Below are 546,666 nucleotides of genomic sequence, written 5' to 3'. Positions count from 1 at the left end.
ACAATGGGGTTTGGAAAAATTCCTTATTCTCTAAAGAATATTAATTCTTTAACAATGTAAAAGTCACTTTATTCACCATCCCTGCCTTCCAGATATTATTGTCGTCTCTTTGGTGGATTCCATTATCAAAGTCGTACTCTCTCGTAAATGAACCCTATCAAAATTCTATAGTATATATTTACCTAGTTTCAGAGATGGCAAAAGTACTCACTTTCCGTACTTGAGTAAAAGTACAGATACTTGTGTCAAAAAATACTCTGGTAAAAGTGGAAGCACTGATTAAACTTCTTTACTCAAGTAAAAGTAACAAAGTACAGGCTTGTAAATTTACTTAAAGTATAAAAGTAAAAGTAGAAACCACTTTTTTATGCCGTTGCCTACATTTTAAATGGATGTCTGCCAATAGGACTAGATCTCCGTTGTGTTCATTTTCAATCATCTCCTCGTCCATGCTACTATGCTAACGCCACCGCCACCAAGCTGCAATGATTTGCCGCGAATGAATACCGCCGAATCTGTCGATTCATCTTGTAGTGGTGCGTCAATGCAACGTAGATTCCCATCCAATTAGATTGAATTTGGTATTTGTGAGAAAACGGGTCGCCAGCTCCCGTCTCACGTCAGAGGAGGAGTAAGCAGATGACTTGCAAAAAGGTGGTAAGAACCAGCGGACAACAAAATTCCAGTTCAAAAGCGGGTAGCAGTTTATTTACTGGTGCAACGGTGAAGACAAAAAAAACAAAACAAACAAAATACTTTCAAATAAAGAAAACAAAACCGGCCATTGCAGGCCATACAAAACACATACAGCCTCACAGCAAGCTGACTTTAAATATAGTCTCTCTAAGCTGACCTTCAAAAGCAGTTTCTCCAACCAGTCTCTCCAAGCAGCCCCCCTAAGCCATTGTGAGTGTGCCCCTTAAATAGACCCACCAATAATCAGCCAATTGGGACAGCCCAACTAAACAGGAAGGCAAATCCCCAATAAAGCACAGTTAACATTGTAGAAATATTAATAAATACAGACAATAGCATCATTCATACAAAAACATACATATTTATGAAATAATTTAACCATACTAACATTACCATTTCACCTACTTATTACCATGCAAACAGTTATTACATACAATGAAATCCCACTTAACACCCCTGCCCCCTAATAGTATTTTCCAATGCCCTGGGACAATGGATGAGAGACTGGCTCCGATGCGGTACGTGTTTCCACACGGACCAGTATGCTGACGGGCTAAGGGAAGAGAATGTGTAATTTGACTGGAAAGTTTTATTGCCGACTACGGAATGTATACTGAAGCTGTCGCAGTGGGTACCCTCAGAGTTTGCTACGCTGGTGAGTAAGTAAAGTGTTGAATGAAAGGTGACGTTGTAATTTCGGAACTAGTGTAAATTACCGGGTGAATTGTTTGGAACTGCCGCCGCCATGACGGTCGGTCTGTGGTGCATGCTGGGAAATGTAGTGAAGGATATGACACTGTGTGTGGTAGACGGCGGCTACACTTTGGGAACAGAGGGGGAAAACGGCTCCGTTTTCACAGTATTGATGACGTGAAAAATAATAACGGTAACTCCATTGAAATGATTCAAAACTAAAGTAACGAGCCAATTTTTTAAAATGTAAGGAGTAGAAAGTACAGATATTTGCGTAAAAATGTAAGGAGTAGAAGTAAAAAGTCGCCATAAAAATAAGTAGTAAAGTAAAGTAAAAATATCTGAAAAATCTACTTGAGTACAGTAACGAAGTATTTGTACTTCGTTACTTCCCATCTCTGCCTAGTTTACATGAACCAACTGATAACGTTTATTGCCGGTCTACTGATTTTCAGATAGAATTGATGCAGCAACGTGGCGGTCTATTCTGAGGCGGGAACACTTGTTCTCCAGCTGCCCATGTCATGGTGTTATACAATAAAGAATATTTCACAAGGCTCTGGAATAGGAGTAGATTGGGCTTGACCCCAATTGCCCTGGTGCATACTAGGTCCGGCAAACATTGCCTGAATGTTTTGGTTATGTCCATCTTTGTTCACATTTTGGGAATCTTTGTTTCAGTCAATTTCTGACATCACATCTGTCAATGTCCAGCCACCTCCTGTGACTGCCCTTTTTCAGTCATTTCACAGGGCCCTTCTCTTCCAGTTTATTTTGCCAACTTTGTGGCATTATTTAGGTGCATTATTTTGATGTAGAAGATACACAGTTTTTGTACTTTTTTTTGTAGTTTTTGTTGTACTTTGTGTGGGTATGTGCGAGGGGTTATTTTGTGAAGTCCTTTGGTGTAAACTTTAAATCATAAGCAAAAAAACAGAAGAAAAAACAATATAAAAGCCAAATACCACAATTCCTGTTAAGTGCTAAAATTTTTAAATTCATTTTTTACAATTCATGTTTTGACTAAGAAACCACAGATGCAGAGCTCTTACAACAGTACCGGTAGATGAAAAGAGAATTTACTTCAGTCATTCTACTGGAATATGTATCCGATTTATCAGACTTTCATTTCCTTTAATTTGGATGTCGTCTTATAAAGCTTCTATAGAATCGTGCATGTATTATTTTAGACTGGTTTAGTCTACACCAGGGTTCATTAATCTCAGTCCTGGAGGTCCGGTGTCCTGCAATTTTTAGATGCGTCTGCTTCAAGACACCAGAGTCAAATAATCAGGTCATTAGGGACTCTAGAAAATTTTACTGCAACTAAGAAGGTAATTGAGCCATTTGATTTAGGTGTGTAAGCAGACACATCTGAAAGGTGCAAGACATCAAAACATCAGGACCAGAATTGAGGAACCCAGGTCTACACCAAAATGGGGAAGACTGATGCTGATATTAATCCACAAAAAAATTCACTGAGACCTTTCAGAAGGAGGTCATATTCTTTGGAAGTTCCGCGGATAGAATAAATATGATGAAAATGAATAGAGTTAAAAACGATAAAATAATGGCGCAACGCCCCAATGGCATAACTATCATTAAGCAGCACCAGCGGTTGCTTACGCGCCCACAAACTCTTAGGGGCTCCATCACTGACACCTGGTGGGCCCCCTACGCAATTGTAGACTAGGACGTCTCTTTGCACATTTAATGGTCCGAAAAAGTCCTCTTAAAACCACCTGATACTGAAGTGACTGACCACACCGGACCGTATTTATACTGCAACACATGCCAAATTTCTAGATGGTGAGCTGTTTAAACAACACCAATAGCAAAGTAGTGGCGTTTTTAATTACCATGTTAATAACTGAATAACTGTGTATAGTTTAGACGGTGGGTAAAAAATACACTCATAATATGTTTCAAACTGCAATAAAGATCTTAAAAGAACAATGTATTTGAGTATTTTATTTTTTACACTATAACTTGAAATTATGGGTTATGCTGAACTGACTGAAAATATTAGGTATGTAACATGCGTGCAGCAACCAAGTCGTCACATCACGTTAGACTAAAACCAGAACGCAGATTAAACCATAAGCGTTACGTACAATGTGTTAGCGATGATGGATACCAAAAAGAAGTATTTAAATGGATTCCAGAAAAGAAAAATGAAAGAAGAGCTGCTGAAAGAACAGAAAAAACTTCCGAAAATAAACACATTCTTTCAAAGAAGGGAAGAGGTAGAGGTGACCGTTGCTGCTACTACCAGTCCAGTGAATAAAGACTGCGACCAAGAGAACACCAATATAATGTTACTTACGGGCCTATTGCTGTGTCGTTACGCCACTGCAAAGCCCATTTAGAAATGGAGTAAACTGTGGTGGAGCTCAACACTTTATGGGGTAAGCAGAGATACTAACTCATGGAGCAGGAGCCTGCACTTTTCATTCACCCACCACTATAATAATTCCCTGACTTTGCTGTCTGATCAAGCAAATGAATAATTATGCACCATGATCGGGAAAGAAACTGGCCTAAATAAGCTCATAATGGTACAATTCAACAGTCTTCTTTTTACTGCTGGTCCTCTAGGATAATTCAACTAAACAACTAATCAAACCGAGTTTAAACTAAATTATTTTAATTGGATGAGGAATTTGGAAAAAAAAAAAAAACAGTCAAACTAAGGAAAGGTAAATGCAAAAGAAAAAACAGTGACATTTAATAGAAGGGACAAGGTGATTCTGGAATGTGCAATTGATTTTATACATTGGTGAACAACATGTAAATAAAATGAGTATCTACAAATGGACAATGCAATAGACCTAATTAGTGTGTGGGTGCGTTGCAAACACCATTACACTAATTGGTTCTTTTCAAATAATATTAACAATAACAAAAACAAAGTTTATTTATCCAGTTAAATAATAATCAACATGATTTTTGTTTGCAATAATTTTGCAGAACAGAACGTATATTTTATGCCTCTTATTTCTATGTAAAACACATTACTTGCCTCTTGACTTTTACTGTACCACACAAATATGCAAATAATAGTATGGAACCCTCTGTAAAAAACAAATAAAAAAAAAGATCAATATAAAATTTTTTTATCCTGTTATTTTTATTGTTAAAAATTGTCTCACTTTGCAGTAATTCTTTACACTTAATATGTAGTTGAAGACAATAATTTTCATTGGCTGGTTATTCTTTCAGTCTGAATTATTCTAGTTTCATTTGTTGTCGTTTATACTTTATTCTCCTAGATTTTGCGTTTCTGCTTCATTAATATGCACAACTGCAGCACAGCCGAGTTCCCCCTCATTACTCCAAGTCAAACAGGTGTGTGGGTGTTTGGTTAAAGGATAGAAAATATGGTTATGTGCTTTAAATTTACAGATATGTTATTGCTTTTACAGCTTGGTGGTTATTGATATCACTCTGGGAGAAATATTTACCAGTAATAAACAATTATGAAAGGAGGAGAGACATGCCACTGTAAACCTGTTTTTGCTTTACAACCCCATAAGTGCCAAGTAAGAATGCAAGGTGACACATGCTGGAATAAGCTGAAGTTCTTCACTATTTCAGAACAAAGATTTTGCCTAAATTCAATTTATTAAGCAATAGAGGATTTTTAATTTAAATTAAATCAACATATAATGCTATTTAAAAATACTTTAATATAGTGAAGTAAATAAAAGTACTGTTTTGCAAATACATAAATGATATAATATGATGATAAATTATATGGACAGTTATTTTTACAATTGTCCATTAGATGGTTACTACCATACTCCAAAAGGAGGAAAAATCAATAAAAAAAATGCCATTGCTAAAAAAGCAGGCTAATCATGAGGACTATATCAAAAGATTTTCTTTTTAAGTCCTGTTAGACCTAACCCTATCCTGTAAGAGTCTAGGCGACCACTGTGATGACCAGTCAGACACTTGAAGGAGGCGGACGCACTTTCCTGCTGTTCTGTAACCCCCTGCTCTTTCCCTGCTTTGCTGTGTCTTATCTTTTCTGAGCCCTCTACATATCACCCAAGTTCAAACAATGGATCTGGTCAGCTGGTCTCTCAATGCAATTGATCAAATTTTCTCAACTGGAAGACAGGGAAAAGAGGACCCTTCCTGTCCTGCAGACATACGTTGTGGGATACAACATGCACTCCTGGAAGGCTTGGAGTATGGTGTGTTTTACAACATTATCAGTCGAAGATGTGGAAGATGCATGGATTTTCAGATGTATGATACTCGGATTTCTCCCATTTGGATTTTGGAGGATACCTGATGTATCTACAATTATAGAGGATGTCGGTGGAAATTTGGGCATTGGTCAGGCTGCAGACAGCGGTTGATGCCCTCACAAACTGTCAATGAGCAAGATCGTGAGCGTACCCATATGCTGGGTGCGATTGAACGCAGGCTGGCTGCGGTGGTTGAACTCAAGGTGAGATGGGATAATATCTTGGATAAGCACACTTGCTTCAAGGCAGAAAAGCCCAACAAATTGGGAATATTAGATTTGCCATGTGGAGCCAGCAAGAGAAGACTCCAAGGCTGACGGCAAATTCTGTGCAGCCTGCTCTCAAAAACAAAAAGTGCCATTTTGGATTAGGCCTCCCCCCTAGATGTTATGGTGGAAGGGCCCAGAACTGCCACCCCCCTGACCCACGAACACCTGTGGATGAGTCGAGAACTGTCACGCTGGTTGATAGACTTCCATCTTATCAAGGACAATGGCCTCTGGACAGCGTTCATGGACATATTAAACACACTCATCATACATACACAACTGATGCTCAAATGTCAGATTGACTTTCATGCAACTCCAGCCTCTAATGTTTTCCTTCTGCTGAAATGTTTGGCTTGTGTTACATGTGCTTTTTTCGTTCTGAGGTGTTTTTTGATATCTCACACTGTATCTTGTCAAGGACAAAGTGGGAAATATGGACAATGGATTGATGGAAGATCTACAAAACTTTGTGCGTCACTCTTCTGATAAACTTAATGGAAATCCTGCAATGGATATGTGTTAAGTGACCAACACATCAACAGTAATATGAATTTATATGCAACAAGCTTCTCTCTATACATTTTTCAACATTTATTAAGAGGAACCTGTTAAACACATTTAGAAATACGGTAAAAAAAGGCCAACAAAACTGTTTCTATGGGTTATTTTACTTGATAAATTGGTAGGTACAGCTCCCCTTAGTGTTTTTGTATAACTGATACACCCCCCCCCCAAACACACACCCCCACACACACACTTCTAGTGCCAGCTTTACTGTTCCGTGTTTGGTAATGTGACAATTCTGCAATTATGAAATATTACCAGCAGCAAGTACCAAACATGCTGCAAACACCAAGTGTGTGTAAAGGTAAAATGCTGCAAGTGCCAGCTTAACAGTTCTGTGGTTGGTAATGTGACAAAATACAGTGAAATACTTCTAAATTACAGTTATTCATATGGTACGGTAACTGCTTATTCAGCTCAGACTGTAATTTACAGGTAAACAGTCATTTTGCTAGATAAACTATCATCATGATAAATTATGTCTGCATCGAATGTATGGATCACATTTAATGATAACGTTTACACAAATCTAGACTACATGAATAATGTCGGACTCAAGTGTTTATAAAAGTAAAATAGCTTTAAATTGCATCAAAATTTCTTTCTCCAGCTAAGACTCGCATCTCTCAGATGTAATGGCTGAGTCACTGATAAATTATAGTTATTTGTACAAAGCTACTTATCAGCACTTATTGTCTGCTTAAAATCAAGCCCCCCTCAATAGTTCATAACTATGCCCCCACGTAAATACTACCTTCTGTCACCACAGGGGCCTCAGCTGTGTAGGTTAGGCGAAACTTGCTCTTTTTCCAGCTACGGTCATTGCTGATCAAGGAATCGTTGGCCTTCTCAATGTTCACGTCATCACCAACACAGAACACATCGCAGGCAGCCTTGGAACGCAATGACACAGCCACAGGAAAAAACATCATTAGAAAAAAAAGGTTTTATATCTACTGCATTGAAAAATTATTGGAAAAATACAAATACTTTAGAAATCAGATGGCAATAACTGCCTCAGCTTTATCAAGGTTCAGCAAAACAGCAAAGTTATTTTAAAAAGTTTCTTTTTGTGGTGGATTGTGATGTTTTGTTGCTGGAGGCTTTGGAAAATAGAACTTGGTTTAAAAAAAAACACAAAAAAAACCCCCACTTTATCCAACACAAGATGAGCATTTGAGGTCTTCACCTAAGAAACTAACCTTAAAAACTTTTTTGGCCCATGTTCTGAATGATTCCTCCTGGCCACACAACTCATCTCCCTCTCCCATGCGTAGGATGCGCTCCCCCCCTAGCTCTTCAAACAGCGTGTCCACAGCGTGGGCAAAGGCGCAGAAGTGTGGGTAGGCCCGGGAGCCAAGGCCAAACACTGAAAACCTAAACAAAAAAGTGCATTGAAAAAAAAAAAAGAAAAAAAAAGGAGATTGCTTTAACAAAACAAACCAAAGTATAGAAACATTTTTTAATTAAGCTGTAAGCATTTTGATGCAACAGTTTTTAGCTTACGAAGCTGGTTTTGAATTTTTAAAAATATAGAAATAGTTCTGAGGAAGCACTTTAATGTTGAGTATGGCTTTGTATAAAGCAAAAAAAAACCTGAATGTATTCCCTAAACCTAACAAACCAGTTGTTGCACCCTTGGCAGCAATGAGTTCAATCAATATTTCAGATAATTGGAAAATAGGAATTTTGTGTCATTATGTTATATCATAGTTTCATTTCAGCATCAGAAAATATGAGGAGGAAAAGCTTGCATACAGTAAGGTAAACCAATGAAAGGCAAACCTTCTGGGATGTTTTGAAGTTTTCTTTTAGGATTTTTAGAGGTCCCTTAAGGCATACTGTAGATTTTTAAGGCTGCTCCTCAAGGCACACAGCCTGTCATTTCTTTAAATGTTTCTCTGCTTTGACATCCGCAGTTCAGCAAAGCCTGTTATTCCAACCTCATTTGAAATCAGGTGGGTGAAACAGAGAGGCATCTAAAACATGAAGGGCAGTGTGCCTTGAAAATCAGTTTTTAGTTTTCCAAACATTTTTTGGAATCATGTTTTTTTTTTTTTTCCATTAGTTTTGACATTTGGGGTGTTCAGTGGTTAACCAGATTTCTTGGTATGTTCTGTTGAATCATGAAGTCTGACACTAAGAGGAGATAGGGTTTGCTATGCTTTAGATGCAAAGCTAATCTTCCCCAAAATTAGTTTATTCATTGCAAGCAATTTTGGTTGGCAGACCTCTCCGTAGAAACTTCACTATTTTCTAATAGCATCCCACACTGTTAGCTTTCAAAATGAACAACAGACTAAAATCCTTTGAAATGGTAATATTGTTTTTTTTTTTTTTTTTGGAGAACACATGTCGGCTAGAACAGTTAAAACACGTGCTTATTTTTACAAACTTGAGAACATTTGCCCTTTATTCGAAATTTTTAATCAAATTTCTACTGTGGCTAAGGGCTGCAAATACCCTGCAAATACATATTTGCACAGTTAAAAGTAAAACAATTGGGCTTAGAAACAACAACAATGAGACTTGCAAATACATAAATTAGACAAACCTGTGCAAAAAAAAAAAAAAAAAGAAAAAGAAAAAAACACTAGAAAGAAGAAATTCAGCATTTATCAGCGGCTGTGTTCTCCAAAGAGCCGGTCTACTTAAACTGGGATCTTCGGCTATGACTTAACCGGACGACGAAACTGGCCTTTGGAGGATGCAACCGTTGAATTCGAACTCAACAAATGTCACTGGACCAGACCCTTCGTAAAGTCAAATAGCATGCTCAGCCAGAGCACATTTGGAGGAAAGAAAAAAATAATATAAAGATGAAAAGGAAAGTTTGCCCTTGAAATTTTTTGAAACATTTCATCTCTCAGAGGATCTCATTTAGTAAAGGTCTGGTCAAATGCGTTTATGATCGTCTCCCTCTGGTGGTTGGGAGAATTACTTTTATGCAGAGAGTTTGCAGGTTTTATTCCCCAGCAGATATTTTCGCCACTCGCAGCATTTTCTCTTTGCATATATCTTGTGTTTTTGTGTCAGCATCATTTATGTTTGCCGATTTTAAATTTGCAGTTAGTTTATACATTGCTGCTCTTTATTTTCTGTTGTGTTAGTCTCATTTTTGCATTTGCAATGCAGGACATTTACACCCCTCAGCCACTGTAAATTTCTCTGATCATCGGAAATATTTAAATCTGACAAAAGCAACGCCAGAAAAAAATCTCAGCAAATTAATCAAATAAACCAATGTATATTTGAAGGATGCAATAATCGAATTTTTTCACTTAATTTAAAATAAAGTTTTGAGATCAATAATCTTTTCTTAAAATCTGATAACCATAGTCTGCTAGTTATGCTACATAATGTTAAAAAGACTTTTAAAAATTCCTGCATCCTAATTTTGATGCGCATTATCAAATTGAATGTATTGCTCATTGGACTGAGCTGCACATCTGGTAAAAATCTCATTAAACTCCGATCATAGCTTTTCAAGTTATCCTGTACTCAGGTAAACACACAAAATCTCCTAAAAACACAACCTCCTTGGTGGAGGCAATTTATTAACACAATGCCAATTCATATCAAATGTCATCTCAAGGCACCTTACAAAACCAGTTCAATTGAATCACACAGACAGATCAGTTAAAGGTGTTTTATGCAAGAAAACCCAGCTGACGACATCAAGATATTGACTATGTAGAATTCTTTCCTCCTGGGTGAGCCTGTAGTGACAATGAGCATTTGCTTGAATCCTGTTGTAGTTATTTTGTTAATTCCTCACAACCATGCATGGAGTGACAGTGGAGAGGGAACCTCCAGCAGAACCAGGCTCTGTGTCAGTAGCCTTCTGCAACAGCCGACTGGGGTGTGAAAAGGAGGCAGACACACAATAGGAGCACAGAAGTACTGATCCTTAAATACTTTACAAGTAAAAGATGGTTATGGCAAACTAGCACCACAGAAGGCTTTGCCAAGGGAAGAAACAGTTAAACATTGGAGATTGAAACAATTTTTCGCTCAAAAGGGTGAAAGAGGGCACATGAAACCTGAACCAATAGCTATGTTTAGGAGAGAAATGGGACTAAAAGACAAAAAAAAAAACAAAAAAACAGAGCCAACTCTATCAAAGAAGCCGAAGAAGAGGTCTGACATGTGTTACGAGGATTTATCTTGTACAATGGCTGATGAAATTAAAAGAGGGGCTATGCTGATTAACTAAATACAGCTAAAGATTGCTGTTGTTGTGTGCCTTGGTGCCTTGTCTGGATACACCAATACAGCAGAGGAAATTAATTTTTGTGGAAATTTTCACCACCTACATGAAAAAGCTGCATGCCGACGGTGGTCCCTTCTAGAGCAATTTTTGTCACACCCAAACGCAGTTTAATGACCTGCTGACACTTGTCTCCTAAAAAGACATCAACACCACATAGTGGAGTCTCTCTTTGATTGCTTAGTTAAAGTTCATATTTGGCCTCAGCAGTTCATGAGCCTGAAAAGTTTACATGCTTTAACGAGCTGCTCCAGCTGCTTGAGATGCGCTTTAGGACCTTTTCATGTGCCTTAATTCGCATCAACTGCAGACTTTGCATTTTCAAGCATGGTCAGTGTTAATGAGGCATAAGCCTATAGCTACATAACTAGAAAATAGCTCATAATAACCCAAGCTAGGAGAGTTTTAAGCCTACGCTTAACATAGAGGTGGTAATTTCTCCTGAAAGACTAATAATAAAAGCTGACTCCTTGGGAGAGGAGTCTGATTCCTAAAATATCTGCCTCCCATTCTACTTTTAGAAATCCTAGGAACCTTTAGTAAACCTGCAGTGTGGGAGCAAAGTACTAGTGTTGTAGTACTTGAGATTGGTCTTTGTCTTGAGACCAGTCTCAGGACTATATTTTTAGGTTCTTGGTGTCTTCTTGATATCAGCTGCCTTGTTACTCTGCCTTATTTGGTCTCGGACAAGGCAAAGTAAAAAGGCTTGGGTTTTTTGAATGAGACTAGTAGAGACCATTGCTGATGGGCTTTGTTTATTTTTTCGTTTGTTTACTTCACTGATAAGGACAAAAAAAAAACCCTTCTTAAAAACGGTAAATAATATGGTAACTTAAAATCTTTCGTAGTGAAATTATTTCCCATAGCTGCAGCTGCCATCTGCCCGCCACCGGTGTGACACTGACTGACGCTCAACCTGTGCATCTCCCTGAGTGTAGAAAAGTGCGAGATGATAGGAAGAAAACAGCTGCATGAAAAAAGGAAAGACTAAAACTCAAAAATGTAAAGAAAACATACCTTTCTGAAATGTCAGCTTTTTCACACAGCTCATTTATATTAGCTTGTACTGACTATCTATTCTTTTATTTGAAATTAGTTGCTTTGGAAAAAAAAAAAAACGCACAAAGATTGTTTTTGCATACATTTTGAACAAAAAAAAAAAAAAAAAGGTCCAAATTGTACAGATTCTGCCATTGTGAACCAAGATGTAATTTTAAAGGTATCCATCTTGATAAACACAAACAAAATTAGAAAATATTTTCCTTTGATGTATACATGGTCTTGTTTTGGTCTAGTCTTTTTGGTCTCGTCTCGTGTCTGTACTCCTTGGTCTCGGGAATGTCATGGTCTCAGTCAGCATAGTCTTGACTAGTAAACTACAAAGTGTTCCTTTAGGAACAAAAGGAACAATCAGATCTGAGACATGATGTAGCTTGCTTAGGTAATGAATAAGAAGAATGTCAAATTGTACTCTTAAATTAACCGAGTCAGTAATAACTGGCTAAGATAAGAAAACTGATATTCAACATAATCAGAACTCCAACTGCAGCATCTTTGATCAGCTGAAATCTTTGTGTACTTCCTGATAGTAAAGAACTACTACTGAAACATAGTATCCCAGTAAGCCCTGCTCTGCAGTAACTAATGCATTCACTGTTTGTTAGTGTCACTTACGGACGGAATATTTTTCATAAATATTCTGGAAATCCATTGAATGACAAATACCAATTAAATCCAACACTAAGGTTTTTGTTTTATCTGTGGCCAATTTATCCAGAACATCTGAAGACATCCAGGTTTTTATATCTTTTGAGATATTCCTCATATCTAGTATTTTAGAATTAATATAATTTATGAACAAGAATATCACAAAAGAAGCCATAGTAGAGCTATTGCTAGGTAAGCAATACCTGCACTATGCTATGAAGCAAAGTTCCCCGAAAGAAAAATAAAAAAAAATCAGTAGTACAAATGCGTTTAATCATCTATATGTACAGGTAAATTAGTTTAGAGATGAACAGCAAAGAGAATCAAGAGCAAATCGAGAGGATCTGAAACGCCACCGATCACCAAATGCAACGGAAAACAGGAAGTGATGCTGTACACCTTACCGTATTCGAGCACATAACCTGGGGTTCGGTTTTCTATAAAAATGGGAAAAAATCTGGTAAAAATAACATAGACCTTAAGAATAACCCTAAAATTTTGCAGGATATATCAGTCGAGGGATAGAACATATTGTGGAACAATCAATCACAACATCTGGATTTTGAGAGAGTGTGACCTACAGTATCTGGAGATAAATGCTCTAAATGCACACAGACCTTACAGTAGAAATTACCCTGAATGCAGCAAGGTACTTTGACTAACTCATAATTTCACGATTGAGTTTCAAAAAAATTGAGTTATTTTGAGTTACAGACTACAATGTAAGTATGAAAATACAGGGCACACAGATGTCCATTCATCAGCAGAGTATGATAATGTTGAACATGAAGTCATATTTAAATCAATGGAACACTTGTCATTTATAACTTAATCATAGAAAAACTCTACAATATTGTTTCAAAGTGAGTTTATATAACTTACTGAAGGTAAAACAGAAACCTGCATCATTTTCCAGTACTGAAGCTAACAAATGGTAAACTGTAAAACTGCAGAAAAAAATTACCCAAAGCCTTCCACATTACAGTTTTAGCTTTTTGTTCTAGTTTTAAATGTTTCTAATCGAACAAATTTGATTTAAAAAAAGATAACTGGAGCAAACAAAGAGCGGCTCTCAAATTATTATTTTATCAACTAGGCTAAAGACCAAAAAACAACAACAACACATAACATTAAATGCCCTGATTGAAAAAGAAATAAAACACACCAAAAAAGACAACAAAAGAAAGCATGAACAGATTAGAAATAAATGGATCAGCTTTTGAGAGTCAGTAAGCCACTTCTATGGCTCTGTTCCAATGAACCACAGCAACATAAACCAGTACAGAGCTACTGACAAACCTAGGTCATCACAAAAAAAAAAAAAAGAAGACTTTCAGAAAGTATGTGCCATCTGGCATCCTACATGAAATTAACAGTATCAGAAAAACATCAACTGCATTAGAAACGTATCCTGTCATCATCCATCAGACTAGTTCTGTGATAGACTTTAAAATCTGGATTACATTTAATGGAACCATAAATTCTGGCATCAACCAGAAAATCCTGAGGGATCAATATTTATGTTAAGGGAACAAGCTTCCTTTCTCTCTCTCTACACAGTCATGAGTTGGTTTGGACTCATTTTTGGAAAGTTTCTTTGGAAAGTTAAGTCTGCATATTGCTTTCTAAAATGTTTGATGATCTGAAACGACCATAAATGAATTTGAGAAAAGATACCTGTGAATTCTGCACATGCTTTCAAAACAACATTGCATGTTGTGCAAAACAAAACATTGTATTAAAGTGAGAAAAATGCTTTTCCATCTCTTTGCACAGACACTAGAATTGATCCAATTTCAAGATCTGCAGTTACATACCGTGGATATATTTCAAGAATAGCTTATAATCCTAGTAGATGAAACCAAAACAGATTTTTTCATAGAAAATTTTACTTTAGCTTAAGAAAAAGGTTGATTTTTTCCGGTCCAACTTTATAATGTGTCCATAAGGATCCCTAGGCAAAGATTTCCTCGACATGATTCCATTGTCATGCAGCCTGAATCTCCTATTCATCTTGTTTTATGATCGTTATTGCTTTAAGGGTTGGATATTTGAACACCCTCTGGGCCTTTGGAGTCAATGAAAAATAATCTCAGTCATGAGAACATAATGCCAGGCCTTATTAGTTTACCTGACATTAGCAAGCGGTCCTGTGCTCTCAAAATTGATCTTGACCTCTGGTTCATCACTGGAGGACTTCCGTGTATCTGAATAAGAGGACACACTGTTGAATCGAACCTTGTAACTCCTGTGGATGGGACAAGAAGAGAGGGGTCAGAGAGGTTTTTCTTTTAAACACAAAAGAAAAAAAAAAAAGAACATAAGTGTCCTTACTTTCTGTCCTCTGTGTTGGAGGTGGGGTGGCGCATTTCCATTAAGGCAGCTCCGAATTTCTACCCCAACAAGTAAAAGAGGTTTTTTTTCTTCCTACATATCATTTAACAAGACCTTTGATGAATTGGATATTTACCTCTCCATTTTCAGGTGGATCCCCGTTGCCAAATGTACTGGTTACAACTAAAACAAGTGTCTCATGCTCCAAGTCCACCACATCGTATTCATCCATGGACATGACCTGCGAGCCAAGGATCTCTATTAAGAGGGAATCTCAGCTACCAAAATGTTCCAGATTCATCTCACTTCTCTCTTCACATATCACTTGACAGATGCCTTTAGCTTGTAAATTAGGGCTGAACACACAGCCGCTGGCAAACGAGTAGGTTGTAATGACCACTCTGTCTTCGCCTCTAACGAGATGATAATATGCTGCTGCCACACACATTGAGCAGCCATGATGCACACTGCTCAGCATGGTGCGTGTCTGCCATGGGCTGAGCTTGGATCTCACACAAACATACACACACAAACGCAATGCTGCACAAGCAAAAGGCGTGAAGAGGAAACAGGCTTTAGCCCGCAACAAAGGTTTGCCCCTGGCATTCACATCTGCCCTCCATTTGCACACACCCACTCCCACTGACGCACAATTGCATGCATGAGTGTCTTCTTGTGTAATTGATCACACTACAAAAACAGGAAGGAGAATTAAGATGCACCCTAGAGGAAATGCACCAAGTACATGATTGAGAGCAGCATCTTTTGCTCTTTTAACAGATTTGCACAGCCAGGAATGCTTTAGGATGTTGTCTTAAACTAGTATATGTGCAATGCCTCAGTGAGTAAAATTGGCTCTGAGCAGTGGCACTTCAAAGAGCTGAAATAAAAACCATTTTCTTCACTTTTTATTAGTTGTCCTTTGCTTGCATTTCTATGACCTTATTCAATTAAACAATTAAATGATTGAATAAGGCAATGCGGGGAGAAAAAGAGTTGGTTAAATGTTTTCCTTTTTAAAGTCAAGAATTGCTGAAATCTAACATAAAATCTAGCTCAACCATTAAAGCCACTGATGCAAGGCAGGTGCAAGAGTACCTTGGCATCAAAGGCGTGCTTGAAAATTTCACAGAGAGTTTTAGCGTAGTCTTGCGATTTTCCCGTTTCAGTGGCAAACAGTATGGTGGCTTTAACCCTCTTGGCCATGGCTTGCCCCATTAACTTTGCTGAAAATTTCACAGCCCTGTAGAGGAGATAAGAGAAAGCTGGAGTGAATGAGACAACAAAAAGAGCAAGCATCTGAACCATGCAAGGTAAACTGATTTTAGGGCACAGTGTGGAGTCTTTGTTTCTCCTGCAATGATCCAAAGGCAATTGTTGTTAAGCTGCTACTGCAGGTAGCTACGGATGGGTGACAATTCTGATTACCTACCTTGTACTTTCCTTGAGGCAATTATATTAATAGCAGTTCATACATGCACACAAGCGCATGCATAGACCAAGAAAAACTGACAGAATGCTGATTACTCCCAGAGGGGTTGATTGGATGAATTTCACTGCTGAGTACATTAGCCTCCGTTTCATGGGTCTTGCTTTTATCAGGAAGGTGATTACTTGTTTAAATTAGCTTTACACAAACTCTATTATCTTTGACATTGCTGCAACATATACTTGGCTCTGTGAATAAGCCAATAAAAAACAATAAAAGTAAGCATATTTACTTGGCAAGCTTCTTAAATCCAATGGCTCTTTTCTTTGTGGGTGTCCCGTTGACTCCTTTCCACACATGGGTGTTCCAAGGATCAGGCTTTTGCACATAGAAAAGAGATAAGACTCAGTTTCATTTGGATAATTTCACAAATTTGACGGCTACCTTTGGTTTGCAAGGGTTATTTTTACCCTCATCTTCCTCACCTGGTACTCAAAAGAAGGTGTAAGACGATAGTTGAGCATTTCTTGGTGAAAAACTGGAGTAATGCTTCCCGACATTGGAGGCACGATCCACACCCAGTCTCCAGGGCAGCCTCCTCTCACACGATACTCGTTCTCCATGTGCTTCATGAAGGACTCTGTGGCTGAGTGATGGTCTACAATGGTCACTTTGCAGGTCTGGTACATGTATAAAAAAAAGGGTAAGGAAAAGTAATTTTATTTCCATTTAGGGTGCAGAAAAAAATGTCAACTAAAATACCACAAAAAGCTAGGCACAAAGTTTACAGGTGGAAGAAATTCCCTCAGAGTGTCTCAAGAGGAAGAGTATCAAGTATCTTGGGATTCTGTTAGAGTGAAGGGGCGAATGAGGTGGGAGATTGATAGATTTTGATGAAGAAAAAGCTGAGAGAAAAGGTAATATCTGTCGATATTCCTACCCTCATCTATGACCATAAAATCTGGATCATGGCCTAAAAACATGAGATCCCTGATACAAGCGGCTAATAATAATGGAACTTTATTGATCTCTCATTGCAGAAATTTACCTCTGTATTTAACCCATCCCCTTTGGGGAGCAGTGGGCTGCCATCCTGTGCGCCTGGGGAGCAGTGTGGGGTTAAGGGTCTTGTTCAGAGACCCAGAGTGGCTATCTGTGGGAGTGGTGCTTGAAATCAGAACCTCAGGATTCCAAGCTCTATGGAACCACTAGGCCGCCACTCCCCACCACTCCCGCTTTGTCACTCTGCGGAGTGGTGTCACTTAACCTCCACATTAAAAGGAGTCAGCTGAGGTGGCGCAGACATCTTTTTTGGATGCCCAGTGTAAACCTGGCTCTGGAGGTGTTCCAGGAACGTGTCACCTGAAGGAGGGCCAGGGGACAACCCAACATTCAGGCTGAAACTTTTAGAAAGGCACATCAGCCAATCACTAGATTAAGAATGATACACAAAAGCTTAGGGATGCTTTTCATTTAAATGCATTTAAGAGTGAACAAAGCAACTTATTCTAAGTTGTTATGACAAAACCCAAAGCTTTAAAAATATAGGTAATAAGCTTCTTCACTCACTACAGTTTGCTCTGCTTGAATTGCCCAATCAAGTCCAGCCTTCAGGAAAAAGTTGTCAAAGATTGTAAAAACTGGTAACAAAAAAAAAACATGGCATTTGGCCTCACAAACAAAATGGCTCTTTTAGGGCCCTTACTAGGGCTGAAACAGTAGATTAATTATAATGATGATCAATCCAATTATTATATAGTTAATTTTTAAAACGATTGAAATAATGGTCAACTTAATTAGTATTGGAATAATCCTTAACTGGAGTTTAAAGTCTAAAACATGCCTTTAACTGACAGAGCAACCCATTTAAAGCAGTTACTTTACCAAGATTGTATAAAATATAAGAACACTTTGCATTTAAGATAAAAAAAAAAAAAATCATCTGTCAATATACTCTATCCAGAACTCCTCAAGAGGAGAAGTTTGAGTTTCACCTGGTTTGATTTCGTAGAGATTCTTCTTTAAAGAATCTTTGCTTATCTAATTAATCAAAAAAGTTAACAGATTAATCAATTTCCAAAATAATGGCTAATTGCAGCCCTAACTGCAACCATAAACTCATCTAAACTAAAGCTGGGATTTATCAGGGTTTTATGTAATGGGTCAAAGACGTTAAAAATTTATTAAGATGATTAAACATTATATATATATATTCTCTATGTATTTTTTATATAAAAAATATACACTTCTTGTTTTTGGATTGAACTTTTTTACCAGATTATCATCATTACAGGCAGACTTTTTTTTTTTTTTTTTTTTTTTTTTTTTTTTTTTTTTTTTTTTTTTTTTTTTTTTTATTAACACTTTTTGTAAAACAGCAGAATTCGAGTCATATTTGGCTGAAAAGATTTAATGTTCAAGTATTCCCACTAGTATTGACATACACTTTAGTCTGTATTTTGACAGCAATTTTCCTATAGTCATTTTTGATTTAGCGCCAATCCTTTATCAACACACTACAAAATATTTCCTTTTTAGGCTGACGCAAAGCCTTGCACCCCCCTGATGCATAATGCTGTAACTGCCATGATTTACCATGGAGACCATTGCATCTCAAGCTACATGCAGCGATGGCATTTTACCATCTACAAAAGATTTAGTTTGATGAAATGCTTTGTTGTCTCTGTAATATGGTGTTCTCTGTGTTTCTTTTAATAAAGAAAAAATAGACTTCCTATTGCTTTCCTTTAGCAACAAATTTCAGTCACTTTTCCACAATAATCAGATTTTTGGAGTGCAATGCCTGCAGTCCTCACCATCTGCTTTACTTGAAAAGTGAATTAGACAGTATGCAGCTCCTCCAAAGACACCACAGTTTTCAGGATCTAGAAAACTAAATTGTGCTTGATGAATAGGTTAACTGTATGGATATAGTTTTCATTCTAATCCTGCTTTAAACCTAAATGGCATTCTGCTGTGTTTCTGGGTTTTTACAATACTTTATTTCACAGCCTTTAAACCCAAGGCCTTCCAAGAAAAGCTAAATTTATAATTTCACACATAAGTTAATTTTAGTGCAACCACTTGCCTTTAGAAGACCTAGTCACTAAAATATTTAAAACATATTAAAATAAAGGGATCAGATTTTTGTACAAAACTCATGTTATCTCACCCAGTTTTGTTTTGTCAACTAAAATTCCCAAAGAAGAATTTCACTGCCAACAAAAAAAAAACAAACTGAAAACAACTTAAACTAGTATCGACTAAGCACCTCTAAATCTGTTTATATAAGCAAGCAGGAGTTAACATAATGGTAAAGACAGGTAAATAAACATGTAAACTGGAGAGTCAGTCTGCTGGTTAAATATCCTATGATTGTGTTGCATCATAGCAGCTCAAATGTCATTTTTAGTTTTATTAAGCTTTGTTTACAACTTATAGGTCATATATATAGAAAACACCCTTTCTGTGATGAAGAGATTACCTTTGTAAACAAGGAACTTGCTGAGAATCCAATATGACAAAAGGTTTTGTTGTCCCAAGAGGCAAACACACCTTCTATTCCCTTTAAATCTATTTTTGGTGAAAAAAGCATGCAATCACCTGAAAGCTGTAGAGAACAGCAATATTAATCTCCACAAGTGCCTGGTCTTTCCAGAGGGAAGAAGTCTTCCTAGTGTCTAAGCCCATCTTGTTGGCAACCTCCTACAAAACATAGCACAAGGATAAATGAGAGAACATTTAAATTCTGTGGTATAGATACTGAACAGCTTTGGAAAGTTGTGTGTGCGTGTGTGGGTTGTGTAAGGATGTGTGTTTGTGTGTGTGTGTGTGTGTGTGTTAAATGTTTATTGCTTCTCTTTGATGAGTTTGATATAAACCTAAAACATTTCTATACATTGTCAACATCTATAAGCGTAGATCTTTTATCATACGATGTGAATTTTACACATGCAGATTAAAAATGATGCAGTTCTGGTCATAGAGTTAGGGTGATATCACATATATACAGAATGCTAGTTAAAACTTTAAAATACAATTTATTAACAACAACTATTGATAATGCACAAAAAAAAAAAAAAAATATATATATATATATATGTAAAAAAAACAAACAGAAGATATGTTAAAGATATCAGTCAGAAAATTTACATTAATTTCAAGCCTTCATCAGGTTTATAGTGTTCTTCCTTTGTACAGTATAGTCATATTCTTTGTTTATTTTATGATGCTAGCTGTAAACTAATTTCCCTCTGGGATTATTAAAGTACTTCTGATTCTGATTGTTATGCTATCCCTGAATGTGATGTGTGGTATGAGCCTTTTTTTGTTTTTTTTTTGTTTTTTACAGTCATGTTACTCTAATATAGTCAATGACAAATTCTTAACTAGAGCATGAGTATGAGATCATTTTAAAGTTCAGGCCAAGGTTCAATACTATACTAGTCATAGTTGGTTTCGATGGTTTATGCTGGTGAAGATTCTCAGTCATCCAGCTCATAGTCATCCCTACAATGTTATAAAAACACACCACTGGACTTTCCAAGTTTGAAGATGTTTCGCTGTCCATCCAGGAAGCTTTTTCAATTCAAAATGTCAGGAATAGCGTTGAGTTTGAGGCTTTATAGAGTGGACTGTTTTTTTCTTTTTAAAATTTTTTGGAATACTAGATGGTTTTATAGAAATGTTCATCAATACAGGGACTGCAAAACCAGCCCAACCACAGACTCCCCAAACAATACAGTTGACATGAGAGTTTGTGTTGATTTACTGAGTTTGTCATTATTATATATAGGTATCAGCAAATTATTAAATAATTCTGCTTTGTTGTTTCTAAATAACATGGTTCCAGAGTTTTTGTACCTTAAGAGGCAACTGCTTTGCTAAACCATGAACTCATACACCATGAAGAACAGGTTTTTTCTGGCAACCATTCCATATAAACATAATTGTTTTACTAATTGTACTGTTGTGGACTCTGAACTTACAGGATGTAGGACAACAAATATTTTTTGGGGATTTTTTGCAAATACCAGGAGAATTTCCGTCTTACATCGGGGGGTTGTTGGAATGTCTGGAAAAATTGGCACATTTTTAAATATTTTTTATTGAATGGTAATAACCCACTAGAGTGGAATTACAAAAAAAGGACAGATAACCTTTCAGTTTGTCTCTCCAAGGTCACTGGTGTTATATTTACTCTTTATTCAGCAAACTAGCAAAAAATCCTCCTGTTTTTAAGTGGTTTTCTTTTCTAGAGTTCGCTTTCACATTTTGGTGAAAATTTCGTTTAATTAAAAGGAAAAGGATTTAGTTATTGTTATATAATCTTGGGTTATATTCACCCATTTTTTAGAGCCAATAATGGAAAAATGATGCTCAGTATTACAGTTTGTTAAAAAAGAAAATGTTAAAAAGTAAAAAGCAAAAAACATTGTTGTCCTATTTAGAAAATCCTCCTCTAACGTTGTATGAAATAAAAAATTAAGAAAAAAGCCAAAGGACATTCAAACTGTAAGGCTTCACCACAAATCGATCACTTTAGTTACAGCACAAATAAAAGCTGGCCACCCGTGTATCTTGAAGTGCCCTTCAAAATTGCACCACTCCTATATAGGCTGAATCATTTGAAAACGCTCATCTCTACTTGTGTAAGTCTTTATATACAAAGGTCTGGACATTTTTTTTCCCCCTTGCTGCACTTTATGGCTTTTAAAGGCAAATCCATGTATCTATGATAGATAAAGCCCACATCCCACAGATAATAAAATACTGAAAACCCTACGCATGCTTACAAGGATAATTTGATGCATTTGGCTCATTTGGTAACAACACATGTTCATCTTGACACAAGGCTACCGTCAATCTGTCCCTTCAGTTCTTTTTCCTGAATCTAATGTCACATGACGATTTTTTTTTTCTGACACAAGAATGTTACCTCCAGAATGTTGTAGCGTGAGCTGTCACAAAAGTCCCTCACGCCGATCTCTGTGCCCATGTACCAGCCACTGAAGGGGCATCCTGTGAACTCAAGACCACCAATCTCCAGCAGCATGTTTGCAACTGCTGGGAGGCCATACCACTTCAACTCCAAGTCCTTGAACCAATCAAACCTGGGAGAAGTGAGCAGAAGGGAAAAATGGTGACCATGGTTACGTCAGATAATTCACTCCATTATCCACTGCCAAACTAGCAATACGCTCAATCACTAGAATTGTTAGGAGCCGGTATAAGTGCCTCGGAGACATGGAGCAAAAACCAATGTGTTCAAAACTAGCATTAACAAAAAGAAGCCCATTGTTAAGGCTTTTTAGTACTGTCCAAAGGAAGTGTGGCCTCTTGAAACCTTTAGGGGGATTGATAGAATTGCTTTCAGGCTATTATTTGCAGTGCTGGGTTTAATCTTGTGTAATGATGAGATACGATGGGCTGCCGAAGCTTGTGCCAAGCTGCTGCCAGAGCTAAGGGCCAGCTAATACATGCGTACGGAAAAAAAAATAAAGCCAAATCTGGGGGAGTCTGGCAGGCTGATTTATGTGTCAAAGGATTTTGAAACACTCTGTAGTGTTTAACAATGCTTTTGTGGCTTGGAATGCATCTGTTTGTATTTGTGAATGGCTGCAAAACCAGAGTTTTATTTCATTTTTTTGTGTGATTACAATGCCACCGAGAAAGTGCAGCTTAATGATTAAGACTCCAAGGTTTTTGTGGCTTTTGGCTTTAATTTTTTTTTTTGTGGCAGGAAAAGTAAACAAATTAATAAGAGATATGAAGCTCGAAATCCCACAAGTCCCATGGGTGCCACAAAAAATAAAAATAAATAAATAAATAAAAACAAGCTCTAGTTGTGCTATTAGTGTATAATAGGCACAGTTGGAATGTGACAATAACCAATCAGCCTTCTTGGCATGAAATTAGTCCATTGTTTGAGAAGTGTAGTTATAAGATATGCAAGTGGGTGGATATCCCTCTGTGGAGCCTCTTCTGTTCTCATTTTTGTTACATTCCTTGCATCTTAAGAATTTTTAAAGAGAAAAAGAAAAACTTACTTTGGATGGATGATAGGCACCTCCAATATGAGGTCTTCAGGGATCTCAAAAAGCTCTGGGTCGTTTCCATTGGCTTGCAGCAGAAGGGGAAGGACGTCAAATCGACCCTTCGGTGCTTTCCACCCAAGCTGGATGCAGATCTAGGGATGAATGTACAAAATCTTAGCCTATGAGGCCAAAGAGGTGTGACATTTTGTAACCGTATCTAACTGATATGTACCTCTGTGAATTCCACATTAGCAGGGTCTCCCAGAATACTTCCGTCAGGCTGTTTGTAGCCCGCATATCGAATCAACTGACTGTTCCACACACGGAAATCATGTTTACCATCAATCCTCTGTGGAAATATGGTAATAGCAGACCTGCAAAAAGAAAGATGGCATTTTTAATGCCAATAAAATATTGAGATTCTAAGATAAAATATCACATACTTAAAAAAGGGTGCTTCAAATAAAAATCATGAACTGTGCATTGTGTTGATCTAGTGCTATAACAATAGAATTCAGCTTTATTGTCATTACATTGTCACAGGTACAAAGTAACGAAATTCACGCTCTGCGTGATCAACCCATCCCTTTGGGGAGCAGTGGGCTGCCATTGTGTTGCGCCCAGGGAGCAGTGTGGGGGATAAGGATCTTGCTCAGTGACCCAGGGTGGCAGTCTACTGTATGGGAGAGGGTCTTGCACTCAGATCCTCTGGGATCCAAGCCCAGTGCCCTAACCACTCGGCCACCACTTCCCTCATATATAAAGAGAACATTACAGAGCTTTTGTGTAGGCAAGCGTTAAAATTTTAAACCAACTTGACCATAACTGTCAGGCAGAAGGGCCATTTTAACAGTTACTCATCTAGAAATGCCTGATTACACCAGAAAAAAGAAATGTAGTTTATAAATTGCCCTCTGGTGACATCCCTGTACTTTAGTGTGATCTTTACACCGTTTTTTTGAAGTTTAAGGTAAGGGAATAGTACATCAGGTGATCCAAGTGCTACATTAATCAAGTAGACCATTAACATTGATGACACCATACAAGCCTGGTTATGTGCTGCTCAGTCCAGATCGCAATGGTGTTTTAATGCTCTTTACGGGGTGAGATTGTTAATGCTGGTAAGCTGGTCGTGAGTAACTGAGAAGGGTGTGATGGATTGCCTGAGCGGCTGGTCTGAGTCTGGGCCAGATGTGCACTAAGTAGTAATGGTAGGGATTTACAGACATTTCTCTTTGGATAAAAGATATGCTATTATCAGTTATTTGTGGTAATTCAAGAATCAGTTGGCAGGGGACCAAAAAAAAAAAAAAAATCAGGATTTCCTTTTATTCAACTGGAACTGACGAGGAACTGGGCCAGTAAAGATGACATTTGAATAAGAATAATTTCCATCTATATAATAAAATGCATAAAAATTGAAGCAACAGTTCTTTAATGCAGTTATTTAGCATCCCATTCCCTAAATTTGATAAAGACATTGGAAAATAATGTAACAATCGTGCTTCAAAAGATCCTCAACCGACGTTTAAACCTTTTTTCTTGGGACTTAAGAAAAATAAACTCAAATTGAGGTTATATTTATTGATCAATGTTAAAGCAGACCAGCCCAAATTTGTGTCTGACTTGTGTGGCGCCTCTTTCTGACATGTTCATCTGAATCAGCTCTCAAAGGGCCAGGGGACTTGTAGTAATGAGTCGGGATTCATCCATCATATGAGTAGTAAATGTGAGATGTCACATGTGATTAGGACTTGGCAGAAAGTGTGTGAGGGCAGCACAGGGGTCTGACAAATGACTGCTTGTTAGCTAGGTCTGCCGCCTTACCAGTCGGGCAATGATTGGTGCTGAAGCGCCAACAGATAAATAGACAGGCAGCAGATAGTGTCGGATACGACGTTAAGAGACAGAGCGCACGTTGACAGATGGGACATAAGGGGCAAGTCGGGGTAGTCGGATATGGAGGAGGGTGATGAGCTACTAGGAGTGACAGATGGATCAAATGTAATGGGGAGAACAGGGCTAGAGCTACAACAGCAGAAGGGCTGAAAAGAAAAGTATAAACCTTAAATGTGGTTTTACCTAAGGTTGCCTTTGTTGGTGGCATACTTGATATGGTTGCAAATGTAGTTATACATTCCATGGGCTGTTGTGCAGTCTCTGGCATCAAAAACCTGCAAAACAAAAATTATGAAAAAAAAAACCCTACTCAGACCTTAAACTACAGAAACACTTTCTATGGCACCGTAGTAAGTCTGCTGCAGATTTAGCATAATTGTGGAATAACTACTACAGTCCTAACTCTCAGAAAAAGTAAAGATCTTGTTCATATTCTCAGAAAGTTCCTATCCAAGTCAAATCATTCCTAACAAAGAGCTATAGATAGAATAAGGTGGATAGTTGCTTAGATTGACTAAGTAAACAATTGACTTAAGTTCTTGCTGAGGAGACGTTGTTGACTCTGTTAAGTGCGACACTGTCCTCTAAGATGATCAGTTGATAAAAGAAAATAAAACCCAACACAAAAGTGCTCCTAGATATCAATAGAGAGCGTGCCTCTGTTTACAAAGCTCTGATAGAGGAATAGATATGTTTTCTAAAATGACTTTGTCCAGGTATAACAGTGGGGGCTGCAGACTTTAAAATTCATTGTTGTCTTTTTCTCAGTGCATTGTTGTCTCTCGTTTAACACAGAAAGCTGAGTACTTTCAAATCCAGAGAGGAGATCACAGTTCACAAGGGAATTACTAGACAATCATTCACTGCTATGGATACGATTCTTGTATGATACAAATATGTACACTCACATCTTTTACATCTATTTCTTCATGTGCATAGAATATAAATGGTTTTCATTTATCTTATCCAAAGTATGTATTTATGTACGTATTTTTGCTGCAACTTTTTCCCCCCAAATTCTTTTCAAACATTAAATATTAAAAACATGTTACTGTCTAAATACTATTAATCTCTATCAATGCTTTTGTTTCCTTAATCTTCTGATTGAACAATTGTTGGCCGACTGTAAGTCCTCCTCAAAACTAAAATTTCTTCGATGAGCTTTGTTAAGGTCTAAGAGGCTTTGTTAAAAAGCCTTTTTTACTGAGGTAATGTTCAGGAAATTCTCAAGATTTTTCCTAAAATGATAAGTGCTAGTTTTAATCTTGAGATCATTTGTCTGTAGGCAAGATGGCAGCCATACTGTTACTCCTAGCCTACAATCTTTAGACATTGTTAGTATATCCAAGTGAAAACATGACTGGAATTCATCATGAAGGGGTGTTTGTGAAATCAGTATGTGGAAAAAAAAAAAAAAGAGAAAAATGTTGCTCTGTCCACACCTACTGGTCGGTGGTGCACCACACTTTTAGCCATTTAAAAATATATATATTTTTTAGAATGCCTCTATGGAAAAAAGAAATATTCTTTTATTTCTCTAGAGGGGTGAGTACATTATTTATACCACTATATTTCATTCTAAATTACTTAAAAGCCAAGAAACTGAAATTAACGCTAAACTATTCTATTACAGTAATGGTGGTAAAGTGTTAAAATACGTTTTGACAATTTATTTTAGTTCATTGTGTTCACTTTTAGCTTTCTCTGGAAGACAGTAAAGTTTTGGATGAATGTCATTCTTCACATTGGCTTTTGCATAATCCTGAGATCTTATGGACAGAGCTGTTTGAATACCATGTTATTTTAAGGCTAAGGCAGGTTTTTAACAAATTCCTTCTCTTTATTTACCTGAATAAAGTAAAAGGACCCAAACATATTTGTTTGCTTTGCTGTTGGCAAAAACTAAAATGACAAGCAAAAGGTTTTTCCACTAACAAGACACATAATCCATGACATATTGGTTACAACCTGTAGTTTGGACCACTGAATCCGTCCCACACACCGGGCAGCATTCCTCCAGGCATGTTTGGCTCCATAAATCAGCTCAGTGTCTTTCAGTTGATAAGTTCCTGAAGCTTCAATCTCTTTTGTCACCTCCTCCCACCTGTCTACATGGGCCTTGGAGCCATACCTGAGAGGCACAGGGAAACAATTATCACAACTGACCAAACAGAATACTAAATTATGAGCATATCTGGCATTGTCAAACCAAGTAATAGGTTGTGAAAAAGGAAAATATCTTGACACATTGATAACATTGGTCCCTCATGAGTGCTGTGCCTAAAAAGAAGCAAAGTAATGTATTAATTGGTAAATATTCCAGAACTTAATTGGATAACCAAGACTCTAAAAGCAGGTGTCTGATTGGTAACATGTTATAATCAATGTCAGGCCTAAAATTGACCTTTTTTTTTTCATTTTTCTTTCATTTCTGCACAAGCAAAACACACCTTTTTCATCAAAAAAATAATACCAGCCTATGTAGAAGATAGTTGCCTCCTCTTCTGAACTTTAAATGTCATTTTTTTTGCAATGTTTTCATAAAGCATAAAGCCTGTATATGTAAAATTAAACTTTATAGCAAATGTGGAAATGTTAACTTGCCCTTAACTCTAAAAGTTAAGGGCAAGTACGATAGAAAATAGAAGTATAACAGCCAGTAAATAACAGAAAATGTAAAAGAAAATATAGTCCCAGAAAAGGTTAGACTATTTTACTGTTGAGCTTTAGTTTTCCTGTTAGTTTTCTGTTTATTAAAAAATTTAAAGTAAAAAGTTGCATGCTATGATAAAATTTGTAGATCTCTTTAGATGATGCATAAATTCAGAAATGAAAAAAAAAAATTCAGGAAGAAAGTGTCTTTTTTCAGATAAAAATGTAATTAGGATGGGATCAAATGAAGTTGAGATCAGTTTTGTGACTTAGTTAAAACATTTTCTGCTGTATTTCTGCACCGATTATCAGTGTGACATGCCAACAGATTTCCCATTTTGTTGTCTAGATCATTAGAATTAGATGAAAATCGAATTAAGTTAATCATTCAAACACTATGAAATCTCACTGGTTTAGATTGCTTTCCGTTAAAAGCTTAACTTGCCTTTTAATAGATGTGTAGTATTGGTCAATAAAGTCAGCAGCCAAGGGAAGAAGCTCCTCTTTGGTTCGAACTTCGTCTGGTTTGCGTGCATGCTGGTTTGGCACCATCACAGAACCGATGCAGACATTTTCACTACAGATTGGCATCTGCAATTAAGTAGGCAGATGAGTGGCGTACACCAAAATGCTAAACATCAGAAAATTCAAAAAACTAAACAAAAGGAAATGATAATAAAAACATGAAATTTGAAATTCTTTATACCCTTTAAAAAAAACTTTGCGCACAAACCTTAAACTCAATGTTATTTGTGGTCCTGCAATTCCTGCTGGGACAGTTTTACTGCCTTCAGTTCTCAACCTTTCATATGACTTATTGTACATGTCCCGGTTACAAGACCTCAGGACACCTACTAAGGAGATACGTCAAGGTTCAAAACCTCAGATAGTTCGTCACTGCTTGTCCAATCAGAGACCAAAAAGTAAGAACCAAGACCCTGCATTGTACTATCAAGTCATACCCAGACTATTGGATGACATTTCTATAATGATCTGTTTTATTATTAACTCTAAATCCTATACTCAATGTTCGAGTCACTGAATTGCTACATTTTTTTTTTTTTTTATAATCAATGGATAGTATGTGTGTCAATGAATGAGTAAGTCTATGAGTCATATTGCTGCTTCATAAAACAAGGACTTGAAGACTGAAATACAGAAGGAGAGGCAAAGAAAAAAAAACAGATGGCTACAATGGGGGAAAAAAGAAACCTTGATGCAACCTTGTGTCATCAGCTTATTATTATCGATATTGGTCAGCAGGCTTGATTTCTTTGGAGAACAAAGATCAGAAGTGGAGGGTTTTAGCAAAAAGATAATTTGACTATGACCCAAGTACATCCAAAATTGGCTTGTGAAGCTAAACCACCCACTGACACTTGGCCAACAGTTTAAAAAAGTGTGTCCAAAAAAACAAGAAATACAAAGAATGAAATCCATCTGTGAGCAAAATGAGGAAAAACAAAAAACATGGAAAACAAAAAGAAATGTTCAAGAATAAGAAAGAAAAAAATCAAGCTGGGAAAAGGTAGCCGACAACAAGCAATAGCAAGACCAATTAAACAAAGAGGTGACGGCAAAAATGGATGAGCAGAGTTAAAAATAAGACAAAGGAATAACTCATGCTCTAGCACGTCCGCTCATCACACTGCTCTGGGTATTCATGCCAGCCAGCTGTCCTTTTGGAAAAAGACGGATCATCTGTAATATATAATAAATCTGAAGATGCCATTACAGCTCATTCATTGGGATGCACACGACAGGCTATCTGCTAAGCCACCAAAGAGATTTGGCTGCTGTTTACAAATGGGCAGTGCTTGCTTTAAAAACAGCAATGCTTACCTATTCATGGGTAGATAGATTCTATACTAAAAAATAAACTTTGGTAGCACGACAAAATATGTCATCATGCTATTCGATGGCCAACTATAAGGTTTTAGCCATTTTAGTCCCAATGTTTTGGAGAATTATTTAGCATCTTTTATGTAATATAGAGAACCACCAAGAATGGAATGCCTTAAGATGAACAATATTGGTTTTGTTGTGTGCTTATTTTAGTATCTCAATTGTAACACAGCTTGGGAGAAAGTGTGCTGACCCATTTGTTGTTCATCATCAGCAATCATCATCAGCCCCCTCTGCTAGAAGGGTAAGCCACAAATGGTAAAGAAACTCTATCAATGAGATTGCTGTAACCAAGTAAACTTAGGGATAGTTTAATGCAGTGCAAAAATACAATTCTATCCATATATTCAATATTTTCCTAAGAAAACATGGGACTGAAGTCAGACCTTTGATTCAAATTATACCAAATCATATAATAATCAACATTAGTTCTATGATACTGACTGTATTCCAAGAATAAGGAATGGCACAACAGGCTACCCTTAAATATTAGGTGGTTAGCGTGCACACCGCTTTATCAACCCAGAAAGCTCATTTAATGTTCAGCCTTCAGCACTAGTTGAAAATCTTCAAAAACTATAGTTATTTGATCAGGCAAAAGAGGGAAGCCATGTTGGAATTATCCCAGGGTACTGGAAAAATATACGATTGTCTTCTTTTTTCTTAATTTCAAAAGTGACTAAAGTGTCCAGGTCCAGTAAAGTAAGGTCAAATCATCTTTGATGTCATCATAAGATCCAGCATGGTTTTTAACCAGACATTATTTTGTTGTTGTGATGATCCCCATTACTATGACTTTCAGGTCCTGTGATGAAACACATGATGCCAGCATCGAAGCCATAGAACATGGTCGGTCTAAAAGAACTCAGTAATTTAGAGGTTATGCAGTTTGATGAAATTCGAATCGCGGCTGGTATAGCCTTTCATACTTCACACTCCCCAGATATACACACCGAACTGTAAATCTAATTTCTGTGTTCAGAAGAATCACTTCTCGGCTTTCTTCATTCAGAACTACGTAGAAAAAAAACAATCCCAGGAGGTGGAAAAGGAGCTTTTGCATTTGCAACAGGGGGCATTGACCAAATCATGCCACTTCCTTGTAAGCTATGTCTCTTCACCTTGTCTGCATTAAGTTTCTTTAGTAAATAACTAGGGATGCATGATATAATCGGCCCCCTATCGGTATCGGCCTGTATCGGCCTTAAAACTGAATATCAGATATCGGCCACCCCACCGATATTTAACCCGATATTTGATCAGCTTCTGAGTTTCTAAAGTCAAAAAAAAAAAAAAACAACTACTTCTTTCTCTTCCTCAAAAACTTCTTTTTTACAGACTTAAAAACTTCTAAAGACGAGGGAAAAACATTGATACATTAAAATATCACAAAATTCATATGCTGATATATTGCCATTTAAAAACACCATATCAATCTCTTTTACTAATGAAATATTGCTATACGTCATCGTTATGCTACGAAATCCCCCGAAAATTCACGAAATTTTGCCTTTTTTTTATATGTTGATATATTGACGTGGTATCGATCTATTTTACTAACAAAATCTCACAAGAATTTGCAAAATATCACAAGAGTTTGTAACAGAACGATGAAATTTCACAAGATTTTGAAAGTAAAATAGATCGATACCTCGTTTTTAAAAATCAATTTGATATCAGGATATGAAAATATATTTGAGTATATTATTTTGTCAGGAATGGATAACAAAACTGCTATTTTCAATGACTACTTATTTTTGTCCAGCTTTAACATCGGTATCGATATCGGTTATTGGCTACATGAGTTTTAAAATATCGGCATATCTGATATCGGCCAAAATCCCAATATCGTGCATCCCTATAAATAACTGCTGAACAATCTCATGGATGATGGTCTCCATCCCCTCCAGGGATGATTTGGGTTTCAATTCAGCAGACCAATATCTTTTACGTCTAGAGCTAAAGAAGCCAGGTCTGCTATTGGGTTTAGCTGGATTTCATGAGACTGGCAGATTTAATGCATCCTTGTCCGTCAGGTCAGTTTTAGGCCTACTTCAACAGGTGGCCATGCAACGTCTAGTCAAATTCACCTGTTATCTTTAACACTGTATTAGTCTCTGTCCGTCTTATGAGCTTTGCAGGGTTTTCCTGCCTCTCAGACTCTGCTCCGCTAGCTTCAGCAGCTGCATTAAGCAGACACCCCATCCACATGAAAAAAACATCTGACTAGAGGGCTCTGATACAAACAAAGTCTATCTGTATGATGAAAATAGCAGCACTTTGGGGCGTAATCATCATATAAAGAGGAAAACATGCATAAACTCTGTAGAGTTAAACTTAATGAAGAGCTTTGATTTTTTCATTATAGGAATATACAAAATGTATACTTTTGGATTAAGATGAGCAATAAGGACTCATTTCAGCAAGACAGTTCACCATGGGCTCGTCTTAAAACAAGCTAATGTAAAATGATAAGGCTAAGATAGCCTTTTCTTTCAAAGTTAAGTAAACTAAGGTACAAGGGAAAAGGAATTATGTAAAAACCGATAAAACCCTGTTACATCAATGACCACAGTAATTAACTTATCAATTTAAAATGTACTTACATTACAAAACTAGTGATATACCAATTTCATTAAAAAATATGTTATTCAAGTTGTGCCATCAGTGGAGGCATTTCTGTTTCCCTTTGTACTTTTGATACCTGTTTTTTCATTTAAAAAGAGTGGGGCAGAATCCATACACTTATTCTTTATAATGGCATTAGAAATAGACTTAGACCTTGGTAGCAAACATCCCTTAGTTAGGTTTTTGTTAGTGGTTGCAGCAATGAAAAATGTATTTCAATAAGAGTTTTTTTCCTGCCTTACCTTACTGCAACCGTGGTGGAGGACATCATTATAAATGGTGCCCGTCTCCCAGTTCTTGATCTTTATGAAGCGAGGGCATTTGGAGGGGCTGCCATTTTGCACAGACTTAATGGGTGAGGTCCTGCCCTGGGCTGTAGACTGCAAAGAGCACACAGACATTTAGATTTGCATGAATTACAACTGTAAGTACACTAATAGGCTCTGACCCTTGTAGCAAGTGGTGCAGGATGGGTGAGCCATTTCCCACCAGGAGTCACATTGAGAAAAGCTGAAAAGTGACACAGCCCTCCAACTGCCATGAAGCAAATGTGAGCGAGACAAATAGACATTGACGGAAGAGTTTAAGACAAACAATCATTATAGGGATGCATTTCATCATGCAATCAGTGTGGACCCCAGCTCTTACTTCTCAGAAGAAAATTGTTTTGCATTGTGCTCAAGACTCTCTCACAGAGACTTATGAAAGTAAAGCCCATTACAGAAACCATTGACATTTTTCCATTCTTACAGTTCCATTTCATTTTTTACTCCATAATAAAAGCAATCAGCACCAAACAGTCGAGGGTAAAACTGCTCTCCCTTGATTGGGGTTCTCAAGCTACTTACTGATCAATAAAGGCAATTTAACCCCAAAGTCGACAGTAAACGTTCCTCGCGAAAAGCAGCAAGTGATTGCCGAAGATCAGCGTAATCAATGGCACTTTCTTGAAGCTCTCTCATCATCTCCTAAAGCATTGTTAATTACACATTTAAACAGTTCTGAGCAACAGGAACACAATCATTATGCTTTCTGGAGAGAATACCAACAGTGTTGACTGGCTGAGTCTTTGTGCTTTAAAAAAAAAAAAAAAAATCACAAAAAGTGATCTGGAGGTTTGAACAGAAGACAAAGACATTTTCTCATGGTATGTTCAGGCTCAAACATCAGCAAGACTCACTGCACGGTTAAGTAGTGACACATGATTGACACAGAAATGTTGGAAGAATTCAGTGCTGAGAAAGTTTTATTCAGAATTCCCCAAAAGATTTTCAGAAACATGATTTCTTGACAGCCAAAAAAAAAAAGGAAGGCTGTCGATTTGCTAAAAACTTTGGCATTTCATTTTATGAAAAATGCAGCATGGACACTTTGGTAGTATTACTTTTACATGAACAGATTTTGAATGTCAGTGTTCTCTGAATTTTCAACCTAGAGTAGATACAAATGGGAATTTAAATGTCAAAACAGAAATATATTATATATATATATATATATATATATATATATATATATATATATATATATATATACACATATATATATATACACACATATATATACACATATATATATACACATATATATATACACATATATATATATATACACATATATATATATATACACATATATATATATATACACATATATATATATATACACATATATATATATATACACATATATATATATATATATATATATATATACACATATATATATATATATATATATATATATACATACATACACACACACAAGAAAGAGGAAGGAGAACCATCATGGAGGGACAAGCCGCTGCACGGCGTATACCACGGCGTATAGGCTGGACTGAAGGACAGCACAGAGGCACTAATCATGGCAGCACAAGAACAGGCACTCAGTACAAGATCAATAGAGGCCAGGGTCTACCACACCAGGCAGGACCCCCGATGCAGACTGTGCAAAGAGGCCTCTGAAACAATACAGCACATAACAGCGGGGTGTAAAATGCAGGCAGGAAGTGCATACATGGAACGCCACAACCAGGTAGCTGTCATAGTGTACAGGAACATCTGCCATGAGTATGGGCTGGAAGTCCCAAGGTCAAAATGGAAGACACCTCCTAAGGTAGTTGAGAATGACCGAGCTAAGATCCTATGGGACTTCAAGATCCAGACTGACAAACAGGTGATGGCTAACCAACCAGACATCGTGTTGATCGACAAACAGCAGAAGAAGGCAGTAGTGATAGATGTGGCAATCCCAAGCGACAGCAACATCAAGAAGAAAGAACACGAGAAGCTTGAGAAATACCAAGGACTGAAGGAGGAGCTAGAAAAGATGTGGAAAGTAAGAGCAGCAGTGGTGCCAGTGGTAATTGGAGCACTGGGGGCTGTGACCCCCAAACTGGGAGAGTGGCTACAGCAGATTCCAGGTAAAACATAAGAGGTCTCTGTCCAGAAGAGCGCAGTCCTAGGAACAGCTAAGATACTGCGCAGAACCCTCAAACTCCCAGGCCTCTGGTAGAGGACCCGAGCTTGAGGATGACACATACCACCCCACGAGGGGTGAGAAAACAGTATATTTGACAGACAAGATGACAAATACAATTTGATGGAAAAGGCAAAGCATTTTGTCACTTATTTTAGGAAATGAAACTTGTTTGAATTCATGTAATATTTCAAATCCTTATATATAACCACTTATGATTATAAGCCAATAAAAATTATTACTTTACCAACTAGAAAAAGCATTTTTAAAGTGAAAAATGTGTTACTGCCATGTTACAGGCTTAATCACTGAGACAAGAATTTTGTCATTACTCAAGCAACCCTTCAAAGGATTGTAAAATTAAATTTAAGTTAGTTCAGTGAAGTTTAATCGCTATTGAAATGAAACTGGTGTTCGCATTTAAAGACCCCCCTAAAAGAAATCTTAAACTTCGGCTATAGGTGTTGCTTTTGCTCATTAAGCCTCCCTGAAACTAAAGATGTCAAAAGCCTCTCATTTGTGACGCATTCCACCCATCCTTGGAAGTTGAAATTTCCTACTTTGTTGGAAATTTTTAAACTGGAATACTCGCTGACATCAACAGGATGATACCCGACTTCCTATAAGATGGATGCTACTCATCCTAGTCATCCTAGGCATTAACAGAAGTTAAATTTTCCTACTTGATTGTTGTAGCCATTCTTCATTTTGTATGAAGCTTTAAGAGCTGTTTGAGCACTACCTTTAGGTGTTTGATGCTTTTAGTCTTTTATAAAAACTGCAAGAATGTAGTGACCAGTCCTTTCTTTTTGGGTAAAACAGCCCCATAAAGTTATGATCTATTTATTATAAATGAATCTGCATGTCCACACCTTTGTGGACCTGAAGCAAAATGAATAAATGACAAGTTAAGCATCAACTGCTGGTAAAAAAAAATAAAATAAATAAAATAAATTTTTTCTCCTTTTCTAGGTTTCCTTGTTTTTCTTTAAACCACAACTCAAAATTACGTTTTATATTTCCTGTATCTAATTGATCTAAACATCCCTCATCCCACCCTATAGATATCAATTGAAAAACAATGATGTCACAAGTGAGGTACGGATGTAGAGGGAGGGTCTGCTTTACAAGAAATGACAACAACAGTTAATCTGATGAAGAAAATGGCATAATGGAAATAATTTCCAAAGTCTTTGCAGCAAATGTAGTTATACAGTAAAAGCTCCTCGTCCCAACCATTAAAACTTCTCATAGGAAATTGAGATGATGAGAATCAAGATGGTGGGGGTGGAATGAGAGAAGCAATAGAAAGCGGATGACACAGACAGCTTAAGAGGAGAAATTGTCATTGTTAAATATTAATGCGATTCTCAGGATTAAGAAAAAAAAAAAAAAGATTGTGAGTCACATTTCCCGATTTCAGCAGCCTCTTCATTGAGAGTGTCACCAGAAATCGGGTGAAATTTTTTGCCATCATAGTTTTGCAAAGTGATTACATACGAATCATAATGGAGGAGTAACTTTAGCTGAAGAATAAAAATCTTTTGTCTGAGAGACAAAACTGGATTGCAGTTCAACATGTCATCTGAAATTCTGGCAGTTGGAAAAAAACTCGACTGGCACTTTCTTAAAAATACTCAGGCTCAATAAGATTATCAACAGAGAGATATTTCATATTTATTCCAATTCTGGGAAAAATAAAATGTAAAAAGTTGAATTCTTAAGTCATTCCACTCGTCATCCTGCAGTCGGTAATAAAAAATAAAAAAATTCTCGCTTATTCTCCCAAAATGTTCACAGGTCTAAGTGGCTGGATTAAGTGAAGGCAGGGAGTCTATTGATTGGAAGGAACAGTTCTGCAGCTGCATGTATTCATTGGGTCTACTGGAAATATTCCATCCTATCCGGCTCTATTGATGACGACTCCAGCAGCATCAGAAATGTGCAGATAATGTGGCATTGCAGATTGTGACACTACCCACATCACTCCAACCCGTGATGAGATCCTGTGTGTGGAGGTCATATTCAATGCTCAGAGAGCCCAGAACTTGAAAGACGCAATGCTTATGTGCTTTGATCAAGAGGCAATTTAACACGGCCAATACAATTAAACTTTAATGTATTTTATTCTTTTTTCTTATTTTTTTCCCTCTTCCTTGTAAAAAAAAAAAAAAAGTCATGCTCAGTCTAATTTGATGCAGAGTGCCTGTTTAGATTGAACTGGCTGCAGAGTCTTAATTACTGCATGTTTAGTTCTGGAATGCACTGTATCTAGCCAATCGTAGCTCTGGTTGTGTGTTTAGCATTGACCTGCTGGGAGGTGAAGTTCCACCCTTATATCCTGTCTTTTGCTGTTTTTAAAAGGTTATCTTTAAAGATCACCTTGTATAGTCCTCAATAGGGTCTCTGAATCTACTTTGGCCAGCTTCTTTGTCTCTGCTAAAGAAATAGATCACCTCAGAACAATGCTGCCTCCATTATGCGTCTTTCAACTCTTCCTCAAAGGCCAGAGTTGTTAAATATATGACTGATCCATCTTCTTGACAAACTTAATACCCCAGCTGTCAAAATACTCAACACCACTAGATTTGTCAGCAGCCCATGTGTTGAAGTTTACAGTTACATGAAAAATGTAAAGGAGTTACAAAAACTTTGTGGGCTGGTGAGCGGGACCCAAATAGGACAAAAACTCTCATATTACTGCTTAATTAATGTTTTGTCAATTCTTTTATTTACCTTGTCAATATCAGCATTGTGGTCTGCCACTGGCATGTTTTCCATCACCCTGTCGTTATCTGAGACCAGCTGCGTGAATTTCTCATTTCCCACCCCGAGATCCCTGGAAGAGAGAAAGAAGGTTTCCATTAGGTGTGTCCTCTCTGATCTTGTGCAAACCAATTTCATTTCAATTTAAAACCCGACATAAAGCAAACCCAGACAATCAAAGGTACACACAGACTTGACAATACTCAGGTTTGGGTTAGTTGACACAACACTTGTGTGCTCACCAACATGCTATCAAAATTATGACATCCCTCATCATGTCTAAAAACACAGCCCCTACATAGCATTGTTTTTATTTTAAGAAGGTTACAAGTACATAGGTTTGTTTAATGTTGGAAAGTGGGCTAGTTGTGTTCAGTTAGTCTCTGTATGACTTAAGTATCCTTAAGCCAATTCAAAATTTCACCTAATAGGTATGAAAATTATAATTTGGGATAACACTACAACTAATATTTGAGTTACAGGGAAGAAATGTACAAAATAATGATACTGTATCTCAGTTTGAGGCAACCGCTTTTGATGCCTAATAAGCATTGTGTGTGTTTGCTTTGGGAGGAGGGGGGGCCACAGTATAAAACACACAAAGAATTCCCCTAGTGAAGTTTAGTTCTCAACTAAAACGCCCACCCAGATTTTGCCTCCAAAAGCCCCCCCCCCCCCCCCCCCCACCCACCCCACCCATCTGCCCTTGGCCCATCGCCATAAGCATGTGTCGCTGCCAATTGTCAATCCTTGCAGGCATTATTTCTCTGTTTCACACTTCCTTTCACGTACCATCCCGTTATTGCCACAATTTTGCAAAGCATATTCTTGCCAATGCAGTAGAGTTGGGGTTCAAACAGGCTCAAACAATGGGAGAAGTTGCATGTGTCATTTGAGATTAGCACTGACTGACGCAGAGAATCATCTGTCTGACGTCCTACTGTGAAAATATACCTCCTCCCCGGCTGAAAACAAGCAATGTTCATTGTTTCAGTCTTTTCTGTTCCTGACAAAAGGTCTTTAAAAGCTGATTCGAAATACTAATGTGGAAAAACTACCAAGAAAAATATTAGCTTAACTACAGCTTGGAGATCTTCCTATTTCCTAGACAACCTTTAGTTAGATAACTTAGAGATTGCTGAAAGTCTGAAAGGCATAAAAGAATTTGTAAGATGGATAATTTATTAACCCTTTTTTTTATGTAATTGTGTTATTCAAGCATCCCTTGGTACACTTTTAACAAAGTTTTCTGTTGTTGAAAGTGTAAGATTGGTCAGAATTGTTCTCTTTTTGTAGAGTCATTATACTGGGCTGGACACTACATTGTACAGCACTAAAGAAACTACTAAAGGCACAAAAGTACATTTTCTAAGCTTTGTTTCTATTGTGCAAATTAACAAACTTAAAAAAAAATATGAGGCATTGACTCAAACGATTCCATCCATTATCTGACATGCTTGTCCCAATTGGGGTCTCCAGCAGTCAATGGGCGAGAGGCGGGGTACACCCTGGACAGGTTGCCAGTCCATCGCAGGGCAACACAGAGGCAAACAAGACATACAACCATTCACGCACACACTCACACCAATTAACCTAACAGGCATGCTTTTGGACTGTGGGAGGAAGCCGGAGTACCCGGAGAGAACCCACACATGCTCAGGGAGAACATGCAAACTCCATGCAGAAAGACCCCGGGACAGGAATCGAACCCCAAATCTTCTGCTGCAAGGCAGCAGTGCTACTCACTGCCCCACTGAGCAACCCGTTTAGGAAGTTAATTACAATAAGAAAGTAACATTTAATAGCTGGCAATTTAGGCAACTCTACACATAGTAAAGCTGTGACTAAATGGTTCTTTGCATATCTAAAATGGAATTTCACTAGCACAGTATGAGGTCCGTCATTGACCCCCCTTTATGAACAAAGGTACTGGATATGGAGATCATAGTAGTCAAGCTAAACAAGATATATGTGGGGAAAATCTCACAAGGTTGTGTCCAGATAGTCATTTCCTTTAACTCCCTCAAATACATTTGAAAAAAATCTTTGTCATCTGTATTCAGCAAATCTGAATTCCTGTTAGACATGCAAAAAAATGTGGCCTTTAACCTCAACTCAAACTGAAACTGATTGCCCAAATCCTTAAAACCAAATGTCATAGAACTGACTTTTTTTTAATTATATATTTTTTTTATTTAAACATATTGGCGTTTCAGAAACCTCAGCCTTTTAAAGAACCTGGTTACACCGTAATCTTGGTCATTTTCTTTATTCAATTTTTAACTGTAAAAGATAAAATTTTGATTCCTTTAAAGACTAAATTTAGCAGAGACATGAGAGATGAGAACTGATTATGCACAAGAATTACCTACATAAGTAGATTAGTATTAGTCTGGTTTTGTTACAAAGTCTTCGTTAGAGGATGTTTACGTGGGGTTAAAAAGGCCAGAGGAGTGCTACAGCACCTGACTACCAAAAGGGTGTGGTCACAGCATTCAGGACATTGTGTTTCTAGATGTAGATGCAATACAATAGCAACATCTGTAAAAATTGGTGTAAGAATTTGGAAAAGGTTATCTTGAAATCTGACACTTATCAAAACAGGACAACACAAGATATATTGATATATTGTGTTAAAAAAAGAAATACACCAACTTTTAAAGACTTAAAACCTGTTTTTTCTTCACACTCTACACACTCCTTCTGACAGATGGTCAGCCACTAACAAAGGAGAGTTCACTTAAAAAGGACATCCTGTGGTATTATTTTCATGTCTGCAAAATCGGTAAAACTTAAAGGTGTAAGAAAACCTTCTGTAAACAAGGTCAAAAAACTCAGCAACATTTAATCAGTGTTCAGACGTTGAAATACTTTGTATAACGATCAAAATGGACTCTTGTAGAATTGTGTAACTGATACAGCTCACTGTGTTGCTGATGGAAAGAAAACGAAAATTAGCATAGTGTGGCTTAAACAGCTTCATTGCATTTAAATAAAGTAATCAAATAAACTTAAATAAGCATTAAAAATGCTCTTTTGGTGCATTCCTGGAATTTGCCATTTATATGCAAGACCTGCAAAGAAAGACCTTATCCTACCACTCAACACCATGCGTTTGGTTATTAATTTGCTTAGTTTTAGCTTCAGAAATGTTCAAATCCAGTTCCTCTAAACTAATTTAAAAGTATTGTTTTAGTGTGCTTCAACAAACCTAAGCATGGAAATTAAATCATATTTATGATGGGCATAAAATGATTTGCATTGGTTGGCTAAGAATGAGAAATTGATCATAATCAGACTGCGGCCTCAATCCGATTACAATTTATCGCAGAAGCAGATAACCCAGATGCCAATAACAGAACCCTGTGCAGATCATGTAGGCAAACACAAACATTGATCTTTTTTTTTTGCCCTGAAAGGTCTTGTAAAACCTACTCCCCAAGGACTGTTAAAACTTACAGTACTTCAGTTATTCTACACTTAAGTGCACCATTTATGACCCTCCTGATTAAATCCTCATAAGATCCTTGACAGCTGAGCTAATGATTTGACATTTCTCCACCGAGCTCTAAACTTTAGAACTGAGACTCTCTTTAACAAGCTACCTCAAAAATTTGAAATTTGTTGGATTTTGCCACCACATTTAGCAGCTTCACAGTAAAGAAAAGCTGTAACACAGATGAGAGACTTCAAATGGAACCATCATAATGGGTTTAACAAGTCAAGAAATGCAGCTGACAAATATATTGCAAATACTGTCACTTTAAGTGAGGTTTACTGGAGGCATGCAGACATGAATTATGTACACCACTGTAGTCTGAGTCATAGTACTGACAGCCTGGATGTAACAGTTAATGCAACACAGATGTGCCAGGCTGTTAAAAGACTGCATGATGGCACAATGAACAGGAATTCTTTCAGTAAGCAAACCAGTTGCAAGCTCTTCCTTAAGCCAAAAACATTTTCGCTCAAGGGTCTCAGGTCTAATTCTAACTGGACTTCAACTGCAGTAATCAGCTTTCAGGAGAAAACAGGACATGCACAGTTGAACTAAGCAATCAATAATGTTTTATCACATTGGAAATTACCATGCCACTTGAATCTCTGCATCACTTCTCCCTGCATTCCGCTGGCCTTCTCCGTTAATCTCTTTTTTGCTGTTTTTGATGAGGTGCAACACAGGTTCAATCTCCTTTAGAAGGTCGTTGTTCTCTTCCAGCCCATTGCATAGGAGAACCCCACGGCCTCCATCCTGGCCCGGCACGCCTCCTCTCTGCAAGAGAGTCTGGGTGATGGAAGGAGAGGACAGGTTCTCAATGGCCCTCAGCTGGGGGTCTTTGTTGTGTTGCTGCCCAGGACTGTAGGCACTGAGAGGGGACCACTGATCAAAAGACTTTGAGGGTGGGAAGGTTGGTCTGGTGATCCTCACCGTACGCTGACGGCCATCTCTGGTCAATGTGGTTTCCAAGTGGGTGGTGAAGCCTTCAGGCCCACGGAGGATAAGCACAGCATGGCTCTCAGGGGACACATTTTTCAAAGTCTCCAAAGCTCGCTCATAAGAGAGGTCCACCAGTGGCTTGTTGTTGACAGCCAGCACGATGTCACCCACCTGCACCAGGCCGCACTCTTCTGCAGCTCCCCCGCGAATCAAGTCTGACACGATGACAGGTGGCTTGGACACTCTCTGCTTCACCAGGAAGCCCAAGCCACCAACTTTCCTCTTAAAAAGGCGAACTGAGATGATGTTGGGCTGCAGCTGACAGACTGTGGGCTCTGACTCCTGCATTGTGCTTGTATGAGACTGTGTGTTTATTTATGCTCACTTGCACGATTGCCCTCAGGTTCTAAAAAAAAAAAAAAAAAAAAAAAAGAAAAAAGAGGAAACAAAGATATTCAAGTTAAACTAGTAACTCATAGACCTGTCCAGAAGCCTTAATGCCTCTGTACTAACTGGTTCAAAAACATTCTCTGCTTTCCCTTTCTTTTACAGGTACATTTTAAAGGCTACCAATTAGATCTTGAAAATCTCTCAATCTCTCAAAAAGAAAAAGAAATAGAGAACTGCAGAACTGGAAACCATATGTTCCACAGTTATCCGAGAGATGTGTTTGCACAGCAAACATAAGATTAGCAGCAATCATTTGAAAAGCAAATATATAGATTGTAATACTGTAAATATTTAATTACAGGCGATTTGCATTCAGAAATCTCAAATTCCATTACTAGCAACATTTCTTTTAAAGAGCATCTGTAATTTAAAGATAAACATGACCTTTTCATGGTTAAACAATCTTTAGCATCAGAGATAAAATGCAAGTTTGCTTTATGTTGAGAGAATTACTATGTTTGTGTATTGGCAAAGATTTTCTATACATTAAAGTGGAAAATATGCTTTCGGATATAGTAAGCAATGTGTTCAGTGTTTTAAAATGTTGCCAACATCATTTGGATAATTTATATAGATTGTAATCTAATTAAAACTCAATTATCTGAACAACATTAAAGTGAAATAGATGAAGCTGCATTTCCAGAACCTTCGTAAGACAGAGGTAATTTGGTTTGGAACGACTAATCATGTCTTTTCAGTCAATGTTTTTGGGTAATTGCAATTTTGTTTTTTTTTAAGGATAATTCTGAAAATGCACATTTAATTTGACAAGCTTTAGTTAAAGAACAAAGGATTATTGTCTATTCAAATTTTGTCTAAAAGCATTTAATTTCTCTAAATTATTTTGGATGGCAGCTTTTAATTGAGGTGTGCTATAGTTGGCATGCATTTCAAAGTTACAGGATTGCAGTACTTAAGGTGCAGTAGGAGATCTTAGAAAAACTGTTCCAGCAAGCTAAATTTTTGAACATACACAACCATGCCTCACCCTTCAGACCACCCCTCAAAACCACGCCTTCAAAACACATGAACGTGCATGCTGTCTGCAGTGTATCTAGAGTAGCAGGAGCAGCCCTTCCGAGCAGCAGGAGCAGCGCATCCGAGCAGCAGGAGCAGCGCATCCGAGCAGCAGGAGCAGCGCATCCGAGCAGCAGGAGCAGCGCATCCGAGCAGCAGGAGCAGCGCTTCGCTGATCTGGGAGCTGGCACTGAGACAGGCACAGCACGATGCAGTGCGCTATGATCACTCTTCTGAAACAGATTATTAATGCCTAAAGTAACTTAAAATGCGGTATTCTGCCAGCAAAACATATTCGCTTTTACATGCATGAAAAATGCCTTCCAGCCGCTGCGGCAAACCGCGAGGAGGCAACCGGGTCAGAGGCTGCTGTTGAAAGTGATTCCTAGTGATGGCGCACAGCCGGTGTACGGGGGTCTGAGCGGCTCCGACAGAAATAGTATTTGAAGGCAGGATGGTAATCTGGATGAACAGACTGCACTGACAATGGTTTCAGGTGGACTTTCTCACTTCAAAATAGATTGAAACTACTTTTCACCCACTGATCACAGCAAATATAGCTGCCATTGTCACAGGCAAAGAAAGGAAACGGTAGCTCCACCCAACGTCCATTTTTCGACCGTGCAGCTAGAGCAGCAAAGATGCTTCAGCCGCACATCAGAACTAAACTTGTACAAGCATCAAAAGTAAAGCAGCACACACACCTTCGCTGCTCTTGCTGCTTTAGGTGTGAACGTAGCATAACAGTGGCTAGCTTCCAGCCATGGCGTCCTGCATGAGCATTGGGGGAGTCGATTCATTCATGTGTCAGGGTACAGTACGCTCACAGGGCGGAGGGACAAGCAGACGACCATGATTGACGTGTCACGAACCGATAGTGTATAACTGACCGTGTTTTGTGATTGGTGGATGTTACTCATTGATTTCACACTGTAGCGGGGACCATTTATTTTAGTTTTACTTCCATACCTTCTATTTCACTGCTTGCTACGCGACTGTGGGGAGATCTTCAAGCCACATGGTAAAAATGCGTCAGAAAAGATCTCCTACTGCACCTTTAAGGAGTGGATCCCTGGTTTTGATTAAGCTTCCATTCAACATTTAATTTTCACAAATGTACAACTTGCTATATATACATATATGTACATATACATATATACACATATACACATACACATATATACATATACATATATACATATACACATACACATATACATATACATATATGAGAAAAAAAAATTGTTGCTCTATGCTTGTCGAGGTTGTTAGTTAGTAGGTGTTCAGTTTCTCTGGTCCTCAGGTCTGGAACCAGATTCCTGCAAATCTGTTATGATCAGCAATTGCTGGATCATTTGAAGGGGGACAGAATATATATTAACAAGGTGTTTCATCGGGTTAAAAATTTGGACTGAAAATAGAGGTAAAAAAGTAATGCTATTAAACGATTGCTTTTTTGTGATTGCGTCCACACAGTGTGAACAAATTAAGCACTTTCTGGGTTCTAACAGACATGGAAACCATGGGGCAAAAGTAATTAATTATTAACAATGTGAGTAAAGGCATCAGGCTTGACTACATTGTTAAAGAAAAGGTAAGAAATTATAGATATGAATCTGTACTAGCTACTCTGCCTAATTATGTAACCAGCATTTCAAACATAGAATTCAAGTGACTAGAGGCTGCAGCTGGGTAACTGTGTATGATATCAATAAAATGAAATAATTGGATCGGAATGCTAGATCGGTATCAGAACAGATATGCAATACAAGCATCAGATCGGTGCATCTCTAGAAATAATTGAAAGTCAACTTGATAAAAGCAATAGATATTTTTCCAGTGTCTTTATTAAATTGGTCTCTAAAGGCTTAATCCAAGATGCAAGTTATCCTACATAATCTATTCTGTTTTCTGCCCCGCTCCCCCCAGTACGCTACAAAAAAGGGGACAAATAGTCAAGTAACATAGTTGCAAAATAATTGAATAAACCAACAATTAAAACAAATAGTTTTTTTTATACTTCTGCATCCTTTCAGACATTTATGTTTATATTTGAAACTCTTTTTACTGTTATAGTTTAATGTATTGCTCTCAAATCCATGCAAACTTTATTTTCCGAGGCTAAATAGACTTGACAAGTATTTTTTTCCCAATTGTTATGCCCGATTGCGACTTTGTTTACCTTAACTTCCCCTTAAAACAATGCCTAATTGTGCTAGCCTTGATTAGTCTTTTTGCAAATATTTTAAGACCAATGAAACGATCCTTTTGCGTTTGAAATTAACTATCCATATTCTATGGATTTCACTATCCAAGTGAAAACTGCAATGCCTTCGAAAATGTTAATTTTCGAAGGCATTGCAGTTTTCACTTTTGGAAAAATATAGACATCTCTGCAGCTCGCCGCGTGGGTGGCGTCGGAAGGAATGTGCCTTGTGTCAGAGAAACCGGAGAGCCGCAGCTCCGCGTGAGCAGTGGGTACATTGGGGGCAGGCACTGTGACCGCAGCGGGAATAATTCAGCACCAAGGTCAGCGCTCTGCCTCCAGAGCAGCTTGTGTGTGAGCCGTCTGTTCTGTCACACTCTACGTTTATAATCAACAGCACCACGAGAACACAGAAAAGTTGGGCTCCACAGGTTTATAATACAGAAACTTCTGTAGATGCGAGAAGCTATATTATTAAAGGCAACTCGAAGCTTCAAACACCGACATATCTAAGCGTTGTGGCCTCGGGGAGATTTTTTTTCTTTCATATTATATATATATATATATATATATATATATATATATATATATATATATACTGCTCGTTTAAAATGCATAATGTGAACTCTGGCTGGAATAACTTAATCTTGTGATCCTTTACTTTCCCGTTTTTGTACCTGTACCCCACTGAGATACAACAGCTGGAACGGATAGGGAAATGGAAGGGAAAGGTGTTCTGAATATCGGGTCTCTGGGGATGCTGCCGTGTCTGGCTGGGTAAGACTCTATTTAGGGGTTGAAATAACCAAAAACCCACTATCATAAGCAAGCAAATATTAACTAAGGAATTTATCCAACCATATAACAAATTACAGGAAAGATTATATAACAAAATACAATTATGGAGTGGGAAGTAGATCACTGCCGCACTCAGTAGCATCATGAGTAGCTGCAAAAGACAACCCAAAGTCGTTTGTATGTTAATTCGTTTCATAGCAACTGGAAATTATTCCTATTTATTTCCAAAGAAAGGAAAGGCCTGCTCAGTTGCATCCACGTATTCGTGGATTGAAGCAGATATCAGTTTTCTACTCAACTTTTCAAGGAGCAGACTTACTTCATATGCTCAAAAGGTCGACCTCTCTTGGCTTGTTCCCCTGGACAGTCAGTTATATGAAAACAAACTTTAAAATGTTTAACTGTTTTTTTTTTTTTTTTTTTTTGCTCACCATGTTATAGAAAAAAAAATAAAAAAGGAGAAATAGTGCGGGGGGAAAAACAAACAAAATTATACCCAAGAAAAGAAAGGGTGGAATGCTTAATTAAGAGAACATTGGGAAGTGCGTTATTTAGAGTTCATGTCCATATAATGCGAAGGAGTGAGCGGTTAAAAATGTGAACTTTCGGCTCCAAAACTGGATTTCCATGTTTCACGCCCGAAACATTTACACTCAGATCTTTGCAAGTCCAAGCAAAAAAGAAAACATACCAAGAGCAACAAGTGCCTGGCGGCATATATGACCAGATATGTGGCTATACTGTACATCTTTGTATGACAGTCGCGCATATAGATATTTAGAAAGAACTAGTCTTTTTCCGAAAAAAAAAAAAAATCAATAAAAGTCATGAGTTAAAAAAAAAATACATTACAAAAGTAAATTTTTTGACTGATGTCTTCTCTTGCGTATGTGCACAGGAGGAGAAATACGCAGGGCTTTCCCTTTACCCGTTAATCAAGTGATTTTTTTATTATTTCCTTTTTAATCAGCAACAAGTCATGGTGAGACTTTTAAAGAATTCGAACCACTGCACATTAAAAAACTAAACTAAACTTAAACTGTTCTTACCATCTCTAGATTACTTTAATTATTCCTCATCAAAATCGCCATATAACAGTGGAATGCGCAGCTATGATTAACGCAGATGCTGGAGGAGAGAAGGGGAGAGGGAAAAACAAACAAAAAAATCTAATGCGGGTTGGGACTTACCCTGGAGAACAAGGTCTCTTTGTTTAAATGACCTGCAGCAGTAAAGTTGGGATACAACTCCTGTGCTCTGTTCAGCTGAACTGTTCTCTCCCTCTCTGGACCAAAGCGTCTCCAAGTCTACGCGCTCTGCCTCTCTAGAGACGAGGCATGCTTGTGGCTCTCTGCGCGCAGGGGCGCGTTTTAAATACCAAGCGACGGGAGCCTCTGTGACGAGGCTAGGAGGAAGCAGTGCGCGCGCATCGACATCTACTGCAGGTGGGTTTACGTAGCCGTCATCACTCAGCATGCAGCAACAGTCTTGTCAAATGACAATCCCCACTTTTATCAGATGTGGCCATACACGGATCGTAGAAAAAAGAAAACTTTGGCTTTCTAAACCTTGTAACGCTCCTCTTGCATTGCAGACCTGATACGAGTTCGTTTGTATGCCATAGAATTCGAGAAGTTTTATTTTTTTATACTGCGGTTATAATCAAATAGATTCTGCATTTACTTCACTTTCCTTTATAGTAGTTTCTATGAAAACTATTCCTACACCACAGACAAATATATTCTCTGGTTAGGAATACAAACCACAGTAAAGCTTATTGGAAGCATGTACACAAAAATGGATACATTGTTTAGAAGTATGCAGAAGGAAATGCGTGCGTTTCCCCTCCCTCCCAAGACAAATAAGTAATATAAAAAGGTTGGTAAATTACTGCAAAGCAATAATAAAATGCAAAGATACATTATCCTTTAAACATCAACAATTTAGTACATGCAACTGTGTTCTAATACAATGCATCTAATTCCAACTGTGCAGGGGGTCTTTTTTGTTTCTTGCTGAACAGCAATATGAAAACTCAACACAGCAGAAATTGTTCCATGTAGGATAAGGTTAAAAAAAAAACATTAGGTTTTAAGAATTTCACAGATAACTGTTATGCCAATGGAAAACTTAAATTGGCAACTGCAAACATACCATAATGTGGCCATAAACATTGTTCATTTCGTATTTTTTCATTTAGCCATTTTCAAACCAGATCTGTGATAACACTACAGTACAGGCTCTGTGTGATCTTTTAGCAGGACTGTCTTTTTTTCAGCAATCCAAACATATTTTGAACAGAAACCGCATTTAACTGCTAAATTTCCTGTGCTGGTATTGAATGTAACTGTGGGCATGTTCACCTTTTTTAGGAAGTGGAATGATTATAAACAACAGCCTCCTAGACTCTTTGTATTGGACATGCCATTACCAATGCCAACCTTGTAGCATTTCCGGTCAAAGTCTTGCTGTGGGTACTGTATTTCACAATAAAAGCACAGGTGAAACTTATCACAGACTGCTACCGAATTGTTCTCTATGAGAAACCTTTGAATCGCCATTGGAGACCATGAATTTCTAGAAAAGCCCCAAAAGCTCTGAAGATGTAAAAAAAAAAAAAAAAGAGAGAAAAAAGGTCCACTTTGGTTCAGCTGTGTCTGGATGACTGTCACCCAAATCCTCCAAATCTACCCCTGCAGAAAGCACCAATGCTGGGGAGTGGGCAGTGAAGGACAAGGGTCTGTGATGGAGATAAGTGAGGAGAATTAACAATCCTTTTAGGACTACATTAAACCAGCTTTTTTTTTTAAAGCCACCTAAACACCTCGAGCGCATTCCTTATTTAACACATTATTATTTCTATCTTTAATCCATTTTGAGGGGAGAAAAAAGCCTTGCCTACTACTTGTCCCTGATTGGTTGCTGTGTTGTAGTTTCACAGAAAAGTTCAGCTCGTTTAACTCCAGCGATCACAGCTGCACTCTCCTTGTGTTGCTGCTGTAGTATTAGGTGAGAGCAGAGCTCTCTTTAAGGGGGTGCTCGGGCTTAAGAGAATATGTATTTGTTATTATTTAATCTTTTAATGTGAGCACACTAAAGATGACTGGATGTAAGGTAGTTGAAGTACAGTTTGTTTAAGTAAAATTAGCTTTCCTCCTAATTTAAATCAGAGCCACTAATGTCTAATTGCTAACTAATGAGTACAGTCCCAAGTAGTCAGAAAAGTAGCCAATTTGATGTCCTTCCTCTCAAGAACAAAACAGTTTTCTAAAGACAAGCTCCACCTTTAAATAATGTCCTGAAGAAACTTAACATTTTTGATCAATCATTTGATCATCAATTTGATCATTTTTGATGGGGGGTGTATAAGTATAAGCCAGGCATATACTGTCCGATTTTTTTGCCGTTTTCGAGCACATTTCCCAGTCGTGTGAGAATTTTTCGATCAGGCCGGCTTTCAGCTTGATCGTGCAACCTGTAGTCTACAGGGGATAATGAGGGGTGATCAGCCTCTCACGACCACCTACCGATCAGAAATCGGGAGAAAAATCAAACATGTTTAAAATGTTTGAAACCCTGCATTTTCGTCGTACACCCACCAACCCTTTACACCCCCCCACCCCCCCCACACACACACGTATATCTGGTTTCACTATTTCGGCAGGGGCTTTTCATTGACCTCAATTCAATTGTGAGTTATATAGCCCAACCTTGACCCTTAACCTAACCATTACAAGGACATGCCTAACCATAACCAGATCTTCATTCACATCTTAGTCGTAAACCCAATAACTAAGCCTAAAACAGTAATCTCCCACAAGGGGACCAGATGGGGGTCCCCATAAGGATGGTGGGTCCCCACGATGTAGTGGTCTAACAGAAAATTGTGCCTGCCTTGCAGGAAAAACAATTATTCCCCACATACACACACACACACACACAGCAGCAAGGCTCCATGTCAAAAAGTAGCACAAATGGGAAAACAAGTTCCTTAACAGTTGAAAGCATGTTGGATACTTCTTAAACACCCAAGGCCTTTACAGTACAGCATTTAGGACCCAGCTAGCTCTCAACACGGCTCTGTTTACCTGGTCATTTAATGTTGGAACCTAAACCGGTTGTAGCAACAAACCTGGTTTTAGGCATGCACACATGCACCTCAGGCAGGTCAAGCTGTTCCTACAGGTTGGGGCTCTAATCACTGAACAAAAAGTTTTACAAATGGACAATTTTGAGTAGTTAAAGGCGTGTACTTTTTCCTTTAATAAACACACCCACCCCTCTTGGCAAACCCCAACCCGCTTAGCAAAATTCTTCAAATTAAAGCAGTGAGACTTGATTTAGAGGACTGAATGTTTAATTCATCGCACAGAAAATCGGTAAGAACCTTTGAGCTTTTAATACATTTTCTTAATTTAGTGAAATAGCAGTACCATTACACTACAGGTGTTTTGAGAATGTGAAGACAATAATTCCCTTTGTTTTATGTAAAAACAAAGGGACAGTATACATTTTACCTTGCCTACTTTACATTGGCCACCAGAGATTATCATTTAACAATACAATTACCAGGATTTTCCGTTTCTCCCTCCTATCGCAGTTAATTGTTCCTCCCACTTCCTGCATTACAATCCTACCCCCTTCAGTTTGTTCCCACCCCTTCTGAATGTTCCTGCCACCTCTTATACTACCCCTCCCACAGGTAAGAGAATAATCCTAGAGCTGTTCAGACTCACATCCCCCAAAACAAATGTCCCACTAGCGCCCCCCCCTCCACCTTCAGAGTCATGTTTTGGCTCATGCCTCTGTTAATGAATGAATTAGTGGATATTACATCATTTTAATCAGAGTCACCAGATCTGTTACTAGAATAATTATAACAAAAAAACAAAAAAAAGCATCCCAAGCAAAGTTCCTAGAAGATTGAGAAGGAAATTAAAGACAAACTCAAATGGAAAACATTTGAGATGTATTTTTCAACTTTATTGTATATTCAGTGTTACAAGCATGTGATAAACTCCTGGCTATATTCTCACACACACACACACACACACACACACACACACACACACACACACACACACACACACACACACACACACACACACACACACACACACACACACACACACACACACACACACACACACACACACACACACACACACACACACACCTGAGAAATCACCCGGTGCCTGACATAAATACTTTTATATTTGATGTCAGCTAAACTCCCCGTTCAGAGATTCAATTTAGTTTTTTTTTGTTTTTTAACCTATTCAAACATAAAAGTATGTTTGTCATCTCAAAACACTTTATAGAGACAATTTAACCAGATCAGAGTGAAATTGGTTAAAAGCTTTTTTTTTTTTTTTTTTTTTTAAATCTAAGGAGAACCAGCTGATTGCATCTACTCAACCGCAGTCCCTCACACCAAGCATGCGGGTAGTGACAGTAGAGAGGAAAACTCCCTTTTAAACAGGAGGAAACCTCCAGCAGAACCAGGCTCAGTGCAAGAGACCATCTGCCGAGGCCGACTAGGGTTCAAGGAGATGGAAACAGATAATGACAAATGAAATAAGTTATTTTGTACTCAGGCTCCGCCAGAATACTTTGATGTGAATCAACATTCGCTTGGATGAGTGAACTTGGATAAGCCAGAGGGTGAGTGTGACGGACAATAGTCCAAGAATGAGGAAGGAGATGGGTAATAGTTTGCTTGCGTGTGAGAGAGAGAAGCTAAGCCAGGAGTTAAATGAAGGGGATTTTGAAAGATCATTGGCTTTGGAGAAGGTGCGGCCCTGAGTTGATTGGCTGTAGCTAAACAATGGACATCACAGGTGGTTCAGGTAAAGCTCATAAGTCTTCCAGATTTAATTTTTCAGTAAAGGTTAATTTGAGATGTTGAATAAGGTATCTCAATCGTTTCCACAATGTACAGAAGCCATTTTTAAATTTAGATCCGCAATTGTCTGTTAAACTAGTCAAGAATTCTGATTCTTAACTAAACACTGTGTTTAAAAGTTTAACTACCATATTCTCTCCATTTCAGAATTGAAGAAATGCAGCCTCAAATGCAGATAAGAACAAAAGCTCAAACATATCTAAAGCTATGTTCACACAGCAGCCTGAAGTAACCAGACTCCTGCTTTTTTGCCCATATGCAACCTGTATCTGATCTCTTCATGACAGTCTGAACAACATATTTTTCAAAGAAACCCAGGCCACTTACCTATGTTGTCCTTAATCTGATCTAATCTGATCTGTTTAAATGAGACCTGTGTGTCCAGATCACAATCCAACCTGAACGCCGATAATATTCGACAAAGGTCACCATTCTGGGTCTTCCAATTATCACTCATCTCATCCACCTGCATCTATTCCTTTATGTTCGGTTCATCCCAAGCCATCAAGGCCAGATTATTGTTTGTTTTCCGTTTGTCCCCTGTTTGATGTCTTTAGGTTCTGTTTCATTAGTTTGGTTTATTGTAAGGTTCATGTCCCTGTTCCAGTGGGGAGATTATTCTCGAGCCAGTGTCCTCAGGGGATTTCATTCCCCAACCAGTGGTTATTGCGTTTCCTAGTAATTCTGGTTTCCTGATTCCCGTGTCTGTCTGGGCACACTTCTGGACCCGTCTGACTCTAAACCTGCCTTCATGCTCTGAGCATTCCTGGAAGACATGATCCCTCTGTTCCTGTTGGGATCGGAACCCCTGGTTGAACTACGGACACCTGGATGTTGGAACTGTCCTGGTCTGATCAGTATCACTGTCCTGGATCGGATTCCTGCCTGCCCGCTGCTTGGGGTTGCTGCATCGAGGACACACTGGGCGGCGTCTCGTTGGCAGTGCATCGGCTGATCTTGCCTATTGAGAGGATGGACAGAACTGTCAAACCAGGTAAGTAACTCACTCTGATAATCATCACCTGTAAAAAGATTGTGGTCACTTACCCGCGTTTCTCCCTCCAGAATGTCAGTGGAATGTCAGCTGCCGTGGACCACAGCTCCGCAGTTCTGTTCTGTTTTAATAAATGTTTTGAACTTTACTACCGACTGTCTCACCTTGAATACTGGGTGCATCTGTCCGTTTTATAAAAATAAATTAATTAATTTCAACCTATAAGAAACTAATTTAGAAGCAGTATGGGTAAAATGATGCAAGTGGTCTGTAGTAGTCCTCGGTGAAACTGAACTGTACTGAAAAAGCTAAAAAAAAAAAGTTAACCCATGAATGAGTGTGGCATATTTTATTCATGTAGGACTAGGTTATTTAGAATGTCCTCCAATTTTCCATATGCATATATAGCGCAAGAAAGGAAATATGTAAAGACATTTAAAGGTAGTGAACAAATTTTGAGAAATAAGCATGCCTTTAAAAAAAAAAAAACACAGATTACCATGTGGGTCTTAGACAACCACTTAAACAAATATGGTAGAAATATATTTTAATGATTTCTCTTTAGAAACAGTCACAGACGCTCATTCAGTGCACATATACACCCACCTTCCATGCTCGGCCATGTCATTATGTCAATCACTTCCTGCTTGAGTGGGACCATCTGCCCTCTCATAATGCCACCCACCATGTGGATCACTGTGTTAAGCCCCAGCTTAACTGTAACATTTCCCAGAGTAAAGACACAGGATGAACATTTCTTTTCAAATACCCTACTCTAACTTCTGTTTGTCCCCATAGACAGCTTTTTTTTTTTTTTACAAATATACTTGTACAAGAATTATTTCCATTTATAGAAGCTTTGTCAATGTAGGGGAATTCTAGTTGGACTGAATTACCACTAGTAGTTCAATGAAAAAGAAAAAAGCTGTTTCAAGAAATTCAACTATTGGTTCATTTAGCATTGTGTACATTTATAAGTAATGCAACAGAAACCCATCCACTGTATAAATAATACAAGAACTCCCTTTTGCTAAGTATTTATCCTTGTATTTTTTTTTCAGAAAATCTGTTTGGTAATTAAAACATGGCAAATTTTTCAATACCACATATAAAATATCCTGTGTTAAGATGAGCATACATTGACCAATTTCAGGAAGTCATTGGTTAACTGGTGCAAAAAAAAAATAATAATAATTATATTAAGACTCCGATACTCACAAATTAGCTTTGTAGACTTCGATGGACTCACTTCAACTCACAAATGTCTACAGAAAGTGGTTTAAACTACACCAGGTTATGAGCAATTTATCAACACAAAACAACAGTGAAAGCCATGGATGACTATCTGCTGTGAATTCCTTCGAGCTGATTTAATTGTATGTAAAGCCCAGGTGTGCTACATTGATTGATGATTCCTGTCAGCCAAATGGTGTACTTGGGCCACCTCCAGGACTGCAGGGGAGGGGTTTCAAAGCTTATAAATATTTGAAACAAAAAAGGGCGAATAAAAGTATGGCTGTACAATTCATGGGTTTTTATGGAAATTTTATTTGAAACTACCCTGTTGTATATAACTTTGACTCCAAGCAGTTTTGTAAAAGGAACATTTTTTACACTTCTTTTTTTGCACTTTTTCAGCTTTCTATGGAGAGAAAACAGACTATATGTTTTTGTGTATGCAATACTGGGTGGGTAAGGTGTGTAAACATGTTTAGGTCTGTGTATTTTTTTTTTTTTTATGTGTAAGATATTATTGTAAACTCTAAAACAAAGACTTACTATCTTTGAGTGTTTGCATATGTCTGCTCAAATGCACATGCAAATATTGAAAAATTACATGTACAAAATGAAATCATCCACATTTGCATAAAGTGGGGAATATATAGTTGACTTTATAATGAACTCAATTAACTGAACGTTCATACAGATGATCACTAATTTTCGTTCCCCATTGGTCACGGAACTCTGCCTCCCCACATGGTGCCGCTTTTTTATTTGTCGCTGCTGTCGGGTAGTGACAGCAAATTGCGACAGAGTGCCGTTGTGCAGCAAATCCCATAATGCTTTGCGAGGAGACCTCTCCTCGGAGTTTTAATAGTGTTTTGCTCAGTCAGCAGAGCTGAGCTCATAGGCGGTGAAACCAAAAGCACTCTGAGAACCTTCCAGCTTTAGCCAGCTGGCCGATGGGCCGCTAGCTCACCAGACTCAAGTCTTCTGATTTATATAATCTCCACAATTGGTGTTCTGTGGGGTAGCAGCGTTAGTCAGAATCCCAGCTCCAAAACTGCCTCTTCTCTCCTCACTACGGCTCAAGTTACATATTGAATGGGCTTAAAAACATAAGCAATGTGATTCAGATGCTTCAGCATCCTTTCAGCTCCATCTTGCATCATTCTAAATATTTTGAGTGTTTTTATGGTTGTGATGTATATCGGTATATCCAAAGTATTCAATTGCTAGTATTGTTTTAAGCAATGCTTAATTTTTTTCTTTTAGGTTAATATTTTTACATTTGTAATATAATGATTCATAAGAGTAAGACACAATCTTTTGGATTAAGTAAGTTTGGTTTACATAAGTTGCATAAGTTAATGATATGGGCTGTAGAATGGTTAGATAACTGTTTGATAAATACCCACAAAAAAAAGACAGTTTATTGCCAATACAAATTTATCAATTTATAACTCTCTAACCATGATGGTCTGGTGTTTGCTGCTGTATGACTTTTACAAAAGGTGAAAGTATTTTTCTGTTCTTGACATACCAATCAAATGTCAATAAATAATAAGGAGATGATATTTATTTAAAGAAAAGCTAAAGAAAAAAATCTCAAAAATTTCTGGGAAAAAGTATGTAATTCTGACCCTGTGGACTGCTACTGCTATTACTACCTCTCCATCTACATCTAGTGTGAGAGGTCCTGGTGTTCTTCTAACTGAAGTTACTCTTTTGTCTTCCACTGAAATCTCCCATTATCTTAAGCTCTCCTCTCTGGGTGATATAACAAGAAAGTCCGGTCCTGCTCCTGCTTTTCTTGTGCCTAGATGTTTTTCGACATCTCAAACTGTGCCCTGTCAAGGAGAAAGTGTGAATATGTTTTCTTCTCTCCCTCCCCAATGTGTTTCCTATCTTTCCACAGGGATAAAAAGCTGCACCCTAAGGGAACCGCATGATGGCGGGGACCCCTACGGCAATGTTCTTTGACATGCAGGGCTTCAGTAAAACGTTGCTCTGTCTCCTTTTTATTATTACTTTAGTACACCGTCTCTGAAAGAGAAACAACTTTAGAAGAGTCGAGGTGTGTAGGCACTAATTATAAACTGGTTGGGGCAAGTTGCTGGCTGAAAATTTCCTGGACAAATTTAAGTGAAAAAGATCACATTACCTAGGTGCGGACTGAGGCCACTACCGCGCCTTAAGGGAACCGCCCGATGGCGGGGGGCCCCTACGGCAATGTTCTTTGACACGCAGGGCCTCAGTAAAACGTCGCTCTGTCTACTTTTTTTTATTTCTTTAGTACACCGTCTCTGAAAGAGAAACAACTTTAGAAGAGTCTAGGTGTTAAGGCACTAATTATAAACCATTTTTTGCTGTGTATGCTGTGTATTACACTGTTTATTTTTTTGTGGCTTTTAATGTTAAACTTACATTACAAACTGATTCCAGCTTCAAAGACAGATGGCATCTTGAATGTATATCTACTTTTTAACTAATCACTTGATTTAGCTTCAAGCAGCTTTTCTGAAAACATATGGAGAAAGTGTCCAGGAAAATTCAGAGGGTTCAAAAACAGTTCATAAGTCATTAAATCTGTTCGCTAGTGGGGTTGGGGGGGGGGATTAACAGCTTTTAAAAAGAGGCATTAAAAGTTAGATGGAAAGAGAGTTCCATTTGAATTTAGAGAATCGGTGAAGTACTGAAGAGGGATGTTACACCTACAGCAATTTAGGAATGTTTCAAAGCCGATAAACTACACATTTACTCATTTGGAAACACTTATATATAGCTCAAACACATTATTTTGAGGGTGCAATTTACAAAGCAGTTTTCAGAGCAATTTCCTCTGTTTTTGTTTTTTTGTTTTTATGGAATTTCTCTATCTGCTTAATTTATCAACTTAACATGTATTCAAAGGTATCTTTTATTTCTGTGTGGATCATCTAAATAAGTGGTCCTCCTAATTGTCAATTTTTCTGGTGATATGTTTATGTATGGCCGTCCTACGTGCTTGTCCTGTTAGCTACCTTTTTCTGCGCATGCGCACTTTTAGGCATTTATGTGTGGTGAGCTACGGTTTCCAAGAGTCATTGAAGCTCACATTTCTCACAGTGGTTCTCTAGAAATGGCAGAAGGTCATAAGAGAAAAAGTGTCTATGAAGTGTATGAGAAGAAAAGAAAGGCCTTCAAAGAGGCAGATATATCCCAGAATGCTTTGCACGGAGAGCTCTCCGTGCAAAGCATTATTGGATTTGCTGTCACAGCAGCCTATGGCTGCTGCTACCCAACAGCTGTGACCAATAACAAAAATAAGGTAACCCCTCTCACTAGTGGAGTGGAGTTACGTGACTAACGGGGAGCAAAAAGTAGTGCTCATCTGTAGTGATTAAGGGATTTAGGGGTTAGGGTGGATGTTCAGACACAGTAAACCTGTATGAGCTATGAGAAGAGTAACTATTAAAAGTGTTCAAGAGGAGAAAAGGGCTCATGCATGGTCTCACATGCGTTTAATAGGTGCTCCCTCTCTGGAGCGGGTACACGGTTGTGCATGAGCATTTCTTTTTTTTAAGTTGAGAGGGCGGGTCTTTTAAAAAATTCACGAAAATCCTCTACAATACCTTTAAGACATTTGCAATAAATATATGAATGTTCAAACATGGCATTCAAATCCTTTTTGATTTGAATGGCATTTGAACCTTTTTTTTTGTCAGTTGTACACTCTTCAGCCCTAAGCACAATAGCTTTTGTGGAGTGGTTAAAGAAAAAAACTGTTGTATTTTTTTTATTGATAATGAAGGATAACTTCATACCATAACCGTAAAAGGTAATCTATACAAAATTAAAAAAGCTGAAAACTACACAAGATTGTAGCATGATGCATTTATTTAAGTAATTAATTGTAGGCTAAAATGTTATACTGCACTAACCTGTAATCAATACTTAGAAAGTACTGTTGGACTGGGTTGGTACGAGAAGAGAGAGCAATCCTCTGGATTCCCAAGGCTCTTGCAGCACATGGCCTTTCCCACTAAGCTGGGTTACACAGAACTTTTGTTCTCGTCAAAAAGGGAGTTTTTTATTGTTACTGTCACCACAGGCTTGTTAGGTATGCCAAGGAAAGACACAAAATTAGTGACTCCCTTCAATTAAATGTGCATTGTCACCACACACCTGCACACAATGCCTGAAGTGAACTTTTTTGGCCACCAGCCTTGGCAGGTGGATTTCACAATCTAGCTGCCACAGAGGTTTATTACCAGCCATAATTTTGTTACATCTAGAATACACTCAGACTATAACACTCAGAGAATGCTTTTAAATTATTCTTAAACTTGTACAGAATACACATTAAGTTGCTCTCTGGTTTTTAACCAACTTAATCTCATTTATGACTACAACAATAACAAATGCATCTGACCGGGGGTAATACAAACAGCCAGTTCACTTCACTGATTGTCTCCAAGCACCATTTACACCAAGCTGCAAATCCAATAAACTATATAACTGACTCTTGGTTATTGTTTGCATCCAGGTTTAACTCTCTTTAGTTTGTTTTTTATATTTCGATTTTTACATTAAATGAATATAAAAATAGATATTTTGAACTGTGGACATTATACATTTATTTTCATTTAACACAGGTCTAATATTTTGATAGAATAGAATTAAACTTTATTGTCACAAGTACAAAGCAATGAAATTCACTCTGCATTTAAACCCTCCCCTTGGGGCAGGGGGCTGCAAATGTGCTGCGCCTGGGGAGCAGTGTGGGGGTTGAGGGGTGGGTTTATTTATAGAATAAACTAAATAGCCAATGTCGCAGAGGTAACAACCTTTCAGATCATTCTTAACTAGCTCAACATGTTGATATATTAGCAAGTATAATAAGCAAACTATGTTACACAACTTACAAGGCTTGTTTAAAAATAAACACTACAAAAGTGTTTTGCTTATTGCTACTAGTTTGCTAAACGATCTGATCGACATTTTCAGCTCAGCGAACCTCTCAATATGCCATGTTCACACCAAACACTATTTGAGAAGCAGAAGCAGCTGGTTTACATGCAATGGCTGATGCGCATCAAGGCGCCTCAAAAGGGGGCTCGCTGAAAGATTGGCTACATGATTGATAAACAACATGTTATGATCGGTTTAAGGAATCTGGCCCACATGCAGAGAAACCACTGAGAGAACACAAGAAAAGTTCAACAGGTTTATTAGTTGTAGGGAGATCTGGGGTTGGGTCTGGAACTCAGTGAACTGGTGAACTGGAACTGGAAGTCAGAAGTGAAGATCATAGGGATCAGTTCAGGGACAGTGGGAATTTGGGCTGCTGTTAGAATTATGCAGGAGAGGGACTCACATTTGAGGGGGCTCTTGTCAATCCTTGAATCCAGCCTGTGTGGGATTATCCAGAGAAATGGGAACACATTGGACACCGGACAGGTAGACAAACGTTGGACCCGAAGGAGCAATGGAGCGGATTGTCACTAAGATTTCCGATGGGAACTTGAACGAATCATGTGGAGTTTTTCCCCTGCTCAGTGTGAACTCAGTTTTTCATTACAGGGGGAAAAGGTCCAGGTATCCAGTTATACAAGAAGGCTTCCAAAAACTGGCAAACACTTTGGCCGTGAGGTAGTGACAGCCCACTGCTCAAATACTCCTCCAGATAATGGTCCAATGAGCCGCAGGTGTGCAGAGAGGCCCAACGAATACAGGGCACCTCCTGGTGTTAGAGAGAAAGAAACCCACAAACAGACCACACAAAGTGGATTCCTAACACAACAGAACATTTGCATGGCAAGATTGATGGTTTCCCTCTCCAATCACAAAAGTTACCCGCATTTTGTGTGTGGGCGTGGGCAATTTCATGCCCTGCCTGTACATGACATACGTTTGCTGCAAAGTCAATGACTTTCAATAGGTTCCCTTTTAAAAAAAATTCACCAGTTTGTATAACTAACTGAACTTTTTTTTATTATAATTAGGTGAAAATAGAAATGTATGTTGTTTGATTTTAATGTTGATATTTAGCTGAACTGATTTGACATTGACATCATAAACTGAATGTAACTATCCTTTAAAGTGCCTTGAGATGATATCACTACCTGTGTGTATGCACAAGCCAAAAAACTTGTATGATATTTATAATGAACTTAAATTACTACATTAAAAATATATTTGCTTTCTCCTATCCAAAGAACAGAGGATATTACTTTTTAAAATTTTTTTCTTTTACATAAAAAATCAGAATCAGCTTTCACATGAAACAGAATTTTGGATTAGAGATTTTTTTTCTCAAGTTGAAATTACTGTGAACCACAGGAGAGATCAAAATTAAGTGTGAAGCAAAGTTAAAATTGTGTAAAGATTTAAAAGCTCTAAATATGAACAATATTGTGCCACTACTTTCCCACTGATCATGTTAAGGAGTAATTTCCCTTTTTTGTGGTCCAAAACCTAAAACCACCACTCCTTCACAGGCCTGAGGTGGAACCACAGCAGGGCAACCCCTCCAGGTAATTTCATGAAGAATCTTTCATTTAAAAAAAAAGAAAAAAAAAAAGAAGAAAAAAAAAGAAACACCTACACTTTGCTAGAATTAGATCATCTTGTTTAGTTTCTCAGCTAATTGAGCAACTAAAATATTTAGCACTGAAGAATGAAAGACCAAGAATTACAAAGAGCCACAGGCAACACAAAGCATAGAAATTCTTTTTTCACACTTTGTTGAGGGAATCAGGAAAACTATTATCTACATAGAAAAGCTTTGCATTTCTGTTGTGTTTTAGTATATCAGCAAACTGCTGTGGCTGATAACAGTAGCCAAGGGTGTCAGTACTGAAATGCTTGTAGGTGGTGTGCAAAAATTTGCATTTAATGTTTGGGAGGTGGAAAGTCTTTCAACCAAACTATCTCATACTGACATTTCTACATACTTTCTTTTGCTAAACATAAGATGTTTTTATGTTTTTGCGTGTTAGAAAATAAAACTTTTTTTGTTTTTCATTTTTGAAACCTTGTCATAGAAATGTAGTGATCTTTCTCACTTGGCTATACATTTCTGAATCCTACTTAAACAAACATCCTTAATATTGTCACATCACTCTCATAAACTCACTGTATTTTATTAGAATGTTATGTAATATCAACCCACCCAAATGACTCCATACTTCCATATTTTTCTGTTCTTTGAAACAGTTTCTGTTGCAAGGAAAAACAGAAAAGGTTCTTCCCAATAAAGTTTAATTGATTCTTGCCTTAACCACGTTGAATAACTGCATGTAGACTGTAATGGAAGATGGAGCCATTTTTTTTCTCAAGTGATATTGCAATTCTGTTTTTATATAAAATTTATAGAACAGCTGCTTCACAGACAGCAGAAGGGAACATTAAGCCATGCATTACTCTGGAGCAACCTAATTTAGCTCATAGGATCACCTTTGGCAGGCAGCCTCTGGGTTTCAATCACATAAAGAAAGGTTCAAAAGCCTTCATCATGACTAATTAGATAAGGTTTGATATGTTTTCTGTTTGGGCAGAGCAGGGCCCCACCATTGGGCCGGGCCTGAGATTGGGACAACACGCATTTAAGGGACATGTTACTCCTTATGGTATGCGAATGGGTGAGACAAGGTCATTTCCAAGGAGGCCAGTCAACCAGAAATGGTATCCATGAGGGTCCGGTGCAGAAAGGGTGGTTGCTTAAGGCAGAGGCTTAAGTTTATCTATGCACTTGGCCCCAGAAAATATTTTCACCATCATCTAACCTTACTGCAAGTTGACTGTCTACATGTCTTGGACACCACAGGCAAAGGAGGACGCCAGACACACCTGGCACACCTTAATCTGCAGTAAAAGTTTTGTACAAGTGTCTGATGGATCCTCTAAGACTGGAAGGTATTTGACTACTTCCTTTGGAAGAATTCTTTTTAGAGGCCTTCCACATAACCCTTCGACCATGTTCCATAGTCAATGCAGCTGCCCTTATATAAAGAGTAGACATTAGGTAAGTAATGCCTGCTCTAGAGGAAATCCCTTACTCCAGTGGTTGAAACTATTTGTAACAGATGCTATCCAGCAGAAGAAAGTGTCATATCAAGCCTGAATGGCTTTTGAGACTGCTGAGAGGGCTGGTACTTTGAGATTGAGCTTTACATTGCCTAGTCATTTACAGAGGCAAACACTCCATCGCTGGGAGGCTTCAAGTTGGCCTGAGGGTAGAACCCGCAAATAGTTTCTGTGCCTCAGGAGGGGGAAACTGTTTCACCAAGACTGTTTGCGATTGAGAAGAGGAGCTATTGACTATGATGGAGGAAATTGTCAGGCAATGGAAGGAGTACTTTGATGATCTCCTGGACTTCACCATCACACCATTTCTGATGAAGGTAAAGACCGATTTTGTTCAACACAAACATGCAGAGTAGCTCCAAAAGCACCACAATGAAATCTGGGACTGGATGAGATCTGCCCTGGGTACCTTGGGTCTGTAGATGTTGTGTGGCTCTCATGCCTTACAAGTATCCTCAACATAATAGTATCATGAAAAGTTCCTCTGGATTGTCGGGCTGTGGTGAGTAGTCTTGGTGGTGTGCTAAAAACAAAGCGAGATCACTCACTTCTGCCTGCCCAGAAGGCCTTATGCCAGGTCACCAAAGAGGAGATTCTATCAGACTGGTGGAGTGTGGGTTTTTGTCCAGGGCTGGACCAGCTATAAACGCTCTATGGGTGCTCAATGTTACATGAAAATTTGTACAGTCTGCGTGAGCTTGACAAACCTGGAGAAGGCATTTTGTAATATCCCTACTGGTAAAATGTAGAAGGTGCTCCAGAAGTACAGGGTTTGCTGCCCTTTACTAAGGGGCAAACTAAGGGGCAATTTTTACAAGCTAATCAGGAGCCTTGTTTGATTGCTGGTGCTACATCATATTCTGTGACCCATCATATATTGTGACTCAAGGGCTGTTGTGGATTCTCCTCATTAGTCTGTGCAAACTAACCCAAACTTCACGGGACATAAACCTAATGTTACAAGACAAATACTTTCTTTTTTCTTAAAAAAAAAAGATGGTTTAATGACATGCAATACATTCTAATTTCTGATAACACTTTTAAAACGAAGTGTTAAAAGATTTAGATTGAAGTTAGTCGAAAACTATACCCAAAATATTGCTCAATTGAATCTTTGTATTTTTGCTATCTAACTAGAGCTCACGGTGAGCCTGGTTCTGCTGGAGGTTTCTTACTGTTAAAAGGGAGTTTTTCCTCTCCAATCTCAACTGGGTTTCCTTAGATAGAAACCTTTGAATCAATTTGACTGTATGATCTGGTTGAATTGCCTCTGCAAAGTACATTGAGATGACAGGTGCTGTGAATTGGTGCTATGTGAATTGGTGCTGAGGATGATAATGGACGTGTGGTTCACTAACCTGGTCTTAAAGTTCAGTCCATGTCCAGAGGATGAGGTTGGTTACAGCCGGTTGGCTGCCAACAAGATGCGGCAGGCACCGCCCATAGAATCCCAGACACTGAAGTCCTGTAGGTCGAAGAGCAGGCAGGAATTCAAAACCAAGCAGACGAAGGAAGGCAAGATATCCAGAGGGTGAAGCCAAAACCTTTGTTGAGGAGGTGCTCAGGCAACAAGATCAGAATGGGGACAGCCAGGGTCAGAGGTCCAGAAGCAGGAGGGGTCAGGATCAGGCAATCAGAATCACTCAGGTATGCTAGAGAACTCTCACCAAAGGCTTGAATAATCTGGAACTCATGTCTGGGTGAAGCAGGTGGATCAGATGAACAGGAATGAGAACTTTCAGAGCTAGGCAGGTGAATGAAATGAGTAATTAGGCCAGTCATAAGCTCCAAGATCATGACACTGGAACTGAATAAGTAAGTCTTGTAATACATATTCTAAATCATTCTAAAACTTGAGTCAGATAGGTTGATATCAATGTTCCCTCTAAGCTTCGCACTTGCACAATTGGGCACTTTTTCCCACATGTTCAGCACTAAGGAAAATGTATGCAAATAATAAAATCCAACGTGAACTGTAAATCAAGTTATAACAAATTTTTTTTTTCTACACAAGGTGCTCTTTTTTTGCCAATTGAGCACCTGTCCCTCAAAAATCTGTGCAAGCCACTACACTCAAATCACTCAAATCTAGCCCCCTGTGGAGCTAGCATTTCAATTGTCACACCAATCAGCCAGACAAGATGGTTGCTGTTCAACTCCTGAACAAATCATAATGGCAAAATTGATTTTTTTTTTATCTGAACCCAGTAGTATGCTATTAAAGGTGCTGTAGGAGATCTTGAAAAAGCGATTCCAGCAAGCTATATTTTTGAATATACACAACCATGCCTCTCTCTTCAGACCACCCCTCAAAGCCACGCTTTCAAAACACATGAACGTGCATGCTGTCTGCAGCATGTCTAGGGCAGCAGGTGTAGCGCTGATGATGCAGAACACTATGATCACTCCTCTGAAACAGTTTATTAATACCGAAATTTACCTTAAAATGCTGAAATCCTCTGGCAAAACATGTTCACTTTTATTATCCTAGTGCCTGCAGTTTGAATTACGTAAATGAGTAAAAAACCTCAGTACCTCAGTAAAAAAATCAAGATTTTCTACTGAGGTATTTCTATGTAAAAGGAGAAAAATAGATATGCCCACGCTTAACACATTCCCCGAGAAAACCCATATGGCATATATATATATATATATATATATATATATATATATATATATATATATATATAGACAATATATATATAGACAATATATATATATATATATATATAGACAATATATATATATATATATGTATATATGCAATGAGGCCCCCAGACAAAGTTTTTGTCATTCATCCATGAAAGTTCTTCTTAGATTAGCTAGAAAGCCTTTTCCAAAATTTCATTATTAAGCCCTTCTCTGGATGAGTGGTTTTGGCTTTTCATGCCCTGTTCTCCCGAAGGGTGCACCCCAACAACCCACAACCATGACAACCAGTCAGAGTTAGAGCTACTTTAGCACCTAATAATCCATTAGTTAAAAGTTGTAGCTTGACCAATGGGCTGCTCTGGACAACTTATTTCCCTATATGACATCATAAGGGGTATAATTTTCAAAATGACCAAATTAAGCACACATTAGCTAAGAGGTGGAGAAAGGCAACGATAGAATACACATGCTTTGGGAAACATATGACTGTTACAAAATGTTTATAATGCAACTTTTACATAATATTGGACCTTTAAAAGTGTTTACGCTATTTTATTTTGAATAAGTCAGTTTCACTTCAAGAAAATTCCTTTTTATTTACTGTGCATATGTTCTTTTAAATCCAGATTACTATAAACAGTTAATTGACAGACAGACATTTTTGATTATGCTCAACGGAGTCACTTTCACAAAAAGAAATACAGGTACCATGAGAGCTTGTTTAGCCCAGCTGACAAAAAAAAACAAAAAACTGCCCAGTTAGGTGCCAAATGACTCACAAAGTATGTTTCAGATTAGACTCAGTTATAGCTAACTCTACTGCAATTTTAAGCATGGGATGTACTATCCCACTATTAAAACTTACACAATCAAGGAAACTGGTGCTGAGTTATAGTATAATGTATAATGCACCATGTGACCAGGAGATCAGACAATATTATTATCCACCAATGAACAGATTCCATTGATTGTAACAACAACACTAGTGTTACAGCATTGGCCACATTAAATTGCCAAATTCCCACTGTGGCGCCCATGCTCCACAGTGCAGCACAGCCTGGTAGCCATGGCTGATCGCAGCAATTTCAGAAATCCAGAGTGGTTCAACTGAACATGGCAAACATCTTAAGTGTCCACTTGCTGCTTCTCTAAAATAGTTGTCTGCTCTATTTTTGCCACTTGCCGCTTCAAATCCACATCAATCTGGAGCAGACCTGATTGTTCAAACAAGATGTTGTTGGATGAAATGCAAAGTGGATATGGTTGAGTAAAAGACAACATGTGCAGACTGAGGATCAGATATTCTGCACCTTTATGGCGTAAAAAAGTCTCTTATACAGATGATTAATACATTGAAAGAATAACTAAAAAAAATGACAATATTTGGCACAGTTGCTCCAAGGCAAGTACCACCATCCCATGTCCGGTTGAAACCAAACCTTCTACCAACATGCCAAATTTCAGATGCCTGGTCAGATCTCTGGTGCCAAATTTGGGCAGATTCTTTTTAGATGTGTTTTTTTCAACAAGGCAAATGATTCCCTAAGAACAAAAACATTTGAAAAATTTGAGTGATAGACTTGGTAACAGCTTACATCAGGTCATGAAAGGAATCTTTTTTAAAACCTTCTTGTTAGACTCAGAACAGATGGTATTCGAGGCAGACACACAGTTTAGGTGTAAAGGGCATTAAGTGTATCAAGTGTATTAAGGGCCTTTGACACAAAATGGCCGGATTCCTGTAAATTTTTAGCATACCTTGGTACATACATGTGCAGACTATGGATCGTATTTCCTAAACTTTTATATTATTATAAACTCTATTTATTCGGTTAATTGACAGCCATAATAAATATGACCAAAACATAGAAAAAAAAACCAACAATATATTTGAACTCACTTAACCATGGTGGATAAAAAAAAAAATGTATGGTGATTAAATAAAGACCAGGCACGTATGCACTGTTAGAACTGATAAAATAAACACTTTACTGGTTAAATGTTATATTAAAAGGCTATAAGTGTCATGTCTGACTGAACCTTACTGACCCACATGCAGAACCAGGCACGGACACCAACTGAAGGGAGAAGTTTTATTGTAAACTCAGCCAAACTGGACGGGGAAGGACCGTGGGCCCCTGGGGAAACACAGCCATAGGCTGTGCAGGTGGTTGGAGGCGCACGCTGTAGGAGGATGCGATCATCCAAGAGCTGTCACAGAGGTGGTGGACAGCAGGCAGGCAGAATGAACCTAAGCTGCAGATGGGAGCAGATCACGGAGTTTGACGCTGTAGGATCAGTCCGGGAGTGCTTTGTTTGAACCTGGGAATCCAGGGAGACAAGAGGTGAGCAATTAGGAACTTTTCACTGGGAGTCAGACAGAAACTTTCTCATGGGGAACAAAATGTTGGCTTGATTGGTACCAGAGTATGGGACCATCAGGCGATGAAGAGAGATGGATGCAGCTCCTTAAATCCTTGACAGGTAGATGGGCTGATGGATCTCAGGTGCTCAGACAGCTGGCCATGCCCACCTGCAGCACCCCAGAAGAAATGGAAAAACTCTCCACACAAGGGTTCTGACAATAAGTACACATCTATTGTGGGGTAATGCAGTTTTGACATGATCAGAGTCCAACCATGCTGACTCCTGCCACTTTGAAAACACTCCTGGTGAAATATTGTCTATGTAAAAAAAGCTGCAGTGCAGCTAAACTGCTGTAAGTCTAGACTGCTTCCACTTCCAGTTAAACCCAAGAGTTAAACCTATTAGCTGAATATCAAAAAATAATAAATCACAATAAATGACATGAAACATACCTTTACCTCACAAGCAAAAATGCAGATTGATGATAAGAGTCATAAACCATTCATTTACACCATACATTTAAAATGAAATGTAACATTTATCTTGTTAGACTTAAAGACATAGTTGGCAAAAAAAATAAATGAATCAGTACAGTTCAAATAACTCTAGAGAATTTTTTTTTTCTATACATCTAAAAGCAATTATTGTAGAAGAAATACATGTTCATTTTCATTTTAAGAAAAACTTTCAACATGTTTTTAACGATGGGAAAGTAGCTTGCATAGTCTTTAGCTTTTAGTCACATCATCTTCTTGGGTTTGCTACAGCAAAATGAGTGGATGCAAATTTTAAGTGGCTGCTTTGACTTGTTAGGTTTTTACCTCACAACTAGAGAAGATGTTGAAATTACTTTGGTGAATCACAACATGATACTCGTTGTGAGTTCAGACTATTTCAAATTCATAATCCATAGTGAGAGGCTGAGCCCACTGGTGCCATTGATCTCTGCAACTTTAAATTAGTTTTGTCTAAACTTTTCCAAATGAGCACAAATTCTGTTTAGTGTTGCAGAGGTCCCCAATGTATGCAGACATGGCATATGACCATAATGGCTGCTGCTGATATAAACATTTTCTCTAAGGAAAAACAAAACAGAAGGTTATTTAGATGAGGAGAAGACAATTTTTTTATGTAAAAAATGCCTAACAATATAATTTTAATCCTATTTATTTAGTGATGTCTTCACACTTGTGCAAAAGCTTACAGCAACAGCAACTTCTTTGAGTAAAACATATTCAGACTTTACAAATTACAGTCCACAGTTTCGGGAGTTATTACCTGAGCTTTATCTCCCAGTATAAAAAAGAGCACTAAAAACACTAAGAATAAATGTTTTGCATGAGTCTCCTATTTTAACTGTAATAATTTAATTAGAGATTCACTTCCATTTTCTTTTATTTAAGTTACTTACAGTTTTTAGACGCGTCTCATTTTATGCAAGATTAAGTGCTTTTAATCTTGTATAAAAAAGTAATTAGCATGCATACAGTACGCACAATGTTAAATGCACAATTGGCAAGCAGTAATAGTAATGTATAATTTACTTGCATTGAACTACAAGGGGTAAGATAGTGCAAGCCCATGTATTTTATATATTTTTAGGCCGGTTACATCTGAGAGATGGGACTTTTTTTTCGTCACGGGGCCCAACATTTCTGGTAGTCCCTCTGACTGTGCCACTTTCTATAAAAGGTATTGTGATCAGTTTTAACAGATGAAACACTGATATCCAACAGGACAAATATCTGAGGCCATGAAAATATCATTAGTGACTTTTGCCAGTGTTGTTTAAATTCTGATGAGCTCTAAAACTTGACTGAAGCTCTTCACTCAGGTAAGTACTATGAAAATGCTCATATACACTTGATTAGCAACTATTTCACAAGGATTTTAGATGAAAAGGAAAATGAGATATAGGTCTAAAATTTATCAGTTTATCTTAAGAGAAATAAAAGTTTTACATCTACTTTCTATGAGCCTGTGGTATATATCAGTGTTGTATGAATAGATTATTTATATCTAAAATGAGTGTGATGGGAAAAAAGGAAAACAAGCTTTAAAATCTACCTGGAATTGTAGGTAATATGCAAGTTAAAATTTTAGATAAAGCTATAATTTTTGACATCTTAAAAAGCCCAAGTACTGGTGGGATGCCGGTTCAAACCTGTTCCATCCATCTCAACTTTGTTTCATGCTTTGTTCTACTTTGTTGTGCCTGGACCAAAACTCTGGAACTAAACCTAACTAAACCTTGATCCCACGACCTGCTATTTTTGTCTGAAGCTATTTCTTAAAAGCACTGAGGAACTAAAGGCAATTACAGTGGGAGGCCAATATTTCTATTGAACTCAGATCTACTTTCATATTTTATGTAGTAGAGTAGAAAACTGGCTTTGTGGCAGGATTAGGAGCAGTATACTGTACGGATACTGTACTGTTTTAACTGTATTTTCTTTTGTCTTTGTTCCATTTAAAAGGCAAATGGGATGGGTTTCTAACCATAATAAGACATTTACATGCAATTAATTCCAATGCAATCCAATGCACTTTTTCCAGTCCAGAAAAGTAGAGCACAAGATTGCTTTTACCTCTTTATTTTTTTTAGCTATAATGGAAAAATACATTATATTTCTGCTTTTTAATAAGGCTAACCTTTGATGAGCTAGAGAAGACATGTTATGCAAGAAAAGATGCTTTATACATGTTCTATTACCTGGTAAACAAGTAATCGCTATTGGCACAGATGTTGGCACTGACTTGCTTAGTGCCGGGCGTCTTGCTATTGGTGGGGTTTTGTGCCCTGTGCTGCCACAGAAACTGGTTCCCACTTTTGGCCCGTGCAACTTGAGATAATATTGTGGCTGGGTTGCCTTCTTGCCCTGTAGGCTGCTGCCCCCATGATTCTATGACAACCTACCTGTATCAGGGAGGACCTTCACCCCGGGGTGATATCTTGTGTTTGTATGCTTGGGACTGCTGCACCTTCAAAGCTGAATCCACATGTTCAAATTCTCCCAATGACACATAATTGAAAAAATACAAAAAACAATCTAGCCTCCCCATTTTAATTGTTGATTGAATCTGGATTTAAAAAAAAAAGGCAATGATGCAGTTAGGAAAAAATATTGTCATAAAAGGGAAAGATTCACCCAGTATTCAAGGCGCGCCAGACAATGGAAAGTTTCAAAAGGTTTAATAACAGAATAATAATAAAACAAAACAGAATGAGACACGGGCTGCTGAGGATAAGCGGACCGCAGAGGCTGCAGGGAGGGGCTGGGCACCTCTCAATCTCTGACACTCTGGTTTAACAGTTCAGTCCATCCCCTCAGAAAAAGGCAAGATCCAGCCGATGGACCGCCAAACAAGATGCAGCTCATAGCCGTCCAAAGTTATCCTGATGCAGCAACCCTAGTGACCTGGCAGGAGACCAATCCAGGTAAGAAAAACAGTTCAGAACCGGACAGTTCCGAGATACAGGAGTCCGTAGCCCCACCAGGGGTTCCGATCCGAATAGGAACAGACACATCCAGGGTTCCAGGAATCCTCAAAGCATGAAGGCAGGTTTGGAGTTCTATGAGTCCAGCAGTGTGCTCAGACAGACATGCTCAGATGAAGACAGGACAGCTCTGGTGTAGAGAGGAACATAGATAAGACATGGTACCAAGGTAGATGTCAAACTTTAAACAGGTCTCCTCCCAGGAGCCAGGCTTACAGGACTAAAACTGACCCAATAAAGTAAGTTCAACAAAAGATAGTAAGCTCACAAGGTTCAATGTTTCATTTTTAACCAAATCCTATTCTTAGCATTTTGACAAAATGGCAATGTGGTTAATGAAACACATGAAATACAAAATCATGGTTTTTTTTTTTTTTTTGGTTTTTTCCTTTCACAGGGCTCTCCAAGTACCAGAACAATCCTTATAAATCAACTTACAGGCAGCAAATGAAAATGCAGTTCACCAAACCCACCTGATTGCCAGCGATCCGTTTTAAAGCATTTATAACTAATGACTCAGAATGCATGAAAATTACAATGGTACATTTTTTACCAATAGGGACATGTTAGACTTTGTTGGAAAGCCTAGATTCTCCACAATTTAACCACCAAGTTCATTTTATGAACACAGTGAGCACCAAAACACAATTAACAAAGTAGCATGTCAAAGTGTAAACATGACAAACCAGCCACAACAACATACATTTGAAGCCGTCCAAAAGCTGTTTCATAAATTTAACCTTGGATTGTTTATACTCCATTCATCCATAAGGGTCCACAGATTATGAGTTATCTAGAATATTTATAATAAAACTATTCCATGATGAGAAAATCGCCACATGTCTGGTTTTTGATGGTGCTTATCATCTTGCTAATAAGACTTATTTCCTTATTTGTTTGTCCACGATGTGTTGTATGTTTCTTTACATCGTTTTCTTACCTACAAGACAAAAGGGTGTGCATCTTTGTATGATTCGATTTCCCCCAGGGACAGTCGCTGAAGTCTCATAAGTGTTCCTTGCCTGTCAGCCAATAACACACCAATTAGAGCAACATTACACCTCATAGAGTCTTGCTGTCATTGGTTAAGACCACGTGGTCTGTTTGGCTTTGTAGCAAATGAAATAAGGTTTCAAACAAGCGTAGACATGGCTGGGTTGCATAAAGCAGAGCCGTGTTACCGGCTTGCATAAGAGTGAAACACACAGCTGAGAGTGGATCAAGGCATGCAGTTCGAAGCTGAATAATAACAATGGTCGAAGATTCTTTAAGTTTGGAAACTAAATTTGTTTTATAACAATGCCTAAGACCAAATAAAAAAAAAAAGATACAGCTTAGAAAAGACACTGGGGCTTATTTTAGATTGAAAAGCAGCAGTGTCACAATTTTTTAAATAGAATTTTATGTTATTTTAGGTTTATAAATGTTACATTTTGTTACACTGATTCTGGAAAAAAAAAGTGTTTTTGGCCATCAAAATGCCTCAGTGTTATTCTATGAGTCAAATAGTTGAGTAAAAGCATTTGACATAATTTTGCACAATCTGGCACATTTGGAGACGCTGGTGACACCAAAAGTTCATAGCCCCACAACCCTGGAACTGTTGTAGCTAGAGGTGTCATGATTGGAACTCGGAGGTAACCCAATTATGCAGAACACCTCTGACGGACACAGGGATGGAAAGTTTGACAGTTTATTTAGCACAAGCACACAGAAAGCACTGGTTCAGGTTTGGGCCTGGACACGGGTTCACCGGAGTCTTGAGGGTTCTTGAGGTTCTCCTTGGGGAAGTCACTGTTGGTTCTGGAGGAGAGTTTATCAGCAGAGTCCGTTTGCTGCTTCAGCGTCTCGCGTCTAGCTTGAACAGACCTTGGCTTAGGTTTCCCAGCTCTAGTCCAGAGCTGCTTGGAGGTTCTCTTAGAATCTTCAGGATTTGGCTCTGAGGATCGGCTCGGCAGGTTAGCTCTTCCTGAGCTTTCACAGAGGAGGCACGGGTTTCCAACTGGAACAAACACTGCGGCATTGAGGCAAGGTCTGAAGACAGCTTATATAGTGAATCCTCTGATGATGGTAATGAGCAGCAGCTGTGCAGGAGGCTCTGCTCAGGAGGATCCACGGCGGACTTTGCTGGAGGAGGATGGTACTACTCCAGCTCCCAACAAGAGGTCTTAAACTTTCTGCATTTGTGGTTGCCATAATGTAGAACAAATGCAATACACTGAGACATGCCTATCCTCAAGCATGTTTTTATTAATGCTGTTTAAAAATACCTTTTATTTTCGAGAATAAAAAACAACTTTGTGTCATGCTTGAACTGACACAGCTTAGGCTGTGTTTTACTCAAATTTTCATTTTTATTTTTAGAAACTAGAATGTATTAGCTTTCAAATTATGTATCATACATGTTATTTGGTCTTACAGTTCCTCAGTTATTTGCTTTTCCTGAAACGTCAGGATTGGATACATGTAAGAAAAAAGAAACAAAACCATGACTTATTTCACAATAGATCATTAAGATACCTTACTAGTTTCAGCAGGTTCTGTATTTGGAATGATCAGTGATTAGGTCTCCCCATCTTACCACTCAGCCAAAGCCACTATCAAAGAAGGATTCTTCTCACCTGCGCCTTTAAGTAATAAGAGTTTACAGTATTCAGCTCAAATAAATCTATGTGAGGACCTGGACATTACCAAATTTTTTGAAAGGCATTGTTATCTCAATGTCTACAAACTTCTGGATTTAGAGAAAAGAATTAAAAGATAAAAACCACAAATCTTTCAAAATAAATGCTTTATTTCTTTGGAGAACTTATTTAAAATATAAACAGTCTGATTTGCTTTCAGAGAAAAAGTATCTCTCTGGATAAGTGCAGTGGTCACACATTTAGCAAGAAACAATTTCATAATTGTCTGCTCAATATAAAACATTATCTGGCATAAATGCTTTCTTTAATCCTAAATGATAATTATAAGTCAGAACTTATATTCCTCGGCATCTTTTTATACAAAAAACAACCAAAAACATTGACAACACTTTAGTTATTGGCATGATAAAGCAACATTGAATAGAGTAAAAAGGTTTTTGGTGGTGGTCCAGAAGCAAATAGGAGTTTAGCCACCATAATGTTTATGTGAGAGTTCACACAGTCACTGGAGAGCCTTTTCTTTCATGTATGCCAATTGAAATCCTCCTTCTGAAGTCTGAAATTAAAGATTATATCTTAGCTCAAATTGGAAGAGGTCAAACTCTAGCTTTCAAAGCTTTTACCATTACCATATGTCTGGTCATGGTTACATACCTTTTTAAATTCAAGTTGTTTCTGTGGTCAAATATGCCACATGTGACCACTGTGATTCTGCTGAAACCTGCAAAATGTCTGAAAATTATTTAATCAAATCTAAAGCAGGGTAAAAAAAACTTTGTGACTTATATCAAATGGTATTACCTTTTCTGGTGCTCAGTGCCTGCAATGGACTGGCAACCTGTCCAGGGTGTACCCCGCCTCTCACCTGTGGAAAGCTGGAGAGGCACCAGCATCCCTCACGACCCCACTTGGGTTAAAGCATGTCAGATAATGGATGGATAGATGGATCGTGCTTAGAGCTTAGTGTTGCAGGCTCACAGCAAGGGGGGCTTTGACCCAGCCAGACACACACCAGGGGAGCTCCCCTCTTTCACTGTCTTCATATCTTCAAGCATCTGAAAAGTTATTGAAAATTAAAGAGGACCGTTGCAAACACCTTTGGGGGGCAAAGGCACACCTCTATAAGACTGTCCTCTGATTCTTTCTTGGGCTAGGGAGAGGTTTCTGAACTAAAGTGAGAGTTCCAGAGCAGCCCCTGTGGTGCTAAACTGCATCCTCCCAACCCAATTGACCTTGTTAAATATCAGCATAAACATTGGTCCTCAATGTCCAAAATTAAAATTGTGGTTTATGGCAAAACAATGTCTAACGCTCAGTCAGTCATTACCTTTTGTTTGAATGAACAACACCTATACAAGCTACTTTGATTGGCATTTCATGTAAACCTAATTTAGTAGAGTGTAACTGGTTTATAGATACCCTCATTCAGTAGTCTGTATTGCTTGTGGATTCTTAGCTGTACTCAACTGTCATAAAGTTAATTAAAAGCTCTGTTTGTTTCATTTATTTCCACCAAATGCAGATAAATATTATCTCCACCAGCCTTTGCTCATTAACTTGTTAATTACACACAATGTCTATCTAGGCTGTCCTTGAGCAAACTTCAAAACTTGCATGAGAGAAAATTTATTTATTGATGCGCATTAGTTAATTTCAGTCCCCAACCCAAGTTTTATTATGATGAACTTCATGGAAAACATAAAAAAAGGACTGTTGGGACATGTCTAAAATACAGTATTTATTTATCTATTTTGTGTGAGTTATGGCTTTGTCAAGTGCTAAAGTGTTTTACAGAGACATGTTCACTATGTGTCCATAAAAAGATATGAAGTAAAGGTGGCTGTTACTGGTGTGGATCCATAAGAAGTCGGGGATGGGTACACATTTACTTTTATCAGTCTTATATGCCTATACGGTTTTCATTTATTGTCCCAAAACTAAGATGAATGTAAATCTAACATGATAAAGATGTTTTTATAAGAATGTTGTAGGTAGGCGTATCCTTCCACTTTTCAATGTTTATGTGTATGTAGTTTTATATATTCAAAGCTGCATCCAGTTTTTTGAAACGTTTGAAAATGCCCTTACCACTGACATAAGGGCAAATCTCAGCTCATTTTGATGGCTTGTGTTTTCTCTGTATATAAGCCAGCCACACTTTGTCAAGTGGTAGCCTTTGTGGACTTATGTTCCTGAGGTTCAAGCTCCTGAGAAACCTTTTGAGTTCTTTCGAGATCTACATACCTCAAGGTGCTTTTCCCAGCTGGCATTGCAGAGCACCTTAAAAGTCACTGCTCTGTTCAATCTGATATGCTCTCCTCTGTGGTCCGTCAGTACCAAGACTCCAAGAATTTCCTGAACCCAACTCATCCTCCCTCTGGTGGATAAAACCCCAACTTCCAAATAAGCTCTCTCTACAATTCAGATTTCCAAAATTCACTTCAACACATCTAACTTTCCTGTTCATCTTTCGGAGACCCCTGCCATTTCCGTTCCTGGTTCCTAGAAGTCAATTTGCAATATGCGCATTGTGTGTAAATAAACTGTTTAACTTTCTCCTGTTTCCTGAGAGTGTTCTGTATGTGGGTAAAACAACTTCAGAAAATATGCTGGTGAAGATTTTCAGTCATCTAAGTCATAGTCTTTAAAATGAATTTTGAATTGATAACTTTCCATCCAGGAAGCTGTTTCAATTCAGAATTGAAACAGCTTCCTGGATGGGAAGCAAAACATCTTCAAACTTGGAAACAAAGTCCAGTGTATTTTATTTTATACTTTTTTTCCTTTTTTGGAACTTCAGAAAACCATGACACCATTGCACTATTGACCATTGGATCTGAGACAGATCGTGTAACATGCTGGTCTAAGTATTTCAAAAACTTCTGATCTTGTTATGTTAGTTTTTCTGGTTTTGGTTTTCTTAATATTCATGTTTGAAATGAACAAAATACATTATTCATTGTTGTAGATTTAAATAACTAAAATAGTGATGTGAAGAACCAATGGAATATAAAATTAAATCTCTATGAAATTAAATGAAAATACAAAGGAAATGTTTGAGTTCTCATCCAAGGAACAAAACATCTATCTATCTATCTATCTATCTATCTATCTATCTATCTATCTATCTATCTATCTATCTATCTATCTATCTATCTATCTATCTATCTATCTATCTATCTATCTATCTATCTATCTATCTATCTATCTATCTATCTATCTATCTATCTATCTATCTATCTATCTATCTATCTATCTATCTATCTATCTATCTATGTCATCCCAACTGAGAAAGAACGAAGAAGGACAAAGAGGCCAGTTAGATAATAGCCATTTCCTGGCACATGATAGCGCCGCAGATGGCAGCCACGGTGTGTTGGTGCGCACTTTTTAGTTTCTTTTTACTACTTAACTCTGGTTTTTGCGATGCTACCCGGAGCTCTTTCACCAGAGAAAAGCTCATTAACATCAGGGCAACATCACCTCCACCTTTGCCGAAAGGTGGAGGGATCCTTTCGGCAAAGCGAAAGGTGGAGGGATCTGTTTTTACATCAACAGCGGCTGGTGCAACGATGTGACAGTGATCCAGCAGCACTGTTCAACAGACCTGGAATATTTCATCATAAACTGTAAGCCTTTTTATTCACCCCGCAAGTTCGCTTCATTCATTCTGGTCGGTGTCTACATCACGCCGCATGCAAACGTGCAGGACGCACAGCGCACGCTCGCTTATCAGATACTGAGTGTGGAGCGTAGCAACCCGGACTCCTTAGTTATTGTCCTTGGTGACTTTAATAAAGGTAACCTCAGTCATGATCTTCCTAAATACAGACAGTTTATTAAATTCCCGACCAGAGATGATAACATTCTGGATCACTGTTACACCACCATCAGGGATGCTTATCACGCTGTCCCCCGTGCTGCACTGGGCCAATCCGACCACGTCATGGTCCACCTGATTCCTGCTTACAGACAGAAACTAAAGCTCTGCAAACCTGTGGTGAGGAAATCAAAGAATTGGACCAGTGAGGCTGTGGAGGATCTTCAGGTGTGTTTGGGTTCTACTGACTGGGACGTCTTCAGGGCTGCTACCAACAGTCTGGATGAGTTCACAGAGGCTGTGACATCATACATCAGCTTCTGTGAGAACTGCTGTATTCCAACACGAACCAGGGTGAATTACAATAATGACAAACCCTGGTTCACTGGCAAACTCAGAAGACTAAGGTTGAACAAGGAAGAGGCCTTCAGGAGCGGAGATAAATGCAGATTCAAAGATGCAAAATACAAGTTTAGCAAGGCGGTGAAAGAGGCTAAACAACTGTACTCTGAGAAGCTGCAAAACCACCTTTCTGCCAACGACTCTGCCTCTGTCTGGAAAGGGTTTAGGCAGATAACAAACTACAAGCCTAAAGCCCCCCACTCCATGAACGACCAACAGTAAGACAACGACCTGAACAACTTCTACTGTCGTTTCGACAGACAAAGGGACAGTCATGCATCCACCCCCCACAACACCAACCAACAGATCACCTCCACCTCCTCCTCCTCAGTGACAACTCTTTCCATAAAAGAGAGAGATGTAAACAAAATCTTCAAAAAACAGAACCCCCGGAAAGCTGCTGGACCAGATTCTGTCACTCCATCCACTTTGAAGCTCTGTGCTGACCAGCTGTCTCCAGTGTTCACAGACATTTTTAACACCTCACTGGCGACATGTCACGTGCCAGCCTGCTTTAAATCCTCCACCATCATCCCTGTCCCAAAGAAGCCAAGGACCACAGGACTTAATGACTTTAGACCCGTCGCCCTGACCTCTGTGGTCATGAAGTCCTTTGAGCGCCTTGTGCTTTCACACCTGAAAGAAATCACGGACCCCCTCCTGGACCCCTTCCAGTTTGCCTACAGAACCAACAGGTCTGTAGATGAAGCTGTCAACCTGGCCCTTCACCACATTCTCCAGCACCTGGACTCCGCAGGAACCTACGCCAGGATCCTGTTTGTTGACTTCAGCTCGGCCTTCAACACAATCATCCCAGCTCTGCTCCAGGAGAAGCTCTCCCAGCTGAATGTGCCTGACTCCACCTGCAGGTGGATCACAGACCTATTGTCGGACAGGAAGCAGCACGTAAAGCTGGGAACACAGTTCTCTGACTCACAGCTCATCAGCACTGGTTCCCCCCAGGGCTGTGTTCTTTCTCCTCTGCTCTTCTCCCTGTACACCAACAGCTGCACCTCCAGTCATCAGTCTGTCAAGCTCCTGAAGTTCCCAGATGACACCACTCTCATTGGAATGATCTCCGATGGTGACGAGTCCGCCTACAGGTGGGAGGCTGACCATCTGGTGAACTGGTGCAGGGAGAACAACCTGGAGCTCAACGCTCTAAAAACAGTGGAGTTGGTTGTGGACTTCAGAAAGAGCGCAGCCCCAGCTACCCCCATCACCCTCTGTGACTCCACCATTGACACTGGGGAGTCTTTCCGCTTTCTGGGAACTATCATCTCCCAGGACCTAAAGTGGGAGCTGAACATCGACTCCCTCACCAAAAAAGCCCAGCAGAGGATGTACTTCCTGCGGCAGCTGAAGAAATTCAACCTGCCCAGGACAATGATGGTGCAGTTCTACTCCTCCATCATTGAGTCCATCCTCACTTCCTCCATCACCATCTGGTACGCTGGTGCCACCGCTAAGGACAAGAGCAGACTGCAGCGTGTCATCCGGTCTGCAGAGAAGGTGATTGGCTGCAACCTCCCATCTCTCCAGGAGCTGCACGCCTCCAGGACTCTGAGGCGTGCAGGGAAGATTTTGGCTGATCCCTCGCACCCCAGTCACAAATTATTTCAGTCACTACCCTCTGGCAGGAGGCTGCGGTCCATCAGGACCAGAACCTCCCGTCACAAAAACAGTTTTTTCCCATCTGCTATCGGCCTTATCAACAAGGCCAAGACCCGCCCGTGACACTGGACAATGTTTCTCTCCCCCATTCAGGATTTCTGCGTTACATTAACGCACAGTCTACTGTTTGTATATAGCTTCTGTGTATATATATATATATATATATATATATATATATATATATATATATATATATATATATATATATATATATATATATATATATATATATATATATATATATATTTATATATATTCTATCTTATTTTGTTATTTTGTTTTTGTTTTGTTTTTTTTTTTGTCTGCACCAACAACACCAAGTCAAATTCCTTGTAAATGCAAACCTACTTGGCAATAAACTTGATTCTGATTCTGATTCTGATTCTATCTATCCGTCTAAGCTGTTGTGTTGCTGCTGAAGAACCTTGACTTTTCTTGAAAAAACGTCTAATTCAAGCATGGCATTCAACAAAAACTCACACAAAACTCATCTATGACTTATTTTTTTAATGCTTTTCCTTCCTCTCTTCTGGACAGAAGAACACATTTAAATGTTGCACAAAAAAACAAACAAATTTTATATCAAGGCCTGCAGATTTGAATTCAGTGACATTCAGTTCAACAGCAGAAACTAAATCATTTTTTGAAGGGTAAAAAACTTTTATAAACTTTTCTGTACAAATTATACAAATGATGACTCATTACGAGTTTCAATGATAGATGTGCTCCTTTAACTGTATACAGCATTGTTTGTCATAAGAAAAACGGTCCTGGTGAGATTGATTTCAAGGATGAGGTTGCGGAGGTGATTCATCTTCAGTCAGGAAAAGTAGCATGATGGATCAGACCTATACTGTTTTACAGCAAAGCATTTTCAAGACATGAAGGTGGTGAAGAAATGGTATCACTGTACAAAGAAGTGAGATCAGGACAAATACATGTTCTTTTTCACAGCAAGCAGTTTCCATTCAAAGGATAAAAGCAGATTCAGAGCACATTAGAAGAAGCATTTGTAGCTGTCGTCCAGAAAAAAAATGATAACACTGAATATTCAGGTTAATCTGTTTGCGTTGGACCAACCTTTCCTCCAGGAAAAGCTGCCTGTAACTGACATCATCCTGTACATTCTCAAGTTTGACTTTTATTCAATAACAGATGCACTTTATTAAAAATGTCCAAACTAAACCTAATGAGAACAAAATAATATGATTAAAGTGCTTTGCAAAAATGTTCATGCCCCCTTAACATTTTCCCTGCTTTTTCTTGTCACAACCACAAACTCAAGTGTATTTTGGGTGATATCTGATACATCAGCACAAAATAGAAAATAAATGTGAACAGAAAGGAAAATGTTTTCACAATGCTTTCAACAGACAATAATATAAAGTGTGTGTTGTGCATTTGGATTTAGCCCTTTTGCTCTGATGCCTCTAAACAAAATGCAACACATCTAATTGCCTTTTAGTTACCCAATTAGTAGAGAGTCTGTCTGCACATAATTTAATCTGAGAACAAATCCTGTTGTCCTGTGATGGCATCAGAGGTTTGTTAGGGATTATTGGTGAACAAAGAGCATCACAAAGAACAAGGAACTAACCAGTTCAATGGTAAGGTCATGAAATGTCTAAAGCTGGCTTAGCTTATAAAACAATGTCCTAAACACTAAACATATCACACGGCACTTTATTTTGGCACAGCTATCAAACTAACAAGACATGGCTTCCAACCTAAACTGATAGTCGAGGAGAGCAATGATTGGTGAATCAACCAAGAGATCAGTGGTAACAGCTCAAGTGGTAAATCTTTTGACAGGAAAGCAGTTAGTCATGCACCCCATAAGTTTGGCCTTTATGTAAGAGTGCCAAAAAAAAGCCATTACTTGAAGAAAGACAGAGTGACTCTCCTTTATAAATGCCTTCATTCATGTAGGGATAAAGAAAAGCATATTACAAACATGTAAATGATGGCGCACTGGCCAGGTGAGGCCAGAATTAAACTTTTTATTATGAAAAAGTGTTACGTATACATTTTATTTGTTAAAACATATTCTGTTTTAGGATGGTCCAATGAAAATCCGGTTCAAAGTATAACAGGGTATGTTCGGACTCTATGAACCAGTCTTACTAAATATAGGCAATTTTAACAAGAACAATGAATAAACATTTCAGTCTTAATATATGCAGAACTAGTAGAGACATATGCAACCTTAAAAGGCTTGCAGCATGATTGGGGTAAAAGATTCAGCAGAAATATTGACTCAGTGAGGGTAAATGTGAATCCCCAGTTTTAGATCTTTTATATGTGAAAATAAATATTTCATAACAAGAAAACAGTTTTTTTCCTACTTTACAAAATACATTTGTTGAAATCAATCACAAAAAGTGTAAATCACAGAAGATATGCATTGAAGTATATCATTGTAAAGTAATAACGTGAAAAGGTTAGAGGGGAATGAATAATTCTAGTAAAACTATAGTAGGGCCTTTAGTGCGCTCTTTTACACAATGTAGCAGTCACACAGTAATGGTTTTACATCTGAAGCTTTTGGTTGTTTCCGTCCCTTCTTTTGAATTACATGGAAGAGAAAAAAAAGCTTCAATGTATTCATTTCTTGGAGCCTGTTATGTCATTGTTTTTAACAGATCTTAGGTGTGAGATGAGGTTTTTTTTTTCTGAGAGAAAAAAAATGTCTTGAATCTCACAAATTTATCTGAATTTCACGTGTCACCAATAAATATTTAGTTTTGATACATAATATTAGCCAAGCAAGAGCTCCCAGAAAGCTTAATTCTGCAGGCTAATGGAAGAATTCAGATGTTTTATACTAATATTTGCTTTATTTTCTTTTTGATATGCATTTGTGTCCAAGCTTTGCATGGTTTAATAAGGCTGTTCTATGCAGGGAGTTTGAGAGGAGTTTGAGAAAAGTAGATTTCTAACTGTTAACTGGCTGCCCATACATAATGCAATGCATTTGAAGTAAAAGAAAATTGAACAGCTAATAGATTTTGAGCTGTTATATTTGATATATTTGATTTAATTTAGATTTTTTAAGCATTCAATTAAAAGAGTAAAGCAGAATATAAGAAGTTTGCAGAAATTGCAAATGAATCCCATGTTGTTAGTTTGGTTATTGGTGTGCTTTTGAAGTTATTTCAGAATATATTCACTTATCCAAAATCTAAACAAAAAAATATGTAAAAACTGTGCTATCAACCTTAGAGTATTGCCTTTATTTTCAGTCAAATATATACCATCAAATACTCAAATAATGTACTCAAATAATGCATTGTTAAAAAAAAAATAAAAAAAACTTAACTGTGCTTTGCAAAACTATTTGTATCCTATAAAGTTTTGTTTGGAGCATCCCCATGTTGCAACCACAGACTTCTATATATTTAACTAAAACCTGACCAATGCAACTTAGCCCATAAAGTGAAAGGATAATAGGCACCAATCAATTGCCCTCAAGAAACCTAATTAATAAAAGGAGTTCACCTTTGTAATATTGAATTAATGTACAAAAAAAATAAATCCACAAAAAACAGGAAAATAGCCTTTCTTGCTTTTACTGCCAATGAGTAGCGGATCTAGTTGAGGTTCCCTTACTTGTGTCAAAAGAACATCACCATATGTACAGACACTACCTGATCCGTACGGGAAGCACGATCTGTACCATTGGTTCATTTGCACATGTGCAAGCAGATATTCATCCTGGTCAGCAAAATGTTTTTTTTTATTATTGTACTAAAAGTACTGTTTTTATCCTTAAAATACTAAAGAAGGCTAAAACAAATCTTTAAAACATTTATCATTACTTTCTGAGACAAGTTGATGCTTTTTTTTCATCTTCTCTGTTAAACTGCTTGTCTGATGTCATCATCTGACATGCTCAGGGTAGTGCGGCAAAATATGATTAAACATGTTGATCTTTTAGTTATTAAGTTATTTCTTTCTTTCGATTACACACTATATACCATAATGATAGCACAAAAGAAAAAACAAAACTTAAAAAGAATAAATTTATGTTTAAATCCAAAGCTGAAAAAGTTAGCTCTCAGAAGTAGCATAGGATCCCATTTCTGGTACAGAGGAGTGATAAAACAGAAAGGATTTAAATGCATTTTGTTAGGGTTCCACTTTGTGTGGGTTGTTTTGTGTTTTCTTTTCGTCCTCCTTGACCACTAGCTGGTGCCCTCTCCTTGTTTGGGCCTCCTCTAATGCCTGCGGCTCATTGGGTCATCACCAGAGGAGTATTTGAGCAGCGGGCTGTCACTACCTCGACGCCAGAGTGTTTGCCAGCATTGGGTACTCTAGCCAAATTGAGATTAGCTGAGTCTAACCATTAAAACCCGGTGACAGTCCGCTCCATTGCTCCTCTGGACCCAACTCTGGTCTGCCTGTCCGCCCTCCAACGAGTTCATTAATCTCCGGATTGTGTGTTTGTCAAACCTCCCAATAAACCTGTTAAACTTTTACCCTTGTTTCTCTGCATGTGGGTTAGATCCTTTAAGCCCATCATGAAACATTTATTTTCTCAGAAAATACACTATTAATCTTCAACACATTATAGTTTAGTACACTTAGGGCCAGATCTATCAAAGGTTTGTGTGTATAAAAACGTGAGCTATTTCACTGCGCACGCTAAAAAATGTACAAACTGATCTATCAACAGCGTGCTAAAAGGAGTTGGTCTTTAAAACGTGCTAAATAGCGCCTCTTATCCATTTAGTACTTTTTCTGCAATGAATATGCAATATGGGGCGTTTACACGCAAAAGTGCGTCTTGTGGGAGGAGAACATGTAAATATATTAATTTAGCACTCGCAAAGTGATTTATCAAACCTGAAAGCAATTTTGCTAATGGTATCTGACTCTATATTTAACACTTTTCAAAAGAAGGTGCAAATGGTCTGTATGCGTCATAGCGCACACATGGCAGCGGTTATTGTCGCAAGAAGGAGACATCGAAATGAAGGAAGGAGACGCAGAGAACGCATTTTTTCACTCCGTGTGAATATTTTTGGAATGAACAAGGGAACGATCATCAAAACATATCGTTTATCCAGCATTGCCATTTTGGAGCTGTTGGGGGAACTCCAAATGGATTTGGAGCCTGCCACGAGGAGGACCCACGCAATACCAGATATCACAAAACTCCTTGCAACATTGCACTTTTTTGCATCTGGGATCTGGGATCTCCCAATCTCGTTTTTCAGAAGTGCTGTCCGACGTTCTAAATGCCATGACGCCCTGACGCCCTACCGAAAAACCCTGACCTCCCCCTTGCGCCTGTGGAGCAACATGCCAATGCTGCGGGGAAGCGTACGCGCAGTCATCTTAAAAAAAAAATATATATATATATATATTTATTTTATTTTTTTGGGGGGGGAGGGGGTGGGGGTGTCACTGTAAGATTAAAATTTCTTAATGCACAAGTTTGCACAAACTACAAACTACTTTGCCGCAAACCACAAAACGCGCAAAACCATCATTTAAATAGGGCGTCTCCAACAGTTTTGCACCTGCCACCAGTTACGCAATCGCTCTTGTTAAATCACCCGCAAACCATGGTTCAGCCCCTCGCGCAAAATTCCAGTTTGCGAGCGCAAATTACTGCACGCAAAATTGGATCTTGATAAATCCGGCCCTTACTATTTTCAAGGAGGGAAAAATGTATATTAGGTCTTTTTTGCTAATTAAATTCGAGAGCGACCCAGAAGTATATGTGGTTGCACTTGCTCAAATGAGCTGATAGTATGGATCGTGCTACTGGTACGGATCAGGTAGCGACATGTACTAAGTAGTATGGAAAGTTATAGTGCACAAAGAGAACACAGTGCGATAGCAAGACAGGCATCTGACCGTTGAAGGAGGAAAGAAACAAAATTGCTGGAAAGCTGTGCAGCTGTGGTTATAGAAAACAGGTGAGTATAATTGACAGAATGAATAGCTGCTAGGTCGGGAGGAACTGGGGCAATTAGAGGAATGATATCACAGAAACATCAAACAACTAGATGAAGAATATAAACTGAGTAAACAAACTGAACTGTGAAAACTTCTGTAAGAACACAAAATACAACATCCAAGAATTAGGAAATGTAAATTACAAGTCCATGAGATCTTGACCAATTATAGCCTGTATAGCCTGTCAATGTGTCAGGAGTTTATGGTCAAAATTTATACCACTGAAGTTTGATTTTTGGAAGCTGACTTGAAAATTCAAATTGTTTTTGTCACAGACACTTGACCTTATCTGAATTAGTTTAAAATCTTTTTTTAAATAAAAGGGGGGAGATAATTTATTGATGTAAAAAAAACTTAAAGGTACCAAACAGATTAACTTGCCATTGCAGCAAACTCTCATTTGTCTTTTAAGAATTTAATTTGTTAAAAGAAATTTCAAAACCATGTTTCATTATTCTTTACCTTCATTTATATGCACTACCTTGCATTGGTCCTCTGTGGAATACACTAAGCTGTCATATAAAGCAGGGGAGGGACTTGCAACTTTTGAGTCACACAAAAAATTTAAGTGGAAAAGTATTGCGTGTGGCCTCCACATTCCTATATGTTGGATGGTGTCCTGAGGATTCTCCTCCCAGGCCTGACAGAAAGCATTTGCCAACACCTGTAAAGTCTGTGCTACAATGCAAAATTAATTGATTGAAACATGACGCCCCAGATCTACTCAATCGGATTCAAGTCATGGGGAACGGACGGGCTAGTCTATTGCTTCAAACCTTCATCTTGCAGGAACTGCTGACACACTCCAGCCATATGAGGAACCAAGGGTCAATCGAACCAGCATATGGTCTGGCAAGGGGTCTGAGGATCTCATCTCAGTACCTAATGGCAGTCATGCTACCTCTATTGAGAATATTGAGGGCTGTGCGGCCCTGTTGCAGGTGGATGTTGCAGGCAGCAGATTGCTCTCCACTTTGTCTCCAGACTCTGTCATGTCTGTCACATGAGCTCAGCGTAAACCCACTTTCATATGTGAAGAGTACAGGGTACCAGTGACAAATTTACCAATCCTGTTGTTCTCAGGCAAAGGCCAAGCATCCTCCACAGTGTTGAACTTTGACCCCAACCCCCATCTGTGGGTGTCGTGCCCTCTTACTATCCCATGGAGTTGGTTTCTAACCGTTTGTGCAGTGCTTCTCCTGTTCCTCCCTGCACAAAGGCAGAGGTAGTGGTCCTGCTGCTGGGTTGTTGCCCTCCTACAAAACTCCTCCATGTCTCCTGGTGTACTGACCTGTCTCCTGGTAGTGCCTCTAGCCACTGAACACTATGCTGACAGACACAGCAAACCTTCCTGCCAAAGTTCATATTTATGTGCCATTCTGGAGCACTACCTGAGCCACATCTGTGGGTTGTAGAGTCCATCTAATGCTACCACACGAGTAAAAGCACCACCAACATTCAAAAGTGGGAAGGACTGGCCATGTGAGTAGCAGGGGTGATGCTGAGAAACTAGTCCATGCATTTGTTATTTCAAGGCTGGATTATTGTAATTCTTTACCATCAGGAAGTCAACAAACTGTAGTTAAAAGCCTTCAGCTTATTCAAAATTCTTAAAGAGATCTGATGAAAATTAAAAAGAGAGATCATATCTCTCCTCTCCTACATTCTCTTCATGCGCTCTATAGTTATACTCCTATAAGCTTAGACTGCTGGAGGACATAGGGACCCCTTTTTCATCATTCTGCTTCATTCTATCTGGCTCAGAGCTCATCTGCCTGACTGTGTGTTTCCTGGATGGGGCTGCCTGTGGAGCTAGTTGACAGTTGACTTTTGTATCTCTGCTTCTTTCTGTATGTTTGTTCCTGTCTCCTTGAATCCCAGTCGGTCTCGGCAAATAGCTGCTCACACTGAGCCTTTTTCTTCTTGAGATTTAAAGGGAGTTTTTCCTCTCCACTGTTGCTACAAGCATGCTTGGTGTGAGGGATTGCTTTTGAGCCAATGAGTCAACACAATCAACTGGTTTCCCTTAGATAGAAAACTTTAAATTCATTTGACTGTATGATCTAGTTGAACTGTCTCTTTAAAGGGCCTTTAGATGACTGTTGTGAATTAGTACTACAGTATATAAATATACAGTTTAATTGAAAAGTGACCAAAACGCCACAAAGGATAAGTACTGAGAAGTGTGTTTACTTTTTAGAAGGTGGTCCCCACCTGTAGAACCACTCCTATTTTGATTTTAACTTGCTTATTGTCTATGATTTCCACCTGTTCATTTGCACAACAGCATGTGGAATTGATTGTCAGTCAGCGTTGCTTCCTAATTGGACAGTTTGATTTAAAAGAAGTTTGATTTAATTGAAGTTACTGTATATTGTGTTGTTCATGTGTTCCCGATATGAGCGGTACATCCTTGAATGAAATTTCTGTGGTTCTGCCTGTGCAACAAAAGAAAATATCCACCATCTCTTTGTGATTCAGTGTTTTAGAAACAAATTCTTCACAGAGGAAACATTAATTCTGTGGAATGTGGATATCAATGAAGGTATTTAACATTCTGGTGGTTAGTATTGATTTTTGGGGATTCATTTCATTCTTTCTCAGTCACTGGGAAGAGATTTATTTGCCTCTCCAGACAAATGCACTGTGCTGATTTCTAAGTTAGTAGACCATGTAATAGAATCAGTTAAACTCAGATATTATTTAAAAGTCTAAATATCCTCCTTTGTATCCTTGTATAGCTCAAAAAATTTCAAGAGCAATGACTCTCTTGCACTTGACTTACAAAAAAGTTTGATTTCAGTTATATTTTCTGTCAGTTTATAAGTGCATTGCTCAATTTAAGAATAATAAATTCTCCAGTTAAACTAAAACCTAAGTGAAATGTTGGCTTTTTGAAACATTCTTCTGTTGATAGTGTTGTCATGTGCATGCATTTAGTGGTAACTGGTGAAAAACTTGGTGTCAGCGTATAAAATTTATATTTTATTTTACAACCTCTGTTGCTAAAATGGCCCTTAACAAGGCACTTAACTTACAGCAGTGCAAATACAGCTGTTCAGCAGCCACTCACACATAATAAATGTGTTTGCTGTAGTCACATTGCAAATGATGGCGTTTATATTTTCTGATGATGCTGCTTGACTTACATATGGTGCTTATTTGCACCATATGTAAGTCAAACAGTATGAAACATTAACAAATTTATCTGCCTGTATCTATTCAATTTTCTAAATAATATTAAAAATCCTACCAGCAGCAGAAAGATAACCCAATTCTTCCTGGGAACCTAAGTATGAATCAAAAGGAGTTTTGTAAAAAGTACAATCTCTTCCCACAGCGGAATGGAGACTGTCCAATTTATCTGTTTAAACAGAGTTAAAATTTAATAAAAGCACAAAGAGAACATCTGAGGTAGTAAAGCTTTAAGTAAAATGCTTAATTAATTTAAAGATGCTTCTATGAGGGTCAAAAATAAAAGACTCTAAAAAAAGTTGGTTAAATGAAGTTTAAATGCTAGTGCTAACTTGCAATCCAGATGTTAATGTGGAGCATCTGATACTAATTTACTTACAAAAGCATTTTAGTACTAAGTAGAGTAAATAAAATCTATAGGGAAAAAAAACACTTTTTTTTAACTCGGGAAAATGTGAAAAGTGATTTTTTTTTGTTTTAACTGGATGGTGACCTTATATGAAAAATTATGTGGAAGGACAAAACCTATGTTTCTAGCACACTGAGCTACTATATGGAGCAGTGATGACCTTCTTTTTACATTATAATTGGTATAAATAAGAGCTTTTGAAGTTTACTGTATTTTTTTTTTTTTTTTTTGTTGTTGGAAATGTTGTAAAACATATGTGCTGATGAGAAACTGATGAGGATAAGGCAATGTACATGAAAAGATTAGTGTCTCGACTCATGATGCCAAAGTGGAACCCATCCCTTCCAGCAATTAGTCTTTTTTATTAGAAATGCTCCATAAACCATTGTGTTACCCTTGACAACAGAAGTGGGTAATAATTAGGTTGATTTACTAAGTTACATTCACTTGAGTAACCTTTTGAAAACAGATAGGAGTAGTTGTAGGCCTACTCTACTGTAAGTTTCATTTGTACTACCGTATATGATATTCTTGTAAAAGTGTTAGTTCTTCTTGAATAAAGAAATTTGTGGATCTGTTTAATCTATTAAAGCATCTTAAGCTGCTCTAAAACCACTATTTCATGTTTTACCCTGTTGGCATGAAACAATAGCGTTTATGTAACTAAACTTTTGAGCTATTTAAAGGGTCAAAAAGTAAGCAGTAAATCGTCAGTGGAATTAATTTATACTTTGCTGGCATACGTTAATGCATTACTTATTGGCTATTTGCTATTTTGTTGAGTAATCTTGTTTTTATCAATTTCATTCAATTGTGTTGTAACAAAATAATTTTCAAACCTGATAAATTTGTGATCAAAATTTGTGTGTTCATTTTTCTTAAAAACCAGTTGTCTACCTGTTAGCAGCTGTCAAAGTCATATTTGTCAGTCAAAAGTTCACAACGCTCGTTGGTAGTGGGGAGATAAGGCCTTTAGATGTCTCAAAAGAAGAAATGATCAGGACATAAATTTGGCAAACACCCAGTGTATGGATATAAAAAGATGTTACATTTACAAATGGCTAGCATGCCTTTGACTAGGGTTGTCAAAAGTATCGATACTCAAAAAAGTATTGATACTGAAACGTTGTACCCGGATACAATACTCGTTTTTAAAAGTATCGATACAGTGTTACCACCAGTGGCACCTAAGCAGTCATTCATCTAAAGTGCAGAATAGAGGACAATGCACTTTCAGAACACAGTGTGATTTAATAGTTCTGTGCACTTTTCAGTTTCACTCTTATTTTTGTTTTTTAACCGGTTTGGCTAGTGTCATTGTTATGTGTGCAAAGCATAGCCAAGGAAGGAACACTTAATTTTAGTTTTGTACGTTTTTATCAAGCTTGCTTAATATTGTGCACAGCATAGATCCTCAAAATATTGTTCTTATTGTTTATTGTATTTATTTATTGTATTTTATTTATTAATGAAAATATTTCTGTTGAATTTTGGAGTCTTTGTTTTTATCCTTGTGGTATCGAAAATGGTATCGAGTATCGAATATTTTCCTTAGTATCGGTATCGAGTTGAAAAGTTTAGTATCGTGACAACAATACCTTTGACAAGTACTAGAAGTAATAAGTGGAGCTGGTTTTTACAGGCAGTTTCCAGGGTTCCGTTTCACAAAGCAGGTTTAAGAAACTTAGATTCAAATTCGCACTTCAAAGCTTATCTGATCTGATGTTGGGAACTCTGAGTTTTCAGGTTTCACAACAGCTGCTATGAATTAGTTCAATCAATTCCAAGTAAAACCACCCAGAGTTTAGCAGGTTCGTAACAAGTATGAAAAGCCATTTTCAATGGAGCCTTGATTCGACGAGTCACCATGGCAACAGGCAACAGGAAGTTCCTATTTCACTCCACTGGAACTACAGATTTTAATGTGGAAATGAAAAATAAAAAAAAAAGAGAGAGAAAGTGAGACAGAGAATCAGCGCTACAGCTGCAAAGGAGAGGAAAAAAAAAAACGGCGAAGATGCCTCATTTATATGAAGTAGACAAAGGCAGGCCATTTTTACAATTATTAAATGCACTCTCCTCTCTGTTGTTCCATTGTAGATCACTAAAAAACGATAATAATATTAAATATAAAAACAAGAATTTTCTTGACAAAAAACATACTCCTAGACTGAACTGTAATAATATATTTTCTAAAGAACATTTTTGTTGCAGAAACTGAATTTTAGAAAGTAAAAAACACAAAATGATACTAGTAATAATTAAGTTTTATATATCTTGAAATGTTTACACATTTTAATTGGCCGTTCTGACATTTATCATGTTGACTAAATATGTATTTATAATATCTGAAAAATATTTCTTCACAGTTAAATTAATGCAATCCCTGACCAGTAATATTTGGAATATAAAGATCTGAAATTCATTTATAAACATCCAGGATGTTTATTCTAGACGTGGAGAACATCATTTTGTTTTAAACGGTCATTTAGACAAAGAAAAAATGTTTTTTCAGATATCAGGGATATATATTCAACTGCCTGTTGTCACTGCAATAATATTACAGGATTATTTCTTGAATGGTAGTAGATCAGTGTATCAATTTAGGGGAAATCTTCTGGCAGCAGGTGAAAATGAAGTCTGAAAATGCTGCTCTAATATATAGAACTTACTAATCATCCCATGGATCGCTCCTCATGTGGAGTCTTCCTTTACACAGTAAATACTGAGTGGCTGTTTGCAGCTGCACTTCGGATCTTATCATTCCAATAAATTGACGTTATTAGCAGCTATCAGGTCCATAGAATGGGTTCAGATTGTGCCAGTAGGCCCATTAGGTTTTTATCACTGAATGAATTCTAATGCTAACCCTAAAATAATTCCTTTTCCCCCCACAGAATTTATGGATCTATTTATGTGTAATCTGAAAAATTATTTCAGTAGTTCCTCATGTACTATAAATATTACTAAATAAAGATAGAATGTTCAACATATTGCTCATATTAAACCAACAAATACAAGTAAACTGAGTTGTAGAATCCTCTCCGTATAAATATTTAATTCCCTGTGAAAAAGTGCCGATCATTTTTTAATGAGATCCTCGTCAAATGGACATGCAATATTTGTTTTTAAAAACGTATATGTGTCTAACGGACCTAGTGAATGTTATATATATTTTTTATGTACAAAACTACAACAAAAATCGTACTAAATCAGGAAATAAAACAGCATGATTGGCTGTAAGGAGACAGAGGACACTGGGTTTACTACAGTGACTGAAAGAGAGCTTTGAAGAAACTCTCTTTGTGAAATGAAAAAGTCAGAGGCTCGCTTTTTTTCAGGGTTTAGAAAACAGAGTTTTCGGTAAAAGTGCTTCGTAAAACAGACCCACCATCACCCAGCATTTATTGCCACACTGTGAGTAAAGGTAGACAAATGCAGTGGAAGCCTCTAGGCCTGCCTTATTCATCAATACTAACACATGAAGTTTGATAGGGTTTGCATTGCTGCATTCTTGTGTTACCGAAAGGTTGTAAATTGACACTATATGGCAACTGATCCTGGCTCCTCACAATGAAATATAGCATGATATATGTGTAAGCGTACTCTCATAGCCATTCCTTCTGATGTCTGACCAAGATATCTGTGTAACAAAAAATAGCTATAAACAACTATTATTTTAATCAAACATTTACACACTCTAGCAACTGCCTGCAAAACAATGTCTTCGATTTTATTCCAAAATTACTAAGTTATTTTAAATAAGACCATTTGTTCTGACCACTAACTGGTTCAGAACTGTATGATTTTCATTTTCTTTTTCTATCATTGCAAGACAAGAATTGACATAGATTTAGATTTTTTTTTTTTTTAACTATCAATGTTTTAAACATTATGAACATTTTTCAGTTAAATGTTCCTAAAATTTACCAAAACTCCTATTTGTTCCTATTTTTTACACCTATTTCCATAGGTGGAAAGCCTTAAGCCTATTATTGATATCTGTTTTAAAATTTTCTCAAAATCTATTATATTTTTAGATAGCAGCTTCAAAGGTGTACTGGCTCTCTTGAGAGCATTCAGACCGAGTGCAGTATCTGCGGTGAGTGCAGTGGATTTATATATTGTCCCAATGCAAACTGTGCAGGGAAGGGCGGGGAACTGCCCAGCGGTTTATCCCATTAAGTGACTCTGATGTTGTCAAACAGCAGCACGGCATGAAGAGAGTGGAGTGGTGATTGCTGAAGTTAATTTAGCCCTATAAGGACAATTCATCATCCCTTACCTCCAGCATTCACTACCGACTTCCCAGCATTGGTGCTGTCTGCATGGGTAGATTTTAAGGAAGTACGGCCGCGTCAAAAAAAAAAAAGAAGAAAAAACAGTGATAATTTCGAAATCTTTTGGAAAATCCTTTGTGGTCCGGCATCTAGTTGCTGTAACTGATTACTCAATAATGATCCTCCCTACCATCAGTTTGAAACCTAAATCTAAAAGCACACTTGGGTTAGAGCACAGCAGTGATGTATTGCAAACCAACATGTCACCCTCTAATTTGTAAAAAATAAAATAAAAAGCTAAATAAAGTAAACACTTTAAACAGACAATTTAAGCTAATAAACTGAGATCCATTGGGGCTCAATTAAAAAAAAAGATTTGCAAAGCAGAGTGGGCAAAAATTACAGAACATAAACAAAACACTTATGACTGCAGTACTGATAGTGAAGTGTGGCACAAGGCATTATTAGGTTTATGGGCAAATTTATTTTATAACAGTAAAACTGCTCTAGATTGTTATTTTCCTTCAAAATGTAAAAAAAAAAGTATTTTGAAAACCATTATTGATTATAGTGCGCATTTTTTTTTCTCTGATGTTTTAATTGCAATAAATTATTCACTGCAAAAGTTTTAAGCTTGGCAAACGAGTAGAAACTAAAAAAAATCAAAGTGTGTCTGTGAGAGAGTGTGAGCAATAATGGTAGATTATTTTTTTCAATTTAACCCTCAATCATTATTCTTGCTCTTTACTATTCCCCCTGGCTCTGGAAATTCACATATTTTTTGCTTTCACAAGTGTAACAGAAGCATGCTTCAAATACCGAGGCATCTTTCAAAGTTTGTCTTAGAGTTTTAAGAATAAATATATCAAAAGGATTGCTCTGTTTATATCTGGCCACAGCAAGTACTGATTGAGCCATAACAGGGTTATGTAGCGAGAAAAAACAAAACAAATGGATTGCTGTATTTTGAGAAAATTAAGAAATGAATCTTGTTTTATGCATTTTGTGGTGACTAGAGTTAAATCACTATCGTACTGAGAAAAAGATTTTGGTGTTTGTTCAGATTTAGTAGTTATGATAGGCATTTTATTTGGTTAAAAATGATTTTAAAAAATAAATTAAGACAATCCTAAAGTTCATCTCTAAACTCCTTTTTAAAATTAGATTCAAGATCCAACATATATCTTTATTGATACTTCAAAAATCAAAATTTCATCATTAGTGTCAATTTTTTAGAAAACAAAAACAATAACAAAAAACTAACATTAACGTTTGAGAAATCAAATTGTCTTGAACATTTTATTTTGTTTAAAGGTAAAATTTGAAAACCTAGAGATTGTAGCCATGCCTTGTTTTCCAATCTAAACCATACATTTGTCAACTGTTTTACTCATGAGTAATACAAAGATGTAAAAGTTGTTTCAGGGCTGGAGAAAAAAAAAATTAACAAATACACCCTTCCTGAAAAGTGTGCATCATACTTTCGTTAGCAACTCAATGTATTGTAGATTAAATTAGATCATAGTGGTTATCACCATAACTTCTATGAAAATATATGTTTGAACAACAGAAAATTACATTATTTACTAAAATAGTTGTTTGAAATAACAGTTTAGCAGGTGAGCTGCTGACAATATGTCTCTTGGGATCTAGGTGTCACAATCATCATCATGTTCATCTTCAGGCATAGAGTGGAGAAAGGCCTCTCTGTTTGAAAGTCTGCGGTTTTGTTTGAATGACCCACCTTGGCAAAGTGGGCCAATTCTGACCGCTAAAGGGTCCATTCAGGCATGATGGCACATGTACAGTTGTATGCAAGTGTCTGGGCTGTGGCAGGAAGAAGAGGCAGGAATAGATGGGTTTGAGGAAGCAAGGTGGAGCAAAGAGAGCACAGGTGGCAGGGCAGGCAAGTGGGCGGTGAAACAGATGTGAGCAGAGCAGAAGACGAACTTCACTCAAAAACATAGTCCCTTCGATGTCTCCGCTACAGCCTAGAGCAGGAAGAGGAAGGGAAGGAAACAGAAAGAACATTAAATTTGAAGGTTTATTGATACACAGCCTTGCAGGAGTCCACATTGTTAGCAGTCAATGTTTAGACAGACGAGTTGTGATGGTATGCAAACAAATCTGCAGGTATCCAAAAAATTATTTCAATGGCAAAAATAGATAAATAATATTAGAAGGTAAAGCAAGGAGTTTTACCACACTGAATACCTTTTTTTAATAAGATTGACTCATTGTACAGTACTACTAATCAATAGGTCATTAAACAACCACAAACTCCTCTCAAACCATTGGTCCGTTGAAAGTGTTTACAATAAATTCATTATAAAAAAACATAGAAACAAATATAATTCCTAAAATATATCTTGCACTTTTTAGACAGTTAACTGACCACAATAAAGTGAAAATGGGATAAACATAAAACTTTACAAACCTATTTTTCACAGGACAGTAATAATCATATGATTTTTATTGTTTTTGTTATGTTGTGGTTGTGTTGTTGTTGTAATTGTTGGGTTATTGTTGTTGTTGTTTTTTTTGTTATTATTATGTTTTTACTTGATTAAAAGTGGGATCAAGGTCTTTTTGTAAATACTGGCATATCCACAGATAAAAATTTGTATAAAAAAAAATTCAAATGTAGAAATTTACTATTAGAAAAAAGGCTTAAAAATAATAAAAACATGGGTCTTTGATTAACACCCTTAAACGCCAACTGCTCCCCGAGCACCCCACGATGGCAGCCCACTTCTCCTCTAGGTGATGGGTTAAATGCTGAGCTAAATTTCTCCAATGTGAGATCAAGTTAAATCAATATTATTATTATTACATTATTATTGTTATTATTATGATTATTATTAAAGGATCATATTATAACCCAACTCAATTTTAAACGTATATTATAAAGAAAATATCAAGTGAAGTAAAAAAAATAATCCTGTTTTTTTTTGTTTTGTTTTTTTTTGTATGTGTTCATGTATGTGTTAAGGCTGTTAAGCTGTTTTTACTTGCATAATAGGTTTTTACGTTTAATGCTATGTAATAGGCATATAATTTGAGCTCAAAAATTATTATCTAAACCAGAAGTTTGCATCTCATGTATATACAATTAACATATGTTAAATGTGGATAATAGACCTATTATGTAAGCTATAATTTACTTATCTTTGCTGTTCTGTATATCTTATTTATTAATACAATTTTTTTTACATAGTTTAGCACCAGATACTCTTTTTAGATAGATCCAATAATAATAGAGCAAGTAAAACACAGCGAATGATAACTGTAAAATACTATACTGCTCAAGAAAATAAAGGGAACAGGTAAACAACACAATATAACCTCAATCAAATCAAACTTCTGTGAAATCGAACTGTTCACTTTGGAGGGAACACAGATTGACAATCAATTTCACGTGCTGTTGTGCAAAAAGAATAGAAAACAGGTGGAAATTATTGCCGATTATTGACACACACTCAATAAAGGAGTGGTCCTTCAGATGGGGACCACAGACCACTTCTCAGTACCTATGCCTTCTGACTAATGTTTTGGTCACTTTTGAATGTTGGTGGTCCTTTGACACCCTTGGTAACACGAGTCAGACTCTACAACCCACACAAGTGGGTCAGGTAGTGCAGTTCTTCCAGGATGGCACAACAATATGAGCTGTGTCAAGAAGGTTGGCTGTGTCTGTCTGCATATTGTCCTGAGGCCGGAGGCGCTACCAAGAGAGAGGCTAGTACACCAGGAGAAGTAGAGGAAGCCATAGGAGGGCAACAACCCAGGAGCAGGACAGCTATATGTGCAATGAGGAACATTAGGGGCTGACAAGCTAAACATGGATCTTTCATCACAAAAACATGACTAGTCATAGGTTTTCGTCAATGAGACGAGAAGAGACTAAATAAAAATTAGCGAGTGGTCGGTCAGACATTTAAAATGTGTCATTTTGCTTTAATCTGTTAGACAAGCTAAACTGTATCAGCTGTGCAGCTGTATCCTATTTGGTAATGCGGCCCACCTGCTCTGCAGCGGTGCACATTCTGCATGACCGCAGATGGAGCGTGGCAGCAGCCGTAGGGGACAAAAATGAGCCGGAATGGTCTGGTGCTACATGCTGAACTCTGCAAATTCTGTTCCTCCACCTGTGCTTGCGCAGAAATGCGTCTTTGCATGCACATAGCTCAGAGTCTGAGCTTTATGCTCCACACCGATGGTTTGCTCTAAGCAGTATGGCTCTTCCTGATCTCGCTACTTAATAAATTATGTGGCTGATCGTCCTCTGCTAAGCATAAAAAATCCCTTTGTCTAACTATCAAGATTTTATTTCTTCCAGCTCACAAGAGGTGAAACCTAACATTCTTTAATTCTACCAAAAGGAATCCCTAAATTGTATTCAAATAAAATATTTCAATGCATACTGCGTATTTTTGAATAAAGAGCCAGGTGAAAAGGTACATAGATCTTATAATATTTTTCTCTCATTGTTCTCGTTTCTATCTATTAAAATTTGATACAAATATTTCCTTGTATTGCCATTAAAACATTTTCTCTGTTTCTTTTAGATAATTCAACTGTTTAGTTAGCATATTCATTTAATGTAGGTCTGGATTGCCATGGAATTTAAAGGCAATTATGTAGTTTCTCTCTGTATTTTCTTTTATATCAAAACCCTATGCATTTAAATCTACTTGACCCCTGAGCAGTGGTAACTAAGGGGACAATTCTCAGAAATAAAGCAAAAATTGCCAAAGTAGAAAGAAGAATGCTTTATTTCTTTGTATTTTTTGGAGCAATGAAGATTTTATTGATCTATGTGTAATGCATAATTTCTTGCAGATCAGGAAGTGTTTGCCCTTTAACGGAAACCTTATATGTCTAAAGCCATTCCTTAATTGTACATTTTGTTAGCTTGTCTGTCTCCTATATTAACTAATATGATGTGTTGAACTAGCTCTGCTATTTCATAGCTTTTGTGAGACACTTTAGTATAAAGTTTATTTTAATTCTTTGAATCAAAGTTTTCTGCCGAACAGCAATGTTTAAATGCACGGCAGCATTCTATACCCAGAAATTGTAGTATCTAGGCAAGATCAGTCAGTCTGCTACTTAAGAAAACTTAAAACATAAAATTGACTAAAACTAGACTAAAACCTTTTTAAGAATTAGCCGACTATACAACTGACTTAAACTATCACATATCGTAATGTCTAAAATGTGACTAAGACTAATAGTTTTTGTCCTTAAGACTAAGACTAAATCTAAGATGCTGTCAAAAACAACACTGGTGGGGACAGTATTTCTCTGGACGGCTGCACAGCCGTCAGTGTGCACACCAGCATGGCTGCTACAGTATTAGGTACCAAGATGAGATCCTCAGACCCCTTTTAAGACCATATACTGATGCAGTTGGCCCATGGTTCCTCCTAATGCAGGACAATGCTAGACCTCATGTGGCTAGAGTGTGTCAGTAGGTCCTGCAAGATGAAGGGGTTGAAGCAATGGACTGGCCCACCTGTTCCCCACAACTTGAATCCGATTAAGCAGACCTGGAACATAATGTCTCGATTCATCTACCAACGTCACGTTGCACCACAGATTGTCCAGGAGTTGATGCTTTAGTCCAAGTAGAGGAGGATATCCCTCAGGAGACTATCCACCACCTCATAAGGAGCATGTCTAGATGTTGTAGGGAAGTCATATAAGCATGTGGAGGTCACACAATACCGAGCCTTATTTTCACCTGTTTTAAGGACATTGCATTTGAAGTTGGATCAGCCTGCAGTGTGTTTTTCCACTTTAATTTTGTGTCTTACTTCAAAACCAGGCCTCCATTGGTTATTTAATTTGATTAATTTTGTATGATTTTGTTGTCAGCACATTCAACTTTGTGCAGAACAAAGTTTTCAATACTCGTACTCGTACGAGTACGAGTACGAGTTCTAGGATGAGTTTGTCGAGTGTTCGCTTTATTCTTATGAGCAGTCAAGATTGAAGAACAATATTTGAGCCGCTTTCCTTTTTAATTAAAATCTATCTACTTTGGATGTCACATTTCAAGTTGCTAGTTTCTTTATTATTGATTTTTTTGTAATGCACCTTTTGTATGCTTTATTTCTCTAAATGTCCTGAAATTATAATGTATTATTTTACTGTATAGTATAATGTTGTTAATTTTTATAAATATTTTTTGTATTTAAAAAAATATATATCGCACTCTACCTTCTTTACCTATTATTTTATTTATACAGTCAACAACTAAATTAATTAAAATAAAAAAAATTTAATTTAAGGTTAATTCCAAAGAATTATTCTCTTTCATGTTTTGATTTATTCTGATTTAAATCTGGTACTGTGTTAATGAAATACAGTATAGCAGAATGGTTGGCCAAAAGTAAAAACATTTCTTTTCATTCATCCATTTCAGTTCTTACCGCCAATTAAATTCTTTAGTGAAAGGTTTGTCATGATGTCTTTTTATGTATTTGCATGGAGATAAAATGACATTAAAACATTTCATGGGACCTTGAAAAATATTTCTAATCAAAAACCAAAAAATGTTATAGAGAAGTTTATTTATCCCGTTTTACAGATTTTTTTTCTCAATTTATCTCTTCTGTTTGTCGAAAAAAATAAAGTTTTACCTTTTATATTTTTTTCGATTATGATCATCATTTTTAATACTAAAGTTCAAGCAAAGAGCATTTTGCTTTTTTTACCTTTCATTTTAATACTGGGGCAAATCCTTTAACCCACTTAGTTACAAACATTAATTGACAATCAAATCTCAAAATCCCTTTTTTTTTTTTTTTTTTTAGCTTTTTTGATTGCAATTAATAACCAAAAAATACAGAAAAGGGGACACAATAATAGCAAAACATTTAAACAGTTTTTATCTGTCCCTGCTGCTCAGAACCTATTTCTGAATTTGCCATGAATGAAAATCACTATGAGTGTTGGTGAGTCCAAATGCTGCAGTTATTGTGCATTGTCTGACAGATGGGAAAGCACAGGGCTTGCTGGAGGGAAAGACTGGGTCACATCCTCCATCTCCTTAGTTTATGTAAGATTTATTTTTGGGATGTACAGTTCAAACCAGCGTGGTTAGCCAAGTAGTTGACAGACCACTCTTAGTCTGTTGATCTTGTAAAGTGATTACAAGTTTGACCGCCAAAGCATTCTTCCCTAAACCTCTTAGGCTTGAAGCCTTTGGTTATATCAAACACTAAGACACTTTCCATTTGATTTGACATGACGAATATTTATGGATTTGGCGCTGAAATTATTCCCCCTCTAAATGAGGCCAACAGCTGCGTGGGACTTATTGTGACGAACATGCAGGTGCTGTCTGTATTTTCCTGGCTCTGGGGTTTAACAAGCATCTCCTAACTGGCAAGACTTTGGGCTCTGTAAAGCTGAATCTTTCCTAATTTCCTTTAATGGCTCACTTTGTAGTGCATTTGCTCCCTCATTTTGTTTATTTGCTTGCCATGTAACAGCATATTTAGCCCACATGATTGCCTTTAAATAAATTAAAAGACTGCAACATTCCTTCGTTGCTGTGATGTTAGTGCTAATCCCTAATTCTCTAAATAATTTTCTACATTTCTACTTGTGGAATCAGGCTTTAGCATGTTATAAAACACTGAATTTCCATGGCACCCCTAATCATAGCAGTTCATAGATTAGAGGTCCTTTAGCAAAAGCCTGATGAGCGAGATGTCTGCAAGTTAACAGAAAGAAACCCATCTCCGCCCAAACTACGGGTATGTCACATGATCAAATGAGCCTATTGGCATCCTGACTTGCTGTAGTTGGCTGAATCATAGAAGGTCCACACTTCTTCAGCTGCATTTCTTTATGGATAAATTTCTGCTGTTGAATTTTTCCTTTCATCTGTTGAAATTGTGTAATGTTGTTAAATATCTTTTATTTTGATTTTTTTTGTATTATTTTTATTTAAATGTACACCATAATCATGGCCATATTCATGACTTACATATGTGTACAAGCTTCGAATATATATATAAAATACATGATCTTATGTGTAATGGATCTAGTTATTAGAATGTATTAATTTTAGTTTCTGAATAAGGAGGGAAAAAAAATATTGGATCTTTCCATGATATTTTAACCCTTCTTGATATTCCTGCATTTAGGCAGAAACTACAGAGCCCAGAACTAGAAGGCAAAGATGTCTGCAGAAAAAAAAAAATAATAAGACGGAGCTGTGGGCTTTATCATCCAAGGATACCAGTATTTTCCCCCTCTTTCCTCTCTTGAGAAAAACATGGGTCAAACAGGATAAACCTGTCTTAAAATAGGGGCTCATAAAGCCTTCTAAAGAACCGCTTAGAAGCCGATGCACTGATTAAACAACAATACGTACTTAATTTGTGCATATAGACTTGTGTTTATTTCCTCCAGAATTAATGCAAATATCTTCACACCTTTGTGAATCATATAACATCTTGTGTTCTTTAAAAAATACATGGGTTCCCTTCCTTCCCAGTCAGTTATGTTGATAAAGAACTCTGAGCAAGGTTAAAAGAGGAAACACATTTTCTTACATTTTCTCCTCTTGTACATAAAAAAACATGCTAAGTCCTTTTTACAGCTTGTCAACCACTATTTTCCGAAGATCTAAGAAAAACTCTACGGTCATAAAATATTTCTTGAAATCTTTTGTGAAGAACAGACTAATGACATCCATTTAGCTGTCCTTTTCAATCTGTTAGAGGTTGCACTCTAACAGATTGAGGCAGATCGGGGCATCTCAGACACTTTAAGCAATAATTTACCAAATCAGATGACTTTACTTTCAAGTAAATGACTGTATTTTTGGTTAGTTTTATTTAAAGTTTCATTAACTGTTTAATAATCTATAGGGATTCAGAGTAGTATTTTCCAAGACTGTACGGATCGTAGGCTTTGCAAAGCGCTAAAGACAAGTAAATAAAAAGATATTATGTGAGGTATCTCAGAGGACTGTTGAAAACAGAACTACAATCTGCTTCTTTCTTTTTGCCAGTATTGTTAACTTTTTGTGTATTTTCTGCATTTTATTGTACAGTTAATAGGTGTCATATTTAGAGATGCTCAGCAGCTTTGTGAACATAGAACTTTTATTTCACTGAAAATATTTTAAATTCTTAAGAATTTTACTAATGAGGAATACCTCAGAATGAACGGGATAAAATAAAAAGATATGAAGAAAATTAATTTGAAGATGAGATTAAATTCACAGCAGCATAAATGTCATATAAGAAAAAGGTTTTACATAGGATTATAAAGTATAGTCTTTTGTTTTGTAAAGTATATTTCTTTTTAAATATGATAAATCAGTTTTTTTTCTGTGCTGAGTTTTTAATGCAACTAGTTTTGTTAAAAAAAAATATGTATTTTCATTTCATGTTTTGCTGTATAAAGGCTTACTTTGAGATCTGATCAGAAAGAACAAATGCTGATTATTTTTTAGATGTTGTAATTTAGCTGCTGTAAATATACATTTTAATTTAGGAATTATATAACAAAGCATAGTCTTAATCTGTTTTTGACATTATGTAGCCAGAGGTAAGGATTGGTAAAATATTTATAAGCTAGCAGATAACAGAATATCACTGCTGGGATTGAGGAACTACCAGTGAAGACAGTCAAAAAGTCTTCAGCAAAAGAGGAACTGATGTCAAAATGATGAAATGAACTTAAGCTTTCTGGTGAGATTCTTAATGTATGCTGATTTACCTTCAAACTTAGTGGTTTTTAATTGGTCTTTGAATAATGGATTTAGTTTGTTTTGTTTTTATTAATAATAGAAAGGCACTGAGCAATGTTGGGTTCTAACACTTTTAAGAATGTCCACATAAACCAAACATTCATGCTCTGATGGGCCTCAGCCTGACTAAGATTGGGTTATGTAGGTTCTTTACACTTCAGTGGCTGAGGCTTAACTTCAGGACTGAAAGTAGAGCAGAAGATGAAGAAAAAGGAGGAGGAGAAAGAGGACTGCCTGGTGCAGCCAGTTAGAGCTCTATCTATATATCTATCATTCCATTTTCCTGCTTCTTGCCCTCGCAGACTTTCCGTGTCTTCGAGGAGGGATTCAAAGCTCTGATGCTGGATAAATGACACACAGAAACCCGAACACACAGAGAAGTGTGTGCACACTTCCATCAGACTGTCAGCTTGTTCACGGATGAGTTGAAGAAAATGAAAGACCGAGATCTCACGATCAGTACTGGTTGAACTGCTTCAGTGTTGATGATTTCAGTCTGCATTTAAACTTCAAAAAAGTAACCCTCCAATGTTAATGGTGCATGTTTTAAAGTATGTGTAAAGCATGAACCAGGATAAAACTTATGCCGCTGTAATAAAAGATACATTTATTATGAAGACTTTTTTACATCTTTCCCTGAGGTGCCAATAACTGTGGAGGGAGCTACAGTATACGCACAAGAAGGAAAATTAGAGGTGTTCTATGACATGGACCATATCCTTATTTGGAAAAAAAACATTATCTGTATTCAGGAGGCAACTGGAGCTCAACTATGCAGAAATTAAAATAGGACATGCATGAATATAAAAGAAATTAGATTAGTAGAATAAACTGAGAGTCAGATTCGTTTTATGTCAAACTGGTGGGATTTATGTGCCTTTAGGTGAGCGTTTTATCGTTTAAGTAAAAAAAAAAGAACAGTTTCCAGAATAAAACCTAGCTAAAAGTCCTTCCAATTTAAGGCTGTTCTGTGGTTACCCTGACCCAGATTTTACACTGGCAAAAACCCTTTTTAATAATAAAAAAAATCAAAATAATTTTTTTTCCTAGATACTTAATGAGCAGTTTGAAATTATGCCAAACATATGACCATATTTCAGTCTTTGTGTCTTGATAAAATCTTATGTACAAGAGCAAAATAAAGCAGTCACTTACTACGACATAAGAAAAAGGAAGTTCTAATTATGTTTCATAAAAAGAATGAATTGGAGTAATGATTTTATTATTGTGCAAAACATAATTCAAAGACTCTGTCACTGCACTATGGTCTGTTTCTATTTTATATTTTTGTGTTTGGTATATTTGTTAAATAAAAATAAACACACCTATGGTGTTTACTTGAAGGTTTATTCTTATTTAGTGGTGGAGAAATGACGCTGAATATATATACATGCCACACCATTTAGATTTTCATTTGTAAAAAAGATCAAATAAAAGCCTGTTACTTTCTGCTGCATTACATCATAGAATTATTCTCAAAATATATTGACATTTATGTTTCAGAGTCCTTTCATACATTTGTATCATATGTGACTTTGCTGGTAATAGGTAGCTTTTAATGAAATAAAAAAATACTTAGGAATTTTACAATTTTTTTGTTTTTATCTTTTATCTTTATGATCAGATAAATGCCATAAATCACTTCTAATATCATTTAACAATATATTTAATTCAATTACCTTCACAGGTTAGTTTGCCCTGTTCTTTCTTCTACAGCAAAGAATGATAATGACCATGGTTCGGTAGCTCAGACTCAAAAATTGCTTTATTATGATACTTGCGTTAAGTACAATAGTTAATTTATTGCTTTTCTTTTGACAATGTAAGAAGCTAATATACATCAAGTTAATTAGATTTTTTTTCCTTTAAGACCTCAAATAAAACATACCTGTTTGCCATCAATTTAACTGCATCACAGTATGTGTCTTACAGCCGTCCTACCAAAAGATGCATAATTATCTTAATGATGATGCTGTCTGACAGTTGAGGATTAGAAGTTGTGAGATGGGATTAGTAGGCTTTTTTATGAGGCAGTGTGAATGTAACTTTGGCAGGAGATTTAAAAATAAAATTAGCTTTTCTGAACTTACATACTAAATTTCTGAAATTGATTTTGTATCAGACCTATAGTATAAGTTAATTAAGAAACCCCTAATGCTAGTTTTACTACTTTTCACTATTAAGTTGTATTGACGATTAAATTCAAGGTATCAGGAACAAATAACTGATTGTCTGCAACATATATTTAAGCTATCTTAAAAGTGTTTTTAGTTATCTGAAATTAAAATTTCGCTTGTTCAAATTACACTGCAGATATATCAAAATAAATTGTCCCTAATGTAGGATCTAACTACATAAAAACATATTGGAATGAATGCTCCCAGCATGCCTTGCACCTCTGACATCAGAGCAGAGGTTATAAAAGGTTATTGAAAGATATGAACACACTTCTGCCTCAGTTTAGCACAGAGCGTCCTAGAGCACAAGTGTGAACCATGTATGGAGCAAAGTTTTCCACTTGCTTCATCACTTTATGGAAGCACTTATCAAGCTTTAAATCTGCCTAACTTTTGCAGATTTGACAAATATTGTTCCATACAAGGGCTTCCCAACCAAAGCAGCCAATCTCAATTGTTAATTACAGTAATTAAATGCTAGTAACTCATAATCCTAATTATCTAGTGTACATAATATATCTGTTCATTGTGAAATAATTTTGATTGGAATAATGCATGACTAACTATCATTTCCAAATATAATTTTCAATAAATATACATAATCAAATAAGATTATTGCACAAAACTAAAGTAAACTATTTTAGAGATATCTAGAACTATATTTTTGACTAGCAAAATTTTCCTTTTAAGAGGTCTCCAAATGCACAACATATATTTTAGACATTTTTATTTTATTTTGATGGCTTTTCTGTTTTATACATAAGGAGTTATCATTCTGACAGGTTGAATGTATATTTACCGCTATCATGAATAATTATTCAGAACAGTCAAAACTTGTTAGGTTTCTGTAGGATTTTTGTTGGAAGTTTATAAGCATTACTTGCATTTCCTAATCTGTTGTCTGTTATGTTAAGTCTCTCAGACCTATAATGCCATGTTTTTAGGTCCAAGTTCAAGAAACTGTTACATTTTAAGCCTGGTCATAAGTATACAGTAGCACCTTTTGCACTTCTTAGTTATTTTTAAAGGGCCTATATCATGGAAAATCAACTTTATTAACTACGTTATAATACTATTGTTTTATTTACATGAAGTCAAAAGTGATATTTTACGTGATTCATCCATAATTAATCATCATGAATTCATCCTTCTGAGCAGCAGCTCATCCTTAATCTGGATAAATGAGCAGCCCTCACCATCTATCGCAGGAAAGTGTTAACCCACCCCCTCATGGAGGCACCTACAGTAGCTTGACCACACTGCACTCAATCATTAAACAACCTGCCACTTTCTACAATCAGCTAGCAGTAATGTGAGGCAGAGCGTGATAATTTCTATACAAAGTTAAAATGAAGTGGCCGTTTTCCCATGAAATTTAAAACAGGAACAGCAATTGTTCTCTTTTTAGCTAATGTCTAAGTCATGAAAGATGTGTTTTGCAGAGGTCACTTAGCTTCGCTTCTTAAACATCATTAAAGGGACCGCACCCACACAGTGAGAGCTGGCTTCATTTTGAAGGTAAGTGTCTTTCTAGGAAGGTTGGAAGAAAATAACTAATATTTCATATATGAATTACATTTTTCAAAATGAAAACTCTGTAGTGCGGAAGGCAATATCTCATCTTATGCTCTATGATTTTATAGTTGACTTTGGAAGGCTCAAAAAGTCTCATAAACTGTAGAACATTCAAATGCATTTTGTATATATCAAAAAGGAAAAAATTCAAAATATTTGGTGGATTTGTCATATACATTGGTAAAGGTGGGACTCAGATTGGTGAGTAAATGAGCAACTGAAATTTTTAACCTGATAAATAATGCAAATACAAAACCCTTAGCTTAAATTAAATATTTTATTTCAACTACATAATTCTTACACTCAAAATAAAAAAAAACATTACTTTAAAGTTTTTAATTTCCACAAATCCTTTTTTCTCATCAATTTCTCTATTTCCTTATTACAATCTCTTTAAAGTCATGTTTCTGAAGCCTTTATAAAGTCAATGTTTCTGAAGCCTTTATAAAGTCAATGTTTCTGAAGCCTTTATAGTATTACTTATTTATTTATTTATTTTATTTTGATTACCATAATAACCCATGATTCTCTGATGCAGGGGTAGGCAATGTTGGTCCTCAAGTGCCACTGTCCTGCAGCTTTTACATGCATCCTTTCTTCGACACACCTGAAACAAATGAATGGTTAACGTCCAGGCCTTTGCTAAACTTAACGACATGCCGACGAGGTCATTAGGCCCTTTGTTTCAGGTTTGTTGGAGAAGGGATGCATGCAAAAGTTGCAAGACGGTTGCCCCTCCAGGGCCGAGGTTGCCTGCCCCTGCTCTAAGGTAAAAATGTGTGAATACATACTATTTTTGTTGAATAATGCAAAAGTTAATATTAAGATCAATAATAACCAGCAGTATACTTTTTTTATTTAATTTTCTAATTATATAACTCAATTCCTTAAACCTTTAAAATAATCATGAGAGCATCCCTCAAAGATAGTTAGGCAGAAAGTGCAACATCGAGCGAAGATGCATTAAAAATCTTTCATCAAAGTAAAACATGGATAAAAGATTGCATTTAAAATAAACAGAAAACATCCAAAATGAAAACAGATTTTTTTTATTCTCATACACTTTAAAAGGATGAGTGCAAATAAAAGAGCTCATGACCAAAAACTACTCATCACTAAGCCATGGACTATCAGGTATCAGTAAATACAGGCGTTTTGGTAGCTATAATCTACAACACAAGAACAGAATCAAGGAAAAGAAACAACATAGAATCAATGCAATTGGAAATAAAATGGAGGAAAATGAATTCATATAACCAAATAAAAGGAAAACAAAAAGAAGAACACAACACATTTTCTACATTCAAAAGAAAAAAGCTCAAAAATCCCACAAGGAATATAAATATTATGGCAAGTGATGATAAAACATATTCTACAATCTGTTATGTACACTTGGCACGAATGTTATATATCAGATTTCCTATCAGGTTGTTTTCACTTTTTCCATCTGTACAGGATGTAACTTTCTTTATTGAAAATACTAACCTGACCTTTCAGTTTACGTATAAATACACTAAAACAATCATCCTCTCAAAGCGATTGAAAATCTAAGCAAAAGCTTGATGTAAAATTAAAAGATGAAACTGCTCTATGAACAAACAGCATCAGAAAATAGTTCACATACTTTTTATGTATGTTTACTGTATATATAGTGGTGAAGAATTATTTTTTTTAAATCAATGTTAGTCCTTCTCATGCACTTGAAAGTTGTAAACAGTACATTTTGAAATGATTCACTAACCGTATTTGAAGAGACAAACCATTGTTGAAAAAAAGAACAAAAAAGGCATATTTTTAATGTGCATTTTTCAAACACTGGCAGATGTGTTTATAATGAGTTAGAAAATGGCTATTTCACATGATTAGATTGTCTCTGCCAATCTGATGTGGCCGGAGAGAATAAAAGCAGTTTACAGCTCATGTGATGCACTGTTCCATGATGATTTGAGATAATACAACTCAGGTTTAAGACATACAGCTAGAGTATACTTTAATATACAGCATGAAGTAGAAAAATGTCCTGGGTTGGGGTTATATGCAGGTTGATATGTCTCTCTTGATATGTTAAAGGGAAAGTTCTGCCTGCTTTGCGGTGTTACTTGAGTATAACAAGGACAAAATATTATAAGATATTTGTGAAATTAAAGTAATATTGCACATTTAGGATTGCTTGGTGCTCCAGAGTGACCTTAGCAGTGTTGTAGTCAAAAACAAAAAAAGCAAAAAACGAATTGGATGAGAGTAAAAGAGTAAAAAGTTGATATTTTAATCTTCATGATATTCAATCAAGTTGACTGCCAATGTTAAAATTTTAAAGTAGGGAAGACTGTTTTTTTTGTTTTTGTTTTTTAGAATTTGCAGCATTATGTTTGTTTTGCAGTCTAGAACTAAAAAAAACATCTTTGGAGGAAAATACTTTTTTTTCAGAAGGATCACAAATCTCCTCTTAGAACAGCTAATTAAAACATGTCTGTTGCTACACCTGTAGATAGCAGCACTGTAAATAATGTTTACTATAGTTATTCAGGAATGCTGAGAAGCGCTTAGGGGTTAGTCACATAATGATGTCGTCATACTTGAAAACATAGGATCATAGGATTCTTCAGTTAAACTGTCAAATTTGCTGGAAATGTAAAGGTTGCAATATAAAGGAAAAATGTACAGAAAGTACAATTTTAGCACTTTGTACATCAGGACGTAAAAAATATTTGGCTGTTCCTATGTTTAAAATGTATTTTAGATCAAATTCAAATATGAAAATCATTGAATAAAAACAACACAGTCAGAAATCAGGTCAAGATAAAAAAGCTGAGAGAAAAACGTCAATATAACTCATGATTCAGCAGGGACAGAATGATCTTCAGCAGCATCTGTTAAAAATAGTGGCTGAACAAATGCTCTAAAAAGTTTTTCAAATCTTTTTAGAATAGAATAGAAAAGAACAGAATGGAATTTAACAGAATAGAATAGATTAAATAGAATAGACTAGAATAAATTAAATAGAATAGACAGGCATTTTGACCCCAGGATTGTCTGGGTAGCTTGCATTTGTACTTTTAGAAATTAACTCAAAAGAAAGAAAAATCCCACCCCTTCATTTGATTTCATTTGTTTTCAAATTCAACAACAGCTTATTGTTGATGAAGCAATTGTCCGAAATAAGCACCAAAAAAATTTAAAAATGAAGAAAAACTCTCCGCTTCTGTAATTTTAAATCTATCCAGACTTGGGCTGCATCTGAATTTATCAAATTACAGCCCCTGGCTCCAGTTCCTACAGTAGTTACTGTTCATTAACTTTTCACAGGATCGACAGGACTCTTTTGTCAGTGGGAGAGCAATTAAATTTATCTAGATTTAATTGATCAGGTTTGGGATTTTTGGGTTTATTTTGATATTCTAGCCCTATTGTTTTTTCTCACAAAATGCTACCCATCACATAGAGGACAAAAGAGCAAGCTATCCAGCATGTTGATCAGTACATGATCTGTTATCGATTAACCATTTTTAACTTCTTAATCATATTATGAACTGATATGCAAAGGCCTAAAATTGGAAAATGTATTGTCTTTTACATCAACTGTATCTTTAGACTTTTAAAATTTAAGTTTTTCAAAATAAAAAAAATAACATTTGATTTTACTTTAAATTATTTACAAATTAAAGTATTTTTTAAGATTTACAAAAAGGGGCATAGGTACATATTTTATCAATGAACATGTGAATAGAGTAAAATGAATGCTTTTCTTTTTGAGTGACTACAACACTGCTTTCAACCAACAATGTTTTGATTTACAAACTAAAGAAAAAAAAATTCATAATTACCTATAACACCCAATATTTAACAGTTTTGCAATTCTTTAAAATCACACCCTGTATAAGATAATGAAGAGTAGCCTTTTGGCCTTCATATTCTATTTAGGAACCAATAATTTTATAATATGTTATATTTAGAGTTCAGCAAGTTCACATATTAGGGGAAATATTTCTGAAAACAGAAGAACTGACTACATAGCAGCAAGTGTTGGCTTTTTATCTTTGTGAGATATAATATGTACCCATATATACCTACTTTATTTGAAGTGAAATAGTTATGGTGAAAAGGGCTCAGTGACAGCATATTCGATATTGAGTTGTAGCAACAGTTTGGATACATTTCAAGAGTCTAATTTTCACAGGAAAGCATTGAGTGAGGGAATCCTGGTCTGACTGCTCAAAGGCTGCAACTGTTCAAACATCTCTGTGTTCATAGATAAAATTCAAAGCTCCCTCTAATGAGAGTACAGTCTTTCATCAAAGAGCTGGGCTGACACATTCCCAAACAAACAGGAACACTGCCTCCTTAACATTCAAATGTTAGAGTGGAAATAAAAGGACAATTAAGTTCAACAAACACAATGAGAGGACATTCATACATGGAAAAAACATGAGGTAACTATGACAACATGTGCCTACAGAAATGACTGACAAATGGGATGATAAGAAAATGTTAAGGATATGCCCAGTATGTGATGTACAACAGCTACATTCATTCAAAACAAAAAAGCAAAACAGAAATCATAATTACATTTGTTCTCAGACATGTTTTTTTTAGATGATGTGATCTGTTGAAAGTTACAAGCAAGTTACATCAAAGAAACAAATTAAATATAATGAGGCAAACAAGTCACTCATAAAAGACTGAAAAAATAAGATATATACAGTGTGTTTAACATCAAATTAAAGAAAACATGAGTCCCGGCTGCATTAAGGAAGTGGACAGTCAACTCATCTGTACACACAAATGCCAACATTCCATTGAGAAACACACAGCATGGGCAGTTTTTCACCACTCGGCTGGATTTATGATTCAGTGCATTCTCTAAAGAGGTGGTCTATTTATGCAGAGTTATGGCAGATGTTTTGTAAAAGGAGTGGACTGTTGTTTTATGGCCTTAACTCATTTAACATACTCAGCTGACTTCCAGAAGTGCCCTGGATGGGAAAGGCGGCGGTTCCTTTTTGGCAACTTTTCCAGTAAATCTACGAGCTTGGAGAAGCTGGGCCGCTCTTCTGGCTTGTACGCCCAACACATTAGCAAAATGTCCTGAAAACACAAAGAGCAAATTGAAAACCATTTAATTAATTTAGTTTCATTGCAACCAGAAACCCAGTTTTTCATTATTTTCATACATTAACACAAAATAGCAACATGTTAGCAAAATGTTATGCAAAACAAAAAGAGCTAATTGAAAACCATTTAATTAATTTAGTTTCATTGCAACCAGAAACCCAGTTTTTCATTTTTTTCATACATTAACACAAAATAGCACAAAAGATTGTATAAAAAGAAAAATTATATCAGAATTATTTTTTTTTTTTTTATGTGATAAGAAAGATTGAGCCAAATACAGTACAGTCCATTAGGAAAGAAAAGGCGTCCAATAGATCAATGGGAAAAATATGTTTTTCTTTTGGTTTCTTTTAATAATCGGATAACATTTTGGGGTTTCCATATACCATATATAAAAGGGCACAGGCACAAGCACAAAGAGTAGCTAAAGTTAAGGATGAGTGAACAATTCCAAAAAAAGTTAAAAAACAATCCACAGGACCTTTTTTTTTTAAGTTCAAAGACGTTTCGCTTTCCTTTGAAATGACTATGACCTGGATGACTCAGAATCTTCACCAGATGAGCGAATAAGTACGAGTTTGTTTACAAAACAGGCAGTTTCTTTTTCTACCAAAGCTTTTCCAGAAAAATAGACACTTTGGTGCATGCTTCAATTATTTAATCTGATCAAACATAAATGTATACACATGTCATGATTTGATCATTTCCCTTAGTCTCCCTGGAAACTGAGATTTTATTTTTTTCCACTATCAACATAGATCGGATTGGGGAAATGTTGTGCATGTAAACGTAGCTATTGTTGGTGGTGGCAAGTTAACTTATTAAACTAACAAATGTGGAGGCAGCAGAAACATATAAAAATATATAGAGAGAGAATGGATCTGAGATGTTTTTAGAAGTGTTGAAGGTGTAGGTTTAGTAGGAAAAGGTAAAATAAAGTCTAAAAATATTTAGAATTTTTCATGCACTAGTCTTAGCAGTTGTTTTTTTTTTTTTTAAGGAAACTCAATGTTGGTAGTACAATCATATCATTTGTGAGGAGAACTTGCTCTAGTTTTATCTCTTCAATTATAGCCTGGTTGAAAGCATCTTTGCACACATATCTTATTCACAGAGCTCCCTGAAGATTGATTATTAAAAAAAAAAATAACCATTTGACATTCCTATTTTTTCTTTTAAGAAGTTTTTAGACTCTGGTAAACTTTTAGACAAGTAATCCTCTACAGCATTTAACCAACGAAAACAGCCTTTGTCTTTATTTTATTTTTTTTTTTTACTATTTTTTTATCATCATGGCCTGATTTAAATATTGAGTCTAGGATCAGTTTAACCTGGAAATTTCTATAGGCTGAAATAATTTTATTTAGGACAAAACTGATTTGTGCAATAAAGGGTATAATATGGTGTTGTTCATCTTTCAAATGGTCTTAAAGTGAGATATGTAAATAAAGCCTATGAAAAAAAAGCTAATTATACTGTAACTTCCTATCATTTAAGAGCAGCAGGTTGTGGTCGGTTTATGGTCAAATTATGTTCTTTCCACTTCCAGAGTATGGCGCCAACATTGCTCACTGGAACATTCAGAAATCCTTCTGCAACTAATGCTGTCATTATGATTTGAAAAAAAAGGTTGTGAAGCTCTTATGAGAGCTATTTACTATTACCCATCATGAGTTTTTTTCTTGTGTGATACCAGAGACACATTTTTATTACCATCATTTGGGACTGAACCAGCTGATGTTAATTTACACTGACAAGGGGCAGGATTGCTTTATAATTAGAGAGAGATTTCAGCTGATGTCTTGGCTTTTCAGGCCTTTTTGCACCTTCCTTTCTTCATGTGTTCAATACTTTTTCAATGTGCCATTTCACTTTATCACACATAACTGCACATCTATGGTTTAATTTCTTTGTGTGGTTCGCATGGATTGTTACCGACATCTGGTGAAAATGTGATGTCAATGGCACCTCTAGAAATATATTTACTGAGAAAAATGGTGGTGTGCTCATTACTTATTTTACCCACTGTAAGTGAAAAAGCTGGTCCTTACCAGTATTTCCTTCCCCATCCCAGTTTGGGCAAGGTTGGGCTTCATACCACTTCCAATCTGCCATATGATCACCTCCGCTGGCTGACTCTTGTAAGGCCACTCACGTGCATGTAATTCATACCAGATGGTGCTGCGAATGTAGAGAGGAGTGAGGGGCGTCACTACTTTGAACTTTTATCATATCATCTTAAAAAAGAATTATATGAAGGATTAATACTCACATAAGCAAAAGCACCAAAAATCCAATAATGTTTAGTATTAGATCATGCCTATATGCAGCAAGGATGTATATAGAAATACTAGTGGGTCTGAATCATGGGTCTGTATTAAATATTTTGTTTTATCTTTACGTTTGCAGCTGTGGTTATTACATAGCCCATCCGTCTCGTTCAAATTTTTCAGTTGGACACATTTAGGTGTGTAGACTAAAAATAACTCCATGCCAGGAGAATTAATAAAAAAAAGGAGATGAAGCTTGATTGTTGATGAATATGCATAACAGCCTTGAGGGTCACCTCCAGGTAGCACAAAGGCCAACAGAGCAGCGGGACATTGTGCACAAGTGCAGCGCTTGTCTCCCTCTCAGAATAATAACAGCCACGAACAATCCATATGGGAGAACTGTTTTAAAACGCAGTTGTATTAGTAGTCTATAGAGTAGGGTCTACCCCAAATAAACCAAGTCGTAAAGGCTGTGGAGAATAAACTGGAGGCAAAGGGATTTTTAATCTCTTTTAAAGGAGGAGAAATGCACGACTATGGTGTGTGAAACTTATTTGACATTTCAAGAAGCATGGCAAACTGTATCTAACATTGTGTGAATCAGTAAGATGAATGTCACCACAAACTTTTAACAAAAGTGGTTCTAATGAAAAAATAAATAATGGTAGAAATGCTAGTTATTAACATTAAGATTAATGTTCAGTCAAAAACATGTAGCTGGGTTTTGAACATAGTATTCGGTCCCATTTTTAGTTCCCTCAACTCTGTACAATCAAATGCACTACAATTAAAAGTGCAATTGAGTTTCTAACATTATTTCCTTTAAAATATTCAATATATAAACAGTGCATAATGAGGGGTATGCTAATCATTTCCTTTTTCAACTTTACAAAAATAAACATCTGTTAGTTTCTGGATATAGCTTGAATGTTTGACCGTTTTTAGTTTGTCATCCGTTGGCTATAAATAAACAGCCACAGACACTGTCGGACAAACAAATAACTGGGCATCTGGTTAGAGGACACTCACCCGAAAGCAAAGACGTCTGACTGTTTGGAGAAAGGAAGTTTGTCCTCCTCCGTGTCTGGAGAAAGCTGCTGGATGATTTCTGGGGCCAGGTGACAAAGCCAGCCATTGGGGATTCTCAGTTTGTCTTCTCTCCGACTACAAAGCCAAAAGATACCGACTTTATCAGAATATGTCATTTGTTGTTGTACTGTGGTATCAAACTATAGTAAATAACATTCCAGCTACTGCGGTTCTGCTTTGCTTTTCTACACCTTTTTCATGAATGTAATTGAATTTAATGCAGTACATTGTGCAAAACTGTGCTGCTGTCTTGTTTTAAAATGGAGAAATAAAGAGGTAGATGTTTGCTTTATGCATTTAAATTTCATTAAATAAAATGAATAATATGTTTCAGGAGGCTTGAGTACAACATGGTTTAAAATTAAGACTTATCATTTAATGTTAAAGGCTAATGTTTGGAGAGCATGTGTCATACTTCATTCATTGTCCCACCTTATTCTAATGTCAGTATAAATAGTGTTGTGATGATAAGGAAAATAATTAGAACATATTCATATATCCAGAACTATTATTAGAAGTGCTGGTTTGATGATTTTTCTCTCTCTCTCTCTCTCTCTCTCTCTCTCTCTATATATATATATATATATATATATATATATATATATATAATATATATATATATAATATATATATATATATAATAATCACTGGATTTAAGTTATGTATATATGTATGCTGTCGTCATATATATATATATATATATATATATATATATATATATATATGACGACAGCAAACACATTTATTCTTCTGTTTCCCATCCAAATGACAAATCTGGGTTCAATTTCATGTTCAGTTTTATGAATACTGATATTAACAAAGGCACCTGCGGCGTACTTATTATAGCCTGAGGGCTATTCGTTTTTAATATTTATGGCTTTGGATGAGTTTACATTCTCAACAATTCCTACCCATACTCAAAGGTGTCAAGTGACAAAGTACAAATACTTTGTTACCTTAGATTTTCTATACTTTATTGGAGTAATTATTTTTAGACAACATTTTACTTCTACTCCTTATGGTTTTTGCAATTATCTCTAATTTCTACTCTATTTTAAAAATAGACTCTTAGTTTTTTTTTTCATTTAAAATATTTTTCGGTAGGGCCTGCTGGTATTTAATAAAAATAAAAACCATCAAAATAATTTGTTTCATGTAGACAATTAATTTATTTGTGGTTGGACTCAGTACTGCAACAGCTAATTTTTCAACATATACCTTTTTTTTTTTCAAGATGATGCAATGTAAAATTTAACAATATTATCATTAAAGTAGTTATAAATCTACTATGTTCCTTTAATATTGTAGTGCAGTAACCATCATAAGGTTTAAAGCATTTGCCCTTAAAATATTTACCAACATTGCTTTTACTTTTATACTCTAAGGGCCGGATTTATCAAGATCCAATTTTGCGTGCAGTAATTTTCGCTCGCAAACTGGAATTTTGCACGAGGGGCTGAACCATGGTTTGCGGGTGATTTAACAAGAATGATTGCGTAACTGGTGGAAGGCGCAAAACTGTTGGAGACGCCCTATTTAAATGATGGTTTTGCGCGTTTTGTGGTTTGCGGCAAAGTAGTTTGTAGTCTGTATAAACTAGTGCTTTAAGAAATTTAAATCTTACAGTGACCCCCAACAAAAAAAAAAAAAAAAAATATATATATATATATATATATATATATATATATATATATATATATATATATATATATATATATATATAAATTGGCAACCTTTATTCCCTAAGGTGGTATGTGCTGCAGTAAAAAAAAAACAACAAAAAACAGGTGTTTTGTATTGGCCTGTGACTGTGGATGAGATGACTACGCATCCCCGCAGCATTTGGCACGTTGCTCCACAGGCGCAGGGGGAGAACCCCGACCCCGTCGGACAGCACTTCTGAAAAAACGAGATTGGGAGATCCCAGCTCTCGCTGCAACCGTACGCTGGAATGACCCAGATGCAAAAAAAGTGCAATGTTGCAAGGAGTTTTGTGATATCTAGTATTGCGTGGGTCCTCCTTGTGGCTGGCTCCAAATCCATTCGGAGTTCCCCCAACAGCTCCAAAATGGCAATGCTGGATAAACGATATGTTTTGATGATCGTTTCCTCGTTCATTCCAAAAATATTCACACGGAGTGAAAAAATGCGTTCTCTGCGTCTCCTTGCTTCATTTCGATGTCTCCTTCTTGCGACAATAACCGCTGCCATGTGTGCGCAATTACGCATACAGACCATTTGCACCTTCTTTTGAAACGTGTTAAATATAGAGTCAGATACCGTTAGCAAAATTGCTTTCAGGTTTAATAAATCACTTTGCGAGCGCTAAATTAATATATTTACATGTTCTCCTCCCACAAGACGCACTTTTGCGTGTAAACGCCCCATATTGCATATTCATTGCAGAAAAAGTACTAAATGGATAAGAGGCGCTATTTAGCACGTTTTAAAGACCAAATCCTTTTAGCACGCTGTTGATAGATTAGTTTGTACATTTTTTAGCGTGCGCAGTGAAATAGCTCACGTTTTTATACACGCAAACCTTTGATAGATCCGGCCCTAAGTAGTTTTAAACATAGTAATTTTAAACTTTTACTCGAGTCAAAAGTGTTTTCAAATTTTTACTTCTAATTGAGTAATAAACGCCTCTGCCCATACCTTGTTTTTTAACTTTAGAGTGCAATTCCTTTTCAGCTTTATGAGCTAAACTCATCACAAGTCTGTATCTGTTTTGGTAATTAATCTTTTTCTATGAACTGTGTGCCTGCAAGTGGTGCACCTACTGTACATGTATAGATAGTTCTATATCACTACTATATCATAGCATGTGATAAGCTGAATTAATCAGAGAACATATGATAGGACACATTTTACTTTTTATGTCAAGCATATAGCATCCTTAGGAGAAGGAAGCATCAAACTAGGCATAAACGTAAATAATACTAAAGCAAGAATCCATAACTTTTGACCCAAGCATTATTTTAATTTGAAAAACATTGTACATTTGTATGGCTATACAATATACAGCACTTGGCCTGAGTCTCCATACAGGCTGCTCAGCTCTTACATTGCCTACTGTATGTAACTCAGAACCATCCCTGAATGAGTCCTGTGAACAAAGCTGTATCTTAATGACGGTCTGAGCTCAAATTAAACACCAGAGGTAAAAGTTAAAAGTTTTTGGTTCTCTGATACAGGATTTGATCTAAAGTGGTGAATTAGGTCTCGTCTTTGCAACAAGTAAACTCTTTAGTTTTGCGACACATTAGTGTTGCCACTTCATTCCAGGGGCACTAAACTTGAGAGAAAGAGGGATCTGATGAAAACAAAAACGTGAAGAAATGGCAGAAGATGAATGATGGAAGAAGAGATAAGCAGATGGATGAACAGATAGTCAGACACAGGAGAAGACATTTAATCGGACAGAGGAACCAATGGACAGCGTGAGGAAAATAGAAAAAGATAGATGTATGTCAGAGAGACAGATAGATGGGCAAATGGACAGATGGGTGGCTTTCTCCTCAAACTGACCGGAAACAAAAAAAATTATAATAATAAAACAAGCAATGTTAAAAGCATTTAGAAAACCAGCTTCACATTCAGTCTAATAAGATGGAGAGTTATTATGATTAACACAGATGGCTAAATCCCTTGTACTGGAGAGCCTTTAGATATATATATATATATATATATATTTTTTTTTTTTTTTATGATAAGATCAAATGCAATGTGCAGTAAAATAAACAGCAGAACCCCAAACATAGATCTAAATTAAATTAAAAATGCTGTTGTGAGGATTTAGACTTGAGCACATTTAGTCTTTTTGACTATTGTGGCAACATCTTTTTAAATTCCACTTATTAATGGAACATTCTGTTAAACATGAAAAGGACATCTGCAAATGTTTAGAGCTTTTCAGTTAACAAATCTAAAGACAAAGGCACTACAACACTGAAGGGGAGACAAAACAGGTTTCTACCATAGAGATTTCAATTAAGACTGTATTCATGTTACTATGGAATCCCATTTCCGCCATATGAGAGTAAAAAAATTGCAAATAGAAAGTAATAATTATTAGATTCAAAGTCGTATTTTCGACTTTCAAAGTCAGAATTATGGGTTACAAACTCATAATTGTATCTTGTATCTCATAATAATGACTTTTAAACTTAAAATTATGACTTTGAAACTCGAAATTAAAACTTTTAATCTCATAATTATGATTTTCTATTTGCCATGTATTTATTTTCATATAGCAGAAACCGGTTTTCATATGTTTTGTGATGACATTATGTCTTCTTTTCTTCTTATAATTGTGTTTAATGTTAGTTTTTTTTGTGTGTATTTAATATTTTACATAGGGGTTTTTTTTATTTTTTGTCTGCACATAATATGTGACTTCTTTGCAAAAGTTGTAGAATCTTTGCAAAAGTTGGTCAAGGTTTTAATGGTACATGACTTCATAAAAACGTTTGATAAATTCTTGACAGATTTGCTTTCATTGTAACATTTCAAGAGTAGCCACTATAGACTGGAGGTTTACCAAATGTTTTTACTGACAAAATCGATATAAAAATAAAAAAAGTGGAAATATTAGAGGATTTATTTAGGAAATACTGGAAAACACTTCTGAGACATGATTAGAAACAATTTATTTTTTGAAGATAGTTTAATTTCTATAATTAGACTTGAACGCACTATAGAGATAAAATTGACTTAAAAGTCTGTATAGAAGCACAGCCGGTAAAGAAATGTGTGTTGATGGGATCCTTCATCAACACATTTTCATTGGTAACTGACAGGCCTCACCCTTTTTCAGTGTGTTTTGCAGTCCGTAGAGTAATTTTCTAAAGAAATGAAACTAAAAACAAGTCTGTGGGTGTTAGAAGGGCCCAACAGCAGAAAAGCATGTCAAACCATTTAGATTCCATCTTCTGATTACAGATGAAAGAGCCTGGAGTAACTGAAAATAAAGAGAATCTCGAGATAATAGAGGCTTTAGTATGCCGCTGTTTGGTTTTAATTTGATAGGTTTTTCTATTTGCATGAAAACAAATTAATTCACAACTTCCCCCCAGTTTAAAAATTGAGCAGTTTTCAAGAATGACTAATTCATCTTTAACATATTTTGCATAGTTTTTTCCAAACCTGTTTGAGTCATTCTTTTCGTGGAAACTTACAAGACCAAATCTGAATACTGGTGAAAGTGAACCTGTATTTTTACTACTTGTGGGCTTATGTGTTACCATCAGTTGTAGTATTTGGAGCTGGATTTGCAATATGTTTACACCGTGATGCTCTTTATTTTTGTGATTACAGCTTTTCAGCTTTATTCCTTCCATGTTTTTTTTTTTATCTGTTTTTGATTTAATGTCCTTTTTGTGTTTGTTTGATTGATTTGTTGTTAAATCATATATTTACAAAGCATTAGCCCCTCAGCCACCATATAAGATATATAGATGAAAGCAAACATAAAAATATAAAGATAAAAACACATAACTAGCCCAAAATTTCCTTAAAGTTTTAACAGTAATAGAATTAAAATTTATTGTCATAAGGCAACACTTTTAGTTCCACAGGTCAAATCATTATCATAACTTAAATAATTGTTAGTTTCTTGGAATTAATACCTTTTTGTTGTATCTTTTTCTAGGGTCTATCATGCCGAAACTTGGAAATAGGAATGTTTATTTATTTGAGCTTACAGTATTCATGAAGATCTTTCAAATTCTAATGAACCACAGCTTAGAAATAGCACAAAAAGCACACAGCAAACATTTCAACTCAACGTGATGCTGGTTTAATTGAATATATTTGAGACTAAATATAAATGTAAAAAGCTTGGATATTACCATAACGGTGGTGAGATAATAAATAGACCAGACAAATCACACTGTTATTGTGTAAATACTGTATGTTTCCATGACTCCCTCACTGACAAGAAACTTCATGTGTCAGTTTTGAACTAAACTTAAGGTGTTTATTTGCGAGGGAAGTTTTAAGCTGCTGTCTCTAAAGTACTTGGTACATATTTACCTGCCAGCCTGCAGGACTCCAGATATGGTAAAAAGTCCAAAGTCAGTGATGACGACTTTCCCATTATCATAAAACACGTTCTTGGACTTCATGTCTTTGTGTAAAATCCCCTTCGCATGAAGGTAGCCCATCCCCTGAGTGAAAACAGGAGAGAGATTAGTGAACGGTTTGCAGTATGATGGTGGGTGCTGAAGTGTTCTTAAGAATTAATGTTGATTTCCTTTACCTTGACCATCTCTTGTGCAATCTGTCGTGTCTTGTTAACATCTAGAACAACCTTGGCATCCCTCACTACAGAGTAAAGTGTTCTGCCTTTACACAAGCTGACAGAGAAGAAAAAGGTTAGAGTTTAGGATAATAAATCAGCATAAAAAATATAAAACTTAACATCTGCATTGTTGCAATAAAAAATAAAGGATTATGACAAATCTTTGTCTTTTATTTTAAAAGTGGTAAGAAAACCAATTTGAAGGGACATTTTACCGTAAACCCACAGTCCTCTTTTGGCCTTCTTTGTTAAATGTATTGAGGACGATCTTTTATTTCCAGGTGGATCATCTAAATAAGTGATCCTCCTAATTGTCAATAATTCTGGTGATGTTTACGTAAGGCCATTCTAGGTGCTCATCCCGTTAGCTATGTTTTCTGATCATGTGCACTTTTAGCCACATACTGTATCTGTGGTGAGCTACGGTTTCAGACAGTCATTGAGGCTCACCTTTTTTACTGAGGTTCTTAGAAAATGGCAGATGGTCGTAATAGAAAAGGTGTCTACGAAGTGTATAAGAAGAAAAGAAAGGCCTCAGAAGATGCAGATATATCCCAGAATGCTTTGTGTGGAGAGCTCCCCTCGCAAAGCATTACAGGATTTGCTGTCAAAGCGGCCTGCTGTTGCCATTGGCTATTGCCACCCAACAGTAGCAAATAATAACAAATATGGTGCAGACACCGCATAGTGGAGGAGGAGCAAAAAGCAGTGATCATCTGTCCGAACAGTCAGTTAACTGACTTTGCTATTCAGACCACTATATAGTCCCCACTGTATGCGGAAACAATGAGCTTGTATGAGCTATGAGAAAAACACATTTTAAACAGGGCGTTCACAAGGATAAGTGGGCTTGGGCATGCTCTCGCACATGCATTGTTTTTTTAAGTGGGGAGGGTGGGTCTTTTAAATACCATCATGTCAGAACAAACCATTAAGAATGAAAATGTCCTGCAATCATCTACACAAAGACAAATAGAGCCTTCATTAAAAACCTATGAGCGATAACAGCATGGCTGATTATACAGGTGAGATACAATACAGTTGAATATCATTAAATCGTTAATTTGTTCCAGTGATTAAATTGAAGAAGTGCCATTAATCTGTTGTATATAATTCATCACATACAGAATGATTTTTTTTTTCTGAAATGTGTTTAAGATTATGGGTTACAGCTAATGAAAGCCTGATTGGATCATTACATAATTAAGAAGGGTTTCTAATACAGGAATTTGTCTCTCAATCATTTAGAAGGGTGCTGACTTGACAGGCCACCAGCCACAAAAGACAGATGTTGCTTGTTTATAATTTGCTCTGTCAGATCATATTTCTCATTACAGGCGAGGTGAGTTGAAAAAAAGTATAGTGAAAAAGGTAATCAAACAATTTCAGCCTTGAAAGGATTATAAGGCAAAGCCAATTCAAAGGCAAAACACTGAGGGTATAGACTCAAACTGGAGTTTGAGTTACAGGAGCCACCAGACACAGACATATCTAGAGCACAGTCTACAAATATCACTGTCTTAATGTAAACCACCCCTTACCATAGACAACATCACAACCCTCTTACATGGGGTTAAAAGGAAAAGGACGGAACTGTTGCTTTTCTTTGGATAACATGATACAATGAAGCCAGAAGCTGTGTTTTGATTAACAATTTAATGACGTAAATCGTAATTACGAAAATAGATTACTTACAGGTTTAGTGGAGGATTTTGGGAATTTTTGAAAAGACCCGCCCTCTCCCCTTTTTAAAACCAAAGCACAGGCACAACCATGTACCTGCTCCTGAGACGGAATGCCTATTAAACACGTGTGAGAGCATGCACAAGCCCATCTCTCCTCATGTTTGCTCTGTTTAACGGTTGCTGTTTGCATCGGTCATACAAGCTTACTTTCCAAAAGAAGATTTGCAATTTTTCCACTATTTCAGACTCACCACCGGTAAGTAGAAACGGGGACGAGCACGTAAACATATTATGAGAATGATTGACAATTAGGAGGACCACTTATTTTGATGATCTACCCGGAAAAAGAACATCCTCTACTACACTTTTAAAGAAAACAAACCAAATCCAAAAAACATCTTAGGATAAAAAGTTTTTGGATTAGGAATAAGTATGTTTTTTTTTTAGCTCTATTGATTGTGGTGTTTTTCACAGAGCTGTAATTAAAACATTTTTTTGCATCATGAGTCATGATCAATAAGTCAATGTTGCTACCGGCAAAAAAGAAGAAAATGACAACAGAAAGTACCGTATTTTCACGACCATAAGGCGCACCGTACTAAAAGGCGCACTCTCAGTTATGTGTCCCATTTCTGTATTTAACACACACATAAGGCGCACCGGACTATAGGGCGCGTTTTTTATATACAGGTACATGTCCTCTACTACCTTTAAATACCAGTACTGCATATTTAAAACTACAGCGGGGGCAAAACTGAGTATGACTGTGCTTTATTCAGGTATTTATTACAAAGTATTAATCAAACCTGGCAGCTGGCGTGAGACAGACACATCGCAGATGACACAGCGCTGTGATCACTCTTAAATTAACTTAAAATCCTGAAACCTGCTGACGGAATATGTTCGCTTTTATTGCCGGTATCCTGGTGCCTGCAGTTTAAATTATTTAGATGAAAAACACCTGCCAGCCGCCGCGGTGAGGCTGCTGTTGAAGGGATTTACTGTCGGTGCACCGCTGGTATGTGGGGGTCTGAGCGCCTCCGACAGAAATAGATAATCTGGATGAACTGACTGCAATTATTAAGTTTTCAGGTGGTCTTTCTCACTTAAAAACATATTAAAACTACTTTATTCCCACTGATCACAGCAAATATAGCTGCAAGATTTAGATTATTTAGATGAAAAAACACCTGCCAGCCACCGCGGTGAAGAGGAGGAGACCCGCCCAGAGGCTGCTGTTGAATTAAGTTTTCAGGTAGAAAAATAGAGCGGGAGCAAAACTGAGTATGATTGTGCTTTATTCATGTATTTATTACAAAGTATTAATCAAACCCATCAAAGTCATCATCCTCTGTTTCTGAATTAAACAGCTGCGCTAAATCAGACATGCCAATTTCCCCTTCTTCGCTGTGAGAGTCACTTTCCGTGCAGCGCGGCTCCTCAGAAATAATGCCGGCTTTGAACAACTAAGGGAGCTTGAACAACTAAGCTTGAACAACAGTCCCAGCAGACACGTTAGTCCAAGCATCTACAATCCATCCGCAAACGGTGGCGTAACTTGCCCGGCGCTGCCTTCCCATTATCCTGAAACTGTGGTCTCCGTCTGTCATCCATCGCTCCCACGCCGCTCGCAGCCTTACTTTGAACGGCTGCTTCACACCGATGTCGAGCGGTTGAAGTTCCTTTTTCAGACCCCCCGGGATAACGGCGAGCACAGCGTTCATTTGATTCACCTTTTTTTCACATCGGCTGTGAGATGGGCACGCAGCGATGGTGATGCGTGGAAAAAAGCACCTGGTCTCCTCACATACACCTGCCTGCATCATCTCCTCATCCATCCAGCCTTTTTCATTTGCGTTAATATAATATGTCATCAGAGCGCTGTGTCTGTCTCGCTGTCAGCTCCCAGATCAGCTTCTCTGATTGGTTGATGCGGCGCGTCCAGCAGCAAAACTTCAATTTTTCCATCTCGAGCAGCAGCAGCGCGATGCGCTGCGCCTGCTGCTCAAAAACGCGCTGCAGGACCTTTTGCTGCATCTATACGCGCGTCAACCATTTACTTTGCATGTAAACTCGCTGCTTCTGCTGCACCTGCTGGGTCTGGTTCACACCGATGTCGAGCGGTTGAACAGCGAGCACAGCGTTAATTTGTTTCCCCATGTTTTTCACATCAGCTGTGAGATGGGCACGCATGGAGTCACATATTAACAGCGATGGTGATGAGTGGAAAAAAAACACCTGGTCTCCTTACATTCAGCCACTCTTTTATCATCTCCTCAATGAGGTGGTCTCAAAAGTCGCAGTTACAACACACATAAGGCGCACCGCACCAAAGGGCGCACCGCACATTTTGAGGGAAAAAAAAGACGTTTAAGTGCGCCTTATAGTCGTGAAAATACGGTAGTAGGAGGATAATGCATGGTGTGTTTTTCTTTAATCATATATTGCATGAAAAAACATATTCAAAGGTTAATTTTAATGCAGTTTTTGATGGAAACACTGCAAATGATCTTTTTTTAAGTGGCAGAATATCAAAAAAATTTTGGTCAAAATTGGTGATATATGCTATCAGCTGGTGTTGGTCCACTGCGTTTAATTAAATCAAAGTCAGGGGAGTCTTCAAGACAAAAACTTTAGACTTGTCATTGAAAGACTTTATGAAAGTCAATCAAAGGAGATGTTGATTTTATTTACAATCAGTGTCCGGCACCTAGTCATACTTTCTAGAGGGATAGAGGGAATTTTTCTTATTATAGAGGGAATAAGATACAAAAAAAACACAATGGTCTTATAGATCATATGTATCATAGTGCTTATTTTTTTCCGAAAGAAAATTAATTTTGAGCTTTTCCCAACCGATAACCACGAACATCAGAATCAAAATGAACAAAAAACAATTGGAATTGGTATATAAAACCTTCTGTGGTTTCAAAGGGAACCAATGCAGGGCCAGGTTCAACCCACCTTACTGAACACACAGAATTAGGATTACAACACATTTTAATCAATATAGAATAAAAGTATCAAGTGAAAATTAACTTAATGTCTGGATCTGTGTTAATCCAAATATTTGTATTTATTGGTAAAATGGTAAATGGCATGTACTTATATAGCGCCTTTATTCAAGTTAGGAGACTTGACCAAGGCGCTTTACACTACATTCATTCACCCATTCACACACACACTCACACACTGACTTATTACATTCATTTAGTGAAGGAAATTGTTAAAAATATACATATATAATGTTTAAGTAAAATTCCTCATCAGTGTATTTCCAATAAGATTAAAGTCCTGCACAAAATGGATATTAATTGGCAGCTTCTTATCCCCCCATTGCCTCACACTTGAGACTCCCAGCCCCAACTGTGCCACAACAGGTGACCGGTAAAGGACTCAAGGCCCCACAGTTCATGCAAATTCAACCCATAATAACAAGCTGAGAGAAACCAAATATCTAGGAGCTGTCCCACTTTTTCTTATTTTTTTTTTTTTTTTATTGTGAAATGCACCCTTCCATGTCCGATGGCAAATACCTGCACTTGTGACAGGAATAATGAAAAGCTAATGAGGCCATGGTTACATGCTGAGAGTCACCCTTGAGCTAGAAAATGAGGTTGTAACGCCATGTGCATGGGCAAAAAGCAGTGATAACATCACAGATGACGTCAAACACATAAAACACAATTTGTAAGCTCTGCAAAAAATCAATTCTGAGTTGGTCACAAAGGAAACAATCGAAGACGAAAGAAGCAATTACTGTTAATGATCCCACTAATGCAAAGAGAAATTACTCATTTGAAATAAACCAATGTACCTCTTTTTAGGTTGATTTTATAGATAAACTAAGGTGCAGTTTGCTCTGAGGGTATGTTAGGGTGGTATCTTTAAAATTTTCTTTATCAAATATTTGATATGTAAATAATCAGGGAATATTACAACCTGTTGGACTGACATTTCTTATTATTGTTAGCAATCACCAGAGAGTATTTGTCAGAAGCAGCCAGCTTATCCAACAGCTCCCCTTGAACTCACAGCAATTTTATCTTGCATCACTACAGCATTTTTTGTTTGTTTGTTTGTTGTTGTTTTCTACAGAAATGTGTTTTACGAAGACAATGTATATGAATCGGTCATTTTTAAAATAAATTAAACCGATTTTTGTTTTTTGGCTCAGTGTGCAGATAATAAGCCCAGAGAGTCCCAACATTTTTCTTTTGAACATAATTAGTTTTGCTAATTAATAAAATGAGAGGCTTTCTTTTGACGTCCTTGAATAATAACAGAGGACCTACTCTTTATACTATGAGAATGCAAGCACTAAACCATGAAATAATTAATAGGTGTTAACTACATATGAAAATTCTTTCTGGTTAACTTGCAATGCTTAATCTGCTGTGAGCCTGCAAAAAAGAATTCACTCTTTGCTGTGAGGTGTGGGTGGTTCATCTACGCAGCCTGTTCTAATAACGTCTGCATGTTTCACTGTCAGACACTCCATAACAGAGCAGGTCTGTGGATGATCTGAAAGGAGTGCCAGGGGGATGCTGACTGCAAGGACCTCACAGCTACAAGCAAATATTGTATAGATACAGAGGAAATCTACACATTTCAAAGATATGATGAGATAAGCACCAAACAGATCAGAACCACTGGAAAAATAAAACTTAGTATATTTGACTTTTTTTCCTCCCTCCAAGAAATTCTTAAATAATATTCAAAAAGCAGTTTAATATGTTAACTTACAAATTTTTCTGTGGCTTAACATTCTGTTTACATCTATGGAATAAACAAACTCTACCTATCGAAGGGAAAATTTCACATCTTAATATCAAAAGATTTATTTTCCATCTTAACCTTTGCACCAATGAGAAGTACATCTGTACATATAAGCATGCATTACATTTTAGGTAAAATTATTTTTATGCTGTAGGCACATACTGTATATCCAATAAACATAGAGCATATTCAAACTTGTAAGATGTATTTATATGAAGAAATATTGGTAACTGATATCAAGATCTACTAATGCTTTAGAAATATAACAAAGAAATTCTGTCCTTATGTTCCTACAGGTTAAAGTACTCTTAATTAAATGCTAGTGGCATTATGGTGTCCAATATCAATGCAGTGCCTCTTCCCCCTGGTGCTAATTGCTTGTCATTAAGATATGCTTGCAGCCAACTGCAAGCAAATGCAACTATTTAGAGCACCAGTTTGCAAGTTTTGACCAGAGAATCAGCCTTATTTGAGATATACTAAATTATTTTTGAGTTTAATATACAGCACTCGGCCTGTATTGAATCGCTGTGCAGGCTGCCCTTCTGCTTCTGTAAGGCAGTCTGTTTCCCAAATTCAAAAGTTAACTGAGCTCAAATTTGTTGCTAGGCAACAAAACAGACATGAAACTTAGTTGATAAGACATATTTTTGGTTCTCAGGTGCAGGATTTAATTAGAGGAATGAATGTGGCCATATCTTTAGAGGCAACTTTATTCCAAAACAGAGAGAGAGATTATTGATTAATTTTGGGACTGTGATGTGGTGCCAGTTGCTTTCAGGGACATCAAACCTCAAAATTCACAATTTCACACCCTGAAAGCTCTAGCAGCAAAAGTTACACAAGGCTGCTTTAAGTAGATAATATCAGCTTGTTATATCGGTGATAAAGACAAAGAAGAACTGCAAAAAATTACATTATAACTGTAATACATTTACCAGGTTTGTTTCTTTATTTTTAATAGTATGTATTGAATGAATGCAGCTAAAAACTTGTTATAGACCATTCTATTATAATCGGTATGTTATACACCATTTTTGCAACAAATTTTGTGAAACTGTTGCATTTTTATCCAAGGTTGTCATGCCATGGCATTTTAGAAACTATATCTTCTACTGTACCAAGTTACTTTTACAGTTTGCACAGAAATTAACAAGTAAACAGCATTAAAAATATGAACATCCCTCCAGTGCATTTGGATGATTGTATGACTTTTTTTTTTTTATCTTGACCTATATTTGAATCTGTATACTCTTTCATAATTCTCGGGCTCTCTTTCTCAAAGCTCTTGTTTTCTTGTTTAGCAGTTCCTTCAAATCACTGGTGATCCAGGATTTATAGGGAAGGAAGCAATTCACATTTCTGGTGGTAATGGTGTTATCTACAAAGGGGTTTATGTAGTCAATCACACACTAAGCCATTGCAGCGCACGGTGGTCCTCACTTTCATTGTGCCACGGTGCTTTGTTCGGCCCTCTGACTCCAGTGAGTGTAAGACTCCTTTGTGCGTGTTTCAAGATGGCTTGGCGCCCTTACGATCCTCTGGACCCGCAGCGGGGCCTCAAAAAGACACGCTCTGGGGTAAGAGCACGCCTCTTCGACCTGAACATGTGTCACATAGACAGATGGACCCTAACTGCTGCTATTGCCAAATGTAGAGGTGCAGGGGATCCAGGTGCGGTGCACTCTTAGTAATAATCCTTCCACAGGTTCACCTATGGACAGCTTGTTACAACCTTGACTTCCTTTAGATAGTTAAGTTTGATAATCTTCTCTGGGTTTTGTCAGGGCTGTGACTGAACCCGGCCATTACTAAACCATAACAGTAGTAGCGACGGGAAGTGTGTACAAAAGGCAGGGACTTAATCAACGAAGGTTATGACCAGCACTAAATGTTCATGGAAAATTATTGCAATCCCCATCATAAACGTGACTGTTGAACTTTTGCTAGAGTTTGAACGAGGTTCAGCAGGTTACCCACAACTGTTGGTAAAGGGTAGACATTTGCTGATCCACCTAGTTTTGTGCCTGTGCAGCCCCAGACATCTAAGGGTAGCAAAGACCTGTTATTGTTCAGTGTTATACAGCACTTGTCACTCTAAAAAGTTGGAAGCCGTTCATGTAGGGCCGTGTAACCGGTTGGCATGCCAGATTCTCATTTGTTATTGGAATTAACTAGACAATTTGCTCCACCAATTAAGAACAGCCATGCACCACCTACAGAAACAATAGTCATCAATCTGTCAATTCTTTCCATTTCCAGGATGGGTGAGCCCCAAGGAGCTGCAGCGACAAACCCATGTGCTCCATTGGCAGCAAGTCGCACCCAAGGTAGACCCAGTTGTGGTCCTAGAAAGCCAGAGTTGTTCACCATAAACAACTCTGAGCCAGCCACCACAGCAATGTCAGATCAAGTGAGTGTCATGTGACACATCCCATACTGGTACTTGCAGGTGGATTCATAACTACGAAGACTACTCCTCTTTTTGCATTTATAAACCATTCTACGATGAGTGCACACACACAAATATGCTAAGCTTATTTATACATAACTGAAAAATTGCATTTATTATGGTTGATTTTGAATGCTTATCTTTAATGCTTATTAGATTGTTGGCTGAAACAATGAACATCTGAACGCTAAACTTTTACTCCAGTGAACTGTAAAGCAGTCAATTGTGAATTGTTACAGTAAATGGTTGAATGAAATCTCCCCAATACCTGTCCAGGAGGACAGAATGTTGCTGATGTCAATCCATTCTGTGTTAGTCTAGTTCACACATCCATCAAACTTGTTAGGAATGGCAGGCCCATGCAATTTGAGGAGTTGTCTTTAAGCAGAGCAACTTGCGAAAAAGCTCTTTCAACTGCCGTATTTCATATAGGGAGAGGAGTTTAATTGCAGCAAGTGCTAAATCCTGAAAGCAGTGGTCGCAGTAGCTGATGTAGTCTCGAAGTTCTTCTCGAAAGTATGGTGCCAAAACAGACTTGATTACTGCTGTGCACTTGGTTCTGTGCATCTGAAAGGCTCCAATATCATCCTGCAGAATGTCAGACAAGTAATCTAATGCATTAATGTGAGTGTGGCAAACTACTTATGTTGCAATGCGGAGTTTACAGTGTTTCTGGTCATCACAAATCCTGCTGCTAGCATTAATCACCGATGCCACCATGAAATCCTTGAGCATGGGAAGGCACCGCATTCTGTGCTTTTTGTTTCGGCGTGATCCTTAACGTCTTTCAAGTGGGCCCGTATGTCCATACTGCAAAATTAGCAGTGAGCCTTGCTTACATAATTTTTAAATAGCGCTATCCACGATTTATGATCATTGTCGCTCTCCCACTCTTTTCTGTAACTCTTATTATATTTTCCCCACTTCGGCATCTTCCCGCTAGGTTTATCACACCAGCTAAAGCTAGCATATTTTGTAGCCACACTACACTAGTTATCTGTTGTAAACACCCTGGTAGATGACATTAGCCAATCAGTGATTCTTTGCTATGAACCAGCAATGATGAATGATTGGTGGACACGTGTTTTAATAATTTGGACTCTGAACTAGTCCAAATTATCTCCACCTGTCCAAAGCAATTTTTACCTGCAAAATCAAAATGAAAACCACACAATTGGGAGGTAATTGGGTGCCCATTCTGGCAACACTGTCGACGGTACCCAACAAAACACCCAACCCCGCACAGAAAGAACCATCACTGCACCGACAGACCGGTACAGAGGTACCAGACACCCGCATGGTGCAAAAGGAGGGAACAAGCCCAAATAATGTTTGGGGCTTAGAATAGTGCAGCAGATGGGGGCCACACCTTTTGAATTATTTCATCTGAGATATTAATGAGGTTCTACCAGGAATAAAAAAAAAATAAAAAAAAATGCTATGGATATGCATTACAACAAATATCCAATAATGTAAGATACCGGCAAAATTGCTTCCAGCTGCACTAGCATCAAAATACCAGAGGTAAAGTAAATAAAAAATGTTTTACTTTGATCCACAAATTGTGAAATTGAATTTTTGTTTAAAAGGAAAAAAATATATATCACAACCAAGCTAACAGAGTTACTATAACTCGCAGCCACCTTAAGCAGTGCAATTCCAGAATTTAAAACCATGTAAAAATGTTATTTTACATTGGTTGATCTCCACAGTATTCATTCAGCAAATTACATCAACTTTAGATATGTAACTAAAAAATACTTGATCTAATCAAAATGGGTTGGAGTTTTTTTCTATTAGTCATGGTGAAGCTAATCGGCTATAGGTACCAGAGAAGGTGCTAAAGGTTTGCAACACACGTGCTGAAGCTCACTTGATATAATGTTGTATTTCAAAGTAAAACCAAAGTTGCTGTTAATTAAAAGCAAATACATTATTTTGTACTCATATCTTATATAGTTTGATACATGTTACTGAAGCAATATAATATATTTATTGAAAACAATGAAAGAACATACAATAATAAAGCAAATTCAATCTCCAACGGAAGTGGCTTGCCCAGAATTTTTTCTTACCTGGTGATGATGGCCAGATGCGGTGGGCTCATGCACACCCCCATAAACAACACTACGTTCTCATGTCGAGTGTTGCGGTATGCCATCACCTCACGTTTAAAGGCCTTCAGCTGGTCTTCGTTGTCCCGCTCTATGTCGATCAATCTGATGGCAACCTCCCCATGCCATCGTCCATGGAACACCTTGCCGAAGCGCCCTTTGCCGATCATCTCTCCAATCTCCAGCTGTTCAAAGGGAATGTCCCACTCCTGTAGGAAGATGCTCGTCTGGCTGGCTTTACGTGGGAAGTTGCGAGCAGACAGAAGGGACAAATTCATCTCCTCAAACTCATCACCAGAGTCCTCGTTGTTACCATCATCATTCTGTGGTAAGGAAAAGATCCCCAACGAGGGATTAGAACTACAGTATTTTAGAGAAAAACAATATACTATTGTTCATTATGATGTAATGAAGATGCCAATAAGAAAATAAACATTTATCTTTCTTTTCTTTTATCACAATGTCAGCATCTCCAATACAAAGTGCTGTATATACTGTACACTGATTAGGCATCAAGGGCAGTGAACATTTATCCCAACTGGCCTTATATAATATATACATACATGCAAACAGAATTTCTAATACCCAACCAAAAATTTGCATCCAATCAGCGCTTTGTTGTTGTGCCTAATTTTGTTATACAGCAAGTAGTTAGTAAAGATAACTCAAAAATAGCTAGTTTCAGTGTATAGATATTAAATCAGATAAAGAACAGAGATGTAAGAAACAAATTAAATGCAACATTAAACATTCTAATATCATGTGTAGACATGCTTTGGTTTACTTACGCTGCAAGACATATAGCAAGATATTTGGCATATACTAGTAAAGTTGAACAATGTTAAACAATGTTCCTTTTTTTTCTATCCTTATGACCTTTAAGAATCTGTCTGAAAAGTACAGAGACTGTGGTTCTTGTATGGTTAACCATTGAAATTAGTTGAAAAAAATTACTTTCACACGTTTTATGATATTTTAGTTTTTAACTTAACTTTAAACTTAGTTTTTATCCTTTTATACATTGTTTATAGCACTTGTAGATAGGGTCTCTAAGAGCATGAACTGTGAATAATATTATTTTCTTTTTATCATTTAAATTAATATTTTAATTATATCTTAAAACTACATATGTAAAAACCTCATCTTTCTTTAACATGCAATCTGCTCATTGTAATAGGGCAGAACCAAACCAGTTTGCAATATTTGTAGATTACCTGCACACATCCTGATCTTTCGAATTTGCAAGAAACCTTAACGGCAGTATATTCCCCCTTATTTGGAATTGCAACAAATATAATTTTAAATTATGCACATAAAACAGAAAAACAAAATGGTTTAAAATTAGCAGATGAAAACTACAAAAATTATCAAACATTGGAAATCAGCCACAAGCTTTCTTTTTTACTAATTCACTGCTTTAATACTAAAGAAGCATTGCACAGTTTTGTAGATTACGAATATAATAATCATATATAAACAAAAAGTTGTTGCTTCGTGCAAAGACTCTTTACCCAGGTGAATTTTGTGCACATTTATATCCTATTTTGAGCATCTAATGACTGTCCCATTCCACAAGAAAATACATATTAAACTTGCCAATTACTGTCAAAATATTTTAAAATAAATTCTGATGCAGCTTTAACTGCGGAACCTTCTCATGAAGAAATAAGTCATTGATATCTAGCTGGGTGTATTTCACATGCAGAGTGCTGTTCAGGCTGCTACCAAAGAAAATAGGAATAAACCCAAGGGAAAAAGGTGGCTGATTTGCTCTGATTTGATTTTAAAAATAATGAACTGAAAGAGTGAAAATACGCTATTCAAAGATGCCAGGTGGAATATCATCCAAAGCAATCTGCATTACATTTTCTCAGAATCTATCATTGTTACAGAAAAAGGACTGACGAGCAGCAGTCTGACTGCTTTTGACGCATAACTTACCTGGAGGCACCTCAGAGAGCTGAGACAAATTATACTAAATGGAAAAACGACGCAAATGAGTGTGACGAGGGATGGTGGGAGCTTTGTTGGCATTCCATTCACATACACTAGCAGGCTCAGACAACAACATGGAGATGCAAAGCAACCTGGTGAGCAGAAAACTTTGAGCCACACCTAAATTCTATTAAATAAAAGAGGGACTCACATCTGAAGTAGGTTCAACTTCGATTTGAAGTAAAGGATTGCCTTCGATCCTGAAAGAACAAAGATTAAATTAAATTCTAAATTAATAGGGCTAAAGAAAATCAAAAACAACAAAACAAAAATGTTTTAATCAGATTCTTTTTATCGAATAATATTTTTTTGTGTAAATGATACTAATGGTGTAATTTACAAGCTCTTCTTTCCCATCTTTACCAGGAAAACCAATTAAAATGTAGGGTACTCATACAGCTTTTTTCTTTTAACTTCACTGAGGGAATTTACTCTTTTCCCAAATCCTTCCCAAATTATAACCTGCAAAAGATATTTTTTGCTTAATGTCTTCTTTTTGAAGAGGAATATTGACTGATAATGCAATAAAGAAACTTCTGGTCCATCCAGTGAGCAGTTGTCTGCTGTAAAGTGTCTCTGTGTTTTCAGTACTACATTATGCAATTGCATCAATGCTTTTGTACATATCTTTACAAGAAACAACAATTTAACCTTGGAAGACTCAGAGACATCAAGCAACAAAAAGGAAGTTGAAAACATCTAGCAACTCTTAGGTTTTCCATTTTAGTGAGTGGGAGAGAGAGGTAGGGCTTTGCCTCAACTCATATTCACCTAGACTACAAAGAAATGGGGGGAACTGTAAATCCCATTTGCTTTCCAATAAAAATGTTACATCTAAAATAAATCCATACGACTTGATTAAATGTAAAAAATGTTAACTTATTATTAATTGTCAATCAATGGTCTATCAAATTTTTATTTCTTCCATCAGACTGGAAAAATTTGCTTATAAGGAATTTTTTTCACTGTTGTAATGTTACTACCATCCATTAGAGAGCACTACTGGCACCATTCTTGAATGTAGGCTCAGCGAAATATGAAAGAGAGGTAATGTCTCTTGCATATCTCTGCTCTGGTCTGGGGTTATTTTTTTATGGCAACAGGGATGCAGAATGCATGCAGTTATTTTCGAAATATAAAGACTTGGTTAAGTAAAGTTATCACCTAAATTGTGCTCTTTTAGCTGTGCTGCATGGTGGAGCAGCATAATGTCTGCTGTGCTTGAAAGGCAAGTTGGTTAACATGACAGAAAAAGACATGCGAGCAATAGGCATATTAGCTAGTGTAGGCTTTTGTGAGTTAATACGGTCTATAGAACCAAAACCACCTATTAAAAAGTTTAACTAACAACACAAAATCTCACCCAGCCCTGATTGCTGCATTATGGTAAAAACAAAATGATATCACACTTAGTATCTACTTCAATAATCTGAAGCCGCAAATAGTCAGCATTTAAAAGTGGCAAACGTCATTTAATAAAGGTTTTACATTTCTGTTCATTGGAAATTAGAAGGGTTTCAAATACTTCCTCTTTGTATGGTGAAAAAAAATGTAGCCCTACATGTTATGGTAAAATCCTCTTGAAACAAGAGAAAACTCAGGCTCTTAAGAAAATTACCTTTTATTAATAAATCGATAGTTGATCACGAAGATCATTAAACTTAAGATTAATTAATTAATCCCTGAATTGCATTCCTAATTAAGAGAAAAAATAGTAGGAAAAATCTAATATACATTTGGGCCTGCTTTGTGTATTTAAAACTTTGTCAAATATAGCATTATTTCTGCCTAATTACACAACAGTTATAATCATTAAAATTTTGTGATGTTTAAAAAAAAGAGCCACTGCATTGTTTATTGTGTGGAAATGTATTCTGTGGTGCTGCTTCACTGCACTGATTGCAGATTGATTGCACCTGCACCTGATAAACTGTGGGTGTCTGTGGGTGTGGAACAATCTTGGAGAAGCTGAAATATTTGTCATTATACGTACTGACACTTTTTGTGCACTAGAGCGCAATGCAATAATCATGCATAGAAAAAAAAAGTGATCTCTGAGTGAATGGCGGGTTATTATTGAAGCTACTTGCCACCTTTCTCTGTACACTGGTAACGTTTTTTTAGTCCTCTTTCAACAAGACACCAAAAAAGCCAGGCATCTTGCTGATGTAGAATCCTTTTTTTTAAAATGCAACGTCTATTATTGAGGCAACCTCAATAACTATAAAATAATATATTTTTACAGCTTCAAGCCATTTCTGAACTCACAACTGTTTTATTTTAGTAATTTTACAGAACATATTCTCTCTGTCACAGCAGCCTGAGAACCCAGAATATTGGCATCCAACATGTTTCCTAACATTAAATTGCTACAGAGGTTTCTTTCACTTTTACAATTCTTTTCAAAAACTTAATTTTTTGTAGCCTGGAAATTGAATTTATAATATTTTCTAATTCCCTTTAATGCAATAAGGATGCATTACTATTTCTTACAAATCTTAACAATTTTCCTACACATTATGTAGGGAAAATAATCTCTGACAGCTTCATTCAATAAATTACCAGGTACAACTTAAACATTTTGCAAAACGACAAAGACAGACTCATGATTACATTTTGAGCAGGATACAATGTAAGAGGCTTGCTTTTCTTGACCCCCATTTTTAATCTCAACCATTTTATTATCTCTAAAGTGCATTTTTACCCCAAGGCCCGATTACTTTCTGACCCCAGTATGTGTATCTTCACCTTCATGTGCAGTTGATGGCAATAACATAACTAAAACAAACCCTCATATCCACGTATTTCCATTTGTAACATGGCTGTAACCTCTAACAACCTCTCCAGTGGTACATTAGCACTTGTTAACAAAGCATTCCTAGGCTGTGGGCAGAGACTACAGGTGAGGCAACTTATAAAATAATGTGATTCCTGCGGCGCCAGAGGCTGCTAGCACCGGTTCGATCTCTGCTCTAATGAGGGAATCCTGCAGGGCGTCGAGGGCTGAAACAGGCTCTCATTAACCCTGAGACGAGGCCGTTAAGGCCAGAGAAATCTGCCACCTGCTACTGTAATTGCATACTAAGATGTGGCTAGGGAGGGGCGATAACATTGATAAAGGAGGAGTGTACTAAGGAGTGAGTGACAACAAAAGATATAAAGAAAAGAAAAGAAAGTGCTTCACTAAAGCCACAGAATTCAGAGACAGGGAGGTTTATGGTATTACTCTGAAGTACATTTTTAAAATATGTAGTCACGCATGGCTTCCTAAATCAAGAACAAATATAGGAAGAGTATTTTCTCAGCACTGTTGAGGTTGAGAAAAAATAATTTGATGCTGCGACATTCAATAAATCATAATGTTCATTCCAGTGAAGTTCATATGTCAAGTTTTCAATTACTCTGTTGAAAAGTTAGGATTTATTTTACAAAGCTTTTGAATTAATAAACTGCAACTTTGTTGTTTGTCAGAAGTGACAAAATGGTATCCAAGAAAATGGGTATTTTGAAAATAAACAATTGTTTTGCTGGAACAAAGAGTACATTCTCCTTATATTTATATTCAATGAAAATGGTCATATTTTGCCATAGTAGTCATAGCCTTATGTTTTCATTGGTCTTTTCTGATAATTCAAAAGAAAGCAGTGTAAGTAAGTGAGCTAGAAACAACACATGTGTTAAGTACAGTGTAATTATATTTATAGAATTTATAATACCAGTACTACTAATCAATAAAATCTTTTTTTTCTATTTTTATCTTAAAGCTAGCAGTTGTTTTAGTTCTGTTGTATAAAACCTTCTATAACCCCCTCCTGTTTTTAAACCATTATATACACAGAGGTGTATTTAACATGTTTTTTTTTTTTACTATAGATCAGTTTACAGGTTAAGAGATAATGCATATGAATAGGAAATAAAATAAAGTCATGTGTTATTTTTTTGGTAATGTATACTAAGTGGTGATATTATTACAATTGAATTTCTCCTGTAGATTGGGTCTTTGGTTTCACTTGATTTCTGTGTTAGATTGAGATGCTAATACTGGGGTCAAAAGGCATCTCATCACCTATCATCGTCTTCCGGATGTTTTCCCGTGACCACTGGCTTTCTCAAAGAGCCAGTGAAAATGCACTTGGCATCCCAAGTGTAGCGTGAACTGAAGGCCAAGCTTACATTAGTCTCTGAGTAATCATCATGCCGTCCCTCATATTGAAATTGTCACCCAAATATCTGTGCTCCAGTAAGTCTGACTAGGCCTCTGACCGGGGGGTCACAGGAAGAGAAAGAAAGACGATGTAGGAGGGGACTCTGTATTTTGTCGAACTAGGACAGATGGAGGGAAAGAGATGGATGAATAACAATATGTATTCTCCTCACCCTTGTTCAGAGAGGACCGGGTGCAGAATGACTTGCGGTGCTCTACTGGGAGGTGCCTCTGGAGTAACATCTGGAGACATTAAAGTTACAACACTTCAGAACGTAACTCAAGCAAACAAATTAGACAGACAGACAGAACCTTTCCAATAAGAGTTCTTCCCCTTTGGCTGGATGATGACATACTGCAGAGAATGTTTTATTAAACAAGCTGCTTATAAACCCCTCCTCCCACCAGACCAAGACTGTATGAGGACAAAAAAACGGCTGATATGTGGATGATGTTAAATATATATTTCAAGATCAAGTTGTACTCCCCATGGTAGACTAGAGTTTTGAGCATCAACAGATGGCATTGTGGTCAGATTGGGTGCTTTTGTCCTGATAGACACCAAATCCTTAGTTTTATTACCACAGAGAGTTCCAACATTCTCCCCAATGGCAGTGGCAGTCCACTGCTCCTTCTGAGAGGGGTGACATGCAAACAATTATTATTACAACTATCCTCATCTTGGGTAGAAGCAACCAAAGTAATCCAATTTATTTTACTTTCTATCTCTGCAGATGCTAGGAACATAAAGCCTTGTAACTTTGACTATAACAAGAGAAATATGACCAGGCTGCTGAAAATAACAGTCCAATCTCTCCAAAGGAGTTAAGAGAGAGATGGCATTGTGGAAAAGTGCTCACTAAAACAGGAAATATAAAGTATATAGTGGTAAAATCATAATTTAATCTCTGTCTGCAATAATTTTTAACAAATTTAGAAACTGCAAAATCTAGAAGCAACCAAACATATTTTTTACAAAGAAATTGTTTCCTTAATATTTGATAACTTGTTTGCATTGTAACCCTTGCTATGATTAAAGTAGGGAACTTTGCATGTGCCAGGGAAATTAACAGCTTTGGAAGTGGTATTTGCTAGAAGAAAAAAAAAGCTAATAAATATGTTCAATTGTTAATGCCTTTAGTGAAGTATTTAGTAAAAAATTGTATAGTAAATAGTAAATAATTATTATATGATTAATCTTTCTCTTTTCGAAGAGGAATATCAACACAGGATGCAAAGAAAAAACTTGTGTATTCATGTTTGCACTTTGTTTTATGGGATATATATCTGTAAATCGCTGCTCAGCAAATATGCAATATCCTCCAAAAATAATTGACACAAAAGTTATGGAGGTCTAAAAGAGCTAAAATATGCATAAATGTGTTTACTGCAGTAGCAGAATCTCAGACCAAAAAATTGTCAGTACAATTATACAGCATGGAAATACATACAGGTCATGGAACGATCGTTTTTAACAAAATCTTAATTAAAAATAAAAAGAAAGAAACAACAACAACGAAAAAAAATGGTCTGACACTTTTTTAGTACATACTTTTTAAGCTGAATATAAAATATAACTTGACACTGAGAGTGAATTCTCTTTGACTTTCTGTTTTAGGTAAAGGAAATGTGTGATGACTTGCATGAATCTGAATAACAACAATAAAACAGCTTCTTACCTAAACTGGCTTGTACAAACAACAGGAACAATGATAAAAGGGGTCTGCAACTCTTACAACCAAAGCCAGAAGTGGGTGACAGTCTAAAAACGTATCCCACCACCATCCACAGTGAAAAAGGATTGTAAGGGAAGCTAAAAAAGTTGCCAAAGCTCTGTAACACTTCATTGACTAAATAAAACAAAGTGTTGCATTTTGGTGTCACCAAATTCACAACAACACTTTAATTTAAGGCTTTTGTAGATACATTAAATAGGGACTTCTATAGCAGTTTTGAGTGCTTTACATATACACATGTATGTTTAAGATCATGTGAATCTTAGATGTATGTTAACAACATTTAAATTATAATCTAAGTATATTTAGGGACTTGATTTGAGTTTTATATTTTTTTCTTAGAAAAGCTTTAAAGGAAAGAAATATAAAGTAAGGTTTTTTTTGTGTTAAATTTACCTCTGAAAGACAAGTCTTGACTGGGGCCTGTGTTAACACAGTGTGACAATTTATGACACAAAGTGCAAGCTGCAAAAAGCCCCTCAGTTGCATGGCACATTAAAAGCTGGTACTGTCACCTCACAGCAAGAGGGACATGTATTTCCTATTCTATGTGGAGCCTTCATGAATGCTTTCATGGACAGGCTCCAAAAACCTGTAAATAAGGACTGTAAGCTAACAGTGTCCAATCTGAACCCTTCATATGCATGCATGTATGGCATTTATGGGGGGAAAATTTCTTATTTTTTTGCACTAAATCAACACATTCCAGCTATATATTCGGTATGTCTACCTATTAGACCTATTGAATTCACATACAGGAGGAAAACACCCAACTCAATACTGTCAATACATCTTATGTAAATGTATCGTTTTCCTTTTTAAACACAACATTGACTTTACTTTTGTTCAATAAGATCATCGTCCATCATCTAATTAAACAGTACAGGCTGGATGGCCAGTTCTGTTATACAATTGGTAAAGGCCTTTAATCTAACTCTCCTAAGAAGATTAAATGTGTCCATAGTAATCAGCATATGTAGCTTTGGTCTGTGCAGTATAAATACATGGATTTCTGAACACCTGCCTCAATAGATCCCTGCTGGCTACAGCTTCTGATTTTCCTTCAAACCTCTCCAGGCTCTTCCAGCTGTAATAGGCTGCCAAATGAGATACTAGTGAATGGTACCACCGCTGACAAAAGCAAGAGAGCATGCGCATGAGCCAAGAGCCTTCAACAAGCCAAGGTGAGAAAAGACAAAAATGACTACTGACATCAACACATTTTTCCTAACTCAACTTATTTTTGTGTTAAAGCACTGAGAGATTTAACATGATAAATGAAGAGGGTCTTACCAGGGAAAATGAATTGTTGCTTGTATTTGAAATAACTGGAGGCTGTAGGGAAGGAACAAAAAACAAAATCAGGACAATTTAACTCAAATGTGGTTGTTAAAAGGATTTGAAACTTTATTTAATTGACAAAAAAGTCTTCTCAAAAATCTAATCAGCACTAGATGATATGTAGCTATATGTGTATATATATTTTATCTCTTTTTATTCTTATTTTGTATCTTTATTATATTGTATAGTTGGATGTGTGTATATATCATGTAAAACTGTAACTAGAGCATGTAACAAAAGTAATTTCCCTCTGGGATTATTAAAGTATTTCTGATTCTGATTCTGATGTGCAAAATTACACAACATATGTTTTGTTTTCCGGAAAACTCCACAAAGAAAACAATGCTCGTTTTTGTTCCTCCTAGTGGTTCTACTGCCATTTGAAGAAATATACCCATCTCTGTCAGAAACAACCCATCAAAGACAGAAGGAATGTATTTGCACTGAGAGAGCAAGGCAATGGACCTGCAATTACTGTGTCACATGACAAGATTTAAAATCTTTTGGGTGATTTTTAAAATAAAAGGGATTCCACACATGACAATAAAAAATGGATATAACAGGTTCTGTTCTATGGTATGTGTTGTTCAGCAAAACGGCAAGAAGTACACGAACAGATTTCATTCAGAAAGAAAAAAAATCTCACATTACATCTCAAGATCAAACCTGAGTAAATAAACATTGCAAAAGAGAAAGAAGTAACACTGATTCTTTGTGAGCTAAGTTTACTAGAGAAACATCGCAATAGCAAAAGGCTTTTGTTAAAGGAACAGAGACAGCACAAGCAGGGATTCTTCTTAGTACATTGTTGAGCTGCTGTTTTTGTTTGTTTATTTTCTGGGGAAATTATTTTTGATTGGCTACACATCAGATTCATAGGTCCTTGTCTGTGCTTGAGGAATACCACACACAATAGAATATCAAGATTAACATGTTGGATATCCCCAATTACAGGTCTGGTCCCCCTCCATGCAGACCATAGGTCTCATTTATAAAGCTTGCATACGCACAAAACAAGACACAAAACGAGACACAAAGCTTTCATATGATACTAACACCAGCTCTAACTCATACACAGGGATTACACTCATTGTCACTCTTTGGGGAACAGGGGAAAGCGCAACACAGATGGTGAGGTAGGGAAGTGAAGCAAGATTACATCATAATTTCTCTTAGGCAATTAATTTTACTTAATTTTCAGTAACAGATTGAATTATGAGGTTACAAAACTCATAGAATGACACATAACCTGTCACATAATTAAAATAGGTTCATAAGATTCAAAATCAAATCGTATAATATTTAAACCTTTTCTCACATCACATTCCTCCCCTGATGATCATCAGGATGGGATTACCACAGATCCACACATCATTGTGATACTTTAGGTGTGGGACATTTAAACTGTTTGCTTTAAACATTGAAAGACTGCACAGACACTCATGGAAAATGGTGTGGGATAAAAAGTAAATAGACGAATTAGGAGGGAACAAATTTTCAGGGCTCCCAAAGGTTTCCTCACAAAGGTCCATGATGATGACAGGCTCATGAATGGATTACACTCCCTAGAGCTTTGCTCTATATAAATTTGCTGAGCTGGGTTCAGTATTTGAGAGACCGACCTGCTGGACCCACATCCTCCTTGGGTGCTAAACAAGAGAAGGTATGTGTGCAAAACTCAAAGTTTAGAAAAAAAGAAGGGAATTTGGATTCTTGGTTCCAAAGAAAAACAATAAATATGGGATAAGCAGCACTACCTGGTGAAATTCAATATATTTTTGAAATTATAGTTTTATAAACAATATAAACTGAATATGAGTGAAACATTGATGTGGTTTCAACCTGCAGTCACCTTATTAAAGGAAGTGTTAGACTAGTGGTTACAGCAGTGTGCTTGTGCTCTGAGAAGGTTGCAAGTATTTGGTTCGATCCCCACAGCCTGCACTCTGGCTCCCTGAGCAAAGACCCTTAACCCCAGACTGCTCCCCGAGTCCCGCACCATGGCAGCCCACTGCTCCCCAAGGGGATGGGTTAATATGCAGAGGTAAATGTCTCCAATGTGACACCAATAAAGTTCAGTTATTATTATTAAAGATACAATACAGAATCTCTAGAGAGGTTAGGAAATTATCTAAATATAATGCTAATCCAGATTATAATATTTTATTTATTACAGGTGTTATTATTAGTCTTATGTCTGGGGTGTTAAATATCCCCAACAATTAACTGAATCTCTGTTTGAAGCTCCTTTTGTGAACACAATAATTTAAATAAATTATCAAATCACCAAAGATAGCACCACAAGCACTAAGTGTAATGCTACACGCCATCTTGGATGGTTTTGATAAATACCATAATGCTTCATGTTACTTTATTTGTCAGGTAAATCAACGGATTCTCAGAACCCCTTACTGCAGCTGCCTGTTGGTCCATTTAAGGGAAAATTATTTCTAAAAGCTTAATACCATAGTTCCTGAGAGACAAGTTTTCTAATTTTTAATTCACTCTTAAATATGTTATAGCTGCATATTCAACAAGTCTTAGATAAATAGAAGTATCATCAGCATAGCAGCTAAACAGACATCTCTGCTCAGACATGTGGCTTTTATAAACATAAAAAAACATGCAGATATCTTATTTTTTTCTCACCTGTCAGATTAAACTGTTTTTGTTGCCGTGCTGACTGTGGGGATGGATGTAATGGTGATGGTGGTGTGGCACTGCTTGGCAAGGGAGGAGCTGGGGAGGATGGAGTGGAGGAAGTGGTGGAAGAAGGATTACTGCTGGAGTCTGGTTGGTAAGGAACTGGGATGTGATCCTGAGGAGAAGCATAAAATAAAGCAGATTTAGATTATCACAAGTTATTGCTGTAAGATAAATGTCTTAAAACACTGTTGATGGACAAAGTCAGCAAATCAGAGTAAAAGCACATTGCAAGATTAAACATTTATACTTTGACCATATGAGCAACAACGTTATGCTGTAATGAATCAGACTTTTAAAGCTTTAGATAGTCAGCCTATATACATATTTTAACTGTCAAAATATTTTAAATAATTTGGAAATTATGAAGCCAATTCTGTTTTTTGTTTTTTACTTCTAAGATAGAACATTTTATCATTGATATGATATAATGAAGTTTTTTTACCCACATTGCTGGGTTATGGCATTGTTAATGATGCAATAATGAGGGTTTTTCTTCAAACTAAGGTATACCATAAGTTTATAATATGATCATTTAAAACATGTTTTACATTCATTCTATACAGTTGATGTAAAAAAAACTGATGAATGATTTAAGAGAAACAGCTAACATATAAACGTATAGCAGTGGATAGGAATGCATGAATGTACGCTCTCTCAAACCCACGGTTTAGGAGCACCTTTTTATTTGATCAGTTCTAGGTAGTCTCTGCTAGGTGTCACCCTCAGCATATCACATTGATTTGTATTATAAATTCTCCCTATCCTATATTGTTTTCTAAATCTCTTGAATTGCCAAGACATCTCTGAACAACAGTCTTCTTCAAATTATCATTATTTTTTGCTTGCAAATTCCGCTCTGAACTTTGGCTAGACCGTTTAATAATTCCTTTAAATATATTGATCTGTACCTGGGCTTTCCTGAGTTTAAAAAAAATACTATATTTCTATTCATTTATTTGCTTCTTCACAGCTGGTTTGGGGTAGAAGCTGACACGCATTTTAAACTGTTTATGAGTTCATCCACCTCAATAAAATCCCCTGTTCTATCGAAACAGAAACGTAACAGGAACTTGACCAGAGTTCTTTTGATAATATTTAGTTTGGGGTTTTGTATATCTTAGCTTAAAGGAGTGTCCCACATAGTTTGCTCTCCGTTGTTGAATGCTGTAATCCTTACAGTAGCAACATTGGGTGTGACAGTGGTAAAAACAAATACATACAGTATACACATCTGTAGAAATAACTGCTCCCCATTCCTGTCAATTCTGTCATGATCTGCTGTGATAGCTGGACTTGATTACTCATGCCATTCACCTGCTCAACCCTTTTCACCTCCTAATTATCAGTCATCTCATCCAGCTCTTATACTGGGCTCAGTTCCAGCTATCAGGGCCAGATCATTTGATGTTTTCTGTTCAGTTCTGTTTGTTTCTAAGGTTTTTGTCCTGGATCCTGGCGGCCAGTTGAAAGAGGGTTTTGTGTCTGTCTCGTCTCCTGCTCGTCCACTGTTCCTCCCCTGCTGAGCCCTCTGGGTTTTTGGCTCTGTTTTGGGTCAGTTTTTATCCCAGTAAGCCTGGCTCCAAGATGGAGACCAATTTAAAAGTCCTGCATCAAGTTCTGGTTCCATGTCCTGTCTCGGCTACCCTCTTCCATTGAGCCAGTGACCGGCTGGTCACGCATCTGGACTCTGAACCTGCCTGGGAGCTGGTGGATTACCTGGAAGCCTGGATCCTGACTTCTGACTGTTCCTCACTGATCTGTATCCCTGTCCAGGATCAGCCTACTGTCAATCCTCTGGAGCTGCAGCACCAGGGACAGTCTGGGGATGCGAGCCGCATCAGCTATCAGCCCATCTGCTGGTTCGTGCCCCTTCAAGGGTTATGAACTGAACTGTTAAACCAGATAAGTGACTCATTGAGATTATCATCTTCTGTCTGATGATTGTTGTCACTTACCTGTGTTTCTCCCACCAGAGTGTTTGTGATTGGACAGTGCCCCGCCCCCCTCCTGCAGCATCCGCAAGCCGCAGATCCTAGCAGCTCCAATTTAGTTTTAGTTTTTTGTTCTTTAATAAAATCTTTGAACTTTCCTACTGACTGTCTCTCCTTGAATTCTGGGTCTATCTGTCCCGTTTCATGACAAATTCTTTCGGTTTGCTGCCAGTCTCTCTGAGCTGTTTGTGTTATTTTCATTCATTCTATAGAAACTACCAGTTTAATAATGCTGTCTCAAATTTCATCAGACTATTGATGACATTCCTCCATCATATGTTGTGGATTTTATGTGTCCCTCTACAGACATACTAAACTATGTATAGGACTTTTTTTTAAATGTGATTTGGATTATTTTTTTCTATCAGTTTTTCTTTTACAAGTTTTTTTTTTTTACTTAAGAAGACCAATAAATCTTGAAGATTATGACTAGCTGAGCAATATAGAATAATCTGCTTGGACAGATCCACTTTATCTCTATTGACTCTGTTTCTTAAGAATTGATAATTTTTTGATGGGAAGTTTTCTTCTCTGTTACTAAAGGAGAGTTTTACATTATGTGACGATAAGCAAATAACATCTTTCTTTTGGAAAATCATAATTTTCCCTTGACGAAAATCTTGTCAATTTTTTTTTTTACTGCTTGTCTTGGGAAACTGTCTTTTGATAAGGAGCTCTTGTTTCTGATCAAAGATGAAGCTTTGTTTTTATGTATTTTTTTCTTCAGGTCAGCATATAAATGTCATGTAAATTGTGGAGAATGTTTTGGTCCTATTTTTTACATATTGTAACTTGGTATTCTAACAAGTACATGTACACAGATTCTATCACCTCAAAATAGTATGCAGGATAAAGCCTAAAATATGTAGAACTGAAAATATATTTAAAACTGATTTATTGACTTTCTACAGATCGCATACAATGCTCCATATTATAGAATCTTTTGTTTTTATGTTTCGATCCACTGATGCGTGTTAAACTTGCCCTTATAGCTACACACAAGGAAATACTTGATAATCTTTATTGCCGAGAAACAAATCATAACCTCTGAACTCTGCTGGATGTAAAACATTGTGCCTATGAAAACAAAAGCACCTGTGTCAACAGAACAATGACTCAACTTATACAATAACAATGACTCAACTTATTCCAATAAATGACAGAACGTGATATGTATGACAGGTTACAAACATGGTGTGATTTGGAGTTTATTTGTCATGCCCACCTTGTTTATTTTGTTGGTTTTAGGGAGCGTCTGACTGATATGCAGGTCTGTGTACCTGAGCGGGTTGTTGATGTCACATGGCACTGATTCAGTCCGTACCAGACGAGCAACTACAGAAAAAAAATAAAAAAGGGAGAAACAACTAAGCACTGTGGGAAACTTTAACAGTTGCTTAATAACTCAGTTAAGCACTGCTTCTCATCTAAAAAAATATATGTATATATTCTCACAACTCGTTATGAAAAACAGACATTATTGAACTCCTTAAGCAGACAATGTCATTATGAAAGTGTCACATTTCTTATGAAGGCACAGTTGGAGTAATCTAATTATAGCTTCTTACCTTGAATTGATCCTGGTTGATCTTATTTTGAAAAAAAAAGAAAAGACAAAGAAAGGACAATGGGTTATTTTGTCTTACAGCAAACAATAGGAATTCTGGTGCTTTCAGAGTTAGGATAAACAGTGCATCTCTAATCATTGCTCAGGATTAACTTTATTCATTAATCATAGAAGAACATTCTTTCTGCAGAGCAGGTTACATTTTAATAGAGACAAAAACTATTTTTTTTGTAGGTGGACATTTAAAAACAAATGGAGGGAGGAGCAGCAATGACTCTGGACTGCGGGTAACCACATCTTATTGTTACACAGGCATGTTATTATGATATATCCAAAGGGTCTTGCTGGAATAAATCTTTATTTCTTAATAATGTTTATTCAAAAATAAATCATCAAGAAGGCAGCAGAAGTTCTTCTGAAACATGGATATCTTTATGATCGTCACTTCCACACAGTTCCAGGAAACTGGACCTTTGTTAATTATACATCAGGTCAGACAGAGCAAGGCTTTGTCAAGCAACATTTCAGGTTTTTCCTTACCATCCTGTTCCTGGAAGTTGTAAGTCTAAAAGTTTCTGTTCAGTTAATCAAGATATTCCTGTCACGGCTCTCACAGAAAGTCCTTACTTGGCAGACAAGGAAGTTTGCTCTTTTTTAGAGTTACACTCAAGCAAACTGAATAGTGTCAGAGCTACAAAAATAAGCATGTCTGTTTTTTACAGTAATTAAAATGTACTCTACGGGCAAGTTTTTATCAGGGGCAGCTGATCCAGCAAATTAGGTACTTAAAATTAGTTTAGATGTAAAAGGGAAAACTGTTCTGTCTACTATAGACAAGAAAATGTATAACAATGAACTTATGATAATGATGTATATGCAAACTGCACACACTACTTTTGCTGTTATACTGTTGTTGTTATGCTGTTATAGTGTTGTTGCTTTCTCAAAATTATGTTTTTATTTGTATTCAAAGTTTTTTTTGTAATAATGTTACAATTAATACAAGTGTTGCAGTAAAGTAGTTCAGTTTTGCTTATAGAGCAGTTTATGCCAGTAAGGTTTCAATTTTATCAAATTTTTTTGTCTAATTTATAGAACCATTGAAAAAAACACCACAAACATTAAAATTTTAAGTCCAAATGGTGAATGTCTCATTATCTCAAATAGCTCAGGCATTCATCCACATTTCCAATGTAAACTCAAATCCTTGCAAGGTATTTGCCTCATTGAAAATCTTCTGCCTATGATGAGGATAAGTTATCTTATGATGCAAGATATACTGATTAATGCATGCAATTAATTCCAAAGAATTAATTATATGACTTTAGAAATGCACATTAAACCATTGATACACTTTGATTTATTTTTTTTAACATTATATTTTTCTTACAGCTTCAATTGGTCAACAATCACATATCTGAGATTGAACAACTGAAATTTTCCTCAGTTTCGACATTTTCACATATATTTCTGAAAATATGTTGGTAACAAAGTCATTTTAAACAAGTATAGGGGCCTATTCCAGATTATCAGGAGCCTGGCAGAGTTGAAGGAGAGACATCACATGTACAAAACCAAAATGAGCCGTGCAGGGGTGGACAATCCAGGTCAAGACAGTAAAGACTCCGTAATAAGATGAGTTCCAATCGTTTGCCTCTCCAGCTCTATAGCACAGATTGGGAATTAATCACCAGGTTATGTGAACAGGTTGAAGGAAGGTAGAGTTTTTACTTCCTGGACTGGGATTACAGGTTAACATAAGGATGTTCTAACTTGCATGAAAAATTAGCATTTACCCTGAAGATTTACGGTATGAATGTACTTTTGAAAGTTAATAAGATAATGAAAAAATTTTGAACTTAAGACTAGCATTTCATCTTTGTTCCCTCATAAATACTTATCATGCAATTTAATCCAAATTCATTTATATTCAGTAATTCACATTACCTTTGAGGGATTCTCGTCCACCTCGCTGTATAATCAGTAAATGGCAAGGTGGGGCTTCTTTGGTGCATTTGTTGTGGCACTTCAGCCTAGTACAGAAATTATTTTAGTTTTTAGATTTTTGTACATTTACTCAAAATTTAAAATAACACAGACAGATAGTGAATTTTAAAGTGAATATTAGAAAAGAAACTGCTTATTTATTCAATAAAGATAAAACCAGAGGTTAAGCAAATGTGGAGCAGCAAAAATGAAAAAAGAGGGGTAAAGATGGCTTACTTACTTGCAGTTTTTACATTTTAGTCCAAACAACATTCCCTTTCCACATACTATGCATGTCTGCGACATCCAGTACTTGGTGGAAAACCTGTAAGTGAGAAATGACAGAAGTGCGTCTGTCATCAAGGAAAACACCTTTGAAGCTTTGGAAAATCAATTATGAGAATATTTGACCTTCCTCTAAATCTATATATATATATATATATATATATATATATATATATATATATATATATATATATATATATATATATATATGCAAGACTAATGCACACCTGAAGGAGTTTCTTGTATTTAAGCGTTTACCATAATAATTTTCCTAACTGGGTGACTTTTTTGGGCCAATTTCATTTTCTATCTTTTTTAGACTGGGTGTGAATGAACAGTCAATCTGAAGCATAGGGGAGAGGCCACAGGGTTAATACCCATACATTTATCCATCTACGTGATTTGGAGTACTTAAGCTTGTATCTGTGGTTACAGTCAAACACAGCCACTTCTCAAGCAAATCCACCCCTGGTTCTGCAGCACAAACAATTCCCTGCACAGATTGACTGACCGTTTGAAACACGTTTGTGACAATTGGCAGTATTTACTGATGCAACGCCTGGACTCCAGCAGTGCCGCTGGCTGGCTAATGACAGGTGACTAATGTAGTTTGACAGAATCAAAATCTCTTTATTAGACCGCTCCTTTGCCTCAAATGAGTCACACCTCACTCCAACCAATTCCATTTGACAGAATGTTTTAGCCGACTGTCAATTATGTAGGACAGTGAGGTCAGATTCTGTATGAAGTAAATTATCCTTCAGCACAGAGGGGGGATGTAAACAAATGCATTTATCTAAAAAACAAGAAAAAAGAATATCTTAAAAAAGAGGTAATTAGGTATAAGCAGATTGTTGCTTTAAACAGAAATGTTAAAGACATTTTAAAGTTACATTAGAGTTATACAGCTTTCAATTAATGTTTTTTTTTACACTTAAATATTCTAAATATTGATTTCATTAATGATGATCAAACCTGGTGCCATATCAAAAATAACTTTTTGATAGGTTCTGGAAACTGTGAGTAATCACAGTATTCCTGACAGAGTTTAACTAGTCATGCACAGACCTGTAGAATAGAGCACACCCCTTACACAGTACCTGTCTGCCATCATGAATATGCTTAAACAAGTCAAAAGCAACTTAATTAAAGTACATTATAAGACATGTTCTACAATTGGAGAAACTCCTAATATTCCAGCAGAATTACTCCAACTTGCTTAAAACTTTCAATTTCTTCTATAGCCACTCTCATACTGCCATTAGCAGACCTATACACGATTTACTAATTTTCATGGAATGCACCAAACCTGTTTGCACATCTTTTTATTTTCACATGCAATTATTGTATTCCATCGGCAACACGTATTGTACACTTGTTACATGTCTTTTTCTGTTTTTTATATGTATTTAGCACTCCTGATTTTGATTCTTTGAAGATCAGGACCCAAGAGGTTATCAGTGACTCCTCCAAGAGGTATAAGAGATAGAACAGCTACAGCACTGAATACCTTACTTGCACCAGTAGGCTTAGTCCTTATAATTCATTAATGGGAAAGAAACAGTGAAAACAGTTTCAATGTAAAAAGTAACCAAAATAATAAAAAAATAAAAACTCATCACACATTTACCAATAAAATCCTATTTTTTTCCCAAATAATATGCTGTGGATTAAAAAGACATTTTTTTTTTTAAGTTGATTTTTAGGTTCTATTATAAAAAGAAAACTCTTATTGAAGGTACAATTTCACATTATCAAAAGAAAACAACTTCTTGTGATGTTGACTTTTTGCTTGATAATCTGAAAAATTAAAATTTGTAAAAAAAAACCAAAAAAACAACAAAAAAAAACATGAACAAAGATCAAATCCTTTCAAAGTTATATTACATGTGTATTACATGTGTATTATGCAACAATTATATCCCAGATACAGCCCCCCAATGTCCCCCAGACCTACCTGTGTTTTATTGAGTTTCCCAGATCTCTTCGGGGAATCTGTGGGGACCAGCGAGGCACTGAAAGAGTGTCTACAGAGGAAAAAGGAAAGAGGAAGAATAAATTGTTTTAATTTCTTTTTTTTTTTCCTTTAAATGGTAATCGGACAGAAAACCTTTTAAGAATTGACTAAATGTCTAACATTTATAGTTAATTTAGTGTAAATGTCATATCCCAGTATGGATGTGCTGTTGTAGCAACCTTTAGGTCTCAGACTTAATCAGCACTTCAGACAAGACAATGCCATGTTCTCACTGTAAATGAGATGAATTGGTGATGTCCAAATTAGTGATAAAGTCAGTGGTTATAATACTGAAGGCAATGTGTTTATCAAATTTTCACAAAGCCAGGGCTGGCTTGTTACTCACATACCACATATTCTGTTTTTGTCTCAGGCTGCATTTAAATAAAGTGGCCCACATAGGATGACTAGATCTCAAAAAGACAAATGCGAGATACTTATGATGCTTATAAGGGAAGTGGCTTTTCCGTTGTGTGCTTCTTTTTTGACTAACAATGTTGCTTTACATCGCCCTCCCCTCTTATCAAAAATAAAAAAATTGGCAAATTTCAAAAAAAACCCTAAGAATCAACGGCCTCTCTCCCAATCCAGTTATAGATCATTTCACAGTCCTTGTTGTTGCTTTGTTTTAGTTCCTTTTACCATAGTTTCCATATATAAAAATCCTTTAGAGTATTGTTACCAGCCTGGTCATAATGTGGGACACTGGTGCAGCTCTGTGTGACAATGACTGCAGCTCTGCGTTCTTCACATTATGAAAGGCACCTGTGAATTTTTCATTTATTTTTTCTTTTGATGACTTGAAGCAATCAAATGCAGGACATTAATTTAGTCTGAGGCACCGCAGGACAGAAGTGGAAAAAAAAAAAAGCACAAATCAAGACATCTAGTCTCCCTGGGCCCACGGAGGTTTAAGGTATGTCCATTCTTGTAGATTAGATTTTAAACATTAATGGCTGCTTCCAAGTTAAACTAAATTATATTGACAAAAATAATGAATATTAATGAGTAGGCTCAATAGGGGAACAAAGACAGAATTGTTCAGGGGGCATTTCGGGTTGAAACTGAAATTGGAAGACACATCAAATGTCAACAGATAAGATGCAGACAAAGGTTTGAGGGTAAATAGCTTATTTAGCTAACTTAGGTTGAGTTTATGTATTTAGGTGGGTCATAAAAAGGAAGTTTGTTCTTGGTTCAGCCCCAGTTCCCAGTGTACATTGTTACCCCCCAATGTCTGTATACTCAGACTGAGCATAGATGTGCTGGCCTGGTAAAAAAAATTATCGATATATGTTTTCCACTTGTAACACTAATTGCTATATGAATAGATTTGTCAAAGTACAATGTGGAGAAATGAACTGTCCCAATAAATATAGATCCCGCTAAAGTCAGGGTCTCATCCAAACAATACGATTAGAATCTGTTTTTCTTGTAATCTTGACAGGAATTCTTTAACTATTATTTTAAGATGTTTTGTCAGTTCAGCATGAGGGGTTTCTATTTGTTGGTCTAGTGTATTGCATATTATTGGACGATATTTTACCAATTTATATTAAATCCTATTAAATATCCTATTAAATAATAATATTGTAAATGAATATACAATAAGAACACTACCATGGGTAGAAAAGGAAGTCCAAGGAGGTGCGCCAAATCCAGAAAGCCTTCAGTCTTACATACATCATTAGATAAAGGAACTTTACATGGATGTTTCTAGTCAAATTGGGAATAAAGCTTTACGTAAAAAACAAATATAAAGAAAAGTAACGCAGTTGTAGAAACCAGGTGAAGTTCTGCATTAGAAAAGCCAAAACATATGCTTATGTGTAAATTTTCATTAATCACACAGAATACACAAGAAGAAATACTGCATTTTTGTTAAACTCCAGGAGTTGGGTTGCATATATACATAATTTTACGCAAAAGATTTTGGAGTTCAGTATTACTCCTATGCTCCAGATAAGAATGTGAGAAGGTCTAAGAAACAAATTATCAACAGGACTTAACTATTCCTACCTCCTTTGCCATTGTCATTCTCTAGCTTTGATCTATTAAAGGAATCTGAACTGGCCACAAAATTATTCAGGTGAAAACTTTAGTGATGCCCTGACCTGAACTTTAAGAGCCACATTAAGGGCTGTTAACTGATAAACTATTTTTTATCAATAACTTTTTTTTCCTCTCTGTGACAACCAGTTTGCTATGAATAGCTCTTTCAGTTTAGGTCCCAAATGCTGCAAAGAGCTTGGCGTAAAAAAGTAACACCAGAGCTTAATGATAGAGAAGTTGATCGCTAGATTTTATAGCAAGTTTCATTAATTGGCCTTAGCTGTGAGGAAAGCAGAGCTAGAAATATGTTGGACGTAGCTGGAGAGACAAAATAAATGAATATGAAAGTAAATGTAAGGATGACTTTAACAATAACTTAAAGAGCATGAATAAACACTATTAGGCAAGTTTTCAAAAGATTAAGAGTTCCATTAAATACAAAGTAGCAGAAAACAGCATATTGTCTAACAAAATGACTAATAATATTTAAATCCTTCAACTATGTAAAGATGCACCTTAATGCCATAGAATAAAAAATCAACCATCTGTAGGATTTTGTGGTTTTTAGGTCTACTGCTTTTTATTGTGGCATTTACACTTCACTGTGTTTGACATTTAGGAAATTGTTATGTGTGAATTTAATAAAAGCAAAAATAAAACAAAAAAGCAACCACTTTTAATTTCAAGGTGTATTAGCAAACATGACTGTATGACAGAAACAATCAATAGCCGAATACCTCTCTATGGCGCACTCTTATAAGCATTAGGAAGGAGAGAAAAATCAAATCATTTGTGTAATACAAAACAATCTCTTTGTGGATTTACCAACAGGTATCGCTTGGTGACTGAGCTACATTTATGCCAGCTGTACACCATTGTGTTCACCTCCAGCTAATATAGAAAATCACAAAAAAAGTATTTCGCTTGGACCATTAGTGCCTGCAAAGATTGAGCTGCTCGGTGCCTAACCTCCTAATGACTGTTAAGTATTGCAGCCTACACAGCTGTATAAATGTACCCTGATGTGGGACTGTGCACTGAGCAAAGAATACCAGTGTTTTAATAACAAAATAACTATAGTATGCTGAAAAGTGTTGACAATGTCAGATTGCAAAGCTCACCATCCAAAATAACTGAGGTATTTCACTGTGCTTACAATGAATGCCCAATCATATCATTGCCCTATTTAGATGTATTTTTCCAGAATTCTTAACAGTTCTGCACAATGTAAGGTCCACCAATGCATATTTACTAAAAGATAAAACATAAAACAAGTTGAGCAGGCATGAATAAATGTTTGGTTAACAGCAGAGTTTAACTGGAAGTCTAGCTTATCTGAAGCAAATAATGAAGCTGTGGAAGCTGCAATACTCAAGACTATTGCACAGAATCAGATGGAACATTTTTTAAAAGGCACATTACAACAGTGTAGCACTCGACATATGAAACCGACTTCAAAGGGGATGCCTGAGTTGATCTAGAGTGAAGTGATGACTAGTTGACTGCACTAACCCATCCAAATTATCTTTTGTCTATGATTTCAAATTGCTATAAAAGCTCACAATGGTCGGCTAAACAAGTGTTACTAACAGGTCTGAAGCTTGAATCCCTACTAAGACTGATGATCAAAGCAAATCAGTGGTCAAATGCAGACGTAGCCAATCAAATATGAGGATAACTCTGAAAGCAAGCATTTAACTTTACTTAAAGGAATAGTACACCCAAAACATGATAAGCCTTCATTTTCTACTCACCCCCATGCTGAACAACCCTCTGGAGTACTTTTTTGATATCTCAAATGCATCTGGAGATCTGAGAGGCTTCTTGCTGTCTGCTGACATTCAAATAATGGAGGTCTATAGCGCCCAAGGCAGAAAGGTCCATAAAAGTCTACAAAAAACGTGTCAATATTCCTCCATACTGCTCGTCCAATGTATTCCAAGTGTCCTGAGTGGGTAGCGTCCATAATTTACTCGAAACGAAGTCATTTAGAATGTTTTTAGAGCATAAACAGTAGTGTATAGGATTTCCTAAAAGCGCGTTAACGAGTCTACGGAAACCGCGGCAGACCAAACCAGATGAAAGTGCGCATTCAGCGTCTGCTCTGCCGATAATGCAAGCGTAGAAGAAGAAATGTGCTGTTTACCTGTGCAAAGAAAGAAACAACGAAAGAAAAATGTCTGAGGACTTCAGTGTTGAGGAAGAGCATGAGTTCTTTGCCGAGCTGAATGCGCACTTTCATCTGGTTTGGTCTGCCGCGGTTTCCGTAGACTCGTGAACGCGCTTTTAGGAAATCCTATACACTGAGGTATTCACCAAGCCATTTGTCTTTATATATATATATATATATATATATATATATATATATATATATATATATATATATATATATGTATATATATATGTATATATATATATATATATATATATATATATATATATATATATATATATATATATATATATATATATATATAGAGAGAGAGAGAGCGAGAAGTATTCTACAACTCAGATTATATAAAACTTTTTGTTGATCGCTATGTAGATTTATTCATGGGTATTGTGAAACTTAATGAATGCCTGGAGCACATAACTTGGGGGAACTTAAGATTGTTGTGTTTCGTTATGAGTACAGAGTCTAACAACTAATCAGGGAAATGTAAAGCTATAAAAGTAAATAAATAAATAAATCTTCCCAGACCTTCGATTCTCTGTGCATAAAATGCCTGAAGTCCAGTAAACGGGACTCCATGAAATGAGATTGATTTAAACATGAACATTTCGTATGCAAAGACTATTCATTTTGTGAATTGGAAATGCTCTTATCTCTGTTATTTATTTATTTCAAAAAATTCAAGATAGAAATTCAACACAGACCAGAGTTACTTAACAAAAGAGCTCCAAAAACGATTAATATATTCATTTATTGCCTTCTACTCCATGGGGTGTAAAGAGGGACCTGCAGTATACAAAAAAAAAAAAAACTTCTGAGTTTTCACAGAACAATTTAAACTATTTAAAGTGACCATGAGTTGCTTTCCCTAACTTTTAAATTGGTTAGAACTGTACAAATTATAGTAATACCTCATTAACATTTGAAAAGTAACCCTTTAAAATCCATAGATTTATATACAAACATGAAGCAAATAGACAAAATACCGTATTTTCACGACCATAAGGCGCACCGGACTAAAAGGCGCAATCTCAGTTATGTGTCCCATTTCTGTATTTAACACACACATAAGGCGCACCGGACTATAGGGCGCGTTTTTTATATAAAGGTACATGTCCTCTCAGGTGGATTTTCTCACTTAAAAACATATTAAAACTACTTTATTCCCACTGATCACAGCAAATAAAGCTGCAAGGTGTATTTATTACAAAGTATTATTCAAACCTGGGAACCAGCCGTGAGAGACACATCGCTGATGACACAGGGCTGCGATTACTCCTCTGATACAGTTTATTGACGCATAAATTAACATAAAACATAGGCAGGATAATAATCTGGATGAACTGACTGCAATGATTACATTTTCAGGTGGACTTTCTCACTCAAAAAGATTTAGATTATTTAGATGAAAAAACACCTGCGGAGGTGAGCCCTGATGCGCTGCGGCCCAGAGGCTGGTGTTGAATTAAGTTTTCAGGTAGAAAAATAGAGCGGGAGCAAAACTGAGTATGATTGTGCTTTATTCAAGTATTTATTACAGAGTATTAATCAAACCCATCAAAGTCCTCATCCTCTGTTTCTGAATTAAACAGCTGCGCTAAATCCGACATGCCAGTTTCCCCTTCTGCGCTGTCAGTCACTTTCCGTGCAGCGCAGCTCCTCAGAAATAATGCCGGCTTTTGCGAAAGCTTGAACAACAGAGCCAGCAGACACGTAGTAGTCCAAGCATCTACAATCCATCCGCAAACGGTGGCGTAATCTGCCCGGCGCTGCCTTCCATTTATCATGAAACTGTGGTCTCAGTCTGTCATCCATCGCTCCCACGCCGCTCGCAGCCTTACTGTGAACGGCCGCTTCGATGTCGAGCGGTGGAAGCTCCTTTGTCAGACCCCCGGGATAACGGCGAGCACAGCGTTAATTTGATTCATCTTTTTTTCACATCGGCTGTGAGATGGGCACGCAGCGATGGTGATGCGTGGAAAAAAATACCTAGTCTTCTCACATACACCTGCCTCAGCCACGCATCCACCGAGCCTTTTCATTTGCGTTAATATCATCAGAGCGCTGTCTGTCTCGCTGCCAGCTCCCAGATCAGCTTCTCTGATTGGTTGATGCGGCGCGTCCAGCAGCAAAACTTAAATTTTTCCATCTGAGCTGCAGCAGCGCTTAAACGCTCCCGACGTGCTGCACCAAAACGCGCTGCGGGACCTTTTGCTGTGCCTATACCCGCGTCAACCATTGACTTTGCATGTAAACTCGCTGCTTCTGCTGCACCTGCTGGGTCCGGTTCACACTGATGTCGAGCGGTTGAACAGCGAGCACAGGGTTAATTTGTTTCCCCATGTTTTTCACATCAGCTGTGAGATGGGCACGCATGGAGTTACATATTAACAGCGATGGTGAGGGGTGGAAAAAAAACACCTGGTCTCCTTACATTCAGCCACTCTTTCATCATCTCCTCAATGAGGTGGTCTCAAAAGTCGCAGTTACAACACACATAGGGCGCACCGCACCATAGGGCGCACCGCACATTTTGAGGGAAAAAAAAGACGTTTAAGTGCGCCTTATAGTCGTGAAAATACGGTACCTGAACCTTCAGAGGCAGACAAAAACAGCAACAATGTCAGCGTTCTGTCACCTAAAAAACATCTCCAGTATTAAAGGAAAAATGTCTCAGCAGGAAAAAAACAAACAAAAACAGATTAATATGTTCATATTTAATAGAATTGATTACTGGGATGATGTCTTTACAGGTCTAACTAAAAAGTTAACCTGACAGCTGCAGTTAAAACAGAATTCCACTGCCAATGTCCTCACAAAACTACAAAAATTGATCACATCACCCCAATATTAGTCCTTAAGGTGCGTTAACAACGCACACAAACTCATCAAAAGTTTTGCAGGTCTTGTCTGCTTTTGCTTGCCTTGATATTTGGATGGCCAGCGAAACAATTACATATGGCAGGTGAATTTGCTCTGCGTCCTACATCATGCAATCTGCTAATAGTTGGTTTCACCTAATCATAGCCACATGGGTAGCAAAATGAAATGTGCTCCACAAATTTAACAAAACATGCTTTTTTTCTTGGACTTTTCTTGAAGTTAAACGTAATGAGATTAACTACAAACTATGAAAACTGATGTTCTTACTGTAACAGGCAAAATTACAAAAATGGGATGCACTTGTAATAAAGGATGTTAGATGCAGAAACCAGGATTTACGTAGCGTTTTACAGTATTACAAAAAAAAATAAATACCAACAATGGACCTAATGACTCCCTTTTCAGAGACACAGGCCAGTATCGCGTATTACAGGCCAACAAAGACCTCAACAACTCTCCATTACTAAGGGATGGACCTGTCCTGTCAGTTCAATTTGCACGTTTTCTGTGCCATAACAAGGCTTTGTTGGGCTACTATATAAAGCTTGCAGCTCAACACTAATCCTGGATGGGAAGCGAAACATCTTTACACTTGGAAAACAAAGTTCAGTGGTTTATTTTTTATGTTTTTAACATATGTGGAATGACTATGACCTTGATGGCTGAGGATAATTAAGGTAGTAGGAATAAATGTAGATTAAATAAACCTGGCATCTGAAGGAGAAAATTAGGCCAACATACTGTACGTTTGCTGAGATTGCCTGGTTTGTGGCAACGTCAACTTTGTGTGTCAATATGTCATAAATACAGTGATTTCTAGTTTTGACCTGGTGGTTCCCTGTAGATACAAAGTTTGTTACTAAATAAAAGCACAATTAAATGGAGAGAAAACCCAGCTAGATATTTAGTTTTAATCATCACAGCTGTGTTCTCAAACCATTCCAGTTCTCAGATACATTCATTTGAACTTCAAACCAAAACACCATCTGCCCAATACAATCATGGCCCTCTCAGTATTGAGTATAGACAACTTTATAATCATCTATGAAAAATGCGTTGCTGATATTTAATCTTGTAAGAGTTTAATCAATTTGATTAATTGATTAGCGGGTTGCTAATATTTACCAGCTGTAGACAATGATAATATAATGTCTCTGGTGCCATAGAGCATTTCCTGATTCCTGAAACTCCCTTCCTCTGCTCCACCTCCAGTCTCTCTAGAGGCTTGATGTCTTCTCTCTGCACTCCGATACATTGCTTAATTACACTCAATCATTCCTGTAACCTAATAGAAAGGGGAACTGACATCATCTGGCTTTTGTTGGCCTGGCTGGCAACTGGCAGCTGACTTGACCTGTCACCAACAAGGCTGGAGCTACTTATCATGCTGTATGTGTATGAGTGTGCTGTTGACATTATCTTCAACAAGACTTTTTAAAGAGTACTGCTACTTCTGCAGTGAGTGGCTGGATCTTCATTGGATGGCAAGGGACTTAATAAAAAGACACATGATTCATAAATATCTTATTTATATCATATACTGTAGGGACATTTAAAGGATCTTATATAAAGTTAAAGTTCTAACAAGGAACCTCATTTTTTATTGTCATCTCAGCTCTTTTTCAACATAGTGATCCTACTTAAACTAGTCTTTAGGTCTTGCAGTTTTTAGTTTTTAAAGGCCTGTATATATACTCTATCTGATCCTTCTTTCTAATAATCCAGAAGTGATTTAGTCTAACAGTTAAATAGTTGTGGTAGTTTTTAATTGAAATATTACAGATTTATTCAGGAAGGAAAAAATATATATATTTTCAGTAGCGTTTATTTATCTTTATTGTCACAGTGTTTATATCACTAGTTCTAAAAATAAACAAATCTGTTGCTAAGCTGTTGGTAAGCAGCCTACTTTGTTAGCAAGTATGGTGTTTTTGTATGTTTGTTTTTTGATGCAACTGGTACAACAAAATCCACCATAAAGAAAGGCTTAAATAACAAAGATTTTAATGAAACAAAAAGAAACAGCATTGCAACCTTTCATTCACTTGTTTAGCAAATGATAGCACATGTGTTTTGAACATTTACAAGAGCAATTTCTACAAAATATGTTTGTCCTTGCAATGGTTTGTACTTGTTTTGCTGAATCTAAGCTTTAAAAAAAAGAATAGACTTCACATACGTTGAATAAAAAAATAACTTTTTTTGAAAAATAAATCATCAAATTAGCATAGAAAGTTATTTTCCGTGCATTAACTTTCATTAAAAAAATGTAAGTATTAACTCAAAAAAAAAAAATAGTTTAGTTTTAGAAGTGCAAGCTTTATACCTTATAGATATAAAATCAAAACACCCTGCAGCTATAAAGGGAGAGCTTTTCTAGCCCATATTGGATGGCAGAATGTAAATGTGCTTTATTCTTTGTTAGATATTTAAAAAATCTTCACCTCACAAGTATGCAGCTATGTGATAATAACAAAAAGAAAAAGTGAAAATCAGTTGATACGAATATTTCTAAATGTATCTGAAAATTATTTTGTCTCATTTATTTTAACCTGATAATAATTTGAGGACAAAATATATCCAGGAATTTCAATGAGTTGTCTTCATGTTAATACTTGGTCTCCTTTAATATAAGGTATTGGGAAACTTACTATAAAAGTCAATTTAATGAACAAACATTAAACTGTTAAGAAAACACACAAATGACCCAACATTCCTACACTAATGACGTATAAAGAAAAAAATGAAAGAAAATTTAAAACTCACATATTATCTGCACTGAGTTTATGCATGTAAGCTATTGTTTGTGTGACAGATGAGCCTGTAGGAGTTTAAAAACCCCAAGGCGCCAGACAACGGTGGCCTCCTCCATCTTCTCCCATTTGTTCTCAGCCTAATTAAGCCAAGGCTTACTTGGCCCTCCCTCCTCCACAGACTTGTCAAAAGACACACACCATGGCACGGGGTTAAGAATGATTGTGTGTTTTGTTGTACTAATTTCTGAGCTTAAAAGGGAAGTGCAAACTAAATACAGAACACATTTTTCTGTATGTGTGTGGGTTAAAATCAGTATTGCAGTTTTGTGTATAAGTAAGATTTAAAGAGACAACCCGAGTCTAAGAGCCTTTTCAGAGCTGAGTGTCGTTTATTTGAACCCTAACTGAATTGATTCCACTGCTGAATGAGTGACAAACTTCACTTTCTGACAACGAAGGTAACATAATGTGAAGGTAAAATTACACAATTTAAATAAATAAAACCATCATCAGATCCTATTACACACATATTCATAAAAGAAAAAAAATATTTCACAATTTAAAGAAAAGTCTAAATAAAACCTAATAAATACTTATGAAAATTGATGAGTTTATAATTGGCTCAATCTTGGGAAACAAAAAAGTGAGCAATGCCAAACTTGACTCTACAGCTTATGAAATAAGCTTGCATAAATATATCAACAAAAGTTTTAGAAATAAAGATATCCATATCCATATACTGGGATACTCAGAGCATAAGAAAAACTCGGCAGGACTGTAAAATTATGTGGGGGCGTTTGCTGCACAATGTGCTGTATTATTTTACATGAGTATTATATATCAGGGATATTTTACAGGCTATTGCACACCATATTCATAATGCTTTCCATCTATGTATTTTAATGAGTCTGTCCACAGAGCGAAATAAAACATTCAAATAAGCAGCAAAGCACAAACTCAGAATGGGGTTGAAAATAGACTTTTTTCCCCCTCTCTCTCCCTGTGTAAGGTGAAAAATAGTCTGATGAACAAGAGACAAAGCCAGGTTGCTCAGTTGCTATAGCAGCAGTTACACGCCGATCAGCCCTTTCGCAGAATGTTATGCTATCATCTTTGACAAACAGAACACAGGCTTTCACATTTAGAGATGTCACTGATTTTTATTTTTTAAAACAAAGATAATAACATATACATGGCTGAAAAAAAGCAATCATAGTTGATGAAACGTGTATCCTATATATAGTGGGAGTCCTTTGACACTTGGGCTTTATGCGTGCCAATAAAATGGAGGTAGGGACAGTTAAACAGATGATGTCTGGAGGCTATGAAGAGACTTCCAGAGTGAGGGGACATTGAGAGACAAAGAGCCTCTGTAGGAGTGAACTGAGCTACAAATAAGGCAACATTTGGTCATAAAGGAGCTGAGGGTTGGTAAGTGACACAGTACAGCTTTGGTAGGAAAATCATATTTATAAAAACTACAAAGGGGAAAGCTACTGTTCACCTTATGTAAATGTTTGCGCGGAACTTCTTAATCTCTCATTAACTTTATAATTAACAATTTCACTCTATATTAGTTCAAATAAACTGAAAACAAACGTTTCCAAGTATGAATATTGTTATCGAAAGATTTTGCAACTATACACATTTCCTTAAATACAATTTTAGCTGGTCAAATTATGCAAAATTAACTAAAGCACTGACTTAGATTAGTGTTGAAAACACACACACAAAAAAACATAATTACAGACACTAGAATAGAGTATTTTTAGTACTAGAAGCAGAGAATGTTAAATGAATATTTGTTAAAGTTCACAGTGCATGTTTGACAATGTTTTTAAGAAAACTGTTTTCAAGGAAATGGTCAGCACACAGAAGGGAAGGAAAAGCAAAACAGTTCCACATACGATTTGATCATCCAAGAAACTAACAACTGACGAGGGCTTCACTCTGGCATGAGTCTGTAGCGCTGTTGTCTTGGAGGCAGGTTATCTTGGGTTCAATTATTGCCTGGGGTCTTTCTCCATGGAGTTTGCATGTTCTCCCTATATGTGCGTAGTTTCTCTCTGGGTACTACAGCTTCCTCCCACATTTAAAACACATGAGCTCTAGGTTGATTGGTTTTTCTAAATTGCCCCTAGGTGTGAGTGTTTATGGTTGTTTGTCTATGTGTTAATGACTGGGGGCCTGTCTAGGGTAAACTTTGCTTTTTCACTCATAGACTGCTGGAGATAGGCACCAGCACCCCTGCAGAATATGGATGAATATCCCGAGGCATGTTAAACCAAATAACTTTATCAGACAGGTTAATATGAAATACACAATTTCAGCACAAGTACAGTTGTACTCTATAGTATATGCCCAGTACATAATATTCAGAATTCTGCATCAAAGAAAATAAACACAATTTATACAAACCAATGACCAAGGAAAGAGAAAGGTCATTTGATCAAAAATCAGTGATGGGAGACAGGGACGTGCATATTTCAGACGGGGAAAGCAGGTGATTTGAGAAGTAAAAAGGCACAACGTTTGTCAATATATGAGAGTCCATTTCCCTTAATTTAACCACTTCAAATGATATCCTGAATTATTTGGAATCTAAACAAGGAACTATTAATTAACATCACTATCCCCCAAAAGTTTCCCTCTATCCTGTAAAGGTCAATAGACAGCTGAGTCTGGACCCAATACATAATTTTTCTGCCCAATGCCATGCACTTGCATCAAGTGGATTTTCATCCTACTAAAATGTTCAGGACCACTTAAACTGTAGCATATTTAAAATGATTGCTGAAATGTCATCTGCAACACATAATAGAAATAGATAATTTCTGCTATTCAAGCTGTTGGAGATTACTTAATAAACCACAAGCTAGCTGACCTTGAATATGCAGACACATATTGCATCAAGTCATGAGCAAAGCATCCTTACTGCTTTGTTGGATTGATACCAGAGTTAACAGATCTTCTGAGTCTGCTCTATAGTTCTTCATTTGGCTTGTTTTCTGAGTTATTTAAAGCGATTATAATGCAAGAAAGGGCCTCCAATGTGGCACCAGATTTGGTTGCTAGGAGACCTGTGATGCAACTGCAAATCAGTATTGCAAGGTTAAAGAGAGCATGCAACGTCATTGGAACACATGTAGAAATACAGAAGAGTGAGCAGTGCAAAAACCGCTTGAAGAACATTTAAGCCATTTATATCCACAAGTACACACTTGCAGACTCCCACACTCTCTTTCCCTCCCTCTCTGTTACCATCTTGCGCATGTCCATATTAGCTTTCGAGCAGGTGTGCTGGTAAAATGCCAGAACTAGATTTCCAAGTGGACACAAGGCATCATCACAACCCAGGGTGTCTGTCTAATCCAGTTGTGTGGGCTCAAACAGCCTCAGGCACAAGAGGTGAATTGCTCACAAATAAATATATCTCTATAGTCACCATAACCTTTCAGAACCAAATAAAAATTATTTATATCATAAAAAAAATATATTGTGTTTTACCAACTTGGGGAATCACTGATGATCAAAGTCTGCATTTGTGGGGGTCGTTGCTTGGCAGCTCTCATTTGGAAGATGGTGAATATTATTTCAAAGCCTTGTATAAATCTGAACAGACAATGTGGATTAAATTATACCCACATTAGACCTTTAGAGAACTATTTCAATCATTGAGTGTGTCTATGAAATTAGCAGTCTGCTGGAACATTGAAAGCACCAAAATGTTTAAAAAGGTTAAGAAAACAGCTATAGAAACATAAGCTATAATTATAAAGATAAACTTAATGCAGTTTGATGATGACAAATTACATTGCAAAAAATGACAACTTACGTTGCAAAATAAGAAAGATACCATGAAAAAAACATCTACTGTGTCCCCACTTTTATATGTTAAATATTGATGAACCTTAAAAAAAGAACAAAGGGGTAGAAAATATATTCTTTGGACAAAAATTTGTGTTGACAGAAACAGCAATGCTGTTTTGTTAAGGCATACTGTTTTAGAACTTTAACTGCGTCTTATGATGAAAAAGAAAACATGTTTAAAAATAAAAAGTTGACAGAAATGAGCCTAGGTGGAAGTTCAACTGATTAAACTGATTACTTACCCTCATCCGCCTCCGACACAAGCTAATCAGCTTTGAACCACACTTCTCTTAAAGCCCAATCAGCATTCAGAGTTTATCTTAAAAGGTCTGTCGCTATGTCTGACTTCGATTAAGATGACCCCGATTTAAACCACCTCCAACCCCTCCTCCACCATCATAGCTAAAGCTTCATCAGAGTGTCATTCCTCCCGGAATCTTACTGCGTTCCCTGTCTCATCTCAACGCGTCCAGCAGAAGACCGCCATGTTGAGCCTGGTTCTGCCAGAGGTTTCTTCCAAATAGGGAGTTTTTTCTCTCCACTGTCGCTTAATTTTTGGTCATAGACAGTCTCAAGCAACCTGTGTTATCCAAGCTAGACTTCCATCTTCCAGGTCCCTGAGTGAAGCTCTAGTATCAGCTCACAGAGTCCACTGGATCTCTCCAAACAGCTTAAGCATACCGTCTCACCAATCAGCAGCTATGGACCGACCAACTTCATCTGTCTCCACCCCACCACCAGTTTCAGGCTTGGGTGGCAAACATCCCTCTTCTTTGCTCCTGTTCATGCATATCAAACACAGTCTGAAGGCCAAAGAATAAAGTAATTTTATCACTAAAAATCATCTAAATGTATTTTTCTATGTGAGTTTATGAGATGGAAATTGTACAAAGCAGATACTTTGGTTAATAATTCTAAAAACAACACCTATCTTGCAATGGACTAACTCAAGGTTCTCAGAAACAAACCCTGATAGCAATATCAAATTCTAAAAAAAGGGATGCAAATCCCACTTAGCTACAGATGAAGGGATCAATGCTAATTTCAACATGAATTAGAAGACTTTTCTCCCTATGGTTGCTATTCTTACCATGAGGCTACTGAAGGCAGTTGTCTGCATGCAGCATTTCTTCTAGTTCTAAAGAAACCAAATTTGGTGTTCCGTTCTTAAATACATTCTACCCAATTTTCTTTATTCTAATACTCCCAGAGACAGTTATCTATGCACAACTGATAAGATTTATGAATAATAAAAGGTTTCAAACGACTAAGTCTGCTTTTACAGCACACAGACACAGCTACTGGCATATGAGTAATGACCTACACCTTAATGCAGATAGGGAAGATTGCTCAATTTCGTTTCTTAGATTCTTTATTACTGTCAATCACAGAGTGATTCTGTATCTTTTGAATTTCAGGGATGTAATAAATGAGCTAATTCTAAGCTTATAATAATCAAAGTTTTCGAACTGAATATTCTCCATCTCTCATACTTTGCCTTCTCAACTCTGTTTTCTTAAGGCGTACTGTTTTAGAACCTGATTTTATCATAGTTGCATTTAGAAGTGTATAAATTATTCAGCTTGATCAACCATGACCAGTGACTGATCTGCAAGAATATCCAAGATTTCAGTTTTTATCAATGAAACAAACAGTAAATAGAAAACTTGTTGATTTTTAATCTACCAGAGCATTTTGAGGAATCTGAAGCTTTAAAAACATTTAGAGGTGCCTGCTCATTTAAGCTGCATTTAAAAGTTAACATGATGACTATGCAAAAAAAATGTGTGTAGAGGAGCTGTTCTGTGTTATCCTTTGGGGCTTTCTTCTTCTGCCTTTCATGGATTATAATGTGAAAATTATGCTAGCCTTTTAGAAATATTAGAGTCCCAGCAAGAATCGAAATTTTCTAAGAAACAAATAAGAAATAGATATTTGCAGTAATAAATACTGCCCATTCTAAAAGCTAATATAACTTCTTAAACACTTTGAAAATGTGATCTCTGTTGTTTTAACGGTAAAAAATATATATAGTTCCATGGCTGAGGAGCCAATTAAAAAAATAGTTTTTCTCAAAAAGATCGAGTAAAATTTTGGCTTGAAAAACATAACCTGCAAATACTGTTGACAAATTACAAGTTACAAAATCATAAAAAAAAAACATATTTTGCATAAATGGCTTTTGCCATAAATATTCTAGCACAAATGCACAGTACATAGAAAAGCAGTGTCTTTGTTGACCGTCTGCTGAATCTGCCAAAAATGGCCTAAAACATAATAGTTCTTCTATACTGGATGAAAATCTTAATTAAATGTTCACTCTATTGTAAGCTATATTTTACTGCCTGGAGAGATGTAGATGAGTGAGCCTGAACACAGCAGTGGAGCTGTCAGAAAATCGAATCAACCATGTGTGGGGCCTTTCAAGAGGTACGTCTCAATTCCAAATGGAGCACTTGAGTGTCATTCTTTGTGACCAATAAAACAGGCAAACAACAGCGACCTCCATAATTATTCACACTCATGGCTTGATGACAGTCATTGTCATGAAGGTGGGCACAACCAGTAATTACAATTAGAAAGCTATTACTTGTTTCACATAGGACCCAGCTGGTTGGGATAGCTTTTTCCGAATAGGAACTAAAATCATCAATTAAAACATTTATTTAATATTTACTTAATTTCATATTTACTGTTATCATTTTCTTGCATGGACATAAATTGCACTATATAGCATTTTCTTTTTGTCAAAAAATATAAACACTTTCTATGGCTTTGTAAATTTAATTTCTATACAATTTATAGTTGATCATTTAATTAGTAGTTTATGACTTGCTTATTGCCCTAGGGCAGGGGTCTCAAACTGGTTCCAGAAAGGGCCGTGAGGCTGCAGGTGTTCTTTCCCACCAAGCGATAGCACACCAGACTCCAGTCATCTTAACATGATGACTGGAGTCTGGTGTGCTATCGCTTGGTGGGAAAGAACACCTGCAGCCTCACGGCCCTTTCTGGAACCAGTTTGAGACCCCTGCCCTAGGGCATGAATATTGTATCATACAAGGGAGTATTCCTCTTTGCGAATTTTTATTTTAATTTCTATTTTCAGCTTTAATCATCTAAATTTACTCAAACTGACAGAGAAAGCACTTTAATAGCAACTGAAGGTCTGACCCAGACCTTAGTTAATCTTGTCACCACGCTAGGTGAGAAGAATAGGAGGCAGAAAAACAAAAAAAAAACAAAAAACAACTCTCTGTCAAAGCAGCTAAGTGGAAACATGGAATCACAAAGTATTTATAAGAGTCATTAGACATGATCTGTGCCACGTGTTTTGGAGACAAGAGAGGGAACGTATTATATGGCATGTAAGATAATACCGATGACTTTGCTTACAGGTTTCCATCCATCCATCCACCCATTTTCCTTCATCTTAATCCCAAGCGGGGTCACCTATCTCCAGCTGTCTACAGGCGAGAGGCGGTCTGATGTTGACTGGGAAATAGTGCAAGACTATGATGGAGAAGACGATGATACAGGAATTATTGTCCCTTAATTTGAGTGCCCTTTCAGTGCAGTGGATCTAAAGGAACTTAATTTAATATTTAAAGTAAATGACCCTGACACTCCACTAAAGGAGCTCTACCTTCTTTGCCGGAGGTATGCAGCCGCAAGATGTTGCTCTTGAAAAGGAGGCATAAAGGCAGTCAGTGTGTAGCACTATTGAGGTGTTGCTATTAGAACAAATAAAAAATAAAAAAAATAAAACTACTTAAAATGAAACTTTGAATCAAGCAGTCATGCTGTTCTTTTTCTCTTTAGCAAAGATTATATGCTTTATGTTCTAATTGATTCTGATTATTTTTTTCTTGTATTAAATTTTACAATTAAATAATTAAAGTGTGTTTTTTTTTATAACAAGAAAGACATTTTTAACATGGCCTCAGTTTAAACTTAAATTTTCTTTGCAGCAATGGCTTAATCTTAACCTGGTTTGTGTGAAAACAAATATTCGCATTTCAATATCCTTGTATTATCATGGAGAGATGTCCGCTTTCTAAAGAAGTAAATAAACCAGAAGCACAACAGCGAGTAAGCACAGCAAAAGAGCATGCACGCATGCTACGCATGTCAAAGCTTTCCATTTTAAACAGTTAAATTATTTACACAGGACGAGTGTAAATAATGCTTGTTCAATACCAGTATTACGCGCATGTGGATGTAAGAGCCTCTCTGTTACTACAATGACTCTATACTAATTAAACAACCCTACCTGTAGAGCGATTCTCCCTATACGTGAAATGCACACTTGGTAAGCAGGTATGACGTTCTTGACGTGGGGGTGGATATTTTGGGCACAGGCACAATGATGGAGGACTTCAGACAGGCAGGAAATGATGTAAGGTTGGGGGAAAGGTTATGTTCAGAAAGACCCTTGCAAGTTGATGATGACATGATTTTAGCATCCAATTCAACACCATGTCTTCCTCATGACAACAGTGGAGCTGAATTCCTTAAATAGTTTAAACAGTCTGCAATTCCCTCACAGATATTTTCAAATAGGAGAAGATAATGATGATATTATTTTTGAAAATGTGTACAATGATTCATGAATATACAGTAGCAGCCATTCAAAATGGCCCTTCTCAGCCGAATAGCAGGCCAATTCCCTGAAGTTCCCAGCAAATTCCCCTCCAACTTCCAGCCACTGGCCTTCTCCTAGGTGTGCTTTTTTTAACTTTTACTCCACCCTTTCACTGAATTACAAAGTCTGACCAGGAGATAACACTTCTTCTTATATCTTAATGTTCACAAATCATGACAGAAAGAATATTTTAGTATAAACATTTATGTTTAAAAAGTAATTGTAGGGGACCAGCCCATTAAGGAAAGTGGGGACATTTTGAATGGCTACAGCTGTACAGTGCCAGACCTCTTCCTTCAATCTTTTCTGCAGCTGTAGCCCAGTTGTCCCAGAGCAGAGCATGGCCCACCAGATCCATCACAGCTTTGGGGATCTTGTTCAGCAACTATGTCTCAATGAAATGGTTACACAGCTAATCCATCTCACAGGAGACAATCCTTATTCAAATCTTATCTATAGTCTCATTGGAGACGAACGATGGACTGGAGGAAGCTAGGAATAGATCATTTGTTTAGGTAAGCCTTATGGGCTACGCTTTTGTTTGCTATGTTAAATCAATCTCTTAAGTCACAGAAGGTGGACGTTAAAGTCTCTATGAACTGCTGCAGTTTTGGTAAAAGAAGTCCTTAAAGTCTGTGTTTGTTTGCCAGTTCTAGTAGTTCTTTACCAAATTGATATTTGGAAAGCTGGAAACACAAGAAAAGTGTAAAAAGCAAGAGTTTTCATGCATTTCATTTGTACACAGCAAAGGGTATCTCAAAACCCCTTTGTTTCTAAACATTTGTGCGACAACCCTTCTGTGGTGTTCTTGATTTTGGTTGACAAATCTGACAACATTGCTCAGTTTTGAGCACAGAAGGAACTGTTTTTAGGAAATAGTTTGGTTTTGCATTAAAAGTCAGTTGTTAAGCAAAGGTATTTACAAAATGAGGTTTCATGTTTACAGTTTGAAAAATACGTTTTAGCAACTGAGATAATATGCATTACTTCTGAAACTCAAACTTGGATAGTGTGCTTTTGGTAAGCATTGATTGTAATATTGAATTTTATGACCAAATGGTCATGGTCAGTGTCATGTATCAAAATTCATAAATATGAGGAAACATTCATAATATTCATAAATATGAGGAAATACCTCTTTTGTTCTCTGTTAGTAATGTTGGAGGATTTTTTTTACTGCCTCTTCTTTTTTCCATAAAGCCGTGAAAACCCTGTAATAGAGCATCTCGTCATGGATACTAGGACATAAATTATATGTAATAGATATATATTAAGAAGCTAAATCTGCTGAACTATGTCAGTTGTCACTGTGCATTTCAGAAGATAAAAACATATGTCTCAGTTTTCAAAACACAAAATCTGTCCTCTGATCTGAATCCTGCTGTTCAGGTTAGCCCACAAAAATAAAGAAAAATGTAACTTTAATCTCAGCCAGAAAGGCGACTACCTTTTCAAACAAGGAATTTATCTCAGATTATTCAACAACTTTTCTCTGAAAACACACTATGTGGCAAAGAGTTTAAAACAGTTTACAACTGTATACGGTATTATAAATCCTACCTTTATATCCTAGAGCACACTGTAATGAACGTTATATCATGGAGGGAAATAGATGCCCTTTCAAGATAGAGCTCAGTTTAGTCTGGGCATTGACTCATGTTGAGCGGACACCGTGTGGTCTCAGTCACTTCAGCCAATCTTGTGCATCCTCTGTCTGTTTGATTCACATGACTCAAGGGATGAGGGATAATGTTGTTGGCTGCAAAGCCCTGACGTACGAGATGGCAGTGACACCATAATCCCAAACTAGACCCTGGACGGATGTTTATCCAGACTGACCGGAATGTACACTGACTGTCTGTATGCTCACCCATGCATTTAAACACAAACATACATGCATCATTTCTAAAAAAAAAAATACTGTAGACGTTTCTATTTTTCAAGGCCACATTGTTTACATCTAACCCAAATACACAATCTAAACTTTCAGATGTGTCATTCTTCTAATTTTTTAATAAAAAGGTCACATCATAGCACACCCTCAATTAACTTTTACTACAGGTCGACTCAAACCATGTACACTTAGCCTTTGTTAAAAAAAAAAATATTTTTTTACATTTTTTTTTTAACCAGGGTGAAATTTAAATGAAAATTCTGAAGAAAAATAACTTTTAGTCTACAGCAGGTGAGTGTTCAAGACAGGGAGAAACAAGCTGTAGGGTTTTCATGCTCATTAGTGTTTTTTTCCTATAAACACTTTCCATGCTTTAAAAATATCACTTTCTAGCATGGTCAGTCATATATCTAAAAAGCCTGCAAATAAAATAATTAAATACTCTGGGGGATTTTCTAGATCTATTGACAAACACCATATACGGTATATGTAAACCAGAGTTGGTGTACCTGCCTAATTCTCCAGCTATGTGGCAAGGAGTCTCCAGGTAGAGAAAAAGAAAGATTTGCAACTAAGAAATGTAATCAAATGTTGTTTCCATGTGATCATGTAGTTTATCAACATTTGAAGGTGCAATTATGCAAACACACAAGGCAAAAATACTGCCAAAGTAATATTTTTTAATTAATAAAATAAAAGATTTTTGCATTAATGAAGTTAAATTAAGTCAAGAAAGAAAATGTAGTTCCTGCTTGTTCAGACAATTAAAATACTTTTATTATAGTTTTAACTTCAATGGTTTTTATTTTAGAGTAAATCAATTCAGCATGTGAATAATCCTAACAATTTTTGCATTTAGAACATACAACATGTATTTGTCTTGAAACCAGTTCCTTAAATGTATTTTATGGATACAGACAGAAATAGTTTTTTTGTGCGTGTCTTAAGCAAGCATGCTTAGAGCTCTGAAGAAATCCTTCTTTTATATTCTGATTGATCATCATTATTGGAATAGACCTGAGGCAATGGGTCAAATTAGCTGGACTTTGTTGGGATGTTTGCATATGCATGTGTTATTAATAAACTATGTCATAAATCTCCTTAAAAAAAAAATGTCTGGGCAACATACTGTAGACATAGACTTTTTTTCTTTCAGTTTGTACACCTATTACTTAAATGTTATTAAATAAATGGATTTATATGTTATGAAAGATTAAAGGACCATTAGCTTTTCTGAAGAAAATAGATCAATCAGGAATTATAATCTACCTTGATGTCAGTGCAGGATAAGCATGAAAAGCATAAGCTGTTAACATCCAAAATGCACATAGCTTGCTTTGCAATTACATGTTGGTGGAAAGTCGTACTTTTTATTTAATTAGTTTGTTCTACAGCTTTATCTTTCATGTATTAAAGAGAGACTTAAATAAGCATTAAAAAATCACTAAAAGCTGCAAAATCTTTCTAATCCTATATATATATATATATATATATATATATTCCCTTTTTTTTTTTCAAAGAGTTTGTTTAAACCTTAGAACAAAGCATCCAAATCCTTTAACTTCAAGAAGCAGGATCACCCTGAGCAGGCTCTCGGCTAATTTCTAAAAACCTTCCAGGGAAAATACAGAACACTACTGTAAGAGACAGGTAGTAATTAGTTGTTCTCTATCTTGCAGTAGACCTTGTTCTATCTACAAAAAATATATATTTTTAACTGCACCTGTCAATCCTGAAAGCTTACAAGTACAGAGAGTAAATGCATCATCTACGAAGTGTTTCAGGATCTGCTCTATATTGCTTACCTTAGTGTACGCCCTCAGAGACTGCTTGAGCTATCAAGGAATGCTGACTGTATAAATGAATGAAAATGAGAAGAGTGTAAATGTGTGTTTGTTTTAAAAACTTGATAAGACAAAATTATAAAAGAGAAAATAAGATTGCATGTTCTTTCATGCATTGGAACAACATATGGAGTACATATGTTGTTCAGCTGCTTTACCCCCCAAATATGGAAATCCCTCCTGCCATTTACGTATCCATAATATTGCCTCTCTCTCTCTTGCTGACTCAAATCTCACTTGTATAAGAAATCTTACTCAATGCTACTTCTTTTACTTTACCTATTGTTTTTTTATGTGTATTTTAAACACACCATCTTTAAGGCTTTCTAAAACTGTTTATTGTGTAGAGTCAGAGAGTTAAATTAAAGACTACTATAAGTTAAATGTATAGCGTATTTTGCTGAAGCTACAGTTGCAGGTCTTTTTATGTATATATGAGCACCAGCTTTGTCAATCTTCAGACTTAAATTATTCTTTCCTTTTTTGTATTATAAGAAGCTCCCAGATATATGGGATGGAGAATGTCTGTCCACATCAATTTAAAAGCATCCCCCTCAGATTTCAGTGTAGACCCTTCACACACATTGATATTGTTTGATCTTTATGCAGAGTGCAAAAAAACAAAAATATAATTAAATAAATAGAATACGTAATTAAATGTAACTTAATCTTTAATGTGACATGAAAATGTAAATGAGTGAATGTAATAAACTTCCCAGTTCATTATTACAAAATAAATGTCATACTGATTAAATATATTTATAAATAAATATTTATTTTAGATGTAGTTGTTAGGGCATCTTTATTAAATTTTAGTGCTTTTTATTGTAATTTTGTGTGTAATTTTTAAAAAGCCAGTTTCTATTTGTTTTCCCCCATGGCCTGGATGCTCCCCCATCCCAAACACCCAGCTGCCTGATGCATGTAGCAACAACTTGCTTGGTGTAGATGATTCATCTGGATGGATTAATGTCAGAAGACCCTATTTTAAGTAGCTATCATTGCATTTTGAAGTTGTCATGATGATAATATCTCTAAAAGATGTTAACATCGATCATGCTATAGTAGAAACTCTTACTCATTGAACAGTTGGCTTCTGATTGTAGCTTCAAAATCAGGAAATAACTTAAGGGCTATTCTACCTCTTTTTTTCACTATCTTATCCATTTTAATCTGCTCAAGCTTTAGAACAACTTTTACACTTTGTAGATTATATTGCTCTACAGTATTCAAAGTTTATCAAACCATGGATTTGATGTCTCCTTCAGTATCTAAAATAATATCACCCCTGTTATGTTAACAATAAAGCCTCTTGATACGTAATTTCTGAACAGTTCTGTGACATGTGCAACAGTTTGGATATTGGTTATTAATGCAATTCCACTTGAAACCTCTTGAAAAACTTCATGTTATGATTTTATGAAAATTTTAGAAAAATATTTCAGTTCTATTTTCTGGTAACAAGTTGTGCACTTCTTTTTTTTATCCAATCACATAACATCCTAATGAAATTAAATTAAGTCTTTGTTTACAAACTAAGGAAATGTGAAATTGTTTAACAGATGTAAATACTTAATATATTTCATTTAGCGTGACTTTGTTAGGATTAGTTTTATGATTCATGCATGTGCTTGTTAAACCATAAGAATACCTAACTGTTATGTGTTAAGGTTCATGTTTTTCCAAGCAGTTTATCTAATTAGGACGATACAGACATCCCTGATAGTTGTTTAATACATGAACATTATGAAGTGTTATTTAAACTGTTTGCTCCAAGTGATCTCTTGAGAGAAAGCTTAAAAATGTGAACATAGAGTTTTCCTTTACTGTATTTATTTTTATCATCATTAATAGTGTCACTGTTTTATTTATTACATTTATATAATAATTTCAGCAAAAGTGTTTCAAAAATGTTAAACATTACTTCATCCAGAAGTATTGAAATTGGTAGACTGTTCCTACAGCTGAAGCTGAAAGCATGTAACACCCAGAAACCTGACATGGGAACCATAACATTCATGTAAGCTGGTCAAAAAGAAACTTTACATGGTGGACAGTCAGAGTTTTTCCCCAAACAAGGCTTGTTGGCGACAGGTGTTGACAGTTTAATAATTGCCCAACCGGATAGCAGAATTCTACCAAGAATGACAATGCAAAACAGTAACAGCTGACACATCTTTAGTTTTACCTGCCGGCAGCCTTGGCAGTACCATCCCTGTTCGCTCTCTTCTCCTACACACAGGAGATCACATATTCGCATATATTTGAAAATGTCGGATTTCACAAAAAAATCAGAATTGAGTATTAAGGCCTGCAGTGTGTCCATAGCTTTTGATTCATATATTTGAATACATCCAGAAATATCCAAGGAGGAGAAGGACATTATTGAGAAAGACGCTACTCAAAAGATAATAAAGCAAAGCAAAAGAAGTATTAAAATAATTCATTTTGTTCACATTTCAATGAAGTGGAATGTGGAGTTTTCTATATATCTTTGCTAGCATTAAAAGAATCAAACCTGTCTATTGTTAACAATTTTTACATGTTCTCATTGGTATATGAATTGTTTGTCTTGCAAGGGCATTTTCACCAATTTAGTTCTTGCTTTTTAACCAGGGGTAGAGTCAGTATCTGGTTCTGTATAAGGGCCAGATTGTTTATCCACCATCCAAAAGAGCCAAGTCATTACATCATTACAAATGCCTCATTTAATTATTGCCTCCCCCCTCCATTCATTTTCCTGCCATTTAGAGACCGATCATAATGCATGGAGACAGGTTGACCACACAGATATCATCTTCTATCTAAGTATCCTGGTAAATAGATCATATCATTTCAATTCGATTACTAATGCTGTTTTCAATCTTTAACAGTTAAACTGAGGGCTTCAAAATCTTAAACAAGTGGTCTGCTAACAACAGAAAATGAAATAAATACAGCTTTAAGAGCAAAAGTTCCTGATACCTGCTAACGATATTTAAAGCACTTTAATTGGTTGCTGTTCCTCCATTAGCATCCCCCTTGTGGCTGTCAAAAGTGGTTTTGTTTTTGTTCTGGTTTTTTGGGGTTTTTTCTGGCCTAGCTGCAAACTGTCACTGTCACTTTGTAGCCACAATGACCAAAGTGAAAGCTATAATAAAAAACAGAAGACGCTCTACTCACAGCCTCCTGACTAACCAGGGGCCTAGCAGGTTTAACAAACTCAGATTCAAATCCGCAACTCTAAATTGATCTAGCTAAGGTCGGGATTTCAGAGTTTTCGGTTTCACAATAGCCGCTATGAATTAGTTCAATCAATTCTATGTAGGTGCACTCAGAGTTGAGCACGTGCTTAACAAGTATGAAAAGCCATTATACTTTCCGTACCCACTGTATATTGGCATAAATGGCAGCGCCTACAAGCAGTGGCCCACTACTGCACTTTATAAATGGAAATGTTAATTTCACTGCTAAGTTGCTTATTCACTGTTGAAAAGCTGTATGTATCGAAAAATTTGTTTCGTATGCACCCTGTGTATACGGACATATTGCATTGAACAATCAGTCAAAGCCTCTTTCACAACATTCTGGGTGACAAAATATTCCCTAAAAGTTGGAATATATTCTCTTTTCTGATTTCCTTTGTCAGTAATCGTCAATTGTTAAGCTCTAATAATAAATCAAGGTAATAAATCAAGATATTTCAATGATTAACCATTTTCTCTTAATCTGGCTTGCATATTGATATCCATTAAAATATTTTGAGTTTTGAAAGAAAGCTGAATTAGATACCAACAACAAGGAAATATTAGGGGTAAATATTCATGTTAGCTTTTTTTTGTGCAGCTTTCATGACATTCTTTGAAAGCTGGGTTAGTTGGTTTAAATAACTGTGGTAAAATGTCTAAGATTAATTATACAAATCACCCATTTATTTTTAAATCAATCATAATAGGGTAATAAGAATATTACTGAAATGTTTACTCATTTCAGAATCTACCTTACTAAATTAACATATAGGTTACTGACACACCGACTGATGTTTTAAAGCCTTTACTTCTGGTTGTTAGGAGGGTTTTCTGCTTACAGCTAACGAAAACACAACAGATTAGAATACTGCATCCATCCATCAACTGCCACTTTTCTATTAGGGTTATGGGGGTTGATGCTTATCTCTAGCAGTCTGTGGGCAAAGGTCAGAGTAAACACTGGGCTGGTAATTTGTTCAGGACAGGGCAAAACCCAGAGACACACAAGCACCCACGTTTACTTTTAAGGGCAATATGGAATCCCCAACTAACCTAATGGTCCTGTTTTTGGACTGCAGGAGGAGGCAGGAGTACGTGAAGCAAATCCACACATGCACAAGGAGGACATGCAAACCCCAGGCCGGGAATCATACCTGGGACCTTCTTGTCATCAGGCAACAGTGCTATGAACTGCTCCAACATACAGGCCTATATGAAGCCATACCAGTATAATGGTATTGTAACAGAGGCAAAAATCATCTGTTCTCTTGACTAGAGTTCTGTTTCCTTTTTATTTATTATTTTTTTCGTTTTTGCATAAAATGCTAAATCCATTTAAGTAGAGAGCAAATACTTAAGTGTAAGACGACACTGACTGTAAATGTTAATGTAAACCAGTTTCTCGTCAACAACACATTTTGTCATGCTTCTTTGACACTTTCTCCCTCTATCAAAAGCGGAAAACTTTAAAGTACGCCTTTGCTGACTACCTTGCCAAGAAGCTTACAGCCATGCTCTCCCTACTCTGTCTTCTATAAGAATGTAGCCCTTCTAAGCTAAAGCTGCTCCAAAATTCATATGAACACTGAATGGTTGCTGTTTAACTCCAGAAATTAATCAACTAACTCCACTTAAATATCCATGTTTTAGGATTGGCTTATGTGTGCAATAGATGACTTTTGAAAATAAATCCTGATCTAAGTCCTGAATAATCATCAGATTTACTCTTTTTGTAAAACCCATACAATTGCATCAAGCCTTTAGAAAAAAAAAAAGGTAAGCATAAAGCAGTAAAAAAAAAAAAAAACAGACAAGTGATGAGATATGAAAGAAAGAAAACTAAATTTTTTTGGCTTTAGGTTTAGCTGACCGCACCCTCTCTGAAGCCAGTTGCTTCACAAGAGGCTCTTCATTAAGATGAAGGCACATTAAGCGGTTCAGCTGAACTTTGACCCACCTCTACCCCATCCCCTCCCTCTCTTGTAGTCCATCTTGCTACACCACCAGTGACAGGGTCCTGGAGGGAGACTACTCTAATGCTCTTCCTAAGTTATTCATCCAAGCTAATGTCAACTTACAGCATTGTGTCTTCTGCCGGGGTCTGAGCACCAAAGAACTTTTTTCATTCATGTCAGTAAAATCTTCCTAATCACTTCTTTTCTTTGTGTGAGTCTCTCAAGTTTCAAATAACTTTGTGGGTATATTCAGGTTTTAAAAAATAAGCAGTTCTTTGGATAAATGGATATTTTGTGTAATCTTTTTTGCAATTATCTTTAATTAGTGGTTTTGGTATTCGAGTCCCTAAATTTAAATATCATATTAGGTCTTCTATGATTCTCTGACTTTTTAATTTTTGCCTTTAGTATCTCTTCATTTCAATCAAGACAATTGTGTTATCTTGGTCCTTTGAATGAAAGTTATATACCTTCTAAAAAAACTTCGGTCCTTGTTTGCAGCTTTTTTTGTTTTATTTTCCTCCTAATTTTTATCTTGCATCTAACCCTTTTTGTTGTCCTTATGTTTAAAGTGCTCTCCAAGTAAAGGTTGAATGATTGATTGAAACTGTGGTTGACATAGAAATGTTGCTCAGTAATAGTGTGCATTTAGGTTTTGAATTCTATTAAAACTCATTGAGAATAGTTTGAGGTGCTTGCATATTTTTTTTTTTGTATTTCTATGATCTTAATTCTGTGTCCTTTCTTCTTTATATCTTAGGCAATTCTTGATTGCTTATTTCACGTCATGCCTCCTCGTACATCTATTCATTGCTGCGTTCCACATCCCAGTCAGTTCTGGCAGATAGTATTCCCAACTTAAAGCCACGACCATGCATCACTCGTTTCATTGACAGGACCTCCATTACTCTCTATTTTTGTGCCTTTTCCCATCTCCTCCACAATCTAATGGCTTCCGCAGTTTGCCTATAATGCATCAACCAATAAGGCAGCCAGTGTGCAGCGACACACTACCTCCATCCGTAATGGAACAGCCTGATTTCTCATATGGTCCATTTTCAAACTAAGCTGTGCCATGAAAGTTTTTCAACCAAAAAAACACATTAATAGAAAGACGAATTTCTTTGCTGTTGTAAATGCACACGACAAAGTGCAAAACAGAGTTTTATAAAAGAGTTCCACAGTTCATTTATAGCCTTAAGAAAAGACAAAAGTGTCACCTTATTTGGATGGGATTAAACTGATTTCAGATAATAAAGTAAGAAATCTTAGTGTTATTTTTGATCAGGACCTGTCATTTAAATCTCATAAATTCTAGAAACATCTCAAAGATGTTTCTAGAATTTACTTCTTTCATCTGCGGAATATTGCAAAAATTTGAAATATCTTGTCCAGGGGGGATGCTGAGAAACTAGTCAATGCATTTGTTACTTCAAGGCTGGACTATTGTAATTCTTAACTGTCAGGAAGTCCACAAACTGTAATTAAAAGACTTCAGCTGATCCAAAATGCTGCAGCCAGAGTTCTGAAGAAGAATAGAGATCATAGCTCTCCTATACTAGCTTCTCTTTATTGGCTTCCTGTCAAATCAAGATTAGAATTTAAAATCATCCTTCTCACATATAGAGCCTTAAAATGGCTAAGCTCTATCTTATATCAGATATCTGATTGTTCCTTATGTCCTTAACAGAGCACCTCACCCTCAATCTGCAGGTGTACTAGTGGTTCCTAGAATTTCTAAAAGTAAAATGGGAGGCAGATTGGAGAAACTAATATCAGGCTCATCTCCTGTGGAACCCACTACCAGTTTTAGTCCCTGAGGCAGACAACCTGTCTATTTTTAAGGGTAGGCCTCAAACTCTCCTTTTTGATAAATAGTTAGAGTGGCTCAGGTTATCCTGAGCTATCTCTATAGTTATGCTGCTATAGGCTTAGACTGCTGGAGGACATAGGGACCCCTTTTGCATCACTCTGCCTCATTCTATCTTTATTCTCCCACTCTGCAGAATCTGTTAGTTCAATCTCTAACGTTCTGCTCTCTCTGCTTTTTCTCATAGTAGTTTTGCCTCGTCTGTTCCTGTTTGGTGACATCATCCTTGAGAGAAATATCAGCTGTGCTGCTGCCATCAACACCTTTGTTTATAGATGTTGGAGATCGGCCTGTTTTTCCAGCGTGGTCCTTTTTCTCTGACTATGACTGGCTGGATCTGCTCTCATCATCCTCTGACATGTGAGTTGGCTCAAAGCTTGTCTGCCTGGCTGTGTGTTTCCTGGAAGGGGCCGCCTTTTACAACTGCTTTTTGTAACTCTGCTTCTGTCTCCTTGAACCCCAGTCAAGGGAGTTTTTCCTCTCCACTGTCACAACAAGCATGCTTAGTGTGAGGGATTGCATTCGAGTCAATGAGTCGATGAAATGAACTGGTTTTCCTTTGATAGAAAACTTTGAATCTATTTGAATGTATGATCTGGTGAACTGTAAAGTGCCTTTAGATGACGTGTTGTGAATTGGCTCTATAGAAATAAACTGAATTGAATTGAATTACAGGTGTATAGGTTATACCGTTGCGTAATTTTTAAGTTACCAATGTGAATAAACTATCAACAGAGCATTTTTCAGCCCAACAACAAATAACCTCTGTGACTTGTCTTTGCATGGAGAAAAAGCCATTTGTAGAAAATGAAACACTGACATGAACTGATAATAAAATGTAAGATGGATTTATAATGTCAGCTCACTTACTTGCAGAGGGTGTTTCAGCATGAACGGGAGGTGTGGAAGGGATGAAAGAGGGAAAGAAGAAGGATCGCAGAGATTGTTCGTTGTGGAGCGGTGACCGTTGCGTGGGAAGATTCTCACAGCTCCCCACACTGCTGTGAATCTTAAGGTTCAAGGGCTTGGTCTTCTTCTTGGCTCTGAGGGAAAGCAGGAAAGTAAAATACAAATAATGAGTTGGAGAGATGAGAGGGAGGATTTACATAGAAGAATAAATTGATCAAACACATAGTAGTCGGAACCACTTTTTCCTGCAGGAAATATACTAAAACCATCCATTTGGTATCATGCTGCATCATCAACGACATAAACTGCAAACACTCTCTGCTCATGTTAGAAAACCTCTACTGGTCTAAACTGAATGGAGAAAAAAATCAAAACATAGATCAAGGCCCAGATAGGAAAGGACACAAAGATAATGAAATTAAACACATCATTTATAATTCATCACAACCATTAAACAAAACTGATCAATACAGAATTGTTTCCTGTTAAAGCTCCTTTGTTTTGACACAGAAAAATAAAACCTATTACAGCACATGCTAATTTATTATAGACAAAAAGCTGCATTTATTTTATTATTTTAATACAATTGAAATTTGCAATTTACAGCTCAAAAACTGCAAAACAATTATCTACCCTACTTTTCCTGCAGTTTAAGTTCCTCAGAATAGGAGCCCAGAGAACGTGTACTGTTACTGGAGTTCTCCCGCTTTAAAAAAGAGTAATTGTTTAAAGCTGGCTAAAAGAAAATTAACATACTTCCCTTTTTCTAATCAGAAAGAAAACATGGCTTTTGGAAAATATTTCGGATTGCAGAAATCATGGTGGTCTTAGTATAGCTAGGGGGGTCCCACCCATCAATCTTTGTTAGTTAATGATCTTTAAAAATACAGTGATAGTTTGCGAGCTATAATCAGCATACAGTAAATACCAGGCAGCTGAAATTAGGCTAGCTACTGGAGTAGACAGCCTGGCAAATCAGGCAACTAACAGCTTGTAAGGTTTATTTTACTCTCAAAAAAAAAAAAAAAAAAAAATTAAGAATTAAAATGTTCAGTTCAAAAAGCAAAAAAAAAACAAAATAATTTGGGAATGTATCTAGTGGCAAAATATAATATGATAACTAATATCAGAAACATCTAAAAACAATTGTTCCATTTGTTTAACAATTTGTGTGAACAGTTTATAACAAGGAAGCTGTTTTGTACTCAAGGTTTTAATTTCAATAAAGAGTGATGAGGATGGTTCAATTAGCTCTGGACAGTTTTGGTGTTTCTTATTAGCAAATAGCTGAATTTCATCATGAGCCTTCTTTTAGACCTGAGCTGATAGATTACTGTCAAAACTGCTTTTTTAATTTAAAACATTCTGTTGAAATTATAAGTGAACAGTAACTTAGTGGTAACACTTCACATTGTCAATTTTCATGCTATTGGGAGATGTTGTCATGTCAGAGATGAGTTTAATGAATCTTGTAGCATAATTGTTTATGTCATGTTGTCATAAAAATGATTCAAATAAAAACAGAGACCATGCAGATAATGTGTGATTATGAATTATGTTTGAGCCAAAGTTAGGAAAGTTAGAATAAAGCATTTGATGTGATTTTCTGGGCAGACTATACAAGTGCCTAATTTTGTTTTTTATTACATTTTAGCTTCAAAATAATAGAATCATAGAATACTGCCTCAGCAAATGAAGACTCCACCTATCACAAAACTGGAAAAGCAAATTTAAGGCCTAACTTTTCCGGGATTTATAATACATTATCAATTATTCAACTGCAGCAAAAAACACGAGGTGACTTTGTGGGGATAATTGGTAGTGAAGACTTTACCCTTCAGTGTCCTTCATTAGAGAAATAATCTGCATGCTGTTAATTAGCTCTCAGTGAATTATAAGTGCAGATTCCCAGTCACATGGACCTTTTTATCCAGTGATGTCATTGTATCGCTGCTTTCTTTTTTCCTTAGTTGAGGCTACTTACTCAGCCACAGCTTACCCAACACTTTCTCCGACAAGTGACAAAAAAGTATAATTATGTTTACCACTTGATGATTTAAATTTTATTCCATACTTATATACCAGCTCTATTAGGCCAGACTGTACAAAGAAACAAAAAAGCCCACTCTCCCAGTCCACTGAAATCTAGTCCAAGCATTTGTTACTTTTTATGGTTGACCTAAAACTATCAGTAAAAATAACTAAACAAGGTTGGAGGCCTTTAGGAGACCCAAAGCAGTGCAGCAGGAATCCTGCAAAAAAGATAAAATAAAGATAATCTTCCTCTATTTTTAGCTTCCCACCATCGCTCCATTGTCAAATCTAGAGAAACTACCCCTACTCCTTCTCACGTGTAAACCTATTTATAATCAAGCCCCAGCATCAAAATTCTGTTTGGCATCAGGAAGAAATACTGACGTCTTTCCTGCATTCAACTTAATTCACCAACTATGCTCTAATTTTACATTATTTACTTGTTTTACAGCTTTAAACTTCATGTTCTCACATTATGTTTTCTTCTTTGTAGTACCTCCAGGCTATTAAGCTACTACTTCCAACATCTTAACGTTCTCTTTCTATTCATGATAAACTTGGCCTTGTATGTTTACTGTTCAACCCAGCCTCTCTCTTAACATAGCCATTGGCTGAGCTTTTGCTATTTCATCCAAAGGATTTTAAACTTTGACATATGCTCAGTTGTGTTCCTTTTCTATGATGAAATACAGGAGCTGCTACTGCCATTAACTTTTTGCTTTTGTTTAACCTTTAAAGTACTATTTAACCAGAGCTTCAGTTTTTGTTTTCTTTTCTTTTCTTTTTTTGAGTGTGCTCTGTCTTCTAAAACCCACATGGCGGTTCAGGTTCTGCAGGAATCTTCTTCCTGTTTAAGAGGCGGTTTCCATTCTGTTAACAGCTCAAATGAGTAATGCGGCAAAGTCAATGACACAATGCTGCCAGTCAGTTACTGGAAGCAATCTGTTTTCCTTAGATAAAAAGATTTTTGGAACTATTTGTAAAATAAATAGAACCTTACAGGGTAAATGTGTTTACATTACTTGGAATATCTTTGTATGATTAGACAGGATTTACTTCTTTTGTGAAGTGCTTCATGATGTGATCCACCCTGAAATAAATAAACTGAAGTAGAATGCCTGTAATTGGCCATAGTTTTCTCGATATATAACACCTTGAAGGTTATGAGATTATTTACAAGATATGCACTACAGAAAAACACTAGTGCAATAGCACTGCATCTAAAGTGAAAAGATATCTACATAGAAAAACGCCTGCAAAGCCTAAACAAGACTTCTAAACAAGAAGTCCAAAGGCAGACAAAAAATATTTTATTGTTTAGAAGACTGGAGAATCCTCCTTAAAGGAGTAAAGAAAAGGGAATCAGTGAAAAGTTTTGCTTTTTGAAATTTTTGAAAGACTTTTAAAGTGTAGAAAAAGAAGGCTGTGAGTTCTGATTTATGATGCAAAGTTAAAGTCATTAAGTATTAAATCTCAAAGGATTTTTTTCTTACATGTCAGTCATTCTACCCCTTCACTGAGTCATGCAATTAGACCTGTACACCAGCCCACCACTTCAGTCCCATCTCCTGCAATAAGGAAGCAGCCCGCAGGTTATCACTTCTTCGTCACAGAGCTTTTGTCAGCTATTCCGATTAGCTCACTTTATGCAATTTGAATCTAAATCAAGCTATTCATTTCCCAGCATGCACGCCTTTATCCTCTCTTCGAATGATTTGTGGATGTGCAGTAATGGGGGAATGTGAAAAAGAATGTGGGGAGAAGGCAGAGGATTCCCACTTTTGGTTTTGAAAACGTCTGTCTCTGTAGGCAGGCGGAGAAAAGGGGTCGGGTATGGGGGACTTTCAGCTTTGGAGTCGTTAAAGCTTTTATTCAGGTTCAGCAAATGGAAAGTTAAGGGATAGACAAACTCAAAGAATAAATGAAAGGCAGAAGATGGGAAAGGTGGGTGAATTCCCAAGAGTCGAGAGAAATCAGCAAAGGTGTGAACAGTTCACTTGTCTTTTGATGTAGTTTAGGGCTGTATACAATGATGCGTCACCCACAAACAGACGTTGCTGATGTTTTTAAGGCTTCTGTTGTGGCAAATGGGAGTTACAAAGCCTATTTTTGGCTACGGTGTTACAGCATGTCAAGACTCATATCCCACCCAACTTTAAACAACACCAGTATACTTTCAAGTCAACAGACAATCAATTTATGCTGCTCTCAGGCACATTAAAAATCCCAAAGCATGCATCTGGATGATGAAAAAATTGCAGAAACTAAAAACATCACAGCCCTTCAGATTGGCCCAATTACATTGTCCACCATCATGTTCAATACTGGGGTCCCATAGGGCTATATCCTGAGCCCACAATTGTACATGCTGTCAACCTCAGGACTACTAGTTGCCCAGACACCCGCATCAAATTTGCAGACATTGTGGGGACTGATTCATGATGATTAGAAGGCATCATACAGGGTTAAAGTCCAATGTGGCTAGTTTTGCAACATTAGTACAACTTCAATCTGTCTGTCATACAAAAAGAAATGTAATCCCAATCTGATCTACGTTGACAGAAGATAGAGAAGCAGCAGAAGAAATGTTGATGTCAAAACAGATGTAAGATAGTCGGTTTATTTGACTTTTGGTTTTGAATTGCAACAAACAAACGATAATGATTTTTTTTCAATCTGTATTAAAAGATTTTTAGCTGATTTCAAAACGAAATAACATTTTACTCTGATTAATTTTTTTTTACTTTTTCCACAGAGCAATTCAATTTAATATATTTATGTAGCTGCAATTCAAAACACATCTTCTCAAGGTACTTTACAAAGACAATTCAACCACAAGGAAAACAATCTGATTGCTTCAACTTTGCTTCATCTAATTGACTCGAAAGCGATCCCTCACATCAAGCATGCTTGTAGCAACAATGGAGAGGAAAAATTCCCTTTTAACGGGAACAACCTTCCTGCAGAACCCGGCTCAGTGTCAGCGGCCATCTGCCTAGGCCAACTGAGGTTCAAGGGACAGAAGTGTACTAAGAAAAAGAAAGGGAGACTGTCAATCTGCTCCACAGGAGGCCCCGTACAGGAAACACACAGCCAGGCAGACGAGCTCTGAGCCAGCTTCCTCCTTCATCCCATGATTCATCCCATAATTCATCACATCATTCATCTCATCATTCATCCCATCATTAATCCCAATGAACTTTTGATAAGCTTTCGCGGCAACTGCCCTCTTTGGTAAGCCTTTGCGGCAATGGTCACCTTTTGGTAAGCCTTCACGACAAAGGCCCCCTATCGGTAAGCCTTCATGACATTGTTCCCCTTTTGGTACCCTTCGAGGCATTGGCCCCCGTTCAGTAAGCCTTTGCGGCACTGGCCCCTTTGGTAAGCCTTTGCGGCATTGGCCCCTTTTGTAAGCCTTCGCAGCACATCTCCTCTATTACCCATCCTGCTGTTCTACGTATCTTAGCTTTCTACTCAAGTCTCTCTTCCTTCTGAGCATGCTGACACACTGGCCTCAACCTTGGCACTTTTTTGGGGGGAAAACACCCCTGTTCTCATACAGCTGCTTATGCATATTAAAGTAAAATACAGCACTAATGTTTCCTGCTGAAGTCTGAATGCCGAACTCTAAAAATAATTGTATTGATAAAATAGTCTATTAAAATAATCTATTATTCTTTCCATGTAAGTTTTTCAGACTGATAGGCTTTATCAAAAAGGAAAGTTTTAAGGTGTGCTAAATATCCTATTTTTAATGGAACCAATTTTATTTAGAAAGAACCCAAAAAAATCATTACTGTTAAGAGCAGGTGGGATGGACAGTTCCACAGAGCCATGGCTCTGGGTAAGTTTTGCAACTGTATTAGAAAGAAATCTAGGATTATTCTTATTCTCTTCTATTAAATGGGAGAATTATGCTGCTCTTGTTTTACAAAGGGTCATCTTATACAGCAGTATACTATTTTTCCAGACTGGTAGGATTACCGTAGGCATGTAGAGTGACATTTTCTATCTGGTTTCCATGCATTTTGCTTCAAAGTGTGCAGCTCTGCAGTAAACCAAGGAGCAAGCTTTCAATTTTTTAAGTTTTTCTTTTCAAAGGGGCTATATTGTCTAAGGCAGTACGCAGAGAACTGCCTTAGTGTCTGTGGGCAGTTAACAAGGGGGCCTCCTCTAACTCTTGGATGTTTAACAGCCTGAGGCCAGAATTCTTACTCTGACACCCTAGCCTCCAAAGCTACAAAAATACAACACTGATTACACATGCAAATATCACTAAAGGAGACAGAGGAATAAATGAACATCTGACACAGAGAGCAGGAGAAAGGAGAGGAAGGTTTAGCAAGAGTCAGGGGAGAGAGAGGGCAAACCCACCGCCATGCTGAGCTAGCACTAGTCTAGGCTACCTACACCTTACTACAAGAAATAAAAACCATGTGAACATGACAAGTGCTCAGTAGAAAACTGCAGTACAAGGCGCTGTGTTTTAAAGTGCTTCTGGACTTCAAGATATCACAGATAAAGAACTTCATTCAGACAGAGATAGCTTGAACAGGACCCAAACATATCTCAGCAGTCAAAACAGAAAGTGAACATGACATGTCTCACCAACACCACCAGTAGTACCCTGTGTAGGCTCCTCAACCTTTATATGTTTGATACACTATAGGGTTTCTCTATATTTTATTTTAGCTCCTTTCTGGTATCCTTCGGCTTCTCCACATTTCTCTCTGCCTACTAATTCCCTTTGATTAGCACACCCGTTTCTCTTTTATTTATTCACCTTGACATATCACTGGCTCTCTTCATTTTCAGTTGAATTCACCTGTTGGTTGTAATTGTGTTGTCTCTCACACATTCCTTGCTACTCCTAATCCTACTTTTTGTTTTCAATATCCATTCACTAGACATTTCTGTAAGCACCTTTATATTATTAACATAATGCTTAACTAAATCTCATCTCTGCATTTGATTCCTCCATTAAATTTAACCATGACATCCCCTGAGAGACTTGAGTTAGAATTGTGGTGTCATAATTGAAACTAATGCTGAACCTCACTATCAAAGGTTTGAGACATGTCACTGAAATGCTTTAGTTTTACTTACCAGTAGGTTGAATTTCTAAGAAAATGACTTACAGTTGTCCCTCAAAGACCTGCAACTTTGCATATTTTGGTTGCAAAAGATTATAACTTGACATGGACTTATTTGATAATATACTTCTTGCTTAATCTGGAATTTAGGGTGAAAGTCTTAACTTAGATTTGAAAATTAGGCTTGCAAGTGGCTTTGGTGCCAAAAAACTGGACTTGGACTTGCTGGTCAAAGATTTGTGATACATCTTAGATTTGAAATACATGCTTAGTCATCTTATGTGTCTGCTGGGTTAGGTTAAACTTTCAGTCTCTTTCAGTTACATTTTATTTGCAATAACAAAAATTAATTGTGAAGACTATGCAAATATGTAACTTTATGTTAACCAAGCTTATCCTAACAAAGATCATCTGATTAATATACATTTTCTTTTCTACTTATATAGTATTGGCAGAGTTACAAAATAACAACAAAAATATGCTGATGAAGGTTCTCAGTCATCCAGGTCAAAGTCATTCCGTAAAAATTAAAAAAATATCCACTGGACTTGGTTTTCAAGATTTGAAGACGTTTCGCCACCTCTCCAGGAAGCTTTCTCAATTCAAATGTCTGGATCCGCAGTGAGTTTGAGTCTTATATAGACAAAGCCTTGTATCGCTTGGAAACATGCAAATGGTAACCGATGAATGGGTCGTTTAGTCCCATCGTTAGCCTGTAATATATGAACCTGTCTATGATTCTAGGAGTCGTTAAAGGGGGGATTGCCATTAAGGGGGGGATTGTCTCCTGTAGTACCTGAAACCTGTCTATGATTGTTAAGGGTTGGTCGTTAAGGAGGTATTGTTCACTGGCTGGAGTGGGTAGGTCCCTTGTTCCTCTGTGATGAGGTGGGGGGTTTGGTGATATCTGGAAGGGATCAAAATAACAACAGGGTGGCTGGGCTCTCCCTTAGAGATAGGGTGAGGAGCTTGGTCATTCGGGAGAGGCTCAGTGTAGAGCTGGTTCTCCTCCACATCGAGAGGAGTCAGTTGAGGTGGCTCGGACATCTTCTTCGGATGCCCCCTGGACGCCTCCCTCGGAAGGTGTTCCAGGCACGTCCCACCGGGAGGAGGCCCAGGGGACGACTCAGGACACGCTGGAGAGACTATGTCTCTCGGCTGGCCTGGGAGTGCCTAGGGCTTCCCCCGACAGAGCTGGAGGAGGTGTCTGCGGAGAGGGAAGTCTGGGAGTCTCTGCTTAGTCTGCTGCCCCCGCGACCCGGTTCCGGATAAAGCGGAAGACGAAGAGTACGACGAGTACAATAACAACAATAAAAAAAAAAAATCCCAGTACCAAAATTGTGTTATTGTCTAACAGTGATTTCCAAAAACTGATTAGATCGGTTGGAAGCTTTTTATAAAAGATTTTTTTGACTGTTTACACTTCTAAAAGATGAGATTTGCACTTCACAATATGCAGGCAATTAAAAAAGAGAAACCTGACATTCATACACACACATATTCATCCACCCACTCACTCCATATCCACTTTTCCCACACTTGCAGAGACTCTAATTACAGTGACACCTTCAAGTAAAAGTTTCATTTGATCAAGGACAGAGGTGAGAGCAGAGGCGCAGTGATCCTTCAAATCATTCTTTTCCTTTACTCTCTTGCACATTGGAACAGATTGAAAAAATATTGGTGGCTATTAGAAAACAAGATATGCAAGACACAAGGTGCATTTCTGCACTATTGGTGTTTCTAGTCTGATAGCTTTCCAATTAATAATTTTGGCCCGATCAAACTAATTACATCCAGAAATCGATCAACAGCAACATTAAAAAAAATCAGACAACTCCGCAGGGACTCATATGGCACCCTGTTGCTTTTTACGCAACTGGAACTACGGAACAATAGCAATAGGGAATTAGTGTGAGCCCTTTGAGCTGTTTAAACCAAAAACAGGTGTTCCTTGCTTTCAGAATTTTGGAGCATCAAACCTGTGTTGAATAAAAGACAAAACAAAAATATTTAAAGGCTTTTTGTAGATTACTAAATAAGATATGTATCTGCCAAGAAGATTTCTAAGTTATATAATCACATATAGAGACACAATCTGCATCAAAATGGGAAGATTAGCATTGTAAGATACAAATTACAAACTTGATTGTACTTAAGTCTTCTTTTGATATTTTACTACACAAGGGTTATTTTCTTTTTATTCATAAATATTAGTATATATCAACAATATAAATACAATTGAAATGTAAATTAAATTTATTGAATATTTTCAAAAAGTGCAAATTATACTGATTAAATCCAAACTGAGACATAAAATAATTTATTTTGGTTTATTTTAATGATTAGGGTTTACAGCTAATAAAGATTTTAAAATATGGTTCTTATGCAATTTAAGTATTACAAGACTGGCCTGACACTTCTCAATGTCAAGCTACTGAGAAGGGCAGCACCCAAGACTTTTTCTCTACTACATTTTTTCTGTTCCATTCAACTCCACGTTAATATGCTTGGATACTATGTGAAAATAAAACCTTTTTTGTAATGGCCTTTTGTTGCTTCATCCTCCTTATGGAAGGTGCCGATACCTACGGTAATCCTAGAAAAATGCGAAGTTAGCTGTCTTCTCCACCATTGCCATATAATTCCACTTTATCAGGGACTGGATTCCTGGGGTAGCAGTCTGAGCAAATACTCAGAAACTTAAGTGGTGGCGTAGTGGTTCTGAGTTTAGGTCCCACTCATCCCCACAGTCTCTGGGGGGATGAGTCCCACTCTGGGTCCCTGAGCAAGACCCTTAACCCCAAACTGCTCCCTGGGTGCCGCCCAATGGCAGCCCACAGGGGACGGGTTAAATGCACAGAGTGAATTTGCCCATTGTGGGACAATAAAGGGATTTATATATACTTCCCCCTCTCCAGACCCCTGCTCAGGGAGATGCTGTGGTGCTTTCAGGCCAGCTAAGAGACATAGTCCCTCCATTAAGACCTGGGTCAACCCCTCCAAGTGGAATATGCTTGGAACACATCCAGAGGAAGGAGTAAAGGGGGCATCCACAAAAGATCCCTGAGGCCCTCCCGACGTGGAGGAGAAAGGGTTCTACTAAGAGCCAAGAATAACCAAGCTCCGAGCTAAGGGACAGCCCAACTAACCAGTGGAGAAAGTTACTTTCAACCGGTTGTATCCAGGATCTTGTTCTTTCAGTTAGAATCCAAATTCCGTGACCAAAGTTTAGGGTAAGAAAGTAGACGGGCCAGTAAATCGAGAGATTTGCCTTTTTCTTTAGCACTCTCTTCCTCCCAGTGCAGCATTTGCATTATAGCTGCCCTCTCCTGCAAATGTTTAGGCTCCTTCCGCCCAGTGGGGTGACATTCCACATCCCCAGAGCCAGCTAAGGCATCTGTGGATCGGTTCACTGAGGCCTCTGCCTCTAACTTCTGCCAAATCCCCTTAGACCTTGTTCCTCATGGTCATTTAAGCCCCTGACAACATGGCCTCAGGGATCATCCGAGCATTGAAAAGCAGTGTTGGGATTAGCGAAAAAACATAACGGTATTGGAAAGGAAGTTATTTTTCAGTAACTGAATAATCTAAGTAATTACTTTTTCACATAATTATGTTACTTACATTTTTACATGACGCGTTACTTTAACTTAATGAATCAAAGTGACTTTCCATAAGTGCACTCTCTCTGTTGCTGGAACCACCTTTCAGTGCAGAAACACAGCAGCAGCTGAGGTACAGATATGAGATTGGCTAACGAAACATACATTAATTGAGCGGATGTTCAACATAAAATGGGTGTTCAGATCGTCAGAGTCAGCAGTTCTGAATTGGAAGCATTGTCTATAATTAAAAGCTAAATGTTCCTGTGCATGGTTACAATGTATACAAAAAACAACTTTATCCACATCATTTGATGCCAGTTTAATTTTATCCCAAAGTAACTTCTCCTTTGTTAGACTGCTTGAAAAGCATTGTTTATAGCGTTTCTATTATTTATTATCCAAATTAAACCTAGTAGTGTGCATGAAAGAAAAGTTTATACACATTTAATTTGCTTTATTTTTCTTTTAGTATAAACATTTAACATAATCATCACATTTACATAAATATACTGTAATTGACTGTCTTGTCTGACTTGTCCCACCACACACACCAAAATGGAGAAGATCAGTATATGTTTTCGTATATGTAGTGCTTTTGATTAATTAATTATATTATATGTCAATTAAAATCAAACATTATATATTTAATAGTTTAACTTCCAGTTATATTGAAAGTTTCGATTATGGAAAAGTCATTCAAATCATTCAGCATTTTCGATTTTGATTACTTTTCATTACTTCGCCTAGAAACTTTGATTAGCAGTAACTGAGCTACTACCAGCAGAACCGAGAAACAAAGTGCGGATTCTAATGACAATAATAAGAGTGGTGGCTGGGAAACACTTGAAGCAAAGCCAAAGAACAAACAATCCAACCCACGTCTGAAAAAGAAGCCTGACAGGCTATATGACATAACCTGGCCATGACTTCAGGGAATTATGTCTTCTAATCCAAGTATCAACAGACACAAAAAGTTGGCTGTTCCTAAAACAAAAGATAAGGAAGGACCCACTGAGATTACTGAGAATACAAGGGTTCCACTAAAAAACAGGTTCATGAACCATCAAAGTGTTGGTTAAATACGGATCAGTACTTGGATGTGGATTAATTTTCTCCAACTAAATAAAAAGAATTAGGTATTCCAATTCTAGTAAAGACAAATTCATGCATTTGCCTTTACTACAATTGATTACTGTAACAGATTCTCAACAGGTTTGCCTAAAAAGTTAATCAGACAGCTGCAGCTGATCCAAAACAGTGCTGACCATGCTCTCACTGGAACCAAGAAAGTAGAGCACATCAGCCCAGAAGTCCTTACACTGGCTCCCTGTAGCTCAGAGAATAGACTTTGAAATCCTTATGTTAGGCTATAAATCAGTGAAACGATCAGCACCTAAATACATAACAGATTTTTTGTCAGTGGATCATCCTCCCAGAGGACTTAGGTCTTCTTGTTCAAGCCTACTCTGTACACCCAGAACTAGAACCAAACGTGTAAAAACAGCATTCGGCTCCTATGCTCCATTTATCTGGAAAAAACTTCCAGAAGACTGTAAAAGTGTTATGGTTCTCCCCTTGTGTACTTCTGAGTTTCTTTTTAAAGTTTGATTAATGTTATTCTGTGTTCATAGGTTTCTTTTCCATTTTGTTATTTTTATGCTGTTTTGTATTTCTTGAGTCACTCTCTGTTGCCCCCTTGTGCCTGTTTCCTTTATCCTTTGCTTCCTTCTAGTTAAGGGCTGGCTATACTCCCCGCAGCAGTGTGTCGCAGTAAGCATGACGCAGACATTTTTGATTTATGCTCAATATTGAAGCGTGGTCTGTGGGTCTAGATACAGCCAAGGTGGTGAGGAAGTGGGGGCAAGTTTGTCTGACAACGGACGGACATGAGGGCGAAAAAGAGCGGGGATCCAGGTGGAAAAAGGGTCCCATCGTTCTTGCGCACCTCGCTCTTGTAGCTGGTCAAAATTCACAAGTTCTTTTCCGCGCTGTCGATCTGTCACCCACAATTTGGGAGAGGTACAGCAGAGTGTCTGCGGAGGGGGCCGGGGACGCCCTTTCTTTCACTGCAACACCTACACAGACGACCTAGTGTAGAAGTATAAATCAGCCTTTAGTTCTATTCACAAGTGCTCCATATTAGCTCATTTGCCCATTATTTGTTCTGTTTCTCATATATACACCATCTCAGTTCCTCATTGCTGGTTTCTTGTTGTTGTTATGCTCCTTGTGTGTGTTTTCCCCTGGTTTTACTCATCTCTGCATCTCTGTTCTCTGCATTTGGGTCCTCAACAACCTCCATCCTCACATTGACAAAAAGTGCTAAAACCCTGAATTCCTTCCAAAGTCAAAAACGCATTTGTTTAGAACTGCCTTTGACTGGTAGTTTACGCTTATAGCCCAACCTTTTTTTTTTTTTTTTTTTTTTTTATCTGCATTGATTTTCATTCAATTTTCACTTTATTTTCTTATATTTTGTTGTTTAATTCATGTCAACACCTTGAATTGTCCTTGAATTTTGTTGTACAAATAAACTTACCATGCCTTTCCTTACCTCAGTTACTTTCTTGGTGAAGTAACTATTTACTTTTAAGTAACATTCCCAGCACTACTGAAACCCCCTCAGAGGAGATGGCGATTCTCTTTCTCTAATATTCCAACTTTTGATAGAGTGAATCTTGCATTAATATGCAGAAAACGTATTACTGAAATAATCAGAAAATTCAATACTTAGTTAACTAACTTATTCAGTCGAACTGTTAAACAAATTAAATGATTAGAGTTAATGTTTTCTTTCCTGACATACATTTCTATATGTCTGTTGTATGTAGCTTCTTTTCTCTAAAGCCCAAAATAAATACAATAATTGTTATAAATGGTCACATAATTGGAGGAGAAACCATGAAACATTGCCTTTGGTATATGCAACGTTCGGCTTGTCTATCACATAAAGGGACCCACAAAATACACCAAAGTTTTATTATACACTTTGCTATTATTTAGAATGCAGTAAGTTCAAAATGCAGGCTGTTTAATAATCAAAGTAAATAATATATGCAAATCAACCATGCAAATGTGAAAGGACTAAAGATTATTCACTGTAAACAGACTAAGTCATTTTCAGAAGGTAAAAACAATTAATGGTCCTTCGATAGGGATTTTTATAAATTTAAAATTTACCTCAAAATGAACTGGTTTTTATCTTTGATCTGTTTAGATATTTGAGAAAGACTATTGTTGATCTATTTTAAAGATACTGTATATTGCAAATGACACCCCCAAAAAAAGTTCTTTAAAAAAAATTTAAGATTTCTTTAAACAGGAACTTTTATGTATTTGATAAGAATACATCTCTAAATTTGTGAACATATAGGGAAAAAGAGCAAGAAAGTAGCATCAATATATATGTGTAAGGTCGAAACACAGCCAAAACCATAACTCTGGACAGTTTTATCAAATAAAATTTCTTAGGATTAAAAAATAACTCTACTGTACTTAGAACTAAACTATGAATGTTGATTCAAAAATGCAACACATACTAAAACCAAAAGTGATTAAAGATGAGGAGAAAAGAGAAATATTGTTTGTGACACAGAAACTGAAAGAAACACAGACATGGATGGACAAGCGGAATGCAGAGAAAAGCAAGACAAGTTCTTAAGCTCTGGAAAGAATGACCAAGAGAACAATGAGCTGACAGGAATGTGACATTTATTTTCCAAAGCTTATCAAGGGTGTGGGTTAGAGGAAACCAAGAGAGCATAGTCTATCTAGCTGAACTAGTTGTGTATGCTGTCACTTGTTTTTACTGTATGCTTTGCTAGAAGTCTGAGAATGAGGAAAAACTTTGTTTATGGAACAAAGGGGGGAATTCACACTTCTGGATGTAACCAAATACTCGGTACTTTTTTGGATTTAATATATCTGATTCTAATACATTTCATAAAAAAATAAAATAAAAAATAAAACTGGTATACAACAATATTCTAATGCATTTCTGGGATGAGGTTAACCAGGTTGAAAGAAAGAAAGGAAAAAAAAAGATCTTTAAAGGATGTATAAAATGAATTGATGTAGTTCAGTCTCCTCCACTTAGCAGTCTCACCAATCCACTTCACAGGCCAAGACACTGAGGGTAGCCTGCTCACACAACCTTCAAGCTCTTGCTTATGCTTTTAAAAACAACAATAAGGCAGTTTCCCATCATAATCCTGAGATAAGCTTAAAATATTTTAACAGTTCCAAAGGCCAGTGATGTTAAAAGTCCCACTTTTGAAATATTTCTATTGAGATAAAAATAGTCTGAGATTTATGATATACATTTAGTTACATGTTGTAATACTGCTACTTTTCCTCTATTTAAACTAAGGCTACCGTAAAAACTAATTTGTTCAAGACGGCATACCTTTAATGTCTAATAAAATACATGTCACATTAAATGTTTCACCTCTTTTTCAGAACTGATAAAACTACTTCATAATAATGGCATAAAAAAGAAAGCTTCATTATCTAGAGCCTAATTTTCTAATGATCTACTTCTTGAAAACAGATGTGTAAAGGATGTACACTATGTACTCTATGGTACATTTTTAATTTTATTTTGCTTTTTATTTTGGTGTTTGTGTTTGTTTTACTTTGAATGATGATGTTGAGTCAGAATATAGCAGGAGAGAGATAGTATAACTAGCAGAAAATGGCAGAGGACCTACGTATTCAAACCTGGGGTAACCATGGTAAGGACACAATCTCAGTAATAAATGCTCTACCAGGTGAGATGCCAGTGGCATTCTGACCTTATTATAAAATCATCAACGATGGTGTGTCTGATATTTTATATAAGATATAAGCTAAGCCAAGAGTACAACTAAAATAAATTATAATCTAAGACTTGACCTGCTTTTATTAAGTAACCCTGCTTTCGAATTCTCCCCTCCCTTCTTACTTGCCTAGCTGTTGTGTTTTCTTTGTTTTAATGGGGCTTTTAGGTCACCAATGTTTCTAACAAACTAAAGTCTTTACAAAAAACGAATAAGAAGCTTTCATATCCGTTCTGATGTGGTTTAGCTCAGTTCAAAAGGACATAAATAAAGATCTGCACCAAACTTTTTTTAAACCACTTTAATGCCTGATTGGCCTCAGCTAACTTAATTAGAAACCACATGTTCATAGGCTCTAGAAGCAATACAGCCCTGAAAGGAACATTTAAAAGAATTAGAAATATGACTCCAAATCCACCATTCTTAGACTCAACGATAAACGGATCTGCAAGTCCTACATCTGCTCTCTGTTGCCTTGAAAGGAGGACATAGATGAAGTGCCTGATAGAAGAAGCATCAGATAAATCATCTTGCTTCCTTTATATTTATATGTTTAAGAAGGACTGAGCATTGCACCTTATTTGGGGCCAACTAGAACAGGAACAAGAGCACTTATTTGAAGAAGGTAGTTTATATCCACTGCTATGTTTTCCAGGAGTAAATGGGACTCCAAGTTTAGCAAAATACTAAGAGAAACATATAAGACTGAGAGCCATCAAACCCGAATCAGCTACCGATGTTGTATCTATGTATGTATCCAAGTTGTTATCTATCCAAAACCCGAGATGGGAAGTAACGAAGTACAAATACTTCGTTACTGTACTCAAGTAGATTTTTCTGATATTTTTACTTTACTTTACTACTTGTTTTTATCGCGACTTTTTACTTCTACTCCTTACATTTTTACACAAATATCTGTACTTTCTACTCCTTACATTTTAAAAAATTGGCTCGTTACTTTAGTTTTGAATCATTTCAACGGAGTTAACATTATTTTTCACGTCATCAATACCAAATTCAATCTAATTGGATGGGAATCTACGTTGCATTTGACGCACCACTACAAGATGAATCGACAGATTCGGCGTATTCATTCGCTGCAAATCATTGCAGCTTGGTGGCGGTGGCGTTAGCATAGTAGTATGGACGACGAGATGATTGAAAATGAACACAACGGAGATCTAGTCCTATTGGCAGACATTCATTTAAAATGTAGGCAACGGCATGAAAAAAGTGGTTTCTACTTTTACTTTTATACTTTAAGTAAATTTACAAGCCTGTACTTTGTTACTTTTACTTGAGTAAAGAAGTTTAATCAGTACTTCCACTTTTACCAGAGTATTTTTTAACACAAGTATCTGTACTTTTACTCAAGTACGGAAAGTGAGTACTTTTGCCATCTCTGTCCAACACTATCAACTTTCAACGATGTAGCTGGGGATCATTCAAACTTTTTGCTTCGTGTTCTGAAAATCAAGGGCAGTTTTTAATCTTAAATCAAAACATAAGCGCTGACTCTTAATGTTGTCACTTTTTTAAAGTGGAAATCACTATGGAATGTCTCAGGAAAACCTGCGATGTGTGAAAATTGCCTTTTTTTAAAGACATGGCTTATTTTAACAGAGGGCTCTGTGTAAAGATAATACGAGTGACAAAGCAGTGATTAATGATCCCCCATAACTGAATAAACATCAGCTTGGACAGCGCAATACAGTGAAGAAATTTTCTAGACATCCATCTTTCGGATTGTTTCCACTCGGGAAGTTACGTGTTTGTTATGAAAAGGAAAACTGTCACCATAACTTTGAAATGCAAACTGGTCAAACATAGTTTGTCACCACTTATATAAGCCTGCAGCAAAGGAAATTGTACAATAAAGGCATTGTAAGACTTTGTTTTGTAAGACTATAAAGTAACTTATCTGTATTTCACATACTGACTCATTTAACTGGTTATAGGAATATGTTTAAACAAAGCATTGGATTAAAATAAAAGTTGAAGCTGAATTAGCAGTTTTGGGAAAGAAATCTATCTTTTTTTTATCAGGACTGATATGAATCACACACAGCGACATAGGCATTTTAGTCAAGTATAGTACTGTATGCAATCAATTTTTTGTACGTTGGGGGATGATGTGCAACTAAAAACTCCAGAGCCACAGCTAATGCTACATTCAGACCGCACGCTGCAGAAACAGCAAAAACACACGTGCTGCATGTACAAGTTCATTTCTGAAGCATCTTTGCTGCTCTAGCTACAGCGGTCGCAAAGTGGGTCTGATGCACGTTGGGCGGAGCTATCCTATCCTTCCTTTGCCTATAACAATGGCGGATAAAATCGAAAGAGTCGCTTGGCTAATTTTAATGAATAATGCTACATTCAGACCGCAATGGCTGGAAGCAGCAAAATAGCGTCTGCTGCTCATTTTTGATGCTTGTACAGATTGAGGGGACGTGTGTCCAGATGCAACTGATGCTTCTGCTGCTCCTGCGTATAATGGCAGAGAGCGTCTTTGCTATATTTGCTGTGATCAGTGAGTAAAAAGTAGTGTTGAACCAATACCGATACCAGTGTAAGGGAGGGCCACAATCCAGCACTAAAATGGTGGTATCGGTATCAGTATAGGTGAATACCAACAAATAGGGCACCGATACCATTTTAAGAGCCAAAAGTTTATTCAACTATTCACCCATTCCAGTTAGGCAATAAAAAGTTCTACTGGATTAACTTTTTATTAATCTTTTTCCTGCTTCACAAAGGTAGGCAGCAGCTTGACAAAGCCATGATGGCAATTATTTTACATCCAAGCAGTATGGAGTTCTTCATATATACACACACACATCCATTTCAAACAGATGGTATCGGTAGGGTACCGGTATCGGCCAATACTGCACAGCCAGGTACCGTATCGGGGTCAAAAAAATGGCAACAGTGCAACACTAGTAAAATGTAGTTTTAAGATGTTCTTAAGTGAGAAAATCCACCAGAAAACTTCATCTGTGGAGTCAGTTCATTAAGATTACAATCCTACCTTCAAATATTATTTCGCTGTCAGAGCCACTCAGGCCCCCTACACCGATAGTGCTGTCACTGGAAATGCCATTTAACCGCAGCCTCTGGCCTGGTCACCTCTTGACAGTTTTTCCGCTAAAGTCTGTGGCAGCTGGAAGGCATTTTTCATGTACATAATCCAAACTGCAGGCACCAGAACAATAGAATCTACATATTTTGCCGTCAGGTTTCGACATTTTGAGTTAATTTCTGATTGGTTGATGTCCCGCGTCGAGCAGCAAACGTTAATTTTTTCCAACTCCAGCAGCTGCTGCTTTTGCTGTGCGTCGTGCTCGTCAGATGCTCAGAAGCTCATGATGCGATGCTTCAACTGCTCAGAAACGCTCCTCCTTGATGCACATCAACCATTGACTTTGCATTTAAACTAGCTGCTTCTGCTGCCTCTAGCGCATTATTATTAAGTCTATTGCTATTCAAATGCACTCTACACAGTGATCATTACCAGGTCTGGCAAATTTCCCTTCACATGTACTAGTATTGACAGTTTTTTTTTTTTACTTGAATCTTCTTTACCAATGTGTAATAATATTACACCAAGATTCAAATACATCATCAAAGATCTCAGAGGAAATCTGGTCAGGGTAGTTACACCATTTGACCAATCTGAAATCTACCTGAAATCCAGTAAAAATTGTTTTATCTGCAATTAATCTAGTAATGAAAATTCCCACACTATAACCTATGCTCAAGACCATGCAAGACCCTAAAACAGTCCAGAGAGCCATGGTTACAACTTTCTTAGTGTAAGGAAAAAAATAACGTGTGAATTTGTGTCTAGTTCCACCAAAAGAGGGTAGAAGATAGAATAGAACTTTATTGTCATTACATTGTAGCGGCTGCCATTGTGCGGAGCACGGGGAGCAGTGTGGGGTTAAGGGTCTTTCTCAGGGCCCCAGAGTGGCAGTCCGTGAGAATTAGTGGGGCTTAAGCTCAAAACCTCTGGGATCCAAGCACAATGCTCTAACCACTAGGCCAGAACTCCCTTGTAGGAAGAGAGGATGTAAGTGGTACAATGTTTGTACGAAGTGTTTATTTTTAATAAGATGATGAAAGGAGATAGATGATTCGCTTTGGTCCGGACCAGTTCATGAGATGGATGATGTTCTGTGTGCTTTTTTTCTTCTCTATCAGCAGATTCCAAAACTATTTGTTGCCAATGCAACACACTGTTGGGAGCTGGAGAAATTCCACCTTTCTCCAGCAGAGTCCGCCGTGGATCCTCCTGAGTGAGCCTTCTGCACAGCTGCAGCCCATCAGATCATCAGAGGATGCACTACTTAAGCTGTCTTCAGACCTTGCCTCAACGCCGCAGTGTTGATCCAGTTGGTCAGCGCCTAAGCCTAGACTCTCAGTGAATCTTTGTTGACTCTTGAATCCAGCCTGGATTCTAACCCTTGTCTCTGTCTTCCAGGAAACCAGTTTCTCCCCTGTGGAGCTCAGGAAGAGCTAACCTGCCGAGCCTACCCTCAGAGTCAAACCTGAAGAACCACAGTGAACTTCCATGCAGCTCAGGACTAAGAGCTGGAAAACTCAAAACCAAGGTCTGCTCAGTAATAGAAGTAAGACGTTGAAGCAGCTTGCGGACTCTACTGATCAACTCCTCTCCAGATCCAACAGTAGGCCTCTCAAAGCTATCTACGAGAACCCTCAAGGTACAATCAGTTACAATCAAGGAATCAAACTCCAAGGTGCAACACTAACAGAACTGTCTCTCACGCAGACTCCGGTGAACCAGCTTCCAGGCCCGAACCAGAACCAGTCATATCAGTGTGCTTGTGCAAAATAAACTTGTTAAACTTTTACTCCTGTGTCCGTCTAGTGGTGTTCTGCATATTTGGGTCACTCCCCGTGCACCCATCATGACACACACTGTATGGCCTTATCTAAAAAGCTCTGCATAAAAGCAAACCACAGCAAATAAACATGTGAATTGTCTCACTTTCACCATTCAAATTGCCATTCAAAAAATTTAAGGGTTTCTGCTCTCAGGAGAATCTGGAAGAAATAAATGTGCAAGTCCAAAACAGTCTTGAGAAAGTGAAACAGAATAATGAGTTTCTTCAATGTAATTCTTTAAATGCTAAAGATATTTTGCATTAACTAGAGGCCTGTACTATTCTAACAAATGAGATTTATGATCTTATGTGTAAGCGTTTAGAAGGGAGTATTGTTGAAAAGTAATTTAATCACAAAGTTGATAAGGAAAGGGTGCAAGAAGTCTTAAATGGGGATGAATAACAGTCTGTTTTGGGAGAAATCTACATGAACGTTCTTGGTACATCAAGGGCGTGTAATGGCAGAAGCTATTTTGGTGGCCAAAAAAGTTCATGTCAGATCTATCTTGGAGATTGAAGCTCAATATGCGAAACTCAGTAAGCTTGAATGTGAATGGAAATGTCAGGAGTCCTAGATTATGGAAGAAATGAAGCAGACGGAAGCAGATGTGCTACAGCAGCTTGATGAGGAGAAGAGCAAGTTAAAGGTAATGCAAACGGATATGTAAGTTTAAATGGCTGCAGCTTGGATTGATGTTTATTGCAGACTTGCAGATGGTGTTGAAGGGGAAAATCTGGAATAGAAGCCTGAGGTTATTTCAGTACAAACTTACACCTGACCTAAGAAAGTCAGCTGCAAGGACCTTTGTTGTGACATTCTTGCAGTAAATTTGGTTGAAGCCTTAAGCTAATTGAGTTTAAGGCTACGTTCACACTGCAATTTTTTTGTGAAATCCATTTTTTTTTTTTTTTTTTTTTTGCGTTGCTGTTCTCATTTCGAACTTTATGCGACTTGTATGTAATCTCCAGTGTGAACTGCATTCATACAGCTTAGTGTCCTGCATGCGCAGCAGAGGGGGCAATTAAGTCACAAGCAAGCATGCTCTGTGTTTACAGAATACAGATTTTAGTGCTGGAGCTCATCTTTTCCAACCTTAAAAACTCAACCTTTTCAAGCTGGTTAAAAAAAAGACTACTCTCCACATTATCGTTTACCATGTTTGGCGTTTTTTTCTTCCCACTTCTGCATAACAGGGACCTTTGCTGAGTATTACCGTAATGACATTCAGGTCAGAAGAATGTGACCTGGTCGTTCACACAGAGGTCGCATTGGAAAAAACAGATCTGTATCTGATCTTTTTAGACTGCCACGAAAAGTTCCGATACAGGTCGTATATGGGCAAAAAAAAATCAGATTTCGGTCACTTCATGCTGCTGTGTAAACGTAGCCTAAGTTGCCTTCCTGTTCCCTTACCTGCCATATTCTCAGGTGACCCTTTGAAATTTGTAGACTTCAAGATATCATGTACAACTTTAATGGATTCAAAAATCCATCTCTGCCGGGGAAAACATTTTTGAAAAGCTATCTCTCTAAAGAAGCTCAAAAGGCTGTGAAAGGTTTATTTTACAGAAGCTGAGGACGTATATGAAGGTGCTTGGTCATTTGAGCAGGAGAGCTATAGAAATCCATATGTAATTCAGAAAAAATGTAGGGAAAAACTTATGTTATGGCCAAAGATTACAGCAAATGATTGTCTCTCAGAGATTTTTCTGTCTTTTTGAAAAGTTGTGAAGAGGCTATGCCTTAATTAAAGATGTTGAAGAAGTTACCAGATTTAGTCGTACGTAAATGGTGTAGAGTTGTTGTTGAAGTACTTGATGCGTGTGGAGAGTATCCATCTTTTGGAAGTTTTTCTATATTTTTATAAAAGAAAGCACGTATAGCATGTAATCCTATTGCTTCCCCATTTTTAATAAAGTCTAGAACTTCTTCAAATGATTTTTCTAGGAAAGCAAAAGGTTTTAAATATCAATGTGGACTTCAAGAAACACTAAGGCTACTTAGGCTACGTTCACACTGTGGCCTGCAGTGTGAATGTAACCTTAGTGTTCCCCAGCGAAAGCAGCGAGGTATGTTTTGTTTAATTTTTTTGTATTGTAAGTTTATGTTTTGTATTCTAATATTTGCATATGTTTTAGTTTTCACAGTGACTGAGGCCCCGTCCACACGAAGACGAACCCTGGCCTAAACGCACAAATTTTTCACCAAACCAGCCTCTCATCCACACGAAGCCAGCGTTTCGGGGGTCTGTAAACGATCTTTTTTTTATTCAGCCTTCAGAGTGGGAAGATTCTGAAACGCCGTTTTCGCGTTTCCATCTTTACGCTCTAACCGCATATTTTCTTTTACACGCATGCGTCATAGCGTCGCCTCTAAACACGCATGAGCGACACATCACGACAACAATGGCGCCGTTGCTGCTAATGCTACTCACCCTGCTGTCGGGCTTACAACAGAATCTTCTTCTTCTGGAATATCTCCAGGAAGAACAGAGCAATATCGACGACATAGTTCAGCACCTGAATTTGACTTAACCACGAAAATGGATACGCAGGGCAACCATGTATAAATATTAGTGCACATGCCCAACATTTCGTCGCTTATTTTTGCTTTGGCACCACAGCGCCACTTACAGGCCTGGCATACATTTTGCAGCGTTTTCATGCATTCGTGTGGACGCTCACATTTATTTTACGTCTCCGTCTTTACGGCAAACGTTTTGGAAAATATCAGCGTTTCGTGTTCGTTTTGACTTCGTGTGGACGGGGCCTGAGGTAACTGTGATGAGGATCTTCATAACTGAAACGCTAAATTCACCCGTCGAGACAGACTGAGTAATTTGAGTACTGGGGGGCTGCTACAGATAAAACTCCATGGAGCCTTCCGTGAGTCACCCTCTATTGACAGTAAGATGTCTGGATTGGACATCGGACGAAGTATGATGCTATATCAGAAACTAAATCTGAAAGATGACCACTGGCATGGTGAGAAATTGACTGATCAAAAAACATAGAAATAACTTGGAAATTATGTCACTTGGTTAATATTGATGAAATATCATTTTTAAAGGCTATGTTTGGTCAAATTGTATGCCAAATACTTAAGGTAGTATTAAAAAAGAAGGAAATATTAGGATTGTGTTTTTTGTGTAACTAAATGTTAATTTTAAATGTGGGTTTAATTTCACTTTTAGGTTTATAAGATGTCACTGCCATATGAAAAAACTACTCTGACTTTTCTGGTTCACAAAGAGAGTTTCCTCAACCTCTGTTTCAGTCACAGTAACATTCTCCCCAGAGATAGCCTGGTTGGTAGCAGGTTTTTTTCAGTAAACTCGTAGTTTCCTCTATCTCCACTCTCCTTACAGACAATGATGCTGTTTTATTTTCTGATTTACTCAGATTTTTGTCGTAGCTTTGTGCATATATATATATATATATATATATATATATATATATATATATATATATATATATATATATCATTCACTAGGTCCGTTAGACACATTAGGTTTTAAAAACAAATATTGCATGTCCGTTTGACGAGATTCTTATTAAAGAATGGTCGGCACTTTCTCATGAAGAATTAAATATTTATAGGGAGAGGCTTCTACAACTCAGTTGACAGGACATGATTGTTTTTGGTTTGTTTAATATGAGCGAGATGCAGATCATATTATTTTTAATTAGTTATTTTTACACTACATGAAGAACTACTGAATGTATTTTCAGGTTACACATAAATAGATTCATTAATTCTGTGGAGGAAAATGAATTACTTTAGGGTTAGGATTAGGATTCACTCAATAACAACCTAATGAGCCTACTGGCACAATCTGAAGCCATTCTATGGGTTTGATAGCCACTAATAACCATTTATTGAGATAACATCAGAAGCACTGCTGCAAACAACCACTTATTGTGTAAAAGAAGACTAAATCAATATGAGAAGGGACCCATGAGATGATGCACAGGTTCTATATATTAGGACAACTTTTTTAGACTTCATTTTCACCTGCTCCCTAAAGATTTCACCTAAATAGATACATTGATCTACTACCATTCAAGAAATATTCCCATATTATCATGGTCACAGCAGACTATGGCAAGCCGTTTTGATATGTACTAGTTTAGCTGAATATGTATTCCTGATATCTGAAAAAAAAAAAAAGTTATTTGCCTAAATTACCATTTTAGACAAAATGACATTATCATCAGCTAGAATAAACATTCTTGATGTGCTCTTAGGAACCTTAGGTGCTGCAGAAACCTTCTTTTATAACCTTGGCCAGATCTGTGCCTGGCCACGATGCTGTCTCTGAGCTCCTTGGGCAGTTCCTTTGACCAAATTATTCTCATTTGCTCTGAGAGCTGTAAGATATATATACAGGTGTGTTCCTTTCCTAATCAAGTCCAATCAGTTTCATTTAACACAGCTGGACTACAATGAAGAAGCAGAACCATCTCAAGAAGGATCAGAGGAAATGGACAGCATATAAGTTAAATAAGTGTCACGGCAGAGGTTCTGAATACTTATGACCATTTTATATTTCAGTTTTTCTTTTTTTATATAAATTCTATATTTCTGGGGGGGGTTTATGTCAAGATGGGGTGCTGAGTGAACATTAATGAGAAATAAAATTAACTTTATTGATTTTTAGCAAACGTCTGCAATGAAACAAAGACGGAAAAATTTAAAGGGGTCTGAATAATTTTCTGTATTAGCGTTGCAAAAAAAGAAAACATCAAAATGTTGCCACGGCCAGGACAGTCTTTGACCTGATTAAGGTACAAAGTGTAATGACCAGAAATGGAACACCCAGAATTCAACCAGAGGCAATAGTAAAAATATAGAACTGCAGCAGATCGGGAGGGATTCACCAGAGCCAGAGTTTGGGGACACATTTTGAGAGTTTCTGAAGAAGCCGCTTGGCGTGTGATGTCACTGGTTAACCTTGAAGGATTACTGAATCCATCCAGAATTCCTCTTTGACAGTTACTCGTTGGTCAAGGGGCATGCACAGGGTCAGATCAGTGAGAGCAGAGACAGGCGTCAAGACATGATCAAGGGAACAAACCAGAGATCGGAATCACCCCCAGTGTCTCCTACAGTAGTTTTTGGTTCCTGAGTTTCTTGTTAATCGGTTATGGATGATGGCTTCTGTATTTTTACTTTTTCATTACATTTTTCAAGAAATTGTATCTGCCTCTCAGTCTCTCTCCTAAACAAGTATCCACTGATCCTGACATCCTCAATGAAATGAGACACTGGTTATTAGTCCTGATCAGAAACGTTATAGCTAATTGTTTGCCTTTACAGTGGGCATACTGGGTTTTTTGTTTGTTTTTAAACAGAGTTAAATCACTTTATATAAACAGAGAGAAAGAAGTGGATTGAATAATCTACTTCAAAATATTGAGTTTCTTTTAATGTATAAGCCTTCTTCTCTTATCTCTTTCATGCACGCCAGTGGGTCTGTCTCTCTCTGTTGGTGCTTGTTCTCTTCCGGCATTCAATTGATTCTTAATCTACCTTCTCTTTTCTGACAAAATGAAACCATTGCTCAAACCTTAAACTCCCTAATCTGGACATTAAAGCGTTGGTTCTTGGTGCAAGAACAGCTATCTGACCCACAGCTTTGTGGGTTAAGTGGTAGTTTTAAAGCATAGGCAGAGCAGTAAATGACAGCACAACCAAAAAGAAGGAGCGGGGGCAGGAACAATATTGGATCTAAAGCTGATATTATCTGTCGTGACTTGAACATCAGAGAGAAACACTGAGATGAAAGGCTCTTTTGACGGCTGGAAAGATAAATGATTGTAATAACACTCTTTATGGATGCTGGGTAGTAAAACAGACTCTTACTTTTTAATAAATGTGCTAACTTCAGTGAATTTGGCCTTAATATCTTTGAGCTATATATGTCAGGGTGATGTTTTCCATCTTCCTGCAACTTAAACTAAAATTAAAATACCAAGGATTGTATCAGAAAAAAAAGAACAAACAAAGCGTCAAAAATATTACTAAATGACTAAGACGCATATGAATTGATTTAGCAGCTTCTTAGAAAGTCTATATTTTAGGAACAGTCTATTTCTTTCTAAGCAAAGTCTTTCAGTACCTTTCTAGAAAGCGCTCACCACAACATTCACCCAAACAAGCTCAATGGCCATTCACAAATCATTGCAGGGAAACCATCTGCCTAATAAATCCATTTTCCACCAGTAACTGTGGCATTTGAGCCTAACCCCTACACTTAAACACTCATATAAATTCATAATCATGACTCCAATTTCTAGGCCGTCAAGGGAGACAGGGGTGAGCACTCTTTACTGCTAATATATGAGTAAATGGATGGAAAGGATGGCCGGTAGTGTTTGGCTCCTCAGGGCCTGCTGTAGACATCCCCTCTAACCTTAATTATCATTAATGGCAAAGGGGCAAAAACACTGATTAACAGAGATGAGTCTTTGTCCAAATAAAAAAAAATAAAACCTGTTCTTTGCTCTTTTTCTCTTTTCACATACTTTATGAAGTACATTTAACTAGACTGAAAGAGTCCCAGAGAGCAAACCATAAGGAAACAAATTCCCCAAAGGGCGAGGGTTCATAGTGGCGATGTGTTTGTCCTGGGTAGATCAGAGGATCTTTTTTCAGACAGTTTTTTTTTTCTCTGCTGTAAAGACAACAAATAAATCACAGATTTGTTTGTTTGAAAAATCTGTCGTGCATTTACTTACCTAATAGCTTTAGTATTTTGTCTCATTGCATAAATAGTTGCTTGTATTTTCTTTGGTAAACCTTGGAAAAGTTGCTGTTGAGTATTTTTGTCTAATCCATGTTGGAAACCCAAAGGAAAGCTCCAGTCAACAGTATAATTTCTGTTTTAAACCAGTGCACAAGGTGTATAAAAAAGTTACAGGTAACCATAGAAACTATTGCAATCTATGTTAGCAGATTAACTCCGTTCAAGACCTCTGAACCACTAAGGAGATCTCCAAGTTGTTCACCAGTTTTGATGTTGTGCACCAATGACTATTTCATTTAGCTCAGGAAATGGTTGACAAATTAAAACTTCTGAAAAAGATTGTGCTGAGAACTTCTACGGACAAATCCTGCAACATAAAGAAAAAAAAACTAAAATAGAAATGGAAAGGCTCAAGAAAGTTTTTCAAAACGTAATGCCGTGATAAAAAAAAATAGGTTTGGCTAAAAAAGTAACACTTGGCTTTTTCTTACAAAGAATTTTCTTTACTTAATTTAGGTAAATTATACCAAACGTTCGTATTTAAATTCAACTGCAAACAAACAAAACTGAAAGACACAATCCTATTTTTTTTAGACACCCTTTGAAAATGGCGTCTTTCAGAGGCCAGATTAGAGTCAAATTGAAAAAGATTCAATCCTGCCTCACAAGCATCTGTTTTTTATTTTTCTAAAACTTTAACATCAACTGTGGGAAGACCAAAGTGTTTGAACGTATGCTTGGCAGAGTGACTTTAACTCAATCAGAAAGCCACAGACATTTAAAGTCTCTGTACATTACTTTCTAAACAGATTTCAAAAACAAAGTATGTTGGGGTATGATGCTACATTAATTTAGCTTGTACCATGGTCTGAGGGAATTCTGATTGGCTGCAGGGTGTCCGTTACACTGATGTAGGACACCTATAAAAACTTCCGGTCAAATATCCTGAATGTTCTGGCTTAAATACTAGTTGGTAATAGCAAGCCAGTAGACAATTGCAGTTTCTTAATTCACAAGAACGCGAGTACAGACTTCTGTCCTCGCCAAGTGTGTTCTTAAGAAGAACACAGGAAAGTGTGGACTCTGGGAGAACAGGAGAATGCAGCATAAATCTACTGGCCATTGCCTTCGGAAGTCCGCTAGTTGCCTCGGTCCTCTCAACTTTGGACATTTTTTTTTTTCTATTACGCATTAAATCCATAAAAAAGCCATATAGTGATGCTTAAAAGTATAATGTTTTTGCCCCAAATGATCTTAAAATTTACTTTTATGGAATAACAGCAACAGAAAGGAGAACTTTTACCTAATACTGTGAGTGCTCCCCTGAAAGCTGCTGCTGCAGTGCATCCTGGGACAGCTGTCAATCTCAAGAACCGACAAGTCTGCTCTGATGCATAATCGGTAAATAGGGAGGGGCAAGAACAACATCCGGGGACTTTGTCCTTTCTTGGTCTACTGTTCTTGTGAGTTGGAACAGTTCTGGGGCTGAGGCTGATGATGTTTCATGAGTACACGAGCACATGAGAACGCAGAAGTACACATACTGAGAAACGGCCAATATCAGCTGCATGCTTTGTGGGTAGAGCCAGTTACGTTGACAACTTGTCACATTTAGGGATATCAAACAGTCCACTTTGTCACTTCTTGTGAAAAATGTAAAAGTTTATCAGAAGAAAACACATTAAGGATTTATTTTTATTTTTATTAATTGGCCAGTGTAAGTAGGAAATTGTCTTTTGAGTTGTCCAAAATCAGAAATGAATAGACATGGGGAAAGAACTTTACCCCACATCGCATCATCCGTTGATTCCTGATGATGGAAGCCTCATCGGGGATTATCACTTACTTTCTTTCATTTCATTGTTGTCACTATACTAAACAGTACAGTAAAACAAGACATTGTTTTTCTTGAATCTATAGGAAATTTACTTGAGAAAAACATAACAAAAAATGTAATTAAACTTGTGCAATATCATAAATTCCCTAATTCAGAATATTAACCACCTGTGACTAAAGGGCTGCTTCTGTAGAATTAATTCACCACAATGAGTGAGACATGCTATTGCTATTGCCAATAGTTTATCTTAAGAGTAGATTTATTGCCTTCTGATTAAAAGTAAGATAGAAATAACTGTGGAAAATCTTTTTGACACCGCATGATGCAGGTATATTGTGGTCTTTCAGTGACAAAGTTTAGAATCCAGAGATAATTGTCAATCAGGCCAAAGAAAGGAATGTTTTGGCATTAGTTATATAATAGAATTGAGAATCTACTAAATGAGACCAAAACTGGAGACAAAAATAAAGATTTTAAAGGTGTTAGTTATATCACTGGGTTGCAATCTGTGTTACACAGAGAAGGAAGGGGCTGAGCAGTATAAACAAGCAACATGTAGCTATTCTGGGGTTAGGCTACAACAAATCAAGCACATTGGAGTGTTAACTCTTGTAATGCCTCAGTAAATGCTTGTACTAAACAATGCGAGTTGATGCAAGAGTGGTTAGGTAATATATTTTGGATAGAATGTTTTTACCCTTCAATGACATTGATTTATATAAATAGATCATCATATAATCTGAAATAAAGATTTAGAGTCAGCATTAATTTGTAAGGCCAGCAATATATTAATTTTATGCAATAAGATCTTTGTTGTATTTATATATAGAACTTAATGTTGCCCAGATTAAAATGAGCTATTTATGACATTTAAAACTTCCCCATGAAGAAGACCATCCGTGTTTTAATTCCAACGCAGATGAAATAAATCTTTTGAAGGAAATATAAAAATCTGAAATGACTACAAAATAACGCATTGATAGGTTCTCAAAGAGATGCATAATAAGATGGGTGAAGTCAGAACGAGAAGGAACTGAGAGAGCAAAAGGGGGAAAGGAAGGGGTAGAGAAATATATGATGTGTACACCAGTGCAATGAAAGCAAACAGCTAAATTAGTCATGGAAGGAATGCAAATTTGCTTCCAGAGTGTTGCGTGGTAGAATTACCCAGAGAGAAGAGGAGAGTGAATCATGCCAACCACTGGCACCATGTGATTTATTAGCAAACATCCAATTCAATAAGAAAGTGCTTAACATTCAAAAAGCTGTGAAAGTCTCATAAGGTGGCATTAACTATACGATATTGCCATTCCTTCTGAAGGAAGGCAAGACACAGAGGCAGGGGGAAAACAAAAACGCCCACTTTACAGAGCGATCTTGGCGTTACGTGCCTAGTGGGACTGTGACAGACTGAAAACTCACTTGGCCTTTTCCACAAATGCATGTTACTACTCATTACCATAGACAATGAGGTTTATTCATTGACACTTCAGCCTAAATGGTCTCTCCACTTTGAAAAGGTCATAAAGAGAGCCAGACAGAGATGAAAAAATAAAGAGCATTAAAAAGAGGCCAAGAGGGTAAAGCATAATCAAAATACAATTTTCATTGCACACCTAGATATTGTGGTCAGAGTGGTGTTTGGAAACTGGCATAATCTAAAAGTTTTAATAAGTAAATGATCATGTTTTCATGACCAGAGTACAGAGAGGCACTCAGGTGCAGAATGAAAAGTAAAAGGATTGGATGATAACAAAATAAAAACTGTCAAGTGTTTATGGGAAGAGGCATGAAAATGACAAAAGAGCAGAGGAATGGAGCTGAACACTGAGAGCACTGGCAAGGAAACAAAGCGACGAGTTGAGTATATAATGCTGAGACATGAATGACAGGTAAACCCTATGAGCTAATCAGGGGGGGAATGAGATGCAGCTGAGGTGAAGGGAAGGGTGAGCAATCAGATGAGATGGGGAGCAGTTGTTGCAGGAGAAAAGAGCAGAGCAAAACCACAAACAGGCCTAAGGAGAAATCTAACAGGAATCTAAATATACATGAAAACAAGGAAGGGTGTAAATAATGCATCGGCAAAACTAAGAGAAATAAATAAAGGAAGATTCAGAAAACTATCATAGGAATAGGAGACACTTCTTCCTCTAATACCAGTTTTATTGTTGCTCATAGCAGATGCTGCATAACTTTCTAACTTTTATGTGCTTTTTTTTTAAACACAAAGTGCAAACACTTTACTTTGCATGGGGATAGACAATAAATCTGTTTACTAATTTAAACAGTTTAATGTTACTATGGTTTTTATTGTGTTTGTTTCTGTGGCCAATGTTCTAAAAAAAATTGAGTTTTCTTTGTAATTAAATTAAAGTAAATACTTTGATTCAAATTATTCTTTGTTTTTTTTCTATTTTAAAGTGTGAAGAATGCATGATAGGTGGAGTCAAGAAAACATCAAAACACCATTAATATACACTCACCGGCCACTTTATTAGGTACCCCATGCTAGTAACGGGTTGGACCCCCTTTTGCCTTCAGAACTGCCTCAATTCTTCGTGGCATAGATTCAACAAGGTGCTGGAAGAATTCCTCAGGGAGTTTGGTCCATATTGACATGATGGCATCACACAGTGGCCACAGATTTGTCGGCTGCACATCCATGATGCAAATCTCCCGTTCCACCACATCCCAAAGACTCTCTATTGGATTGAGATCTGGTGACTGTGGAGGCCATTTGAGTACAGTGAACTCATTGTCATGTTCAAGAAACCAGTCTGAGATGATTCCAGCCTTATGACATGGCGCATTATCCTGCTGAAAGTAGCCAACAGAAGTTGGGTACATTGTGGTCATAAAGGGATGGACATGGTCAGCAACAATACTCAGGTAGGCTGTGGCATTGCAACAATGCTCAATTGGTACCAAGGGGCCCAAAGAGTGCCAAGAAAATATTCCCCACACCATGACACCACCACCACCAGCCTGAACCGTTGATACAAGGCAGGATGGATCCATGCTTTCATGTTGTAGACGCCAAATTCTGACCCTACCATCCGAATGTCACAGCAGAAATCGAGACTCATCAGACCAGGCAACGTTTTTCCAATCTTCTATTGTCCAATTTCAAAGAGCTTGTGCAAATTGTAGCCTCAGTTTCCTTTTCTTAGCTGAAAGGAGTGGCACCCGGTGTGGTCTTCTGCTGCTGTAGCCGATCTGCCTCAAAGTTCGACGTTCTGTGCGTGCAGAGATGCTCTTCCGCCCACCTTGGTTGTAACGGGTGGTTATTTGAGTCACTGTTGCCCTTCTATCAGCTCGAACCAGTCTGGCCATTCTCCTCTGACCTCTGGCATCAACAAGGCATTTCCGCCCACAGAACTGCCGCTCACTGGATGTTTTTTCTTTTTCGGACCATTCTCTGTAAACCCTAGAGACGGTTGTGCGTGGAAATCCCAGTAGATCAGCAGTTTCTGAAAATACTCAGACCAGCCCTTCTGGCACCAACAATCATGCCACGTTCAAAGTCACTCAAATCACCTTTCTTCCCCATACTGATGCTCGGTTTGAACTGCAGGAGATTGTCTTGACCATGTCTACATGCCTAAATGCACTGAGTTGCCGCTGTGTGATTGGCTGCTTAGAAATTAAGTGTTAACGAGCCGTTGGACAGATGTACCTAATAAAGTGGCCGGTGAGTGTATCTTTATTTTGAGTAGGCAGCTAAGGAGCAGATGCTACTCCTGCATTTTGTAAAATTTGTGGCATTGTTGATTGCTTATAGTAAATTTGTATGTGGTCTGTCACCATCTTCTGTTATGTAAGTTCCCTATGTAATTGCTCCTGTGCAAACAATTTTTAAAATGGTTGGAGCTTCTTTAGTGCTTTTGTAATGCCTGTGACATTGAAAAAAACTTTTCATTAGCCAGCTTCATAAAACAACATAAGAGCTACATCCTTCGTCAGAGAGACAAACATATTTGTTGTCCACATTTTGAATATGTTCTGATGTGAAACCATAATTACAATCAATGATTCATTGATAGTTTACCTAGTTTAAAGCTATGTGTACCAAGCACACCTGTCCACAGAATCTATTTCTTCCATTTAAACCTTTTTAATCACCATGGAGAACAGCTGTCAATTGTGTTAGAGACAATATAGTAGATGAGGATGAAACAAAAGCCTAAAAAAATCTTTGAAAGTAAGTGGAAATTGTTGAGTGGCAAATTCATCCTTTATGTAGCATTCATTAAGATTAGCCAATAAAAATCATGGAAGGTGGTTATAATTGATCTAATGGCATTTTGAACGATAAAACCACTGATGAACGCACAACAGACTGAAATATTTTACCCTATTCTTATAGGAAACATATAAAACCAATAAACAATGAATCAACAAATGAGGAGTAGGGGGTGTTGCAGTAAGATAAAAACAAAAATTAGCTTTTTGGTTTCATCTCAACTAATCATCTATAGAGGAGTGAAATTTCTGAGTAGGAACAATTAGTCAGTCCAGTAAGGGTGGGCATACACTGTACAATTTTTGGCCCTACTCGTGAGGATTTTGTTTGAATTGAGTTTCCGCCCATAGTGTGTTGTGTAGTATACAGGTGGTGACGAGGAGCATTTAGCCTCTCACAACCATCTCCTAATCGGGAATCATATGGTCAGATGAAAGTCAAACATGTCAGCCCTCCTTAGTTGAATTGAACTGTATCCTCCTATTGAAGCAAAGCTATGAACCGATTTACCTCGACCTTACATCTTGTGCATGTGCAAACTAGGTGAGTTTGAGCAGTCCCATCTCACTATGAGGAGTCCAATGTGTGTTTTTGGTCATAGGGTATGAGCAGTCGGATCACATCAGAGCATTGGGTCTATGATCTTTTAAACCCTCAGGTTTTGTCGTACAGTTTGAGCTGTAGCTAAGAGCAATGAATGACCATATCGTACAGGCTAAAATAGACCGGACCAATACAAGAGTCGGTCCTATGATGCAACAGTGCTTTTCAGTAACCATAACAGTCAAGATTGCAGCTGCTACAACTAAGTGATGTTTTAATGATGCCATTATTATATCCTAAAAGAGCTGAATATATCTTAAAAATGTCATCTGACCAAAATATTTAAGATGTTTATAAAATTATATATATAAGACAGCGTTTACATTTTCATAACCTCCTTGAAGTATTGTTCATAACCATATACATGATGCAACTTCACTAAGGCAACCACAAAACAAAATTAATTGTGCCTTCTGGTTCATTTTACACCTGCGATTTGATTTACAGCCTGTTATTAGATCAACAAGATGGCTCGTTTTTTGTTTTTATACATGCAAACCTCTCCAAGATTAGGAGTTTTTTTAAAGATAGGGGCCTATATCCTCCCTCTACTCAATAAAATTAAACAGAATTGTTCTTTGTAAGTTTTAAAATGTATTGTACAGAATTAACTGCAGAGGCAAAATAAGTTTTCATCACTGTATGCTTAATACAGCAGAGATAACAAAATTAAGTAACCCAATAGACAGCATGTTAATAATTTTGAAACTACTCATTATTTTTATCTTTATGTGATACATAATTTGCATTACTGTTGAAAAAAAACAAGGAACATGAGTATCCCATTTGAAAAGCTGCAATCATCTTTAATTGTTCTCACTAAGTACTGTTTTAATTTTAATTGAGCATCTTTGTGACAATATCTGCTAATCTTTCAATTACAACCTCATTTAATTTTCTATAAAGCCTTCTGCTCTATCACTTATGAAGCTGACAGCACTCAAAAATTGCCCTACGAACACAGCAGGAGATGGCAAATGTGGAGAGTTGAAAGAAAGAGAGAGAGGAGCATTCAGAGAGAAAAACAAAACTATGTTTGTCAGGAGACAAAGAAGTGAATTAACTCAAACAAAACTGAATAAATTTAAATTTGTGCTCGACAGGTGGTGGAAAACAAACCAGACTTTCTAATTCCAACATAAAATAAAGTTTTCCTCTCTTCTGTGTTATGACTTTCAGAATTGGCAGCTATTTTATCTCAGAATGAAACTTTCTTGGGTTCAATAACACAGAATACATTATTGTATTCTGTGTTACCGGGGTGCGAGGTGAAGGGTGGGAAAGCTGATACCTTTTTGTGGTTCGCCGGAACCAGAAAGGAAAACAGATTACCTCAGAGACAAACAAATTAATCCAGAAATCACGAAGCTAAAACGCTGAAGAGAAGGGGTCTGACAACCGGACCACCGCATTTGTCTAAGCTTTGCGAACTAAAACAGAAATCATAGACAAAAAAAGGCCAAAACTGATGTCTGTAGAGTGGATGCAAAAATTAAAGGCCAGTTAATTAAAGAGAAACATGAGTAATATGTAAATAAAGATGCTCGTAAACAAAACCATGGAGATATTGCCAAGTAAAAAAACTTAAATAAGGACCATTAATGGTGTATAAACAGATTTTCATGTCATCTTTTAATGCCTTCACATTCAGATGAAAAAGTAAATAAACTAAAAACGAGACACAAATGTCATTATGTTTAAGTATTACTGAATCAGTCCAACATTGTTATATATAGTAAGTTCTAAATTTCTTACATGAATTTGTCTAAATTATTTCCTTGAACAACTCAAACAAACAAAATATCCCCCACTTTCCTTTTAAACGCCCTCTTTCTAATAAAACCAGATACTTACTGTACATACACAGTATGTCGGAACTGGGTTTAAATAGGCTTGAAAAATTTATGGTCTGAAATATGTATCAGTGAGGACAAAAAAAATATTTCCTCTTGAGAATGTAAAAAACATATTATTATTTGGTAGTTTAATCTTTTTACTGTTTTACCTTGGTCAAGCATTTTAGATATTCTGGCCTCATGCCTTTCCAGACACTGGGATGGAGGCTTTGTGTTGTCCATCCTAAACATATGAATCAAATATTAAGGCTTGCTTAGTATCACTATCCATTTGCAAACCCTGCTTCTCTTATATTTTAACTTCCTGGAGGATTTTTGTAAATGTTGCTTCACATTAACAACATACACATTAACATATTGCTCCTTTAATAATGACGCCATTTATTTAGTAAATTCCACCACTCTCAGCGTCTTTTGGGCTTTATTTTGAAATAATATCCACAGGGGGAACCCATTTAAATCAGGTGAATCGACTTATTAAAAAGTACATTTCTCCACCGTGAGATCGATAAAGTCAATCAATCAATTATCAGAAGCTAGCAATGCTGTTACCTGGACATCAGGATAGCTGCCTCTTATCAATTGTCAAGATTTGGATAAGGTTTATTGTACCAAAAGCAGAGGCAGGTAAGCAGAGGGGAATTTCGTGTGGATTTAATGATGATATAACTGAGAACAGAAGCAGGTTATCCAAAAATCCAAAAAGAAAACAAAGCCCAAATTAACATGATACCAGGAGTCCAAAAATCAAAACAACAAAACGAGTCAAGACGAACCAGAAACCATGAAGACATCAGGGGGATCACAATCACAAGGAGGAAGGTTCAGAGAGACGGAGTTGGAGGAAGTTTGACAAGGACCCAGCAAAGAAGAACTAAACAGAGAGGGTATTTAAGGGAGACTGAGACAAAGAGAGGACTAACAAGCAGATTGGGAACAGGTGTGCACAGAGCAGAACAGAAAAGGTGCTAGGGAAAAAGGAGAACACAAGAAGGCAGCAGAGGGCAACAAATAAAAACCTAGAAAATTGAACACAACTAGAAAACACAAGAAAATAAGAATTAAACCACTAAGACTATAAAACACAGAGCAAAGTAAAACTGAAAACTCAAAAGAAAAACATAATAGAGCTAGGACTGAAACAGTAACTAAGAATTAACCAGAGAACACAGCAAAATAAAAATAAAACCACTAAAACCAGAAAACAAGGAGTAAAGCAAAACTGAACACTAAAAAGAAAGTATAACAGAACCAAGACTAAGACAGTAACTGAGAAAAAACAAAGAACATGACAAAATAAGAATTAAACCATAAAAAACTAGAATGCAAGGAAGCAAAGCAAAACTGAGCATCCAAAAGAAAAACATAACAGAACCAGAACTCTAACATCAAAAAGTTAATTTAATTAGCGTTTGAATTCTTAATTAATCAATATTGTCACCAGTGCCTCAAAACTTTGGAACATACTTGTGTGTTTTTAAGAAGAAAGGGAGAAAAACAGGCCGCTATTGGTTTCGTAGTGACATTTACCTGTTAGTGGAGAATGCCAAGTGATTTTTTTTCCACCCACAAAAACATATGTTAAGCAGCTCTGCACATTCACAAGTGGAATATTATGCAGTAATAATGAGATATTAGACCAAATCTCATTAAGACAAGGGAGAAAGATGTCTCTCAGGGTCAGGGGGTAATACATACGATGGTGCCCTGGTCACAGTGCCAAGCAATTAAGCCCAAGGAAATGAGGACAGAAGGAGTGGTGTGAGCTTATTAGAATCCAGATTCCATAAGGTGACTACAGGATGTAGAAAATCTAAAATGAGGATGTTCAAATATTATTTTCCTTATCTTAATTTGATAGCTCTCTAGAAAAGTATTTGTTTTTGTATGAAAATAACCAAGCATTCCTCTTGATGATGCCTTTGAATTAAAAAGTGAAAAAACAGATGCCAGCTTTGCAATGAGGCCAGTTCTTTTCACATTCAGATAGAAATCAAATGAGTTTCTCATGCCAGAAGTGAAAAACCAATGCGACGCTTGCCAGCAACAATCTCCAACCAATTATGATAAATTACCAGGGATAGTTGGCTATCAGAGAAGCCAGCAGATCTGCCCTTTTGCAATAAGATGCAACATTTCCAGGCACACACAGGCCATTGATTAGAGAGGCGCAACATGCCGCCTGCACTCTATCAGCGCGCAGGGACCGGTAATCAATTCTCTAATGACGTTTGAGCCTATTCACAGAAGCTATGATACACTGGTTGCAGATGCACATACACACTGAGGGCCATGGACAAATGTCAGTAAAGCCATATGAACAACCAGGTATAACACAAATATAGTCTAGGTGGCCATCGAAAAATGTGCGACACTCTGAAACGCGAACCCACAAACTAAAGCAGGGGATGACACTTTGTCATCTACGGTAATGGCATTATCAAAATGAGTGTAGCTCTCCTGAGGCAGACTCTGGTTCCTGATTACCCACTAGTAGTGGACCGTGTTTATGGTCAAATTTGATCAGCATAGCAACAGACATAGGGGTGGTGAGGCAGGAACTAAGCCCCTTATCTCTACCAACAGCCCAGAGCTCCTTTATGGCTGATCATATCCTCCTAAGAATTAATCTGATTGAGGTCAGTTTAAAGATTATGTTCTGGTCACGATGCCAAAAGAAAAGTTTAAGTTCAATTCCTGTTTCGACAAACTTGGATCAGATCTTTGATTTATAAATTATAAATATATATTTTGTTATCTTTTTTTTTTATCCAAGTGATTACTGATACCTTGAAACATTTTGTTTAAGACACCAGATTGAAAAAAGCAAAATAAGAATTCTTCATAAGGATTGGGCCAAATAGCAATGACAAAATCTTTAACACAATAAATAAATCTCATAGAAAATTTGCATTTTATTTCTCAAATCTCTAACTTATCATAATCAACAGCAGAGCAAAAACTTACTTTGGCGTCTGTGAGTCATCCAATCGGTTCCCCAGCTGGAATTCATGGGATTTGCTCCGATGCAGTGCAGTGAAGCCAGGCAGGAGATAGATAAGCTTGCGGCTTGGTGGTGGTGGTGTTCCAGGGGCCTTAACTTTGTTCCTTCGTCTCATTGGGGGAGTGCCTGGTGGAGTCATTGTGTTGACCACCAAAGGAGTCCGAGGAGGTGTGTGGCCAAAATGCCTCTGACGAGGCGACGGTGGAAGGGAACGGTGACCATAGTCAAAGGAAGGGAAGAGTCCTGTGGCTGGGTTGTCAACAGTAAGTCGATCAGTGTAGAAAGGGGGCGCCAGGGCTTGTGGACTGTGGCACATGTGCTGGTTGTACTTGGACTGAACTTTGGGACTTTGGGAAAGCTGAAAACGAATCCACTGGCTGGCCTCTGGCTGGCAAACTGGAGTGTTTTCCTTTCCAGATTCAGAGGTGGGCCACTGAATAGACCAGTCCTGTTTTGCCTGACTCCCTGTTAAACGTAGAGAGATAGCAAAACATGTAGTTGTGAATGTAAATTTTATATTTGAAGGCAGTAGATGTACATTGCCATGCAAAGTTATTCTAATCAGTTTATCTTTTTTTCATTTTTTCTAATTATAACTAAATGTAGTTTTTCATTTGGAAAAAGGAACAGCATAAGAATGGGTAACTGGAGTGAAATTTTTAAATCTGTTTTGGTCTTATGTGATGGTCTTATTTTGCTTTATGTCATGTATATATTCATCTAAATAATTCTGAATTTTATTGATCGTACTGATTTAATAAATACACTGCCAAAAAACATGAAGGGAACACGAAAACAACAGAATATAACTTCAATCAGATCAACCTTCTGTGAAATCAAACTTCCAATTAGGACACAACACTGATTAACAATCAATTTCACATGCTGTTGTGCAAATGGAATAGGAAACGTGTGGAAATTATTGACAATAAGCAAGTAAGATTTAATAAAGGAGTGATGTTGCAGGTGGGGACCAAAGACTACTTCTCTGTACCTGTGCTTTCTGTATGATGTTTTTGGTCAATTCTGAAATTTGGTGGTGCTTTCACACTCATAACAGCATGAGAAGAACTCTACAACCCACACAAGTTGCTCAGGTAGTATAGCTCATCCAGGATGGCACATCAATGTAAGTTGTGGCAAGACGGTTTGCTGCATCTGTCAGCTAAAAAACGTGACAGAAGTGACAGAGTCTTGAGGCACCATGGAGAGTGATCTGCTGCCTGCAATATCATTCAGCATAACCAGTTTGACAGAGTGTCAGTAATGGTGTGGGGTGGCATTTCTTTAGAGGGCCACACAGCCCTCCATGTGCTTGCCAAAGGCAGCATCACTGCCATTAGGTACTGAGATGAGATCTTCAAACCCCTTGTGAGACCATATGCTGGTGCTGTTGACCCTGGGTTCATTTTAATGCAGGAAATTGCTAGACATCATGTGGCTGGAGTGTGTCAGCAGTTTCTGCAAAATAAAGGCCTTGAAGCTATGGACTGGCCCCCCGTCCATTCCGCAAACCCGAATCCGATTGAGCACATCTGGGACATCATGTCTTTATCCATCCATTAACGTCACATTGTACAACAGACTGTCCAGGAGTTGATTGATGCTTTAGTCCAGGTCTTGTCAGAGATCCCTAAGGACACCATCCACCACCTCATCAGGAGCATTTCCAGGTATTGTTGGAAGGTCAGACAGGCACATGGAGGCCTCATTTTGACCTGCTTTAATGACATTACATCAAAGTTGAATCAGCCTGTAGTGTATTTTTCCACTTTAATTAAAAAAATTTATTTGGGGGGGAGGGGGCTGAATAATTTTGCACACTTAATTTTTCATATTGTTCTTGGTTAAAAAAGTTTGAAATATCCAATAAATTTCGTTCCACTTCATGATTGTGTCCCACTTGTTGATTCTTCACAAAGAATTTTATATTTTCATGTTTGAAGCCTGAAATGTTGCAAAAGGACAAAAAGGGGGGCAGATATTTTCACATGGCACTTTATAAAATATTATTTTGATCAGATGTTACTTTTTAATAACATACAATTACAATATGTGAAAATAAATAAAGGACATTTTGGTAATCCTAGGTAAGGATGTTTATCGAAAGGTCAAACAGTGTCATAACAAAAGTAAAATACTTTAAACATAACTTGAGTGAACATCATTGCACATAAACATACAATGAGCTTCAATGAGATACAATCTAAACTGGTGTTAAACTTTGGTTAAATGCAGAAGAAACTAAAGCATTGGTTTGGAATGTCTCTTGATGGGAGCAGAAAAAGCAATATTTCTGAGCAGCCCAGGCAGCAGGTGGAGGATATGGAGCAAGCGACATGTTTGGTTACCGGAGGGTTAACTTTTAAGATGGAGTATTTAGTTTTCAGATGTTATAATAGTAAAGAATCTGTATTGAACTATTTTAATGCAGAGTCTATTTAGCACAAATGGATGAAGTGATAAAATGGGTTACAATAGTGCAGAAAATCAGAGCAGGGTTAATCTGCATGAGTCACAGCACAGAGAGACTATAATTGAAACTCACATTTCACTTAAAAAAAATAATGAAAAGAAGTAAAAGACTTAAAAGTGGACAGCCAAAATGAGTGTTTTTTTGAGCTTAAGTGACAATACATTACCTCCGTTAGTGTGCAACTTATCCTCCTCAAGTTGTTCTTCAGAAAGAAACAAAAAAAAAGAATGTGTTTACTGGTCTGGAAGGAAAGCAACGACAATACTACTTTTGTTATTTGAGCACTTATGCTTAGCCAAACATTCTTTTTTATAAAAATAGTTTCATGTAATTAAAAAATATCCTAGGAACATCTAATCAGATGCAGAAGTTTATGCATGATTGACTTTTTGCTAAACTGGCCTCCTCTAAAAACTGCCTCTGACCTTCCAGCCACTATTAATGCAAATTTCTGTGAGCAAGTTTAAACTTTAAATGTTTTTTCGTGTCATTATTTCTGCTCCCACAGCATTGTCTCTAAGGAAATGTAAACAAAACTTCAAACATATTTTCTGTACCAACAGATGAACCACTGAAAATATCTGCAGCAAAATATTCCCACATGAGTTAAAAAACTGGGGGTAAATATGCCACCAGCCTTTTTTGTTCTTTAATGTTATAAAGATGAGTTTAAGACAAGCGATGAACTTTGAGAGAGAGGGAAATAAAACATAAAAAAGTCCTATTTTCTTTTCCCATTAATAGTTTTAAATAAGCGGTGCACACTGTATACGTGCAGCATAATTTTATATGCTATACTAGTTCCTCCAGAAAAACAATACATAGCCAAGTTATTTATATATTTAAAAATTTTTATTTGTTTTAGATAAAAAAAGACTAATCTAGTTGAAACACATGCAATGGTACTTAATCTATAATTACTTTATTTGAAAATAATTAATATATTTCCATTTAGTAAAAAGGGACTATTCTAAGATGCAAACATCCTGCATTCAGTAAAGCCTAACTGTATGCAAACAACATACATCATCTCAAAATACTGAGATATATTTTAAACCCATTATCAGTGAAAATGAAAAAAGTACAAGTGGAAAGTTTTATTTATCTCGATGACAACTCTTATCAGCAAACCTGTCGATGGTCTAGTTGTCATGGAAACCTGTTGCACTACATGGTGCACATCACCTGCATGTATCTCCCTCATTCTTACTTTTTTTTGTTACATAGGTCTTTTTCTGATCACGCTTTTAAAAAGAAGTCATACTATTACCAACAAGCATCTTTGTGAGTCTGCATGTAAAAACACAAATGTAACCAATTTTCAACAACCAATCAGTTTAAAGTAGTACATCATGCTACTGTAACTAATATATTTACCATTAAGATAAATTAGTCTAAAACTCCTGACCAAGGTGCTTTTTGCCAGTCTTTCCTCACTGACCACAGCTTGTATTTAAACCCCATTATCACCTTTGAGAAATATAGAGAAGAAGTAATGAGGGCCCCAAAAGAGTGCTTGTCCTCAGATATAGGGAGAATGTGGCATCTTTATCAGCAAAAATCTACCCGTCGCAGAGAAATAAAAGTTCAACTTAATGCCACATGAACTTTATTCAATTCCAATAAAAAAAGTTCACACAACTAATGCTGACATCACAGATGGAGGCCGCGGGAAGATGATTACATGTGGGCTGGTTGAAAGGTGTTTAATGACTGGCGTTAGAGGTGGTAATTAGTGTAGTGCCTTTCATAAATTAAGTTGTTTCTGGGAATGTTGACCGATCACCTTTGATTTGAGTTATGAGCTTCCCTTTGGTAATTATAGTCTTGCATGAGGCTGCCTCTTTCCTGATACTTCTGACAGTTCTTGTTAGATGATACCCAGAAGAAAATTCTCTGCAAGAGAGGCAGACAGCTTGACTCTACCTCATGAAACGGTTGCCTCACATAATGAGTCAATTCATGGAGAACATTAGTATCTTAGCAACTGCCTCAGGAAAATACTGTCAGGGCTTTCAAATTTATTCTGTCACATAGTTTCACCTGAGCAAAGGACTGTGGCTATCTAAAACAGTTTGATAATAAATGAGATGAAGAAGGCATACCAAGCACAACCCCTTTGAGAACTGAAATCCAACTTGTTTGCCTGGAGCTTGTTAGTCATTGTCGCAAGTACATTTTAGAAGTTTCATCTTTGCAAAGCTTTGATCTTAAAACTGAATATCTTACTTTCAAATTTACCAGAACCTTAGGAGGCTGACTTTTATTATAACAGGGCATAATATTCAGTAAAACATTTGAATAAAGTTTTTTATTCATGTATTTCAAATGAACATTATAAAATGAAAAGAAATAACAGCTCAAATCCCCCATTTATTTAATAATGCCTGTTATCAGTACACAATTTAGATTACTCTAACATGTTCATAAAATTTTTCAATGATATCTGCTTCTTCTGAAAAAAAGTTTTTCTTTTATTTCCTTTTAGGGTTGAGTATTTTATTGTGTTTGTTAGTTTTCAATTTCAAAATGCCTTGATGTAAAGATGTTTGTGAATTGAAAACTGAGGAAATGTGGTATGCTTTAAAACATAAAACAGGCAGCAGGGCCAGTAGCTTGTAAAATTTTTAGTCAATTTGCAGGACAGAGCTAGGCCACCGTTTTTTGTCAATTATCCTGCCTAATAATAACACGAAGAATTATGTACAGCAGCAACTATACACAGCATGTTGGTTAGATCAGGGGTTTTTTTTCAACCCTGGTCCTTAAGATGCACTATCCTTAACATTTTAACATTTCTTAGCACACCTGATTTCATTTACTGCCTTGTTAATGCCTTATGAATAAGCTTTGTTTTAGCAGACAAACGTTGACATGCAGGGAATTGTGCCTCAAAATTACCGGGTTGGATTGCTAGTGGGTATACAGTATTGTTTATTAAGTTGATATGCTGTGTTCAAAAAATATTTTTAAGGGGTTTTTGGTTAAATGCAAAATGAATGACTACTGTATATACCCTACAATTACAGTCTCTTATCTGCTGTTCCTATTATTTTAACAAATCAAGTAAATAGAAATATTACTCACTTAATATATTATAAACGAAACTGATATGTAGTAGGAATGCACCGAAAATTCGTCAACCAAAGATTTTCTGCCAGAAATTTTCCGTCAATAGACATTTAACACAGAAACAACATGGCTGAAACTTGTGATAACGCGCCAATCAGCAAATCCAACACGGGATAAAAAGGATCACAAGCAAACAACACAGCCAGTACACAAAGACATTGTCGAGCGAGCAAAGAAAAGGACTGAAACAAGATAGCACAGGGGGCAGAGCAGAGTTTTTCAGAGTTGAGCAGGCAGATTTTGAGTGAGGATGTGTCGGTTTAAACATTGAACCTCAATGCACACTCAGGTTAGTGGCAAAAATTTAAGCCATTCCGTCTGTGGTGGACATGTTTGAATAGGCATGAAGGTTTCCCAGCGATTCAGCCAAGGTAATGAGCATAAAGAAAAAACGTCAGTGGTATCTAAATATTTTTATAATTTCATAAATTATCTATTGAAATGCATTGATTTTAGTTTGGTTTAGCACACATCATAGCCAAAAATCCTAAGAATAGATAGACCCTGGGTCATGGGGTTAGAGGAGTACCAAAAGAGTGGCCATCTTGGGTCAAACTACGCTGCAGTCAGAGGCAATACTCATCAAATGGGGCAAATTATACTTTATGAATGTGAACATTCAACCAATTTCCAGATAAACTGGCTGACTGAGAACATATACATTTTAGGGGCTAAATGGGATCAGTTGATTGATTTAAGTGATATTCTAATTCATATATAATTTTGATTTTGTATTGACAGTTTGCAAACTTCTAGAGCTACCTCTTAGGATGCCAGGCTTTTGTTCCACCTATGGCTGTACAAAAAAAAAAAAAAAAAAATACAAAGCACTAATACAATGATTGAATGTATATATCTCATCCAGTTTGACTTCCGTTTAAATCATTGTTGTTTAAATGTGTAATCTAACTGAAAGGTCATTATAAAATTTGTTTCGGTGTTCCAAGGAGTTGTGACATGTAAGTGCTTATTGTAATATTATCGTTTTCTTGTCTTACATGTGATGGAAATTAGATTTGTGGTGCCTCCTACTCACTCTGCTACTATTCATTCTGACCCAAGATGGCCACTCTACAGACAAGTCAGCCTAGCTATCTGTAATGGGTAATGTACGTATTACTGTTTGGGGCCAAAAATGCAGAGGTTTTAATATTTTCCAAAATAAATTTCTGTGTTTTGGTTTTTCGGTCTTGGTTTCCTCATTGTTGTTTTTTGTGTCAGCCAAAAACTTTCATTTTGGTCCATCCCTAATATGTGGCTCCAGTTACTTGATAAATTTTAATGTTATTGGGGTTTGAACAGGTGAGACTGAACCCTGTTCTTCAAGATTCCCTGTTCTGTATATTTTTAGGTTTCTCCTTGCTGCTGTACACCTGACTTATATAGATAAGTGAATTATCAGGCTTCTGCAGCTCTTAATGACATATATGATCCTAGTTACTGTATTACTGATAAAAAAAAAAAAAAAATCCACAACAAAAAGAACATATTTGGGCAGAAACTGCACATATGCTGAATGCTGATGGGGATTTTTTTAATATGTCATATTAAATTAAGCTTTAATTTCTGCATGTTTTGCTCCTATGAATTTAATAATAATATAGCGTATGCTCTCCTCAAGCTCTGAGGAAGTCTGAGCAGAGCAGGACGGGAGGAATAGCGAAGACTGTAGGCTTTGCTTTGAGCAGGCAGTCTGGAGCTGAGCGGTCACGGAGGATGTGTGATTTTGGGGTGAGGAAGTCTACAAACATTTGATTCAGGTGTGCTGGATACACCTAAAACATGCACAGCAGGGGGATTTGTGGATCAAGGGTTCAGAACTACTATATTAGACTAGCTGACCTTGGCTAAATCGCAGTAGTCTCAGATTTTTTTTGTCATTAAGGTTCTGCATCCTGCAGCTTTCACATCCAGCCGCGCTTTAACCCGTCTGAAGGAAATATGAGCTCATTGTCAAGCTTTAGTGCAACATTAGTCCTCGATTCAATGTTTCTCGGCTTCAACACAGCTGATTCAGGTGACTGAATGTCAGCAAAAGCCTGTTAATCATTACTCTATTTGACAATGAGGATTTTTAAGACCACTGTTTTAACATTATGCTCATGCTCATTGTCGGGTTAAATGTCACTTCCACTCTCAGGAAAGGTTTTTACTCACAAAACCACATTGAACATGTTGACTGTTACGTGTTCTGAAGTATGTTTTCAGTGGACAAACGCTTCTGTTTAAATCTTATGTTATCAGAGTACTTTTGTGTATTAGAAATTCTTAATGAAGAACTACTAAAGGACACATTTAAATGAAGTTGATTTTTCAGAAAGACATGCTTTGCATGGAAAATTGCCTAAAATAATCTTTAGTCAAAACTACAGACTGTTTTGGATTGCTGCTTCTAAATAAAGATAACCCTATCTACCCTTTACTTTATACAAAGGGTTCTTAACTATAGACAATGAGAGCTACCTTCCACCATTCCATAGTGACAACAGCAGAGAGGATCTTCGGGGCTCCTCTTCCCTCCCTTAAAGACATTTCATCCCAGCGCTGAGTCCTGGGCCCGTAACATCATTGATGACCCCTCAAACCCCCACCATAGACTGTTCTCCCTGCTGCCCTCTGGGAAGAGGTTTTGCAGAATCTGCTGCAGTCCAGCAGATTCTGCCACAGCTTTTCCCCCCTCTGCCATCATATTGCTGAACTATTAAAAAACTCTAAATCAAGTCACGGATTCTGCATCACACTATTTACAATTTTTTGTACAGTATATACCTATCTTGAAATGCTCTGAACTTCAATATCATAATTTTTTTGTACCATGTTTTTTTCACGGACTGTTTACGTTTGATCACCGGTATACTTTATGGAAACGAAATGTTCGTTTCACTGCTAAGCTGCTGGTCATTTAGTCTGAAAGCTGTACAAAACGAAATTTAATTTTGCATACACTCTGTGTATACAATACAACTTCTAAGTCTAAGTCTAAACTTCAGAATAAATCCCTGCTACAACATACAGTACCTGAGTGATCCTCTGCATGCCATTCTGCTCTGCAGAGGGTACTTATTAGATTGTGGGGTTATGGAGAAGGGACACATTGAGGAGTGATTTGGGAACTTCTGATTTATGCCCTTCTTGCCTTTGGCTGCATCATATCTTGTGTTATGGTTGTTAAATCGTGTCCCATCTCTTTCACTTTAAGGACCTGGCACGTTACAAAGAGTTGTCTCGTCTTTATTTACCCTACACACAACATTCACTAACATACACACCCATTCAGTATGTTCAGTCTAATAATTGTACGCCCTAATTAACCAAAATTAATTGCCATTTTATGAATTAAGGATCTCATTACTCACAGAAAGTAAGTTTTAAATTGTCAATTTGATGCTTTAACTAAAAACATTTTTTTTCATCCTTATTTGGTAACCATAATTACCTCCAACAAGAAGGTTATGTTAGTTGAGATTGTGTGTTTTCTTGGTTTTTCTCTTCTTCTATGTACAGGATAACTTGGAAAATTTATGTATGGATTGAAATACATTTTTTTTTTTTTTTTTTGCCAAAGGTGGACCTCAGTCTAAGGAACAATCCTTTCAATTTTGGTGATGATCCACATCATAATCCAGATTCAGAATTTTTTTTAAATAATTATTTAACATTATTTTGTGGAACAAGCAGTTCCCCCTCTAAACCAAGAAGTGACAGCAGTGACCACTGTTAGCTTCACACTCAAAGGAGTCCAGGGGTCCGTTTCAAAAAGCAGGTTTACTGAAAACTTTAAGTTATCTAAACCAAAAATCAGGGAAACTCAGAGTTTTGCATTTCACAAAGAGAGTTTATCCAACCTCTGTTTGTGTCTGGTACCATGGTAACATTATCCCCAAAGCTAACCTGGTCAGGAGCAGGTTTTGCTCAGTAAACACAGTTTCCTCTGTCTCCACTCTGCTTTTATTTCCTGATTTAGTCAGGATATTATTGCCATAGGTTTGTACATACAATAAAATAAGAAAAAAATCATTCACTGGCTCCGTTAGACACATGAGGGTTTTAAAAACAAACATTTCTTGTCCTTTTCATGTCATGGGGATTGGGGAGTGTTGGCCTAGTGGGTTATACTGTAGCAGTGCGCTGGTGCTCTGAGAAGGTTACAAGTACCCGGTTTGATCCCCACAGCCTCCATTCTGGGTTCCTGAGCAAAACCCTCAACCTGCCATTGTGTGGCAGTGGGTACATTGCTCCCCTAGGGGATGGGTCAAAATGCAGAGAATGAATTTCCCCATTGTGGGACAATAAAGGGATTTACATTTATAATAATCAGCATTATTTCACAGATAATTAAATACTTACAGGGATAGGATTCTACAACTCAGTTGACAGGATATGAGATGCATTTGTTGCTGGGTTGCTTAATATGAGTGATATGCATTTGTGTTTTTTTTTTTTATTATTATTATTATTTTACAGTTCATGAAGAAGTAATTAAGTAATTTTCAAATTACGCATAAATAGAATAATTAATTCCACATGGAAAAGGGAATTACATTAGGTTTGTGATTAGGATTCACTCAGTGATAACAACCTACTGAGGCTACTGGCAATTCTATGGAACTGAAAACAACTAATAACGACCATTTATTGCAACGATAACACAGGAAGCCGCTTAGTATTTACTGTGTAATGAAAGACAGAATCAAAATGAGGAGGAACCCCAAGTGAGCTCATCTTCATCTACTGAAATATTATTTCACCTAAATAGATATATTGATTCACTACGATACAAGCAATAAACTATTTTTCAATATGCATTTCCGAAAAAAACATTTTGCCTTGTCAAAAAGACCATTTCAAACAAAATGACATTCTTCACATCTAAAATAAACATTCTGATGCCCAAAAATGAATTTCAAATCTCCATATTCCTATTGTTACTGGTCATCATTTGTATTATTTTTTTTCACATGTATTTCAGATATCATAAATACATATTAAGTTGAGCTTATAAATTTCAAAATGGCCTCTTAAAATCTGTAAATATTTCTAGATCTATAAAACTTAATTCTTACTAGTACAATTTTGTTTGTTTGCTTTTTTTGTTTGCTTTTTTTTGCTTCCTGAAATTCAGTTTGTGCTGCAAACATCTGTTAAGTTCTGACTAGAAATGTGATTTGGATCAGGAAGAATCCCATTTTAGTAATCTACAAATGGAACAACAGAGAGGAGAGAGCTTTTAAAAAAAGATGACCATATATAAACGTACATATTAACACACAAAGCAGTCTTCTCCTTTGCCATATTCCTCTCCTTTTCTGTTGTAGCACTGTTGCTCTTTCTTTTAAGTACATTCTCCATTAATTTGTTTAATTTCTGCACGTCATCATAGTGATTCTTTGAATTGGGTCAGTGCTGATAATGGCTTTTCAAACTTGTTACCCAGGTGTTTAACTCTGAGTGGACATACTCAGCATTAATTAAACTAACTCACAGCAGCTTTAATTCAACTGAAAACGTAGAGTTTCCAACCTTAGGCTGGATCAATTTAGAGTTGAGGATTTGAGTTTGTTAAACCTGCTTATTGAAAGAGACCCCAGAAATGTTGTACTGAAGACAAAAACACAGTAAAGGTGAGCCCTGCCTTGCTCAAAGTCTATATCTGCTGATCAAACAAAAAAAGACCCTAACCCTAACGGAGGCTCCAGAAACAAGCTGTGGCTTATTTATAAATTTATGAAAGGATTCTAAGAAAATTTTCACCAAAGGTACACCTTATGCAAAGGAACAATTCATTTTAATTTGGTAGTGATCCAGATCGTGTGCAAGTTAGCTTTATATGTAAGTCAAAATATGGGTAAAATTTTGCTGCTTGACGGAGATTTGCCAGTCTAAGAGAGCTTTTCCAGTCTAACTTTTCTTTTCTTTCATCTAACCTGAACCAAGATGATGCTCATATAATTTTTGGCTCCAAATGATGCACCTGAACCATTCCTAAATGCTTCTTTATTGCTCTTCGGTCATTAATTAAAACTGCAAGTCCCTTTGTCATGAACGGTACTAATTCAACTTGCACAAAGGCATTGAGAAAAGCTGATAACAGCCTCATAATTGGACTAATTACCTCCAGATATGTTGCTTCTTTTGGCTAAATGGCAGTGAAATGCCACAGTGACTGGTCCTTCTTGCTGCCATTGTAAACAGGATTTAGTGAAAAGGGCAAGGGCTGTGTTCAATAAATTTAGCATCCCTTTTTAATCGCCACTTTTGAGTGAATTGGTTTGTTGAACCTGTTTGCAGTTTAATCAGTGGGACTCAAAAGTTAGACCTTGCTAATTAGCTAGCAGTCAATATGGACCACCTGGATTTTCAGTAAGAGAATTGTTCACTGTTCTTTTAGTCCTTTTTTATTTTCTATTCCATCCCGGCTTTTTCTTCTCTGATATGCATTATCCTTATACAATGTTGTCATCTGCTATTTCTTGCCTCAATTTTTGTCCCATCATTCCACATCTTACTGCCACTTACATTACCTCCTTTCATGCATGCTCTGTTCCTCTGCATATATCTTTTTTTTTTTTTTTTTTTTTTTTTGCGTGATGGCATTTGAAGCTAATTAGGTGTTTATATGCATACAGAGCTGTCAAGAAGCCAGACTCGAGGACATTACCTTTAACTGCCAAAGATTACAGAGAAAACCCACAGAAGAGAGCTGCGATGGTAAGAAGTGATCCACACTGTAACCCTGAACAACACAAAGGACTAAAATTGCAGCAGCTATATGTGTAAATGTTTGACTGAGAGTATTTCTGTTGTCTCCAGGGGTAGACTTGATAATGTGTACATAATGCGGCACAGAGGACTGGACGACTGCCTTAAAATGACTCATCCTTATTGCAGCTCCAATCTCCAGAGCTATTAGTGAAATTCTCTGTTTATTTGAATTAGTTTCCTTCTACTTTTATTACACTAACAAACATCGTATATTCAACTATTTTTGCTTTTTTTCCCTAGCAGATACACTATACATCGACCACTATATCCTGCCAGTTTTTATACGATTCATATGAATCATATTCTTAAGAAAGACATGTAGAGAAAAAAAAAATCAGCATTATTCTGTAAATCCTGCTCATTTTTTTTTTGTTCCCAGCGCCTGATGTGCCCATACATCAGCATTAAAAATAGCATATCTTTTAAATGCTTCCTCTACCCCCTAGCTAATATTGTCCAAATTCTGCATGCATGGATGGGGTTGTTTCATTTCATTTTAATTCCTGCTGAAAGACAGGGACTTGTAAATCTCGGTACCATGCACATATGTGCACACACAGATGTGCAAATGCTGCAGTGGCTGGGCGCTCTGACACATCCTCCTTTCTCCATTTGGGTAAGAATACATGACCACCGCAGCGAGCAATGTATTTTTCTCAACCGAAAAGTGTCTCTAGCAGCTCTGAGTGGTGGCTTTGCCGTTGCGCATTCACACATTTCATGTAGAGCCCACCCTGTTAGAGAGCCCATTAGTAGCAGAGTTGGAGAGCAAGAAGAAAGAAAGAGAAAACTGAAGACACAAATGAAAGGGAAGGTAGTAAAAGCAAACAATATAAAAAAGGGACACATTCAGAAGAATAAAACGAAAGCTTACAGCTCCAAAATAAACTTCTGGTGTCAGTGAGACAAGTAATCAAAGATGGGCTTTGTATGTTGAAAATAAACCATTCCTGAAGCTTTTTATTTGTAATATATCAAATTTTCCAATAATAATGCAATAGAAAAAATGTAAAATATCTCCATAAACCCAGGTAATAAAAATGAAAAGACCAAAAGTATTCATTATAAAATTATAATTATATATTGTTTTCATCTGAATTTATGCTGAAAGACTTGAAAATTACATCAAGCTCCAAACTTAGAGGCAGCTTTGGTAAAAATCCATTCAAATCAACTTAATAAATATGTTTTATTCCAGGAACATAAAAAACACACCTAATAACATCTGGCCTTCCATTTAATAAAATTTTCTACATGTGTTTAACACACTGTGTTTCACCAAAAAAGAAAAGTAATTTTATAATGGATATCTGCATATCTTCCTGATGTACCATTTGCATAGAAACTATATGCTGCATAATGCTGCAAAGCCCTGCTCTTTATTTGGCTCTGTATTATAGGTAATTTAATCATGAATTAAGGGTACCTATTTTTAGGACCCTGTAAGTACAACACAATAAAAATCATACTTTTCTACAATGTTTAAAACTACTTTCAGTAAGAAGAGAAGAAATTGGTTTTCCCATCATTGAAAATTAGAAATATGACTATCCTACTTTCCTGTTTTAGATCCATTAGAGATATAGTGGAGGATGTTCTTTTTCCGGGTGGATCATCAAAATAAGTTGTCCTCCTAATTGTGAATCATTGTGGTGATATGTTTACATAAGGCCATCCTACATGCTCGTCCGTAGATAGCTATCTTTTTCTGCGCATGTGCACTTTCAGGTGTACATGTGTGGTGAGCTACGGTTTTGTAATTTGAATATATATTGAAAATCTTCTTTTAGAAAGAGAGCTTGTATGAGCGATGCAAACAGCCATTTTTAAACGGAGCGTGCACGAGGAAAAATGGACTAGTGTACCCTCTCACCCGCGTTTACTAGGCGTTCTCAGGAGGGTTGTGCATGTGCATTTTCTTTAAAAGCGGAGGGGGCGGGTCTTTTCAAAACTTAGGGAAAACTCTCCACTATACCTTTAAGATTACCAAAATAATTTCTGTTCAAATTCTGAATAACCTTTTCTTGATAAAGCAAGGATTCTCCAAGTTTTTCTCAGTACTGAGCAGATTTTACACCAAAACAAGTTCATATATGGAACACAGAATCTCCTTCCCATAATGAATAGATCTACTGAACTTTACATTTTACAACAACTGTTTGAGCAAATGATAGTTGAAAATTGAATTTTAGTGCACCTTGTATTATAACCACAAAAGACTGAGACATATGTGATAAAGTTATGGTTTCATCTTCTTGGCTTTTCCAGATAGTTTAAACAAATGATAATCTTTGTGGTTAAACTCAATGGTAATGGTATTTTTTTGAGATATACCAAAATATGTAATAGGTTCAAATAAAATCTTCCAAGTGCAAAATAATAAAAAAAAGACAGAAATACTTTTGCTATTTATCTTTAACATTTTCAGCTAAGAATTTTGTCTTATAACTTTTATTTAGCTTTACCTTCTACTTCTCTAGTAAAGTAGAAAAGGACACAAAACGCAAGGTTTGTGGCAACTCCTCATAATGGGAAAGCTTATTTAAACATGACTATTTCTATGGTCAAGAGCAATAATTAAAAACTTTTCAGGCATTTACCAAGTAAAGCTGGACAGGAATCCAAATTTGTCTTGCCATCATGCACAATTAGCAGGATGATAAAACACACTTAGGAATATACAGTGACTCATAACCAGATATTTGCAGCCGCAATTAATGCTTAATTTATTTATTTTCAGGATTTTAATAAATCTTTACTTTGGTTTCACATCATTTTGAAGGGCGTCCTGGATTTTAGTTTAATAACATCAGATTTGGAAGTGTTTTTAAGAACAGCTCAAAGATATAATTACAGCTTCCCGTGTCCTAGTGTGATTAGAGTAAAATAACTATACTCAGTTAAATGTAGCTCTGTTTTCTGCTGTTTTTCTTCTGTTTAAAACATCTCTCTGAGCATAATTATTTTTTTTGTTTTAGGGTAGATAATAAAGGATTTAAATCAAAAATCCAAGCAAGAGATGCTATCAGAAGAGACAGCTCAAAGTTAGCGGGGAAGACCAGAACCGCTCCACTGACATCAAAGTGTTTCAGTTACAAAGTGCAAACTACTCAATATATTATTGTCCCTGCTAGACGATAAAGCTTCTTATGAGAAGGGAAAATGGAAACATGCGTGGGCTCACTTTCAACCCATCTTAAATATGATCCTTAGTTTTTATCATTCATCCTCAGCATTGTGAGCATGATGCACTCTATGTAAAATTAAAAATTAAAATCTAGTAATCCTAAATCTGAGAGCAAGAGAAAGAATTTCCATCTTCACGTTATTCCCTCCTATATCACAGCACATTGTAAGTGTTTCCTTTTGTTTTCGGGTGTAGGCAGAGAAACTACATCTATTGTTGGAAGGATTTAGTTTATTTATCTTCTTACAAACATTTGAACACTCACTCATTATGTGTGCTATATCCTCTCTGAATTACAACTGTGCTATGACGGATGCAAAAAAGTCCTTATTTGTTTTACAGATAAACTTTAACTCTTAGACAAGCAGAGTAACATTTTTAGAAACGGAACAAATAAAGGGTTTGGCAAAGGGGAAATACTTCTTACTACGTTATGAAATTTTAGGACAAGTAGAATCATCTCACTCCTTCACCTTTTTTAGACGTTCTCAATGGCTTAGAAATTTTTTTTCTCTCCATGTAAAGGTTAAAGAAAGTTGGATCAACTGCACAGACTTGACCAGTTTTCCTACTTCAGGAATCTAGCTGAGAACTAACAGCCACATGTAGTGTTGTTTATTAAAGTATTTACAGGTATGTTATACCTCCTTTCTTAAAATACTCTTCACATTTTGGTATTGGTGAAGAGAAGAGAAGAGAAGAGAAGAGAAGAGAAGAGAAGAGAAGAGAAGAGAAGAGAAGAGAAGAGAAGAGAAGAGAAGAGAAGTTATTCAATCCACAGACCCAGTCCAGTTTTTCTGATACTCTACTGCCCCCTTCTGGTTGCTATTTGTTATTGCAAAACTTTATGACTCACAATATATGGTCTCTTAAAGCCATCTGGTGGAGAGCAGAAGTAATACACCTTTCACTAATGTATTGCAAGTGGGGAGTTGTCCAATATTTGAATATCTCTACAGTTTATAACTTAAAGCTACTATATGTCTATAAGAAATGGCCAGATATAATGAATGTTGAAAGCACCATTATTATAAAAGTTTTTGCAGTGTTACTGTAGAGCTGCATATTTTAGAGCACACATTTTGACTATTGATCAAAAGGCTTCAAACAATGCTATGTTCAGACCACATGTGATAGGAGCAGCAAAAAAGTTATGCTGCTTCATTTTTGATGCTTGTACACAGGAACAACGTGCTTCAGGAGCGTCAAAGATGCGCGTCCATTTAAGTGTGTACATGGCCATCTGATGCTTCTGCTGCCCCTGCATTCAATGGCAGAGAGTGGCTTTAATATATTTGCTGTTATAAGTGGATTAAAAGTAGATTTAAAATATTTTTAAATGAGAAAGTGCTCCTCAGAACTTCATCTGTGCCGTCAGTTCATCAAGATCACGATCATGCCCTCAAATATCATTTCGTTGTTGGACCAGAACAAAAAAAACCTTTTATTTCGACATTTAAGTTAATTTAGGCATTAATAAACTGTTTCAGTGGAGTAATCATAGCTCTCTGCATCAGCAGTGCTGTGTCTGTCTCCCTCCCAGCTCCCAGATCAGCTTCTCTGATTGGTTGACGTGGCACATCGAGCAGCAAAAATAAAATTTTTCCAACTCCAGCATCTGCTTCTTGTGTAGTGTATCACGTGTGGTCTGAACGTAGCATTATATGCTGAGATATCAATTAATCTTCTACTGTATTTAAATATTTGTTAACCATTTCTAACATATTATTTATTTTTCTTGATTTTATTTTAATGATAAGTTTGTTGAAGTTAATCAGTCTCAATAGTTAGACGTTACTAGAATATTCATTTAAAACACATCAAACTAAAAAAATTGCCATGAGGAGTATAACTGAACACACTATTGGTATCAAGGTATCAATCAAATGTTGCGTACAAACCATGTAACCATGGCCAGTAACCATGGCCAGACACACCTGGATTAATCAGTTCATCCAGTGATGAAAGACAGGAAACGTAAGAGCAGCATTAAGTTCAGGAGGTATTAGAGTACGCATAGAGACCATAGTAAAATAAATCTTTTTAATGGAAAAATTGACATAGACTTCAAGGTTAGAGGGAATGCAATTCAGAAGGAAATAGGAAAAATTTACTAATTACAAGACTCTAAATTAGGAAAGAGGACTGGAATGACAATCAATATGTTAATAACAGTGTTATAAGCTTATGGTGCTATACCTGGACAGCTATCTGTTCAGATTACCTGTTTGTGTTCTTGCTGTTCTTGGTTTTGAAAAATACCAATAAAGGTTTAAGTAAAAAAAAAAAAGAAAAAAGCAACTATTTAAAAATTAGTCATATTTGCTCAATTTTAATATTTATTTTGATGATGATCTCTTTTCTGATGAAAAAATACATTTTAAAATCTAGACTTGTCTCTTATTTCCCTTAGACATAGACAAACTTTGTTGTCATTTTGTACACACAGGGTGTATAAAAAAATTTGGTTCAGTAACTGAACGAAAGCAACTGCAGCACAGATGTGCATATGTTATATTTACTTCAGTGACTTTCTGAAAAACATTTAGTTTTAGGAGTATTTTTACTGCACCTTACCTTTGAATTTTAAATCAGGGATATTACTAAGATGTAAGTAGTACAATTTCTAGCTTCCCCTCCAGTGGAAATAATTTTACCGAGTGAAGAAAAAGCTTAATTTAACAAAAAGACACCAGAAACACAGTTTTGATTGAACATAAACTTGGATGTTTTAATATTTTCCATCTGCTAAGCATTTCCTTGTAGTTGGAGGCAAGGTAAATACACAGCAAAAGGTACAAACTGTTACCAGAGGTACGTCTGACATACAGTATGCTGTATATGACCTACTTCGAGTATTCATTTCGGAAGGGTTTTGTTTAGGAAGGATTTGGGAAAGTGTTTTTCTGGTCTGAATTTGTTATTTTTACTAGTATTTATTTGTATCCCTTTGAATTTTAGTCAATAAAATACCAGAATGTGGACAGAAGTTTTTTTTTTTTTTCTGTCTAATAACATTTTAAAATGTTTGACCAAATGTTATGATCAGCTACTTAGTAATTGAAATGCCCTTCTAACCAAATACTGTTTCACTGTTTCTAACCAAATACTGTTTCACTGTTTCTAACCAAATACTGTTATTTTTTGGACAGCTCTTTTTAACTTTTACTTAAGTAAAATATATTAATGTCAGTCTTACTTTATTACAACCTACTTCTGCTGGTGCTTGAGGTTATTATTAATAACCATTCCCTCTGGGAAAAAAAAGAAAAAACAATATACTGAATTTATACTTAAAGAAGCTATTAGTTCATTGATTATGAACACAACCTTAGAAGTCACCCACAGTGAATATAAGTGGTAGGATGTTGAAAAATCAAGGTTTTTGGACCATAATCCTTAAAACTTTTCATTTTCATATTTTGTTTCTTTTGTTTTACCTCAGTTTTTGTTTTATTTTGTTTGTTTTTTACATTTTAAATGTTTACATAAACTCTAATTAGTGATAGGCATTTTTTTTAAATGACTTTTCCTATTTAAAGATTTGGATGAAGGTCGCATCACTTTTGCATCACAAATTAAATTTACTGGCTGCCAACATTCTATTTGATTAAACGAAATAAATTTTAACCTATAACAATAAAACTGATCGTCATAAGTGATTATTTTTATATAAGGTTGTCCTTTAAAAATTTGTAACAATACCAAACTAATTCATTTGGAGCAGTGGTGAAAAAAAATATTTTCCTGATGAAGAAATACTATTTATGTCATTTTGTGTTATCTGTCTTCTCTATTCTGCATTCTGTTTACTTATACTGATACCAAAATAGTCTTCAGGTTGAAGTGTTTTGCTCAGTTTTTATCACATCATTGTCTTGCATATTGATATTTCCTTATTGTACAGCCAATTCTGTTTTATTGCTCAAACTTTTTACAAAGTTTTTTCATGACATGTGAACCTTTTTGCTTTAATTTGCCTTTTTGCTCTGCTATCAACATCTGAATTTCCCGATTAATTATGTTATATTCCATGTCACTTCCAGAAATAAAATAAGAAGACCAAAAAAAATATATAAAGATTTTTGTAACCATCACAAATAGCTGTTTTACTGCCATGGTTGTGTATCTCTGTGTCAGTAGATACTCTTACCGAGTTGGTGAGCTTTCTTGAGGCAGGAGAGGGAGGCGTTTAGTCGGGCGCATTCTTCTTCATTGGCACCAAACTTCTGCAACAGCTCACACACTTGATCTTCACTCATCTCCAACAGGCCTTCTAAAGTCACCTCGCCTGCATTCATCTCCTATAAAGCACACATAAAGCACATGGTGCTATTGATGTATAGGAAAACTACAAAAATTAGGAAAAAAGGACAACATTTTTTAATTCCCAAAAAAGAGTTATGAGGCTATTTGTTCTCCTATGTAACCAAAACTTGAAAAGCTGGTTGATTCTGTTAGGAACCTTATAATCTTAGTTTTTTCATGTAAAATGACTGCCTTACATTCATTTGCATAGAAAACAGAAGGCTGCCAGGGCTGGAAAGAACAAAACAATAGTTAAAGAGACTTAATAAATGATAAGACATGCTCTTTTTTTTTTTACTATTTTAACCTGCTTATTTGCAGTTTTTAGTAAAAACTACTATTTCAGGGATCAGAGTGATTATATTTTTCAAAGATAAAAAAAAAATAATAAAAATCTACAGCCCAGAATAATCCATACCCCTGGCAGGTTTAGTAATCTTTTGATTTTAACAACATTAATTGGGATAACCTTAAAGTTTTGGAGGAGTCAAGCTTGGCTTTTAACTTGAATCTCATAAGAAAAGACCCTAAAACACTTGGGTTCACTATCATGGATGATATTTGTAAAAGTGCAAACATGCAAAAATATTTAAGAAAAAAAATATGAAATGCAAAACTGATACTCCTTGTTTATTACCGTATCTTAGATTAAAGGAGGTCTGGCTCATTTCCAATCAGAAAGACATTTTTAGTTAAATCTGCCTTAGGTATGAATAATTTAGGGCATTTTACATGATTTAATTTATAAAAGCCTACAACACAATAGTAGAGACTTCAAAACCATAAAACAGTCATGTAGGCGTAGTTTGGATTTACTTTCTTTCCCTTTTATACATTCAAAGTATTCTATTAATGAAAAAAAATCTTATAAATTCATAGACTTTTAAATCGATAATGTCTGAAAAGCACAGAATGGCTTAGACAGCCTTGTCCTACCATCTTATTACAGTAGGAATCAAGGGCGTAGGTTTGATTTGAACTTTGGTAGGGACACTATTGGTCTGGTGTCATTGGTCCTATGCAATATGCATGCCCTTTTTTATGCTCGATGTGAGCATCCGTACTGATAAGAGGAATTCATTGTTAAAAGAGAAAAGCATAATTTTGCTACATTAATAAAAATTTTATAAGCACTACACTCATTAGATGCTGTTTATTAAAGTTTGAAGTATCACCGGCTCTGATGAATGTGGAATTAGGACTGTTTTCCACTTTGAAAATGCTTTCATTTGAATGATTAAGACAGAAGGTAAATACAGTATTTTCTTCTGAAAATTTAGAATTATGCAGAGTTAAACCCCACTCTTATATTTTACCTACTATTCTCTCTCTGTATCAAGCAAAATAATACATTCATTAAAATATTAACTTCACTATAAAAGTTGAACATCTGGGCTGTAGTTACTCTGTGTAGCCCAATTCAGGTATTTTATCTGGGGCTGAAAAAATTATTTGTATTAATTGATTATTTCAATAACTAATATGTGATAGAATGTGATTCATCATTAACTGGAGTATAGAGACTCTAAAACATAATATAAATGTAAAATGTGTTTATTTATATATATAAATATATAAATATATATATATATAAACAGCCAGATTCAAGCATTTTTACCAGACATTAATTTTTATACTAATTTACTTATAGACTGTGTGGAAATCTATGTAAGATAAAATGAATGTTAATATTCTTCCTCTGTTTGCTATTGTCTTTATCCTATTTCTAGAAGTATAAATAGTCAATTAAATTACTATTATTATGTGGAACCCTAATTATGCTTTTTAAACGAAAAATAGCAGATGTTTAGACGCCATTTCTTCTTGTTATACTCTATAAAAGAAATAACACCTGCTAATAGTTATACCTGAACTTCCTCAAAGAGTCATCAAAAAATTAAAACAGTAATAGCAACTATATATCGGTGAAAAGGAAACCTTCACATTTTCTTTCTTAGTTGGCTGTGGATAAGAATCAGAAATGTTGATGCTTACAGCCTTTATTTGCCCATTTTTCCAGCAGTCTTCAGAACTCCTGGCTGACTCAGAATATTTCGTTTTATAAAAGAAAAAAAAAGGTTTTTGTTTTTTAGTATACATGATATTCATTTTTTTTATTGGGACTAGTTTTGTAGCCTAATATTAATTGTAGTAACCGCTGCATTCTAGTGTGAATAAGTTTTCAATTTTGTGCTCCAAGCACACGCGGACTAGAAAACAGCCAATCAGAGAGAGAGAAGGCGGAACCTAAGGCAGAACAACCAATGAGAGTGGAGTTAAACAGCGCAGCACAGTTCCATGCGCTGCTACGTGAAAGGGACAGGAGAGACCAGGCAGAGGAGCTGCGAGAGGAAAAGAAGCCACTGCTGCAACAACTACTGCTGTAAATTATAAACATGTTGCTCACATCCAATTATTGGTCGGGAAAATTAGGACGGTTCAAAATTTTGGTAGGGACATGTCCCTATGGTCCCTATGCAAACCTACGCCCATGGTAGGAATGTACAAAATGCAGAAGGGTTGCAAGATATCCAGCAAATGATTAAGTCTGAAGGAAAGCAGTATGCAGGTTCATATGGTCCATCCAAATAGTGCAATAGTGGGCCAGCGTCTCCATGATAAGTGCTGTCTGAATAGTGCTGGCATTAAGAAAGAAGGTAGGAAGAAAAAGAAGGACGCTTTCTAGTTTAGCATAGCAACCTTCTGATAGCCCTATCAGCAGCTAGGAGCTACCGTTACACACAATCCTCTGTGTGACAAGACTATAGGCACAGTCCGACTCACTTTTATGACAATACAATATTTCTTTGTGTACTATGTGTAACATGCAAATGTGCACGATTTCATATGTTCTGAGCTTAACTTTAAGGATAGCTTTAGCCATTTGCTACATTTATTTTTTATAGTTGTTTTTCTGAAGGCTGTAGTCCCAATTTTAAAAGCACCATTCATCTCTGAGTCCATCGTGTAACAATGCCTGTAATGCTAAAAGCTGTATGGATTCATCACAGCAGTCCAGAGTTTTATTTCCTACCCAGGATAATGTTCTCAAAGGAGCAGGAGGTTGTAAAACTTGCACAATTCAGATGGAGGGGTAGTGTTTCCTCAAACTTTCCCCCTCGCTCTCTGTGAAGCTTTTAATTGGTCTCTTTATTTCAACAACTTTAAGGGAGAAACAAATAGCTGAAAAGATGAAACCCGAAAGAGTCAGCTGTCACCTCAGCCACCTCCTTCCTTAGATTAACAATGCGGAACCAGTGGTCGAGGCGAGGGAAGTCCTCCAGCTCTGCACTGCGCTCTTCTAAGGCCACTTTGCACTTGCAGGACAGCTGGCGGCTGAAGTACTTCACCAACTTACCCTGTGAAGAAGAGGGACAAACATTGTTAGGAGAGCTATCCCTAATCAGTTTCGTTCAATTTATGAAGCCAATTTGAAAAGGTTGATCAAAGTGCTGTAAGAGAATAAACAAAATGAGAAAATAGGAATTAAACTCTGGCAGTTAAACACTATGGAGAAAAGATCAGTCTTTCAAAAGGATACAAATAAAGCAGAAAATCCTGCCCAATACAAAGAGGCAAATGTTTCATAGTTTGGGGGCCATGACCATGAAAGCTCCATCATCTCTGTGCTTAAGTCTCATCTTTGAAAGAATCAAGAGCAGCTGGTCCCGTGACCTTAGAGACCCCGAAGCAGACTGTGGGTTAAACAAGTCTGAGACATTTAAAAACAAATAATATCCCTTTTAGATCAATTATGTAACAAATAGGCAGCCAGTTTAAAGCAGCCAGAATAAGACTGATAGGTTTTTACAAGTTTTATTAAGTTAAAAGTAGAGAAGGTTCATTTTTGACAAGCTGAAAGCAAGATAGCAAAACCTGTCTGACTGGAAATAAAGTACAATAATCAACAGCAGCATAGAGTTAGGAGACATTATTCTTCATTGTCACATTTTATCATAGTTTATAAAAGCTTCTCTCTGTGACAGAGCAGATTAGTGAATCACATTTAAGGTCGCCTCCCAGACTGGTAACAGTTAAATTTAAATATAGTGTCAAACAGCCAAGGTCTCCATGGAGGGCAACCCAAGGCCCAAGGCAGAAAATAGAACCTCAGTCTTTATCTCAGCAAAGATTGAACAGAGTGAGGATCATGTTTGTTCATTGGAAGGTTGAATTGACAATCATCAGCGTGACAATTTTGGGGTTTCCTAAAATGGAACCCAACTTAGACAGAGAGAAATATCCGATAGATACCCAGAGAGACGGAGAGATGCCTCTCAGGTATCCCACAGCCAAAAGTCACTGTGGACAACACAGTTATTTGTGCTGCTGTTCTTCTGTCATTACAAAAGTCAGAAAAACTCAAAGGTATCATCTCTAATATAAAACAGTGAAACTAAGATACCACGATCAAGTGTTTTAAAGTCAAAAAGTACAAGGAAAACAGAATTACAAACATCAGTAGATATGTGTGGAGGAACACAGTCTCAGGAACACAGTCTCAGGTTAAAGCTTAACCCTCTCATGCAAGTTAGAGTTGTTTGCCTAGAATTGTGAAATTAATTAGTAGATTTATTTAAGACTGGATAGTGACCTTTAGACTACTTTAGCCATTTTAGCATATTACCTTTAAGCTTTGCAGTTAATAAGGAAATAAGCTAATAAAATTATATAAAACTATAGGTTATATTATTTTAATGAATACAGTTAAGCAGTAAAACATGAATATTGTGTCAAAATAAAGAATTATAGATTTATTTCTGATATTTCTATTACACAAATAGGTACATCAAGCCAGCTTTATGTTTAAGAAAAAATGTATTGCAAATGTCACAGGCCTGTGTGCTACAATTGTAACAGTTCCCTCTAGTGGTTGTAGATTGAAAATAGCAACCTGTCCCAATTCTACCTTTCTAATGAAGCCATTGATTGATATGGCTTTTTTTCTAATCATTAAAAATGTGTTTTTCCTAAAAATTAAAAGAATTACCATTTGGGTTCTCTCTTCCATATATGGGGTTATAAGTCATATCTACACACAAATCAACAAAAGAATAAAATGGAAAAAAAAAATATTTTTCCTTTTGACTTTTTTGATGCAACAAAGAGTCTTGTTAAAGCTAAAGGGAGCAAAAAAAAAAAAAATAAGCTGAGTCACTCAGGTTCGATTCCTGGCCTGGGGTCTTCTGGAGTTTGCATGTTTTGTATGTCCTCCCTGCATGCGTCAGTTCTCTAATGGTAAAAAAAATAACAAAACAAAAAACTGTTACATTTATTTAACTAAAAGGTTAATTGGCCTTCTAAATTGTCCTTAAGTGTCAGTGTCACATCAGCTGCTGTGACCCTCACACCTGCAGGTCATTCCCTGATCAGCAGTGGACCCAATATAAGGACGGAGCCTCCACCTGCTCGCCGTCAGATTGTTGTCTAACCCCTAGTGGTAAACACTCTCAGGCCATCTGTCTGCTCAAGTCTAGTTTTGACTAAGCCAAGTTTGTTCCCTCTCCTAAACCTGCCTATTTTCTTCCCCCAGTGTCTCGTCTGATTATCTGGACCCTCATCCTCGTTTGTTATCTTGGACTCCCTGGTGACGACCTCCTGCCTGCCCGACCACAGATTCAAGGATTGCCCCCCCAAACTCTGACTGGTTTCACGGATCTGACCCTTGCCTGTCTGACCTAGAGTAAAATAAACCTTCTAACTGTGCCAACTGCTCTGTTTGTCCATCTGTGCCTGTAGAGCGTGACAGTACAATCTGACCAGACAACATGGACCCGGCTGAGCTTTGGGACAGAGCGAGCACAGGCTTACTGGACTGGAGACAGCAAGCCAGACCATTCACATGGAGCTCGCACAGTTGACGGCACAGGTAGCACACCTCACATCTTTGCTTACCTCTGTTGCAGCTCCACAACCGCCTCTAGTCCCCCAGGCTCCAGCATCCGAGGTTCCTCAGCCACAACCGGCTTCTCCTTCGGATTTTTCCCAAGCTGCAGCCCTACCTGTGAACCACAGCGGAGCGTATGTTCCCGATCCACCTCCATTTTCTGGTGAGCTCTCCAAATGCCGAGGCTTCCTGCTACAGTGCCAAATGGTCTTCAGCCAGCAACCCTCGGCTTTTGCATCCGACCTTTCAAGAATATATTATGTTATGGGTTTGCTGCGGGAACAGGCTCTAGCATGGGCGCTTGCTTTCTCTTCCGCCAACCCTCTAACATCTCTCACCTTTGCTCAGTTCTCCTCCGAAATAAGCCGAGTGTTTGATCATCCTGACCATGCTGGAGATGCGTCAAGGCGTCTATTAAAGCTCCGCCAAGGTCCCCGACGTACTGCAGAGTTTTCTGTGGATTTCCGCACTGTGGCAGCCGAGTCCGGATGGAACGACAGATCTCTCAGAGGAGTATATTATAACGCCCTAAATGAAGCCTTCAAGGATGAACTCGCCCTCAAAGAAGAAGCAGCCGATCTTAACTCTCTAATTACCTTATCAATCCGACTAGACAACAGGCAGCGTGAGAGACGCAGAGAGCGGAGCGGGCGACTTCCTGTTTCTCGGTCTGTCCAACCAGTCATTGGGGCCCACAGCGCCCCCTCTGTCACTTCCCCTGAACTGCCGCCTACCCCTGAGGCAGTTCATTGATCAGCTGCAGAAAGACTGAGGCGACTCCAATCTGGAGACTGTCTCTATTGTGGCAAGCCTGGCCACAGAGTAACCAGCTGTCCTCAGCGGCCAAAAGACAGCGCTCATTAGAAGTGGGGAGTCTAATGAGCAATAATGAGTTCCCCCAATCTTCAAATCGTCTTCAGGTAAAAGTTAAACTGTGTCTTGACTCCTCTTCCCATTCTCTAGCTGCCTTGATAGACTCTGGGGCAGAAGACAGTTTTATTGATGCTGAATTGGCAAAGCAGCTGAATATTCCCATTGAACCTGTCAGTCCGCCATTGTCAGCAAAAGGTTTAAATGGCAAACTTTTGTTTTGTGTTTCCCACCAAACAGTCCCAGTTTTGACAGTAACCTCGGGTAATCACAGGGAGTTAATCCAATTTAAGATTATTCCCAACTCCAGTTTTAGTATTGTGTTGGGACACCCCTGGCTGGTTCTCCATAACCCTCATATAGATTGGTCTATGGGGAGGATAGTTAGTTGGAGTTCGTTTTGTTCAGGCAATTGCCTTCGCTCTGCCCTACCCAAATCTGACACCAAAGACGAGGTTGTAGAAACCCCGGATTTGTCACAGGTTCCTTCTGAATATCTGAATATCTGAATATATTTAGCAAGACCCAAGCCCAGACACTGCCCCCACATAGACCATATGATTGCTCCATTGACCTTTTCCCAGATGCCCCACTCCCTTCCAGTCGCCTGTACCATCTCTCTAAACAGGAACTAGGGGCTCTGGAGAGTTACATAAATGATTCCCTGGTGGCCGGTCTTATTCGCCGCTCTTCATCCCCTTTAGGGGCAGGGTTCTTTGTTGGCAAAAAGGATGGCACCTTATGTCCTTGTATTGATTATCGGGCCCTGAATGACATTACCATTAAAAACAAGTATCCGTTACCCCTCATGTCCTCAGCATTTGAACTGCTTCACGGTGCAACTATTTTTTCTAAACTAGATTTGCGTAATGCATATTATTTGGTGCGCGTCCGTGATGGGGATGAATGGAAAACTGCCTTTAAGACCCCTGTAGGCCATTTTGAGTATTTGGTGATGCCGTTTGGTCTAACTAATGCCCCAGCAGTTTTCCAGGCTCTAGTGAATGATGTCCTCAGGGACTTCCTGAACCATTTTGTGTTTGTCTACCTAGACGACATATTAATCTTCTCCAAGACCAAGGAGGAGCATGTCAGTCATGTTAGGCAAGTTCTCCAACGACTGCTGGAGAACAAACTATTTGTCAAGGCAGAGGAATGCGACTTTCATTGTTCAACCGTGCATTTCCTGGGTTTTATTATTGGAGAGGGACAGATTAGATCAGACCCAGCTAAGACAAAAGCAGTGGTGGAGTGGCCAGAACCCAAGACCCGTAAACATCTCCAGCGTTTCCTGGGTTTTGCCAATTTTTACCGCAAGTTTATCAAGGACTACAGTCTAGTGGTCCAACCACTGACCAAACTCACATCCACCAATCAACCATTTGTGTGGTCACCAGAAGCAGCTGCTGCTTTCAATGCATTAAAACAGTTGTTCGCCTCCCCACCAGTTCTTATCCAGCCAGATCCTTGTAAACAGTTTGTAGTGGAGGTGGATGCTTCTGAGACTGGGGTGGGAGCAGTTCTGTCCCAGTATGGCAATCCTTCAAAACAGTTGTTGCCCTGTGCTTTCTTTTCAAGGCGATTAACAGAGGCCGAACAAAATTACAGTGTGGGAGACCGTGAGCTGTTAGCTGTTAAACTGGCCCTGGAGGAATGGCGCCATTGGCTGGAGGGTTCCTCCCAACCCTTTTTAGTCTGGACAGACCACAAGAATCTGTCTTATATACAGACTGCTAAAAGGTTAACACCCCGTCATGCCCGTTGGTCCTTGTTTTTCTCCCGCTTCAACTTTATTCTAACCTACAGACCAGGCTCCAAAAACGCCAAACCTGATGCATTGTCTCGTCAGTTCGACCCCAATTTACCCAAAGAGGAACCTGAGACCATTCTGCCAACCTCTATTGTGGTGGCTAACCTCTCCTAGGAGATCGAACAGTTAGTGAGGCAGGCCCAACAAGAACAGCCCACTCCCAGCAACTGTCCCACTGACCGCCTGTTTGTTCCCGAAGGGGTTAGGTCTGAGGTTTTGCAATGGTCCCACTCCTCCAAGTTTGCATGCCACCCTGGGGTACAAAGAACCATCTCCCTCTTAAAGAGGCACTTTTGGTGGTTGTCAATGGTTCAGGACACCAGTAAATTTGTCTCTTCCTGTACAGTCTGTAATCGTGGGAAGTCCAGCAACCAGCCACCCTCCGGTTACCTTCAGCCGCTTCCAACCCCAAGCAGACCCTGGTCCCACATCTCATTGGACTTTGTTACTGGTCTCCCTCTCTCCCAAGGTAATGCAGTCATTCTAACCATAGTAGATCGCTTCTCTAAAGCTGCACATTTTGTCCCCCTTCCCAAGCTGCCCACTGCTGCAGAGACCGCCGACCTCCTTGTTCTCCATGTGGTCCGGCTCCATGGCATCCCTCTAGACATAGTTTCGGACCGAGGACCACAGTTCACCTCCAGGGTGTGGAGAGCCTTCTGCCAGGCTCTAGGAGCCACAGTTAGCCTCTCTTCTGGTTTCCACCCACAAACCAATGGTCAGACGGAAAGGGTGAACCAAGACCTTGAAGCTGCCCTCCGTTGTATCATCTTGGACAAACCAACTTCCTGGTCCCAATACTTACCATGGGTAGAATATGCCCACAACTCACTTACCAGCTCAGCTACAGGTATGTCCCCATTTGAAGCTTCACTGGGTTATCAACCCCCTCTTTTTCCCTCTCAGGAGCGGGAACTCGCTGTCCCTTCAGTTCAGCATCACCTTCGAAGGTGTCACAGGGTTTGGCGAAGAACTCGAGCAGCACTCTCCAGAACCGCAGAAAGAAACCACCGTCTCGCCAACCGCCACAGACACCCAGCCCCCAACTATCAACCTGGACAGGAGGTCTGGTTGTCCACCAGGAACTTGCCACTGAAAGACACTTCCAAGAAACTCACACCCAGGTTTGTTGGACCCTTCACTATTGACCGAATCATAAACCCTGTTACTGTTCGCCTTAACCTCCCCAGGACAATGAGGATCCACCCATCTTTTCATGTTTCCCAAGTAAAACCTGTCCTGTCCAGTCCCTTGTCTCCTCCTGTTCCGCAACCCCCACCCCCCAGGATCGTTGATGATGCCCCTGCATACACAGTGCAACGGCTGCTGGATGTTCGCCGCCGTGGACGTGGTTTCCAATACTTGGTAGACTGGGAGGGTTACGGCCCGGAGGAACGCAGCTGGGAACCACGTTCTGCCATCTTAGATCCTCAGCTCATCCGGGACTTCCACAAGAGGACAAGACGCCACCGGGCGCCTTGGAGGAGAGGACCTGTCACATCAGCTGCTGTGACCCTCACACCTGCAGGTCATTCCCTGATCAGCAGTGGACCCAATATAAGGACGGAGCCTCCACCTGCTCGCCGTCAGATTGTTGTCTAACCCCTAGTGGTAAACACTCTCGGGCCATCTGTCTGCTCAAGTCTAGTTTTGACTAAGCCAAGTTTGTTCCCTCTCCTAAACCTGCCTGTTTTCTTCCCCCAGTGTCTCGTCTGATTATCTGGACCCTCATCCTCGTTTGTTATCTTGGACTCCCTGGTGACGACCTCCTGCCTGCCCGACCACAGATTCAAGGATTGCCCCTCAAACTCTGACTGGTTTCACGGATCTGACCCTTGCCTGTCTGACCTACAGTAAAATAAACCTTCTAACTGTGCCAACTGCTCTGTTTGTCCATCTGTGCCTGTAGAGCGTGACAGTCAGTGTTTGTGTGCATGGTTGCATGTCTTTTTCTGTCTCTGTGTTGCCCTACGACAGACTGCTGACCTGCCCAGGGTGTAACCCACCTCTTGCCCACTGACTGCTGGAGATAGGAATTAGCCCCACCCTGACTATATATATATATATATATATATATATATATATATATATATATATATATTGCTGTGGATACTGATCACATATCCTTCAAAACAGACACCAAAACAGTAATGAGGAAGATGATGTAGGGAATAAGGATTTCATTCCACCTACTCCTCCTACTGGCCAGTCGTGTTTCTAAATGTCTCTGAGCTACAATTTATGGTTAGCATTTGCAGCTTATTTTTTTTCATGTAAGCATCACAGTAACACTAGAATTGTACTTTCCACCTTTGCCAAATAACTAGATTCACTTTGAGGTATCGTGTTACAAAGAACTAAATTGCAACACCTGTCTGCCTGAGCTTTGACATTTTATACATTCCTATGATGTTTGACTAAGCATGTTGAGAGGTGGTTTGAAAGATCACCATAAAAAATGACTGATAATGTTTAATATTTTAATGCTACAGCACTATAACTAGAGTTGTGTGTCCACTCAAGACATCCGTTGATGTAATGTATACATTTGATGGCATCAAAGCTAAATAAAATCTATCAACATAATTCCTGTTATTGGATATGTTACATCGTCATTTGATAATCATCCCCTTTAATATCCCTTTATAGTTATTTGTGCAGTAATGAACCTTGAACATGTTGAACCTAATTTTTACATGTGACAACAACAATGGTGTCTTGATTGTTTTTTAGGCAAATTCTGAAATTCCAGATATTTTCACATAGTTCTTAAAACATGGTCCACCTTAAAAAATATTTGTTATATTTATTGTCCTTCTAAATCACCAAGACCTCCATTAAATTAAATGATAGTCATTATGAAAGCTATTTAGCTTAAAAACTTTCTTATATCTAAATAATTGTACTGTTTTAGTTAATTTATTTATATTCTTGCACTCACAGTTAAAAAAAACAGCAATCTCACACTTCACTAATGTGTATAAGTATATATAAGTAAATATATATATATATATATATATATATATATATATATATATATATATATATATATATATATATATATATATATATATATATATATATATAAGTAATAATTTACCATAGGCTACTGTACAGAAAAGTACATAAAGTACATAAATTAGAAATTGTTCAATACGAAGCACCTCTTTGGATAATTCATAGTGATATGTGTTTTCTATAGTTGCACTGTAGCAACAGGGTGTAAGGCATGTGGAGGGCTATTTTCCAGCAGTCATATAAGGGGGGTGGCCACATGAAAATTATTTGGTGCTGCTTTAACTTGTCTTGTTTTATTTCAGATTAGACCTTTAACGTATAACCCAGTTACAGATATGGTTCATTAACCAGTTTGATTCCTCTTTGTAAAGTTGCTGAACTTTATGATTACTCAGTTATGAATAATACCCCAAGATTTCCTAAAACAATTTATTTAAATATTGTATATTCACCAATCAGCAATATGTGACATGTTGGGAGTGACACTATTGTTCATGCCCAAAATATGTTTGACCTGCTGAAGTCTGTCAGCTCGTACTAATTTTATTCTAAAATGAAGTCCAAATGGGGCTTTCTGCTGCACTGAGTTCAATTAATGCTAATCATTTTGATGTCTTCATAAAGCTAGAATCTGATCCCCATATTTCTATTAGTAACATGTCACCACGGATACACATGCAATGTAGCCGAAAACTAATGTTTAAAAATCCAGACGTATTGAACACCAGGAAAAACTTAAAGCCATCCATTGTGCATGGGGCCTGTTTAATGTCTATTCTCAAGAAAGCTATCATGTGTAATGCTAATAATCATCAAAAGATAATAAAAATCCTGATAATTAATCCTGAGATGAGCCAGGTCCCGTCCCACAAATCTTTAAGCGACATTTGCGCATGACAAGTAGGTGCACAACTTTTTGATGAAAATGCTTTCTATCCATAAAAACTTTCTAGTGAACTCAGTAAACTGACCGTTCGGACAGATGATCACTACTTTTCTCTACCCGTTAGTCACATAACTCCACCTCTCCAAATAGTGCCTGCGCCATCTTTGTTATTTGTCTCTACCACAACAAATCCCATGTTGCTTTGTTAGGAGAGCTCATGCAAAGCAATCTGGGATATATCTGCTCATGTAGTGACCATAGGTGATCACTACTTTTCAAGGTGCATTGTGGGAAATTTCGAGTCCACTACTTTTTCTATCCACTGGACGTTTAGACATTTATCTAAAATGGCTTAACAACTAAATAGTGCCCTATATGGTGACTATGGCAGACATTGGGACAGAGCCTAGTTCTAGCTGTAGACATGCTGGTCTGTCACGCTGCTTGCCGTAATAAGTGCCGTAAAACCTGATGTTATTCAATGAAAAGTGATGTTATCAACTGAATGTGAACATGAGCCGTATATGTCGCTCATTATTCTTAAAGTGAATTTCGCTCTCTTTGACGTTTACTACTTCAAAACTAATACATCCAGTTGACCTTTAACTAGAAATATAAACATATTCAGTGAACGCCGTTCATTGAAAGCATTCATGCACAACACTAAAGCTGTGTGTGACTGGACAACTTTAAACTGAAACTTATATGTCTGTTTAAGCCTAGTTATTGGGAATTTTATATACCTGAGCAAGATAAGGATGAGGCCTGACCCTGCGGCTGACATGGTACAGCTTGGCAGAACTGTAAATACCTGTCCTGTCAATCCTTAAAAAAAACAGTAAAAAATAATTTAAAAGAATGTATGAAAAAAATATATTTTTTATTCTATAATAAAAATGACTTTGTAATTTTCAATTGCAACATAAAAACATGTAAAAATTTAAGCAGTAGGAGTACAATTGTAAAGCATTACAATAAGGTCTCATTGCTTTTTAATCTAAACATTTCTACTATTTTTACATAACTGTCTCCTTTAGGTACATGAAATACATCTGTCATTTGCATCCTCTCTGAGATGCTTCATTACTCTCAGCTACTACTTGTCCTGACTGGATGACTCAATATAAGTGTCTCACCACAGCTGAACCAGGACATATTAATGTCTTTGTTACTAAGGAGTTTGGGTCTGATTAAAGACAATGGTGCGGGCCCACAGAGGCTGACGTGATGCTTGAGATTCAGATGATGCATGTGGATGGTCCAGTTCCAAAAGTACACCTACAAAATGACTGCTACAAAATAGACATTGCTGGCCTACATCAGTGCATACTAAAGTAGAAACCAGTGGAGGAGGGACCAGCAAGTCACCTCGGAATGCAGAAAACCCTCCAGTAAAAGCTGCCCACGGCTGCTAACGCTCTGCCAGATAAGGCAGCTGCTCAGTCAACACCTACAGAGAGACACAAATTTACCATAAACTCTTGCAGTATCTCTCACTCTTATCATACAAGAAAGTTTCTAAGCAAAAGCTGTTTTTAAAATGTATGTTACTGATTTCCTAAAGATATTTGGCTGATCAGCTATCTCTAAGTTATCACTGTTTTCTTTAATTCATTTAGTCTGTTATATCCACTAATAAAGTCTATACTTGCATTTAAATTTAATTTCATTAACAAGGCTTCATCCATAAATGATTAGTTTTGCAGTAGTAAAATAGGTCTGATTTCATATGAAGTGTCTGCATTTATTCGCACTTCTGGTACATTTTTACAATAAATTATGAACATTAATAAAATAATCTTTCGTTACATTAACCTTTCAACTTTAATTTAAAACACCTTTGATACATTGTAAAAAATACATTTTCAGAGATTATTTTATCTAACAATTATAGATGTCACAGTTAAATATACATGTAACAATTCATTTATAACAATTGGATAGGAAGAATTTTTGTCGTCTTTTTTCATTCTTCATTATTGCCATTCCCTTTAAAATACTATTAAACTTTATCAATTCTATATATGTCATCATTAACTTCAATCTTCAGTATAGAAAACAAATATTCTGGAGCTTCCTACATTTTCTTTCTCTTACACACTAATTTAAGCTATTAATATATCATTCCATTCCACTTTTTACATCTACTTTGAAAAGAAAACACAATATTTAATTCACATCTCACATTTACGATATTGCTTTTATAAAAAATCTTTACTACAGCTGACAGCAGGAAAAAACTATATGAACCACCTTTCATCAAACACGAAACCACGCCCACATTCCAAAGTGACAGCCGGAAGTCCGGCCTTAATTAAACCGGAAGTCCCGCCTTAATTAATATAAAATTAATATAAAATTAATATAAAATTAATATAAAATTGATATAAAATTAATATAAAATTGATATAAAATTAATATAAAATTGAATAAAAAAAATAATAAAAAAATGAATAATTAAAAAATTATTAAAAAATTTATAAAAATGCATTTAAAAATTAACTATGTTATTTTAATAACGGTTATGATGATTAAATTATTATTTTTAATTACTTGTATTGATTTGTTATATAATCACTGTTAGCACAGCGTTTCAATCTCTGCCTGCCTGCAGCTTGAGCAGCTGTGTGATGAGTGCAGTCACTCACACAGCACCCCACCCCCCCCACCCAGCCCCCACCCCCACCCCCGCTGCAGCCGCTGTAGCCCCCTCAGTCTGCCTTACTATGAGATCCGTTGCCTCATAGGATTCTGCAAGATATATATATATATATATATATATATATATATATATATATATATATATATATATATATATATATATAGATATATCTATATATCTATATACACAATAAATAATGATGTACATGTATATGTATCGGTCTATTAAAAGAAAAAAAATAAAAATAAATAAAAAAACAAAAAAAACAAATGTCTAATTTTGTCCATTCATACGGTTTAAGCGTCCCACATGCGCAGTAGAGACTTCAATAACGTCACAAGCCGTCTTGCTCCTTGTTTACTTCCGTGAAAATGGAGGGAAGGTTTAGATCGCATCTAGCTGTCTTTCCCAAACTTAAATACACAATCGTTTTTAAGATGGTTAGAAAAAAAAATAAATAAAATGCTCCCCCACCTTATCATCCGCAATGGTTGTGGTGTTTCTAGCCGATTCTGTGCTCGCTCAGACGCAGGTTGCAGTGGAAAAGATCTGGATCACTTTAGGCTGCTGTGTGAACCCAACCGTTCTCCAGCAAGGTTGGGTGACTTACTGAGGGTATCCAGAGCATTCTATACAAAGTGAGGGATGACCGGAGCATTCTATACAAAGACGATACTGTCCTTCCTAAGGGTCTCCTCATGTGAAAGGTCACACCATGAGGAGCTCACACCACGCCACACGGTTTAAGCGTCACCTGATGTGAACGGTTAATTAATCCATCAGGTGTTTGGACCTTGGGAGGGGGTAAAAAATACACCACTTAGAAAAAAGAGGAGAGACTCTTTGTGAATCACTGTCCTTCCTAAGGGTCACATGATGTGATAGGTCACACCATGAGGAGCTCACACCATGCCACACGGTTTAAGGGTCATCTGATGTGAACGGTTAATTAATCCGTCAGGTGTTTGGACCTTGGGAGGGGGTGAAAATTTCACACTCACACAGTAGCCATCCCCCAACCCCTATATAAATTCAAAAGTCGCGGTATCTGTCTTTGGTAACTCCTGATTCGATCAGCTGATAAGGTGGAGCCACAGCGTCACGATCTGAGCCACAAAGCGTCTGAAACACAATATGTTTAAAGTTAGTTTTTTGTTCACTCAATTCACTGCCTGGGTTTTTTTTAAATAGACAGAATCATTTTTCTTCTTCTCACTATTCAGTCATTGATGGAAATATCTATCGTACAAACCTGATTGATGACAGTCTATGGATTGCAAATGTTTTGTAGCGTTCTGCTGCCTGAGGAAAGATTTTCTGCTTTTCTCTGCTGTTCACAGAGAGCAACTTTGACAGAGCGGTTTTTCAGCTCTAGTAAAATTGTATCACTAACTGGATAGTGATATTCATTTCTAAAGGCTTATCTATCCATATGTTTGATTATATTCTTAATTTGAAACCAACTGATTGGGAAAACTATAGCTTGTTAAAACAAACTGTCCTCTTTTTTAATAATTTTTTGTATTAATCTCTTAATTTTTTCAAACATTTATTTCTCTACTGAATCATTAATCTTTTTTATCTATCCCTAGATTTTTGATTTTTTTTTTTTGTAATTCTAATAATAGATTTGATATAGTGGCAAACTGATAAATTGTTTAACCCTTTCCTGAACCGAAATCAGAGAAACGCTTTAGGTAATAGCACCTGAACCTTGTTCACGTAGATTTAACAGATATATCAGCTATATGGTAATTTCACTTTTATTACTGAAAGGTTTTCAAATAGCATAGATTAAGAAAAAGTAATTGCATACAGTATTCAGCCTATAATTTTTAGTCTGCCAAGACCAAGCAGTTTTGAACACATCTCAACCTCCAAATGTAGCTACTGTCTTCTTAGTAATTATGTGAAAAGAGCCTAAAAAGAAAATCAGAAAGTTTCTATTCCTGTTTATCTTTTTTTTTTTTTTTTAAGAAGCACCCTTGTCAGATGGCCAATTCTGTAAAACGGGAGGACATTTTAAGTGCAAATTTGATGGAGCCATCTAGCAATTAGAACTTTTGCTCTATCTAGCGTCAGTGTTCTGAAGCAGGGGTTTGAGCTTCATGATACGTTTGTAAGTAAACCCTTTAAGTTTTTGCAAATACTCCTTGTGCAATTAGTTGTTGGCCTCAGCCTTCTGGGACTTGTAGCAGTCATCTTTTTAGCAGACCGTCTGAGGAGCAGAACTTAAACTATTGAATATTTTCAACCCAGTTATCTGTTTTCTATACCCTACCAGCTTCTCCGTCAGTTTTGTTGTAGAGTGAGTTCCTGTCTTTATGTGTCATTACAAGAAATACAGGCAGCAGAAAGTGCTAGTTGCTACTTCATTGCATTTTTTAAAAAACAAATCTGCAGTTTACAACCCTCATTTTGCAGTAAGGTAATCTGTCTAAAACCTTTGCTTTATTTTGGAAAAAAATATATTTATATTTCAGTCTTTACTAAAATCCCATTTAAGTAGAAATTTTAGGTTATTCACAGTATAAAAGTTAATAATATTGTCTCCTTATCCTCAAATATCCTTGTCCTATGTCTCCACCATACTCCTGTAACCAAACACAAGAACAATCAAATAAACGTTCTGGTATTAGTATCACACTTGGAGGAAAGTTTGTGCCTTGAAAGATAGTGAATTATAAACAAGCAAAAACTCACATTACAGACCGTTTCTCCTAGAACTTGTTTACAAATTCTCATGTAGGCAAAACCACATTATATGCTCATAACTGTAGCTGTATGACATGACGAATCAAGCATTTTGCAAGATCTTTCTAATTATGAAATGACGGACTGTATTTAGCATTTTAGATAATCACTATCTCTGTTTTCATCATTTGACTATGAAAAAATTTTCCTTTTTTTTTTTTATATATCTTTTCCGGAGAACCTATTTTTCTACCACTTTTTATAAACATCTACTTTTTTTCCCCCTAACTTTTCTCAATACAAACAAGCACAAAATAAAATTTTTAGATAAAGGCATTACTCTGTTGACTCATTCTATGGGAGACCTACTAGTATAACATGGAAATAAGAGTTACACAAGGGAAGGTAATAGGTTTTTCTTTTCTTTTTTTTAACTGATGCAAATCTAAAGGAGAAGCAATCGATTACAGAATTATCCAATGGTGTCCAAATCAAACATCTGTTGACTGAACATGTAACAAAAACAAAGCATTACCCACTATTATTTAAGCTGGAAAAACTTACAAAAACATTTTAAGGAGCAGATTAGGGTGACATTCGCTGTATGGTTAAAATGTAAACTGCTCAGCTTATAATGCTGTTATTTTTTTCCTCATCAAAATTAGTTGTCGTAGATCTGCTACTTTATGTTTTTGCTTGTCTATCTTTTTTTTTCTTTTTGTCATGAATGCAACAAGATTCAAACCAACCTCTAAGTAGTCTTAAACATCTACGTTTTTTCAGTGATCATACCACATTTTTTTGTATAACTTACAAAGTAAAAGAAAAGGAATAAAGGGTTTTTAAATTTGGAATTATTTGGGGCTTTTTATTTTTTTAGAATAAAAACCAAACCCATTTTCTTTTACTCTTTAAATTTGCAAGCCTTTTTTCCCAACCCTGTAGGCTTTTAAAAAACCTTTAAACTGAATAAAACCCACTCTCCTAACCTTTAGCCCAAAACTAAAATCGGTCTGCGAAGATAAAACCATGCCCAAAAAACCTACAGGATCAGAAATTTCACCTGGGGCCCGGATCAGAAAAAATTCTAGATGAAAAATTTTTTTCAGTATTTACAAAGAATGATATTACGCCCTTTGGAAAAATTTAAATCTAAAAAAACAATAGGCAGTAGTTTTAAATGAAAAACCCTTTTTTCCCCTTTTAAGATTTCCTTTTCATAAAAAAAGCTATTTCGAAGAAATTTTTTAAAACCCTAAAATTGTGCTTTTTTTCTCAAAAAAACCCAACCCCCACCTCTACCGAATCTCCTAAACCGGGTTTGTTCACTTTCCCTTCATCTTAAACCCTCCAGACTGACCCCTGAAATACCCCCTGACTAAACAGGGGAAAAACCCTACCGGGCCCGGGTTTTAAAGGGAATGTACATTGCCTTGGGAATTAAGGTTTAAACCTATTTTTCATTTAGACCCGGCCCCTTGGGCCGAGTTAATTAACTGTGGGAAATAAATCCCCTTCCCTTTTGGGCCCTTGGCTGAGTTAATTCAACTGTGGGATAAATCCCAAATTACTTTAAAGTTTGATTTCATTTTTGTTTTTGCTGTTTTTTTGATGTACTAAACTTTACTTTTTTTTTTTTTTTTTAAAAAAGGTCCCATAGAAATAATTTTGGGGCTCACCTTAAACCTCCCCGGTCCTGAATCTGGGCTATTCAGTCAGGGGCGGGAAAAATCAGCTGTTACACAAACCCCTTTTTAGATGGGGACCAGCACCACAGAGCTATAAAAATAACATAATGACACTCTTTGTTGTTTTTATCAAATTTCCCAAGGAAATTTGGGGGAATGAGAATTTGGTAATATGCTCAAGATTTCAGTGTTGCTAAAACCCCCTTTATTTAAAGGGAAACCACCCCTTACAACAATCAACCAAAATAAAAAACCTTTTAGTTATATAAAACTACTTTTACCCCCAACCTATCACACCATTTTCTTTTCTGTTAGATTTTCTTTAATAAATGAATAACTAATTGGAAAAGCTCCCCTATTCAGAGACAAAAATTGGGCAAACCCCTAAAAGGTAAAGCTTGTTTTTTTTCCCTTCCCTTGATTTTCAGAATTGAGAGAACCCCCAATCAGTTTCATCACAAAACAAAGATCAATTTTTATTTTTGGTATCATAAATTAAAACTTTTTAAAAAAATTTCCCCTATAAAGATTAGAAAACAAAAAAATCCTGATAGAAAAAGGGCCTTTTGAGAAATTTTTTTTCTATTTTCCTCTAATAAAATTTTTTTACCTTTTTTCCCCCCACAGATTACAACCAAATTTTAATGAATCTTTTTTAAAAGTAAGGGGAAATCCGTTTGCTGGACAGGATTGTAAAAAACATCCATTTTTAAATTGGGAGGGGTCTGTTTTTTTGCCCCTTTTGAAATCTGAAAAAAATTTTTGGGGAAAAGCGGAATAAAACCATTTCAAGGTCTTCGTTTTAAAAAAAAGAAATTTTAATTTTTTGAATATTTTTTATTATTTTTTGTTAGAAGGGTAAAAAACCCTTTAATATAATCAATTTTATGACAGAAATGAAATAAAAATGAAAATAATAAATGAATTTATTATTTAAATTTTGCAATTGATCCCAAAATTTTTAAAAATCTCACCCCACTTTTTAAAATTGTAATTCTATCTACTTGTTCAAGTTATAAACCTGTAGTATTCACTGGTTGGAAAAAAATAAAAATGTTGAAAAACACTCAAAATTTTGGGAAAACCGAATGATTTTTCCCTGCTGCTACCCTGTTAAAAACACCGTCAGGGTTTTTTTCCCCGGGTCCGAAAATTCCCGAGTGCAGGTAACTTAACTGAGAGGGAGTGTTTAAAAAAAAAAATTCTGGAAAAACCCAAAGGGTTTTGTTCGCATTTTAAAAAGGAGAGGAGCATCACACACCATCTGCGAAAAAGCAACTCTGACTCTTAAACATATAAAAATCTTCACCCCCTCTTTCTAAATGGGTTCCTTCTTTTTTTTTTTTTTTTTAGAATGTTTTCACATTTCCAAAAAGGAACATTTTAAATTTTCAGTTTTGTATTAAATAAAGGGTTCAGTTTTTTTTTGTTTGTACTTCAATTTTAAACCCCAAACGGAGAATAAAAAGATTAAAAATTTTGGGCCAAGATGTATGAATTTTTTAAACTGCAAAATCAGTGAGAAGACCCAACCCCGGAAATCTAACCATAATACCAAACTTCTCATACCCCCAAAATATCCTCTGGGAAATTAAGATACAACAAAAAAGATTTCTTTAAACACAAATGATAAAGATTTCCCAAAATTTTTGGAAAAAAGCCAATTATAGCAACTTTTATTGTTTCATGATTGGTAAATAAATTTTTAAAAATTTTTTTAAATTTTGTAAAAAATTTTACAAAAACCCCAAACACTGTTGGGAAAAGAAAATCTAATATTTTTTTTTGAATACATGTATGAAACCCAAAGGGATTGATTTAAAATCCAGCCCTACTGTCGTAAGATTGGTGTGAAAATTTTTTCCCTTGCCCCAAAAATAAAGAAAAGGGTTAATCCCCAAATTTCCCTCATTTGCAAAAAGTCTTTTTTCCAAAGGGGTGGGGTGATAGGGAAGACCCCATCTAAGAAGGGAAATTTCTAAATTTTGACCCGTTTTTAAAGAAAAAAAGTTTCAGAACCCCAAGACAAAACACCCTTGTTTTTTAAATTTTTTCCCATTTTCTTAATATTTTTAAAAAATGCTTTTTAAAAAAAAAGGGTTTGCTCCCCCTCTTTCAGTTTGTATGGACTGAAAACATTTTTCCAAGCTTGCGTAAACTTTTTTTTTTCCCAAAAACCCTTAATAAAAACAAAACATTTTTTCCTAGACCTTTTTGGCAGGGGGGATAGAACTAAACCCCTTTCCTTTTAGAAGAGAGAAAAGTCAGGAAAATAACATACTTTCCCCCATTTTTGTACAAAGCACGGCCCTTCCTATTTTTTTTTGGATTAAAATTTAAAAACGACGCCAGAACAAAGATCCTCCCCAACTATTGAAACATTTTATAACCCCCAAAAACCCAAAATAATTATTTGTTGACCTTGACTGAGAAAAAACCCAATAATCATTTCCCTAAATTCGAGTCATCAAAAAAGATTTTACGGTAAAATAGGGAAATATTTTTTTTGGGATAAGGAATAACGGTTAGTTTTAAAAAAACAAAAGAAAAAACAAAGGTTTCATTGGGTTTTGTGCACTTTAAACAATTCTAAAATTATTCCTATCTTTTTTCTTACAAGAAAAACCCCAAATTTACTAAAAAAAGAATTTGAAAAATGGCCCCGATTTTATTAATAGTTCTAGTTGTAATAACTAAAGGTTTTCCTAAATGTTAGGGACAAAAAAATTTTTTTAAAGGGTTTTTGACCAAAAAATTTTTGGGTAAAAAAGGGGAAAATGAAAAGGATGAGTTTTTTTTTTTTTTAGACTAAAAACAGTTGGGGAGGAAATTTTACTAAAGACTGCCCAAATTTTAAAAAAGGGGTTTTTTCATTTAGTAAAACCCAAAATGACCGTAGGGATCGTTTTTCCCTTCCCAAACAAGAAAAAACAGCCCCAAATTAACCCAGAAACTAAAATGTTTTAAAATTTATAGTCATGGGTGCTGGGGCCAATCTAAAGGGGTTTTTGGAAAAAAGGGTTTTTCCGCCCCGGGGACTGAATAAGCCCAAAATTCCCGGACCGGGAGGTTTTTAAAGGGGAGCCCCAAAAAAATTTCTATAGTAAAATTTCCCCGTAAAAAGAAAAATTTAAAGTTTATACATCAACCCAAAAAAGCAAAAACAAAAATGCAGGGCAAACCCTTAAAAAATGGAATTTTTTCCAAAAGTTGAAAATTTAAATCAGCCAAAGGGGCCATTTGGGATTTATCCTACGTTGAATTAACTCCGGGCCCCAAGGGCCCCCATCTAAAGAAAAAAAGAGTTTAAACCCTTTAAATTTAAGGCCTGTACATTCCTTGAATAAGGGGCCCGGATAGTTTCTCCATGTTTAAGGGCAAAGGGGGATGCAGATCAGTCTGGGGCCTTTAAAATGGCCAAATGAACCCAAAATGAGGGGATAAAGGTAGAGGGGGGGGGTTGGGTTTTTTTGAGAAACAGCACACAATGAGGGTTTAAAAATTCTTTTTCAGAAATATGCTTGTTTATGAAAGGACTCTTAAAGGGGGAAAAAAAGGGTTTCCCCCATAATACTTAAATGCCTATTGATTGTGAATTTTAAATTTTTTCCTAAAAGGGGGTAATATCATTCTTTGGGAAAATACTGTAAAATTTTATCATCCCAGAATTTTTTCTGATCCCACAAAAGCTTTAAATTCTGATCCGTAGGGTTTTTTTTCCTGGTTTTATCTTCTGCAAACCGATATAGTTCTGACTAAAAAGTTAGGCAAAATGGTTAAATCATGTTTAAAGGGTTAAATGCCAACCCGGGGTTTAAAACAGCCCTTCATTAAAAAATACAGACATGAAGGTTTCTTTTTAAAAAATAAATAGGCCCCAAATAATTCAATTAAAAAAATTATATTCCCCCTGACTATAAATAGTTGTTATACAAAGAAAAGATGGTAAAAATCACTGAAAGGCGTAGATGTTTAAACTACTTTGAGGGTTTGGTTTTAAGAAAATTTTTTTTTTTTTTTTTTTTTTGCTTCATGACAAAAAAAAAAAAAAAAAGATAGACCCCAAACAAAAACCTAAAAGCAGAAATTAAAACAAATAAAATTTTTTGATAGAGGGAAAAAAATAACAGCAATTTTTAACTGAGCCTTTTAACATTTTAAAACCCTACAGCGAATGTCACCCTAATTTTTGCTCCTTAAAATTTTTTTTAATTTTTTCCCCGCCCTTTAAAAAAGTGGGAAAAGCCTTTTTTTTTGTTTCATGGGTTTATCCCAAAAATGTTTTTATTTGGGCAAAACCCTTGGGTAATTCTGTAATTCCCATTGCTTTTTCCCCCCTTTGATTTGGGATCAGTTTAAAAAAAAAAAAAAAGAAAAACCTATTACCTTCCCCTTGTGTAACCCCCTTATTTTTTCCCTGTTAAACAGTAAAATCTCCCAAAAAAAATGAGTCAACAGAGTAAAGCCTTTATCAAAAAAATTTTATTTTGGCTTGTTTGTATTGAAAAAGTTAGGGGGGAAAAAAAATAATGTTTAAAAAAAGTGGAGAAAAATAAGGGTTTCCCCCGGAAAAAATATAAAAAAAAAAAAGGAACATTTTTTCATAGTCAAATGATGAAAACAGAGATAGTGATTATCTAAAATGCTAAATACAGTCCGTCATTTCATAATTAGAAAGATCTTGCAAAATGCTTGATTCGTCATGTCATACAGCTACAGTTATGAGCATATAATGTGGTTTTGCCTACATGAGCATTTGTAAACAAGTTCTAGGAGAAACGGTCTGTAATGTGAGTTTTTGCTTGTTTATAATTCACTATCTTTCAAGGCACAAACTTTCCTCCAAGTGTGATACTAATACCAGAACGTTTATTTGATTGTTCTTGTGTTTGGTTACAGGAGTATGGTGGAGACATAGGACAAGGATATTTGAGGATAAGGAGACAATATTATTAACTTTTATACTGTGAATAACCTAAAATTTCTACTTAAATGGGATTTTAGTAAAGACTGAAATATAAATATATTTTTTTCCAAAATAAAGCAAAGGTTTTAGACAGATTACCTTACTGCAAAATGAGGGTTGTAAACTGCAGATTTGTTTTTTAAAAAATGCAATGAAGTAGCAACTAGCACTTTCTGCTGCCTGTATTTCTTGTAATGACACATAAAGACAGGAACTCACTCTACAACAAAACTGACGGAGAAGCTGGTAGGGTATAGAAAACAGATAACTGGGTTGAAAATATTCAATAGTTTAAGTTCTGCTCCTCAGACGGTCTGCTAAAAAGATGACTGCTACAAGTCCCAGAAGGCTGAGGCCAACAACTAATTGCACAAGGAGTATTTGCAAAAACTTAAAGGGTTTACTTACAAACGTATCATGAAGCTCAAACCCCTGCTTCAGAACACTGACGCTAGATAGAGCAAAAGTTCTAATTGCTAGATGGCTCCATAAAATTTGCACTTAAAATGTCCTCCCGTTTTACAGAATTGGCCATCTGACAAGGGTGCTTCTTAAAAAAAAAAAAAAAAAAAGATAAACAGGAATAGAAACTTTCTGATTTTCTTTTTAGGCTCTTTTCACATAATTACTAAGAAGACAGTAGCTACATTTGGAGGTTGAGATGTGTTCAAAACTGCTTGGTCTTGGCAGACTAAAAATTATAGGCTGAATACTGTATGCAATTACTTTTTCTTAATCTATGCTATTTGAAAACCTTTCAGTAATAAAAGTGAAATTACCATATAGCTGATATATCTGTTAAATCTACGTGAACAAGGTTCAGGTGCTATTACCTAAAGCGTTTCTCTGATTTCTGTTCAGGAAAGGGTTAAACAATTTATCAGTTTGCCACTATATCAAATCTATTATTAGAATTACAAAAAAAAAAATCAAAAATCTAGGGATAGATAAAAAAGATTAATGATTCAGTAGAGAAATAAATGTTTGAAAAAATTAAGAGATTAATACAAAAAATTATTAAAAAAGAGGACAGTTTGTTTTAACAAGCTATAGTTTTCCCAATCAGTTGGTTTCAAATTAAGAATATAATCAAACATATGGATAGATAAGCCTTTAGAAATGAATATCACTATCCAGTTAGTGATACAATTTTACTAGAGCTGAAAAACCGCTCTGTCAAAGTTGCTCTCTGTGAACAGCAGAGAAAAGCAGAAAATCTTTCCTCAGGCAGCAGAACGCTACAAAACATTTGCAATCCATAGACTGTCATCAATCAGGTTTGTACGATAGATATTTCCATCAATGACTGAATAGTGAGAAGAAGAAAAATGATTCTGTCTATTTAAAAAAAACCCAGGCAGTGAATTGAGTGAACAAAAAACTAACTTTAAACATATTGTGTTTCAGACGCTTTGTGGCTCAGATCGTGACGCTGTGGCTCCACCTTATCAGCTGATCGAATCAGGAGTTACCAAAGACAGATACCGCGACTTTTGAATTTATATAGGGGTTGGGGGATGGCTACTGTGTGAGTGTGAAATTTTCACCCCCTCCCAAGGTCCAAACACCTGACGGATTAATTAACCGTTCACATCAGATGACCCTTAAACCGTGTGGCATGGTGTGAGCTCCTCATGGTGTGACCTATCACATCATGTGACCCTTAGGAAGGACAGTGATTCACAAAGAGTCTCTCCTCTTTTTTCTAAGTGGTGTATTTTTTACCCCCTCCCAAGGTCCAAACACCTGATGGATTAATTAACCGTTCACATCAGGTGACGCTTAAACCGTGTGGCGTGGTGTGAGCTCCTCATGGTGTGACCTTTCACATGAGGAGACCCTTAGGAAGGACAGTATCGTCTTTGTATAGAATGCTCCGGTCATCCCTCACTTTGTATAGAATGCTCTGGATACCCTCAGTAAGTCACCCAACCTTGCTGGAGAACGGTTGGGTTCACACAGCAGCCTAAAGTGATCCAGATCTTTTCCACTGCAACCTGCGTCTGAGCGAGCACAGAATCGGCCAGAAACACAACAACCATGGTGGGGGAGCATTTTATTTATTTTTTTTCTAACCATCTTAAAAAAGATTGTGTATTTAAGTTTGGGAAAGACAGCTAGATGCGATCTAAACCTTCCCTCCATTTTTTACGGAAGTAAACAAGGAGCAAGACGGCTTGTGACGTTATTGAAGTCTCTACTGCGCATGTGGGACGCTTAAACCGTATGAATGGACAAAATTAGACATTTGTTTTTTTTGTTTTTTTTTTATTTATTTATTTATTTTTTTCTTTTAATAGACCGATACATATACATGTACATCATTATTTATCGTGTATATCGATATATAGATATATCTATATATATATATAGATATATATATATATATATCTATATATATATCTTGCAGAATCCTATGAGGCAACGGATCTCATAGTAAGGCAGACTTAGGGGGCTACAGCGGCTGCAGCGTGGGGGGTGGGGGCTGGGTGGGGGGGTGGGGTGCTGTGTGAGTGACTGCACTCATCACACAGCTGCTCAGGCAGAGATTGAAACGGTGTGCTAACAGTGATTATATAAGAAATCAATACAAGTAATTAAAAATCATCATTTAATCATCATAACCGTTATTAAAATAACATCGTAAATTTTTTATATGCATTTTTATAAATTTTTTAACAATTTTTAAATTATTCATTTTTTAATTATTTTTTTAATTCAATTTTATATTAATTTTATATCAATTTTATATTAATTTTATATCAATTTTATATCAATTTCATATCAATTTTATATCAATTTTATATTAATTTTATATTAATTTTATATTAATTAAGGCGGGACTTCCGGTTTAATTAAGGCGGGACTTCCGGCTGTCACTTTGGAATGTGGGCGTGGTTTCGAGTTTGATGAAAGGTGGTTCATATAGTTTTTTAGCAGGTGCAGAGAGCACATCTCATATGCACCTTTCTCCTTTGGGCTTATATGTTCAACTTATCAAAATTATCTTTATATTTTTTGTGCATTTAGAATAGTTGTAGTGTAAAAATGCTGATCGAAGAACTTAGCAGCTACAGGACCTTTAAGCCTGTCCGAGACTATAAATTTTTGTTCTGTGTAGAGGTTAAACGTCTTGTCCGGTAAGTAAAGTAAGTAAACTTAACAAAATATTTTAAAAGATTGTGTATTGCAATCTTTTAAGCACAGGAAATTGAAAGATACTTTTTGATTAACGCTGCTTTATTAAAGTTGATTTATCATATTTCACCAAACTGCACAAAGTCAAGTTTAACACCCTAAGAGCAGATTGTTTAATTCAATCAAGCAATTGGTTAATAGTTATGTGTTATGTGTCCCACAAACCTTTTGTTACAAAAAAAGAAAATCTAATTTGATACTGTTTTTAACCAATCTATATTAGTAAAAGGGAAAACAGATTCAAATTGGTCACTTTGACCACAGTGTTGGTTAAGTATTACAGCAACATATTGGTTGAAAGGCAACCTCTGCATCTGACTCCAGTCACCACTAATGCTTCTAGGAATGCAATACTACTTTCACCAATGTTTCAATGAAGGTTAACACCAAGCTATACATGCACATGTCATTTTAATTGTTCTCTAGGTCGCTAACAATTACACAGTACTTTTGCATACAGCCAAACAGAGATGTAAAACATCAGTTACCATTTTTATTGGTTGTTTGGTGAACCATTTCAACAAGTTGATCAAAAACCAATGGCTTGGTCAGTTTTTGACCAAAATATCAGTTAATCTAAAACAAATTGCTTTAACCAACTGGGTTGGTTGTTTTTCCAACCAATCCATTCTTAGAGTGCACACTCCAGAACTGAGCGTGAGGTGCCACAATATTGCAGCCAGCTTTTTTTAAGTGTCCTGTTTTTCCAATTAGCTCTGGGAATAGATGTCTCAGTGCTAGCTGATAGCTAACTGCTTTGCTTTCACAAGCAGACCATTATGACTCTTCCAATAAGGTTACGCTTGATACTTGTATATGAACATTTTCTGAAAATTATTTGGGGAGTAAAATCCCATTCAACAGACAGGGAGGTGAGAAAGAAAGGGGATAAGAACTAAGGAGTGTATAAAGGATTCACAAAGCTTCTTCAGAACGAATGTATGTTTAATAGCAGGTGTGGGCTGCCACAGCCAGCTTTTTCTTTAAGACAAACTGAATTCAAAGACAAGGTACAATTAAATATGAGTTAACAAACATCCTGCAGACCTGAGTAAATCCCTATTGGAGTCAGGTATACCTGCCACTACTACAGAATCAACAAAAACAAAAATAAATGTTCTTGGAAAAGCAGATTTTGATGACTGCAAAATTGTTGTTAAATACTACCTAGGGAAAATGCATTTTATTACAGTATAAACCTTAGAGCAAAGTACATCTTTTATGGATAAAACTGTTTTTATAATCTGTTTGATTGAAACAGAACCTGAATTGAAACAGAACCCGAATTTCTGAATTTCTGGTTCATTTATCAGATAAAACAAATTATTATTAATATTATTGCAAAAATATCGTCATCTTGAACCAAACCAAAGTACAGTTTGTATTTTAGCTTGTATCATAAATTTTTCCCTATAAAAATGTTTTTTAAAGGTACACATTTTTCTTTCAGGAGTAGGGGCCGTGAGCTAATGTGAAATCAAAGATGGTCTGACGAACAGATATCAGGAAAACAAAGTCATGCAATAAAAGAGAAGATTGGAAGAAAGAAAAAATATGTCAATGGTCTGAAAACATTCCAATTTCTCTAAATTAGTGAAAAGCTAATTTGATCATATCCCAAATTCTTCCAGATAAACTTTGGTTTTCAAACTCAAAATCCACCTTAAACTGTAATATGGTTTTCAACTATGTTCCCCTTCCTCTTTGTACATAGTAGTTTAGTTTTGTTTAGTTGAGTTTCACTTGTCTTAGTTGAGAGTGTTAAACTGGAAAATGTTTGACTTGGAGCTGAATGATTTTTGTTAATAAACTCAAATTTTGAACAGAAGTTGTCGTGAATTTATCCCATGTATGTGCAGAACTAACTGTTTGACCATGATTTGAGCTCGAATCCCTCTTCTATTTATTGTTCTAACACACAGTAAGGCGTGTGTTCATAAAAAGATATAACAGCAGAAATAATATTTGATTAAATAAGATATTTATCACCCCTACCGGGGAGGGCAATAAGCATCTTAAAGTATCAGAAATATAAATTCCCAGCTGGCTGGGAATTGAATATAACAGTTAATCACAACATAAATATGGCATCCAACCTGGATGGGAATTGAATATAATATAAATCCGCAAAAATTTTAATGTTTTTGTTTTTTCTTTTTACACATCAAAATCAACAAAGTAAATTTCACTCAAACTGAAGAAAATATTTCCCTGAAAACAACATAAAAAAAAAGAAATTAAATCCCATGCCAGAGTAAAACTTACAGAGTAGCATTTACTCTATTTAGCCCAAATGAATGAGTATTCAATATACAGGTGCTGGTCATAAAATTAGAATATCATGAAAAAGTAGATTGATTTCAGTAATTCCATTTAAAAAGTGAAACTTGTATATTATATTCATACATTACATACAAACTCATATATTTCAGATGTTTATTTTGTTTAATTTTGATGATTACAAATGACAACAAATGAAAATCTCAAATTCATCATATCAGAAAATTAGAATATTGTGAAAAGGTTCAAAATTGATGGCCCCTGGTGCCACACTCTAATCAGCTAATTAACTCAAACCACCTGCAAAAGCCTTTAAATGGTCTTTCAGTCTAGTTCTATAGGCTACACAATCATGGGGAAGACTGCTGACTTGACAGTTGTCCAAAAGACGACCATCGACACCTTGCACAAGGAGGGCAAGACACAAAAGGTCATCGCTAAAGAGGCTGGCTGTTCACAGAGCTCAGTGTCCAAGCACATTAATAGAGAGGCGAAGGGAAGGAAAAGATGTGGTCGAAAAAAGTGTACAAGCAAGAGAGATAACCGCACCCTGGAGAGGATTGTGAAACAAAACCCATTCAAAAATGTGGGGGAGATTCACAAAGAGTGGACTGCAGCTGGAGTGAGTGCTTCAAGAACCACCACACACAGACGTATGAAAGACATGGGTTTCTGCTGTCGCATTCCTTGTGTCAAGCCACTCTTGAACCACAGACAGCGTCAGAAGCGTCTTGCCTGGGCTAAAGAGAAACAGGACTGGACTGCTGGTGAGTGGTCCAAAGTCATGTTCTCTGATGAAAGTAAATTTTGCATTTCCTTTGGAAATCAAGGTCCCAGAGTCTGGAGGAAAAGAAGAGAGGCACTTCATCCACGTTGCTTGAAGTCCAGTGTAAAGTTTCCACAGTCAGTGATGGTTTGGGGTGCCATGTCATCTGCTGGTGTTGGTCCATTGTGTTTTCTGAGGTCCAGGGTCAACGCAGCCACATACCAGGAAGTTTTAGAGCACTTCATGCTTCCTGCAGCTGACCAACTTTTTGGAGATGCAGATTTCATTTTCCAACAGGACTTGGCACCTGCACACAGTGCCAAAGCTACCAGTACCTGGTTGAAGGACCATGGTATCCCTGTTCTTAATTGGCCAGCAAACTCTCCTGACCTTAACCCCATAGAAAATCTATGGGGTATTGTGAAGAAGAAGATGCAATACACCAGACCCAACAATTCAGAAGAGCTAAAAGCCACTATTAGAGCAACCTGGGCTATCATAACACCTGAGCAGTGCCACAGACTGATCGACTCCATGCCATGCCGCATTGCTGCAGTAATACAGGCCAAAGGAGGCCCAACTAAATACTGAGTGCTGTACATGCTCATACTTTTCATGTTCATACTTTTCAGTTGGCCAACATTTCTATAAATCCTTTGTTTTTATTGGTCTTCAGTAATATTCTAATTTTCTGATATGATGAATTTGAGATTTTCATTTGTTGTCATTTGTAATCATCAAAATTAAACAAAATAAACATCTGAAATATATGAGTTTTTATGTAATGTATGAATATAATATACAAGTTTCACTTTTTAAATGGAATTACTGAAATCAATCTACTTTTTCATGATATTCTAATTTTATGACCAGCACCTGTATACTATGTTATGTATTAGAAACGGATGGCTCCATCTTATTTCCAGTGTACCTGCCTTTTGCACCACATTCTCTTTTAACACAAACCAATTGCAAAAAAACAAACTGGTTTTTGACATAATTTAAATCAGTATTATTATTGCTCCTAAAAGAACCAGTATACAATCTGCACTTATAAAGTTGTGATAAACCAACGTGAAAACAAGTACAACAGTCGACAACATGCTGAACAGCATAACAGCAATATGACACAATTATCCATGGTCCTTACACTTTATTATCTTTACTTTCTGTCCCTCCCTTTGCACACACATATACCTTCTGCCAGTAGTAAATCATTCAGTTAACTCACATTTAGTGACAACACTATGACTTTTACATATGGCAAAATCAGCAGTCCTGTAAACGCTAGTTAAACAAGGTCCTATGTTGGATGATAAACAGACCTTCTCATGTCTGCAGCATGTTTACACATGTTGAAATTAATAATAATATATTCAACATTGACTAAAGATGATGGTGATGACAGTGGGAAGAATGTCAGCCATGGCAACAATAGCAGCTATGGAAAGAAGGGGTCCAAAAAGGTTTTCAGTGCTCATGATGTTAGAGACTAACAGTAAAAATTAACACTGGTTACTGTACATTTCTAGGTACTGACAGTATTTAAGTACTCTTACTGGAAGGAAAACAAATAAGACTTATAACTTTTAAAACATTCAGTTATAAAAGTTTGCTGATATTCCTAGTGAAGATGCAGTATGTGAAAAGCCTAAAACAAATACATATTTGCATATTTGCAATTTTTATGTAGCATAATGCTACATAAAAATCCTTTCATTTGATTAGTTTTATGAGGACAAAACTGGTTTCTACAGAATCCCCACTGCCACAATTATTTGCAAACCTAATAATTCCTGAAAAAATGCAAGATTAGATTATCAGTAGTGGCTTACCACTACTAATACTATGAAGTCTAGAATCCGTTTGTAAAAACAAAATCCCTTCATATGTTAATCTAATTAAAATCATTTTTTTGAACAGTCAGAGCTGCAATATCAAGAGTTTGAAGTGTAGAATAGAATAGAATTGAAAGGGGGGGGGAATACTTCGGTGTAAAAGTGATATTAAGTAAAGAGAAGAGAGCTTAGAGATACATTCTATGCAGTTATTTATAAAAAGGCATCTTAAGGTAAAAATATTAAATGGTCAAGTTAAAATGAAAGGAAAAAGAAAAACAGCAGCTGGGTTAAAGAAATATGGCAAAACTGTGTAATAAGCATGAATAGAGTGGCCTAGTCAAACTCCAGCCCTAAATATAATTTTTTTAGATTATGGCAAGACTTGAACGTTTATACTTAAAGCTTGTCTCCAATAAAACTTACTAAGATTGATTTATTTTTGAAAAGTGTGACAATTGAAGTTGTGTAATCTAGGTGTGTAATTTCTGCTGTGTAAAGCTATCAGAGGCAAAAAAAAATGTAGCTATAATTGAATTCAAATGTGGGTCTATGAATTTGAAATATAGTGATAAGTTTGGAGCTGTAATATTCAATTATAGAGGTTTAAAGGCATTCATATTTTTGTAAAGCAATTCCATTTCCCCAAGATTTTGACAAAATCAAAAACTCAATTACTGTGAGTGGCTAGACTGCAAAGGTGATATTAGTCTATTTAATATTAAATCCTACAAAGAAAACCCATAGAAATGGATGTGCTCAGAACAAACTGAATGATGGTGTTGCAGGAGGTGACTAGATGCTGCTGTAGAAGTTTCAGTCTCTGCTGGGCCCTCTTTTGAACACTGTAAGTGGAAATGCTCTACAGCAAACACATTGGTGCTGAGGATGGGAAGGGGGAGAGGGGATTATTTTAGCTTTCAGGAACAATATGAACAAACACTGATATTCATTTCAGTGGGAGATAAAACTATTAAAGCATTCAGATTTTGTTGCATATTTAATGGAAAAGTTTATACAAAATGATTTTTTTCCCTTTTTTTCAAATCTAAGCTGCTGGTAGAAGGTGCACAACAATGTTAAGGTTTAATGATTCATTGTCTTGAACAAGAAGATTAAATATTGTTTAAGTTCATAAAATTAAATTTTTGTAAGTTAACTCCAAGGAATTGTTATTTTGCTATTCATACAGCTTGCTCAACTTATCTCAAAAACTCAATTACTGTGTCTGGCTAGACTGCAAAAGTGATATTAGTCCATTTAATATTAAATCCCATAAAAAAATATTGACAGTTTGTAAGAAATAGGTAATTTGTAAATAATAAATATCTTATGAGTAAAATTCTATTAATTTATTAAAATGCAGCTTGTGTCCCTGGATTCTGATACTGACACTAAAAAGGACTCTGAAAGCATTTTTAGCGTTACATTAGGTACAGGGTCTCAAGATAATGGAAAAGCAACTTGGGTGTTTCCAAAGAGAACCTTTGCATTAAGGGTTCCTGGAAGATGGAAGAGCTGAAAACTGAGTTGAAAATATTTTGGATTGTTTTCTATCTTTTTTTTTTTTTCTTTTTTTTTCTCTGTCCTGTTTTCTCTAGATTAGCCAAATCACATAGAAATGGATTTCTCAGAATAAACTGAATGCTGGTGTTGCAGAAGGTGACCAGATGCTGCTGTAGAAGGTGCAGTCTCTGTTGGGCCCTCTTTTGAACACTGTTGTAAGTGAAAATGATCTACAGCAAACCCATTGTTGCTGAGGATGGTAAGGGGAGGTAGTGTGACAGAAGTTCTCCAGAGCGCCACCCTCACCTCTGCTCAGATTAATGATCCATGAAAGACCAGATAAGGGTCTAAGTGGAACCTACAACCTTTGAATCTGCTTTTGTTGTTATTATGAACTTGTTTAATTTTAGTATCATATGTAAGTTGGTAGCTACACCTCTGTTTTGGAGGGTCTGAGAAACTCAGAAACCATTAATAGGTAAAGCTTTTTCCCCTATTTTCTCTTAGTTCCAAAAAACAAAGTAAGCAGAATTAAATCCTTCTAGGCAACAATTGTTCTTCACTAAATTAAAAAAACGCCATGATTTACCTTTGATACAAAAGGTTTACCTGGAGTTTTTCACCTTGAACCAGTGTTCGAAAATGTATATATATATATATTTCTTTCCTTGATCATGTGATGTACAGTATGATGTATGGGTTTGCTGGCAAAACTAAACATGTCCTGATCTCCTGTGAATATTTTTTTTTTCCCGTTTTTGTTGTTGTTGTTTTTTTCCTCCAACATGTTAAAAGTTTTCCCTTCTCCTGAATAACAAAATAATTACATCACATTTCTTCATCTGTAGAGAACTGTTCATTAGAAAATAAATATTAGTATTTCCACTGCATTTCCCATGTATCCAATGGATACTGCTAACAATGTGTAATTATGCTAATGGGGGCCAGTGTAACACATCAGACACCCAGGTGATGATGAGGCTTGTGGTAAAAGCAAACTAAATGCTAAATATTAATAATAAACTGCGTTTTTCTTTATTTTCAGGGCAAACCCAGAAATTGTATCATAATTCTCCCCAAACAGTTTTACAGATAACATTGCTGACCTGTCCAGCAAAATTTTACAAAGAAGAAAACTCAATCTTCTGTCTAAATGTAAATATGTTGGTGAAGATTTAAAAGAGAAAAGCGCTCTAAATCAAGACATTGACTTATGTCAAAATGTGATTTAATATCCATAACAATGGATATAGTCCTAAACAGGACGCTTTTCAGCAAGATAATTAAAAAAATGCTAACCCAGAAAACACCAAAACAACCCGTACCCCGAATTTTTATTAAAGTATTGACTAAATTCCAAATCCATCTTAAAGTTAAATTGTGTTAATCCCAAATCAAATCCTAACTTTTTCATTTTGAAACATGAGTTTTTGAGGGAGTTGACTGTATATATGATACAAAATAGATAAAGTAAATATGATACCTAAAATTGCAATTATCCATAAAATGATTAATAAATCTGTAAAATAAGATGAGAAATGTTGTGGTATAAACTTAAAGTCAAAAGTCATAGTAGTTAAAGTTAGGATCCAAGTAATTTGTGTTTCTAGCAAGTCATTTAATCTGCGATTCATTAAAGCTCTTATTTATTCCTTTTAGTTAAACCAAAAAGTGACATTTATGTGGGGGGGTTTTTGTACTCGTAACACGTTCTTAAAAATTATCATATCTGTTTTTCTCATAAAGCAATGTGTTAAAAAATGCTAATAAAAATGCTAATAAAAACACATTTACCATTTGGATACAGATTATTGTGAAATATGTATACTTAAAGATTTTAATGTGCGTGGGGGGGGGGGGTGCTATAACAATAGAGCTGCAGCCAAAAAAAGGATGTAATAGTCAAGATCTGTCATTGTGGGTGGAAAATATGTCAGCTTCTCTCCTGTGATTGACATACACAGAATCTAAATGTGGCCAAAGCTTTTTATTTTTTAATGCGACAAAAAAAAATCTTGCAGTTTAATTTGTTCTGCAGGTTTTATAAAAACAGCAATTCAGCTGTAAGAAAATGTGGCTAATTTCCCCTTGAAGAAAATCTGTCGCCAATTTAAATTTCCCCACATGTCAAAAGTTAAAAGAGAGCAAAGATAGGGCATCATCATCATCACCACCATCATCATCCTCATCATCTTACCAAGGAATGAACAATGGAGACACAATAAATGGACACTCTACATACAGAATGAAAGGCTGTGATCTCTTTTAGGACTTAAATAGAGAGACAACAAGCTGCTAAAATCAATCATATTTTCCTTTACTGTATTTAATATTTTAGTTGTTAAGTAGTTAAATTGAACAAACATCTGCTGAAATTACAATAAGTTCGGTTTTCTGGAAATATGTCAATTTTTTGGGTCAGTTGTGCTTCCATGACTTAGTTAAATTGGTAGTAAATAGTTATTTTCCACATAGCTGAACAATTGTTCCAGTAGATATTAGCCATAAGATTATTTCTCCTTGAAATAAGTATTCAACTCACTTCTAAATTATCACCAGCAATAACAACAACTTATGTAGCATCTTGTTTGGCGCTTCACTTGCTGTGAAGAAAGCGTGACAGTTTTAGTGCCAGTACTTTCAAAACCAGCTATTAGAATGTAAATGGTGGAATACTATTCTCATTAAAATAAAGTATTGCTGTAAAGCTATTATGTCAACAAGCTTGAGCAATGCTAGTTTGTTTACATAGCTTCATAAATGCACCTTTATGTTTAAGTTTATAATTTAAAATATATGTACTCCTCAAACCTGATATAAAGTATTTTAAAGTGCTACTTGGTTATAATATTAAAAACTACAAGCTTCCAATTTACAGCTAGAGCTGTTAAATAAATCAATAAAAAACTATTAATCCAATTTTTTTGTTTATGGTGATTCATTTTTAAAATATCAGGATTTTTTTTCACCAATGTACTGCTTGGGTTTCCATAGATAAAGAGTTACATCAGCTCATTAATTGTTGCTCTTAGATGTGTACCCATTACTGATGAACTAGCTCTGTTTGATACCACTAGCTGCAAACATTCAGTGTTTTAGATTGTCATTGTTTGAAACATGATGATTTTACAAATGTGTTTTCCATTTTGAATTTTGTTGATCTCTAAGCCTCCCAGAACTGCATGCTTGATGTCAAAGCTAGTTTTTAAAAGCAGTTTTTTGTCATTTGTCATCTTTATTAGGAAATTTAAGATACATTTTTTAAGGTTTTACTAAAAAAATAGCTTCAAAATAGCCTTTTTATTTGACCCTTTACAACTAAAACATGTTTTGATGAGCAAACTGACAGTTTAAGAGTTCAGCAACGAGGCATCTATAAGCCTGTAGCCTGTTTTCTGAATGTACTTGGGGTTGGAAGCTCCCATCCTGTTTCTGCAGGTGTGAGGTCAGTTTGTTTTCCACAGCTTCATTGAGTTCTTGATGAGGGCTATTAGAGTCCTGTTGATCTTGTACATTTCCAAGCAATCCAGTATCCATGTATGTGGCATTGAGTCGTAGGCTTTCTTATAGTCAATCCAGGCAGTGCACAGATTTGTCTGTCTGGTCTTACAGTCTCGAGTGACTGCTCTATCCACTAGTAGCTGGTGCTTGGCTCCTCTGGTGTTACTGCCTATTCCCTTCTGGGAAGGGTGCATGTATTGAGCCATGTGCCTATTCATCTTAGCCGCTATGATGCCTTGACAGGAGCTTCCATGTTGTACATAGGCAAGTAGTTTGATGGGATTGTTCCCTTCTGGGGATCCTTCATGATCAGAATTGTCCGTCCTTGGGTTAACCATTCTGGGTGGGTCCCATCCATCAGCAGTTGGTTCATTTGTGCTGCGAGGCATGCATTAAGTGTGGTTAGTTTTTTCAGCCAGTAGGTGTGGATCATGTCAGGGCCTGGTGCTGTTCAGCTCTTCATACCTGCTGCTCTTTCTTGGACATCTGCCGTTGTAACGGTTACTGGTTCTTGTTCTGGGAGATTGCTGTGATCTGTTCTTAGATCTTCTAGCCACTGAGCATTGGTGTTGTGGGATGCCTCCTTCTCCCATATGTTTCTCCAGTACTGTTCAGTCTCAGCCCTGGGTGGATCTGATCTTGAATTACCCTGCCACTGTGAGTACACTTTGGATGGGTTTGTGGAGAACACCTGGTTTATTCTCCTGGCTTCTGCTTGGATCCTTGTATCTCTTTAGGCGGGTGGCCAGGGCAGCGAGTCTTTGTTTGGCAGTTCCTAGAGCCTCAGGAATCGACAGCTTGTTGTACTTAGGTAACCTCTTCCCTACACCTTTCTGCAGGTCTGAGAGCTGACTAACCTCTCTTCGTGTTGCCTTGATCTTGGCTTCCAGCCTTCTCCTCCATGGGGGCTCTGCTTTGTGGCCTGTGGTGTTTATCTTATAGCCAAGCTTCTCTAGGATCACTGTAGCTGTGGCATAGGTCAGCTCGTTGGTCTCAGTTATGTCCTTAGTAGGGATAGTACGTAGCGCTGCATTTACATCTTCTAGAAGACTTTCAGAGACTTTTGTCGTACAAGCGGATCCAGTTTGGTTATCATCTGCTGTCGTAGATCAGCCGCCCTTACGTTTAGTGGGCTTGTTGTTGTTGGGGCTGGGGACCCAATCTCTGTGTGTTCGGATGATGATATCTCCCTACTGACCTGTTGTCCTGACTCCCCCTTGCCGCAGCATGTCAGTTGTACCTCATCAATTTCTAGCTGTGATAGGAGCTGCCGTTTGTGGATGTTAGAGCACTGAGTTAGTAGTTGTTTCTTTGTCAATGTCGATGATGGTTGTTGGAGCTGCCATAATTCCCATAGTCTCTGCATGTAACCTCTCTCACTGGGGACGCTTGTATAGCAGCATTTCATCAGTTCCAAGTTTTCTGCTCTAGTGCATCTACACTCACCGGCCACTTTATTAGGTACCCCATGCTAGTAACGGGTTGGACCCCCTTTTGCCTTCAGAACTGCCTCAATTCTTCGTGACATAGATTCAACAAGGTGCTGGAAGCATTCCTCAGGGAGTTTGGTCCATATTGACATGATGGCATCACACAGTTGCCGCAGATTTGTCGGCTGCACATCCATGATGCGAATCTCCCGTTCCACCACATCCCAAAGATGCTCTATTGGATTGAGATCTGGTGACTGTGGAGGCCTTTTGAGTACAGTGAACTCATTGTCATGTTCAAGAAACCAGTCTGAGATGATTCCAGCTTTATGACATGGCGCATTATCCTGCTGAAAGTAGCCATCAGAAGTTGAGTACATTGTGGTCACAAGGGGATGGACATGGTCAGCAACAATACTCAGGTAGGCTGTGGTGTTGCAACGATGCTCAATTGGTACCAAGGGGCCCAAAGAGTGCCAAGAAAATATTCCCCACACCATGACACCACCACCACCAGCCTGAACCGTTGATACAAGGCAGGATGGATCCATGCTTTCATGTTGTAGACGCCAAATTCTGACCCTACCATCCGAATGTTGCAGCAGAAATCGAGACTCATCAGACCAGGCAACGTTTTTCCAATCTTCTATTGTCCAATTTCGATGAGCTTGTGCAAATTGTAGCCTCAGTTTCCTGTTCTTAGCTGAAAGGAGTGGCACCCGGTGTGGTCTTCTGCTGCTGTAGCCCATCTGCCTCAAAGTTCGACGTACTGTGCGTTCAGAGATGCTCTTCTGCCCACCTTGGTTGTAACGGGTGGTTATTTGAGTCACTGTTGCCCTTCTATCAGCTCGAACCAGTCTGGCCATTCTCCTCTCACCTCTGGCATCAACAAGGCATTTCCACCCACAGAACTGCCGCTCACTGGATGTTTTTTCTTTTTCGGACCATTCTCTATAAACCCTAGAAATGGTTGTGCGTGAAAATCCCAGTAGATCAGCAGTTTCTGAAATACTCAGACCAGCCCTTTTGGCACCAACAATCATGCCACGTTCAAAGTCACTCAAATCACCTTTCTTCCCCATACTGATGCTCGGTTTGAACTGCAGGAGATTGTCTTGACCATGTCTACATGCCTAAATGCACTGAGTTGCCGCCATGTGATTGGCTGCTTAGAAATTAAGTGTTAACGAGCAGTTGGACAGGTGTACCTAATAAAGAGGCTGGTGAGTGTATGTCTTGTTCCAGTAGCCAATTTGTGACGCGGACCTTGTTAACTCGGGCGACGTCCGAGCCGGTATGGCTCTTGTATTTGCGGTTTCACCCATGCCTGAGGTAGGCCACTGAGCACAAAGGACCTTGCCTAAGGGTCCACCTGGATGTCCTTGCCGGGAATCGAACCCACGGTCACCTGTACCGGAGTCGTGGGTGTATATATATATATATATATATATATATATATATATATATATATATATATATATATAAGCAGTGGTATAAACATATGACTGTAAATTTACAGTTCCAACATTTTTAGGGTTTGTTTTTGTTAGTTTATTCTAATTTAGTTCTGCGATTTACACTTTGTTTTACACAATGAATTTTCTGAATACTTACCATAAAAAGACCAGATGAGGAGTGAAAAGAAAGAAAATAGTTCAAGATTCAGTGTGAAAAAGTAACTAAAGTTTTGTATAGAGACGAGTAGCTTTCAGGAACAATATGAACGAACAATGATATCTATTGAAGCTGGAGATAAAACTGTTAAGCATTCAGATTTTGTTGCATATTTTAGGGAAAAGTTTATGAGATATTAATTTTTTCCTTTTTTTTGAGTCTAAGCTGCTGGTAGATGGTGCACAACAATATTAGGGTTTAATGATTGGTATTCTTGAACCAGAAGATTAAATGTTGCTTAAGTTGATAAACGTGAATTTTTGTAAGTTAACTCCAAGGTATTGTTAATTTGCTATTCACACAGCTTGCTCAACTTATCCTAAAAATGTCTTAAAAGAAAATGAGTAAAATTAAAAAACAATAAAAAAATAAACATCTATTTTCACTGTGATTTTAGGTCAAACATTTCAGAAAAAGAAAGCGTTTAGTGATCTTTTTATTGCCATTATTTAATACCAGGAGTTTCACAATAATATAACTGTACAATCAACAACCCTGGATTGACGTAGTCCATGCAGAGTAACTGACTGATAGATATTTTGGATATAAAAAGTCAATCAGCAGAGCAGAGCCTAATATATCAAAAGTTGTGTCTATCTGCTAGAACAAATCCCTTCTAACTGAAACAATTCATGATGCCACTCTCTTCACATTGATGCCTTTTTGTGTGATTTTACACAAACTTGTCAACTTTTTTTTTTTTTTTGTTAAAGATCAAGTTTTAAAATCTGCTATGACCCCCACTTTTCAGCAAGTGGTCGATGGAGATGGGTGGATCCTACGATGCAGCAGCAAAGAGCAAGAGAAATCTACTGTTGTCCCCCAGTGGGGAGGTTCAGGTTTACCAGCAGCAAAGTGACAGCCAAATTAAGCCTGCAGCTAAGATCAAATATAACACTAAAATAAATAATGGCCTTTCAAGTTAGAGGAAAACTTATAACATAGAGAAAAATTTGTACAGTTATAAAAAGTAGCATACACATAAATATGGAACTCGGTATAAAAGCTTCAAATAAAGACATTTCTTTCATATTTGTAACAAATGTAGCAACATATTTCCAGGAATATGGAAAAACTATAAATATTAGAATGCCAACTTATTGAGATGGAGTTTGTAGGAAGCAGTGATGGTTCTTCAGTCTAAAGCAAACCAAAATGGGTTGTTTTTTGATAAAGTTCAGTTTCTGATAAATGTTTGTTGAATCCCTTTATTGATTGCCAGAGCCTTATTAACAGTGAATCCCAGCCTGGGGTTGTATAAAAGGAAGTGAGCAACAAATGTGCTATCATCATTGAGCTATATTATCTGCTAAGACTCTCGCTGCTATCTATACATTTTCTATTAAGTATTTTAATAAAGCCTATTAATTTCCTTGTTGCTCTGGGTTTGGATATTGTCTATTCTACTCTATCTGATGCCTCTAAAAATCAAGAATGTGACCTTTTTCTTTTACCAAGTTGAACATCCGCCCTAGTTAGACATAAAGTTAAAATTGTAGCTAAAAAAAAAACAAGTTTATGTCAAGAGTTTTACTGATGCTTATTGCAATGGTAAAATTCCTCGTTTGTGTAAAGTTTGTGGTAATGACAATACCTGTGATTTTACACAGTTACCTTTCTTAAAAGGTTTTTAGTATAAAACAGATAATTGGCCCCATTGTTTTTACAGCCTTAAATACTCTCTTGTTTAAAGTCCACGACATGCAAAAGTGATTCATTTTAGCTGGCATTCATGGATCGGCACGCTAGCTGCAACTCTCTTCCCTTCTCTATGGCTGCATACCCGCTTTAAGTGTACCACATCCACCTCAAGGGCTGGAGTGAGGAAGTAAGTGTCTCACTTTTGTTAAATATAAGGTGCCTCTGCTGTTTGGATATTGTGTTTTTTTTTTTTTTTTTTTTTTTTTTTTTTATTGTGATTATATTGCAAATGCAATTAATTTAGCAGCCAGTACTTAGAATACCAGCAATTGTCTTACACCTAATTCTTTAATCTACACAGAAGTGAGAAATCTGTAATATTCCCATGGGAATAACTCACCCAAATTTACAGTAATTTTGAGATTAAATCAGCAGGAATGCAACCTACTGGGATCAGTGCAATTGGTGTTTATTGTCATTGCTTGGTTGAGACAACATCAACCTAAAATATACGCCTCAAGCAATATGGTTAAAGAGCAAAAACAATAAAAAATCAACAGCAACACAAACTACTCAAAAAATTATTTGATTTATTTAAAAAATAAACTGACTTTAGAACTAGCCCACATGTGCAGCGCCTCACGCTTTCTCATGAACTGACAAACGGAGAACATAGAGGAAACTGTAGTAAATACAGAATAACTAATTTTACATGTGGGGCAACTGTAAGGGTATGCATGGGGGAAAATAAAGGTTATATTTAACTTTTGAACCTGCATAATGCTCTTCTAAATATTCTTAATCACTATATTTCTTTAACTTCTTTGCAGTTTACAATAATTACATCAAGTTTGGTAATTATAATAATTGGAGAGAGAAATCCAAAGATACTGACAGAGACTCAGAAAAATAAATAAATGCATTTTTTATAGCAGAACAATCATCTATTTTTTTTTAAAGAAAATCCAATCTAAAATTTCACAGAAAACAATAAGATGCCATGTTTTTTATTCCTCCCATGATAATTTCTGTGAATTGAATGTTACTAGGTAATGTAGGGGTAAACGATCATCTGCGACCTTTAAAATAAGAATCCAAAACTTTCTGTTTCTACAGGAAATAAATGCACTGACATCATATAATGGCTTATTTCCTTTTAGCCACTCTTTAAATGAAAAACACCAGAGAACATGCTATTCAAGTAAAGCAGTTTGGACGTGCATTGGTCTTTATATGTCATGAAATAGCAAAAAGGAAACATCTCTGCTCTATATAAACTCTTAGCCATAATTACAAAGTTTAAAATGAGGGTTTTCCGATATATTATTCATATAATAAATTATTCCAATATCAGCAAAAATGTGAGAATCAAATTATATTCCTGTATCTAAAATTTCTGATATAAGCACCAATAACTAGGCCAGCTGTTCTCAAAGCAATTGTTGTTGACTATTGTTCTCTGTTTGAGAGCCATTAAGCACTAAGATCAATAAAAAATAAATAAATAAGTAAGAAAAGTAAAAACAATATGGAAAATTAAAGGGAAAAAGAAAACATAAAATGAACCAACACAGACTTGCTTTTGAGGATTAAACACCAGAGAGAAAAATTAGACTTCAAAAGAGATTTTTAAAATGGTCAAAGAGGAAGCCGGTCTGATGTGCAAAAGCAAATCATTCCTGTTTGGGACCGGCTACTGAGAAGGCCTGGTCCCTCCAGATTGCTTTTGGCAGCAATCTGGTTGGCATTTTAAGTACTGACAGGATAGACAAAAAACATTTTAACTTGCATTTAGTGTACGGTAAGTATGGTGAAAAGTTATGTTAATAGGACTCAAACCAAAAGGGAGCAAAAACTGAGATCTTAGCATCTGCAGCCTTAATACATTTATTAGACATTATCTATATGGTAATATGAAAACGGCTTGTATTTCATTCTAAACTCCTGTCAGGATAATAATTTCCTGTCTTACTGGAATAAATATAAAATGGAACTTTAACTGGAGCCATGCTTTCATAAACACGGACACTAAGGATCAGGCTTCCAATAACAAATAGATGGGCCTGGTGAACAGCATGATGTATGTGTGAAAACTCACTACGCTTACTATTACGTAAAGTGGAGAAGCTGTGATGCTGCCGGACTGTTTCTCCTCCAAAGACCATTGAAACCTTGTTAGAAATAGATTTAAACATCAGGAGACCTTTACAAGATAATAGAACATTAACAGACTCAAAATGCACTTTGTATCATAGTTGTCTTAGTATGCAGAACTAAATCTTGTAGAAACCCTGTTAGTATTTAAATACGGTAATCTCTTTCTGCAGGATCCAACATTATTAAATATTATAGAAAACAGGTAGTGGCTTGTTATAAAAAATAGATATGCAACTGTTTAAGTTTGAGGCTTACTATAATCTTGTATAGGGGCTGTAGATATAATATGGATCTTATCATATCAATAATTACTAAATGTGAATAACTGGGGGGAATCATCCATGAAATTTTGTCTCAGCTAATTGTTTCTTTTTGTTACAAAAAGCATTGTATTTTGGAAAATATTTCAAAACAGATCTACCAGGAGAGACTGAGATTACAGTAAAGTATAGGTCAGACTTAAATCCAACACCCATAATGCTTTGCCAAACTGTCTGTGAACATAGTAAACATTCCTATCCACACTGTAGCCTGTCTGCTAAGTGCTGGTTTTACACACTTAACAATAGTTCTGTTTTAGTCATGAAAGCAATTTTCCTCTATCATCCCCCATATTTAAAAACTCACACATCGCTATATGATTGCGTGTGAATTTACATCCAGGGTCATTTTCCTGTGGGGATCAAAGTGTGGCACTCACAGGTGACTTTATGGTTGGCTATTTTTAGCACCAGCATCTCAGTTGTAATCCAACTGGGACTGAGTGTGTTTTGATGGCACATACAGATACCCAGTGTTGACTTTATGAACACCTCATTGCACTTAATGGTGTTTGTTTTAATCTCTTGAGACATCACCCAAAAACACTCTCACAGGCCCTTAGTGCTGCGCACAGATCTACAGTGCACCTTGGTGAGTTTTCACTCACCTTATCTCTCTTTATGGCCTGTTTCTTCACAGGCTGCTTTGACTAAACCAGAGGCGTAGCCAGAAAACCCTAATAGGGGTGGCCAGTCAATAACCAATGTACATTGAGGGGTGGCTGAAAGGCACCAGAACCTCAGGGTCAATCTGCACTGTTCCATCAGGATTGAGCTCAACATTCATTTTTTAAATAAAGACAAACAAAACTTTCCTGCAGCCTTTGCTAACAAATGGCTATATACTTAAAACTTCTGTGCTGTGTAAATAAAACGTATAGTGGAATAATTTATTTCAGGTTTGAGTTCTGGGGTGAACATTTTCTATTGTCATTACCTACTTTTATCAATAATCATTGTGATAATCGTTATCGATTATCGATAATCGATAATCGTTGTGATATATGAAAAATTTAAATGTTAAATAAGTTTGAACATTCCCCTTCAAACTATTACTGCAGCCACCCTCTGTATTAGAGGTGGTATGGGTGGCCACAGGGCAGGAGCGAAGCTAGATGGGGGGCCAGGGGTGGCCATGGCCACCCTTACCCAATCATTGGCCACCACTGTGGCCACCCATACCATTTTTGCCCTCTAATATAGAGGGTGGCAGCAGTAATAGTCTGAAGGGGAATGTTCAAAACATTAAAATTTTCTGTGGTTAATTATGCAGATCAATATACCAACATAAAAGATGATAAATACAGAATTCATGCTCTTTTTAGAACAAGATTTTGTGTTATATGGGGTAAAGAGAAAATGTGTCTCTGGAAGTCATCTGAGAGTCTTCAGTGAAATCATAGATAAATAACAATTGTAATAAAAAATTATCAAATAATCCATTTATGTAGATATTAGTGCTTGTAAACATAAATTTTATGCAGAATGTTTATTGATACAAGTAAGTAATTAATGATGATGGAATGCCCCAGATCTCAAAACTTAAAGAATTATATCCACTATACCTTTTATTTAGAAAGCATGGATGTTTAAATATATGCATCTACTTGTTAGCAAAGGCTGTAGGAAAGTAAAGCTTGTCTTTATTTAGAAAATATGGATGTTTTGCATGTTATTTTTCCTACTGGAACAGCGTAGATTGACCCTGAGGCTCTGGCGCCTATCCACTTTCAGCCACCCCTCAGTGTACATTGGTTATTGCCAATGGCGTAACAACACAACAATAGGCCCGTAAGCAACATTATCTGGGTGGGCCCCATATGAAGTACAACAGCCCCATCACCTACCCACCCCACCAGAACCCGCGTCATAAACACATTGTCCGTAACAGTTATGGTTTTAATCTACGCTCTGGATTACCCATAATTCCAAGCCGTATTGTAAAAAATAAAATACTCCAATAAATCGTTCTTCTAAGATCTTTACTGCGGTTTGAAACATATTATATGTTGTATATGAATGTATTTTTTACCAACCGTCTAATGAACTATACACAGTTATTAACATAGTAATTAAAAGTACCACTGTCTGCTTTGCTGTTGGTGTCGTGTTTAAACAGCTCACCATTATGTTGAAATCTGCCATGTGTTGTGATATAAATAAGGTCCGATCAGTCAAAAAAGTATCATGTGGGTTTAAGAGGAATTTTTTACACCATTACCCCTGCAAAGAGACGTCCTAGGTCACAATTGAATAGGGGGCAAACCAGGTGTCAGTGACGGGGCCCCTAAGAGGTCAGGGGTCCCTAAGCAACTGCAGTCTCTGCTTACTGATAGTTACGCCATTGATTATTGCCTGGCCAATCTTACGCCTCTGCCACAGGGGTGGCCAATGATTTGCGAAGGGTGGCCATGGCCACCCCTGGCCCCCATCTAGCTCTGCCCCTGGACTAAACAAAACTAAACAACAAAATACACACATCGAGATATTCTGGGTATTATGTAACGCAATTTACAGAATACCCCACTGGTTAATTAAGGGATAACGACATTTTGTAACTTAGTAATCTGGCCGCCTTGCATAAGGTTGAGGTCTGGATGCAGATGCGCAGGCTGGCGCGCTGGTAATGGTTTGTAAACACAGGCAGCCTATAGGCCTCAGATGTTATTCTGATGGAGGAGAGCCACCTTCTCTCCGCGCCACCTGCAGAATGCGCAAGTCTCTGACAGCGCGCTGCAGCCCCGTGGCCTCTAGGTTTATACTGCACCGCACAAAACCGGATAGCTTTTTGGCATCAATCTGTGCGTATTAATGCAGTGACAGCACAATGCCATGTTGCCCCGCTGGAGGAAAAAAAAAGTACATATAAATATGCAGAGTGGCCTAGAATGAGCCCGGTGACAGCTATTGGTGTATGGATGAGATGGAGGAGCGTTAAAAAAAACGGTGCTTACCTCCAGGGTTCGGATCTCTTTTTGTGTCAGGTCGTTGGATGTGGCACATTTGGTCCTTAAACCCTCCAAACTGGAAATGCTTATGTCTATCATGTTTTGCACCAACTCGCACTGCTGCAAGGCTTTCTGCAAACTCAGATGCTGCTCCTCGCTTTTTGTCATCTCCTCGTTCATAGTTTAGCGACCGGTGGATGTTTTTTTTTTATTTTTTTTTTACCCCTTTTGCGCTTTTAAAATAAAAAATAAATTAAATTATAGGAGCGAGAATATCACTGATTTGGAAAAAGAAATGATCCCATGGAACAGAGCAACCTGCAGAACGCCATGAAACGAGATGCTGTAGGTTTTATTTGACCCGTGAGAGAGTGGACTCCATTGTAACAGTAGTTCTCAGTCCTGCTGGATCATCAAGGTGTCTCTGGATGGAGGCTAGATCAGGCACGATGTAAAGACATCGAGTCGGAGGACGCGCTTGGACGCAGCATCCATCGGTGTCCCCTTAGAAAGAAAAAGAAAAAAGAAAAAAAAAAAGAAGAGAGATGATGCTGCTCAGCGCATCATAAGCAGCCGGATCGGGAGGAGAAGCCTGGTTGATGGTTTAAAGGTTGTGGTGTGTGGACTGGATGCAGGTACTCCCTGTCTCCCTTGGCAGCAGCTGCATCCCGGTTCGTTCCCACCACACCGACATGTTTCCTGTCAATCAAACCCACAGCAACAGCATCGCAGCGCCCAGGCTCAGCCGAGAGGGGCCGCTCTCGCGAGAGAAAGTGCAGAAGACCTCGGTCTGCAGGACTGGATAGAAAACTGAGAATATCTACAAGAAAAATCTTCTGTAATGAGGTCTGTTTTTATATTTATGGCAGAATTTTATTTAAAGAAATAATTATTACTGCAAACAAAAAGTACAAGTAGCTACTGTAACTTGTCAAATAAAAAAAAATAGTGGAAAGGTGATATGCCTACCACAGTAATTAAGTTAATTAAAACATTCACACCTATATATATATATATATATATATATATATATATATGTGTGTGTGTGTGTGTGTGTGTGTGTGTGTGTGTGTGTGTGTGTGTGTGTGTGTGTGTGTGTGTGTGTGTGTGTGTGTATTTGTGTATGCATGTTCTCCCTGAGCTTGCGTGGGTTCTCTCCAGGTACTCCGGCTTCCTCCCACAGTCCAAAAACATGACTGTTAGGTTAATTGGCTTCTCTAAATTCTCCTTAGGTGTCATCTCCTCGTTCATAAAGAAGGTTCTGGGTTCAATTCCTGGCCCGGGGTCTTTCTGCATGGAGTTTGCATGTTCTCCCTGAGCATGCGTGGGTTCTCTCCGGGTGCTCTGGCTTCCTCCCACAGTCCAAATGTATAACGGAATCAAGGAATATCTGCAATATTCATTGAGTAGGGATGACTAATTAAAATTCTGAAAGTTTTCACTTATCTCAACCCCAAATTTAATTGGCTTTTCTAAATTGTCTTTAGGTGTGAGCTTCAATGGTTGTTTGTCCTGTTTGTCTCTGTGTTGCCCTGCGATAGACTGGCGCCCTGTCCAGGGTGTACCATGCCTCTCACCCATCGACTGCTGGAAATAGGCACCAGCACCCCTCGCAACCCCAGCAGGAATAAGCGTGACAAAAAATGGATGAATGCTGGATAGGATTACAAAGTAATTATTAAAATGGTCAAAAGGCCTTTGTTTCATGGTATGATATCAAGAAACATTGTAACAATTTGACAAATAGGCTGTGTTTTAACCCTTTTAACATTTAGCTCCATTGCCTTGGCATCCAAAGGGCTCGTAGTTTTAAATCAACACTGAATCTACTCGTTCGATACAGTTCTATAAAGCAAACGATGTGTTATGTTATAGGTTTCTCCTTCAAATGAGGATAGGCTTTAATAAGCACCTCATCCACAGACAATTATATGTGAGCTGTTGGACTGATGAGCACTAATAAGTCATTTTGCATAAAATAATGATTGGGAAGAATTTTAATATTTAAAATAGTTACCAATTATATTTTTAATAGATAAGCATAGCACTGGGATTCCTTCTGAGCCTGTTCTGAAAATTTAATTTTTGTTTTAGGATCAGGAAAAGGCATGATGCTATGAGCCCCACACAGAAATCATTCTCATCATGCTTTGGGGGGATTTATGTTACATGTAGAGAACATAGCCAGAGAATAACTCTTTTTCAAAGTATTATTTAAAAAAAAAACTGATATGTTTCATCTAAAGTACCACTTCAGTAATTTCAGCTTTGTGTGCAGTCTGGAGTTCTAAGTAAAACCTTGGTTTTGATGTGAGCCTTAATGTTAGGATTATTTACATCGACATATAGAAGTATTCTATTTGTTCTGGAAATACTTTGGGGTCAATAATAATAAAAAAAAAAGTAATAATAATGTATGTAACATTTTGTTTCAGTAACGTGTTTAATTTTTTGCAGTGCAGAACGTGCAAACGTTGCCCCGCCCACGGGGACAGAAATGCTTCCGCTAATTGGCTGTACGCCGTGACGTATGGACGCTCATTTGCTCAGTGAGCGCGGCAAACCGCCATCATTAAAACTAAACTATAACCAGAACAGCTTTGGCAACTGATAAAACTAATCATCTCCTTCACTGTTACCGAAACACATGGCGTCAACAAATAAGGGCCAGTTACAGAGCAGGAATCTACCATGGTGAGCTTAAAGTCCATGTTTCCTGCAGACATGCTAGGGTTTATTAGCTTTAGCTAGCTAACATCCTCGGTGTGTTTTAACAAGCTGCTCACTTTCAGCAGGAAGTTTATCTAGCCGCTATTCAAATGTGGACTTTTATGAATATATTTAGAGACTGATAAAATATTGTTTATTCTAGAGCACTGTTCAAACATACTTTGTGTTCATATATAAGTGTTGGGGTTAATGGTTTTGTTGTTATTCGCTACTTTAAACTCAGATATTCTCAGTGTCTTATGTCCTAGAAAATAGTTTTTCAGATTTTATTGGATGCTCTCAAGTTTTCACTCTTGGAATTTACAAGCTTATTCAATTGTGCTATTTTTTGTAGTGCACTTATGCTTAATAATAGTAGCATGGCGTGTGTTATTTTATTGAAAAAAGAAAAGGGACAAGCAGGTCAGGGTTTCCACTTAGTCTGGGAAAGTATTAATTGAATTTCTGTGTTATTCGAAAAAGAAAAACGTGCAGAATCCTTGAACATATTATCGTCACCATCAATTTATCCATCCATCTATTCTCCCATCCAGCTATTCTTCCATTATTCCGTCCATCTGTTCATCCATCCATCCATCTGTTCATCCATCCATCTATTCATCCGTCCATCTCTTCATCATCCATCTATTCTTCCATTCATCTATTCATCCATCTATTCATCCATCCATTTGCTCATCCATCCATCCATCCATCCATCCCTTCCTTTAGATAAACAATCCATGATTACTTTCTTTCTTTCTTATTTAAGCCCCAAACATTGTAAAGATATTTACCACATCAAAATAAATGTTTTATTTATACCAGGTGTGCTTTAAGAGCTACTATCCTGCAACTTTTTGATGCAGCCCATTTTTAGCTTAGACTTAGACTCAACTTTATATGTCCTTTGGGATTACTCCTTCAGGGAAATTCTGGTTCCAGTAGCTTATATAGAATATAAAGGGCAAAGTTAAAGCAAGATACCATTAAAGATAGAAATACAACAGTCAATATGAAAAGAGTGCATATAGTACAAAAGAGCATAAAAGTTGTAATAACACACCTGAATCAATTGAGATCTTTTTGCCATGCCTCGGCTGAGCTAAATGAGGGGATTGAGCCTTTAGATTCAGGTGTGTTAGAGAAGAGTTGCATATAAAAGTTACACGATGGTAGCCCTTGGGACTTCCCTTGAATAGACTTGAGCGCTTTTGATGTATACTATAAAAATGTCATATTTTTCCAAAAACAGAAAATTGAACCTTAAATGCTTTGATTTTTTTTTTCTGTATCTGAGAGAAATATTATTATTATTATTAACTGTTGGATGAGAAGCATAAATATTAACTGTCGGTTTCCATCAAGCCCATTTGAATTCATCCTGTAGCTTTCCTTGTTGCTTATTAAAATGCATCAACTAGACATGGACCGATACAAGATTTTTTTATGACTGATACCGATTACATTGACATTAGTATAACTTTCCCATATGTGCTACCAATTTTTATGGGCCTTTTTTTTAAGCCAATATTGTTTTGTTCTTTTTTCTTTTCTCTGTTTAGATGGTAGAGTGACGACGATAAATAATATTACGTAGGTCTCAAATTAAACAACTGGGAATCGTTTATTAACAAAATACTACAAATGGAGGGGGTGACATTGCATTTGGTCCATGCGATCTCAAGGCATAAATGCACCAATGAACCAGAAAACGCAAAAATCTGCTGATTATGAGTCATGTTAACAATGCATGGCCAAAAAATGTCTATCACTTTATTAAACTGTGTGATGTTAAAATAGGTTTGACAAAAACATTAATAACTTGTTTATAATAAAAACTAACAATGTCCCAGTGGTCCTGGGATTTATCAGGTGGCTCAGTGAAAACACAGTCACTTATTTACACATATTTTAAATCAGCCAATCAGATGGCTGACTGATTTCAGCGGGAGATGCAGCAATCTGATATTAATATCCTTATTTATCCTAATATTTAGGAAAATTCTAAATTGTGTTTAAAAAAACGGCCCTGATCCATAAGGGGAAGATCTGTCCTATCTATTTTGATGATCACCTTAAGTTAGATTAAAATAAAATATCTTGAACTGCAGGAAAAGTTTACATCTTTATGGCCATCTCTTTAGTTTGATAAGTAATGTCCTTTTGAACCCTTATAGATGTATATTCGTTTAAGGAGGGAATCTTTCCTTTTAACATGATTTACTGTTTTTATGACCTGCTCTTCTGACTGATCTCAAGTTTCCTTTTGGGATATAGATTAGTAAAGTCATACATTTACTTGCTTGTAGAGAGAAGTTTAAGACAAAAAATCTCCTAAAAATCAGGAGTAATCATGATAACATTAAATCAAACAGATCTGGTATTGATAAAAAATCTAGATCTGCAGATATCCAGATTTAATAATTGGAACAGAAGTGAAAAACGTGGATCCTTATTTTAGCCGTTTATAAAAGTTGATGATGACTTGCTTAAGTTCAAATTGAGAATCATAGTAGAGGGGAAAAAACATTTGAGTGACCTTGTACTGACCTTGGTTGTTAGGGTTAGATCGGCTGGTTGGAGTCTTTTTTTTTTTTTTACACGTTTAGATCTGCTGTTGTGAATATTCCAGCAAGCTCATCTCCAGTCAGCAGAGCACAATAGCTCTTTGCTTATTTATATTTATACCCCAGGAAATGAGGATAGTATAAACTAAACTTAAGATTTCATACAGTGGTGTTTCAACTTCAAATATTGTTTCAGTTGAACTTACTTTCATTATATGCTTTATTTATTTAGTGCATCAAGTCCTGCAAACATCCTCGGCCGTAATGCTTGTTAAAGAGGCTAACTGTGAATGAAAATAACAATGGGAGCTTTGCATCTTTTTTTGTATTCCAGGGTTGAAAAATACAGACCTCAATCGCTTGATGATTTGATTTCACACAAAGATATTCTGAGCACCAGTGAGTATTTTCGTCATTTAATCACACTGCTAGAGTTAAAAACCATGAGCCAGTGGCTGTCTGTATAAAGAGGATAAAATAAAAAAAAACTGAATGGAGACTTTTTTTATTTTTAACACTTTAGTCCAGAAATTCATCAGTGAGGAAAAGCTTCCCCACCTGTTGTTCTACGGCCCCCCTGGAACGGGAAAGACGTCCACGATCCTGGCCTGTGCAAGGCAGCTCTACAAGGACAAAGAGTTTAACTCCATGGTGTTGGAGGTGTGTTTGAATATTTTTTTTTTCACTTGATATTGAGGTTTCTAAATAATTAGACCTGCCCTCTTTTTGAGTTAACCTTCTAATGTGGCTGATATGGTTTTGTAGCTCAACGCATCAGATGACAGGGGGATTGACGTCGTCCGAGGTCCTATTTTGAGTTTTGCCAGCACCAGGACTATTTTCAAGTAAATAATGCTCCCTGTTTTTAAAAGCAGATGCTTCCACTTAGTTTAGATGTTAAATAACTGAAAGTAGAGTTATGAGCTCCCTCCGGTTTATGGATCCCTCTCATCTCTCAGAAAGGGATTCAAGTTGGTGATACTGGATGAGGCCGATGCTATGACCCAGGATGCCCAGAATGCATTGCGACGAGGTGAGCCATCTGTTCTCCTGGGCGTTGCCCTCTGTGAGCTTGCACGCCTCACTGAGCACATCATTTGGCCGCTTGTGAATAAATGTATCTGCCTGCTTGTGCTTTTTTAAAACTGCCATATTTGGCAGATTTAAAGCCCTAATTTGTACTGAAGGTGAAGGTTTTATTTGGAATTTTTAAATATTTATCTTCTGCAAAGCGCAAATGTTGTGTTGCATTTTGATTCTGTCTCTTTAATTCAGAGATTTGAAATACATTTTAGGCATTTTTATTGAACTATTTGTAAATTGGTATGTAATAAAAAAGGTTAAGTACAGGGCTTTGAAATATTTTAAATGTTATTTTATATTTCTCCTTTAATGGCCACACTGATATTTGGTTCCCTTTTTTCTTGTTGTTCTCTCCATCTGCCTCAGTCATTGAGAAGTTCACAGAAAACACTCGATTCTGCCTCATCTGCAACTACTTGTCCAAGATCATCCCAGCCCTGCAGTCTCGCTGCACCAGGTTCCGCTTCGGCCCTCTGTCTCCGGACCAGATGATCCCTCGACTGGAGCACGTTATCCAGCAGGAGAAGTAGGAAAACATCCAGCAGTTATTGGTCCTGAATTCTGTTACTGGTTTGGGTTTAATAATCATCTAGCAAAAACTGTGGAGATGGAAAAAGGGTCACTTTAGGATTATGTTCGTCCAGCTTTTAACACAGTGATTAGATTATTTTTACATGAATTAATTTTAACAATTAATTTGTTATACGTTTGACTAAACAATTAAAAGCCAGATAGCAAAAGCTCATTAGGAACCAGATAAAACTATGTCTGTATAGAGCTTATTTACACTTATGCAATTTTTTAAATATCTTTTGTAGTTCTGGCCTAATTAAAGCTCTAAGTAGCTTGTTATTTCAGCAAATGAAACATTCAATATTTTTACTCCAGTTAACAATTATTTATTTACTAAATCAGTTGATTATTTCAATATTAGATTAACCACAGTTAATCCCTCTTGTCGTTTCAGCACTAGTTACTCTTTTTTTTTAGCGAAGCAGTAGTTTAGTCTCTGTAAATATACGCATACGTTGACTAACAGAAATTAAAGGTATAGCGGAGGATGTTGTTTTTCCAGGTGGATCATCAGAATAAGTGGTCCTCCTAATTGTCAACCATTCTGGTGATATGTTTACATAAGGCTGTCCTATGTGCTCATCCCCATTTTCACTTACCGGTGGTGACTCGTGACATAGTGGAAAAATTGCAAATCTCCTTTTGGAAGGTAAGGTTGTATGAGTGATGCAAACAGCAACTTTTCAACAGAGCATGCACGAGGAGAAATGGGCTCGTGCACACTCTCGTGCATTTAACAGGTGTTCCCTCTCGGAAGCAGGTACAGGTTTGAGCATTTGCATATTTTTTTTTTTTTAAGTGGAGAGGGCGGGTCTTTTAAAAAAATTCACTAAAATCCTCCACTATACCTTGAAATACCTAGAAGGGATGGTCTCTTCCACATCTGTTTACCCCTGCCTGTAACACATGACTCAGCTGGTGATGCCTCCATTGGGCTCATTTAATATTCCAGCTGAAGTTCTTTTCATTCTTTTGATTTGGGTTTCGCTTAAGATTTGATTGTCGAGTGTAGATAAGCCTTCATTGCATTTCTGTCGCCCACAGAAAGACGATATGCTTGAAAACTTACAGTTGATCTTTATTTGTTTTCCTTTTCCTATTTGGCAGCATTGATGTCAGTTCAGACGGAATAAAGGCCATTGTCACTTTATCGTCAGGTGATATGAGAAGATCACTCAACATCCTGCAGGTACGACTAAAAAGCTGATATCTGCTGCTCTCGGCGGGGCCCTATCTTTCCTTCTAATAGAAACTCTGCTGGGCCTGTCTGTGCTTTCAGAGCACCAGTATGGCGTATGAGAAGGTCACAGAACACACAGTGTATACCTGCACAGGCCACCCACTCCGCTCAGACATGGCCAACATCCTGGACTGGTGCCTCAACAAGGACTTTACTTCAGCTTATAAACGTATCCTTGGAAGCTACAGTTAATATGGAGGCCGATTATCATGACAGCTTAAGTTTAAATGAAGGTTCACTTTGCTGAAAATGTATTATGCATTTGTTTTAGATGACTTTGATCGGTAGCTTGTGTTACACTCTTAATGTTTTTGAAGAAATTCTGGAGCTGAAGACTTTGAAGGGTTTGGCTCTGCATGATATTCTCTCTGAGGTGCATCTGCTCATCCACAGAGGTAAGATAGAAAACAGCTCCTGTTTCTACCTGCTAGTGCAACATTTTCTGGACATTTTGAATTTCCAGTTTTATATAAATGCTTCACTAAAATGTTAAAATCAATCATTTAAATTTTTCCAATCTTATGGCTCCTCGTGTGTCAGGTTTGGCCTGCATGGAATCTTCATTCCAAGCCTAAAGAATACCTTTTGGATGAATTGGAATAGATGCTGGAATCTGTATACTTTATCCAACTTTGAACGCGCCGCTAAACCCTATGAAAGATGTTGGACCTTACAGATAAACAGTGGGATCTTATTCAAGTTTATAAACATTTTGATGTAAAAGTAGACAACTACTTTTGGTCTTATGGTTTATTTTTATCTACCTCACAATTCCACACAAAAGCTCAGTTTGATCTAATTTAAGTTCCTTTGACCTAATCACTTTTTTGATCACTTCATATGGTTCTAGATGGATTTGAATCTCTTTAAAAAACCTTTTAAAATGCCACTAGTAAGGACAACAGACCGTTATCTTTTAGGCTGAAGTACTGCTCAGATCCAGATGTCACGTTTTATTTAAATCGTCGCCCCAAAAATAAAATAAAAATTTATATTTAATGGCTTGGAATGGATAAAATTGGTAAGATTTCTAGGATGTTCCCCCTAATGTGAAAGCGGAAGTCAGATTTCACAAGCAGCAGCTGATTTATTGCCTGAAATAAATCACCTGATGGGTTGTTCTTACTGTCACTCACTGGTCTTGATGTTGATGGATATTTCCTAAACTCTGAGATGGTGAAATTAGCTCCATGAAATCCCCCAAATCTCCCTTGTTATAATTTGTAATGCCCAGTTGAGCCCTCTCGGTACCACGGAGCTGCCTGGAGTTGATGGGATCACACGGTTTTTGCAGATATGTCGGCTGTACGTACACGATACATGTTCTGTTCAAGAAACCAGTAAAAGATCATCTGAGCTTTATGATGGGATGCAGTATCCTGCAGAATGTAGCCAACAGGAAAAGGCTGCCCTGCAGCAATAAAGGGATGTTTGCACACTGATACTGTGTTCTGGTCGGCTGCTGTTTCGGCTGGGTCTGAAGTGTGCCAGGAAAATATCCCTAACCAGTACAGCGGCACCAGCCTGTAGTGGGATGAATGCTGCAGTAAATTCTGCAGTATTTTGCTGTATGAAATAAGCCATTGTTCTCTTATAAAGATGGCTTTTTCCTCTCTTTTTTGAACCATTCTCCGTAAGAAAGAAAGACTGTTTGGATCAAGAATTCCAGTCAATTATTGGTTTCTGAAAAAAAGCTAAAGTCAATTAACTGGCTTTAGTAATTAAGCTACGTTCAAAGTGCCTTAAAAACAGTTTATGAGGCTCTGGATACATTTCAGAATCATTTTATTAATCCTTTGTCGGAAATTATTTTCTTGTTTTATCCTCCACATCTAGATGCCATTTAAAAAAACGCGCATTACCCTGCCGGGTTTAGGTTTAAGCAAGCTTTAGCACTTTTCAGATCCCATTTGTATAAACAGTAAAATAAAAAATAAAAACTTCAACGACCAGCCTAATTAGACTGCAGGCATATGTTTGGCCAGCAGAGGTCAGTGTAGCTAAAGCTTTGAGAAATGAACCCATTTTTTAAAACTGTTGTCCCTATTAATTAGTTTCCCTATTAATGAGCTTGTCTGCCAGAAAATGCTGTCAAATCTTAGACCAGAATGATGTTGATGCTTGTAATCGGCTAAAAAAAAAGATTTTGATACAGTGGATTTCACCAAGTATCAGTGTGGATTAGATATATTTGAGTCTGGGTTTTTTTTTGTTTTTTTTTTGTCCCGTTTGGATGAGGTTCTTAATTCTTAAGACATTACCTTAAAATCTTTTATAGTCCATCCGCTTTGAAAGCAGAAAATTTCCATCACTTCATTAAAAGCCATTCATGGCCACAATAAGGGTATGTTATCTGCTGCCTGCAGCTGTATGTTATGGTATTTTTCCATTTCACTGTCACGGATTTATACCACCTAATCTGTTTGCTCAGAAAAATTTAATATCTGAATTGTTTTTCCCTCTTTAAGTGGACTTTCCTCCAGCTATTCGGATTGGCCTGCTGATCAAGTTAGCTGATATAGAGTGAGTATAAGTCGTTACTACTAATTGCATAAATACTTGTTGCTAAAACCACTCTTCTCATAGTGTAACGTCTCTTTAGATATCGGCTGGCCTCAGGAACGGATGAAAAGATCCAGCTGAGCTCTATGGTTGCAGCTTTCCAGGCAGTCAGAGACATGGTGGTCAGTGAAGCCTCTTAAGAGCTGACGTCTGGGGAAATTAGGGCTCATCATAGCTCTAAAGCAAAATTGGCAAGTAGATCACGTGGCTGCATCCCAAATTAGACCAAAAAAGACTGACGGCCTTGATTGTGAGAAATAATGCAACAAAAGTGCTTTTCAGTCATGACCTCTGTGTCAAATGCAGAATCACTCACAGGAATAAAATGATAATCTTCTAGCATGATTGTCCACCTCTCTATCAGTGCAGCAATGTTCGCCAATCAAATGCCAGTCTGAGTCACTTACATCTATGTACAAACTGAGCCCAACATTTGTAACTAGAGCAGCATAGTTAAAACTGGTTCATGTTACCATAAAATCCATCATTGTGAGAAAAGAAAATCAGACATGTAAATGTTTCCTTTTCTATCTGTTTAATAAAACCTTGTTCTTTAAATCCAGTTTGGGGTTATTTATTATTAACAATAAACATGTGCAAATTAAGCAGAGCTAAACCTGCTGTTTAATACCACAGGAATTAGAAACATATGTATGTACAGTTCCTATTTACACAATAAATTAGTTGTATAAAACTGTAATATTCAAGACGTGAACTTTTATGCATCGTATTAAAGTGGTAGTGCAATAAATGAAATCCCTTGGTGAATCTAAAGTAGATTACGTTGCTAAATTGTTTTCATTAATCCCTCAAACCTATCAGTAAACAAAAAGGCATTTTTATTAGTCTATAAGGTTACTAAGGTATAATCTGAGCTATTATTCCTATTTAACTCTCCCAGTCCTCTTCGTCAGACGAGGAACACGTCTTGAGGCGTTCAGGGATGTTTCTGTAGGTGAGATACTCGAGAATCCTTTTGGGTAGTGGCAGCGCCTCTATCTGGTGCGTTGAGACAGAGTGCCGCATTATGGAGCGGCACAGGTGGCACAAGCTGGGTACGGTTCTGGGGGACCTCCAGAACCTCACCTGGCCATCTCTGGTCCTGCAGGAAGAGAACGAACGAGGAATGACTTAAGGTTCTGTGAAAAACCATTTAACTTCACAGGTTTATTTGTCAACACTTAAATATTTCAGATGTAACAAATATTTTTAGATACAGAACCTGAAAAAGTAAAAAAATGTAACACTCCAAGTCTATAGAACAAAAAAAAATATAATAGACCAAAAAGAACCTGTTTAACAACGTGAAGCAGACGAATATCTAAAAGTAAAATCAATTCACACCCATCAGTTTGGAAAGGTTTTATGGACTTTGTCAAACCACAGTTAAAGCTGTTATCCCCCATTTGGTTAAAACTCAGAACAATAAACCTTCTAATGAAGTCATCTTACCAAACTTACTATTTCACCACATTAATACCTTCTTCGTATTCACATTTGCTCAAAATCACAGGATTTTTTAAGCCACAAAATAATCTAAAAATGTCCAGTTATCAGTTCTTGATCTCTGGGGCTTCTGAAGCCCAACAACAAAAAGGCAGAAAAAAAATTTATAAATAAAACTAAGATGAGGCTTCCCGAACTTCCGGAGCTGCTGATTCAACATCTGAAAAAGATGCTGCACCTTTTAGGTCATGTTTTTTTGTTTTTCAAACATGGCATTAAACACTTCAATAAGTTATTAAGGTTAAAACATCATTTTTAATGTTCTTAAGGAAGGCCATTAACTGGTTTAAATTATGGAGCGTTTTTAATATTCAATGTTAAAAAAAAATCCAGAATCTAATTTCCAGAGTTTGCCTTGTTGACAGAAATCCGGGTGTTTTGCATTATGGAGAGGCTGCAAGATCATCGATTCCCTGAGCAAATCCCTTCACCTCCGATCGGGAAATATTTCCTCCCTTCGGGTCCATAAAGATATTTCCTTTTCTCACGTAAACCCTGCAAATGATTCAACCAAAACTTAGACCACGTAGAAACGTTGACTTTGTGCATTTATGAGCTGTTTAGTTGGGATCCCACACAGGAGCCATGTTGGGCCATGATTTAAAGTGAACCTAAAGGATCTTTGTCAACATAAATTTTGACTAAAAGTCAACAAACACTTAACTAAAGAGAGTGCATTTTATTTGGAGTTCTACAGTGAATGCATTAGTTAATGAAAAAACCTAAGCGTCTGGTGCAATGCCAGTGTTCATGAGATTAAAGGAAATAAAAATTAAACATGCATCTAAGGCTCTCAGGACACTAAATGTGAACCACTAACAGTTCATATTCACTTTTTGTGTAAAGTAAATAAATCAGGAAGTTTTGTTCGTTATTTCAGGTCTCCTTCGAAAAAGAGATTTCATCTCAAGGGACTTCCTGGTAAAATAAAGGTTAAATAAATAAAATTCATTGTCGTCCTGCTGAATATTCTGGCTTCAATAAAAGGCCCTGACGGTGACAGATTATCCGACCCAGGGTGGGAAATGTTAACATTTACAGAAAGGAGCTTTTCAACACTAGTGGGAGCCCCCTCCCCCTTAAATGGGTTAAACAGGGATTGTGCTGTTTAACCCATTTTTAGGACAGACTTATTGTGACCGATATTCCGATCAGAGCAGGAAAAACTAGTCAGATTTCCAGACTTCATTCTGCATCTTATTGTCCAAAGGTCACATTCATCCCTGCCCATTGATCTCATTATCATCCATCCTTTTGTTAATCATCTATGAAAGAACAGGCTCTTTTAGTAAGCTTTCATCTTTAAACTGGCACAAAGAAAAACACCAGGCATTGAACTCTAGAATTGTTTTGGAATTACATGAAAAAGAATGCTGGAATACTGGAAAAAAAAAAAAAGCTAATATCAAGCTTTTTAACCTGCAGACAAGGAATATGTGGTTTGTTGTCTGCTTTATACACTTAAGCTTTTAGGACTTATTGGCTTTTGCAGTATAAAGTCTTCAAATAACGCAAAAAAAAAAGATGTCATAATTTTCCACGTAGTAATTTCTACATCTACATTATTATTGACTCTTCATTTTACCCGGTTGCGATGACCCCTCCTTGTGGATGGTAGTTGCAACAGAGTCCACTGGAGTCTCTGTCTCTTTTCGTCTGCATTGTCATATGTCGATCTCCAGGCTCCCAGACCCTCAGAGCTCTGCAGAAACACAACAAATTAGTCTGAAATCATTTGTCCGATCGGTTATATATACATTTTAACGGAAGTGACAAACCACTTGCCTGTCATCCGTCACGATTGCCAGATGCATACCATCTGGGGAGAACTGTATTGCAGAGATTTGGTTCTGTCCATAATCTTCAAAGTAATCCCTGTCAAAAAGCAGCAGAAGTCACTGACTGTACGTTATAGCCAAAGATGGAAAACAGAAAAACTCCAGGAAAAACCTACGCCAGAGTGGCCAGTTTCTCAGCCGTGTAAGGATCCCAGAGGTCGATCCACCAGCTGGAGCCGCTAAAGGCCGCGGTGGCGAGAACGGCTCCGTCTGGAGAAAAGTCGCAAGATGACAGGAGGCACAGCTTCTTATTGTTCCCCCCGGTCAGGTTCCTGATGAACGTATACGAGCGTAGACTCCACAGGCACACCATCTGGTCAAAGTAAGATCAGGAAGGGTTCAGAGCGCTTTCTGTTTGAACTGTTTTCTAAACCCTGGGAATCTCTGTATGAACTACAACAAAACACGTAACTTGACTCTCAGACACATTTGGGCTTCGTCAGCAGGACTCACTGAATCTGGTATTACTTAAGCAACAGCTGGGAAAGTGTCAAGTTTGCTCTACCCTGCTGCTCCTTGTGAAAAGAACAAAGATGGCGGCAAAGTTTTTAACTCCCCGTCAGTCCTCTGACAACACAGGAGCAGATAAGCATAACACTGCAGGCTCAGAGCAACAGAAACGAGCCTTAAGTGAGTTTAATAAAATAAAAATCATCCCCTACATGTTTTTTATTTCACCTGATACAGTTTCCAGATGTCTATTTCTGAGCCCTGGGGAAAAAATAGGTCAAAAAACTTTAGAAATTAAATACAAAACACAGTTTGAAGATCTTCACTGAGATTGGTAAGAGAGAGGAGAAATTCCAGTTCCCCAATGCACACTTTCATTTTTTATTCAAGACCTGTGGTCTGATGAGAGTAAATAGAGCATTTCAGAAAATGAAAATTATTGCTTTAGAAGGAAAACCATCCAGGCTGTAAAGCACCGGGCAGCTTCACCTAAAGCGTTGGATCAGCAGGAAAAAAAAAATATTTAACAGAAATTCTAAGAAATATCCTAAATAACAGCCAGGAGGTTAAACTTTGGGAACAAATGAGACGTCTAAATGTACAACAACCCCAAGTGGAGCACCTTAAGTTGCAAAGTAACTTAACCCTTTAAAGGGGACTCAGTGAAATCCAAATTTCAAGCCAATAGTGTTATTGGCATCCAGGAAAGGACCTTATTACCTTTGTAACATTCAGAAAATATGGATATTTTGATGGCAAAAATTAATGTCAAGATAATAACAAGAAAAGCCAACTTTCCCGAATATATTAAGAAAAATAACAAAAGTGCTTCTATAAGAAATTCATGAAGATCACTCAGAGGGAAAGAAATACATTTTTTGGTACAGCATAACCTTAGAGGCAATAATGCTGATACTGGCACTTACATTTTTCATTTTATAAACCTAAATATAATTGTTAACTAGGATTATTAACTTTTAAACTTTTCAATTAGCTTTTTACCTTTTTTTAAACTTAATTTACAGTAGGTAATATTTCATTCAAGGGTTCATCTAATTGGTCAAATGCCAAAATAAGATATACAGCCATGTAGCAGTGTCTTTTCTCAATGGCTGGATATAGATCTTGTGCTTCTAGACCTATGCAAGTGATCAAAATTTGTAACTTGCCCTATAAAAGGTTTAGAAGAAGCATTTGTTTGTTTTCAAGAATCCATCACAGCGCAGATCTCAATCCTGTAGAAAATGTATGTGCAAGCAAGGCGACCTACAAAGCTGACGCCATCGCATAATGATGAAGAAAAATACCAAATTAGAGAGAAAAAGACTGCTGTGAGAAGCTTAAATAGCAAAACACTGATTTAAGAAGATTCTGACAATTGAAAATTATCCATTTTTTCTGATCTAGTTTTTAGTTTAACAAAACTAAATTATTCTCTAATCCAGTCTGATTAAGTTTCAAAGTGAAATAAATAAATAATGTCTTTCTATACAGTGTATGTAAACAACTGGTTTCAATTGCATGTGTTATCCTTACAAGTGATGCATCTTAAGATGCAGGTAAGGAGCTAAAATCATCATGAAGAGTGGGAGGGATGCAAAAGACTCACTCTGTCAAACCTGCCAACAGAAGCGATCATGCTGCAGTCGGATGAGACGCAGCAGCAGCTAATCCAGTCCTTGTGGCCAGAAAGCACCTGCACCTTTTTCCCTAGATGGAATGAGGAAGACAGTTAGTGAGCTCACTGGGACCCAACGAGCAGCCTCGGCGATGTGGAAATGTACACTATGCAATCTGTTCTGAGGAGAAAGGGAACACGAGTCCCTAAAGGGAACACGATAAGGCTCTAAATTAGAGCAGGCCCGGTATAGCTTGCTCGGATAAAACGAAGGAGAAATGATGGCATTCGGTTGCATTCAGTGTCTAAGTATTAGTGATAAGCTGCAGATTCCTTCTTTTAAAATGCAGAAAATAGCTGGCATTCTGTTTTGATGAATCAACATGTAGGGTGTACTGAAACGGATCTGGTTCTTTTTGTTGATCTGATGGTTGTGTACCTTTGTGAGACAAGTCCCAAATCCTCAGAGTTTTGTCCCGAGAAGAAGAGACAAGCGTGAGGGATCCGTTTTGTGGAAAAACCAGATTCCTAACAACACCTTCGTGACCATGGAGATCAAAAACAGCATTCCCTGGAAATGAAGAGAAAATATTTAGGAATTGACCAATAATTTATTTTTGCTTGATGCAACCCAGGTTAACCTCCTCAACAGGAGGACTGAGCTCTACCTGTTAACACGTTCCACACTTTGATCACCCCGTTCTCCAAGCCAGTGGCCAGGAGCAGGGTGCTTTTCCCTTTAGATCCTTGGGACGGGTTAGTTGGAGGCACAGCTGCCAGCGGTCTAGGTCCGAAGGCGAGCCCCCACACCGGGTGACCACAGCTGAAGCTCTTATCCGCTCTGTCCGTCTGTCCATCCTGACCCTCTCTGTGGGCGAGATTAGAATCAAGTACACAGATACCAAATGTGGGCGGCGTGCAGCCTGAGCTGATGATGACACCAGGCTTTTTTTAGGTGCTTCTTTTGTTAACTACAAGGAAAGTGTGATTTTCTACTTGTTGTTTTTCAGCTAATGACGCCCACCTCGATACTTTCATAACTGTGCTGCTCAATTCATTTCAAACTGCGCCATTAGTTTGAAAGTTTACTTCAATAGACATAGAAGGTTGAACACTGATAATTAAATGCTGATGTTGAATACGTTAAAAGCATCACTACCATTAATGAGTAAAACTTAGGAAAAAAAGATCTGCTGTGATTATTTTAATTAAGTGAAAGTAACCCATGCTTTGTGATACAGAGAAAGGGTTGATTTGATTGTAATTATCTGAATATTGACCCATAGACAACATTTCTCCATACCCAGGACCAAACATGAGAACCGATGGCAGGGGGGGCAGGGGCGGAGCTAAATGGGGGGGCCAGGGGTAGCCATGGCCACCCTTTGCCAATCATTGGCCACCCCTACCATTTTTTCCCCCTAATACAGAGAGTGGCAGCAGTAATACTCTGTAGGGGAATGTTCTAACTTATTTAACATTAAAATTTTTCATATGTTTCTTGAAAACAAAAACACTATGGTTAATTATGCACATCAGTATACTAACAGTAAAGATGACAAATACAGAAATCATGCTCTTTTTGAAACGAGATTTTGTCTTATGGGGTGAAGAGAAAATTATGTCTCTGCAGTGTCATCTATGAGTCTTTAGTGAAATCAGAGATAAATAACTATTTTAATAATAAGTAATCTATTTAATGTAGATATTAGTACATGTAAATATGAATTTTATTCAGAACGACTGTTGATAAAATTAGGAATGAAATGATCTGAAAATTAGTATTTAGTAGAAAATGATGTATGATCAAAATAAATAAATACAAGCAAAAAAATATATATCACTACAATTTCAATAATTTACAAGCATAAAAGCTGGCAGTTGGCAGTGTTTAGCGACTAATTTAGAATTTAGTATTCTACTAAATAATAAATAAGTATTTAGTAGGAATTGATGTATGAAAAAAATAAATAAAAGCAAAACAAATTTCTGTAGAATTTCATTGATATAAAAGCAGGCAGTTGTCAGTGTTTAGCGGCTCGTGTGGCCCTCTTCAGGGTCACGCGCGTCCAGGTGAACCTACTCAGAGTCCAGCGGCCAGGCGACCACCCACACGATGCCGTGTCCCATCGACCAGGCGAACCAGGTTCCGTCCGGGGAGAAGTCCACGCTCCAGGTCTCGCATCCCGCCAGGTGCAGCAGCGACGGAGGCCGTCTGGTCTTCAGCTCCAGGAGCAGAGCTGGGTCTGACGCTGGGGGGACATGGAAAACCGGAATGTGACCAAGGTTCGGTAGATTCATTCCCCACCGTGAGGGACAGCAGCTCCTTCCCACACCTACACCCACCCTCCATTCCCCACGGTAACCTTGGTCACCCGGGAGCGTTGCCTGGTGACGGAGCTCCGCTCAAAGATCAATCCTTACATGTCGGCTGCAGCTCCGTCTTGCTTTCCGTAGAGCACATCGTTTCCTTTACATTCTTCGGATCAGGACTGAACTCCCTTCCCTTTAACCTCACTGTTCCTTTCCATCGATGACAGAAGGAGCAAACCTGGCGCTTTCCCCTCTGATATCACACGTTCGCAATGTGAAAAATGTCCAGCTGATTTCCTGACTCACTTTATGCTGTTAGATGTGAACTTCGCCCAACGTAGTCACGTTTTTTTCTTCTGTTACGTAACAGAATGAGAGCCTTGGCCACACCTCCCAGGAGAGAATAAAAACATCCATCCAGCCCTGAGGTTACCATCCCTCCCTCTTTAATCTGCTCAAGAGGTGACTGTTATATTTATGACACGTTTGATCCCATGTGGACTTAATGCACTTTCACACAATAAGGGTTTGTTGCTTTAAATGCATGAGGGAAAATTTTAAATAAATTGCACATGGACTTGTGTTACACAGACTACAGATAACAAAAACCTTAGAAAAAAAAATGACATCAAGCCAATAAAAAATGTCATGGTTAATACAAAAATGTGGGCTTAGTGAAGAGAAAACTGTACTGACATGAACTCTGGGTACCTTTCCAAAAGGTTCTCACAATAATTTACCACAGAACTGGTATAAATGGTTTCGATTTATAGGTCAGCCTGCATAGGCTACTTAAAGGTATAGTAGAGGATGTTCTTTTTCCGAGTGGATCATCAAAATAAGTGGTCTTCCTAATTGTCAATCATTTTGGTGATATATATACGTAAGGCCGCAATGGCGTAATGAAACGACAATAGTCCGTAGGCAACATTATCTGGCTGGGCCCCATTTGAAGTACAGCACATGATAGCCATCTGGCTATCTTCAGCTTTACAGCCCCCCTCCTCACCCACGCTGTCTCCATTCATCTCCTGGTCCCAATGTTTTCTCACTGTTGCAGCAACGTCCACCATTCCCTTTTTGCTTCTTTGAAACAACGTGTTTATTTTGGGAAGTTTTTTTCCGTTCTTCCAGCAGCTCTCCTCTTTTTGGTATCCATCGTTGCTAACACATTGTACGTAACCGTTATGGTTTTAATCTATGCTCTGGATTACCCATAAAAGTCTAATGTGCATAAAATGTACTGATGGGCTAAGTAAATGTGCTTAGTGTGAATTAGATAAATTCTTGAGCTTAGTCAATATATAAAGGAATTATTCACTGTATTGTACGATTAATTATGCTTTACAAAATAAAAACCTTAAAATCATCTTTAGAGCCATTAGAATATTTAACGATGTTTCTATGACTCCTTTTTCATATTTATAGATTTATTTAGTGAACTTTGGGCCAGTTTTTTTTAACTATACATGAGTTGAAAAACTAAATCTTAGATGATCTTTGGTTTTTAGTTAAAACTGATTCAAATTTCTTATCAAGCAAAATTAAAATTTCAGCATGTTTCTGGATAACATGTCCAAGCTGCTCAGCGTTCAGCTTCAGAGCGAGTGTCCAGATGCCGCATGAAACCGGCCTGGATTCTGATCACATTAAGGGACTGAGTCCGTTTGTTTCACAGCTCTAACCTGACAGTGACGTGTTTGTTTCTTTAGGTTTGGTATGGAGCTGCAGTGTGCAAACAAAGGCAAAGCAGACAGTTTCCACAGAAATATTTTCAGCTTTAATGTAACTCATTCAAAATCCTGTACAAATAAAATGGTCATAAAAACAAAATTACAAAAATGTACAACATTGCAAAAACATTTTTGAGTCTAGTTCAGGTTACAGTAAATGTCTTTTCCAAAAAATGATGCATTTCTCTCCTGACGTGTTGAACCTAAAATAATACCAGATCCTCTGCCTCTTCTTTCTCCTCTTCTTTCTCTTCTTTCAGCTCCTCTGTTGGTTCTTCCTTCTGTGCAGGTAGCTGTGGCTTTGCTTCAACAGCCTCAATTTCCTCATGATCATCACCTGAACAGCAGAGGGAAAGGTTATACTCCCAAATACCTGAATTCTTCAAACATAGGGTTCCTATAGAGGCTTGACGGAAAAATGTTTCTAGATGTCATACTTGATTTATTATCCAAAAGACAAAAATCAGAATTTTGAAAAAATAACCTTCATTTATTTGATTTGCCTAATAAAATGTGTATAAATATTTTGTATGATTCATTAATTAGAAACAATGTTTTGAGTTAGTGAAATGCAAATTCATTTTCTAAATTTTTGTCAGATTTCAAGCTATGACAGCCCTCTTAGTTATTATGAATTTTTAATTTAATGATAAAAGGTGTGACAATTATTTAAAAAATCTGTAAAGTTAGAAAAAAAAAAGAAATTTAAATTAACCCAAATTTTAACAAAAGTATAAAATAGACCTTTAAATAAAAATTGACACAAAACCAGCTTAAGCATCGCTCTGTTTCAATTGTGGAACATAAAGACAAAAAAAGTCTTAACTAGAGCTGCAACTAACAATTCTTTTGCAAATCGATTAATCTGTTGATTATCTTTTTCAAATAACTGATTAATAATTGGATAGCAAAAGGTTCCTTAATGATGACTTTTTACTAAATTAAACCAGGTCAAACAAAAACTTTTAAACTTGAGTTCTGGATAGAGCAAATTGAAAGCAAAATTTTTACATATTTTTGTACAATATTTGTAAAATTACTGCTCTAAGTGGGTTGCTCTGTCAGCTAAAGGCATGTTTTGGAGTCTCTACATTCCAGTTAATGATTAATCAATTACTAAATTAGTTGACGATTATTTCAATAATCAATTAATCACAATTAATCTGATCAATTGTTTAAACCCTGGCCTAAATAAGGAAATGTATTGAACTTAAATGTCCTAAATGTAATTTAAAAAAATGTATAGATAAAATCTTTAAAAAAAGGATTTTGGATTTCTTGAAAATATGTAAATTAGATAAGCAGAATGAGTAGAAGGTGAAAAGTAGGACTTACTGGAAGGGATCCGATGTATCTGGACAAGTGTTGTGTGGCGACCGTTGGCTAAAGGAGGCAGCTGGGGGACAGTGTCATGTATGATCTGCTCATCATCAGAGTCCACCAGATCCAGCACGTCTCCCCTGTCCTCAGCTTGCCTGCAGAGAGGAGAACAGTAGGACTTCAGAGCAAACGTCTATATGTCCTGCGATTACCTCAAATCTGTTTTCAAACTCCAAATGGAGTACAAATATATTTAAAAAGCATAATGATTGTTATAAACCTGATGAAGAATTTACTGTTAGGATCAAATGAGATTTGTTTTTTGGATTAGGGTGCTGAAACAAGGGTGCCTTTGAGAGAAAAAAAACTGTTGTCGGTGGCAACTAACCGAGGTATGCAGGAATTCCTGAGCAAAAGGGAGGACGCAGAAATAGACTCAGATGCAAACAAACCAGGTTTTACATTATTCTGCTTCTGGGATGAATTCAGATCTTAAAGAACTGAAGATAAATACAGGAGAATGATGGCAAACAACAGAGTTTGGCAATCGATTACTTTGGATGAGATCAAACTTTGTGGGTTTTTAAAAATACTTTTTCATTTGAGGTAATCCTTTCCTCAGAAAAATCCATTCCAGAAAAAAAATCCGTACTTGTCACCAGAATCATTCACTTATATCTAGAATAAGACAGTATGTGTGGTTATTGAGTTTCTGAGAAGCAATTGCCTTTTGCAGAAGGGTTTGGCAATATCTCTATTGCATATCCTGGAAGTCGGTGTCTGAGAAAAGCAGATAAGAACCCCTCCCATCAGTGGATCTCTGCAGACTAAGGGTTGAGAATGGCTGGATAACCTTTTCTTTTTTCATCCAAGTCTCTCATGTGTTGACCTCTGTTCTAAAAGGACCTCTTAACCTCCCAGCACTGAACCAATAAGAAACACAAAAGAATCACATAAATAGACATTGAAATAAAATAAAGAAAAACATTAAAATGTTTTGAAATGAGCACAGATATTTTAGATTATTAAGGCCTAGAGGCCTTTATTTACATTTTTGAAAGCAGTAGAGAGAAGGGAAGACATTTTGCAAAGATCATCAGACTGGAACTCAAACCTGTGACCAACCTGTCAAGGACCAAATCTTCTCTCCATGACTCACTTAACCCCTGCACCACTTACGTAAAGGTGATATCTTTACGTAAGGCCATCCTACACTCTCATGGTGAGTCTGACATGGTGGAAAAAAATGCTAAATCATTTTCGGAAAGTAAGCTTGTATGAGCGATGCAAACAACAGCTTTTAAATAGAGGAGAAATGGGCTGTATAATCGTTGCTGTACTCGCACACCTATCCTCCTATCAAACCTTTCCCACCTCTGTGCTTCGCTGCCACTTAAAGCGATAATGTGATGTCATTTAGGACATCCACAAACATATCTGATCCATATTCAACAGACGCATGTGTTCAAAGTAGAGATGTCCCGATCCAGGTTTTTGCACTTCCGATCCGATACCGATATTGTTTTTGGACTTCCGATCCGATACCGATACTGGCCGATACCAACCTATCCGAGCATGTATTTAGGTTTAAGTTAAAGTATTTAGCCTTAGTTGTAAGACTCATGTTGAAAAGGGTTTTAGTACTCTTGATAACATCTAGCCAGCTGAATTAGGTGAGATTGAATAAAACACAATGATTGGTAACAACAAACTTACCTGTTTATTAAGAGATTAACACAAACTGGACAAAATTATGAATAGCAATCTAATATTGCACAGTGAACAGTAAAACCGTAAACAGTTAAAGGTGCAAGTATTACTCTAAGTTTTAATAAAAATGCAAAACAGACAAGAGTGGAAAATAGTCTATTAACTTAGAATCAGGACTCTACTCTTGAAGAAAGACACTGCTTAAAAAATATCAGTGCAAATAATAGTGAACTATTACACAAAAATGCCTTATACTCCCCAACCTCCTCCACACCTAGTCTCCATCTACACATCGTGCAGGGTAAAATAATCCCACATGGCTGACATTTTCCCCGCTATCTTCCAATTCACCTGTTTTAATGGTTAGGCCGGGAGACAGACCCAAAAAGACCTATGGGTGTGTTGAAGGTGTTCTGGAAAATGCGGACCGGATTCGAGGAACACTGGTGCAAAATAGTGGAATGGACCGTTTCAATCGGCGAAACTGTAAAATACGGACCGGATTTTTTTTTTTTTTAAGCTGGATCGGCAGTCTGGATCGGCAGTCATTTTTACATGCTTTGCCGATACGCATTTTTTTGCCAATATCGGCGTCCGATCCGATACGTGGATCGGATCGGGACAAGCCTAGTTCAAAGTAAAGGCTTCAGACATTCATCAAGCTTCTCCTCCTGATCTTTATAGAAAAAAACAAACATTAAAGGAAAGCAGGCAGGTGGTACATTTACATGCATTTAAACATATCTTTTTTGTTAGATATCTAAAAAACTATTTATGTACGTTTAGCCAACTGATTTAAAATGTCCATCTTTCATCAAATATCTCATTGCATGAATTTATAGCGAATGCTATTAGCATTAGCTGTCAAAACTATGAATGCTAATGAATTGTACATCGTATAGTCCCAGCTCATCATATAGTCCTGAATGGGACAGTAACATATCATTTGATGCTTAAAGCCCAAAGAGTTTACTTATTTTTTTCCACTTTCAACTTGTGTGCTTGCTAATTAATATTCCAGTATTTTTTAATTTGTTTTATAAACCATTTTTTATGTTTATGTCAACAACAGGGCTGACAGTAATTCAGGAAGTGTGCCTATTTTTGGGTATTTGCAGTTTTGGGGATTTCTTTTGGCAATTTTGTATTACTATTATTGTTTTTTAATTACTACAAATTTTTTGCCATAAAATTAAAAAATGTAATTTGATTTTTCAATATTTATACGGAGCTAATATGAAGTAAATCGGGACGCCCACTCCTGATTAGAACAACCAACCATGAGCAGAATTGTCTGTTATAGCTGCATACACATTTTAACATTAAAAAGGATTATTTATAAAAAGAGAAATACTCACATGAAGCCTCCTCCTGAAATGATAATTAAAAAAAAATGTTATTATAGACCAATGTGTTAAATAACAGCAAATGTGCTTTTCTAGCGTCCATATTGGTAAATGCTGTGACTTATGGAAAGCAAACGTTACCCAGGCAGATGGTGTGTCTCCTGGAGTAAAGTGCCTTAGCCACAGCTACAGCAGAGCCCACAATCAGGGCAGCTATGAACACGCCGATCACTGCTCCAGTGTATGCTGAGGATGATGCTGGGAAAAAAAAAGAGAAAAGCAGAAGACAGTGTTAAAAAAAAGGGAGTGCAACGGGTGGAGCAACAGGTCTATCAGCATTCCTGTCAAAAAGTGTTTCCACAAGCTTCTAGATTAAATCTCACCAGCTTTTCTGCTTCCTGTCTGCTACTGCTACGCCTTACACAGACTGATACATTAAAATACGTTTTACAAAGATCTCACTTTTCACAGTGATGTAGACCTCCAGCTCCTGGACCCCGAGCGCGTTCTCGCTGCGGCAGAAATAGTAGCGCTCGTCGTCCTCGCTCATGTTGACGATGGTCAGTTTGAGCTCAGGGCCTTCAGAGGACAGGATGTACTTGGATCCAGGAACAATCAGGTCTTGAGATTGGCCTTTCCTCCAGGTGGTGTTGGCAGGCGGAACGGACACGTTCTCAGTGCAGGTCAGAGTCATGTTGGTTCCCTGAAGAACTGTAACCAATGGTTGGCCCTCAGGGTATGGAGTCTCTGAAGGCAGAGTTAGAAACATAACAAAAGTCATTTTAGACTTTTCTCCTGAATCAAAACCTAAAGGAATAACAAGGGTTCCTATTACACATCCCCAATAGCATTATACATAATATATTCTGTAACTGGGGTGAACATATTGTGCCTCAACAAAATATTATTGTTACAGAACATGCATATAATCAATGGAGGGAAATCCTAATTGACTGAATAATTGTTTATGGAATCATTGATGGCACCAGCTTAAGTAATTTTTGCCAAATTTAAAACAAACAGGGAATCTTTGAACATTTCTCTTTGTGGGGTTTCTTATAATCATCCAGTCTTAGTTTCGTTTCTTCTGCTCCTCGCTTACGTTTCTAAAGTATCTATGTTTTTTTTCTTCTGTCTGTCTGTTTTTAAAAATGTAATATTTACATGAGCTCTAATAAGGTTACCAGAGCTTTTTAGAAATGAAGGGCCACAGCATCACAGATCTTCCACCATACTTTACAGTGAACCTGAGGTATTTTTCCAAATATTCCCACCTTAATAAAAGTGACATTTTTCTCACATTTCTGGTCAAGATTAACTGCAATACAAATAAATAAGTCTTTTACACATCTAATTTAGTACCACCACAAAATAAATTATACATATGTACTATGAAAAACAAAAAAATATATACTATGACCTTCTATTTGAGATATTTTTAGGTACCAACAACCTATCAATAGAGAGTCCTGATGCTTTTATCAGAAATCATTAAAAAGTATTTCAGTTAAAAGGCAATTCCTTAAACATCCTGTAGTTAAACTATGACAGATAATCTAAGTAGTTTCACTAAAGCAGCTTTACCAATCCCACAATGATTAACTCATTCTTGTTTAAAAGAAAGAGAGACGAGCTGTCCTACAGATAGGTTGTGGATTATTTGCACAGTCCAGATCAATCAATGAATACGGATGAGATAAAAGGAACATGCAGTTTTTGACACACTTCTGCATCATGACCTCATTGTTCTGAGGACTCCAGATAAGAAGAAAATGCATCTTTATGTCACTGCATGACTCAAGAATAATCCAGCAACCATTACAATAATTCCTAAGATGCATTCCTGGGTTTGTTGACATGAGGAGCAAAAGTTCAAATCCAACATGCAAAGGTAAAAGATCACAAAAATTGAGGACAAATGGTTTCATGCAAGAAGTGTCCTACATTCAAGTGATTTAGGTGATTTATTTTAGGAGATTTATTTCTGATCATCTGTTACAAGTGAGCTAGACTCAATGTAGGAGTCTTGCAAAATCAGTGAGCTGTTATCCACAGCTAGTTTTTAAGTTAAATGAGTCAATAAGTGAATTTGTTTCACTTAGAAGCAATTGTTGGTTTTATTTAGCTATATGAACTCTGCAGTTAGAAAGGACATTTTATTTGCTGAGGACAGAACTATCGGTCACTGTACCTGCAGCTGGCATGTCGGTATCAATGGACACTGTTTACATTTTTGGTCATTTCATCAAAACAGAGAACCGCCAGAGATGAAGCTATAATGAAATAACATCTGGAACAGCAAAATGGATGGAAAGCAAAAGCTCAGGAAAGCTCATCTAATGGTGAGACTCTAATAATTGTAACAGTGCAATTCACTGCTTTGCTTTTACGTGTCCTTTATTTCTGCTGCTCAGCTCTCATTCAGTAGAAACTTAATTTCCAAAGCAGTAGACTTGTTCTTCCTCATTTTTGATGTAATTTTCTAAATGGCAAGTGTTACAAGTCATAGCCTTTTTTAACATTATTGGGGAGGTAATATGCAGATTTGCCTTTCCCATGAGCGCAGGCGCGCAGACTCAGCACAGCTGGACTGACTCTGGTTTCCGAGGATCATTTACGATCATTTACTGAAGGTAAAACATTTGTTTAATCTGATAAGCCTACGGTAAGGAGAAAAAGTCAGAGAGTTTCAAGACAAGAATACGAAAATGTTGCTGCATGAGGCCCGATGACTGTTATTGAAAATCCCTCTGTTACTCTGCACTATGAAATGTAGTAGGTGGTTAGAACTGCATTTGTGTCTATAATTTTGTACTAAGCAAAATCAGTTTCCTGCAGTTTCTCAGACAAGATAACACAGTTATTCCATGAATGATGACCTGTCACCTAGAAAGGGAGAGCCACGACAGATCACTGTGCAAACTGTGCAGTGTTATCCCACTCAGGCAAAAGTTATTACTCTGAATCAGAAATCCAAGCTGGGAGATGACTTATGAGAAAATCAGACTGGTTTTTAAGTTGTTGTTTTTTTTTTTTTTATATAAAATTTGGTTTGAACTCTATCTGAGTGCACCACAAAAATATATCTCCCTATACGTACAGGTAATTTCAGTCTGTGAGTACATTTGATTACAGCTAAAAGTGGGAAGTCCACCTTTTATTCTTATCAACTGTTCCTCTTAAACTAAACCTGGGGTCTCCAGGCCTGATAAGCTTCTTTCATGTTTTCCAACACGGTGTTTAGTCAGGTAAAGCAGAGGAGAGACTGTTCAGTTAAATATGGAGTCAATGACTTCTGTGCTGAACCTGATATTTAATAACTAACATTTATAGCTGCCAGATAATCTGTAAGCTATTTAGGCTATTTAAAAGTCAGATACAGTATTTAAAACTGACCCAGAGCTTCCCGTACATGAGTTGTGTTTACACTGCTGTTTTTAGTTTAAGTGAGCAGGCTGACTATGGAAGAGATGTCTTTCTTGGTGAACCAGTTTTTGGTCCCTTAAGCAGTGAAGGCCATTGCCAAAACCTGCTGGAAGATGTAATCAGCTAATTTCTAGCTGATTTAATATGCTAGGAAACAGCATTCTGAGCCGCCAGCTTCCCTAGCAATGCATAACCAAGAACGAGAATCCAACATCTAAGGGCTTCACTATAAGCACAGAACTTAGATGAAACACAAACTTAGATGAACTTAGATGTGCACAACCAACATATCGGCAAGTATAGAGTTGGACAAAGGGATAGAATCCATTATTTGTGACACTAGTAAATGTATAAAGAAAAAGTTCTGACTGAGTGGGAATTCAGTCAGTAAGTAAAAATACCGATGGGCTACGTGTAAAAATCATGGTGTGATGAAAAAAAAAAGACTATTTAATATAAATTGTTGTGAAAACTAATTCAGCATCATCATTAGTCTACAGAATGCATTGTGGATAATGAAGAGTTAAATTAAGTATAAACAGCTGAGAAACCAGATTTTTGTCTCACTCATTGCTACATATAAATTCAAATTTGACATCTTCTTTTTGCTAAATGTGTCTATAAATATCCAGAAATGTACCTAAAGAAACAACTACTGTGGTAAAATGTCTCTTCCACCACTTTATTATTTATTCCTGCTTTTATTTTCTGCTTTTTAAATTTGATTTTAAAAACTTCAACTAAAGCATACATTTACAATATTTACCAAATTTAAAAAGAGCATTTTGGTTATTTTAAAATCAATAAAAATCATATTCTTCTGGGTATGAAATTTAAAAAGAAAACAATAAATTGAGACTTACTGAGGATAATGGAACAGGATCTCGCCTTTTCTTTTGTGAGCAGTTCATGCTGGGCCGTGCACGTCATCTTCTGCCCATCAGACAGCTTGGAGCTGTTCAGCGTCACAACGAGACTTTCTGTGACCTGGAAGTCGCCGTCCTCTTCCCAGCGCAACCTCGGCGTCGGATACGCACCAAACCAGGAGCAGTTCAGCTGGACGCTTGAGGTGTCTTGTGTTTGGACGACCATACAGTCCGGGTGTGTGCTCGGTACATCTATCCAAAACATAAACAGTGAGAAAAACATGATAAACTACAGCAAAAGTACTAATTTAATTAATTTCATGGAAAATAATTATCCTTTGTTATATTGACGCATAGTCAGATTTATGAAACCTAAATGATAATGAGACCTGTTCCTAGCTACCTTTCCTTGAGCTTTTAAGGGGGAAAAAAGTAACGTATTGAACAACTCAGTGGTGAAGAAAAATTTTATTTTTTACTGCAATCAAGTGTAATTTAAAAAATATGACAAGACACAGCAGAAAACTCAGGGATAAAGATATGGAGAGGTTTCTGAAAATGGAGAGAATGTGGACAACTGCAATTCCTTGGTGAAACTGCAGAGATCAACTGCTAAGAAGAGAATCTATGAAACCATCACCAAATTATTCCTAAAGAAAAGTTTAGGCTTAAATACAAAGCTACTACTGCACTATAGGAGACACTGTCCCCAAGATGAGACAAGGTGGTGGCTGCTTCTTGATGTGGGGATGCATTTCTGTTAGGGGGGCAGAGCTGATAAGAGGATGGAAGGAGCTAAATGAGCAGCTGTGTAAGAAAAAAAAAGATTCATCAGGTTTTCTTAAACATTTCCATTTTTCTTTAGATGTTTTCTGACTTCACATATTTCTACTTTAGTACTTAACAGAAAAGGTAATTTTCCGATGATAAAGTCACTGACTCCTGGTCTATAAGACATCGAGACAGAAAGATGCTCCAAAAATCAAGGAATGAACCAGCAATCTCCCAGCAGATATTCGAAAAATGTTAAACTTTTTCACAAAGACACAATTTTCTCTAATTCCTCATTTAATGTGCAAAAAAATCCTGGCATCAGAGCTCCAGCCAGAGCAGACTTTTCTACTCCAGCCACTTACAGTAAATCAGCAGCTCAGTCCTGTTATCAACCCTGCGCTTAGAGAAGGTGTTGAGGGCAGTGCAGGTATAAACTCCTTGAGACTCAGGCTCTATGTTCTGTATGGAGTGCTCCAGGACTGGAAGTACGGTGGAAGCCAGACTTATGTTATTGGCTGAAGCTCCACTGAAGGTCAGGTTTAGCTGCTGAGACGGGTAGGACAAGGAGAGGCATTTAAAGTAGATGCTGCTTCCTCTCTGAGTGACAAGTGTCCCGTTGAGGAGCTTAACAGCTGGGAAGATGGTTGCAGATACGTTGTTTGGTCCAACTGAAATAAAAAAGTTCAGCGTGTCACAACCATCAATAATCTCAAAGTAAGTCAGTCGTGTTAAATTAACATAGCACTGTTCATTTTGTATCTTTTTTTAAGATAAAAACAATATACAGTTGTATTTGGACGTTATCTTTGTCAAAATTCTAAAAGAAATAATTTCATTGGATTGGCCAACAATAGGAGCAAAGAGAAAGCCCAAAGGAGAGCTTCTGAACAGCTGCAGATTCCAACATCAGCATCTTATATAATTATCAGAAAATTTAATTTATAGCTAATAATACCAACATTCGAAGCTGCTAGTATTGGTAGTTTACAGAATTATAATAAGCTTTAAAGGTCTGTTGTTGCTGCATAAAAAATAATGCTTTCCAGTGAGCTTTAAGGAAGCATTTCTGTGTCTCTCATGAAATGCATTGATTGCTAATCTAGTTTTTATTAATTATTATCTAATTTTCACTTTGTGCATCTGGATCGGATATGCACACGTTTTTGAAAAATCTGGAAAAAACTCCACAATGTAAAAGATGAAAACAACCATCTCCAGTGTTGGTTAGCTTTCTGAGAGAGGTTAGTGATGCAGACATTAAATGGTGAAAATTAATGAGCATGAAAATCCAAAACTCAATGGGAAACTTAATATGGAAATATAATATAAAATATAAGTTTTAACTCATTGATAAAAAAGTGTAACATAATGTATAGTTAATTCAGTTCAATTCAAAGATGAATGATTAATTATTGTTGTAGTAACTCATATTTTTTTTTTATCATCCAGGTGTTGTTGGTATTAATAGCTGTAGGCTGGAAGGATCTTTTGTATCAGTCTGTCTTGGACCAGATCTGGAGAAGCCTCTTACTGAAGACACTGTTGTTTAAAAACCTTCTGAAGAGGATGCTCACTGTTGTCCATAAGATTCTTCACTTTATGAAGAATTCTCCTTTGTGAAATTATCTCCAGGGATTCCTGAGGAGTTCCTAGAGCAGAGCCGGCCTTCTTCATGGGCTTACTGAGCTTTTTACTCCAGCAGATGATGGAAGAGAGATCAGACTTTCAAAAACTGACTTATAGAAGATATGTAGCATCTTGTTGCAAAAGCTGAAGGACCTACTGTATGCTTCCTTAGTACGTCCAGTCTGCTCTGTCCCTTCTTATAGACGACTGCATGGTTCTGTCACCAGTATAGTTTGCTGTCCAGTTGAACACCAAATTATATATACTCCAGCACCACCTCCACTTCTTCTCCCATAAAGACTTCTAGAGACAAACAGGTGAAAGGTGGAGGGAGCAACAGTGTCTTCTGATTTGGCTGATAACACACTTATAGAAGCAGGAGGGGCAATGGCAGAGCAGGGTAGGGTGTCCATGTGGCTGTGGGCAGGAGAGAAAGCTGCTGAGCTTGTTCCTGAACTGAATTTGTTAAAGAATTTATCAGTTTATTGCCTCTGTCCAGACTTCCCCCTGTGTGATCATCCTCTGCTTCTTCTTCCCTGACCACTCATCTCTGATATTGTTCTGCTGGGGTTTGTTTTCCAGCCTTCCTGTATGCCTTAGAACACTTGTGATCCATGGTTTATTATTTGGGATGCATTTCATTGTTCTGGGAGGGATGCTGTTATCTACACAGAAGTTTATGTAGTCAGTCACACTGATGTCCTCTCCATGTGGCTGACACAGTGCATCCCAATCTGTAGCCTTAAAACAACCTTGCAGGGTTTCTCCAGCTTCCTGTAACCATTTTCTATCAGTTCTTTTTAATACAGGTTGTCTCTTATAAAGTGGCTTATATGCGAAGAAAAACAAGATTGTGATCTGATTTCCCAAGAGGAGGTCTTACTTTGGAGAATTAGGAGTTCTTGAAAAACTGTTGGATCGTTGGCAGTGTGGCAGAGAGTGAGGTGTGAATGAAATCAACAGTTATTGCCACAAATGCATTTGGCTGTTGTGTGATGATTTCATCACATGCATTGTTGGCAACAGCAGCAGGTGGAATGTAAACCAACTGCAAACAGTCTAATATCTTGGCTGCAGTGATGAATCTTTACAGTCCCATATCCTGGATGACACCATCTATTGTTCACAAACGCTGCCAACCCACCTCCTTTGAATTTTTAAGTCTTCTTTAAATTCTTGCTTGTTTGGTCAGAAAGCCTGACAGAGAGACACGGGATTCTGAGATGTGATCCTGCAGCCAAGTTTCAATAAAACGCATAATGCTGCATTACCAGTATACTGGCTGGGTCCTTGCGTGGGCTGGAGTTATTCTAACTTGTTTCCTAAAGATCTCAAATTGCTCATGATGATTGATTGAAGAGATGGTTTAAATGTCTTCTTCCTCTCTTGCTTCCTTGCTTTTGGTATGCATCCACGGTACCTCCTTTCAAACTTAGCTTCTTGCGGAAGAATTTGAAGTATTATTTCAGTTTTAGAGATGTTAATGAGCTGCTAATAGATGTAAACATATTAAAATTCTATGGTTACTGTGGTTACACGTCATAAAAAGTATCCAAAAAAGACAAAAATATCAGTGAAAATCCCTCCAGTTTCACAGAATTCAATAACAGAGTCAGAAAACATCAGGAAAAATAAACATTATTGAAAAATTGAGGAACTAAAGAATATCAGTCTAGCAGAGCTACTCCAACATGCAGCCACCTTATATGAGGTGCCCCCAGGGACATAAATCAGAATTAACTTGCATATACACATATTAAATTACACTCTTCCATATAATATACTGAAAACCTCACACAAACACTAGTAAAAAGCTCTCACATAAACTAGTGAAAACATTTACCTCTTATATAATCTACTCAAAAGCTCTCATACAAAGTAGTGAGAACTGTTCATATAAACTGGTGAAAAGCTTTACCTTTCATAAACACTACTAGAAAGCTTTCATATACACTATTAAAAAGCTCTCATATACACTACTAGAACGCTCTCATATACACTACTAGAACGCTCTCATATACACTATTAGAAAGCTCTCATATACACTATTAGAAAGCTCTCATATACACTACTAGAACGCTCTCATATACACTATTAGAACGCTCTCATATACACTATTAGAACGCTCTCATATACACTATTAGAAAGCTCTCATATACACTACTAGAATGCTCTCATATACACTATTAGAACGCTCTCATATACACTATTAGAAAGCTCTCATATACACTACTAGAAAGCTCTCATATACACTGCTAGAACGCTCATATACACTACTAGAACGCTCTCATACACGCTACTAGAAAGCTCTCATACATGCTACTAGAAAGCTCTCATATACACTACTAGAAGGCTCTCATACACGCTACTAGAAAGCTCTCATACACACTACTGAAAAGCTATTAGCGGATTTCAGTTGAAACGGAAGGTGTTTCAGTGAAACAGGAAGGACCGTCATTACACCGGAAGTTGTTTTAAACGGAGGTCATTCTGGCTAGCTCCGTACATTTTGTGCTATCTCCGGCCGAAATTGTATCAAATAAAATTATTGATTCATGCTCAGCTATCCGCTAAACAACTCACAGAAGCATGGGCATTACTCGACTTTATTTTTTATGTTTTTGCTTCAACAGAGATCCTTTTCCGGTGTTGTACGAAATTCTGTTCCCATGTGAAAATCTGTTCCACCTGTGTCGGGAGCGCGCCGCGCATTGCAGCCACATAAGCGGATCTGATCATTTCCCAGGCCTTTCGGATCATTTCTTGGTTAAATAAAAAGTCGTAAAATTATACAAGGTTGAGACATTTAGTTTAATCAGCCGCTGTTGTTTACAAAATTGTAAAATAAAATAAATAAATGCGGTTTTCTTATGCTGTTGAGGTATTGTAGCTTTGAAAGGCTGATTTCACTCAGCCTTTAGTTGTAGTTTCAAATTGTTTCATGATTTGATGTTTTAGATAATCTGTTTCTGTTGGATGAGAAATCTTTTCTATATTATAATACTATTATAAATGCTCAACTCATTATTTTTCTGCACTTCTGATAATTCCAAAAAAGAAAATTAAAAACATTTCACTGGACGTTGTTTCCAAGTTTTAAGACATTTCGTTTCCCATCCAAGAAGCTTTTTCAATTAAAAATTGACAGGAATAATGTTGAGTTCGAGATTTTTTTTACAGTAGCCCAACAAAGCGTTGTTTTTGTTTTGAAAACATGTAAATTGAAACGGACGGAAATGGAATGGGGATCGTTTGGTGATAACAGCCGAAAAAAGAATCAAAATCATTAAAAAATGCTATATATTCTTCAAAAGCCAAAATCTGCATGTTGTAAGGGTCTTCCTACTTCAACATTACAGCTCCAAGTTTTACAGAAACCTGCTACACCCATGCACTAGTTTAAGTTGAGCTGAATGAGATAAACATCTGAAAAATGTATGTTAGTTGACTGGCCCTTTAAGACTGAGTTTGGACATTAGTGTTTGGTAACCAGACACCCATCAGGATTTAGGGTTTATAGAACTAGGCTATGGAAATCTGATTGGTCATAACCACAATCCAAACAGGATTTAAAATATAAAAGGGACTGAGTGTTTTATCTAGGAAAGCACAGCTCATTCATGGGAGCAGGCGGGTGGTTATGTGGAAAAACCAGTTTGGTTGAAAATCTGCCTCAGTGACTGCAGGTAACCAACGCCCAGGACCATAATCCCATTAATCTGGACCCAATCTGGAGGTCCTGCTCTTCTACTTACGTATAACCTGAAGCTGGACTCGCTCAATAACGGTTATGTTGTCTGATAATCCGGAGCTGCACAAGAAGGAGCCTGAATCCTCAGTAATAACCGGAGAGATGCTCAGACTGCCGTTCGGCTCCAAGGTGAACCTCTGGTCTGCAGGATCAGTGTCCGTGAAAGGGCCTCCCTTTGAGGTTATGATGTTTCCATCTTTCATCCATGACGTCCAGACACGCGCTGCTCTCTGGCCGGCGCAATCAAGTATCACCGAGCCACCAGGTGTGGCTGACAGCACGGTTTCGGTGTCGTTGCCCGAAACTGCCGCTTTAAAAAGAAGAAAGGTTATTTTCATCTCACCTGGAAAAAAAATAATAATCTCTATACATCACAACTCACCTTCTGCGGATAAAATAAGTAATATTAGCGGTAAAGGAGCGACTGTGTTCATGTTACTTATCCGACATAGCCCTCAGAAAGTCTGGGAAAAATAAAAACCTTTAACAAGTCTGACTAGTCCGCCTGTTTGCACCTGTCTATGGCAGCGATGATGCCTTTAAGGACAAAATAAAATGTCACCGATCTGACATGATGGGCCACCTCTGCACATTTCACCGACCTGCTTTGTTGACAAGAGCGCACAGGTCCGAAAACACCGTCATCAATAAACCACACCTATAGAGCTCACCTTCTTAAAGAGACAGTAGCAGCATTTCTACCTGCGCGGCTCACCCAAGTTCTATGCGGTTATAACAGCTGAGTAACAAGCAGGTTCTACTGCATGTTCCTAGAAAGAACACCTGACAGGAAAACAGTATTATTCCAGTGTTACACTCAAGGAAAAAAACGATTTATTTTATTTTTTTTTTATTATAAAAGTAGCTCGAAATTGTCCTTTTCTGGAGCCTTTTATCATTTTACTTTAATTTATTCATTCATTTTATTCTTAAAAGTTTTTAAAAGATTTTCTACACATAAAATATTAAAATCTGAATCACATGAAGCTATGTAAAGAAGAAGAATTTGATAGGAAATATATCTTAAAAAAATCATAAAATGAAAAAATGTAGAAATTCTACATGTATTATAAATTTTAAACAATCATTGTAACAATAATTATAATCATGATAAAATATGTGTGATTATGTTTAATTGTGAATGAATTAATTAAACAGCCGATGTAATAAGCTCCAAGACTCCCTTCCATTAAAAATGTTAAAATGGCCCAGTCTATTCATGTTTTTAAGTTGTTGTTGAAAACTCACCTTTTTGCTTTTGCCTTTAAAAGAAGCTAAGCAGGTCTCATGTGTTTTATTATTTGTATTATTATAATTATCTTATTTTTTATGTTAGTGTAACTTGTAATTAACTTTTTACTCATTTGTTGCATTTTATGTTTGTTGTACAATACTTTGGGCAGATGTAGCTGTTTTTAAATGTGCTATAGAAATAAAGTTGACATTGACATATAAATCGGTTTTATATGATGACTGACATGGCCGTGACTGACTTGTTCCTTATAACAATGGAATATATACAGAAGTTACAAGTTTATGTCTCACTTAATGAACTAAAATATGTGATCTTGCTCTGTTCTTTTCTTGTTTTTCATTATTTTGTTCTTTGCCCCTATGAAAAAACTAAACCCCCTCCCTAACTCCCTGTGAATATTGTCTAGAACCACCACTGCCCCAGACCAAAAATCAAAGTGTCTGATTCTGAGAAGTAAATGGAGTGTAGGGGTTGAATGTGGCCTGACCTATTCAGGGGGTCAGTGGGAATTTCAAGGACACACTGGTTTTTTTTTTTGCTTATTTTAAAGCAAACACTACTTTCATGTTGTGTCTGTGTCCAGATAAGGGCTGCAGAATGACAAAGAAAACCCATGCTTTAAGTTGTTGTTATAAATAATTATGTCCAGTAGCTCAAACTCTTATCCCTGCAGAAAAATGGTCTGGTTAATGTTTTATCTCTAAAGCTGCCATCAACACCCTTGTTTATAGATGTTGGAGATCGACCTGTTTTTCCAGTGTAGTCCTGTTTCTCTGACCGCGACTGGCTGGATGTGCTCTCTTCATCCTCTGACATGGGACCATGCTCAGAGCTCGTCTGCCTGGCTCTGTGTTTCCTGGATGGGGCTGCCTTTTACAGTTGCTTTTCGTATCTCTGCTTCCGTCTCCTTGAACCCCAGTCGGCCTCAGAAGATGGCCGCTCAAACTGAGCCTGGTTCTGCTGGAGGCTTCTTCCTGTTAAAAGGGAATTTTTCCTCTCCACTGTCACTACAAGCATGCTTAGTGTGAGGGATTGCCTTCGAGTCAATGAGTCAATGCAATCAACTGGTTTTCCTTAGATAGAAAACTTTGAATCAACTTGACTATATGATCTGGTGAACTTTAAAGTGCCTTGAGATGACATGTGCTGTGGATTGGCGCTATATAAATAAACTGAATAGAATTAAATTAAATGAAACAGACCTGACAGGATGTGTGCCTCTTTTTCTGGCAGCCGATAGCAGGTTCCTATATCAACAGGGACAGCTAACCGATACTATGTCCCACATAAAGAGCAGGCAGGCTCAGCAGAGACAGCCACAGCACTAACAGCACCGGCATCAGCACTGAGATCAACGCTGAGGTGGAGAGATGTCCGCTGGTGATGGACGTTCTGCCCTCAACCCAACCCAATGAATACACTGATAGATTTACAGATTGAAATTGACCCATTAAATGCAAGGGTCAGCGTTCACCTAAACTTTGTACATTATAAAGATATTTTTATTGTTTCTTTAAATTTCTAATTTCATTTTAGACGTCATTTTCAATTGCTCTATAAATGAGGGCATCACATTGGGTCCTTAAGGGCCCCTATGTGCCCTCAGGCACTACGTCGGTGAGCCCTGCTCTAGAGTTTGTTTCATTTTTGATCTGCTTAATTTGGGGTAACAAATAAAAACCTTCAAGGCTGTTAAAAAGCCAGATTAGATGGGAAATATCTGAAACCATTTGATTGGTATGAGAAGCATCTAGAGGGACATTCATTAATATGTTATTATTAATGTTATTTCTTTAATCTATGATTCTCCACAAACATATCCGACCATAAATACTGAGGATTAAATAGAAGTTCTGGTTAATTTAACAGCAGAGTTGCTTTGTCTGCTTTAATAGAACCTGTGTTTAAAAATGTCTGAAAAGTTATTCTGACTTCTATTGCAGCCCCATAGATGTATCCTCTTGCAGTGATTACATGCAATGAACCAAAAAGATGAAAAAGATATAGAAATATATTTTGTACAGAGCCATCATTTTAAACAAATTTAAAAACATTTAAATTACAGGTTAGAATATAACAACCGAGGGGTGATTGCTTTTGCAAGGCACTAAAGTATCAAAGGATTCTGAGGAAACTTTAGTTGAAAATGTTTAACAGAAATGATGTTGTGATCTGAAAAGTATGCTTGATCTTGTTAGGGACTGCATTTCAGCAAGATTATACTAAATGAATATTTGAAAGACTGGCCATCTAGGTCATCTACAGGATATTGCCTTAAATATCCAGTAGATGGCGCTTAGCAGTAGATAAAAACAGGATTGTGTGTGCTCTCTGGAAGATTTCAGATCAAGTGGATGGGTTTAGAATTCATGTTAAAGCAATCTTTACTTTGTTGGTTTGGCTGAAAGGAGGGTTCTGTTAGCTGAATATCACCAGGTTGGAGTGTTTCACACACCAACCTAGTCTCCACAGGTATACAGTCATGGAACAATAATGATTAGACCCTATTTACCAGCAATCTTAATTTCCGGTACAAATAAAGTCTTGTGGTTCAATAGAACGACAATATAAATTTTAATTTAAGAGTTGATATCAAGTTATTTTCTTTTTTTACTTTGATAATGACCAAAATCATTGGAGTTAACTACATCAGTAGTTATGACAATCCAATGTTAACAGCTTTTAGGCCTTTCATCTTTATTTTTAGGTTGTTTTCAAATAATAATATAAGGATTAGAGAAATTGATTCTGTAACCAATGTTTTTTATTGACTGTATTGACTACTTAAGGGGACAGAGTTACATCCAAAATTCCTCTAGTCCTTCATGTTTAGCTCTACTTACTTTTTTACTGCATTCTTTACTACACATGTATGCAATCCGTTTAGATTAGCAGTATTTATAGTAGATTTGACTCTTAAGGAGTAAATTAAATATATAAACAAACTATTTATTTGCTAATTGAGGCAGGTGTTTAATTGTCACCTCTTTATCTGGAGAAAAAGAAAGTATAGTTTTATAAAAGCAAGTGGGATTGTGACAGAAAACACGGGAAAATTACACAATGAAGTGATTTGCAATATATTTTTTAAAGACTGTAAAACAAGAAATTTAAATAAAGAAAGTAAATAAAGAATAGTCAAATTGGTAAGACCAAAACCCAAGGAAGCCAAGCAAGAGGAGGGATAAGCCCAGACTTTCTCCCCTGTTGCAACACAGCACTGCTCTGCTTTTATAGAAGGCTGAAGGAAACAAGCCAGGGGTTCCCAATTGGTGGCTGTTGCCCTCCAAACGATAGAGCCGCCCCTGCAGCAGCTTAGTCAGTTGCCTGACGGGGTTATTGTAGCAAATAAGAAAGGAATCTTTTTACCACCATCAAGGAGGGTTATACTGTTAGGAGAGTCTGTCTGTCTATTGACGGCCTCAGCATCAGACTCAAAAAGTTGGAGTATTTTCTTAAAGATAAAAACACAGGAAAGAAAACGTTGTTGGTTTGTTAGCAGAATCAACTAAAAACATATTAACAGATTTTATGGGTTTTCTTTTTTTTTTATCAAAGGTGTTCCTCTTGTCAAGGTAATGATCCAGATCATGTGCAAGTTTTAGCTATAGGTATAAGTCACAGTTGTGGGCAAAATTTGCCTCTTAGCAGAGGTCTGCGTTCTTATAGTGGTTTTCTAGATTTCATTTGATTTATGTTGTACATTTTTAAGGTTCCAATGAATCGCTTTAGCAACAGAAAGTAGTAATACTGTGATTAGTTTCACAAAGCTGTTGTTACTCAACTCCCTAAAAGCAGTTTTCTTCTGTCTAAATTAATTATAAATTTTATTGAATAAATTATTATAGATAAAGATTTATTGTCCCACAATGGGGAAATTCTGGTGTTTACAACAGCAAAAAGATTATAGAAAAAATGGTCATATGGACCTTAGAAAAATTTATAAGAATAAAATAATAGTGAAAAGTTAGATAAACAATAAAATGCTTGAGCAACATAAAGTGACAAAACAAATGGAGGGGAAATCTTTTATTTTAGAATCTAGATCCTGGTGTGGATCTTATTCATATGAACATTTAATCCCACCTGCATCTGCTTCACTGAAGGCTTGAGGCATGAAAACATTGGTTTGACAGAAACAGCAAACCCCCCTTTAAAGCAAATGTGTCTGCATCACTAAATGCTCAATGCACAATTCTGAGTGATTCAATTAAATTCCAAAGTACTTTGTTGATCTCAAAGTAAAATAATGTTTTAACTCAGAATGAAACAAAAAAACATATTTTATTAGTTACATTAGCATTGTGATGATTGAGCATCTTATGAGAACATTCACAAAACACAACTTTTTATTCACAAAGATTCACAAAACACACCAAACATGTATGTTTTGAGTCAGTAAGAGCACAATTACAAATATATGAAATGAAGTTTAGATGCATTCAGCATTCAGTCACCTCACCACATACCTCTGCTCTAGCATTGTTCTTCAGCCAACCATTCTGTAAGGTTCTGCTTAAGGCTCTCAGGTTGGAGACTGCCCTGGTCTTCAACTAATCTTCCACCCCATTTCCTCATCATGATCTCAACAAGCTCCATCTGACTTCTTTGTCCTCTGGCCTCCACTGCACTACCACTGTTCAGATCTCGGGGGGAGACATATCTAATCCTAATCTCACAATGCTCATCCAAGCTCATCGCTTTCACAGCTTCAGTGCCTTCTGCCTGGGTCTGAGCGCCAAAGAACTGTCAGATTCATCAATACATTTCTCTAATGTCATTTTTCTTTTGTGTGTGAGTCTCTCCAGCTTGTACATAACATTAAAGCTGTACAGTGGATAAAACTAGCCTAAAATGGGTTCTACAGAACAAAATCCTTAAAGATACAAATAAATAAGCTACAGCATTGCTGTAAGAGGGAATGTTTTGGAGAGGTTATCATTAAACATCCTTTGGAATTAACCTCTAAATAAAATTAGATTTTTAGAACTGTATAAAAAAGGTATAGTTCTCATTATTCTTGTATTAAACTAACAGATATAATTAAAGTGATACAAAGTGACCTAAAACTAAAAAAAAAGTATGTCAATAATGTATTTTTTTCAAAAACATACTTTATAGTTCCCAAAAGTGAAATTCAGTTTTGGTACAGCCCGTCCAAACATAGGGGTGTGATGCTGTGTCTGAGGCCGTGCTGCAGTGAAAGATGGCACCCTCAATGTCAGACTGTGAGAGAAAAATGTGATGAGAGTAGAAAAGGACCAGCTTCCACTTCACTTCATTTGATATAATGTGGCAAGGCAACACGGAAAAAAAAAAACAACAACCCAAAAACCACTTAAAATGCATCTCATTTACCACAAAGACTAAGAGGAACTCAGAGGGACTGTGAGGAAAGGATAATGAACAACAACCAATCATGTTTTTCTGTTGTAACATGTCCTTATAAGTATTAACAAAGCAGGCAATCATGACTTTATTTGGTGTTGCATCAAATGAAATCAGGTCCTCCTCCAAAAACCAGGTATTAAAGAACCTGCAGGCCAGCTATTTCTACCCCTATCAAGTCTTTGCAGGTTTATCAAGTGGGAATGCGTATGCATTCCCACTTATTGTTTTTCACTTTTAATTTTTCTGACTCTAACTAGTCCCGCAGTTTTCAACTGATTTCAACAATTTTGGTATCAAAACGTTCAGCTTGTTCGGGAGAATTCTGCTATGTCTTTTGGTAAAGATATTTTTTGTAGTTTTCGCGATATTCAGCTTTTTCTGCGTTTTCTTTGTCCCATTGAAATGCATGTAGAATTCTTAGATTTCAGCATAATTCAGCTAAACCTTCATCATCTTTGACCTTTAACTACTTTAGCATACTTTCAGCTAGAAACACCATTCAACTTTTAAAATGTTTCCGTATCTTTCTGCTATTACCGTTTAACTCGGCTTTCTGCTAACTTTTACAGTTTTGCTTCAGTGAAGCTTCAAACTTTAAAAGAAAATTTTAAGATTTTAAGATTTATAATGGAAGTCTATGGACGGAATTCTTCAACTGTTAGAGTGCGTGCTCTAGCTTTTGAGCTATTCTGGTTTTTCCGAACAAATTCTTCTCAGTCACTCATTTTTAACTCAATTGAAATAAATTATACATCAAAACGTAGGGATTTTTGTCAGGATTCAGGAAATGTAACCCTCATCTGTGTGGCATTTACGGTTTTCCGACAGTTTGGCCCAGACCACGAAGAAGTCCACACTTCTCCAATAGAAATCCAATGAGAGCTCTCTGAAAATCCGAACTGAAAATTCAAAAAAACAGACTTTTTCGTATCGCTCCCATTCGGGATCCGTTTGACGTAGCAACACGAGCCTTGTGGAAGTTGTTCCTCAGACCTTCCTAGCACTCACATTGAAGGAAGTGTGTCGATATCTTTTATCGTTTAGCTAGGGAAAAGGTTTGTTCGGGGGTAACAAATCTGTCTGAACCCCAAAATCAAGATTTTGACAATTATACACTTTTTTACATCGTCACCACGCCTAGACAAAATATTGTAGAAATATGAAAGTTACACCAGTTGTAGTCCAAAGATGGCTGACGCTCACGGTGAAAGAATTTTTTGAATACCTAATACGGTTTTGGCTCACCGCTCGTTTGTTCGGAGGGAAAGTTTTGCTTTTGAGAGTTCTGCTCTACCATTGTGCTGCATGTTATTCAATGAGACCAGCAGGATTTCTCAAACCTTTTTATTCCTCCTTCCCATTAAGGCTGTGAATGAGCTACAGCCATGAAAGTTACCCCAATTGGAGACAAAGGATAGCTCTCGCTTAGACTGAAAGAATTTTTTAGATACCATTTACGGTTTGTCTTCAGCACTTGTTTGTTCGGAGCTGAAATTCCCATTCAAAAAAGCCTGAGAGGAAAGGAACGAAAGTGAAGCGCATGTCTCTCTGTCACTGACAGGCTCGTTAAGCGTTGTCAAGGTAATCGTGCTTCAAAGAGATTTTACCTCCACCACTTTAAACAGCACATTTTAATCTAATGGAGGGAGACAACACTGATTTAACATTAGGAAGTGGATACAATATGACTACTGGCCATGACCCTTCCCTTCACACGCAACCCTGATAGACTTTCAAAATAAGACTCCGGGGACCCTTCAAAATAAAAGCTCCTACATTAAACTCATATTTTTTTCTCAGGATATGGCTCAACATTATGACCCAAACTCAACCACTTTTTAAAAAAAATGAGACTCTAGGGGTTTTTAAAAACACATCCCACAGCAAATTTCAAAATAAAAGCCTCCCATTGCCACTTTATCTACTGCCCTAATAACAGGGGAAAAGAGTAATTTAACGATTAGAAAGTCATCAAGTATCACTGCTGGGTCTGACCCTTTTCTCAACACACAACCCTGCTAGACTTTCAAAATAAGACTCCAGTGACTCTTCAAAATAAAAGCCTCCATATTTTACTCGTGTATTAATTGATGCAAAAGGCCCAGCATTATAACCCAAACTCTACCAGCTTGTTTCTATTAGACTCTAGGGACCTTTTCAAAACATACCCCAGAGCGAATTTCACAATAAAAGTCTCCCATTTACGCTCTAATACAGCATCTATTCACCCAATAACATGGAAAACCAGTGATTTCATATTTGGAAATGGATTCTATATCACTGCTGGGCATGAACCTTCCCTTGACACACATCCATGATAGACTTTCGAAATAAGACTAAAGGGACTCTACAAAATAAAAGCCTCTTTCTTACATACACTCATTCATTGTGCCGTATGGTTCGTAGCTATGACCCAAACTCAACCAATTTCTTCAAATTACACTACCAAGGCCTGTTGACGACACACCTCAGTGCATATTTCTTAATCAGGTTCTAAGATTTACACTGTAATAAAGCATCTGCTAACCTCGTAACATGCAGCCTAAGCCTGCCAACGGTGCTGTCATCAACACAGCGGCTCGTAACATGCAGGTTCAATTTTTTGATAAATTCAGCTCCTTAAGTGGTATTAGCTCTCTTTCTATAAGCTTCTCTCTCTGTCCTTCCTCTGCTTCTCATGGTCAGTCTTGCACATAGGTTTGTAGATTTTCAATCCTCCAAGTATGACACTGTTTTCTTTATGCTGATCAACCGACACATTTGAAATAATTTCAAATTGTTTTGCCAAGTCTTGACATTTCCACATATGATTTCAAAATGTTAATACCTATTCAATACCATCGTCCTCAACATTTTACTTCCCATCCTTAAGCTACTAATTTTTTCTTCAACCAGATAAGATTAAAGTTTTTCTTTGTAATTTCTTTTCTACTTCAGCTAATTTCATACTTTTCAGCCTATGTTGTGAACTTTGGCTTCATTCTGCTTTGTTTCTGGACAGGAATTAAGCTTTTCTGTTTGCTGCTAATTCATAACACGCCTGACATGTTTCTGGAAAGTAGGTAAACCCCCCTTCAAAATTTCTTTATACATTTTTTCTATAAACTTGGGAGACATTATATTAAGACCCTTCTAGTGCCCACATTCAAGACATTTTTTGATATCATGTATGGTTTGGCTGTGCAGCTTTTAAGATGAGTTTGTTTCTGCCATTTTACTGCCAAATGATTCTACCCTACAAAATCTTCAGATGATTCAATTGTTTTCTGCAGTTTGAACTTTCTGATGACTTCCTATCACATTTTCATATGTTCTTCAGGTAATTTCAGCTTTTTTCATTCAGCAAAAGCATTCCCACTTTGATGTTTCTCCGAAACAGCTTTTTCTAGTTAGATCAACTAGAAGAAGACCCTTTCATCTGATGAAGAACTCTTCCATCATCTAAACCAGGCAAGATGCTCATCTTCTTTATACCTATATACATATATTACCTCATTTGATATATGGTCTAATTATATGACTAAAAAAAGATCCACTTTTAGATCATTACATCTGGTTGGATCATTAGACTTTTGTATAACGCAGTAACAAAAACTGACATGTGTTCAATAATTAGAGCTTCAACTGTTGTCCCCCTGCGGCTGCGAGGAAGCTATTAACAGGCAGAAACAAAATTATAATAAATAATAAGAAAAAGAAATGGATCAGTAATTTACTTTAATCATATATCCTGTAATATATGCACTCAATAATAATAATAATAAAATAAAACAATATTCTATTCTCTTCAAACTAAGACAAACTAAACAAAAACATAGGGCTACTGTTTAGAAAAACGACATAATGTATATAATATATATATTCTTTTTATAATTTTTTTGCCAATTAGCTTTTAGTTTGTTCAAAACTTGGACCAAGCTGGTTTTTGTTCTAAAAGTAAATTGGATTGGAATTGACTTAATCAAATAAAAAGTTCAAATTGCAAAGAAAAACTTAAAATAGTAATAAAGAAATAAACAGAAATTAGGTCCTTACTTAAAAGTGCCAATTTGTGGATTTGTTCAAAGGAAGTGAAATTCAAACAATTAACATCCATCAGGACTTTTTTGTAGCAGACTTTAAATATTTGAATACATTTCTTTTATTTCCAAAAAAAAAAAAAAAGAACAAAATAAATAAAATTTGCTGTAATTTTAGTTTAGCTCTTATCTAATACTTTTATTGTGTTAAAGTACTGCTTGGTTTAAGGCAGCATTTTAACTGATAATGATTTGTTTTACTTTTAGGCTCTGATGATGTTGCTGCTGGTTCTGTTGTTGTCCAGTGCTCAGGACACTGTGGGAAACCAGTCACCCAATGAAAAAGGTAAGAAAGAAGAGGGAGGACATATATATATATATATATATATATATATATATATATATATATATATATATATATATATATATATATATATATATATATATAGATTTAGATTGATTTTTTAGAGCTGTTCTTGTAATCAGTATGTAACCTCCAGCAGAGAGAGACAAAGAACTTTGTATCATTAGCTTAAGCTTTCAGATTTAGGATTTACAAGAAGGAAATGTACAGTAGCAAAGATTAAACGACAGAGGATAAAAAAGCACCAGGTGTCTGTATTTAAAGGTTATTTTTTAGAATTAAAATAAAATAACTTTTGTTATTTTTCAGTCTTCTCCCTGAGCCCAGATGCAGCTGGTGCTGCTGCACTCATATCTAACCAATCCATCTCTACCACCCGCCGTCTTCTGCCGCAGAAGAACCCTGCCGACTTGAAGCTCTCCACTAGTGACACAGGCAGTCTACAGTGGGAGAGTTGGCAGGGTTCCCTTCCTGATGATGCCGTTTACATTTTTAACGACTATGCTAATCGTATTGACTACGTCTGCAAAGTTAAATGCAGATCTGGCTTTTACAACGACTACATGGGTCCTTACTGCCACTACCCTGATGATGGTCTAGAATATCGTTCCAGTAGGTTTCAAATCCTTGTGAACAAAAAAATTTTTGAGGACTTGGAGTGGAAGACCGATTCATATGGTTCTGTTCCGAGGAATTCAGTCGATACCTGTTTAAGTGAAAAAAATCTATGTAGCAAAAAATAAGTACGGTCTGGGGATGGTGTATCAAAAGGATGAATGCTTTTATCTTCCCTGGGAGGGTTCTGAATATTGGTACAAGAAAAAATACGAGGTCCTGACCAGCATGAAGGGTAAAAGCACAGAGATTAAAAATGTTAAGTATGAAAAAGATCACGCTAAAATCTCCAAGGATTCTCCAAAAGTCCTCAAGAGCTCTGAAGTTACAAACAGGAACCATGAAACTTTGAAAAAAACTGTTAAATTGAGTCAGACTACGACAAAACAGAATCAATGGGACACCAGCTCCTCCATTACACTTGGTGTAAAAACCAGCATTACAGTAGGTATTCCTTCAATTGTGCAGGGGAGCCTTGAATTCGGTGTTGAGGAAACAGAAACAGTATCAAAAGGTGGTAGCCTGACAGAGGAGAACACCCACACCCTCACTTTAGAGCTGAATGTGCCACCGAAACACATGTGCAGGGTTGTTATGTATGGTTATCAGTATAAAATGGACATCCCTTTCACTGCCAGCCTCTATCGTACCTATGAAGATGGACAGACTAGATCACTTGACATCAATGGAATTTATCGAGGAGTCCAAACTGGTGAAGTTAAGGCTGAGGTGGAACCGTGTATACCCATAAATTAAGGGGCAAAAAGACATGAGATACATGTAATGTTGGAAAACGGGGCAAAGTGTAGTTTGCATAACTTTTCTGAGCTTTCAATATAGAGCTATTAGCATTGTAATGAATGTAATGGCATTCGTAATGGCATCGAATATTTACTATCCAAACCTTTTGAAAAGAAAATCAGTTTTTTGTTTTAAATAAATTATCTTATTATGTTGTTTTAAAAAAAAAAAAAAGATACCCTAAAATAAAACTGTGAGGAAACACAGCTCTTCTTAAAATCTGCCAAAGAAAGAAAGGTGAACCCAACCAAATTATTTCCCAACAGCAACAAGCTGCACTGAACCCAAAGGCCTAAATGATCCATGTTACAATAAATGTGATTGTTTATCTCTGATACACAATACATAATTTAAAAAAATAAAATGTTTTTTCTTTTGATTGAAATATACCAAAATTTTAGAACTGTCACTTTAAAACTAAATATCAGTTGTTAATAAGCATTGAGAACAGTGCAAGCACATGAAATGAGTGGGCCTCTGAAGGTGTCAAATATAGGGATCTAACCACACAATAACAAAGGAGAAAGTTTTATATATTATTGACTAAGAGCATTTTTATTTCATTTTACTAAAGATCCTAAAGATCCCTGATTTAAAGCTGATCCAAATTCAGCCAGTTATCTGTTGTAATCATTGTTTTTATTGTACCTTTCCACACTATTCTATGCAAATAAAGCGTCTTCTTTGGCATAAATCAAGCTTGTAAGCAAATGAAATAAAACTGCTGCAATGTGCTGGAACAAACATGGACTCCTCATTCTTTAAATGTGTTTTTTGTGTTTCTTCTATGTTAAACCTTCTCTTATGCCAGTATATTAACCTTCACCTTCGATAATATGAAAACAAAACGTTACATTTTAAAACATGCTGATAAGTTTGACTGTTGCGTTTGCTACCAGTTTATCACACAATCCTTTATCAGGGAGTATTAGGCTGAATTCACATCATATTTGTTTAACAGGTATCAGGTCATTTTGAAGTCATCACAGCTAATTAGTCAGAATTGTGATTTAGGAACTACTGTAATGAGATCCGTTTTCCTGATGTTGAAAAGGGAATATTAAAATAATCCAGCCAACTAACAACAAAAGCTCATATATAAACCCTTTTTTCTGTCTTTAAGGAAGGAGTGGACTGATGTATTGAAGGGTTTTACTAAGTTGTTAAAATTTTGCTTGTGAGGACACCAAATATTCTGGGGGTTTTTTAGCGCTAAACACAAAACTTGTATTTTTTCCATTAACCATGGAAACCTATTAAGCCACACTGTAAAAAACGATCTAGAAAAAAGTAAAAATGTCTTAAATTAAATGTATTTACCCTTAACTTGAGTAGGTAAATGAGATAGTTTGCACATGGAATGAGTATTTTCACTCTTAGAATAAAAGCACTTGAAACAAGACAATGCAATTGTTTTTTCTTATTTTAAATGTTAATTGTCTCGTTCCATTGGCAAAATGTCTCACTTTCCTCCTCAATTCAAGAAAAAAATGCACTTATTTTAAGAACAAAAATGACTTCTGTAGATTTACATTTTTTGCCATGCAGGGCAACATCTCAGCCAATCACTTTTGGACTTAAGTGGACTATCATTAACATAAAGGCATAAAGTTGTTTATTATCATACAAATATGTTCCTATGAAAGATCTACAGAGCAAACTGTTTGATTATAATACAATATGTTCCTAGTATCCTATTTTTTGGCATGGCTGGTTCTAGACAGGGGCCCGAGCCTCTGTAGAATTGGCCCTAGCCGCTGCTATGGCCCCTTTGCTGAAAACATACAGCAAAAATGTAGATTTAAGTAGGTCCATTTTCTTGAAGTGTATTTTCTCTTGACCTAAGGAGGTTGATAATCGTAGCATTCTGAACAGGGAACCAGTGTCAAACATGCTGAGTTTGGTCTTCTCTGGCAAAACCAGTTGAGCTCCAGCGTAGCGAGCAGACCTCTTCATAAGGGATGTTTGTAATGCTTTGGTCAGAGACATTCCTGCCAGCGTTGCGTTCGAGGTCCATTTGTAGGGCTGTGGCATATCTCATCCTGTTCCTCCTAAGCCAAAGGAGCAGATACCAGACCTGCTGATGGGTGAAGGAGCTCAAACAGTAATAGTCTGTGTTATACAAGAGGGGAAATACTTATCTCCATATATAGGATACACAGTGAGGATGTAATATGTATTGAAAGATGTTTTCTATTCATGCATGTTTAATTATTCATTTCCTAAACAAACCGTGATTGTAATAATAATTTATAATAGTTTACTTTGTTAAAATCAGAACGCCTGCGACGTAAAACAAGATTCCAACAAAGTAAAAAAGAGTTAAAAAAACAAACCACTGGACTTTGTTTTCCAAGTTTGAAGACGTTGTACTTCCCATTCAAGAAGCTTTTTTAAATTCAAAATGTCTGGATTAGCGTTGAGTTCCAGGCTTTATAAAGTAGCCCAACAAAGCCTTGGTTTGGGTTAGAAAACATGCAAATTTAACCGAAATAACTGGTTCACCGCTTAGTAATGGGGAGCTGTTGAGGTCGTTGTTGGCCTGCAATACCCGATACTGGCCTATGCCTCTGAAAAGGGGAGTCATTAGGGGCATTGTTGGCCTGGCTGACTAGGCGAGATGTTTTGGTCGCCTTCGGGGGGGGTGGGGGTTGAGATGATAGCGAGAAGGAATCAACTTTATTGCTGTGTTGTAGGATTTAAAGAGCTGAAACTTGAGTCCGCCTCCTCTGTTTAACGTTGGTTTTTTAACATAAATGAGTTCATTTACACCCCTTTCAACCCACCCGTCTTCTTTGTCCAAAATTGGAACATTCCGGTCCTCAAACGAATGTCCTTTGTCCATAAGGTGTAGACAGCAGAGTCTTGTCCGGAGGAGGAAGCCCATCTGTGTTTAGCAATGCATTTTAAAACTTTCTTGGAAATACTATGACCTGGATGACTGAGAAACTTCACCAGCATAAGACAGGATACACGTCCCTGAGGGGATCAGAACTGGGTGCAAAGAGTTCTGAACTTCATAGATAATTCTAGTCACTAAAATGTTCAGAATCATGAGGAGAATCAGTATCTTTTATTCCTCTTTTCAGATGTGTTTATCTCACTTTTGAAAAGAGGAACTTTGATTAATTTGCTCACAGGAACATTTTGATCTTAAGTTTTTTTAAAGTAAAAAAAGGAACTATTTATGTATAAGCTAACTAGTTTAAATCAACCAATATCTGAATTTGATATAAAACGTAGTTTAGCTTATTAGACCTAAGTATATCATATTTTTTTCATGTATGCATATCAATTCAGTTGACAGGAATTAATCTGAGGTCAGAACATGATGGGTTTAAATTTTTTTGCTATTTCTTTGTGACATTGTCCTAAATTTTGCACTATAAAGTTGTATCAATGACATATTTAGCAGTTTTAAAATCATCCCTCAATCATTTTCTGAATTAGCAGCTTGTATATCTATTAAAGCAATTCAACAATCTAAGAGAGGCTTTGCAGATGCATAAGGAAGCTTCATATCTTCCCACACATGTTATCTGGTAGATAAGTGTTGTTCATAACATATCTCAGCTCAGGTTCTGTTTTTTAAGTTATGTTTTAAAAATGAAAAAAAAAGCAAAGTTTAAATGAGAAACTGCCTTTTTACAAATATGTTAAATACCATGTGCTGCTAATTATTGATAATAGTTTGATACATATAGTTAAAAACCGGATTGCATTTATATCAACTTAAAAACATAAAGAACCCATAGCAATTCACACCTTGGTTTGCTTTTTTCACACTTAGGGCGAGGTCAGTGTGAGCTTGAGAGTGCATAGACACTGAGAAAAAAGGCAGAAATATATATACATCTATCTATCTATCTATCTATCTATCTATATATATATATATATATTATCTAAATGTATTTTACTCTTTTTTTCATCAGTGTAAAATATGTTTTCACTCACACTTATAAGCCTGGTTTCATCATTTGTTTTCTTAAAGTAAAATTCTTGAAGTGTATGAGAGTACAACAGCACATTTGAGAGAATAGTGGATCACATGGGGCCTCATATTATACCTGCAGTTCTCTTCTATTTAGAGTGCTACAGCTACAGTTCAACCCCTCCATCACTGAGTCCATCTTCACCTCCTCCATCACCATCTGATACGCTGGTGCCACCACCAAGGACAAGCGTAGACTGCAGCGTGTCATCCAGTCTGCAGAGAAGGTGATTGGCTGCAATCTTTGATGTCTGCAGGATCTGTACGCCTCCAGGACTCTAAGGTGTGCAGGGAAGAGCCACAAACTATTTCCGCCACTTACTTCTGGCAGGAGGCAGCGTTCTATGAGGACCAAGACCTCACGCCACGAGAGCGGTTTCTTCCCATTCACTACAAGCCTTATCAACAAGGCCCAGAGCCCCCCGTAACATTGACACTGCCTCTCTACTTCCCCCGTTCCAGACCTCCTGCATTACATTAACACACAGCCCACTGTTCATATAGTATATAGCTATATTCTATATATTGTATATTGTTTTACATAGCATATAAATATAGATTCTGTATATCACGAAGGGGAAATTATAAAAAGTGGGATGAGGCCGGATCACTTATCTTTATTTATTCTCTGGATTGCTGATAACCCGAAAAAAGTGAAGTCACTTGTCGCCATTTTGGTACTCCCTACTCTCACAGAGTCATGCCATAGAATTGCCTTCATGCCTATAGAAGACGTTTCACAGGTAATTTTACAATCAGTGGGTGTATTAACCAAGAAAATCCATATATACGCTGATGTATCCTATAGTATAGTACAGTATGTAGCGTAACATACTTGCATTGTACTATATACACTCTTTTTATATTGTCTGTTGTATCTGTATCTTTAGAGGAATCCTGCTTTACCTCTGCCCTTTGAACTCTCTATAAGCTAATGGAACCAGAATTTCCCTGAAGGAGTAATCCCAAGGGATAATTAAATTGAAGTCTGATCCTAAGTCTAACATTAGTCTAGCTATCTGCGACCGACTCAAAGACATTGACTGAGATAGCCATTGATATTGTGTCTAACATTAGAAAATAGAAAATACAGTGAGTAGAAAATAACTCCATGTTGTAATGTCAATTTAGTAATTTTCTTAAATGCGTGACACTGTCGTTTTTACAGTGTTTGGCATATTTCTCATTTTAAAAAATTCATGTGCTGAAATATATTGCATGTTATATTGACAAAAAAAAATAATATATATATATATATAGCCTGTTATTTTATCAATTGATGTGATTTTGCTGGTGTAGAAAATAAAGCTCAATAATTTCAATAATTTAGCTCTATTGTGAATCTATGTTGGATTTAAAAGGTTAATAAACAGATACAGCAATTTGCAAATAGAAAAATACTATAGCATCAACAGTAATGTACTTGTAATTTAGTCTTGATCTGAAAACTTGTAATTATATATAATTACTATAACTATGTGATGAATACATGTATATTACCGGTGCAACATCAATTTAGGGTTTTGGCACATCTGTATTATTGTACTCCATTAACACATTAATTTTACTGTGATGGATTTGTATAATATGTTATATTACATAATTTATAGACTTCGAACTAACTTTGAAATGCAATGTGCCTATTGAATGAATCACAGTAATCTACTCATGCTATGCACATAATTGTGTGTCAAAGTGGTGAATTTATCTTTTTTATTTTAAATGTCTTACGCTATGGAAAAGGATTAGGGCCACTGAAAAAAAGTTAACTGATTTTGAAATTTTATTTCAGTTTAATATGGGAAAAAAGTCAGAATTTTGACTTTTGTCCAATATTAAACTGAAATAAATTTTAAAAATTAGTTAACTTTTTTTAATATTTTCAGTTGCCCTAATCCTCTTTCATATTAAGCCCCTCTGAAAATGAGAAAATCTTGTTGTTTGATGCTTTTGGCGCACCTTTTGTTTAAATTCCTATCTGTCTAACTGGGGAGTACCAACATGGCGGCAGGTGACTTCACTCCTTCCTATACAACCAACGGGCTATCAGCAATCCAGGGAATAAATAGAAATCAGTGGGCCATACTATGACAACAAGTAGGGCCAAACATGGGCCAACAAAGGGGAGACGATCAATTTCCAAGGACAAATAACGCAACTGCACCCCCTGGTGGTCACTTGCTGCTTCTGACGATGTTCCAGTTCAAATGCTTGGGCGTTAGTAGGAAAATGCAGATCCCAGTAGTGTGGTGCGCAGATATCCTTTTCTAGTAGTTATTCTGGTAGTTATTTTACTCTGGTTTATAACTACATGTGAAAAATGCAGTTTAAGTTATTTCCTCTAATCCTAATAAAAAAATGAGGGATTGAATTTTGCAAGTTTAAACTTATTTTCATATTTAACCATTTAAATGGTTAAATCTAACCATTTCACAGTTATACCATTTGACTTACAAATGACACAAAGACTGAATATCGTACACATATACAAACACGCACACGCACATAGTGAGCCTCAAGCCTCAAAGCAGTCACCAATATTTCCTGTAGTACTTGAATGCAGCAACCCTGATAGTTTGCAGCAGCGATTTGAAGCAGTGCTCCAGTCATTTCGGTTTAAACTATAATAATTATCATAGTCAGGTATTGAACGGCATAATGCCCGTCGATCTGAGCCAGTGGACTGGACCTCTGGCCTTGCAGGAAGTGGAGGAAAAGCCTGCGAAGCCTTTGACTGTTAAATACGAGGGTCTGGAGATCGACGAGCTGGGCAAAGTGCTAACTCCCACTCAGGTTAGTGAGCTAAGCTAAGCTAACAGCCTGAACAGCTGGACCACATAAACAATAAAACGACACCAGGTTCTGTTGAGAATTGACCTTAAAATAAGATATTTTTGCATCTGAGCGCCTTCATTGTTTGGCAACAATACATTGAGTTATATAATGCATTCGCCATGTGTGCAGATGGAAGAGACGCCCAATAGCGCCCCCTAGTGGATGTCACAGTAACTTCCAAAAGTGTTTACTTTAAAACGAAACAGAAATAGAATACAAAAATGATGCATACAATACATAATAATAATAATAAAAAAAAAAACTGGTGTAAAGATATATTTTAAACGAAATGTAATAGGTTGTGCAATAAACTATTTTAATATTTGTAATTAAACTGGTAATGCTTAACATGGTCACTAATCTTAGGTGCAGAGTCGGCCTACCTGCATAGAGTGGGAAGGATGTGACCCCAGTAAACTCTACACTTTGGCCCTGACTGACCCTGATGCTCCAAGCAGGAAAGATCCCAAATTTAGGTGAGATTGAATGGATTTTGGGCCAGTTCCCAAAGTCCTGCTTGTTGGACCCCCATCCAGTTATCCATCATTTATGATCAGAATTTTCTCAATAAATTAAACTACTTTCTCTTTTATTTTTTTGCTGAAGAGAGTGGCACCACTTCCTAGTGGTCAACATGAAGGGGAATGATGTGTCGTCTGGCTGTGTGATATCAGACTACGTCGGCTCAGGTCCTCCCAAAGGCACAGGTAAGATGGCAACGTAAAAACAAAAACAACATTTGAGTAAAAAAAAAAAAGAAGGGATTTTTGTTTCACAATAGTAAACGATCTGAGAAGCTGTTTAGTTCAAAAACACACTCAGGAATACAGATCCACAGCAAAATTAGTTGAGTAGTTTGTCAGGTTATACAAATAATAAATAACTGGGAAGTGGGCAGAAAAGGATACATCATTATTTTCCTTAAACATCGATTTTCAAGTTTAGCCTCAGATTCTTAATTGGATCTGAACTTTAACTGGACCACTCTGACCAGAACCATTGTCCTACTTGAAGGTGAACCTCTGCTCCAGTATCAACTTGTTTTTTTTTTTTAGCATTTACTGTTTTCCTGCAGGTTTAACCGGAATTCAGATATTCTATCTACCTATCAATCCAAATAACACTGCAAAAAGCGATTTTTCAAGAAAAGTATATTCTTTTTTTGTCTAAAAAGAAGATATAATCAAAAGTAGTATGTTTGGAAAGTTATGTAAATTGGAGGAATATACACCCAACCATTTATTTACACTCATTTTGAGCTTTAGCAGTTAAAGGGTGTAAATAATCGTTCCTATAGTAAATAAAATAGTAAGGCCAAAGAGACCTGTATTTGATGATTTTTAAGAAGTGTATCCGAGACAATTGTTCTAAAAAAAAAAAGGATTGATACATATAAATATATATAAATATTTTGCATTATTATGGCGCCGTTTTCTGCAGGTTGATGCCAGGAACTTTTTTTGGTTATCAGTGTGACTTTCTCTTGTCACTCGTCTATTCTGGCCAGAGTTGTGTCGTTTATGGCCAATAGCCGTCCTTGAGGCAGAGCGGTTTCATTTTGATACGTTTAAACGTCTGCATGTTTGATGATCTAACACATTATGTTTGTTTTTATTTTTCTAACAGCTTAATGATGTTTCATGTCATGTTGACTCCAGATTGAGCAGTCTTGTATTTCCTCCCTCAGGTCTGCACAGGTATGTGTGGTTGGTGTACGAGCAGCCGGGTAGCCTTTCCTGCTCAGAGGCCGTTCTCACCAACCGTTCTGGAGACGGACGCGGCAAGTTCCAGATCCAGACTTTCAGAAAGAAGTACAACCTGGGAGCCCCGGTGGCCGGTTCCTGCTACCAGGCTGAGTGGGACGATTATGTGCCCAAACTGTATGAGCAGCTGGCTGGAAAATAAGATGGCAAGAACTTGAATCTGCCGTTTCAGCAGCCGAAAAAAAAAAAAAAAAGTTGGGCTTCTGCAGTGGAAATGTTTTGTTCACAGGTTTGTGCCACTAGAAGATATTTCATGTTAACCTAACACCTCATGTGAAACCACCAGTTCCACCCTGCAATAAACCTTTGAAACACCAATGCTGTCTTGCTTTTCTAAATGATTTTTTGTGTCCAATTAAGTTTTATTTCAAAAGAATGTTCACATCAGCTGATATCACTCTTTGTTAAAGGATGCGGATAAACTGAACATTTCATTTTTACACAAACATGTCTTGATGTGTTGAACATTGATAGCATGTTTTGTATTACTTGCCAAGCAACTTCAAAATCCAACATGGCTGGTGTGCATTTAAAGAAACTTCTGGCAGCACTCAATTTACAAATACATCTGCTAATTTTCAGATGATATGAAAGTACTGTTAAATTAGCTAAATTGTAGCTAGCTTGGTTGCTAAAGCTAACACATATTGACTTGAACCAACAGCAAAGATTAGCTGGATTTATTTCTATTCACAGATTATCTTAGCCTAGTAAACTAGCACCACCCGCCAGCGGGCAAAATCATTTTTGCCTGCGAATTTGAAAAAAAATGTAAAACAAATTACACATTTAATCTCAGATTTAGTCTGGTTTATCAGGCTAAGATTAACTGATTTCAGAGGTAAAAAGCAACAGGAGTAACGTTCTTGGAGCACCAAGATGTGCTCCAGTTCCCATTCTTAGGAAGTTTCTGCGCATCTACTTTTAGTAGGCTGTTCATTTGGTGAGGTTATGTTTATTAAACTAAGGCCTTAAATAAAAAATAAACACTACTAAAGGCAATATTTATAATTCTATTTGCAAATATCAGTTCTATACAAACTTCACTGGAAGTTTTCGACATTCTGCTTTGGTTTGTACTGAAAGCTTTAATATAATGTTTCCTCTGATTAACATTTGAGTCGTCGCTGATTAAAAACCACAAGATGACTCTTTGATTGTTGGAGGTTGGGAGCATCTTTGTAATTACATTAGAAAAGTGGTGCTAAAATTCTCTCTAAACAGATCAAAGCCCATTATGTACCACAGTCTGACAACCATGGCTTTGAAATGTGTTTTAAATATATTAGGTAAATTACATGACAATAAATTTTAATTTTTAAATGAGTTAAGATCATATTGTAACTTTATAGCATGAGAGCTATGGTTTTTGGATCTTATATCATTCCAGAAATATTAAATGGAAAGGAGGATAAAAACAAATCTAAGCAATTCGCTGATTAATTATGTAGTTTAGGTTTCATTCATTATTGATTTGATATTTTTTTTGAATGAGTTCTTAACAAAACTACACTTTAAACATGATCAAAATATTTCTGAAATATTCCACTGTCATGGTAACTTTTAATATGTCTTAAAATATTCCGAATAAAACTGGACCCCACTGTTGAGAATGATGGAAGGTCACGCTTCTTTACTTTGTGTGATGAGCACTTTATTTACAAATATAATTAAAAGCTCTGACAGATTCATGCTTTCTTTAAACCTGGAAAAAAAAAATAAAGTGCATGCATTAATAAAGCATCATACTGTTCTGGTTTATAAGACGATACACAGCTTGAGAGTTGTGTAAAGCAAAAAGTTGGGAAAAAAAGAAAAATCCATCAACAAATGACAGGACTTCAAATACCACCGGTAAAGAAGGGGGGGGCAGAAGATCAGAAGAAAAAGCGCTTTTAAAAATTATTTTTGGATTTGTGTGACGGTTAAAATACAATATGAAAATAAGTAAAAGCTCTCCATAAATCCATCTATACACAAAGTTCAAGAGCGCCCCCTGCCCTCCCATTGAAGCCCTTTGTACTAGCTGGGAGGATACAGGTTTAAGTGGGTTTCCACTGTATTTCACATTTGCTGCCAGTGCAGTAAAATTACTAGGAAAAGCATGGCAAGTACCATGATCCAGTCTGCCTTCAGGGTCCAAACTCACCTGAAGGAAAAACATGTGTGATCTGTTCACTTAAACTGTGATAATAATCTCTCAAAGTATCAAATTACGCAAAATTTGTCCTAAAAATGTCCTGATGAATTATTACCAAAAAGTGTTCAGATAAGCAGCAAAGACGACGAGCTGCGGAAGGATCAGTCGTTTCATTTATCGCTTTAAGAGATTCGTTTCTTTTGCACAGCTTTAGAAAAAAAAATCTGCATATCTGCGTTTGTGGAGCCAGTTAGCTCATAGTACTACCCTCATTTCTCTCCCTCCTTCTCTTGACTCGCACTAAAAGTGTCATCATTGCACGAGGAACAAGAAACACTGATTATGTTGTCATTATCAATACAAAAACGTGACGACTACAAGAATTTATCTAGCTTTTTATGTCATCCTGTGACACCACAAGAGGCAAAGAAGGGGGGAGGAAGTTCAGGTGGGTTTTAGGTGTCTAAAAACTGCTGCTGACTCCATTTGACCGGCCATGAAAACACACTGGCTCTCTGAATCTAGAGCTTTTCATAATACGTCTGTGTGTTTGGATGAGGGTGCCAGAAGCACAAAAAACCCCTGCAATACGAGGCCAGGTCAAGTAAAAGGAGATGGCGGACAATCTGAGGCAGAAGGACGTCGAGGGGTTTAAAGACGGCACATGACAACAACCATCCCCCATGACTCCTCATCTGTAGTCGTCCTTGGGAAAGTCCAAGGTACCCAGGTTGCTAAAACCCAGCCGCATGCTTTCCATGTCGAAGCTGTCCACCTCCCGCTCCTGGCGATCCAGCAGGTGCTTAATCCGATCGGTTCGCTCCTTCTGAAGGGAACCCAGCTCCTCTTCAATCTGGAGGACGTACAGAGGAAGAAATCAGATTTGGCTTTTAACGAACAACACTTTTAACCATGATTATCTGAAAGATTTGTTTTCTTTGTTCGTGTTTATTAGCTTCAACCATCACAAAGCTGAAAAGGATGATAGGGAATCAAATAAAGTAAGAGGAAATCAAATTTCCAAGTATTTTATAGCTATTTTGTGTTATAGGCCATCACAAAGTAAAGCATAAATGTGAAGCAAAACAAACATAGTGCAAAAATCAGCAAATCTAAAAGGTGAAAATATAGTATTAAGCCTCCAAAACTTTATAAAACCTCCTTTTCATTGCAGTTACAGCTGCCAGTATTTTATGGTGTATCTTTACCAACTTTGCAGTTAGAAAGCAAGTTAAGCTCAAGCTGACTTAGATTATATGGAGAAGGACTATAACATCAATCTTCAGGTCTTTCTAAGGACTCTAAATAAGATGTAGATCTTGCTCTCTGGGCCATTGGAGCACATGTATTTACTTTAATTTGAAACCATTAATTTGTAATGCTGGGACATAAACTGTATAAACTGCTCTGTGGCCTCCAATAGGATTTTTGGTCCTGCAAATGTGTATCCATTCTATAAAATGTGACCACGAAGAGAAAAATCCCCACAGCATGATGCAGCCAGCACCGTGCTCCACCATGGGGAAAGAGTGTATGCAGAGAATGTGCACTGTTAAGGGCAGATTATGCTGCATCTGCACACATCACACGTCACTTGCGTCTGGTCGTGAACCAGTTTTGCTGGTATGCTTCCGTACCATTGGTCTGGAATTTCTAAGGACGCACAGCAGTTTCCCACCAAAGCGCAAGGGGGAGCCTATTTGAGAACTCGAGAGAACTACAGCGGATGGTCACGAGAACTTCAGCGGCGGGAGTGTTTATCTTCCAAGACAATAATGGCGCGTCTGCAAGATATCACGGTCACGGAGATGGATCTAGATTTGCTAGACATCGAACAGCTTCTGTTAATGGAGTTGGACAAAAGACAAAGGAGGGCGCATAAGTTGTCCGTTGTAGTTGTTCCTGGGTCTTTAAAAATGGTGTGCCCCGGCACCGAATTGAGAAGGACGACCACACAAACAGCCGTAAAGGCATACCATGGACCAATCACAGCTGCTTTTTGTCTACGCACTTCTGCTTGAGGTCTGTGCGGGTTTGCAACCGTCCAATACGTAGTCAGGATTTTTTTGAGGGGCACAGCGAAAGATTTGACAGTTGCAGAGGCTATGTGTCAGAAGCATAAATTGGCCTTTAGTTTCCTCCCATACATACCGTTCAACATGAGGGTCACTTTGAAAGTCTCCTGTCTCCTCTGGAGTTATTTGTTTGCATTCATTTCATTTAGTAATGTCAGCTAAAAAGAGGCTGAAAAAAATGTGACTGTCACCATTTTAAAAATGCATCTTTTCATGTATTAATCCCCTCCACTTTTTATAGGTGTTAGTCTTTGACAATAGGTCTCAATAATCACTTACTTCCGTGGTTGTAATGTTAAGCTTAGGAAGTGAGGATATTTGGCAGTGGATTGCAGTTTTTTTAAGAAGTTTTAATCACTGTTTTTTGTGTTTGCAGGAACCCAAACATGCTGCAGCGCTCACTGCAGCCTTGCAGAACACAGTGCTGAAACCTAACATCAATAAAATGATTAGAAATGTGACATTTATTACAGAAACATTAGGTTGATTACACTACAGAGCAGTTGTTTTATACCGGCTGCATAACATTCACCTGGAATAACAATAAGACTTTGCTCTTAAGTTCTCCAAATGCAGTGGGGGAGCTTTCATTCAGACACACTCATTTCCTGCACACACACGTCCACAGGTGCAGAAAAACAGACTGCCTGGTGCAATACGGCAACTTGGTGAGCGACTGAGCATGCACAGAAAACTCCAGACTCTGACCATGAACCGAACCCGAGCACAATAGCGCTGAAAAAACCATGACATCATCTTCCTGACAGTTTGCAAGTCTGGCTGCTGCCAGCAGATGGCAACAACTAACCACAGGTGGCACAGACTAAACTGGACCCAACAGAACTGGATGAGGGCGGCATTGTAAAAGGTTCCTTTCTTTGTTGTCGGAGTGCTGTCTACAAGACTGCTGCCATGACGTAGGTCGGTTTGGAAGAACGGCTACGCTGGTGTTTTATCTCATGTCATAGATTTAGATGACAGTCACATTAAAGATGGAGGATGTCTCTATTAGGATCTCATTATAACTGCTTATTACTGATAAAAAGCCTTATCTGAGCAAACCTACAGCAGCACAGCAGCTGCACTTTTAATGAAGGTGAGGTGTGGAGTGTCCTAAGGTGCATCTGAGGTTTATGCGCCATAAAACAAATGAAATGAGCAGCAATTTAAAAGAAAGTTACAAAATGACACCATAGTGATGACTTAAAATCACACAGAGGTTTTACGGCTGTGGGAGAAAATGATTGTCTGCACCCAGCAGGAAGTCATGCCACTGTCATCGCCACCTGCAGTGAAGAAAAGCCATCTGTGTGAGCGTCTCTGCAAACATGCCAATATCTTTCTGGGTCACATTTATAAGTTCACGCTAGCTGCTGATGAAAATGTGTAACTGAATGTTCATACTTGTGCAATAAAGGATTGGTTTGTATACATTAAACTTCTTTTTTTTACATTCATCTCATAAATAAAAAATCCATATGGCTTCCTGACGTTATGCGACAGCCCAATTCAATCAAACCAGGAAGTAGCGAGTTGCTGTAGAGTTTTAAAAAATGTTTTACAGATCAAATTCTAAAAAGTGTGGCATGAATATGGTTATCCATCTGCAGCCTTTAAAAGGCTTTCTCCAGTCGACAGATCAGCTTAGCTGCTGCAACAGAACCATCCAACCGGAGTGCGGTGTGGTTACCACTACAAACTGATGGCGTTTCACTGACGTGCTTTTAGCATCCTGCCTCATCAGACCACAGTCCCTTCTGTTACAGCTAGCTGTAAGCCCCCCCCCCTACCCCAATGCTTTTAATGATGTCCTTCTTACGGCCGCTCTTCCATTTAAACAGTTCAAATCACACACAGTTCTCACACTCCACTCAGTATCCTAACTAGGTGATGTCGGAGCTCCATGGTTCCACTGCTCAACAGGCATGCACCCCTTATTGGTGTTGTGAAAAAAATACTGAAACACATGCACTGCTGTGTTTTGTGCTGGTCTTTTTTAAGCTGTTTAAAATGTTAAAATTTCCAGGAGTATAGCTGAAATGTATAAGTGCCAATTTTAAAAAATCTAAATCAACTATCAATCCACTAGTAAGAATAGGGCTCTCTCGATCCGTTATTGATATCAGAAATCAATCCAATATCAGACAAAATCAAAAAAAAAAAAAAGAGAGAATATTGGAGTAGATCAGGCTGCCTCTAAAATCTACGATATTAGAAAGCTCAGCTTTTGTATTCAGTACATATAACTCTTTGGTGAATTAAAAAAAAAATGGGTGAGTTGTCCTCATACCTGATGTTGTTAACTATTATTCTCTGTTTGAGAGACATCAGCTGATCAAGCCGTCTCCAATATTCCACACAATAAAATAATTAACTACAATATGTATTACTAATACTAATATTGTATTGGGTCAATATTGAGATCAGTCAATACTCAAAGCTGCAATATCTGCATCATAAATAAAAAAAAGTTTGCATGGGGACACCCTTGATTAAGAAGTCAAGTTTACCTATAAAGGAACTGCAGCGCTAAGGTTGTCTTGTAAATTAAGGCGGAACAACCATGATCTGCATTTGATCTGTTCTCCTATATATGCATGGATTCTCTCTGGGTACTCCTGCTAAAATGTTAAGTATTTTGCAAATGTAGTCTGTCAAGTCACAGCAAATTTTCATTACTCTTTATGGGCTCCCTAATGACAACATAAGGTTATCCAGAAAAGCAGCAATAAGCAGAAATAAATGCCACTAAATGTTGAAATGTCTCACATTGAAGGAGGTCTAAAACTAAGGCAGTGTTCCCTGCAGCACACCTTTTGTTCCAAGTGAGCCCGGCGCAGAGAGACCTTCTGCTCAAGCTTCTGCTGTTCGCGCTCGTGCTGTGCTTCAGTCTGCATCTTGATCTTGCTCTGGTAGGCATTGAGCAGCTCCATCTCCTGCTGCAGCTGCTGCCTCAGGGCCTGGCACTCGGCTTCCTGGGCTTCGTCCAGACGCAGCTGACACAGCCGACCGTGGACGGCAAGAAGAGAGGAGGACAAAGGGACAAAAAGATGCGGATAGAGGGGTGAAGGGGGTAGAGAGGGAGCGGGGCCAGGGATGAAAGAGGGGGGACAGGGAAAGTGAGGACAGAAAGTGGAAGATAAGTTGAAGAAAATAAACGAGCTGATACAGAATCTGTCGAGCTTTAATCTTAATTTTTTATTTTTTAGACATAAAAGCTTTTTAAATCCTCTCTACTTACCGCCTGTGAGGCCATCATCTCATTGATGCTCTGCTCATACTGCTCAGCCAGGATGGCCAGCTTGCGTGTCTGCTCATCCTTTAGGGCCTTCAGCACCGTCTTATGCTCAGCCTTGGGCGTAACTTCCATCTGGTGGTGGCGCAGGGCTTTGTACTGCTTGGTCTGCACCTTACATGTGTCTTGGAACTGCTTCTTGATCTGAAGCTCCAACACCTGATGGATAGTTTGGTGTCAGAAGAACAAAGGACATTGATTAAGGAATAAAAGCAAAATAATGGTATTTAGGTTTATCTGTTCTGAACTAAAATTTAAGGATCTGTTTCCAGTTTTGAGGCGACACATTTTAAAAGTTGTTGCATCGTCTGCCCATTTTAATTAATTACATTTAAGTTGCATCACTGCCTATTCAAAAGTGAACGTGGAAAAAAAGGATGTTGCCTGCAGCTTGCGCCATCTAGGAGCTGAAATCAAGCTACCTGAAAGCCCAATTTTCCAGCACATCGGTGACTGAACAGAAACGCGTCGCCTTTGAGGACTCACTTTGAGGTTCTTGGGCTGCTGCCGGAGCTCCAGCACATGTTTGCGGTGGAGTTCTCGCTCTCGTCTGTTGTTGTACTCAATCTGGTTCTCCAGCTCCGTCTGGTGCTGCAGGCGGATCAGGTCCATCCTCAGCTTCTGCAGCGTCTTCAGCTGCCTCTGCTCCAGCTCCTGGGTGGACTCATCTTGGCGAATCAGCATAGCGTGCTCCATCTCCTTCTGGGTCTTCTTCTTGTTTAACTCCTAGTTTGAAAAAATAAAAACAACTGATGACTCTTCCTTTCATAATTATTCATTAAGTCACAAAAGCTGTGGACTGGAAAGGTCTGGTGTCTCTGAGGTTCTGAAACCAGTTTTATGAACTTTTCAGTTAATAAATAAATAAAATAATACATGTGGAAGCACCTTTTAAAATGCTTTTTTTTTTTTTTTTTTTTTAAGCAAAATGAGCTACGGAATATAAAAATTAAAGTCCGGCTGCTGTACTTTCCTTAAATAAACCACTTAAAAACAGTTAGCATTCCACTCTAGAACCTGCCCTATTTAAACTCAACATCATTGTGAGTTTTTTTCCCACAGGGAGCTTTCAAACTCTAAAACCTGTCTCCAGATTTCAAGCTTTTAGATTATGACATAGTTGGCTAGCTTTGCTCGTTAATAATCTACTTATTAAACAATTGGTGTTTTCAGCAGGAACAGATTGCTGTTCTGTGTTGAACCTTCATCCATCACTCAAATAATGTGATGAACATTGAACTGTTTTGCAGGTATGTTTAGGATGTAGATGGTCCCCACCTCACGGATCTGTTCCTGCTCCACGTCGTGCCTTTTAACCATGACTTTCCGCCTAAAGGCACGGCAGTTCCTTTCATAGAAAACCCTCTGTTGGGCCAGAAGATGGGCCTCCTCTTCGGCCTGGGAATGTTGCATGTTCTCTTTGTGCTTGGACAGACGCTCCTGCTTCTCCTTTTTGGGCGTACTGTGGTCCTCATTCATCTCCTATAGAAAATGAGGTGAAAACAGAGAAGACTGTTGTCACTCAGATCAGGGATTATTTGTAAAAATATAAGACTGTAAGAAAACTGCTTTCTGATTTGGAGTATTAAGTGATATATGGAAAGCCAAAGCAGTATAAAACAAACAGGTATTTGGGTCATATTAATATTCGTTAGTAGAGATGGCTTATTGCAAACTCCAGCTAACCTCTGATTTTTGCCCAATTCCTTTGAAAAATCTACAGCTCACACTAATGCACTTAACACTGAAGCCTGATCCCTTCCCTCTGAAGGGGCTAATTCTGTTGTAACCCACAGTTTGTGGGAAATATCTCTTCCTTCCAGTAATGTTTCCCTTTGACCGAACTGACCTAATTTTGGTCACTTATCTCGTAAGTGAAAACACAATGCATCACACTCCCAGCATGTAAGAACGCTTTGTGAACCTCATTTCGGTTTGTGGAGGCATAATAATTCTCCAGCGTCCATATGGATTAGTACTTCTCCCTGCTTGTGTGCATATAAATGTGTAGGTACATGGTAAGTAGGACGAGTGACTCAACAAAACTTCCACTTTGGAGATTTTGAATGTTCCTGTTTTTTTGTTTTTTTAGTGTAGGAGGGTTGACTCAACAATAAACAGTAAAAAGGACTGTGTGTCACACACGAGAGAGGCGTACAAAGGAATGAGAAGAAGCAGCAAACCTCCTTTATCTTCTCCTTGCAGAGTTTGTACTGCTTCTTCTGATTATCCAGAAATGTGGTCAGCTCCTTTTTCTGCTGTGCCATGATCTGCTGCTGGAACTTCTTCTCGTCTGCGAGGGCTGTCTTCATCTGAAAGCAAACGGGAAACGCATGTTAAAGCCAGTCTTTAGGCTGTGTTCAAATTTGTATGCTAGGTTTAAATATTTGTTAAAAAGATTTTTTTATAGAAAAAGGAAAAAAAAAGCCCCACCCCCCTTTTTTACGTAAACATTGGCTTTTATGTCAAATTTTATTATTACTTTCAATCAAAATACCTAGAATAAAAATTATAAGAATATAATATAACTCGGTGAGTTAAGGCCAATATAATTATCTTTTAAAAGGTAGAAAACAGCAGATGGGCTTCTGTACATACAAATAAATCAGAAAGACAAATGCTGTAAACAGCCATCCCAAAGTTGACCTGATCGTCTAATATATTAATATATTGTTAGACTTTGGATAAAAACTACAATTTAAAAATAGCATTTTGATGCTACACTCCTCATGGTGGGAAACAAGCTTGCTGTTTGTGATAAACTACCATGTGTACTTGTTGAGCCTTACATGTTTGTTGAAATTATCTCCTTGCTGGCTAGATATGGCTAGATATACTGTGTGTTAATCAGAAAGATATGCAGCTTGTTTTTCAGAGAGTAAACATACTTTGACCTAGTTCTGCTCCTGTGCCTTATCGTATGTGTCATTAGGAGGCAGCAGTGTGTCATGTGCTAACAATTTTCTTCTAAAAGCTATAATGTTGTTAGAAACTACAAAAAGTTGATATTAGTAGCTAAATATAAAAACACATCTATTTGGTCTTTTCTGACCTTCTTTTACATGAAACATCTATGTCAACATAATCGTCAGTAAAATAAGTAAAATGAGTGTATTTATGCCCACCTCCTTGTCAGTTTGCACTGCGTGGCGTTTTGCCAGTTTCTCCAGTTCGATGTAGGCATTGTTGGCCTGCGTCTCCACCTCCTTCTGCAGTTTGAGTCGGTGCTCGTCCATCTCGGCCTTTAGCTTGTTCTCCAGGGCGATCAGCTGCTTCTGGTGCTGCCGTCGCATACGCTTGTAGCCCGACATCTGCTCCCGTAGCTCACTTTCCTGCTCATGCTCGTGGATCTGTTTTGTTACCTGTTGGCAAAGGCATAAGCCAATTCTTATTGTCATACATGTCCGACATAAAAATATATCTACTCCATGTAGATAAAAGAAGGTAGAAGAAAAAAAAAAAGATTGTGAAGCCAAGAAAATATGTGATACCAAAAGATATCGAAGAGATTGCTATTATTGTTTAGTTACACAAACAAAACAGAGAGCGAATTTACCAGCAAAGTACTATCTGGTTAGAGATTAGAGAACCTCTAAAGTGTTCAAATGACCTCAACAACTGATGAAAACTTAAAAAGTCACCACCCAGCGTTTAGAACGGTGGATCGACCTTAAACCAAAACCAGTACCTGTGGAGGGAAAGGGTTCTCCGTATCTAGGTAGTATTCACTCCGCATCTTCTCATAGCTTCCACCTGAACTCTTCCGGCCAAACATGATGGCGACTTTAGCCAAGTGCAGGAGCATCCAGGAACCTTGTGCAGCATCCTATGTCTGAAACAACCCTGCCTGAGCTCCGATGCTACCCGGAGACCCCCCGCCCCTCTTTTCCCAACCTTTACAGGATGATGAAGCCCCCTCCCCTTCTTTGGTTCGTGTCCTCAGCATGCAGCGGCCAAAGGAAACGTGTGAACTGTGAATGAGGCAGGCCGACTCCGCGGGCCAACAAGAGGACAGAGCGGCTTTTTAGTGCGGCTAACGCTAAGCGGCGGACAGCAGGTGGGTTACATGAATACCTCATTTAGAAAGACTGAGAGAAGTTGGAGGAGGGGGGGTTCAGAAAAGAGCAAGCTGAGTGATGAGGGAGGGACCTTGTAAAGAAAAACACCAAATGAAGATACAGAGGAAAAAAATATAAATAAATAAATAATAAGAAAAAAACATTAGAATTGAAATAAGCACAAATCTAGAGGAAACGAATAATGGAGGGTTGGTGGACTCTGAGCTCTCTTCCTAAATCCATGTTGAATCAATACCTCTACTGTAATAGGGCCGCCCAATCCTGGTCACTTGCTCCAATGCCACAAAGCGCCAAGTCACGTCATGTGGCGGCCTCTTTCACACCAGGCTGTGGGTCTAACAAGAAGATCATATTCAAGGTTCAGCACCAGGGGGTGGGGGTAATCAGCTGGAACTTAACTTAGCTTATTTTGCAGTATAAGGTGCTCTGGAATGTTTCTTTTACATTGACTGACGAGACAAGTTAAAGCGACAGCAAATATGAGCATTCAACTTGTTTCCCTTTGGAACTCAGACTAGTTTGGTCTTTCCATTTACTGGATGTCAGATCAATAAACTCTTCACAGATGAGCGCTGGATGTATTTAAAGTGAAGGAAGGAAAATACCCAAAGGTTGTAGTGACATATGGTGAAGCGATCTAGATGAAAAGAGGAAGCAGAGGGCCCCAAAACATCACCTAAGTCTCCAGAAAAAAATATGTAAAAAGTCTGTAGTTTGCAGATTTGCAACTTTTGAAAGAATATTTCAGTTATTTCATTTCTAATAATGCTATTTTTATAAATAAAGAGCCATGACTTTACAACAATTCAGCTTTTCCACATTTCCTCATGCTACACCCACCAACTTAATGGCTATTTAATATTTATGCTGTATAAAATCCTTAGAGAACACTAATGTGGAAACCAAGTTACAGTTTGTTTGCAATATCTTTTATAGCAGAAATCTCAAAAAGTTGGGGTGAAATTGGATTCATTCCCCATCTGCCAATAATGCACAGAAGCATTTCTAACGTTGACTACAGCTGCAAGGGCTTTGGGTCATCTCTCTACCAGATTGGTGTACTTAGAGATTTTAAATGTTTCATTTTCTTCTTCCTAGATCACTTAAAGCCTAGTCAGATTAGGGGGCGGGGTTTCTCTAAAGACAAATTTTGAATTGGATTTATGTCTGGACTTTGACTTGGTCACTCTTAGATTGCTATGTGTGGATGAAAACTCTTGTATCCCTGTTAGCTGTATGTTTAGGGAAGCTTTCCTGTGTATTAGTTGCAAGTCTACTGCATTCTCTATAAGCTACTCATGCTAATTCATGGGCAGCTATCCTGAAAGAAAACCTTATAGTTTGGGATCTCATGACTAATAATTCCATGGCTACTTATCTGATAAATGCATTCCTCTCTAGACCTGTAAGTTTAGGCTTGGTAGGCTCTTAACCTTGACCTGTTTGGTGGAATCTTTGGTCTCCTTGGTGTCGATTCATTTCTAATAAACCTCTTAGAACTTTACAGCACAGCTGAACATCTGAAGACGATTAGTTGCACAACATCTTATTTAGAGTAATCAGATTAAAAAGGGCTGAATATAATTGCATGCAACACTTTTCAGGTTTGTATTGGTGAAAACCTTTATAGAGCCATGTCACATTTCTGCACCGCTTTGTTCTGGTCTGTCATATAGAAACCAGTTCAAATCCAGATAATTCTGTGATTGGAACAAGATCAAATGAAGAAGAGAAAAAAAATCACTGCATACTAAAAAAAATACTCAAATGAAGAGGCCTATTCAGTCTATTGCTCAAAGTTAAAAGCTTTTAAACGTTAGCATTAGTACTATCGGACTAATGCATGTTTCGATAGGTCTCACATTTTAGCATAATCAGCCAGCAGCAAACATGCCGTCAGGTTATAACCTGCACCTGAAGGTGCAGAGCAATTATCCTTTTCCCTTTCACTTGCATCTTACTACTTCTTACTCTAAATCTATCTCTTTTCTCAGATTGAATGTCTCTTGCCTTCTTTCATATTTCTGACCATATTCTTAAATTCTATATTTATTGTCAAACTTAAAAAGGATTCCTTTCTTTCTCCCTCCATCCTTTGCTGCTTTATGTCTCACCTGTCTCGCCATATGGATGGCTTATTTGTCTCGCTCATTCTCTGCGTCTACCTTTCTCTAGTCTCGGTGAGTTAAGGCCAATCCGAGTGCCGTCTGCGCTCGGCAAGAAAAGGATGATGTCATTTCTTTCAGCGCCGCCGGGCTGAAGCACTACAACGGTACTGAGCTTTACGGGATGTAGCCGCGTTTAACACAGGCTGCTTCAATTACAGGGTGAGACACTTAAGGTGCAAAAAAACCAAAGCTGACACAATGTTCAGAGCTGCATTAGAAGAGTTAGATATTTTCTGTTTCTTTTAGAAAAGCAAATATTTGTTTTTATCTCCCATACACAATTATTACATTAATAGTCTTTTTTTTTGATAACTAAGACATCACACGTTTTCTTAAAACCATAAGTGCTTATAGATTTGTATTTCATTACTTTTTTCTCACTTTCCAAACTCTCATTGTTGCCCTACTGCTCCTGAATATGTTTCTGTCACTGCAAAGTATAAAAGATTAAAGATCATTTGCAAGGATAATGTTTAAGGTGTTTAGCAAACGATGCAATCAGTGCTTGGCCCTGGTCTGCTGCTGGTTTGTGGACTGTGGTCAAGGACAATATGAGGACACACACATTAGCCAACACACAGGCTTGCCTTAGTTCTCTGTCTGTTCAATCAGATGTAGGAATTAAGACCGGACAGCAGAATTTAAACCAGTGGGTCAGGGCTGGGGGAGAGCACAAACACAGCACACTCAACTATTACTATCTAGTTACTAGAGCTGGTTTCCATGACAACAGACAGGGAGGGTGAAGGAGAGAAAGAGAGAATGAAAGACAGAGAAAGACCACACTCTCCTTTATAACAGAATATGGAGTCATATCAGATAATCCTCTGAAGGAGGGCGAGGAATGGAAAAAAGTAGTGAGGAAGGTGATAGTTTGAATGTTGGGCAAGAGGACATAAAAGGAGCAGATAAGGAAGCTCCATGTGTGGAAGAATAGCATCCAGATAGAGGGAACATAGACAAGGAGAAACTGATGTCTGAGAACAGGATTCTGGCCTGATCTGCTGCTTAAACATGAGATTGTTCAAGCATGTGTGGAGTACTAACTCCCAAACGCAGCTGTTCCCCCTGCACATCCACAGACAGGTCTTAACAGAGACAAACAAAAGAATGCCCCTCTGTGCCTTGCTATGCAGCTGCGCTAAGAACACGCTGAAATTTTGTCTTCTGGTAGAAAAAGTCACAGTTATCTTTGGGTTTTCAAAGTAACCCAGCTTTTAAGGTGAACCCTCTGAAAGTGATTCATTCTGAAACCCTGAGGGAAACAGAAAACTTTCCCTGAATCTCATTTAAAAAAGGCAAAGATTTTGATTTCCTCTTACCAGTGAAGCAGACTTGATGGTAGCAAAGCCGGCTTTGTTTTTGTAGTTGGAGGCCTGGCTGCTTTTGTCGGAGGAGGCATGCCTTGGCTCCGGCCGATGGTCTCTGTGGATCCCATCATCCCAGTTATATTGATGGTCCTGCATAAAAAGAAAAAAAAAAAGATAAGACAAATTGCTCTCATCAGAATTTACTGCATCCTGGAAAGGGATTAGAAGAAGATGTTTTTGCATTGAACTTCTAAATATAAGGAAAATCTTCCCTGAAAACACTTCTATAACTAGAGACGGGTCACTTTTAATGCGTGGTTTGTTTTATTTGCACTCTGTTATCAGCCATCAATTTTATTTGGAGAATTTTTGACTCTTTAAAAGTAAATATAATGTGCACAAAATTAGAAATAACAAATGTAAATAGCTCATAATGAATATGCTCTTAAATTGTAAGCTACTATTTTAAAGAGGGCAGTTTTGTAAAAAAAAAAAAAAAAAAGTCACGGAAAGAAAAACAACGAATTAGAAAAAAATCTGAGGACTATGGGTGCAAACCACCTTAATGAAGAACTGGAGCTTAAAGCGATAAATTATATCATTGTATAAATTTCAACCTTAAATACGTTTTGCTGTAAATCGATGAAATCCTCTCTGATATAAATCAAACAACCTCTGAATTTTAAAAGGAATCTTAGCGTAAACTATGTCAAGTGAAGCCTTATGAAACATAATGAAATAGTACCCCCTCCCTTTACCCTTTGAACATTTCCTAGGGACCTGGGATCATAGACCCGATTCATGTGAGGAACTTCATAAATGTCTGGAAAAAAACAATGTGTGTCACTTTCAAGCTCAGCCTCGAACTTAGAAGAACAAACCAGCTGTCTGCTCATTAAGTGACAACCTTATTCATGTACTGTCAAACCACAAAGAGCAACTGAAGGAGGGGAGTGACAGATGTAACAGCCCTCTGCCTGCTGCTTTTTCAATGATGTTGATGTTCACTGTGTTGACCTGTGTAAACTCTGTGCATGTAAGAAGACAGTCGAAGGGGTAAAAGCAGTGCATGTGCAGCTTTCTAGAGCACACAGGCTTTGTTCTCAGAGTGTGAACCACAGCCGAGATGAACTTGAAGAAATCCGTAAACAGTTACTGTGTTGATGGTTTCCATGGTTTCGGGGGGAGGGGATTGAGCGTGAAAAAAGATGTGAGAGAAACTGGAGGATGTTGGCTGAGTCTCTTTATCAAAAGTGTGAAGCTATCTCAGAAAGGAACTAGTTGTACGGCTTAAACTTATTAATAACCTTTTTATTTTTATTTAACTTAAAGAACGTACTAAAACTATAACTAATATGGCCACTATTGTAATAAAAGTTCAGATATTGGTTGAGGTAAAGGAGCAAACCTCAAAAAAAAAAAAAAAAAAAAAAAAAAAAAAAGGTTGTGGGACTTCAAAAAGGTCATCCACTGAGTAGTTTGAAGAAGGCGCCCATCTTCAGTCTCGACTTTTACCTTTTTGGTGTGTGTAGAGGACTCCAACGTGCTGCTGTAGTCCTGGGGCTGCATCATGGTCATGTCTGAGCAGCCATCATCCAGCACCTCCTGCATGCTGTTCACACTGCTGCTCTGGCTACCGGTGCTGACTGAGGTGCTGGGGATGGAGTGATTGCTGCCCAGGCTGTTCATCTTACAGCTGGCTGCCTCGCCGTCCTGTTGGGAACAAAAATGCTGATAAACACTTGCTGGCCCAGAGATCACTCAGGACGTCACCAATAATCTTACACGTTGACCATTTTTGTCCTGTAATCACTTCTATGTTAAATAGATGCAATAAAAATAATTTTGTGTCTGATCTGATAAATAAAATTCAGGTTTGAAGCCTATTAAGTTTGCAACTAAAAGGCAAAGGAAACATCTATTCATCATGTCCAAATACTCATTAAATAAAAAAATGTGTTATGTCTTTTACGTAATACCAGTCTGATTTCTAAAGGTGTCTTGTTGCTGTGAGGTCGGGTGGCTGCTGTGGCCTACATTACATGGTGTTAGTTAACACTGCTGCCATGACTAGCTGACCATCCATGTTCACTATGCCTTAGATTGGGTCACCTGAGCGACGTCTGAATTCATTATCAGTCTAGAGACCACAGATGGAAGGACACCTTTGGCTGTAGATTAGTGCAATACCTCTGTTTATTAAACCTAAAGACACAGTGGTCTTTATTGACGCCAAGTCATTGCTACAAACTCCCCCAATAAGAGAGAAATATTGTAAATTTGACAAAAACATTTGAAATTACTTAAATTCTTAACTCAAAAATAAACTAAAAAGTACAATATTTTTTAAATCTTTTTAAACTGTGCAATAATATTAATTTAAAGGAAACTTTGAAAAGTAAAAACTGTGAACTTGTATGTTGGAACTACTAATACATAACTAACTCAAAGCTATCATAAGGGATTAAAAACTAAATCAATTTGATAGGGATTTGATCCCTCAGACTAAATGCAGACAAACTAAAGCACTTTTATACCTAAAAGCATTTTATTTATTTCACTGATTGTGTTTCCAGTCACGCTACACGTTCTACTCACCTCCTCCTCTTCTTGGCTTTCCCCCATGGGCCCATTGTGCTTCTCCTGATAGAGAATCTTCTTCATCTTACGGTACTGCAAGTTGTCCAGCTCCCGCACAGCATCCTTGGTCCTCTGGATGAGGTCAATGAGAATGCGCGGCGAGCGATCCCGTCGCACAAAGTCATGCTGGGGAGGCAAACAGGAGCAGAGGACCATAAGGATGGAGAATACCACCATAAATATGAGTCTTCATATCTATTTTTTTAAAGATTAAATCATTTAACAGCTCATTGGTCAGACTAATCTGTTAGAATCGAGCACATGCTGTTAAACACCAGATGTTGTATTCAACCTGAGCCTGAAAGAAAAATAAGAGCAAAGTAGTTTTTGAACATTGAAATGCTAAAATACTTTACCAACAGGAGGATCAGAATATGACTGAAAGGGTTACATTTTACTGACTGACTTATAAAGCTTAATCAGATAAAGGGCTATTCATTTTGATGAACAGAACTTAAAGCTTAAAGAATTGAACACAAGGCCAAAAAAAATAAGTTGTTTTGGCTTCACAGTCATAATATTGATCACTGAAATAAATATTAAGCCAACAGTTATAGAAACAGAGCAGGGCAAGCTATGACAGATTACTGCTAAAGAAAATGGCCATTATGTTTCCAAGCTTATCATTGGAAAGTTTGGTTGAAGGAAAAAAACTGTGATAGAAATGGAAAACAGTACTCTTAGGAGGATTGAGGAGCAAAACTAATTTTTAAGGTTGTAAGAAATTCCCAAGAGATGAACTACTTAGAGTCAGAGCCTAAACATCCAACTGCTGCTTAAAAGTTTCACATTTTTTAGAATGAAAACAATATGACCCATTCCCTTGGGAACTAAGCTCCCAGATTAGTGCAGATGCACAGAATCAAAGTTGCTTGAGAGTCAATGTAAAGCTTCCATTGTCATAGATTTTAGGAGCCATGTCATCTGTTGTCTGAACCATCTTGCCTTCTCAAGTCCAAAGAAGCACAACCATTTGTAAACCTGATGTCCCACTTCACTGAACAGCCTTTTATTTTCACAACTGGAAAAATGTGCTCACACTTTGTAGAAGCATAAGTAGCTGCTTTGGTTCCCACTTTGGTTCCCACAGCATCACTGGGGTCGATCGGCCAGAAAACTCACATCACCTAAACCATACAAATAAAGTTGAGCAACACCAGAGCCAATGATGAACATATAGTATGAGCTAAAAGCCACATTTAAAGCCACGGCAGCTACTGGCTGATCACCTCTATGCCATGGTGCACTGATGCACTTCATGTGCAGGGCCCCTGACCAGGTATCAAGTACATATGCTGAGTGCATGGAACACACTTCTCAGTGGGACAGAATTCCTAAAGAAAGATGCATGCCATAACATCTTAAGATTTATTTTTTTTTATCAGCTTTAAGGCCATTATCAGAAATATTCATCTGAAAGACATTCATTTGTGTATAACTGATCAACTGAATAATATATAAATCTGAAGTGACTTACTACAAAAAAATTTATTTTATTAAATGAGAAGCCTGAATATTAGATCAGCTTACAGCATCATAAACTTGATGAAAACGTGTTTAACAAAAACACAACTTTTAGTTTTACAATAATCATTGTCCTAATGCATCTAGTATATAGTATTTTAAGCACATTTAACATATCCTCTCTTCAACGAGCACCACAAGCGTTCCCATCACTAGAGGGCGCCTGTAGGTAACTTTTCCTGGGAGTCTCCGAATCCCTTATTCTCCACTACCTCATTAAATGGAATCATAAGATTATCCTGAACATTGATTTTCAAGGATTTTTATCCCAGTGAAAATAAAAAGTACTACATTCCATTGGAGACAAGTTGATGGCAACTTAGACTGAAGATTTAGATTTTATTTTGTCATTTTGTATACACAAGTGTAAACAAAACTACATTTCATTAAGACCAGCTCTCTAGACTATTTAATTTTTTTAAATGCCAGCCTTGAAAAGGTAGGCAGTGGTGATAAGAAAAAGACTGAGTTGAAACTGATATTAATATCAAGGAATGCAGTAGAGCTTTAAGCAGATCAATACTTTAAAGCTTTTGCTTTATGTCTTTGCTGAAATAAATTAGTCTCTAAAAAGGTAGATAGTTCAGACATGGAATCAGGGACATACAGTTGAATTTTGCTTCTAAATGACTTTATATTTTCCTCATTAATGATGTATATCTTTTTGCGTTTTTACGGCACTAGTGGCTTGTTTTTTCGACAGTAGGTTGACAGGAAGGGGGTATGAGAGACAGGGAGAGACATGCAGGAGAGCACCAAAGACCGGATTCGAACCCGGATCGCCCGCTTTAAGGACTAAGGCCTCCATACATGGGTCGTGCGCGCCAGCCACTGCGCCACCTGAACACCCGAACGATGTATATCTTTATGAAATTGTAGATAAAACTAAATTCTCAGAATCTCATAAATGATATGTGATATTTTAACACATCTTTTTGTGCAGTTATCACACAAACTTAAGGTCACATCTTTGTTGGGCTATTCTGTATAAATGGTCGCTAAGTTTACCTGATCAGAGGAGATGTATGTGTAACAGAGTTTGAGTTTTTTTTTTTTTTTTTTTTACTTTACTGTAGACACCCTAAAAAGGTTAAAAAAAAAGAGCGTAACGGATTTCTATCTCCAGAACATCCTCCCACCACACCACACACATTCACAGCTTCACACTTTCTGAGTCACTCTCATTCATAAAATATTAAAAGCTTTCATGGATGAATTGGACGCAACCTAAAGCTGGAGGAAGAGAACATACACTACTAAAAAGCACAATTCTGTTCTATTTGTAGTTCTTTCTCTTGCTCTGTGCACCACCTTCTACTTGTGACAGATGCTGCTGTAATGGGTTAGCTAACACACAAGGGAGTGACATCACACTCTGAAAATAGCAATGAGTGATTGTCCCGTTTTTTGATGGACCTATTGTAGATCAGAATGTGGAAGGTTTCTCTCACCCTTTCCCACTGAACAGTTAAAAGTCTGAGAAAAGTGAAAACAGCTCCTTATCCAGATATAAAATGACTCACTGTAAAGAGCCATCCTTAAAGATTCACCATGTTAGGTATCATTCATTTATGAGGTTAAAAGCATTCAGACTCTTTACTTTTGGATATGCATTTTGCATGAAGAAGCTAATTTCAGTTTTTGGAAAATGTGAGATATAGTAATAATAATCTCATGTTAATGGTATCAGAGCGTGAGCATTTATTCATGTATTGTCTGTACAAAAATGTCTAAAAGTTTTATATTAGGAAATTTACACCAATGTATATATCTATGTTATAGGAATTTTATTGTATTTCTTTGGACATTTTCTTCAGATAGGCAACTTTAGAGATTAAGGAATAAATAATTAAATCAATCAAGAGGTTGCATCTATTGAGGGTTATGCTGAGGACAGTCCAGAGGTTGATTAGTCAGCCTTATTTATTTAGAACCCAGTTCTGATGTGGGTTTGGGAACATTTTCCAAATGTATAAAAGTTTAGATCATTCAGCAGGGAAGTTTAGGGACAGTTGGAGATAGTCACAGTATTGCAGGCAGTGAAAATGTTCCAAGTTATCCCATCAAACTTGACAGCCAAATACATTTTCTAAGTTTTAAAAACTCTCTTCTTGATTTCTTAAAGAAATATATTTTAAATATCATCAACCATTTTCTTTTGTTGTCAAGCCTAAGAATAATTACCTAGTCTGACCATAAGTCTTTTCTCTGAAGAGCATTTGGCTTGTCCAAATGGTCGGGGGTCAAACTGAAGTAGGAGCCATCTTCCAGGCTCCTCTAACACACGTAAGGTGCTGAAAAACACATTATTGTTAACGATGAGCTTGAACCTCAATCGTTCTTCTATTGTCTCTAATTAGTCTGACCAATTTCCTTTCCTTTGAAAGCAACAGTTTGGGTCAGATGGCTACAGATTTGTTTTTTATTAACTGAGGGGGTTTTAGAATAGGCAGCAGGGCAACAGTAAACAACGAAAATGGCTTTCCAAAACCTAGAAGCATTTAAAATGTATGAAATATGGAGCTTAAGATCTGTAAATGGTAACAAAATCTGATGGAGGTAAACTTACAAAGGGTATATTTGTACATTTGAACCTTTATATATAATTTTGACCTGGTTCAGGTTAGGGGAATTAAAAAAAATTATTTTTGAAATTTTTGTTTAAAAAAAAACACATCTTAGTGTATTCAAATTGATAATGACAAAAAATAATTGCTTCTATTTCCTAATATATAAGATTTTCCAATTCACATGTCAACATTTTAAATTCTGTTCTTTCAAATGTTAATCTCAGTAAGATGTCACTTATTTACATCAGAAGTTTGTTCAGAAAAGATGACAAAAAAAGCAGATTAATCATAGAGAATGTTGTAGGGTGATATTTTCAGAAATATGCATGATTTTTTTTAACCAAAAATAAGGAACACATGGAGGGAATGCCTTCATTTTTAAGTCTGAACATGTAAACCAAATCATGAAGAGAGTTCTAAAGAAGTTTCCCTTTGAAAGAGCCTGGAGCGGTAGATCTATGTATGAGAATCGTGAAAGGAGGTAGCACACTGATGTATGACAAAATAAATACCCATTTACTGAATCGAAATTTGAAAGGTAGACCTAGCTCAAATTTGACAATGTTAATCTTAATTCCTTTCACACAACAGTTCACAGCTCTTGATGTGACTGCTACATAACCTCACACCTTTCCCTCAGCACCTGAAGCGAAGGAGGTGTCGTAAGTCTCGTTAGGGCTCTGGAGGATTGAGTTTGATCATCAAGAACATAAAACGCTTAGCAGCCCAATAGGATTATGGGTTGGTCACACAAACAAGATGAACTGTACAACCATGGGAAAACGTAATCATTTTTGATTTACCTAAACGTATGCTCTTAAAAAAAAAAAAAAAAAAAAAAAAAAAAAAAAGGTACATACCTAAAGCTGTAAAAAAGTTTTTTTAGATGTGTTGAAGAGTTTAGAACATATTAGCAAGAAAGTTTAACTTGGAACATTTAAAATTCTGAGTTGAAATAATTAATAAAAGATCCATGTTTTATAGAACTTCCTAAAGTTAGTATATCAACATCAATATAATATTTAAGGATATTAATTGCATTTAAAATAAAATCTCAATGCAACAAAAACTTTTTTCAAATCACTTAATTATTTTACACTATATATAAAAAAAACTATGTTGATATTCTGCTAAATTAAAAAAATGCAGAGTTTCATAACTACAGTGCTTCCATTAATTAACAAATACAATTAAAATTCCACATGGAAAAGTTTGTTTATGGGTTAACTGAAAACAACATGGCAGCAGTGGAAGTAAACACATGAGATATATATTTATATTTCAGCCACACCTCTAGTGGGCGCCATCATCCTCCATTACCTCTAGTCTTCTTCTATGTTTCTTATACAGTAGTAAATGTCTAGTTGCAGATCACATGACACATGGATGTGAAAACAGTGTTTCCAATGTAGTTTAGCCAAATATCAGAATTTCTATAAAACAACAAAAAACTACCTCATCGAACCGTAGAAACTTTTCATTGAATTTTTTTTTTCGAAATTGCAGTGTTTCCAAAAAAATATATATATATTCATAATTACAATTTGCCCAATTTAATGGTTTATAGAAACACACATACTGAATCACACACACACATACTCAATCATGCCCTTTAGGTGACTGTAATGCGCTTAAAGGGTGTGTGGAGCAAAAAGAAGGGAAGAAAGAGCTGCAACTTTGACAGCTTTTAAAAGTTACTGAAAAAAACAAAAAAACAAAAAAATAACTGGAGAAAAAACACCTACATGCTTATTGTTAATGCAAAGGTAAGTCAGATTAAAACTGCAATATTGGTTGAAAATAGTTGTTATGATTTTTAATTAAAATCATTTAGCCCTAATACTTAAGCCAAAAAAAGAAAATTATTATATTTTTTTGCCTCTATATCTCAATTTCAATCTTTAAAAAAAGGAATCGTGATGCAGTGATCTAGAGGTCAAGCAGAAAATGGACAAGGAAATCAAATCAATGAAGAGATTAATTCTGAGGCTTATTTTACTCGGTATGTTATTTTGTCCTTTAACTATGTGTTGCAGTGAATGTTTAGACAGAAAACACATAAACCTGCTGAGAAAGACCATGACTGGAAGGCATGGAAGAGGAAGCAAAGCTGACAAAAAAGGAAAAAGACAGAAATAATAAGCAAATCTCAGCAGGATGCCCTATTCCTGCTCTTGAAAAAGACAGCATGTGTGTGTGCTGAGTATTGGGGAGCCGTGGGTGGAAGGGAGTGACTCATAGTCGGGGCTCAGGGACTGACTAAGACAGGAAGTGAGGTCAAAGCTGGTAGGGTAACAGAGGAAGCCCACTCACTCGTAGCAGCTCCCCTGACGAGGGTCTGTCCTGAGGAATTTTCAGTAGGCAGAAGTCGACAAAGTTCCGGAAGGCGTCTGACCTGGGGGGGGGGGGGGGGGGGGGGGGGGGGGGGATTTAAATATAGGTCAATAAAGCTCCAAAAATTCAATACTCATGGTGGAAGATATTAAGCAAAAAAAAAGTACAAATCATTCTCTTAAATGAGAAGAAATACATTAGCCATGTGTAGCTTATGTAAATATGTAGAGCAATGAAGACACAGGCCATTGGAGATGTGGAACTCTGATCTAAAAATATGCTTTAAAGCGCTTTGCAGAATAAAACATCATGTTAATGGGGTGTTGAAATAAAGTAGCCCTGCATGGCTGATGGTATTTTAATGAAATTAATATGCAAATCCAGGGTTACATAAAGGTCAGAACAATCCCCACACTTTCCAACCACCTCTAAACTTGTAAAGCTATTCCTATCTGAGGCTGACCAAGGTCCACGAGTACACATGTGGTGTGTCAATGTGTGCACACAGTGAGGCCTTGTGTTTAGGTACAGAACACTATTGAGCCAATGTCTCTACTAGTTCTATCTGGCTGGATGTTGCTAATGCCTCAGGCAGCTGGAGATCCTCCAAAAATACCACAAATCCTGTGCAGCTCCAAACAATCAGTCGCTTCAGCACGGGGCAGGAAACCAGAGCTAATTTTACAACAGGTGTTAAACTAGCAAAAATCAAAAAAACTTATTTTGGCTCAAGTTTTTATGATCTGTTCATTGTACACAGATCTGAGGAATAAAAATAAAGGACTATTTGGTTAAGTTTTGATTAAAATAAAAATAGCGTGGTTTTGCTGAATACAGAGTTTACAGAAAACATGCACTGACATTTAAGAGTGATAAGATTTATATGAAACTTTTTTTACACAGCCATGCAAAATATTCAACCCCCTTTAAAGGGGTCATAGAATGCAAAACTGAGTTTCCATTGTCATAGATGAATAACGATAGTTCAGTGGAGGAAATAGAAGTACAGAGAAGTTCAAACCCCATCAACACCTCCTTTCTCTGCAAATCTCACAATTCTAAACTTCCACCAGAAAACGGGCGAATCCAAACGAAGCACTGAGTTGACATCATCTCGGGGATGTTGCCCTATTTGGTTGTGGCCTGTTCTTTTGTCACACCCAGAAATCGACATACAGACCAGGCCACTGATTCCCTGGACCAAGAACATGAATAGAGGTGGCGAAGCCGTAAGACACCAGTTTAGCTGTTTAGCCGGTTTACTTCTGCAAGAACTACAAAGCAGGCAGTTTCTCCACTGAAAATAAGCCAGAACCACGGGTGTAAATGCAGTGTTCCAGGCTGCACGGAGAAAGGGGAAAATTTTCAGTCTTCCCAAGGATCTGAAGACTCAACAGGCATGGATTATTTTTGTGCATCAGAAGATCCCTGCAAAGTTTGATGCTCAGCTGTTCATTTGCTCTGAGCATTTTACCGAAGACAACTTTCAAAATCTTGGACAGTTAAAAGCAGGATTTGCTAAACTTCTTTAACTGAAATGAGGGGATGTTCCGACTGTAAGGCCATCACAACCACAAGCTGTATTACTTTGTCACTAAGCTGTTGATAGCAATGCTAGCATATCTATAGTGACCAGATTTGGGTTTCTAAAAAGGGGGGGGGCTGCTTGGCCACTGACTAGACCGGACCGGGCTTTCAAACCGAGCCATCAGCTTTGGGGCTGGTTCGGGCCCGGAACGACCAAACCAGACCCGGTGAGAGCGTCAACGGGCCTGGTTCGGTCGCTCCGTCCCCCACTGGCTCCCTCCCCCCGTCCGCCGGATATCCCGGACCAGCCCTGGAGCTCACGGCTCGGTTCGAGTGCTACGTGCTCCACTGAGGTCGACCAAAATCCAGGACGATTTTGAAATTCCCTCCGGACATTTTTTTAAGGTATGAAAAATAGGACATGTCCGGGAAAAAGAGGACGTCTGGTCACCCTTCCATATCAATAATTTGATGTTTCAGTAAGTGAGTGCTTGTTGCTATGGTGCGTCTGTTCTCAGCAGCTTCGCTTGTTGTAAACCAACCAATCAGTGCACAGCTCAGCTAAATATTCATGAGCATACCATAAAAGGAAGAACCTGTTCTTTCATTCCCGGGCTTTTAACCAGGCTTTTATTATGGCTGATAGAACAGCAAATATGTCATTTTCAGCCCAACCAATGCAACACACCCTATTCAGAGACCTTAAGGACCTTAACCACCAAATACCCTATGTAATCGTTCTATGATCTCTTTAAAACCCTCGGTTGTGTTAGCAACACAACCTTCAATCCGTTTATCTGATAGATCTATAAAAACAGTGAATTGTCAGAAGAGGGGAAATTATGCAAATGGTTTTCAGCATTTTTTTCAAATAAAAATCAGATGCTTTGATCTTGATTTAATAATTTGCAGAACCCCCTACTGTTGTAAAAAGAGCTGTGAGTATATAGAGGTATGTCTTTATAATTGTTACACTGCCAGATTCACACTAGACTTCAGTCGACAGTGCTCAGTAATCTGCTCAGTTTCATGTGACCGGCCACGACTGCAAGTTGTTATAAAGACCACTGATTTAAAGATCAGTTGCGTTGAGATGATACATGTTATACAGAGATGATTTTCTGAGCGGACACGCATTTCTCCATTACAATTGGCCCATGTTTGTTTTGGTGTCTAAAACGGGAACAATGATCCGACAGCAGAGGGAAGGGAAGACAGCATTCTTTGCTCAGACAGAAGCAGTAAGGGTCAGCGTAAGAACATCGGGAACGTGAGCACCATAGCCGGGAGGAGGGTGCCAGTGGTGCCGACCTCTGGTGCTGAGAAACCACAGTAGAAAGAACTGCCTGGGCAGACAGCACGCCGGAGCGGGGAGATAAGGCAGCTCAAGAGGAGAGCGGAGGAGCTGGCTAGAAAGAAACTAGATGATAAGGACGCAATTTAGTCATCTGATTCCTGTGTCGGATCACATACGTATGTAAAGGTTGCAGGGCACAACCCTAGGAGGACTGCAGTTCACAACCCTGAAAACAGTTTAACCCAGATGTAGAGAGTAAAGTAGATAACTAATAGTGATATTACAACAGGTTTGCAAACTTCAGTAGCGGAGCTACATTTATCATTTAACCTCTTGGCTGCTTCACTGATAAGTGATCAACTCTGGCTAAAGCTTGTTTTATGCTTGATGCGTCTGCAAGGTCCACACAGCCAAATTACATAACTTTTTGGCTTCCATGCCTCTATGCTCTCTTAGTTTCTCCACCGTTCACTAGGAACATTTTTAACTATGTAGAAAAAGCCTCATGAAAAACATGGGGAGCGAGCAGCAGCTCCTGATGGCGAGAGTTTGCAAATGTAAACATCTAAAGATTCTTTAGCTGATAAATAACACCACTATCAACAGATTGTGTGAAAACTCCTAGAAAGAAATGACTGTCGCTCGTGGACGGCATGATAATTCATGTAGAACAAAGTGCTTTCCAGGATTGAAATCATTACCTTAGCGCCATACAACATAGAATACACCGTATATAATTGCACTTATACACTACTCTGCTATATGCTGATGTGCTCTGGGCACTTAACCTCAAACCATTAATGAGCGAATCTGGAAATACATGTACATTAGACAGACAAACTTTATTGTCATTTATATAAATACTATGATATAAAATATATTACATCTGACTGCAGCTGAATTTATGAAATGTTCTAGTGATCACTTAGAAAACTAGAGTATAAGACCTTTATGAGCTTGTCTCAGGTCCACATGTGACACTAGAAGGCCTTTCTCTCAAAATCTCCAATTTCAATTCAATCATCATCATAATATTGGTTGTTTACAAACATTCTCTAACAAGCCCCTGAGGCTTTTATAGAATGGTTGAAGGTTAAAGAGTTTAAGGTGCATAAATACTTTTGCAGAGTACTGTAGGACACATTTACTTATAATGTTAACGTCAGTTACCATTTAGCCACTCATATTCACCTGTATTTCACTTCTTGTATGAATTTGTAAACCAAATGAATATCTAAATCTTTTTACCCAAACAGTCACAGTTTCTTAATTTATGAGATGAACCGGGAATAAATACGTCAAAGTGCATGATAGCATCTGGTAACACCGCAGGACACAGACAAAAGAAAGAGCCATTTTTCACTGTGTGAGAGGAGATGGTGTTGCAAACAGATCACATGAGGATGTTAAAAACAGTTGGCCTGAATTAAATCTCTAATAGAGAGCTAAAACATCTGATTGCTGGAAGGATAGGCCGGAGATAATCTATTAACATTCACAAAGGAGCTCCAAGGTTCAAAGCTCAAACAAATCTCATTAAAACCATGATGAACATCTGGTTTAAACCCAAAAAGGAAAAAGAAGTCAACTAAACTACAGAATCATGTAGTTCATTTTTATTTAACCCCCTCAGTTTGATAGCCCTAAATAAAACCCACTTGCATCTAAAAGGGGCCTAACTAAGCTCAGCTGCTGTGTGAAAGCCTCAGAGGTTTGTCAGAGATCACTGTGAACATCATCTGAAAAAGGAAAGAGCATAAAACGACTGCAGGAACATTATTGGCTTAAAATCCACAACTATTAATTTAGGGGAAAGTGAAAAGAAGCGTTATGGTCGTCTTTCAACTCACCACTCATTTGACTGCAGCGTGGGAGAGTCGTTCTGTGCGATGTGATATAAGGCACTCATGGCGTTCATGTTGAACAAGGGAGGTTTACGCTCCGCTGAAACAGGAACAGATGGGAGAGTGAAAAACACATGGTTTCATTCTCCAGCCAAAGTTTCTAAAAGAACCAGTCGGGTTCTCCAAGACTGAGACACCAAAGTAGATGTTGGCTCCTTGTTTTTTTCATTAAATAATAAATAAGAATCAATGCTTTCTTTAACCACTTGTTAGGTATCAGCTTACCAAGTTCAATACAGGTGATCCCCAGCGACCAGATGTCCACTTTACCTTCATACTGACCCTCATCCATGGCTAAGATCACTTCTGGGGCCATCCTGAGGACAGAGATAAGCACATACACACACCCCAACGGATGCATACAGACATTCTATTGAGTAAAGGGGGAAAAAAATCCTTGGAAAAAAAATAAAAAAGTATAATCTGCTAAGCTTCTCAAAGCTTTTTAAGACTCTGGTATGCTGTGATAGCAGCTCAGTTTCTGAAATGGGTTCCTTTGAAAGACAGTATCACTGATTCTCTGCAGAGGACAACTTTTCTAGCTGCGTTGTTTACAATCAAAACTGCCAAAACGTTTAAATACATGAATATATGAAACCTGTTCTCTGATAAATAAATTAAAATCCAATAATCACATCATAAAAACTAAAAATAGGTTTTAAATGTAGGGCTTTTTTCATAAGCTGCATTAATTTTGGCAGATATGTCAAAATGTATAAATACATATTTTGTTTCATTTTTCAAAATAATTATTTGTGTTAGACTTTTAACTGATTTTACAGGAAATGGGATGTAAGTCAAAGTAACTTTGTCTTCTCAAAACATTGAAAAAAGGTGTGTTTCTTGTGTTGTGTTTACTGACCAGTAAGGTGTTCCAACAAAGGAGTTGGCAGGTGAGGCAATGGACGCAGAGCCAAAGTCAGCCAGTTTGACCTGACCCAGCTCAGTCAGCAGGATGTTACCAGCTTTCACGTCTCTGGGTGGCAATATGGGCATGAGATAAGAGGTCAAAGGTGATATTACATTGGTTAGTCAGCCAAGAGGACAGAAAGAAACAAAAGAAAAAAGAAAAAAAAAAACAGCTCCAGGACTTTTTAGAAAGGTGGACAAATATTTTGGATTTTTTAAGGACAAAATGTGCATAAAGAATGAATGTATCCAATAATGCAGTGGATTCATCTGATAATAAAAATGTTTCACAGACAAAAATAAATGCAGTCACATGCACTGCCATCATAAAATAAAGCGCAGCACGTTTCTTTTAACTGAAACCGCTGGGTAGACACCTGTTGTTCAGAATGAACATATACAAATTTAATCAAGGACAAAAGTATCTTTATCTTAGGCTCGTCCACAGATAATCATGGAAAAGCTCAAGAAGTAAAATGATGTGTATTGGTTTTGTGTCTGAAAATATTTAAGCAGAGCTAGTCAAGTGGAGCTGCCATGCAGGCAAAGGAAACATAAAGCTATATATTGTGAAAACAATGTGTTTAAGAGTTTACCTTTCAGGTTTGTGTAGAATTCAAAAGTGTATTGCTATACATTTTATTTTCTTAACAAAAACATCTTAATATTCTATCCATACATAAGAAAATGTAATTTGTCATTATATTGTTGTGTTGTCAGTTAGTCAAGCACAGTACCATTAGACATTACCTGTAATAACTGGTTTTATACAGAGAAACAAAAAACGAGAAGCATTTGAATCCTATGACTAATGCAAGCAGATTAGAAAAAGTATAACGGTAACAACTGTTGCCGTTTCTGAGGTTGAAATGTTTTTAAACAATATCTTTTAAACGTGTGTAACATGTATTATACAAATACTGTTATAGTGGGGAAACTGTAATTTGACATATTGATCAAATGTTTTGCAAGAATAGATCATATTTTCACATACATGAAATATTTGTTAGAAAAATAATGTTTTTTAATGTTATAAAGTGATTCAGCTCTAGATTATATTTTGCTGCGTTGGCAAACGTTGAACATCCTTATTGCATCCCGTTTCTGACACACTTGGAAGGGGGAAGCTTGTTTTCAGACACTATATTCATTCTAGGCTGAGATCAGCTAAATATCACAGCAATTAAAAGAAGCCAAGTGACATCATCACCATCATATCTTTCAAACATAAAAGATAAGATTCTAAACAGCTAAAATTCCCCCAACACGTCTTTTTGAGAATGACTGTATACAGGATTGTTTTATAACTTGATAACAAACTTCATCCTTGAAAGGAGTGTCTTTACTAATCTTTTTTATGGGATTTATTCACTGCCAATTCCAAATGGAAAGTATATAAAGTAAGCAAGGGAAGTGACTAACCTGTGAATCATATTATGGGAATGTAGGTAAGCCAGTCCTAGCAAGGCACCGTGGGTAATGGCAGCAATTTCCATTTCTTGGAGTGGTTTCTTATGAACTTAAAGGGGGAAAAAACAAAACAGAAATTAGTGCACTAAAATAAACAAGATGATATGCCACATAGAGAAAGTTTGCTCTTGGTGAGCCATTAGTAAAACACCAAAGTTATGTTGAAATGTCAAAGATCATAATATATTCTGCACTGAGAACTTTGATGAAGGGTAAAGTCCATACAAACAGGTTGAGCCAGTGTCATAGAAGTACACTTTGGAGCCTAAAATAGCACATAGTTTTCATCTAAAGTTTGCTGAGAGGGTGAACGAAATAGAAAATTATCAAATTCTTAAATCTTTAGTTAAAATGTAAGGGACGTTTCTCTTTAATCAAAGGCTTATAAAAAAAAGATCTTATAGCAAATACCAGTTCAGTGCAATGATGATGAGAAAAAAAAACAAAGTTAGGTTCATGAAACAATGGTTTGATTCTAGCACAGGACTCTATTAAGTCTATGACAGATTCTATCTCACAGGGTGTGTGAGAAAAGAGCAAAGCAGCACACTACACCAAACATTCACTGCATGGGGATACCTGACCAATTTATGACTTTTAGTTTCACTTTCTGTGATAGACATGGAACTTTTGTTCTTAAACCAAGGCTAAGCTGTTACTTGTATGAAGGCATGATGTATTCATTTTTTTTAAACTACGTTTTGAAATATGAAAACTCTCACCCTATAGCCTTTGTAGGGAATGTTTTATTTTGGTACAAGATTTGAAGGACTTTGATACCTTTTCCCTTAAGTTGTACAAATAGAAAGAGCTGGGCAAAATATATGAAGACTCTATATCACCAGCTTTCATTTTACTTCTATGATATACATGTTGCTCACTAAGAGGTGGAGATACAATCTAAAAAAAAAAACAATGAGCTAATCTACTTAAATCAGAAGAACAATGTCCTACAATGCATAAAAAGTTGTGTATCTTCATATGCTCACCCTCTAATAAATCTGATGCGGAGCCCAGGCAATACTCCATCACCAGCTGAAAGACAAATAAAGTTTGGTTAAACTAGCGATGATATTTCCTGTTGCAGACAGATTACAACCAGAGCACAACCTGTATTATCAACAGAATATGCAAATTTGGATAAAGTGTTTTCTGTTACACAAAACAAAAAAAACATAATTAAAAGTAAATTTGAGAAATTAAAGACAAAGATGAAAGCAGTGTAGAACAATGCAAAGAAAATGCTTGAAAAGAACCCCCTTACCCAGGCAGTGTTGTCTTTCAAGTAGCAGCCTTTGTACTCGATTGTGTTTGGGTGTCGCAGCTGTCCCAAAAACTTAACTTCCTTGATGATGTCCTGCCACTTCTGCAAACATGATTGGAAGAGTTAGAATCAGTTCTCCAGGCGTGTTTACTCACTCAAGTATTACGTTTTTTCTGCACATCCTTTTGCAGAGAGAAAGTTTTCATGACATAAACATGGGGAAATGAAAGACTATTTCATTGGGCATGAAAAGGTCTGTAACTAACAGCTCTGAAACAAAAACCATCAGTCACACAATTTTAAAAACAAAGGAAACCAAACGGCTAGGGCCGCGATAATGGCGGTCCCATGGTTTGCATGTTTTCAAAACCAAAACAAGGCTTTATTGGGCTACTGTATAAAACCTCAAACTCAATGCTATTCCTGACACCTTGAATTGTAAAAGCTTCTTGGATGGGAAGCGAAAGTTTGAGTCTTTTAGAGAAATAACTGTAGTATGGAGTATTTTAGAACAGAAAAAATCTCATGCTAGCAATGCAGATACAGCAAATTAGAAGTAAAACCATTTAACTGCAGCGGTGCATTTACAAGTTTAATGCAGCACTGCAAAAACAATCTAGAATTAAACATTTCTTAAATTAGGTGTTTTTACCCTTAATTTGAGAAGATAAAGGAGATGCTTTACTAATGGAATTTGTTTTTTTAACTCTTAAAATAAGATAATTAGGTAATATACACTTGAAATAAGACAATGCAATAGTTTTGTCTTATTTTAAGTGTAAATTGTCTTGTTCCATTGGCAAAATGTCTCACCTACCTCCTCAATTCAAGAAAAAAAATCTACTTTTAGGAAAAATGACAACAATTTAGAATTAAATTTGTTACAGTGGTGACTTTGTCTCAATTGTCTTACTTCCGTGGTCTGCTTCCCATTATAGGACATCTTTTTGATGGCAACCACCTCATTGGAGTAGGAATTACGGGCCTGCAGGGAAAAAAAAAAAAAGTAGGTTATAGATTTGAGAGAAGGCTGAAAAGTGCAGACAGCTCTGTCCTACGACCGGAGTAAAGTGCGTTTTGTGAATCTGCTCTCTCTCAAACTCTCAGTCAGCCACAGTAGAATGCCACCCACAGCCTAGCTTAGCTGGATTTTACTTCCTTATAAAAGGGAGTTGTTCCTTTCCACTGTCGTCACACACTTGCTCGGGAAGAATTGCTGCAAAATCAGTACCTTAGATGCATAGTTTTTTTAAATCTTACAAACTCAGTGCGACTACAGCGTACTTTGACTTTGTTTGGGTCACTTTGTCTTACGGAGTTTTAGGGAACAAAATTGTAACGAAGGAGACAACCAAGAAATGTTAGAATAATGCTTTAATGCGCTTTCAACCTGATTAACTTATGGTTTATAAAAAAAAAAGGGTAACATTTATTTATCCTAATCATAAAGTATTTGATTTGCTAAATTTCATGATTTAAATAGACTGAATATCATATTCTCAAGAATTTATTTATTTATTGTTTCCGTTAGTTTTGATTCCAAACCCTGTTCAGTAAAGTTGTTTTTTATGAAATATAAAAGACAAAAAGACCACTGATTAAACCAAAAATAATGAGCTACTTTCTATTGATATATTATACATTTCACACCTTTCAGTAATGAAAACATTAAAAAGATATGGGAAACATTTTAAATCATGAGTTTAAACCAGAATTAAGTGTACTGAGATAAGCAGTTCTTTTCTGAGCACGAAACAGCTGAAAAATAATAAAGCATAATCGACAGAGGGAAATGGCAAAGGGGAGAAAGGCCAGGACCCCACTTTAGTAAACCTATATAGAAATTCCAAATCAAACAAAATAACTAAATTCTGTACTCAAATCTGGGTTCTTTAAGTTTATTTATAATTTAATTAATTAGTATATGGAAACATGATAATATTTAAGAATTTTGAAGCCTAATTACTTCAACTTAACCTTAAACATTTTAAGTCCCTACAGAAATCCTTTAAAATGTCATATCAAAAACATAACATCAATCAGTAACTGTAGATCAGAGCATTATACAGAATGTTCCAGCTGAGATTTTACATTCTTTTCTATTTACAAAACAGAAAAAAAAAGGATTATGAATTGTGAATAGGGTAAACCTGCAGATATTTCTCTGTAGCTGCTGTCTGAGCTGTCGGTCGAGATCAACATGACCATATTAACTCTATGGTGTTAACCTAGGAAGCATGTGACCCAAGGGACAACTAAGTCAGTATCATCATCTGAACTTCACCTCACTAACAAAAAAACCTTAGTGTATCCTTGTGATTCAAAGAGCATTGCAGAAAAGGCAAGCAATGGTTCATTGTCTTCCTCAATATTGGGGTAAATCCTTGTTTCTGATAACATATAAAATAACTGCATCAGCTTTCCATCTAGGTGGTGTGTCGTGATTATTGCTCTGAGAGCTGGCCTAATTGCTCATGTCATTCACCTGCCTAACTCTGCCTATTTTCCCCAATTACCATTCATCTAATCCAACTGCTTCTGCTTCATTATATAAGGATCAGTCCCAGCTATAGGAACAAGATCACTGAGGTTTAGATCATTGCTGATGCCATAGTTCATGTTTTCGTTCTTGGGGTCCAGTAGTGAGACAGGGTTTTTAGCGTTTCTGATTTCCTGATCCTGATCTGCCTCTCATCCACTGAGCTTGTCTGTTCCTGTCTTGGCTGAGTGGGGAGAGCGACTTTTTAGAGTGTTCCTGATATCCTCACTTGTTTTGCCTCAAGAGTTCTTCGGCTCTTCAAAACCACTATTGAGCATATTTCCTTTGGATAAACTTTACATGCACAAGTGCACTCTCACAAACAACTACAGGTACTTGGTTCCAGGTACTTCCATACAGAAAGTCCATATTCTTATCTTCAGGTACCACAGCATTACATGTCAGATTAAGTAATTCTACTTAGGCCCCGTCCACACGAAGTCAAACCCTGGCCTAAACGCACAATTTTTTCACCAAACCAGCCTCTCATCCTGTGCTGGCTGCAACTACAGCCACCCAAATGTGGTAACATTCAATCACAACACACACTAAGTCAGCAAGTCTCATTTCATTTATATTGGGATTTCTTTACATTTAGGATTTAATTGACAGAATTTTTGTAAGTCATAAAACTGTATTCTAGAATAAGTGCGCACATTTTAGTTTACACTGTTATGTTCTGCTTGATTTAATCTTTGTTTGTTTTTTTGAGCCACCTCAGTGCTGGCTGCTCCAGTCCTTCAGGAGAACAGGTGGAGAAGGGGTGGAGCCAGCCCATTTAAGCTGCAAATTGGTTTACACCACTTCTCATCAGCAAGAGGGGGGGAATGGGATTTTCCTCTGTTAACTTAAGTTAGGTTTTTGTGTGTTTCCCCCTTTGTATCTTCTATGTGGCCTGATCAGCCAGTATTTAAGTTTTCCCTTTGTGTCATGTAGCAGGTCTGTTTGTTTCAGTAGGTCTTTTGTTAGCCTGAGTTAAATTCTGTTACTTTGATCTCTTTTATGGGCCCAACTTTGTGATTTGTTTTTTTGTTGACCCAAGTTCTTTGTTTTGGGTTCAATAAAAGGAAGACTTTTTGGATCTAAACCTGTGCCTGATCTTCCTTTGACTGCTCAGACCATCACACATCCATACGAAGCCGGCGTTTCGGGGGTCTGTAAACAATCTTTTTTTTATTAAGCCTTCAGAGTGGGAAGGTTTTGAAACGCCGTTTTCGCGTTTCCATCTAAGCTCAAACCGCAATTTTTTTTTTTTTACACGCATGCGTCATAGCGTCGCCTCTAAACACGCATGCGCGACACAGTATCATAACAACAATGGCGCCGTACTGTGTTGAATGGGTGCTGCTCATGCTACTCACCCTGCTGTCGGGCTTACAACAGAATCTTCTTCTTCTGGAATATCTCCAGGAAGAACAGAGCAATATCGACGACATAGTTCAGCACCTGAATTTGACTGAACCACGAAAATGGACCCGCAGGGCAACCATGTATAAATATTAGTGAGCATGCCAAACATTTCGTCGCCAATTTTTGCTTTGGCACCACAGCGCCACTTACAGGCCTGGCATACATTTTGCAGCGTTTTCATGCATTCGTGTGGACGATCACATTTATTTTACGTCTCCGTCTTTACGACAAACGTTCTGGAAAATATTAGCGTTTCGTGTTCGTTTTGACTTCGTGTGGACGGGGCCTTATACTTCAGCCATAGTATAGATGTGCTACTTTATTGTATCTCTTACACTATATCTGTTGGTTGTGCTGTTCTTTTTACATCTCTTTGCAGGTGATGAAGCAGACTGAAGAGGTTTCATCATTGTCTCCCTTTTATCTCCTCTATCTTTCATCTTTTCTCCTTTTCCCCCTTTCCTGTTCTACTTTCCCATTGCAGTGTCCACATAATCTGTATGCATAAATCAAGCGGAACACTATGGAGAAAGCCATAATGCTCCACTTGTGAAAGTAAAATCTGTTGGGCTCTTTTTGGCAAAAAAAAATAAAAAATGGAGATGAACTGAACTGATTAAACAAGAGTTTCCAGAGCCGCAGCCACTGCTAAGACAGCTCCGTGTTTGTTTCAATAATCTTTTAAGTGATCACTGTCTATCTTGAATAATTATAGGTCCTTAGTTCTGAGCTTATGACATGGTGGGGTGCAGAAAGAAGAGCAGTATGAGTAAAAATAAAAAAAGAGGAAGAAAGAGCTGAGAAATATGACATTCTTTCACCCTTCCTCCATGCAGCTTTAAAATCGAAGGCTTGATGAGCAATAAGTGAAGATTAAAAATAAAGGCTGCAAAGAATGTGCCAAAAAGGGAAGATTTTAACACCTTAATTGTGATAATGGATTAATTAAGCCTCAGCCATCCACACATCATGAATAAATAATAGTAATGCAAGACAACTGGATAGTAAAGCCTATGTATATTTGTGAATTAAGGATCATCATCAGTAAATGGTTCAACACCTTTAGACTGTTAAAAGACGTTAGACCAACAGCCTGTCATTTCAAACTAAAACACCTTTTCTCTAAACAAAACTGTATTAAAATGGTAAAACTTTAAAATAAAAAACTAGACTGAACCACAAGAATGTGATCGGTATTCAGAAAGAGACAAAGCATTTTGAAGTCCATGTTTTCACTGATCAACTGATGAGGTGGCACTCACAAAGTAGACAGCTCCAAAGCTGCCATGTCCGATTTCATGTAGGTCACAGAAGACATCCTCTGGGTCATCTTTGAAGAAGAGGTCTTCCAACTCGGGATCCTTCGGCGCTCCTTTCCGTGTGGATGACGGCATCCTGGGCTGGACATGGGCTAGGCGCCGGGGACCACAGTTGCGTACACGCTGTCGCTGCTGCTACCGCCACCAGATGTCCACGATGGGTCCGGCATTGGCCAGCTAGACCTGGGAAGAGATGTTGAGCTTTCATTTAATCATCATTCCAATTAAAATAACAATAAAAAAATAAATACTTAACATTAAACTAACATAACTAAGCTTATGTTTCCATTTTTTAAAACATGTTTGCATATGTCAATGTTTTTTCATTAGGGTCTCTAATTGTTTGGTTGGTGATAAAAAAAAAGAGATTCATGATGATGAAGTTTTGTCGTGCTGTACACATGCATAAGCTTGACAGCTGAAGTTGAGTCACAGATTCATCACTTCCTCACATGCACAGTGTGTAACAGTAGTGCATGTATGCGTTATACGGACAGAGTGTTGCGTATCACAAGGTTGCAGCCGGGCCTTCAAGCGTGCATGCATCCTGGACAAACTGCTCCAGTTAGCTCCACTGCACATACAACCCACACATATGCACAGTCGCACGCCATCTCCCTGATTCCAGTCTCCCTCGTTCTTTTTCTGTCTACCATGAAATCTCTCTGCACATCAGCCAGATGCAGCAAGCAAATCTGGCTCCAAAGGCTGGCCCCACACAGAGGAGGCTGACAAGGCACACAGGCCGAGACACTAAGCATCAGCATCATCCTAATCCTCTGGTCTTAAAGGGATCTAAGGCATCACACTTACTCCAAAAATATCAGCCTTAAAGGCAAAGTTTGGTGCAGTCCGCCTCATTGGCAATCAGCTTTTTTAAAAGAATATGACGAATCTAAAATTGATGATCACCAGATTTGTAAAGCTCTGGCCTGCTTAGCTTAATTCTCTTTTAAGAAATGTAATGAGCAAAATGCTTTTCCAATGCATAAATGTTAACAGTAAAATACGAGGATTTCAGAAAAACAAAACAAAAACAAAGATAAAAACAGTAAAATTGCCCAGTTTATGGGATGTTGCTATCTTCTCCAATAAAACAAATTTAAAGAATTACTGCACATTAAAGTCGTAGGGAAAGGGCTGTTCCAACAGTTGCAGTTCTGAATTCTCCTGAGTGGTGCCCGACTTTACACAAGTGAATAAAGTGAATGTGATTGGTCGTTTATCAAGGGGGCGGGGTTGTTGTGGCGGATGGTTCACAAGCATGTTTGGTTGTGGCCAGTTTGTCAGAAGCATCTTGCTAAGCAGTTAGCAACTTAGTGCTAGTAGGTTCCCAATGGGAAATTACATTGGGACCAAGTAGCACTTAGCAACGACGCTGTCAAGGAACGCAATGGGCAGTGAAAACATGCAAGAGGAGGAGATTTTTGTCTTGGTCGTGGATGAGTCTCCTCTGTCATAGATTTGTTATTTAGAGGTGGAAAGCAGGGACGAAGATGTACGCCAGGGCGGCAGAAGCTTGGTTTGGTATAGAAGGCTTACAGTCGTACATGTTTGAGCCCTTGCCTGCAACGCTGCCAGTTCTGTTAGCTCTACGCCTGCTGAAGACACAGATGTCCATCCCTGTGAACACTGGGATGTAACTCAATGGTAAAGTAAATGACTCTTGTTTCCCATTTCAGCCGTTGCGTATATTAGCTGCAACATATGAATTAAGATGCTATGACCGAAAAAAAAAATAGATTGACAGATGACCGTTGATATATGATTGGCCGAATTTAGGTGTACAGGCTAACACATAACTAACTGGCCTGCATAAAATAAGACAAAAAAAACCCCAACACCGATTAAAAGAGATCTTTATTTATCTTTTTAAATAGAAATTTTCTAAATTTTGGGACAATATTGTCTGATAAAGAATACATTTATATACATGTTTAAGACAGAATGATTTCCCATTTAAATATGACTTCCCTATGACTTTAAGAGCAAATATGCTTTAATATGTTTTTTTCTACTAAATAGAAGCCTCCAGTAAAATCAGCTATTTATATTTCGAGGAGGGGCAGTATCAGACATTAAGTGTCTATAATTAGAAGAGAAACCAGTAGGTGTTACACAGTTCTGCAGATAAATGGGGTTTTATTATTTTCAAAATGTAAACAAAATGATCAGCCTTCTGAAGCTTCAACCAGTGACTCTTTACCATTTCTACATGCCTAATGAATGTTTTAGATGAGTCTGTTCCAGCACACTTGATAGGTATAATTGTGAGGAAGTTTGTTAGTCACCCATCATTTAAGTCAGGTGTGTTGCAGTAGGGGGATACCTAAACCATGATTTAAAACTGATTTAAATTGTCTTCAGCAGATTGTCTTAGCATTGCTTTTTTTAAATCCTGACCTGAGCACAGTGATAACTTTGGGTGAAGGAATGACTGACAGAACAAAGTAAAGTCTTTTCTTGTATTTTTTTCTAACACCTCACTGATTCTAGTAATGAAAACTGGATGTTCTGGCCTCCATTATGACCTCCCACCCATGAGTGCCATTAACAGAGTTACCAAGGTTAGGTTCTTTCATTGATTTGAAAAAAAGATTATAAATTGACTCTCATTTGAAACAATCAGTGATCAGAGCTGATCAGAGCAGACCTCTGACCATTATAGTTATATTAAATTGAACTAATCCTAGGGAGAACAAACCTTTTGAGTAAATTAACGAAGTTAAATAGTAACAAACACTCTTATCACCATTTCAGGGAGTAGAACATTTATTGATCATTGTAACTATTAAATAAAAAAAGCAAATAAAACAATATGATGGAATGTTTAGTCCTTTTCTGGCAAAATCGAACAGAAGATGCTGAGAAGACCATGTCTTATTATTACCACAATAAAACACTATAAAGCCATTTAAACTGTATAATTTAGTATTTTGTGTGATTTAGGTACTTCACAAATCTTATTTTTAAAGAAAACCATCATTTTATTTCTAATAGTTCCATTGTTTTCCATATGTCATCCGTTTTCCAATGTGCACACATGTACTGTCAACTACTGGCAAAGCAAAACAGTGTGTCTGCTTGTGTTACTCTGCATTTGTCTGTCTTCGGGTTGCGTCAGCCCATCTTCCTCTTATCTCTCCTTTTTGAGATCTTCGGATTGGAGCTGAAACAACCTCAACTCTCTCCACGTGAAACGCACACCCACTGCACAAGTGAATACTTGTAACATCCATAAACACAAACGGTATATTCACTACGCTGCCTTGGTTACATAAAATCAAAAAATTTAAAGAACAGCTATATTATGAAATGAAATAACAGTATTAATTCAATTTCCCAAAGACAGACAGATGGGAGAGTAAACCAGGTTCATCGCATCATATGATCGTTAGAAGCTGCACACCACTACTCTTAAGCTCTACTTAAGCTCTATTACTTTCCCCTCCTCCTCTTCATTTTCTCCAAGTTGTTTAAAATGATGCAACTTGGAAACAACAGCTTGTAACACAGGGCGCTCAGTAAATCTCTTACTACTCCAGCAAAGGACTTTGTTTTGTTTATCTGCACGTGTCTGTGTGGATCTATGAATGGTATTGTTCTAAGAATGGTGTTGTTGCCTAATCAGCTGTAGCTGATTAGGCAGATACCGTAGCTTAGACAGATAGCTTAGACAGATTAGATCTGTGCTCTGTGGGATTTCTTTACTACATATATGTTGAAATGAACTGCCAAAATAAATACCGCTGTTTATGAGTTATTTTATTGTCTAACTTGTATCAGGGTAAAGACTTTCATGATGAAATTACTATAATAATGATGGTAAACAACCAGAATTGAAGTATGGTTAGATTTAATTTTATTGTTTTCCTATCTGTCCGAGAATGTTTTACGTTTTCAATGTTTTTAGGTTTTTTAATAAGAAACAATTCTCTAGATTGCTCTCTAGTCTTTTGGCAGCAGATCTACTGCCAAAAGACTGTGGATTTGTAAAATAAATACCAAAAGAACTGAGACCATTTAAGTCTACATATTTATCCCATCGTTTTTAACATTGCATGCTTACTGTGTTCTTTCCAATGAAGCATTATAGGTGCCCCCCCCCCCCCCCCCCCCCACAAAAAAAAACAAATAAAAATAAATGTTTGTTTTGTTGTACAACATTTTAAAAGCTCTGATTTCCCTCTCAAACATCGCTCCCAACCAGATAAAAAACAATTTATGGAGATAAAGTTAATTAAATAAGGGTCTGAAATTCACTCCAGGGCTGTTCCAGTAGTTGTACATGTACACACATGCATAAAAGCATCCATGTGTTAATTTTGGGTCAATATGCTCACATAAGAAATGCGTATAGGCAAAAACTAACATACAATTACACCGTTGTTTCAAGGCCTCTGCTGTTTTAATTTCTATGGCAGCATGTCGTTATAAGCCCAGATCTGTTTTTCTTGTGAACATGGATTTATAAAAGTCTTCATTTTGCTTCTTTTCAGCAAATAATATAAAGAAAAATGTACATTCACTATAATGCCTCTCTTAATTAATACAGGCAGCTTTTCTACAAATTCAGCAGTTAAACTTAAGAAAGCTTCAGACTATAGTTCATAACTAGACATTTTGTAGATTCCTATTAATTATTAGGTAATCTTCATAACAAAGGTGGTGTTTTGATACTGGAGTGGCACTGGATTCCATCCTCCAGTTGATTCTGGGGGATCCTTAGGCATTTCCATGTCAGCTGGGAAATTGAGAGGGTCTCTCCACTCAGATCTGTCCAGAAAACCTCCAAAGGGAGGCGCCTTGGGCGCATCCTTATCAGATGTCTGAAACAACTTAGCAAACTGCTTACAAGACAGAGAAGCAGAGGCTTTGCTTTGAGCCCTCGCCCTTCATCCTAATCATCATTGCATGGTGGAGTCCAGCCATCCTCCAGAGCAAACCAATGCTTGATGCATGCATGTGGGATCTTGCTCTTTAGATCATGATCTACACCTCGTGATCATGAGGGTCACAACACAGATGCACCAGTAAATCAATGTCTTTGCTTTGTGGAGCAACTCCATCTTCAACACATTGGACCAAAGCAATGCCCGCATTACTACAGAGAAAGTCCAAATCGATCTGTCTCTACACTCTCTGTTCTATCTTCCCATCATTTGTGAGCACGAAAGCAAAATATCTGAACTCCTCTGCTTAAGGCAGAGTGTGACCCCCCCATCCCAGAGGGGGCACACCCCTTTTCCAGTTCAGCACCACGGCATGAAACTTAGAAGAGCCGACATTCATCCCAGGCTACTTTAAACTGCAGCAAACTGCTCAAGAGCATACTGGAGGTCAGAGAAGCCAACAGAATCACACCATCTGCAAAAAGCAAACACGAGATTCTCAAACCAGACACCCTCCTATTCACAGCTACAGTATGCCGGGAAATTGTGTCCATGAACGGCAGTTTAAGCACATCGAGGACAAGCTTTACTTTGTGCCGAAAATGCAGAGCTAGCTTCGGGTATCGAAGGATAGCTTTGGATATACAAGGATTTGACAGGTTGTAGAAGCCACCTAAATTCTTCATACTTATGCAGCACCCCCACAAAATGCCTGGAGACGACACAGTTGTGGGCCCTCTCCAGAACTACAAAACACATGTAGGCTGGAGAAGCATACTATTATAATCAATCTTTTTCATCATCATAAAAACAAAGTGGATAAAATGCTTTTGAGTATTTGTCAATGCCTTATTCTTAAGTTCTTTATGATAGTGCATGTGTGCTTATAGTGACCATGATAACATATTTAAGTAAACATTACAAAATAATACATTACTTCAGATACTGCTATGATATTCACAGGGAACACAAGTGTGTAAGTGAGTTTATGTGGGTTTGCATGGCCAGAGGGCTTATAAGCTTAGGCCAACCCCCTCCCAGCTTTAGACACAAACAGGAATTAGACAGACTGTGGGAATTGTTACTGGGATTTAAACTGGCAGCCCTAATCGGTAACGGTGGAGAAAAAAAGAACTGCGTTGATGAAGGGTATGAGGCTAATATGTGTCTAAGTGAAAGCACCAGAGTTACGTAATATTCCAGCTCCCTAGGACTTCTCAATGAAAATACAAGCAGACTTTGAGTGTTTTTTTTGTTTGTTAGTGAGCGCCTGGATCATAAGCACACTTTAAAATATGAAAATGCTTTTTAATAAATCTGTATTATAAATACAGATTAAAAACTACGGTAACCAGGGAGAGACTCTCATCTCAAAAGACATCAAAGTCCTAAGAGCACCCTGCATGCGTGTGTATGACGTATATTTGCATATGAGTGTGTGTGCCTTCTGCATGGCATTAAGTGGGTCAACCCTGTTACTGTATGAATAATAAAAACAAAGCTTATTTTAAGCACAATACCAGCTTGCTAATGAGCAGCCAATTTAAATACAGTGCATGGGAAACAGCTGTTTCAATAGGGATTCTTAATATGGTTTATCTTTAGACTTTTTCCAAATGCAGCCGTCATGCATGTGTGTAAGAGGCAGTGGTTTAATTCAAACGTCACATCTGAACACAGCAGATAGAGAGAAAGTTTTTGCTTTCTGTGGAAATGCATAGCCTTTGAAATCATAGTTGTATTGCAAGTTAAATGTGTGCATCATAATCACAAGAGACTTCTTGGTTGCTATATTTGATGTGCTATTATATTTTTGGATACAACAACAACAGTGGCTCAAAAATCATATACCTTCATGTAGACTTCAACAAAGAATAATTTACTCTTTTACTTTACTTTTACTACTTAGTGATCATTTTTATTCAAGTTTTAACTAAAACATTTAGGTAAAAACAAAATACATTTCAAAACTAAATCTGTTAGGAGAATGAATTATGAATAGTATGAATTACAGGCTATTGGTATTTGGGACCAAGATGGTACACGTCTCAGAGGGATATAAGGACATAGTGATGATGGAAAGGAAAAAGATAGGAAAATATGGGTTACTTGTAATAGTCATAACTGGGATAATAATTAGCTACTAATGTTATGTTTTCCTAATATTCAGCCACCCTAATTGGCTTTGGTTATTAAATTGATTAAATAAAAAATTACAAACATATTACAAACCAATATTTCTTCATCTCTGCCCATTTCTCAAAGCATTTCATTCGTTAGGATTATTTTTACATGATCCTTCCTGCCTACAGCTATTAACATAAACAACAACTTGTTGACACAAAATTTGTTATAACATTTGACTTTTATTTAGATTACTTAAGTAGTGATCCCAAATTAAAATTTGAACTGAATATAATGTTTGCATAGTTTTTGTTAGTTTTTAACATCTTATAAAGATCTTCAAAGTGTTTTTTATTTAAATACATTTATGTTATTTTATATCTAATCAAATAACATTCGATTTGTCATATTTTATCCAATGAACACTTGCTCAAAAGGCTGTGGTTTTAGGATAAACTGAGGAAATAATGAATTCCAACAAGGACTTTGCCAAAGTTTAGAACTGCTATTCTAAATATAAGAATTCATTGACAAATAAAATGATTCTTAACTAAGCTCGTGAAATTCAACTGAAAATACTAAACTACTCTGTCTTAACTTGATTGATGATTATTCCAAGGGAATAACAGAACAAGGCTGGAAACGGCAGAGACAACTATTAATGCAGGTGAACATGCAGCAGGCAGATATGTCAGAGTGTTTCCAGGTTAATCAGTAGCTAACAAGCTAGTAGCTTATTTGGCTTTAAAGCTTCCCAAAAAAAATACCATTATAAAGCAGTAAAATACCAATAATGTGTATAAGAACTTAAGTGATGCATAATGTCCTGATGCTTAAATGCAGCTATCTTCAGGTCTACTGATGGCATCTGTAACAAAATGTATTTCAGGATCAAAAAGGACTAAGCAAACAAATTCTTTGCTGGCCAATAAATTTTCCCTGGAAATATTGAGATAAACAATAATAAGGTCTTCCAGTTTGAATCCAAAGTGCTCTCACTCTGTAGCGGTTATGTTCAACTTTTGTTCAGCAATTTCATCTCCATTTTTCCTCTGGCTTACTGCTCCTCAGTCATGAGGCTTTCATGCTACACACTCTAAGCTAAGGAAAAGGGAAGGCCTGAATAAAGACAAATGCACCAAACTGAAACCCTCTCCAGACTTCAGTAGAAGGAAAAGGAGAGATGAGAATAAATAAAATGCAAACGTCAACTATTGAGCTCAGTTAAGGTAATTGTAAAATAAATACTTATGAAGTTTTCGTATTTATTAGTTATTCTGAAAGGTCTACATGTATCTTAACATGAACTTTTTTTTCTTGTTTATATGCATAGTATGTGACTGGCACGCTTCAACTGAATGAATTAAAGTTATGAAAATAACTGTACTTTATTTCACTCATCTAAATTAAAAAGCAGAACAACTCTTATTTTTATAACTTGGTATCATCCACCAGGTTCTTACTTTGAATTGACAATGTCATCATAATGGAAGAACATCCGTGCTGACATTGAAGGTGATAGCTTAGATGCAGCCTTTAGGGCTATCTTAGACTCAATTGGCTTTGCTCAAAATGTGAATAGTCCCACTCATTCTCATCCTCATACTTTGGACCTTGTGATTAAATTAATTGTGATTATTCATCTTGAATGTGAAGGAATAACAGTATTTCCTCACTTTGAAGAGAAGCACTAGAAAACTGGAGAGAAAATGGTGTTCCACATGCGTACAAGAATCCTGCCTAGCATGGAAAAACTTTTTACTGCTGTATAAAATGACCCCTTTGTAAAGCAAGAGCTGCATATCTCTCCTCATTAATAGAAGAGAAAATAACACGTCTAGATTTCTTACAATGCAGTTGCCAAACTCACCCAAAGCTTATACCTAGTTGAACCGTCCATTCCCCCTGCTCTTAGCAGTAATGAGTTTATGGGATTCTTTATAAATAAGATTGACTCTATTAAAAATAAAAATCATTGGCACCCTTCTAAATATGCTGCGTGAGGCAGCATTTGAGGTAACCATAGAATCTGAACTGTGTTTAGACTTGAATTTTCAGATTTGCAAAAATATTATCGCCATCTAGCCTTCAACTTGTATGTTAGATCCAGTTCCAACCAAGTATTCCCTCTGATTTCCACCTTCAAGATGTGATTAACTTATCCCTGATGCAGGCATATGTACCTCTAGGGCTGGGTATTGTTCAAAATTTTTCGGTTACGGTACCAATACCGATACCTTCACTTCGATACCGGTTCCTGAACGATACTTTTTTTGATACCAGTTTTATAATATCAATTCGAAGAAAAAGAAAATTACACAACATAAAAAAGTACAAATCTTGAGTTTTATTATAAGCTCTGATTTTCCCATTTACATTTTTCCTCTTACATAAAAAAAAAAAATCAGTGTCTAATATTCACTGATACATTGTGAGGACCTTTTTACTTAGCAGTTTTTCTTTAGAAAAATTACCATGTCTGATGAACAAGCCCGTTGAATGGGATCCTATTGACAGTGCACCGCTGGTATGTGGGGGTCTGAGCGGCTCTGACAAAAATATTGGAAGGCAGGATGAACTGACTGCACTGATTAAGTTTTCAGGTGGATTTTCCCACTTAAAAGCATAATAAAACTACTTTATTCCCACTGATCACAGCAAATATAGCTGCCAGGCAAAGAAAGGATAGAGTAGCTCCGCCCAACGCGCGTCAGAGCCACTTTTGCACCGCGCAGCCACAGCAGCAAAGCTTCTTCAGCCGCGCGTCAGAAGCTGGTACAAGCAGCAAAAAATGAAGCAGCAGACGTGATTTTGCTGCTCCTGCTGCGTCCAGTTTGAAAGCAGCATGATTCACTCCGCTCTGGCTTTGCTCTGCCCACGGGCTGCTAAGAGGAGGATGGTCGCGCCGGCTGCGGTCCGCTCTTCTTGCAGTCACCGAGCAACTTTCTACTCTTAAATTGTTTCCGTGCACGATGTATTGCATTGCGCACTATTGGCATCAGTCTTAATAAAGTGAAGCCACACTTTTGACCTGGGGGGCATTTTAAAGGGGTTCCACGACACTCACAACCAGTTCACAACAGATACAGATGAACCCTGGCTGTAGGCGTGACCACCTGTGTATTTTTCCTGGATGACGCAATCACGTTAAGTGTTACAGCCAATCACCGAAACTTGGTACCGAAAGACGAGGCATGTTTCAATACTCTGTAGAACCGAAGCATTTTGGTCGGTACCATAAAAGAACCGAAGTTCGGTACCCAGCCCTATGTACCTAAGGCTTTTAAGGTTGCTGTAATTGAACCATTACTGAAGAAACCGTCTCTGGAGCCAGATGACTTGGTCAATTATAGACCTATATCTAATCTTCCTTTCTCTAAAATTCTTGAGAAAATAGTTGCAAAACAAGTGTTTAATCATTTACAACAGGCTTAACTTTTTGAAGAGTTTCAATCTGGTTTTAGAGTTCATCATAGCACTGAAACAGCTCTGGTGAAAGTTACTAATGATATTCTCATGGCCTCAGATAATGGAGTATATATATTCCCAATTGGTAGAATTATTAGACAGCATGGGATTAATTTCCAATGTGATGCTGATGATACTCAGCTATATTAGTTTATAAATACAGGAGAAACTAACCCATTACATAGACTACAGGCATGTCTTGAAGACATAAATACGTGGATGACTTTCTGCTTCTTAATGCAGACAAAACAGAAGTTGTCTTTGGACAAGAGTCTTTTGAAAAACAAGCTGATTAATCAGCCACTTCATTTGGATGGGATTAAATTGATCTCAGATAATAAAGTCTGTAAAATGCCTTGAGGTGACATATGTTGTGCATTGGTGCAAAATAAATAAATGGAATTGAAGTGAATTAAAATCTTCTGGAACGGTTTATGAAAACCGTCCGTACCGTTCGGTTCGACTGTCTCAGACCGAATCGTGTGTGTTGCGTTCGGTACATGCGCTGCTCCTTTTTCTCATAGGCGAAGCGTGTACACTCCAGAGCAGAAGGTGGCGGTACTGCGACCAAAGCCAACCACCAGTAGTAAACAAGAAGAAGAAGAAGCGAAGCAGCGTAGCCGGGTGTAGCAGAAAAAAATCAGTTGTTGTGGAGAATTGTGTGGGTATGGCGAGTGGGAAAGAACAGGAGTTGGAAGACGTGCCAGCAGCACTTTATAGGTCTGCTGTATGGGAGCGCTTTGCATTTAGAGTGACCTACGATGACGGCGGAAAGAAAGTTGTGGATAAAAGTGCAACAGTGTGCAAGCATTGTGCAACACGTTTTGTTTATGCTAACAGCAACATGACCAACATGTCAGGCTAACAATCAACATATACTGTACCGAACCGAACCGAAAACCGTGACCACGAAACCGTGAACCGAACCTAACCGTGGATTTTGTGAACCGTTCCACCCTTACACAATATAAATAAAATGTGATGTTTTATGTTACTGCATTTCTAGGTTCCAGTGTTGAAGATATTGCCCTGATGTGTTACCTTCAATAAAGAATCGGATTGCGATTTTGCAATTGGCTAGTATTCCAGTGTTGGTTATTTTGGCTGACATCTGACCATTTTCCGATATCAGTATCTGATGAGGATATATCCTTTCTTCATGTGGTATAAAGTCAATACACAAGGTCAATACAAACTATATTATCTTTAGCAGAATTATTTTAGGAAACATGATTTAAAACTTTTCAAGAAACTAACCTATTTGTTCCATCACCGGCATTTCAAGAGGACAGTTTCTGAAATCTGCCACCATCTGAACATTAGCCATACCAGAGTCCGCCAGCTCAGAAATCTTTTCTTTGAAATCAAATTTTACCAAGAGATATGTTCCTGAAGTCAAGTGATTTGCTGTCCTAGTCCATCGCTATAACCATTTTACAAATCAGCATGTTACTCAGAGAAGAAAGGGTTACCCAAAGCACATAAAAAAAGCATACACTTGACTTTTTGTTAAACCTAATGGTCGTTGCTGGTTCTCTAAGCAGAAATGACAAGCTGAGAGACAGGTTTACATTATTGCTCAAATGATAAAGGACTCCAAACAGATTAACCTGAGGCTTTCATCACCAAATACAGCATGAAGATGACTACACGGAACTATGCTTAAAGGAAAAGAATATATTTTACAAAAAAAAAAACAAAAAACAAAATAGAGTCATAGAATTTAGAAATATAAAGAGAATCCTTCACCAATCTAAATAAACTCTAATTATGTTTACTTGATAAATAAAAATAAAGATCTGGGAAACCATTAAGACAAAGCTGGTCATGTGTTTGCATATCAGACAGCCAGAAGGGCACTGTGCTTTCAACACAAGGAAAACCAGGACCCAGCAGAAGGGTGGCTGAGGCTTTCACTGTTTGCTTATGTAACTGTGCAAAGAGAAGCATCTTTGTGTTCACATGCACAGGTACAACAACCTTTGTTGGTAAAATGTTTGCTCACAGTGGTAAAAAGAAAATATCATATGTGATTATAGTAAAGACAAATAAAATTTAGCTCCCTGGCACAAAAAATGAGGAAAAAGCAACAGAGAATCAGGTGTGTTTTGACTTACGGTAGGAAATGTGTGAAAGGGTGCGCAACTTGTCCTCTGTCTCCACTCTCCTCAGAGTAAACACTGAACAGGGTCAGCTTCCCTCATGACTGGAGCAACACCGTTCCTGAGGTTTCAAATGAGGAAGAAACAAGTAACCGGTTAGATGGCACTTTTTTAATGCAAGAAAAAAAAAAAAAAAAAAGAGGACTTTACCTATTTAACAAACCAAGCCAATGTTAGTCCAAAAATATAAACTTTATGAAATATGATGTTTATATATCAAAAAAGGACCACTGACAGTTGGGCTATAGCCAACAGTGCCATGGCCCACCCTGGGATGCCAGGCACTGATCATGAACCAGCAGGCGGGGGAAGCTGCAAAATCCACTTACCGGTAGTTGAGTTTAGAACATTCGTCTGCTACATTCTTTTTACAAATTACTTTATACAGATAACTGTATCAATATTGCCTCGGCCTGTAAGTAGAAAATTTAATAATAGTCAAAACAAAAAGTCATAAAAAACTTAATCCCGTTTGTCATTACATTTTTAAAATAATTTAAATCATTCAAAATTCCTTTGGCTTAGTTAAGCCTTGTTCTCTATTTCCTTTTAAATCTAAAGCTTTTGGGGGTTCAAAATGAGCTGAATATCCTGACAATTTTTACATAAATAATGTTTTTTTTTTTTTCTTTAGGTAATTGGTTACAAATAGTTTATTAAAATAACAAAAAGTTTTTGATAGAGTAATGGAAAAAGTCAAACTCTGCTGTTCGTTCAGCGAGAGTACCAGATTCATTGAGCTCATGGAAATTTTTTGCAAATACACCAGTCATCAAATTGATGTTTGCTTTTCCATTCCTTGTTTTCTAACAAGCACTTTAACGGCATTTTAGATTTTGAATAAAAGGTTCCTTAGGTTGAATGGCTAATAAAACTAGAGATAAGAGGGATACAGGTGGCACCCGCCTTGTGTAAACACATATAAAGCTTTCATATAACTATAAAAAAAGAGCAAAATATGAAATGACTTAATGGGCTTCAAACAACTCTTTGGTATATGCCATTTGTTATTATCCTTAAGTAATCACCCTCTGCCAGTTACTCAATCTGCTAAAGGAAAGATTGCAGACTTGTACATGACAAAATAAATGAAGATAAAGGTTTTTAATTTGCATATTTGTAGTGAAATGGTCAGGTATTTCATCTGGATATATTCTACTTCTTTTTGCTCATATAGGTCATAAAGGTCAGAGCTTACACCAGGTCAACAGCAGCTCTGATTAAATGTGCTTTTCACAAAATTGAAAATGACTTCTGTGCTAAAGACAGTCCTCATTATCCTTATATTAATGATCAAGGGCAGATCCTAACAATCCTATAAACACAACCTTTTGCTTGTTCACCCACCAGCAGGCACAATATTTCTCCTTCACCCAAACAGACACACACGCAATCTATTTACAACGCCACATCAAATCTGAGCGAGTTATCCTGACAGAAGAGCGCTGTCAGCCACTGCCCTGTTTCTGTCCTGACAAGCAGGTGGTGGAGCCTTTGCAGTGTTAGCAGCAAACAAAACCTGACCTTTCCCCAACACAAACAGAAACAAACTCTGTACAAGTAGCCTTACAGTTGTGAAGCTTATTCAGGATTCTGCATGCTAATGACGGTGTGACTTTTCTTTGAACTCTGAATAAATTAGAACACCTTTTCTCCTTCTCCCCTTAAATTACATTTTTACCCCTGTCCTTTGTGCTCCTATTTAAACCTCCACCTCTTGTTTTGTCCATTTTGAAGGAGCCATGTGGCAGACCATGTGCTCAGAGGAGCTGTATTCAATAATAAAACAGGCCGATAGGATGGAGGGACAAGAGAGCGGGGATAAAAATGTATTGTGCCCATTCTAAGAGCCTCTGAATGATTTATAACACAAACTGACGCTTGCAATGAGCCTCTGGGAAAGTTAAGGCTGCACTTCTCTTTCTCTCTGGTCGCTCCTCCCAGCTTGGCATTTGTGGTCAAAAAGTTATGAAAAGATATAGACAGACTATCCATTGAGAAATGCATTTTTGTTTCATTCATGTTCACCTTCAAAAACTGGTGAGTTTTATCATTTTAAAGCGCCCAACATATGATTAACATACAATGTGTGTCTATATATATATAAACAAGTGAGATAAGCGTTAAGTGAGATAAAGGACAAAAATACCAAATAAACATTGAGTTTTCTACTAACAACAATCAATAAACCGTATAAAGAGGCAAAATCCCACAATGAATAAATCAATAATGAATATACAACGCAAAAATGTATTGATCCTAGTTTAAAGTAATCTTAATTTTACAAACAGGTTAAGCTGGAAAGTGATATCAATATTTTGCAGCAAACAAACACAAAAATGACATAAAACCTAAAAAAGGCGAAAAATGTTGTCATCATAAACGTTAATACTCACATTAAACTCACAGTCCTATCACCATTACTGAATAACACATACCTCCATATTGATATTGGGACAAGTTTTAAAGTAAAAACATGAAACATTTAAAATGAAGAAAATATTTGCTTAGATTGTATTTACTACATTAAACACACTGGAACATTGGTAATAGGATTTAATAAATATAAAAGACTCAAAGTCCTCCCGAAGGCCCCGGCAATACGCAACCATGACAGCCAGTCAGAGTTTGTAAAGATAGCGGCTAGGAGCGTGGAATAATACATTAGGTGAAGGCCGTAACTTGACCGATGGACTGCTAAAGACCACTCTGAACAGCTAATTTCTCCTGATGACATCATAAGGGGAATACATTGGAGACAGACCATTTTGAGCACAAATTAGCTAAGAGGTAGATAAAGGAAATTATACAGGTGTAAGTTTTTTATTTTATTTGTGAACCTCACGCACAAGCTTCAGGACACATTTGACTGTTACAAAATGTTTAAGGTACTCTGTTTTATGTAATAACAGGAGTTACCTGCTATCTGAGAAACACACATTTATTTTTTCCAGAATGTGGCTATAAAAAAGGTTCAAGTCCAATTTTAAGTTAATCCATCCATAGGTAATCTGTTGTGATTTTAGATCTTTGAAGTGGACTAAAAGCAATAAACCAAGTGAGATCATAATCAGCAGTTGAATGATAATATCTGATGGTGTATTTACTTAAATGTTCCCTCTCATAATGTCCATGGCCTGCTATGCTCATAATATTCATAACTATCTAACCAGAAAGTGATCTTTAGGATATAGTCTTTAAGAGAAAAAAAAGTTTTTTACAGAACCAAAACCTTAATATTTACAGTCAGAAGTAACCATTTTGTATCATTGCAGTGTCTTTGTACTGATTCATTCAAACAGATCTGAAAAGGAGGAGGGAATTTGCAGATAACTGACGCATGGAAACACACAGGCATGGTAGTGGTTAAACACTTTACGCTAAACAAATCTGACTCTATGTGGGATGAAAATCTTTTTTTTCTTTCCACCCACCCTTGAATTCAGAGGAGTTGTAGCGTATGATAAATGCCAATCCCTCTGGGGTAAATCCTGGAGTTTTCTCTATTAAAAACATTTATCCTTGTCGGCAACAAACACAATTGAACCAGGTCAATGCTATGTGTGGTCTACTGTTATGCTTTTACCAGTTCCTTAGTGTTTTAATCACAAATAATCATTCTATCCTGCTTTTCTCCAGGTATCTCAGGCTCATAACATACAAACTGAACGAATGAAGCAGACGGAGTGAAAGAGCATGGGGCTGCTTAAATTTTGTAAGTGTCATGATGTGAAATTAGTTTATATCGGTATCGGCTTATATCAGAATCGAAAATTCAGCATTTGGAATATTGGCATATCGAATATCGACAAAAAAGGCAACATCGAGCATCCCTACTGGTTTCTTGATGTGCCATAATATACAAAAGACATTTTTAAAAACCACAAAAGATTTCTGTCATACTGGTCCTGTGGTATAGACACTTTTTTTAATAAAAATCTCGACAGAGAGAGTGCTAAGGTTGTGAAGAGCTGTAGCCTCATGACTTGGAAGAAGAAGGTTGCACTATGTGCATTCAGACAGTAGCAGCCAGAGAAAGCTATTTTTCAGGGCATCCATAGCTATTTACAATGTTGAAAGTAACTTTTATTAAATAAACAAGCTACCTTTTACATCAGGCTAAACAAATACTACTGTTACTGATCCAGAAAGCTCCTTGACTATACTGGTAACAAGTTGTCAACTAGGGGTGGGTATTGGCATGAGTGTTGTGATATGATAAGTCTCACAATACTTGAGTCATGATACGATATTATTGCAATATCGCTACATACTGCGATATTTTACCCAGCCATCTAAATGAAATGTATAGATAAAAAGCAATTTCTGTATATGTTCATCAGAATCCATGTTCGGGGTTTGAATCAGTCGACATCTTCCACTGTGACTGCCTCGACTAGAGAAATTATGCTGCGGCAAACTGTGAAAGGGCTCCACAGTGCCATCTACCAGAGTGGCGGTAAAGGTAGCCCATTTTCCCACAGAGTCTTAGATATTTTTTTAACGATATAAGGAACTGAAAGATCCATATAATATTGGGCAGCCGAAGATCCTGATATATCCCCAAATAGATTTTTTCCCACACCCCTATTGTCAACCACTTTGGAGTTGTTGGAATTTGTATTTGATTAGGCTTCAAGTGAAACCCCTCCGTAGCACTTTGTGTACATTTGTTCATGCGTGTCATTTCTGTAACCTAAAAACAGCTTCCACTGACAAAATTAGCTATGGCTATCGAGAGGCTTACAATCCAGCAAGCCTTTCATTGTTATATTCTTTTTATTCTAGACTTTTAAAAACTACATAAATTAGAATATGGTTGTTAGGGTATGAAACTGAAATATTTGCTTAAGGATATAATACTGTCACTATTTTATATAAGACCATGCCTATAAATAATTAATAAAAGCATGCATGATTCACGTTGATATTGTATCAGGTCAATATTGGCATCAGTCAATACTTAAAACTGCAATACTGGTATTATATCATAAATGAAAAAGATGTATCAGGACATATGTAATAAGTGCTGTGTGAATGTAAGAGTGAATACCTTTTAAACAATCAGAGGTTTATCAATAAAATTTTTTTTCCAAATAGGAATTCCAACATCTAGAGGCCTTTCTGGCTACGTTCACATAGCAGCCAGAAGTGACCCAAATCCAATTTTTTTGCACATACCTGACCTCTATCTGATATTTTCATGATAGTCTGAATATCACAGATCTGATTTTTTTCTAATGAGACCCAGGCCACTTGGCTATGTGGTCCTGAATCTGATACGAATCTGATCTTTTCAAATGCGTCCTGTATGTTTATGGTTAGGTCGCATTCATTCCACCTGTATGGCATTAATAACGGACAAAGGTCACTATTGAGCACCATGTTTATTTCCATAAACACAGAGCAGGCTTGCTTGGTACATTATTGCGTGTTCTACTGCGCATGCAGGACACTTAAGGTGTATGAATGCAGTTCACACAGGAGATCACGTATTTCACGAAAAAGTCTGAATTGAGCATTAATGCCTGCCATGTGGGTGTACCCTCTGTTAACTGTTAATCTTCTACAACCTCAAACACAGAACACATTTGATGAACCATATAGTGCAGTGAACTGCACTGTATTTTTTAAACTGCACCTAGAGGAAAAACTCAAATTGCATTTGGGACAAATAGAGTCAAGTTGGAATTAAATGGAGTTCATATTTTAAGGTATTGACCTTTGGGTCACATTGTAACTAGTATCATGGCTTTCTACTTCTGGAACTGGTGTGGTCATTCAATAAGTGCTGGTGTCACCATCAATGTGTGTAACGGTCCCTCCCAGTGGGCAAATACACCCAGGCTCAGCTAGAACTGAGGTCATATCGACTGGGCAATAATCCAAGGTTGTACAATGATACTATCAATTCTCAACTTTATCGAGGTTAAGAAAAAAAAAGTATAAAAAAAGCTTTGGAATTCAAACAAACTCTGGAAAAGAATATGACTTAAAAATAGAATAACACATCAGCTGAAGCTTCAGTGTTTGCACAATCTGGCACGTGAAAGCTGAGTGCACTTCTCTAAAGCCTAACATGGTTTTCCAATCCATGACATCCATGTCGACATGCAGCAGGTCTGTGGATGGACCATCATGCAGACCTAACTGCAAGTAGACATAATGACAGCAGGGAAGAAGGAAACTTATGAAAAATAAAAAAAGTACAATATGCCATTGCTTTTTTTTTTTACATTTTTATTCGTATAAAATATTTAAAAAGACAAAAATATAATGGAGAAGTTGAGCTGCAATTAGCTGGGAGAGATTGGTAAACAGCAGAAATTAGTAACTAACAACTTTACACGTCCATCTTTCTCAGATATGGTGAACGAAATTGTTTATTATCTGATGCAATTGACTGAGAAAGGAGGCCTGGAATCACAGCTGCAAGAAGAGTAAAGACCTCCTACCTTACCTTTTTCTTTACATGTTAACCAATTTTTGTGCGGAATAAAAGCATTTTCGCAACTGCTATCTGGATAAAGCCAGAAAAATGAATATGAGCTAAGCCTCTCAGCTGAGTGAACAGCTTAAATAGGATACATGTATGCCATGTGGACCAGTCCTCTCTTTCTTTATTAAAGGCCATATTCTTTGCATTTTAATTAACAGTCTGTGTTTGTGCTATAGATGCTCTATTATGGTAGAAAAGAAAATCCTAATCACAAATGTTTTGATCATTTTGATTGGTTAGAGCTGTAACATCAGTGTCTGCAACATTGGCTCTGGCATAGGACTGCTCAGCTGCAGTATTAGGTAGGATACTATTTATCAAGTGCAATGCATTAAGCTGGGCATACACTAAGATATTTTCAACCATTGCACCCAGCTACAGCTGAAACTGTACGACAAAACCGCAGGGTTTATAAGTTCACAGCTCACAATGCATGTTCTCACACTGCGTGACCTGATGCTGTCATGTGACCCAACGAAGGCCGACTGAATTTCAAACATGTTTGGTTTTCTCCCAACCTTACGATTCCTGATCGGGAGGTGGTCGTGAGAGGCTAATCGCCCCTCGTTACACCATGTACACTAGATGACGCAGAACGCACGATAGGGCTGAAAGTCGGCCCGATCAAAAAATTGTTGTTTGACTGGAGAATTGGCCTGAAAAGGGGAAAAAATTTTTTTAAAAAGTACAACGTCTGCCTGGCTTTAACTGTTTTCTTTGCAGGAATACAGCATGTTCAGCCAGCTAGGTGGACTTTTCACTGTACCAGATACCCTAGATTTGAGTGACCAGGATGCTACAATTCACAGAGTATTAGGAACTTCAAAGTGGGGGAAATTTGGCCAAATTGTTTTCATTACACTGTGTGCAGAATTGTTAGGCAAGTTGTATTTTTGAGAATTAGTTTTAGTATTGGGCTACAATTGTGTTCTCAATCAACCCAAAAGACTCCTTAATATCAAAGTTTCAATATTTTTGGAAGTTGATGTGTTTTTTGTTTTTTTTTTAGATTTGGCCATTTTATGAGGATGTCTGTGTGTGCAGAATTAGGCAACGTAATAAAAAACAAATATATCTCTATATATATATAAATATATCTCACGTTTATTTTCGCCAGGTAAACCAGTATAACTCAAAATTCAGAAAAAAACATTTGCCACATAAAAAAACAAAAAAAACAAAAACAAATCAGTGACCAATATAGCCACCTTTCTTTACTATGATGCTGAAAAGCCTTCCATCCATCCATATACTCTGTCAGTGTCTTGATCTGTGTGCGATCCACATTGGGTGCAGCAGCCACCACAGCCTCCCAGACATTGTTCAGAGAGGTGGACTGTTTTCCCTCGTTGTAGATCGCACATTTCATGAAGAACCACAGGTTCTCGATGGGGTTCAGATCAGGTGAACAAGGGGGCCATGTCATTATCTTTTCTCCTTTAGACTTTATCTGACCAGCCACGCTGTGGTGTATTTTGATGCGAGTGACGGAGCATTGTCCTGCATGAATATCGTGTTTTTCTTGAATGGTTCTTCTTGTACCACTGTTTGAAGGTGTTTTCCAGAAACTGGCAGTAGGTCTGGGAGTTGATCTTGACTCCATCATCAACGTGAAAAGTTCCCACAAGCTCATCTTTGATGATACCAGACCATACAAAGTTCCCCACCTCCACCTTGCATGCATCTGAGTCGATAAGGAACTTGAACCCTTTACTGGTCCAGCCTCATGCCCATCCATCTGGCCCATCAAGACTCACTCTCATTTAATCAAACCAAAACACCTTGGAGAAATTAGTCATCAGATATTTCTTGGCCCAATCTTGACGTTTTGTCTTGTGAGACTTGTTCAAAGGTGGCCTTTTTTCGGCTTGGCTTACCTTGGCCAGGTCCCTGAGTATTGCACACCTTGTGCTTCTCGGCACTCCAGACATGTTGCAGCCCTGAAATATGGCACAACTAGTGGCTAATGGCTTCCTGGCAGCTTCACGCTAGATCCCTCTCAATTCATGGGGAGTTATTTTGCGTTTTCTTTTTTCAACATGCTTCTTGTGCTCCTGTTGGCTAATTGCCATGAACCGCTCGATTGTGCGATGATCCCGCTTCAAAAGCTTGGCAATTTCCGAACTGCTGCACCCCTCTGAAAGACATCTGACAATTTTTGACTTGTCAGAGTCTGTCAAATCTCTTTTCTGACCCATTTTGACAAAGGAAAGGAAGTTGCCTAATAATTAAGCACATATATAGGGTGTTGATGTCATTAGGGCCACACCCCTTCTCATTACAGAGATGCACACCACCTGATTTACTTAACTGTTAGTTGGCTGTCAAGCCTATACAGCTTGGAGTAAGATAACATGTATGAAAAGGTTGATGTGGTTGAAATACTCATTTGCCTAATAATTCTGCACACAGTGTATATTAAACATATCATTAAAAATAAATGGTTTCCTTTTAACAGGAACCTAACAAACATCATTGATTGTTTCATGTGATTACTTTGGGGAAAAAATGTTAAAAGTATAATTGCAAAGAAAATTGTTGCAAAAATAATACAGTATTTATATTTTGTAATTCAATGCAAATTCAATAAATGGCTGTTTTCTTTGTGAAACAAAGACTGGAAAGAAAATAACACTAAATGCAAGATAAAAGACACAGAGAGAGGGGAAATGCAGGAGAGGAAACCCCCCGAAAGAAGTGTGCATCTGGGCCACTGAGTCATTTCCCTTGTGTTTTGTCGCTTACTCTTCCTTTTTTGAATATACACGGACAGTATAAATTATGGATATCATCATTAGGGTTTACGTAGAGTAGGAGAGGGCCCATGGGCTTTTAGCTTCAGGACTTCAGTTTTATCCCATGTAAAGTTTGCCAGCAGTTAGATTGAGAATTAATTTAGGCTTAGAACTTAGCCACTCCTTTCCTCTTTTAGATCTCACAGATTCATCCAATCTGCTTTAGCTCTTATGCAAAAAAAGATACAAATAAAAGAAAATAAATAAAAAATGCCCTGAGAGCAACCTCATCATAGAAACTTTTAGGGGTATATTTTAGATCATTTTTTCTCCTAGAAGGGTTCATGTGCAAAAAAGCAGATCAGAGGTGTCAATCGGAAGATTTCTGAGTTACCCAAAAAACAATGGAAAACAAGTTCAATTGCAAGGACATAAAGCTAGGCTGCCAGGTTTGGCTTAGAAAATAAACAAACCCAATCAGCTCCTCTAGAGCAGGTTATGGCAAGAAAAACAGAGGCTATAGTTTGTGAGACTATGAACAAATAAAAGTTTCAAAATGCACAAATAACAGTGAAATATGATACAAACAATTGTACCAACATTAAAATGTCTTGATTTGCTGCAAACCACTGTGTTTCAATATTTACCGTTCTTCTGGACTTTTCCTACTCTAGTATTGTTTTTGAAGATGGAGGTGAAAAAGCTAATGTGTCCCTTCAAACCATTCGACTACTGCACATAGAAATAGTTGTAAAAGCCCTTTTTGAAAACTATCAACAAAAATGCTGTCTTTTATGGGAGTCTTTTAAGTGTCCAGACTTTTACACTAACGTTAGCATTCATTTTTAAATGTCAACATTGCCTGTATTACAATAAGAAGCATCTGTTTAAGCTGCACGATAATCTAGGAGCCTCGGTTGTGAACCGCTAGCTGCTGTCCACCTAGAATCAGTGGTGAGTGGTCAGAGATCAGGCCCAGTTTGTAGAAAATACATCATTCAATTTTCATACTCTTTGCTATAGAATCTCAGTCACTTTGAAAGCATCATATGCTCTCTACACTAGATGTCTGTCCATTTTAAAACTCATTTTTGTTTTTAAGCCTTTAAAGGCTCTTGCCCCTCTCTGAGCCACCCATGTTCCACTTCTCAGATCTGCTGTGATCAGCCGTGGCTGGAGATGTCAGTCGAAGAGGGCCTTTTGCTATTGTACCTTCAAAATGATTCATATGGCGCTGCAAATTGAAAGGACCTCTTTAGTAGCCATCTTTGCATGAGCTTTGAAGAAGCATCTCTTCTTATCTTGAATTTTGAACCAGAATAAGTTGTTAAAGGTTTATTCTTAAATTCCTCCTGTCAATGTGGTGTTTTCGGGTTGCTACCTTTACTTGGATTTATTTCCATTTTTAATCACATTTTTTAATCAAATGTTTTATACATTTTTCCAGTCATTCTTTTTTTTATAACCTGTTGTTTATAAAGTGCTATATAAAAAGAAGTTGGATTGTCCTGGCAAAGAAAATCACTGAAATGCTACACGTTATTTGGCCTTTTATAATTAAGAATCTTAAATTGTGATCTAGCACTCAATAAATCATGCTCCTTTGCTCTGTTAAAGTGCAAGAGAACCTTCCTACCTGATATGGGCCTACAATCATACCAGGAAACAATAGCCGGACGAAGGGCAGGAAGATCAGTCTCTATAAAAATAACTAAAGGTGTTTGCATGAATCGGTCTCTTTGATACACTGATGGCTTGATAATTTTACTACTTCCTTACAAGCCTTTTGGGATGAATTGTTATCATCCTACGGTCTGAAATCTTCTAGCTTTGAACATCAGGTTCATTGTTGCCTGTGAACGACAAAAGCTTATATGCGTGTCTGTTGGGTAGAGAGGACATTAAAATGAGAAAGGGAGAACAGTGAATAAGGTGAGTCGACTGGCAGAGCTTCCCTCAAATAACAATTTATTTGGACAATTGTTTAAATTTGGGCTTTTAAGGTTGAGAAAACCCTTCCTACTGTGGATTATTAAGCAGGAATATAGCTGCAAAAACCCAACTAAACTAAAGTTTTTTTAAATTTTAAAGAATCAATTGTGTTAACAAGTTAATGAGAGAAAATTTCACTGATTTTAAGATTTGACCTTCGTCTACCCGAGAAACACATTTGAAGTCTTGTAAATCTGAAAATTTTTAGGTACGAGAATAATTTCTCTAGGGAGCACACAGACAGACACCACGATTTCAATATGGCTAATCTCAATAATAATGCGAAATGTTAACAAACAACAATTAAAGACACAATAATAACACAATAAGATCTATAAACAGTAGTGTTTAGTCTCTTATATTCTGCATACCTTGCATTTGCGCTCAATGTTCTCTTTTTGTCATGAAGGCTAGAAAAAATCCTCAAAGCGGTTTCTAGATATTTGCTGAAGTCTGTATCAGAACATGAGAAATCCACCAAAAGCCACACTGCAGGCCTTGATGCTCAATTCCGATTATTTGTGAAATCCGATTTTTTTTTTGGGTTGCCGTTCACATTTCCGAATATATGCGACTTGTACGTGATCTCCTGTGTGAACTGTAGTCATACAGTGCAAGTGTCCTGCAAGCGCAGTAGAGGATGCAATGACATCACAGGCAGGTATGCTCTATGTTTACGGAAGTAAACATTGATGATAGTGCCGGAGCTCTTCTAGGGATCTTTCCCAACCTTAAAAACACAATCTTTTCAAGATGGTTAAACATAAATACTGCTCTCCGCATCATCGTGCACCATGGTTGTTGTTTTTCTTGCCCCTTCTTCATTGCAAGACCCAGAATAGTGACCTTTGTCGGGTATCAATGACGTTCAGGTCGGATGAATGCGACCTGGCCGTTCAGACACAGGTCGCATTTGAAAAGATCAGATTCGTATCGGATTCAGGACCACATAGCCAAGCGGCCTGGGTTGCATTGGAAAAAAATCCAATCTGTGTTGTTCAGACTGCCATGAGAAGCTCAGATACAGGTCGCATATGGGCCAAAAAAAAAAATCGGATTTGGGTCACTTCAGGCTGCAGTGTGAACGTAGCCTAATTGGAGCATTTCTTCATCTAGTTGAAGGAACCAGATATGAAAAAAAATACACACTAATAGAAGACATGAGGTTGGGTCTCTTTACAGAAGTGTAGCATATAGAAATAATGAAGCGTACTGTTGCATTTGTTTCATAAAATAAATAGCTGGGCAAATACAGAATTATTTTCCCTCTAAATGATTAAAACCTGCATTTATCCCGACACACTGCTGGTTGGTGAGAACACGACAAAATCTCCCCCAGATTCAAAGGCAAATCTCCACTTGACCCAATGAAGGCTGTCCAGTTACAGCATTAGAGCTGCACAGAGCTTGGGCTAAGGCCTAGTTTCTCTGGGGGGGGAGTTTTCAAGCATTTTTTTCCACAGTAGGCCACCACTCTGCAGCAAAATCATCCTCAAAACCACAAATAATTTTTTTTAAATCATCAACTGGATAACTCCATCAGTAAAAATAAAAGCCCAGAGCAAAACATCGAAAATCTGTAGCACTGACCTTAAACTGTAGGTCAAATAAACCATAAGTTAACAACTTCAGTTGCTGAGTTAGAATTTCGTGACAAAGACACAGAGTAAGTCAAAGGACGCTCCCATACTAGATCAGTGTGGAGGAAGCGGATTACGTCATCCCCACCCGCATCACCAAACACGTCCATCATCAGTATGTATCCTAAGCCATGCTGATATGCACAGCTCTGCTAAGCTTGCGTTATATACTGGAATTCAATGGAAAGTCTGCAAAATAAAAAAATTGTAGGGCTATGACATGACAATTTATTTGGATTTTTAAAGACCCAATTTTACAGTGAGCCATGCATTTCTAAAAATACAAGTCTGAGTCTTTTCCTTCTCTCTGCCATGCTAAATTAAGCCCTAGATCTGGAGGAGTGGCGGAGGGCAGACGTAAGACAAGTCAGCAGTCACCAGTGGCTATGTACGTTTCTGATGGGACTGGCTTCTCATAATTCCATAGCACATCAAGCTGGCCCGGTCATGAAGGAGAAGATAACGGCTTAGAGATGTAACAACAACACTGGAGAGAGCAGGCAAATGTAGCCAAACATGAGGATTATAAAGAGAGGGAGGGGGGGCAACTCATGGTCACAGCTGCAAATTCACCAAGAGGATTGGAAGCGTTCTCATACTGAAAGGCTGCAATAAAGTCATCATCCTAACTTTCCACACCCACTGCAAGTGACTTTAAAAAGGGCCACTTTTATTACAAATTCCTAAGTAAAAAAACCCACAAAGAATAGAAAATAGAATATGTATGCTCTAGAGGTGTGTTTTATTATGGGATATTGCAGAACACTACAAAAAAGAAGCAAACAGTTTATGCCAGATGTTGTGGCAGAAAATAAATTTTAAAACATGTATAAACAAAATCAAAACAAAAGTTTATCAAAGATCATCGTGTGCCCCTGAGACAGGCTTTATATCACCATTAATTCATTTTCAAGTACACAACATTTTCATTAGAAAAGCTTCAAAGAATGAAAGTTTGATCCAACAGATGACAAAAGATCTGAACATTACAAGGTGCCGAGTGAGCAGCAGAGGTTACACAGTCACTCCAAAGGTATTTGATCAGTACACATCTGTTGTATCACGGTCTGCTCCCCCGAGACAAAATTTAGTCGACAAAGGCCATGACTCGGGTATGCATCAGCTGCTGGGCCACGACTGGGCTCATTTTACATTTTTTCCAAGGAGTCGGATTTTATTCAGTGGAGCAATAATGTGGTTTCTATTGAATCCAGAAGAGACATGCAGGAGAAATGGGCGCTATGTGTCAAACAAGATTTTTATTAAATAAAGTGATTTTATGTCAACTATATAAAGATGGCTCTCTCAAATGTCTTCTTCAGATGCTGGCCACAGTACTCCTGAATGTTTTTCCTAAAGCTTTTATGCAATAAATGGTAGCTGCTGATAAATCCTGTTAATACGTTGGTACGAACACTATGCAGACCTTACAAGACTAAGATCTTGTAGCAGTGCAGTTTCACTGTCTTTTGAAATCATCATTAAAAGCAGTACGCATGAACACATCTGCAAAAGAAGTGCAAGTGTGTGTGTTTGGGGGGGGGGATCATTTCCCTCTTCATCTAGGAGAACATTTCTACATTAAACATGCTAGAACATTAAGCCTGAAAGCATCGCTTTAATATTGATAGGCTCCCAACTTTAGTGATAGTTAAAAAAATACAACTATTTAATCCATTTTTAGAGCACCCAGCTTTTAGAAATTTGGATACAACGAGTTGTTTCAGATGGAAAACATATAAGCTTTGCTTTCGTTTAGAAATTCTTATAAAACTCTAACTCAGATTTGTAGTGTGGTAGACTTTCAAAAATCCGAACCACCAGTGTTCCTAAAATTTCTTTTAAGAAGGAAATTGCTTCAGCCTCATGTTTGTACCTTACCGTTCTTCCTATCACTAATAAGAAAAGTCAAAATAATTAGGATAGAGATAAATAAAAAATCTTGTTTAATGACTGAAGAAGGTTTAAAATATAGATGTTCCTAATTCTTAAACTGTTAATCTGCGTACTGTATGCATAGGGTGCTATCTATAAATAAAGTGTTTTCTCTAAATCTATTTTAATTTCTAAAATCTAAATCTATTGTAATAGCATCTAAACTCTAAACACTCCTACTTCCATGTGTTCCTTTATTGTTTGAATGAACAGAACATAGAAAACTCTTCTCATCTTATAATGCTAACAGCCTTTAGCCTGGTGAATAAGCACAGTAATTAGCTATTCCCATTAGTTTACAACTTTCCCAAATCTAAATTCTGACAGAAATTCGACACACCATAAGATTCACAATTTTCAGACACCACTTTTTCCCTTTTTTATTAACTAATAATGTTACAAACATTTTTGTAACATTATTAGAAAAGTGTATGTCTATTCAAGGTATAATGTCGGTTGTGTTTACTTTCTGTGAGCTTTGCACACTGCACAACAGTTTTGTTGTTAAGTGAACTCCATCTTTTGTCAGCCACCGAGGAGGAAAGATCTGGTCTTTTCAGTAAAAGATACCAACACATGGTGACAAAGACAAGCCCCCATCAGACTTTAAAGGAATAGTACACCCAAAACATGATTAGCCTTCATTTTCTACTCACCCCCATGCTGAACAACACTCTGGAGTACTTTTTTGATATCTCAAATGCATCTGGAGATCTGGGAGGCTTCTTGCTGTCTGCTGACATTCAAATAATGGAGGTCTATGGTGACCGAGGCAGAAAGGTCCATAAAAGTCCACAAAAAACGTGTCAATATTCCTCCATACTGCTCGTCCAATGTATTCCAAGTGTCCTGAGTGGGTAGCATCCAGAATTTACTCGAAACGAAGTCATTTAGAATGTTTTTAGAGCATAAACAGTAGTGTATAGGATTTCCTGAAAGCGCACACATGCGCGCGCTCACGAGTCTACGGAAGCCGGCAGACCAAGCCAGATGAAAGTGCGCATTCAGCGTCTGCTCTGCCAATAATGCAAGCGTAGAAGAAGAAATGTGCTGTTTACCTGTGCAAAGAAAGAAACAACGAAAGAAAAATGTCTGAGGACTTCAGTGTTGAGGAAGAGCATGAGTTCTTTGCCGAGCTGAATGCGCTGGTTTGGTCTGCCGGCTTCCGTAGCGTCGTGAGCGCGCATGTGCGCGCTTCCAGGAAGTCCTATACACTACTGTTTATGCTCTAAAAACATTCTAAATGACTTCGTTTCGAGTAAATTCTGGATGCTACCCACTCAGGACACTTGGAATACATTGGACGAGCAGTATGGAGAAATATTGACACGTTTTTTGTGGACTTTTATGGACCTTTCTGTCTCGGTCACCATAGACCTCCATTATTTGAATGTCAGCAGACAGCAAGAAGCCTCCCAGATCTCCAGGTGCATTTGAGATATCAAAAAAGTACTCCAGAGTGTTGTTCAGCATGGGGGTGAGTAGAAAATGAAGGCTAATTATGTTTTGGGTGTACTATTCCTTTAACTGTCAACCACTCAGCCAGCCAGATTCCACAATGTTCACATGAATAGCACAGAAGCAATGAATAGGATGGTAATATGACAGTAGGGGGTCTGCTGGTGACCACCCCAACCTTATTCACAAAGTGGGCTCTCTGGCACCCTCCATTGATGGCTTGTAGGTGGCTCAACTTTAACCTTTGATGACACTTCTCTCTTGGAGGCATTTAGTTAAACTCTTTTATGGGGCTGATTTTATTTGTTTATTTACTGTTTTCTCTTAAAAGGGAGCAAAAGAAGCAAGTCAGTTTTTCTGACTATGCTTCGAGCAGCAAAAACTAAAGTGTTGGATGTTTAACAAACTTCTAAGGGCTGCTTAATACACTGGGATACAAGAGATGGTTACAGTAAAGACATGATGTGGGTAAAACCAATTTTATCCCTCAGCTCAGAGGACAACATGGTGTTCTTGCTCACCTCATAATGTGTCATGTGTACAAATATATTTTTTCTCAAGTGCTATTAAAGGTCTTAATCAACTTTGAACATGCATGATAAATGGAAATGCATGCATGTATTTCGATTATGCATCCTCATGTTGCAAATTAAGACCTTTTTTTTCTTTAAACTTCTATCTCTTCAATGCATATTTCTCTGTAATCTCAAACAAAAGGCCGCCAAACTCGCAGGGATTAAATTGTTGAAGTGATACATAAGCACCCACTACTTTATATTAAACTGCATAAACAAAAAACAGCAATCTCCAACTGGTGGGCCATTCAAGGCCACATGTCTTCCCTGTCAGTGAATGCACCAAACAGAGATGGGTAGAAATTAAAATGCAAAAAACAAATGAAGGATTTAGCAGTAAAATAACTGCATCAGAACTTTTCCTTTCTATTATCTAAAAATGGAAACACCCCTTATTTAGTAGAAAACAATCTTGTAAGAAATGTGCAACATTTTACTGTATTTAAAGGTTTGCTGGAATGCTTTGGTAAGAAATATCACCCAGTTATTTTCTTACAAGCATTTCAAAAACACAGTTACATATCTAATGTAACAACACAGTAAAAAAAAAGCTTATCATAAGTTGTTCTTAAATCTGAACTGAAATGCTATTATTAATTTGCTAGTTTAAAAAAAATATTAAATAAAAAGAGGCAAAGAATCCCTAATGTGTGCAGTATATTGACATGTATCATGTCTGCAACACCACTACTACGAGAGACACTTATTTGCAAATTACAAGGTCAAGTAATAATCATATGCAGTGAATTGCTCTACATATCCCAAGGAAGTGTGTCACTTTCTGTTCCCACTCTTGGGAGCACAGTTAAAAGGCAGCCAGGAGATATGAGAGGACCCAGATTTGAAAATCTTAACTGGTGCTTCAACAAAAAAAACCTGCAAGGAAAATCAGAAACCTCAAGAGGAAGAAGAAAAGAAAAACACCGTTTCCTGTAAGCTAAGGTAGTGCAGCATCACTTCCAGCTTGCTATACAGTAGCCTCTCATGCAAAAGATCTAGTGACTTGAGTTTAAACTTCTCCTCAACTATTACCCTCCTTTAAGCTATAAGCTGAAAACAATGTTGCTGTAAATGACATGCAGGTGAAAATGTCAATGAAGGATTACAGTTCTCCCTGTGGATTCTTGTCTTTAACTCTTTCTTAAGATAAATCTTTACAAATGACACTCTTTATCTCTCTCTCTCTGATGAGCTCTACTCTCAGAGATGACGTCATGTTGGGTCAGATTGGGTTTTAGTGCTCAGCTCGCTATCTACATCTGCCATTTCCACAGCGTCGTGCCGTTCTGCAAATGTTTGACAAAGCTGAACATTTTAAGCAAACCGTGAGCGCGTGAGAAATAACAAAAATGACGCGCATTTATGTCGCAGACAGAAAATATGTGCTTCTACTGTTATTTAAGAGTGAGCAAAACGAGTCTGCTGCTGAAAATAAAAAAAGGTTGGGGAGGGGGGGTCATGTTGTGGCGGACATTTGTGTCTTTTTTTTTGTGTGATAGTAAAATCTCACAACAAGGCTACAATAGAAGGTACCACAGTGTTTTCTGATGCTACACACTTCCATGACAGCGCTAAAATTACACACAGGACAAGTTCACGCACCCTCCAGTCGCATTGTCGTCTTTCACCCCCCCTCCTCCTCAGCTTTTACACTTCCACTACAACCTGTCACCCGTGGGCTCAGTGTAGCCACCCCTCCTCCTTCCGACAGGAGCAAACACCAAAGCTTCTTCCCTATTCAGTTCTACGTAAAAACAATACATATTTTCGACATTTTTAATACAATTCCAAGCAGGTGCAAGGGAGCGATAATAACAAACACGGTTAAAAAGCTACGCACTTTAAACCTACTGAGCTGATGCTGCTGCGTGTGTGCGTGTTATTACCTGCTCACCATCTCACGACTAGACAAAAAAAACCAAACCAAATCGAAGGGCAATTATCTCCAACTCCAGAGTAGCGCTTATTAAAATCCACTTCTTAACGCTTTATGTAGCTAGGGTAGCTTAGCCGCTGACACGAGAGGAAGTGTCAGTTCAGTTTGAGAGCGCGAGCTGTTTCACTGACAACCGGTGAGAAGATTTAAGACAGGAAAAAAAAAGCCGCTCACCTTTTATGAAAGTCGGTCCCGAGTTGGAAAAAGAGTCAAATAGAAAAAAAGAAGAATGGTATGGTGCTTTTAGTCCGACTTTGAAGATATCTGTGCGACTTGGCGAAGTGCTGTCAGTTCGTCTAGACTTCCTGAATGACGGAGCAGCGGGAGAGCAGAGCAGTTAGTTTGACAGGCGGCCGGAAATAAAGTTGTCTGCTGTTGTGGGGGGGGGGGGCGCTGGAGGATGTGCGCGCTCCAGGCTTTAGCTTTTTTTTCTTAGAGACATTATTTATTTATTCACACAATATTATGCTGATTTATGGCACTTCAACAAAATACAATGCGCATATTTTAGCTGTAATTTGACACCGATTTTGCATTAACGACATATCCAACCCCCCAAGGAAAAAGGAAAAGTAATATAAAGCCTCCATTTTATTTAATTTACTTGTTTATTTTTAGCTAATCATTAAAGATGCACGACCTGAGTCATACTGATTATGTTGCTGCTTCAGTAAAGACAAAATATACTCGAGCTAATGCTGCCATCTAGCGTTGGACCACAGGAGTTGGAGGTCTCCATAACTGAAAGCTACATAAAAGTTAATTTTGATAAAATATAATTTTTTTATTGATGTTTTTGCCTGACAGATATAGAAAAAGCACTTGTTATCTTGTTACAGTCACATGGATCAGAAAAAACATCTTGTGTGCACTTATTAGCAACTGTCGAGTTTATTTTTTAAACAACCATGAAACAAGGCAAAAATAACAATAATAGTAATAAAAAAAGATCAAATAAAAAAGCAGTCCAGCCACAAAGTAAATAAGCCAGACCTACAACATATAACATAGATCACAAAAAAAGACAAGAAAAAGTAAAAAACCCTAGAAAGTCTACCTATTAAAGCAATCGTGTTTATCTAATCAAATATAAGTAGAAGGTTTGAGCTAGGAATGGGCCCCACACCTCATTGAATATGTCTTCCCTCCCAGCCACCCTATAGGTGACCCGCTCATAGCTGGCCATGGAGCTTAGAACCTGTATCCATTCCTTAAACGGGGACTGATTGAGAGATTTCCAGTGGCATAAAATGATCCTGCTAAATTACATTAAATGAAAAATGTATTTCCAACAATTTGCAAAAGTATCAGTACTACTTTTGATTTTTTTGATTTTTATTAAGTGAGCAAATATTTACAAATAATGTGGATTTTTCTTTACAGTGCCAATATATTTGTTTGATAGAATTATACATTTGAATTAATGCTTTTTTTCTTTTTTTCTCTCTAATTAGTAGTTCTCCACCTTCACTGTATAATCCACTAACACTCTGTGTACTGCGTTTCACCCAAAAATTGTTATTTATAATCCATCTAAAAAAAAATGTGTTTGTGAATAATTAATAATAGAAATTAATCTCACATTGGAGAAATTCACCTTTCTTAGTGGGCCGCCATCATGGGGTGGCCAGGGAGCAGTGTGGGGTTAAGGGTCTGGTTCAGAGACCCAGAGCGGCAATCTGTGGGAGTGGGGGTCGAACTCAGGACCTCAGGATTCTAAGCTCTATGCCCTAACCACTAGGCCGCCACTCCAAAAAAAGTGTTTTTGCTCACATCTTTATGATGGGAAATGTTGACAGACTCTAAAATAGTTGTAAAATAAATATTCAGATATCAAACAAAAACAGGATATAGTTTCCTATCCAATTGGTATCCTTGTGTAAAGGAAGTGTTTTTATTTAGTGCATTGGACACTTTTCCCAAGTGTCATTGTTACGGCCCCTGTGGGGGCATAAACATATAGGCAGAAACTGGTAAGTTCTTATAAAATGATTTTTTTGATAACAAGAGGTGCAAGCAATAGACAAACAAAAGCAGGGTGGGTGAGGGTGCTGTGAAAATAACAAAGTTAAATAAAAGAGATCCTCAAAAGGAGGATTATATTGAACTACAGGTTTAAACCAAAAGGGGATTCTTACTAAAAAACAAAGAGAGCACAGCACCCACTACAACTAATGTAACTAACAAAGAAGAAACTCAGTGATGCAATCAGTCCAGACTCTGGCCCTACCTCCACCCTCTTTCTAGCATCAAGCTAGTAAAGATTGCACATAAGCCAAACATAACAAAATACTTGACACAAGCTAAGTACAAACCCCAAATGGGTAACCAAAATGAAGCAAGCTACTCCACTAAACAAACAAGCAGCTGCTAACCAACAATGTTTGATTCACACGAGGCACACAAGTCAACTGGCTGTGACAAGCTGCCTCAATCAACAGGTGAGGATTCCTTATGAGCAGGAGATGATTGCAGGTGGTGATGAGCCATTGGTTAAAGGTGGAACTGAGGGAACCAATGGATGGGACTGAAGTCAGATCCCCAAAAACCAGGAAGTAGGCGGGTCTTTCCACAGGGCCATGCAGCCTACTTAGTAGAGGTGAGAAAGAGGGAAAATAAAGAAAATAAAGGGAAAACACAAATATGACGGCAACAGCCGTAACAGTCATTGACAAGATCCTACTCCAATGTTTTTAAATGTCCTTTACCGAAGTCAGACATATGGATACTAAATTAAGTACACAACAAAGATTTCTCATAATGTGAAACATGTATTGTTCATATTAATGCTCTGACAACAAAAGTATGTTTGTTAGACAGATGGACTCCAAATTTGATTTAGTTTTTTCTGGAAATTGCTGCTTCGTTGTGGTAACAGATCGTTTCATAGAAATTTGCTGATAGGCAGTGAACTAATAGAGCACTAAATGGATTTGTATTAACTTGACCTTTTTCAAGATGACAATAAACTACAATAAAATCCCTTCATTATGGTGTCTTACTGTTGAATTAGCACATTTGTTGGATGTTTAAATGCTATAAACCACATTATTACTTGGCTGTCCTATTCGTATGCATGTTCTTCAGATATTGGACCACTTTTGCCAAAGTTGTTTTAAAGTCACAGTGAAAAAAACTGCCCCACATCGAGTTAAGTATGACTTTATTCTTACAAATACAGAAACAACCAATGCTGTATAAAGTCAAAAGAATGTAAAGAAAAAGATCCAAAAGCAGGAATAGTGTCAATCTAATGCTAGGAATTGTACAGTACCTTCTGCAGCTTATTTCTAGAGATGGAAGTTGTAGTGAGCAGGAGCTTCTTACTGTTGCCAGAAAAGATCATGAGCGGCCAGGAGAATAATAGGCCACAGGTAATTCTCAAAGGAGTGCAGATATAAAAAATACAAATGTACTATGTTTTATTACCTAAAAACAACCTAAATCTTAGTGCTAATTTTAATTTGCTGTGATCTGAGTATGATGCTTTCTGAAAGCTGCTAAATACTCATTCTCCAACTTACATCTTATTATATTTTCCAGAGACATAAAAGAAATTAATATTAATGGCTTACATTCTAAGCATAGAATCATGTTTTACCAAACTTTAAGTTGAATCTTAAATGTCAAATGTATAGAAGCAGCAACATTAATCTCTACTCAAAGGCAGGGATTATAAAGAAAGGAATACAACCAAATAGAAGTCTTAATGTGCACCTTTGTTTTTTTACCCTCTTTACTACAGAGGCAGCTGGCTCAATATTGATGATAAGTCAACCTGAAATAGAAAAGCTTTTGTCATACTGATGTTAGAACTGTTTTATCTGAAGATTAAATGCCACCTTGCTAAAAATGTGAACGTGTGACTTTAAGAAACCATATATCGTTTAAATGCTGAATGTGCCTGTTTTTATGATTACTCAGTCATCTGTAAATGAAAAAATGCACAGCTGCAGCCTATCTATCTATCTATCTATCTATCTATCTATCTATCTATCTATCTATCTATCTATCTATCTATCTATCTATCTATCTATCTATCTATCTATCTATCTATCTATCTATCTATCTATCTATCTATCTATCTATTTTTTTCTTCAAATCCACAGTGAAATATCTATTTGTCTCTCTCTCTTTTTTTTTGCATTCTTTCTTGTTGTAAGTAAATAGTTCTATAAATAGCCTAATAGGAAATGAGGTGCAATGCATAGTAAAATCCAGATCTTACTGTTTGGAATTCAAATTATAGTAAGTGTGTCTGGGGATGTAAATAGTGAAAATACACCCTAATTGTTGGGTTAGGGTTAGGGTTTTTTTTTTTATCTTTAAAACGAGTTGGAGTCCCCAGTTTCTAATGCCAGCAGAAGGAGCACCATTGTTTTTTCACTAGGAGATTATAACACATTTATTACCATAAATAAAAAATATTATTTATCATACATGGGTTGGTATAAAAAACAAATTTTCGTATCATACTTAAAACAATCCTACATTACTTTTTGACAAAAATTGTGTTCAGGCATAAACGTGGACAGCCTGGTATAAAGAGGTCCTGCCAGTTGTAGGCGCAGTTTCAAGCAGCCTGCAAAACACAAATCAATTGTTTATTTCATGTTTGTTTACATCCTAACGGATAAATGGCTTCCACTTTGATTTCCCCCATGGTGGGTTATTACAACGACGAAGAGGAGCTGGATAGCGTGGATGAGGACGATGACCGGAGTTTTAGAGGAAGAGACTCGGAGGAAGGTAATTGAAGAAATCCTCAGCAACACATTAACTGTCGGGCTCCGTCTACTCTTTGGAGAAGAAACGGAAATGAGTAGTTGCAGTAATATAGCTATAACAATGTCAAAGAATGCGTTTTAACATTATGCTCTTGATGTTATATATATTATTTTACATATAATATTCTAATTTAGGTTCAACTTCTGCCTTTAATTCCGTAACTAATACATCAACATCAATGTGTTTTTAGGCTAACCCGCTAGCGTGTCTTTCTAAAGATAGACTCCTCCCAGATGATTATTAGCTACTTAAAGTGGGTGGCTTGTCTGAGACCATTTTCTTTCAACAAAATATAATCTATACACGATTGTATGGCTGAAAAACACATTTAGGGGATTTCGACTGTGAGCATGTAGATGGTTTCTAAATAGTAACAGATTAAGTTTGTGTATTTCACCTTTTTAGAGATCCAAATCAAAATATTAAGATTAAACATCAAATATTTGGATTAATGTGCTGATTCTTTTTTTTGTTTTTTTTTTTTTGTTACATATTTAAGGGATAGTAAAGGTCGATCTTAAATCCGACTAATACTGAGGAAAAAATAAGATTAGTCGCTTCGGTACAGAAACTTAAGAGTTTTGTTTTTGTTTCTTCCGATAAAGGAAGAACTGACTGTCGTTTTATTTATAATCTAGTAACAAATAGTGGCTTTTACCTGACTGATTTCTAGCTCTGACAGGTATGTAAGACCCCCCCCCCCCCCCCCCCCCCGCAAAGAAACGCACCAAAAAACAAGGAGAAACAATTGCACCATTTTAATAAAGACAGGATGAATTAAACCAGTATCCATTTTTTATTTAACTCATAAGTGGTTGGTGTAGATCTATGCATGCATAAACAGAAAATGTCAATAATTTTGCCTTAACTGATAGATTTTGTTTTGTAATTGATGGAACTATATTGTGATCATACTTTAGATTCTTATTATATTTAGATGAATGATTCTGATATCTCTCCTGCTAATCAGTTTTGCCATAAATGTACAGTAATGAATATATTTTCTTTAATTTACTGTTATTATTTTATGTATGTTTCTCTTAAAATGTATTTTGTTTAAAGCTCATTTGTTTGTCTGCCTTGTGGTTACTGTTGCCCTGACATAATTATAAGATCATTCATTGTGAGGGAAAGTTAGGGTAAGTCTGGAAATCTGGAAGTTAACCTCATCTACGGTTATGACTATTATTAATCCATAGCTTTTATTGATAAACGCCGCTAATTAGCCAGCCAGCGAGCTCGTGACGTTAGCTGCGGGCGCTGACAGGTTGGCCCTGCCTGGCTGCCTGCTTGCTGCCTGTCTGTCTGCCTGCTGTGTCCACTGCTGTGCCCTTTCCACGCTCCTCAGTCAGACCAGGCGGATTGCGGTGAATCTATTAAAGAAAGGCGAGGAGTAAAACAGGGCGATGACAACACTACAAGGTTTGCTATCCAGCTGACGCTGACATTCAGAGCAAAAATCCTGCTTTATTTCATGTTGTTTTGCTCTTCCTGGTGTGTTTTTGATGTCCTTGTGAGCTACCAGCCGGGGTTCCTCTCCCTAACAGCAGAGCTAACTTCAGCTAGCACACTATTGCTAACTGAAAATGAAACTTGCCGTGTCAGCTTAACTCGGGCCTTTCTTTTCTTTCTCGTTTATTTCAGTTCTTCCAAATAATAAAAAAGAAGCTCTAGTTCGGGTTTTAGGTATAAACTTCGCTTCCGACTTTGACACGTCGTTTAGCATCGATGTTAGCTTTCTATTGGGAGAGTTACCGCAAGTAGAACCAGAATTGGCTGATTAATCATCTCATGCGGCTAATGTTGAAAGTTTAATTTGCACACTGGCTAACAGAGAGTTTTATTAATTGTATCAATGGTTCATTTTGATTAAACTTACTAAATGACGCTGCAGGATGTATCCACGTTGACATTAGCCGAACTTCTGCCCGTGTTATAGGACATACTGTATGTGGATTTATGATCAACAATTCAAACACATCGCAGGGCATCACAAGAACAGTGATCACCATTACCTCACTACTGCCAAGCACGTCCTTTGATGCGCAGGATTTTTTTCCTGTTTGCAGAGGATCATTATCAACCTTTCTTATGGCTGCCAAAAAAAAAAACCTCTTTAAATATATGTGTGAAAGTTTTATCTTGGAGGGATTGGAATTTAAACCCCTGCTATTCCTGTTTCCAGACACTGAAGATGCAAGTGAGACAGATCTTGCCAAACATGATGAGGAGGACTATGTTGAAATTAAGGAACAGTAAGTTGTTCTTTCTTTTTTTTATTTTCTAATTATGAATCAGACTTTCTAATTGCTGTTCCCGTTCCCTGATTGTGATTTTTTATTGTTTATTTATTTCCAGAATGTATCAGGATAAACTGGCCTCATTAAAAAGACAGCTGCAGCAACTACAAGAAGGTAATAAATGTTTTGTTTTTAGTAAATGTCAAATAAAGGACGTATTTTAGATGGTGCTTTTTGTGACTTGGTAATAATGTCTCCAAAAAGAGTTTAATAATTGTCATTTTTGTCACAAAGTTTAAGAGAAACATACAGCCACGTCATAAATGATGAAATCCAGTCTGTCTTTTGTTTACGGATTCGCTTTGTTTCTCAGCTGCTGGCTGTGCTGTTTCCAGTTCTGTTGCACCATTAGCTGCTCCCACTGGGCCTTTTTGGCTCAGGCTGATGTGGATGGTGAAAACTGTTGTCTAATATAATTTGCTTTGTGCATCAATATGTGACTCCAGTGTCAGAGTAATCTCGGATATAGTGTGGGTGGATGCAGAGAGTCGCTGCCGTTATAATATGGCTTATGGTGACTAATGTGCAAACCCTTTCAGTATGTCAGAAACATTGCAAGACTTGACAAAATCCTAGGTTAAACAGTGAGATTAGTGATTTATTATTTTATTACACTCTGAAATGTTGGAATTATTCCTCCTGTGGAAAGAATCAATTTAAACAGCCAGTTAGACATGGACACAAACAAAAAGACTTAAGTTCTGATTTTTGTTCTTGCAGGCACCCTGCAGGAATATCAGAAGAGGATGAAGAAGCTGGACCAGCAGTACAAAGAGAGGCTCCGAAATGCTGGCAAGAACATGCTTTGTTGACTTAATTAATGCATTTGTGTTAAGAGTAGGTTACTGCAAGTTCCAGAGTATTCTATAATAAAGCAGTTACACTGGCCGTCATCCAGTCATGTTAAAGTAAAATAGGATGAGTTTTATCTTTAAAAAGGTGGCAGTAGAGTGAAATGGTCAGAGCGATCAAAGCTGAACCATTAGCTGTTATCAGTGTAAACAAAGACACTAACTACCAGGGAACCTTGGCTAATACTCACACTGAAATTTATAATATTCATCAGATTTACTGGCTTTATTTTTAACTAACATACATGCCATAACTCAAACTTCATTTGATGTCAATTAGATGGTGGAACCCTGCATCTGGGGTAGGCCCAGTCTGATGAGTTATAATTGTATTGGTAAGAAATGGTACCTTTATGTAGGCCCTAATAATCACTTTTCCTTTTTCCAAAATACCACTAATTTTGTTAAATCCTGCTTTTTCTTTCCTCAATTCCCCATTTTCCTTTTAACCATATTCATGAACCTGAAAAATACCTGAAAAATTTGTGGTTTTAAAGTTACTAAAAAGTGTTTAGCAAATGGCCCCCAAATTCAAAACATATTGACTTGTTTCATTTTCAGAAATAAATAGTTGGGATTTTGCAGAATCTTACATGCTTTTGCAAGTTATTTAAAAATATTTAGTATTTACCCTTTTATTTATCTGTTTTCATAGAACAGAAATTATTGTTTGTGTGTATAACATAATCTCACATGAAAATGTGTCCTATTATAAAAATACTTTAGAGTTGAAAATAGAAATGTCTCATAAAGATGCATAGAAACCTACAAACTAACACTTTGTCCACATTTGCCTGTTAAACTGGATCCAAGCCCAAAATCAGAATTAATGTGCGTTAAATAAACTCACGCCTCGCTTGTGCTGATGTATTTAAATGCTGAAGAGTTCATACCTAGCGCTAGCTTGCTACTTTTCCCTGTTTGTGATGTGACTCTGACCAGAGGTGGTCATCACATATATTATTACGTGTCCAATCAATCATTTGCTGATAAGAGTTGCTCCTCAGATGAATAAAATCTCTTGAGGATTGTTCTGCCTTCAAATTAGTTCCAGGTTTCACATTTGTTTAGATTTTTTTTGGACTTTATTCTTTCTAATTGCCACTTCTCCATGGCTGACCTGAGCCTGTCCCACGTAGCTAGGTAACGGTAGATGGAGGCTTTTGCAGTGGACAAAATACCTCAGAAATTACCTTTTCGTTCAGGTCTCGTTTAGGTAAACCCTCTGAGGTTCCATCTTTTGTACTAGATTCCATTTTATTTGCTAAATTCTGCGATTCTGTCCTCGTTTTCCGGCTCGTGGAAATCATATGGTCTAACCTTTATGTTAGACTAAATTAACAGGGGATCAATGGTTCGTGATCAGATCCATTTTTACCATTAAGCCATCATTAAAAAGCAAACCCCACCAAATGATGCGGCCAGAATAGAATCAGAAAGAAATTACAAGTTCAAATGATTTTTGTTTTAAAGAGAAAATCATGGCAGCTTCTTGTGCATCAAAATACGTTTACCATGATGGGATCTCACACATTGAAAACTTACCGTGGATGACTAATTTTATTATCTTTTTTTGGATCAATGTTAGCTAATTTCTTTTAAATTATCCACACTGCTTATTTTATTAGGATGCTTAAAAAATAAGTATTTATAAAAGTCCTTATATGGCAAGCTAATTTTTGTTCTTTTTTTTTGGTAAGTGTTATGAGTCTATCAAACGTCTGTTTTTATTAAAATCCTTAGTCCAAATTAATATTGAAGTAGTTGTTTTTCTCCAAGTGAGTTTTTTTTTTTTCATAAATGGTCTTCTTCCCAAGAGCTAAAATATCTTTTTAACAGTAAATTTGTAAGATCTTCATCGGTTGAATGCTAACAGCTAGCCAGACATCTTATCTTTCAAGATGTTTTTGCTTTTATTTTAGCTTCAAACTAAAATGAAACTGTTGTAACTTGATGCCATTTTCCTAGCTGAACGTCAGCCTTGCCATAAAAAAGCTCCTGGTTGAGGCTGTCGGTTGCATCAGTCTGCCTCATCACCTGTTTGCTCTCTGACCCACAGAGGTCTGGTTCTGTTAAAAAAAAATTATTGAAGATGTTATTCGACTTAAGAAAAAAGTGAAATATTTCCTGGTGTCATGTGGGTGTCTAGCTGTTTAGTATCTAGTTATAAAATTATCCATATTATAGATAGAAGTATTTTTAGTGTGAGTTTAACTAATTTGAGCTAGACAATACTTTTCTGTATTGAGCTCTCTGAGAGTTTATGTTTTCCAAAAAACATCTGCCTACTAATATTACCTACTACCAGTAATGCCTCCATAGAAACTATCTCAAGAAAAGCTGGTCTTCCTGAGACCCCTGTCATCTGTTATCTTTTTATTTTGTGTCATTGCTGAAGACACAGTGCAATCATACACACAACAAAAATAAAAATGCAGCACTTTTGCTTTTGCTCCCATTTCTTAGGCGATGAGGTCTAAGACCTAAAACTTTTTTTCCACATACACAATATAGAAATTTTCCTCAAATATTGCTCACAGACCACAAATCTGTGATGGTGAGCACTTCTCCTTCGTTGAGATAATCTATTTCACCTCACAGGTGTGCAGTATTAAGATGCAGATTAGACACCATGATTGGCGCCCAGGTTTGCCATAGACTGCCCACAATAAAAGGCCACTCTGAAAGGTACACTTTAGTTTTATATGTGTTGCACTGCCTCAGTTAGTTGTGGCCTGTGGAATGTTGGTACTCTGCTCTTCTGTGGCTGTGTGAGGTTGCTGGATATTGGCAGAAACTGATACATGCTGTCCTATATGCTGATCCAGAGCATCCAAAACACGCTCAGTGGGTGAGATGTCCAGTGAGTATGCAGGCCGTGCAAGAACTGGGATATTTTAGACTTCCAAGAATTGTGTACAGATCCCTGCAACATGGGGCCATGCATTATCCTGCTACAACATAAGGCTATGTTAAGTGGTGTTTGGCACAACTATGGTCCTCAGGACGTCGTCACAGTATCTCTGTGCATTCGAAATTCCATCAATAAAATGGACCTTTGTTCTTCCTCTATAACAGACCCATAACATAACCCCACCGGCACCAAGGGCAACTCGATCCACAACATTAATATGAGAACACCGCTTACCCACATGACGCCACACACTCTGTCATCTAAAAAATATATATATAGAGAGCAAAACCAAAAGTATTGAGTTTATATTTTTGTTGATTATATTTGTCAAAGCATTAGAGAAGGACTGCTTTGGTGTGGTATTTGGTAGTCACATTAAAGTCTCTGTTCACTTCTGATTTAGATTTTATTACTTGGACTAAGAGCAATGGGGACGATGCTATAGTGTGGGTTAGTTCCAATGCTCAGCAATGGCATATTTTCCTGATAGGAAGCAGCCCAGTCAATAAAGAGTGAGGAACAAAATCGGCAAAGATTCAATTTTAGCTCTTTTGTTACAAAAACGAGTAGGTGGGAGGATGTATAATGTGCATAGATCTATATTTTTTGTCTATTTCTCTGCGCGTGTGTGTGGTGCTTTTTTGCCATTAAAAAAAAAAATGGTATCCACCTATTCGTATATGAACTTTTAATGAAAACAGGCCACAGTAGAAGTATTTTACATTTGGATAAAAGAGGTTTTGATGTTTGTCCCAGAAAGGATTGGATGCCCATCCTTTATGCAAATCAGAAAGTCTTTATGAGGAAAATGTAGTAACACCAACTACTGGCTCATTTAATCATTCCTTCTTATGGCAATAAAGTCAGGCCTTTTAAAGGCCTGCTTATGAATTCGCTTTAAAGGAAAAAATTATTAATATTTCACAACGTGACAATCAAAAAAAATAATGCCTTGGACATAGCTTGAAGTCAGGATAATATCATGTGTCTTTAGATTAAGTAATATCTTATTATTTCTTCACAGATTTGTTTCTTCACCTTGAGGTAAGCACTTTTAATAAGCCTAATAAATGATGTGTACATCTCTCTTTTTACTGCAAATAAAAGGCAAACATGGTGGCTTTTTATTTTCTACAGACGGAGCAGGTGGAGAGGAACTACATAAAAGAGAAGAAGGCAGCAGTGAAGGAGTTTGATGATAAAAAGGTCGAACTGAAGGAAAACCTAATCGCAGAGCTGGAGGAAAAAAAAAAGATGATTGAAAATGAGAAGTTAACAATGGAGCTAACGGGTGGTAAGGAAAAGCAAAGATGATTTTTAGTTCTGATCTGCAGAACAGAATGACTGGGATAATATTAAACAGATGGACCGATTTATCTGGTTTAAGGTTGGAATTTTACACAGATGTGAGATTTGTTTCTTTTATTGATTTTAAGACTGAATGGGCTTTTTATTCCAGATAAGAACTTTTTTTTTTTTGTATGATTTAGTAATGTCAGTTTTTTTTTTTTTTCAGCAAAACAACCATCTGTTGTGCTAAATGGAGAACAGAAGAACTGACATTAATTTTCTGTTAATTTATAATTTTAAAATCATCAAAAACAATTGTGGTCTGCATAATTATTTTAATCTTTTATAAATGTAAAAACTGAAGTTGTTGGAGAATTGATGCACTGCTTGACTGTTTTATTTTATAGTGCAAATCATTTAAGTTAAACAAATCCCCCCCCCCGGTAAAACTTTTAACCTTGTGAAGACTTACTTTTGGGGTTATTTTTCCTGGTCTTGGCTTTTCAGCTTGAGATCTTCAGTTTTCTTCATTTTAAGTATTTTGAAAAACTTGACAAAACATGTATTTTGGATGTCATCCCTAAAATCTCTCCTTTTGTATTTTATTTTGCAACTATCAGTCTATTTCATGGCAGACATCTTGACTTGAGAGTGAAAACACTGATTTACCGGGGGATGCGTTTTAAAGATGCGTTGAAAACATTATATAGATTTAGGACCAGTATGAATGAAGAACAATTCTTTCCCTGATACCTGTTGTAAATAATTTCTAGTTGTGATCACTAACATTTGTTTTTTAGGCCCTTCTATCTAACTACAGTGTTATCTATCTAACACCAAGGTTACTTCATTTAAACACCTTTTTTTAAGGCAAAACTGCTCTTTGATGCAAGAAAGGGAGGAACTAGGATGAGATTCTTACTCTATAAGACTTCATATGGAAATACTAAGGTTTTACTCCAGTGGAACCTGGTAGCTTCCTAATTTTCCATGTTGTATTTGTGTGTTTTTTAGGACTAAAATAATTTTAGTCTAATTCTAATTCTTGTTATTAAGTGAATGGTATATCCTTCAATTAGCTGATGAGCATAAAATTAGCAACCAGCGGGGGAGGGGCCGCACTGTGTTGCTTTCTGAAGACTGACCAAAGTCTGAAAAATGAAACCATAAGAAAGTAGAACAGAAGGTTTCAAACTGAAAGCTTTTTAAAACCACTCCTATATCTCGCTCCTTTAATACTACAGTTTAAATCTATTTATTTTCTTATAATATAGGCTTCATCCAAGTTTTAAAATCTGTTTTTCAAAAATTCTTCCTGAATTTATTTGTCAGAATTTGTCAGCTATAATAGTGGGAATTAATTGTATTCCTCAAAATAAATGCAAAAAGACAAAGTATTTAATTTGAACTTGAAAAACGTATTACCATAGATTTGTAGGCGTATTAGTAGATGGATTGAAGGATTAAATAATTACCTTTTTATCCACTTTCAAGACACATTGCATTTCATTCCAATACAGTAGCAGCTTGTAGAAAGGAGGTTTCAGCAAATGTCCTATTCCTTTAGGTTATTTTAGATCAGTAATACGGAAAGTAGGTCAGACTCTTCCTTACAGCATGGTTTCACGTTATCGAAAATAGATTAATCCGATAGAAGCTCAAATGTCTGATGTTTCTACTTCTCTGCATTGACGACAAATAGAAGACTTTTAAGATTTATACCCATTTTATAGCATCCTGTTTTTGCTGTCATCGACAGACTCCATGGAGGTAAAGCCCATCATGACCAGGAAGCTGAGGAGACGACCCAATGACCCAGTCCCAATACCAGACAAGCGAAGAAAACCAGCACCAGATATCCTTCACATGAACTTTATGTATTCAGCTACTCCTGAATAGCAGCGAATGTATGAACAGTCACTGTGTAGCCCTGTCCTTAAAATGCATAAAGTGTCTACCTTGACTCTTCAAACCTCAGCTAAATTATTTATTAACAGATGAGCAGATAATGGAAGACCTAAGAACACTAAATAAGGTGTGTGTCTGTTTTTACACAGTTATCTAAACCTCTTAACTAATGTTACTTCTTTGTAAAGCTGCTTTTTAAAGATATTGATTATTACTATTCTTGTTTTCACAGCTAAAGTCACCAAAACGACCAGGTATGTCTGAGCTCGCCCTAAGAATCTACTATTGATTAAAAAAGATTTAATTTTAGGATCTGCGTTTAACTCTGGGACATACAGGCTTAGTAAAAGACATGAGCCCACCTCAAAGATTTTTTCTGTTGTTCCTTTCTAGTCATAGTTGCCTCTTTTTAGTTTAAACACATAAAAAAGAAGAACAATTCAATTAAGACAAAACAGAATTTTCAATGAGATTTTAAAATCATTTGAAGAATTGTTTTAATTCAGCCACATAGAGTTTTTCTTGTCTTTTTTTAATGATGGGCATATTTAAAGTCATAATCAACCATCGCAGTCTTGCGTTTGTCTGGACTGACTCTAGAAGAAAGTAATCATTCGGTTGAAGAGTCGGTTGCATATTTTTATTTAGTTTTATCCTGCTGCATAGCCCAGAGTGATTCTGAGCTTCAAGACATAGGATGTTGTTTTCAAGGATTTCCTGGTAGAGTGCAGAATCCATTTTGGACAGACAAATGGTTGCAGAGTCTCTGCAACCATCTCTGCAACACGTCAGACAGTCGCAAACCCGCGCAGACAAAAAGCAGCTGTGATTGGTCCTTGGTATGCCTTTATCTCTGTAGTCCTTCTTGATTTGGTGCCGGGGCGTGCCATTTTTAAAAAACGCGGAGTAAGAAGTTCTTGTGACCATGCGCTGAAGTTCTCATGAGTTCTCGAATAGGCTCCCCCTAGCGTTTTGGCGGGAAACTGCTGTGCGCCCCTAGAAATTCCAGACCGACGTTGCAAAAGCATACCAGCAAAACTGCTTCGCGACCAAGCGCAAGCGACATTTGATGTTTGCGGTTGCAGAAGTATAATCCGCCCTTAATACTGACTTTGATAACAGATGATCTGCATGAACTTTCTCTGATCCCCTCATAGTCTACTTACTGTACTGAAATATAGCTTTTAAACGTTCATGCCCCTTAAAAGGAGTTATTTGTTTTGTTCAGAAGGGGATTATTTGTCATAATTCAGAAGCAATAACTAGCTCAAACGGGGAATTGTAAAAACAAAGTAAAACTGTGGAGTAGTATGAAGTGCATGGAAACTTTCATTCAATTCTTCTGAAATAAGCACAATATTTTAGGAACGTTATGACTCGCCGTAGATAATCATAAAAAAAGACTTTGCTATGAAGAAAAGTAAAAGCTATGGTCGGGTACAGCGCTGTCAGTTGGTTGATGTAAGGGGATTAAATGGCAAAACCAAGACCTAATTTAGAGATTTGACCTGTGAATAATTGAAGAGTTATTATTGAAGTGGCATCATATGAAATCTATATAGCTCTAGAACAACCAGATGTACAAATTAACTGTTCATATAAAAGGTTTATGCGTAATGTTAATGACATGAGTTTGTCTCTGTGTTCAGTGTCTCCTTCATCTCCTGAGCACGTCCCCTCTGCTCCCATGGAGAACTCCTCGCAGAGGTACGAGGCCCGCATTGAAGAGGGGAAACTTTTCTACGATAAAAGATGGTAAGATTTTATTAGTTCGCTTTTTTTTTAAAGTAATACTGTGGCAGTTATATCTGCCACCACTAGGTGGCCCCATTGTCACGTGTTTAATGTCTTTAGTCAGTAGTACATTTTTTCTAGCTGCTGAAAAACATCATCAGTTTTCCACTGATTGTATATCAACACTTGAATCAAACATTAAACCGTCCTCTTGGGCTGTGTGGCTGCATAGGAACCAGAACTGCATCTCCTTTGACTCATATGTAAAGATAAGAAGAATCCTTCACCAGAAGCAGCCTTGACACCCTTCTGTTTGAAAGCGTAGGTCTGAATCAGAAATGTCAGGACATCTATTGGTTTCAAAGGGGGAGAAAATAATAGAATTCTGTCCTATTAGCTGCCGGCCTAGACGCAGAAAGTTGAGAGGAGCAAGTTGCGAGGTGCGTGCTGTGTTCTTTTGAAGGCAAAGTCTCATTTATTCCCTGGCTAAAAGAAGACGCTGTCGCCAGAGAGCCTTCTCAAAGTGCCACAGGGGAGACGCATGTATCATTATTCCTCAGTGGAGGCTTAATGATCAAATATTAGTGCCAATCCATTCTTTTTGCTTTGGTTTGTCCTTTGACTTATTGGAGTCTTTAGAAGAAATACCAAGACTTTGTTTGGATGTTTCAATCCAATTATATGCTCAGTTCCATCTTAGGTGAAATGGGGTTTATTCAGCTTGGGGAAGCTAGCTTTTTGCTGTCTCCTTTATGCTCTATGAATAAGATGCATTTACTTTTGTTTTCCTCTTGACTGCAGGTACCATAAGAGTCAAGCCATTTACCTGGAATCAAAGGATAACACAAAGATTAGCTGTGTCATCAGCTCAGTCGGGACCAACGAGGTGATTATTAACTCTTTGCTGACCCCACAGTTTATCCTTTGGTCTCTGAAACCTGTTTATTACCAGAATGACTTAACCTCCTCAGTCTTTTACAAACAAGTCAGTGTTATCAATGAAATGTACTTATCGGCAGGCTTTTGTAATTAAGTTCAAATGCATAGAGAGAAAGTTGTTAATCTTGTAAAGTTGGAGTTTATTGAACGTTAGCAGCTGATGAAATGCTTCTATGCTGTTCTTTAGGACTGATTGGAGCTATAGACCATAAATGAAGGGGAAACATTTGAAATAAACTTATTAAACTGGGGAGAAAAGCATTATCATCATTATCAGCTGATAAGTTAAAATATTTGCTTTGCTTAAACTTACATATGTTGATTAGAAACAGCAACTTAGTTCTAAGGTTGTTTATTGACCATTTCTCCATTTCACAAAGCAAATTTAGACACATTGTTGTTTTTTGGGGTGTCCCAATGTGATATTGAAATCAGCCCAATATAAATAAAAAAAAGATCAGATTATATCAGCCTGCACCTAAATTTTCTATTAGCATAATGATAAAAACACTTAGCTTCTGTCTAAAGTCACTGTAGTTTAATAATCAATGGGTCAGCTGTTCTCATATCTAATGTTATTGACTATTTTTATGTTTCACTAATATCATTTTTTTATTCCGCTTAACAGAATAGGTAATAAAAGGATGTATGAATTGTACCTGATATTCATGGGGTTAATATTGGTATTGGTCATTTCTCACAGGTGCAGTATTGGTATCAGAAACCAAATATTTGTACATCTCTAGCTTTTTTTTAAATCAATAACTTACTTTTTAGCTCTTTCCTAATATCAGAAGAATCCTGTTTTCTTTGTTAAAAAAATATTATCTATAGTCAGAATTGAAAAATAAAGTACATCCATATATGTCAAAGATTTTGCAACGTAACATAAAACAGTAGATTTGATTTTTACTGGAATCAGATTTTTAAGTAGTCTAATCTCATATGCACACAAACTACTTCACCGAAATATAGTTTTGACACTGAACAGGCCAACAGCCTTTTTTTCTTCACTATTTTGTGCCATATTATCGTAGTTGCATCCTCTAACCATAAGAAGAATTTCCTGTTTCTTCTGTAAAGGTTTGTTTGAGGTTGATCTGCCTGTCTAGGAAATAAAGAACTTTATGTTTCAAATGCATGAGCAGCAATAACTGTTTGATTAATGACATTACTGTTTTCTTTCTGCTTTAATATTTTATTAACCCACATCCACATACAAGCTCTTAACCAAAACACCTGCTTTTAGACACAATGGTTTTGCTAAAACCTTAAAGTACTGCATTTGATAAATAGCATCTGGCTTATATTTTCCGTCTAAAAGTCTAAGAAAGTGGTTAAAATGGACGTAGTTATTCCCATAACTGTAAAGGGTATTTTAGCGTTGTTATAGCTTTCAGTAACCTCTGCAGTTGTGGAATCTGTTGTCTTTATGCTTTCAAGGTAAAATTCAGCATCATTAAACCTAGACCTGTTTTATCCTTATTGCTTGTAATAACTTAATTCACATGCAGTTACATAACAGCTAAACAAAACATATTTCACATGTACGAATCAGAACACATCAGTGCAAAGTCCACAATTTCTGGTCGTCTGAATCTTTAGTCATGATATCTTTAAATAACAGATTGTCGTCTAATGTTTGTTTGCCCAGATTTGGGTGAGGAAGACGAGCGACAGTACAAAGATGAGGATCTACCTAGGACAGCTGCAGAGAGGAACATTTGTCATCCGCCGACGATCTGCTGCGTGAAGCGTTCCTCTGCGCCCAACCCAACCCCATCTGTTCATTTATCTGTCCAGCCGTTTAACCAACAACTCACTCACTCATCCATCGTCTCCCTCAGTTCTTCACGTTCAGTTTTACCATGTGGCCTTTTGTTCCTCTAACGTTTTCATTTACATTACCCCTTGGTTCTTAATAAAAGATGAAGGCAGGGTTTCAGCTCTATTTATTTGCCAGCATCATTCATATGCAAGTGGACTTCCTGTTCTCCTGTATGTTTTTGCCACAAGTCTGGGATTGTTGCTGCTTTGCATGCAAATATGACTTCTTTACAGTTGAAATTGTCTGAAATCGGATCTTGTTTGCAAACTGAATCTGTTGGATTTAGTTTAAAAGAGAAAGTTGTTAAAAACGTAAAGAACTACTTGTTTGGAATGACTGAACCTCTAAATTCAGCTTTTTCAGTAATTGGAACTTATGGAGAGAAAACTCTTCTGTACAGATAACTTCAGTATAAATGAGACGTTACATCATCATGTATATTAGAACTATCATCTTTTTTGTTGTTGTTGTACATTTTGTTTGTTTTATTTTGTCATTTGATGCCACCTTTTCTGTATGTAACAGTGGAAGGGCTCCGCTCTGTTGGCATGTGTTTTGTTTAACTTTTTCATTTTATTAAAATCTTTTAGCTTTGTATTCACTTTAAAAAGGGTCTCTTATTTGTTAACTTTGCAGTAATCCTTCAGGGTTTTTCTGTAAACAGACAAAGAATGCAAGAACATTCTACTACTTCAGTTGGAGATGTTAACACTGACTCTTTATTATGTATCCTCAGCAATATCAGACATTAACTTTAAATCAGATTTGACCATTTTTAGGTCTAGATATGACATTACCTGATAATAGAATGGGGGGGAAAGAAAGAAGAGGATTTTAAGAGTATTTTCAATTTGTGTCAGACAATAAGGTTTTTTAGTATTTCAGGAACTGATGGTTTACTAGAAATTTCATCAAAATGGTCGAAAAAACAAAACTATCTGGCAAGTGACATTTGTGTGGAACAGAATGGGCAGATTGGGTTGAAAGTATAAAAGCCTAAATGTCACCCCTTCCTCCCTAGTTGGTGTTGGGATTCCACCTCAGAATGCACATCTCATCCATTCTTCTGCTACCGTACTCTTAATTTTGTGGAAAACATGTTTACATTCTTAAATGTTTCTATAAGGAAACAGGCCACAGTAGCAGCAGACCCCTCCAAGTATTGACTAAGAAAATCCAACTAAAGCAACAGTTATCGCTGCCCAATATCATCTGGGAAAAAGGTATTCAACTATTCACTACAGTTAAATACATTAAGATAGATGGATTTTATTCAGTAGGCATTTTATTTAATCTTTGCAAAGAGAAAACAAGACATACAGCCCCTATTGCATGGAGTTCAGCCCTGACTAGACAAGAGTGTCTCTTTGTAATTAAGCCTGCAGAAAAGCTGTGAAGGTCTCCACACATCTCTACTCAAAATAAAAAAAACAGTGTGGAGAGTCTGAATATTATGAGAACTACCTGGTTTTATCCCAAACACTCCCTAATAGAATAAACAACCCTCTCTTTCTTAGACACGTTATGGCCATGCAGATCTGAGGCCTGAATGAATAATACTCAGTACTCATAAATCTATATTTATATATATACCTACATAAATATATTATAAAAGATTTTTTTTTTCCCAGCACACCAAAAATAAGGAATATAACAGATTGAACAAAATGCTGACTCCATCTTTGCTAGACTGTAGAATCAACATTTGCTATAGAAAAAAACTGACCGTATGGCTCCACAGGGTTTCACCAACAATTAGGTTTGTGGTGTATTATTATGGGGATATTTTGTTGACTCTTGGTGCCAGATATGTATCGCTGAACTCTGACTGTCGGTCCCTTTACAACCTGTTATAAACCGGTGAAACGAGACTTATTGGGCTTCTGAGATGATTTTGTTTAAAAGGCAAACAATTCAGAATGTTGAGCAGTTTAAATTTCCGCCATCTGAATAACGTGTGGAAATTACTTAAACTTCTCATTTGAACATACGAGTCACCAGGGGCACATCTTCAAAAGCACTGAAATCCATTTATCACTTGGAGTTTCTTGTGGTTTAATTCCTTTTTCTTCTAGAACAATGATTCATTAATGATTGATAATATTGTATCTTCACTAAAGTATGTGTATACTTATTATTCAGAACCTTCTGATCCAGTATGGCATAAATGTAGTATTTTGTTTCAAACATAAAAACCATAAAAGGACATGAACTATTTCAGAACATGTAAAATAGAAAACTCGCCTCTTATGAAGTTTAATTGAAGTTTCCATTCATCCAGGCATAAAAGCTTTATTCCTAGAAAAAAGGCTTTCTATATGGAAAACCTGACTACCGTAAAAATACTTTTCATCCGTTAAGTATGTAAAGTAAATGGTATGCCAGGAAAGTGGAGTTTTAACAAATTAATGAATAAACTGAGTTTGTGTTTTTAGAAATGTCTGGTTATTTCACAATTGGTGTTAACTTTAAAATCCTTATTTCTAGTAAGATCTTGTAAAACAGAGCTCAGTGGTTCCTTTAAACAATAGGTATTTTTCAGTAGCTATTCTTGGAGTAATTTACTTTATGTTTTACTGGGGATACATTTTTAGCTCTCATTAGGATGCAGTTATCACTCTTGGAGCTCTGTCTGGGGATTTAGCAGCTTCTATGCGCCTGCGTCTTGCTCCTAAATGCTTTACTACATTTACAAGCAGTTTTCTATATCTACAATATATTATGTGTTGTGCCATTTTTTTCTGAAAATAGCTGCTCTGCAATATTTATGTGGTCCTTCCCTCAATTTTCTTAGAAATTGGTCTAAATACGTGTGAATGAGTCTTTGTTCTGAGGACTAATTCCAGTCCTATAATAAAAAAATGCTACTTAGAAAAACAGCCTTTTAATGCAGCGGTTTTTCATCATGTGGACAGCATCTCTATACAATCATTGTGACCTGGTCAGCCCACAGCTCCTGCCATACAGCCTCTCTCAAGCATCTCCCCTTTGTAAATAGCTGAAATGTTTGGCATTCAGCGCAGGTCTTTGCCGACTGAACAATCTGCCATTTCCTTCCTGTGTGTCCTATCATTTTAACCGGATGGCATGTCTCACTTTTCCTCTGACTTAATGACACTGCCTGGCAAGGAGGGCAATTATTTTCTGCACCACATGAAATGCAAGATTCACGTGAAAAAGGCTCGCTGTCTGGAATCCTTGAGGTGTGATTGTTCAGTCTTTGGTGATGACAAGAAATAAGCTGATTGTCAATGTGATGCATGTCTGCTTTCGTTATTGCTTCATCTGCCACTCTCTTTTTGTTAGGAGAACAGGAAAATTCACAAAAAACAAATAGTCTTAGACATGAAGAGTTTGGATGTCTTGTTCTTAGTGATTTTAGGCGGACATATTGATAGATTTGGCATTATGAGCAGTGACAGTGAAGACACGTGTTTGTAGAATTATCTCGTCTTAGGCTCCATACTATATTCCCATGTTTTTAAGCAGTTTGTTTTGATCTTGCTTAAGGTTAGTTTATTATGGAAACAGAATTTGTATCTGTGCCAATACAATAAATATAGGAAGAAAAAAAATCTTCATCAACATGGAAAAGTCTGCAATAATAAAAAGATTCCATTTTAAAGCAAAGATGAACCAACAAAACAAATATTCACATTTAAAAAGACATTTTATTTTGTTGCATTATATATTAAACCTCCAAAAACTCTGTTAAAAAGGTCAATAAACTAAAGTGGTTTTTTTTTTTTTTTTTACCTTTAAACAAATAAAATATTCTGCACAGTCTGGCATAAAAAAGGAACGTTTGTTGAGATTAATATGAAAACGAAAAACAATAGTATGGATTAACTTGGATACATAAAAGGGCAAACTAACAAATAGTTTGTTTTGACATCTTTTCCTTTTTCAGATTTAGCTCTTGGTCTTCTAAGTAAATGCATAAATCTATAGTAGTAAATGTAAATGAACCCGAAATAAACCCCTGTTTCAGTATTTTACTGTTATTTTCTCAATTGTGTCATTTATTTAAAGCCTCATTTCGTAGAGGTCACCAAGATTAAACAGGATGTCAGTGTTTGAAGGCATCAGTCAGAAAAAAAAAATAGCATTAAACAATTGAAACTAGATGTTTACAAGCACCACATTAAAAATTGTTTTCAGTCTGATTTATGGACTGATTATCCTTTTTATGCCATATTAGATTAGATTAGATTATTATCCCATATTATATTATTTTCTACATAAAGAAGTCTACATAAAGAATGTGGTAGAAATGCTTATGAACTCAGTTTTCTGGCTTTCTCCTCACAAGCGTTAAGCAACAGTCAGCAGGAATTTTGGCCCATTCTTTCAAAAAGAAGTGTGTGGTCTGGTATTTAGTTCTCATTGGTCCAATGGACCTTTTCATCTGTGCCCAAAAATCTGTGCCCCCTTTGGGATGACCCAAGCCATTGACTTGTTTTCCCCTCAAACCACTCAGGCATTAATTTAGCAATAAGCTTAGGGTCATTTCTTTTTGGAAGACCCAAGATTTCATTTAGCTGAACTTTTATTGCTCCCATATTGTAGAAATTTAACTCTGCATTCAACCCCTCCCCTTGGGGAGCAGTGGGCTGCCATTGTGGAGCGCCCGGGGAGGAATCAGGGGTCAAGGGTTGTGAAGTCAAATGAGAAAAGAGAAAAAAAAAAAAAAGTGCACTGTTTCACACGGACCTATAAGAGGGACGGACAATGGAGGAAGGAGCAGAGGAGAAAGCCAGACAAAGAGGACAAAAGTTTGGGACTCTTATGATTAGAGATCCTGTTGGACTTGTGCAGATCTGGATGAACTTGTAGACGGGTGGAGAGGCAGCCGGTAAGAAAAGCTGTAATTTATGAGATTGGACTGCAAAGTTACCTATGTTCCTCCAGCCTGGTCTTAAAGGAATAGTACACCCAAAACATGATTAGCCTTCATTTTCTACTCACCCCCATGCTGAACAACACTCTGGAGTACTTTTTTGATATCTCAAATGCATCTGGAGATCTGGGAGGCTTCTTGCTGTCTGCTGACATTCAAATAATGGAGGTCTATGGTGCCCGAGGCAGAAAGGTCCATAAAAGTCCACAAAAAACGTGTCAATATTTCTCCATACTGCTCGTCCAATGTAATCCAAGTGTCCTGAGTGGGTAGCATCCAGAATTTACTCGAAACGAAGTCATTTAGAACGTTTTAGAGCCTAAACAGTAGTGTATAGGATTTCCTAATAGCGCCCCCATGCGCGCTCACGATTCTACGGAAGCCGGCAGACCAAACCAGCGCATTCAGCTCGGCAAAGAACTCATGCTCTTCCTCATCACTGAAGTCCTCAGACATTTTTCTTTCGTTGTTTCTTTCTTTGCACAGGTAAACAGCACATTTCTTCTTCTACGCTTGCATTATCGGCAGAGCAGACGCTGAATGCGCACTTTCTTCCGGTTTGGTCTGCCGGCTTCCGTAGAATCGTGAGCGCGCATGGGGGCGCTATTAGGAAATCCTATACACTACTGTTTAGAATCTAAAACGTTCTAAATGACTTCGTTTCGAGTAAATTCTGGATGCTACCCACTCAGGACACTTGGATTACATTGGACGAGCAGTATGGAGGAATATTGACACGTTTTTGTGGACTTTTATGGACCTTTCTGTCTCGGGCGCCATGGACCTCCATTATTTGAATGTCAGCAGACAGCAAGAAGCCTCCCAGATCTCCAGATGCATTTGAGATATCAAAAAAGTACTCCAGAGTGTTGTTCAGCATGGGGGTGAGTAGAAAATGAAGGCTAATCATGTTTTGGGTGTACTATTCCTTTAAGTTTGCCATTAACACCAATTAACAACTACACCTGAACTGAGGAGGTGGATTGTGGTGCTAAAGTTGTTTGATTTTATGCTTGAACTTATCGTAATTTTGTTAAATAGTAAATTTTGGTGTTAAGTTTATCTATAAATTAACTATCAGATTAAGAAGAATAACAATATGAAGCTATTTATAAAATAAAGTAGTATTTGTATATTTAAATAAATGTAATTGTAAATATCTATTTGAAATGTATTTGAAAGTTAAGGAACTTAAGTTTAGTTACTTGTTCATTTAACTTCAATGACTTTGTGGGTTTGATTCACAGTTGTTTGTTTAGTGTTGTACAGTTTATCATTTTCGTTTGTAGTTTAAATGGAACTAATTTATGTAAGCTAACATACAAATCAGTATTTATTTTTCTTCTTTTGGGTTTGTTTAAAGGTTTTTACCTGCTTCTGGACCAATTGTTAATATATCCTGACACTCACAACATAAATGGAGGATAAAAGGAAGAAATCTGTGGGGTCCTTTGAGTAAAACCCTGTTCAACAAAGTCTGCATCAATTTATCCATCCCTTTTCAAGTGGGGAAGCTGCATAAGATTAGAAATAACTTGACAAGGGTCTTGCTCAGAGAGCCAGAGAGGCAGTCTGTGGGAATGGGGCTCGATTTCAGAACCTCAGGATTCCAAGCTCTATGCCCTAACCACTTGGTCGCCACTCACCATTTTCTGGCTGATGTTCTTAAAAGTTTAATAATAATAATATTAATAATACATTTTATTTAACAGTGCCTTTCTGGACACTCAAGGTCACTTTACAGAAAATACAACAAATAAATAAAAAGATGAAAATACAAAAATGCAAATACAGGAACATAAAAACAATTATGGATAGGAAAAAGAGCAGTGTATTCACAGATAAGCGAGCTGGAACAGATGGTTTTTGAGTCTGGATTTGAATAAGGGGAGAGAGTCAATACTCGCGGAGGTCGGGAGGAAGTGAGTTCCAGAGCTGGGGAACAGAGCGGCTGAAGGCTCTGCTCCCCATGGTGACAAGTCGAGCTGGGAGTACAGTGAGGTGGATGGAGGAGGAGGATCTAAGGGAGCGGGAGGAGGTGGCAATGTGAAGGAGGTCTGACAGATATGGAGGAGCAAGGTTATGGAAGGCTTTGAAAGTATAGAGTAGGATTTTAAATTGAATTCTGAATTGAACTTTGCTTGCTTCCATAATTCAGCAGGACATTTTCCCATAATGCCATTTATTGTGTGAATTGCACCAGTCCTTCCTGGAGCCACCAAACATTATTTTCCAATCTCTATACATCCAGAATTCTGTTCATGAGTAAATTTGACCTCTCTTACCTCCAATTTTACCAATGATGGTTAAGTTATAGTAACACAGTCTAAAGGGAAGTTTGAGAGAGAATTCAAACTGGAAGACTTAATTCATCTTCACCTCTCACACCAACGCCACACCTCTACCATGGCCAATCAGTATCCAGGAATCTGCTTTCAGAGCCTCTTTATCTTAATCTATGGTTCTGTCTGCTTCTGTCTGAGCTGCAATCCTCCTCCTCCCCATCTTTACCATTGTTCTTGTTTTCTTCTGGCTCCCTTCCTCCTTCACACTGGAAAATCGATGTAGAAATAAGTAAAAGTTTCTCAAATGAAGTGTATTTACCCTTAATTTGAGTAAGTAAATGAGAAGATTTGCCAATTGAATGAGTATTTTTATTCTTAAAATAAGATAATTAGATAAAATGCAACTGAAATGAGACAATGCGGTTGTGTTTTCCTATTTTAAATGTAAATTGTCTTGTTCCATTGGCAAATTTTCTCTTTTACCTCCTCAATCCAAGAACAAATGCATGTATTTTAAGAAAAAAAATACTTATCTAGATTTTGTTTTTTCCAGTGCAGTCTCCATTCCACCACTGGTGTCACACTGCAAATAATGTAAATCTGAATAAGTCATTTTCTTTTCTTAAAATAAGTGCATTTTTTATTGAATTGAGGAGATAAGTGAGACCCTCTGCCAATGGAACAAGACAATTTGCATATAAAAAAAAAAAACTATTGCATTGTCCTATTCTAAGAGTAAATAAACCAATTCAGTTGAATAATCATCTAATTTCCCTGCTCAAGTTAATGTTAAATACACTTAATTTATTTTTTTACTTATTTCTAGGTCGTTTTTGCAGTGCAGGCCCTGGGTGTCGGTGGCCTATCCTAAATAATCTGCTCAAACATAACATCAATATATCATTCTCTATGCCCACCTGCTCCACTGGGGACTGAGCGCCAAAATCTGAACCTCCCATTTCATTAAAACTCCCTAATTGTTGCTTATGTTTTATGTAAGTTTTTGCCAGGCCTATTTGACTTTAATCCGACCAAGGGACATGTCTTCACATGCCAAGTTCTTGTCATCTGTAATGTAGCTTTTATGAGGATTTTGGACAAATGGATCAGTTTCAATCAGTAAAGTGTTGCCTTCAAATATATTCACATTGTGTCTCATATTTTATTCTGACTTTCAAATTCAATCCCTCACGGTCATGACATATCCATACACACTTCCTGAAGCTGCTAAAATACACAGTCCTCTTAGTGAACGTAAAGTTCTAGATTTAAAGAAAGTATAAAAAAAAAACTCACAAAAAAATTATTGGATTGTATTGGCTCAGTAAATTCTAATTCTGATTGTAAGGTGTAGTTTCTGTGGTTGGTGATGTAGAGATTTCTTAAAGTGACATCTTAAAATGATAATGATCCATAAAACTGCCCTGTGCCTAATGCAATTGTTGAATCATAATTTTAAAATTCTCTGTATCCGTACCATAAAGCCTCACAGCAGCTGACTGCAGACACAGTTCGGCCCCGGCTCCTCCAACGTGAACTGACCAATTTTTCTGCCTTATTCTCTTCAGACTTAATAGACTGCAGCACTCACTCTAACGGCCAAATCCATGCCTTTTAAATGAGCTATCTCTTATTCTCTGGTGGTGTCTAACACCAGAGCTTTTACTTCAGGTAGCTGTATGTACTTTGTAGAATCAATATGCTGAGTAAGCAGGGGGGGTAAGAGGAGCAGTTAAGTATGCAGGCAGTCCTCTGGTGATGAATCAATTTTATCCTGCACACTATCTGTTCACCAGAGTGTGTAAAACTCCAGCTGACACTGACCATGTGAAAAACAAAAAGGGATTTCTTTTGTCTTTAGTGACTAGAAGTCATTACAGAGCCCCGGCTGTGGTTTTAGGTTTGTGATAAGCCTCAGAAGAGATTTTACTCTTAGCTGAATGTTTTTTATGTGCATTAAAAAGTCACCAGGGGCATCAATACAAAAATCCTCCTAAGAATCTCCCACCGGCTCCAGTCGCTAACTCCCCCCTTTCATCTCTCTGGCCCCGTCTTGAGCATTCAGTGCACTGCATGTTAGCAATGTGATTCATTGCTGCAGGAAGTAGAGCTGCATCTCGCTCTGAATTATCTGTTGGGAAACGAGTGGGGCCCAGTCAGATTTTGATTTGCCTCTGGTGTCCCGAAGGATTGATGCCATGTTGGTCCTTGACAATTCTTCAAGCATTAGAGCGCACGTGCATATTCCTGCTCACCGAGTTTATCATCTCCCGCAGGCCTGCACTGGCTAAGGAACTTATTTAGAAGGCAAGATCCTCATCTTGGTGTTGATATTAAAATCCCAAGCTTGATATAGTCAGTTAAGATACATTTTATACCTGACTAAACATATAAAAACAGTTTTTATTCTACATTAAGAAAATCGAAAAGTAGTAGCAAGAACCACATGTCGACTTCTGTTAACTACATTGATTTTCTGTCACTTTCAACTCTTTCAAAGCTTAACCCTAAACCTAACCTTTACCAGGACGCATCTCAACCTAAACATAAACTGAAGTTAATTTACACCTTGGAGCTAAACCTGGACTCCTGGCAAAATAGCTCATGAGGACCAGGAAAATATGCTCACTTTACAACTTTGGGGGCAAAATTAATACAAGATAGACTTACTTAAACATGCTTTTACCAAATTACGGTATGATTTTTATCTACTAGCACTGTTGAATTTTATCAATGAAAATGCCTATATAAATACAAATACTTATAATGGCTTAGACTCACACATTCATTTAAGAGGCAAAAATAATCTAATATCATTGTTTTTGAAAAAATGAAATCTAAGTAAGTACATTTTTTTAAGTGTGCATTTTTCTTAAAATATGCAGGTAAATGAAACACTTTGCTAATGGAATAAGATAATTGACATTTAAGAAAAAAACAACAACTGCAGTCTCTTATTTAAAGTGCACAATATTTATATTAAATACTGACTCCACTGGAAAATCATCTTATTTATGTGCTCAGAATAAAGAAAAAACACTTATTTTAAGAAATGTGTACTTTTAGAATGTTTTTGCAGTGTGCAAATTTCATTAAAAAATGCCCTAGTTGAGAAGGGAACATTAGCCTTTCTCTGCATTCTGTGTAGTCTGTGGTCCTTTTTGCCATAAATAACCAAAACATAGGTTTGATACAACAAAGGGGTTAGATGATGAGCCCTGTTTCTGTTTCTTTGTTGCTGCTCATGTTTCCTTAAAAAAGTAAACTTCATCAACTCCTAACTGATTTAATCCCTTCATACGCTAGTCTGTTGTGTCATTTCAAACATAAAGTTGTTAAGAATCTGCTGATCATTTCAAATTCAGGTCAATGTATTAATTCTTTATACACTCATGCAGTATTTGTTTTGTGTCTTTTGATGTTGTTCAACAAAGTGTGCATGAGAGTTAAATAATCCATTTGGGAAACTGATATGGGAGTGTCTGGTGAGAATAAGAAATATTTTAAATAGAAATTGCTAATTTTGCCCCAAAAACTGCTCGACTCCCAAGTTTGTTCCTCCATATTTTCAAACTCACAGTAGCTTAGAAAAAAAAGTTAAACAAGTGAAGAAGAACTGAACTGAACTCCAGTTTTATAATAAAGATTGTTTTTGATTTTAGCCGTAATGTTGTGTTTTTCCTAACTATTAGACAATTGCATTTTTCTTTCCTTATATGCTTTTTATATTATTTTGTGGACTCAAAGAGGATTCTATAATGATCATGGAATTGTTTTAAACTATTGCAGTTAATCAGTTTTTGCACATCTCACCACATATAAACATCAGAGCAATTCATGATCTTAGCATTGTAAAAAGCCTCGACTCCAGGTAACTTTTAGTGTCATAAAATAAAATGCAGCTGCAGGATATAAAACATGTTTCTGATACAAAATGTAAGAGTTTTGGCAAAAATATAAATTTATAAGTCAAAGATTTAATTCTCTCTCTCTCTGTGAGTATATATATATATATATATATATATATATATATATATATATATATATATATATATATATATATGGTGTTTTGTATGACATTTCTTAGACAAAAATTAATAACATAACTTCATTTGTTTTGAAAACGTCACAAGAAAGCAGAAGTTTGAACAACATGAGTGAATTGATAACATTTTTACCTTTCCCTTTTAAAACTACAATATGTACTCCTATTGTTATTTTTTCTTAGATGTGACCAGTGATAGTTTCAAGCCATTTGTATGTTTGCTGTATTTATGTGCAAGCTTCAAGGCTTCCTTTTGCCCTTCTGAATCTGTTTAAAGTTTTAAATAAGGTGTGTTTTATAATAGCCTCTCCTTCCTATTTATTTGTTCTTCATTACTTCATGTATTTGAATAGCCAATTTAAACATCTTTATACCAACACCCAGCAGTTTAGAAAAATATTAAACTGTTTTACTTTAGATCTTGCAGTTTTTAGTTTAGGTCTTTTAAAAATGTTCCTCTACTGACAGTTAGCTGTCACCCATCTGCTTAGCAGGGCTTGATGGGGATCCCTGGCCCCTGAAACCAGACAGATAAGTTCAAGGATCCTGCTAACGACTGATTTGACTGGAGATGGAAACACAGAAGATAACCTGTGCATTTTCTCAGTAAAGAGGAAAAATCCAGCAGGTACACCACTAAATGCTTAGTTTAAGGAATACCAGACTTTTAAATAAAACTCAATCAGAAACCTCAGTTTGGTTATTTTCCCAATGGGGGTTTGGATGGAGCTGTTGGCAGCAGTGTAAAGAACTGGTTCTACAGTAGGTAGGCTAATGCAATGGGCTGAGTAAGACAGCTGCAGCACTGTTATCGTTTGCCTACCAAAGTCAGTTCCTATAGCCTTCACTTTTAGTCTGATCTTCTCCTTTCACACACTATTAAACTTTCACATTTAGCTCCATAACACATATCTGTCAGGTTGGATGGAGATTTTGGAGGACCCAAAAGCAGAGATGGAAGCTGAAACAGTATCTTGAAGTATGATTGTGGCAACTGAAGCAAAAATAACAAATAAAGAAATCCAAAATCTAGGAAACATCAGAGAAAACACACATGAGGAGCAAGAAAACAATAAGGAAGCAGCAAAAAATTGACTGAACAGGAGGTGAATAAATGGGAGACTGAACAAAAACCAGGCTAATTAGCAGATTGGGAGCAGGTGTGGACAGAGGAATCAAGAAGGGATCTAAAAGAAAGAGACTGACACAAGAGGGAAACAGAGGGTAAACAAGACATACATAAGAAGTCAAAAATATAACCAAAAACAACTAGAATAACACAAACTGGATCTGAAACCCATAAACTAGAAAAAATAGAAAGACATTAATGAAGTATAACTGAAACCTCAAAAATGAAAAAGTGCAGAATCAAGACAATATCCTTATGCTTTGTTAACTGGCTCTAATTACAGATGTGACACCAACTAATGCCAGTTTGTTCTCCTTTTCATGAGATAGTGTAAGAATTTGCAAAACAATAAGAAAAGGCTGCTTATGGACAAATTATTAGCTTTGATATCTAACAAGATACAAAGATAAAAAACAGAAAGGTGACAGAAAATTGTGATAAAAGATAAAGAGGAGTCTCTACATTACTAGTGTAATGTTTTACTTTGGTCCTAATTGATACATTTTGTGGGAATTTCTTATTCATTTTTTTTCTTACAATTAGTCACTTGCTTAAATCAGAGGATTATAGTACAGATTAACAGATATAAGATTAAGATTAAGAAAGACATATGAACATTTTTTCAGAGATACCCAAAATTGATATTCAGGGTGAGATTTGAAAGCAGGCCTTCTCTTAAAGCTGCAGTCTGTAACATTGAGAAGAGAGCAGACTTCGACTGAAAATTTGAAGAAAAAGAGGTTTCACGCCACTCCCCCACCCTCTCTGCTTCTCTTATGCCCCACCTCCAAGCTCCACCCCTCTCACAGCATCTGCGCGGCTACCGCATGCGACCAGAAGCGTCCAAGCAGTGTACGCGGCATGGAGTGTGAACCGGTAAGAGCGATAACACTCACCTCCAAGCAGCTAGATATAAGATGCTGGTTATACCGAAGTTTGCCGTGTAAGCAGTTGTCGGCAGGGGCAGTAAGGGCAGTTTCTCTTTCGCTGGTGGCTGTCGCTCCGCCATGACTTCCACGCGCGTCCTCCTGACTGCGGCAGCCGGGCGGCAGCGGCAGGTTTGGCGGTAAGAGGGAGGGGGCGGGATTCAGCGTGTGTGAGCTGTGATTGACACTCCATCAGACGCTCCTCTGGCTGTGATTGGTTGTTTTGGCTCGGGACCAATTGAAGCATTTTTTTTACAGGTTACATATCACATGTAGCCTACTGCTGTATGGGCATAGGGACAGTTTTAGCCAATATGACAAAAAAGTGATTTTTAAAAACTTACAGACTTCAGCTTTAAGCTGCTCTATCCTTAAACACCATTTTTAAATATGAATACCAATCACCACCCATACCTTTCGTTGCATCGTTTAAAAAAATGCAGAACATGAGCAACATTAATTTTCTTTAGAGAAATTATCTGTAAGCAGCTGGACAGAAGAAGTTTATCACAGGATTTGTGAGTCCTCGGAGGTCCTCTAGGTACTCTGTCAACTAAAGAGAGGTTTTTACCTTGAAAAGACAAATCACATCTTGCCTTGTGGGAGCCAGGCAAGCATATGGAGGATGCTTCATACACACAATTTATCTCCCCTCCAAGCGATCCTTTATTTTGCCACTGCAACCTTTAAATGACAGAAAACAAGTCCTCTCTCATCAGCTTCATTGGTGAAGGCAGGCAAAAGCTGATATGTTCACATTTTGACAGGTACAATCTTTAACTTGTTCACTAAAGGTTATATAAATTATCTGGTGGAATGCTAATGTGGTTGTGAAGACCAACCATAATTACCTTGATGTAGAACATTTTACCTGAAAAAAACTTTGGTGATTGCAAAAACTGACTTCAAACAGAAGACAAGCCTCATAAGAGCAGGATATTATTGTAAAAGAGACTCAATTTCTTAACTGTGTAAAAGAAAACCATGTTTTCGATAAAAAAAAAATACATTCAAAACCTTTAATAGCTGTGTGGAGTTTTATGTCATTGGGTATACGGTAATTTTTATTTATACAGTTTCAGAATTGCAAGTTTTTCTTGAAACATGGCTTATAGTGGACCATTGATAGATTTTTCATAGAGAGAGAATTACAGTTATTAAAACAACAAATCAATTATTTTGTGAGAAGGGCAGACATGGAGAAAAAAACTGTTAACTTTTCCTCAAATGTGTCCAATGAAATGTTTTTTCTATCATGAATATACTCAGTTAATGAATTAATGCGAGGAAACAACCAGTCAGCAAGTAGAGCCAAGTTAGCATTTTCAGTCTGCATAATGAATATACTGTACATTTAAAGTTCTTATAAGAAAAAAAAAAAAACAATAATTAATTAATTGGAAAACTGCAATGGTGACTTGCATGATTTCTTTGCATGTTTTTTTTTTTTTTTGACAGTTCGTCGTACAATTTGTGCTGGATAAAAATATTATAAGAAAATAAAGAGTAATTATTCATTTTTATTCATAAATTTCCTTCACATCTTTCATAAATTTGGTATCCGTTTACATTGTTATGCTGATGACACCCACCAAACCTAAGTCCACACCCCCACATTCTAAATGATCAATTTTAACAATGAGCTCAGTCAATGGTTTTCTAACAGTTCATTCCTGTTGCCACAAAAAAACTCTCCAAATCTTCCTGGTTTATCCTGATGTTTAACGGCTCTGTGATTTCCATTTCCCCTCAGGTTAAGAGTCTGAGTTTCATCTTCTCTTACATCATTAATGTCATCCGATGTCGCGTTTTTCACCTTTGCAATATCAACCTCCATCCTTCGCTTATCCCTAGATAACACTTACATTCTTATCCACAGATTGGTGGCATCGCATATAGAGTAGTAGTCTGTAGTCTCCTTCTTTTTAGTTTCTCCAATAAACACCTCCTCCTGCTACAGAGGGTTCAGAAGATGGCCAGTTGTCTCATCAGCCACATTTTTTTATACAATCACATCATCCCTGTCCTGCAGCACCTTTACTGACTCCTTGTCAAATCTTGTATCATCTTCATTTAAAGCCATTTAAAATCTTGCCCCTCCATATTGTTCTGATTTCTAGGGGTCACTATCCTCACACCTTTCCCTTAGATGGGCCTCCTTCCTTCTCCTCTCTGTTCCATCTGCCTGACTTACCACCATGGCAGGGCCTTCATTCGCTCATCTGCTCCTCCACTCTGGAATTCACGGCCATCCGGTCAACAAAACATCGCTTCTCTCACCCTGTCTGAACCCATCTCCTTTTATCAGTGTACCTCTTTAACCCACTCAACCATGCTTTTAATTTGCAATATTTTGTGCTATTCTAAACACTTGATTTGATTGTGTATTGGCTTTTAGCTCTACAGTGTCCTTGAAAGTCCTGAAAGGCACTTCAAAAATAAAATGCTTTGTTATCACCATAATTCTTACTTTGACTTTGATGAAAATGGACTATTTCCAAAAAATGTTTGCCAAGGCCAAACAATTGTTTGTGTCAGAAAATATGCAGATATGTTGGATTAGTAAACTCGATGCCAGAACTATATTACAGAATATGCTGGAGACATACCATGTAAAACTAAATAACTCTAAATTAATATCTAAAGCATTAAAAAAGTTGAATATAAAAAACAAAACTCCATCCTATAATTACTGCAGAAAACTCTCAGGTGTATATATTGTTTGTAATGGCAAAAAAGGTACTAAAAAAGGTACTATGCACTATCTACTTTTGAGTCCATGACAAAATATCCCCTAGGGAATAATACAATATATTCTATTCTATTCTATTCTATTCTATTCTAAACTGCTTAAATAGACAATTGTATAAAAAGTAAACATTAGAAGCATTTAACAAAGTGGCTCTGAAATCCAATTTAATACACATATCATTGGTAAAAGAATTGATCTGGCTGTGGAAGGTTCTTGTTTAAATGTTTACCAGCTTCAGTCAATGTCTGTTGGCATTCAGTAAAAACATAAACAGCATTGAGGTTAGATCACGATTAATCTGTGATTGAATAAGCCAGGCATTGTGCCATGTTTTCGGTCTGGGAATAAAATTGACATGCAAAGCTAAGACAAGTTGAAATTAGCTTAAATCAGACTTGTTGACATGTAGATGTTCATTAATACATACTGTACATACTATGCATAGATAATAATTCAATTAGATAAAAAAATATATTCAATGATATCTGTTTTAGCCATCAAGTCTGAGGTTGCAATAACTCAAGCAAAGTCCTTTAGGAAGACTATCATTCAATTGCTTTCACATTGTACTTTGTGCAAGTAACATGGAACTTTTTTAACAAAGCCATGTGTGTGATGATCGCATTGGACAGAAATGAAAATCTTTATGTAAGTCATGTAAATTTTGCATGTTGCATTTTATTTTTGTTCTGCACATTTGAGCTGTTATTACAGCTGGAAAACCAACCCATCTATTTGTAATTTTGAAATGCTTTCTTTGCATGCATGGTGCAAGCTGAACTAGATGATGATCTTTGCATGCCCTGACCTTAAACATGCTGGTAGCAGCATTGCTTAGCATGTGATGGCAGGTCAGGTATGACTCAATACATTACATTCACTACTGCTACAGGTACCATTACATTGGTACATTAAGTTCTAAAAAGGGAATGTTTTCTGAAGTTTGGTCTTCTTAAAGCTGGTTTGTATTCACATCAGAACCAAATTGCACCTGAATGGACCTTGAAGCAGACTAAGATCAAATGTGCCTTTGAACAGCTTGCAGGCTGGTTAGTAACAATCTAAGGAAAAAAGCCACATAGTAACCTAATAACCTTTTCCTTATATAAGACTATTGTGAAATGTTTTCACAATAGAAGCAGCATCAGTGTTGTGTCCAAACCAAAGAAGTTGTCTTAGATTTGCCACTGTTCCCAGTAAAGCACCATAAAGCCACAGGATATCAGTCAAATTTCTTCTGCCAATACAGAACGTGTCAGATCATTGTGGAAAAAGACTTAATTCAAAATGTCCCTACCTTTTTGTTTCCTTTTTTCTGTCTCCCTCTTGTACAGGCAGTTCTATTTTGGATTTTTAATTTAAGAAGGCATTGCCAAAGCTGTTAGTACTGCAGTTTACTGCAATACCTTCATTATTATGAAGAGTCTATTTCACTCTGTACCCTGAAAAATCCTGCTAGATGAAAACAAGGTTAAAAACAAACATATATAATGGGTGACCTGAAGCTGAGCTATAAATTAATGCTAAGCTTTCACTGTCTTGTTCTGATAATGATAGCATAGACAGTGGTGGCGCTGGGAACTTATGACCCTTTCCTCCCACTATTGCCGTCCACCCCCTACACATGAGCATCTTGCATCATTTTAGTGTTATTAGCTCCGATCATGATTGGAAGTTTTTCCTTTTTTATGGAAGTGGGGAAAAAGGAGGCAAAATGGATGTGATTACAGCCCATTGATTGTGAGATGTCTTAACAAGGCATTGAGGAGAGCTCTGAGTGCTCACCAATGCCTCATTTGGAGTGGAGAGGAGGGATAATGGATTCCATCTTGTCGTTCCTGCCTATTTTTTGTTGTGGTTTGTGACAGAGCTGGGATGTCATCCCTTTGATTGCACCATTGTTGGTTTGTCATGGATCTCTTCCCAGTCTTGAATTCATATTGTGGCTTTACAAGCACTAAAGTATTAAAAATAGGTAAGAAAAGAGATGTACTTTTATCATAGATTTACGTTAATCAGGAGAGAAGGTTGCCAGAGCATGATGTGAGACCTCTTCTTCCATTAGTTTTATTAGGGCTGAGTTGAAGATGACTTCCAATTAGTTTCCTAGACAACATACTGGCTCTGCATAGTAATAGTATTTGCCTCTTGAGTTTCACTTATTTTTTGCACTTGTCAGGAAATTGTTTTCACTCTCCCATGGCATTTCAGAGGTAATTTTGTATGCTGCACTGTCTGGGCTATCCAGGAAGGCAATTTGTCTCTTCTGTCTCTATACTTCCATGTTCAGAGCACAAAAAAGAAAAAATAAACAAAAAGAAAACATGAAGAAAGGCTATCTTTGCCTTTAAGTGATGCACGGATCCTTTTTTTAATCTAATATTTAATAACTTGCTGAAAATGATTGAAGTTTATAGCAAAGTTGTTTATGATGTTGTTCCCATAAGAAGTATGGAAATGAAAAGAAGCACAGGGATTCTTTCTGAGGCAAACTCCAGGCAGCCGGCATGCCTTGCTGGAGATGCCATGTCCCATGGAGCAAAGCATCTGTTTCCATTAGCTCCGATTATAGCAGCGTCCCATCTTAGAATACATAAACCAAGCTGAAGTCTTACAGGTGTTGCATGCTGATGACTTCCCCTCTATTTGCTAAGGTTTGCTTTATACTGAAGGAAATATCTAGTTTGGAGGGGGAATCTCTTCATATCTCTACATTTCACTGTAGACTAGATGTAATTCATGCTGAATGTTGGAGAAAGCACCCCCACCCCCATCCCAAATGTTTAAATGGTTTATGTTATTAAGGGAAGGATGAGGGTTTTTTTTATCAAATATTTCCTGTAACAGAGTTATGCTTTCACTTTGTGTGTAGGATTAGGAAGATATCTGCTCTTTATTTAGTTAGACATTAAAAAAATAGCATAAATAACCATCCAGAAATTATCACCAAAATTAAAACTATATGGTCAAATATTTTGTACTAAGCATACAGGATTCCTACACAGCTTTAAAAGAAAATATGAATTTCTTCTATCTGCCCTACTGCGTTTCCTAACTTGTGTCCTTCCCTTTTTTTCTGTCATTTGCGTCTTTCATTCCTTCGACCCTCTGAGATGTCTCCATTCGTTGAGTGCTTTCCTTTGTCTAACTTCCTTCTGTTTTTCACTTGTGTGTGTCATAACTTTGTTGCTGGGTTTTGTTGTGTTCCAACTTCCTGGCTTTAATGTGTCCGTCCATCTTTTCTCCTTCTAGTCCTATCCTTAATTCCTTCCTTAAGTTAAAAAGTTTAGAATTTAAATTGAGTTTAAGTTTAGCCTTTTAGTGTTGTTATGTTTTTTAAGCCCAGCCTATAATGTAAAAATCTCCAGAAGCATAAACATAAAACAGAACCATTTTATTTCATGGTCTTGGCGCTGATGGTTGACAGTTATATTTACTCCTGCTCACCTGTCTGATTGGCCTGGCAGCACATTAACATGTATCGTTTCCACCTGGTTCCCTCTGCTATTTATGCTGTTTGTCTGCCTACCATCGGCACCAGATTATTCAAGCTGTTTTTGTCAGAGTAACTCTAGCGTTCAAGTGAGTGTTTTGTGATTCTGATTCTGACCTGTTTTCTGCCTCTGGGTATTCAAGTTTTTGCCTTGACCTTGTCTGCTCTGTCAGTTTTTGTTTTTGGACTGATTTCCTAGATTCTGCTGGTTACTGACTGCATGGATTCTCTTTCGGTACCTCTTCGGCACTCTGGTCAACCAACCTGGTTCGGATTCAACTTCAGCTCTGGATATTCCCTCACTGACACTGTTGCCTCCTCGGCCTCAGCTGGCGCCTGCTCGTCATCACCCGAGGTCTGGAAGCGGCTACGGCTGCAAGCAGTGGATAATCTCCCTCCCAAATTTCTCCCGTTCCTCTGGGATCGGACTAAACTCTCAATGGCAATGACTTTTACTCCTAGTAGTCATCAGCCCGAAATTCTAGTCACTGACCTGAGTTTTCTATCTTGGCAGAGAATCCAGATATCCACCCCGCTGATGACCAGTCACTTGCTGGGCTTTGAAATAAAGCTTTTTTGAAAATCGTCCTTATCTGTCTGCCTGAATATTGGCTCCGAGGTTCTCAGGTCATTACATTTTATAAAATACTCCAAGGAACATACAATGTTTTGACAATGACAATCATTATAATTAGCAAGTTGTATCTTGTCTACTGTTTTTCTACAATATTTGTTTTTTGAATCTAAATAGATTCTTACCTTGATAGGGAAAATTTGTTTCATGCTAAATTTACATCACTGGGTTAAACTTTGATTTCTACAACCTAATGACTGTTAACTAATGCATATGGGCTTTCTGTGGTTTGTGCTTCGCAAACCTGGAGGTCATTTCCAAGCATCTGCAGACAGCTTTAGACAAGAAAAATAAAGTCTGTATTCACTTTAACTTATTTAGTGGTCAGTTTAGTGACACTGTTGGTGTCTAAATATGTTTTCAATCCTCCTGTCTTGGGCATAAAAGCACTGCATTAACTATTATGTTGGACTAAAAAAAGTCTATTCTTGTACAAGATAAACATAAGTCATTTTCAATATAACACAGCAAGAAATTGTGTTTTTGCCAACACATGACTCAGCTACCACTTATAGATCTTGCATTAATTAAGATTAAGTCATTACCATGGCTTTTGTTTTAATTAATTCTATGTAATTTTTCCCTGCAATACCGAAAATAGGGAGGATTATTTTTTCTGGGTATTGAGTTTTAAATTTTGGTATTATGACTGCCATTTTTCTTATCAATACAGCATTGCCTTCCTCTTACATAAACTCCGGTTTGTAAATGTGAAAAAAGGAAAATGCAGCTACAGCTTGTATTATATTACTTTAGTGGGTTGTATACTGTTCCAAACCTTTTTACTCACATTAGCGCTAATAAATGCTCCTGTTAGTATAAACAAAAAAATCAATACAGCCAGTTAATGTCAAGATTAATCCAGAGGACAGCTTTTCATATGCTGTGCTTGTTGATGAAAAATAACATTAGATGTAAAAATCACACATCAAAAAGCTCAGATTTTGACCAAACACAATGATGGCGTTTCTAGTTTGCATCAGGGGCATGAGTAAATACAGCTCTGATAGGTTCATCGGAGGGATAAAAACAAGGTGTAGACAGAAAAATAATTTGCTGAGAAACAGCTGGAGCACTATTTTAATGTTGTGACATTAAAAGTGTTATAAAAGTTAATAAAAAAAATTAAATCCACTCAATATTAATGTAAATTCAGTTGCAGGGGCCTCATTGGATATGGAACTTTTCAGTGGAAATATGTGAGAAAACAATGTGTTAAATATTAAAGTAAAATTATCTTTTTTATTAAAGTAAATTAATCTTTTTCTTTTTTAACCTCTAGCGAGATATATAATTTAATTTCTATTATACCTTTAATGTCTTCTACTATCTCTACTCCATTGATTAAATACAACCATTTAATGAATGAATATAATGATTCTTTAGCACACAGAATTTATAAAAATCTTTAGAAATTTCGAAAGGTTATGCAAAACATCTCTTAAAAATCTGAACTTCATCTTGCATTTAAATTTAGTTTGACAGAGATTGACAAATAATTACAGAAGGTATTAACAATTAATATCGTATACTGATTTTAATGACATTGCTGTTTCCCTTACTCATGCGGATTAAACTGTTATTACTGTAACCTTTTTTTTTGCAATTATGTAGGTTGGACTAAAAAGAACAATAATGGCATCCTGCTGCATCTAGAAATGTCTATACCTGATACCTGCCTGCAAAAGCTACCCAGCATCAGGTCCCAGACAGCTGCAGGCTCAAATGTATAACCACTCTGGCATTACAAATGTTTCCCAGCAGCTCTCTCTGGAGGTCTGATTGACTGAGGCAGTGTTTAATGATGCTGCTGTGTAATGATGGTTGACATGCAATGTTGCTATTTATATGCAACAGAGACACCTACCTTGTGTTGATGACATAAAATATCAAAGATCCCCCCAGCTCCAAATTTGACCGCTTGCTGCAGCAGGCCATACCAAAGCATGTTTCTCCTGTTTGTTGTTGTTTATATATTTATATTAGGCAATATCTACTCTTAAGTATTGTGTTTTGATTAGAGACAGCTTGGATTGCTCTGGAGTTGATTATTCTTTTCTCTATTGTTGTATTTAAACTTAAAATCCATATCTAATATTTTTACTTGGGCACCAATACAAACACAAAAACAACAACTTCATTACAATCTGGCCTTTTTACTCTCCAACTGTAAAAAAAAACAATAAGTGGTTTCGAAAATTTTTTTCTACTGCTGCAAGAGTGTTCAGAAACTTATGCACACTACAATGGGCTATTACTATATATGGAGTTTCTTAGTAGCTCAGGACACCACAGTTGCCTAATGGTGAAATGGAATTGTTGTGTCGTCAGTACAGTGCAGTGGCTGACAGGAACAAATGCGTATTAAAGGATGAGACGAGCTGCAAATACATGTGTGATGCAAGCTCCAAGACACGCAACCACAAGAAACTAATACAACAGAAAAATCCTAAAAAAACTAAAACGAAACTTGCTGCAAACCGGTGCAAATCTGTTATAATTAACTTGAACCAATTCTTAAGGTCTTAGAATGAAAATAACCATGGGTTTCCATGGAGGGGGAGGTAAAAAGGTAAAAAAACAACAAAAAAAACATGATTTTTGCAGTGGTTTATCATGGAAATAAACAGTGATGTTCTGTTTTTTTTTCTACAGCTGCTATCTGATTGTATATCCCTTTTTATATTCTCTGATTCGCTTGATGTGTTGCAGTTGCTCAAGAGGACTTTTTAGAAAAACATTCCTATGTAAAAAGGGAACATGAAAGAGTGTATATAAGAGTGGTGCGAGATATAGAAAAGAGGCTTATCCAACTACTCGACTGTGATGCCCCGAGTTAAACATTGACTGATATCCTAATAATCCTGCGGTGGTTGTGTACCTTTGTGTCCCCCCCCATGGTGTCGGCAACCAAGTCCTGGGAATTAAAGATCAATGTTTCTCATAACCAAATGGCCGTTTATTCATTATGGTTGAGGTAATCAAGCTTCCTGTGGCTATTTTCGTATTGATATTTTGAATTATAGCGTACATAACCCCGCAGCAATTCTTGGGTTGTACAGTGTGTGAGTAAGGAATTCTGTTCATATTTATAATTAATGAAATTGATATTTTAATTGAGAAAAAATAAGGACAACCTTGCCTTAATTGCTCCTATTACCCCTTGGATTGGAATGAATTCAATTAGACTCTTTTTATAACCATTAAACATCAGTCTGAAGAAGCTTTTATCTTCTTATGAATGTGCAGTCCCTCTATATAATCCCTAAATGTCAGAATAAAATCAATTAATTTATTAATTTTTGACTTGAAATTAAATTTCTGGTTTGGAGAGTGAAATTGAATCACAAAATCCCCAATAAGGATGAACACCAAGCTGTAGAACTTAGACTGATATACTTCATGGGATTTGAACACACTGGTTCAAGCAATGCTGAGTTATGTTCATATTATGGGAGAATTATCCTGCCATAATGCAAGAGCACATAATTTCAATTTGAGAAAATAATTTCATCTTCTTGCACTCAAAACTTATAATGCTCACACTCAAAACATGCGTTCTCTCTCAAATATTTTCTCTTCTCTCACAAATCTTTGTTTCTTCTCTCAGATTTAATGCTTCTTGCACAGATATTTTCTTCTCTCGCTGGCCTCCTTCTCTTCGCACACAAACCGCACTCTGCTCGAGTCTCAGATATGCTCGCAAACCCGTAGGCTCTGCTTGCGGATTTTTTTTGCTCTCTCTCAGATTGCAGTGGATCGTCGCCTAGCAACCTTTACAGCCAATAGAACGACAGCCTCGGAAAGGGTGCGCTTGTCTAACTCTACGGAGTGTGCCTGTGATAAACCTTACCAAAAATAAAATAGCTTTTTAATTTAAAAGCTATTAAAATAAGAAGCTGGAAAACAACAACAATCAGGAAAATAAAAAAAGGAAATAATAAAGTGCGATTCAAGAAAAGTCGCTTAATTTCTGCTGGAGGCAGAATTAGCATCTGCCCTGACTAGCAAACTTTTTTTTTTTTTTTCTGACGAGCAACTCTGAGGCGGGAGTTTTCTGTTCACATCACGTCACGTCTGAAAATGGATCGACTGCTGAATCGAGCCACAAAACTACTGTAAATAGCAGTTTCAGCTGACGCTCTTATAAGTGGCGTAGTAGCACAGGCACACTCGGTAGGGTTAAACAAGCGCACCCTTTCTGAGGCTGTCGTTCTATTGGCTGGAAAGGTTGCTAGGCGACAATCCAACTCCATTCTGAGAGAGCAAAAAAAAAAAACGCAAGCAGAGCCTACGGGTTTGCGAGCGTATCTGAGACTCGAGCAGAGCGCGGTTTGTGCGCGAAGAGAAGGAGGCAAGCGAGAGGAGAAAATATCTGTGCAAGAAGCATTAAATCTGAGAGAAGAAACAAAGATTTGAGAGAGAAGAGAAAATATTTGAGAGAGAGCGCATGTTTTGAGTGTGAGCATTATAAGTTTTGAGTGCAAGAAGATGAAATTCTTTTCTCAAATTGAAATCACAGTATGTGCTCTTGCATTATGGCAGGATAATTCTCCCATATCATATCTCTCCCATGGTTTAGTCTCCACATTAGACTGGATGTAAATCATACTGAAAGTTAGACATTCCTTCTTTGACAAAGAACAAATATAAAGCAGGAATCTAAATACAATAGATCTAAGAAGCTATAAGAAAAAAGAAATAAATTCAGCCCGCAGAATTAGAACATACGATAGAAGAGCTGTGCATCATGATAAAGAAGTTTAATTTCTTACAACTTGGTCAGTCTTTCGTGGATTTATTGCTTTGTTTAGGCTAATTGTCATGTGTTAGGATTCAGCTCTTGACTTGTTTAAGAGATGGTTCCAGATGTTTCTTTAACACCCTCTGCTACAGTTGAATACATAGTGGATTCTAGGATGATGAGCCTGACAAGTCCTGCTGCATCAAAGCATCCCCAAACTATGACACTTCTAGCTCTATGCATCACAGCTGGAAAAGGTTTTGAGCTGCAATGCTGGGTGTGCTGTATAGAAGCCACCAGATCCGGGTATTGGTCTTCAGTGGTGACCACTATCAGACAACAAGACATAGCTGAAAATGATGAATACATAATTAGCTGAATGCTTTCTACTATTGATAAATTATTGTCCAATTTACCATCCATTTCTTAGAAATTGGTAAAGTTATTAAATTAAATCTAAAGGCATCTGATGTAGATCAACAGCTGAAAGAAAGTCAGTTACACAATAGCTTTTCTTGAAATTAAAGCTCCTGCTTTTCACAAAAATGAAACCTTACTTTGAAATAATTCAGCATGTGGGAGGAATTAATCAAGGCCTGCTTTTCTCTTGAAGTTTTTCAAAGTAACCCTGACACAAAGCCAATGCACAAGAAGATTTTAATTATAAGGAGTGAATAAGTTGACTTTTAGATTGAGTTCATACCTTAAGTTTTCTAGGCAGATATTGTTAAAGAAAGATATGAGTCAAAGCCTATTCAGAATGTCCAGACAAAAGGGATCTGAATGCAGACTCTGCAAGGTTATCTGGTTTTGCTGTGTTGGTAAAATAGCATTCAAATCACAAAACAAAATCTGTATTTTTTCCCCTCTGTTCAAAGAACAGAAATGAAAAATTTGTCATTAACACAGATACATGATTTGGGCTTATTTTGCAGCTACAGGTAGTCGGCAATATTCTCTGTTCCTCTTCACCCTTAACACCTTGGACTTCACCTACAACACGGACAGCTGCCATCTCCAGAAGTTCTCCAATGACCTGGCCATTGTAGGCTGTGTTTCTGAGGGGATCGAGCTGGAGTATCGATTGGTCATCATGAACTTTGTGGACTGGTGTGAGAACAACCACCTGTGTCTTAACACCAGTTAGACCAAGGAGATGCTAATGGTAATGGTGCATTCTCAAGCCTTTCAAGTGTTATAATAAAGTAAAATGTTTCCATGTCTGTTCAAACAGTCATGGAAACTTTATCTTTTTTTTCAGGTGCATAAAAACAACCTTTTCTAAACCAAATGAGAAATTTTTTTTCTTTAGATGGTCTCACAGAATTTACCCCCTGGGTAAATTTGGTGAAAGCAGCCTTCTTCTAAAGTGGAACAGCAAACATTTCTTCCTCTTAGCTGACCATGATAATATTGATAAACTATTAGATTTTAATTGGCAACATTAGGGTCCAGATAAGTTGGCCAATCTCCTTCTGTCCAGACTTCACAGTATTTGCTCAGCTAGCTTGTTTTATGGCCTCTTATAAAATAGACCTAAAGCCTTATTGTGTCTTTAACATCACAGTAAAGTCTAGCTCCAGCTGTTCTTCTCTAGATAATGGTCTAGGACCATCAATAAGAGCTGTTTTGTTGGATTAAACTAATTTCCTAGGAGAAAACTTTTTCACCTGCTGAATGATGATTATTGAGAGTCTGAAAGCCAATCTTAACCTGCTCTTCCTCTTAAGTTTGAACCTGCTGAGAGGGGGCCTTTCAGACAGCTTATTAATTCAAAGCCTGATGCCTGATGGGCAGGACTTCATCAGCGATGGCAGAATGCTAAGTCTAATCGAGATGGTGCCTATTTGAAAAGACCCCACTGTTCAATATCACAGCAATAAATTCAAACTTTTACCAGCACGTCATGAATACTGCATGAAAAAGATAGCAAGCTATAAAATGGTGAGAGCCTTTTTCCAGACACCTCGCTAATAAGATTCACACACTAAATCGTAAACCCATCACAGGCAATGAAATTTAAATGAATGCAACAGTAAACATGCCATCCTTCACTATGAATTATGCATGAACCTGTTGAGGCCAGTCCACAACATGCATCATCTCATCGATTAGGTTAGTGTTGTGTAAATCGAAGCCTGCAAACGTTTCAGATGTTGTCCTTTCATTATGCTATTCACCTTGGGTCCAGTTGCATTTCTACATATGTAAAGTACAAACTGAAAAAGGGAAAATTACCTTAAAAATTAAGTTAATTTAAAGTTGCAATTCTAATGGTGGAGAAAGAAGTGCAGTATTTGAGAGTAACGACCTTACAAAAAGGAGGATGTTGCAACGATGAGGGGCAGGACAGCAGTTACAGATAAACCCTTACCTACTGTGCTGCTTTCTATTTCCAGAAAATGATTCAAACGTGGAATAAAACATACCTGGCATTTACTTCATTTTAATGTTTAGCAAATAATGAATACAAATCACTGCTAAAAATGCCTAGGGTTTAAATTTGGCTTCTTAAGTCAGGTTTGTAAATCTACTCAGACGGCATCTTAAGCAGAAAACCAGGCTGAAGCAGTTATCTGAGCTGAAGTATTTCTGAATATAATTTGGTGAGGAGGACCAGGGGAGCTTAGAAGTACAAACCGTATGCATATTAAAGACTACGAGTAATTAAAGAAGAGTGCTTAACTTCAGGATGGAAGAAGAGAGTATGAACTGGAGTGCTTTAGATCTGGCAGAAGCAGTGTTGAGGATAAGGTGGATAATGTGAAAGTGAGCTAGGCACTGATGAGAGGGTTCAGCATGTGGGGGAATGCAAGTTTCTGCCTCTTTCTCCTGGCAAAAGGAGGTTTGGCCAAATCTCTGAAGAAAACAAAGAACTGTAGGTTTGTTGTGGTGTCAAAACGTATGACCAATATAACCTAGCTCCAGTATGCTTATGCTATCCTTAGTTTTCTTCACCAAACACATAATAGTTAGCTAAACCCTTATTCTACCACATGTGATCCTTGTCCAGGAAATGGTCATCCTGCAAAGTCAGTTTTGATCTTTTAGAGAGGAGCATTTTCCCCATTCACTTAAGATGTATATATACAGTATGTATGTATGCATATATATCTATATGTACCTCTCTATATCTAGAAAAGTACTGTAAATGTACTTCTGTAAATGTATAGGGTCCACAGAGGACCCATAAAGAAACGTATTGTCATCGGCTCAGAACCTTGTACCCAATATTCAAGCAGACAGATCTGGATGATTTCAAACAAGCGTTTAAATTAAAAAACAATTAGGCCTCTGTAGGAATACAAACTAAGGTTATTGACTAAGAATAAAGGACTGGCCATGACTATGAGCAAAAGTCACTAACCTGGGTTTGAGTTCAGTTCGATCCCAGAGGAATGAGATGAATCCGAACCGGAGATTTGTCCACAGCTTGCGGAGGGTCACGCCCCCAGAGTTCCAAGTGATGAGCAGAGCTGACGTCAGCGACACCAAGGAGCAACAGTGTCCATGAGGGAATATCCAGAACCAAAGCATAAGCAGAACCAGGTTAACAGACCAGAACATCAGAGAGCCGAGGAGGAACTGGAGGAGAATCCAAGCTGAGGTCAGAAGGACAGTCCAAGTTTGGTAAGCCCGCAGAATCAAGGAATCAGTCCAGAATAAACATGACTAGCAGAGCAGACAGGTGCAAGGCAAAATTTGGGAGTCCCAAAGGCAGAAACAGGTCAGAATCAGAAAATCAGAACAATATTCAGAAAGCTAGAGTTATTCTCTCCTAACAGATTGAATAATCTTGCATCAATGGTAGTCAAAACAGGCAGCATAAATAGCAGCAGGAACCAGGTGGACAGGTGGAACGTAATGAACAGCCGGGCCAATTAGACAGGTGAAAATAGTAAATGATCATGCCAACCATCAGCCCCAAGACCTACAAAATCTGACTTCGGCTGCTCCAAAGAAAAAGCAAGCAACCCCAAGTATTTTTATTTTCCACTTCTGTTCTGAATTTATTACAGCCCTGATTCCACCATATCCAGTACTAACAGCGCCATGATCATAATAGTTTATGCATGCTAAGTGAAATTCAAATGCTAATATTTTTGTTACAGCATTAGCTAAGGTGATATTCACAAAATATGAAAATATAATTTCAGGAAAAATACTATTTCAGTATATACAGAAGTGCTGTAAAAGTCAATTAAGCTCATATATAAAAAACTAAAAAATGTAAGTTAATAGGCTTTTTACCTTTCACTGAAATTTCCATTTCATTTCCATTGTATTCTTGGACCAATAAATGAAATGTTAATCTGACAGGACGGCTCACCCAGCGGCCTAGCATCCTCTACTGGTTTTGGCTTTATTTTTATGGGCCCCCCCTTTGGTTTAAATGAAAGTGTTTGCACTTCCCTCAGACCAATCTTTTTGATAGATCAACAAGTAAAAGTCAACTGCAGTAAACCACATTGCAATAAAATAACTGTTTATTTCACCATGTAACAGAATTCAGCATTTCCATCGATATATATATATATATATATATATATATATATATATATAAAGAACTAATTTATTCACTTTACCTATACCATCAGCCACCGCTGCTCTTAGCCTATCTAGGAGGGCATCCCCCACTTTGTCAATCACTGGCTTAGTCCAATTTAATTTAGAGCACTTTGAAAATGAATGCTATTGAAAATAATGATCATAAAAGACATTTAATTTTCTCCCTGAAAAGATGAAAACAAAATCACCAGAAAAATAGATATCTGTTTTGAGAGATATAAAATCGGTATGTGCCAGTCTAATGTGGAACTGTGGAGAATTAGTGGAAATTAGTGCCACAACATCAGGTGTCAGACATTCAAAGTAGGCTATTTATCAATCTTTCTTGTTGTTATACTTTCATGTAGTGTTTGTACTTAGGAGGACTTATATATTTATTGAGGCTTATGATACAAAGGAGCAATGCCTTTTGTTGTGTAAAAGGAAATTCTTAAAGCCTTTATTTGATATTAATGTTACATTTCAGAGATGATATAAGCTGCTGCAGCAACAAAATTAAAGAGGGACTGAGTTTGGTCTTAGTTTGAAGGCTGCAGGTTTAATGTCTGAAGGAAAGTTATTGCACACTTTCCAGATTCAAATAAGAGCTTTGTGAGATATGAGAGGTACTTAAAGCATTCAACAGAAGAAGGGGGAACACTTCCACTTCCTCAAGCTGAGGCTCACAGTAATTGCAGAACCATGGACAGCGACAAGGGTTTGCACTCAAAGACTGTTGTGTAATGTATTTCTGCCTTGCTTTTATAAAAAATTCTTCTAAAATCCAGAAATCTGATTCAAACGCTCCTCAAAGCCTGGACATGTCATTAAGCTTATAATCAATAACAGTGGGAACAATTTTTCAAACAACTGTTTGAAAAATTGTCTGTTAGTCATGTTGGATTCATTTATTATAGATTTCTCTTACCATTTAAAAACCAAGCTCTTTGTTCAACTTTTCTGCACTTGCTCTTTTAATTCTCACTGTTGGAGCAGTGAGAAAGAACTTTCACTTTAACACGAGCAATGGTCTGAAAATTTTAAATGGAAATCGTCATCCAGCTCATCTACTGAGTTATAGGGTAGAGTGAAACCAGAAGGAGAATCCTGGATAAAGTTTTCAAATGTACTGTCGATGATAACATGCTTGCTTATGAGTTTGCATGTTGAAGGGACAGATTCAGCTGTAGTGTTGGGCCGTATATAGGAGATGGTGTTGTGGAGGGCTTATGGTGGGTCTTGTTGAAGGGGAGATACTTTTGTTGGGACTGCTCGCTGCTTTGCTGGAGTACGAGGAGTTGTTACTGTGCTCCAAGGTATTGACAGATGTGACCTACTGTATATTTCCCCCATTATCTCATCAACCATTTTGGCTGTCCTTATCATTTGTTCATTCTGGGTTTGTTCCCATTCAAAAAACGAATGCCTCAATCCCTCCCATTCCAGCGCCTCAGCAGAGTCATGTTAATCATCAGGGAGGCTTTTTCTGGTTTTCATTAACATAATTTACTTTGTTCAGGTAGTACAAAATGTTGCAACCCAAAGGTTTTGCACCTGATCTATTCAGGTGAAATCCATCTCTTGAAGAAATGTCTCTTTTCCCAGAAGATATTTAAGTTATTAATAAAATCCAATTAATCTTGCAGGGCAGGTTTATGTGATCCATTTATTCAGGTAGAAAACTCTGCTGATGGCGTCACGTTAGGGCCACTAATGAGAACTTTAAAATGTGTATCTTTAACAGTGTTAGGCAGACTAATCACATCTTATTTTTTATATTTCTTCTTAGCAGCATAATTCAGTGCTCTGATGTGAATGACTAGGTGCAAGGTGAAATAAATTCGGTGATCTTTGTGATTTTTTTTCAAACTTCAGAATGTATGGTATAGCTAACTTCAACATTTTCTTTTGCTATTGTAACAGAAGTGTTTAATCTCATTCATTTGAAAATGTTTTAACATAAAAATATGTGTAATATGAGACAGAAATAAGACACAAGAACCAGTGAGCAAAATGAGAGATCATCTTCAAAATATTTCCACATGCTTTCCTGGCCTATTTGCTTATATCTTTTGGAAATATCTCTCTTTCATACAACAGAATACAGGTGAGGGGGGTCATAGAGAAGTTGATGTTTGAATAACAAATAAGCTGTGATGTGCTCCTTTACTTTGAGTGCTTCTTTCAAAGTTCAGGTGTTCAATCGGTACTTCTTAGCCTTAAGGACCAAAAGCACTTAACATTTCTTGACAAGCAACATCAGATTTCTTTTAGAATACACTTTGAGACAAAGGTTGCAACACTGAAGCACAGCAGAAACAAGGGGTTTGCTTTTCTGTTGAAAAAAAGAACATCAATGGATGTAATATAGCTCCACAAAAATATAAAAAATAAAATATTTGTACCTCAGTTTTTCTATCCCTGACAGGAGTACCTGCATGCATGTGATTTGCATAATTCTTCCTTCGTTTCTGACATTGATTTGCTAAGATTAATCACTCCAACAAAAAGCCCTATTATTAGAAAAACCTTTGAGAGTTTTCTGGCCTTTGAATACCTCTTTTGTAATTGCAGAAGGGATTTGACTTGATAATCCACATAGTTTCAGCAGAAAGAAGAAAACCTGGGTTGTTTATGAATAGAAAAGAATAGGATAGAAAATCCTTTTATTGTCACACAATGGGGAAATTGTAGTGTTACGGCAGCAAAAAGATGAATGCCTTGTTTGAGAAAAACCTTTTTTTTTTTTTACATAGACCATTGCAGACCATTCCAGGGAAACACAGAGACATTATAGCTGATCTGTAAAATTTACTGCATGGCTCTCACTTTATAAGCTAATTGTTTCAAAAATATTTTTTAAGAAGGATTTATTGCTTTTGTCATTTAAAAAAAATTTTTTAGGGATGGTGAAGCTTTCCATATCTTATTAAGAAAAGCAATGTCTAGCAGAGCTAGTCTGCTGTTCTGTCAGGCTCATGTGAACTTGCTTTCTGTATGGGTTCATGTGCCTGTAACTGTAGAAGTTCTCTAGTTCAAGCTCTTTGGAGGCACTTGCATAGTTGACACCTGTGATTTTTATCTTTAGAAATTTATTTTCTGTTTTACATTACATTGTGGTTGTTAGTGTTTTTTTTTTTGTTTTGTGGACCTTGAGACTGAAATAAAATAAAATCAAGTAATCAATATCAGTTTATGGTCTACGAAACATATTTTTTTGCCTATAAATTTCCAATCTTTTCAAAAGCACAATCCCTATGAGCACCTGGTCAGTAGATAAGCTTTGCCCACATTATTGAGTTTGGATGTGTTTTTATTCTAAGAAACCTTAAATAAATAAGAGACTTTGTTTCTTATCGCTCACAGACAGAGATGTATCTTTTTTACAAAGGTAAATATTCTTTGAACTAAATCAATAACTATAGTACAGCAGCTGATTTCCCACACTAAGCTGTTGATGATCCCCATTGTACCTTTATGTGGGAGGTTGCCTTGATTAGGCCCATTGAGGTATTTTTCAGAAAGGGAACTAATGATCCCTTCATACAGTAGTTTCAATTTTATTATGTTTAATAACCACATAAAAATCCTTGATTTGATTCAACTAAACTGAAGCAAGTATTTAAATATTTTAACATATTTTACAAGAAAGGAGTTTGTTTTTCATAACTGGTAGCTTTAAGGAGAAAGTGGAAACATACTGTTTAGCAGAAAATCTAAAGCCATCTTCTCAATGCAGAAGAGCACTCACATTTTGCCATATCTCTTACAGAAACCCTGTCTCTTAAGGTATACATCAACACTTGAGGTTTCAGATATGCCAAAAAAAAAGGAAAATGTTAGAGCAGTTTGGGCAGTAATCGTAACAAACATGCCGTAATGTCCTGAGTATAAGCGATAAGGCTATCACAAAAGAAAAAAAAGAATAAAAACTGAAACAAAAATTATAATGAAAAAAGTATAAGAAAATAATCTCAGATTGGTGTTAAACACAATAATGTCACAATGTGTTCATAGCAACTTGAGTCATCATGCAGGGATACATGAAGCAACCCAATCAAATTACAGCAAGCAGAGAAATAAGAGAGTTCTGCTTTACAAACAAAAAAGTGGGAATTCTACCTCCCTAATTAATCAAGAATAAAAAAGAAGAGGCCGAATTTCTGCTGTTTTTATTGCTCACCTTGGTTGTTATAGGTATGGCATAGGTTTGGTTACTTTGAAAGTACAGCAATACAGATTTTCTTGAACTCACAGAAAGACTTTCATGAGTTATATTTGATGGGTTTAACAGGAAATTAGTCAGTAACAAAATTGTTTGTTGCACAACAGATGTATTCACCTGAATGAGTTACCATTGGTGACCAGGGATGCTCCATGTATCCATTTTAGGCTGTCTGAATTCATATTAAAAAGGTTTAGCATGTATGAACCTATCCGCTTGTGTCTTTTGGGGCACATCATGTTGTGAGGGGTTCCCAAGGAAGACCTAGAACTAGCATCTACTCTGGCCCCCAAACAGAAGGGGAACCCTCACACAATACAAAGAAGAAAACAAACAATGGTAAAAAGTTGGTACATTTTGGTAACTAGAGTGTGAGAAAACTGTAGAACAAAACACAAGTATATACCTGCTGACTGCAAAAATGTAAAATATACAGAAAATGACACTGAATAAAATGACAACTCAATGACAACTCATTTTGTTATGGTTTCATGAATCCAATTTTAATCTGTGCATTGAAATCCTTAGATCTTTAGCTTCTAAAGTACAACTTAGAGGCTGCAGATAACCCATTCTTACAATCATCACACACAGCTGCTGTTATCTATACAGTGATAGTAATATACATGAGATTGCATTATAACATTGAATAATAAGAAACTATTCATTCTTTTCATATCAGGGTTCATACTGCATGAAATTGCCTATTTTGTTTCATTTCTAATTTAATGCTTTCCCCCTTTTTTCAGTTCTAGTTAACCTCAGCAGACTCATTTTTCTCCAAGAAATGCACTGTAATGCAGTGCTGTTTGCAGCTTAAACAGCATCTAATAAAACTAGCAAAGAAACACGCTAAAGAGCATATACATAGAGTGATACATGCAGCCTTCATGGGTTTGATTGTTTCTGTGTTTTTTTTTGTATTTGTGGGAAACATCAATGTGTAACTTACGATTTACTTGAGATTGAGATATGCAGAATCATCCAGCTGTCTCAGTAAGACAGAGATTATACAAAATGCTGAAATTATTTTTTAATTCACTTTTTTCCAAATGCAAGAAATTGTCTTTATCCTGCAAAGGACATTTCAGTTAAAGAACCAGCATTTAACATCACCCCCTGAGTAAACCTACTTGTTTGTTCACACTCCAAGTCTGGAAAGCTAAACATATGCTTAAAAGTTAAGTGTCCAAGATGCCACAGCCCAAGAGCACAAGCAGGAAAGTGAAGCCAGGTCTGGCAAACAGATCAGAACTGGAACAGGCAGGCTCAGAGGACCAGGAGTCCGAGGCAGAAGAGATTCATTGCCTAAGCCAATTGTGTCTCAGCCAAAAAAATGAGAATTAAAACAAATGGGTCAGCCTCTATAATAATGAATCTGATAGAAGCACTCCACTTCTTTCTTATTCAGTTTAAAGTTGATCCCTCCCATAAACATTAAATTGCTATCATGCGTATTTTTCTTTACTATTGCTCTCTGTTTAAATCTATCACCAGATCAAGCCTTCTATAATAAACCATACAATGTAATTAGTAATAAACGTATGTATGATTCAGGCTGATAATATATCAGGTCACCATCACTATTGATCAGTACTCAAAGCTGCAATATAGAAATCATATTGAAAATTTAAAAAATTGGATCAAGTACCTATATATCTTGTGTTCTGATTACGCAAAAGCATTATGTTTACCTCTAATTAAACTATTATACAACTATAGAAAACAGGATTATGCTATGAGGTTCATCCACAAAGGGACTGATTGTGGGACATGTTATATTTTATGGGACATGTTATGTTATGTGCTTTGGTACATGGCATAACACAAACTTATAAATAACAATAATACATTATTGAACACCAAAATGTTACATTTGTCATAGTCTCGGCGCTTATGGTTGGCACTTCTTGTTACTCCTTCTCACCTGTCTAATTGGTGCATCTGATGATTAGCACTTATTGTTTCCACCTGGTTCCCGCTGCTTTTAATGCTAGCTGTGTGCCTACCATGAGCTCCAGATTATTCGAGCTGACTGTGAGAGTAACTCTAGCCATTAAAGTGAGTTTTTCTAATGATTCTGATTATGACCTGTTTTTCTGTATTTTGGATTCCTGAGTTAGTCTAGTCTGTCTGTTCAGTCGGTTTAGTGTTTTAACTGACTTTGTGGATTCTGCCTGTGTACCGAACCTGGACTATGGCACTCCCCTCGGCTTTGTTTCCCCTTCTCGGATACTGTTGCCTCCTTCTTTACACTTGATGAAAACTGTTAACAAAAAAAACATTTAACATTGGAAAAACCTAAACACAGTTATATGAACCATTATCACATTCAGAGCGGTTTTCAGAATCAACTGTAGACACACGCAAAAAAAAAATTAATACAATAAGTAAGTGACCGATGAGGCCAGACTTGAGAGTAGGACAATTTCCTTAAAAGTAAAAGTGTCTCCAAGTATAGTGCATGAGGATTTAATTTCAATTCTACTTTAAATGTTAGTCTCATTTAGTTTGTTGTGTATCTATGAATAAGCCAGGAGTGTCCAGAGCAGCAGGGTCCAGAAGCAGAAACCAGAGAAGGTCACAAAGCCTGATCTGCATGCAAAGGTACCAAAGGGTTTATCGAGGCGGGGTCAGGGGACAGATCCAAGGTCGTTAACCGGCAAAGTACAAACAGCATTCTGAAAGCAGGAGACGGTAGAAACAGACCGAAATGGGCGAACCAAAATTCAGGATTCCAGGGGCAAAAAGAGGTCAGGATCAGGTAGTAAAACAACAATACAGGGCTCGAGACATACAGTACTTCTCACACTAGGCTCGAATAGTCTGAAACTGGTTGCTGGAAAACAGGCAGCATAAATAGGAGCTGGCAACAGGTGGATCAGATGAGCGGTAATGAGTAACCAGGCAGAGTTAGACAAATGAGTAACCTGGCAGAGTTAGACAGGTGAAAGGATTGAGCAATTATGTGAGCCACCAGCGCCAATATCATGAAAATTTAATGTATCTTATTTTTTCCAAATACCTTTTACTCTGTAGATGCATAGTGACGAAATTATTACTTTGAAAAAAAAAAAAACTATAAAGAATTATATAGCAAACAAAATATCACAAAATAACCTAAACATATTTCATGTGTTTTATTCTTCAAAATACTCTTGGTTGTTTTGATTACGCTTCTGCACATTCTTTTTAATTTCTCTGGTGATTTTGATATACAGCACCGTTAGCTCAACATGACCAGAGACATTTTTAGTTTGTTTATTAGTTTGACTTAATATGTATTTTTATCTGAAATAAATTTCTTCCTTGTCAAAATGAAGATTTCAGACATCAAAAATAACATTTTGGATTATAAATGTTAGTTTCAGATCACCATAATCATATTGTTACTGTCCATAATTTGTATTACATAAATACATATTCAGTCAAGCTGATACATCTCAAAAAAGGCCACTTAAAATCTGTAAACATTTCTAGGTATATTAAACTTTGTTGTTACAAGTATAATTTTGATTTTGACATTCTAATATTCAGTTTTTGCTGGCAAAAACTTGGTTTTAAGAAATCTATTATTACAAATCTTACTAGGAATGTGATTTTGACCAGGAAGAATCCTATTTTAGTGATCTACAAATGGAAAAAATGAAAGGAGGGCGCATTTAATATACCGTATGTCAAACCACCTGCCATAACAGACAACATATAAAAACGTACTCTTCACCACCTCCCTTTCCTTTGCTGCTGTAGCGCTGTTGCTTTGTTTTAAACATGTTTTTCAATATTTTCTTGCATTACAGCATCTAGTTCCAGTGGTGTGAAATAGGCAGACCTCTTCTTGCCTGTTGTCATGGTGACTACTCAAATCAGGGTTTTACTGATAATGGCTTTTCATCATTTTTACGCGTGCACTTGACTTGAGTTGTTAGAGATAGATGTTGGAAATGCTAATTGTGTACTTGTGTATTTTTGTTAGCTAGTTTGGATATTCTGTATTCTGTGGGGTGAATGCAGACTTTGCAACTTAAGACTTTGGGAGAGCCAGATGGACTCTAAGACGAATAGACATACATTTTGTGTTCTATGTTTTGTCCCTCTTGTCCCTTTTCTTGTTGTTTTCCTCTCTATGTTTTGTACTCAGCGGACTTTTCATGCTGTCTCAAAAGGAATAAAAGGAATAAAAGGTTGTTTCCAATCACTAAGCTAACTTAGCTGATTGCTCCTTCCTGTGTTTCATTTGAATGAAATATTACCTGCATGAATCATGACAGCAGATAAGGTAGAGGAGAGCAGGAGGCGGGGTTACCAATCTACTTGCTCTGGAGAGCAGAGTTCGGTGCTTTTATATGTTGTCCACAAAGTCTGCAGGAGCAGAAAAAGGTGGTTGGATTTTGCACTAGGCCCATTTTTTGAGATGCACTTAACATTATAAGTGTTCTGATGGTATTTTAGCAACCGGATTTTTATCAAAAGCATAATAAATGTGCATAAATAAGGAATAGTTGTATTAACTATACATCTAAACAGAGTTTTATGGGGCCCCCAGGAACTTGGGGCCCAGGCAACTGCCTAGTTTTTCCCAATGGCAAATCAGCCCCAGGAAAAATAGAAGGGAAAACTTAAATTTGTGGCAAGACTCATCTGCTTACTGAGGCGGAACAGGCCTGAGGTAAATAAATTGATTCTCTGTATGGTTTGCTCATTATCAAATACTTTTCTTATATTTGATTATTAATTTGTGCATTACATGTATATTTCTCCATTACAAATAAAGAACTACCGGTAGTTCAAACAGAGTGAACCTATTCAGAGTTGATCAATATAACTCACACCATGCATTGTGAAACTGAAAGCTGGATCATTCAGAGTAGAGGATCTGATTCTAAGTTTGTTAAAACGGGTTTGTCAAACGGACTTCAGGTTAGTTCTATGGAGAATGTTGCAACGGTTATAGACACAGAGATTGAGTAGCTTCTGTTGAAAGGGGAGACATGGAGTTTCCCTGATTTATCGTTTTCACTTTTTGTGCTTTTTAAAATTAACCTCTGGTCTGAAGATGGAAAAATGAAATGACCTAGGATTCTTTGCTTCAACAAAGCCCCATCCATATTCTTATAGCTGTCAGACCACCTTTCTCTGCTTATTCTCTATGGTTGCTGTTGATAAGTAGATAAAACCATCAGTGACAACCAGTGCTGTTAGATGAATTTACAGATGTGTTTTGAATGCAAACGCTCTCTATAAAAAATGTAACCTCTGAATTAATTTGTTCAGTCTACCAAGAAGGGCTGTTAAACATGGTTTTATTATCATGTTTAATCTGGACATTTACTTGATTACTCACCTTTATGTCTCATTAAAATGAAAAGAAAAAATTACCAACCCTCATCTGTTACATGGCCGACAGTCAAAACTCCACTTTACAGCTGTTATTTATAAGGAACAATACACTGATGCATTCAAGGCCCCCCAGTCTTGAGAATGTGCTGCATGTATGAAGTAATTCAAATAGTAATTTTTATTTGTAGGCTGTTATCAGCTATGCAGAGATGAGCGACTCTATTATCTAACTTTTCTTTCAAACAGGTGTCCTTCTGGTTGAGTAATGCTCACACCATCTTCTTTCAATCTGCAGAGTTTATTATACTCTGCAGTTTTACTGCTAAATTGAACAGTAAACAGGTGGAAGAAATCACAAGTTTACGGATACAGATGTAGTGCTGTTAAAAATAAGTAGATGTAATAAACAGATGAAAACTTGTAGAACATAATTTGATGGCAGCTAAATAAAATGTATATATAATGTATAAATAAATATTTTATTATCCACCTCTTTATATCACCAATCCTATCTTTGTTCTAAATTTAGTATATAAACGCCCCAGAATGGACCATGTCATTTTGCACATTGCCACACAGGTGCGTTGTGCTCTCATTACTACTACCATACTGGTTTACAGTGTAAACAGATTGTGCTGTGTTTTCTGTGATGTTAGACAGAAGTTAGGTCAGTACTTGAAGGAACAGGGCACAGATAAAACAGAGAGGGCCTGATCTTCGAAAAGTTTGGGCATCTTAAAGAAATGCATAACGTTTGCATATGGAGAGCGGATCTGCAAAGAAAATACAATGTAATTTGTGTTTCTACTTGCACATGGGGAGGGCATGTGCAAACCTTCTTCACCCTTAAGGAGATCATATTCTGTGACCAAACTGAACAGATTCATTGTGGAGTGCAGGATATGCAAATGTGGGCATTTACCACATGCAAAGATTAAGCCAGCTTTAGAGCAAAATCTGCTGTTAATCTGACTATGGCTCATTATTTTTTTCGGAAGGGTGAGGTGGGTGATTGGTGGGTGGGTGAGGGGCAATCTGCAGGCAAGATGACTTTTTCATGCCTTTTTGATATTTTATATTTTCTTCATCTTAGCTTTTTTACTTTTGTATGTACCACTTTGAGATAGGCTACATATGTGAAATGCACTTAAATCATATTTAGTATTGTCATTAATTAGATAATCTTCAGGATCTGTGACTTAGAACTTGTTTTTATTTGTTTAAATGTCCACTCTCAAACTAACAAGCATAAACATTCCACTTATCTAAATGGGGTGGAACCAAACCGGTTTGCACATCCTAACATTTGTGCAGCAATCTTCATACCACACCCACTAATTGCAGTTGTAAAAAAAATTTTTGAATCTTTAAATCTTTAAAGACCAGGCCTAGAATGTTCTCTTGTTAACCTATTTCCGTCTTTTTTCAGTTCTTATAAAAATTGAATATATTACACAGAACCTTTTAATTTGCCTACTTTTTTCTTCTGTTTAATGTATTTTGGCAAGCCAGCCAGGAGGTTGCGCTGTTGAGTCCACACCATAACCAACCACCCTCATTACCAAGAGAATAATATTTTCCGAAAGGCCTGCATGGCCTCTGCAAGATTAGATGAGTGCAGCCTTGTGGCAGCTGGCTAGAAAGAGCCTAACATAGATGTATATAGGTGTCTGAAATATCCAACCCTGGACAATGGAAAACCTCACAGCAAAATCAAAAAAATTGTAATTTAGTTGGCCATTGGTGTCATGAATGGCGGACAGATGGACCCAGTATTCAGGAGAGACAGTCAGTAGGAAAGTTCAAAAGGTTTATTAAAATAAAAACAAAACAAAAGCGGAGCTGTGGCTCGCGGACACTGCAGGCGGGGCACCGCCCAATCTCAGACACTCTAGGGGAGGAAACACAGGTAAGTGACCACGATAAACTGATATATGATTATCTGGGTTGGTCACTTACCTGGTTTAACAGTCCAGACCACGAGTGTCCCCAGTGCTGCAGTCCCAGAGGTCATGCTGGAAGCTGATTCTGGTGAGGGATCCAGAACAGACAGGAACAGACAGAAACAGGCAGGATCCAGATCAGGCAGGAACAGAGACAGGTGACATGATCCAGACTTCCAGGCATCCACAGGCTTCCAGGAGGGTTCAGAGTCTGACTGGGACCAGAAGCATGACCAGGTGGTCACACACAGGAGCAGACAGGATCAGGTGCAGACAGGCAGGCACAGTGAAGAGGGTAGCCGAGACAGGACGTAGGAACCGGAACTTGAAGCTGGACTTTAAACTGGTCTCCTCCCTGGAGCCAGGCTTACTTTGATAAAAACTGAACCTCCCCCCATAATGAGCCAAAAACACAGAGGACTCCGCGGGGGAGGAACAGTGGACGATCAGGAGACGAGACAAACACCAAAACCCTCTATCCACTGGCAGCTAGGATCCAGGACAGGAACCATGACAAAAAAACCAAACAGACAGACTAACAGAAAGACAAGAAATGATCTGGCACTGAATGCTCAGGCTGAACTGAATATAAACCAGAGGAAACAGGTGAGGGGAATAAATTATAATTGAGGCTGGGAAGGAAGAGGGCAGGTGAGAGGAATTACTAATTAGGGGAGAGCAAACATGCCAGATCATGACAATTTGTGTATTCAATAGCATTTAGGCAAAGGGGAGAAAGACAACTGAAACCTTCCAACAAACTGTTAATCATATACACGGAGAGACCAAACAAGAAGCAAGAGATATCCACATTTACAGAGTCTATGTTAGGGAAGAATCCCAAGCACAACCCTCCATATGCCACTACACCAAAGACTACAGATTTTCCACCAAAAACCCAACCAGAGCCAACACAAACTCTACAGAAGGTAGGGAATTTAAAATATATTGGCCAAAATAAAGAGGGCAAAACGGTGGGTATCTTACCTCAGCAGTTTGCAGACTGAGAAGAGTAGTTAAAAAGGACTAATTGAAGTACGTATCAGAGCCATTAGTCCAAGAATGCCCCAAAGAGACATGGTAGAAAAAAAGAAGGTCTGACACTCAGTAAACTGCTCCGAATCTTTAGAGAGACGATAAGGTAGAACAGTCCTACAGAATCTAAGATGAAATACAAGCTCTCTGTTTCAGTCATTATGTGGGATCTTTAGGAATCAAGTTATTAGAACTCAACGCACTAGCAAGGAAACTACTATATCATGAATATCATGAATGCCATATGTTTTACTGAAATATGGCTGGGTTATATCTAGTGTTGCGCCGATGCCATTTTTTGGCCCCGATACCCGGTACCTGGCTGTGCAGTATCGGCCGATACCATAATAATGTAAAATAATTGCCATCATGGCTTTGTCAAGCTGCTGCCTACCTTTTCGAAGCAGGAAAAAATCTAATACAAAGTGAATCCAGTAGAACTTTTTATTGTCTACCTGGAGTGGGTGACAATAGTTGAATAAACTTATGGCTCTCAAAATGGTATCGGTGCCCTATTTGTTGGTACTCGCCGATACCGATACCACCATTTTAGGGCAGTATCGGGGCCCCGTCCGATACTGGTATCGGTGCAACACTAGTTATATCCTAAACCCCATTATCTCTCTATCAGCATTTTTGACAATATGAGCAAACAGATATTTAAAAAAGGCTGGAAACCATAAGGGAGGAGGGTTGGCAGTACTTATTAACACCAAATTGTGTCATTTAAGACAAGTAACTTTGAAGTTTTGTCTGTGTATCCCAAATCTTCAACTTTTGATAATTTTCCATCTACCCAGATGGTTTGCCATTGTTGCTTTTGCAATTATTTACATTCCACTCTCTGCTGTTGCCAACATTGCATGTTCCATAGTGGTTAATCCACAGACACTGTGAAACGCATTACTGGCAACAATTGACAATTTAACCATGCCACATTGTCTGCTCCTACCAATATCTCAACAGTTTGTAAGCTGCTGTACCAAAGAAAAAATCTTTGGACTTGTTTTATAGAAATGTTAACTTGTAAGACCTCCTTTCAGGAAAACAGATCACAGATTTGTTTTCCTCTGCTAAGAAAAGCATGAAAGGTTCAGTTTAGACAACTGAACATGAACGTTTCTAGAAGACATTTTACCTCTCATCCAAGAGTTTTCCTCAGTTCTGAGTGGTGGTGGGGAGCACTGAGATGTATATACTGTAGGTGTAGCAAAGAATTAGGGTAAAACAAAAGGTGGCTCTGATCCCTCCTACTGGATTGGCCATGAAGGTCAACTGGGGGGTGTTAATGGTCATTAGGGGGTTTTGATGGTTTGTTAACTACCTAGTTAGAGTTGTTTCGGTCACATGCCTCACTGAATCGTGTCACTATGGCATCAGAAGAGCTGTTTACCATATTGCAATTTCACAGGTCAGACATTAGTTTATTTTATTATTTATATATATAATCATTATCAATACTGTTAAGAAACAAACAAGTTCAGCCATGAAATAATGTGGACATTAGGATACTCCATCAACTGTAGTTCTGATAGCTATCCATTAGATGCTGCTATTCTAAAATGTATCAAGTATATCGAGCATGCTGTTAATTTTTGGCCAATTGTGTCTCGTAGTAGTTCACATGTGTTCAAAACTCCAATCACTACTGTCAGGTTTAGGGTAAGTTAGTTGAGGACCCAATTGCAAAGATTAGGACACAGAGATGAGTTCTTGCAGATTTAATTTAGATGTAGATGGTAACAGAAGTACATATAAAATAATAAACAGGTTACCCAAACTAAAAGACGCCAGGGAGAAGCACACATGAGGAGGGTGTGAGGTAGTTTGATCGAGGATCAGCAAGGTGGACAAAAACAAAACAGCTTCAGGGATAGTAAGTAAAGCGAAGTTGCAAACTAATGTTTACATTTAGGCATTACAAATCAGAAAAAAAGAGTAAGGGACAAGTGGTAAACACAAACTGAGGGAAGTAATTAAGAGATTCCAGGAATGAGAAAGTGCACAGAAGGTGTATATGCTTTATGTGAGACAGAACAGAAAATGGGCTAATCAGCTGATAAGGAGCAGGTGTGGATAGAAGTAACTAGAAAGGAGCTAGGAGAAAGGAGACTGACACTAGGTGGCAACAGAGAGTAACTCAAAAAAACACTGCTAATATAACTGGAAAACAACTAAAATGACAGAAAATGGGAAAGAAACCAATAACCAAGAAAACACAGAATGACATCAATCAAAGTGTAACAGAAAACTCAAAAAGAAACTTAAATAGAACAAAAAAGTCCATAAATCTTGAAGTCTGCAGAGTCATGACATTATCGAGTAGGTTTGGGCAAACCTTATGAAATGATAGTAAATACTCATAGCCATGCTTACACTTTTTGAGGTTGAAAAAAGTCTTTGGGTATGTGGAGTTGATCATAGGTGCGTGGGTCTGTCTGCTCACTCTGCATTCTTGATTAACCAACACCCTCCTATAACAAATTCATAAAAACCTAAGAAATCATGTTGCGGATCTAGATGTTTGGCTACTCTGTAGGAAGGCAGTTTCAAAACAGATGGGTAGTTCACTTAATTATTCAGTAAATTATTAAGAGAACCCTTTTTCTGCTCGACCTATAATGAATAGTTCAATATGTTCCCCTTAGTTAGTTAAATTGCATCCTGGTTTTAAGATGAGTAGATTTATCTGTAACAAGTCAATTGCTCAGAAACGTTCTCCTCTTACCTCAAGTAATCACATATAAATAATTATATAAAAGGGAGACAAAAAGGTCTCTCTTTGTGGATGCATTGAAGATACAATTTCAAACTGCATGTTTTGATATATTATTTGCAACCTCTACTACAAAGGCAGTTTCTCACTCACAGCAGCTTTAATTATGCCATCAGTACTGCTATTGAATGAATGACCACAAAAGCAATCAAACCAGCCTTATGACAGTAACTCAAATCAGTTTATAATGAATGGCTGGAAGTTTGGAAAATAGGAGATGTACATATATTTGTGTCCTGTCTTCTGAACTATAGGTTTTGTTCCATTGCTTTTATGGTTCTCCCCGCTTGGACTCCTATTTGAGTTCCTTTTTGAGTTTTCATGAATTTATGTCATTCTATTTTGTTTGTCATTGGTTTCTTTTCCATTTTGTGCTATATTGAAGCTGTGTTACACTTTTTGAGTTACTCTCTTGCCTCTTTATGCCTGTCTCCTTCTCCTAGTTCCATTCTACAGTAGTTACTTCTATCCACACCTACTCCATATCAGCTCATTAGGCCATTCTTTGTCCTGTCCCCCATATATACACCTCCTCTGCAGTTCCTCAGTGCTGGTTTCTTGGCTCCTCATGTATTTTTTCAGCTGGTATTTGGTTTTCTGTATTTTGTTTTTGGATTTTGTATCTTTTGCCTTGTTTGATTTCATTAAACCTGTAAAAACTCAACTCTGCCTCCCTCATCTCTGCATTTGGGTCCTCAACCAACCTCCACCCACCCTGACAATTACATATTAGTTGACCTCAAATAAATAATAATGCTAGTGTTTCTTTTTTTTTTTTTTTTTTTTAAAGATTATAAAAAAAATATGTTAGTGGTGTGCTTTATTAAATAGATTTCAGTATCACTTACTATGAATAAATATTACATGAACATGCATCATGTCATTATCAGCAGCCAAGTCAGGCATACAAAGATTATTTGGACATGTGGAATAATTTTGTAAAATAAATTTAATGATATAGGGATGGTACATATATTTTATAATATATATAAGGATTGTCAGAAGGCTCAGAATGTAGGACCCAGAATTCAGGCAAGACATACAGTGATTACATAAAAAGGCATTTATTGCATAAATGTGCGGCTGCTCATCAGGGCTCACCTGATTCTCTGACAAAGTTCAATTTGAGCCCAGAAGTAGGAGTGAAGTCCAGAGGAGCAGAACTCTGTGGCTTGTTACTGAGCCAGTACAAGAGATCCAGGAGAGAAGAGGATCAGCGACCTGCAGCAGCCAGAGTATGCAGAGGAACTAAAGGATCCAGAAGGGCAATTTCATGCCGTGGTAAGGAGACAGGTCAAGGTCAACAAGAGACGGAATCCAGGTAACAGTTCGGGAACAAAACAGGCAAAACAGAGCAGAACAGGGGTGGCCAAAACTCAGAGGTCTGGAGGCAGAAACAGGTCAGGAACAGGCAGAACTAAACACAAGTGACGCAAGAGTAAGTCCTGCTTCAAGCTTAAATAATCTGGCACCAATGGTTGGGAAAAGGTGGCTTAAATAGAAGCAGTAACAGATGGATCTGATGAGAGATAATGAGTGCAGGGCGGAGCAAAGCAGATTTAAGAAAAATTTAGTAAAAACCAGCCTAAGGTGCCAAAATCACAACATGTAAAGGTAGATTCATGTTGGTAATAGACAATTTGCAGTAATTCCCAGGTCTTAACCACATTCTGTCTTATGTCTTGCTATCCTAAAACTACAATTTTCTAAATGCTTGAAGTGACTCCAGTCATTCATTGTCCATTCTATTTTAAATCAACACTTGGGAGCATCATACTGTGTACACAGCAATTAAATTCCATCTCCAAACGGTTGGACAAATATTATGTTATGAAAATATTAAATAAGACCTTTACTTATAAAAATAAGTAAAGGTAAATAAAAGCAACATAGTCCTTTTGGACACAGAAAAGAATTGGAAAATGTACATGTATTTGTATTTATACTGATGTAAGTACTCTGTTCAAAATGGGTCAAAAGAGGCACAAGTATTGCATAGATGTACCACAACCTGGTGTTTTACAATATGCATTTAATTTCTTCAGATATAGTAAGTAATTAAAATATATATTTGTGTAGAACATTTCAGTGGTAATTCAAAGTGCTTTACACCATAAGACCATCAGAAAAAAATGGACAGTAAAATCGTTAAAATAAGTGCATAAGATACAAAGTAGACTGAAACCAGAAGACCTGGGAGGTCTGAACAGTTGATGTGTTGTTAGTAAACCATTATTTTATAGTGACATTGAACCATTTAGCAATTTATATCCCAACAGAAGTATTTCAAAGTCTATTCTTTGAACTAGAGTGTGGCCAGTGTAAGGACTTAAAAATATGCTTTAGGTACAAACATGGGTTGCAAATTAACAATGTTGCAGCATATTTATATTCCTGTGACTTTTGTAAACTATAAAGCGTTACATCCATCCATTTTCTCCCACTTATTCCATCAGGGTCACGGTGGGTGGCTATCTTGGGTAGTCTATGGTCGAGAGGCGGGGGACACCCTGGACAGGTCACCAGTCTGTAGCAGGGCAACACAGAGACGCATGAAGATGTACAACCATGCACACACACAGACCTAAGGACAATTTAGTGAAACCAATTAACCTAACAGGCATGTTTTTGGACTTTGGGAGGAAGCCAGAGTATCCGGAGAGAACCCATGCATTCACAGGAGAACATCCAAACTCCATGCAGAAAGACCCAAGGCCAGGAAAAACTCAAAACCTTCTTGCTGCAAGGCAACAGTGCTAAAAATTCTGGCAACAGTCCAACCAAACTATAAACTGCTGCTATGTAATTTCAGGATAAGTTAAAAATGAAGCAAACTTATAAACTCTTATTCAGAATGATGGAATGACACATTTCCTTAGGATCAACTGGGCAGCAGAATAATGTAATCAGCTCACCTGTGCATTAGTACATAATTTTTTATCCTCTTTGCGGATATAATACTCCCTAAATTTATAATACTATAAATACTCCCTAAAGCTTTTGAATATGAAAACTAAATTGAATCTTATATTGCTTATGACACTGCCTCTGGCATGCATCAGCTATCAAACTGATATGACTTTCTTGTGTCTGAAAAAGAAACTAAAAGAGTTTGGTAAAAAAAATGCTGTCTCTTTAAAACTTGTCATAATACGTGAGCAATGAAAAATGTTTGGAGCTCATTAAGAAAACTGTAAGAAAAAGCAGATTTAGTAAAAATCATTTGGAAAGCTAAATAAGTTGACATGGTCGTGAGCAGATATAACAGGAGAGAGCATCATGTTTTTTCAGCATGTTTGATCAGGTTGCTGTTTTTTTTCAGTCATCTGAATGAATAAACATTAGAAAGTGACAAAGACTCTGTCTTTTAAGGGAAAATTTTCCCATCCATGTATTTTCCCTGTCAGGTCTTCAGCAAAAAAAGCTGCTGGAAATAATGATAGCGGTTTTGAAAAGTTGTAGTGATTTGAAAAGATGTCAAACCATTAAAAGGGCTTTTGAAGTGTGCAGCCTTGATGGGCTAAACACCAGCAGTTTCTTTTCACTTTGATTTATAGTGAAACATTAAGGCGTCTTGTATGGCTATTTGTCAGGAGTAAGTTCTAAACAGCTTTGTTTATTTGATTTCACTCTAAAAGTCAACCCAGGGCGAGATTTTGACGTTGTTGATGAATTAAATGCTTTAGAAGATTACCGGGACTCTAATACCTACAATACTGAAAAAAACAAGATGATGCAAACAAACACAATGCATATCTATTTTAAAGGACCTTATATTGACTGATTTAAAAAAAGGCTGTTTGCAATATCCAAAGATATATAACAGTTCCTATAATAGTTTTTTATGCTATTTGTTTCTGTGAAGTTTATTTTTAGATAGAGGGATATGGGAAGGTTTACCATATGAGTCTAGACAGATGACCTGCTTGTATAAATATTTAACAAAAGGTTTGAACCCAAAATTCAAGGCAGACAAACAGTCGGATAATTCAAACGCGTTTAATTAAAACCGGCTAATCTGCATCACTAACCTGGTTTTATAATTTAGTCAGTGCCCAGAGAACAAGGTTGATGCCAGCCGGTCGGCTGACAACAAGATGCTGCGGACGCCACCCATAGAGTTCCAGGTGCTGTAATCCCAGAGGACAAATTACAAGCAGGAGATCAGATCCGAGCAGAAAAAGGAAGACAGGATAATCCTGAGGGCGAAGCCAAAGCTGGTGTCAAGGATGTGTTCAGGATGCAGAACCAGGAGATTAGAAGTCCAAAGAGGTTCAGAAGGGTCAGTGACAGGAAGCATTTCCAAGTTCCGAATCAAGAGGCAGAATCCAGCAGGAGTCTAAATATAGGTCAGGCAAACAGATCAGACGGGAACAGGCAGGCTCAGTGGTTGAGAGGCAGAAAAGGTCAGGATCAGGTATTCAGAAACTCTAAAGAACACTCTCACCATCAAGAAAAATCTGGAACTGATGACTGGTTAGAGGGCAGGTTAAATAGAGGCTGGAGCAGGTGGAACAGATAAAACGTTATGAGAAACTGGGCGGAGCTAGGTAGGGGAATGAAATGAGTAATCAAGCCAGTCATCAGCACCAACGTCATGACAGTTATATGAATATACGTTTTCTGTAACATATTATGCCAAGGATTGTAATTTTCATTAATAATAAATAAAATAGAATACAGCACATCAAACTAACATGCTGTGTTGTATGGGTCTTCATTTATTTAATGTATGGAAAACACTGATATTGTAATTTTTGTGCTCATTTTTGAATGTATAAATTTGGACTGAACTCAAGCAGAGAACGTCAAGATTAAGAATCATTAGTCTTAATAGCACAATTATGTTCAACTGAAGGCTAAATGTGGCTCACATTTAAGGATTATATTATAAACAATTGCAGTTAAGTTTTTAGTGTAATTATTTTCAACTGCAAAAACATTTATTTTTTGGTATAATACTGCACCATTGCAGTAGTTTGGATATAATGAGAATTTAAAGCGAACCTGAAACCTTTAGCCACTGAAAGAGCTAGAACTGTAGCTTAAAGGTTTAACATCCCCGAAAGCAAGTGGGATCAATGCACTGTTAAAAATGTAAGTCTGTCCCTGCGTTTTGTACCAACAGATTGAGAAGTCATGGAGTTACTGGCAAAGACAAGGCCACATTCACCCCTCTGAATTAAACCATACATCAGAGAATCAAACATATAATGATCTGGTAAGTGTCAGATTTCTTATTTTGCCTTACATTTTCCAGCTTAATCATCTATCGCTTTTAACGCAGCAATAACTGGCATAAAGCAATGCTCTGGTCACATCATGATTTAATGGTTCAATCCAAATCCCTTAAAATTGCAGCTCAACCTCCTTTTCCTAGCTCCTATTCCTTTACCTTTTTACAGGGTCAACAGTAAAAACACTATCCAGTGTCAGCCTACAGTTGTCATTATGCAGCAAACACACACATGAACGTTGAATAGGGACTACAGGTTTCTGGAAAAAAAACAACAAAAAACAAAAGTAACACAAATTTAGTGAATGTCTGAGGCTCTCCCTTCCGAAACCCAAAACATATGATCCTGAGAACATTTGTGCGTGCCACACATAGTACGTACAGGTAAAAAAAACAAAAAACATTTTTAACTCTGTGAGGTGGGCTGTGTCTATATGTCTTGTCATGCAAAGGATTATGGACAACCATATAGCTCAGAGCACTGGCTAGAGATGTCAGGAGATCCCTACTGTACCTGCTTCTAGTCCTAGCTCCTTCCTAACTGCAGCACTAATATGAGAGCTCTTATTAAGGTGAGAGAAGACATGCATGTCCTTACCCATCAGAGCTATAAGGATTTAGCCTTTAAGTAATGGATTCTACTCTCTCAACTTACCAATTCAAGTTTTCAGGTTACACACATAGCACTAAACACTAGCCAAAAAAGTTGTTTTATATATCTTAAACTAATCCAATTCTTTTGTGAGCCTTCCTGTTGCATATCTAAAAATGTTCTCTCTTTAATGAGAAAGCACGTATTGAGAATGAGAAAACCAAACAGATATCCACTTTCACAGCACTGTTTTTTAAAACTTATATAATTTGGATCAAACCTCTAAGAGACGCCCTGAATGTGTTGAAATCTTTGTGATACAGTTGATCTGTCCTCTGCAGATACTAATTGAAAAATCCACAAATCGTCTGTTTAAATCTAGACGGCATGAAACACATTACCCTACTCACAAAAAATATGTCACCCTTTGTGTAAATTACTCATAATAGGTCTGCATTACAGTAATAGAAATGAAAAGCATAATCGTTTGAAGCAGAAATACTCACATAAGCCTATTTAGCTTGTCTTAGAGGATTTTGGCTCTATTTAACATCCCTTTTGTGCTCAGTGAGTCATTACATTACTTAGTTTGATTCACTTTTTTTTTTAGAATTACAGGTTTTATGGATTGTTTTAATAGATAATCCCAACTTTGAATCAAGAGTGCATTTGAATCATTTTCAACTTTCTTTTCAGCATAACAAGCTGTTCCACTGTCACAGGATGTTTCATAACATCGGTGTGCCGACATGTTCTTGGCAGAAAATGAAACGCTTGAGAAAGGCTCCTTTAAAGCTCTAAATCAGAACTAAGAACACTATTTGAAAACACCATAACCCAGTCGAGTGTAAACATGTCATAGAAAAACACATTCCATGGTTGGAAAGGTTGCCAAACACAAGAGAAAATCTGTCCTCTTACCGTCGAAACTGGCAGCATTCATCGCCTGAAAAGCTGCAAGCAGAGCTTTGACGGCAAAAACTGAATAAAACCTGCTTCTGTTGTTGCTGTTTCAGGCCAATGGAAGGATTTTTTTTTTCTTGGAGGGGGCGTTTAGGCCTCAGGCACAATGCATTGTGGGGGTTCTTGTGAGTCACGCTTGTGTGGATTTTGTGATAGAGATGAAGAATTTTCTTAATGTCAGCTGTAATACCCATGCAGACATGTGGGGCCTAATCGAGTGTGTCACTTCCAAAAGCACTATATGTAAAGGAAGACACTAGTTTGTCTTTCAGCATTACACATTTGTTTGGCATGCCTGGCGTTCCTACAGCCAGGATTAACTGCATAAGCTTTTGTTCCTTTTTCTTATGAAGGTTTCTTTTTTAAAGAGTTAGAGAAAAATCCAATTTGAAAACTGGAGATGAAACCGTACTTAGAAAGACCCCTTCACTATGATTTGACAATCCTGGAAACAACCTTCTGCTCAACTCAACATGATAATAAAAGCTGAGCCAACCATGAAGAGCTCTGTCCGGAAATATCCTGATACATTGCTGATTCATGGAGATTCACAATTTTCTAGTTTGACTGAATTTTTGTCTCACCACTCATTGGTTAAGAGGTTTTTGTATTTGACATTAAAAGCCAAGAAATCTTTTAAGGAACATGAGCAGAGCTGAATTTAAACAAACAGTTACTTTGCCAGAATCATGACAGTTAATAGTGACAACAATGCAGAAAAAACCTAATGCTGTTCTGCTTGTACCGTAAATCTAAACTTGATAAACTCTTAAGTTAAAACCTAAATATAGTGGTGCGGTTTGAACACACCATCAGATCTACTGGCACTTTCAAAATGAATTATAATTGTCTGAATGTACTGTAAAATTAGTATACTCTAAATTTTATGATTTCTAAAATCCTACACTTTATTTTCCATCTTAAAACTGTCTTTATTGTCATGATCTTGGCGCTGAAGACTGGTCTGGTTTCTCATTTTATTCACCTGCTTATCTCCACCCAGTTCTCATTACCCTTCATCTGTTCCACCTGCTTCAGCCTCTATTTAATCAGCCTTCTGACCAGACATCAGTGCCACATTACGCAAGCCTTTGGTGAGAGTTCTCTAACATACCTGAGTGTTTCTGATTGCCAGATCCTTAACTGTTCTGCCTCTGGACCTCTGATCCTCTGATCTAAAAATGATCATAATCATCCTTTCATTATGTGACTTTTAAGATCTAAAGATGAGCTACTGTATTGATATGTTTGACTGATTTTAAAGCAATCTCTGTTAGTCAGAAGTTTTGACCATAAATTAATGGCCCTAATCCAGGATTAATGTTTGTCTTATTTTATTAAATCCATTTGATTTCTTTTTATTTCCACATAAAAATGTTTTGAAGGCTATCAAAACACACAGTTAGTCACAGTTAGTATAAAATCTTCTTGACGTTTCAATCCCACTGTGAGTTGAAATGCATTTCGACTTAAACTGTTAGGATGCTTTTATAGGATGTCAAACAAAAACACATTTGAACCCCAAAAATAAAAAGATTTATGGTTACATTTAGTTTTACAAAATATTTAATGTAATTGCAATTATGACATTACCAAAGTCTTTCTAGCTGCAAAATAATAATAGTAATAAAAAAACAAAGATATATCAATGAGATTGCCAATTTAATGGGAGCATGTCTTAAGGGAGCATGTCCCAAGCACCATGCTCCCACCCTGGCTAGATTATTTTAAAGTAAAAATAATCCAGTATTGAGTGAATTATTCCAGGAAAGGAAACTGTCAGCCATTTGGATTAAAGTTATTTCCTTTGTCTTGTAGCCTCAGAGGAGTATGAATATTTTTTATTTTTTTTTGGATTACTTGCTCTCTTTAAAAGCAGAGAGCAAGTACAAAAGAACAAAGCATAAAGTTTAATATTAAATACTGGCACTCTACAGAGATTCTCTTTTTATTAATCATGCAACATATGATCACTTTGAACTGTCTTAATTTGTATCAAAAACCTGAAAGAGCCATTTTATCTGCTCTGGCTGAATTTTGAACATTATTTCTTTCCCTCCACCAGTTTTATTTCTAACTTCAAAGGGAATATTTCTTTAGCAGAAGAGCAACTCTAATTTATCGTATTACAATAACATTTTGCATTTTAATGTGTTGCCACCGCCTAATCTTAGGGGATTAAACACTTGACAAGTATGAGTCATGCATATATCATTCAGGGTTAGCTGATTATACTGTGTAAACACATGTTAAGCGTTTTCAGCAAAATAACCCTGAAGCACATATGGTAATTTACATAGCAAAGCGATAGATTAAGCTGGTTTAGATGAAACAGTTTGCTGGTAGTAAATACAAGTTTTTTTTTACAAGAATACAAATGTGCCTCTAAGATTAATGCTTTATGCAAGTGGATTCCAACTTTTCCTTGTTGCTGAATTTACAAAATTAGCAAATCTGATCACAAACTATTCAGTTCCTTTTGTAATTCTCTGTATAACAGATTGGACTAAAAGCTACACAGCTATAAAAAGCCAGTCCCTCATATATATATATATTCAGGTGCATTGTATATGTGTTTTGTAAGTTATCCCTCCTCAAGGTCGAGGGAAAAAAGAGTGGAGCACCATGGACATTGTACATGAAATATAACCTCCCAGGGTTACTGAAAAACCTCAGTAGACATAAAAATAGTGAGGAGTAACACAATTTTTTAAGCCATAGCGATGATAAGAAAAGGGGGAATAGCACATGGGAAAGAGGCTATCTTAGAACCAATTTCTTAAGTAAATGGCCATATTTACATTCATTTTCAACAGAGGGACAGAACTTTAAAAAAAAAACAAAAAACTTTTCAAACACTTTTTTATAAATACAATCCTTCTAAAAATATGTTAAACAATCAATTTCCCGAATTGTTTCTTTGAGATTGAATCATTTGGTTTGCCTTATATATATTTTAATAATAAGATAAGGTTTTCCTTTTGAGACTGAATAGTGTGCTCATTGTCTGCCTTCAGACCCCCTTCAGACCCCCCTGGATAGAAGCTATAGAACCACTGAAAGCATTTTCTCCTTTCTCTCTACTAGCGTTTAAAATCTAAATGTACTTTTTTGCTAAATATGTCTGGTCAGAATGTATTGGTTCATACATTTTCAAACCTTGCCACAGATACTGGATTTGATACTAGGCTTTGTCTAGGTGTTCACATTCAGTAATCAGACCATTTCACAGTAATTCTGGTTGTATTTTTAAGGTTTAAATCTTGTTGAAAGGGGAATTTAAACATTACTTTGATTAAAACCTTTTTTTTTAAAAGCAGGATTAAGGTTTTGTTCCTCTCCACCCATCTTCAATTTAACTTTTATCAAATCTGGTGGTGGCTCTACAGCATGATGCAGCAACCACCAAGTTTCATCAATGTGATATTAAAATCAACTCTTTCTAAATATTGATACCAGACTTATCATTGCTTTCTTCAATATGAGTATTCTTAGCAATCATTCATAAAGGTATGATATGTGGAATGAATGAAAGATAGTTGTTCTGTCCACAGATAGAATTGAATCGAAGAACTCTGGAACTCCATACCAGGGAACTTTTGACTGCTTCCTTTCCAGGCCTGCAGGTTTAGCTCGGAAGTCACGTGTTCCTAATTTTGAACTTTTTGCTCATCATTTTTGTCCAGATTTTCCATCATCAGATAACTGAATATTAGGACTTTCATATTAGGATTTTCAGGTAATTCCTGACCTAGCATCTTTGTTCTTTTGTTATGCTGTTACTTCCACTGTCTTCTCTTACAAATGCCTTGTGAAACAACATAGGGGTTTTGGCACGAGTCCTTTCTTATAATATTAGAATAATACAAAATTAAATCCAACACAGACAACTTCCTTTTACACATCAGATGAGTTCTGAACGGAATTGTTTAAAATGCATTCTATTTAAGGGTATTAAAGAAAGGGGCTGATTCCACACTTTCCAGATGCTCATATAAACATGGCCAAAAACATGAATGTTTTTCCTTCCACATCACAATAAAGCCCTAATTTAAGTAAAATGATATCTCAATGAAATATGCTGATTTTTGTAGCAATAATAGTAATAATCATGAGCACTTTGTTAAAAAAAACTTTGTTAACTCATAATATCAACATGTTTTTATTTCACTTGTGTTTGAATTTGCTTCCAGAAATGAAATAAAATAAAGGGAATAACATATTAGCCTAAAGGGGTGAAAATATTTATATTAAGATTATATTTGCATTTAGGTTATATATCTTGATTCTTCCAAGCACCGTGACCAATCATTCAGGCATATGTGTGAGCAACACACCGTCTATAACATATGATACTGGCAACCACGAGATGTTTGTTTAGACATTAATCTTTCTATTCCTTTAATGCAGAAATGGAGGTCGTGGCTTCTGACGTAATATGCAGCCTGTCTGCGTTACTAAGATGGAGGTCTGGCTGGCCTGATTTCAAGGTAGGCTGCCTGGCTAAATTTAGGAGCTGTAATTCATTCATCACCCTGTTAGTGAATGCACCAGTGATGGCCATTCTTCTTCAGAGGTGTTAAATCCGTCCTTCAGGGGCCTTGCCCATGACTTTGAAACAGTCAGCTAAACACCATTTCCTCCAAAAATCTATTTGTCATCATCTAAATGTATTATCTTCGACAGTTCAGTCAGCACACACCTGATGTGAAAGAGAAAATAACCATACTCAGAGAAGTGGAACACTTTAGGACTCTAACGGTTCTTTCTCATAATTTTCAGAAATTTAGATCTAATCTTTTTTATGTTTTATGATGCAAATTCAGTCTCTGGAGTGTTGTATTGAAAACATTTATTTAAAACATATTTTTTTTCATTATTACTATAACCACTTTCTTTTCAAAATCAACAAAATTGCCAGTAATCTGGTACTGCAAGAGCAATTAGATTAGCCGGTATAGAAGGCAGGACCCATTTTCTCAATAAATTTTTTATATGGTTCAAAGTTTTTTTCTATCTGAAATAAAAAGGGAAATACTACTACTACAGACATGCTCACTAAGTTTAATCACTGTTTTCCTTTTCAGTCACTCAGCTCAACTACACTATTTAATCCACTGAGTGTAATTTAAGTGTTAGTTCCACACATTTCCTTTTCTCAAATATGACTCTAGATGGTCCTGTTGTTGAATACTGCCAAACTTGTTATTAGGGTTTGTTGTTCTCTATAAACTTTCCATTAATTTCTGGAATTTTCTCCTTGTGAAATTCATCATAAGTATCATATGTCATCAAGTCCAAACCAAAGGGTTTGTTGTGTATTTTTATGACCATCTTCCATGGTTTGCTCTGAGCTCCAGTTTAAGATGTATTTTGTGTAGAGCAATAACCCTCAGGTCACATATTTTTGCCCTATAATGTGCAATCCATTTATTCTCAAGGGCGGTTCAGTACTGTAGATCATTCACTGCAAAGTATGCAGTAGAGAATGATAAAACTGTAAAAATATATGAAAGGCCAGGTTGGTTTTAATGTTAAACAAATGATGACTCAAAAATACATTTTTGCCATTATCTTGGTAAAAATGAGTACCTTCTGGGGTGCCTTTTCACCCAAGGTGATTCATGGACTTTTACTATTTAACAATGTGATTTATTTGACCACTCTCCTTCTTAAAAGTAGTTCATATCTTTTGGATTTTGAGGACTTATCATGTCCTTCATTTCCCCTCAGGGGACTTTCCCATCTGAAGAAAAATAATTCCAGATCGTTATGCTGTGATCCCCACTTTTTATTGTTGTAATTATTTTCATTCTTCATAACTTTTCTTCAAACCATACCTTTATTTCAATTATGTAAATTAACATATGTCAGGAAAATATTACATATAAGTCCACTTTAATTCTGGGTCATATTAAGTTCTCTAGAAAATGATGTTGATGTGTTCCTAGGGATTTTTTTAAATTTTCTAGTCAATTTTGTCGGGTGCTAGTGGCCTTTATTTTTTGTGAGGGTTTTTTTTTTTTTTTTTTTTTTTTTTTAAGTATGCTGCCAGGAAATGGGATTGGAGAGAGGAGTAAGACATAAAGCAAATGTCACCAGGTAGGAATTTGAACCTGTGACAGCCATGTTGATGACTAAGCCTCATGGACATGTACATGGATTGTCCGCTTAAAAATGTTGGTTTGGACATTGTTTTTATTTAGGGTGAGCACTCATCCTGACCCAGATTAATAAAACATTTCAAGTGTTCATATTTTTTCCACACATAAGTGAGTCAAATTGTGCAGGATGCATTCCAAAATAAAGCTAAAAAATGTCTTAAATAGTTAATCATGTTCTGATCATGCAGAAATAAAATCATGAAAAAAATACATGCAGGGCTTTATTTACCATTTATAAAAGTATTCCTTTAAATAAAAAAAAAGGATTCCTTATTAAGATTTGTGATGAGATCTAAAATCCCAATCTGCTAATTGTGCTGAAAAGGAAAGCAGTATGTTTGATTTTTGTTGATATTGCAGCAATCAATTTTTGGATTCTCCCTGAGTCGCATTAATTGATGTGAAATTAGCAAACACGCCTTTAGCTCTCTGCCCATTATCTAGTGGTTACATTGCAAGGAGGAAAAAAAAATGAAGAGTCAATTCATCTTAGTGATTTCACACTCCAAAAAACAGCCAGAAATTTGGAAGAGAAAACTGATTAAGTGTGGTGGTGAGTAATGAGATCTTCCTCAAGTATGCTGCTAATGAGCCAGTTCATGAAGTTAGTCACTGGATGAAATGGTTTTAAACATGTTGAGTGTGCGTGCTTTTATCATATGACTGAAATAAATGTTTGTTTTGCTTTTGTCCACAAATGATTTTTAAATTTTAAATTACCCTATTTTTCTTAGAGTCTGTGTATCAACTACAGAGAGGACAACGGGTCCAGAGAGGATAGCTCATACACTTAAGCTGTGCAAAAGTCAACCAGCTCCTGGCAAGGAGACGTCTGATGGCACATCATCTTTTCCTCTATCCACAGCACAGAATCCGGCTAACAAGGGGGCCGGTGGCGAGGATGGAGGAGATAGACATCAGTGCACCCTAAGGGTTGGCTTACTCACTGCTTTAATCGGTGCAGTGATAATGATTTATGGCAGCGACTGCAGTGAGGCAGTTAGGGTCTATCTGCAACTCATTCAAAAGTGTGCTTGCTTGCAGATTAATGATCTACCGTACTGATCCAGAGAGAATTAGTGGAGAAGGAGATGATGAAGATCATAACTGTGATGTCCTTGATGTTGAGCCTTCTAAGCAAGAACAGATTCATTAGTCATCAATAACATTAATTAATCAGTGTTTAACAGATGAGTCTGAAAACAAGTTTTGCAGAAGTACTTTTTTTGGATACAATGTTTCGCACTGAAAACAGGCAAAGTTTTATTGGACAGTGAAAGTAATTCTTTTAGTAAATTGGAATTTTCCACTGTGATAAAAAAAAAACAACACTTTCGTTATAAGCTGTAAATCTGTGAAGAGGATTTTATTGCCTGCTTCTGCTAAATAGCATCCTTGTTCTTTCCAAGTAATTAATCTAATTAAGCTTCGTAAAATATAAGACTCTACATTTACTCTGCTGTCATTGAAACTGCTTCCACAGAAACTTGTCAGGCAGGATACCTGTATGTCAAGAATAACTATACACACGTCTTAAAACATCTGTATGAACTAGAGAAAACACATAATTCTCAAATATTACATTTATTAAAACAGTTCTTTTGAAAAAAAAAAAAAAAGATTATTGAGAAACAAAGAGAATTAATTTGTGGAATTTGTGGAAATAAACATTTTTGGCTGTGTGAGTCTAAAAACGTTGCTCATCATACTTACTTATAAATACAAACGTAACCGAAGTTGAGGAAACTCTCTTTGTGAAACTGCAAACTCAGAGTTCCCTGATTTCCGGTTTAGACAACTTTGAGTTTTCAGTAATTCTGCTTTGAGAAACAGACTTCTGTTATCCACTATGGGTTGATGTGCTATCAAGCTGCTGAATAAGCAAGTGCTTGGCCATATCCAAAGGGATTTTCCTAAACACTCCAATACAGCCTCGGTTCTTTGCCAAAAGCTAATAAAAAAATGCCCTTGTGAAATTAAAAGCAGCTAAAAAGTATCAGACATCCCCCACCCACCCCATTTGTGTCCAAATTACAGACAAGTTAATTTACATTGGATCGTACATATAACTGGAAACTGGGTTCAGAAAAAAATAGTAGGAAATTTGAGGGATTCAGTCAAAATAGCAAATATTTTTGTGTTTGCAGTTCTTATTGCATTTGCACTTCTTGGCTACCGTTGCAATGTTGTTATCCTTTCAGAATTCAAATCCACTATTAGTTGGTTAGTTTAGTTTTGTAAAGTGCCCAAAATTCAGCCAAATACAGACGATTAAAAGATTTATTTATAGAATTCAGCAAATGCATCAGGAAACTGCTCAGTAGGGAAGCCAGGAGCTTCTTCTTAGGAAGGAAGCTGAAGGAAGAGGTTGTAAGGTCCTCTGTAGACCTCTGAGTGGCGGTGGTATAATTGCAGGCTTGGATAAATCTGAGAGCAGATTCAGTAATGCTCCAATGAGACAGGTGAACAGAGTAGATCCTTGCTCTGAAGACCAGGAAAGAGCTGGTGGTCAGGAGGCAGAAATGCAGCCGATATCAGTAAAACAAAATTCTTTGAGGTTCAGTGGGGTTAAGGCAAAGTTGAAGAATTCATGGGCAGAAACAGGAGGAGAAACAGGAATTTAGGCAGAGAAGAAACAATGGACATCTATTAACCAAGGGTTTTGTAATGATCTGACCCCATCAACTAGTTCTTAAAAAGACTGGAGCAAAAGTGCAAGGCAAAGAGTAATGGGAAAAACAACTAGATGACAGCCCAGAATCAGGAAATATTTTTTGGATATAACTTATAAACATCCACTGCACAAAACCAACAAATAAATACGTTTAGATAAATCTCCAGAGACTAGGCGGGTACCAAATGTCTTCCCCAGTCTAGCAGGACAATAACTGTCTTGCTGTGACATCTTCACTAAACACTAACCAGCCATTACTGCTAACATAAGAAAGCCTTTTTACAAGTCCTTCCTTGTCTAACATAATAGATGATTATATTATCAGTTCTGAAAGCCTCTGAAGCTTTATGCATTTGCTGAATCTGCAATTGCATACACCCACATTTAAGCATTTGGCAGAACACTTAGCTTAACTGTTGATTTAAGTCCTTTAAAGTACATTTTACACACTCCCTGCAGCGCAGTTTGTAAGTCTAGAGATGGTGCTGGGATATTAGATTTAAAATAAAACAATGACATTGCACCACAATAACTCTGGAAGTTGCATCAGCCTCTGACCAATAAGCAAATGCATAATTTTACATATATATCTTTAAACTGTTGCCACCTTTTTAGAGAGAAAAAACATATAAAGACCCTTGTAAGTAGACTTAAAGATAACATACATTAAAGCTTTTAAATTTTTCATTATTTTTGGATTACGGCAAGGATTTAACTGTTACTAACATACATTTTTACATACAGGTTTTGAGGACCAGGAGGCAGAGGTAAATATTGAAGATTTAATGAAGAACAGAGGCAGACAACCAAAAATCCTGAATACTAAGAATTAAAAAACCTTACTATTTACTACAGCAAGGCTTTCCACCCACAGACATGAGCCATCCGAGAAGAAGATTAATATTTCAGAAAAGCTGCCCAAATTTAAAACCTGTTTTTATTCACTGCTTTTAGGTTTTGTTGAAACTCCTATCTGGGTTTTAACTTTCCTAATTGCTTCGTGCTTCTGCTTCATAAAAGTTTCTTTTTAATAAAGTTGGTATTTTTACTGCAATACAAGGGATTTATAAATTATTGAATTTACGGTTTATATTAGATGCAGATTTTTATCCAAGTAAGGTGATTTTACTTTTTAAACACCCATGGACGTCTCTCCACAATCCAGCTTTAAATGATTGGAGAACACTTATGCTAGATGTATTAGATCATAACACATTAGGTGAAGATTCTTGTAAAAGTTCGCTATCGGATTTTCAATCTGATAAAAATAGAAAATTGCAATATACCTGAATAGAATGATTGTTCTGTAAGTGGCTCAAAATCTAAGTTGCAATTCTTTCAAGATGAGTTACAGAAATATTTGTCGGATTTTCTACGGTTGGCAGAGGCGGCACAATAGTTTTAGATTTTCCTGGAAAACTGCTTAGTCTCAACAGATCTAACTGGCAATCCCTTCTGTTTAAGTCAGCAGTTCTGATGCTTTTGCACTTTTATTTTTGTTGCTTTTTTATATTATTTGTTTAGTTGCTGACCCACAGAGTCTTGTGTATTTGTATGTTTTTTTTCTATTGTTGAATAAATGTTTATAGATATATAGATATCAAATGAGAATTTTCAAACTGTTTTGTAAAATATGCTTTTAGCTGTCAGAGCAACCCACTTAGAGCAGTAATTATATCAAAATAATATATACCCTACCGTTCAAAAGTTTGGGGTCACATTGAAATGTCCTTATTTTTGAAGGAAAAGCACTGTACTTTTCAATGAAGATAACTTTAAACTAGTCTTAACTTTAAAGAAATACACTTTATACATTGCTAATGTGGTAAATTACTATTCTAGCTGCAAATGTCTGGTTTTTAATGCAATATCTACATAGGTGTATAGAGGCCAATTTCCAGCAACTATCACTCCAGTGTTCTAATGGTACAATGTGTTTGCTCATTGACTCAGAAATTGTGAAAAATTACTAAGAAATTGAAAATTTCCTACAACGGTGTGTACTAATCCCTTCAGAGGACAGCACAAACAGGCTACTGCTGGCAAACTAGAGACTCTACTATACTTATCTTCTTGCACAGTTGTGCAACATGGCCTCCCACTTATTTTTCTACTCTGGTTAGAGCCTGTTTGTACTGTCCTCTGAAGGGAGTAGTACAGACCGTTGTAGGAAATCTTCAATTTCTTAGCAATTTCTGGCATGGAATAGCCTTCATTTCTAAGAACAAGAATAGACTGTCGAGTTTCAGGTGAAAGTTCTCTTTTTCTGGCCATTTTGAGCGTTAAATTGACCCCACAAATGTGATGCTCCAGAAACTCAATCTGCTCAAAGGAAGGTCAGTTTTGTAGCTTCTGTAAGGAGCTAAACTGTTTTCAGATGTGTGAACATGATTGCACAAGGGTTTTCTAATCATCAATTAGCCATCTGAGCCAATGAGCAAAAACATTGTACCATTAGAACACTGGAGTGATAGTTGCTGGAAATGGGCCTCTATACAGTACACCTATGTAGAATAGTCATTTACCGCATTAGCAATGTATAGTGTATAGAGTGTGTTACAGTGATTTTCCTTAAAAAATAAGAACATTTCAATGTGACCCCAAACTTTTGAACGGTAGTGTATATATAAATAAATATATATATATATATATATATATATATATATATATATATATATATATATATATATATATATATATATATATATATATATATATATATATATATATATATATATATATATTAAAATTTTATTTTTAAGTTTAAAAAAAGTATTTTTCATCTGTCAGTATGCTCTATCCAGAACTCCTCAAGTGGAAAGTGTTTTCATTTCACCTGGTCTAATTTCGTAAAGCTCTTCTTTAAGGAACCTTTGGCTATCTGATTATTAATCGATTATTTGAAAAAAATAATCGACAGATTAATCGATTTGCAAAATAATCGTTAGTCGCATCCCTAGTTTGTTTACAAACATTTTGTGGTGACTTACACAAAAATATAAAAAGGCAAAACAACGAGAAGTCGACGTATTAGCAAGACCAGAATTTCATGTTTTGGAGATGTACTCTCATAGGCTTTTCTGGCATAAACAAAAACTAAGCCACTTTCACACTGTGGGTTTTCCGCCAGGTGTTTACTGAGGTCTAACACCCACACACAAACATTTTAACTTAAAAAAAAGATCAGATTTCTGGGTGATGACTTCTTTAATTCTTATTCACATATCTGTGAGCGATCCTAAAGCAAAGAGTCAGAAATACTTCCTGTTATGAAAGGAACGGTTAGGATGTGATGACAAATGTTGTGTGTCTGAATGCGAAGGGAGCAGTAACGCTGTGTCTCAGTCCTTCTCAATCTTGTAATATTAAATCTGTCAGGCATAATTGGTTTCCTACCCGATTATAACATAAAACTGTGGGGAAGACACTGTTCTATCCTCACCACCATCTGTGCTGTGTGTTGTGCGACTGCACCAAAACCTGATGAATCATTAGATCATAAAGCAAAATATACCCACTTTTACTTGAGGCCAAAGGGAGTTTTCCTAATGATATTTTGGCTCTGATGTTAATGCCAGTTTAAAAACACTTTCTTTAAATGTTATTCTACAACATTCAATCTTTTCTGGATATTGTCATTTTTATTCATTTGTGTTTTTTCTTTTTGTTTTGTATCATCATACAAGCTAAACTCAGGCCAAAACAAATTGTGTTGTTTTATATCCAAAAAATGCCTAATGTTAACATTAACAAATTATTATTTTTATGTACAGTAAGTAATAATCTTTTTTATGTTTGCAGTAATTTTACCACTGCAATAAATCATTTACATTACAACATGATTGTTCTAAAATCCATTGAATACCACAAACGGTAGAAATGATTTACATTTTTTCTGTTTATATTCTTTTGTTTTATTCATGTAAAGCAGTTAAAATCATCTTGTTAATGATATGAACTATAAAAATACACTCACCTTGCCTTGATATTTAATGGTTAAGGTATTCTATTTAAATGCATAAAATGTTTCTGTTCTGTACATCCATCCTTAAAATGAGCTTGGTCTTTATAACGCTTTTGGTTAGTGTGACTATCCAAGGAATTTAGTTCCCTCTTTCGTTTTCAGCTAACAACCTTTGAGATCAGGTCTTCACAATGAAGTGAGATCAGGACTTTCCAATGTTCATTTTGAGGAAAATGGCTTGAAAAACTTCCAAAATTGTGATGTTCTTTCACATTTAGTTTAATTTGAGCTTGTTTTTTCACCCTTTTATTACCAGATCCAAGGACCTTAATTACCAGGTCCAGATCCGATGAGGTATTTGCTGAGTTCGAATCCAGGGGCTGCGTCCTCTGAAGGCCAGATACCTTGGCCGATTTTGTCATAGCGTTGTCTGGTCGGATTGCAAGAGTCCTCATTATGCGGCCGACAAATGTGTCCTTTTGAAGGATGGGTCTGGTGTATCCTACGCCTAGCCTTGGATATCCCGTGATTCATTGCGAGCCCAAGCAAGCCGGCTTCTTCGTGATCAGGGAAAAACAGTACTTGGCTCAGAACAGTGGTAAATATTGAAAGTGCAGGTTAATATAATAAAAGTATGTGAATAGTTCCTTCTGAAATGAATGAAAATGGTTGTTTTAATGGTTATTTAGTCATATATGTGGCGGGTAATGCTTGGTTTATTGAAATGTTTTTATCTGTCCCTGTGCAGTTGGGTTTGGCTGATATTTAAGGACAGATTCTAATATATCTGCAGTGACTATAAATCTGATACAATGCAGCTGTTTAAGCAAGATTTACTGAAAAATCCCCTGAAGTTGGAGAAATTGCAGAAACACTTACAAAATATAAAAACACTACCAAACCAGTTGACAAAAAATCTCTGGAATGCCTAAATATTATTTGTCTATTGATAAAATCAGCTAAAGAACAATACAATGCCTATGAATTAAAGGTGACAGTTAATTCTCAATAAAAGTTAGATGCTGTACAAGATTGGCCTACACCTTGATAAGCAGCTGCAGAGTTTCTTGGCTCCATCAGAATTATAGATGGCTCATTTGAAATTTCAGTTTTTGGGCAGCACAACGTACAGCCCTAACCTCCACCAACACTTCCTTTGACTGGTCATCTGAACCATTGTCAAGACCAAGTTTTATTATCTGTTGAGAAAATAAAATAAAATTTTCTTTTAGAAACAAGCAGTTTGATTAAATGAAAATGAGGACTATCTACCAGAAATATGAATGACTTCATTATTGTTTTTTGTCCTTAAACCTCTAAGGAAATTAATAGATAAAAACAAACCTACAAAGTTTAATGCACTTTTCTCCTCTGGCATTGTTTTTAAGATTTGATGGTGGCAAGGAACACAAGCCCAACTTCATAATAAAGACAGAAATTATAGGAAAAGGACAAGCCAAAAATAAGCATGTACAAATGATCTTTCTGCTCATCCACCACTTTGACTTATGCTGTGTTTACATGATGATGGCACCCAAAAACCAGCAGATGTCTCTGATAAGCTGCCACTTCCTCTCAGTCCTACGAAATGTTTCCCTGTCTCAACTCATTGTTGATTGTATATCAAGTGTTATTTTCTGCCAGTGACATGTCTATTAAAAAAATTCACTCTCTCTTTGTCCAAACAGCAACAGAATCAGGTTGGATTGTACTGCTAGGGTGGTGAAGCTGACCAGTCTCTTCCAAGACTACCTAAAATATGAACACAAGACAGCTGGCTTTGATGCTGGGCCTCATCTGTCGTGATTGGTGCCAAAGAGGATCCATAAATTAAGTGTTCTTGCTGAGTACTTCAGCATCCTCCATCCCTTTGTACAGAAAAAGAGTCCATTCCAATTGCTTAAAAGGTCCTTTGCAAATTAGAATGTATCATATGTTTGAATGTGATCGCAATATTAAATGAAACTGAGGGACAATTATAAAAAGCCAAAATTATGATTTTCAGCCACTGTCTAAGACTGATTCAAATTTGGCTTAATTAAAAGCTCCTAGATCCTGTTCCTAGCTCCTATTCCTTCACCTTTCATGGGGTCAACAGTAAGAACACTATAATGGGTATTTTAGGAACTTCTAAATGTAGTGATGCCTTAACCCTTCTGCATGTCCTTACACAGACAAGCGCATGAATGATGCTTGTCAATTTGGACTACTGCCCTCAATATGTCTGATAAGCACCCAAAACATATCATTATGCATGTGTCAGAGAGTACAGGTGAAGAAATTATGTGTTTTTATTAAAATTCATGAGGTGGGCAGCACCTAACTGTCCACTGCCTGCACTATTCTGACAGCACTTAACATTGCTTCTGTTGACACATATCTAGTATGGCTTTAGTGTCCTTAACAATTTGCACGATTCACCATCAGTCTTGGCCCTGGATGGTTAAAGAGCCTGGGTTGTGTTCAGCCTAAGCTGGTGGGACAGAAGGCGAGTGTTCACGTGTTTTTTTTTATGCCTTTAATTTGTTGCAAATAATTCTTTTTTACAAAACAGTTTAAAGTAACAAACAAAGCAATTTCACTTTTCCTTGTACTTAAAAAAATCTTCTTTTTAATGTGACCTAACTTTGCAATCTTTTCTGTTTTTCATGGTTTTATGCTGATTGGGTTCTGATGCAGTGACTGTCTGAGTTAGCTATCCTCTTAGAATCGTTAAATCTACTGTTGATTAAATATTTGTTTATAATTCCAGTACACTGTCAGGATTCACACCTGTTTGACTTTTCAGGTGATTGCACTCACCTGTATTCATTTGCTCCTGTGGTATTTCCTTTCTTATTCAAAGCTGTTCCTTGTCCACATTTCGGTCTGCTGTTGTCCTCCTTTTGCCATTCTGCTTCTGTCTCCCTGTTTTTCTTGTGTTCCAGGTTTATCCTTTTTATTTTATATTCCTCTAACATGTGTCTGATGTCTTGTTACCACTGAAGTTCTTTGTCTCCTCAAATCTTAACAGTGGTATCAGACCATCAGAAAGTATAGGTAAAGTTATAAAGGTAATGAGTATTTCCATTGGCAGTAGAGCAAAGCTTGTGTCAGGCTTAGTTTGCTGCTCTGCATATCTCTGCATTTCTTTTGTGAGGGCTACACAACCCTGCACAAACACATCTCCAACCCGCTTTTCTATTCTTTACTGTGGGTTTTCAGGGAGGGATAGTGTTTTTGTCACAGGGGTTGGGTGCACTGAGATGACTCTAGCCTGCTCTATTTCAAATCCAGGTCTTAAAGCCCCTTTTATCCTTCCTCAAAGTGGCAGAGGTCGTCTGTGCATCTAGTCTCTAGGTTAAAGCAGAGGTCCTTCGTGGTGTCCAGACCTCCCCATGCCCTATTTATGGTCTCCTTAAATCCTTCTCCTTCTTTAGAGCTTCCAGGGAGTTTATTTGTTTTCCCGTCTTCTCCAGAGCTTTTTGATGGGCTTTAGGCTTTTCGATAGTTACTTGTTGGCTTCCACACTCATCCATAACCCCCTTCATGGTCTCTAGGCTTCTCAGGAGCATAATGGGCTACTTTCACAATACAGGTCTTAGTGCTCAATTCCAATTTTTCTGTCAGATCTAATTTTTTGTGTTAGGTTGATCACAGGACTGTCTCAAATTGTGACCCTGAAGTGTCCCGCATAGGCAGAAAAGCATTAGCTAGTCACGTCAGACCATGCTCGAAGCAGAAGGGACCCACATGCAGCGGCGTAGGAAGCGGGGGGGACGGGGGGGACATGTCCCCCCCAATATAAAAGCCAGGTGGATATGTCCCCCCCAAAAATTGTACCGCAAAATATTAGATTTTGACAATTTTTTAACTATCGTGCTTTTATTTTGAAGGCGCAGCATAGCGTTACGTCACTGTACTCCCCCTCCCCTCTGTGAACTGTTGAGTGTTTGAGCACTCAGAGGGAAACAGCGATACAGAAAGTCAGAAACTTGTGAATGAGGTAAAATGGTCTGTCGGGAATGCTGCTATGAATATTGCTTATTTATAACGTCTTGTTGTCAGTTCACTTTCATATATAGAAACTGAATCTTTTTGGTTTAGGCATCTTAGTCTTGTAGGAAGAGGATTAGGGCCACTGAAAAACGTTAACTGATTTTTAATTTTTTTTAGTTTAACATGGGGGAAAAAGTCAGAATTCTGAGATTAAAGTCAGAATTCGGACTTTTTTCTCAGAAATCTGACAGATGATTAATGTTTCTAATCAATTTACAGTTTTTTTTGGTGGGGGGTGGGGGGGTGGGGGGGGGGGGGGGGTACTATACAGATATATAAAAACAAGAAGGTCTAACTAAAAAATAACCAGAATATATGTTTAGAGTAAAGATTGACTACTTGTGTTTACACAAGCACACAATTTCAAATCTGCTGAGCTTGCTGTGCAAGAAAATGTAAAATACACGTATAAAGAAATATAACAGGAAGTACTGCTAAAACAAACTAAATGTTAAATAATGTAGATATTAGTTTAAAAAATTCTTCAGATTTGGAAATTTGGAAGGAATACATAATTCTGAAATTAATCAACAAATCTGGTAAAAAAAAAAATAAATAAAAAATAAAAGTTGCACTTTTTTACTTGAGGAATTTGTTGAATAACTTCATAATTATGAGTTTAACTAGTTGGAGGTAATGCTACACTTCTCTGCTTCCTGTCCTGCTCATAAAAGGTAAACATTATAAACCCACCATTAATTTTCTACACTATTTGGAAAACACAACACAAATGTAATATAACAAAAGTATGTTTAACAACAAACATGTTAGCATCAAGCCATAGCCATGTCTCTTTTAGAGACTAGCTCTCTTGTTTTAATGACCTTCTGCTCCTCCATTAATGAGGGGACCCCTCGGGCACGTAAAAAGTTGCCTAATTCTGTCATTTTCCACCAATGTGTCACTGGCTCTCTCAAACAGCTCACATCTTTGTCAGTGAAGCCGAGTGCTCCACATCTCTGCCTTCATGGTGCCCATCTACATTAAGATCCAAAATTCTGAGAAAAAAAGTCAGAATTCTGAGAAAAAAAAGTTTTAATTCTGAAAATAAAAGTCAGAATTCTGACTTTTTCCCCGTATTAAACTGAAATAAAATTTAAAAATCACTTAACTTTTTTTTTTCAGTGGCCCTATCCTCTTCCGTAATCTTGGGCTGATCACTCATCCAATATTTAACTGCTAACTTTCTGTAGACGTTTGCCACGCTAGCCAAAATGTTTTTTCTATATATTTTTTTTTATATCTCATTTCAGTACAATGCCACCACCAACTAAAAGGCTGAAACAGCAGTAGGACTTACTCAGATTTTTTTAAAAGAGAAACGTCAGTGTGAGTAACAGTCACCTAACAGTACTTGTGTTGAAATTAGCCCGGTCTGGGCGTGCGTTTTACGAGGATTTTTTATTTTTTGCATGGTTTTGATTCGCCGAAATGGACAGATGTTATACCTGCCGCGCTCCTGATTGTTAGTTAACCACAGGGAGAATTAATTCTAATTCTTAGCAGCAGGGGCGGCCGCATTGGTCGTGCAGCGGACTGCTGCACAACCACTAATTAACCAACTAATTAACTTCTGCATCTTTATTTCCTCAAATAAACTGCTGGCTCCTCTTTTTACACTATAAACAGATTAACACAACATTGACAACTCTGTAGTTTTCTCTGTTCTGTACTGCAAATTGGAATTAAAGGCGCCATTTCTACCAAAGGTCTGGACAGACTGGCCACCTGTCTAGGGTGGACCCCGCACCAGCACCTCCCGACCCCACTAAGGGACAGGGTGTACAGAAAATGGAAGGATGGATGGATTTCTACCAAAGGTTTAGAATGCGTTTTTGAACCAGATGCTTCAAAGCGCCCTGTCCATAATTCTTCAACACACTGTCAGCTCCCTGTCAGTCAACCTATATAAATTCATTTTTGACCATTATTGCAAGTTTGACAAAATAAAACATATCAAACTTTGCACTTGTGTGGCCTACTGAATTGTTTTGATTTTCTAGTGCGTATGCGGACACTAAATATGCCAAGGGCTGAAGCCCTTGAAAGACATCTCCCTTTGCTTAATAAAAGACTCCAGTCATTTTGTTTGGTGATATGCTCACATCTTATGAACAAATGCATTATGTTAATTTTAAATGCATTATTTTTGCAAACACATTTATAAAGCAATAAAGTAAAAGATTAAATAGCCTTTTTTTTAAGTAGCGTACTTAAGATATGTTTCTGTTGAATATTTACGAATCTCAGATTTCCGACATGTGTCCCCCCCAATTGTAAACATATTCCTACGCCCTTGCCCACATGCGCAGAAGATCAATAACAAGACGTGTCAGACAGCACAAGAGGGCAACTTTTGAAGTTAGTGTCTATGGATGGATTTAAAGCTGTTAAGCAGTGAAAGTAGCCGGATGATGCAGCAGGCAAGGCGGAAAGGGAGTGAAGAGAAAGAGAGCTAAACTATTAATTATTGCATTCTGTGGAGCAGTGGCAGTGACATCTCTGAGGAGAAACTTGTGGGTGCTGCTTTGTAGTCAACTGACCAGTTCCAATATGACCCCTCAAATTTTTGGATTGCTTTATCTGCCCAAATGCTTATTGATTCTAACATTTTGTGGTCCCTTCACTGCACACTTCAATTCAATTTCAATTATAGCGCCAAATTCACAACACATGTCATCTCAAGGCACTTTACAGTTCACCAGATCATACAGTCAAATTGATACAAAGTTTTCTATCTAAGGAAAACCAGTTGATTGCATTGACTCATTGACTCAAATACAATCCCTCACACTAAGCATGCTTGTAGCGACAGTGGAGAGGAAAAACTCCCTTTTAACAGGAAGAAACCTCCAGCAGAACCAGGCTCAGTGTGAGCGGCCATCTGCCGAGGCCGACTGGGGTTCAAGGAGACGGAAGCAGAGACACAAAAAGCAGCTGTAAAAGGCGGCCCCGTCCAGGAAACACACAGCCAGGCAGACGAGCTCCGAGCCAGCTCCCATTCCAGAGGACGAAGAGAGCACATCCACTCAGTCACGGTCAGAGAAACAGGACTACACTGGAAAACAGGCCGATCTCCAACATCTATAAACAAGGGTGTTGATGGAAGCAGCACAGCTGATGTTTCTTTCCAGGATGACGTCACAGCCAAACAGGAACAGACGAGGCAAAGCTACTCTGAGGAAAAGCAGAGAGAGCAGAAGGTTAGAGATTGAACTAACAGATTCTGCAGAATAGGAGAACAGAGAGAGAATGAAGCAGAATGATGAAATGGGGGTCCCTATGTCCTCCAAAAGTCTAAGCCTATAGCAGCATAACTATAGAGATAGCTCAGGATAACCTGAGCCACTCTAACTATAAGCTTTATCAAAAAGGAAAGTTTTAAGCCTAGCCTTAAAAGTAGACAGGGTGTCTGCCTCACGGACTAAAACTGGTAGTTGGTTCCACAGGAGAGGAGCCTGATAACTAAAAGATCTGCCTCCAATTCTACTTTTAGAAATTCTAGGAACCACTAGTAAACCTGCAGATTGAGAGCGAAGTGCTCTGTTAGGAACATAAGGAACAATCACATCTCTGATATAAGATGGAGCTTGGCCATTTAAGGCTTTATATGTGAGAAGGAGGATTTTAAATCATATTCTTGATTTAACAGGAAGCCAATGAAGAGAAGCCAGGATAGGCGAGATATGATCTCTCTTTTTAATTTTCATTAGAACTCTGGCTGCAGCATTTTGGATCAGCTGAAGGCTTTTAACTACAGTTTGTGGACTTCCTGATAGTAAAGAATTACAATAGTCCAGCCTTGAAGTAACAAATGCATAGACTAGTTTCTCAGCATCACCCCTGGACAGGAGATTTCTAATTTTTGCAATGTTCCTCAGATGAAAGAAGGATATTCTAGAAACCTCTTTGATATGGGATTTAAATGACAGGTCCTGATCAAAAATAACACCAAGATTTTTTACTTTATTATCTGAAATCAGTTTAATCCCATCCAAATGAAGTGACTGGCTAATCAGCTTCTTTTTCAGAGACTCTGGTCCAAAGACTATAACTTCTGTTTTGTCTGCATTCAGAAGCAGAAAGCTTCTGTCCTCTATGTTTTTTCCATTGTTTTGTTTCTGTCCCTGCACTGTCAGTATAGAGTGACACCCTCATCATTCTAATTCCAAATGGGTCACTTGGCTGTTCAGAGTCACATCCCAAAAGATTTGACCTGTGTCAGATTTAAAACGACATACAAATGTGGCCCAGATCGGACTTATCAATATCATCAGAAATATCAGCTACATTTTAGATAAATAACAATAAAATCCATGAAATTAAGATAAACTCACTAATATTCAGAACAGTCATTGATAAAAGCATTGTCAACATTTTTTTTTTTTTTTTACAGAAATCCAGGAAAGCCCAGTAGGCAATGTACATACTGTACCAGAGTGTGACAGGCAGGATATCGTTTCAGTTGTTGGACCTAAAAAAAAAAACAGTGATTGAAATCAAATGTCATGAGAGGAAACAGATATATTTTTTCAAGAGTGGCAGCAACATTAGTTTGTTTACTCTGCTATTTATTACGTAGATAATTACCTTTTTAAAATGACTAAATGCCCTACAATCTTCTTGCCCAAAGGATGGTCTGCTACTTGTAAAATATCAATGCTTGATAAATTTGTTCTCTATCCCTGTAGGAGACTGCATGAGTCATCACAACTTCTTTTTGCCAGACACATTAAAGGATGAAGCTTAAAAAAAAGAAGGAAAATCTTTGAAAAACATTGTATAATTGAGTCATGCTTTGGTGGAAAAATTAAGCTTTATTGCTGTCTGTATCTTCATGAAATCAGCATAGATATGAGAATGAAATCAAGATTGGGAGGTCATAAGTGGGATTTATTCTACATGCAGAGTATTTGCAGGGGCTGATTAAATCACCGTGGCATCAAAGAGGAACGCCGTCTCTGGCAGAACTAATCACCATTTCTTTGTTAGCGGCGCTTGTTTGTGTGCTCTGTTTCCTCACTGCTGATGATCTTGAGGGGCATTCAAGTCTAAGAAAATTAAGGCCATCAAAGACGTGCCATGCAGAGTGGCTGATTGCAGAATTCCCACATCAGGGAGCAAAGTCCATTATCATTAGTTATCCACAGATATGTGCTGTGGTGAGCCAGGGATAACAGAGCGATGGGATACAGAGAGGAAAAAAGGATAGCGGGGAAAAACAGATGAGCTCTATAGAGGATGGATTTAAGGGACACTGAAAATAGCAAAGGGATAGACAGGACTTTAGAAGAGAAATAAACAACAAGTGACAGCAAGATCTATTGATAATCACTTCAGTAGCTATAATGTGCAAAAATGACATGATATGTCATCATTTACGATTAAACTGGTGGAATCCTTGATTCAGTCTATACAAAGGCTACTCTACCTGCCATCCATCATTCGATCCATCATGCAACACTTCAGGCCCAGAGTCAAGCTCATGGGAACTCAGCAAATCTAAAAGAAGCAACACCAGCTCACTACCACTTCTTTAGTATTTGAAACAAAGCTTTTAGGACAAAGAATACTGCATGAAAAAAGTGCCAGTAAATAATTTAAAACCGTTCATACATGTTATGTTTTAATAAATAAATAAATTAATCAGGTTTAAAAAAAACAGCAATAAGAATGATGGGAAAGGATTTGGGATCGATAAACATCGAACCTACCTGTGCTCTGCACAAATAAACAAACAATACCACACATCAAAAACATTCTAGAAATAAGTAGACATTTCTTAAATTAAGTGTATTTAACCTTAATTTAAGTAGACAAATAAGATGAGTGCCCTGCGATGGACTGGTGACCTATCCAGGGTGTACCCCGCCTCTCGCCCGTAGGCAGCTGGAGATAGGCACCAGCAACCCTCATGACTGCGCTTGGGATGAGCGTGAAAATGAGCGGAAAATGAATGGATAGATGCCACTCGAATGAGTATTTTTACTTTTAAAATAACCTAATTAGATAATATACACTTGAAATAATACAATGCAATGGTTATTTCTTATTTTAAGTGTAAATTGTCTTGTTCCATTGGCAAAGTGTCCCACTTACCTCCTTAATGAAAAAAAAAATGCACTTAATAATAATAAAAAAAAAGACTTATTTAGATTTATTTAATTTATTGCAGTGCATGGGGAAGCATTAACTGAAAAACATCCTGTAAGCGTACTATAAGGTGGATGCCCTCTATTTAAATCTTCTGGACTGTTATATTAACTTGGTTAAAGTTGCCATGTTGACATACTATTGACTGGCTTGTGGTGACCTTTTCATTGAATAATTAGCTTTTTAGTCATACAAATGTATCAGGTACAACAAGCAGGTACAATAAGGAATAGGCTGGACTACTGTAATTCTTTACTATCAAGTCCACAAACTGTAGTTAAAATCCTTCAGCTGATCCAAAATGCTGCAGCCAGAATTCAGATGAAAATTAAAAAGAGAGATCACATCTCTCCTATCCTAGTGTTTCTTCATTGGTTTCCTGTTAAATCCAGAATAGAATTTAAAATCCTTAAATTTAAATGGCTAAGCTCCATCTTACATTAGAGATATGATTGTTCATTTTGTTCCTAACAGAGCACTTGGCTCTCAATCTGCAGGTTTACTAGTGCTTCCTAGAATTTCTAAAAGTAGAGGCGGATCTTTTAGTTATCAGGCTCCTCTCCTGTGGAACCAACTACCAGTTTTAGTCTGTGAGGCAGACACCCTGTCTATTTTTAAGGTTTTTTTTTTTTTTATTAAGCTTATAATTAGAGTGGCTCAGGTTATCCTGAGCTATCTCTATAGATATGCTACTATAGGCTTAGACTTCTGGAAGACATAGGGACCCCCAGTTCATCATTTTGCTTCATTCTATCTCTATTCTCCCACTCTACAGTATCTGATAGTTCAATCTCTAATGTTATGCTCTCTCTGTTATTTCTCATAGTAGCTTTGTCTCATCTGTTCCTGTTTGGCTGTGACACCACCCTGGAGAGAAATATCAGCTGTGCTGCTGCCATCAACACCTTTGTTTATAGATGCTGGAGATCGGCCTGTTTTTTAGTGTAGTCCTGTTTCTCTGACTGTGACTTGCTGGATGTGCTCTCTCTCATCCTCTGACATCAGAGCTGGCTCGGAGCTTGCCTGCCTGGCTGTGTGTTTCCTGGAAGGGGACGCCTTTTACAGTTGCTTTTTGTACTGTATCTCTGCTTCTGTCTCCTAGAACCCCAGTCGGCCTCGGCAGATGGCCACTCACACTGAGCCTGGTTCTGCTGGAGGTTCTTCCTGTTAAAAGGGAATTTTTCCTCTCCACTGTTACTACAAGCATGCTTAGTCTGAGGGATTTTATTTGAGTCAATGCAATCAGCTGGTTTTCCTTAGAGAGAAAACTTTGAATCAATTTGACTGTATGATTTGATGAACTGTAAAGTGCCTTGAGATGACATGTGTTGTGAATTGGCGCTATATAAATAAACTGAATTGTATTGTATTATGTCAACAATGTAAGTTGAAACAACACACATTACTGTCAGTTTGTTGTGACTTCTAAGGTATTGTCTTCTGGGTAAAGAAGTGCTGACTTGAATCTTTTTATAATAGCTATTTTTGTATGTCTCTATACAAAATACATGGTATGGTTGGAGATTGAGACAATATTTAACATCTGAAAGGCAATCACTTTTCTACTGAGCCTTTTTGGCATGTCTAAGTTAACTAAGTCATGTTTTCACTGCTAGACCTTATTGCTAATAGTTTCCTGCTAGTGGTTAGAAGGAGGTAAGGGGCAGAATTGTATATTAAAGAACCCCTCTTAAAATGGGGGAAAAATCTGCCTAACAAGTATGTAACTTGTTAGGCAGTTGCATCTGTAATTTACTGCATCTCAATATAGAATTCTTTATCTTCCTTTATAATGTGATCTTTCATCTACAATATAAAGCTTTGTATCCATGACTTTATCTTTGCATTTATGCACGTATTTACTCAAGACCAGCATATTTGAATGCAGCTTGTTTCGTATGTAAATATATTTTGGCAAAAAGTCAGGACTTGTGGAGGACATGACATATTTTGCTAAACTTTTCCTTTTAAGTTTCTGAAAATAAATTAAATCGGATGCAGATACTGCAGATTTCAACAAGCCTCTGGCCTAAGTAAAACTGGATAATTTAGAGAATTTTCTGAGTTTTACATAAGCATTAAGTCTTGTTGGGACGGGGTAATTAAGATCAGTGTGATATTTATAAAAAAATCTCACTCAGTATTGATAATTAATTATTCATATTTGTCTAATTCCCTTCTCTCAAACCCATTAATCCTTCAAAGTAACTGGCCATTCATAACATTTTGTTCCCCTGCCATAAAAATCACACACTAAGTTAGTTAGATAGTTCAGTTAAGCACATCGTAATCAGTTTGGAAAGGAACTGTCACTATAAAATCCTTGATTGGTTACCAGTATTTAATCAGTTTTTTTTTTTACATTCGTTACCTCTGTTCTCTCATTATAGATCTACTGTGTGGACTAAGATGCAGCAGAAATTTATATGAGAAAGAGAAATATTGAAATAAAGTCCTTACTTTACTTTAGTACTTAATTACTGTCCATATAATGGGGCCTGTATCTACTGAAAAGATTTTCATTTTTCTGAATGTTATTATTTTCTACTCATTTTAACTTATATATATGTAACCCCAAATCACAAATCATATTATAACCATGTAATCTACAAAAAACATTTTTTCTAATGCTAAAACGTTCAATTTTTTGGGGAACAAATCTTTTCTTTTGTTTAGTTATTGCAAAAGGAAAGGAATCCATAATCCTTGGCTCGGCAATCCTTGGTTTTTGTTAAGGCCAGTTTTTTTAGGTTAAATTTCCATATATTTTTTTATTTAGTTAGCTGAATATAACTTTAGGCATAACATTAAATATTTTGATTAATCCAGATATTTTAAATCTGTTTGAGTCACTTTAATGTTCCAATATCAGGGCTGTGATTTTGCTTAGAGTACAAAGACGGGTCTTGCACTAAATGTGTATGTCGGTGTGTGTGCACCAGAGGGATGTTAGAGGGTGGGGCTCTGGGCAGCCATTGATAAGGAATCCCAGTGACAGGAACCATGTGTCAACTGTAGATAAAATTAAGAGGACAAAAGTAGGCTGGAAAAACAGAGAGAGGGCTAAAAAACATGGATTTGTAAGCATTGTGACTTAGTCTTTCCACAATTAAGGTTACGGTTTGAAAGAAGAGACACATTTCCAGACACTGTAAAAGGATTAGTTTCACCAGAGTCTAATGCAGCTTCCACTGTGTTGAAGTCTGGGCATTTGCCTGCCACTGCAAACACACATGTACACACAGACCTGACAAAGGAAGGAAGAATATTTGTTCCCCTGTCTTCTTTTGATTTCAGTCTTTAATTGCTTACATCAACAAAGAAGGTTTTTAATGCATCGCCTTTGATGATGGTTTTGGAATAAAAATAACAGAAAGGCATATAGAAGCAAATTCCTTATTAACATTCCACACCGGTTTAACTGTTACCTCCTCTGGCTTTGTTCGGAACAATCGTGAGCGATGGAAAAGAGCTGAGCACATCTGCAGGATTGGAGAAGATTAGAAAACTCTGGGAATTAATCATTACATACCTGGAGGAAAATCAGAGACTTGCATGGCATTTGATAAATCCTCAGTTCCAATGAAAGTGATTTGTTTTACACTGGTGTTTGATAATTTATGCATATGTATGAGTAAATGTGATTGTGGAATCATTTGAAAGTAAAATTCTTGGCTCCTATGTATTATACGTGCACCAAAAGTGTACAGGTGCTGGTCATAAAATTAGAATATCATGAAAAAGTAGATTGATTTCAGTAATTCCATTTAAAAAGTGAAACTTGTATATTATATTCATACATTACATACAAACTCATATATTTCAGATGTTTATTTTGTTTAATTTTGATGATTACAAATGACAACAAATGAAAATCTCAAATTCATCATATCAGAAAATTAGAATATTGTGAAAAGGTTCAAAATTGATGGCCCCTGGTGCCACACTCTAATCAGCTAATTAACTCAAACCACCTGCAAAAGCCTTTAAATGGTCTTTCAGTCTAGTTCTATAGGCTACACAATCATGGGGAAGACTGCTGACTTGACAGTTGTCCAAAAGACGACCATCGACACCTTGCACAAGGAGGGCAAGACACAAAAGGTCATCGCTAAAGAGGCTGGCTGTTCACAGAGCTCAGTGTCCAAGCACATTAATAGAGAGGCGAAGGGAAGGAAAAGATGTGGTCGAAAAAAGTGTACAAGCAAGAGAGATAACCGCACCCTGGAGAGGATTGTGAAACAAAACCCATTCAAAAATGTGGGGGAGATTCACAAAGAGTGGACTGCAGCTGGAGTGAGTGCTTCAAGAACCACCACACACAGACGTATGAAAGACATGGGTTTCTGCTGTCGCATTCCTTGTGTCAAGCCACTCTTGAACCACAGACAGCGTCAGAAGCGTCTTGCCTGGGCTAAAGAGAAACAGGACTGGACTGCTGGTGAGTGGTCCAAAGTCATGTTCTCTGATGAAAGTAAATTTTGCATTTCCTTTGGAAATCAAGGTCCCAGAGTCTGGAGGAAAAGAAGAGAGGCACTTCATCCACGTTGCTTGAAGTCCAGTGTAAAGTTTCCACAGTCAGTGATGGTTTGGGGTGCCATGTCATCTGCTGGTGTTGGTCCATTGTGTTTTCTGAGGTCCAGGGTCAACGCAGCCACATACCAGGAAGTTTTAGAGCACTTCATGCTTCCTGCAGCTGACCAACTTTTTGGAGATGCAGATTTCATTTTCCAACAGGACTTGGCACCTGCACACAGTGCCAAAGCTACCAGTACCTGGTTGAAGGACCATGGTATCCCTGTTCTTAATTGGCCAGCAAACTCTCCTGACCTTAACCCCATAGAAAATCTATGGGGTATTGTGAAGAAGAAGATGCAATACACCAGACCCAACAATTCAGAAGAGCTAAAAGCCACTATTAGAGCAACCTGGGCTATCATAACACCTGAGCAGTGCCACAGACTGATCGACTCCATGCCACGCCGCATTGCTGCAGTAATACAGGCCAAAGGAGGCCCAACTAAATACTGAGTGCTGTACATGCTCATACTTTTCATGTTCATACTTTTCAGTTGGCCAACATTTCTATAAATCCTTTGTTTTTATTGGTCTTCAGTAATATTCTAATTTTCTGATATGATGAATTTGAGATTTTCATTTGTTGTCATTTGTAATCATCAAAATTAAACAAAATAAACATCTGAAATATATGAGTTTGTATGTAATGTATGAATATAATATACAAGTTTCACTTTTTAAATGGAATTACTGAAATCAATCTACTTTTTCATGATATTCTAATTTTATGACCAGCACCTGTATGCGTTTCCCTTTTTTAATCTGTTGATATTGTCTGTGAGACTTTGCATCAATATTTGCACAGAAGAAGAAAAAATACATAAAATCTCTAAACTGCACATGATGACTTTAAATATATTCAAGATTCAAGTAAATCACTCTCATTACACCAGCTCACTAGAGAAACACAAGGAAAGGGACCTCTAAGAAACTGACTTCTCAAAACATACTTTCACAGTAAAAGTAAGTTATAAAGACTAAATAAAACCCTTTAAAAAAAAAGAAAAAAGACAAAGGCAACAAGCGAGGCAGAGATTTCTTTTTTACTCCTCAGGTATTTCTGGCTGTCAGCAGGGCTGATTGAGTTTGGACTCTACTGATATGGAGGCCCTGTTGGAGGAGCGCAGGAAGCCTTATCTCAAGCAGAAAACTCCTGGTGACAATATGAATAAGTCTCTCCACAAAAACACAAAAAGACCCTCCTAGAGAGATCTTTTTTTAGGTGTTTCCTCTCCTTGAGTGACCTGTATCATAGAAAAGCTACTACTGATCTTGTGGAAATGCCTGTTTACTGTGAAATATGACTGCTTTTTCAATGTATAGTGATTGCATAAAAATGTAAGATTTATTTGTTTACAAAATAAATCCTTAGTGAGCTCCTTTATTACTTTATTGTGCTTTTTCTTTTAAAGTTTAAATTATTACTTAGTCTATTGCAATAAAGTGGTATCCAACTCCAAACAAGCATGCTATACACATTTTGTATATACTTTGTGTATGGCAGAGTTGAGGATGAAGGGTTCTTCTAAGCTAGAGCTATTCATTGTACCCCATCTACACAAGGTTTTATATATTACATAAAAATATATATTGTGATACTTACGCAATAACTCTTTGTTGTACAAAGAAAGGTTTTAGGATTGTAAAACTTATTTTTTTTCATTTCTTTGTCTCTCATAGCCTTAATTTGACCTTGCTTCTAGTACGGCTGAATTTTCCTACTAAGGGACAATAGCAATTATCTGTATTTTAGTTGTCCTTTTTTTTTTTTTTTACCGTTTTCAATGTTTAGTATAAGGCCCGTGTCATACTTTAACCATTTTCTTTATCTCCAATTGTATTGTTTTCTAAAGTAATTAAATGTAATTTCTACCTTTAAACCAGGATCCTGGAGATGTTTCTATAGACGTCCATGGACAGACTTAGCTTTCTGCTCACTAATGGTGACAATTCTTGCTCAGTGACCAAGGTGTTATTGTGCTTGATTGGCCAGCAAACACGCCTGACCTGAACCCCACAGAGAATGTGTTTGGTTTGTAAACAGAAAGATGACGGTAACCAGACACTACAATGTACAGTATATGATCAGGGTCCAGTTTCAGAAATCAAGGTTAGCAATCATGAAGTAGATATGAAATAGTTTAAATAGACTTATTCGTCTTTTTGATACTCAAGGTTTTGGTTCATAACAGGTGGTAATTCACCTAACCCTGAGTGAGACCTGAGTTAATTTTGAGGGTGGCTATAAAAAATCTTTCATCAGTCCCTTTGGGAAGATGAATAGATCCACCCTGGATGGAAATAAGATACCTACAAGTTCATATTAAATATAGATGGAATAAAAAAGCTTAATGATGGCATATGGAGAATATTCCACAAAAGAATAAGAGACAGCATGGCAGAGAATTGATCAACTGATCAATCAGATCAATCTTTTCCCATTTAACACAAAACCAGTCTCGCAATCAGCAGCAGCCACATGGAAGAGGAGACCAAAGCCAACGACAGCAACTGCAAGCTGCAGGGGTATCTATAAGCATGTTTACCACTTCCAGTAGGTCAACTAAACCTGGTTTATCGCTTAACGATGTTCTTAGTATGCAACCCTGTCTAAATTTTGCCTACACTTGGTTGTGTACAATTTTAAAGTGTATAGCACTGACATTAATTGAAGAAGAAAAACTAAAGGCTTTCAAAAATGTTGTATTTTCTGTCTAAACTTGGTCGACATTTGCACTTGTTTGCACTTGTTTGTGTATATTATTTTAAGTGAATTTCACCTTCAAAGTTTACTAAAATATAAAAAATTCATTCAAACTGCATTTGCCTTGTTTTAATTTTTACTTATACTTTTTATGTCATTACTTGAGTACATCTATTTTTGCATTAATTTTGATACTTAAGTATAAGATATTTCAGATATTTTAAGACAGGCATCTCCGAAGTTGGTCTATGAGGGCTGCTGTCCTGCAGGTTTTAGAGGTTTCCCTGCTCCAGCACAGCTGATTTCCATTGATAGCTGATTAACAGGCCTTTGCTGAACTGCAATCATCACCATTAAAATAACTGGAAAACAGAAGGTTATGATATAAAATACTTTGGAGGATTGACCCTTCAAGTGAGAGATTAGCTAAGCACTACATGAAATCTTCAATCCCAATATTTCATGAAACACAGAAACGTTTATCCATTAATCTAACAACTTTTTGTAGCTCCTATTACTCCTACTGGAATGCTGTTGTATTGAATAAGAATAGATCTGCTCACAGTGGACAGCACTCATGTTCATACATTTTATTTCATGGCAGGGGTGGAAAATGACAGGCGCCTCTGCTGCTGCTTCAGGGTATGAAATTCCACATCCATTAAATTCTCTCAGGGTTTTTTCTATTTTTATTTACTTTCAGTCTCTGCCTCTAAAAACACGCACAGAATTGCGGCTAAGAAATCAACCAAGGATCTATGTTTTGGCCATTTGCCATTCACTCCTCTTAATTTGAGTCAGTATCCTGCGCTTTACTCTAATTGCGCCTTTCACTTTGAAAGGATACTAACTGCGTAAAATGACCTGAAAATATCAAAGTGGAGCCATTAGGATAGTTGTAAGAAATCTTGTAATGCTAAAGAAAGTTCTTTGCAATCTGACCTCCTTCCACAATAAATCTGGTGTTTTGACTGAAGACTGTGAGTCAGGACCTGTAAGTTAGGTGTTGGTTTTTAGAAATGGCTTGCCATATAACTTTTTCTAACATTTTTTATTTTATTTTGTGGTTTCAATTTTGTTTACCTTTTGTCAGGTGTTTTTGTATTTGAGGTTCTCACATTTTCCTTACAGTTAATAGTTGGTTGGGTGATTACATTTCTAATATATATAATTATTTTTAAACTTTCAAATGGAGTGCAATTTACTGGTGCCTCCCTTGACATTTACTCATCTTTAGCTTTTCCAGAACTGGGTTGCTGGGACACTAGTCTCAGGGAATAGCTAAAGGCATTTCAGGACCAGAGGCATAGTCTATACATGTCCTGGGCTGTCCCCTCCGAGCCTCCTTCCTTTGGGACATGCCTGGAACACCTCCCAAAAGAGACATCCAGGGGGAATCAGAAACAGATTACCCAGGCACCTCAACTGACATCACTCAATGTGGAGAAGCAGCCTCTCTTCTCTCAAGAGTCTAAGATATGCGGCCAGAGGTTGAAACATAACACTACAAGTTAATATTCAACCTCCAGCCTCTGGGTGTCTTGGTGCCAAGTTTGCTGATGGACACTTTAAAGTTGAACTATGGACAATCATGACTTGGTCAGAAGTCCAATAGTAAAACACCACTGGGGGTCAGAGCTAGTGGTTAATCCCTCTTGATCACAGCCCCCTCCAGGTGTGACCTTCCAATTTTATTAAAATTTTTATTTTATTTTAAAATATATTTTATTTAAATTGAAACATCTATCCTATTATATTTTATCTCCATTCAATATTTCTTTTTGCATTGTATTTATGTATTTTAGCTTTCAGTTTTTATCTTATGCTCTGCAACTGTGATTTCTGTACAGCACTTTGGTCATCCAGAATTGACAATGGTCATCCATTGTTTTAAATGTGCTTTATAAATAAAGCACATTTAAAATCCTGTTAATTCTGTGCAATGCACTGATGACATGTAGAAGTTGACTAAGCAGTTCATCACTAGATGCGGTTGAAACCTCTATAAGAGGTTGTTCTTTGTCATCGCCCTCTCCACTAAGTTGGATTACAGGGATAGCATACATGGTGTGGATAGGTTGTCAAAGGTTAGATGTGTTGCCTTCTCCCTCAGTCTCTCCTAATTATTAAAACTTTCAATTAAGAATATGTTGCAGAAGTTCTATATAAGTGCTTTAAATTGAATTTCAGGTGTGGCTTTTAAGTTATAATTCTGAATGAAGTGATTGATAAAGCAAAAGCAATAACACGAGATAAACGTGATTATAAGTTTGTATTATAAACTTATAGCAAGGGAAGCTAAATGTGGCATGGTACTGTACACAACAGAGGGCTCAGGTGGAATTCAACCCTCAGACTTGGACATGGAAGAACGTCTTTAAAGTCAGCAAAGAGATATTCCCTTGGCCAAGTAGCCAAGTTGGAGGTATAGTGCAGGACCCCACAATGTCACATAAAGATGGTAGTTGCACCAAATTAGCTGGTTTTGAGTATTTAAAACTCTGTTGATCTACTGGGATTTTCAAGTATAACCATGTGTCAGGTTTAGGCACGAATAGAGACTGGTGTTAAAAATAGAAAAAGAGTGTAGTTCAAATAACCAATTAGTACAAGTAATGAATGTGGAATACCATCTTTGCATGTGCAAAACTTCAATCTGTGAAGCAGATGTGACAGCAACAGAAGACCACAGTGCACACAGGCTTCTCAAAGAGTAGACTGTAAAAACTTTTTTGCTGCTGCGATAAATTTCGATTTTAGCAGTGACATTAAAGGAATAGTACACCCAAAACATGATTAGCCTTCATTTTCTACTCACCCCCATGCTGAACAACACTCTGGAGTACTTTTTTGATATCTCAAATGCATCTGGAGATCTGGGAGGCTTCTTGCTGTCTGCTGACATTCAAATAATGGAGGTCTATGATGCCCGAGGCAGAAAGGTCCATAAAAGTCCACAAAAAACGTGTCAATATTCCTCCATACTGCTCGTCCAATGTATTCGAAGTGTCCTGAGTGGGTAGCATCCAGAATTTACTCGAAACGAAGTCATTTAGAATGTTTTTAGAGCATAAACAGTAGTGTATAGGATTTCCTGAAAGCGCGCACATGCGCGTTCATGAGCCTACGGAAGCCAATCTGGAAAGAATAATTCGGGAGGAGTCAAAACAACCAATCACAGCCAGAGGAGCGTCTGATGGAGTGTCAATCACAGCTCACACACGCTGAATCCCCCCCCCCCCCCTTCTGGTCGCATGCGGTAGCCGCGCAGATGCTGTGAGAGGGGTGGAGCTTGGAGGTGGGGCATGAGTGAAGCAGAGAGGGTGGGGGAGTGGAGTGAAACCTGTTTTTCTTCAAATTTTCAGTCGAAGTCTGCTCTCTCCTCAATGTTACAGACTGCAGCTTTAATGTATTAGGGTGTAAACAACATGAAAGCAAAGATCTAGACTGCATTGTACTAGGGATACAAGCTGCTGTCGGGTCCAATGCAACAGAATTTAGACTAAAATATTGTCATTTGTATAAATCTAACCAATACTGTCAATACATTCTCTGGTGGCTACTTCCACTCATGCAAAGCCCAAGTAGCCTCATACTTGTTACTAAAGCATTGCAGGGGAGGGTCCACTGCAATCCAGCAACCATATTTATCAAAATCAAGATTCATTATAACCCCATTTGAGGTGTGGTGAAACTTCATGAATCTGCATCTTCCATATATAGAATGAAGGCATTAGCCTACCATGTCAATATGGATCAAAATATTTGAGGAATATTTCCCAAATTATTCTAAACTGTTGCCACAAAGGAAAAGGGAAAGTTCTGACTGAAAAGCAGGACCTCATTTAGATTTTCCAAATGAATAAAATAGTCCAGGTAAAAAATGATTATGTTCATTTATCATTAACATTCTCATTTTTAATGTTATAAATTGCAGTCCAACATTTTCCATCAAATTACACTCCTCTGTGCCACTTGAATATTATACTAGTTCAAAGCTTTAATTTATTGTGTTATATAACTTAATAATACCTTTGTGATATGTTTATATCCGTGCCCCAGCAAAATGAGAAAAAGTATATATTTTCGTCAAGCTTTTGTTAGACAATCCTTAAAATATAATAAGCTGAGATTTCGAAAAAAATATACTTTTCCTCATTTTTAATAACAAATTATTGGTTCCAGGAATCTCACAGTGCTTTTTTCCTTTTTTTTCACTGTGATTCTGATTCCTGAAATGATCAAGCTTTATAATTTTTCAAACGAGTCACCAGTTTGTTAATTGATTTTTGACTTGCAGGATTGTTAAGTGTTTTATCATATTTTTTATTCCTTTGTCTTAGGTGCACATTTATGTCAGTCTTGGTGAAGATTCCAACATGCAATCAAATTCCCGATATTGAACATCAATTTTTTTCAAGTAAAAAAGATGACTTAAAATAACAGATCAAAACCACCCGCGCAAACCATTAAATATTTATGTGAGGACCAATCTCGATCACAGACTACTGACATGTTTGCTGCTTGTTCCAGTTACAGGAACAAGCGGCAATTTCACACCTACTGTCCAAGACAGTTTATGTCTCTTAGTATCAGCCAATCTTCTCATTTCAGAGAAATGTTTTACCATGGAAAAGGAATAACAAGAATAGCCCCTGTTTTAATTGCATCTTGAAAGTCACAGGCTACGTTCACACAGCAGCCTGAAGTGACCCAAATATGATTTGTTTTGCCCATATGTGACTTGTACCTGATCTTTTAATGATAGTCTGAACAACACAGATCCAATTTTATCAAAAGTGACCCAGACCACTTGGCTATGTGCCCCTAAATCCGATACATATCTGATCTTTTCAAATGCGACCTGAGTCTGAACGGTCAGATTGCATTCATCAGACCTGAACACCTGATAAAAGACCTGATCGCAGTGGTAACCATGGGGCAAATTAAAGAACTAAAGCCAAAATTGTTAAAGTAGAATGTTTTTGTTCTTTGCTTTTTTGGAGTAATGAAGATTGATTGATCCGTGTGTTATCTGTGTATTATAATTGACGGGAGATCAGGATATTTTCTTTCAAATGGAAAGCCTTATATGTCTAAAACCATTCCTTTATTGTACCTTTTGTTAGCTTGTCTGGCCACTATTTTAACCAATAGGATGTGTTGAATTAGAGTGTGAGACACTTTTTTATAAAGTAGTGCATTAATTCACAAAAAAGTTTATGTAAATTGTATAAATCAAATGTTTCTGCCCAACAGCAATGATGAACTGCATGGCAGCATTCTATACCAGCAACTGTAGCATCTAGACAAGAGCTGTCAGTCTGGTAAAGAATCTGGTTGTTGTCAAAATTGTAAAGGTTAACTGTTTTATGAATTGGAAAATAAAACTGAATAAAACTAGACTAAATGCTTTTTGAGTTTTAGTGGACTAAAACTGACTAAATTTCCTAATGACTATAATGCGACAAAAACTAATGATAGTTTTCTTCCTGAACACTAAAACTAAGACTTAATATAAGAGGGCTGACAAAAACAACACTGCTTGTGACATCATTGCGTCCTCTTCTACACATGCGTTTTTATCTTTAAGTCAAGTACATCTCAAAATGTGTTTAAGGTTTTTGTGTCTGCTTTCCCTCAGTTCAAACTGCAAAATAATACCACAATACAACAAAGCATCCGGTTGTTACCAACTGTAAAATGAAATGGTAAAATAGCATTTCTTACAGTTTGAAATTGTGACTGGTAAAGTGACCAAAATTACTCCCAATGTGCATCCAAAATTCATTTAACACAGCAAGTCTCAGTTGCCAAGATTCAACAAACCGTTGATAAATCCACAGCAGTGTTGTTTTCGTCAACGATGACGAAATTATTTTGTTAGTACAACTTTTGTTCACAACGATAATGAGAGCTGACGAGCTGAACATGGAACTTTGAGGACTAAAACAAGACTAGTGATTTGAGTTATCATCAACAAGACGAGACTAAATAAAACATAGTCGGTGGTTGGTAACATATTTTAAACGCATCATTGTGCTGTAATCTGAGCAGTATCAGCCATGCTGCTGCTTGTTCTTTGCTCACGTCCACCACCTGGTGTGCAGCGGTGCACATTCTGCATGACCACAGATGGATCATGGGAGCAGTGGCAGAGAATAAAATTATCCAGTACTGTGCTGAAGTTTGGATCAACTCTCCCCAAGTGGTCCTTTGAACTTCACTCTGAGCAAAGCTTTCATCTGTACCACAGCCCGTTCAACTGCCACAGGAAAACTGAGTGGCAGTCAACTTCTCCTTTCACCAAGGAACAACTTGGTTCCAACTTGGTCTGAGTAACCCAGTCCACCAATCACCAAACAAGACAACCTCAAGTACAATCCTCACAGTCTGGTTTCCATAAATGACACCTTTCCCTTGAGAACTGAGTCTGCAACCTTTCCTCCTATGCAAAACCAAAGATTCAACTTTCCCACTGAGCCTGAACTAACCGCTGTGTCTTCCCCTCACCTTTCAGTCTCTCTTCCCCTAATCTTTCAGTCTCTGTTGAGCAGTGCTCAGAGCAGCACTGGATTTCATCACAATATTCCTTAATAAACCTGTTAAACTTTTCCTGGTCTCTCTGTTTGGTCTTCTGCATCTTGGGGTCATACCTTAGATAAAAATCATGACAATTCCTTTATTTTGTAAGCTTATCTGTCTGCTATATGTGAATTCTATAAATCAAGGTTTTCTGCCCAACAACAATGTTGAACTGCAGGGCAGCTGTCTATGATAATTTTCATCTTTAAGAACAAGACTAAATCTAAGGTGGCTGTCAAAAACAACACTGATCCACGGTTAGAAAGATGCCATTCATAAATTGCATTAATGTGCGAGTTCAATGGCAGAAATCTCTACTGTCAAAAAGAACACAACACCTTGCCTCATATTTGCCAAAGAAAACAACCACATTTTTATGGTTTTGATGAATTTTGGAAAAAAGAATAAAAAATGCATGAAGACCTCTTGGATCTGTGTGTATTGCTACATTTGTTGATCACGTCAAAAGGGGTAAAGTGTGATTATCACAAGGCTTGCAGAAATGGAAGTATAGTGAGGTCTAGAACAGAAAAATAGGAAACGGTTTCCCAAACGTTTATTCACTGGAAGTCCCAACTTTTATTGCTTGACATAGTGCTTTAAAACACAAGTTCACCTTACAATGGTCCAAAGTTTGCGAAAATGGATTGGAGTTACATTTAATTGACGTAGCAACTGAAAAAGAATGGTTTCTTTAACATTTTCAGTCACATTTTAAATCTTTAGATGTCAGTAAACCAAATTTGTTGTTTCATATACTTTTGATATATGAACACCTTTTAAGAATTTTTTGCTTTTTTGAAATTGTACCATATGTAAAGCTGTAAACAACAAAGCTATTCATCACCGCTGAAAACTCCTAAAACAGCTAAGCAGCAGTGTAAGCAAGGAGGCAGTGTGCAGGTAATTATTATAAGCAGCTTTCAACAATACCATTAAAGTTTTCTGTTCCAAAGGAAATACAACATAACAATCAATTCCATGGCAACTGATACAGCAATTATGTGGAGCCCAGCAGGTTCCTACTTAGTCTTTGCACTGGTCTCTGCACAAGTTTCAGTACAAATACCTCAATTACTCAGCTTCCAAATGCAGATACAGAATGTTTTTTATGGGTATCTTTGGTTCAAAAAATGTCCTCCATATTGACATCACTACCTATAAATTCTTATGATATGGTTTATCCAGTGAAGATTATCATTATGTGGAGACAAATACCAGTGAAAGCCTTCTTGCCATGCATGGAAAGTGTGATTTCCATGCTGTTACAAAGCACACCAATTTAGGACAAACACTGAGTGTATAAAAAAATATTAAATAATAAAGCACTTAGCAAATATTATAGCATGTTAATGTAATAAGACTACATATAGATGTATTCAAACATGTTTGTGTGTGGATTTGGACATGATTATCCAGCCGTTTTTTTTTTTTTATGTGAACATAAAGCAGGCAGTTCAAGGTGGAAAGCAAACACATAATTCACCATCCCTTGAGCACATCTCACACTTGTGAAAGATTTGGTGGTAGGTTTAGATCTGTTGAGAACACTGCCTGATATATGATCCAAGCAAACAGGGAAATAGTGCTGACCCCAAAATATCCTCCTATGCTCCTATATAATAGTTTAAGCAATATTATTTTGCCTTGATTTCTTCCTTAGTTAATGCTGTTCTATTATAAGACTGGTAAGTAATAATGGCTCTACTTATCTATAGGTGCCTGATTTCCACAGTTTGACAGAGAGAAGATGATTAGTTAACATGATTTATAATTTATTTCACTTTTATAAGTGAAAAAACAAATTATAATAAATCAATGAACATATAATATTTTTTTCAATCTTCCTAGGTATGTTTTATTTCTCAAAATAGGTTTCTCTCTTTTTAAAGAGGCACATAATACAACATTATACTAAATTTTGGGTATAAAATAAGTTTCATACCATTTAGCAAATCAAGAAATTCATACCCTGCGGTGGAAAAGGAAATTGTGTCTACTAACATCTGCATAATGATTCTAACAAGATTGCTAAAGGCGTTTTGAATAGTTAAGTTCTTTTTTCTTATATTGAGGCTCTAAAAGCAAACTTTTATAACAAAGAGAAAATTGTCTGACTAAGATTGCTATAATTATTGCTTGGCTGTTGGATTACTAACTGTTTGGCGATTTATCTGTAGATATTTGTCTTATTTTAAGCAGTGATAGCATACCAAACAGATTATACACAGGGATCAAACATCTAAAATCTAAAGCAGAAAATGTCATTTAAATATTTCTTAAAGTAGCTGGACATATTACCAAATGTATTCTCTTTGAACAATTATCAAATCAGTGTAAATAATATAGAGCAATGTCTGTTGACAGGAAAAACAGGCCTGTCTTTATATACATGAAACTAAGGAACATGTTTAGAATACAGTGGTTCCAAAGTGTTGGAATGAATAAAGAAACGTAGGGAAGTGTTTGAAGCTTGAAATTTGCTTCTTAGTCCTCTTTAGAAAAATCAACATTGAATAGATGTATGGATTGAATCTGGGCAAGGGCGTAGGTTTGATTTCAACTTTGGTAGGGACACTATTCTTCAGTTTCATTGGTCCTTTGCAAAAATATGCATGCTCTTTTTTATGCTTAATGTGAGCTTCAGGGCTCATTTTGTTTAAAGAGAACAGCAGCATTTCTTGCTACATTAATACAAATCTTATAAGCACTACATGCACTAGATGCTGTTTATCAATATTTAAAGCATAACTGGCTCTGATGAATGTGGAATTAGGACTTTTTCCACTTTGAAAAGGATTGCATTTAAATTTACCTGCTACTAAGACAGTGTCTGTTTAACCAAATATAGTCTAAATATGTGGATTTATCCTGTGTTTTCTTTTGATGATATAGAATTGTGCAGAGGTAAAACCCCACTCTTATTTTTTTTTTTATCTAATATGCTCTCTCTGGATCATGCAAAATAATAGATTCAAGGGACAGCAAATAAATGTATTGTATTTACATGTGCACTGGAACTAGAAGAGGAAGTGACACCGAGCATTTAAAGTATTAATATTAGAAGTTGTACATCTGGGCTGTAGTTACTTTCTGTAGCTAATTTCATGTATTTTATCTATGGCTGAAACAATTAATCATATTAACAAATTATTTAAATAATCGTGAACTATGTAATTGATTAATCGTAAACTGGAATATAGGGCCACTAAAATGTGCCTTTAGCCGACAGAGCGACCCACTTAGAGCAGGAATTATACCAAGATTGTAAAAAATATGTAAACACTTTGCATTTAAGAAGTAACAAAAAAAAAGTTTTTGTCTGTCAATATTCTCCATCCAGAACTCCTCCAAAGGAAACGTTTAAACGTTTCTGTTTCACCTGGTTTCATTTCATAAAAGATCTTCTTTAAGGAGCCTTTGGCTATCTGATTAAAAGATAAAATAACAGAAATCCTAACGTTGTTAACTTACATTTCTCAAGTTCCACAAATCAAAAAACTCTCTCCTGCTTCTTTACAGAACTCCAATCAGAAGCTTTCGCCGGTTTTAGCGTAGATAATAAGTTTTTTTCATTTGGACTAGTTTCGTAGCCCAATATTAATTTATTTTAGCGTCTTTTTTTTCGCGTTCCAAGCACCCGCGCGCGCGCACATACAGACTAGAAAACACGCAATCAGAAAGAGAGAAGGCGGAACTTAAGGCAGAATAATCAGAGAGTTAAACCGCGCAGCACAGTTGATGCACTGCTATGTGAAAGGGACAGGAAAGAGCAGCAGCTGCAGCTACCAGGCAGAGAAGCTGCGAGAGGAAAAGAAGCGGCTGCTGTATAGTAAATTATAAACATGTTGTTCACATCCAATTATTGGTAGGGACAAATAGGTCCATCCAAAATTTTGGTAGGGACATGTCCTTATGGTCCCTATGCAAACCTACGCCCATGAATCTGGGGCATAACTGGTTACATTGTGCACAACAGAATAGGTGCTGATGGGTAATCTGGTTGACAAAGAAGCAACCTGTAACAAAGCATTCATTTAAAAGTAAAGATGCTCCCTACAAAGTGAACAAACCATTTGGAATGAATGGATTTTACCTTAGATGAGGAAATTGCAGCATCTTGGAAACAGAAGAGATTTTGATTTCTTGTTTTAGCAGAGATTTGGACAAATATTTGCAACAAAGAATTTGCTTCTTTTCTTTACAATTGACTTGTGATTGGGTTTTATCATTGTGGATTGCATCCTTACCATTGTCTAAATCCAAAAATGTTAGGAATATACATTGCAGAAACACTTTCTACCTCAGGCAGGTTTCTGTTCTTGTTATATTTGTGTCTATGTGTGATTGTAGGATCCTGTACATACACAGAGCTGGCCTAAGAATCCACTGGAAATTTACAGATAGATGATATATGTCATTCTTTTCACAGAAACCCTTTGAAATGAATTTCTATGGTGTCAGTGTTTTTGGTCTCAAAGACCTAAAGTTTTTAAGGGTTATTTAGACTTTTTCAAGCCACTGAATGTTGGTTTCCAATTTAGCGTGGTTCCTGATATATTTTAGTTACTTTAAAATTCATTGTCTGTGGTATTATTCCTTTATTTATATATATATATATATATATATATATATATATATATATATATATATATATATATATATATATATATATATATATATATATATATATATATATATATATATATATATATATATATATATATATATATATATATATATATATATATATATATATATATGTCATGATCTTCATTAAGTAATTTAGCACTTACTTAAATTCAGCATCAGCTGCATCATTAAAATCAAGGTATTTATTGAATTTTAGAAATGTTTGAAGAAGCTGCCAAATCTTTTGTGCTGGGTGGAAGCGGCTGGATTATATTGATGAGGGAGTAAATACTTTTGCCAATATTGTGTCTTTAGAAAGTGATACATAGTTTTAATCTTTTTTTCTAATTAAAAGATGCGCCTCTGCAGGAATATGCTACAGTTTTATACCTCATTGTGGGAAGGATGTTTGATGAGCACACTCACAAAACAATCACTGCTGGGTTTCAATGTTCTCTGAGGGGTACAAAAGAAAGCACATGCTTTAAATTAAACTCTGGTTCTCTTTGAAGGTTGTCTCCATTTAACTCTTCTTCAGCTCACACATTTCCAGTCTACATCATAAAGGCTATTTCTCTCCCTTCATTGGTACAAATAGAATTTAAAAACAAATAACATGAATATAATAATAATACAAAGGACATTTTTCTTATTGCAGCCCAAAATAATTTTATACATAGTAACTGCGTGATAAAGGCTGAAGTACAGTCTGTGACCAACAAGTTAAAATTGCAGAATCTAGACCATCATTACTACAAGAGAGACATTATTTGACAGCATCCTACAGCCCTCATAATTTGAAGAATGGTCACATCTAGCATTGGTAGGATCCCTGAAACTCCAGTGCTGGGAATGGAATAACTCACTGTGTAAATCAAGTAAAACTTCCAAATGTCAGGATGCAGCAGGGAACTCTGTGGTGCGTTCTGCCTTCTCTGCTCTCTCAACAGGTGACCTGAGGAGGTTGGTGGGCGTGGTACACACCTGCAGCTTGTTCGGCTGTGTGCGGTTGCTCTATAAAAAGGAAAGATCTGCAAACTGTTTGTTGTTGCTTTAATAAACGCCTTGACAATTTCAAGCATTCTTTTTTTTTATTACTTATTTAAGAAAATAAAACATTAGCATAGATTTATTGATTTATACTGCAGTAATGAAGATCTTGATGTTGAGCTGTTAAGCATTTGGCGATATCTGGCAACGACTGGAATATAATGAAACAACATCTTATATAGGGGCAACATTTAAATGAAAAACTGCATAAAGAAGCAGTACCTTAAGATGATTTTGTTCTTTGGCAAGTGTTCTCTCCCAGAGCTCTCCTGCCATAAACGCAACATTACAATGATTTAGTCTGCCAAGAATCAGAGTGCACTTTATGAGTACACGCATTCATATCCAAGCAGATACACCCTCAGGCCAAGGAATCCATCAGTTACAGACGGTTCATTCAAGTCATCATCATCCGCCTCTTTTCTCTGCTCTCTACATGCACAGAAATGGCACATAATGGACTCACCAACCCTCTCAGTAGCTCAAATTTTAAGCTCTTGTATAAGTCTTTGTTTTGAAGGCATATTATCAAAAATATACCCAATGTTCTATCAGGATCTTTTCTCAACTTTTTTCTATTTTCTTTTTTCAATGACTGCTGTTAGTGCTCCTGTAATTAGAAAAAGAAGAGTTTGTGAGAAAAATATATTTATCTGATTATGCCAGATGTAACTGAAAACAGATAATTAATATAATACAAGTAAAGATTGATCCCTATATTTTAAGTAACTTTTTCTGCTAATCCTTTAAAAAAAAAAAAGGAATAACAACTGTAAAGTGCACCTGAATGTTGTCATTTTTTTCAACAAGGTTTAATTATCTGTTTAATTATAATAATTATCTGTTTAATTAGAAGATACAGATAATTAAACCTGGTTTAATTATCTGCATCTTCTCCTTTTATCAACAACGAAAATTATTTTATATTTCCATTTGAAATCTTTAAAACAGATTGATTTGAAAAAGTGGAATATATTGAAATTAATTGTTTTGGCATAAGTCAATTATATTCAGCTGTGCCACATGTGCTGATTGAGGATGATCTGTCTGTCTGTCTGTCTGTCTGTCTGTCTGTCTGTCTGTCTGTCCGTCCGTCCGTCCATCCATCTATTTTTTGAGGTTTGAGCAAATAATATATATATATATATAAATATATATTAATTTATATTAATCCTGGGAAAGTTTAAAAAAGAAATGGCTTGAGATACAGCCTTAAATATCTAACATCACTGAAAACTTTCATACAATAGTTATCTAAAACAGCATCTGATGAGAGGGTGAGGGTGATCAGCATTTTCAGATGAGGTACAAAGTGCTTCAATGATAATAATATTGTTTAACTATCGAGAGCTTTTGATTGTAAAAATGTTATCAAAATTGAAATTCTATCTTATCTTTCTATATTTACCTGATTCTGCCTATTACCATTTTGTTTTTTTCCATGAGAAAGAATACAGTTGTTTATTGAGCAGTATTTCATTTATATGTTCTTTGTTTGAGCTGTGGGAAGTTTCAATTTATTTTTATTTTTTATGTAAACTAATTATTTTTCCCAAATTCCAATCATTATGTTCTTCTTTTTGTACAGTATTTGTCTTTTCTGCTGTATACTTCCGCAAAGACCAGGATATATTATATGTGAGGTGACCAGTGAGTGAAGTTCTTTTAGAGCACTGATCCACAACATACCGCTGCGAAAATCTCCTTTTGTCTGAACCAATCTGTGCCCATCCTGAACCTGTTGTGTAAGGCCACTGATGGCTTCTTCTTGCTACGGGGTCAGAGCGGCAGCCATATTGATTTTCTGTTTCTAAAGACAGTAGCAAACAGGGCAGATACTGAATACCAACTGGAGTGACTTGAAAAAAGGCAAAGACTCGAGGCATTGCTCTCTTTCTCTGCCGTTCCTTGCCTCTCTCTTTGGTTTAAATTAATTTACTCCGTGCCCAACTTGATTTTATGTTCCTAAGTAACTTATTTTGAACAGACATTAAAAATGGATCACAAAACGAAGATTTGTCAATAAGAAATGTTATATGTAGCTGCTCTGTTGATAATCAATGCAATAAGACTCAATGGTGTTAAAGGGATGTGTTAATGGATAAAGTTCATTCATGTTTTATTACCAAAGCTTGCAATAAATCTTAAATTTGAAACATTCCATTTTCAGCTGTTTATTACTTAATATGGAGTCTAGATGTTAGATGTTTTAGTTTTGTCATTGAAAAGAAAAAAAAAAAGTTAATTACAGTCCTGCTGAGAATAAGAAGCAAAAACAGAACTTTTTCAGTTACCTCAGTTTTATTTTTTAATTTGTGCCAGTCTCCAAGTTATCCCAGCAGGCACATTAAGAGGTTTGACTATTGTATTGTGTATAACCACAAAAAAATGTAAGTTTTAGGTTTTTTTTTAAGGCATACCAAAAGCATGATATAATAATATAATATAATAATTCTATCCACTACATTTCCAATTGAAAAGTTCAAACAAAACAGAAGTTGAAAAAAGGCTAAAAATAAACTATTTCACCAGTAACTTAATATGGATGCTCTTAAAACCTGTCTCCTGTAATAGGGTAGATAACTTTGGTGTTTTGACATTTAAATATCTCATGAAAAAAGTTTCTGGAACTTTTTGTCACCTTGTAACTAATGTCAAAATTAAAAATACAAAAAAAAAAAAATTGTGGCTCCAAGCTTATTTGCTTAGCTGAGGTTCTCTTCTTATTGGAGCAGCTCTAAGAGCAGTACTGCCATTAATGTTTTGATGTTCTTTCAGACAGAAAGTAATGCTCAATCAGCGCTTTTGTGTCTGTTCATTTGTGTTTTTTTCTGTCACATTAGTCCCATGTAGGTGTAGGTTTTCTCCAAGAGCATAGGCAGAAGTTCTCAGGACATTATTACTTCATTTAATATTTCAGTATTTGAAAGTAAACAATTTGTAAAACATCATCTTTGTGATTTCAACAGTTATCCTAACTTCTCTGAAAACACATGAATTTCTATAGTCAAAATAAAGTAACATGTTATCAATAAAAAAGCAGTAAGAGCTTTTGCAGTGCTATAGCTTAGTGTGAACAATTGTGCTATGACCCAATTGATCATAGCAGAATTGATGACACTAAGCAAGGTTTGGCTGTAAGATTATGAGGGATTGTTGCATAGTCAGTAACATAATGCAGCCCAATGTCTCCTGTTGTTTGCAGGATTCACTACCCTGGGGTCCGTTTCACAAATCAGGCTTAAAAAACTCAGATTCAAATCTGTTACTCTAAATTGATCTAGCCTAATGTCAGCATCTAGGAATTAGTTTAATCAACTCGAAGTAGAACCACTTAGAGTCTAGCAAGTGCATAACAAGCATGAAAAGCCATTATAAGTGGAGCGACTATTCAACGAGTCACCATGACAACCAGCAACAGGAGGTGCCTGTTTAACCTCACTGGAATTAGAGATTTTAATGCAGAAATGAAAAAATAAGAGAATGTGTTCAAAAGAGAGAGAGAGAAACACTAGTATAGCTACAAAGGAGAGGAAGGTGACGAAGGGGAAGATTGTTGCTTGAGTTAATGCGAAACTTTATATGAAGTGGACTGTGGCAGGCCGTTTTTACATTTTTTAAAAGCACTTTCCTCTCTGTTTCTACACTTCTAGATTGCTAAAATAAGATTCTTCCTGATAAAATTCACACTCCTAGACTGAACTGTAATAATATATTTTCTAAATAAAATTTTTGTAGCATAAACTACATTTTAGAAAGTAAATTAAACAAAATTATACTAGTAAGAGTTTTATATATCTAGAAATGTTTAGATCTGAAATTGATATATAGACATCCAGGATTTGTATTCTAGATGTGGAGAATCTCATTTTGTTTGAAACCGTCATTAAGAAAGATAAAAAATGTTTTTTTCAGATGTCAGGACTACATGAAACTGCTTGCCATAGTCTGTTGTGACCGTGATAATATTACAGGATTGTTTCTTCGATGGTAGTAGATCAATGTTTCTATTTAGGTGAAATCTTCTGGCATTGTCATGATGGGTATCTGAATTAAGCCCAAAATGCAGAACACACACGGAAACTGGGTAAAAGTTCAACAGAGTTTATGTGGAACACAAGCACACGATAAAGAATAAGTTCTGGAACAGGTTCAGGACTGGTTCACTAAAGTCTTGACTGGGACTGGAGACTGTTGGTTAGCAGAGTTCATGGGAAGCTAAGCGTCTAGCTTCAGGCTTAGCATGGCAGACCTTGATCTGAGCTTCCAGCTCACTGCAGAGAACAACAGGGAATATCCACATAGGATTGCTCAGGCTGAGCTTCCAGCTCATTGCAGAGAACAGGGAATATCCACATAGGATTCTTCAGGGTGATTCCACATAGCAACCTTCAGGTTGGCTCACCAGGGCAGATTAGCAGGTTAAGCTCTCCTAGAGCTTCAGGCTTGAGACTGGTTTCCTGTGATGCAGCTCTTCCTGAGCTTCAGAACAGAGACAGGTTTCCAGAGAGGCAGCTCTTCCTGAGCTTCAGACCAGAGACAGGTTTCCTGTGAGGCACAGACAAAGGAGAGATTAGAATCAGATCTCACACTAGAGACAACCAAGATTCAATCTGTAACAGAGGCTCAGGAAGCTAACCAACTAAGATCAACACTGCGGCGTGGAAGCAAGGTCTGGCAGGAGCTTATAAAGGGGAGGTCTCCTGATGAGTAGATGGAAATAAGGTGTGCTGGAAGGTTCCAGCTCCAGAAGACCCATGGCGCACTCTGCTGGAGACAGAGGGTAATCTCCAGATCCCAACAGTAACTCCAGCCCTAAGGAGAAAATACAAAGAGCAGAAGAGGATCCTCGGCGCCCTCTGGTGGGCAAGCCTGAGGATCCCAACAGGCATCAGGTGAAAATGAAGTCTAAAAACATTGTTTTAATATATAGAATCTGTGCATCGTCTCATGGGTCTCTCCAGTTTGATTCTGTCTTATTTTACACAGTAAATATTAAGTGGCTGTTTGCAGCCATGCTTCGGATGTTATCATCCCAATAAATGGTTGTTATTAGGCTTAAGATTGTGCCAGTAGGTTCGTTAGGTTGTTATCATTGAGTGAAATCCTAATCCTAACCCTAAAGTAATTAATTTTCCCCCGTAGAATTAAAGAATCTATTTATGTGTAATCTGAAAATAATTTCAGTAGTTCTTTATGTACTGTAAATATACCTAAATAAAAATAAAATGATCTGCATCTTGCTTATATTAAAGAAACCAAAAACACGTGATCTAATGCTCTGTCTACTGAGTTGTAGAATCCTCTCCCAATAAATGTTTAATTCTATGTTGAAAAAGTGCTGATCAGTCCTTAATAAGATCCTTGTCAAACGGACATACAATCTTTGTTTTTAAAGCCTAATGTGTCTAACAGACCTAGTGAATTATATATATATATATATATATATATATATATATATATATATATATATATATATATATATATATATATATATATATATATATATATATATATATATATATATATATATATATATATATATATATATATATATATATATATATATATATATATATATATATATATATATATATAAAGAGGTTGAGGAAACTCGCTTTCTGTTTTGGAAAAATTTTACTTTTCGGTAAACCTGCCTTGTGAAACAGACCCCTGGTATAGAGAGTCATGCAAGTCAATGACTAGATGCACTCTGTTGAGTTGTCTTAGAAAATGTTTCAACTAATTTGGATATTAAACTGAAGAAAAAAAAAAACGTGCAGAAGCAGTCCAACTAAAAAAAAAAAAATCAAAGGGGAAAATTGCAAGTAAGCCCAATCCTGACAGAGAGCAGACCAGGAGTTTTCATCCGAGCCACTCAGATGGAAATAACAACACCTGAGATAGATAGGGTAGAGTAGCTCAAGCAGGAAGACTAATTAACACAAAACAGAGCTGAACACAAATAAAAAGACAACCAAGGAAGTAATAAAACAGAATTCTAAATAAATTGTAGAATACACTTGGAAGGTCAACACACACACACACACACACAAATTCCAAACAGAAAGGGGTTTTGACAAAAAATAATTGTTTTGAATAAGTAGCATGTTTTACAGCAAAACCCTTTGCTCAATTACTGAAAAAAATTAAAACATGTTCTTTGGACTATGCATTTCATTTAGCTCTTGAAAAAAGGACAGAACAAATCCACCAGGCATATACCAATGTCAGTAAGCGCAGAGGGACAATTTTCAAATAATCAGACTTGCTAGGTTTGATTAAAAAAGGAGGCCCCACATAGCATAAAGGACGTTCCCCTACCCCAATTTTTAAAGCGACACTTAACTTACTGCAAATACTTTCAATGAGCAAAACAATCTGTACTTTTTTATAAAACTGTATTTTCTGGTGGAAATATATATTTATACGTTACCTCTTGAAATGTCACATATATTTTTTCTTTGAGCAAAAAAAAAATTGCAAACTTTAAAAGAACATCACTCAAAACTGTTTAGTACTGCCCTTCAGCAACTCATAACCATAAAGGACTCCATCATGAGGAGCTGGAGGGCAGTACTGCACATCATTGCCAGCTGTCAAACTGGTTTTATTGCAATCTTTGCCCATCAGTGGGGAAAGGCAAAGACACCAGCTATTTTTTTTACATAGGATCCCACTCATTTAGTTTTCAGCACTACTTCAAATGAGTGAGTATAGAGCGAGCCAGACAAGCTGACCAAACACAAGGAACAAACACATAAAGGACAGTGAGTCTAGCAATAATGTGCTAGACAAAAAAAAAAGGAAAATTGTTAATGGAATGGAAAATTAATTTACAATTTTAGAAATGTGTTACAAATGAAAATCAGAAATGTGACATAAATACATAATCATACTCCTAAGTCAGTTTATAGAATTGCTTCTGTTGCATTGCACCTGCAACTCTTCTGGGGACCTTCTCTACTAGCTCTGCACATTAAGAGACTGAATTTCTTTCTCAAACTCGTTCGGATTAGAAACATTGTTTCTGTGAATATTAAATTTAAATTATTGCCCAGGGCTACTTCATGCATGTAACAAATAATTAATGTTTTACAGCCCTACCAAACTAAATGACTGTTTTTTTATACATTATGTTAAGTGTGTTAACTATATCAACACTTCATTTCTGAGGCTTCCCGAATTTGAACCTTTTTGTTCTTCAACTTTGCATTACCATCGAATGATTTGTACATTTTTAGTTGGTAAAAGTAGAAGTTGGTAGAGCACCCAAAAGTTGTACTCATGTAAGAGTAGCACTATTTTAAAAAGTTTTAACTCAAGTAAAGTAAAAAGTAGTTGTTCGAGAAATTACTCAAGTATAAGTAAAAACGTATTCAGTGAAAAAGCTACTTAAGTAATTGTTGGATAAAAACATCAGATTTAAAGTTTATGAATTATGCTGGCAAACAGACTTTATGTGCAAGTTTTTTAAAGAGTCAAATGCCTAAATCATACAAATTTATGTCATGAATATAAAAAGCTAATTCGTACAGAGGAAATACTTTTACCAAATTGTTTTCAATGTAAAATCAATCTTTATATTAAAAACTGTATATATTTTGGAAAAGGGTAACACATTTTAACGCTTAATATCTTCTGTTTTCCATATCTTTACCTGATTTTGGAATAATTAAAATTACTCATAAAGGTAAAAAATAGTCAGGTATTTTACTCAAATTGTTATGATCTTATGATGACTAGCTTAATTATTTATTCAATTCACCTGCCCAACTCTGCCCAGTTTCTTATCACCTCTCATCTGATCCACCTGCTCCTTCCAATAATTTAGGTGATTGAATCCAGTCACCAGGGCCAGACTACCTTGTTCTCTCTAGCCAGAGAAGAGAATGTTTTAAAGTTCCTTGGTGTTTCTGATTACCTGGTCTGGCTTCGAACTTCTGGATCTCTGAGCCCGCCTGTTCCTGTTCTGATCTGTTTGGCTGACCTGGCTTGGGACTACTGTATGTACTCTGGGGCTGCAGCATCTGGGATACTCTGGGTAGCGCCCGCCTCATCCTATTGGCAGCCCAACAGCTGGATCCTACCTCGTTCTCTGGGCATGGACTGATCCAGCCTTACTGTAGATGCCCTAGCTGCTGCTACTGCCGATCCTTGACCCGTAGTTTTAATAAACGCCTTTTGAATAATCCCACTGTGTGTCTTGGCTGAATACTGGGTCCCTCTGCTCTGAGTCGTGACACATGTAGGAGTAGTGATACTTAAGAAGAATATCGTACATCAAGTACGGTAGAGTAAATCCTACTCCAAAAAGTATTTTTTTTTTTATTCCCATCACTGGCTAAACATAGTATTTCTGCAAACTTTTGCAGTAGTTTTAGCATCTGTTTTTCCTTTTTTTTTTTATAACTATAATGAAAGTATTGGCAAAATGTACTGAAATTTATTCCAGGTTTAGTTTGTGCATGTTTCTCTTAGCTTTCAATGCAGAGAAAGCCATATATAGTATTCTTATACTATTAAGTTAGACACCATTTGGTTGCTATGCCAACATTTCAGTCTAGAGCTTGATTTTATGTTTGAGGTAAAAAGATAAAAAGGAGAAAAGGCTGATAAAAATACTGACCTACTTTTTTCTTGCTATAAAACCCAAAACTGAAAAATTTTACTATTATCTCTACACTGTAAAAGACCAAGCAGACAAACATTGTGAGACATTGTTTGTCTTAGACTATAATTCAGTAGTTCCTTAACACGACATAGATATTTTGTTGATAAAGCAGATGATCGTTAAATTAGGAGCTATATTTTATACTTATTTATTAAAATCTATAGTCCAAAGATGAAGTTTGTTTTACATTTCAAGATCTTATTGCACAAAGATGTGGTTCTTTTTTGAAGGATCCTACGTAGTTGTATATCTCTGAGTAAAACATGCCATTTTTAAGAAGCTGTGATGTGCAGTCTTCTAATGTCTCTTTCTGTTTCCATATTTCTCCTTTGTATAAAGCTGCATGTTTCATCTTACATGTTACATTTTATGTCGGTAGATCAGACAAGTACAAAAAAAGCATTTTCCTATTTTGTTCTTTTTGATTGTAGTATATTCTACTCTAACCTATTCTATTCAATTCGATACTGTACAATTTAATTGTGGAGCCTTGTTTTGCTCCAGAAAAATTACATTTTATATCTATTTTTAATTTTCTTGGTAATGTTTGTATAGTTAAATTATTTTCCATTTTGGGAGACAAACAATTGAATATTCATTTTCTGTATTTTTAATTTTCCTTTCCAACAAATGTTGATGACTCCAAGTTAAGGTTGGATGATTTGGCCTAAAAATATAATACTTTTTTTTCCCCAAGCAAGCCTGATTAATTGATTTTCTTTTCTACCTTGAGTTTAATATAATAAAAAAAATTATAAACATTACTTTTAAAAAAAATGCTTTTTTTTCTTATCATCTCATCTGGTAGGTGGTCTAAATTTAAACGGCAAGGAAATCCAGGCTGTGAAACCAGTGTTGTGCATGACCACGTTCAATGAACAGCATTCACTGAATATGCTGATATTTTGAATGGTGAACTAAACAAATTGGTTTTGAAGTAATGAATGTGAACGAAAGACTAATGAGCAGAAGACACAGCTCACGTCTGCTTTCAGTTGATAACAACACTTTTCATTGGATAACGTCAGGTTATACGGCACTTATTACGACATAGAGCCTCACAGTGCGTGTGATTAAGGCTCATCTACTGGTATTTCTGATGTCAGTTTTGCAGAGCACTTGTCAGAGATTTATGAACTAATAAAGGACGCAGACAGAAAAAACTCATGTTTTTGAGCAAACTGTGCCCACCAGGACTTAACAAAAAAGTCTGTACATCAGCCACGTCCTCTTAATATTTAAAGCAACACATCAAGTTAAAGCATCCGTGCTATCTAGAGAAATATCTGCTACTGAATGAGAAACGTAAGAAATAATTTTTGCTAAAGATCTTTTCAACAGAACCTGAATGTACCTGTATGTTTCTGAAGTTCTGTGTAATTTGGCTAAATCAAGGCTTCACTGCACATACAGTACACTTTGACTGCATGGAGAATTTTCCATTTCTTTCTATATAATATGATTACACGTTTAAAGGGTGAAATATGAAGTTCTATTGTGTATCATTATGGCTTAATTTACCAAATGAAAGTGACCTAGTTAATATATAAATTTGTGAACTTAGTTCATTTTTGAGAAAGGGAACTATGAGTTGGTTAACTTTAAGGTAGTTCTTTTTAACTATGAACTGGCACAATATTGTGTGAAACAATCATATTTGAAAATGTTACACATGTTTGCAGCAAGGGTTATTACACAGCGAGCTAGTTTATTGGTTATCAGTATACATGTAAAAACAAAATTGATGACCTGATGTCACTCCACCAACAATTAACGTGTGACAGCTTACCAGGGAAACGGAGAACCAGAGCAGAGAAGAGAAGGCTGTGGCTGGCCGATGTCTGCACTGTAGGTAGGACCACAAAACAGTCGTTTAAGGGCTGAATTAAAACTGCTTTTTAAAAAGCCAGTGACAAATCTAGTAAGTTTATCCTATGCAAACATGGTGTGTTGAGGAGCTGTTTAATTTAGCTGCCAAAATAGAGTCCTAAATGATATCTAACGTAGCAATGGGATGCTTTAAAATTATTGAAATAGTCAAACGAAACACACATAGTTTTTCCATGCTTTGAAACCTTTGATTAATGATGCCCCGGTACAGTACTCTCTTCTGCCTTTTCTCATAGCAGGAGGCCCGGTGATGGTAGGGATGCTGTTACAGCTCAGCTACAGACGCTGAATGTTTCCCACAACTTCATGTTAATTAATAAAATGAGCACCAGTTTTTTTTTTTTTTAAGCAGGTATACATCAGTCTTATCGTCCATGTGCATATTAATCACCAAATCCTAGGCACCGAAGGCATTGGTGACGGGGGGGACATGCCTTTTTTGGTGAAAACTACTTATATGTAGGCTATCACAAAGGTATTTGAGCATTAATTAAAACAAAAATAATTTAGGCTTCATTCATACAGAATTCAGAATTCATGTCTGTATGCTCAATTCAGATTTTTTGTTAAAATCAAAATTTGTTTTTGTGTGGCCTTTCTTACTACACTTAAATGTGACTGCCATCAGACCCTTTGAGCAGTTCAAGACCCGATGTGCAGATAGCAGGAGTACACAGCATAAAATTGTTTATGGAAGTAATGGTGTTTCTAGAAATTTTTAATTGTTTTATTCAAAATAATTCCTTAAAAAAAAAAAAATGTGTATACCAGACGGCATCTTTCCTGGTTTTTAAAAGGAATCTGTTGAAATGTGGGAGCCAATAATATTAAGACCACCCATACCATACCATACCAACTTTATTTATGAAGCACTTTATACACCGAACAGGACCAAAGTGCTGTACACAATCATAAAATACAATAAAATTATAAAATAGAGAAAAAACGAGTGTAAAATACATATTAGTATACAAAAAGAATAAAACAAAGTAAAACCTCTCAAATTGTGCCAAAAGCCAAGGAAAAAAGATGAGTCTTAAGAAGGGACTTAAAAACAGCAAGAGAAGAGGCCTGTCTTATGCTCAGAGGCAGATCATTCCACAGCTTAGGAGCTGCCACAGAAAAAGCACGGTCTCCTCTGAGCTTGCATTTTGTCTTTGGGACCCTCAGAAGCAACTGATCAGCTGACCTGAGGGAACGGGAGGGTGTATAAGAATGTAACAGCTCAGACAGATAAGAAGGAGCAAGGCCATTAAGAGTTTTAAAAACAAATAAAAGAATTTTAAAATTAATCCTAAAATGTACTGGCAGCCAGTGTAAGGAAGCTAAAACAGGGGAAATGTGGTCGAATTTTCGTGTACCTGTTAAAAGACGTGCAGCAGCATTTTGAACCCTCTGAAGATGAGAAATATACAAGTCACTGACCCCTGTATAAAGTGAGTTACAGTAATCCAGCCGTGTGGTCACAAATGCATGTATCACTGTTTCAAAATGCTGTCTGGAAAGAATGGGTTTTACTTTTGCTAGCTGCCTTAAGTGGAAAAAGCTGGACTTTATAATGGCTCTGATGTGCGCTTCCATTTTAAGACCAGCATCCATCTTAACCCCTAAATTTGTAATAACCGGCTTAACGTACTGAGCCAAGGAGCCAAGACTGGTCACGGAATCAGCAGTGGATCTGCCAAAGATCATTACGTCCGTCTTGTCCTCATTGAGTTTTAAAAAATTTAGGGCCACCCAGGCCTTCACATCTTCAAGACATAAAAACAGAGACCGAAGAGAGGTGGAGTTTACATTCTTTAGCGGTAAGTATATCTGTGTGTCATCTGCATAGCAGTGAAAGGCAATCCCATGTTTTCTGAAAATAGAGCCGAGCGGAAGAAGGTAAAGTGAGAAAAGGAGCGGGCCTAGAACTGAGCCCTGTGGGACACCACACGACAGTGGAGCAGAGGGGGACCTATGGCCATCAAGACAGACACAAAAAGTACGTTCAGCCAAATATGATCTAAACCAATCTAGAGCTATGTGACCGACGCCCACCCACTATTCCAGATGGGAAAGAAAAATGACATGATCAACTGTGTCAAAAGCAGATGATAAATCCAACAGCACCAAAACAACAACGTCACCTGAATCAGTTGCTAAAAGTATATCATTAAAAACTTTTAAAAGGGCTGACTCTGTGCTATGAAATGGTTTAAAACCGGACTGAAAAACCTCTAATATATTATGTTCATTAAGATAGGCCATTAGCTGATTACAGACTACCTTCTCAAGAATTTTTGAAATAAAAGGCAATTTAGAGATAGGTCGATAATTTGCCAGAACAGTAGGATCCAAAGCTGGTTTCTTAAGTAGAGGCTGCAGAACTGCATGCTTCAGAGCTTTAGGAACAACGCCTGAGGACAAGCTACTATTTACAAGAGCAAGGACAGAAGGACCTATAGCAGAGAAAGCTTCTTTAAATAATTGGGGCGAAATAACATCATCTGGAGAACCAGTTGGCCTTAAGTGATTAACCACCTCCTGCAATAATTGCAAGTTCACACATTCAAAGTTGTGGAAAACACCAGAACAAGGCACCACAACTGAAGGATCATAAGAAGAGGGGATAATCTGGGCCCTAATTGAAGCAACTTTCTCATCAAAAAAGTGTAAGAAGTTTTCACATGCAGCAGGTGAGATCTCCATAAAGCCACTATGTGAATCATTTAGAACAGAGTTAATAATTTTAAATAGGATAGCAGGATTCTGACTATTTGATACAATCAAACCCGACAGGTATTTTCTTTGGCTGCCTTTTGCAATCCTTTGATAACGGCGCCAACATTTCTTTAATGTTTGGAGAGACAACTGTAATTTGTCCTTTCTCCATTTGCGTTCTGCTCTGCGGCAGTCTCTCCTGGCAGCCCGAGTGACCTCATTTAACCAGGGTTCATGCTTGGATTTTGGAAATCTAATTTTTAGAGGGGCCACCAAATCCAAGGCTGCTTTACTGGTAGAATAAAACCAGTTGCTGAGTTCCTCAGTGTTATTTCCCACATCCTCTGGAACATCATAATGAGGTGAATTAAAGGTAGAAAGAAAGAAGTGCAGCTGTCAACTACAGTCTCTTATAGAGCGCTAACTGCCACTGGTGTGTGGGTGTGTATTTAGAGCCTTGAGACTTTTGTAAAAGATGGTTAAAATGCTAAATCGTTCAAACATTGAACGCTTCGAAATATATCCAATACATATGTGACTTAGTAACACATTTGGAAGTGGCACAACTGAATTTTTTCAAGAATTAATAGATCAGAATAAGGCCGTTAACACTGCAATGAAAAACAGTGTAATGGATCTCAATTCCTCAAGTGGGAATGTAATAACTTATTGGTTAAAATATCTGTCTTCCACAGTTCAAAAATGCTATCTGGCCCCTGCGCCACACATATGTTCCACAGAGTTTCTTGACTCATCGTACTGGAACTCGATTCTAGAAAGGAACTGATCTTAAATAACTGATCAGTATCAAGGAAAGAATCAGGGCCCCAAAAATTATGTTGTAGGTTAAACTCTTTTCTCTTTTAGTTCAAAATAACTGATCTCTCATTTACTGAGGGAAGGTTGTTTTACTTGTCAGGTTTACACAGACTCCTTGATTTCTGCATCCTCCTTCCATCCCAAATAAAAGCCATTGTATTCATCTTTTAGTCACGCCCAGCTCGGTGGTGCTGTGGCATGATGTACAGCTTTCCTCCATTTAGCATCAGAAATTTGAAATCAAGCATATTTTTCACACATGAGAGCCAATTTACTAATTTCTAAAAATCATATAAGTCATACACAGAGTCTTGGTTATCTAGATTTCAATATAAGAGATGATGAGTGGCTGGATACTACATGCATTTTGCCTTAGGGGAAGGACATAGTATGCACTGAAAAAAGTGACTTTTTTGTGCAGTAACCTGTATTAGAGTGATAAGTCATAATTTCTACTCTGTATTTTTAAGCTTCAATAAAAACTAGAGTTTCTGAAGAAAAAATTAAACCTTTTTTAATGTAATACATGAATTTTGGGGAAAGAGTACATTTTAAATATCTAGTAGATAGTGTATTCTTTAATGAGAATTGATGGTTTATTCTGTTAATTTTTTTTTCCATTAATGTTGTAGTTGCATTCTTAAAAGTCCACTAGTCTGGGTGACTGGTTTAAATGTTGAAATTTCAATGTTTCAGTGTGTAGGTTTGTAATATTGTTATTACATATTTGAGCAGTGACTGTGCCGGATGTGGTGTATATGAAATACTGTTTATTTGTTGTTTACAAGTCATACCCACCTTATCTTTTTTTCAGTACAAATTCTAATTCAGTACAACATATTGCACTTTTACTATTAAAGCTATATTTGTACATGCTTTTTTTTTTAAATCTAAATAGAGGTATACATAACCCTTATACCACTGCTAAAAGTTTAAGTTGCTGTTTCTGTACTGACCCTCACCCAGAAGTTGTTTTGAGTATGTTTGTGTAAGTTAAAAATTCTTGATCTTACATATGAGTATATTTCTGTAACAGATGTTAAAACTCTCAGTTTCAGAGGGTTGTACATTTTTTATTGCATATTTGAAAAGTACAATTCCAGTTAGAGGGCTTCTCAGTGGAGCAGAGGGTAGCACTGCTGCTTTGTGGCAAGAAGGTTCGAGGTTCGATTCTTAGCCCGTGGTCTTTCTGCTTGGAGCTTGCATGTTCTCCCTGTGCATGTCGTGGTTCTCTCTGGGTGCTCTGGCTTCCTCCCACAGTCCAGAAACATGACTGTTCCTTAGGTGTGTGTGTGTGCAAATGGTTGTTTGTCTCTGTGTTGCCTTAAAATTTTAAGTAAAATCCCATGCCTATGACTTTACTTATTTTTTTTTTTAAAGCTGAAGTCTGTAAGTTTTTAAAAATCATTTTTTGGCATATTGGCTAAAACTGTCCCTATGTCCAGACAGCAGTACATGTGATATGTAACCTGTGAAAAAAACTGCTTCAATTGGTCCCGCATACTGCCTGTATTTCAATCTGGAAAGAATAATTCGGGACGAGTCAAAACAACCAATCACAGCCAGAGGAGCGTCTGCAAATGGAGGGGTGGAGCTTGGAGGTGGGGCATGAGTGAAGCAGAGAGGGTGGGGGAGTGACGTGAAACCTGTTTTTCTTCAAATTTTCAGTCGAAGTCTGCTCTCTTCTCAATGTTACAGACTGCAGCTTTAATAAATCCAACTTACAACTTGGATTTAATAAATTAAAATGTTTTTAATATCTTCACAACTGTTATGTCTTTCATCCATCCATCCATTTTCCTTTCACGCTTATCCCAAGCGGGGTCGCAGTGGGTGCTGGTGCCTATCTCCAGCGTTCTACAGGCGAGAGGCGGGGTAAACCCAGGACAGGTCGCCAATCTATCGCAAGGAATACTGCAGCATTAAATTTTACTTAAATCCTTCTGTGGGCAAATACTTACAATATATTTTTATAGTAAAACTTATGAGTTGTTTTTCAGTATGTGTGAAAAACATTCATTCATTCAAATATCATGTTGCTCTCTTTGAACCTATGCAGAATTTCACGTTACTGGGCTATTTTCTTATTATAGGTATGCAATACATTTGTCTCCTACTTATGTCTGCATTTGAGCCTTATTCACTCAACACAATGGTTCACAGCTTACAGTCACTTTATACAATCATTAAGCAAAATTTACCTAGATTGTTCAGTTTTGCTTGGCTTTTTTGGAGCTGTTTTCTATTTCAGGGCTGACGACAATTTTTGACTCAAAATGGTACAATTTTTACAAGAATTGTAAAAAAGAAAGTAATGTTTACTAACCCCCCCTCATGTCCTCGAAATGTCTTGAGAAAGAAGGTTTCGGTTGCTGTGAATGCTGTGCTGACAGCTCATCCACAAACAATCGAAGCTGTGGATACTTGGTAAAGATGCGGAGGTCTGCTTTCTGAAATGAAAAGGAAAGAAAATACTGTTCTGGGTTTTGAAAACAGGTTGAAGGTTTGCTTTTCGATGTTTAAAATGATGCATCAGAGGAAGAAATTCTCAAAAACAAACATATTGACTCTTGCTGATAAAGAAAAAAAGTTACATTTCACAGTAATTGCATGCTCTCTTTTTGTTGGAAATAATAGCAAAAAAAAAAAAAAACAAGAATTCATCTGTTCCAACAAAAGCAATTACTGTCAGCATGAGATCTGAGCACAACAAAAGCTTTCCTGCCTTACAAAAAAAAAAAAAAAATCTTCCTCTATTCCCTCGGCTATATTTAAAAGTTCACTTAATTTTTTGTTTACCTTGAGTAGAGGCTCTTTATACTGCACCCTGTCAGCCAACACAAAAATTAAAGAAGGCTTCTTCAGGAATAATTGGGGTTTCATTTGTTTTCAATGTAGTTACACAATGAAGTTCCCCCGCTAATTATTACAACTTCTCTTCTATATCATGTTAATGTCTTTTCAGAAATAATAACAAAAGCCAATTAGGATGATCAGTCTTATATATATATATATATATATATATATATATATATATATATATATATATATATATATATATATATAGGAGGAGATAGAGGCTACTGACATCAAGACGAGAAAGCTCCTCACAATGCATGGAGGGTTCCACCCCAAATCCAGCACTCTGAGACTGTACACCAAGCGTAGCGAGGGAGGCCGAGGGCTAGTGAGTGTCAAGACCACTGTCCAGGATGAAACAACTAAGATCCAGGAGTACATCAGAAAGATGGCCCCCAAAGACAAATGGCTCGGTGAGTACCTCAGGCAGGAGAAAACCGAAAGTGAGGACAAGAAAGAGGAAGGAGAACCATCATGGAGGGACAAGCCGCTGCACGGCGTATACCACAGACAAATAGAAGAAGTGGCTGATATCAAAAAATCCTACCAGTGGCTGGAAAAGGCTGGACTGAAGGACAGCGCAGAGGTACTAATCATGGCAGCACAAGAACAGGCACTCAGTACAACATCAATAGAGGCCAGGGTCTACCACACCCAGGCAGGACCCCCGATGCAGACTGTGCAAAGATGCCTTTGAAACAATACAGCACATAACAGCAGGGTGTAAAATGCAGGCAGGAAGTGCATACATGGAACGCCACAAACAGGTAGCTGTCATAATGTACAGGAACATCTGCCATGAGTATGGGCTGGAAGTCCCAAGGTCAAAATGGAAGACACCTCCTAAGGTAGTTGAGAATGACCGAGCTAAGATCCTATGGGACTTCAAGATCCAGACTGACAAACAGGTGATGGCTAACCAACCAGACATCGTGTTGATCGACAAACAGCAGAAGAAGGCAGTAGTGATAGATGTGGCAATCCCAAGCGACAGCAACATCAAGAAGAAAGAACACGAGAAGCTTGAGAAATACCAAGGACTGAAGGAGGAGCTAGAAAATATGTGGAAAGTGAGAGCAGCAGTGGTGCCAGTGGTAATTGGAGCACTGGGGGCTGTGACCCCCAAACTGGGAGAGTGGCTACAGCAGATTCCAGGTAAAACATCAGAGGTCTCTGTCCAGAAGAGTGCAGTCCTAGCTAGGAAAAGCTAAGATACTGCGCAGAACCCTCAAACTCCCAGGCCTCTGGTAGAGGACCCGAGCTTGAGGATGAGGCATACCACCCCACGAGGGGTGAGAAAACAGTTTTTATACATATATATATATATATATATATATATATATATATATATATATATATATATATATATATATATATATATATATATATATATATATATATATATATATATATTTGTATATATGTGTGTGTCAATATTTAGTTTTTTAACCACATTTTAATTTATTACTTTTCCACATACCAAAAGTATCATCTTTACACAAATCTTAATTTTCAACTCTGATGTACTTCAACTGAGCTCTGTTTATAAAATATGCAGAAGCAAAAGCCCGTTGTAGAAAAAACAAAACAAAAAAATACCTGCAGTAATCTGACCCACTGCCCTTGACAAGACCGTCCAACATTTAAAGCAACAATATATGAAGTTTTTAGATATTCCTGTCTACAGTGGAAATATTTTCCCCCTTGTTTGTGCTTTCTAGTTTGATTGGAGAGCACCTCAGTTTCCTCTTTATGCAAAGCACCCTGATGAAGTGGCCACTTATCATCAAGCAGTTGGTGGTGTTATACATCAAGGTTTCAAGTTATCAACTAATATATGCGTTATTAGTCCCAATGAGGCAGGGAGCAGTGTCTTTATGCATATGTATAGAGGAATGAGATACTAATCCCAACCTACATAAGACTTCCCGGTGGGGAAAGTAATTTACAAGACATTTAGTACAGACAGATTTACCACTTTTCTTTTTGACCTCGTTTCCATTCACATTAAGTGAAATGCATGTACTTTATCTAATTTTTAATGATAAGATTGAAATTATAAAGTCAATTGAATAAATCACCTAGGTCCCAATAATTGTAGGGAATTGTAAAATATATTTATGCCTACCAGCAACAAAAAGTAACTGATGAATAAAGAACAAAACAAATGCTTACTTAATACTTACTCTTAATCTTCTTTCACTGTACCAATGTCTCATTGTGACCATAACAATCACAGATATATTTGCGTGCAAGTTTGTACCTGACTTTCACACTTGTTAAATAAAGCTGCAAATACTACCTGCAATAGGTTTCAGGCTTGACAAATCTGTTCTGCAGCAAGGAAGTATTTACATTCGCATCTCATCCACTTAGTATTTTACATTGCTTGCTGATAAGAATAGGATCTGCGTATTAATGATGACACCCATGTACAAAGATTTGTACTGTTACGCTTCTGCATCTGCAATTCAATTAAATCTGTTTTGAAGATAAGCTAACACATTTGCATCTCTTTCAATTCAGGTAAAGCTTTCAAAAATCAGGCATTAGATACGAAAATTCTGATATTCTTAAAAAATAAATAGAAAAACAAGAAATTTTGTATATTTTAAATAATTGATACATCAACAT

The 546,666-nt window shown here is 37.0% G+C and overlaps 8 protein-coding genes, 1 long non-coding RNA gene and 1 pseudogene across 16 annotated transcripts in view; 4 read left to right on the top strand and 6 right to left on the bottom strand.

Annotated features, from left to right (window-relative positions):
- nos1 (nitric oxide synthase 1 (neuronal)) overlaps nucleotides 1-47,849 on the bottom strand; it is a 59,429-nt gene extending 11,580 nt beyond the window's left edge. Inside the window, exons 1-20 of one of the 3 annotated variants that reach the window (XM_038293578.1) lie at nucleotides 47,683-47,849; nucleotides 41,672-42,427; nucleotides 37,554-37,656; nucleotides 32,585-32,722; nucleotides 28,255-28,400; nucleotides 27,126-27,288; nucleotides 25,341-25,432; nucleotides 23,491-23,632; nucleotides 23,271-23,410; nucleotides 22,160-22,334; nucleotides 19,825-19,926; nucleotides 16,707-16,901; nucleotides 16,514-16,599; nucleotides 15,891-16,035; nucleotides 14,929-15,033; nucleotides 14,793-14,851; nucleotides 14,590-14,706; nucleotides 12,863-12,895; nucleotides 7,684-7,858; nucleotides 7,236-7,374 (exon numbers count right to left, since the gene is read on the bottom strand). In XM_038293578.1, the coding sequence (XP_038149506.1) occupies nucleotides 7,236-7,374; nucleotides 7,684-7,858; nucleotides 12,863-12,895; nucleotides 14,590-14,706; nucleotides 14,793-14,851; nucleotides 14,929-15,033; nucleotides 15,891-16,035; nucleotides 16,514-16,599; nucleotides 16,707-16,901; nucleotides 19,825-19,926; nucleotides 22,160-22,334; nucleotides 23,271-23,410; nucleotides 23,491-23,632; nucleotides 25,341-25,432; nucleotides 27,126-27,288; nucleotides 28,255-28,400; nucleotides 32,585-32,722; nucleotides 37,554-37,656; nucleotides 41,672-42,369 (2,953 nt within the window). In that variant the 5' untranslated portion in view covers nucleotides 42,370-42,427; nucleotides 47,683-47,849. Of the gene's footprint in view, nucleotides 1-7,235; nucleotides 7,375-7,683; nucleotides 7,859-12,862; nucleotides 12,896-14,589; nucleotides 14,707-14,792; nucleotides 14,852-14,928; nucleotides 15,034-15,890; nucleotides 16,036-16,513; nucleotides 16,600-16,706; nucleotides 16,902-19,824; nucleotides 19,927-22,159; nucleotides 22,335-23,270; nucleotides 23,411-23,490; nucleotides 23,633-25,340; nucleotides 25,433-27,125; nucleotides 27,289-28,254; nucleotides 28,401-32,584; nucleotides 32,723-37,553; nucleotides 37,657-41,671; nucleotides 42,428-47,682 lie in introns of those variants that run through there. The other 2 variants (XM_038293591.1, XM_038293583.1) reach the window with 2 other exon arrangements.
- Nucleotides 47,850-52,168: 4,319 nt separating this feature from the next.
- Nucleotides 52,169-54,697, bottom strand: LOC119788423. Its single transcript, XR_005281466.1, has 3 exons — nucleotides 54,610-54,697; nucleotides 53,445-53,512; nucleotides 52,169-53,358 (listed from the first exon to the last, which is right to left on the bottom strand). It is a non-coding gene; the product is annotated as an uncharacterized LOC119788423 (long non-coding RNA).
- A 53,458-nt stretch (nucleotides 54,698-108,155) lies between these two features.
- On the bottom strand, nucleotides 108,156-289,926 carry ksr2 (kinase suppressor of ras 2). The gene is made up of 21 exons (XM_038293576.1): nucleotides 289,199-289,926; nucleotides 244,671-244,811; nucleotides 241,298-241,448; nucleotides 224,230-224,265; nucleotides 221,551-222,052; nucleotides 182,795-182,967; nucleotides 152,699-152,768; nucleotides 150,698-150,781; nucleotides 150,418-150,503; nucleotides 148,472-148,492; nucleotides 148,129-148,238; nucleotides 144,856-145,024; nucleotides 142,159-142,200; nucleotides 139,303-139,372; nucleotides 135,077-135,125; nucleotides 132,892-133,253; nucleotides 121,859-121,955; nucleotides 121,633-121,766; nucleotides 115,537-115,671; nucleotides 114,286-114,415; nucleotides 108,156-112,207 (listed from the first exon to the last, which is right to left on the bottom strand). Exons 1-21 carry the CDS (start codon nucleotides 289,370-289,372, stop codon nucleotides 112,061-112,063), a joined length of 2,883 nt encoding a protein of 960 aa, XP_038149504.1. The 5' UTR covers nucleotides 289,373-289,926; the 3' UTR covers nucleotides 108,156-112,060.
- A 1,794-nt stretch (nucleotides 289,927-291,720) lies between these two features.
- Nucleotides 291,721-300,488, top strand: rfc5 (replication factor C (activator 1) 5). The gene is made up of 11 exons (XM_038293563.1): nucleotides 291,721-291,886; nucleotides 294,803-294,867; nucleotides 294,992-295,128; nucleotides 295,234-295,313; nucleotides 295,428-295,501; nucleotides 295,918-296,077; nucleotides 297,232-297,313; nucleotides 297,404-297,533; nucleotides 297,682-297,759; nucleotides 299,833-299,887; nucleotides 299,967-300,488. The coding sequence occupies exons 1-11, from the start codon at nucleotides 291,840-291,842 to the stop codon at nucleotides 300,064-300,066; spliced, it is 1,008 nt and encodes a 335-aa protein (XP_038149491.1). The 5' UTR covers nucleotides 291,721-291,839; the 3' UTR covers nucleotides 300,067-300,488.
- wsb2 (WD repeat and SOCS box containing 2) lies at nucleotides 300,441-308,008 on the bottom strand. 3 transcript variants are annotated; one of them, XM_038293550.1, is made up of 9 exons: nucleotides 307,685-308,008; nucleotides 307,422-307,590; nucleotides 306,007-306,206; nucleotides 305,778-305,909; nucleotides 305,330-305,430; nucleotides 303,387-303,583; nucleotides 303,218-303,307; nucleotides 303,018-303,134; nucleotides 300,441-301,028 (listed from the first exon to the last, which is right to left on the bottom strand). In XM_038293550.1, exons 1-9 carry the CDS (start codon nucleotides 307,689-307,691, stop codon nucleotides 300,815-300,817), a joined length of 1,227 nt encoding a protein of 408 aa, XP_038149478.1. In that variant the 5' UTR covers nucleotides 307,692-308,008; the 3' UTR covers nucleotides 300,441-300,814. The 3 variants fall into 3 exon arrangements, with proteins under 3 accessions (XP_038149478.1, XP_038149470.1, XP_038149459.1); XM_038293542.1 differs by having other exon boundaries at nucleotides 307,763-308,007; XM_038293531.1 differs by lacking the exon at nucleotides 307,685-308,008 and having other exon boundaries at nucleotides 307,422-307,639.
- A 1,400-nt stretch (nucleotides 308,009-309,408) lies between these two features.
- On the bottom strand, nucleotides 309,409-324,850 carry vsig10 (V-set and immunoglobulin domain containing 10). 2 transcript variants are annotated; one of them, XM_038293507.1, is made up of 9 exons: nucleotides 324,586-324,850; nucleotides 324,208-324,513; nucleotides 319,189-319,494; nucleotides 318,050-318,304; nucleotides 314,223-314,507; nucleotides 313,902-314,018; nucleotides 313,773-313,785; nucleotides 310,720-310,859; nucleotides 309,409-309,721 (listed from the first exon to the last, which is right to left on the bottom strand). In XM_038293507.1, exons 1-9 carry the CDS (start codon nucleotides 324,635-324,637, stop codon nucleotides 309,588-309,590), a joined length of 1,608 nt encoding a protein of 535 aa, XP_038149435.1. In that variant the 5' UTR covers nucleotides 324,638-324,850; the 3' UTR covers nucleotides 309,409-309,587. The 2 variants fall into 2 exon arrangements, with proteins under 2 accessions (XP_038149435.1, XP_038149444.1); XM_038293516.1 differs by lacking the exon at nucleotides 319,189-319,494 and having other exon boundaries at nucleotides 324,586-324,849.
- Nucleotides 324,851-335,144: 10,294 nt separating this feature from the next.
- LOC119789034 lies at nucleotides 335,145-336,810 on the top strand (annotated as a pseudogene).
- Nucleotides 336,811-343,184: 6,374 nt separating this feature from the next.
- On the top strand, nucleotides 343,185-345,555 carry pebp1 (phosphatidylethanolamine binding protein 1). Its single transcript, XM_038293496.1, has 4 exons — nucleotides 343,185-343,432; nucleotides 343,841-343,950; nucleotides 344,081-344,181; nucleotides 345,162-345,555. Exons 1-4 carry the CDS (start codon nucleotides 343,298-343,300, stop codon nucleotides 345,377-345,379), a joined length of 564 nt encoding a protein of 187 aa, XP_038149424.1. The 5' UTR covers nucleotides 343,185-343,297; the 3' UTR covers nucleotides 345,380-345,555.
- A 1,314-nt stretch (nucleotides 345,556-346,869) lies between these two features.
- taok3a (TAO kinase 3a) lies at nucleotides 346,870-414,780 on the bottom strand. Of its 2 annotated transcripts, XM_038293476.1 has the most exons (21): nucleotides 414,602-414,780; nucleotides 395,613-395,718; nucleotides 382,955-383,194; nucleotides 378,657-378,728; nucleotides 377,744-377,845; nucleotides 377,469-377,514; nucleotides 376,432-376,528; nucleotides 374,963-375,076; nucleotides 374,326-374,417; nucleotides 374,047-374,140; nucleotides 369,352-369,433; nucleotides 362,903-363,070; nucleotides 361,820-362,017; nucleotides 360,317-360,454; nucleotides 355,873-356,109; nucleotides 354,931-355,059; nucleotides 354,026-354,229; nucleotides 353,234-353,473; nucleotides 352,694-352,906; nucleotides 352,266-352,448; nucleotides 346,870-348,230 (listed from the first exon to the last, which is right to left on the bottom strand). In XM_038293476.1, the coding sequence occupies exons 3-21, from the start codon at nucleotides 383,084-383,086 to the stop codon at nucleotides 348,069-348,071; spliced, it is 2,703 nt and encodes a 900-aa protein (XP_038149404.1). In that variant the 5' UTR covers nucleotides 383,087-383,194; nucleotides 395,613-395,718; nucleotides 414,602-414,780; the 3' UTR covers nucleotides 346,870-348,068. The 2 variants fall into 2 exon arrangements, with proteins under 2 accessions (XP_038149404.1, XP_038149412.1); XM_038293484.1 differs by lacking the exons at nucleotides 360,317-360,454; nucleotides 361,820-362,017; nucleotides 362,903-363,070; ... (9 more) ...; nucleotides 395,613-395,718; nucleotides 414,602-414,780 and adding an exon at nucleotides 356,436-356,606.
- Nucleotides 414,781-418,970: 4,190 nt separating this feature from the next.
- On the top strand, nucleotides 418,971-433,589 carry suds3 (SDS3 homolog, SIN3A corepressor complex component). Of its 2 annotated transcripts, none has more exons than XM_038293456.1 (12): nucleotides 418,971-419,176; nucleotides 421,401-421,470; nucleotides 421,574-421,629; nucleotides 422,236-422,307; nucleotides 426,305-426,324; nucleotides 426,418-426,574; nucleotides 428,330-428,425; nucleotides 428,544-428,605; nucleotides 428,711-428,732; nucleotides 430,128-430,233; nucleotides 431,014-431,098; nucleotides 432,806-433,589. In XM_038293456.1, exons 1-12 carry the CDS (start codon nucleotides 419,065-419,067, stop codon nucleotides 432,902-432,904), a joined length of 957 nt encoding a protein of 318 aa, XP_038149384.1. In that variant the 5' UTR covers nucleotides 418,971-419,064; the 3' UTR covers nucleotides 432,905-433,589. The 2 variants fall into 2 exon arrangements, with proteins under 2 accessions (XP_038149384.1, XP_038149391.1); XM_038293463.1 differs by lacking the exon at nucleotides 418,971-419,176 and adding an exon at nucleotides 420,501-420,637.
- The last annotated feature ends 113,077 nt before the right edge of the window (nucleotides 433,590-546,666 follow it).

This window comes from Cyprinodon tularosa, unplaced genomic scaffold (genome assembly GCF_016077235.1).
Source record: "Cyprinodon tularosa strain WSP-4 unplaced genomic scaffold, ASM1607723v1 ctg109, whole genome shotgun sequence".
NCBI classification, from domain to species: domain Eukaryota; kingdom Metazoa; phylum Chordata; class Actinopteri; order Cyprinodontiformes; family Cyprinodontidae; genus Cyprinodon; species Cyprinodon tularosa.
Note: the sequence above shows the minus strand (reverse complement) of the source record. Positions and strands in the feature narration are given on the sequence as shown.

Bases quoted from the DNA above. Each gene is read 5' to 3' on its own strand.
- ksr2 (XM_038293576.1), bottom strand. From the start codon at position 289,372: ATGAACGAGGAGATGACAAAAAGCGAGGAGCAGCATCTGAGTTTGCAG. The intron at 222,053-224,229 runs GTAATGTATTGT...TACGTTTAACAG, and splicing joins TAAGTTGCACACTAACGGAG to GGAGTCAGGCAAAACAGGAC. The intron at 112,208-114,285 runs GTAAGGACCAGC...TTGTGTTTTCAG, and splicing joins GGATGGGGAAGGAAATACTG to GACATTTTGCTAATGTGTTG.
- suds3 (XM_038293456.1), top strand. From the start codon at position 419,065: ATGGCTTCCACTTTGATTTCCCCCATGGTGGGTTATTACAACGACGAA. The intron at 428,426-428,543 runs ATATCCTTCACA...GACTCTTCAAAC, and splicing joins GCGAAGAAAACCAGCACCAG to CTCAGCTAAATTATTTATTA. The intron at 428,733-430,127 runs GTATGTCTGAGC...CTCTGTGTTCAG, and splicing joins AAAGTCACCAAAACGACCAG to TGTCTCCTTCATCTCCTGAG.
- taok3a (XM_038293476.1), bottom strand. From the start codon at position 383,086: ATGCCGTCATCCACACGGAAAGGAGCGCCGAAGGATCCCGAGTTGGAA. The intron at 374,141-374,325 runs GTAAGCTGATAC...TTCCTGTTTCAG, and splicing joins GATCACCTGTATTGAACTTG to CGGAGCGTAAACCTCCCTTG. The intron at 355,060-355,872 runs GTGGGCATAAAT...GTTTGCTTTCAG, and splicing joins CAGTGCAAACTGACAAGGAG to ATGAAGACAGCCCTCGCAGA.
- vsig10 (XM_038293507.1), bottom strand. From the start codon at position 324,637: ATGAACACAGTCGCTCCTTTACCGCTAATATTACTTATTTTATCCGCA. The intron at 318,305-319,188 runs GTAAGTGGCTGG...TGTTTTGGATAG, and splicing joins GACTGAGCTGCTGATTTACT to ATGTACCGAGCACACACCCG. The intron at 309,722-310,719 runs GTAAGTCCTACT...TCTGCTGTTCAG, and splicing joins GATACATCGGATCCCTTCCA to GTGATGATCATGAGGAAATT.
- rfc5 (XM_038293563.1), top strand. From the start codon at position 291,840: ATGGCGTCAACAAATAAGGGCCAGTTACAGAGCAGGAATCTACCATG. The intron at 294,868-294,991 runs GTGAGTATTTTC...TTAACACTTTAG, and splicing joins CAAAGATATTCTGAGCACCA to TCCAGAAATTCATCAGTGAG. The intron at 297,534-297,681 runs GTATCCTTGGAA...ATGTTTTTGAAG, and splicing joins CTTTACTTCAGCTTATAAAC to AAATTCTGGAGCTGAAGACT.
- pebp1 (XM_038293496.1), top strand. From the start codon at position 343,298: ATGCCCGTCGATCTGAGCCAGTGGACTGGACCTCTGGCCTTGCAGGAA. The intron at 343,433-343,840 runs GTTAGTGAGCTA...CACTAATCTTAG, and splicing joins AAGTGCTAACTCCCACTCAG to GTGCAGAGTCGGCCTACCTG. The intron at 343,951-344,080 runs GTGAGATTGAAT...TTTTTGCTGAAG, and splicing joins AGGAAAGATCCCAAATTTAG to AGAGTGGCACCACTTCCTAG.
- wsb2 (XM_038293531.1), bottom strand. From the start codon at position 307,639: ATGAATCTACCGAACCTTGGTCACATTCCGGTTTTCCATGTCCCCCCA. The intron at 305,910-306,006 runs GTAGAGCTCAGT...CTTCATTTCCAG, and splicing joins AGTGTGGAACGTGTTAACAG to GGAATGCTGTTTTTGATCTC. The intron at 305,431-305,777 runs GTACACAACCAT...CATTCCATCTAG, and splicing joins TTGGGACTTGTCTCACAAAG to GGAAAAAGGTGCAGGTGCTT.